Here is a 562,549-nt window from a genome sequence, read left to right on the forward strand (position 1 = left end):
AACAAGTTTGACAGCTTCCTCCTTGTCTGCTTGTCCAGACAAGTGATACTCATTGATGGCCCAAATGCTAAGAAGTCTGTATTTCAAAGTCTTTCCATTTCTGTTCCTCCCCACATCTGGTCTTTTTCTGTGATAGTAACTGATTAAAACATTGGATTTTAAAACATACTTAACCTAAGTCATAATTAAAGAAATAAACATTAAAACAACCAATGACACATTTATTGGTTTATTTTATCTATTAGTCTGGCAAAGATTTTTAAAAAAGATTGATATGCTCAGCACTGGCAATGATTGGGGAAAATAGGTGTTCTCCTGTACTCTTGGAGGGAGAACAGATGAGTTCAATCTTTTTTGGAGAGCAGTTTGGCAACATCTATCAAAGTGTTTCACATGGGCCGGGCACGGTGGCTCACGCCTGTAATCCCAGCAGTTTGGGAGGCCGAGGCAGGTGGATCATTTGAGGTCAGGAGTTTAAGAGCAGCCTGGCCAACATGGTGAAAACCTGTCTTTACTAAAAATACAAAACCTAGAAGGGCATGGTGGCACATGCCTGTAGTCCCAGCTACTTGGGAGACTGAGGCAGGATAATCGCGTGAACCTGGGAGGCAGAGGTTGCAGTGAGCCGAGATTGTATCACTGCACTCCAGCCTGGGCAACAGAGAGATACTCTCTTAAAAAAAAAAAAAAAAGTTTTATATGTATATACCCCTAGAGATAGCCTTTCCACTTTTAGCAATTTATTCCTATATTACCAATATGCTTGCGCCAACTGCAATTTTGAAAAGTTGGAAACAAAGTAAGTGTTCATCATTAGGGGATTATGCAGTGAAATACTCTGCTGTCATTACAAAGAATGAAATACAGCTGTGTATTAGGACTGTCTATACAGCTAGAGATAACTGCTTACATAGCATATTTGTGGCTTTATCTTCGATTCTGTGTTTATTTGTGGTTATTTAGGAAGGTTAAAGAGATAAGAAGGTATAAATAAAGCCCTCCACACATACCAAGACACTACCTGATCCTGATACTGCAGAACAACACAATTTTTTAATTTCTTCCTTTTATTGAGGCATAATGGACATACAGTGAAATGCACAAATCTTATGTGTTCAGTTCAATGTGTTTTCTGAGCCATTCTATATTTCTATATTTATTTCATTTAACAGCATACTCAACTCTAAAGGAAGAGAATGGGAGTTGTAGGTGGGAAAAAAAGGTAATACACAAGCAATAGCTTGAATCTTAAAAGTATAATTTACATGAATAACACATAATAAAAAGAGAAATTGTAATAACTTCTGGACTGATAAGATTACCAAATAAATACATGATAATGGGATCTTCTTTGTGTAGACCTGAAAGAGCCATATAAACAGATTTAGACTAATGTATTAGTAGGTCTGCCACTATAGAAAAAAATACCAGCTATACCCACAAAAAATCCCAGCCACAAGAGGTTAATCAGAATCTTCACATAGTAAAAGAATGCAGTTCAATGATTTTTGACTCTCTCTTTGTGCATGTACACACACACACACAGACACACACACACTCAACCACCTAAGTACTTAAAACAAGATCAAGAATATTTCCATCACTCCTGCCCTGTCCTCAAAATCCACCTACAAATAATAGTTTTTCATATAAATGGAATCACTCTGTATGCACCTTTTTAAACTGATTTCTTTTACTTAGTTTTATGTTTTCGAGATTCGCCTACATTGTTTGCACCAGGTCATTCCTTTTTGTTGCTGAGGATTGTTATATTACACAAATAGACCGAATTTGTTCAGTGCATTCTCTTGTTAATGGACCTGAGTTATTTTCAGTTTGGACACTTTAATGAATAAGATTGCTATCAACATTCCTATTGAAATCTTTTTGTGGGTGTATGTTTTCATTTCTCTTTGGGTACATAAATACATGATAAGCAAAGTCCCTGGTCATATGATAGGTATATGTTTAACTTTATTAAAAAACTGCCTTACAGTTCTCCAAAGAGACTACCACTCCCAACAGCAACATATGCAAGTTCCCTTTGCGTCATATCTTCACGATCATTTGGTATTGTCAGTCTTTTATGTGCCAGCCATTTCAATGGATATGAAATAGTGTCTCACTGTAGTATTAATTTGCATTTCCCTCATGCCTAATAATACTAGCAAATTTTTGTGTGCTTGTTGGCCGTGTCTATTCACCTTTTGTGACGTGTCTATTCAGATTTCTTGCATACTTTTCCATTGGGCTGTTTGTATTTTTATTATCAATTTCTAACATTACATATTCTGGATATGAGGCCTTTATCAAATATCTGTATCATGAATATTTTTTATTAGTCTCTGGCTTGTCTATTTTTTTTTAAAAAACAGATGAGGTCTCCCTTTGTCACCCAGGGTGCTGGAGTGCAGTGGCATGAACATGACTCACTGCAGCCTCCACTTCCTGGGCTCAAGTGATTCTTCCACCTCAGCCCCCTCCACCCTTCCAAGTGGCTGAGACTACAGGCACACAGCACCATGCCTGGCTAATTTTTTTATTTTTTGTAGAGATAGGGTTTCGTCATGTTGACCAGGCTGGTTTGGAACTCCTGGGCTTAAGCAATCTGCCCATCTAGGACTCTCAAACTGCTGGAATTAGGTTTGTGCCACCACACCTGGCCTCTTAATAGTGTCTTTTGATGAGTAAAAAGGTTTTAATTAGGATACTTTCCAATTTATTAGTTTTTTTTCTTTTATGATCAGTGCAGGTATTAGTTTCCTAAGGCTGTAATTAACAAATTGCCACAAACTGAATGGCTTAAAACAACAGATATTTATTTTTTATTTATTTATGTATTTGTTTTTTAAGACGGAGTTTCACTCTGTCACCAGGCTAGAGTGCAGTGGTGCAATCTCGGCTTACTGCAACCTCTGCCTCCCAGGTTCAAGCAATTCTCTTGCCTCAGCCTCCTGAGTAGCTGGGATTACAGGCACACGCCACCACACCCAGCTAGTTTTTGTATTTTTAGTAGAGACAGGGTTTCACCGTGTTGGCCAGGATGGTCTTGGTCTCCTGACCTCATGATCCACCTGCCTCAGCCTCCCAAAGTGCTGGGATTACAGGCATGAGCCACTGTGCCCGGCCAACAATGAGATTTGTTATCTCACCCTTCTGGAGGCCAGCAATCTAAAATCAGGATGTGAATGGGGCCATGCTCTCTCTGAAGGTTGTAGAGAACAATCTGTTCCATGCCTTTCTCTTAGCTTCTGACCTTGGCCACAATTCGTGGCATTCCTTTGCTTGTAGATGCATCACTCCAATCTCTGCCTTCATCATGACCTGGTGTTCTTGTCTGTTTTTGTCTCTGGGTCTCTTCTCTTCTTATAAGGACACCAATCGTATTGGATTAAGGTCCACCTTGCTCCAATATAAACTCACCTTAACTAATTACAATTGCAATGACTTTATTTCCAAATACAGTCACATTTTTTTTTTTTTTGGTGGTCAGAACAGAGTCTTGTTCTGTCACCCAGACTGGAGTGTAGTGGCACAATCTCAGGTCACTGCAACCTCCTCCTCCCAAGTTCAAGCGATTGTCCTGCCACAGCCTCCCAAGTAGCTGGGATTACAGGCATCTGCCACCACACCCAGCTAATTTTTGAATTTTTAGTAGAGATGGGGTTTTGCCATGTTAGCCAGACTGGTCTCGAACTCCTGACCTCAGGTGATCCACCCACCTCAACCTCCCAACGTTCTGGGACTACATGCATGAGCCACTGCATCTGGCCAAATACAGTCACATTCAGAGGCTTTGCAAAGGAAATACATTTTGGGGGGATACTATCAAACCCAGTGTAGTGTTTTTTGTGTCTTGGGTTAGAAATCTTTGCTTAAGCCAAAGTCATGAGGATATTCTCTTATTCTCTTTTGTTTTCTCCTGGAAGCACTATGGTTCTAACTTTACATTGAGTTCTGTTTATCTCAGTTTTTTTGTGTATGTAATGAGGTAAGGAACAAAGTTTATTTTTTTTCCATATTGTTACAACACCTTGGGTTAAAAAGATTAGCCTTGGGCGACTGGCAAGATGGCCAAATAGGAACAGCTCCGGTCTGCAGCTCCCAGCGAGATCAACGCAGAAGGAGGGTGATTTCTGCATTTCTAAGTGAGGTACCCAGCTCATCTCACTGTGACTGGTTAGAGAGTGGGTGCAGCTCATGGAGGGTGAGCAGAAGCAGGGTGGGGTGTCATCTCTCCCGGGAAGGGCAAAGGGTCAGGGAACTCCCTCCCCTAGCCAAGAGAAGCCGTGAAGGACTGTGCCTTGAGGGATGGTGCTATTCAGCCTAGATACTACTTTTTTCCCATGGTCTTTCCAACCCACAGACAGGAGATACCCTCGGGTGCCTACACCAGCAGGGCACTGGGTTTCAAGCACAAAACTGGGCAGCCATTTGGGCAGACACTGAGCTAGCTGCAGGAGTGTTTTTTCATACGCCAGTAGCACCTGAATGCCAGCAAGACAGAACCATTCACTCCCCTGGAAAGGGAGCTGAAGCCAGGGAGCCAAGTGGTCTGTCTCAACGGATCCCACCCCTGTGGAACCCAACAAGCTAAGATTCACTGGCTTGAAATTCTCGCTGCCAGCACAACAGTCTGAAGTTGACCTGAAATGCTCCAGCTTGGTGAGGGGAGGGGCATCTGCCATTACTGAGGCTGGGTTGCTGAAGAGCAACCCAAAGGTACATAATCGTCAGATTCACCAAGGTTGAAATGATGAGAAAAATGTTATGGGCAGCCAGAGAGAAAGGTCAGATTACCCACAAAGGGAAGCCCATCAAACTAATAGCAGATCTCTCTGCAGAAATCCTACAAGCCAGAAGAGAGTGGAGGCCAATGTTTGACATTCTTAAAGAAACGAATTTTCAACCCAGAATTTCATATCCAGCCAAACTAACCTTCATAAGCGAAGGAGAAATAAAATTCTTTACAGACAAGCAAAAAATGCTGAGGAATTTTGTCACCACCAGGCCTGCCTTACAAGGCTCCTGAAGGAAACACTAATATGTAAAGGAAAAACTGGTACCAGCCACTGCAAAAACATACCAAAATGTAAAGACCATTGACATGGTGAAGAAACTGCATTAACTAATGTGCAAAGTAACCAGTTAGTATCATAATGACAGGATCAAATTCACATATAGCAATATTAACCTTAAATGTAAAAGGGATATATGCCACAAATAAAAGACACTAACCAGCAAATTGGATAAAGGGTAAGGACCCATTGGTGTGCTGTATTCAGAAAATCCGTATCAGTGCAAAGACACACATAGGCTCAAAATAAAGGGATTCAGCAATATTTACTAAGCAAATGGAAAGAAAAAAAAAAAAAACAAGGGTTGCAATCCTAGTCTCTGATAAAACAGACTTTAAACCAACAAAGATCAAAAAAGACAAAGAAGGGCATTACATAATGGTAAAGGGATTAATGCAAAAAGAAGAGCTAACTATCCTAAATATATATGCATCTATTACAGGAGCACCCAGATTCGTAAAGCAAGTTCTTAGCGACCTACAAAGAGACTTAGACTCCCACACAGTAATATTGGGAGACTTTAACACCCCACTTTCAATATTAGACAGATCAATGAGACAGAAAATTAACAAGGATATTCAGGACTTGAACTCAACTCTGGACCAAGCAGACCTAATAGACATCTACAGAACTCTCCACCTCAAATCAACAGAATATACATTATTCTCACCACCACATCACACTTATTCTAAAACTGACCACATAATTGGAAGTAAAATACTTCTCAGCATGCAAAAGAATGGAAATCATAACAAACAGTCTCTCAGACCACAGTGCAATCAAATTATAACTCAGGATTAAGAAACTCACTCAAAACCACACACCTACATGGAATCTGAACAACCTGCTCTTGAATGACTACTAGGTAAATAACAAAATTAAGGCAGAAATAAATAAGTTCTTTCAAAACAATGAGAACAAAGACACAATGTACCAGAGTCTCTGGGACACAGCTAAAGCAGTGTTTAGAGGGAAATTTATAGCACTAAATGCCCACAGGAGAAAGCGGAAAAGGTCTAAAACCAACACCCTAACATCACAGTTAAAAGAACTAGAGAAGGAAGATCTAACAAATTCTAAGGCTAGCAGAAGACAAGAAATAACTAAGATCAGAACAGAACTGAAGGATATAGAGACATGAAAAACCCTCCAAAAAATCAATGAATCCAGCAGCTGGTTTTTTGAAAAGATTAAAAAATAGACCACTAGCCAGACTAATAAAGAAGAAAAGAGAGAAGAATCAAATAGACACAATATAAAATGGTAAAGGGGATATCACCACTGATCCCACAGAAATACAAACTACCATCAGAGAATAATATAAACACCTCTACACAAATAAACTAGAAAATCTAGAAGAAATGGATAAATTCCTGGACACATACACCTTCCCAACTCTAAAACAAGAAGAAATCGAATCCCTGAATAGACCAATAACAAGTTCTAAAATTGAGACAGTAATTAATAGCCTACCAACCAAAAAAAAGCCCAGGACCAGACAGATTCACAGCTGAATTCTACCAGAGGTACAAAGAGGAGCTGCTACCATTCCTTCTGAAACTATTCCCAACAATAGAAAAAGAGGGACTTCTCCCTAACTCATTGTATAAAGCCAGCATCATCCTGATACCAAAACCTGGCAGACACACAACAAAAAGAGAAAATTTCAGGTCAATATCCCTGATGAAGATCGATATGAAAATCCTCTATAAATTACTGTCAAACCGAATCCAGCAGCACATCAAAAAGCTTATCCACCACGATCAAGTTGGCTTCATCCCTAGGACGCAAGGCTGGTTCAACATACACAAATCAATAAACATAATCCATCACATAAACAGAAACAATGATAAAAATTACATGATTATCTCAATAGATGCAGAAAATGCCTTCGATAAAATTCAACACCACTTCATGCTCAAAAACACTCAATAAACTAGGTATTGATGGAACGTATTTCAAAATAATAACAGCTATTTATGACAAATCCACAGCTAATATAATACTGAATGGGCAAAAACTGGAAGCGTTCCCTTTGAAAACCAGCACGAGACAAGAATGCCCTCTCTCACCACTCCTATTCAACATAGTATTGGAAGTTCTGGCCAGGACAATCAGGCAAGAGAAAGAAATAAAGAGTATTCAGATAGGAAGGGAGGAAGCCAGACTGTCTCTGTTAGCAGATGACAAGATTGTATATTTAGAAAACCCCATCATCTTAGCCCAAAAACTCCTTAAGCTGATAAGCAACTTCAGCAAAGTCTCAGGATACAAAATCAATGTGCAAAAAATCACAAGCATTTCTATACATCAATAATAGAGAGCCAAATCATGAGTAAACTCCCATTCACAATTGCTACAAGGATAATAAAATACCTAGGAATACACCTTACAAGGGACATGAAGGACCTCTTCAAGTAGAACTACAAACCACTGCTCAAGGAAATAAGAGAAGACAAACAAATGGAAAAACATTCCAGGCTCATGGATAGAAAGAATCAATATCGTGAAAATGGCCATACTTCCCAGAGTAATTTATAGATTCAATGCTTTTCCCATCAAGCTACCATTGACTTTCTTCACAGGATTAGAAAAAACTACTTTAAATTTCATGTGCTACCAAAAAAGACCTAGTATAGCCAAGACAATCCTAAGCAAAAAGAACAAAGCTGGAGACATCATGCTGCCTGACTTCAAACTATACTGCAAAGCTACAATAACCAAAACGGCACGATACTGGTACCAAAACAGATATATAGACCAATGGAACAGAACAGAGGCCTCAGAAATAATGCCACACATATACAACCATCTGATCTTTGACAAACCTGACAAATACAAGCAATGGGGAAAGGAGTCCCTATTTAATAAATAGTGTTGGGAAAACTGACTAGCCATATGCAGAAAACAGAAACTGGATACCTTCCTTACACCTTATACAAAAATTAACTCAAGATGGATTAAAGACTTAAATGTAAGACCTAAAAATCATAAAAACCCTAGAAGAAAACCTAGGCAATACCATTCAGGACATAGGTATGGGCAAAGACTTCATGACTGCAACACCAAAAGCAATTGCAACAAAAGCCAAAATTGACAAATGGAATCTGATTAAACTAAAGAGCTTCTGCACAGCAAAAGAAACTATTATCAGAGTGAACAGGCAACCTACAGAATGGGAGAAAAATTTTGCAATCTATTCATCTGACAAAGGGCTAATATTCAGAATCTACAAAGAACTTAAACAAATTTACAAGAAAAAAACAACCCCATCAAAAAGTGGGCAAAGTATAAGCACAGACACTTCTCAAAAGAAGGCATTTATGCAGCCAACAAACACATGAAAAAAAGTTCATCATCACTGGTCATTAGAGAAATGCAAATCAAAACCACAATGAGATACCATCTCACACCAATTAGAATGCCAATCATTAAAAAGTCAGGAAGCAACAGATGCTGGAGAGGATGTAGAGAAATAAGACTGCTTTTACACTGTTGGTGGGAGTGTAAATTAGTTCTACCATTGTGGAAGACAGTGTGGTGATTCCTCAAGGATCTAGAACCAGAATTACCATTTGACCCAGCAATCCCATTACTGGGTATATACCCAAAGGATTATTAATTATTCTAGTATAAAGACACATGTACACATATGTTTATTGCAGCACTGTTCACAATAGCAAAGACCTGGAACCAACCCAAATGCCCATCAATGATAGACTGGATAAAGAAAATGTGGCACATATACACCTTGGAATACTATGCAGCCATAAAAAAAGTTGAGTTCATGTCCTTTTCAGGGACATGGATGAAGGTAGAAACCATCATTCTCAGCAAACTAACACAGAAACAGAAAACCAAACACTGCATGTTCTCACTCATAAGTGGGAGTTGAACAATGAGAACACATGACACAGGGAGGGGAACATCACACACCGGGGCCTGTAGGGGTGTGGGGGCTAAGGGAAGGATAGCATTAGGAGAAATACCTAATGTAGGTGACAGGTTGATGGGTGCAGCAAACTACCATGGCACATGTATATCTATGGAACAAACCTGCATGTTCCACACATGTATCCCAGAACTTAAAAGTATTTAAAAAAAAAAAAATAGCCTTTCCTCATTTAATTGACTTAGTGCCTCCACTTACTTTAAAAACAATCACACATGTTTCCTGACAGATGACAGTTGTCAGAGTTAATTATTGATGAAATATAATTAGACTATATTGTGGATGTCAGTCTCATATTGTCTGCATTAGGAAAAAATGTGAATGTGTGTTCTTTAGTTTAAAACATCACGTGATAGAAAATGATTATGAAAGTGGAGATGTGGCTCAGTCAAGGAAAGCATTAAACAAGATGAGGGAAGATTGAAGGAGTAGTTTTCTAGACAAAGAAGAAAGAAAGGCCACACTGGGGCCGGGCGCGGTGGCTCAAGCCTGTAATCCCAGCACTTTGGGAGGCCGAGACGGGCGGATCACGAGGTCAGGAGATCGAGACCATCCTGGCTAACACAGTGAAACCCCGTCTCTACTAAAAATACAAAAACTTAGCCGGGCGAGGTGGCGGGCGCCTGTCGTCCCAGCTACTCGGGAGGCTGAGGCAGGAGAATGGCGTAAACCCGGGAGGCGGAGCTTGCAGTGAGCTGAGATCCGGCCACTGCACTCCAGCCCGGGCGACACAGCGAGACTCCGTCTCAAAAAAAAAAAAAAAAAAAAAAAAAGAAAGGCCACACTGGGTATAAAGATTAACCACCATGGCACAGGCACTGAATGACGTAAAACCAAAGCTGGCTCTTCATTTGGAAGTGCATCCTAGCAAAGAGAAGAAGAATGTGATTTCTTTATGGCAGTTCAAAGTTGAGTCCTAGTTAATTATTATACAAGCAGTGAAGCAGTAGTCAGCCAATGCTGTCTGCAGTAACCAAGGTGGGTTATGCATAGGCAATGCAATCACAACTAACATAAGCCCAAGTAGAGTAGGCATTATTTTGTTTTGTCTCCTTTCTTCTTCAACCTTCTTTTTTTTTCTTTCTTTCTTTTTTTTTTTTAAACCAAGTCTCATTCTGTGGTCCAGGCTGGAGTGCAGTGGCACAATCTCGGCTCACTGCAACCTCTGCCTCCTGGGTTCAAGTGATTCTCCTGCCTCAGCCTCCCAAGTAGCTGGGATTACAGGCATGCACCACCACTCCCAGCTAATTTTTGTAGTTTTAGTATAGACAGAGTTTCACCATGTTGGCCAGGCTGGTCTCGAACTCCTGACCTCCAGTGATCCGACTGCCTTGGCCTCCCAAAGTGCTAGGATTACAGGCATGGGCCACCGGGCCTGGCCATCAACATACATTTTATCTTGTCTTTCTTTCTTACTGCCCTCCTCCAACTGTCCACCTTTTACATGGTTCTCTAATATAATGTCTATATTGTTGAATGAAGGACTAACTCACGCTCCTTCAAGTAGGGCTCTCAGAGAACTGAGACTGCTAAAACTTATTCTACATATTATTATTTATTCTTTCCTGGTTCTCCTTCCCCTTTTAGCTAATCACGAAGTCTGACCCTTTTAGTATTGGAGTGTGGGGAGGACAGAAAGATGGAGAGAGAGAGGCAGAAAAGTTCTTACTAGATTAGTGTCAATGGTGTACTGGAACCAGCTCCTACTAGCTTGTAAGAACTAATTATTAAACTTTCAGGAATTTTCAATTCAGTTATTACATACAGCCATTAATGTATATAAAATTAAATTAAATAACTTGTATTTAAAATAAATGCAATAAATACTAAAAACTCATCACTTCCTAATTATTTTGCTACATTTTACTCTGGGGTCAGAGGAGGACGAGAGCCAGGAAAGAAACAAATAATAATGTAAGGAAAGAATTTTAGAATATTTACACCACAAATAACTTACAAATCAGGGCTATCCTGACAAAGATTCTTTGCTTAGCCAAACCTTAGTCAGGAGCCTTCCCCTGGGTCCATCTGAGAGAGACATCGTAAAATCCAGTTTTAGCAAAGAGCCCTGCTATGTCAGTTTAGCGAGAACTTTTCAGTCTTAATATCTGATCACCCTTGATGTCTATATTATTCTACTATAAAGACACATGTACACATATGTTTATTGTAGCAATAATACCCCCACTATACCCCCAGGCGAGGTCTGATCACACTGGCCTGTCTCTAGCGAGAATATTGTTAGGTTGGCTTAGCCAGAATCTTACCCTTGATGTTTTACCTCTTAGTAATTTTCAATCCACTGACCCCACCCTACTCCTTGGCTATAAATGCCCACTTGCGCATGCTGTGTTCTGGGGTTGAGCCCAAGCTCTGTCCCCCACTACGAGACCTTATTGCAGTGGTCCTGAACAAAGTCTTCCTTACTGTGCTATAACACGTGTCACTGAACAATTTTTTTGTTTAACAACCTCCCCCTGGTTGTTAAACATTTACCAGCACACAGCTGAGTAGTATTGTTCTAAGGCAGTTTCGCACCTTCTGAGTATGGCATTGATTTAAAGCTGACTCTATCATAAGGAATTCTGTAATGCCTTTAGAGACCTGACCCACCATTGGTAGGTAATCCTTCATATTCAGTTCACTTGATCTGGGAGAATGTAAATTCTTTTTTTTTTTTTTTCTTTGAGACATAGGTTAGCTCTTGTTGCTCAGGCTGGAGTGAAATGGCACGCTCTCAGCTCACCACAACCTCTGCCTCCCGGGTTCATGTGGTTCTCCTGCCTCAGCCTCCCGAGTAGCTGAGATTACAGGCATGCACCACCATGTCCAGCTAATTTTGTAGTTTTAGTAGAGACGGGGTTTCTCCATGTTGTTCAGGCTGGTCTCGAACTCCCGACCTCAGGTGGTCCACCTGCCTCAGCCTCCCAAAGGGCTGGGATTACAGGCATGAGCCACCGCACCCGGCCAGAGTTTTGCTCTTGTTGCCCAGGCTGGAGTGCAGTGACATGATCTCGGCTCACTGCAACCTCTGCCTCCTGGATTCAAGCAATTCTCTTCACTTAGCCTCCCAAGTAGCTGGGATTACAGGCATGTGCAACCTTGCCCAGCCAATTTTTGTATTTTTTAAATAGAGACAGGGTTTCGCTATGTTGGTCGGGCTGGTCTCAAACTCCTGACCTCAGGTAATCCACCCACCTCGGCCTCCCAAAGTGCTGGGATTACAGGCATGAGCCACCTTGCCCAGCCTCAAAGATTCTTTATTTCATCCTTGGAATACAGAACATAAAGTCCATCTCCATCTTCTCTGCTGAGATCCATTCACCCTTTAAACTGCCCTATGAACAGGATTTAACCACGCTGGTTCTCACTTGAGCACATCTCCTATGTAGATTGTAAGGAATACTTGTTGCCTGAATAAATTCTGGCAGTACACAGTGATCATTCTCTTTGCTCTACCATCATGCCATTTATGATCAGAGCTATAGTTTCTTATCCATTAGGTTACTCAGGTGTGAATCAGATACCAGTCTTCTGTGTCCCTAAATGCAGAAGACACATGTCAAGCCTTCAAGAGATTCTACCGAAACCCCTTTCACTAGACTTGACTGGGGGAGACAGACAAGTCACATCCTACCTGCAGCCCACCTGCAGATTTCTCTAAATAAATCATCACAAAAATCTCCTGCACATCTCTCCTTTCTCAAACGTTTAATATCCTCAGTGTAGATGATGGTTGATGGTCATCCTGTGTTGAAATTCCTGTAGTGTGGTTGATCTCACAATTAATTACAGTACATACCTATTGTTTCTTTTTTTCTTTTTTTTTTTTTTTTTTTTTTTTTTTTTGAGATGGAGTCTTGCTCTGTCACCCAAGCTGGAGTGCAATGGTACAACCTCGGCTCACTGCAATCTCCACCTCCTGGGTTCAAGCAATTCTCTGCCTCAGCCTCCCAAGTAGCTGGGATTATAGGCACCTGCCACCACACCTGGCTAATTTTTATATTTTTAGTAGAGACGGGGTTTCACCATCTTGGCCGGGCTGGTCTTGAACTCCTGACCTCAGGTGATCCACCCCCCCCCCCGCTTGGCCTCCCAAAGTGCTGGGATTATAGGCATGAGCCACTGGGCCCGACTTATGATACCTATTGTTTCTTGGTGTCTTATTCAAAACTTTCCATTTAACATAATAGAATATCTTTATAAATTCAGACAAGGAGAGACTTCTTTTTTTGTTGTTGTTGTTGTTGTTTTTGAGACAGTCTTGCTCGTCACCGAGGCTGGAGTGCAGTGGCGCACTCTCAGCTCACTGAAACCTCTGCCTCCTGGGTGCAAGTGATTCTCCTGCCTCAGTCTCCCAACTAGCTGGGATTACAGGCGTGTGCCACCACACCTGGCTAATTTTTTGTATTTTTTTTTTTTTTAGTGGAGACTGGGTTTCCCCGTGTTAGCCAAGATGGTCTCGATCTCCTGACCTCATGATCCGCCTGCCTTGGCCTCCCAAAGTGCTGGGATTACAGGTATGAGCCACTGTGCCCAGCCAAGGAGAGACTTCTTAAGCAAGATACAAAATCCATCATACACACACAAGAGTCAACCATCATACACACACAAGAGTCAAGACTGATTAATTGCACACAAATCATGTGGTAATATTATGCCCTCCTGGGCCAGGTCTAAGCCATGACAGACAATTCGTTTTTTTTTTTAATTAATATTTATTTTTAAAAAATAAAATGATAAATTGTACAACATGAAAATTAAGAACTTCTGTTTATCGAAAGACATCATTCTCTTTTCCAATTAGAAGATACTTAAAACACATATAACTAGGAAAAGATTAAAATCCGGAATATATAAAGAATACATAGCCAGGCGGGATAGCTCATCCCTGTAATCCCAGCACTTTGTGAGGCCAAGGCAGGTGGACTGCTTGAGCCCAGGAGTTCCAGACCAGCCTGGGCAACACAGTAAGATCCCATCTCTACAAAGATTACAAAAAATTATCCGGGGATAGCGGTGCATATCTGTAGTCCTAGCTATTTGGGTGGCTAAGGTGGGAGGATTGCATGAGCCAGAAAGGTTGAGGCTGCAGTGAACCATGACTGTGCCACTACACTCCAGCTAGAGTGAGAGTGAGACCCTGCCTAAAAAAAAAAAAGAAGAATATCTGTACATCAACATCAATAAGAAAAAGATGAACAACCCAGTAAAAATTGGGCAAAAGCCTTAAATAGGCATTTCAAAGAAGAAAAGACACATATGACTAATATCATATTTAAAGGTTAAATCGGCCGGGCGCAGTGGCTCACACCTGTAATCCCAGCACTTTGGGAGGCCGAGGCAGATGGATCATCTGAGGTCGGGAATTTGGGACCAGCCTGGTCAACATGGCAAAACCCCATCTCTACTAAAAATACAAAAATTAGCCGGGCATCGTGGAGCATGCCTGTAATCCCACCTACTCGGGAGGCTGAGGCATAGGAATTGCTTGAACTTGGGAGGTGGAGGATGCAGTGAGGTGAGATTATGCCACTGCACTCCAGCCTGGGCGACAGAGTGAGACTCCATCTCAAAAATAAGAAAATAAAAGATGAAATCATAGAAATGCAAATTAACACCATAATAAGAGGCAATTTCATAATTAGCAGATTGACAACAATTTAAAAGTCCAAGAACACCAAGTGCTGGTCGGGTCACAGAACAGCAGGAACTCTTACACACCACTAGCAGGAATATAAAGTGATGCGAGCACTGTGGGAGCAGTTAGGCAACATTTCCTAAATTGAACATGCATCCTACAACCTAGTAATTCCACTCCTAGAAAAATCCCTACAGGACACCAGGACACATGCACAACATTTTAAAATAGCTAAAAAGTAGAAACAACCCAATTGTCCTTACATGGAAGGAACAGATCTAAATATTCATCAAGAGGAGAATGGACACATAAATTGCAGTACTTTATATGACAGGGTATCTTATGACTGAGAAAATGAGTGAAGATATCAACTCATTTTGGATGGATGAATTTTAGAAACCATTCTTACAAAGTTTAAAAACAAAAAAAAACTAAAGAATATGTTATTTAGGACCCATTTATTTGTGGTAAAACTTGAAATAAAAGGAATAAATTATAAACAAAATTTAGAGTAGCCATTACTTCTTGGGAGAGGCAGATAAATGGTATGGGGAAGAAGTCTCAGAGGACTCCAAAACATTAGTAATGCCCTCCATCTTGAGTTGTATTGTGCATCACAGATGGGTTTTTTTGTTATTATTATTCATTGCTTCCACAGGATGAAGATATAATATATAATTAATATGTTGTTATGTATGTTAATTGTAAAGTATATAACTGTATATAATATATACTATATAATTAATACTAATATACTATATATAATGAATATATACCATATAAATTAACATATTGTATATTAGTATTAATTATATAGTATATTATATAAGTCATCCTGAGTGGTGGGGTTCTACATTGTAATTTTCTACATTTCCCATGGGCCGGGCATGGTGGCTCACACTTGTAATCCCAGCACTTTGGGAGGCCGAAGTGGCCAGACCACTTGAAGTCAGGAGTTTGAGACCAGCCTGGCCAACAGGGCGAAACCCCATCTCTACTAAAAATACAAAAAATTAGCTGGGCATGGTGGCACACACCTGTAATCCCAACTACTCAGGAGGGTGAAGCAGCAGAATCGCTTGAACCTGGGAGGCAAAGGTTGCAGTGAGCTGAGCTCGAGCCACTGCACTCCAGCCTGCGGGGACAGAGCACGACTCTGTCTCAAAATAATAATAATAATAATTTTCTACATTTCCCTAATTGCTTTAATATTAATGCAATACTTTCATGATCAAAAGATCGTGTTTTTAATAATGTCTAGAATGCTTGCACGTTTTTCGAAATTTGATCTGAACCTTCAGTCTAGTTTCATGCTGTGGGAGGGATAATCGCTAAAGATTTGACATTGCTATCTAGTTGACAAATAGGTGTCAAAATGCTAATGCACAAATTTCAGCTATGCCAACATTGCCTTTATTTATTTAATTTCTTTAGTCAGAATCTCACTCTGTCACCCAGGCTGGAGTGCAGTGGCATAATCTCAGCTCAATGCAACCTCCGCCTCCTGGGTTCTAGCGATTCACCCTACCTCAGCCTCCCAAATAGCTGGGATTACAGGCATATGCCACCATGCCCGGCTAATTCTTGTATTTTTAGTAGAGAGGGTTTCACCATGTTGGCCTGGCTAGTCCCGAACTCCTGACCTCAGGTGGTTCACCTGCCTCAGCCTCCCAAAGTGCTGGGATTACAGGCATGAGCTGCCGTGCCCAGCCACTAACGTTGCCTTTAAACATTCAGTATTCCTTAGTCAGTATTACTTCCTTCCTATCTTTTGAAGATATACTTCCCATTTTTATGTTGAGGCTTTTATCCTTCATATTTCCAACATCTCTAAGGTTCCCTTGAACTCTGAAATTCAGTGACTCAGAAGCCTTGGATGAAAACTAAGATTCTTTTTTTCCCCTAGCCCTTTAGCAACATCTAGTGGGTATTTAGAGACAGGACAAGACAAACTTTTTCCTACATAAGGATCAACCGTGGCCGGGCGAGATTGCTCAAACCAAAAAAAAAAAAAAAAAAGCCTTAAGTCTTCAAACAAAATCTCTCCTGTGATTAAGTAATTTGCTACATGCATGGGTGTTTATGTAAACACTTAAGATAAGTCCAGCTGACATTTCCTCATTTAGCCTGCTGTAAACATAGACAAGAGTTGTTACTACATTAGTTGTTACTACATTACATCATGTAGAACCTCATGAAAGGTCTGAAGCAAGAGTACCAGCACAGTGTGTAAACCTCCAAAAGCCAAAAGGAAGAACTTGCGTAGAATGGCATCTTTCAGGAACAGAAGTCTCTAGGCATAGAAGCAGAGAGTAACAGAGGAGAGAGAGCAGGAGGGGTGGGTTAGGGAGGGAGCACAAGAAGAAAAGAATAAAGCAAAATCACTGGGACAGATAGATTTATAGAATCCAGAGTTCTTATCCGAAGAAAACTGCAGCCCAGTCATCGCTCGCTTAACCAAAAGTAGGTTTCTCTTCATCCTTCAAGCCTGCTCCCCCAAAGAACTTTGCCATCTTTCCCTTTGACTTGCTGCATTACCTATCTCATCTCACTTTCACTGGAGGTTCTGGTCCTAGGTAGATGACGGCTGATAGCTGATGACTGAGAGAAAAGAAGCTCCTAACTTCTGTCTATAGAAGTAAATAAACTATGACTGCAACCTCTCCTATTCCCACCAATACTTGAGTCCTAACAAAAGCCGCTCTTTTCCTAGAAAGCTGGTAACACATTCCTAAAATTAGTTTGCATTCTGACCTTGACAACATAGGTGGAGACTCTGTCAACATTATCCAGTTATAAGAAGGGGATGGCCTGAGAGTCAGACACCCTGGGCTCTTTAGCCTCATTACTTTTTAACCCTATTATCATAGACACTTTATCTAATCTCTCTGTGTCTCAATTTCTCTATCTACAAATTAGATATGATTAATCATATCCTTGCAGTTTTCATAGACAGTTCTCCATGATCAATTAACATTTATGAAAATGCTTTCCCCATAGAAAAAAATCCATGAAGCCTAGGTAATAGTATCAGCATTCCCATGAACACCTATGAAACAAATACCTGTTTATGGCTATCAACATATGGTGCTGGGCTGAGCTCCACACAAGTTAGGTAAACCCCGTTTTGCAATCTAGGACTATGTTGTTCCAATTTGGCTTATGACAGGAGAACATAGAACATTGTGGAGGAATTTTTGAGGCAGTGTGTTGGGGAGTCAGCAAATGTGAGTTAGGGGAAGGGAGGACTTGTCCTATCAGATATTAAAATACATTTTAAAGCTCTGTTGTTAAAATATCATGATATACTGGATCAGGAATAGATAGCTCACTGAAAGGTAATGGGGACCCCATAAACAGATCTATACATGTATGAAAATGCTTGGCAATGTAGATCAATAGGGAAAGGAGGAAATATTTAAGACACAATGTTGGAACCATTAGTTATTTGTGTATGAAAAATTGATTCTGGATCCATACCTCAAACTGCACACAAACTCAATTCCAGATGGATCAATGAAAAAGCCAAATTTTTTTAAATTTGGAAGAAAATACAAAATATCTTTATATAATCTCAAGATAGAGAAGGATTTCATAAACCAGACACAAAAAACAAAATTCATGAAGAAATGATTGATAAGCTTTGCTCCATAGAAATTAAGAATTGTGTTCTTTGTTGTTGTTGATGTTGTTTGAGATGGAGTCTCTCTCTGTCGCCCAGGCTGGAGTGCAGTGGCATGAGCTCACTGCAGCCTCTGTCCACTGGGTTTAAGCAATTCTCATGCCTCAGCCTCCCAAGTAGTTGGGATTACAGGCATGTGCCACCACACCCAGCTAATTTTTGTTTTTTTAGTAGAGACGGGGTTTTGCCATGTTGATCATGCTAGTTTCAAACTCCTGACCTCAAGTGATCTGCCGCTCTCCATCTCCCAAATTTCTGGGATTACAGGAGTAAGCAACATGCCAGCAAGAATTGTGTTTTTTGAAAAGACAACGAGAGAGTAAAAAGGGCAATGCATAAACTGGCAGAAAATATTGCAGAACATATAACCAGGAAATTAATTTAGGTTATATAAAGAACTCTACTAAATCAGTAAGAAATCAAACAAACCAATAAAAAAAAGGGCAAAGATTATGAACAGGCATTTCTCACAAGAGAAAGTATGAATAGTGGGTAAAATACAAGAGAAGATGTTCAACTTTATTTTCAATGAGCAAAATGTAAACTGAAATTATAAGTAACATCATTCCACATTTACATATACCTAGATATATTCCCTTGGAAGCTTTTACACAGGCACATTAAGAGACAAGTTCAGAATATTCACCAGAGCCTTTTTTTGTTAACAAAAACTGGAAAAAAGTTTATTAACAGAAGAATAAATAATAAATTGTGATATGTTAATATAATACAACAGCTAAAATAAATGAACTGCAGTTGTATCAATATAAGTGACTTGAAAACATAAAGTTCAGCCAAAAGGAAGGTATGGAAGAACGTACCCATTTATATAACCTTCAGAAAAAAATAAGACAAAGCTTCTCAAAATATATTGCCTAGGTCAGGAGCCACCGGTGGCTCAAGCCTATAATCCCAGCACTTTGGGAGGCCAAGGTAAGTAGATCACCTGAGGTCAGGAGTTCGAGACCAGCCTGGTCAACATTGTGAAATACTGTCTCTACTAAAAATACAAAAATTAGACAGGCACATTGGTGCACACCTGTAATCCCAGCTACTTGGGAGGCTGGGGCAGGAGAATCACTTGAACCCAGGAGGCAGAGGTTGTAGTGAGCCAAGATTGCACTGCTGCACCCCAGCCCAGGCGACAGAGCAAGACTCCATCTCAAAAAAATTTATACATATATATAGGCTAAAAATACATAGATCTTGGTAATATTATAGAGAAAAGCAAGGTGATAGCAGTGATAGTAGCACAATTTTTCAGTCTCTACAAACGCCTACATAAAACAGATAAACTAGATGTTAAAACCAAAAACTCGTTGGCAACATTTGCAACACAGCCAGGTGACAAGGTCTCTCTACAAACCTCAAAACACAAGTTGGTGAAGATAGGCACAGCCACAGACCTGTTTGGTCTCAGGGTGTATGTAGGAGGAAGATGAGGAAAACAGTGGAGTGTCTAGTAGCCCTGAGAACAGGAAAACTCTAAAATAGTCAAGAATATTCACTGGACAGAATGGTGGGCCAATTCCAGAACAGCTGCTAAACTAAGATGAGTATTGTCCAATTCAATAAAGGTTAAATATAAAGGTCTTTGGTAAAGTCTTTAAAAAGCTCAAGTAGTCTGGGTCACATGAACTTGTAAAGACATCAAGCAAAACTGCCTTTCAAGACAAAGTTCCATATGGTGGAGCAACTGCTGAAAATAGAAAAGAATAGAAATTCAGAATGCATCTAATAATGTAAAAATGCTGTTTGAGAAAGCTTATTGTTTCAGTTTTTATATGTGTGTATTGCTAAAATATAAAGTTTACTTTCTTACAGTTGGTCATGAGCAAAAGTTTGAAACCATACTGCAATGGCTTTCCCAAGTCGTCATCATCTTCTTCTTGTTTTTTTAAGACAGGATCTTGCTCTGTTGCCCAGGCTGGAGTGCAATGGTGTGAACATGGCTCACTGCAGCCTCAACCTCCTGGGCTCAAGTGATCCTCCTGCCCCAGCCTCCCATGTAGTTGGGACCACAGGCACTCACCACCACACTGGCTGACTTTTTCATTTTTTGTAGAGATGGGATCTAACTTTGTTGCCTTGATGTCTCTTTGTTGCCTTGGCTGGTCTCAAACTCCTGGACTCAAGCAATCCTCCTGCCTCAGCCTCCCAAAGCGTTGAGCTTAAAGGCATGAGCCATGGTGCCAGGCCCCAAAGTCTTCTTTTTTTTTTTTTTTTTTTGAGACAGAGTCTCGCTCTGTCCCCCAGGCTGGAGTATGGTGGCATGATCTCAGCTCACCTGCACCCTCTGCTTCCCAGGTTTAAGTGATTCTCTTGCCTCAGCCTCCTGAGTAGCTGGGACTACAGGCACCTGCTACTATGCCTGACTAATTTTTATATTTTTAGTAGAGGTAGGGTTTCACCATGTTGGCCAGGCTGGTCGCGAACTCCTGACTGCAAATGATCCACCCACCTCAGACTCATGAAGTGCTGGGATTACAGGCGTGAGCTACCACGCCAGCCCCAAAGTCTTCTTAACTCCAATCTTTCTTACTCTGCCTTCAGAATTATGTTCCTAAAACTCTCATCTGGTCTTTTGCTTATCTCCTGCCACGGTCTGAGTGTGTCCTGAAAGTGTTCATGCGTTAGAAACTTAATTCCTCAATGTGGCAGTGTTGGAAGGTGTAGCCTCATGGGAGGTGTCTGAGGATTCCACTATCATAAAGGGATTCATGAAGTTCTCACAGGACTGTGTTAGGCCTTGAGAGTGGGTTTTCATAAAACAGGTCACATTGCCTGCTTTGACTCCCCTCTTTCCCATATGCTTGCCTGCTCTTCTGCGTTTCTACCGTGTTATGATGCAGTATGAAAGCCCTTGCCAGAAACTGCTGCCATGCCCTTGGACTTCTCAGCCTCTAGAATTGCAAACCAAATTAACTTCTCTTCTTTATAAATTACCCAGTCTCAGGCATTCTGTTATAAAGACAGAAAATGAACTAAGCCATCTACCTACATATTTTCAGGCCACTATTTCTCTAAGTGAGATCCTGTGCACAAAAATCACTGGGGATGCTCTGTTACAAATTCAAAAAACTCAGGCCTCTTCCTAGACCTACTAAATCAACATCTGGGGGTGTGATGCAGGAATCTACATATTAAACAATTCTCCCCACATATTCTTGGGCACAACTAAAGTTGGATAACATTTAAGTCCTGTTAACTTAAGCATGACCCAAATAGGCCCCTACCTCTACTCACCAGGGATGCAGACACCATTAGATACAGGACAAAGATGTTTCTGTAGGAGATGGCAGGGGGAAGATAGGAAGAATTAGGGGTTATTTGTTGGTCTTCTCAACTAAATTTTGGGTACCACTTCTTTAAAATGGATCTAGGTCAAATTAAATACATCAGAGAACTTTTTGGTTTGAGCAATAGATCCTGACAACAATGCAGATTCAGTTTCTATTTGTTCTGGCTTAGATCTACTCGTAGACACTATAATATATATCCCTCTATTTAGGGAGAGGTGCTGTGATAATCAAGTGTCCCAAGTTTGAAAGAAATGGGAATTTAAGGAACCAATGCAGAAATGCCAAGTAGCTTTTTAATACATTAGCCGAGAAATGTTGTAGAAAATAGTGAACAATCTTGTCCTGAGACCAAGAGGGGTGAGAGACATTCCTTCTCCCCCTCTTTCCATGTTAAGATATCACACAAGTGAAGATAATTTTGAGTCTTTGAGAAAGGGTGAATGGTAGGGAGAAATGGTATTTTTCTTGAGTCCTTTCAGTGGGTTCCTGGTGCCTTCTATCAGTGCAGCTTGCATGACCAACCCCAGTTATGGCATCCACTTTTGTATTTTGGTAAAGCACTTAAAAATGTATAATTAGTTCTGATATGTCAACTAACAAGAACTAATCACTCAGGAAAGATGCTCAACAATTTGAATTTTTAGCAAGCATTCCATAATGATTTTATCATCATGGAAAAATCATCATTTTATTAATTTTTATCATCAATTTAGGAGACTCTGGCCTAAAAATGGAAAAGCTGATTAAGAGAATAACCAGTGTATATTTTTTACTTTCAACATTTATCCAGATCAAAGTGAAGGCAGGTGTCCAAGTTGCCATTGTACCATAGATTTGTACAGTTTGTGTGAAGTTCACAGGTCAGATTTATTGCATGATAAAGGAAGTGGCAGTGATGTGCTTATGTGTATTTGTATCTTTATCTGGTGCCAGCTAATGGTGAAACTCATCTTCTCCAAGTCACACCAGCTAGGAGCACGGCCAAGCAGGAGTCTTCCACTTAGCTCCTTCTGGCAAATTGTGTGAACGATACCCCCCCACCATCAGTTAAAATCCCTTTGAAATAATAAAGGAAGTCACTGGTGTTCTTCGACACAGTGCGACAGACGGTGGCTTAACAACAGGCATTTACTCTCCCCCAGTTCTGGAGGCGCCAGAAGTCCAGGATCAAGGGTTGTGAGGACAACGCAGGCTCTGGGACTCTGGGCAGGATCTTCCTGGCATCTTCACACTTCTGCGAGCGGCCAGCAATCCTTGCAAACCTCACTATTTTCTTTATCTGTCTCTGCTGTTGGCTGAAGGATCCTAGGCCACTGTTTGATGTTGCCTGTCACTGTGTGGGTTCTACCCTAGATTTCTGAGGCCTTCTCAGGCTCCCGGTGTTGACTGCATAGATCTCCCCCAACCACAGATTGGCATATCCTCTGCCTTTGACAGCCCCCAAATGTCACTTCACCCTCATTATATTTCATAGATTTGAGAGTGGTATTGAAGGTAAAGTAGCACACTTTTTTTTTCTTCACCAGTTTTCTGCAAATCCTTAGAAAAAGTGAGGTCAGCACATTTCCTGCTGATATGGAAATTGCTGATCAATCCAACAGGCTCAATCTTTTAAGACCAAGCTCAGGTGCCCTAATCCCTTAGGTTGAAGATGAGTTATTTTCCAAGAACTTCAATTTCTTAAGGTCCTGTGCCCCACCACACTAGGATTTGCTTGAACCTGCACGATAAACACAGCTTATACTCACACTCTGGGGCTCCCACTGTATGGAAAGTCTTGAAGAAGTTGAAGCAGAGGAGAGGTGTCATTTGTTGAAAGCTGTCAAACAGCCAGATTATAGAAAATTCTGAAGATATTTATCAGGAATATTCTAAGATACTGCTACAAACAACACTATGTATTAAACACGAATATGCCAGTGGCTTTACATATATTCAACCTTACAATAATCAGGCTAGGTAAATCATCTGATTTTACAGATGAGGAAAGAGGTTCAGAGAAGTTAAGCAGCTTGCCCCAAGTCATAGAAACAGAATTCCACATACAGAACTCAAGAATTAAAAGGACTTTCCAGTCAGTACTGCAATACTGTAGTGCCCTTTCCCCTCAACCCCTCCACATTTACCCCACCCTCCAACAAACATATGAGTGAAGGAAAAGGGAAGGGCAGAATTTATGTGTCTAATGGACAGCTTCCTTTCAAGAGGCAGAGGGTGTTGCTAAGCTGATCATGGCCAGTTTTTGCTTCCCAATCCTGCCAATCTACTAGGTCATCCCTTCTTTTCTGGAAAAGAGCAAAGGAGGGACAGAAAGAGTTGGGAGTGTTATACTCGCAAAGCCATCTACACAGGGAAGGACATATCAGGAATAAAGAAAAGTACTTATCTCACCTCCCCAACAGATCTATTCATCTAATATATATGCACACAAGTTACATTCATATGCAAAAGCTTTTAAAATAATACTGTAAATACGTTAGAAGAAAATATAGAAAAATATTTTTATAAATTAATCATGGGAGAGGTTTCCTGGAGCATAAATAAAAACAGAAACCATAAAAGACTAATCCAAATTTCTGCTTTTCTCCTTATAAAGAAATGGAAATCAGAATTTTAACTGGGTATACCCTGTGAGATAATAATTATCCAATTATTTATTTATTTATTTGGATAGGCTATTGGACATTGAAGAACTACAGTGAGAGAGAACTTTTTGAATGTTAAAAGAAATGTGGCTTTATATTATACACCAAATTAGATAAGCAGAGCCTTACAATTCTAGAAACGGTCTCATTATCGACATCCACAGATATGGTGTCAATAAAATAACACCTCTAATGAAAGTATTTGTCACATCTAAATTACAATTACACTCATTTTTAGGCATCTTCATAATTAGGCATCAATGAGAGTAATTCACATAAGTTCTAGGGATCAATATTATTTTTGTGAGATCCAACCTGATATTTAGATTTCCTCTTCTTACTCTATCAGTTCGTTATTATCTATAATCAGTAACAATTGCTATCAATTACCACTGACACATGACAAAAAGCATCATTAACAATTGGAATTCCCTGGGCTCCTCCCCACTCCTTAGTGGCCTCTTCTTTGTGCTCTTTCTCCATACCCACTGTGGTAGGCAGACTTTTAAGATGGTCCTCAACAGCCAGACAGGGTGACTCATGCCTGTAATCCCAGCACTTTGGGAGGCCGAGGCAGGAGGATTGCTTGAGCCCAGGAGTTTGAGAACAGTCCCGGCAACATAGTGAGACCGTCTCTCCACAAAAAAGAAAAATATTAGCTGGGAGGCCAGGCGTGGTGGCTCACGCCTGTAAATCCAGCACTTTGGGAGGCCAAGGCGGGCAGATCATGAGGTCAGGAGATCGAGACCACGGTGAAACCCCGTCTCTACTAAAAATACAAAATTTAGCTGAGTGTGGTGGCGGGCGCCTGTAGTCCCAGCTACTCCGGAGGTTGAGGCAGGAGAACGGCGTGAACCCGGCAGGCGGAGCCTGCAGTTAGCTGAGATCACGCCACTGCACTCCAGCCTGGGCGACAGAGCGAGACTCAGTCTATACATATATATTAGCTGGGCATGGTGGCACGTGCCTGTAGCCCTAGCTATTTGGGAGGCTGAGGTGGGAGGATCACTTGAGCCTGGGGGTTTCAGGCTGCAGTGAGCTGTGATCATGCCACTACACTCCAGCCTGAGCAGCAGAGCAAGACCCTGTCTCAAAAAAAAAGATGACCCTCAATAATCCCCAATTCCTGGTACTCATAAATGTCCTCCCTTTGAGTATGGGCTGAATCTCCTTGAGTGTGACTTGTTTCTAATGGATAAGATATGGCACAAGCAAAGGTGTCATTTTCATGATTAGACTTCTATCCTGCCAGCACTATCTCTTGCTCTCTTGGTTGGCTCACTTTGATAACATCGATGTCACATTGGGAAATGCTCTATGGAGATGCCCATATGATAAGGAATTGAGGGAAGCCTCCTGCCAACAGTTCTGGGGAACTGAGGCCTCAAACCAACAGTTGGAGATAACTCAAATCTTGCCAACAACCACAAGTGTGCTTGGAAGTAGTTCCTCCCAGCCAAGCCTCGGAATGACTAAACCCAGCTGACACCTTGACTGAAGCATTGGGAAAGAACCTGAAGCAGAGGTCACAATATAATTGTAGTGGCATCATCGGAGTAGCTACCAGCTGCCCTGCCTGCCTCAGCTAAGATATTGTTTGCAAAGCCATTTTGTTAATTTCCAAAGAGCTGTAATTCTTATGAGAAGTGACAGTCTGTAGTTATAACATGTGAATGTGCAATAATCTGTCTTGGAAAATTACAGGCAGGAATACAAACAGTCTAAGTAAGTGAAAACCCAGCTTAGAGTTAACGCACCTGTGAACAAAAGAAAATTGTGCAACTCTAAAAAAATCTAGGGGGCCCATCTCATCTAGTATAAACCCAGAGTCACACTTTTAAAAAGCCATTTAAGTAGCCAAACATAATTAATAAGAGATTCCATTATTTGCTCCAGATGCTTGAAGAAAACTATAGGACACAATGCATAATATATATTGACTGTTAACTCTCTCCTCTGTGGAATTTCTTGCATCCTGAGAAAGTTCAGAACTTCCCACACACTTAATTTCCACTTTCTTCAGGCTTAGCTCTGAATAAATTTTATTTTCCCTCTTTTCATGGCGCCACTGTTTTCTTTCCTTTAGTATTTAGATAACATTAGCTTTTTAACCAACAAACAATAATCCTTTTTGGTTTTATTGAGAAAGAAGGTAAATAAGAGGAAGAAAACTGAAGTATAGTGGGTTCTCCTGAGCTGTAGGTTAACAATAAAATGTCAAAAAATTTTGTCTTTTGGAAGCAACACTGATACTTTGTCCTGCTTCCATCATGGAAAACGGTGGAAGGCATGTTTTACATTCGGGGGAAGAGTTTGCACCCTAGGACAAACCAAATCAGACAACAACAACAAAAAAATAGGAATACCCTGTCTGGTTCTTGAAACCTTGAGCCATTCTGGTAAGTTACTGACTCACTACTAAAACCTTATTGGCCTGGGCACCATGGCTCACACGAGAGGATCACTTGAGTCTAGGAGTTCGAGACCAACCTGAACAACATAGCAAGATCCCATCTCTACAAAAAAATTTAAAAATTAGTCCAGCATGGTTGTGCATGCTTGTAGTCCTAGCTACTCAGGAGGCTGTGGTGGGAGGATCACTTGAGCCCAGAAGGTCAAGGCTGTAGTGAGCTATAATAAACCACTGCACTCTAGTCTGGGGAACAAAGCAAGATCCTGTCTCTTAAAAAGTTAAGTAAAATAAAAATAACTTTATTTATTCTTGGCATTTTCAATTCTGATGTATGAAATTATACAACTATTATTAATCTATTGCCTCTCAGCTTGCTGTCCTTTGAGTAGACGTTCATTTCCTTGTTTGAATAACCTATAATAATTCTATCTGAAGCAGTTGCCTGGCAAGGGATGTCCATTCTCCTCAAGATCTGTTCCCACTACTTGTTACCACAAGACCCACTCTGGCGTTAGGTTTCAGATTGTATCAGGAAGACAAATTGAAAGCTTGACACAAGAGGAAACAGCTTACTTTCCAAAGTCATTGCAAAATTTTGCTGTTTTATATTGGAAGAAACCCAGTGAATATGTATGTGAATGGGTTATAAGGGCATTTGACAAGAACAAAATGTAACACTGGGTAAGGCTAACTATATTGATATTAGTGTACTGACCATTGATTCTGGATTTAATAAATTAACTCATACTACTAAAAGTTACTTTAACAGTTCACTGGATTTGTTGACTAAAATTACAACTCAAGTCTGGCCTATGTATAATGAGGTTGAGACGCTGGAACTGCCCTGAGATAATGTAAGTGAAAGCATTCAAAGGATTGGAGAAATTTGTTGAAGTAAATTATCACATGCAAAATTAATCCCTCCCTTTTCCCTCTTCATCCACTGAGAGGACCCAGAGGATGCACAATTTAATAAGGCACTGAGAAGTAGATTAGCGAGGGGAGCACAAGCATCATGGAAAAGGAAGTGTTATCCTTTGTAGGTCAGTTAGAATGATAGAAGATGGTACTGTTGAGATTGGTTTCTTGATTCAATGAGGATAATGGATCCCAGAGCAGCACAGGTCAAGTGGCAGCACTTAATAGCCAAACACAAGGTGTTCGCTATCTGTGCATCAGGGAGGAAGTGGTATTAAAATGTTCTGACCTACAAGAACCTTTGATGATGGTTAGTTGATCCCAGTAGGTAGGAATAAAATAGCCTATGAACATAGTCCTTGTTCCATGTAACATGAAAAACTTCAGATCTGGTGACCGGAGACCTGATCTGAGAGGGAAGTAAAGTACTAGGAGCAGACAGAGGATAAACTATGAAAGGCAGAATTCTGAGATGATCCCAATGTTTCTGCCCTCTAGCATACATGTTTTGTATAAATCTTTAAGCGCAAGAATCTGTGACTATTATGGGATACCACTCCATGACAATGTTATCATAATACGGCAAAATTAATTTGTCCAATGTAATTAAGATTCCTAAGCAGTTGACTTTGAGTTCATCAAGATGGAGATCACCTTGCATGAATCTGAGTAGATCAGACAAATTGAAAGAAGGTCCAACAGAGCTGGAAGAAAGCAGAGAGATCTTAAGCTGCAGCAAATACCCTTGCTCGTCTTAAAGAAGCAAAGTCCATGTTATATAAAGAGCCACATGGCAGCGAATGGCAGGCAGGCCTTAGAAGCTGAGAATGGCCTCAGTTGACAGCCAGAAGGAAAGCCGGAACCCCATTCCTACAACCCCAAGGGATTGAATTCTTCCACTTTGAATGAGCTTGAAATGGTACTATACACTATAGATAAGAGCACAACCATGGTTAATTCTTTGATTTTAGACTTATGAGACCCCAAAGGGAGAATGCAGTTGAGCCTAATGCAGACTTCTGACCTATAGACTGTGAGATAATAAATGGGCTTCAAAGCTTAGTGGCAGCTCAGCCTTGGGTCTCAATCCTGCTGTTTGTGAGTTTGCTCCTGGTGGTCTAATGGCTAGAAATATTTTATTCTTCTAACCATAAATGTAATATAGATTTCTAATTTTAAAACATTCAATTATTATAGAAAATATCACTTAGAAAGTCAGAGTCTCTCATAATTCAATCACAGATAAAAGCTGACAATTGTGTATATATAAATTAGATATATACAATTTTTAAATTTAGAAATGGGAGCATACTATATTATACTGTTCTGAAACTTAGCCAGGCATGGTAGCACATGCCTATAGTCCTACCTACTTGGGAGGTAGGGGCGGGAGGATCACTTGAACCTGGGAGTTCAAGACCAGCCTGGGCAACATGGCACGGCCCATCTCTACTAAAAATAGTTTTTACAAAATAGCCAGGTGTAGTGGCATACACCTGTAATCCCAGCTACTCAGGAGGCTAAGATGGTGGGATTTCTTGAGCCCAGGAGTTAAAAGTTACAGTGAGCTATGATTGTGCACTGTACTCCAGCCTAGGCAACAGAGTGAGACCTTGTCTCAAAAAAAAAAAAAGAAAAAAAAAAAAAGAGTTGGCCAGGTGCAGTGGTGGCTCACACCTGTAATCCCAGCACTTTGGGAGGCCAAGGCAGGCAGATCACCTGAGATCAGGAATTTGAGACCAGCCTGGTCAACATGGTGAAACCCTGTCTCTATTAAAAATACAAAAATTAGCCAGGTGTGGTGGTGGACACCTGTAGTCACAGCTACTCAAGAGGCTGAGGCACAAGAATTGCTTGAACTGGGGAGATGGAGGTTGCAATGAGCCGAGATTGTGCCACTGCACTCCAGCCTGGGCAACAGAGCAATACCCTGACTCAAAAAAGAAAAAAAAGAGTATACCACAGTAGACAAGAAAATGAAGCCCTTTCATGAACTTTGTCTATGAAAAGGAGGAATGAGGGTAGTGTAGGAAAGAAATGTAGGGTAAGGAAACATATTATATCTATATAAATTTTAGAATGGTATCATGCTATATATATGTTCTATATGTTTGTGTATGTATATCTATATAAGAAATTGTCTTCCTGTCACCACTGCCCCAGTATGCCCAGTTCCCCACAAAAATAAATAGTAACAGCTAATGATTTATGTATCTTTCCAAAGTTTCTTTATGAATATACAAGATAATATATATTATATTTCTCCCTATTTTACACAATATATACTATATAAATTTTCTGGGTTTTTTCAAATAATATATCTTGGAACTTTTTTTATACCAGCCCATAGAGGACTTGCCCACCTTTTAAAGTTGCACAGTATTCCACTGCATGGATGGACCACATCTATTTAACTAGTCACCTATTGATGACCACTTTTGCTATTGTGAATGACACTGTGATATATCATTTTGCCCACATGAAAGCAAGGCCACTGCTAGTCCATCAGTGCTGTGTTGAGTAATCCTTCACTCCACTTTCTGCCCTGCAGACACTGAGATGAGGACTTGGGTACAGTTAGTTTATTGAGAGGTGGTTCCAGGAAACAGGAGTGAAGGAGTAGGGAGAGTGAGACAGCAAGGAAGGAGAAGCCAAGAAGAAGGTGGGTTTTAGAAGTTGTCTGGACCACCCCAAGAACTATATAGAACACCCCAGAATTGTTCAATGAAGGACAAAAGACTGAAGCATTTTTCCAGGTTGCTCCTAGATGCATTAGTTCTCCCAGACTTCCACCCTGAATTTCACCCTAGGGAAAGCTCAAGGAAGACTACTGTCAGCTGATGTGAGCCTGAGCAACCGTGAAACTGTCCACTGCAATATGTCTGAGATCCACGGTGGGCTGAAGTATCTGATAGGGTGACCGGTCTTTGTGAAAATTAGAGAAAGGTGCCCCATCTGAGCAGAAGTAATGTTGCATTCTCAGAGTTTGGTGGTAGATAGCATCTCTCTGTGAATTTTAGAAAGGTTACTTTCTCTAAGCTCTTTACATCCCTGCCCCAGGGACAGGATATGCAGCTAGAAAAGAGCACAGACTGGATTTCAGCTCCTTGGCCAAAAGCATTCAAGCAATGAGCACAACCATACTGAGTGCCCCTGGGTGCACATGCGTCAGAGGACACATTTCTAAAATGTGTCACAGGTATGATTCTTTCCTCTACTCAGGACTTCCTCACATGTTTGCACTGATCAGGACTCAGTTAAACTTGGGAACTCCACTGCAGATCTCGAGGCTCTCTCTCTTTCTCTCTACTTCCTTCTCTCTGGTACTCTGCCTGCAAATTCTACCTACTTTTGCCTCCCCAAATTCCCACATTCTTCAACTCAAGACCACTGGGCTCTGTCTGGGTTTCTCCTTCCTGTGTCAAGCACCGACTCTGTTCTCATGCAGTGAGCTGGGACACTCAAAGGATTTACCTTTCTTGTTCCATGTGTCTTCCGGATCACCGTTCTTTGCTGCCTGATGGTCAGTGCCTTGAAAATTACTGTTTTATGTATTTGATCCAGATTTACAGCTAAGAAGTGAAGGTAATTAGAGTACCAGATATTTCTTCTTGACCTGAAGCAGAAACCTCTACGTGTGCATTTTTTTTTTATTATTTAATAAGTACTCCCCAGATTACTTTGCACACAGGCTATACCAATTTTCACTTCAATTAGCAATGTATAAAAGTGCTAAAGTCTTCACATGCCAGGCACAAGGCAAAATGTCATCAAAACTTGTTCATACCCTGGGCCAGAAGGGAACCCTCCGCCTTGAAGGGAAGGACCCAGTTTTGCAGGATTCATCGCCTGCTGATTAAAGAGCCCTGGGGCCTTGAATAAACATCAGCGATAACCAGGCAGTACTTGCCTCAGGCCTTGGGTAAGACCGTGCCATGCCGACTTCAGGTGTGACCCATCACCTTCCCAGCTGTGGTGGCCACCAGGAGAAACTCCTTCTGCTTGAGGAAAGGGGAGGGAAGAGTAAACGGGGCTTTGTTTTGCTGCTTGGATACCAGCTTAGTCACAGTGAGGTAGAGCACCAAGCAGGCTCCTGGGCTTCTCGATTTCTGGATGGTATTTCCAGACCCACCCTATGCCAGAGGGGAGTCCATAGCCCTGAAGGGCGAGAACCAGGCCTGGTAGCATTTACCACAAGCTGACTGAAGAGCCCTTGAGCCTTTTGGGCAGCCAGGCAGTGCTTACCACAGCTTGGCATGGTGGTGGCCATGGAGAGAGACTCATCTGCTTGAGGAAAGGAGAGGGAAGAGTGGGAAGGACTTTCTCCTGTGGCTTCGGTGCCAGCTCAGCTGCAGTAGAATGGATAGAGCACCAAGTAGATTCCTAAGGATCCTGACTCCAGGCCCTGGCCCCTGGACAGCATTTCTGGACCCACCCCCGGCCAAGGGAGTGCTCACCACCCTGAAGGGAAGGACGTAAGCCTGGCTGGATTTGCCACCTGATGACAGGCAACTCAGCATGGAGCGAGGGACTCCATTTGTTTGGGGGAAAGTAAAGGATAAGAATAAGAGTCTCTGACTACGAATCCAGGGAATTCTCTTGAATCTTACCTAAGACCAGCAAGGCGGTACTTCTGTGAGTCTGCAAGAACCACAGTGTTACTAGGTTTGGGGTGCTCCCTAATGCAGATATTGCTGCAGTGACCAGACAATTAGATCACAATACTTAATTTCCTTTGAATACTTGGAAAGCCTTCCCAAGAAAGACAAGTACAAACAAACCCAGACTGCAAAGACTGCAATAAATACCAAACTCTTCAATGCCCAGATATTGAAAAACATCCACAGAATCAAGACCATCCAGGAAAACACGGTCTCACCAAACGAACCAAATTAGGCACCCGTGACCAATCCTGGAGAGACAGAGACATGTGACTTTTCAGGCAGAATTTAATATAGTTGTTTTGAGGAAGCTCAGTGAAATTCAAGATAACATAGAGAAGGAATTCAGAATCGCATCATATAAATTTAACAAAGAGATTGAAATAATTTAAAAATTCAAGCAGAAATTCTGGAACTGAAAAGGTCAATTGAAATGCTGAAGAATGCATCAGTCTCTCAACAGCAAAACTGACCAAGCAGAAGAAAGAATCAGCAAGCTTAGACACAGACTGTTTGAAAATACACAGTCAGAGAAGACAAAAAAAAAATTATAAAAAAATGAAGCACACCTACAAGATCTGGAAAATAGCCTCCGAAGGGCAAATCTACGAGTTACTGGCCTTAAAGAGGAGATAGAGAGATCAGGGTAAAAAGTTTATTCAAAGGGATAATAACAGAGAGCTTCCCAAACCTACAAAAATATATCAGTATTCAAGTTTAAGAAGGTCATAGAACACAAAGCAGATTTAAACCAAATAAGACTAACTCAAGACATGTAATAATCAAATTATCAAAGTCCAAGGGTGAAGAAAGGATCCCTAAAAGCAGGAAGGAAAAAGAAACAAATAACATACAAAGGAGCTCCAATACTTGTGGCTGCAAACTTCTTAGTTGAAACCTTACAGACCAGGAGAGAGTGGCATGACATATTTAAAGTGTTGAAGGAAAAAAAAGCTTTTATCGTAGAAAAGTATGTCTGGTGAAAATATCCTTCAAACATGAAGGAAATGTGAAAGAAAAATATCTTGTGCCCCCAAAATCACTTAGCTAAAGTGAAAAGTCAAACTGGGAACCGCTTAGGGCAAATCTAACTCCCATTCTATTCAAAGTCACCCCTCTGCTTACCGAGACAAATGCATATATGGGCCGGTTGAGGTGGCTCACGTCTGTAATCCCAGCACTTTGGGAGGCTGAGGTGGGTGGATCACGAGGTCAGAAGATCGAGACCATCCTGGCTAACACAGTGAAACCCCATCTCTACTAAAAATACAAAAAATTAGCCGGGCGTGGTGGCAGGCGCCTGTGGTCCTAGCTACTTGGGAGGCTGAGGCAGGCGAAGGGTGTGAACCTGGGAGGCGGAGCTTGCAGTAAGCGAAGATCACGCCACTGCACTCCAGCCTGGGCGACAAAGCGAGACTCTGTCTCAAAAAAAAAAAAAGCATAAATGCGTATCTGATTGCCTCCTTTGGAGAGGCTAATTAGAAACTCAAAAGAATGCAAACATTTGTCTCTTATGTACCTATGACCTGGTAGCCCCCTTCCAGCTTTGAGTTGTCCTGCCTTTCCAGACTGAACCAATGTTCATCTTACATATGTCGATTGATGTCTCATGTATCCCTAAAATGTATACAACCAAACTATGCTCTGACCTCCTTGTGCACATATTGTCAGGACCTCCTGAGGCTGTGTCATGGGCACGTCATCAACCTCGGCAAAATGAACTTACTAAATTAACTGAGACTTGTCTCAGATTTTCGGGGTTTGCATTTTGGTAACCATGAAGGGATTCTGAGTGGAGGTGCCCCTGACTGTTGACAAATCCCCTATTGGTGCTTGGTACCAACATGAGCTAACTTTATGGCTCAAACCAATAGGATAATTTGCTGAGGCCTGAGAGCACCTGCTCCAGAGAATTCCTGATCTCCCAAAATTTGGTTGAAATCTAAAGTTTATTTTGCCGTACAACTCTTTTTTTTTTTTTTTCTTCCATGGTGATGGAAGGCAGGTAACTCCTTTATGAATTATGAGCTCACTTCCAAAGGGGAGATGAAAATTTGGTTTTTGTTTGCTTGTTTGTTTGTTTGTTTGTTTTTCCTGCTTCTAGGATGGTAGAGAGCAGTCTTCAGCCTGAAATCCATCCTTAGCTAAGTAACTGAATTGAGGGTTGTCTTGGATAAAGCTAAGATTAACAGACAACTGGTCTTAATTTCTCCTTACCATTAGAACACTCAGTAATCATGTAAGTTGTGCAATCATTTGTTTTGCTTAACATTTTTTCTTCCTGTTGTTTGTTTCTGTTTCTGTTGTTGTTTCAATCTTTTTCCCATTGGGTTTGATCAACTCTATCCAACTCGATCAAATCCAAAGGAAGTTCTAAATTATGGGGAAAGAGGCCTCTGAGGTGGCTAAATTTCCAAACACACAAAAAAAGGGTAGTGTGGTAGGGGGAGAAAAATGGCCAGCAAAAGGATAAAAAGAGAGGAAAAAAATTTTTATTTTGACTGCTAAGGGGCTTTATTTAGATAACAAGGCCACCTTTTTGCTAGCCAGGCCAAACTGAAGAGCAGTGGCTGTACTTCTGAAATAGCAGCAATTTTTTCTAGCTGAAATATGGTAATGAGATTTAAAAAAATCTTTTTGAAAGAGCTCAGTAGTTAAAAGTCAGCTTAATTGAAAGCGAACATCCAAGGGGTGTGTGTGTGTGTGTGTGTGCGCGCGCACGCGTGCATATGTGTGCGTTTGTATTTAAAAGGCCTTCATGCTTTTGTTTTTGTTCTTCTCCTACGACCTCATTTTTTTTTTTTTTTTTTTTCCAAAGGTTTTTCTTCATCATTGACTGGTTTTCCCTTTTTTTTTTTAGACAGGGTCTCTCTTTTGTTACCTACACTGTAGTGCAATGGCGTGATCTCAGCTCACTGCAACCTCCACGTCCTTCAAGCGATTCTCCTGCGTCAGCCTCCCGAGTGGCTGGGACTACAGGCACATGCTGCCACAACCCACTAATTTTTGGTGTTTTTAGTAGAGACAGGTTTTCATCTTGTTAGGTAGGATGGTCGTGAGCTCCTGACCTGGTGATCCACCCTCCTGACCTGGAGATCCACCCTGACCTGGTGATCTGCCCACCTGACCTGCAATTCCTGACCTCATGATCCGTTTTTGCTATGCGGAAGCTCTTTAGTTTAATCAGATTCCATTTGTCAATTTTGGCTTTTGTTGCAATTGCTTTTGGTGTTGTAGTCATGAAGTCTTTGCCCATACCTATGTCCTGAATGGTATTGACTAGGTTTTCTTCTAGGGTTTTTATGGTTTTAGGTCTTGTATTTAATCCATCTTGAGTTAATTTTTGTCTAAGGTGTAAGGAAGGTGTCCACTTTCAGTTTTCTGCATATGGCTAGCCAGTTTTCCCAACACTATTTATTAAATAGGGACTCCTTTCCCCATTGCTTGTATTTGTCAGGTTTGTCAAAGATCAGATGGTTGTACATGTGTGGCACTATTTCTGAGGCCTCTGTTCTGTTCCATTGGTCTATATATCTGTTTTGGTACCAGTGCCATGCTGTTTTGGTTACTATAGCCTTGTAGTATAGCTTGAAGTCAGGCAGCGTGATGCCTCCAGCTTTGTTCTTTTTGCTTAGGATTGTCTTGGCTATGTGTTCTCTTTTTTGGTTCCATATGAAATTTAAAGTAGTTTTTTCTAATTCTTTTTTTTTTTTTTTTTTTCCCCAGACAGTCTCACACTGTCACCTGGGCTGGAGTGCAATGGTACAATCTTGGCTCAGTGCAACCTCCACCTTCTGGGTTCGTGAGATTCTCCTGCCTCAGCCTCCCAAGTAGCTGGGATTACAGGTGCACTCCATCACACCCAGCTAATTTTTCTGTATTTTTAGTAGAGACGTGGTTTCACTATGTTGGCCAGACTGGTCTCAAACTCCTGACCTCACGATCTGCCCGCCTTGGCCTCCCAAGGTGCTGGGATTACAGACATGAGCCACCACACCCAGCCATTTTTTGTAATTATGTGAAGAAAATCAATGGTAGCTTGATGGGGATAGCACTGAATCTATAAATTACTTTGGGCAGTATTGCCACTTTCATGATATTGATTCTTCCTATCCATGAGCATGGAATGTTTTTCCATTTGTTTATGTCCCCTCTTATTTCCTTGAGCAATGATTTGTAGTTCTCCTTTAAGAGGTCTTTTACATCCATTGTAAGTTGTATTCCAAGGTATTTTATTCTCTTTGTAGCAATTGTGAATGGAAATTCACTCATGAATTGGCTCTCTGTCTATTATTGGTGTGTAGGAATGCTTGTAATTTTTGCACATCGATTTTGTATCCTGAGACTTTGCCAAACTTGCTTATCAACTTAATGAGTTTTTGAGCTGAGATGATGGAGTTTTCTAAATATACATAAATATAAACTATGTAATCTGCAAGCAGAGACAATTTGACTTCCTCTCTTCCTGTTTGAAAACCCTTTATTTCTTTCTCTTGCCTGATTGCCCTGGCCAGAACTTCCAATATTATGTTGCATATGAGTGGTGAGAGAGGGCATCTTTGTCTTGTGCTGGTTTTCAAAGGAAATGCTTCCCACTTTTGCCGATTCAGTATAATATTGGCAGTGCGTTTGTCATAAATAGCTCTTATTATTTTGATATATGTTCCACCAATACCTAGTTTATTGAGAGTTTTTATCATAAAGGGGAGTTGAATTTTATCAAAGGCCTTTTCTGCATCTATTGAAATAATCATATGGTTTTTGTCATTGGTTCTGTCTATGTGATGGATTATGTTTATTGATTTGCATATGTTAAACCAGCCTTGCATCCCAGGGATAAAGCCAACTTGGTCATGGTAAATAAGCTTTTTCAAGTGCTGCTGGATTCAATTTGCCCGTATTTTATTGAGGATATTGGCAATGATGTTCCTCAGGGATATTGGCCTGAAATTTTCTTTTTTTGCTGTGTCTCTGCCAGGTTTTTGTATCAGAATGATTCTGGCCTCATAAAATGAGTTGTGGAGGAGTCCCCTCTTTTTCCATTGTTTGGAATAGTTTCAGAAGGAATAGTACTAGCTCCTCTTTGTACCTCTGGTAGAATTCGGCTGTGAATCCATCTGGCCCTGGGCCTTTTTGGTTGGTAGGATATTAATTACTTCCTCGATTTCAAAACTTGTTATTGGTCCATTTGCTCGTTAGTTGATGCAGTTTCTTCCTAGCATCGATGGTCTTTACGTTTTGACATGTTTTTGCAATGGCTGGTACCGGTTGTTCCTTTCCATGTTTAGTGCTTCCTTCAGGGTCGCTTGTAAGGCAGGCCTGGTGGTGAAAAAATCTCTAAGCATATGCTTATCTGTAAAGGATTTTCTTTCTCCTTCACTTATGAAACTTAGTTTGGCTGGATATGAAATTCTGGGTTGAAAATTCATGTCTTTAAGAATGTTGATTATTGGCCCGACTCTCTTCTGGCTTGTAGAGTTTCTGCTGAAAGATCTGCTGTTAGTCTGATGGGCTTCCCTTTGTGGGTAGCCCTACCTTTCTCTCTGGCTGCCCTTAACAGTTTTTCCTTCATTTCAACTTTGGTGAATCTGACAATTATGTGTCTTGGAGTTGCTCTTCTCGAGGAGTATCTTTGTGGTGTTCTCTGTATCTCCTGAATTTGAATGTTGGCCTGCCTTACTAGGTTGAGGAAGTTCTCCTGGATGATATCCTGCAGAGTGTTTTCCAACTTGATTCCATTTTCCCCGTCACTTTCAGGCACCCCAATCATACGTAGATTTGGTCTTTTCACATAATCTCATACTTCTTGAAGGCTTTGTTCATTTCTTTTTCTTATTTTTTCTTTAGACTTCTCTTCTTGCTTCATTTCATTCATCTGATCCTCAATCACCGATATTCTTTCTTCCAGTTAATCGAGTCGGTTACTGAAGCTTGTGCATTTGTCACGTAATTCTCGTGTCGTGGTTTTTATCTTTGTCAGTTCGTTTATGGCCTTCTCTCCATTGATTATTCTAGTTATACATTCTTCCATTCTTTTTTCAAGATTTTTAGTTTCTTTGCGCTGGGTACGTAATTCCTCCTTCAGCTCTGAGAAGTTTGATGAACTGAAGCCTTCTTCTCTCAACTCGTCAAAGTCATTCTCCGTCCAGCTTTGATCCATTGCTGGCGATGAGCTGCGTTCCTTTGCAGGGGGAGATGCACTTTTATTTTTTGAATTTCCAGCTTTTCTGCCCTGCTTTTTCCCCATCTTTGTGGTTTTATCTGCCTTTGGTCTTTGATGATGGTGATGTACTGATGGGGTTTTGGTGTGGGTGTCTTTCCTGTTTGTCAGTTTTCCTTCTAACAGTCAGGACCTTCAGCTGTAGGTCTGTTGGAGATTGCTTGAGGTCTACTCCAGACCCTGTTTGCCTGGGTATCAGCAGCAGAGGCTGCAGAAGATAGAATATTGCTGAACAGCAAGTGTACCTGTTTGATTCTTGCTTTGGAAGGTTCATCTCAGGGGTGTACCCCACCGTGTGAGGTGTGGGGTGTTGGTCTGCACCTAGTGGGGGATGTCTCCCAGTTAGGCTACTCAGGGGTCAGGGACCCACTTGAGCAGGCAGTCTGTCCGTTCTCAGATCTCAACCTCTATGTTGGGAGATCCACTGCTCTCTTCAAAGCTGTCAGACAGGGTCGTTTGCATCTGCAGAGGTTTCTGCTGCTTTTTTTGTTTGTTTGTTTAGCTGTGCCCTGTCCCCAGAGGTGGAGTATACAGAGACAGGCAGGCCTCCTTGAGCTGCTGTGGGCTCCACCCAGTTCGAGCTTCCCAGCAGCTTTGTTTACCTACTTAAGCCTCAGTAATGGTGGGTGCCCCTCCCCCAGCCTCGCTACTGCCTTGCAGTTAGATCACAGGCTGCTGTGCTAGCAATGAGGGAGGCTCCCTGGGCATGGGACCCACCCTGCCAGGTGTGGAATATAATCTCCTGGTGTGCCATTTGCTAAGACCCTTGGTAAAGCGCAGTATTGGGGTGGGAGTTACCTAATTTTCTAGGTGTCTCAGTTTCCCTGGCTAGGAAAAGGAATTCCCTTCCCTGTTGCGCTTCCCAGGTGAGGCGGTGGCTCACCCTGATTCAGCTCTTGCTGGTCGGGCTGCAGCAGCTGACCAGCACCAATTGTCTGGCACTGCCTAGTGAGATGAACCCGGTACCTCATTTGAAAATGCAGAAATCACCTGTCTTCTGTGTCGCTCGCACTGGAAGCTGGAGACTGGAGGTGTTCCTATTCGGCCATCTTGCTCTGCACCCCGAAAAACTATCTTTCAAAAATTATAGTACTACTATTGTTAAATTCTAGTCTTGCCTAATGTTTTTCAATTTTTATTATTTTCTACAGTTTGGACCAAATTCTAATTTTTCTTAGCTACAAGTCTTCAAAATAATGTTTTCCATTTTTTTCTTCCTTTTTTCCTCATTTTTCCTAATTTGGAGTCACTGAAAACTAAACCATGCTTTCATAAAGCCCTACAAACTGAAGCTAGACAACTTAAACCTCAGAAGAAAATAACAGCAACCAATTTACATATATAAGCCACTTTCATACCTACCTAATGGTGTATGGACTTCAGAATAATGTGGCCTAATAGATTTTCTAGGATTGTTCTTTGTTTGTTGTTGTTTTTCTCCCTTCCTCACCATATTTTCTCTTCATAGGACCTGCAACTTCACAACCTTCTAAAAATGAGCTTTCCTAATAACTTGGAACTGACTAGTCTAGGAATAAGCTGTCCTAGCTATGAGAGATCAGAGAAAACTTGAGGGCAGTGACTCAATTTCTTCTCAAATGCTTTCTCCAAAAGAGTTCAAAAAAGAAACGGGGTGGGGGGCATCCAAAATGGCCGAATAGGAAGAGCTCCAGCCTCCAGCTCCCCACATGAGTGACACAGAAGACGGGTGATTTCTGCATTTTCAACTGAGGTACCGGGTTCATCTCACTGGGGCATGTTGGACAGTTGGCACTGGTCCATGGGTGCAGCCTGAACAGCAAGAGCTGAAGCAGGGCAAGGCATCACCTCACCTGGGAAATGCAAGGGGGAAGGGAATTCCTTTTCCTAGCCAAAGGAAATTGAGACACACAACCCCTGGAAAATCGGGTAACTCCCACCTAATACTGTGCTTTACCAAGGGTCTTAGCAAATGGCACACCAGGAGATTATATCCCACACCTGGCCCAGGGGATCCCATGCCCACGGAGCCTCCCTCATTGCTAGCACAGCAGTCTGAGATCTAACTGCAAGGCAGCAGCGAGGCTGGGGGAGGGGCATCCGCCATTGCTGTCGCTTAAGTAGGTAAACAAAGCCGCCCGAAAGTTCGGATTGGGTGGAGCCTACCACAACTCAAGGAGGCTGGCCTGCCTCTGGCATAACTAAACAAAAAGCAGCAGAAACCTCGGCAGAGGTAAATGCCCCTGTCTGACAGCTTTGAAGAGAGCAGTGGATCTCCCAACATGGAGGTGGAGATCTGAGAACGGACAGACTGCCTGCTCAAGTGGGTCCCTGACCCCTGAGTAGCCTAACTGGGAGACATCCCCCACTAGGTGCAGACCGACACCCCACACCTCACATGGTGGGGTACACACCTGAGACGAAGCTTCCAGAGCAAGAATCAGACAGCAATACTCGCTGTTCAGCAATATTCTATCTTCTGCAGCCTCTGCTGCTGATACCCAGGCAAACAGGGTCTGGAGTGGACCTCAGCAAACTCCAACAGACCTACAGCTGAGGGTCCTGACTGTTAGAAGGAAAACTAACAAACAGAAAGGACACCCACACCGAAACCCATCAGTTTGTCACCATCATCAAAGACCAAAGGCAGATAAAAACCACAAAGATGGGGAAAAAGCAGGGCAGAAAAGCTGGAAATTCAGTAAATAAGAGCACATCTCCCCCTCCAAAGGAACACAGCTCATCGCCAGCAATGGAACAAAGCTGGATGGAGGATGACTTTGATGAGTTGAGAGAAGAAGGCTTCAGTTGATCAAACTTCTCAGAGCTAAAGGAGGAACTATGGAACCAGCGCAAAGAAACTAAAAACCTTGAAAAAAGAGTGGATGAATGGATAACTAGAATAATCAATGCAGAGAAGACCTTAAAAGAACTGATAGAGATGAAAACGATAACATGAGAACTACGTGACAAATGCACAAGCTTTAGTAACCAACTCGGTCAACTGGAAGAAAGAGTATCAGCAATTGAGGATCAAATGAATGAAATGAAGCAAGAAGAGAAGTGTAGAGAAAAAGAAATGAACACAGCCTCCAAGAAATATGGGATTATGTGAAAAGACCAAATCTACGTATGATTGGGGTGCCTGAAAGTGACAGGGAAAATGGAACCAAGTTGGAAAACACTCTGCAGGATATCATCCAGGAGAACTTCCTCAACCTAGTAAGGCAGGCCAACATTCAAATTCAGGAAATAGAGAGAATGCCACAAAGATACTCCTCAAGAAGAGCAACTCCAAGACACATAATTGTCAGATTCATCAAAGTTGAAAGGAAGGAAAAAACGTTAAGGGCAGCCAGAGAGAAAGGTAGGGTTACCCACAAAGGGAAGCCCATCAGACTAACAGCAGATCTTTCAGCAGAAACTCTACAAGTCAGAAGAGAGTGGGGGCGAATATTCAACATTCTTAAAGACATGAATTTTCAACCCAGAGTTTCATATCCAGCCAAACTAAGTTTCATAAGTGAAGGAGAAATAAAATCCTTCACAGACAAGCAAATGCTGAGAGATTTTTGTCACTACCAGGCCTGCCCTACAAGAGATCCTGAAGGAAGCACTAAACATGGAAAGGAAAAACAGGTACTAGCCATTGCGAAAACATGTCAAAATGTAAAGTCTGTCGATGCCAGGAAGAAACTGCATCAACTAGTGAGCAAAATAACCAGCTAATATCATAATGACAGGATCAAGTTCACACTAACAATATTAACCTTAAATGTAAATGATCCAATTAAAAGACATAGACTGGCAAATTGGATAAAGAGTCAAATTGGATAAAGAGCAACTCCCATCAGTTTGCTGTATTCAGGAGACCCATCTCAGATGCAGAGACACACATAGGCTCAAAACAAAGGGATGGGGAAAGATCTACCAAGCAAATGGAAAACAAAAAAAGCAGGGGTTGCAATCCTAGTCGCTGATAAAACAGACTTTAAACCATCCAAGATCAAAAGAGACAAAGAAGGCCATTATATAATGGTAAGGGATCAATTCATCAGGAAAAGCTAACTATCCTAAATATATATGCACCCAATACAGGAGCACCCAGATTCATAAAGCAAGTCCTTAGAAACTTATGAAGAGACTTAGACTCCCATACAAAAATAGTGGGAGAGCATAACACCCCATTGTCAACATTAGACAGATCAATGAGACAAAAAGTTAACAAGGATATCCAGGAATGGAATTCAACTCTGCACCAAGTGGACCTAATAGACATCTACAGACCTCTCCACCCCAAATCAACAAAATATACATTCTTCTCAGCACCACATTGCACTTATTCCAAAAGTGACCACATAGTTGGAAGTAAAGCACTCCTCAGCAAATGTAAAAGAACAGAAATTATAACAAACTGTTTTTCAGACCACAGTGTAATCAAACTAGAACTCAGGACTAAGAAACTCAATCAAAACCACTCAACTACATGGAAACTGAACAACCTGCTCCTGAATGACTACTGGGTACATAACGAATTGAAGGCAGAAATAAAGATGTTCTTTGAAACCAATGAGAACAAAGACACAACATACCAGAATCTCTGGGACACATTTAAAGCAGTATGTAGAGGGAAATTTATAGCACTAAATGCCCACAAGAGAAAGCAGGAAAGATCTAAAATTGACACCCTAACATTACAATCAAAAGAACTAGAGAAGCAAGAGCAACCACATTCAAAAGCTAGCAGAAGGCAAGAAATAACTAAGATCAGAGCAGAACTGAAGGAGATAGAGACACAAAAACCCTCCAAAAAATCAATGAATCCAGGAGCTGGTTTTTTGAAACGATCAACAAAATTGATAGACTGCTAGCAAGACTATTTAATAAAGAAGAAAAGAGAGAAGAATCAAATAGACACAATAAAAAATGATAAAGGGGATATCACCATCTACCCCACAGAAATACAAACTACCATCAGAGAATACTATAAACACCTTTACGCAAATAAACTAGAAAACCTAGAAGAAATGGATAATTTCCTGGACACTTACAGTCTCCCAAGACTAAACCAGGAAGAAGTTGAATCCCTGAATAGACCAATAGTAGGCTCTGAAATTGAGGCAATAATTAATAGCCTACCAACTAAAAAAAGTCCAGGACCAGACGGATTCACAGCCAAATTCTACCAGAGGTACAAGGAGGAGTTGATACCATTACTTCTGAAACTATTCCAATCAACAGAAAAAGAGGGAATCCTCCCTAATTCATTTTACAAGGCCAACATCATCCTGATACCAAAGTCTGGCAGAGACACAACAAAGAAAGAGAATTTTAGACCAATATCCCTGATGAACATCGATGCAAAATCCTCAGTAAAATACTGGTAAACCAAATCCAGCAGCACATCAAAAAGCTTATCCATCATGATCAAGTGGGCTTCATCCCTGGGATGCAAGGCTGGTTCAACATATGCAAATCAGTAAACGTAATCCAGCGTATAAACAGAACCAATGACAAAAACCACATGATTATCTCAATAGATGCAGAAAAGGCCTTTGACAAAATTCAACAGCCCTTCATGCTAAAAACTATCAATAAATTCGGTATTGATGGAACGTACTCAATATAATAAGAGCTATTTATGACAAACCCACAGCCAACATCATACTGAATGGGCAAAAACTGGAAGCATTCCCTTTGAAAACTGGCACAAGATAGGGATGCCCTCTCTCACCACTCCTATTCAACATAGTGTTGGAAGTTCTGGCCAGGGCAATCAGGCAAAAGAAAGAAATAAAGGGTATTCGATTAGGAAAAGAAGAAGTCAAATTGTCCCTGTTTGCAGATGACATGATTGTATATTTAGAAAACCCCATCATCTCAGCCCAAAATCTCCTTAAGTTGATAAGCAACTTCAGCAAAGTCTCAGGATACAAAATCAATATGCAAAAATCACAAGCATTCTTATACAGCAGTAACAGACAGAGAGCCAAATCATGAATGAAATCCCATTCACAATAGCTTCAAAGAGAATAAAATACCTAGGAATCCAACTTACAAGGGATGTAAAAGACCTCTTCAAGGAGAACTACAAACCACTGCTCAGTGAAATAAAAGAGGACACAAATGGAAGAACATACCATGCTCATGGATAGGAGGAATCAATATTGTGAAAATGGCTATATGCCCAAGGTAATTTATAGATTCAGTGCCATCCCCATTAAGCTACCAATAACTTTCTTCACAGAATTGTAAAAAACTGCTTTAAAGTTCATATGGAACCAAAAAAGACCCTGCATTGCCAAGACAATCCTAAGCAAAAAGAACAAAGCTGGAGGCATCACACTACCTGACTTCAAACTATACGACAAGGCTACAGTAACCAAAACAGCATGGTACTGGTACCAAAACAGAGATATCAACCAATGGAACAGAACAGAGCCCTCAGAAATAATGCCACACATCTACAGCCATCTGATCTTTGACAAACCTGACAAAAACAAGAAATGGGGAAAGGATTCCCTATTTAATAAATGGTGCTAGGAAAATTGGCTAGCCATAAGTAGAAAGCTGAAACTGGATCCTTTCCTTACTCCTTATACGAAAATTAATTCAAGATGGATTAGAGACTTAAATGGTAGACCTAAAACCATAAAAACCCTAGAAGAAAACCTAGGTAATACCATTCAGGACCTAGGCATGGGCAAGGACTTCATGTCTAAAACAGCAAAAGCAACGGCAACAAAACCCAAAATTGACAAATGGGATCTCATTAAACTAAAGAGCTTCTGCACAGCAAAAGAAACTACCATCAGAGTGAACAGGCAACCTACAGAATGGGAGAAAATTTTTGCAGTCTACTCATCTGACAGAAGGCTAATATCCAGAACCTACAAAGAACTCAATCAAATTTACAAGAAAAAAACAAACAACCCCATCAAAAAGTGGGCAAAGGATATGAACAGACACTTCTCAAAAGAAGACATTCATACAGCCAACAGACACATGAAAAAATGCTCATCATCACTTGCTATCAGAGAAATGCAAATCAAAATCACAATGAGATACCATCTCACACCAGTTAGAATGGCGATCATTAAAAAATCAGGAAACGACAGGTGCCGGAGAGGATGTGGAGAAATAGGAACACTTTTACACTGCTGGTGGGACTGTAAACTAGTTCAACCATTGTGGAAAACAGTGTGGCGATTCCTCAAGGATCTAGAACTAGAAATACCATTTGACCCAGCCATCCCATTACTGGGGATATACCCAAATTATTACAAGTCATGCTACTATAAAGACACATGCAGACGTATGTTTATTGTGGCACTATTCACAATAACAAAGACTTGGAATCAACCCAGATGTCCATCAGTGACAGACTGGATTAAGAAAATGTGGCACATATACACCATGGAATACTATGCAGCCATAAAAAAGGAAGAGTTCGTGTCCTTTGTAGGTACATGGATGCAGCTGGAAACCATCATTCTCAGCAAACTATCGCAAGAACAGAAAACTAAATACTGCATGTTCTCACTCATAGGTGGGAATTTAACAATGAGATCACTTGGACACAGGAAGGGGAACATCACACACCGGGTCTTATTGGGGGGGGGTGGGGGGAGAGATAGCATTAGGAGATATACCTAATGTAAATGATGAGTTAATGGGTGCAGCCCACCAACATGGCACATGTATACATATGTAACAAACCTCCACATTGTGCATATGTACCCTAGAACTTAAAGTATAATAATAAAAAAAAGAAAGAAAGAAAAAGAAAAGGGGGAGAAATGAGAAAGGAAAATATATTGGGCCCCAAAATCTCTAAGCTAAACTGAAAAGTCAAGCTGGGGAACTGCTTAGGGAAAACCTGCCTCCCATTCTATTCAAAGTCATCCCTCTGCTCACTGAGATAAATGCATATCTGATTGCCTCCTTTGAAGAGGCGAATCAGAAACTCAAAAGAATGCAACCATTTGTATCTTAACTACATATGATCTGGAAGCCCCCTCCCACTTCAAGTTGTCTCACCTTTCCAGAATGAACCAATGTTCATCTTACATATGTTGATTGATGTCTCATGTGTCCCTAAAATGTATAAAACCAAAGTATGCTCTGACCACCTTGGGCGCATGTCATTGGGACCTCCTCAGACTGTGTCATGGGTGCATGTCCTCAACCTTGCCAAAATAAACTTTCTAAATTAACTGGGACCTGTCTCCGATTTTCAGGGTTCACAGAGAAATAAAGATTTCCAAGACAAAAGCTGAGGGTTTTTATCCATGCTAGACCTGCAAGAAATGCTAAAGGGAGTTCTTCAACCCAAAAGAAAAGGATGTCAACTAGGAATAAGAAACCATCCAAAATTTAAAACAAAGTTATAAAACCATCCAAAGTTATAAAACTCACACAGAGAATATTATAACACTGTCATTGTAAAGTGTAAACTCATATCTTGAATGGAAAGGCTAAAAGGAAAAACTATCAAAAGTGATAACTACAAAAACTTTACAGGACAAAGATAGAAAACTATTATGTAAATAGAAACAGCCAAAAAGCAGTGGGATGAAATTAAAGTGTAGAGTTATTAGTTTTCTCTTTGCTGTTTCTTAGTATGTTTGTTTTTGAAATCAATGTTAAGTCATCATCAGTTTAAAATAATGGGTTATAAGATGTCATTTTCAAGCCTCATAACCTCAAAAAGCCTACAACAGACACAGAAAAAAAAAGCAAGAAAGTAAAACACTGCCAGAGAAAATCATCTTCACATAAAGGAAGACAGGAAGGAAAGAAGGCAGAGAAGGCCACAAAACAACTAGAAAACAAATAACAAAATGGCAGGAGTAAATTCTTACTTGTCGATAATAATATTGAATATATATGGACTAAATTCTCCAATCAAAAGACAAAATGGCTGAATGGATTAAAAACAAAAAAACAGAAACCAAGACCTAACAATGTGTTGCCTACAAGAAACAGATTTCACTCTTCATAGTATCCAAAAGCCCTATCATTTTCAATGCTTTGAAAAAGAAAACTCGGCCGGGCGCGGTGGCTCAAGCCTGTAATCCCAGCACTTTGGGAGGCCGAGGCGGGTGGATCACGAGGTCAGGAGATCGAGACCATCCTGGCTAACATGGTGAAACCCCGTCTCTACTAAAAATACAAAAAACTAGCCGGGCGTGGTGGCGGGCGACTGTAGTCCCAGCTACTCGGAGGCTGAGGCAGGAGAATGGCGTGAACCTGGGAGGCGGAGCTTGCAGTGAGCCGAGATCGCGCCACTGCACTCCAGCCTGGGTGACACAGCGCGAGACTCCGTCTCAAAAAAAAAAAAAAAAAAGAAAAAGAAAACTCAATATCTATGAGATAAGGTGGCTAGAAGGAGAAAAGAGTCAGATATAGACAAAACACATTAAAATTTTATGTTTAAGTTCCACCAGAGTCTATTTAAGTATACTTTTTAGCTAGGTAAGGTTGTACCTATTATTACAGACAAAAAAGAAAATTAAAATAGTAAGTATATCATGCTTCAGAAATGTCTAATAGAAAAGCTTGAGCAGCTGAACAAAGTCTCTCTGAAAGTTTTTTTTATTGACCGTGTTAGAATAATAGTATCAATATTCATTTTCCGGGTGTGGTATAGAGTAATAGTTAAGAGCAGGGTTTTTGGAATCAGACAACACTTTATTATAATATTTAAAAAATTATTTAAACTATCTAATAAACTTTCAGAATCTCAAATTCCTTCTTTGAAAAATGCACAATTATAGATTTTTAATGACGATTAAATGAGACAATATATGTAAAGCACATAACAGTATTCCATGCATGTAAATAATAAGTGAGGGTAAGTTTTTTTAAAATAAATTCTATGGCCTAATGCACTGAGAATTTTTTTTCATGGATTTGAATCTATGAATTTTTTAAAATGTGCTTTCCTTTCATCAGCTTTGTTGGCCAACGCTATGTGGACTCCCTGCTCTTGCTTGCCCACTGGAACTAATAAAGAAAATGGTGTTACTTTGAATAGACTGGGAAAAAAATTGTCTTTGCCAGCCTGATATATGAAAATTGTATCTTATAGTAGTTTTAATTTATATTTGTACTCTGAGTGATATTGAGATTGTTTTAAGACATTAAGAACCATTTGCATTTTCTTTCTTGTGAACTCTTTATTTATATCTTTTGCCCATTTTTGCTGAGTCATTAGTCTTTTCCTTAATGATTTGTAGGAATATTTACAAATTGACCTCCATTATTTCAAAAGTCACATTACAAGTTTAAGTTCATGCCAAGTCAGAGGACAATGCTGACATTGTGGTGCATTCCGCAATTGATGTTATATTTATGACATATACAAAGTAAATATTTTAGGCTTTATCTTAGTATTTCTCAAGCAAAATATGAAACTAAAAAAATCCTTCCTGATAGCCATAGTAATGATCTCAATACATGAGAACACACATATTTGAAACACATTTTCAAATAGGTATTTCAAATATAGGCCCGGCACAGTGGCTCATGCCTGTAATCCAGCACTTTGAGAGGCTGCAGTGGGCAGGTCACTTGAGGCAAAGAGTTCGAGACTAGCCTAGCCAACATGGTGAAACCCCGTCTCTACTAAAAATACAAAAAATTAGCCAGGCATAGTGTCACGTGCCTGTAATCTCAGCTACTCAGGAGGCTGAGGCAGGAGAATCGCTTGAACCTGGGAGGCAGAGGTTGCAGTGAGCCAAGACTGCGCCACTGCACTCCATCCTGGGCAAAAGAGAAAGACTGTCTCAAAAAAACAAAAGAAAACAAAACAAAAAACAAGTATAAATACATGTATTACTCTCTGTAAGCACCTTGAGAGTAAGGACTAGATCTTATTTTTATAGTGGAAGTTCCTTGAATTTTTTAGGATCTCAATATATGTATTGATAAATACAAGCTAAATATGTGTTTTCTTTTAAGACATTTTTCTCTGCTATGTCACTCCATAACTGAAATCCCAGGTTGTTCTTTTATTTTTATAATTTTGTCTTCTGTTTTTTGTTTTATTTCTTATTTATTTATTAAATTTCATCTTTTATTTTCAATTCAGGGGATACATGTGCAGGTTTGATACATGGTGTACAGTGTGATGCTGAGGTTTGTGGTATGATTGAACCCATCAGCCAGGTAGTGAGCAATGTTCAATTTGATGGATGCTCATAGTTGCATCCATGATCTCAATATGGACCCATGAAGGCCAGAGGGTGAGCAGGTTTGACTTCTTTGCTTGGAAGGGAGGAAGGCCCTCTCCTACCCTTTCTGGTAAAAAAGCCCCCAGTCCCTCTGTATGTTGCAACTGGCATACAAATTTTGGGGAACTCGGACCTTCTCTTTCTCACTCTAAATTCTCCTGTAAAGACAGTCAGATCTCTTTCTCCACATGTTCCCAAAACAGGTGATTTCAAGTGACCTCACAACAGTGAGTCTTCCCTTACCCTCCTGCTCTCCTAGGCTGGCACCAGGCTAAATTATTCCTTTACCCCTTTTCCTCATACCTGGGCTGATCACTGTGTAACTGCTTACATGGATTGGCCATTCAGCATATGGCCCTGGAATCAAGAGGTTTTTTCTAGTGAGAAACATGGGACGCCCCTTTAGAAAGTGCACTCAAGTGCCTCAGTGAACATGAGTGGAACCCTTTTCCTTAGCACTATGCCCCAAGAGAAAATGTGGTTTGTGTCCCCAGCGGACATTAGTCCCCAGCAGCTCATCATTTTCCAGTCCTACCATGAGACAACCCTGTCTATTCCTTCAGATTCACCTCTGGGTTGCATTTTAAAGCACTGGGATAAATTCTCAGGCTCTCAAAAGGAAACATGTAATTTTCTTGTAAAATACAGCATGACCCATATGCAGAAAATCCTCAAATTAGCCTCCTCAGCCTTTTATAACTAAGCAGAATAAAGAGGACAGGGCTAAGGGGAAAGAAAAACACAAGGACAAGAGGCAGGCTCTAGCGTTGGCTGCTTTACAAGCCCTCAGCCCCCTCCAGCTTGCTCTAAGGACACTCCTTCAGGTAACTGCTACTGATGCAGAAGGCCAGGCCATTGAAAAGTAAACTGCCTTAATGAAATAAATGGGGAAAAGCCCCACACAGTTTCCCCTCACTCTGCCACAAGCTTGGCCACTGGAAACAGGACTGCCCTGAGGGCTAAAGGGACTCTGGGACAGTATCCCAATCCCTGATGGTCTTGAGCTAAAGGGGCTCTCTGCTCCAGCTGGCTTTCAAATCAGACACTCTCATCAACAGGACAAAGCCAAAGGCACTCTGGAGAGGACAAATGAAATTATAAATTTCCCTTTTGAGTTCAAACACTGCCTACTCTGCACTAATCTTCCCTGAGCAACTGTCCTCAAAATCCTGTTGCGTAATGAAGGCAAATGGCATCCCCTCCCTCCAAAAAGAAAAAATTCACATCCCTTTATATTACTTAAGGGACCAATGGCCATTCTCCCACCAGTTTCTGATAACTAAATACCTCACACCCTTTTAGGGCAAAAATATGCTTTCCAAGATAGGTGCCTGCTTAATATTTACCCAACCTCTGAATTCATCTCTCCCTCTAATAGCCCTGTTTCTCCTGGGAAAACTGCCTAAATTTTTAACCAATAATTTCAACGTAAACAGCCCTACTTCAAGGGTTTAAAATAGCCCACACTTATTCAGACAAACCCTAATAAAAACATAACTGAATAATCTCTTGTGGGAAGATAACTTCTACAGTATGTAGAAAACCTCCTCATTTGCTCCCCCTTCACAGAACTTGCTCAGCAACATGCAGTACAAATCTTAACTTCCTAACAAAAGGAAAATAATTTTTGTCTAATTCAAAGGTTATTTAAAGGTTATATATAAAACAAGGTAAAAGGAACCAGGAAATAAAACAGACATAAGTAAGGTTATAAAGGCAAAAAGGTATTTTCGGTAAGGAAGGTTATAAAGTAAAGAAATTTTATATGAGAAAATATATTGTATGGCAAATTCTTGTCGAAAAATAAAATAACTTTTTTTTAAAGAAAGAGGTGGGCAACCCCCTTTGGGTTCCCTCCCATTTTATGGGAGTTCTGTTTTCTCTCTATTAAATCTTGCAACCGCGCACTCTTCTGGTTGGTGTTTGTTATGGCTTGAGCTGAGCTTTCGCTTGCCATCCACCACCACTGTTTGCTGCCGTCACAGACCCGCCGCTGACTTCCACCCCTCCAGATCTGGCAGGGTGTCTGCTGCACTCCTGATCCAGCAAGGTGCCCATTGCCGCCCCTGATTGGGCTAAAGGCTTGCCATTGTTCCTGCATGGCTAAGTGCTCCGGTTCTTCCTAATCAGGCTGAACACTAGTCAATGGGTTCCACGGTTCTCTTCTGTGACCCATGGCTTCTAAGAGAGCTATAACACTCACCGCATGGCCCAAGATTCCATTCCTTGGAATCCGTGAGGCCAAGAATCCCAGGTCAGAGAACAAGAGGCTTGCTGCCATTTTGAGAGCAGCTGCCACCATCTTGGGAGCTCTAAGAAAAAGGACCCCCCACCCCGCCGCCTGCTGCCACCGGTAACGTTTTGGCAACCACGAAGGGACCTCCAAAGTGGTGAGTAATATTGAACCACTTTCACTTGCTATCCTGTCCTATCCTTCCTTAGAATTGGAGGACAATACTGGGCACCTGTCAGCCGGTTAGAAACTATTAGTGTGGCCACCGGACTTAAGACTCAGGTGTGAGGCTGTCTGGGAAAGGGCTTTCTAACAATCCCAACCCTTCTGGATTGGGAGCGTGGTCTGCCTGGAACCAGCTTCCACTTTCAGTTTTCCTGGGGAAGCTGAGGGTCGACTAGAGGCAGAAAACTGTCACCCTGAATTCCTGGCATTAGCCAGTTGAGATTATGGCACAGCCAGAAGTCTCTACTCAACAATCGCCCATGAGTGTGCCCCTGCCTTTCCTTCTGACCCATACCTCCTGGGTCCTGACCACTAATTTCTTGAAAGTGTGGCCCCAAAATTCTCCTTACCTCTGAATCTACTTCCTCTGATCCCTGCCTCCTAGATACTAATGCTTCAGACTTCCACTTCCTCTCCCAAGTATTAGAACAGGTTGTATCTCCAAAGGGATCTAAGGAAGCTCTAGGCTGCAACCTTAGGCCCCTAGGCTATGAACCCAGGGAGTCTTGTCCCTGGTGTCCCACCCAATTTAGGCATACAGCTTTTGACATGGGCAGTTATGTGGGACCCGTTCCCCACCACCCTTGTCAGGGCCTTAGAACTGATAACCCAGTACTGTAACAACTGGAACTGGGTCTACAACAACGTAATAGATCAGGATGAAAGCAAATTGAATAAATAAAAGGGAGGCACATATTCCTATAGTGGCAAATGGGGGCAACGAGTGAACATCCTTCCACTGTGTTTCCAAAAATCCATCTACAAAGACAGAAAGAAGAAAGAGAGAAAGAGAAAGATAGAAGTAGTAAAGAAAAAACAGTGTGCCTGTAGTCCCAGCTACTCGGGAGGCTGAGGCAGGAGAATGGCGGGAACCCGGGAGGCGGAGCTTGCAGTGAGCTGAGATCCGGCCACAGCACTCCAGCCTGGGCGACAGAGCAAGACTCCGTCTCAAAAAAAAAACAAAAAAAAAAAAAACAGTGTACCCTATTTCTTTAAAAGCCGGGGTAAATTCAAAACCTGTAATTGATAACTGAAGGTTTTCTCCGTGACCTTATAACACTCCAATACCACTTTGTTGTCAGTGTAAATAAGGGCGTAATCCGAAAGCACTGAGGCCACTGACAACCAGTAGCCTTCCTATCAAAAATCCTTAACTCAGGAACCCGTGGGTGGCCCAAATGCATTCAATCTGTAGTGGCAACTACTTTGCTAACAGAAGAAACTAGAAAATTAGCCTTTAGAGGAAACCTCATTGTGAGCACATCAGAACTATCCTAAGTCAAAAAAGCAAAAAGGTAGCTTACTAACTTAAAAATCTTAAAGTATGGGGCTGTTCTGTTTGACAAAGATAATTTAACATTAACCACTGAAAATTCCCTTAACCCAGCAGACTTCCTAACAGGGAATTTAAATCTTAATTACCATACAAAGGTCCAACCAGACCTAGGAGGAACTCCCTTCAGGACAGGACAATAGACCTTCCTCCCAGGTGATTGAGAAAAAAACACAATGGGTATTCAATAATTGAGGGAAACTCTTGTAGAAGCAGAGTTAAGAAAATTGCCTAATAATTGGTCTGCTCAAAGTTCGAGCTGTTTGCACTCAGCCAAGCCTTAAAGTACTTACAGAATCAAAAAACCCTATCTCAATCCTGACTCAAAAGGTTACCCACACCCTCTCTGAAATGAATTTGCATAAGAACCGTTGTTTGTAGGAACGCATCTTGATGGGGCAACTGGGTTACTGTGAAATACTCAGAAACCCAGCCCAGCTCTAGAACTCACCCCTGAGTGCAAAGGCAATGTCGAGCACGCTAGTAAAGGACCACTAGAATCCAGCAGCCTAGACCCCTTTCTTTGTGGGTAAGAAAGGTGGGAAAACAGGTGCAGGACTGCTACATCAGTGAATGTAACTAATCCAATAAGCAGAGGTCCATGGATGGTTATGCACCCCGGAAAGGAATAAGTATTAGGACCATAGAGGACTCTCTAATACTAATGTTCGTTAGAAAATGACTAGGGGTGCTGGCATCCCTATGTTCTTTTTTCAGATGGGAAATCTTCCCCCCAAGGCAAAAATGCCCCTAAGATGTATTCTGGAGAATTCGGCCCAGCCAGAGTGTATATACCTTTTTCCCCCTCAGACTTGAAGCAAATTAAAATAGACCTAGGTAAATTCTCAGATAACCCTGATGGCTATATTGATGTTTTACAAAGGTTAGGACAATCCTTTGATCTGACATGAAGAGATATAATGTTACTGCTAAACCAGACACTAACCTGAGATGACAGAAGTGCCACCATAACTGCATCCCGAGAGTCTGGAGATCTGTGGTATCTCAGTCAGGTCAGTGATAGGATGACAACAGAGTAAAGAGAACAATTCCCCACAGGCCAGCAGGCAGTTCCCAGTGTAGACCCTCACTGGGACACAGAATCAGGACATGGAGATTGGTGCCACAGATATTTGTTAACTTGCGTGCTAGGAAGCAGCTATAAATTATTCAATGATGTCCACTATAACACAGGGAAAGGAAGAAAATCCTACTGCCTTCTGGGGAGACTAAGGGAGGCATTGAGGAAGCATACCTCTCTGTCACCTCACTCTATTGAAGGTCAACTAATCTTAAAGGATAAGTTTATCACTCAGTCAGCTGCAGACATTAGAAAAACCTTCAAAAGTACGCCTTAGGCCTGGAGCAAAACTTAAGAATCCTATTGAACTTGGCAACCTCAGTATTTAATAATAGAGATCAGGAGGAGCAGGCGGAATGGGGACAAACGAGATAAGAAAAAGGCCACTGCTTTAGTCATGGCCCTCAGGCAAGCGGACTTTGGAGGCTCTGGAACAGGGAAAGCCTGGGCAAATCGAATGCATAATAGGGCTTGTTTCCAGTGCAGTCTACAAGGACACTTTCAAAATGATTGCCTAAATAGAAATAAGCCACCCCCTCGTCTATGTCCCTTATGTCAAGGGAATCACTGGAAGGCCCACTGCCCCAGGGGACGAAGGTCCTCTGAGTCAGAAGCCAGTAACCAGATGATCCAGCAGCAGGACTGAGGGTGCCTGGGGCAAGCGCCAGCCCATGCCATCACCTTCACCGAGCCCTGGGTGTGCTTGACCATTGAGGGTCAGGAAGTTAACTGTCTCCTGGACACTGGCGCAGCCTCCTCAGTCTTACTCTCCTGTCCCAGACAACTGTCCCCCAGATCTGTCACTATCCAAGGGGTCCTAGGACAGCCAGTCACTAGATACTTCTCCCAGCCACTAAGGAGTGACTGGGGAACTTTACTCTTTTTACATGCTTTTCTAATTATGCCTGAAAGCCCGACTCCCTTGTTAGGGAGAGACATTCTAGCAAAAGCAGGGGCTATTATACACCTGAACATAGGAGAAGGAACACCCGTTTGTTGTCCCCTCCTTGAGGAACGAATCAATCCTGAAGTCTGGGCAACAGAAGCACAATATGGATGAGCAAGTTACCCTATCCTGTTCAAGTTATCCTAAAGGATTTCGCCTCCTTTCCCTACCAAAGGCAGTACCGCCTTAGACCCCAGGACCAACAAGGACTCCAAAAGATTGTTAAGGGCCTAAAAGCTGAAGGCCTGGTAAAACCATGCAATACCCCTGCAATACTCCAATTTTAGGAGTACAGAAACCCAATGGACAGTGGAGGTTAGTGCAAGATCTCAGGATTATCAGTGAGGCCGTTGTCCGCCTATACCCAGCTGTACCTAACCGTTACACTCTGCTTTCCCAAATACCAGAGCAAGCAGAGTGGTTTACAGTCCTGGACCTTAAGGATGCCTTTTTCTGCATCCCTATACATCCTGACTCTCAATTATTGTTTGCCTTTGAAGATCCTTCGAACCCACCGTCTCAACTCACCTGGACTGTTTTACCCCAAGGGTTCAGGGATGGCCCCCATCCATTTGGCCAGGCTTTAACCCAAGACTTGAGCCAGTTCTCATACCGGGACACTCTTGTCCTTCAGTACATGGATGATTTACTTTTAGCCACCTGTTCAGAAACCTTGTGCCATCAAGCCACCCAAACGCTCTTAAATTTCCTCACCACCTGTGGCTACAAGGTTTCCAAACCAAAGGCTCAGCTCTGCTCACAGCAGGTTAAATACTTAGGGCTAAAATTATCCAAAGGCACCAGGGCCCTCAGTGAGGAACGTATCCAGCCTATACTGGCTTATCCTCATCCCCAAACCCTAAAGCAACTAAGAAGCTTCCTTGGCATAACAGGCTTCTGCCAAAACTGGATTCCCAGGTACGGTGAAACAGCCAGGCCATTATATACAATTAAGAAAACTCAGAAAGTCAATACCCATTTAGTAAGATGGACATCTGAAGCCAAAGTGGCTTTCCAGGCCCTAAAGAAGGCCCTAACCCAAGCCCCAGTGTTAAGCTTGCCAACGAGGCAAGACTTTCTTTAAATGTCACAGAAAAAACAGGAATAGCTCTAGGAGTCCTTACACACATCCGAGGGACCAGCTTGTAACCTGTGGCATACCTGAGTAAAGAAATTGATGTAGTGGCAAAGGGTTGGCCTCGTTGTTTACAGGTAGTGGCAACAGTAGCAGTCTTAGTATCTGAAGCAGTTAAAACGATACAGGGAAGAGATCTTACTTACTGTGTGGGCATCTCATAATGTGAACGGCATACTCACTGCTAAAGGAGACTTGTGGCTGTCAGACAATCGTTTGCTTAAATATCAGGCTCTATTACTTGAAGGACCAGTGCTGTGACTGCGCACTTGTACAACTCTTAATCCAGTCACATTTCTTCCAGACAATGAAGAAAAACTAGAACATAACTGTCAACAAGTAATTGCTCAAACCTACGCCACTCAAAGGGACCTTCTAGAGGTTCCCTAGACTGATCTTGACCTCAACTTGTATACTGATGGAAGTTCCTTTGTAGAAAAAGGATTTTGAAAAGCAGGGTATGCAGTGGTCAGTGATAATGGAACACTTGAAAGTAATCCCCTCACTCCAGGAACTAGTGTTCAGCTGGCAGAACTAATAGCCCTCACTTGGGCACTAGAATTAGGAGAAGGAAAAAGGGTAAATATATATACAGATTCTAAGTATGCTTACCAAGTCCTCCATGCCCAAGCAGCAATATGGAGAGAAAGGGAATTCCTAACTTCCGAGGGAATACCTATCAAATATCAGGAAGCCATTAGGAGATTATTATTGGCTGTACAGAAACCTAAAGAGGTGGCAGTCTTACACTGCTGGGGTCATCAGAAAGGAAAGGAAAGGGAAATAGAAGGGAACTGCCAAGCGGATATTGAAGCCAAAAGAGCCACAAGGCAAGACCTTCCATTAGAAATGCTTCCAGAAGGACCCCTAGTATGGGGTAACCCCCTCCAGGAAACCAAGCCCCAGTACTCAGCAGGAGAAATAGAATGGGGAACCTCATGAGGACATAGTTTCCTCCCCTCAGGATGGCTAGCCACCGAAGAAGGAAAAATACTTTTGCCTGCAGCTAACCAAAGGAAATTACTTAAAACCCTTCACCAAACCTTTCACTTAGGCATTGATAGCACCCATTAGATGGCCAAATTATTATTTACTGGACCAGGCCTTTTCAAAACTATCAAACAGATAGTCAAGGCCTGTGAAGTGTGCCAAAGAAATAAGCCCCTGCACTGCAGGCCATACATTTCAACCCCTGTATCTTTAACCTCCTTGTTAAGTTTGTCTCTTCCAGAATCGAAGCTGTAAAACTACAAATCATTCTTCAAATGGAGCCCCATATGCAGGCCACGATGAAGTTCTACCACGGACCCCTGGACCAGCCTGCTAGCCCATGCTCCAATGTTGATGACATCAAAGGCACCCCTCCTGAGGATATCTCAACTGCACAACCCCTACTATTCCCCAATTCAACAGGAAGCAGTTAGAGCAGTCATCAGCCAAACTCCCCAACAGCACTTGGATTTTCCTATTGAGAAGGGGGACTGAGAGACAGGACTATCTGGATTTCCTAGGCAGACTAAGAATCCCTAAGCCTAGCTGGGAAGGTGACCGCATCCACCTTTAAACATGGGACTTGCAACTTAGCTCACACCTGACCAATCAGGTAGTACAGAGAGCTCACTAAAATGCTAATTAGGTTAAAACAGGAGGTAAAGAAATAGCCAATCATCTATCGCCTGAAAGCACAGGGGGAGGGACAATGACCAGGATATAAACCCAGGCATTCAAGCCGGCAATGGGTACCCCCTTTGGGTCCCCTCCCTTTGTATGGGAGCTCTGTTTTCACTCTATTAAATCTTGCAACTGCAAAAAAAATTTAAAAAGGAAAGAAAGAGAGATGTTTAGGACAAGTCAGAAAGTCCGAGAATGTCATAGATGGTCTGTGTAGGTCATAAGAAAATTCATGGAAGGAAATTTATAAAAGGAATGTTGTATGTAATTAAGATATAATCTTTTCTAACATTGGTCTCCTATGTTAAAACAAGATTTTCTTAAGGTATTAATCTGCTCTTAATAAAATTGCAAGAAGTTTTACTTTCAATTTTCTAAATGTTTCTTTTAAAAAAAACTTCTCAGAATCATATCTCAGAAGTTCAACTTTTTCTGTGTTCTGCTGCTTTCAGCTTTTTCTCCCCTGAAGAAGGCCTATGATAATAACTCTCTCTTTCACCTTTTGTCAGGTTCTGCAACTTTTTCCTCCAGTTCTAACTGTTATTATGGCCTAATGCTAAAATATTTCATCTTGAAGGTCAAAAATTTAAGCAATGCTTACCTCAGGCGTAACTTAATTCTGTACCCTTGGCTTTTCTTGATATGTCTAAATCCTCAATGTAATAAAAAAAATTCTCATGCTGTTTCTAAGAGTCATGTATTCCCCTGCTCTACTCATAATCCTGAACTCACTCTTCCTGTGTCTAATGAAATTCAAACACTTTTTGTTGAGTTTAACTTCCAAGTTATCTAAATGAGCTTCCAATGGCAAAACAGGCACACTGAAAAAGGGTTTTCTTTGCCTTTTTAGCAACTGGCTTAAAAAAATTTTTTTTTTGGTCCAGGTGCAGTGGCTTACACCTGTAATCCCAGCACTTTGGGAGGCTGATGTGGGTGGATCACCTGAGGTCAGGAGTTTGAGACTAGCCTGGCCAACATGGCAAAACCCCATCTCTACTAAAAATACAAAAATTAGCTGGGTGGAGTGATGGTTGCCTGTAATCCCAGCTACTCAGGAGGCTGAGGCAGGAGAATCACTTGAACCTGGGAGGTGGAGGTTGCAGTGAGCCAAGATCATGCCATTGCACTCCAGCCTGGGTGCCAAAAACGAAACTCTGTCTCAAAAGAAAAAAAAAAAATTATCTTCCAGAACTCAATAGTTTTACCTTGAAATGATGCTGTGAACAGGAGGATATCAGTCTCTCCCCAATGATGCCTGCTTCCTTTACGAATTTCCTCTGGATTCAACTGGACACCAGTTTTGCCATGACATGCTCCCCTTCTCTGATGAGTCCCTTCCTCTGGTAAGATCCAATATTGTAAGTCCCACAATCTGGGACAATGATCCACAGGGTCTCCTGACAGACCAACAACCATAGGTAGGATTAACTCTATGCCCCAGGCCAGTGGGACATAGTTGGAAGATGAGACCTCTGCCCCAATACTAAAGATTTGTTATTGTTGGTCTGTCAGGGGGAGAATATGGAGTGCTGATAGATGAGTAAGCAGCAAGGAAGGGGCCCCACATTGAAGAGGTCCCCCATTGGGGAAGAACAATGAGCAATTGTTCAGAGAAACAGCTACCCATAAACAGCCCACAGGCACAACAACCTCATTCTGGGGGCACAATGACCTCATTTCACATGTAGCCCCCTCCAGCATGACCCTATAAAACTTCCCTCCAGCCCCCATCTCTTTCCAGACAGCTGCTATGCTGCCCATTGAAGTCTTATAATGTATTTTCATACTTTCTCTAAAAAATATGCTCTTCTTTACCTACAACTGTCTTGGTAAATCCCTTTACTGCCCATGAAGCAGGCCTCAGCCAGTTGTACCCATGACAATCCCCTCCAATGTAGCAGGAAAAGCAATAATCTTGATAAATGTTTATAAAATATTAAATAAATAAGTAAATAAAACTTACACTATCAGCCCACCATGGAAAAGATATGCAACACCAAAAATTCCTATATTTTTCTTTTAACACTGGCAAATGAGAAAATAGCTGGGTGGAGTTTAGAATTACGTAAGAAGGTATGGTGGTATTCTATATGGAACAAAGGAGAAATAGACAATTTAGCTGAAAGCTCCATCTTGCTTTGGAGCATTATTGTTTCTCTTCATTTCACCATTTTACCTTTTTTAAAATCCAAAATAAATTGTTGTGTGTGTTTCCTTAATGATTTGGTTTTGAAATTGTTATTGTTCAGACTTGTACTTCTGTGAGGACATCTACCCAGCAACTGCCTGTCCAACCTTGACTGATGCCACTCTTATTACTGCTCCTTGTAGCCAGGGATAATGGTATCAAAACAATTGTGTAATCCTCCTCATTTTTTTCTTTAAAAACTTTTGTCTTCCTTTGACAACCACTGTCCTGAATACATCCACCATATTTCCATTGCAATGCTTACTCCCAAATAAATATAATTTTCTTTCAGAGAACCTCTCTCTGTGTCTGTTATTTAGGTTAACAATAGATAGATAGATAGATAGATAGATAGATAGATAGATAGATAGATAGATAAATAGATGGATGGCATCAAAGTCTTGAATGATTGTTTTTTTCAATACCTAACCCTTGATCCCCAATCGTTTATTTAATAATTTATTTCTTTCCTATTGAGTTATAGTGTATATTAAATCATTGTTGTATATTATAATAATTATTTATGTAAAGGTCTATTTGGTGGCTTTTTTCTGATCCATTAATTTTTATATTCTTGCATTGTCTATAAACCTTTTATTATTGTGATTTATTTTGATACCTGGGAGTCCTAGTCTTCCTAGCTGTTCTTCTTTGTAAAATTTTCCTTGCCATTCTTACAAGTTTTTCCGTATTAATTTTAGGATAATTTTGTTAAGCACTCCCCTCTCCAAACAATTCCTGTTGGGAATTTAAAAGGGGTCACATTAAATCCACATCCTACTTTGGGCTGAATTTGACATGTTTATACCCCTAAGTCTCCTCATCCAAGGATATCAATAGGATTTGCTAACAAGAAATGAAGATTTCCGCCGGGCGCGGTGGCTCAAGCCTGTAATCCCAGCACTTTGGGAGGCTGAGACGGGCAGATAACGAGGTCAGGAGATTGAGACCATCCTGGCGAACACGGTGAAACCCCGTCTCTACTAAAAAAATACAAAAAACTAGCCAGGTGAGGTGGCGGTCGCCTGTAGTCCCAGCTACTCAGGAGGCTGAGGCAGAAGAATGGCTTAAACCCGGGAGGCGGAGCTTGCAGTGAGCTGAGATCCGGCCACCGCACTCCAGCCTGGGCGACAGAGCGAGACTCCGTCTCAAAAAATAAAAAATAAAAAAATAAAGAAATGAAGATTTCCTCACATTATCTTGGAAAATTAGGCCTATCATACTCATAGTTTCTGTTCACTCATGGCTCTGTACGCTGTCTTCTATCTTTTGGATTCTGCACCTGCCAACTGCTTGACTCTTTCCTCATACCTACAGTTTAAGTTTCCTAGAAAGAGGATTGGCCTAGCCAAACATTGTCCCTATTGGAATAGAGTTTTCTTTTTACTATCATAAGAAGTAACATTTATTTGAATTCTGCGTGTATTTCTAAAGTTTGCTGTTTTCTTCATATTCTTGTTGACACATTTTTATTTTTCTTTCCTTCTTTTTTTGAGACAAGACCTTGCTCTGTTGCCCAGGCTGGAGTGCAGTGGTTTGATCTCAGCTCACTGCAACTTCTGTCTCCCAGACTCAAGCAATCCTCCCACCTCAGACTCCCAAGTAGCTGGGACTATAGGCACATGCCACTGCACCTGGCTCCTTTTTTTATTTTTTGTAGAGACGAGGTTTTACCATATTGGCCATGCTGGCCTTGAACTCCTGAGCTCAAGCGATCCACCAATGTGCCTGACCACATTTCTCTTTTAAAAATAATTGCTGGGCACGGTGGCTCACGCCTATAATCCCAGCCCTTTGGGAAGCTGAGGGAGGCGGATCATGAGGTCAGGAGGTCAAGACCATTCTGGCTAACACGGTAAAGCCACATCTCTACTAAAAATACAAAAAAAAAAAAAAAATTAGCCGGGCGTGGTGGCGGGCACCTGTAGTCTCAGCTACTCGGGAGGCTAAGGTGGGAGAATCAGGTTACAGTGAGCCAAGATTGTGTCACTGCACTCCAGCTTGGGTGACAGAGTGAGACTTTGTCTCAAAAAAATAAAAATAAAAGATAAAGTTACGTATGATATTTCAGATATGTTGGCTGCTCATGAATAGGATTATGTTTCCTTTATGTTTTCTATAAAGAAAAGCTATTTTTAAAAAAGATGTTTTATTATATTCAACCACTTTACCATGTGCTATTATTTCTAAGTTTTTCCATTGATTCTTTTAAGGTTTCTATGTAAAAAAAAAAAAATTTCTTTTCAAATAATGCTTATGTCAAATCCTTTCATAAATTTACTTTTTAAAATTACCACTGTGGAGGCAACATGCAAAATGGGAAAGTGGGCCTGGAAATCAGATGAGAAATTATGGTGCTTAGGAGTTATGCAGGATAGATAATAAGAGTTGAAAGGAGAGGGTGGATTTAAGAGAAATTCCAAAAGGTAGAACATGCAGGACTCTGCGATGCGGGGCAATGGACTGGGAGGAATAAAGGATGACTTCCAGGCTTCAGCGTTGCATGACTATGTAGAGAGATAGTTCATTAAGCAATTTTCATGGAAGACAGTAGTCACTCAGATTACAGCTAAGAGATTAGCAGATTATTGTATTCACAAGTAAAAATAAGGACACCAGGATTGCTGGGCTATAAGAGTAAGAATAACTTAGAGACTTAAGTCAGCTAAGGCTCCAAAGCATAAACCAGTTGTCCTTATTGTTGTGGCAGCTCCATGGGCCCTTGTGTTTATGGTGACGGCATCTCTCTGTCCCCATCTTATTATCACCCATCAATCATTTCACCCTTTTCCTCAGGTCTATCATACCAATAGTTTCTGCTCACTCATGGCTCTGTATGCTGTCTTCTGAGTATCTTTTGGATTCTGCTCCTGCCAACTGCTTGACTCTTTCCTCAGACTTACAGTTTAAATTTCCTAGAAAGAGAGTTGGCCTAACCAAACGCTATCCCTGTTGGAATAGAGTTTTCTTATCAGGGACTTAGCCAGCAGCGGGTTGGTTTCTGAAATGGCTGCCTTGAGGCAGGTATTCACTCTATCCAGTTGTGTGAGACAACCGACAGATCAGGGTAACACCGAGGGCCTCTGCAGTCAGCACAGTCTTTGTCGGGGGGACTCACTCTCACAATTTAGAAGCCTATGGACGTAGCCACAAGCTGTACTTGTTCTGGCTGCACTACAACAAGAAGGAAGGGCAGGTTGCGGGAGTGGGAGGCAAGGGGACACAAGTTAAGTTCTGGTCATGTTTCATCAGAGGTGCTTATAGTATGTCCCCACAGATAGGTCCTGCAGGTGGTGGGAAATTCTGGCCCAAGGTTGGGAGCCTCTGCAGCATTTTTCAGGTCCCTCTTGTAGTACCTACTATATTATAATCTAAATTTACTTGTTTCAAAACACCAGATCATTAGCTCCTTGAAGCCAAGGCTTTGGTCCAATTCACCTTTTTGTCCTCAGTGCCTGACACACAGTAAATGCTTAGTAAATATTTGCTGAATGAATGAATGGATGAATGATTGTGGTTTGGAGACAGTTAAATTGGTAGGGATAATAATAAGCTATTTTCTCCATTTTGTACTTGAAAAATATTAGAAGGAAAAAGACATTCATTCTAACTTTTGACATCTTTCCATATATATGTACAATTTACATAACTTCAATTCAACAAATTCTTTAATTTACATTATCTTTACATATTGTTCTTTTTTATGTAACATTATTTTGTACATGGATTTCCAAATATTGATGTATCCACATAATCGTTATTTTTATGAGTTTCCATTGTTTTTGTCTACTTACCCATATCCTATTTGTTGCATATTGGGAAACATATCTGACAGCATAAAGACTGGTGTATATGTATAAATTAACTTTAATCTCACCAAGAGGTAATCAGCTAACATTTAAAGTACTCAAATCAGGAATCCACACTCCCCTTTCACTCCTGTTCTAATAAATTTCTTTTATTTTTGTCTTAGTATAAAAATAATCGACAATCATGGTAGAAAGTATGGAAGTCACAGAAAATTACAAAGAAACAGATTTTTAAAAATCTGTTGCCTCTGAGTAATCTAACTACCCAGAGGCAAGTACTGGCAACATTTTGAAGTATTTCCTTTAGTCTCTTTTGCTTCTCTATGGTGACTTTTCACATTCTCCACACTTGTTCTTCCCTGCATGCCATCAGTGTGTCTTTTATTTGTTTGTTTGCTTTTGTTTTTGTTTTTTGAGACAGGGTCTTATCCTGTTGCCTAGGCTGAAGTGCAGTGGCACACCATAGTTCATTGCAGCCTCAAACTCCTGGGCTCAAGTGATGATCTTCCCAACTCAGCCTCACGGGTAGCTAGGACTACAGGTGTGTGCCACAATGCCTGATGATATCGTTTGAATCTGTGTCTCCCACCCAAGTCTCATGTCGAAATGTAATCCCCAGTGCTGAAGGTGGGGCCTGTTGGGAGGTGACTGGATGGCGGTGGTTTCTCCTGAGTGGTTTAGCACCACCCCCCGGGAGCTGTCATCACAATAGTGAGTTCTCATGAGATCTGGATGTGTGTAACACCTCCTTTCTTTTCTCTCTCTTGCTTCTGCTCCGGCCATGTAAGACACGCCTGCTTCCCTTTTGCCTTCTGTGATGAATGAAAGTTTCCTGAGGCCTCCACAGAAGCCGAACAGATGCCAGCACCATGCTTCCTACACAGCCTGCAGCACCATGAATGAATTAAACCTCTCTTCTTTGTAAATTCCCAGTCTCAGGTATTTCTTTATAGCAATGCAAGTATGGACTAAAACACCCAGCTACTCTTTCTTTCTTTCTCTTTCTTTCTTTTCTTTCTTTCTTTCTTTCTTTTTATTTATTTGTTTATTTATTTATTTTTTAGCAGAGATGGGGTCCCACTGTGTTGCCCAGGCTGGTCTGGAACTTCTGGGCTCAAGTGATCCTCTCACCTTGGCCTTCCAAAGTGCTAGGATTACAGATGTGAGTCACTGTGCCTTCAGTGCATCTTGTTTGACACCTCCTAAGACACTTCCCAAGAGAGTTACATAAGCATTTTAAATACAGTATCTTGCTGAAATCTGTATAAGAGTTTGTTAACTAGCTAGGGGATATTAGATATAATTTTTCATTGGCTCAAAATAGACTGTGCAGACATCACTGCCCTTGCATGAACAATTGTAAGAATCCAGCAAGCTCCACAAGTGGTCTAAGATTTAGAGCTCTACTTTATCCAGTACCTGTCACTTCATTAAGGAGTCTATTTCTTGAACCAACCATAGTATTGGCAGCTCCTGAGTCCTCAGAGTGAACCTCTCAGGTTAGAGAAAGAGTGCCTGAAGCCGGGATCTGCCCTGAGCTTAGAAGATCTTGTTATATGATTGCTTGTACTTATTTTATTATTTTATTTTATTTTATCTATTAGAAACAAGGTCTTGCTCTGTCACTCAGGGTAGAGTGCAGTGGTGTGATCACAGCTCACTATAACTTTGAACTCCTGGCCTCAAGTGATCCTCCTTCCTCGGCCTCCTGAAGTGCTGGGATTACAGACATGAGCCACTGCACCTGGCCTGCTTTCTTACAAATGTGGTTTGGCAGAATTTGTTTTATGATTTGCCTTTATCATAACCTTGCTTACCACCTGGAAACAAGATTGTGAGGGAGAGGCACATAGATACTCCACCTAATCTTAATGGCCGGGTTACTGACTTTTACCTGACAATTATAGAACAAATTGGCTTATGTTGGTTCAAAATAAACTGCTTGCAAATGTTTCCTGTCATAAATAGCTGACTAGAATGAGATTTTTTTGAGACAGTCTCTCACTCAGGCTGGAGTGCAGTAGCACAGTCACAGCTCACTGAAGCCTCAACCTCCCAGGCTCAAGCCATCCTCCTACCTCGGCCTCCTAAGTAGGTGGGACTATGGGTCTGTGCTACCATGCTCAGCTAAATTTTTTATTTTTTGAAGAGACAGGTTTTACCATGTTTCCCAGGATGATCTCAAACTCCTGGGCTCAAATGATCCTACTGCCTTAGCCTCTGAAAGAGCTGGGATTACAGGAGTGAGCCACCACACTTGGCCTCAAATGACAATTTTTGGTAGCAAAGCACAATACTCTGAGATTAAAGTACAAGCTGCACATATAAGTAAACTGAGGTCTCTAAAGTTAAGTGATTTGTTCAAGACTCACACAACTTGTTAGGGCAGGGCTGAGACTAAACCACAAAGTCTCATAGCCTAAAACAGTGAAAACACACATCTTCTTCCATCTTTCCAGGGTCATCCAAGTTTTTTCAACAATGGGCTATGTGGTGATTCTGAAGGTTACATGAAGGTTTAGTTGGTTAAAATCTGTGTCAAGAAGTTCCAAAGTTGGCATATGAGGGTCTGAGTTATTTGAAGTCTATGTGTATAATTTGGAGGTTTCATAAATGCTTATTTTTCTTTTCAAGTTCATTAACTTGCATCATCTCAATTTCATGGTCTAATTTTAACACTAAATTAGAACAGGATAAAGTCATCTAATTATGTTCAACTTCAATTATCGTTACTGATCAGTCCTGACTGCTACCATGATTACTGGCTCTAATCAGTTACACAGCAGTTAATGCCCCCTGTGCCCTAAACTATTTATGTGAGTTACTTTACTGGATAGTTCTGAAGGTCTCATATACTTCAGATAAGCCACACATTAGATACCCAGACACTATACAATGCTCGTTTTTATAATATGTCTACTAATTACATCCCAGCTGAGTCCTTGCATGAGATGTGTTTTTAGTCTGGCTCCTTTCTAGTCTGGCTCCTTTCATTAATCTGGCTGACCTTGTTTGAGTCATTTAACCTCTCTGAACTTTCTATTGAGAGAATGCAGGTAGACAATCTCTAAGAGCAATTCAAAACTACCCTTCACTTTTCACAATTTAGGAACCCTTACATTCATATTTACTTCCAAAAGGGTGCTCTAAATCCCTGCCTTCTTTCCAACTTGGCTTGAGTCTTTTGGAAGGAAACCTGAACATCTCCCTTACCATTTCCTTTGATTCTACCACCAGCCCTCAAAAGCCTCAAACTCTTTAAAGCCAAAGGCACAAATAAGGAAAAGAAAATCTTCTCCTTTCTCATCCAGTGTCTAAATCACTACACTAGTCAAGTTACTTCTTCCCACACCCTCCCGTTTTTCTGGGATTGTAATTTTTTTTACAGCTTTGAAACAAAACATATTTCTCTGTAAATGTTTTCTGCTTCTAAGGAAAGAAGAAAACAGCTACCATCTCTGCCCAAAAGGGCAGGTTTATTCCAAACTTTAACCAATTTTTAAATCTTTCTTACTGGTTTGCACTCTTTAATTCTTGTTCTGTTTAATTAAATTTATTTTATTTTGTCTCATTATAAAAATAATTAACAATCATGGTAGAAAATATGAAAGTTATGGAATACTGCAAACAAGGAGATTTTTTTTAAAAGTGATAATCTAACTACCCAGAGGCAACCACGGACAACGTTTTGACATATTTCCTCTAGTCTCTTTTGCTTCTCTGCATTGACTTTTCCACCTTGTCTCCGTACTTGTTCTTCCCTGCATGCCTTCAATGTCTGAGAACTCTCCACCTACCCAAGTAAGCAGATGAAAAGATTCAAGAACTTGGAGGGAAACTATATTCTGGAATATGCTGGAATATGCAGAACAATTCCTTCTTTTTCAGACCATGCTTCCTCCCTAATTTTTTTGTTATAAACATTTCTGAACACACAAAAAAGTTGAAATGGTGGTAAAATGAAGATCTGGACCAGGCGCGCTGGCTCACGCCTGTAATCCCAGCACTTTGGGAGGCCGAGGTGGGTGGATCACCTGAGGTCAGGAGTTCAAGACCAGCGTGGCCAACATGGCAAAACCCCATCTCTATTAAAAATACAAAAAATTAGCCAGGTGTGGTGGCACGCGCCTGTAATTCCAGCCACTCAGGAGACTGAGGTAGAGACAATCGCTTGAACCTGGGAGGCGGAGGTTGCAGTGAGCCTAGATCGTGCTATTGCACTCCAGCCTGGACGACAGAGTGAGACTCTGTCTCAAAAAAAAAAAAGTATCATAAAGACCCCCACCATGATTATGAATTTATCTGTTTCTCCACTTAGTCGTTTCCAGTGTTTTTCCTTTATCCGGTTGGAGCTAGAGTATGGCATGCACAAAGATTTAGGGTTCTGTTTTCTTCCTATTGTATTGACTACTTTATCACTATGAAATGCCCCTCTTTTATCTGATAATCCTTAATTTGCTAATGTAATACATCGTATCTAGTAATGCTTCTAGAAGCATAATACGTTATATTTAGTAATGTTTTTGTTCTGATATTACTATAGTCATATCTACTTGCTTTTGGAAAGCATTTACTTGATATAACTTCTTTCATTCTTTTACTTATCTTTAACCTTTCTTGTCCTTATATTTAAAGTAGGTCTACGATAAATAACATATGCTTGGGCTTTTAAATCCAATCTGACAGTCCTAGTCTTTTACTTGAATTTCTATGTAGTATAGCTAATGATATGATTTAATTTATATCTTCCATCTCACTATTTTTGTTTTTAATCAACCGATTTTATGTTCCTTTTTAATTCTCTTTTGCCTTCTTCTGAATGAATCAATTAGTTTTATTATTCCATTTTCCCTCTACAAACTTTTTATTTATTTATTTACTTTTTGAGACAAGGTCTTGCTCTGTCATCCAGGCTGGAGTGCAGTAGCATGATCTCAACTCACTGCAGCCTCCATGTCTCCGGTTCAAGTGATTCTCATGCCTCAGATTACAGGCGCCCACCACTGTGCCTGGCTAACTTTTGTATTTTTAGTAGAGATGGGGTTCCACCATATTGCCCGGGCTGGTCTCCAACTCCTAGCCTCAAGTGATCCACCCGCCTTGGCCTCTCAAAGTGCTGGGATTACAGATGTGAGCCACCGTGCCTGGTCACCTCTAATAACTTTTCAGTTATACACTTTTTTTTTCTTGAGACAGCGTTTTGCTCTTGCCCAGGCTGGAATGCAGTGGCGCGATCTCAGCTCACTGCAACCTCTGCCTCCTGGCCGGGTTCAAGTGATTCTCCTGCGTCAGCCTCCCAAGTAGCTGGGATTACAGGTACATACTACCATGCCCAGCTAATTTTGTATTTTCAATAGAGGCAGGGTTTCACCTCAAATGATCCACTCACTTCAGCCTCCCAAAGTGCTGGGATTACAGGTGTGAGCCACTGCGCCAGGCCAGTTATACACTCTTTTACTAGAGATTACCACATGCCTCCTTGACTTAGTATAGTCTAACACAAATTATTGCTTTCAGTTCTTAGTTGGTAATGCAGAACCCTAGAACATATTAACTCTGTTTACATCCTCCTGCTTTTTGCCTTATTGATGTCAGGCATTTTCATTTATACATATATTTTAAATTCCACACACACTACTAGTATTATTTTGTACAGTCGATTTTAATTTATATTAGCCACATACTTAGCATTTCTGTTGCTCTTCATGCTTTCCCACAGCTCCATGTGTACACCTGGGATTACTTTCCTTATGCCTATAGAACTTTCTCTGGTATTTATTCTAATGCAGCCCTGCTGGTGATGAATTCTTTCAGCCTTCATTTTGTATATGTCTCAAAACATCCTTATTTGGCCGGGCACAGTGGCTCATGCCTTTAATCCCAGCACTTTGGGAGGGTGAGGCGGGTGGATCACCTGAGGTCAGGGGTTTGAGAACAGCCAAGCCAACATGGCAAAACCCCATTTCTACTAAAAATATGAATATTAGCTGGGCATGGTGGTGGGCGCCTGTAATCCCAGCTACTCAGGAGGCTGAGGCAGGAGAACTGCTTGAACTCCAGAGGCGGAGGTTTCAGTGAGCCGGGATCGCGCCACTGCACTCCAGCCTGGATGACCAGAGTGAAACTCCGTCTCAAAAAAAGAAAAAGAAAAAGAAAAAAATTCGTTATTTAATCTTCGTTTTATAAGACTATTGTGCTTGACATAGAAATCTAAATTGGTAGTTGTTTTCTTTTGGCCATTTGATTATGTCATTTCATTTTTTTCTGTCTGCTATCATTTTTGTTGAAAAGTTAATTTTATGTTAATAAATGTCAGGCACATATAGTCAAACAGGTGAAAACCAAAGACAAAATGAAATCCTGAAAGGATCTGGAATACAAAAGACTGAATTCCTTCAAAGGAGCAACCATAAGGCTGTTTTTCTGATTATTTATCTTTATTGGTAGTAAGTGTTCTTGGGGTTCACAGCTGGGGTTCACTGAGCTTCCTAAACCTGTGGATTAGTGGTGTTTGTTTGTTTTCAGACAAAGTCTCGCTCTGTTGCCAGGCTGGAGTGCAGTGGTGCGATCTCGGCTCACTGCAACCTCTGCCTCCTGGGTTCAAGCGATTCTCCTGCCTCAGCCTCCTGAGTAGCTGGGACTACAGGTGTGCGTCACCACACCCTGTTAATTTTTGTATTTTTGATAGAGATGAGATCTCACCATGTTGGCCAGGATGGTCTCCATTTCTTGACCTCATGATCTGCCTACCTTGGCCTCCCAAAGTGCTGGGATTACAGGTGTGAGCCACCACACCTGGCCTGGTGTTTTTTTTTTTAATCAGGATTGAAAATTCTTGACCAAAAGATTTTCAAATATTATTTCAAACTCATTCTCTTGTTTAACTTCTGAGTCTCTAATTTGCATGTATGTAGACCTTTAATTTGCATGTATGTAGACCTTTAGATTGTATCTGAATTTATCTTAATCTGTTTTTTTCCATGTGATTTAGTGTGGAATGTTTCTATAGATTCATCTTCCAGTTCAGTAATCCTGTCTTCAGCTGTAATCAAAACACCGTTAACACATCTATCAAGTTCTTAATTTCAAATGGTGTATTTTTCATCTGTAGAATGCCCGTTTGATTTTTAATAGGTTCCTTTAATTATCCATTTTTAATTAAAATTTTTTCATTTATTTTCTTGACTATATTAATCATAGATACTTTAGAGTCTTTGCTGACTCTAAGGGTGATCTGGATCACCTATATGTCTATTTATTGCTACTTTTTTTCTTGGTTATCTGTCACATGATTTTCACATGGCTAATAATTTGTATTGAATTCTGGACACGTATATAAAAATTGTAGTGGCTTCTAAAGATGCCATTTACCACCAAAGAATTTCACCTTTTCCTTTACTAGACAGAGTAGGAGCCAATTCCATTAATCTAATAATGAATGAGCTATATTGAGCTAGTGTCACATTTTTAGTAAGACTTAATTTACCATGAGTTTTCTCTTATTCCTGGGAGTGACTCCCGAAGTCCTTCAATGGAAGCCCTGGAGGGTTTCATGTCTCACCATGGAGAGAGAGTGGAAAATTTCACTCTACTTTTCAGAGGATTTTGCCTTAGTTCCCAGATAGTATACCATGACCAACTCTCATTTTGTTGGATGTATATTCTTAATAAATTGTTTTATAATAACGAAGAGTTGGGGGAAAATTTACTTCTTTTTCCTTGAGTTATGTTTTTCTTTGAGAGTAGATTCATTATCATCTTTAGTTTGTTAGCTCCCTTTCTTTAATTCTTTTATTTTCTGAATATAGTATGTTTATCAAGTTGCCATGCTATTTCTTTCCTTGTAGCTCATAAAAGCAGTGGGCTGTTGTGTCTAGATTCTAGAGCAGTGGTTCTCAACTTAGGGTAATTTTGTCCGTAGACAACATTTGGTAATGTCTGAAGACATTTTTGGGTGTCTCAACTGTGGTGATGGGGTGTTGCTACTGGCATCGAGTGGGTACAGATTAGGGATGCCACTAAATATTTTACAAGTCATAGGATGCCCCCTTCCCTCCCCACACAAATACACACTCAAAAGAATTATCTGGCCCCAAATGTCAAGTGCTCAAGTTGAGAAACCCTGTTCTAGGACCTTCTGTTTATATGATGTATTACATGGAGAAATTGTTCTTATTATGATTCCCATACTAGAGACCTATTTGCCTTCCTCTAAGAACAAAAACTTTCAAGCTGAATGCTGAGTTCTATTCAATATTGAGGACACTGAAATGGAGAGTTCTTTTGGCACTACATTCACCTGTTACTATGTCACCTGGGGTTTGCTCTATTTTCTGAGATTTCTTATACCCAGGAAGCCTCCACCTGATTGGAGCAGGCTTCAGATTACTTCCATAATTCAGGCCACTTTCCCAATTCAGCATGAACATAGAAAATGGTGATCCCTGGCCGTTCTTTCTGTCTTTGCTGACATGCTGTGGGTGCTATTGGCCTCTCTCCTGGGTTTCTTTGACTTTTCCCTAGGCTGTCTACTGGCTACCTCGGTTTATTTCTCTCCTAAGTGGGAGTTGTTAAGGAACGCTGGATCAAATTCCCTAATTTCTCTGTCTTGATTAATGGGAAAAGGCAGGGGTAGGTTTAAGAAGAGGTTAGAGGTAAAAAATCTCCTGTTTGGTTCCTTGAGCAATGCTTTTTAAGGCTTATGACACAACGTTATACTTCTCCCCTTGCTTTGTGGCTACAAGTGAAATTTTTGCCTCTATCTCACTATCTTTTGAAGATTTTGTCAGGTAGTGAGGAAAGGAAACTTTTGTGTCCAGCCTGTCATTTTATCCCAAATATAGCAATAGGTATTAAAATATTACAGACCCAGCATTTTATTACCCTAATATTACCGTATTATTGATCTTAGATGGCTCTAAAATTAGGCCAAACAGGAAGCACTAGGTCTGGGAATTTACCCATGGATAACAGTGACGGGGTGCGGGGCGGGGGGGGGGGCTATAAGCAAGGAATCATGATCATGTGGAAAGTTTATGTTTGTTTATTTGAGACAGGGTCTCACTCTGTCACCCTATCTGAAGTGCAGTGGCACAATCACAGCTTACTGCAGCTTTGAATTCCTGGGCTCAAGTGATCTTCCTACCTTAGCCTCTCAAGTAGCTAGGACTACGGACGCACACCACACGCCTGGTTTGTTTGTTTGTTTCTTTCTTTCTTTCTTTCTTTTTTCTTTCCTTCCTTCCTTCCCTCTTCCCTCTTTCTTCCTTCCTTCCTCTCTCTCTTCCTTCCTTCCTTCCTTCCTTCCTTCCTTCCTTCCTTCCTTTCTTTCTTTCTTTCTTTCTTTCTTTCTTTCTTTCTTTCTTTCTTTCTTTCTTTCTCTCTCTCTCTTTCTTTTTCTTTCCTTCCTTCCTTCCTTCCCTCTTCCGCCTGCCTTCCTTCCTTCCTTCCTTCCTCTCTCTCTCTCTCTCTCTCTCTCTGTCTCATGTGGTCTCACTATGTTGCCCAGGCTGGTCTTGAACCCCTGGGCTCAAGTGATCCTCCTGCCTCAGCCTCCCAAAGTGTTGGGATTACAGGTATGTACCACTGTGCCTGGCCTAATATTTTTTTACTTTTTGTGGAGGTGAGGACTCACTATGTTGCTGTGGAGGAAAAGTTAAATATTAAATTTGAATTCAATTGAACATGGACACAAACAATGGTCACCAGGTCCCAGAACAGGCTGTGTGAGCCCCTTGAGGCATTCATCCAGCACTGTTTCGGAGAAATCTCTATTTCAATCGATTCCCATACATTAGTTACTGAAAAACAATAGACAATCACAAAAACAGGTTGACCTTTTTGTGTTCCTTGAGCCCAGTCGCCAAGAACCCTCGTGACTGGGCCTCATGCCAAACAACTTGTTACAAAAAGAGTTAGGGTCCCAGAGTGCGCCGAAGCTTCATGAGACCTCTCATCATCTGTACACAGACGAGTGGCTGACTCTGGAGCCCAGGCTGTTGCTTCCCGGTCTAGTGGTGAATCCTCCATAGTCTGGTGAATGTAAATATCTTTTCCCTTCTCTTCCCATCGCAATTTGCTGATTATACCAATCTCCTTATTATATCATTTGCTTATTATATCTGCATTGCCATTTACATGGGATAAAGGTTGTTTACCCTTAAAGGTATTGTGTGTGTGTGTCTTTTCTTCTCCCCTCGCACGTTTCCTACACGTTGCCTAGGCTGATCTTGAACTTCTGGCCTCAAGCAGTCCCTGCCTTGGCCTCTTAAAGTGCTGGGATTACAAATGCAAGCCACCGTGCCTGACTGGAAGTTTTTTAGAAGAGGCTTGTAAATACCACCTAACTAGGAAGAAATGGGAAAAGTCAATCTAGAAATAGACAAGTCAGATGGGATTCCTGTCCAATAAGTCAGGCAAATCAGGGTGAGAAATAGGGTCTTGAGGGTTTGACCCTCAGATTATAGCTGCTCAGGAGATTGCTCTCCTCACATACCTGTAATCAGTTTTCCTTCCTTTGGAGCACATGACACCTCTTCCTCTAATCCAGTTTACTTCCTCTTTATTTATTTATTTATTTGTTTTTTGAGATGGAGTCTTGCTCTGTCACCCAGGCTGGAGTGCAGTGGCACAATCTCTGCTCACTGCAACTTCCATCACCAAAGTTCAAGTGATTCTCCTGCCTCCACCTCCCCAGTAAGCAGGGATTACAGGTGCCTGCCACCACACCCGGCTAATTTTTGTATTTTTAGTAGAGACAAGGTTTCACCATGTTGGCCAGGTTGGTTTTGAACTCATAGCCTCAAGTGATCTACCTGCCTCAGCCTCCCAAAGTGCTGGGATTACAGGTGTGAGCCTCCACGCCCAGCGTCAGTTTACTTCTCAGACCATTCCAGTCTAATTCTATCTAGCTTTCTTAGCTATTTTTAGAAAAAGAACACTGGCTTAGAAGAAGGGGAGAGATGTGTAAGTTTTCTTGCAAGTCCAGCTTTCCTACCCTGCTCCTAATTAGGTTTTCTGTTTCTGTGGCTGTGACTTCTCTACCTCCAGCTTGCTGTGTTTACTTCTCCCAAACAACAGCTCAGTATACTTACTTCTCAAATATAGTTTTCAAAACACATGGAGGAATCCACAAACCTCTGTGCATCAGAGTCCAATTTTCCTGCCCTCAAAAAGGCACACAGCTGTATACACAGCATGTTTTGATCATTGGCAAGAGCTTTCTACCTGCCAAACACTTAAATTCATTAACATTTACTGAGAATGGCAGGATGTAGGGTGCTGTTTGTCAATAGCCACAGTCTTCCCATCTTCTCACCACCCTAGGAAAGAAGGCTGAGGAGAGAGATTTCTCACACAGATGACCCCAGTAAAGAGCCAAAATACCTTGGCAAGAAGAAGCCAAAAAAACACTCCACTCCCTGTAAGTTCTGCATTTGGAGTTTCTCTGCAGTTTGCTAGACTGAGTAAATAGAGCTGGCAGCCAGAAATAAATATCTGTTTTTCACAGCCAGAAGAGGGACAGCTCCACGAGTGTTCATCTGTGTCTGCCTTTGGCTCACTGGTTTTGTTTCCACAGCTTTGGTTCATGAGTGGACATCGCGCGGGCCTAATGCAGGTGGAGACACTTCTGGAGGTGCGGGCCTAGGGAGGAGAGGTGAAGAGCAGGAAACGCATCAGCACTTTTTCTTCTAAGCGCTTTATGTCCCCAGAAGGCTCTGAAAATTTCAAGAAATTTTGTGAATTTCTTAATCTGTGGTCATCGCTGTGTAAGCGGCCACAAGTTGAAGGGGAAGTAATTTTGCAATTAGGTGTTTCTTGAAGTTCAAGTGACTAGCCCACTTAAGGTACGCTGAGGAGATTTGGCCATATCAGATGGTCAGATCCAAAATATCCAAGATCTGGTTTCTAAAATTAGGAACCTGACCCTGACACTCCTGCAGATTTGTTTAAGGTGTTTGAATGTTTTTCAACAAATTGGTCAATTTGGCAAACTGACTTTTGAAGAAATTACTTTCAGAGATATGACAGAGCCCACTTTTCTCCTTGACACTGGATCCTCATTACCTACTCGGACCCTTAGTATGACTCCATCCTGGGGTCTGACTCTGCCAAACCACTCCAGCTCTCAGTCTACTTCTCAGGCCTCTGACCTCAGCTGTACAGCTGGCCAAAAACACCTACCTCAGAGCCATTTATCAACTTGCTTGCCATGCCTTAAGCCCTTGTAACTCTTTATCCATAGCTGTCATTTTTGGTCTCTCTGAATCATGCTCTCTTTCTTAAAGCTCACTGTTGTTCTGGATTCCATGGCCACTGTCTCTGACTCACTCTTCCAAATCAAGGCTCCTATCCTCAGGCTGAGTAAGCTGGGAGGAGGCCTCTGCTGTCGCAGTGGGAGGCCTCCAGGGTCATTCTGACTCATCCTCTCCCTATTTTGCTTTGTTGGTATCTATCTGTGTGCTGCTTTCACTCACAAAACTTTTGACAGCAAATGCGTGGTATCTTTTCCAACATCACTTCACCGAATTTCCAACACCAGCTGGGTGTTCTACAATTCAATTCAATTCTAATACTATTTATCTGGAGTTAGCTTCAGATCCCACAAGTTAATGAAGTGTAACCAAACGCATTTTCGGCCATGTGCTGCTTACAAAGTCAAATAACAAGGACAAGGAATGGTGGAAGGAAAGTGACTTTATTCCAGAGCTAGCAGTGGGAAAATGGCCAAGCTTTGTGCCTTACAGCAACCATTTCAGGTAGGGTTCAGTGGCTCACGCCTGTAATCCCAGCACTTTGGAAGGCCAAGGCAGGCGGATTGCTTTAGCCCAGGAGTTTGAGACAAGCCTGGCAACATGGTGAAATTCCATCTCTACAAAAAATACAAAAATTAGCCAAGTGCGGTGGCATGAGCCTCGAGTCTCAGCTACTCGGGAGACTGAGGGAGAAAGATCGCTTGAACCTGGGAGGTCAAGGCTTCATCAGAGAGAGGCCCTATCTCAAAAAAAAAAAAAAAAAATTCAAATTTTGGACAGAATGCAAGGGGTTAAAAAGGGAAGCTTGCTATGGGTGGAGTGGGGGGTAGGGGCAGGCATGCTGAAGGGGCATGTTATGTTTTAGTCTTTTTTTTTTTTTTTCATACAGAGTCTCATTCTCTTTCCCAGGCTGGAGTGCAATGGCGTGATCCCGGCTCACCACAACCTCCACCTCCCGAGTTCAAGTGATTCTCCCTGGTAGCTGGGATTACAGGTACCCACCACCATGCCCAGCTAATTTTTGTATTTTTAGTAGAGACAGGGTTTCACCATGTTGGCCAAGCTGGTTTCAAACTCCTGACTTCAAGTGAGCTGCTTGCCTCAGCCTCCCAAAGTGCTAAGATTATAGGCGTGAGCCACCATACCCAGCCGGCCGGAAGTATGTGTCTGTTATAGGACTTGCTCTGATGACTTATCTTGGATTATTGCCCCCTATGGTGGTGAATGGGCTGGTGCCATCTCCACCACAATTGGGTTGTAAACTCACTGCAACCTTGAGGTAATCTCCTGGTGGGGAGAATTCGGTAGGTGACTGGATTGTTTTAAGATTCAGTTCCTGGAATTTATAAGCAAGCATAAAAATTGATAAGGGGACACTATGCTTGGTGGAAAGAAAGAGGGCAAAGGTTACCATTTTATTCTTAAGAAGTTAAACACTAGTCGGGTGCGGTGGCTCATGTCTATAATCCCAGCACTTTGGGAGGCCAAGGGGGTGTGTATCATCTGAGGTTGGGGGTTTGAGACCAGCCTAGCCAGCATGGTGAAACCCTGTCTCTACTAAAAATACAAAAATTAGCCTGGTGTGATAGCATGCACCTGTAATCCCAGCTACTTGGGAGGCTAAGGCAAGAGAATAGCTTGAACCTGAGAGGCGGGGGTTGCAGTGAGCCGAGATCATGCCACTGCACTCCAGCCTGGATGACAGCGCAAGACTCTGTCCCAAAAAAAAAAAAAAAGAAAAAAGTTAAACATACAGTAAGCAAGGAGGAAAAAGGAAATAAAAAGAGAGAAAGAAAAAAAGTTGCTAATAGGGTAATTTGGTGGCAGGATCAGTCCAACAAGACTGCTACCACTTCAGATGCCAGCCACAAGTTCCAGATTGTCACTGGTACTTCTCTCTATCTGGCTATGAATTTGTGGCTTTCCACAACCTCCTCCTGAGGTTTGATAATTTGCTAGAACATCACAGAACTCAGGAAAGTGCTTTACTTGCCATTACTCATTTGTTATGAGGGATACAACAAGCAAACAGAGGAGATGCAGAGGACAAGGTAGGGATTCGGAGCTTCCATACACTCTGGGCACACCATTCTCCCAGCACCTCACGGTGTTTACCAACCCAGAATTTTTCTAAACCCCAATATTTAGTGGTTTTAATGAAGTGTTCATTAAGTAGGCACAATGGATTAAATAATTGGTCATTAGTGATTAACCCCATCTCCACCTTCTCCTTCCTCCCTGGAGGTTGGAGTGCTGGCCTAAAAATTCCAACCATCTAATCATGCCTAATCATGGTTTTTCTGGTGACCAGCTCCCACCCTAACACTATCTAGGTGTCCCTAGTTGCCAGTCATCTCATTAGTACATAAAAGATGCTAGTAGGCTAGGGCAGTAGCTCATGCCTATAATCCTAGCACAGGGGGAGGCCAAGGTGGGAGGATTGCTTGAGCCTGGGAGATCAAGACCAGCCTCCTCAACATAGTGAGAACCTCATCTCTACAAACCTTTTTTTTTTTTTTTTTTGAGATAGAGTCTTGCTCTGTCACCCAGGCTGGAGTACAGTGGCATGATCTTGGCTCACTACAACCTCTGCCTCCCAGGTTCAAGTGATTCTCTTGCCTTAGCCTCCCAAGTAGCTGGGACTACAGGTGCATACCACCACGTCTGGCTAATTTTTTGTACTTTCTTTTTGTAGTAGAGAACAGGTTTCACTGTGTTTGCCAGGATGGCCTCGATATCCTGACCTCAAGTAATCCGCCTGCCTTGGCCTCCCAAAGTGCTGGGATTACAGGCATGAGCCACTACGCCTGGCCATTTTTTTTTTTTTAATTAGCTGAGCGTAGTGGTGCGCACCTATAGTCCCAGCTACGTGGGTGGCTGAGGTGAGAGAATTGCTTGAGCATGTAAGGTTGAGGCTGCAGTGAGCTCTGGTTGTGCTACTGTACTCCAGCATGGGCAACAGAGCAAGACCCTGTTTCAAAAAAAAAAAAAAAAAGAAAAAAAAAAGCCAGTATCATTCCAAGGGATTCCAAAGGTTTTAGTTTAGGAGCTGTGTATCAGGGACCAGGAACAAAGACTAAATTTTCTTTTTAGTATGTCATAGTATCCTACAAAAACTAACAAACTCATCACTTGCTAAATTTCTGAAACTGGGGATACATACACAACACTATTTAAAAGGGCAGTTGTCTTCTCTGGGTTTCTGGATCTGACAACATACAACCAGTTATCGCATATTAACATACCAAATTGCTTAAAATTGTATGTTATTTATACTTAATGTAAACTAAAATGTGCCATCCCTTTGCTCCAGCATCTCCATCTCCAGGGATAATCCCTATGCCGCCCTCAGGCTGGCACTGCATGACCTGACCCCTCCTGTTCCCTGACTAGGAGTGGGCGGTTAACCCACACTGACCCACTTGGCCTCTCACACATGCATTTGAGTTGAGGGACAGAGAGCAGAAGCTGGAAGCTGCAGGCTATTAACAGCAGAGCTCTAAGGGGAAGATCCCCAAACTCATGCGTCAAGGTCCCTTTCCTCCCTGAATCCTGCTTATTTAACTTTTGTTTAGACTTCATGAGACCTAGTGCTCTGTTTCAGACTTGTACCATTCTAGGCATTGTTTGCAGCAAACATAAATGAGATATGTACTTCAATGTTGCAGATTCATCGGTTGGCTCTTCCCACTATCTCTTCCTTGCTGTTTTTCCCAACAGAGGTTAGAAAACATCAATATTCTATTTCTCTGCTTCTCTTGCCTTTAAGGGTGCTAGAGTTCTGGTCAAGGACATATACATTTCTATGTATGTCTTCGGAAGAAGTTTAGGGAAAGGATTTTTATGATAAATGAATCAGGTGCAGCTGGTATGCCTCTTCACCTTATTCTCACTTTGAATTAACATGTAATACTAGGAGCCTCAGCACCCACCTTGAGGCTATGTGGGAAAGGCCAACCGAATTGTAGAGGTGCTGTCCCTGACACTGTGGAGCTGCTGAACCAATGCCAGTAACCACCAACCTCCAGATTTCTTGATATAGAAGGGAAAAAATGTTTAAGCCACTGTGAGTTAGGTTCTCCATTGCCTGCTGCTGAAATGAAGAGTTCAAAAGCAATTCTGCCATGAAGACTGATTGCCCTCGTACAAAGAAATACTTCCTGCTATTTAGGCAGTAACTCAAAAAGTAAAATTCACTAGTTCTATGCTGCCTACAATTATTTTCTAATCATTCCACATGCACTTGCACAAATTGAACTTCTTAATCATGGGAACTAAATCATCTACCTTATTTAAAATTTCCACAATCTCTGAGCAGGCTGGACAATCGGAAAAATGCTTTTAAAATTCTTTCCATGAGGCACTAGGGCTCTAAATAAAGTACATCCCCCGAGTCAGTAAGCAGTTTCAGAAAGTAGTACCTTTGGAACTAAACAAACCAAAACAAACCAAAACAAAACAAAACAAAAAAAACCTGTGATTCACTACAGGCAGAAGAATTTCATACTGAGAGAGACCTTATAAACGTGTGGCTGCAGAGAACAGTGTTTTATGTATGAAAACAAGGATAAAACCACTTGGCAAAAGATAATATTGGATTTACACCTCGTACCAGAAGAATATACTACAAAGGGATCAGAAATGTTAATGTAAAGAATGAAATCAAACAAGAACTAAAAGAAAACACAGGTACATTTTTTATAACTTAGGTGTGGTGAAAGGCTAAGTAAAACTCAATATATAGATGTAATAAAAGGAAATACTACATATTTTTAAAACCACAAGTTTTTGTATGGCAAACACCACCATAAATAAGAAAAATCAAAAAACAAATGATAAACTAGAAGAAATATTTGCAAAATACATCACAACAACAAGCAAATCTCAAATCTAATAGCATATAGAGGAGTAACAGTGATACAGATTAGAGCAACCTTGTAGGCAAGTAAAAATATATATTAACACCACTTACCCAGCTCCCATTCATTTTAGGATTTATTTTACTTATTAATTTTAATTTTAATATTTTGAGATGGAGTCTTGCTCTGTCGCCCAGGCTGGAGTGCAGTGGCACGATCTCTGCTCACTGCAACCTCCGCCTCCCTGGTTCAAGTAATTCTGGTGCCTCAGCCTCCTGAGTAGCTAGGATTACAGGCACCTGCCACCATACACAGCTAATTTTTATATTTTTAGTAGAGATGGGGGTTTCACCACTTTGGCCAGGCTGGTCTCGAACTCCTGACCTCAAGTGATCTGCCCGGATTGACTTCTCAAAGTACTGGGCTTACAGGTTTGAGCCACCATGTCTGGCCACCATTTTAGGATTTAATAGTGAAATATTAAAGGCAGAAATGTTGGAACTCTTAACTATTTATGATAGACTCCTTCCAATAGTCAGGGAGTTTCCAACTTAGTGTGTATAACAATTTTTGTCAAAGCTGTAAAAACAAAATTTGCATACTGTATTTTAAGAAATATAAAGAGATTTAAATGGTATTTTTGACTCTGACATTTTTCCTCCTCATTGTTTTTAAGGCCTTGAGATCCTGTTGGAGTTAATTTTTCTTTTTGCATTGATTTTAGAACGAACCTAACTCTCACAAATAATATGCCTCCTCTGTCTGACAAAATGAGATATTAGATATTGGAAACATAGTCACCACCTATCTGTCAAAACTTCAAAAATTCCTACTTAACTACCCATTAACTCTCTTGTTCTTTCTTTGAAATACTTACTGAAAGAAATATCTGATGGTTTCACTTGGCTTGAGAAAGTCCTGCTTAATAGTATTTATAAAAAGAGTCAGAATTTCACTAATGTTAAGACCATCAACAAACGTACATATTGATCACTTTCTATGCGTTATAATCCATGCTTACTTGCAAGATTAAAAACATTGAAGGCTCTCTGTTTCTCTGTTATTGGTGTGTAAGAATGCTTGTGATTTTTGCGTATTGATTTTATATCCTGAGACTTTGCTGAAGTTGCTTATCAGCTTAAGGAGATTTTGGGCTGAGACGATGGGGTTTTCTAAATATACAATCATGTCATCTGCAAACAGGGATAATTTGACTTCCTCTTTTCCTAATTGAATACCCTTTATTTCTTTCTTCTGCCTGATTGCCCTGGCCAGAACTTCCAACACTATGTTGAATAGGAGTGGTGAGAGAGGGCATCCCTGTCTTGTGCCAGTTTTCAAAGGGAATGCTTCCAGTTTTTGCCCATTCAGTATGATATTGACTGTAAGTTTGTCATAAAAAGCTCTTATTATTTTGAGATATGTCACATCAATATGGAATTTATTGATAGTTTTTAGCATGAAGGGCTATTGAATTTTGTCAAAGGCCTTTTCTGCATCTATTGAGATAATCATGTGGTTTTTGTCTTTGGTTCTGTTTATATGATGGATTATGTTTATTGATTTGCATATGTCGAACCAGCCTTGCATCCCAGGGATGAAACCCACTTGATCGTGGTGGATAAGCTTTGTGATGTGCTGCTGGATGCGGTTTGCCAGTATTTTATTGAGGATTTTTGCATCGATGTTCATCAGGGATATTGGTCTAAAATTCTCTTTTTTTGTTGTGTCTCTGCCAGGCTTTGGTATTGGGATGATGTTGGCTTCATAAAATGAGTTAGGGAGGATTCCCTCTTTTTCTATTGATTGGAATAGTTTCAGAAGGAATGGTACCAGCTCCTCCTTGTACCTCTGGTAGAATTCAGCTGTGAATCCAACTGGTCCTAGACTTTTTTTGTTTGGTAGGCTACTAACTATTGCCTCAATTTCAGAGCCTGTTATTGGTCTATTCAGGGATTCAACTTCTTCCTGGTTTAGTCTTGGGAGGGTGTATGTGTCCAGGAATTTATCCATTTCTTCTAGGTTTTCTAGTTTATTTGCATAGAAGTGTTTATAGTATTCCCTGATGGTAGTTTGTATTTCTGTGGGGTCAGTGGTGATATCCTGTTTATCATTTTTTATTGCATCTATTTGATTCTTCTCTATTTTCTTCTTCATTAGTCTTGCTAGCGGTCTATCAATTTTGTTGATTTTTTCAAAAAACCAGCTCCTGGATTCATTGATTCACAATTGCTTCAAACAGAATAAAAAAACCTAGGAATCCAACTTAAAATGGATGTGAAGGACCTCTTCAAGGAGAACTACAAACCACTGCTCAATGAAATAAAAGAGGACACAAACAAATGGAAGAACATACCATGCTCATGGATAGGAAGAATCAATATCATGAAAATGGCCATACTGCCCAAGGTAATTTATAGATTCAGTGCCATCCCCATTAAGCTACCAATGACTTTCTTCACAGAATTGGAAGAAACTACTTTAAAGTTCATTGGAACCAAAAGAGACCCCACATTGCCAAGATAATCCTAAGCCAAAAGAACAAAACTGGAGGCATCACGCTACCTGACTTCAAACTATACTACAAGGCTACAGTAACGAAAACAGCATGGTACTGCTACCAAAACAGAGATATAGACCAATGGAACAGAACAGAGCTCCCAGAAATAATACCACACATCTACAACCATCTGATCTTTGACAAACCTGAGAGAAACAAGAAATGGGGAAAGGATTCCCTATTTAATAAATGGTGCTGGGAAAACTGGCTAGCCATATGTAGAAAGCTGAAATTGGATCCCTTCCTTACACCTTATACAAAAGTTAATTCAAGATGGATTAGAGACTTAAATGTTAGACCTAAAACCATAAAAACCCTAGAAGAAAACCTAGGCAATACCATTCAGGCCATAGGCATGGGCAAGGACTTCATGTCTAAAACACCAAAAGGAATGATAATGAAAGCCAAAACTGACAAATGGGATCTAATTAAACTAAAGAGCTTCTGCACAGCAAAATAAACTACCATCAAAGTGAACAGGCAAACTACAAAATCGGAGAAAATTTTGCAGTCTACTCATTTGACAAAGGGCTAATATCCAGAACCTACAAAGGACTCAAACAAATTTACAAGAAAGAAACAGACAACCCCATCAAAAAGTGGGCAAAGGATATGAACAGACACTTCTCAAAAGAAGACATTTATGCAGCCAACAGACACTTGAAAAAATGCTCATCATCACTTGCCATCAGAGAAATGCAAATCAAAACCACAATGGGATACCATCTCACACCAGTTAGAATGGCGATCATTCAAAAGTCAGGAAACAACAGGTGCTAGGGAGGATGTGGAGAAATAGGAACGCTTTTACACTGTTGGTGGGACTTTAAACTAGTTCAACCGTTATGGAAGACAGTGTGGCGATTCCTCAAGGATCTAGAACTAGAAATACCATTTGACCCAGCCATTCCATTACTGGGTATATACCCGAAGGATTATAAATCATGCTGCTATAAAGACACATGCACATGTATGTTTATTGTGGCACTATTCACAAGAGCAAAGACTTGGAACCAACCCAAATGTCCACCAATGACAGACTGGATTAAGAAAATATGGCACATATACACCATGGAATACTATGCAGCCATAAAAAGGATGAGTTCATGTCCTTTGTAGAGACATGGATGCAGCTGGAAACCATCATTCTCAGCAAACTATCACAAGAACAGAAAACCAAACACTGCATGTTCTCACTCACAGGTGGGAATTGAACAATGAGAACACTTGGACACAGGAAGGGGAACATCACACACTGGGGCCCGTTGTGGAGTTGGGGTAGCAGGGGAGGCATAGCATTAGGAGATACACCTAATGTAAAAGACGAGTTAATGGGTGCAGCACAACAACATGGCACACGTATACATATGTGACAAACGTGCACGTTATGCACATGTACCTTAGAACTTAAAGTATAATTAAAAAATAAATAAATAAAAAATAAAAAATGTTGAAGGCTACCAGGTATAGAGACCAGGCCTATTCAGAGGCCAAGGACAACCAGAGTGAGAAGAGAGGCCTTTAGAATGTGGTCTGTGAATGAAATACTATTGTCCAAGCTTTAGGAAGGAATTACAAAAGTCTCAGTGGGAACAGAGCTTCTAAAACAACTTACGGCTTGCCATCTAAAGAGGCCAAATGGGAAAGTAAAAGGAAAGAAATTCTGGTACAGCAGCCCATAATGCATTCCTTATAGCAGACAGAGTACTCTGCTACATTTCCTGGCCATACTTCCCCTTGAACTGCAGGTGTGGTAGAGTCTGCCAGGTAGACAGTTCCTGGCAAGCTGAAGGCTTCCCTGCTCAAGTGCCCACCATCGTATCTTTCACCTTTCCTGCCTCAAGGCTTTTCTAAAGCCTAGATATTTCAGTCCTTGCACACACAAAGCTGGCAATGTTTCTTAGAGGGCATTTCTCAGTCAAAGAGGGACTGGAGTTGATGAATAAATGTCTCATGTCACATCCACCCCCATTCTTCAGAGGTGCATTCTATACTTTTTTTTAGAGGGTCCCCAGCAGTATTAAGCCCAGTTGCCCACAATGGTAACTAGCTAAATAATACATCCATCGATGGTCTTTCCTTCTTCCCTGTTAACCTTTCTTTTTATTCTTATTCTGACTTCCTGGGATCATCCCCCAAAGATACTATTACACTCCAGTTTTTTACTCAGTCCTTGTTCTGGGGTTCCCAAACCAAGACAGTCCCACTCATGGTAGAGGAGGAATAAGATGAACTGAAGAGGCTGGTCACAGTGGCTCATACTTGTACTCCCAGCACTTTTGGAGGCCAAGGCGGGTGGATCATGAGGTCAGGGGTTTGAGACCAGCCAGGCCAACATGGTGAAACCCCGTCTCTACTAAAAATGCAAAACTTACCTGGTGTGGTGGTGCACGCCTGTAATCCCAGCTACTCGGGAGGCTGAGGAGGAGAATTGCTTGAACCTGGGAGATGGAGGTTGCAGTGAGCCAAGATAGTGCCACTGCACTCCAGCTTGGGTGACATAGCAAGACTCTGTCTCGAAAAAAAAAAAAAAAAAATCAACTGAAGAAACAGGGTGAAGTTTCAGACTCAGTTTGCCCTTCTTGAAAAGAAGAATGAAACCAAGAGAAGTAGGTATATCTACCTATGCAGAGAAAGAGTGGAAAGGAGTGCTTCTGCTGTATTTAAGTCCTGCCTTAAGGCAGGATGGCTTCCTTCTCTGTACAAAACTATATTTCTTTTTCTTTTTATTTCTAGAGGCAGAGATCAAACTCTTTCACTCTCTTCATGCCGTATTAAATACATTGTTAAGCAATGGACAGATATTACCATCCGTGCTTTGAGCTCTCTACCAAAATTGGGATTATCTGGTGATCTAAGCAGTCTCAGATTCCAAAAGGTAGTTGGTTTCCTTGCTAAGCGCTACGGTAGAGACAGAAGATTTTGATCATAGCCTATGGCCAAGCTCCAGTAGGATTTCCAAAGCAACTGTTTAAATAAATGGCTGGGCAAGAAGAGAGGCTGTCCTGGCTGCTTTCATTATCTTCTTTAGGGAAAAAATTATTGGCCCTTGGTGACACCACTTATAAATTTTTAAGTTTCCTTGGTGTACATGGGTCAAATTTCTTCCTAAATTATTTATAGTGACATATATATGTGCATGTGTGTATGTATCTGTATCCACATATGTATACCTCAAAAGAAAAGCAAGCAGGAGTTCTCAACAGAGAGGCATTGAGCAGAGACTTTGCAGGCATTTGGTGTTCTTTTCCTTTGGGGAAGATATGCAGCCTATCTTTCTGGAAGAAGCACAGAGACCTTGGTAATATCTTGCTTGAGAAATGTGGATAGTTTGTTAATCCATTTCCTTTTCATGAGAAGGTAAAAATTAGCTTTAGGAGTGTTGAGACCTAACTAGGGAGATTTTACCAAGAGCATCTCATAACATGCTGTCATTGAAGTAGCATGAGTTACCCAAAGTCTGGAAAGCACAAAGTAAGGGGGAAAAGTAAGATTTTAGGGATAAATCCAGCCAGAAAACTTATCAGGGTTCCTTGTGCCCCCAAATGCATGGGCTTTGGAAGCACTAATAACTGCAGCTTTGGTTCAGTGCAGCTGGGACAAATATGGAAAGAACTGGAAGCCTTCTCTGGGAGGCAGGACTCATAGGCCTAAGAAATTTCAGAGTGGGAGGCAGCCTATGATACAGGGTCAAAGAAGCACTGAGAACTTGCTGGGTATTAAAAAAAATGCAAAAGAAAAAGCAAGGAATCTGGATCAGAGGGAAATCAAGACCACAAATTGCTTGGGAAGTTGCTGTAATTCATTCATTCTTGACTGTTAATAGGTACAGGAGATATAGCAACGAATAAGACCAGTGATGCCTTTTTTTTTTTTTTTTTCTATTTTAAGAGAGAGAATACTTTGTTAGTTCCCCAAATTATTTATGGTGGACCATTTGTAACGTTATACATCGATAGATTTAGCTAAAAGTCAAGTCTCGGTGTTATTAAGAATTCCATTGACATTTCAAGCTAATGTTTATAAAATAATTCATCTTTGATATTAGAGTTATGTCCTTTCCTATGCCCCCAAAATCTTGATGGTAAAATTGTTTCCTGTTTTTGAGTTAGGTGATCAACAAATGTATTGTGTACTTAACTATGTACTCACTCAGTATGTGAATAGCATGGAAGATGCTTTCTTCAGTTTTGAGCTGGGCATATTGTTGCGAAAAATAAAGATTACATTTCCAGCTTCCTTGTACTTAGGTATGACCTTGTAGTTCTGGACACTGAGATATAAAATGTGAATATAAAATGAGATATAAAAAACAGCTAAGAAGGGCTGGTGTTTTCTCCCCCCCCCCCCCCACCTTTTGTCTTTAACCTGTTCCTTCCAGAGGGACTGAAATGCAGATATGAAGGTTGGAGCTCCAGTTGCCATCTTGGACCACAAGTGACCCTGGAGATGGAAGCTGCATGCTGAGCATGGTGGAGCAGAGAGACAGGAGGGTCCCTGAAAACATCATGGGTTGCCACGCTAGTCTTGGATTATCTATCTCCAGTTTCCTTTACCTGAGAAATAAATAAATGCTTATCTTTTAAAGCTTCTTTTATTTTGAGTTCTCTGTTACTTGTAGCCAAATTTGTTGCAATTTGCAGCAGATATAGAGTTCTGTAGCTTGTTTTGGCCATTTTTACTTATAGGTGACAGTAACTTTGCATTAAAAGATTGCCTAGCTAGGTATTGCCCTGAGCAATTGCTGTTAGGCTTCTCCTTCAATGGGGTTGCTCAGAAAAGCTGAGGCAGGTCCCCTTGGATGGTTATCCTTCTGTCTTGCCTGGTAGGATCTTATCCAGCTCTTTTCCAAGCTCTTCCTTACCTCCTCCCTCCATTTTCATTTCCTTCTGGTCTCTCTCAATTGATTTTGCTATCTAGGAGCTTTTTTAAAGCTAGGAATGAGCCAGGCATGGTGGCACACACCTGTAATCCCAGCACTTTGGGAGGCCAAGACAGGTAGATCACCTGAGGTCAGGCGTTCGAGACTAGCCTGGCCAACATGGTGAAACCCCATCTCTACTTAAAAAAAATACAAAAATTAGCTGGGCAAGGTGGTGGGCACCTGTAATCCCAGTTACTCGGGAGGCTGAGGCAGGAGAATTGCTTGAACCCGGGAGGCAGAGGTTGCAATCCTCCTGGGTCAGACTCCCAAAGTGCTGGGATTACAGGCATGAGCCACTGTGGCTGGCTCAACGTTTGCTCTTGAGGGAGAAGTGGTGCTCATACTTGGGTCACAATTAGTTCTAATTAGTTTTTCTTTGTTTCGTTCCTTTTTTCTTTTTTTTTTTTTTTTTTGAGAGAGTCTCACTCTGTGGCCCAGGCTGGAGTACAGTGGCATGATCTCAGCTTACTGCAACCTCTGCCTCCCAGGCTCCAGGGATTCTCCTGCCTCAGCCTACCTAGTAGTTGGGACTACAGGTGCGCACCACCACACTCAGCTAATGTTTGTGTTTTTAGTAGACATGGGGTTTCTCTATGTTGGCCAGGCTGGTCTTGAACTCCTGATCCCGGGTGATCCACCCACCTCGGGCTCCCAAAGTGCTGGGATTACAGGCGTGAGCCACACACCCAGTCTGTTTCATTCTTTCTTGATCTTTCATTGACTTCTTTGTGAACCAGTCACCTTGGCCAAAAATCCCTAAGACTCTCAGATATGGACACTTACGCATTATCATAGTTATACTGTTTCTACATTATGAAGTGTTTCCCAGAGGAAAATAAATTCCTTTAAAACAAACAAACAAAAATTATTCTAATACAATTTGTTACTACTACCCAACCTATTCTACAAAGCTAGGGCAAGGTCTAAAGAGAGGAATGGAGAAAACAAACAGGACCAGTTAAACAGTGAAAGCAGGCTCAGTGGACAGCAGAAATCTTTGTGTGTACTCACTCTTGTAGAGACGTTTCTTCCCAATGTCAAGAGAGGCTTCACCTATTCATTTCGTTTTTGGGAAGTTTTAGGAACAAAGAAGCAGTATTTTTAGTTTTGTTATTGAGAAGCAGGCAGCTGAGACTTTCAGTGCATGTACAATATCACCACTAGGGACTTTGAGATCTTCTGCCAACCTGCTCATGACTTCCTTACCTTTTAAATTTCTTGTATTCTATAGTACTTTAAGATTTCTACCCAATTAAATTTTCTTGTATATCTACATCACCTCCATTCTCATGCTAACAATACTAGCCTTTGTGCCTAGAAGAGACTTCAAACCATTTCCTCCTCTTGTTCAAAACACAACCCAAACTTTTCTCACTGGACCCTGTGTATACCTCACTCAGAACACTGACCATGTTATCTGGGAAGGGTTTGTTTGTATATATTTTCCTATTTAACTCTCTGCCTTGAGGGCCTAACCCTTTGCCTATCACAGAGTAAGGCCCTCAGTGAATATCTCCCGACCTTTGGCAGAAGTGGTAATCAGTCATCATATCTGCCAAGAGCTATGTGTGGGCAATTATCATTTGCAATAAGCTAGTCTAAAGAAATTATCCTGAAATTTAAAATTACAAAACAAAAAAAACATTGTGCAGGACAAAGAGAAAGAAAACTGCCAAAGGCTGGAAAACACAAATTTGAACACAGCTGGGAGCTGTATAGGGAAACAAATAAGTACAACTCTTCATTGATATTATGAAAAGTCTTTTGTAATGAAGCATCAGCAAATTAAACAATCACATAATATGCACTAATATAAAATAGTGCATATTATGCTAATACAAAAAATAAGACAGTGGAGTGGTTTAGTGTATATGCTTGGGAGCCACATTTCAAAGTTTATATTCTGGTTCTGCTACTTTCAAGCCATGTGGATTTAGGCAAATTACTTAACTTCTCTGTTTCTGTAGCTTCATCATTTGTAAAATGCAGATTCTACTATTGTTTTCCTCAGTGGACTTTTAATAAAAGGAGTTAATATATCAAAAGCACTTAGACAAGTGGCTGACATAGAAACAGCAATGTAGGCCGGGCGTGGTGGCTCAAGCCTGTAATCCCAGCACTTTGGGAGGCTGAGACGGGCGGATCACGAGGTCAGGAGATCGAGACCATCCTGGCTAACACGGTGAAACCCCATCTCTACTAAAAAATACAAAAAACTAGCCGGGCGAGGTGGCGGGCGCCTGTAGTCCCAGCTACTCGGGAGGCTGAGGCAGGAGAATGGCGTAAACCCGGGAGGCGGAGCTTGCAGTGAGCTGAGATCCGGCCACTGCACTCCAGCCTGGGCGACAGAGCGAGACACCATCTCCAAAAAAAAAAAAAAAAAAAAAAGAAACAGCAATGTAAATATTTGTTTTAGTATTATTGCTGCTGTTATAATTCCCCATCTTTAAGCAAGACTCATGACGACAAAAACCAAAAATGTGAAGGTTGGAAGCCTAACATATTTATGTATGTAAACGGTAAAGGTGATGGATTAAGATGGCAATGCGGGTCATTCATTACTTTTAAAGGGGCTCTTAACATTATACTTTTAGGGAGGGTGCGGTAGTTCACACCTGTAATCCCAGCACTTTGGAAAGCTGAGGCGGGCGGGTCTCTTGAGGTCAGGAGCTGAGACCAGCCTGGCCAACATGGTGAAACATCGTCTCTGCTAAAACTACAAAAAATTAGCCGGGCGTGGTGGTGGGCGCCTGTAGTCCTAGCTAGTCGTGAGGCTGAGGCAGGAGAATGGCGTGAACCCAGGAGGCGGAGCTTGCAGTGAGCCGAGATCACGCCACTGCACTCCAGCCTGGGTGACAGAGCAAGACTCTGTCTCCAAAAAAAAAAAAAAAAAAAATATATATATATATATATAAATATATAAAATTTATATATATATATATAAATATATAAATTTTATATATATATAAAAATATATATATATGTAAGCTGGGCTTGGTGGTGCACCCGTGTAATCCCAGCTGTCCAGGAGGCTGAGGCAAGAGGATCGCTGAACCCAGAAGGCAGAGGTTTCAGTGAGCTAAGATAGTGTCACTGCACACCAACCTGGGCTCTGTCTCTAAAAATAAAAATAAAAAAATTATACTTTTATAAACTCTTTGCTTGAAGGGTTAAATACATACGAGGAAGTGGCGCATAGACTTGCTTGGCGCCTACCCCACCCTCCCTTTCTACGTTGTGTCCATACCAAATTTTGTGATTTATCACTAAGTACAAATTATTAGTAAAGTGCTATAAAGATTCCTTTGAAATACCTTTTGGGAATGATATAGAATTTATTTTAAGACCATAAAACTAGACAACTGGCGTTTCTTTATTGCTTGCTTTTGAACTCATATTACTATTGGAGTTCTCAATTAGGCAGTTTGGGAATGAAAATTTCTAAATCTTGGGCTAAAGCCTGTTTTGGTAACAGCTTTATAGTCCTTATTTGAATTACATTAGTAGGCATGTGTACAATCAGTAACTTCTGAGATATTTGGCCCTTGAGACTTGTAGCGGCATTAAAAATATGACAGCTTCTAGGCTCTTGGTACTTATACACTTTTCTCTCTCTCTCTCTCTCTCTCTCTCTCTCTCTCTCAACAAGGCTGCTAAGAGAACACTGCAATCTTCGGGTAGTTCACCTGTTCTCTTTACTGTGCAAGGTTCATAAAGGCAGGCACCATATCTGTCATGTTTGTCACTATATCTCCCATGCCAACCACAGTGTAATCCACATAATGAGCATTTCAAAGGCACAACATTTGGTAAAGAGATATGAATGAAGGTCTTACACGGAGGCAGTGGGGAACAGTAGAACCAGCGTAAGCATTAGATCTGGGTTCAAATTCCAGTTTTACTCATTATGTGATCTACAGCAAGTTGCTTGACAAACTTTAAGTTTTACTGTTTTGTAAAATGGGAATAATACCTATTATATAAGGATTATAACAATCTATAATCATTTATTAAAACTAGGGAGTGTTTAGTGTTTTCCTGGTACTGTGTTTCAAAATATGGGCTTTAAAAATTGAGTGCAATACTATTCCTGTCCTTAATACATTTCCACATACGATAGTAAGGCAAGTCAAAAAATATTACGGAAATTTTATGGGTTTTCAAGGTCGGCAGTGATGATGTGTTTGAGGGAATTAGAAAAGGAGGTGGTATATGAAAAAGCCCTTAAGGGATATTTAGGATCTCAACAGTTTAAATGGGTAGGCATATCCAAGGTAAACAAAGAGAACATAAGCGGGGAGGTAAAAAGGTACTGAGTGTGACTGAAGAAGGGCCAGTTACTCCTGGTTGAACTGCAAGGTTCGCACAGGAAAGTAGAGATACGTCTGAAATGTATGGTGGGGCCATATTAGTGGTGACAGGTTCTTTCTTTAATCCAGTAGACAATGAGAAACGCTGATCTGGGTCTATGGCATAATAGGAAGTAGTATGCCACATACTGCGTGTGGGAGTTGTGCCGGAGAGGTTGGAAAGTGAGTGCGTCTAAGACTGGGAAGACCAGTTTGGAGAGGCTATTGCACTGTTTTAAGTAAGAGATAATAAAGCCCTGCACCAGGTGGAGAGCAGAAGGAACGCAGAGAAGACGCAGGAGAGGCACATTTCAGAGCGAATCCAGCATGCAATGGATGTCCTACACGAGACAGAGAGATGCAGGTAACCGGAGCCATTTACAGTAACGGGTAAATCTCGGGAAACCGCTGGTTTCGGCTACCGGCCAGTTATAGGTTTGAGGTGCCCGTCGCTGCCACTGCCTTTTTTATACTCCTCTTTTTTTCATGGCCGCCTCCACTTCCCTCCATCTCTCCCGCGCTAGTAACTGAGCTTTCAGTCATCGACCTGACCCTGCGTTTTCCCTCACGCTCAATTCTGCTTCCTATAACTGCCTCCCACTGTACTCTCACAGCCAGGACGACCACGGGTCAGGCCCTGGGGCTGTGGGACACTCCACCCGCCAGGTCCCCTATCGCCTTCGCCTAGGCAGCTGCCATGCTTGCGCCCCCACGCCTCTAGGGCCAATAGGCAGGCCCTACTGCTGGGACTCGAACGGCTATTGGTTGGCCGGGCCGTGGTGAGAGATGGTGCGGTGCCTGTTCTTGGCCCTGCAGAGAGCTGTGGGCGGTTGTTAAGGCGACCGTTCGTGACGTAGCGCCGTCAGGCCGAGCAGCCCCCAGGCGATTGGCTAGACAATCGAACGATCCTCTTTTATTGGTCGAAGGCTCGTCCGGCTCCACGCGTGCGTAAGGCGAGTGTTCCTTCCGCTCCGTGTCTCCGTTGACTGGAGACGGGCGGAGCACCGGCGCCGGGGTTCGGTGGCCTCTAGTGAGATCTGGAGGTGAGGCGGCTGGTGGCCGAGAAGCGGGGCCGGGGCGGCGGGGAGCGGGGCGAGATGGGTGGGAGCGGGGTTTGGGCTATTTTGGTGGCAATTCTGGAGCTTCCCTCGGCCTTGGGAAGTGGCTGCCGGCAGCTCCTGCGGACCTGGAGGGTGCTGCGGTTGCGCTTTGTTGGTGTGGCGGCCCGGACCCGCGGGGACTGCAAGGAATGTCCTTGAGGCCCGGCAGGCCGAGCGGCGACCGGCACCAGTGCCGGAGGAACCCAGGGTCCCGAACTGGGCTTGAGAGGCGGGCGGCGGTCTGGCCTCTTGGTGACTGCGGTCATCATCTGTGGACCCGCGGGGCGTAGCCGCGTTCATCGGCCGTGTTCAGAGTAGGCAGTGCTGGCTGCATTGTCGCGATAATCGGGGCAGAAAGGGTGTCAGGCAGGGTGACCTCGGAGGCCCCTGGATTCGAGAAATGCTAGGGGTCTGTGGGGCTTCTGGGTTGGCAGCTCGCAGGGCAGACGGGAGAAGCGCGCCTGCTGGATCCGGGCATTCACGCCCAGGAGCTGCTGTTCGTTAGCTCCTTTCTTTTACGTGACAGGAAAGATCTCTGTAAATGCTGCTAACTAACTTAGAACCATAAAGAACCGTGGATTGGTGTAGATGTGTCCGGTTATTTACAGGAGAACGGCTTGAGAGGATGCGGAACCCAACGTGGGGATTCGCACAAGGACTCAAAAGATTCTTCTTCTTCTTCTTTTTTTTTTTTTTGGTAAGGGGCGTAGTCTCCTTGGTGCTGATGTTCTTTTAGGAAAAATGTATCTTGGAGATAAAAATATAGAACAGTTAATTTCTGCAGTAGGAGGAGGTCGATGTACTTCATTCTTAAGTAGTCGTTTGAAATATTTCAGGATTTGAGGATATGCCTTCTTAGACATGGTCCTGCAGAGTCCTAGGAAACATTTATTTCTGGGCTATACTAAATGTGCATGTTTTCGGCGTCCCACAAGGTAGAGAATGTACTTTTTGTTTACTTATGAATTTATTTTCGTCTCCATGCAATGAAAGGCATTTTGCAATTTAGAGATAATCTAGCAAAGGCCTGGACAGTACTTTGGGCATAGACTGGATTTTGTAGGCCTGCTTTGTTGTAGTGTTCTTCCAGAACTTATGATAAACTTGGTGGTCAAGACAAATGGGAATTAGTAACATGAAGGTTAAACAAAATTGCACATAGGTTACAGCATTAACATGAAAATTGTCAGGTGTTTGGGATAACCATTTCAAGATAAGTGAATATGCCTGCATGCACACACTCTTTGTATTATTCCTTTATGGTCTAGTTTCTAGACTATAGATAGCCACATTATGGAATCACATGGTCTACTTAGGTTGACCCATGTGAAATTGCCAGTATTTAAAATTCAGCTAACCTACAAAAATAGCAGTTTCGTATGATTCCATTTAATACTTATCTTTGTCAGAGAACTTTGGAGCTCTAGCTTCATAAGTGAATGAAGAGAAGAGATATGACATAAAAACAGCATGTAATAGAATGTGAGCTAATTGGGTATAGAATCCAGGTTTCCTGATTGCCAGTGCAAGATTTTTTTTTTTTCCCTTCTTTCTGGAATACCAGCTTGAGCAGCAGAATGCTAGATCCTCTTGGGATTGAAAATGACTGCCATATAAGACGCAGTTCTTGCCTTCAAAGAGACAAAATGTACACATTTAATTAATTTGAGAACACTGTAAGACAGTATATAATCAAATACTGGAATGTGCAATGCAGGCGGAGTGCTGAGTAGGAGGAAGTAGGATGCCAAAACATCCTTTTCTGCAGTTGGTGATGGTAGGTGGTTTCTGTAGCAGATTGGATTGACATTTAAGAATTATCCATTCTTTTAAAGAATCTGTAAAATGTTTGGAGCATACTTTTTAGTCTGAATAAGTAAGGCATACCTTGCCTATTTGTTTTATTTCTTTAAGTGAAATTAATTTTTATTGCAGTGTTGCATAAATACCATCAACTCAATTTGCAGGAGCTATCCTGTAGCCTGCTTGTTCCATTTGCAACTGCTGATGAAGGTGGAAGATTGAATTCTATGGCATGTAAATGCTTTGCATAATCACAGGGCAATGGGGAGGATGTTCATGAGAAATGAGATTGTTTATAATTATGGTTGCTTTTGACACACCCTTATAAGATTGCTCTGTTTGTTTCCAAATAGGTGGGGTTTTCTGTGTTTAGGGGTGGCTGACAGGGTCATGTGTAATTTTTTTCCTTGAATATTGCAAAGATGACTTTACACCTGGGAAAAAAGTCCCAGAATTACAATGCCACCATAAAATCTTTTGAGGGAATACATAATGTGTCTAATGTATAATTATGGGTTTATGATGTTAAACCAATTTGTTCACAAGTTAGTGTTCCTACAGGGTTGCAGCTAAGATTTTAATTCAAATGAATTAAGTTTTTAATAATAATGGAATCTGATTGGCATAATGAGGAAAAATCTGAGCTGAAGTGTTTTTTTGCAGGGAAAGAGAGTTAGAAATAATTTTGACCTAATTTTGAAACACATAGTTAATTTACTTTCTGGAACTTCGATGCTAGTTGATCCTGTAGAACACTTGGTAGAGTTGTGTTTTAAATGTAAGACAGAAATTATGTGATAGAATGCCATCATGAAAATCTAGCCTTTTACTTTTAGTGAGTCTTTTGGTTATAATTAAGTAGGGTTCAAATCTAAGATTTGATTAAAGATTTCCAATATTTTAAGTCCAAGTACCTGCTAATTTAATAGAAAGTATTTTGTTGCTGTTTTACGTTTTCCAGGATAGTTCCAAGTTGACTGTCTCTAATCTGAAGATCTGAAATCCAAAATGCTCCAAAATCTGAAATTTCTTTAGCACCAACCTGACACTCAAAGGAAATGCTCATTGCAGCATTTGGAATTTGGATTTTGGATTTTGGATTAGGGATGGTAAGCTAGTAAATGTAATGCAGATATTACAAAATTCGAAAACATCCCAAATCTAAAACACTTCTGGTCCCAAGCATTTTGGATAAGGGATACTCAACCTGTATGTAAAATGTTTCTCCTTCCCATACCCCATTAATATATTCCCTGAATGCTCTGCATTTAGCCTTAAACTAGAGGGCATGGGTTACATCCATATCTAGGTGCCTTAAAAAAAAGTCATCTTTAGATCTGTTTCAAGATGTGTCATAAAACACATGCTACTATAGTTTAAGAATTTAAGCCAGCATTTGTTGAGCAATGCTATGTGTGAGTGCAAGGTGCTGGAGGGTAAATTGATGAATAAGACTCAGGGTGGAAGGCTGAAAAAGCATGAGTAAACACAGGCAGGTACATGCCACATTTATATTCCTTTAGGTACTGCCAGCTTTTTAAAACTGACCCATGGTAGGAAATACATGTTAATTTAAAAGCCAGACACACACTTACATATGGATAGTTTCTTGAAACATAGTTTTAAGAAATAATACCTACCCATACTACCTGGCTTACCCAACAGCTATTTTTTATAATACTGTTTTCTATTTAATTTTATTTAAAAATGTTTGTTCTTATTGACGAAATTGATGTCATGATCTAATTGATCCAGTTGTTGTGGATCAACGGTTTGAAAACTATTCAGCTAGTGGCGTGGTATGGCTGAAATGTAGAGAACATGGAGTGATGCAGTGAGAGATGACACTTGATATTTGCTTTGGTTCCTTAAAGCTACTCTTTTTTTTTTCTTTTTTTTTTTGGTCTTTCTCCAACCTTTTATAAATAGATAAATGCTTTCTTTCTCTTACTTGATTGCCTTTTTATAGTCTGTCTTCAACAGATGAATCACTTTCTTAGTTATTACTAAATGTGAGATTCATTTGAATTCTTGCTAGTGTGGCAGTTAATGAGCTTACTTTTTAAGTCTTTTTGTTGATTTTTGCGGGTTACTAATATGCTTTATCACAGGCATTAATTTCAGGGAAAGAAGTAAGACTTGTAGGTTTATTTGTGGAGACCAATGGTAATATAAGATTTTTTCAAAGTAGAATATCAGAATTAGTATTTAGCAAACAGGAAATTTAATCATGGTACTCACTAGATCAAAATCTTCTATGTGTTCTATTGGGAATTTTTTTGAATGCCATATACAGATACTTCAGCCAGTCATCTTCTTCTACTACTGTTCTAGCTTTTGATTAGTTGTGAAAGTTGGGAGCTTTTCATGTCTAATGCTTTTCTACTGGTCTTCTAGCACTACTGTTGATGATTCTGCTAGAAGAAAAGCAGCCACCACAGCAAAATTCTTACCCTGTTTTATTAATGTAGAAACATCTATCAGAAAAGACTTTTTCTGTTGACAGCAATGTTAGGAAGGTTTTATTAAACATCCTTTTGCTAGTGACATTCTGCCATATGTTTTATGGAATGAAAAAGTACAAGAGGTCCCTGCCCTTGAGGATCTTATAAACTAACATGATTTATAGCAGGACACTCAACAAGTAGATTCTTTGGTGTTTACCTTTTGTGTAATCAGAATGTAGATGATGAAGAAGATACTTAACATGCATTTTATATCTCGGTAATTAGAAAATGTGAATAGCTGTTTCTCACTTGTGTTTTCTGCTTGATTGCTCTTCTACTTGCAAGGCTCAGGTAATAAGGTCGAGTTTATCTTAAATGTTTGAATTCATATAATTTTTAAGAAATGACTGCTTTAAAGTTGGTTGCCAGTGAGTAGTAAAGGATTTATTGTTTGAGTGAAGAAGTAATAACATAGTTCTCTTAATTTTATAATTATTTTCCAGAATTATAAGGAACAGTATCAAATAGTCATATGTATAGGACACTGTGCATACAAAGCAGGGTTTATAGCATACTTTTCCTTAAAATCTTTTCCTAAAACTACAGTGAGCTGTATAGCACACTCTTCCTTAAAATCTTTTGCTAAAAATACAATGAGCTGTATACTAAGTGTTCACACTTGATATTCCTTCCAGGATCCACGGATTCTGTATCTACAATGTTGTCAAGACTTTTTCGAATGCATGGCCTCTTCGTGGCCTCCCATCCCTGGGAAGTCATAGTGGGAACAGTGACACTGACCATCTGCATGATGTCCATGAACATGTTTACTGGTAACAATAAGATCTGTGGTTGGAATTATGAATGTCCAAAGTTTGAAGAGGTTAGTGAAGTTAATTTGATATTGACTAAAGTAAATTACATTTTCAATTTCTAAAGAGCCCTTAAGTCCTTATATGGTCCCTTTAGGGACCACATAATTTTTAAAAGTTATGAGTAAAAATTTTTTTTTTTTTTTTGAGAGGGAGTCTCCCTCTGTCGCCCAGGCTGGAGTTCAGTGGCACGATCTCGGCTCACTGCAAGCTCCGCCTCCCAGGTTCATGCCATTCTCCTGCCTCAGCCTCCAGAGTAGCTGGGACTATAGGCGCCCGCCACCACACCCGGCTAATTTTTTGTATTTTTAATAGAGACGAGGTTTCACCGTGTTAGCCAGGATGGTTTCGATCTCCTGACCTCGTGATCCCCCCACCTTGGCCTCCCAAAGTGCTGGGATTACAGGCGTGAGCCACCGCGCTCGGCCAAGTAAAATCTTTAGTATGTAGGAACTTACCTCAAATTTCTGTTTATATGGAATGCACTGGAAATACTATTATTTTGCGTTCTCTTCACAAATGAGTGTAATTGACTTTATTTGAGAAATACATCTTTTATAAGTAACTAATAGTCAAAAATGAGTGTGGGCCAGGTGTAGTGACTCATGCCTGTAATCCCAACACTTTTGGAGGCCAAAGCAGGAGAATTGTTTGAGCCCAGGAGTTCAAGACCAGCCTGGACAACCTGGGCAACATAGTAAGACCAAGTCTTTAAAAAAAATTAAAGGCTGGGCGCAGTGGCTCACGCCTGTAATCCCAGCACTTTGGGAGGCCAAGGGAGGTGGATCACGAGGTCAGGGGATCGAGACCATCCTGGCTAACACGGTGAAACCCGTGTCTCTACTAAAAAATACAAAAAATTAGCCGGGCATGGTGGCGGGCGCCTGTAATCCCAGCTGCTCGGGAGGCTGAGGCAGGAGAATGGCGTGAACCCGGGAGGGGGAGCTTGCAGTAAGCCGAGATCGCGCCACTGTACTCCAGCCTGGGCAACAGAGCAAGACTCCGTCTCAAAAAATAAAAAAATAAAAAAAATAAAAAATTATCTGGATGTAGTAGCATGCACCTGTAGTCCTGCTAGTTTGGAGGCCATGGCAGGAGGATCCCTTGAACCTGGGAGGTCGAGGCTGCAGTGAGCTGTGATTGCACCACTGTACTCCAGCCTGGGTAACAGCATGTAACCCTGTCTCAAAAAAAAAAAAAAAAAATTGCAGTGATGTATTAACTTACCACAGTGGTTTGATTAAAAGTTGGATTTAATTTTTGATTTGCATGTTTGATATTTTTATTGGACTTGTATTGTGCTTACATTTATGTTCTCATGACAATATATAAATGAATTGCACATGCAAAATAAAAATTTTTAGTTTTGATTGCTTATTTTAAAAGTCAGAGCTATTGGAATTTCCTTTTCTTTCTCTCCTATTAGGATGTTTTGAGCAGTGACATTATAATTCTGACAATAACACGATGCATAGCAATCCTGTATATTTACTTCCAGTTCCAGAATTTACGTCAACTTGGATCAAAATATATTTTGGGTAATAGTTTTACATGTTTAACTTCTGGTGTCATGAGATTTTTGATGTGCTGTAGAAATAAACCTGTTCATTCAAATCATGTATTTGGAAATATGTGTGTTGCTGAAAGTGTGCTGCATGCATTTAATAGTTTCCTTATTATTGGCAGTTAGACATTCTGAAATTTGAAACCTTAATAATTTGGAGAAAACTAGTATTATCTCAGAATACTGTGTGAGACTGTTATTATTTGTGTAGTAAAGGATAAAAGTTTTTCAGTATTGAACTTTTGTCATTTTAGGTATTGCTGGCCTCTTCACAATTTTCTCAAGCTTTGTATTCAGTACAGTTGTCATTCACTTCTTAGACAAAGAATTGACAGGCTTGAAGTAAGTATTTAAAACCTAAATATACTTTCTGTCAAAATGCATTTTAAAAAACTTTTCTTCCCCATGCTGCTAAGGCACACATTTTCAAAAGTTAAGAAAATAAGGGGAATTTTTTTGTATAATTTTACTATTAGCTAATTTTCTTAACTATTAACATTTTGGCATATATCCTTTTCTACTGTTTTTATACTTAAAGAAAATATCTGACATCATATATATTGTTTTATAATTTCTTTATGCATAATAATAGTTTATCAACATCTTTCCCTGTGCTTTTTTGTTTGAGACGGAGTTTCCCTCTCGTCACCCAGTCTGGAGTGTAATGGCATGATCCTGGCTCACTGCAACCTCCGCCTCCTGGGTTCAAGCAGTTCTCCTGCCTCAGCCTCCTGAGTAGCTGGGATTACAGGCACCTGCCACCGTGCCCATCTAATTTTTGTATTTTTAGTAGAGACTGTTTTTCGCCATGTTGGTCAGGCTGGTCTCCAACTCCTGACCTCAAGTGATCTGCCTGCCTTGGCCTCCTAAAGTGCTAGGATTATAGACGTGAGCCATTGTGCCCGGCCTCCGTGTCCTTAATGTTAAACTAAATTGTTTGTAATGGCTATATGTATTCTCTTCTGTCTAAACATCTTGTAGTTTATTAATCATCTAATGTTGGACTGTTAGGTTATTTAATTTTTTTCAATAATAACAACTCTGATGACTGTTTTTGTAACTACATTTTTGTTCATATTCATAATCATTTTCTTCAGATACATTCCTAGGAGTGAGACAGTGGTTTTGCTTTTTTTAGAGCTTTGCTTTTTTTTTTTTTTTTTTAAAAGAGCTTTTTAGTGCTGTCATTGCCAATTTAGTTTCCAGAGAGTTTGTTTAGTTTATCATTCCACAGGTGGTGATTAATGAAAATTTTTATATATTCTACTTTTTTCCCCTAATGGTAATCCAAGGAGGTACTTTTTACCAAGGATGATCTTTTGATACAAAATTATCAAAAGGTGTTTAAATGTAAATATACTTACATTTTAACATTAAAAATATTTTTAACAAATACTTTGAGCAACTGTTATGTTTAGCTTTGAGGATGCCAAAGAAATATAGGGTATACCTTTTTGTCTGCAGAAAGGTACACATACTACAGGATCATACAATATAGAGGGGGAAAGGTTTTGTTCTAAAAAGAATTTTTTTTAAATCATACTTTTTCTCATTAAATTTATCTGATCATTTTGTTCTTTTCCAGTGAAGCTTTGCCCTTTTTCCTACTTCTGATTGACCTTTCCAGAGCAAGTGCATTAGCAAAGTTTGCCCTCAGTTCCAACTCACAGGTAAGTATTATTTATAAGATAGCAGTGTGAATAGTATTCTTTTTTTCAGTTTACATTAATAGGAAGGATTAATAGAGTTTCTTCATAGTCCAGGATTTAAGAATTGCCCAAAGTTTTAAGTTTAATTCTCAAGTCCCAAGACTGGTCTCTATAAGTGCCCCAGGAACAGTCCCCTTTATCTAACAACTCAATTATGATTCTGTAGCTACTGGAATTTTGAATTGCCTCCATTTTTCTTTTTGAAAGTTTTCAAAAATTATGGTAATAATTTTTGGGTAAATAAGAGTATTTTCCTAGTGAAACACATCAGAGAGCAGAACAGGATCTAATGGAAGAGAACCCCAGGGCTGATTGATTGATTGATTGATTTGAGATGTAGTCTCACTGTCGCCCAGGCTGGAGTGCAGTGGCGAGATCATGGCTTCTCCTGGGTTCAAGGGAGTCTTCAGAGCCTCAGCCACCCGAGTAGCTGGTATTACAGGCGTGCACCACCATCCCCGGCTAATTTTTGTGTTTTTAGTAGAGACGGAGTTTTGCCATGTTGGCCGGGCTGGTCTTTAATTCCTGACCTCAAGTGATCCACCCACCTCGGCCTCCCAAAGTGCTGGGATTAAAGATGTGAGCCACCGTGCCTGGTCAGACTTATTTTTAAACCCCTTAAATTAACACTAGCGTTATTTCCTATTTTAAGTTTCTTCTTAATGTTCATAAGTCACTTTGAAGAACCTAACCTTTTTAACAATATTATATCAGAGCATTTTGAGTATAAAATAGTACACAATTCTGCCCTGATTATTTATTGATAAATGTGTATGGTCATTTGAACATGTTAACAAGGAAATGAGTTTGGTTTTATTAATACTAATATGATCTCATAAAAAATTTGCAACTAAGCTTCTGCCATGGTAGGCAAAACTATAGAATGTTGTAGGGTTTAATTATGTGGGATTTAAATGACAGAGTTAATGCGCGACCTCAAAGGAATATTCCTAAGTAATATCTTATTCAGTGGAAAGGGAATCAGGGCACTATATGTTCTTTTTTAAAAATTTGGCTGGGTGCAGTGGCTCACCCCTGTAATCCCAGCACTTCGGGAGGCCGAGGCAGGCAGATCACCTGAGGTCAGGAGTTCGAGATCAGCCTGGCCAACGTGGTGAAACCCTGTCTCTACTAAAAATACAAAAATTAGCTGGGCATGGTGGTGGGTGCCTATAATCCCAGCTACTCGGGAGGCTGAGGCAGGACAATCGCTTGAACCCAGGAGGCGGAGGTTGCAGTGAACCAAGATCGAGCCATTGCATGTTGCACTCCAGCCTGGGAAACAAAGTGAGACTCCATTTCAAAAAAGAAAAAAAAATTCATTTTTAAATCCGTCATAATACCATCACACTTTCTATCTTGACTACCTGTTAGTTTTATCATATTGTATATTTTACTCTTTGAATAGTAATTTGGTATTAATATAAGCCATAGGATGCTCTAACATTTAAAAAAGTTATTTTGTCCCTTGCCCTCATTGATATGTTTGATCCGTTTTAGGATGAAGTAAGGGAAAATATTGCTCGTGGAATGGCAATTTTAGGTCCAACGTTTACCCTCGATGCTCTTGTTGAATGTCTTGTGATTGGAGTTGGTACCATGTCAGGTTTGTAAGCAATTTTTGCCATATTTTAAAATAGGTATGTCACTAAAGAGGAAAAAGAACATCTTGGATTTGTATTATTTATTGTTAAATTCTGACTTTTAAATTACTCTTAAAATTTTTTATTATATTTGTGATATTTTTGTTCATTTGCTTTCTTTTGTTTGGTGTTTTAACCAACATTGCATTCCAAGGTTGGTCTGGAAGACACCTTCCAGGCCCTGCTGTTACTTAGACTCAACTGGTGACTTGGTTTTTTGTGTTTTAATTGTCATGTAGGGAGAAAAGAGTCAGGAATTGGACAGATCTGAGTAAGATTCACCTAATAAGGTGATTGGAAATATTAATCCAGTAGTAAGCAGTACATCTCAGCAAGCACCCAGCATTAGCTTCAACACATGTTTCTTCATTCTTAATTTGGATAGTAGAGAATTAGATACTAATATCAAACATAGGACTTCATTATGTAGAATAAAAATTACAGCCTGGCATGGAAATTTGCCAGAAGGAATATATTATGGTGTGTGAAGGTCTCCTAATCATTAGGACTATATTTTATGACTTTCTCATAAAGACCATACTTAGTTAACTACTGTGTATTTCCTGGTACCTTAGAGCCCTCAGTGAGATGCCTCATTCTTTCAGAAGTAAATTATCTAACTTTTAAGGATGTAAATTACTGTCATTAGTTTAGGCCTTTTCAGTGGATAGTATTTTAAAAATGTAATATTGCTTCTAACTTTCTGAGAGTAAATTATTATTTAGTTATTTCTTTTATTCAACAAAGATTTTATTTAGCAGATAAAATATTTTTTAATTTTAAAAATTTACTTACCTTAAAATTTACTTTTGGGAGTACAATTTTATGAGTTTTGATAATGACATAGCCATGTAACCAGCACTACACTCAAGAAAAAATGTTGATCAGGTGAAAATGTACTTGTATGATTTTATTCAAACAAAAGAATATATGAGAAGAGGATTCGCCAGGAAGTAATAGTTGGGCCATGAAACCACGGGGTTATTCATTGAAATAATAATGATGTGAAAAGCAGTTGGGCGATGAGTTTTGTCATGATATGGTCAGAAAAGTAGACAAAGGAAGTGATTAGATTTGTGGTTGGAGAGGGCAGTGAGACATTTACAGCTATACAGAAATGGTGTAATTAGAGATTTGGGTTAGGGTAGAAAAGGACAGATTTAACACATATTAACTTGGAAGTAACCCTTTGAAAAAGCCAGTACAAAAAGTAGAAAGTCTTAGCTTCTTGGATGCATGTGGATTGGTGCTGTTTCTTTGTGTATAGAGAGACTTATCTGGGGACAACGTAAGGAAGAATGCCTGGAGAGCATATGGCAACAACATGAGTGAATATTGTGCAGAGAGAAATAGTAGATAGTCAAGTCAGGAAAGCATTGGTCAAGTATGGTTTCGATGGCCTCAAGTTTGAAAAGATTATATTCAGCTACCGTTTAAAATGTAGTTTGATTTATAATGCTTTTGTTATTGTGATTGTGTAGCCTCTTGAATTTCCACATTTGAGGGTAATTGTGTAATTAAAAATATACAATATATGCTTGTTCTAGTCAGTCAAATGATATCTTTAAATTTAGGAAATAAAATACAACTTTGAGTTTTTGTGAGCAGTTTTTATAGGACAATTTAAATTTATGTTTCAAAGCATTGTTATGTTTGACATCAGAAATATGTTTTTTATTATGCTCAAGGTTATTTGTAAAGTGAGAGAGAAGGATTTGGTGGTAATCTAAGGTCTCTTCTAGCCTCTGTAATTCGGTTGTTTTCTATTTGAGATTACCAAATGATACCTTAAGCATTTTGTAGTGGATTATGTTTGTTAATTTTTAATCTTGAGTTGCCATTTTGTATTATATCATTTTCCAAACAGATCAATGAAATAACCAAAATTATAAGAACTTCAGTAGCCATCATAGAGGTTATATTGAAATTAGAGTTTGTTGGTACACCAAAAATAATTATTTTGATCTTATATCAGGACTGGCATAACTGGCAGGATATTCTACTTATATAAAAAATCCTTGGTTAATTGGCAAATTGCTTTTCTCCTAAGAAGTGGGATTAGATCAATAGTGTAACTGGGGTTTTGCTCCATTAGAGTAGCTTGCACGCTCCATATTTCATAACAAGGCACTACTGCTTGACAAAAAGGAGTTGGAAACACATGTTTATCAGTTGTGTATTAAACACTACGATTCTGCCTGGCATTGTGATATTGGGGACATGGGAGAAGGCAAGAGCTTTGCCCTTGAGGGACTTACAGTTCTGTGGTTATTCCTGCTGTTCCCTAAGGCTTGGCATCACCTCTGAGTTGCTAATTCTATTTCCAGTAAATGGCAAGGAGCTTAATGTATTGATATTTTCATGTATTTGTCTACCTGCAGGAAGACAAATATATCCTTGTGATACATGCAGCATCAAAAATACACACACTTTACTAGTTATATCTTTAATTTTTCTCTAACCAGGGGTTCGTCAGCTTGAAATTATGTGCTGCTTTGGCTGCATGTCAGTTCTTGCCAACTACTTCGTGTTCATGACTTTCTTCCCAGCTTGTGTGTCCTTGGTATTAGAGGTAAGACCAGTTCTTACATATGGCACTAGTAGAAGAGTAATATTTCTGCTTACCTCATTTTACCTGAACAGAATCAGTACCTTCTAATGTCACACTGACTTAATTTGTAGCTTTCTCGGGAAAGCCGCGAGGGTCGTCCAATTTGGCAGCTCAGCCATTTTGCCCGAGTTTTAGAAGAAGAAGAAAATAAGCCAAATCCTGTAACTCAGAGGGTCAAGATGATTATGGTAATGACATAGTTTTCTTCTCCTTTTAGTATCCTCACTTCCAATCTCATTCTTTTAAGATTTCTTATTTTCTACAATTTTTGGCTCATTCGATGATATTGCGCCCCCTGGTCTTTATTAGCCCCTCTCTCCTAAGCAAACTTTTTAAGTTCCTCCACCTTATCTCCCTTTGAAAGCCTGTTCTTTGGGATGTTTTCAGTAGTTCAGTGGGGTCACTACTTTATTTAGTTGCATAGCAAGCTTGGGGCTTTCTTTTTCATGGTAAGAGGAAGCTATGAGAGATAATGTCTGGTTGTCCATTTGCTAGGGATAAGAAATTTAAGTTCTGTTGATATGCAGAGGATACATTATTTTTAAAATTTTATTTCAGTCTCTAGGCTTGGTTCTTGTTCATGCTCATAGTCGCTGGATAGCTGATCCTTCTCCTCAAAACAGTACAGCAGATACTTCTAAGGTTTCTTTAGGACTGGATGAAAATGTGTCTAAGAGAATTGAACCAAGTGTTTCCCTCTGGCAATTTTATCTCTCTAAGTAAGTTAACTGATATCTACTTTGTGATATATTAATCATAGTACTCAATGCTAATATAAGTTCAGATTGTGTCCTTTACATTTCTGAATAATATTTTAATTTGCTTTCTTTTATTTAGAATGATCAGCATGGATATTGAACAAGTTATTACCCTAAGTTTAGCTCTCCTTCTGGCTGTCAAGTACATCTTCTTTGAACAAGCAGAGACAGAATCTACACTCTCGTTAAAAAACCCTATCACATCTCCTGTAGTGACACAAAAGAAAGTCCCAGACAACTGTTGTAGACGTGAGCCTGTGCTGGTCAGAAATAACCAGAAGTGTGATTCAATAGAGGAAGAGACAGGGATAAACCGAGAAAGAAAAGGTAACTTGTTATTCTCTTCACTTTCAGTCCTTCATTGCTTCTTCAAAAAATAGTATGTTTTCAAAATTTTGTGCCGTGTTGTGAGATTTCTTTTGATCTCTTGAACAGTTGAGGTTATAAAACCCTTAGTGGCTGAAACAGATACCCCAAACAAAGCTACATTTGTGGTTGGTAACTCCTCCTTACTCGATACTTCATCAGTACTGGTGACACAGGAACCTGAAATTGAACTTCCCGGGGAACCTCGGCCTAACGAAGAATGTCTGCAGATACTTGGGAATGCAGAGGTGAGGACGATACATAAACTCCAACGTGGCATTTTTCATTACAAAGGAGCTTTTTCAAGGAAGAAAAATCTAGTATCTGCTGAACACTACAGCTAAGTTCTGGGCACCGTGTAACATAACTAACAGATACTATCTTCTTTCTTTATTTCCCACAATCTTGAGAGGTAGGTAGAATTACCTGTTTTCCCGATGAGAACGTTGAGGTTCCAGTATGTTTAATTTCCCCAAGTAGTACATCTAGGAAATGGTAAAGCTGATAGCAGGGTCCAAGATTTTCTGACTCCAGAGTGAAAACTCTTTCTAGTTTATTACTGTTTATCACAGAGATGAGCGACTACTGTATTCTCATAGGTGTGTTGAGGCCTAGAAAGAGTTTAACACAGAGACAGGTTTCAAAGATACAAGAAAGTGTTTGTTTTATTTTGTAAGCTTGATACCCATGAGGAAGCTTGCTTTTTTTCCTGAGATTTGAAGAGGGTCTTCTACCTACATGACCATATCAATCTACTCATGCTTTCATGCAAATAATCATGTTCCATCCATGTCTGCTTAATATGGTTAATTCTTTCTTTTAAATATATTTTAATACATTTATTGGCAAAATGCAATTTTTCACCAGTTTTATTGAGGTATACTTGACAAATGAAATTTTATTTTATTATTATTATTATTTTGGGAGACAGAGTGTCATTCTGTCACCCAGGCTGGAGTATAGTGGCACCATCTTGGCTCACTGCAACCTCCACCTCCCAGGTTCAAGTGATTCTTGTGTATCAGCCTCCTGAGTAACTGGGATTACAGGCATGTGCCACCATGTCTGGCTAGTTTTTGTATTTTTAGCAGAGATGGGGTTTCACCATGTTGGCCAGGCTGGTCTCAAACTCCTGGCCTCAAGTGGTCTGTCTGCCTTGGCCTCCCAAAGTGCTGGGATTACAGGCATGAGCCACTGCACGCCCGGCCTGCATTCTTTAATCATATACTTTTTAGCTGAACTTAGTCATTGTTCTTTAAACACAGTTCCCAACTCTGGGTTTCTATTGTTTTTGTCATCTGACATGCCTCCCCATCTCCAGGTGTTCACACCTTCAGGGCAAATGCTAGCATCTGTGAAATCTATCTCAATTCCGCCAAACAGAAGTAACCTTTCTTTTCTGAAGCATCCTTTATATAGAGACTGTGCATTTTTAATGGCAGTTGTACTTTGTTGCTTATATCATATTTACATGAATATCTCCATTATTAGACATCAGGCTCTTAGAAGGCCAAGTCCATGTCTTGAGAAGGCTTTGGATTTCATAGGTGCTCAGTAAACTTTAAGAGAATGAATGAATTTTCATTGACAATACATACACCAGCTAATGTTTGTCTTACTATTCTTTTGAAAAATTAGACTAATATTAGTGTTTGCAGAGAAGATCCTTGAATAAATCCACAGGTAGTAGTCACAAAATTGAATTACTGGTACCAGTTTTGTGGAAGGTGGTGACTGTGAATGTGTGTGTATATATGTATGTATGCATATGTATGTATATCACCACCACAAGCAGAGTCAAGAGACAGCTAATAAACCAAGAGAAAATATTGGCAATTTATGTTTAAGGCTAAAGGGCTAATCTCTAATATATAAAAAGCTCCTGCAAACTGATGAGACTAAATTTTTATCTAATTTTTTAAAAGCAGATAATATAATCAGTCTATTGTCAGGAAGAAAGTACATGTGGCTCTTAAAAATGTGAAAAGGTGATTAACTTCATCCTAAGAGAACTGCAAATTAAAATTGTACTTGAGATATTTTCACTCATCAGATTGGCAATAATCCCAGGGTTTAATAACATACTCTATTGAGGTTGTCGGGAATAGTCTTGTCTTGTTTTTTGTTGTTGTTGTTGTTGTTTGTTTCTTTTGAGAAGGAGTTTTGCTGTTGTTGCCCAGGCTAGAGTGCAGTGGCGTGATCTTGACTCACTGCAACCTCTGCCTCCCAGGTTCAATTGATTCTCCTGCCTCAGCCTCCCAAGTAGCTGGGATTGCAGGCATGTGCCACCAAGCCTGGCTAATTTTTTATTTTTAGTAGAGACGGGGTTTCTCCATGTTTGTCAGGCTGGTCTCGAACTCTGGACCTCGGGTGATCTGCCCATCTTGGCCTCCCAAGGTGCTGGGATTATAGGCGTGAGACACTGCCCCCAACCTGGAAAGGTCTTTTCTTACATTGGTGGTGAGAAGGCAATTGGATAGTGTTAATTCAAATTAATAAAGTTGTAAAAATTATAAAAATTTATAAGATTATAAATGTTCATACCCTTTGGCCCAACACTTGTGTGAATTTATACCCATATATATGCGTGCGTGTGTGTGTGTGTGTGTGTGTGTGTGTGTGTATTTATAATCATGCATAAAAAAGTCTGGATGGATACACAATAAAATAGCGGTACCTATTTATGTGTAGTTAGCAAAGAACTGGGCAGATGGTAGACAGAGATGGGATGAAGACTTTTTGTTATATCTCTTTTAATATTTAGTTTTTAAACCATGTGAATATCTTGCCTGTTCAGGATATTAAAAATAGAAAGTTTACTAGAGTTTAAACAATAGCTGTTACATCTGACACACACTTGAAACCTTGCTAAATTCACATTTATTTTTCTTTTTATGGTGTATTAGTGCAAGCCTGTCTTTGTATTGTAAAATCTAATGATATGGTATTTATATTATTTTTGTTTGGCATTTTTTGTATTAAATGAATTGTTATTTTGCGGAGGTATCTTTTTTGTTTTGTTTTGTTTTGTTTTGTTTTGAGAGAGTCTCGCTCTGTCGCCCAGGCTGGAGTGCAGTGGCCGGATCTCAGCTCACTGCAAGCTCCGCTTCCCGGGTTTACGCCATTCTCCTGCCTCAACCTCCCGAGTAGTTGGGACTACAGGCGCCTGCTACCTCGCCCGGCTAGTTTTTTGTATTTTTTAGTAGAGACGAGGTTTCACCGTGTTAGCCAGGATGGTCTCGATCTCCTGACCTCGTGATCCGCCCGTCTCGGCTTCCCAAAGTGCTGGGATTACAGGCTTGAGCCACCGTGCCCGGCCCCGGAGGTATCTTTTAATTAAAAACTACAGTGATTTAATTTAAAAATTACATTATTTTAACTTAGCATTGTGTGTATTAAATGGTTTATAACATGAACTATAGTCTTTCAAGCCTTCTGTTTCATCTCTCTCTCTAACCCCAATTTCATTTTTTTCTCCATTTCTTTAGAAAGGTGCAAAATTCCTTAGTGATGCTGAGATCATCCAGTTAGTCAATGCTAAGCATATCCCAGCCTACAAGTTGGAAACTCTGATGGAAACTCATGAGCGTGGTGTATCTATTCGCAGACAGTTACTTTCCAAAAAGCTTTCAGAACCTTCTTCTCTCCAGTACCTACCTTACAGGGATTATAATTACTCCTTGGTATGTTGTTTTCTTGATTAAGAGAGGTTTGCTTTGTATGTTTTTAATCTTTTTCTTTTCTTGATTAGTTTCATATATGTACATAGTTTTATAAAACATTTTCCTTTTAAATCATTTTACCCTAATTTTTTATTCTGCTTATGATGTAGGTCATAGAAATCAAAAATATTTTTCCTGTTTTTATAGTCATTACTCAAAGATTTTAGTATTGTAAACACTTTTTAAAGGTAAATTAAAAATTTTGTTTAAAAAGAATACATACTAAAGGATTATGTTTGAAGATAGTTATTAATGACAAGCTGAGATGAGTTTTTGTGCATTTTACTATATAGATTTTCATTTGGTGCCTGACTTTACCTTGTAGGTGATGGGAGCTTGTTGTGAGAATGTTATTGGATATATGCCCATCCCTGTTGGAGTAGCAGGACCCCTTTGCTTGGATGGAAAAGAATTTCAGGTTCCAATGGCAACAACAGAAGGTTGTCTTGTGGCCAGCACCAATAGAGGCTGCAGAGCAATAGGTGTAAGTTGGCATTTATATATTTGCCAGTTTTAAAATACATCATGGGCAAGGCAATGAGAAGAGTTTTAAGGACAATTAGTTGATACCTTTTGGGTCAAGCATGAGCGTTTTTGGGTAACATGTGCTTGCTTCTCTAACATATACTGTGTAGCTTGGTGGAGGTGCCAGCAGCCGAGTCCTTGCAGATGGGATGACTCGTGGCCCAGTTGTGCGTCTTCCACGTGCTTGTGACTCTGCAGAAGTGAAAGCCTGGCTCGAAACATCTGAAGGGTTCGCAGTGATAAAGGAGGCATTTGACAGCACTAGCAGGTGTGTGAGCGGATTTGTATGTACATTTATATCTATTTATTTTAGAACCAGTGTCATTTTCTGTGATTACCAAACATAATTGTTAACATATTACCTCCTTAAGAGCACATAACAGAATATCAACTTTAAAGCTATTCATTTAAAATAAGTAATATTTATGCTTGGTTGGGGGGAAAAAAAGAATCTTGATTCAAATGAATAGCTCCACAGAGGTAAATTAGTAAGAAAAAAAAAAAGTGTGAGCTAGTAATTTTGATTAGACTGTTACTTTGCCTAGGAGAGAACTGTCTTAGAAAAAAAGATTTTCCAGATAGGAGAGAAGTATTAGTATAATAGACTTACTTTAAATAAAGAAAATTAAATTTATAAAGTAGCATAATCAATACAAATGATAACCACAATATAGTTCAAGCTAACACATTTGTTTTTATGTGAACTGTGTAAGTTTATTAAGAAATAATTGTGACTGGGCGCAGTGGCTCATGCCTGTAAGCCCAACACTTTGGGAGGCCAAGGCAGGCAGATCACTTGAGGCCAGGAGTTCGAGACCAGCCTGACTGACATGGCAAAACCCTGTCTCTATTCAAAATACAAAAATTGGCTGGGCATGGTGGCCTGCGCCTGTAATCCCAGCTACTCAGGAGGCTAAGGCAGGAGAATTTCTTGAACCTGGGAGGTGGATGTTGCAGTGAGCTGAGATCACGCCATTGCACTCCAGCCTGGGTGACAGAGCGAGACTCCATCTCAGAAAAATAAATAAATAAATAAAGAATAAAATACAATCTTTGCATCTTTTATTTATAGATTTGCACGTCTACAGAAACTTCATACAAGTATAGCTGGACGCAACCTTTATATCCGTTTCCAGTCCAGGTCAGGGGATGCCATGGGGATGAACATGATTTCAAAGGTAAGTGTAGGCAGAGTATCTGAAAGTACTTTTATTAAAAGGTAAATATTGATTGATATAACTCATGTTATATCAATCAGGCATTTGTTGATTGGTATTCCTTACATTTGATAGATTTAATTTAGACTTGGCATTACACATATCCTGAGTTTACTCAGGACTGGGAACAGTCTTAGTGTTGACATTTCAAAACTTTATCTAGTCAAGAGACCACCTTTGAAGCTGACCTCTTCCAGAGACGTCAAGATTCGTCTTTAAGAACAGCAATATAATCCCAGTACTTTGGGAGGCCAAGGCAAGGAGATTGCTTGGGGTCTGGAGTTTAAGACCAGCCTGGGCAACACAGTGACATGCCATCTCTACAAGCAATAAAAAAAAAAATAGCTGGGCATAGTGGCACATACCTGTGGTCCTCGCTACATGGTAGGCTGAGGTGGGAAGTTAGCTTGAGCCTAGGAGCTTGAGGCCAGCTTGGGCAATGTAGCAAGACCCTGACTCCATTCATCCATCTGTCTGCCCGTCCGTTCGTCTGTCCGTTTTGAATTTAGGATATTTTCTACTTATGTGGGGTTTACAGTCTAATAAACCTATCAAAAGTCAAGGAGCATTGCCAATAAACAGTATGGCAGTTCAACAACTTAAAAATAGAATTACCATATGATCCAGCAGTTGCACTTCTGGGCATATACCCAAAAGAACTGAAAGCAGTTCTCAAAGAGATATTTGTACACCTATGTTTGTAGCAGCATTTTTCATAATAGCCATGAACTGGAATCAACCTAAGTGTTCATTGTTGGATGAATGGACAACAAATTAGATGTATTTGTATGTGTGTGTATGTATATGTCTATATAAAATGGAATATTACTCAGCTTTAAAAAGGGAGGAAATTATAGCACATGATAGAACATGGATAAACGTTGATGACTTTATGCTAAATGAAATAAACCAGTCACAAAAAGACAAATACTATATCATTCCACTTGAATCAGGTGTCCAGAATAGTCAAATTCATAGAGACAGAAAGTAGAATGGTGGTTATCATGGGTTTGGGGAAGGGGAAAATGGGTGGTTGTTATTTAGTAAGTACAGAGTTTTTGTTTTATGAGATGAAAAGAGTTCTGGGAGGAAAGACATGGAACCGGCCCAAATGCCCATCAATGATAAACTGGATAAAGAAAATGTGGCACATATACACCATGGAATACCATGCAGCCATAAAAAAGGAATGAGATCATGTCCTTTGCAGGGACATGGATGAGCCTGGAAACCATCATCCTCAGCAAACTAACACAGGAACAGAAAACCAAACACCTCACCTTCTCACTTGTAAGTGGGAGTTGAACAGTGAGAACACACGAACACAGGGAGGGGAACAACACACACCGAGGCATGTCGGGGGTTTGGGGGCAAGGGGAAGAGCATTAGCACAAATACCTAATGCATGTGGGGCTTAAAATCTATATGACAGGTTGATGGGTGCAGCAAACCACCATGGCACATGTATACCTATGTAACAAACCTGCACATTCTGTGCATATATCCCAAAACTTAAAAAAAAAAAAAGAGTGCTGGGTATTTGTTGCATTGCAGTGTGAATATACTTACCACTGTATACCTAAAAATGGGTAGGATGGTAAATTTTATGTGTTTTACCACAATAAAATTATTTTTTAAATTGCCAATAAGTATGTTTTGGGTTATTGAGGTATGAGTCGTTAATTGAATTAATTCTGTTTAATTGGAAGTAATTGGAAAGCTTATTTGTGTTTTATGTATATTAAAGCTCAATGACACTCCACCTCACAAGATCGACTCTTATGACTCACTTCTCTTTACAGACTGCATTACTTGGGGTTTTAGGTAACAGCTGAATAATTAGAAGATGGAATTTATTACTCATTCCCCAGTGACATATAAATACAAGTATCCTTATTGAGTATTTTTAACATTATCATTTTTTATCTACATCCTATTCAACAATGACTACAAAGAACTTGGTTTTCTTACCAAGAAAGAAACACATTAGGAATCTATACCTGACCAAGAAAGTAATTGTGATGGTTAATAAAACAGCTGTTACTTTTGTGCTCAGTTTCTTTGAAGTATAGTTATTACACTTAGAAATATATCATAGATACAAATAAATTCTTCTCATAAGGATGAATATTTCATGCATTTTAATATGTGTGTGTTTTGCGTTCTTGTTAACAGGGTACAGAGAAAGCACTTTCAAAACTTCATGAGTATTTCCCTGAAATGCAGATTCTAGCTGTTAGTGGTAACTATTGTACTGACAAGAAACCTGCTGCTATAAACTGGATAGAGGGAAGAGGAAAATCTGTTGTTTGTGAAGCTGTCATTCCAGCCAAGGTTGTCAGAGAAGTGAGTGACTGGATAGATAACTTATCTTTTTTATTTTGTAATCTTTAATTGTATTTAAAACTAGGGTAAAGGAGTATTAACATTTTAAATAAAGTTAAATATATGGGACAGTGTTTTCCATCAAAGATGGCTGTTGTGCCTTGCCACCTGCCTATGTGTATCTAATCCATAGGAACAAACTTTTTTTTTTTTTTTTTTTGAGACGGAGTCTCGCTCTGTCACCCAGGCTGGAGTACAGTGGCCGGATCTCAGCTCACTGCAAGCTCTGTCTCCCAGGTTTATGCCATTCTCCTGCCTCAGCCTCCCGAGTAGCTGGGACTACAGGCGCCCGCCACCTCACCCGGCTAGTTTTTTTGTATTTTTAGTAGAGACGGGGTTTCACCGTGTTAGCCAGGATGGTCTCGATCTCCTGACCTCGTGATCCGCCCGTCTCGGCCTCCCAAAGTGCTGGGATTACAGGCTTGAGCCACCGCGCCCGGCCCATAGGAACAAACTTTACTGATTTTTTTTAAATTATTATTTTTTAATGGAGGACAGAACTTGAATGGGGCCACATCTAAACTTTGTTTTCTGGAGATGCAGAAAGATAGATTTGGGTAACATTCCCCTGAACCTTCTGGAGGAACATTAAATGTACACAGCTTTGTTTTCTAGGTATTAAAGACTACCACAGAGGCTATGATTGAAGTCAACATTAACAAGAATTTAGTGGGCTCTGCCATGGCTGGGAGCATAGGAGGCTACAACGCCCATGCAGCAAACATTGTCACTGCCATCTACATTGCCTGTGGACAGGTGAGCTCTCCAGCCTCCACTTCCCTTGTTACGTCTTTCTGAGTGAAAGAAGTATATTGTAGATTTTTTCTTTTCTTTTTTCCAGGATGCAGCACAGAATGTTGGTAGTTCAAACTGTATTACTTTAATGGAAGCAAGTGGCCCCACAAATGAAGATTTATATATCAGCTGCACCATGCCATCTATAGAGATAGGAACGGTGGGCGGTGGGACCAACCTGCTACCTCAGCAAGCCTGTTTGCAGGTATGATGTATCAGGCATAGAGTTCACATGCCTAGTTCCAACTCTGGGTTTCTCTTTCTAGCTGAGACTATGTATCACTCACCTCTATATTTTAATTGGTCTTTTCAAAACTCTTTTGTCATATCAGCCTAATCCATTGTGTCCAAATAGGCATGTTTCAGCTTATGCTTAGATAAGAAAGTAGATGAAGAGAGCAGATGAATGTTCATCTACTGAGTAAAGGGTACTGCCAGTGAGGCTGTGAATATGATGTTAGCTATGGTGTTATGCACTGTCAGTCGTGGCTGTCAAGTCTTGGAAAGTTAGTACGTCCAGTGGAGTCTAGTTCTATTCTAATGCCATTTATAGTTGCCCTGTTTTTAGTTGATTGAGTAAGAAATTGTTCATGATTTTAAGGGTGAATCTTGCTGTGTCTCTCTCTGGCTACAGATGCTAGGTGTTCAAGGAGCATGCAAAGATAATCCTGGGGAAAATGCCCGGCAGCTTGCCCGAATTGTGTGCGGGACCGTAATGGCTGGGGAATTGTCACTTATGGCAGCATTGGCAGCAGGACATCTTGTCAAAAGTCATATGATTCACAACAGGTAATACCCAAAGATATATTTAACATGTTTTCCCTATATTTCAAAAAATATGCAGTGTAAAAACTTACTACTCAGCTACTGTAGTCCCAAGTTAAAATTCTACATTCCTGATGTTTATATATTGCTACTTTGTCATTTTCTACCATAGGTCGAAGATCAATTTACAAGACCTCCAAGGAGCTTGCACTAAGAAGACAGCTTGAATAGCTTGACAGTTCTGAACTGGAACACGGGCATTGGGTTCGAAAGGACTAACATAAAATCTGTGAATTAAAAAAGCTCAATGCATTGGCTTGTTGAGGATGAATAGATGTAATCACTGAGACAACCACTTGGTTTTTGACTCTTTCAGAGAGGTCTCAGGTTCTTTCCATGCAGATTCCTCAGATCTGAACACAGTTTAGTGCTTTACATGCTGTGCTCTTTGGAAAGATTTCAACAAGAATATTGTACGTTAAAGCATCAAAGATGGTAATCTACAGCTCACCTCTGAAGGCAAATACAAGCTGGGAAAAAAGTTTTGATGAAATTCTTGAAGTTCATGGTGATCAGTGCAATTGACTTTCTCCCTCACCCCTGCCGATTGAAAATGGATTTTAAAATTATACTATAGCTGACGAAACTCCTGATTTTGTAGTTAATTTATTAAGTCTGGGATGTAGAACTTCAAGAAGTAAGAGCTAAGTTCATATTTGTAAATTAATTCTTCATTTGGTGCTGGTCTATTTTGATTTTGGGGGTAATCAGCATTATTCTTCAGAAGGGGACCTGTTTTCTTCAAGGGAAGAAACACTTATTCCCACACTACAGAATAATGTGTTAAACGTGCTAAATAGTTCTGTCAGGAAAACAAATCACTGCATTTATCTCCGCAGGCTATTTGTTCAGAGAGGCCTTTTGTTTAAATATAAATGTTTGTCTAGATTGGCTATAACATGTCTTTCAGCATTAGGCTTTTAAGAAACACTGGGTTTTGTATTCATTACTAAAGATATCAGAGCTCTTAAATGTTGCTTAGATGAGGGTGAGTGTCAAATGCAAGCAAGACTGGGACCTTAGAAATCAATGGAGAAACACAGTTTTGAAAGAAAAACGCCGTTTCTCTAAGCCAACTTTAATTGCTTAAGAGACATTTTTATTTAGTTGAAAAATCTAGTTTTTTTTTTTTTTTTTGTAAACTGTATCAAATCTGTATATGTTGTAATAAAGCTTCTTATGCTAGTTTATTGGAAGTGTTCAAGAAATAAAAATCAACTTGTGTACTGATAAAATACTCTAGCTTGGGCCAGAGAAGATAATGTTCTTTAAGGTTGTCCAGGAAACCCTGGCTTGCTTGCGGAGCCTAATGAAAGGGAAAGTCAACTTTCAGAGCCAGTGAAGGAGCCACGTGAATGGCCTAGTTCCTGTGGCCAGGAGGTTGGTGACTGAAACATTTACAGAGGGCTCTTTGATGGACCCATGAACGCTCTTAGCTTCCTCAGGGGATCAGCAGAGTTATTGAATCTTAATTTTTTTTTAATGTACAAGTTTTGTATAAATAATAAAGAACTCCTTATTTTGTATTACATCTAATGCTTCAAGTGTTGGTCTTGGAAAGCTGATGATGTCTCTTGTAGAAGATGGACTCTGAAGAACATTCCAGTAAACCACGGCAGCATGGAGAGCCTCTTAGTGATTGCGTCTGCGGTGTTAATGTGGAAGATTTACCTTTTCCGTTGTACGTAAAGCCTAAATTGTTTTTGTTGTGACTTTTTAGCCAGTGACTCTTTTTCTGAGCTTTTCATGGAAGTGGCAGTGAAAAATATGTTGAGTGTTCATTTTAGGATTGTAATTAATATCTTGCTAAATTAATGTTTTGTACAATTACTATATTGTATACATTTTGTTATAGAATACTTTTTTTTCTAGTTTTAGTAAATAATGAAAAGGAAGTTAATACCAATAAGTGTAAGCAGTAACCTTTTTTTCTTTGGATTAATCCTAGCCCTGCCTGAGGTCTGGAAGCTTGTAAAGTCTGGTCATAGTAGTAACCTGTAATTCATGCGAGGAGTCACATGACCATTCTCAAACTCTAAAACATTGATAGCAGTATTCTATTGCATTAAAATCAGCTTTCTTAGAGCATTTGATTAGTTCAGATTTATGTCAACTAGACATCTTTTGGATAGTGAGAGTGGGAAGGCTAGTTAAGGAGAAGAGGGGCAACCACAACCAAAGAGCCATTGCAAGCATTTAAGCTGTGTGAGCTGAATTGGAGAGGGGAATTTGTACAGCTTAGCATAGCTGAGGATGGCCTCTTTAGAAATTATTGTGAGTCAATAATTTACATAAAATGATTGACTACACTTTTGCTGTAGTTAGAGGTAACAAGGTATGTATGAGCCACTAAGAAAGAACCAAGGCCCAGATACTAGAGGATCAGTTTGAGTTTTTCTCTGAAATGACCTGTGGTCACCTGTATGCTCAGCCCTCTTCAGGGTGGAACAGGCTGGACAGAAGAGAGTGAAGGATCTTCAAGCCTGCTTTCCGCCTGGGTGATAAGCTGAGCAATGAGATGCATGTGGCAGGACAGGATGTTTGATTTCAGGAGACAATACAGGATTAAATCCAAGGGGCACATCTCACACTGAAGGATCTGAGTTTAGATAAGAGGACAAAGAACAGCAAAACACATCAATACCAATCTCCTGAGCATTATGTTCATTGTGGAGTGTTTTTTTCATGACCAGTGTTTCTCGAAGTATGCTCCTGTGCTAGGTAAGTCTTGAATTTATTAATTACTTTGCCCAGTTAGCAAAAATAATGGGTAACCTCTACACTGGAAGCTGAGAGAAGATGGCAGATGATTTAGTTTGCAATTATGTGTTTAAAGCTTAACGGAGTGCATTTTTCATTTTGGTGTGCCTGGAACACAGCCCTCCTACCCCCCCCCGTCCCTGCTGTTGTTTTCCATTGTGTGCAAGTTTGAGAGCTGCCGGGGGAGGTATGGGCACTCTTGCATCAGGATGTGAGTTTTCTAACAGCTGCTCCCTAAGGCCAAAAGAAGAGCCTCACACTAACACTGGGGTTAGGAGGCTGAATGCAAAAGATGGCTTTAATACTGTGCTCTCAAATGAGTGTGCATCCACCCAGAGGACCTGCTTCAACAGACTGCTGGGCCCCGCCCCAGCAATTTCCTGTTCTCTTGTTCTGGGGTGGGGCCAGAACTTTGGCAGTTAACAGGTGCTGCTGCTGCACGAATAGGTTAGAATTTCAATATGAGGTACCTGGTGGGGCTGTGAATGAATGGTTTTACAAAACTGTTTATTCAGTAGCACAAGGTTGGAAAACACCCAGGGAGTGACCAAGTGTTGGCTAATAAAAATTCAATTGGAATTAACCCAAGAGAGATGTAATAACTAACTAGAAAATGTTACTTGGATTTGGTGCTCCTCATACACCCCCTTCCTGTCCCAGAACAACAATGAAGGTCTTCTCCACCTCTTCAACCTGTGGAGTGACTGCCCCAGAGAGAAGCACTTGCCACCACCTATTCCCTTCACCCTCCTGCTTGTTAAAATTGAGCCCCTTTTAGAAGTATGTATCACTGTCCACTCCCCATCCTCACCCCGCCTGCACTATGAAGTTTGACTACTTTGAACTGTAATGTTCCAGGATTGTAGCACTGGAGCAGGATTAGTCCCAGGCAACAGCATTCCAGTTGGCTAATTCTGAAGCCACTTGGCAGGGAGCGTAAAAGTAGGAGGGCCTTGTGCCAGCTGCTAAGCATACAGGGTGTGTTTATGTGTGTGCGCCAACTGCTAACTAAGCATACAGGGTGTGTGTGTGTGTGTGTGTGTGTGTGTGTGTGTGTGTGTGTGTGATGGAAGGAAAGCATCAGGAAGTAATCCAAACTAGAAGGGCTCCGGTCATCCCCCCTGTGTTGATTATGGAAGTACTTTGCTTTCATGTCACTTGCAAATTTGAAGTGGGCTGGAGTGGAGGTGGGGGGCAGTTGAGGGGGCAATTCTGTCTCCACTCTAAAATCAGCTGGGATTGTACTAAGTAGAAGCCTTGCACACAATAAAGTGAATATAGAGCTTTGTTAGCCCTACATGATGTGTGATGTTCTCTTGCAGCCCTGAAGCTCACAAAGGAATTAACAGAGGAGCTTCTACCTTCCTGCCCATTTCACTGTCTAAACTTGGGCTGTAACCTCAAAGGGCTCTTACAATGAAATCAAGCTCTGGTGCACTTCCTCAGTCTTTTCTCATCGAGGACATAACCTGTGAGCTCTCGTTATTAAAACTTCATCCCCTAATAACAAAAGGTACTCAGATCTGTATGGAGAGCTTGCCTACCTCAGGCCAAGCCTCTTTCAACACATCTGGATGCTGTTACCCAGTGGTCCCCAACCTTTTTTGGCACCAGGGATCAGTTTCGTGGAAGACGATTTTTCTACGGATGGGGTGGGGTTGGGAGGGTGATTTTGGGATGAAACAGTTCCACCTCAGATCAGGCATTAGATTCTCATAAGTGTGCAACCTATGTCCCTCACATGCAGTTCACAATAGGGTTCTTGCTCCTATGAGAATGTAATGCTGCTGATCTGACAGGAGGCGGAGCTCAGGCTAATGCTCGCTCTCCTGCTGCTCACCTCCTGCTGTGCGGCCTGGTTCCTAACAGGCCAGGGACCAGTACCTTATTCAACTGTACAACAGTTAAATAACTGAGGCTTGCTGGTATATACCAGGAGAATGGTAATTTTAAATGGAAAGTTCTTGGGGTAAAAGCCATTTTTAACTTGCTCAGGACAGCACTTACCTATGCCAGTAGAACTCAAACCTTGAACACCCCATCAGAAAAAGTTTTGGAAACGCACCTCCAATAATTTTTTGTTTTTTGAGACAGAGTCTCACTCTGTCACCCAGGCTGGAGTGCAGTGACACAATCTCAGCTCACTGCAACCTCCGTCTCCCAGGTTCAAGTGATTCTCCTGCCTCAAGCCTCCCAAGTAGCTGGGATTACAGGCATGTACCACCACGCCTGGCTAATTTTTCTATTTTTAGTAGAGACAGAGTTTCACCATGTTGGCCAGGCTGTTAATATTTATTTCTTAAGGAATTACATACATTATCAAACAAAAAATTAAATGATAAAAACATGTTTAAAAAAAGCCAAAGATTTTTAAATTCTATACTGCAGAGATAAATCTTGCCCACATTTTTCTCCAGACTGAGGTCTCTGGTGGGCAGGGACTATGTCTTTTCTTGTTACCTTCAACAAGTGCCTTACATTAAAAGGTCCTCTAAGTTTGTTGAATGGCCGAGGCAACAAGTTAATATACTTAGCACTCATGCCAAACAGAAAACAGTCACAACAGAGGAAGGCAGTGTTGAGGGAGCTGGAAATCAGAGACCTCCATTGCAGTCCTTGCTGTGAGACTTTATGCTATTCATTTCCTATCTTGTCTTCAGTTTCCTTAACTGTGAAATGAGACAGTTGGCTTCGCTGGCTTCTAAGAAGGTATCTAGCTCTACGTAGTCTATGAAATGCTATATTTATGGTGTCCTCATATAAACACAGAATCAGTTTATCATCCAAAGACGGAAACATGATACATTTTTGTAGTGGATGATATGAATCTCATGTGTATTGATACTTCAGGGAAGAGCCCAGTACCTTCCACAGAGCACCACAGGGATTGTTAGCAGAGGTGACTCAGTCAATCTTTGTTTCCATCATCGCTTCTCAGCAGCTGCACAGCTAACTATCCATAACCCTTTGCAGCCCAGACCTGCTGTGGGCTCCCGGCATTTCTTTTGACTCTTTGCTCATCTGCCACTATCTCTGGCTGGGAGAGTTGGCATCTCTTTATAAAGCTTAAGTCCTAGGGGAAAAGAAGATAATGGTGTTCCTTTTCCCGGATCTCATCCTTGCACCTTCTCATTGAAGTTAAAATCTCTTCTGCCCCTCCAGTTTCATTTGCTCCTTCTATTCACAACCTATCCATATATATTTTTTCACTTTTTTGCCACCTTAAACATACACTCTATTGAAACTGCTCTCTGACTTTAGGTGGGGCCTTGTGTTCTACTGGTCAGTTGAGTTGATAAGCTAGAGCCTAGCTTATTAGAGTTTCTAGACTAATACAACAAGCAATATCATAGTAGTTATATAATCCAAATATAAAGGAAAAGGACATACAATAGAACTGAATAGCAGTTGAGGGGGTTGATATAAGTAAGTTCAGAAGTTGGGACCCTGAAGTAGGTTTTAGCTATTGACTAAGGGGAGGATAGCAGGCATTTCCTTAGATGGTAAGCATGGATTGCTGAGTGACACAGTAAATCTACCTGGCTGTGACAATTTATCTGTATAGAGGACCAAGGAGTCAGGCTGGTAAGACGGAGTAAGGCCAAACTACTAAAAGATGCCTTTGATATGAGACTGAAGTCAAGGAGTGTGGACTCACTCTTGGAGATAAGAGCACTATTGAAACATTTAGCAAGAGGCTGAGGCAGGACAATCGCTTGAACCCGGGAGGCGGAGGTTGCAGTGAGCCGAGATCATGCCATTGTACTCCGGCCTGGGCAACAAGAGCAAAAAACCACCTCAAAACAACAACAACAAAACCATCAGGCTGGGCACGGTGGCTTATGTTGTAATCCCAGCATTTTGGGAGGCTGAGGCAGGTGGATCACTTGAGGCCAGGAGTTCAAGACCAGCCTGGCCAACATGGAGAAACCCCCGTCTCTACTAAAAATAAAAAAATTAGTCTGGCATGGTGGTGCATGCCTTTAATCCCAGCTACTCGGGAGGCTGAGGCACGAGAACCACTTGAACCAGGGAGGCGGAAGTTGCAGTGGAAGATCACGCCTCCAGCCTGGATGACAAAGCGAGACTGTATCAAAAAAACAAAACCCAAATCATTTGACTTATTCCCTATTCAAACGAAACCAGGCAGCAAGACCCACAGATATTTCTAAAATGTGTACAATAATAATGCTCCAAAAAGTCCTTCAGTGTCTCCCACTGCTGGCAGAACAAAGATCAAACTTTATAGACTTCAAGGTTTTCAACCAACTGCCTGTGCCTCTCCCCCTAGTCTTCTCCCTTACTGGTTATGTCCTGGAGGTAGACTAAACCCCAGACAAGCCAAGTAACTTACAGTTCTGCTCAAAGCCCCCAAATGTTTGCAACTTGTCATTATTCTTGTCTCTTGCTCATCTTCCTATTTCTACCATTCAAAACCCAGCACCTAGCACATATTTGCAGTTGTGTATTTCCTTAATATTTGCATAGTGCTTTAAAATACATTATCTTGCTCTTCCCCAAACAACCCTGTGATGCAGGCATAGTAGGTGGCTTTGTATAATTTTATAGAAGATTACAATAGACTTAGACACATTAAAATGATTTGCCCAAGATAAAAGCTGTTCAAGTGAGAGAGCAAGAGAACCTCTGGTCTTCCTAAGTCTCATTCTTTCTCAGTATGTTGAATACATGGTACCAGGGACTTGGAAATTTACTTAGAAATAACAACAAAAAACCTACTGGATGCTAGGAATGAAAAGTGAGTCACAGACTATAAATTGTAGTTTTAAATTAAAATGAATACCATTAATGTGGTGCTATCAGTGTACAGAGGCTGGTGAACTTAAAACACAGCAACAACCCATTTCCTATCTACCTTTTGAGAACTGAGAACCAAGAATTAAAAACACTTTTGTACATCTCAAATGTGGCCAAGTCACAATGTAAGTTCAATGTACCTTATTCAAATGCTTGTGATCTCAAAGCCTATTTCCTTTCTTTTTTTGAGACACAGTCTCGCCCCATCGCCCAGGCTGGAGTACAATGGTGCAATCTCGGCTCATTGTAACCTCTGCCTCCTGGGTTCAAACAATTCTCCTGCCGCAGCCTCCCGAGTAGCTGGGATTACAGTGCTCACCACCACGCCCAGCTAACTTTTGTATTTTTAGTAGAGATGGGGTTTCACCATGTTGGCCAGGCTGGTCTCGAACTCCTGACCTCTTGGCCTCCCAAAGTGCTGGGATTACAGGTGTGAGCCACCATGCCCGGCCCAGCCTATTTCCTTTAACTTTGGATACATTTCTTAAAAGCTTGGTTATGACAAAAACAGTGAAGGCTACATGCTGGTTATTGCTGTCTCTCCAGTCCTTTATGGCATGTAGTAGGAGTTCAATAAATTCTTGTTTTGGGAACTGTTTTAGGGTGCTGGGGAATTACTGATATCCAATTTGCTAAAGTGTTTTGTACATTGACTACACCTTGATTTAGCTGCTGCACACAGATTCCCTGCTGCTGGACCCAGTTACCATTTAAACCTCTCAATCCTAACAATAATACAGAAAAGAACCACAGTAAACCAAGTTACAGTGAATCCAAAGCTTGGTTTATTTCCTCAGTGATCATTCTGTGGTAGGCAGCCAACAAAACAGTGATAGTTATATTGCAGCTCATCCTTGGGTTGAAAATCTGGGATAAAATCCTTGGGCTTGTTTGCAGTAATGTTTTATGACTCAGTTTCCTGTTTCATCTGAGCTGGAGGACAGGAAGGAAGTTTAAGCACCAAATCGTGATCAAATTTCATCTTTACTGACCTCCTTTCTGTATCTGGTGGGATTTTATAAGACACATCGTTACAAAAGCCCCTTGTGATGGGACCACATATTGATAAGCCCCACTGTAAGTTGAAAATAAGTTAAAATAATAACGCATTTTCGACAGAAGCACCTCGACTTATGATGTGGCTATGTACTGATAAGCCCATTCCAAGTTGAAAATACCGTAAGCTGAAAACTTTTTTTTTTTGAGACAGAGTCTTGCTGTGTCACCCAAGCTGGAGTACAGTGGTGCAGTCTCAGCTCACTGCAACCTCCACCTCCCGGGTTCAAGCAATTCTCCTGCCTCAGTCTCCTGAGTAGCTGGGATTACAGGTGTGTGCCACCACACCCAGCTAACTTTTTTATTTTTAGTAGAGACAGGTTTCATCATGTTGGACAGGCTGGTCTCCAACTCCTGAGTTCAGGTGATCCACCCGCTTCAGTCTCCCAAAGTTCTGGGATTACAGGTGTGAGCCACTGCCCCTGGCTGAAAATGTACTTTTGACTTACAGTATTTTCCGTATATGATTGGTTTACTGGAACACAGCCCCATGGCAAGTTGGAGTGTACTGTATTTGTAGTGCTTTGTACAAAGTCAAACAATCATAAATCGAACCACTGTTAAGGAACCATGTGTATTTGGAATTTTGTGAAGCCAATATTGAAGTGTGGGACTAAGACCCATACACCAAAATTGCTAGTCTTCAAGCATGTTGGTTCTTTCCAGTCCATCAAACACTATATTCTAGATATTACACATAGGCATTAAAAAGTAAAGTCTAATGGGAAGAAAACAAACTTGAGTCAATCAGTAGGTTTGGAACCCCAACCTGTTCCCTCCTCTGTAACAAAGAGGGGTGGTATCACCAATCACCACTATCACCTCACTGGACTGCTGAGTGGGGAGGAGTCAGAAAAAGCAGGCACAGTGCCTGGTACAGACATGACAGAGATACCCTCACACAACACCTCATCAACCACAGATCCTGGGTGACAGGAACATCATGGTTTGGCATCTTCTAATAACTTCAGAGATATTAAAGATTTGTTCTAGTACTAACCTCACAGAACTCTATACAAAGAAAGAATGAAGAGGCCAAATAAAGTAGCTTCACTTGTGATATCTGTGCAAGGCTATTCAAAGGATACAGATGTGGAAAGTTCACAGAAAATGTGTCTTAATAGGCAGACAATGTAAATGATAGTATGAACTCTGTAGTAACCAAGTTCAAATAATGGCAAGAAAATCTGGAAGAGCCTATAAAAGCAACCCCATTTGAAACTGCTAGGTAGAACTACACCTTATTTGCAGGTTATATTCCAAAGTCAAGCCTAAAGCAAAACCTGCAGTTAAAACTGCCCTAGAAAATCCCTCTAGGAATGAGGACCACATATTTCTCTGTCAACAAATTCAACACAAGTCAGATTTTCCCTCCAGCATCCCACCAGATTAAGTAGTTGGTTTTTATTTACAGATTACATTGTTTGGATGTCATGTATTTTTGAACACTAGGAAAGAAATATGCTCAGTGCCTTTCAAGTTCACACTTCCCATTTCATGGTTGTTCTAGGGCATAAATTCCCTGAGTGCAACAAGTGGAGCTGAGATTATTTAAATGAGATTTAAATAAATGAGATGATTTATTTATGGTTAAGTGCATACAGATCAATTACAAAATAAATGTGTATCATTTGCCAGCACTGTGCTTCCATTTTAGAAACACCCAAGTGAATATAGCTTAATTCTCTAGCAATCTTTTAAAACTTCTGGATGTGATCCACAGTAAGAAATTCATTGTAAACTGTAACCCACTACACACATATGTATAATACATATGACAAAATACATACAAAATATTTATTACATGTCATATACTTGATATATTCCACTGTTATATTTTGTTAAAAAAAAAATTGGGCTGGGCACTGGCTCATGTCTGTAATCCCAGCATTTTGGGAGGCCCAGGTTGGCGGATCATCTGAGGTCAGGAGTTCGAGACCATCCCGGCCAACATGGCGAAACCCTGTCTCTACTAAAAATACAAAAAGTAGCCGGGCGTAGTGCCTCACGCCTGTGATCACAGCCACTTGGGAGGCTGAGGCACAAGAATCGCTTAAACCTGCGAGATGGAGGTTGCAGTGAGCCAAGATCGTGCCATTGCACTCAAAGCCTAGGTGACAGAGCAAGACTCTGTCTCAAAAAAAAAAATAAAATAAAATAAAAATGTCGGCTGCAACTTTGTTTTCTTGATCCCTAAGTGGGTTACAGGAAGAACACTGAATTTCAAGCTCTTAACTACTCAGAGTAGGGCAATATCTCAGGGTTAAGGAAAACAAATCAAGCCAGCATATTTGTCCATAATATTTTAATACTTTTCCACTTTAAATACTGGTTTTAATTTTGTGATTGTAACATGGAAGATCCAACTTTATTATGTTTAAAAAACATCATCAGGATCATAAAGCTATTATAGAAGTTACTCTACACACTCCCAAGGTACTTTAAAATGATTATGTTTTGAGTCTGTAGATGAACCATGACAAAATCCAAATACATCGTCTATACAACTCGGACTAAATACTGGTGAAAAGTGTTTAATTGGACAAATAACTGATAAGCTTAAAGATAACCAGCACAATTTCACAAGAGAACCAGCTCAGCCCAACTAAAAATTTCTTAATAGCAATTGACACTGACGTTGTATTAGGTGTATAAATTAGTTGATGAAACTGAACAAAGAGAAAACCCATTCCTCCTTTTCCTTATTTTGCCTTCTTACACCTCCCTTGCAGATATAACCCTCCTTTGGTTTAGTTACCCCTGTGGCAATACCAAACCAAGTACTGCAGTGATCATCCTCTACCTCAAAACCAGGAGTCCTGAATTCCAACGGAAACACTGTGCTCTCTTGTCCTGTGCAGTGGCAGTCAGGGATAAAACCCCACATCACCAATAGATTTCAAGTTTCTAACATAGCACAAAAGATAAACTGAGTAGAAAAGAGAGTAAAGGGTAGTTTTTTCTTTTGGTTTGGAGGAAGACAAATTATCTGTAGATGAGAAAACATGAATATTCAGGATGTAGGAATCAGCTTAATGAAAATAATTCTAGAGGATCTAAATGTTGTCCAGAAGGCCAGTACCTCTCCAAATTCTGACCTCTTTTGGACTCTTTCCATATTCACCAATTTATTTCTCAATCTGATTGGGTGGAATTAACTCTAGTGAAGTAAAAGTGCAGTTATCTAAAGGTAAAATGTTATCTTTTCTTCTCTTAATACAAATATTTTAGTGTAATCATTTTATTTACAGAATCAATTGCAAAAGTATATCATCACATTTAGTCCAAATGCAACTAGTGATAATTAGATTTAGATATTGCTTTGTAAACTTTCCATACTTCTGTAAAATAAAGCTATCCAATTTAGTAATGAAAGAGTTAACTGTCTGTGTTCATGACAGTTACCAGAAATGGCAAACAGAGAAACATTTATAGTGAGCATACAGAATTTTTTTGAAGATTCTTATCAGTGGCTATGGTGAATAAACCTGCCCTCCCCAACCCTCCCATTCTCCCATCCCAACCCCATAACCCACAGCTGATTGTAAAATAAAATACACATTTGAGGTATAAACTTTTCTTTTTTAAACATCACAATATAAAATGTTAACTGGTGATGTAGTAAACCAACATGATAATTTGTCTTATTTGCCTTACTAGCATTACCACCATATAGGCACTTTTCCACGTAGTCAAATTATGAACAGCATTTTTCTATAAGGCATATTCCATGCACATCATTTACAGAAAGGTAAATTAAAAAATAGAAAAGATTATGGAGCGTGAAATCTGCGTGCATGTAATGTAAGCATATGTTTTATATGTATTTTTCTCTCTGTACAGAATAATAAATATCACTATATCTGATGCAAGTAATTCACTTCCAGGATTGTGCATATTAAGCGATCAGACTAATCCCATCATTAATTATTATCTTGCACTTATCATTAAGACTCCATTACCATGTATGTGATATATACAGGACATGTTCCATGTGACATGACTTTCTGCTTTACAAAATGGGTCCGATTTCTGTGTTTTTACAGAGCTGAACAAGTCAGCGAAGCATCTACAAAATGCCTCTGATTTGTATAAATACACTGGTGTGTAAACACAATGAAGATTTTGAAGTGGGCAGTCATTTCAACTTCAGTGAGCACTATTCCTTGCCTCATCTCCATGCTTCAATGTTGTTCACAAGACTTAAACTGAAAAAGGTATTTTACATTTTAAGTTCATATAGCAACAAAGAAATGCATTTCAGTTTGAATCATGTGGAATCTTTACTGCTCTGCTGAAGTTTCTGATCAAGAGGCAGAGAGGCATTGCTCACATTTTCCATGTATACTTTGCAACCTATCTTTTAAACTGACCCAAACTGGAAGAACAAACATATATACCCGTTACTGAATACCAGAAATATTGAATTAAATGTCAAACTCAGTCTGATTTGCTTTAAACAAGTTATACCATATACTACCTTAGAAATTTAAAGAAAACATGAATTTATCTTGACCATTTTCCAGAAAGTAGTCTATACCAACAAGATTTGTACAGATATTTCTGTTTGGAGACAGGCAGAACCAATTTAGGGATTACCAAATTGTGTTTGTAATAAACTGAAAAAAATGTCTAGCACACAGTACACAACTAAAAAATATAATAGAAATATAAAGATATCTGGGGGAAGAAATAAAGCTTTTCACTTTCTCCATCAGAACCAAGGTTCTTCATGGGAGTAAGACTATAGAAAAGGCAAAATCACAGGTTATTGACAGCCCTCAGTTATTAAGACACACACAACAACATGAATCATTATAGAAATCAGCAGCAACGAATTCTATGATTATACAAAGCAAAAAAGTCAAAAAATTCTGGACACAGATTTGACTGTAGGCCTGAAAAAAGAACCTCTTCCAGATTATTTGCTGCACAGAAAGCACATGCCCCATGTGCGTTCAACTTTTGTGCTTTTCTTTTGTGCACAAAACCTGATACAACAGAGGATCTTAGGCCGGACCATAGTAAATTAAAAATTCTGAAAAAGTATCCAAAAATTAAAGCATCAATTCCTAGTTGTGATTCAAAGTTGATTTTTTTTTCTCTTCTAGGAGCAAGCAAATAAAAATATAGCCATATACATGTAATTTTACATGTATTTATAGTTATATGCTGAGCAAGGAGATCTAGCAGGAGATAGCTAGTGTTAGATGTTCAGCTTTGCTATTGCAATATTTTGTCATTTTTGTACACAAGGCCAAGGTCTTGGGCCACAGACAAGGCTATAGATCCTACGTTCCAGCTTAGAGCATTCAGCTTTTTTTTTTTTCTTTTTTTCTCCAACATGGAATGTCACACAGCCTTGCTTCAGTCACTGAAGGAAAAAAAAAAGACAAGTAAAAAACTCAGCAGTATGTTTGTTACTAACAAGACTACCAGAACAGAGTTCTCCCACCCTCCATATTCATGTAATGCACAGAATCTCTATTAAAATTTATCATTATGAATGCAAAATTATTAACCTTACAAATTTGAACTTATCCTATCAGCAAGGAATCGAAGGTATATGGAATTTTTCAAAAGTTAGGGGAATAGTCCTCTCTACGGTCTGGGCCTCCAAGATGACAAAGAAAAGAAGGAACAATGGTTGTGCCAAAAAGGGCCGCTGCCACGTGCAGCCTGTTTGCTGCACCAACTGTGCCCTATGCGTGCTCAAGGACAAGGCCATTAAGAAATTCGTCATTTGATACACAGTGAAGGCCACAGCAGTCAGGGACATTTCCGAAGCAAGCGTCTTTGATGTCCATGTGCTTCCCAAGTTGTATGTGAAGCTACATTACTGTGTGAGTTGTGCAATTCACAACAAAGTAGTCAGGAATTGATCTCATGGAGAAGAATCAAATACCTCCACCCCAGTTTAGATCTGTGGGTGCTGCCCCTTGAGCCCCACCAAAGCCCATGTAAGGAGCTGTGTCCTTAAAGACTGAAGATGGACTATTCTCTGGAGAAAAATAAAATGGAAAGTGTACTTAATATTGCATGCTCAGTGTATTTGTGCCACATAGGGTGAGAATTTTTTGTGTGTGTCAGACCAAGTGTGAAGTGACACAGTGTATTTTCATGAGGGAGAAAGCTTATTTATGTAAATCAAATCTTAACTGTTTGTAGTCACATCCTCGGCCTCACAATTTGCATAGGTGTGTGAAATAAAGGGGGTTAGGCATCTGAAAAAAAAAAAGGGCAATATAGGCAAGCAGAGGGGATCAGTGAAAGGTCTCCTGATTTTTACCCCACAACATGGCATTTCTTTTCTTAGCCTGCAATAAAAATTATGACATACAATACTATTTATCAAGAATTTAAAAAATGTATTCAAGCTATGAGAGAGACGCTTGCCTTATTTAATCAACAAACATGCTCTGAACTCTTTGTCAAATGAGTTTAAAAGTTTTTACTGGCTGGGCTAGTGGCCCATGCCTGTAATCCCAGCACTTTGGGAGGTTGAGGCAGGCGGATTGCTTGAGCTCAGGAGTTTGAGACCAGCCTGGGAAACATGGTGAAACCCCAACTCTACTAAAAGTACAAAAAATTAGCCAGGCATGGTGGTGTGTGCCTGTAGTCCCAGCTACTCAGGAGGCTGAGGTAGGAGGAACACCTGAACTTGGAAAGTTGAGGCTGCAGTGAGCTGAGATTGCTCCAGTGCACTCCAGCCTGGGCGACAGGAGTGAGACGCTGTCTTTAAAAAAAAAATCTATATATATATATAGTTTTTACTGTTAAACAACTTTGGATCTTATTAACTCTTTACAGAACTTTGTCTAAAGGTGATATACACACTATTTGATGTTACTATTTTTTCCATCACCAAAATTAAGAATGTTCGCTTTCCTAGGGTTTCAATGCTGGGTTTGACTTCATACATTTATCTTCCATAATTATTGTAAGAAAAAAAAATCATGTTACAGTAACAAAGATTTTTTCACATTAAGGTTTGAATTTGGATCTTTGTTAGAAAGAAGCTCAATCTGGACTCAAAAAGCCAGATTTGAGTTTGGGCCAATGAATCTTTTCAGTTGTATCTTTGCACACATATACACGTATCCACAAACAATAGACCTCTCTTCCCCAGAGACGTTTTTAAGATTCCAAGCTCCTCCCTCCTAGGTCCGTAAATGAAAAATCTGTGCACATATACATGCACACACACAGAGAGTCAATAAAACACTGCTCTAAATCCAACAGTCTAGATGCAAATGCTGCTAATATCCTACCATGTATCTTTCAAATGTTTCAAAAAGTTATTCTTCTCAAATATAATTGAGAGCATGTTTTACACAGAACTGCATTCTGATTTCTTTTGCTTTAATACAAAATTATATTTTCTGTCTTGTTTAGTTGAATATCTGAGCCCCTTTGGTAAGGAAGTCATATAAAGCATCAAGAGGGAGGCTGTTTCAGCAAGGTCATGGTGAAGAGAGACGACAGAGTGAAACAAAATCTGGTCTTGGATAGAGTGAAACAGCACCACTTTAAAAACCTAGTGGCTATGGCAAAGAGACATATCACTAAGCAGGGTGATAAGCCTGTTTCTGTCACGTGCCATCAGTTTTCTGGTTTATTTGATAAATATGGCACAGACTCAGAAACAATAAGAAGTAATGCATCCAGATCTAGCTATAACAATTCTAAAGTACAAGATACTATAAAAATTGTAAGCACACTTAATGCAGTGCACATGTGCCTGAGGAGAGAATCCCTAAAGAGTCAGGCTATATTACAAAACACTATTTTCAAATACCCTTTTTCCTGGGAAAAAGCTAAATAAGACATCAATGTAATACACCTTATGTTAATATGGGATATTAGTTAGTATCGGACAATAAATTTAGCCTTTGCATTTTTTTAAAAGAAAGACATACTACAAACATCATTAGAAATCAGATTTGTTTAACATTATTTCATTATATAATTGACTATTATTTTTAGCTAAAGAAAAGGACTCAAGAATATACATTTCTCAGCCAATTACTTAACATTCAGTATAGGTGAGAATGAGAGGATATTCACGTGTTACTGCTTACCATTTGTGTATCACAATTGGCAATACCTAGTAATATTTTAAATGTTATTACAAAATAGAATTTATAGAAATGGTATTATACAAAAGATTCTCAATGGACCAAAGCAGGCTTAAACTCGGTCATAAGAAGAATACAATTAAAAGTACACTGACAGAGTATTTTTCACCTAATGAGTTGGGAAAGTTACAAAGTTTTGTTTTACGCATTGTATGAAAAATTATGGGACACAGGCACTGCAATTCATTATTGCTGTTGAGATGGTCAATTACTATAACCTCTATGAAAAGTAGTATCTAAATTATAAATGCACAAACCCCTAGCAGGGCCAGTAGTACCACATCTATTAATTTTTCCCACATATAAACTTGCAAGTACAAAATGACATATGGATACAATTAAAACACTGTTTTAGCAAAAATTGGAAACTGTAATATTCACCAATGCAGAACTGATTCAACAAATTATGTGTATCTACACAATGGACTACTGTATAACCATCAAAATGAGGAAGTTCCTTATAAATATGTGAGACCTTCAAGATAAAATGCAAATATAAGATGTTGAACAGTGTTTACAGTATGCTGCTGCTTCTCTAACAACAAAAAAAGTGTATGTGTGTAGAAAATACACTAGTATTTGTTCATTCAAGCATTAAAAACTTTCTGGAAAAAACTAGTAATAGCATATAGTAATAGTTAATAGTATATGGCGAATGCAAGACAGGATAAATTTTACTGTGTAACTTTTTCATACTTCTTTTTTTTGTTGTTTTTTTGAGATGGAGTCTCGCTCTGCTGCCCAGGCTGAAGTGCACTGGCTAAATTTCACCTCACTGCAAGCTCCGCCTCCCGGGTTTATGCCATTCTCCTGCCTCACCCTCCCGAGTAGCTGGGACTACAGCTGCCCGCCACCTCGCCCGGCTAGTTTTCTGTATTTTTTAGTAGAGACGGGGTTTCACCAGGTTAGCCAGGATGGTCTCAATCTCCTGACCTCGTGATCCGCCCATCTCAGAACTTTTTCATACTTCTTTTTTTTTTTAAGAGACATTACCTGTCCAGGCTGGAGTGCAGTCGTATAACCACAGCTCACTGCAGCCTAAAACTCCCGGACAAAGCGATCTTCCTGCTTCAGCCTCCCAAGTAACTAGGACTATACGTGTATGCCACCACGCCTAATTTTTTTTTTTGTCAAGATGGAACCTTGCTGTGTTACCCAGGCTAGACTTGAACTCCTGGCCTCAAGCCATTCTCCCACCTTGGTCTCCCAAAAAGTGATGGGATTACAGGTGTGACCCACTGCGCCTGGTCACTTTTGACTTTTAATCATGTTAATGTATCACTTACTTTAAAAAGTTAAAGATTCTGGGCTGGGCGCAGTGGCTCACGCCTGTAAACCCAGCAATTTGGGAGGCCCAGGAGAGCAGGTCACCTGAGGTCAGAGTTCGAGACCAGCCTGGCCAACACGGCGAAACCCCATCTCTACTAAAAATACAAAAATAGGCTGGGCATGGTGGTGGACGCCTGTAATCCCAGCTACTCAGGAGGCTGAGGCAGGAGAATCGCTTGAACCTGGGAGGCAGAGGTTGCAGTGAGCTGAGATTGCACCACTGCACCCCAGCCTGGGCAGCAAGAGAGAAATGTTGTCTCAACAACAACAAAAAAGGTTAAAGATTCTACCTCTTTGCATAGAGGTGTTCAGTGCTGTACTGGTTGACAGTAAAAATACGGAACCAACTCAGACATTAACGTGGGACTAGTTAATAAATTCTGCAACACGCATGTAACAGATGTTAAAAGAATGAGATGTTTTACACATCTAATGTCTTATAAATATAGAAAGATAAAGATACATTGTTAAGTGAAAAAAAAGCAGGCTATAAAACAAGAATTTTGTTATAATAGTAAGTATAAACATTTTAACTCTCAAAAATATGTCAGTATATACAAAGAAAAATCTGGAAGATTATACAACAAAAATAACAGTTTCGAGGAAAGGAAAGAATACATACAGGAAGTTTGCCCTTCTGCAATTCTACAGTTCTATAATATCAAAATTTCTTTACATAAGCATTAGAAGAAAAAGGAAACAATAAAAAAAATTAAGTTTTAAAGGCTATAAACTGCAATTCCCAAGGCCAGGCATGGTGGCTCATGTCTGTAATCCCAGCACTTTGGGAGACTGAGGCAGGATGATTGTTTGAGGCCAGGAGTTCAAGACCAACTTGGGTAACATAGCAAGACCCTTATCTCTACAAAAAATAAAAAATTAGCTGAGTGTGGTGGCACATGCCTGTGGGGACTTCCAGCTACTGTGAAGGCTGAGATGAGAGGATCGCTTGATGCCAGAGGTCGAGGTTGCAGTGAGCTGTGATGATGTCACTGCACTCCAGCTTAGGCAACAGAGCAAGACCCTGTTTAAAACAACAACAATGACAACAACAAAAACCAACGAAACAATACTCTATAGGGGAACATCAAAAAACACAGCAAATACTTTCAACAACTAAATTTTAGTATCGACAGAGTCATATTAGTCAAATAAAGTTTAAAAAAAAAAAAGATAAAACATATCTTTTAGTACCTGTTAATACTAGAACAAAATAGGCTTTCCTGCAGTTTTTTCTTGGACGTAAGAAGTAAAACGTTTTAGAAATTTAGGATACTCTCGCTTTGCCACTGCCCTTAACACTGAGGCTGGTGCCCATCCTCCAGGGTTCACTGTAAGATAAAGGAAAATTAAAATGTATTAAGATACACTTCTCCAAACATATGTGAAGCACTTAATTTGTTCCCTTGCTTTTAAAATATTCCTCACATTGGACCAATTTGCATCTTCTTTTTTTCTTTTTTTTTTTTCGAGACAGAGTCTCGCTCTGTTGCCAGGGTGGAGTGCAGTGGCGTGATCTCGGCTCACTGCAACCTCCGCCTCTGGGGTTCAAGTGAATTCTCCTGCCTCAGCCTCCTGAGTAGCTGGGATTACAGGTGCACACCACCATGCCCAGCTAATTTTTGTATTTTTAGTAGAGACAGGGTTTCACCATGTTGGCCAGGATGGTCTCGAACTCTTGACCTCATGATCCGCCCGTCTCAGCCTCCCAAGGTGCTGGGATTACAGGCATAAGTCACTGTACCTGGCCGGACTAATTAGCATTTTTTAAGTCCCAACCTTTCATTCCTTAACACTATCCATCAGACATAATCAGACAGCAAATAAGAAAGCATTTATAACCTTTCTACAATGTTCTTGGTTCCCGAAATTACCTGTAAAAATTACTATAGCACCACTTAAGGTTATTTAAGGCAGATTTATTCATAAATCTGTACTGTAATTAAATAGTAACTTACTCAGGTACAACTGTTTCTTTAAACATACTAGCAGTTATGGCCCTGTATGAAGAAGGCTTGACTTTTGATGAGAGAGGTTGCAATGATTACTGCAGGTGCAAAGTAGGTAAAACAAGGACCCAAAGCAAGCAATGAAAAGGCCTATCCAAAGCGAAAGAAATAGGTAACTAGCAACTAATAAGGACTAGGGAAGCGCTGACTCAGAAAACAAAAAGCCTGACAATGAATGCCAAAGAGAAATAAATATGTAACTAGCAACAAATAAGGTTAGGGGAGCCCTGATTCAGAAAGTTAAAAAGGCTGACAATGAGTAAAAGAACTCTTAATTTCCTTCCCCACTGTTGCTTATATTCCTAATTATAAACACATTCTATTAGGCAAATATCTAAGAAAATGGTGCTTAAAAATGAAGGCTAGGCCGGGTGCAGTGGCTCACGCCTGGAATCCCAGCACTCTGGGAGGCCAAGGTGGGTGGATCACGAGGTCAGGAGTTCAAGACCAGCCTTGCCAAGATGGTGAAACCCTGTCTCTACTAAAAATACAAAAAATTAGCTGGGCATGGTGGTGGGCACCTGTAATCCCAGCTACTGGGGAGGCTGAGGCAGAGAAATGCTCGAACCTGGGAGGCGGAAGTTGCAGTGAGCTGAGATTGCACCATTGCACTCCAGCCTGGGCAACATGACGAGACTCCATCTCAGAAAAAAAAAAAAAAAAAAAGAAGGGTATATGACAGTGACCTAGGGATAAAGTTTTAAAATTTACTTATCCACCTCTAGCTTCAGAAATACTCATATAGTAGTAGCTCCAGGGTGAAATTCAGACATCTGTATTTTCAAAGATTCTCTGGTAATTCTGATATACCTTTCTCCAAATTAAAATTCAGTAAACTAATGGATAAGAACTAAAAAAGCATTTGTCCAAACTGTTGTCATATAGGTCATGATCAAGAACAGCCACATTATCAAAGAGCAAAAACAATAAAATACATACCATTAGCTACATATGTAATCTTGCATAGAATGTTATCCCTGCTAATTTCCTGGTTTCCCTCTGGTGGGCTTACCAAGGTTTGACAAATCATAGCAACATTTATTTTGGCACGGACACATCGGTTGTTTAGCTGCCAAAACAAAAAACAAAGCATCAGTAGACACCCAGTATTGTGTAAACTCTGCTGGTCTAGTCTCATATTAGGTTAACCAAAATCATAACTCTTAAAAACTATCTCCAGTGAAATCTTATAAGCACCAAGCTGATATGACACCAGGATTCCTCCCCACCCACTTTTTTCGGGGACAGGGTCTTGCTCTGTTGCCCACTCTGGAGTGCAGTGGCGCCATCATAGTTCACTGCAGCCTCAAACTCCTGGGCTCAAGCAATCCTCCTGCCTCAACCTCCAGAGTAGCTGGGACCACATCACCAGGCCTGGCTAATTAAAAAAAAAAGAAAAACAAAATTTTTCTTTAATAGAGATGGGGTCTAGCCATGTTGCCCAGGCTTCCCTCCTCTTAAGTGGTAAACGGAGCTAAATTGCGGTAAACCAGAGGTTTGGCTGGTAGCTGATAATGGCTTAAGAGATAACTGTGGGAAGTAGCCTATTGCCCAGGGTACGTACTGCCCTTTTGGCTGTTTCACCAAACCTTAGAAGGAAAGGTAAATGGCCCTGGTGGAATGTTCATAGCCATGACTGTTGCCCTCAGACAACACATGGGCTATACTATTGCTAGCAGTCAATCTAACACAATAAGAAGCATTATCAAATCAAGTATTGTGTGTGGGATGTGTTTATCGTCTTTATCCTGCATTGTGTATTTAGCTTTATATTGTTTAATTATACACACTTATATATATTGTACTTACAGGAGCACTGTCATGATCCACAGAAAAATTACAAACTATCCAAGTTTCAGGGTCATTTTCAGTCAAGGCTGATATCTTTCGAATGGCAGAAAGATATAATACGTCTCGCTGAGAAGCAGGCCACACCCTCTGTGGAGAAGTAAAAATCTTCTGAAAAACAGATCTAATATGGAACTAACAGGACAAACAAATGTAATGCCAATAAATGTCTTAAATTGAAGGTAAAATCTCTCAAATTTTAAACGGAAAGCATCTGAGGATATCTACCAAATGATTAATTATGAACAGAGTTAATAGCTTTGCAGAACAATATAATAAAAGGAATAATGTTCTATTTTTTAAATTATAGTAAAATACATACACATATAATTTGCCATTTTAACTAATTTTTAAGGTACAATTCAGGGACATTAATTACATTCACAGTGCTGTGTAACCATACGGCTATCTCTGAAATTTATCATCATCCCAAACAGAAACTCTGTACCCATTAAGCAACAACTTTCCATTCCTCTCTCCTCATATTCCATGATTATGGTCCGCTTAGATTCAAAGATTTAAAGAAAAAAGACTTCTTTGAATCAAATCACATTAGAAAGAATTCTAAGTCACTCAGATTGAGTATTTCAATATTAAGGTATGCAAGGGGAAACATATACTCTGGGAATGACATGGAGCCTAGGTCTTCAATAAATGGGACTACCTCCTTTAAATGAGAAAAAAACCAAAAAAACAAAAAAAACCCAACACAAATCTTTTATCCTGTTTGTTACTTCTGTTTTGGTTATCTCATATATGTACCTGGACTAGTCCTTATTATGCAGTGTCATTCTTGATTACCGAGAGTAATAAATAGCATACAATACAAATCATTTGCAAGATGAAATGATTCATTTTTTAAAGATACAAAATTTCATGCAGTTGACGAACACAATGTTGGGTAAATTGTGTGGGGACAGTAATACATGAAGATTTGGCAAATTTAGACCTAATGAATACAAATCCACAGGATGATAAGATAGAAATTTAAAGAATGAGAATGACTTAAACATCAAGAGATCAGTAGCCCTCTTTTAAGACCATACTGTAAAAGAAGTCAAATTTAAAGGGAAAAATATTGTAGTGTAAGTAACACTATAGACTTTGAGTCTAAGCAGAACATTATCATGGAATGTGAGGAGAGGGGAATGGATAGTTGTTGCTTAAATGAGTACGGAGTTTCTGTCTGGGGTGATGATAAATTTCAGATATAGTGTTAGTGGTATGGTTACATACATTGTGAATGTAATGTGATTTTCTTGAAAAAATTATTCCAGGACAATTTGTTTATTCCAAGAATTGGCAAATAATTATAACTGTAACACATTTTGTTACATATAAGATTTTAATAATTTTTAGTTTTATTTTTCAATCCTGATACAACTTATATGACCCTCTCTCCATCTACTATTTATCCAGTAGAATACCTTCAGCAGATTGTTTTCCATGATGGATTATTTTCAGATAATAAGGCTCTTTTGGTTCTAAATTATTGGTTATTTATCTTCATTCCCAATTATAGGGTGACTTATTAATATTCTGACATTTACTAAATTTTAGATTTCAAATTAGACTTCAAAATTTGTATGCTAAAACAGAATCTTAACTGTTATGCATTTCTGAGCAGCTGTCATGTAAAATTAAGTATGGCTCCTAATTATTAGATACAAGATGTCTCAGATGACAAGACTGAGCTTAATACAAAACAGACTAATGTTTTCATACAATGCACTCAAAAACCATTTAAAAAAGAAAAATGAAGTACTCACTGAATTGGAAAAACAAAGTATCTATTAAATCATTATATTTCTTTTATAATGTTTAATATTGTTTTTGGTGGATCTCTCCAAAATTTTAATTCCTTTTATTATGCTATACACATTATGTTATTGGGCAGTTTTCAGAAAAGAAACAGCAGAATAAGGCAAGAGAAATATTAATTCTATAATTTTAAATATCAAGAATAGCAGAATAAGAAATAAGGTGAAAGGGAACTAATTTATGTTTCTGTGTGCTCTGGTGTATGACTAACCTCTCAAGTCATGCTCTGCGATTTTTCTTTGCCTTCAGATAATCCACTTACTTTTATATCTATTAGTCTTAACATAGGCTAATACCATACTAGCCATTACCCTTATTGTTGTTGTCACAGGAAGCTATAATTCACATTCATATTTGGTAACTATCATTTACCTGTTAATAGAGACTAGATACTAGAAAGGTATTTAAATGTATTTCAGTATTTCAGAAGGCTCTTTTCTAGACTTAAAATGTGTATAAAGAAAGCTGAGAGCGTGGCATACACCTATAGTTCCAATTACTTGGGAGGGTGAGGCAGGAGGATCACTTGAGCTCAGGAGTTTGAGCCTAGCCTGGGAAACATAGCAAGACCCTGTCTCTTCAAAAATAAAAACTGCATCAAGGGAACTAACTGTTGATCTTTATCAAGCACTCTATTTCTAGACTGTCTCTCTCAGATTCTTGCCTGCACACATTTCTGCTCTGAACAGGTTGATACACCTTTCAAATATATGACATTCATGAATCATTAATAAAGTCTTTGGATTTTTGTGCCTTTTAATAACCTCCCCAATTTTACTTTAGGGAATCTGCATGTCTGTGTTTGAACTACATTGAAGTCCTTTTAGGATGAATGAAGAGATCTTTACCTTGTGTGTTTGATAAATGATGATTGCATTATCAGCTAATGTTTCCACGACATGAAAGTTTTCTATAGTTGCTGAAATGAAGAGAATAATAAAAAGATAAATTATCTTTTCCTAGAATGTGATCAATTAACTTATGATGAAAGTCACGTACGAATGGACAGTATGGTCAATTGAACAAGATCCTGCCCTATCTAGGCTACGTCCAAATGGAAGGTAGCTAACACTTAGCATTGTGGTTACAGATGAGGGATGTGAGGTCTGATCACCAGGAAGCCTCATTTTCTTTGGCCCAATATCTATCTCCCACAGCAAGAAAGCAATTCTAATCACTACTGCATCACTCAGGCACAAATAGTTCCCTAACACTAAAACTGTTCCCTTTTTCCCTAATTTATTGATGTTATATAAATTGTTGTATCTAATCTTAGGTGGCTATTTCTGTGAAAAAGGGATGTCAAACTGCCAATGATAAACATGATGTTGAGAAGTATCTATACTTAGGAGATTGTGTGTCTAAGGGGAATACACACTAAGAGTAACTCTAGGCTGGGCGCGGTGGCTCATGTCTGTAATCCCAGCACTTTGGGAGGCCGAGGCGGGTGGATCACCTCAGGTAAGGAGTTCGAGACTAGCCTGGCCAACATGGTGAAACCCTGTCTCTACTAAAAAATACAAAAATTAGCTGGGTGTGATGGTGTACACCTGTAATCCCAGCTACTTGGGAGGCTGAGGCAGAAGAATCACTTGAACTGGGGAGGTAAAGGTTGCAGGGAGCTGAGATCACGTCATTGTACTCCAGCCTGGGCAACAAGAGCAAAACTCCGTCTAAAAAAAAATAATAATTCTAAAGTAATCACAAAAGGATTCACCTAGGATTTACCATGGAAACAGTTTACGAAAAAGTAGATGATGAAACAGAAATCTTCAATTTCAGTCTTGGCTTCTCCACCTTGTTGCCTTTGACAAGTCACTTTGCCTATCTGAATTTTACTTAATTTGTATGTAAAATAAGCAATAATAACTACTTATCATTGTAGGATTACTGAGGTTATTGGATCAAATTACATAGTAGGAAGCATTTTGTACACTGAAAAGTTCCACATAAATGTATTGTTAGTCCTCTATATGATTTTCCAAATACTTTCTAAGTTAACTTTGTGAACTATGTATGAGATACAGAAAACTAGGTTGGATTTGATGTTAAATTCAAAATAATAATTAGATTAAGATATATTAATAATGACAGCTTACTTTCCCAGTCATTGCGAACGTCAACATTCCAGAAATAATTGCAGACCTCATGTCCTGTGACGCCTTTAACTGCATGGGTAGCTTTTAAAGGATCCAGAACAATCCCATTTTCTTCTACTTCTCTTCTGTATACCTAAAGATAACATAATTCCAAAACTGTTTGAAAATTAAAAATCAAGTCCATAAAAGCATGAAAACATGCTTTTAAATATGGCTGCTCTTTAGATTTTTATGAAAATCTATTTATAGAACATATTCTGCTAAAAGAAAATTAAAAATTTCAAATTAACAAAAAGTACTGAAAATTATAAATCCAAGGTAAACTTCATAAAAAACATGCGTATGTGATAAATAACTTACTGTGAGTTGTTTAAAAATAAATGTATCAATTTGAATTAGGCATTATTTACCAAACATTCTCAAAGACTGTTTAACATGGCTAAGAAAACCAAATAAACCTGGCTAGAATATATTCTCCTTAAAGATACTAAATTAAGGTTGCTTTGTTCAATGCTGTATCCCAACATCTAGAATAGATGTATCTGAAACACAGTAGGCACTCGGTTATTTGTTAAATCAATGGCTGAAAGCTAAGATGGCAAAAACATAAATAACAGATCTATCTTACTTTAAATACTGAGGTTATATACCTTAAATGCTAAGTAAAATTAATTATTTTAAAATTATAGTTTGCTACTTTAGATAATTATGTGATAAATACTTTTGAGAAATGAAGAAACATGTATCATGGGGGAGAACCAAGTGCCCATTTATGAAGGACCTATGGGGCTAGACATTTCACATAGTTTCTATTACAGCATCTCTCAACAGACTACCTTCCCCTACAGATTTATTACTCATATCATTGGGACCACCGTTTTCCCAGCTACCCAAACTAGAAACTCTAGACTTTTGATTCCTCCCTTTACAGTTCACACAGCTAGTAAGCTTTTTACTATTCTTCTTCTTTTTTTTTTTTTGAGATGGAGTTTCGCTCTTCTTGCCCAGGCTGGAGTGCAATGGCGCCATCTTGGCTCACTGCAACCTCGGCCTCCCAGGTTCAAACGATTCTCCTGTCTCAGCTTCCTGAGTAGCTGGGATTACAGGCGCCAGCCACTATGTCCAGCTATCACTTTGTGCCTGACTCTTTTAAGTAATCTGCTTGTTCTCCAGTTTCTTCCCTATCAGCTTGATCTTCTTAAAATTATACTTTTCTATCCCAGCACTTTGGGAGGCTGAGGTGGGCATATCACCTGAGGTCAGGAGTTTGAAACCAGCCAAGCCAATACGGTGAAACCCCATCTCTACTAAAAATACAAAAACTAGCCCAGCATAGTGGTGGGTGCCTGTAATCCCAGTTAGTCGGGATTACCAAAAAAAAAAAAAAAAAAAAAAAAAAAAGATACTTTTCATACAGTGGCTAATCTACTGTTACAGACAATTGTTATAGACAATGACTATTCTCTTTAGAGAGTAACTTTATGCTTCTCATAATCTAGGTCCAATTTCTCTAACACTGTGGGCTGTAGGAGTACTTATTTTCTATTCCTCGTTCCAGCTGGAGAGACTTCATCTAGACCATCACTCCTGGCTTCTCTTCAGTGCTTCACTTCCTCCTCCTTAGAGGTAGGTGACTCTACCGTGACTGAATGATGACTACAGAACAAATAAGGCAGGTGTGGCTCAACCCTTTCTTCCGCAAAGAGCATACATCCTGGCCTGCTTCTGTAGTGAAGGTTTGTGATTATCCAGCAATGCCAGGAACATGCTTAATTCTGGAATAACAAGACCCTGTAGCAGCTGATCTCAAACTATTTTCTACAATCACCTTATCAGAATTATAGCTAACATTCTGGTAACTCATTTATCTGTCTCTTTTATTTTATGTCTTAATTTGTTCCTTATTCAAGATGAGAGGAGATCTCAGCATCTAATATTATATCTTATTTGCTAGAATAATTCTGGTCAACACAGATTATGCAAAAATCCCGACTAAAAAGTTTGCTTTCAAGTTTTTGCTCACATCATTATTAATAAATTAATAAAAACAATTTTGTTATTATTTCCAGATGCAGTTCAAATGCTTCTCTGCATTGTAAAACAATCTAATTGTTTCAAATCACAGAGATCTTTCTTTTCTGATTTTCTCCACCACTCATCTGTACTCTTCACTCAGTACGTTATCAGATGGGGCCAAGTAATAGCATGCACACACACACATATATATATATATACACTATTTTTTTAGACAGGGTCTTAGTTTGTCACCCAGGCGAGAGTGCAGTGGCACAAATGTGGCTCATTGCAGCCTTGACCTCCCTGGCTCAAGGGATCTTTCGCCTCAGCCTCCTGAGTAGCTAGGACCACAGGTGTGTGGCACTGCACCTGGCTAATTTTTGTATTTTTTGTAGAGATGGGGTTTCACCGTGTTGCCCAGGTTTGACTTGAACCCCTGAGCTCAAGTAATCCACCTGCCATGTCCTCCTAAAGTGCTGGGATTACGGGTATGAGCCACTGTGCCTGGCCAATAGTACCTTTTAAATGTCAATATTCCTTTTCTTCTCTCATTCCTTGCTCTTATTTTCCGTCCCTGTGTTTAGGGATGTAAACAAGATTAACTGACCAATGTCTGAACATCAAATAAAGGTGCAGTAAGAGAAAAGAAAAGGAGGGTATAGACCAAAAAGGGAGAGAAACAAAGTGTCATCTAGGCACAACATTCAGTATGTTAAAAAAAAAAAAAAACAAAAGGAAGTATCCAAATACAGGACCATCAGCTAATTGTGACCTTTCATATCTAATTCTCCAAATTTTATTTTCTTCATGGCCCAGTCAAAACAGAAAGGTTTAATCATATATTTATATTACAATCATAAAGAAATTTTAGTAAAGGCAAAGCCAGAAAAGCAAAAAGACATTCTATTGCTCCATATATGATACTGCTTTGATCACATGTAATAATTTGTTTTAAAGGTAAGTTGAAAGTGCTATCCTTATTCATATCAATAGTAATGATAATATGACTGAAACAGAGATGCCTTTGGCAATCTACAACATTTCAGGGGGAATTACCTTCATTTCTCCTTCTTCTACAACCAACTGCCAATTGGCATCTCCGCCTACATCCTGTAATGAGTAAGTCATGTGGTTCTGCACCATCTCTTCAACCTTGTGAGGGGAGGAAAAAGGCATGAGAATCCAATAGGTATGTCATAATCTCTAAAACAGAATGGTATTCAGTTAACTTCAGTTCAGAAATGGTGCTTAGTAGCTGAGCAACCAAATGGACAAAGGTGAGGAGGTTTTACATAGCGTTTGAAGAGTTTGGTCCACATTCCAGATATCCAGGTTAATGACAGGAGACAGAAATGAAAAGAAGGAAGATGGGTCACTCAAGTAACACATATTGGCCTAATGTGTATCAACTGACCAATAAGCATTTTCTGGAAAAAAGAAATATTCCATTCTATATCATAAAACAGAGATAATGTGTTAAAGTATAAAATAATGGAACAGTATAGATAAAAGGGGCACAGAGATCATCCCGTCCAATGTTTCTATATTTAAGACTATGTAGAGATATCAGGAAGGTCTGATATGAACAAAGACATATATAGAGAGAGCACATCTTTGCTCTCATATGAACAAAGATTAGCAAAGATATATATGTATATGTCAAAGATTTCAATACAAAAAAGGTGAAAAACCTTCCTTATGCCACTGATAAACCTCTGTTTTACAATGGAATATAAGCCAATTTAAAAATAATCAAACCCTTATTTGATTCCAATTTCTTTGTTCTAAATTCTTTCAGGGACAATGCTAATATTCATATATTCAAGCATTTACACATAATCACCTTTTAGTTCATTTTAAAATTTCTAACAATTTCCTTACAAAATTTTTAAATTTGAATTTATAACAACTTTTTACTGATATTTAAATGTAACTCAACTATCACAAATTGTCCTTATACATTTTATGTAAATAAGCAAACAAAGTTGAATATTTCACACTACCAGAATTCTCAGATTTATTGGAGAACTGAAGTGATACAAAGTGGAAACAAAGTAATTTCATTTTATGTAATAAATATATTAGAAGACAGAAGAGCTGGAAAATATATATATACACACACACACATATATGTCATACTTCCATTAAATTTTATCCTAAAGTTCGTTTGTTTTATATAAAGTCTATTCTGTTCATTAGGAATATAGAACAGGAATCAGTTTTGAGCATATTTCAAAGTAAATAATCAACTCCCCACCCCCCACCCAAGAGACAGGGTTATTCTGTCACACAGGTTGGAGTGCAGCGGCACAATCATAACTCACTGTAATCTTGAACTTCTGGACTCAAGTGATCCTCCTGCCTCAGCCTCGTAAGTAGCTAAAACTACAGGCCTATGCCACCATGCCCAGCTAATTTTTTTTTTTTTTTTTTTTTAAGAGACAGGGTCTCACTTCGTGGCCCAGACTGGTGTACAGTAGTATGATCATAGCTCACTGCCACTACAATTTCCTGGGCTCAGGGGATCCTCCTGCCTCAGACTCTGAGTAGGTGGGATTACAGGAGTACACCACCACACCCAGTTAATTTTTTGTAGAGACAGGGTCTCGCCATCTTGCCCAGGCTGGTCTTGAAGTCATCTTCCCACCTTGGCCTCATTAACGGTTTTAAAAAAGAAACTCACTCTGGGAATATAATTTTCTATACCAAAGGATGTTATCAATATGTTATAGTGATGTATACTTCTGCTACCTCAAGTTTCTACATCTTAAATGCATTTTTGATTACTGAAAGCAAATATGGCCTTAAGTGTCTCCTGATACATCAACCATCACAAAGAATATTTTTGATAAAAATGCGGAGATTCTATAATCTACTTTTGTACTAAATAAACACTAACAATATTTTATTCCTTTATTCATAATTCTGAAAACAGTGTGAGTTACTGATTTGACAGAAATTTAACAGGACATTCTACAATTTTACAAAGCCTTGGAAAATGTAACTTTCAGTGTTGCATGGAGAAACTGTGCACCTTTATAATTTCAACATCTGCTTTGAGAGAGCAAGGATAACTAATGCAGGATTCCAAGTTACTAATACATACAAAATGTATCTGATTTCCAAAAAGAAAAGTCCCAGTTACTATGCATAAATAAAAGTAGCATTGGCTTGATTCATTTGTCTGTGTCACACTGTGATTAGGAGAAATGTTTACACTCTTCAGATTCCAAAATCTTAAAAATCTTTAGATTTGAGTATGTGCTTTGAGGTAGGAAACTAGCAGTTAAGCACACCTGTATTTATTATGAGATAAGAGACAGAAAGAAATGCTTCCCCCAAATAAACCTACTTTCAATATGTTACTTGTGAAAGAAGAAAGTGAAGAACAGAAGAATTTTATTCTGTTAAAAAACAGAATTGGGTTCAAAAAAAATTTTTTTTTTTTTTTTGAGATAAGAGTCTTGCACTGTTGCCCAGGCTGGAGTGCAGTGGCGTGATCTTGGCTCACTGCAAGCTCCGCCTCCTGGGCCCACGCCATTCTCCTGCCTCAGTCTCCCAAGTAGCTGGGACTACAGGCACCCACCATCACGACTGGCTAATTTTTTTGTAGTTTTAATAGAGACAGGGTTTCACCGCGTTAGCCAGGATGGTCTCGATCTACTGACCTCATGATCCACCCGCCTCGGCCTCCCAAAGTGCTGGGATTACAGGCGTGAGCCACCGTGCCTGGCCTAAAATAATTTTTAATGCTACTTATCTCTTTTGTCAAAAACAACGCAGCTAGTTGTGTTTCTGTTTGGGAGATTATTCTGAGTTAGGGATTTCAAATGCCTAAGAAATGAGGTGTTTTTGATTTGTGGTTTTGTCCAAAAGAAACCAGATTCCACAAACAAAAACGCACAGTAGGTAGCACAAGTCAAAAAATATATAGAAAGCATATTTAACATTGTCTTTCTAGGTAGGCAAAAAATGCTATTCCTTCAACGGTAGGCCATGAGGCAGGTCCAGGTTCAATTTTCAGCCATGCTGTATAAAAATGTTTTAAAAATAATATTCCTGTAATAGCTACACTGCATCAATGGAAAACCAGTTTTCAAAAGGTTCAACAAAGAAACAAACATTCAGTGCTATGCTCCTAAAAAACTAAAGATCTAATGAAGTACTAAATTACTGTAGTAAACTCTGCAGAGCTTTCATCATGGAATCTTCATTCATTATAATATCTTCCTTGAGGTAATAACATTAAAGTTAAGAAGAGAGGTATACAGGTAAAAATCTCACTATAACAAATTTTATGTTTGCTGTAGGAAAATATGAAGTAACCAATATTACCATAGGGGCAGTGACTTGGGCACTGGTGACCAGACTGACACTTCAGATCTAACCTAATAATCTGCTCACTTTACTGTTCAGTTATGACACTACATATTAAAAAGAAGTGGGAAGCTGGGCGTGGTGGCTCACACCTGTAATCCCAGCACTTTGGGAGGCCGAGGCCGGCAGATCACAAGGTCACAAATTCGAGACCATCCTGCCTAACACGATGAAACCCCGTCTCTACTAAAAAATACAAAAAAATTAGCTGGGCGTTGTGGCGGGCACCTGTAGTCACAGCTACTTGGGAGGCTGAGGCAGGAGAATGGCATGAACCTGGGAGACAGAGCTTGCAGTGAGCCGAGATCACGCCACTGCACTCCAGCCTGGGCGACAGAGCAAGACTCTGTCTCCAAAAAAAAAAAAAAAAAAAAAAAAAAATGAAGTGGGAAACAAGCAAATACTGTTTCATAAAACAAACAAACAATAAACAAATATAGCCAAATTTACCATGCTGTTAGGCTCAAAATTTGACATTCTAGGAAATAATATTATAGTAACACCTCCTGTCACTTATAAATGAAAAAGACTCAGTCAAAAACATTGAAGGTGGTGAACAGTGTTTCTAAGTTTTATTTAGGCTAAGTGTAATTTCAGAAATCATGCCCTTGATTTTTCCAGACCTAGAGTTGAAAATGATTAGCTGACATACAAAGCATCTTCAAATTAATAAACTATGAAACAACATGGAGATAAAATACATTTGATACAGAAAATTAGCTGGGCGCGGTGGCAGGTGCCTGTGGTCCCAGCTACTCAGGAGGCTGAGGCAGGAGAATGATGTGAACCTGGGAGTGATGTGAACCTGGGAGGCGCGAGCTTGCAGTGAGCCGAGATTGCACCACTGCACTCCAGCCTGGGCTACAGACCGAGACTCCGTCTCAAAAAAAAAAACAAAAAACAAAAAAACAAAAACCATTTGAGATAGGGGGACATTTGCTCCAATTCTAACCTTTTCTTCCATCTCATATCTAAATCGCTCAGTATGATGCCATTTCTGAAGGCTACCAAGCAGGATTTTTTCTAACACTATTACCCAGAAATCTGAAAAGAAAATTGCCTTTTGATAGCACAATAAAAGTCTAAGTTGGGCATGGTGGTTCATGCCCATAGTCGCAGCAGCTTGGGAGGATCACTTGGGCCCAGGAGTTTGAGGTTAGTCTTGGCAACATAGCAAGACCTTATCTACTTAAAAAAAAAAAAAGTCTAGAAGGGCTCAAAAACAGCTCAGATCTCTTTCTCTTATGCATGTAAAAGAAATACAACTATGTTGGTCAGGCACGGTGGCTCATGCCTGTAATCACAGCACTTTGGGAGGCCGAGGTGGGTGGATCATGTGGTCAGGAGATCGAGACCATCCTGGATTGGATAACACAGTGAACCCCCCTCTCTACTAAAAATACAAAAAATTAGCCAGGCATTGTGGTGCATGCCTGTAGTCTTAGCTACTCAGGAGGCTGAGGCAGGAGAATCATTTGAACCCGGGAGGTGGAGTGTGCAGTGAGCTGAGATCGTGCCACTGCACTCCAGCCTGGGCAACATAGCGAGACTCCATCTCAAAAAAAGAAAAAAAACACAACTACGCTTACTACAAACTCACAAAACCATAGAGGGGCTTGTTAGATAGAACAATTATTAATAACAAATTAATAGTGTACTGTTAACCCAAAAGAGAGATGGTTAAGAACATAGCACTTTTAGTCTACCATATTGACAAAAGTTATCTGAATTACAATATTCAGTGCTACTATATCAATAGAAAACTGACCTGGGAACGTAAGCTGGTTCAACTTTTCTAATTAAGAGTTTGGCAGTAAAAATTTTTAAAACTTGGCTGAGGCCTGTGGCGTGTAATCCTAGCACTTTGGGAGGCTGAGGTGGGAAGATCACTTGAGGCTAGGGGTTCAAGACCAGCCTAGGCAACATAGTGAGACTCCTGTATCTACAAAAAATAAAAAATTAGCTGAGAATGGTAGCCCATACCTGTAGTCCCAGCTACTCAAGAGGCTGAGGCAAAGATCACTTGAGGCTTCAATGAGCTATGATCGTGCCACTGCATTCCAGCCTGGATGACAGAATGAGACCTTATCTCTTAAAAACTAAATAAAATACCAGCCTGGGCAACATAGTGAGACCTCATCTCTGTTACAAATAAAAAAATTAGCTGGGCATGGGGGCGTGTGCCTGTAGTCCTCAGTCCCAGCTACTCAGGAGACTGAGGTAGGTGGATCGCTTAAGTCCAGGAGGTCAAGGTGCAGTGACTGTGATCTCACCACTGCACTCCAGTCTGGGGAACAAAGCAAAACCCTGTATTAAAATTAATAAAAATAAAATAATATAATATAATAAACACTTGAAAATGTTCATGGCCTTCGTTCCCACAATTATGCTTCTAGGAATACATTCTTTTTTTTTTTTTTTTTTTTTTTTTTTAGACGGAGTCTCGCTCTGTGGCCCAGGCTGGAGTGCAGTGGCCGGATCTCGGTTCACTGCAAGCTCCGCCTCCCGGGTTCACGCCATTCTCCTGCCTCAGCCTCCCGAGTAGCTGGGACTACAGGCGCCCGCCACCTCGCCCGGCTAGTTTTTTGTATTTTTTTAGTAGAGACGGGGTTTCACCGTGTTAGCCAGGATCTAGGAATACATTCTAAGGAAATAATTAGAAAAGGGTGCAAAGATGTATATAAAAGGATGCTCACTGTAGCACTATATACAACAGAGAAAAATAAAAAATAAGCTAAATGTTCAATATTAGGTGAGTAGGTAAATTCAGCCATGCATATGCATAGACAAAGACATATAGACTTATATTTACTGATGGGAAGATGGGCCTATATATAAGTTTAAAATAAAGATTATAAAACAGTTTACATAGAGTTACCTATTTTGGTAGAAGATTTTTAAAAATCTGGCACATATGGATAATTACATACACCTTAATATTTATCTCATATACATGACAGAAGATAAATGGAATATTAGTAAACTATTATTTTAATTTTATTTATTCTACTTTCAAATTCTGCTAAAATTAGCATGCATCACTTGTACACTAAAAAAGTGAGAGGGGTGAAATAATTACCACAACAATAATGTGCTCCTATGGACAAAAGGTGGGAAAAAGCCTCACACAGAACCATTTTTTTGCAATGATGCTCCCTATAGATTAAGCTGCAAATGTACTGTACATCCTTTGATTTCTTTCTTTTTCAACTGAGGATGATGTTCTTCCCCCTTTGATTTCTAAGGTGACACCTTTAAATGTGAACTGTTATGCAAATAAATGTGACCAAAATGATCAATTTATGAATCTAAATTCTTTCTATTCTCTGTACACCTGAAAATTATTTTCTGGTTTGTGGCTACAGTCATTATTTCAAGAACTTGCCAGCCTGGGCAACACAGCAAGGCCCTGTCTCTACAACAAATAAAAACAATTAGTTGGGTGTGGTGGAATGTCTGTAGTCCCAGCTACTTGGGAGGCTGAGAGACAGGAGGATCACTTGTGTCCAGGAGGTCAGAGGTCAGGTTACAGAGCTATGATTGTGCCACTGCACTCAGCCTGGACAACAAGTGAGACCTTGTCTCCTTAAAAAAATAAAAATGAAAATAAAAAAGGCTGGGCATGGTGTCCCAGGCCTGTAATCCCAACACTTTGGGAGGCTGAGACGGGCAGATCACTAGAGGTCAGGAGTTCAAGACCAGCCTGGCTAACATGGTGAAACTCTGTCTCTACTAAAAATACAAAAATTAGCTGGGTGTGATAGCGTGTGCCTGTAATCCCAGCTGAGACAGGAGAATCGCTTGAACCTGGGAGGTGGAGGTTGCAATGAGTCAAGATCGTGCCACTGCACTACAGCCTGGGTGACAGAGTGAGACTGTCTCAAAAAAACCAAAAAAACAAAAATGAAAAAACAAACAAAAACAACAACAACAACAAAACACAGAACCTGTAGTCCTTTACAACTTTAATTTCTCAGATCTGGAGTGACTTTGTTCCTAATATCTGCCCATCAGACAGATTCATGTGTTGGTACTAATTTCCTGGTAGATTTATATATTTTATTTTAAGCTATTTTCAGGGCATCTCTGAGTTGTACACTTGATTATTTCAACCAATTCAAGACTATAAAATACCATTTCAACAAGAACAAGGTAGTCATGAGCCAACACTTACGTAAACAGCAAAGTGAAATTACCAGAGATTTAGAAGGCTTCTGTATAGGAGCGGATATAAATGATCAAGAAACTAGGTATGATACGTGTATCTGGACTTTTAAAGTTTGTTGGAGTAAATAAGGATTATATTATGCTTATATAATATTTTGGCAAATTATTAAAGGTGATTAAAAATGTTGACTTGGTTTTTAAATTAATTATGAAGATCTTACAAAACAAAGAATTTGGCTACTTCCAATATTTCAAGGGTTGTAGAGCAACTGATGTGTATTTGTGTATTAAGAACAATGTAGGCCAGGTGTGGTGGCTCACGCCTGTAATCTCAGCACTTTGGGAGGCCGAGGCAGGCAGATTACCTGAGGTCAGGAGTTCGAGACCAGCCTGGCCAATATGGTGAAACTCCGTCTCTACTAAAAGTGCAAAAAATTTAGCTGGGCGTGGTGGCAAGCGCCTGTAATCCCAGTTACTCAGGTGGCTGAGGCAAGAGAATCGCTTGAACCCAGTGGGCGGAGGGTGCAGCGAGCCAAGATTGCACCATTGCACTCCAGCCTGGGCGACAAAAGCTAAACTCCGTCTCAAAAAAATAAAATAAAATAAAACAAAAATAAAAATAAAAAATCGATGTTATATAACAAGTGTTTCTAATGTTAATGAATAACCTTTGAGGCTCTTACTTTGCTTAATACAAAAGTCTCTGTAGGGTGTGAGAACTGTAAAATGTAACACTACTGCATAGTCACTACTATAATTTTACACTGTGTTGAACTAGAAGAGTTTTCCAGATAACACAATGTTTCTCAGCTAATATTAACTTCAGATCTACATCCAATGCTATATTCTCAAGTATGACTGTACAGAATCAACTTGCTAGATCCTTTGATAATGGGTGATAAGGCAGTGTAACATCCTCTGAAAGAGAAACTCTTACAATTGGGAATTAGTCATCTATTCTAAAGGAACTGCCAAACATAAGGTACACAATTTAATCACAATAGTTAATTGCTAGAGTCCATATCTGCTAATGACAACTAATGCTTTAGCAAGGACAGTAAATACTTGAAGACCTTAATGTAATTTTCTTCATTTTTACCTCTGCTGGCATACAAAACAGTACATAATCAAAAGTTAAAACAGGATCGGATCAATCATGAGCAAAATATATTAGAAAAAAAATTCAGCAAGATTTCTCTTGTTACATATGTGAGCTTTACAAAAAGTTAATATTATGAAGAAGTAAGCTGTAATTCAGCAAAATTTTGTAAAAATATAGGCACCTGCTTCTCAGTGATATAGTTACCTGTACTTAAAGGCAATTCAGCTGTTCTACAGCACTACCATGAGGGCCCTGGTTTGGGTTCTGAACCCCTAATTCTTAGGCATTCTTTATTACTGGCTTACATTCTTTCCTTGCTGTCATTATATTTTTTTTCATTTATAGCCTATGTATGCCTATATTCTTGATTAGTCTGTGATATTATTTTAATGCAATGTGGAGCTTAGCATAATAAACCAAAGTCTCCTAGTATTATGTAGTTTTGTCACAGATTCATTATGAATGGATCTCTTTTTAAAAAAATATGTGGAGCCAGGCACGGTGGTTCACACCTGTAATCCCAGCACTTTGGGAGGCCAAGGTGGGCAGATCACGAGGTCAGGAGTGCGAGACCAGGCTGGCCAACATGGTGAAACCCCGTCTTTACTAACAATACAAAAATTAGCGAGGCGTAGTGGCATGTGCCTAAAATCCCAGCTACTTGTGAAGCTGAGGCAGGAGAATTGCTTGAACCTGGGAGGTGGAGGTTGCAGTGAACCCAGATCATGCCACTGCACTCCAGCCTGGGCAACAGAGCAAGACCCTGTCTCGAAAATAAATAAGTAAAATTAAAAAAAAAAAATGCATAAATGGACAGGCAAAAGGTAAAATAAACTGTAGTACATTTGGTTATGGATGATTTCTGATCCAGAGTTGCTAAATCTTTTTCTTAAAAGTATTCAAGGAGAAAAAAGCTGTACAAGTCAGAAAAACACCATGCCATATTCTTCTCTATGGCAGGTTAAAAACTAATGTAAACTTTATTTATATACATAAAAAAAATAGAAATCTCTTTTGACTTTTAAAAACTTTTATAGCAATACTCTCATAGAGTAAAAATAATGATGTAAACTTTTATGAGCTCAAATAAATTATGTTATAATAGCAATAAAAGCTAACATTTATTGAGCACTTATTATGTGTCAGGTTCTAGCTAAATCACAAAAATGAAGCACAAAAAAGTTAGATAACTTACTGGGATCATACAGCTAACCAGGATTTAAACTTAGTCATTCCAACTAGAGTGCTCAGGTCTTTAATATAGGATTAACATAATATAATCTAATCCAATAAAATGCAATAACCAGAAAGATAAAAAGTTGAATGGCAAAGATGTGAAGATTAAGAAAATTAAAAAAAGAACCAATGTTGACACTAAAAAAAACTTCCTCCAATGGTAATTTGATTTTATTTTGAGGGTAGAGACTGCAAGCATCCAGCTTCCTGTCTTAAATTCCCAAACCCTTACCAATGTTAAAAATTAAAACAAATTTCCATAGATTTAGCATATGAACAGAAATATTCATTTATAATACCCAAAGGTAATTTGTATAAGGAAAACACAATCTGCTCAATGGAGCTTAGTATTATAATGGAAATGAAACATATTATTAAAAAGTGATTTCTTTGCTGAATATAATTTGGAGATACTTTAAATTAGCTTAAAAGTGAGACTGCTGAAATCTGCTTTTCTGCTATAACATATCATATAGACCACATCCATCAAAACTGCTAAATCCTGACTGAAGAAACAGATACTACATGATACCAAAACCCAGTATCTTCTATTTGTTTCAATTCAGTTTGAAAATCTTTCTGGAGTACCTCCTATATGACAAAATTCCAAGCTGTGAACAGTAAAGGACACATGCAAACCTGACAGAGAAACTATTTAGTAGACAAGGAAGACCTTTTTAATGCTTAATGTTACTATTTAAAATTCAAAACTAAAATCAGTGGCCTAACCCAAAGATTTCTAGGAACTGGGAAAGCAGGCTGAAATATAGCACAGAAAGACTCAAGTCCACTCTATACATTCATACAGTACCTGGGAGCTGAATCTGTGAACATCATCAGAGGCACTGACTAGATCAATGGAAGACATGGAGGAAGAGCGACTATAGGGCTACCAGAGACAGACAAAGAAAAAACCAAGTAATCAGAACAAAGGCACAACAGAGCATTCAGTACCAACTTCCAAACACAAGATAAAGGGAAAAGAAAACAAAGCACTATATGAAACAAGCACAGCAGCAACTGCTGACTTCATGCACCTATTATGTATTATGTTCCAAAATCATTCCAAAAAAGAATGCAGTGCTTCCACTAATACAGAGAAATACCATTTAATCCCAAAGAAGAGAGAGATTTAGTATAACTGGATATACTTCTGGTTAACTATTTTGGATTAGCCACTCCTAATTTGCCCACCCCCCACTTTCCCCTTAAATAAAAATGAAAGAACTTTATTTTCAGAACAAGATTTCTAACTGTTTTGGAGGATGTATATGGAATACAATATATAAAATCAAAAACAATCTATTACTTAAATTCATGAAAAAGGGAGAAAACTTATACTACAAGATATTTCTGGCTGGGCATGGTGGCTCACGCCTGTAATCCCAGCACTTTGGGAGGCCGAGGTGGGCGGATCACAAGGTCAGGAGATCAAGACCATCCTGGCCAACGTGGTGAAACCCTGACTCTACTAAAAATACAAAAATTAGCTGGGTGTGGTGGCGCATGCCTGTAATCCCAGCTACTAGGGAGGCTGAGGCACGAGAATCTCTTGAGCCCAGGAGGCAGAGACTGTAGTGAGCCGAGACAGCGCCACTGCACTCCAGTCTGGCGACAGAGCGAGACTCCATCTCAAATAAAATATATTTCCACCAACAGTGAAGAACAATACAAGGTGTACTTTTAGTAAACTCTGACATTAGCTTACCTTTTGGACAAATCTATGTGTCCCCACAGAAGAAAAGGCATCTCCAGATGGCAAGGATGTAGGCCAATGTAATCTCACCTTTTCACTCTGTGACTAAAAAAACATATGTTAAGATGGGAAAGTTTTAAAGTGTATTTTGCAATTGAAGAATGGATAATATAATCTGGAACTACCAACATTCGATTAGTGAACGCCTTAGTGCTTATAACCATTAGAATTATGAAACTACTTCACAGACATGGCAAATCCTGATACTTGCCTCAGACATCCCAACCTCTTCTTTCTAACTCCGCAGATACTATGTCAGGCAAGGGATAAGTTCTTTGATTTTGCTCCTAGTCAGACTCCCTGCTACCTGCATAGCATTATTTATTATAGGTCAATCTTAACACTGCTGCCAATTCTCTCCTATCCAAACCCTGGCCATATCATTCCAATGACTCTACCTTATAAGGCCCCTGGAGGGCTGACCCATAGGTTTATATATAAATTGAAAATAATATCACTGTTTGCTTCAGTCATGTTCCTAAGAACATAGGTATATCACTTTGCTTCCTCTCCATGAAGGTATTCTGCCCTTCATCTCATCATCTTACTCCTGTTAAGATGCCACTTGACCTCCTTCTTCCTCTTCAGTTTGCCTTGGTTGTTCTCATTTATTTCAACCAACTGCTAAGATCTCACTTCTCATGCACCAGTTTACTGCATGTATCTTTCCTTCCCTATGTTTGCAAATAACGTAAACTCAAAAATGTGTGATATGTCACCTGGAGAATATCTATTTAATGGCTGTGTTGTTCAGAGATCTGTGCAATATATACTGAGTATGAAGAGGGAAATGATCTAAATCTATGGAACTGATTTTATGGATTTCTGAAGCTCTCACTACTCTACAGAATATTACCACACTGTATCTTTGTCATATCAACATGCCTGGCTATTAGGCAACAAAAACAACGCACTGTTCAATGACTATTTTGCACAGCATCTAGAACAGTGTCAAGAATAGAATGAAGTTGATTGGATGGCCCCATGAATATTTCTTTTTCTAAAGCTTACAGAAGGGTTCATCAATTCTCTCAAACCCAACTCAATTACCGCACTGATACTCAGTAGAGTAGCATTTTAGAGAGAAGAGATGTTTTGAATCATCTTGTCTACTTTGTTTCACAGATTAGAAAACCAAGGCCCAGAGAATTCAGTGATAAGTTCATAGCTACAAAGTTAGTTAGAGGTAAAACTAAGAGTAAGACTGATGTCTTGACCCGTTGACTACTTCTTCCCCAAACAGCACATCCTAGACAAAAAACGAAGGGAAACAAATAAATAATGCTGCTTCGGGTAGTACTTTAGGTTTCCAAAAGTAGAGCCCATTTAGGAACTGAAAGTTCCCACTCTTCTTGAGTGGTACATAGTATCTTTTGGGTATTAAAAAAAAAATGAGCAATAAGCTTTACAAATTAATGTGACATGAACTTTTTATCAGTAATTTTTTTAAAATAATGAAAGATACACATGAGAAGCAGTTACTACTGTAGGTGATTTACCCTTAGCTAGGTAGACCAGTAAGAGCATAGTAGCCATGTACTGCCTTAGCAAGGACAGGAAATGAACAAGCTAACTTTTCCATGCAAATTCATTTGTACTATAAAACTGACACATACATGATTATTTGGCAAGATACTCTGTAGCCACAGTTTATTAATACTTTCCCCCCAAAAAGGTTAAGTTTCCACTATAACGAGCATAGCTTAAACAAAGGGAGGAAATAACAAAATTCATCCTTAAGTACCATCTAGTGGTAACATACAGTAACTGTATTGTTGCCAAATTAAAGAAGACAAAGTATCAAGTTAATCTTGAAGCTAGAGTTAATGAGTTTAAGAAATACTTTTCTTTAATTTCCACAGCAGCTAGGTGTAACTACTGTAAATTCAATAATGATGACAAAACACGGAACAAAGTAAAAGTGAGAAGGAAACTGAAGGTGAAGTAGTGAAGGCAATAAAGGGGTTAATAAAAACAATGATACTAATATAGATGAAAAAACCTTAAGTTTTTGGTTATCTTCCTTTTCATATCATACTTGGTGAAGAAAAATTCAAAGAAGCTTTTTACTTAAATATATGTTTTATATTAAAAGAATGGTTTAAGTTGGACACTTAAAAGGAAAAAAGCAAAAAGAACATTTCTATTTAAGTTCATGTTAATTATGCATGATACCTTTTAACAATTATTGGTTTTCTTTCTACTGCTTGGAAATTCACATATAAAGGAACTGACTTATAACGATTATTTTACTGCCGGTACCATGGCTCACGCCTGTAATCAATCCCAGCACTTCGGGAGGCTGAGGCGGGTGGATCATGAGGTCTGGAGTTCGAGACCAGCCTGCCCAATATGGTAAAACACCACCTCTACTAAAAATACAAAAAAAATTTAGTCAGGCTTGGTGGCGTGCACCTGTAGTCCCAGCTCGGGAGGCTGAGGCAGAAGAATCGCTTGAACTCAGGAGATGGAAGTTGCAGTAAGCTGAGATCGCGCCACTGCACTCTAGCCTGGGTGACAGAGCGAGACTCCGTCTCAAAAAAAAAAAAATATATATATTTTACATTTGTGACTCAATATATTCACAGTTAAGTTTGTCGGTTACTAAGTTCACAATGTTCAAATTCTATTTACATGAAATAATATACATCAAGGAATGCCTATAGTGTTAAAATAAATCTCAGCTTAGAATTTTCAATAATAGATATACCTGTTCTTCTATTTTATCTTGTCTGTCAAGAGCAGCTTCAACAGCATCAAAGAACTCTTCTTCATTAATCAGACTGTTAGGGCCTTCCTATTCCAACACATGGGGAAAAAAGCAGTTTATTTAAAGAAACGGAAAACTCTGATAACTCTGGTACTAACTTGAGGTTGAAAATTGAGCTAATAAACATTTATAGAACACATATTTACAAACCAGTCAGTAACTAGATCATATGTATGCTCTGTGTAAAATCACAAGTGTTATAATTAATTCACTTAGTACTCATATATTTACTTACTGTATATTGACCAATATTATGTTGGGATAATAGTCTAGAGCAGGGATTGGCAAAAACTGTGGCCCACAGGCCAGATCCAGTCTGCCGCTTACTTTTGTATAGCCTGCGAGCTAAGAATTTCATTTTTAAATGGCTGGAAAAAATAAAAGTAATAATATGACATGTGGGGATTACATGAAATTAAAAGTTTGGTGTCCCTAAAGTTTTATTGGAAAACAGTGATGCTCATTCAACTATATATTATCTAGGGCTTCTTTAGTAGCATAGTTGAGACTTATGACAGAGACAACAGAGATATAAAATTGCAATGAGGTAAGTCAAAATGTGCACAAGAACTACAGCTAATAAGTATGGCTAGGCATCCAGAGGGGGATCTTCCTAAGCAGGGGTAATTGTTTCATGAGGAAATAGCAGTTGAGTTGATGCCTGATAGTCTGGCTAGATGGCAGAATAATGACCATCAATCACTTGGGGAACTGTGTGGGAGATCTCTTACAATGAAAATTCCCAGGCCTCCATGCCCAGAAATTATTTCTCAGTAGGTCTTCAGTGGAGCCTTGGAATATACATGTTTAATAATTCCCCCAAGTGATTTCCATGCAAGTGGAACCTCAGCAGCTCCAGATGATAAACATATAAAGAACAATAAGAAAATGTAAACAATCAACATATGTTCCTGCTGTGATGAACCAAGTAAGTGGACAGTAAGTGGAACAACAGCTTTGTATTATGATAAAAGTAGAGGCTAAAAGGTAGGCTTGGGTTTAGAATTTCTTAAATGTTAAAATATATAAAATAAGACACATGAACAATTGGTGAAATCTTCCCAGTTAAACTCATAACGCCAAGTCATCATTAGTCCATTAAAAAATATCTAGCAACATCATCCTAACCCCACCATAACCTGGAACCATACTGGAAAGGTGGGAGGTATGGGGTAACATTCTTGTCATTTGGCATATAAGAAATACTGACTTAATGGAGTTCTTCTTTTAGGGTTATGAGGACTCAGTCCCCTACAACCTACTTCATAAAAAACAAAAACAAACAAAAAAAACCCACCACCACAACAACAAAAACACCTTTCTATTCAGATACAACAAACATACAGAACAGTGCATATCTCAGTGAAGTATCATACAGTGAATATAACCATCTAATGACCATCTGGGACAAGAGGGTCATGAAAAAAATAGTAACAACACTTTAGAGGCCTTCCTCCTGCAGGATTCTGTTTATAAAGTCAAAACATTTCAAAGACAGTAAAACGACAGCAGGATAACTTTGCTCTCTGTTGATCAGAGAAAACACAAAATATCAAAACTCAAGTATATTTTCTAATGATTTCAAAAACTATTTAAGCACATCTACATTTAAAAAATATTACCATTCATTCACTCTACAGTGATTTAGTACACGTGGATTTCTAGTCCTTAAACAATCATGTCAGAGCCTCAAGAGTCTAATTGAAAACTAAAGCATTTAAAAATTCTGGCCAGGTGTGGTGGCTCATGCCTGTAATCTCAGCACTTGGGGAGATCGAGGAGGGCAGATCACATGAGGCCAGGAGCTCTAGACCAGACTGGCCAACATGAAGAAAACCTGTCTGTATTAAAAATACAAAAATTAGCTGGGTGTGGTGGTGCACGTCTATAAACCTAGCTACCTGGGAGGATGAGGCATAATAATTGCTTGAACCTGGTAGGCGGAAGTTGCAGAGGTTGCAGTGAGCCAAGATCGCACCACTGCACTCCAGTCTGGGCGACAGAGCGAGTCTCTGCCTCAAAAATAAATAAATAAATAAATAAAAATAAAAATTGTATTTTGCCAAATGAAATGGTTTTTCCTTTAATGGCAAACCTTTGGGAGAAGAACTAAAGTAACTGGCATAAAATTTTCTTTATTAAAAGGGACTTAAAAAAACTCCTTTTATCTCATCATGCTTACTAAGGGCAGGAGCTACTTATCTGCCCTTTAGCACAGCATTTCTTATGTTAACAACTCTCCTTGACGAGTTCTCTGACTATAAAGATCAACAAGAATTTGTTCACATCCTGAGACAATAGGTTTTAATCAAGAAAATGACATTTTCAGATTTGCAGTTTAGAAAAGTCATTCTCCCTGTAGTAGAAAGAATGGATTGAAGGTAACAATTGTGACTGGGCGCTTGGACACTTTTTGTATAATAGAGATGAGAGTTGAAGGTGGCCTAAATTACAGCCAAAGCAGGAGGAAGAGAGAGGCAATGACAAATTAGATATAGTAATCCCCCCATATCAGTGGTTGGGGGGCTCCTTTGTAGGTTTCCCCTTCTCTGCCTGTCCTGTAAATGTTGGTGTTCCTCAGGGTTCCATACTTGCTCTAAACACAGTATTCTTACTTATATACAATGCTTCAGTCATCCTTTGATGACTGTTAAATTCACAGCCAGACCACCTCTCTTCTAAGGGTTAGATCTTTGTATCTAACATAGAAGACTTTCTCATTTGACTCACCTCTTCTCTGATCTCCACACCTATCTGCAGAAACCTGGGCCTAATCTTGGATTCCTTCCTTTTCCCTCATTCAATCATCACACCCTTCAATTCTACTTTCCAAATACAATAGTCTCCCCTCTCTGTGGTTTTGTTTTCTGTGGTTTATATACAATAAGATACTTTGAGACAGAAAGAGACTACATTCATGTAACTTTTTACTATAATACAGTATTATAATTCTATTTTGTTATTGTTAAAATAAAAATTAAACTTTATCACAGGTACACACGTATAGGAAAAAATATAGTACATATAGGAAAAAACATAGTGTATACAGGATTCAGTACTATCTGCAGTTACTGGGGGGGGTCTTGTAATGTATCCCCCCAACCACTGATACGGGGGGATTACTATATCTAATTTGTCACTGCCTCTCTATTCCTCCTGCTTTAGCTCTAATTTAGGCCACCTTCAACTCTCATCTCTGTTATACAGAAAGTGTCCAAGTGCCCAGTCACAACTGTTACCTTCAATCCATTCTTTCTACTGCAGGGAGAATGACTTTTCTAAACTGCAAATCTGAAAATGTCATTTTCTTGATTAAAACCTATTATCTCAGGATCTGAACTAATTCTTGTTGATCTTTACAGTCAGTCTCTTAACCATTCTTTCCTCTCAATTTGTGGAGGCTCTACCTTCCAAAGAGAACTACTTTCAGTTGCCTGAGGAAAAATACTCTTTGGCTTCTGACTTCTGGAAAACACTCTCTACTCAATTTACTCATTCTTAAGGTTTCTGCTAAGAGGTTCTTTTCTCTGGAAAGACATCTCTGATTCAACACCTTCCCTGCTTTAAGTGTTTCATGACATGCGTTATGATAATTGTCTATTAGTCTTTGTTCCCATTATGCATTCAGGTAGGGCCCTTAGGCAGGATCCTTATAAGCCTTGTTTCTTGTTGTATTCTCCAAGCCTAGTGCAGTACCCTATATTATGGTAAGTCGTTGTTTTTTGTTTTTGTTTTTTTTTTAGATGGAGTCTGTCCATCGCCCAGACTGGAGTGCAGGAGTAAGGTCTCGGCTCACTGCAGCTTCCACCTGCTGGTTCAAGCAATTCCCCTGCTTCAAACTTCCGAGTAGCTGGGACTACAGGTGCACACCACCATGCCCGCCTAATTTTTGTATTTTTAGTAGAGATGGGGTTTCACCATGTTGGCCAGGCTGGTCTTGAACTCCTGACCCCAGGTGGTCTCCCCGCCTCGGCCTTCCAAAGTGCTGGGATTACAGATGTGAGCTACCGCGCCCAGTCACATTATGGTAAGTCTTACAGAATAAATTCAAGATTATAAAGTAATTTCTGAGGCTACAGAAGTCAGAAACACTTAAATCTTTTTTTATAATTAGAACATCATGAATGTCTGATTATAACCAAAAAGAGTCATAGTTTGAAATAAGTGTCTAAAACCCATACGACTATAATACCAATAACAAGAAAAGATAGATGATTCAAAACTCCAAAAGGAAGAAGGGGAAGTGTAAAAACAGTTCCCAGTTTACAAAAGAATTGTAAATTTAACTTAGTGAGAAAAAAATAAAGTACCCTTAACCAGTTTCTTCACTAAGAAAGAGTAAAGTGCATTTCAAATAGGTGAATAAAGGATGTTTATTCAACAAATGCTAGTGGAATAAAATAGGTTTCTACATTGTACCATTATTTTAAAAACTCCAGATGTATTAATATATGTAGAAGAGACCACTGGAAAATAAAAAATGAGAAAATATAAATAACGATTTGAAGTAGAAAATGCCCTTCTAAGCATGATACCAAATGTGGAGAAAAGTGGATCAAAGGACTGAGGAGTTAATTACACGAAGGTTTAAAACTTTTATATGGCAAAATCTACCAAACTTTTTAAGTTATGAAAGAAAAAAATAAAAAAAGGCAAATTCTATACATCTTCTAAATCAATAGGAAAAACCCCCCCAAAAACCACTAAAGGACATGGACAAGTTATTCATTAAAAAAGAAATGTGGCAGCCATAAAAAAGAATGAAATCATATCCTCTGCAGCAACATGGATGGAGCTGGAGGCCATTATCCAAAGTGAACTTCTCACAGGCCAGGTCTCACTAACAACTGTTTCAGTACTGACTGAGTGTTTAAGTTAAATATTAAAAGCCAGTGCCCTTATACAAAGGCTGGCATGTAACGAAAGTCCATCACGAGTTTTGCCTAGGCCTTTCCTGGGCCTTAAAGCGTGACAAAATAATGAAGGAATTCTTAATAGGACCCACTTAGGATTAAACAAGTTTTACCGTGGGTCTGAAGAAACTCCCCAGTCCTGTACAAACAAGTTTATTAGCGGTCTGAAAGAACTCCTCAAACCTATATGATTTAGTAGGAGATATGATAAGGGTAATCACCCTAGCACTTTTCCAAGGCTCCAAAGGAAGGTCTTCAGGACTCAGACCTTAGTTATAGATTAAAAGAAGTTAATAACTTAGGTCTTTAGATGAATGCGCACTTACAGGTAGACATATAGCTTAGAAGGTATATAAGCTCTGGAAAACTTTGTAATTTGGAGTTGGTCTGCTGATGATGTACAGGCCTTCTCCCTGTAACCAGTTACAGAAATAACTCTCTTCCTCTCTAGTTCGTCTGCATCTTGTTATTGGGCCGCAGAAATAGCAACCCGACCCTCAGTTTGGTCCCGGAACAAATTAACTCAGAAACAGAAAATCAAATACTGCATGTTCTCATTTATGAATGGGAGCTAAATAATAGGTACACACAGACATAAAGATGGAAACGACAGACACCAGGGACTCTAAAAGAAGGAAGGGTGGGAGGGAGGGGTGAGAGTTAAAAAATTAGCTATTTGGTATAATGTTCACTATTTGGGTAATGGGCACACTAGAAGCCCAATCTCTACCAGTACGCAATATACTCATGTAACAAACATCTGTGTGTACTTCCAATGTAAAATAAAATTAAAAAATAAAAAAAAGAGGGCCGGGCGCGGTGGCTCAAGCCTGTAATCCCAGCACTTTGGGAGGCCGAGACGGGCGGATCACGAGGTCAGGAGATCGAGACCATCCTGGCTAACACGGTGAAACCCCGTCTCTACTAAAAATACAAAAAACTAGCCGGGCGAGGTGGCGGGCGCCTGTAGTCCCAGCTACTCGGGAGGCTGAGGCAGGAGAATGGCGTAAACCCGGGAGGCGGAGCTTGCAGTGAGCTGAGATCCGGCCACTGTACTCCAGCCTGGGCGGCAGAGCAAGACTCCGTAAAAAAAAAAAAAAAATAATAAAAAAAAATAAAAAAAAATAAAAAAATAAAAAAAAGAATGTCTGATAAACATAAGTTTTAAAATGCTCAATCACATACATAAAGCAATTTTTTGGCTTTGAAACTAGTAAATGCATGTACCTAGCACAAGGCCCCTCTTCCCTCCACCCCGTCCTCTCCCCCTGGAAAAAAAAAAAACAAAAACAAACCTGTGTTGATCGAAGCAGAGATAAATATGTATACAAATTATACTTACATACTACTGGTAGATGATAAACTGTACAAGTATTGTTAAATTTAAAACATGGGCTTTATTGGCTTATTTGTATAATCTTCCTATAATGAATATACATTTTATTTATAATATTAAAAAATAAGGTACTTTAAAAAGTTGGTATTTCTTCCAAAATAATAATCCTAAAATAGCAAAATAATTTGTTTAGCTTCAGAATAAAAATAATCATTATAATACCTCATATTAAAACCTCAGAGGATAGCTAATTATGTAATTTTAATACATTTTAGAAGGGATAAATTGAGAACAATTAAAAAATATTGCAATTTAAGTCTCATCAGAATGTACTATCACAGTTGGAAATTGATTCCAATATAAAAAAATTCAGCAACAGCAGAGCAGCTGTTTAGTTTTCCTTTCTAGAGCAAAAGTAGCATGAAATTTTTCTTCTGTTTTCATAAATATAACTACAACTACTTTATTCTTCTATTCCACCTCAATGATACTCCTTGATATCCCATTTTTAACTGCTCATTTCAGAAATAGCAACACTTTTTTTTTTTGAGATGGAGTCTCGCTCTGTTGCCCAGGCTGGAGTACAGCGGCACAATCTCGGCTCACTGCAACCTCTGTCTCCTGGGTTTAAGTGATTCTCCTGCCTCAGCCTCCAGAGTAGCTGGGACGACAGTCACTTGCCACCACGCCTGGCTAATTTTTGTATTTTTTCGGTAGGGATGGAGTTTCACCATATTGGCCAGGCTGGTCTTGAGCTCTTGATCTTGTGATCCCCTAGCCCCGGCCTCCCAAAGTGCTGGGACTATAGGCGTGACCCACCCGTGCTGGCCAACACTTTTTTTTTTTAAGAGACAAAGTCTTGCTCTGTCACCCAGCCTGGAGTGGAGTGGTGCAATCACAGCTCACTGCAGTCTTGGGCTCCTCAGTAGCTGGGACTACAGGCATGTGCCACTACACCCAGATAATTTTTATATTTTATTTTGTAGAGATGAGGTCTTGCTATGCTGTCCAGGTTGGTCTTGAACTCCTGGCCTCAAGCAATCCTCCTGCCTTGGCCTCTCAAAGTGCTGGGATTACAGACGTGAGCCAGTGCACCTAGTCTCAACGTTGTTTAATGGCAATTACCAAATATATTTCTTACACATTTTTTTCTCTTAATATAGAAAGATAGCTTATAAGATTTTAACATATGTGTGTATATACATGGAGAAGGATATTTTATTATCTGCTTAACAAATAAACACAAGGAGAAAAAAGCTGGCATCAGGTATTTTCAAACAAAGACAATAAGAACAGTTTATGTTCAGCTATGGATAAGATCTCACAGTATAGTACAGACTAAAATCCTTTGTCTGCAAAGCACTCAGAGTTTTCCTTTATAGTTTCCTTTTATGTTAAAAAAAAAAAGTAGATAACATTAAAAATGATCTTTACAGGGAGATACAAATTTGTCTTATGAAGTGAACAGGCCTAATACTAAGCCTTTTAAAGCCTAAACTTTGTAGGCAATAAGAAATATATATTTGAGTATGCCTGGCATTTATATATCACGAAATATACACTGAATTAACATAAACACTGAGAGAAAAATTATATATTTAGAATAAAGTTACAAAACTATTATTAAAAATTCACTTTTGTGATAGACATGACCTATGTGTTTCTCTAAGATCAAAATATAAATTCATACTTCATAATCTGGTCCTCCAAAGTGGGATTTTTTCTTAAGTTCTGTCATTGCATTTTTATATGCTTCCTCTGTTCTTCTTTTCTTCTCAGTTTCCTATTAAAAAGAAGTGAAAATTTGTAATTTGAGGCAGGCATTTTAATTACAATGAAGTCTTTTAGGTGGAATTCCTCTACATTTCACTGAAATTTTATAATTTGACACAAAAAAATTACACTCCTGTGAAAAATAAAGAGTATTATTCTGCCCAAGAAAACATTTTTCTCTAGGCTCTAAATCACTTACAACCTACTATGTATGTATGGATGGATGTATGTATTTTTTGAGGTGGAGTCTCACTTTGGCACCCAGGCTGGAGTGCAATGGCATGGTCTCGGCCCACTGTAACCTCTGCCTCGTGGGTTCAAGCATCTCTTGTGCCTCAGCCTCCCAAGTAGCTGGGATTACAGGCGCGTGCCACCACACCCAGGTAACTTTGCTATTTTTAGTGGAGATGGGGTTTCACTATGTTTGCCAGGCTTTTCTCGAACTCCTGACCTCGTGATCCACCCTTCTCAGCCTCCCAAAGTGCTGGGATTACAGGTGTGAGCCACTGCACCTGGCCACAACCTACAATTTAAATCATCACTAAGATCATCTTAAAAGTAGATTATGTGTTTAAATGGTTAAGTCACTGCATGTATACTTAAGAAAAAAAAAAAAAACACCCAGGTAAATTAGCATCAGAAATACCTATTATACATTCTTATATTTCCCCTTCCCACCAACCCCAGTAAGAGATACATTTATTTTGGTATGAAGAAAAACAGCAAGTAATACCAGAAAAGAACTCAGTAGGTGGGATCAATGAATTCTAAAAAGATATTCTAAGAAAGAAAACCTTCTTATACTTTCTCACTGCTGCTTAAGACTGTATTTTGGAGTTGAAAAATACTTCAGGTCTATTTTAACACTCTCCTTTTAATGATAGGGTCTATAGCTCTAAAAGGTTAAAAGACCCAAGGTCAACACTTAAAATAACAAAGGCTGGTCCCATATAAAACTTATTTCCACAACAATGGAGTTCACTGGGTCAAAACTGATACTGGAGTCCATTATGTTTGTAAATAATCTAATCCTTTTATTCCCTCAAGTACAGTCATATGGCTTTTTTCTTTTCTTTCTTTTTTTTTTAACCTTGTCCAAATTCCATTTTCTAAAAGACTGATTTGCTTGGTCCCCCTATTGGCTAATCTAAGCATGACACTTCTGAAAGTGAAAGGGAATGTCAGTAATAATTTTGCTGAATTAAGAACTGCCTTGGTCAAACCAGGATTCATGGACACTCTGGCAATAGGAAATGTCAACAGCTCTTCCTATTTCCCCTTATTCCCAAAAAAACAGTACTCTGAAGAGTGTGATCATCAAAAATCATAATAAAACAGATTATGCTTGTGATCTAAAGTAGGCTGATGAAAGCCACATGAATTTACTGTCACGTGTTACTTCACCATGGGGATACGGTCTGAGAAATGTGTCACTGACGACTTAATTCTTGTACAGACATCATAGAGTGTACTTATATACACCTAGATGGTATAGCCTACCTACATATCTAGGCTATAAACATTTACAGCATGTGACTGCACTGAATACTGTAGGCAATTTTAACATGATGGTAAGTATTTGTGAATCTAAACAGAAAAGGCACAGGAAAAATATGATATAAAGGATAAAAAACAGTATACTTGTATAGGGCACTTATGAATGGAGCTTGCAGGATTTGAAGTTCCTCTGGGTGAGTCAGTGAGTGAATAGTGAATGAATGTGAAGGCACAGGACATTACTGCACACCACTATAAACTTTTAAACACTGCATACTTAGGCTACACTAAATTTATTTAACAATGTTCCTTCTTCAATAATAACCTTAGCTTACTGTAACTTTTACTTTATGAACTTAATTTTTTAAACTTTTTGAGTCTTTTGTAGTAAGATAACTTAACACATAAACATATTGTACAGCGGCACAAAAATATTTTCTTTCTTTATACTGTATTCTACAAGCATTTTTCTACAATTTAAACTTTTTTGTTATAAACTAAGAGACAACACAAACATTAGCCTAGGCCTACACAGGGTCAGGATCATCAAGAAGTCACTAGGCAAGAGGAATTTTTCAGCTCCATTATCATATTATGGGACCACAGTTGTATATGTGGTCCATCACTGATGGAAATGTCATTATACAGTGTATAACTATACTTAATGGCTAAATTAAAGTCTAAACTGAACTCACAAAAAGCATACTACTTCTAAATACCACATCAGCATTAAAGACAGTGGAAATCAACGAATCGATGGGTTCATTAGACCCAAAGATTTCATTAATTGATTTTTTTGTACTAAAGAAAAAATGGGACTACAGATCCACCAGAATGACTAAGCCAGGTGCAGTGGCATGTGCTTGTAGTCCTGCTCATTCAGGAGGCTGAGGCAGGAGGTTCACCCGAGCCCTGGAGTTCAAGGCTGTAGTGTGCTAATGGCTGTGCCTGTGAATAGTCATTGCACTCCAGCCTGGACAACACAGTGAGACCCTGTCTCTCAAAAAAAGAAAGACTCTCCCCAAAATCAAACAACACCAACACCACACACACATACACACAGACACACACACACAATACCAAGTACAGTCAAGAGTGAACATCAACAACACCCATACACCCACACATCCCTAACAATACCAAGTGCTGTCAAGAATTAAAAGTAATTGGAATCCTCACCCATTGCTGGTAGAAATATTAATTTAATCACTTTGGAAAATCATTAGTATTCACTAAAGTTAAGCATATACCCCCATGGATAAATAAGTCTACTGCAAGGTATGAGAAATATACCTAAAGATATGCCCCAAGAACTCTCATAGCAGTTTTATTCATGAGAGCCAAAAAATGAAAAAAACCTAAATGTCCACCAACAGGAAAAGAGATAAGCAAATTGAAGTAATACAATAAAAAGTTATCATATAATAAAATACTGTATAGCAATAAAAAAGAATAAACTACTATTAAATATAACAACATGAATGACTCTCACAGCCAATGTTGAGGGAAAGAGAAGGCCTGACTCAAAAGTATATTGTATGATTCAATTTATATGTTGTCCCAGAACAGGCAAAACTAATCTATAATGACATAGGTTAAAACCATATGATCACCTCTTGGGGTGGTGGTATGATATGGAATAGGAAGGAGCATGAAGTTACCTTCTAGGGTGCTAGAAAAGTTACATATCTTGATCTGACTATGGTTAAAGGGGTGTATACAAACATTAAAAAAATCAAGTAGTATACTTAAGATTGGTACACTTCCTTCTATGTATGTAATACATTTTAAATGAATAAAACAAAAATGCACAGCACAGCAATAATATTAAAGACTTACAGGAAAGTGAAAATGTCTGTAAAATTACACACCTGTAAGTCTAATAACGTAAGCAAATGTATCTTCAATGAACAGGTTATCTCTCCTTAACATTGTTAACCATAATTGCCTAATTTTAGAATTTTTGGTCTTCCTGGACATGACTGGCTAACAATTAAGTACATTTATTCTACTGTAGAAAGGATTATTATTATAGGTAACCAATAAAAATCATCACTACAAAATAGTATTTTCAATTAGCTGAAAGAATCCTGGAACTGACATTATAACTCTACATAAGAGTATAATATAGACAATTCTACTATTAAATAGTAGAATTTAATAGTAGCTCTTATTATCACCTATTTAACTGTTCTCATTAGATTTTAAGCCCCTAAAGAGACTATTTCCTGCTCATCACTGTTTTAAACCCATTCCTAGCCTAGAGTCAAGCACACAGCACCTGAATGAAACAATTTCAGTGAAACCATATTGCTATCATTGTACTTTCTTTCTCAATTCTAAGAATTACCTGAAAGACATATTTGTTGATAAACAACTTTCTCTATTCAAGGACTTTCTAGTCTTTAGTGTGTATATATACACACACACACACTACATACAAAAGATTAGAAAGTTCTTGAATAGAGTTGATTACCAATAAATACACACATACCCTGCATATATTTTTTATATATATATATATATATGAACACACACATACTGTGTGTACACACATGTGCAAATACACACACACTTACATTCCATGTAAAATGTAACTGGGATCCAGTTATTTCAACCTTGAGAAAAAATTACAGTGGAAAAAGTTAATAAAATTTGACATCAGGTAGATTTGTAAGAAGACTATAAAACACAGTAGTGTCCAGATTTTAACCAATACTGCCATATTTTCTGGCTGTTCTTTGGTGAAGAGTGTTGCATGGAGAAGCAATAAAAATAGTTTTTTTCTGCAGATCTTTGGTTTGCTCTGCTCATTGCTACCCAATAAAGAAAGGGAACTGGTAAGATAAACAATGCTGAAAGCAATCAAAAATCTATCTCCCCTTTTCAACATGGCAAATAAACTTCAATGCTAAAAAAATCAGGAAGTCGTGTTATATAACGTGCAAAGGTTTAAAAAAATTTATTTTACGCAATGTGGTTAGAGTATGTGACCAAATAATACAATCTCTTAGTGAAGGAAAAAGAGACTAAAGAGAGAGAAAGTTGCCAAAAAGTTGGAAATAAGCTAGTCTGGAGAAGTTGAATGATACTCTTGAACCATCAGTCTAATGTATTCAGGCATCAGTCTAATGTTTTTCAACACATTGTTTTTTTGTGTGAACAGGGACTCTTCTAATAATTCAATTTGATACACACTGAGTACAGAGTTGAAATCTTCAAAGATATAATAGTCTGGCTCCAGGATGATAATAAATTTTCTATACCTTAAAAGGATGTTTTCATTGCCTGTTTTAAAAGAAGACATATTCCTAATCAAAATGGCTTACTCTCACCTGCACTTGTGCATTCTGAACTGTTCTCTTTTCTTCTAAAACATGGGAACCTTCCTAAACACATACTGCTAACACTGCTTTCCTCAGTGTCCTGATCAAATTCAAAGGCCTTCAAACTCTGCAAGCAATATAACTCAGAATGAATACGATTCTGGCTGATGTCTAATCTGGTATCCAGAGCTGATATATAAAAATAGAGAAAAATGCCTCTAACTCTGTTACTTTTCACCTTTTGACAAGCCTCTGGGCCTCAATTCCTTCTTCTATAAAATGATGGCATTGGACTGGAACTTTAAGGTATGTTTCAATTCTAATATTTTAGAATTCTAATATTTTAGTTTCTAAAGCTGAATTATAAATAGAAGTTTTCCTACTTAACAAATCCACTGAGCCATACTTTACACTAGAAACTAAAGAGTCATACTGTAATATTATCAGTGCTGCAGTTTAAACAAAGGTGGGAAAATGTGAACATAGGGCAAATGCTCAAACAACATAATGTATGTGAAATGATATCACTGACCATGGAAAAAATACATGAGTATTATTGTAATAAGTAAATGTTTAACTTTGTAAATTGGCATATAAGTTAGTTCGTATGCCTTAAATGCAGTTTCATACATCATACACTTGAAGGTGGGTAATGTTAAATGGCTCAACACTTCTATTCCAAATCATTACTAACATCATCACAAAAACTTTTATAGCAAATCTTTCAAGAAAGCATACTGTATAGTACTTAAACAAGTAACTGGTGAATCTTGTTAGGCAAACGAGTTTAAGATGCCCATAAAGCTTCAGAGTACTAGTATCATCTGCTATTTCTATCAAACCAAGATTTTTCCCTAAGAAGTTAGCTTGGTTTACATATTCAAACAATACATAAAACTTAAAGTGTGATTATTTTTAAAAGAAAAAAAACCTTAGTCTTACCTTATCCAGTCTCTTCTGCCAGCTGTCCTCACGTTTAACCATTAGTTCAATACAATGAGAAAGTGTTGCAAGGATTCCGGCAGTAGTTGCTTTAAAAGTTATCGCTTCCCCTTTAAAGTCTATACCATTAATTCCTTTTGGTGTCACATGTGGAAATACTGAAAATGAAAGTTATTCACTGAAAATATTTCTAATGAAGAAATAATTCATCACAATTTAAGATTAGAAAACGTTTAGAAAATTAGCAAGTCAGAGCAGATTTTGGGATTTTAATTTTCCTCCTGTAGGCCAACATTTAAAAATCTCCTATGCAAGCTCTATGAGCAAAGAAGCTTTGTGGCAGCATATGTACCTTCAAGTCCTTTTTTTTTCTAGATTCTGTTTCCTGAAATTTATTTGCTGTGCTGCACCTAATTAATCAAATGGTAGGAGGAGCAATACTTTAACAATAACATTCTGACAGCTTAGAGTAGGACCTAATTATGGCAAGAACTACCTTATATTTTGAAAAACCTAGAACTTAAAAAATATCTGAAGATAAACTAAAGAACCTAATAAAATAATATATAATTTAAAAATAAACATACAAATTTAAATCAGGACCAATGCACTTACTTAAACTCAATGCCTTTTATGTTTCAATTTTATCATTTTAATTCATGGTTAGTTTTTGAATTAAACAAAAAATCTTAAAACTCAAAGATGCAAACAAGAAAGTGTAATATTCTATAGTTAATAAGAAATTATTTTAGTAGAATCCTTATAAATGAAATGACACTTTTGACTTTAAAAACTATTAGAGATATGACAGTAAAGGTATAACCCATTAAAGAACAAATTGTCAAACCTCATCAAAATGTAAAATTTCTGCTCTTGAAAATACTCTTAAGAGGATAAAGAGATAAGCCACAAACTGGGAGAAAATCTTGTGTGGCGTATGTTTCATAAAGGACTTCTATCCAGAATTATGAAGTAAACTCAAAGCTCACTAATAATGATCAACGGCCGGACGCGGTGGCTCACGCCTGTAATCCCAGCACTTTGGGAGGCCAAGGTGGGCGGATCACCTGAAGCTGGGAGTTTGAGACCAGCCTGACAAACATGCAGAAACTCCGTCTCCACTAAAAATACAAAATTAGCTAGGTGTGGTGGTGTATGCCTGTAATCCCAGCTACTCAAGAGGCTGAAGCAGGAGAATCGCTTGAAACCAGGAGGCGGAGGGTGCAGTGAGCCGAGATCACCCCACTGCACTCCAGCCTGGGCAACAAGAGCGAAACTCCGTCTCAAAAAAAAAAAAAAAAAACCAAAAAATAATGATAAACACCAACCCCAACATGAGCAAAAAATGTGAACACACACTTCACCGAAGAGAAGATATAAATGGCAAATAAAAACATGAAAAGATGCTTAATATCACTAGTTAGTATGGAAATGCAAATTAAAACCACAATGACATATCCCTACACACCTATTAGAATGACTGAAATTTGAAGACTGACCATATTGAGTGCCGGTGGGGATGTGGAGGAACTGGAACTCTCATATGTGGCTGGTAAAAAACAGTTCGGCAGTTTCTTTAAAAATTAAACACATATATATATCTGCCATACGATTAGAACATTCTACTCCTAGGTATTTACCCAAAATAAATAAAATAAATTTCCATGAAAAGAACTGTATATGAATGCTCATAGCAGTTTTATTTGTAATAGTCAAAACTGTAACTGACCCAAATATCTACCAGTGAATGACTAGATACACAAACTATGGTATATCTATACAATAAAACACTACTGAGCAATGAGAAGAACTGATTGTGTTGATAGTTTTATGAAAATATTCAAATTTGTCAAATAATACACTTTAAATGGTATGTCAATTATATTTCAATAAAGCTTTTTTAAAGCTTGTATTTTCTTAATAAGAATAGACACGTACATCAACTCACCAGAATTGAGCGTGCAGAAATAAACACTCGCATTTATAGCCTATCAGTTTTTCACAAAGGTGCCAAGACAAGGGAAAAAAAAATTGTCCTTTCAGCAAATGATGTTGGGACAGCTGGACATCCATATGTAAATGTCACCATTATTACATAATGTCAGAATGTGATTTTTACCTACAAGTCTTGGAAGCTATTTTCACTTGGATTCCAGCAGTTCTATTACTTTTTTAAAAATTAATCAATCAGGTAATTATTCTTTGTGAGTTGTTACGTAACTTCTGAAAGTATACTTTATCCAGCTGAGGGGAAAAATGTATTACTTACACTTTTCTTTATTGCCGTTGGTATTATGCAAGAAGTCGCCATCAGAACGCGTTGTAGGAAAGTCATCTTCATCATCTTCTACCACTAAATAAAATATATTTAAGGAAATTAGGATGAAAAGAAACAGAAATTAATGTCTATTCTTATGTTCAACTGAGTCATTTTACTCTGGATTCTGATTTTGTGAGTATGAAGTCTTACTCATCTTTGTATTTTCACTGGTAATCAAGGTATGCTCAATAAATATGTGGTGGAATGTCTTTAGATACATTATTTTTAAACCACATTCATTCTCATTTGTGTAAGGGAAGGCTACTGAGTTATGAATTATTTCACCCTGTAGTCTTCCTATATCTTGCTCCCTTACATGGGGCCATTTCAACTCTGTAACAGGACCAGAAGGACTGAGCAGGACTATAAAAGGTACCTTCTATGCAGAAGACACCTTAGCTTGCCTCTGAGAGTTCTTTTTTGTAGATGGAGTCTCACTCTGTCACCCAGGCTGGAGTGCAGTGGCATGGTCTCCGCTCACTGCAACCTCCGCCTCCCAGGTTCAAGCAATTCTCCTGTCTCAGCCTCCCAAGTAGCTAGGACTACAGGTGTGTGCCACCACAGCTGGCCAGTCTTTTTGTATTTTTAGTAAAGAAGGGGTTTCACTATGTTGGCCAGGCTGGCCTCAAACTCCTGAACTCGTGATCTGCCCGCCTCAGCCCCCCGATGTGCTGGGATTATAGGCGTGAGTGACCGCACCCAGGCAAGAGTTCTTAAATATACTATTTCTGGATGTGCAGGGAAAATATAATGACTTGCAGATATCAATTTTCATTCATCCCAGTGTATATCTGTACCCGGACATCCCTTTTAGCTTCTCTAATTGCAGAAAAAACAGAATCTCTTTTGTTCTACTTTAACATACCTCTTTCTTCTACGTGCTATCCCTTCTACTACCTCACATACTTTAATTCTCTGTACTATGCATTCCAATCATAATGCAAATTCCTGCATCTTAGCTCCCAACATTGTTTCCTGCTTTTATCAAGCTTTTCATGGCTTCTACTTCTTCTTCTTGTTTGTGAGACAGTGTCTGGCTCTGCTGCCCAGGCTGGAGTGCAGTGGCACGATCTCAGCTCACTGCAACCTCCACCTCCCGGGTTTAAGCAATCCAGCCTCGCACACCACCAGCCCAGCTAATTTTTGTAGAGACGAGGTTTCACCATGTTGCCCAGGCCGGTTTCGAACTCCTGAGCTCAAGCAATCTGCCCACCTCTGACTCTAAAAATGCTGGGATTACAGGTGTAAGCCGCTGCACCCAGCCTACATGGCTCCTTTATCTATCTTTTGAGGAACTCCCTTTATAAAGAAGCAATCTACATTGTAAACTAATGTCTTACTTACTGCCTTTATCTTTTTACCTCAGGAGCACCATGGCTCTATAAGGAACATCTCATCTATCTTAGCTGTCTTTTTTATGGATGCAGAGCCCAATTTGATACCTTATTTCCCTCCTTCGATTAAATGGTAGGAATCACCATAGAAAATCTTCTGTACTGCCATTTTCTAATTACTGGACTATTTCGTTTTTTAATAATCACTTGAAAATGTTGCCAATCATCTATAACAACTTTTACAAATCATAAACTGCTATTATCTATTAATACCATGTATTCATTTCTACCTGGCTGTGATTTCAATATTCAATTCTTTTTCTTTTCCACTTCCATCATTCCTATAGACTTCAACATGAGCATACCTTGATTACCAGTGAAAATACAAAGATGAGTAAGATCTGATATGTTCAATAAATATGCTGTGGAATGTCTTTTGATACATTATTTTTAAACCATATTCAGATAAAAAACCATGCTGACCATCAGCTGAAGTTACAATACGACTATTCCTAAATTAGTCCCCGGCATAATCCCATAAAGATGACCTTCAAGTACCTTTTGAGATCCTTACTTCCCGGGGCCTTCTCAAATTTCCCTACTTTTTTTGCATCATATCAATGAAAAATTAAAGCAGTTTGTTACTCACTCTTCAATTCTACCTTCATGCATTCTTTTCTATAGTAGCAGCAGATATTTTGTTTGCTCTAGATTTGACCTATTCTCCCAATTTGAAGGACTTGTTTTCTTGGAAAACTCAAAAGCCTTCTATATAGCATTTGTTTTCCGCTTTCTGCTGTGCTTTCCTTCTGCCTTCAGAAGGCTTGTTTATAATGCTAGCTCATAACTAGAGAGGGTATCCACGTATCAAGGAACTTTTGGTTATCTACCTATTAAGGAACTTTTAAAGAACAAAACCTTAATCTCTCTCTCTCCCCTTAACCCCTGAATATTCTGGTTTAGTTGAGACTACGGTGAAGGGTATGATACAATTATTTCTTTTTTAAAGCTTCCTGAGATGATTACAATATCAGCCAAACTACTATTTATTTTTGCCACCCAAATATTTCTCAGCCACAGCACATTAAATCTTCCTCTACCCCTTTACCGTAACCCTCCACCCCCAAAACAGATACAGAATAGTTTTTTCAGGCTGGGCGTGGTGGCTCAAGCCTGTAATCCCAGCACTTTGGGAGGCCTAAGTGGGAGGATCACTTGACGTCAGGAGTTTGAGACCAGTCTGGGAAACAGCAAGACCTCATCTCTACAAAACAGCCCAGGAGTTCGAGACTGCAGCTATGAGTACACCACTGCACTCCAGTCTGGGCGATAGAACAAGACCCTGTCTCAAAGAAAAAACAGAAACAAAAACAAAAGGTTTTTCAAAGGTTAGCTACTGTTTAATAAAATCTGTTTTTATGGTTTGCTCCCATCTCTTTCTTGACGCCTATGCTGTATTTGACACTGCTCATGCTTACATGTCAAATTTCTACTTGACAAGACCAAACAGCCTTGATGATTCTCACATCTTGCTAACATGACCCTACATTATGTTCGTTTTAAAAATTAAATTTCCCTTTACTCTTTAGCTGTGGGCAAACTTCAAGTCTCCTTCCTCAGATATTTATCCTTCTACCCCATGGGCATTTATTCACTGTTATGACTCTAACTATTTTTATGCTAATGACTCCTTATTTTCCTGTGACTTCTTATACTAACACTAGGTTCACATCTCCTATACTATTTCTCTAAAGAAATGTCTATTACCAAAAGTAGTTCCATAAACAAACCAGCTATGCTAACATTGTTGCTTAGCTTCTCTGTGCAGTTCTCTCGTCTATAAAAAGGGATTAATACTTATACCTACATAAGGTTATTATAAAATTATATTCAGATAATTAAAGAATTTAACATAGTACATGGGGAATACTATAAAACATTACAAAAATTAATCATGGTAACTCCCCTCTAATGGATTTCCTCTATTCTTCATGTTTATCTAGGGGCTCATTTACAGATGTTTACATTGCTACAATTGGTTACCACATAATTTTCTCCTATCTAAAGTCTTTCACCATTCTAATCTATGTTACAATTACCTACAATGATTAATGTTTTAAAAATATTAACTTCAACTTATATCCTTGCCTAAACAGTAACTTTTCAAATTACCAATGTGAACATTATTTTTTAGATTAAATCGCAACTGTTTCTGTGTTCAATATTCTCCACCTAATAGCCTACCAGCATCAAACAGCGATTTTCAGCTTTTTAAAGCTTTTTAAAAGATATTTTTAAGGCCAGTAATATATAAAAATGATGAAAATAAGCTAAAAGAGTGGACTTCCCTTTTTTTCCCTGAAAGAACTCCTTGTGCATCCTTGAGGCAACTTTATAGAACTCTTAGGGATATCTCACATGGTTTGAAACCATCATCCTAATACAAAGTTCCTCCATTCCAGTCACACTGGTCTCCTTTACCAACATTCAAGTCTGTTAGGCTAAATCCCACCTTTGGATCTTGTACATTTCTGCTTCCTGTCACCCCAGCAATAATCCAAATTAACTATATTAATAACAGCTATTATTTGAGTTTTTGCTTTTAAACACAGTGCTAACATATACATTATCATTTAATTCTCACAATCACAGGTGCTAGATATAATAACCATTTTATAGCTGAGGAAACAGGTGTTGAGAAATGTTGAGAAATCTACTTCAAGTCATTAAACAATAAATAGAAGAGCAAGATTAGAAGAAATTTTACTTTTAATGTGGTATATATGTATTGTTTTTAAAATTAAACAATGTGTTTAGGTAAGAGGTGATGTCTGCCACTTCTGTAATCCCCAGAGTATCTAGACTTAAAATGTTAATTAAATCTTACTGAATGATATACATAAAGACAGACAGTGATTCTTAAAATTATTTAAGTCATAAACTTAGTTTTAATAATTTAATGACAGTATATCCACAGAGATCCTTTAAACTCAGGTCAGCAACTCTGCTCTGCCAAGTAGGAAATTATGGTCCATGTCCTTATACCCAGCATATATTCTTAAAAACATCAGTATTTCAGGCTTAGCAGGTGGCTCACGCTTGTAAGCAGATTGTTTGAGCTCAGGAGTCTGAGACCAGCCTGGGCAACATGGCAAAACCCTGTCTCTACAAAAAATACAACAATTAGCTGGGCGTGGTGGTGCACGCCCGTAGTCCTAACCACTTGGGGAGGCTGAGGTGGGAGGACTGCTTGGGCCTGGGGGGTGGAGGTTGCAGTGAGCCGAGATTGTGCCACTGCACTCCAGCCTGGGTAACAGAGGGAGACCATGTCTCAAATAAAAATCAAAGGATCAATCAATCAGTTGGTATCTCATAAATAATATTTGTAGGGAAATCAGTTGTTATGGGCTGAATGGTGTCTCAGAAATTCATATGTTGAAGTCCTTAATCTCCAGTACCTTAGAATATGGCTATTTGGAGCCAAGGTTTGTAAAGCAGTAATTAAGTTAAAATGGGGTCATTAGGATGGGCACTAATCCACTATGACTGTACAATATGCAGAGGAAATTTGGACATAGATACATACAAAGGGAAAGATGATGATGTGAAGATATAGGGAGAAGTTGGCTACCTATAAGCCAAGAAGAGAGGCCTGGAACAGGTTTTTCCCTCATGGCCCTCTGAAGAAACCAACCCTGCCAATACCTTTATCTCAGAACTGTGAGAAAATAAATCTGTTGTTTAAGCCACCCAGTCTGTGGTACTTTGATATGGCAGCCCTAGCAAACTAATACATCAGTCTACATTTTGCTGTTTATTTAAACATGTAGCAGAAAAGATTCAGTGTAATGTCTAATATTTTTTAAGTCATCTACACAACCTGGTTATCACTGCATCCCAACTTCTACTTTTTCACCATCACTTTTGTCCTTCTAATACTATACACTATTGGTATGGACCATTAAGATAAACACTGGCCGGGCGCAGTGGCTCACACCTGTAATCCCAGCACTTTGGGAGGCCGAGGCGGGAGGATCATTTGAAGTCGGGAGTTCGAGACCAGCCTGACCAACATGGAGAAACTCTGTCTTTACTAAAAATACAAAATTGGCCAGGCGTGGTGGAACATGCCTATAATCCCAGCTACCAGGGAGGCTGAGGCAGGAGAATCACTTGAATCTGGGAGGCGGAGGTTGCGGTGAGCCGAGATTGTGCCATTGCACTCCAGCCTAGGCAACAAGAATGAAACTCCGTCTCAAAAAAAAAAAAAAAAAAAAAGATAAACAAGGCATCATATTCTATATGTACCCTGTTTTTGTTTAAAGGATTACTTGCAAGTATAATAAAGCTAATCTGTAACATTTAAATTGATTAAAAGGTATTCTTTTTTAATGAAGGAGAAACAGAAGTTCAGGTGTTTTTTATTTTTAGAGGGGGAAAAAAATCACACATTAACGAACCAAAACCTTTAATAAAAGTTTTTATATTAACAAACAGAAAGGACTTCAAGGCCAGGCACAATAGCTCAAGCCTGTAATTCCAGTACTTTGGGCAGTTGAGGTGGGAGAATCCCTTGAGACCAGGAGTTTAAAGACCAGCCTGGGCCACATAGCAAGACCTTGTCTCTACAAAAAATTTAAAAATTAACCAGATGTGATGGTATATGCCTGTAGTCCTAGCCAGTTGGGAGGTTGAGGTAGGAGGATCACTTGAGCCCAGGAGTTTGAGGTCATAGGGCGCTATGAACATTCCACTGCACTCTAGCTTGGGCAACAGAAGGAGACTGTCTACAAAATAAATAAATAAACAAACAAATAAATAAAAACAGAAAATAACTTCCAGGCTACTAAATGTACACAAAATTGAGAAACTTTAAAAGGAATACAGATTTCTGCTTCTGTTCGAGATGAAATAACCAGGATTGAATTTACTCTCTAGCATAAAAGTAAAAACTGGACAAAATATATGAAACAATGCTTTTCAAGACACTGGCTATCAGGCAAAAAAGGACAGTGATCCTTAACAGTTGGAGAACAAACGAAGTGAACTCTATGTCTGCTCTAGCTCATTGTTTTAGGAGTTTCCAAACTGTACAGTAAGGACAGGAAACCCAGGAGGAGCCTTCTGGATTTCCTGAAATGAGATGAAGCTGAGCACCCAGAGACAAAGGCAACTAGCAATAGTTCACAAGGCAGAGTACTGGAGAGGAGAGAACTGGACAGACAGAGAACACTGGAGAATGGCAGAAGGCTACCCCTGAGTACTCTGCAGAGTACTGATAGCACATGCAAGTGAGCAAACTATAAAGGCAAGGGATAGAACCTTCTTAAAGGATTCCAAGAAACAGCACTTGAAGCTTACATGGGAGCAGGGAAAATTATCTGCTTTATAATGCAGACTGGAAAACCTTGTAATTCACAGGGAATTGGTGAGAATTCAGAAGATTCTTGCCTCAGGAGTGAGGACAAAGAAATACATTATTGGAAGGTTCTGATACTACACATAAAGTGGTATATTACTTGAAGGTAGACTGAGGTAAGTTAAATATGCAAACTATAAACCTTAAAGTAGCCAATAAAATAATAAAACCATGAGTTATAGCTAAGAAGCCAACAAAGGAGATAAAGTGGAAGTTTATATATATATAAAAACTTCATCCAAAGGCGGCAGAAAAAGGCAATATAGAATAGGCAAAAAGAACTTGGATCTAGATCAAACACATTTAATAAGAAAGAGAAATGAAACCATGTCAAGCCACTTAGTTATACTGGGAATGAACTTAGTCCTATTTGGTAATAATGGTACAGTAGTTCACAATAAATTAAGTGAAAAGCTGAAGAACAATGTTGACATCAGCAGCATTTTCAGCACTAACAAAGGAAAGTTAAACTGTAAACCTAACACTAAAAGTTAATTGAAGATATCTTGTTTCTTTTAAATAAAAACAATAAAATTATTTTTAAATGTATATACAATTATTATTTTGGTTTCTATTATTGATTTCTTCTTCTATGAGAAAAAGGGTAGAGAAAGGGAGAGATTGAGAGAGAGAGGAGGCCAAGTGCGGTGGCTCACACCTGTAATCCCAGCACTTTGGACGGCCGAGGTGGACAGATCACGAGGTCAGGAGATTAAGACCATTCTGGCCAATACGGTGAAACCCAGTCTCTACTAAAAATACAAAAATTAGCTGGGCATGGTGGTGTGTGCCTGTAATCCCAGCTACTTGGGAGGCTGAGGCAGGAGAATCGCGTGAACCAGGGAGTCGGAGGTTGCAGTGAGCTGAGATCACGCCACTGTACTCCAGCCTGGTGACAGAGCGAGACTCCGTCTCAGGAAAAAAAAAAAAAAAGAGAGAGAGAGGAAAAGACAAAAAGAAAGGAAAGGGGAGAAAAAGAGAAATGAGAGGAAGAAGGAGAAAGAGATCAACTGGCTGATTTCAGACCTGAAGGATTTAACATATACTTATCTCCTCTAAGACTCATCATGGGGTAAATTTATCAGACATAATAATAATGTGAAATGCTCCGTATTACCAAGATGATACCATTTTTTAATGGAATAAAGAGTATCATTTGAAAATCTCTGCCTGGTGTAGTGGCTCACACCTATAATTCCAGCACTTTGGGAGGCCAAGGTGGGAAGACTGTTTGAGGCCAGGAGTTTAAGACCAACCTGACCAACATAGTGAGACCTCCATCTCTATAAAAAATAGAAAAATAAATTAGCTGGGTGTGGTGACGCACACCTGTAGTCCTAGCTACTTGGGTGGCTGAGGCAGGAGGATTGCTTGAGGCCAAGAGTTCGAGGCTGCAGTAAGCTATGATCGTGCCACTGCACTCCAGCCTGGGCTATAGAATGAGACCATGTCTCAACAAAAAATAAATAAATAAAATAAAGGTCTTCAATGGTATCTGGTATGGATGATCAAAATGAATTAGTATGTGTAACTGAAGTACCCAAGTTACAAGGACACTGAAATCTGTTTCACTGGGGGTTTGCAGCAAAAAATGACTATAGATACCTTTATCACTTAAAGACATTACCCTTTGAGATCAAGAGGCTTTTAATCCATTCATTTTCCAAGTAAAAATAGTGGTAATAGCCTAATTAACCTTTATCCCTTTGAAGTTCATCCTTAGAGACAGCATCAGCACAGGCATCAAAGTACTTCTGTAGCGTGTCAACTTGTCTACATAAGATGTCTCTAAATGTTTCCATTTCAGCCAACTTCTCACGTAAACTGTGGCCTTTCTGCAAAACACAAAATAGGGAGATGTAATTCAAGTAAAACAGAACTGGATTTTATTTGGTCCTATGGTATTTCATCAACTTTTAAGGTCTGTACCTTATAACTGAGGGCATGGGATAAGGAGAGCTGTCTAGTTCAATATAATACTTCTAGGAATAGGCTTGAAACTGACTAATCTATTGGCTTGATAGTGATAAGTCACTTAGGAGTGATAACCTTGCAAGTGATATCACTTATAAAAAAGCCTTATTTTTTATAGAAAATAAGAAAGCAGTAACACCTGACAGTTTGCAAATATAACATTTGATATTTTCAAATTAAATAAAATTGTGAGGAACAACTGTGAAAGACTTTGAAATGGGCAAAAATATTACTAGTGTCCTCTCAAAGTAACGGTGAGCTGTCATTTATGGTACCCTTGGGAAAGTACTGTTTGATCATACAGACATTTTTGCCTTTCACTGCATTTGAGCTATTTTACAACTCTTCTGGTAAAAAACTGAGTAGTATAAATAATTCTTGTTCATAGAGATGCAAATGAATTTTGTCTGGTGCAGAAGCACTGATTATTAATCTGTAGATATTGACCAGTTTTGCACACATTTGCAAATCGTTTCAGTTCTTCAGATTTTCCTTTGAACCAGTTTTTTTATGTTTTACCTAATAAATGAATGAAATAAAATCAGTGACGTGTTCATTTGTATGAGTTGTTATTTTATACCTTAAGTTTTTCTTTAATAAGTTCAAATAAATTATATTATTAAAAAGCTTGTTCAAAAATTATCAAGTATATTCTGTTCACAACATCCAATACTAAGCTCAATTTATGTTGCTTTAACTTAAGGCATCCATTAACTATACACCTTGAATGAAGAGGTGGATGTTGCAGAGTAGCCACTTGCTCCAGACACCAGGGACACCATTGAGCCATGTCGACGCAAGCTGGATTCAGATCCATATCCAGATTCAGTCTAAAAAAAAGGTAAACTATGTGAAAAGAATTTAAATAAAAAATACTTGAGAAAACAAAAGGTTTCCTATGAATTAACAAGGTTATTATAACAATAATTGGCAGTTTGGGTACATATAAAATATATAGTCAATCCACTGACATAAGCAATGCCTTTCAATTCCTAAATGCCATTTAATTTAGAAATTTATGGAATACCTACTATGTGCTGGGCTAGTGGTCACAAAGACTGTTTAATAATAGGAAAACTAAAGTAGTCAAGTTCATAGACAGAAAGTAGAATAGTTGTTACCAGAAGCAGGGAAAAGAAGAACGGGTAGTTATTATTTAATGGACACAGAGTTTCAGCTGGGGAAGATAAAAAAGTTCTGAAGATGGATGATGGTGATGGTTGAACAATAGTGTGAATGTACTTAATACCATAGAACTGTATACTTAACAGTGGTCAAAATGGTAAATTTTACGTATTCTCACCTATTCTTAACACAACACAATTACAGCATTTACTACTCACAATAGTTTGTGTTTTGTTATTACTACTGGACTTGGATCTTTTTGGAAGCAGCTTGTATCTTTTTGATCTTTGTAACCACCTCGACAGTTGAAGGCACAAAGTTTCCAATTTTGCTAGTCTGTTAAGTTAGCATCCCATGGAAGATAACTGATGGGGATGATACTCTTCAGAGCATCAATTTTATATTTTACCTTCTCTAATACAAATGCAACATAACAATATAGACAAAGGAATAGAACATTTGAACTTCAAAGTAATTAAAACCAGGTATTTTGGATCTCTGATTATTTTCTACTGTTACTTTTAAAAAGTACAGTGAATTAGGCCAGGCACGGTGGCTCACGCACACCTGTAATACCAGCACTTTGGGAGGCCGAGATGGGTGGATCGCTTGAGGTCAGGAGTTTGACACCATCCTGGCCAACATGGTGAAACCCTGTCTCTACTAAAAATACAAAAATTAGCCAGGCATGGTGGCAGGCACCTATAATCCCAGCTACTCAGAAGGCTGAGGCAGGAGAATCGCCTGAACCGGGAAGTGGAGGTTGCCGTGCGCTGAGATCACACTGCTGCACTCCAGCCTGGGTGACACAGTAAGACTCAGTCTCAAAAAAAAAAAAAAAAAAAAAAGTACAGTGAATTAATAAGCTTGTGTGGAAAAACTAAGGCATCTGTATTATATCCTTTGACAACATATCATATCTATTACGGTTTGATTGATTTCAATCCTGCTCCTCTGTACTATTATGGTTCTAGATAAGTATTTATATTGAACAGTTTTCCTTCATTTGAATGGGGTAAAAAATCCCTAGGTTTAGTAAACATTATTTTTTTTAATACTTAGAGACCAATACTGAAAACAAAGGAACAAAAAGCTACATTGTATTTAATTTTAATTCTACTCAATAAACTTAAGTGGTAAAATAATATCTAATTATTTTTAGTGTCAAACCTATGGTTACAATGAAAAATTATTTAAAGTTACACAAATTTCAAGATCAATATTAGGAAACAAAATTACATACAATGTGTTATAGAAAATATACCCATTGACATTTTATAGCCTCTGTGGTCTAATTCCTGAAAATCCATTACATTTCCTATATAACTGTTGGTTTACCCATGATATTATTCTAATTGTAAAATATTCTTTTTAGCTATAAGAATACTAAGTTTCTATAGTTTAATAAATAAAATTTTTATGTTCTCATTTTTATGTAAGTGATATCAGCACTAGTTTAAAACATTTTCCAGTTAGTATCACTTCATTTACCTTAACTTTAATATTCTAGGATCTCAGAAAAGCTATCAGAAACTAGATAAGTTTATCCAAATGTAAGAAAAAATGAAAAAGAAAAGCAAGGGTAAAAAGAATAGTAGAGATTAGAAGTGGCAGTAACAATGGCAAGGAATGGCAACAAAGAGGGACAACTCTGCTGAAGGTACAACAGCAACAATCTCAAAGGAAGAGCAAACTTGTCCCCACCCCCAACATCAATAATCAGATGGATCTGGTTAAAACGGGGAAAAAAAAAAAAAAAGACGACGAGAGGAGGAAAGGAATCTGTAACCAAAATAACAAAACTCCTCATGAAAAAAGAGATGGACATCTTCAGGCAGACACTAGGAATTTATCCATATCAAAACAAGTAGCCTCTTAAATTTCAAACTTCTAACACCTACCAGCTGCCAAAGTAAAATGGTCACATTTTTTAATAATGCTTGCTTATAAAACATTCCATCTATAAAAAGTACTTCAATACGTTCTCAACTCTTAATTAACTAACAAATTACATATAATTTTAAGAGAAGGTGGAATCAAAGCTCTTCTCCAAGACTTTACATGACTCCACATCTCAAAGCAATATCTTAGTGATGAAGGAAAATAAATGTTCTGGAGTCAGGAAAACGATTAATGAAAAGGTAATCAAAAGCATGTACTTTATGGTATGCAAATTATGCCTCAAGAAAACGGATTTTTAAAAAAGACAAAACTAATCTATGACAAACAAGAGCAGGCCAGAGTACAACAAGGGCACTGAATACAAAGAGGTAGAAGAAAATGTGGGAAGTGTAGACTACATTTGTCAAAACTCAAACTGTACAATTAAAATGGGTACTTTTTAAGAATGTAAATGTAAATTGTACTCCAATAAAGATAAAGAAAAAAATGTAACCTTGTTTCAACATAACATAATCACAGCAAAATAGAATTCTAATTACAGCAATCAGTTCACAAAAAAAGGAGTCCTTGACTAGGTGCATTACTAGGCTCATGCCTGTAATCCCAGCACTTTGGAGGCCAAGGCAGGAGGACTGTTCAAGAACAGCCTGAGCAATAAAGCAAGACACCATCTCTACAAATTTTTTTTAAAAGTTAGCGGGGCGTTGAGGTGTGCTCCTGTAGTTCCAGTTACTTGGAAGGCTGAGGCAGGAGGATCCCTTGCATCCAGAAGTTCGAGATAGCACTGAGCTAGGATTGTGCCACTGCACTCCAGCCTGGGTGACACAGAGAGACTATCTCAAACAAAAGACTTACTGTTTTTCAATTTTAATTTTAGGTTCAGGCAGTACATGTGCAGGTTTGTCACATGGGTAAACTGCGTGCTGCTGGAGTTTGGTGTAAAATAATTTCATCACCTAGGATGTGAGCATAGTACCTGATAGGTATTTTTTTGTCCCTTGCCCTCCTCCCATCCTCCACCCTCAAGTAGGGTCCGGTGTCTATTGTTTCCCTCTTTGTGTCCGTGTGTACTGAATGTTTACCTCCCACTTTTAAGTGAGAACATGTGGTATTTGGTTTTCTGTTCCTGTCTTAATTCACTTAGGATAATGGCCCCCAGCTGCATCCATTTCATGAAGAAGCGAATTAGCACCCATTCCAGACTCACTACACTGAAGAGGTGGTCTAGCGGGCAGAGGGAACTCAAGAAGCACTTTGGATGAACCATGCTTCAGTGGCCCTATGTGAGCCCTGCCATGGCAGGAACTTTTGGCATCACCCATCTGATTCCCTCCCTGTGTTATGGGGTTGGAAATGAACTAATTAGAGCTAATGTTGGACATAAACTTATTAGATAAGCTCCATGATTTGGCCCACGTGTTCTCATTATTTCGCTCTCACTTATAAATGAAAATGTGCAGTATTTGTTTTTCTGTTCCTGTATTAGTTTACTAAGGATAATGGCCACTAGTTCCATCCATGTTGCTGCAAAGGACATGATCTCACTCCTTTTTATGGTTGTGTAGTATTCCATGGGGGTATATGTGCCACATTTTATTATCCAGTCTATTGTTGATGGGCATTTAGGTTCATTTCATGGTTTTGCTATTGCAAACAGTGTTGTGATGAACATACACATGCATGTGGTCTTTATGGAGGAATAATTTATATTCCTCTGGGTGTATACACAGTAATGAGATTGCTGGCCAAATGGTAGTTCTGTTTTAAGTTGTTTGAGAAATCACCAAACTATATTCCACAGTGGCTGAACTAATTTACATTCCCACCCGCTGTGTATAAGCATTCCTTTTTTTTGAGATACAGACTTGCTCTGTCGCCCAGGCTGCAGTACAGGGGTGCAATCTCAGCTCACTGCAAGCTCACTGCAAGCTCCACCTCCAGGGTTCACACCATTCTCCCGCCTCAGCCTCCCGAATAGCTGGGACTATAGGCACCAGCCACCACACCCAGCTAATTTTTTGTATTTTTAGTAGAGACAGGGTTTTGCCATGTTAGCCAGGATGGTGTTGATCTCCTTACCTCGTAATCCGCCTGCCTCAGCCTCCCAAAGTACTGGGATTACAGGCGTGAGCCACCGCGCTTGGCCAAGCATTCCCTTTTCTCTGCAACCTCACCAACATCTGTTATTTTCTGAATTTTTAATAATAGACATTCTGATTGGTGAGATGGTATCACACTGTGGTTCTGACTTACATTTCTCTAATGAACAGTGATGTTGAACACTTTTTCATATGCTTGATGGCAGCATGGATGTCTTTTGAGAAGTGTCTGTTCTTGTCCTTTGCCCATTGTTTAATGGGGTTGTTTGGGTTTTGCTTGATTTAAGTTCCTTATATTCTGGATATCAGACCTTTGTTGGATGCATAGTTGGCAAATACTTTCTTTCTGTAGGTTGTCTGTTTACTCTGTTGATAGTTTCTTTTGCTTTGCAAATGTTCTTCAATTAGGTTTTACTTGTCAATTTTTGTTTTCGTTGCAATTGCTTTTGGAGACTTCATGAAATCTTCACCAAGGTCTATGCCTAGAACAGTATATCCTAGATTTTCTACTTGGGTTTTTATGGTTTTAGAACTTACATTTAAGTCTTTAATCCATCTTGAGTTAATTTTTGTACAAGATGAGAGGAAGGCATCCAGTTTCAATCTTCTGCATATGCCCAGCCTGTTATACCAGCACCATGCATTAAATAGGGAGCCTTTTCCCTATTGCTTATTTTTGTCAGCTTTTTCGAAGAACAGATGTTTGTGGTTGTGAGGCTTTATTTCTGGGTGATCTAACCTATTCCACTGGTCATGTGTCTGTTTGTGTACCAGTACCATGCTGTTTTGGTTATGGTAGCATTGTAATACAGTTTAAAATTAGGTAGTGTGATACCTCTGGCTTTGTTCTTTTTGCTGAGGATTGTTCTATTTGGGACCTTTATTGGCCATATGAATTTTAAAATAGTTTTTTCTTATTCTGTGAAAAAAGACATTAGTAGTTTGATAGAAATGACAATGAATCTGTAAACTGCTTTGGGTACTACATAAGGACAGAATGTTTTTCCATTTGTTTGTGTCATCTCCAATTTCCTTCAGCAGTGTTTTATAATTCTCATTGTAGAGATCTTTCACACTTACCTGGTTAGCTGTATTCCTGGGTATTTAATTCATTTTGTGGTTACTGTGAATGGGACTGCACTCGTGATTTGACTCTCAGCTTGGACGTTATTGGTGTATAGAAATGGTACTGACTTTTGTTTTATCGAGATAGGGTCTTGCGCTGTCACCCAAGCTGGAGTGCAGTGGCGTGATCACGGCTCACTGCAACCTCCATCTCCTAGGCTCCAGTGGTCCTCCTCCCTCAGCCTCCAAAGTAGCTGGGACTACAAGTGCATGCACTACACCCAGGTAATTTTTTGAGTTGTTGTAGAGATGGGATCTCACTCTTTTTGCCCAATCTAGTCTCCAGCTCCTGGGCTCAAGTGATCCTTCTGCTTCAGCTTCCCAAAGGGCTGGGATTACAGGCATGAGCCATGGTGCTTGGCTTGTGGTCCTGCTTTTGTACATTGATATTATACCCTGAATTTGTTTATTGCTTCTAGGAGCCTTTGGACAGAGACTATGGGGTTTTCTAGGAATAGAATAATATTTATTGTCCGTGAAGATAGTCTGACTTCCTCTTTTCCAATCCAGATGCCTTTTATTTTTTTCTCTTGCCTCATTGTTCTAAGAACTTCCAGTATTATGTTCAATAGGAGTGGTGAGGGTGGACATCCTTGTCTTTTCCTGGTTATCACAAGGGGTACTTCCAGCTTTTGCCTGTTTAGCATTACACTGGCTGTGGGTTTCTCAAAGATGGCTTATATTGTTTTGAGGTATGTTCCTTCAATGCCTAGTTTGTTGAGGTTTTTTTTTTCTTTTCCGTTTTTTTTTTTTTTTTTAAATCATGAGGGGATGTTAAATTTTATCTAAGCCCTTTCCTGTGTCTACTGAGATGATCGTGTGTTTTTGTTTCTAGTTCTGTTTATCTGATGAATCACATTTATTCATTTGCATATGGTGAAACAACCTTACATTCCAGGAATAAAGCCTACTTGATTGTGGTGGTGTTTTGACGTGCTGCTATATTCAATTTGCTAATATTTTGCTGAGGATTTTTGCATCTAAGTTCATCAGGGATATTTGCTTGAAGTTTTTGTTTTTTTGTTGTGTCTCTGCCACGTTTTGGTATAAGAATGATGCTGACCTCACAGAATGAGTTAGGGAGGAATATGTACTCCTTGATATTTTTCGGAATAATTTCAGTAGCATTGGTATCAATTCTTCTTTATATGTCTGGTAGAATAGAGCTATGAATCTATGTGGTCCACGGCTTTTTCTGATTGGTAGGTTTTTTGTTTTTTTAAATTACTGATTCCATTTCTGAACTTATTATTGGTCTGTTCAGGATTTCATATACTTCCTGGTCAAACCTTGGAAGGTTTTGTTTCCAGGAATTCACCATTTTCTAGTTTTTGTGCACAGAGGTGTTTAATCTCTGAGGGTTTTTTGTATTTCTGTGGGATGGGTGGTAATGTCACCTTTGTCATTTCTAAGTGTGTTTATTTGGATCTTCTTTTCTTCATTAGTAGTCTAGCTAGCAGTCCATCAATCTTAGTCTTCCAAAGAACCAAGTTTTCATTTTGTTGATTTTCTGCATAGATTACATGTCTCAGTTTCATTCAGATCAGCTCTCATTTTATTTGATTTCTCCTGCTAGCTTTGGGGTTGGTCTTGTTTTTCTAGTTCATCATGGTGATGTTAGGTTATAAATTTGTGATTAGTCTAACTTCTTGATGTAGGCATATTTTCTGGAGGTTTTGTTCATTATTTAAAATTCTATCTCTTTTATTTTTGTCTCTCTGCACTGATTCAAAGGAGTGGTCTCCAAGCTCTGAGATTCTTTCTTCAGCTTGGTCTTTTCTGCTATTAATACTTCCACTGTGTTCTGAAATTCCTGTGGTGAATTTTTCATTTCCAGAAGTTCTGTTTGGTTCTTTCCTAAAATGGCTATGTCATCTTTCCACCCTTGGACTGTTTTACTGTGCTCCTTGGACTGCATTTCAACCTTCTCTTGTTTGTCAATGAGCTTCCTTGCCATCCAGATTCTGAATTCTCTATCTGTCATTTTAGCCATTTCAGTCTGGTTCAGAGCCATTGCTGGGGAGCTAGTGTGGTCATCTGGAGGTAAGCAGACACTGGCTTTTAGAGTTGCTAGACTTCTTGTGCTAATTCTTTCTCAACTCTGTGGGCTGGTGTTCCATTAACCTTTGAACCTGCTGTCTTTTGGATTGGGCTTTCTTTTTTTATATTGTTTGAGGCTCTTGAGGAATTGGCTATGGTATAAGTTGGATTTAGTTGATTGGTTTCGTTTTTGGTCACTTTAAGGGGGCCAAGGCTTAGTTCAAAACTCCTTAGCGATGTGTTCTAATCTTGGGGGACTGAGACCAGGATTACTACCCGCTGTACTGGAGGGATAAGGTGTTCCCAGTCTGCTGGTAAGACCACTCTGATGGGGGCTGCTGGCAAAAGCACTCTGGTAGGGTGGTGGTGGCTCCCTCACCCTGCACATATGCACAGGCGGGGCGGTGGGGGACCTCACTTGTGTGCACACCAGCAGGGTACCTGCAGGTGTCCTCATATATTTGTGTACCTGTAGGAGTCTTTGCATGCATGCATGCCAGCTGGGGCAGCAGCAAGTCCCTGTGTGAAAAATTCTTATGAAAGAATGAGGTGTATTAAAATCCTAGAGCAAAGGTATCATGTTAGGTCCTTTACCTAAAATGGCTCTAGTTTCTTTTCTGAGACACAATGCTAACTTTGTAAGTGTAGTACTCTATTTCTTATATCGGTTTTGGTAAAGGTTTCTCTCTCTCCTTCCTTCTTTTCTTCCTTCCCTTTCTTCCTTCCCTTCCCCTCTTTTCTTTTTTTTCCTTCTTTTACTAAATATGGGAGACTACAATTAAAAATAAGAATCTCTCTGTAACAGATGAAAATATAAGGTATTTCAGAAATTACTTAGACACCTTTGTGTGATTGATTTCTAAGCAAAATCTGGATTGTTCTTTTAAATATAATAATATCCCCTACAACTTATAATCCATATTTCATACTATTAAACACACATTTTGGACATTTATTCGAAAATATTTAAAACTCAACAGTTTGAATATACATATTTTTTCTTTTGAGACAGGGCATCACTCTGTTACCCAGGCTGGAGTGCAGTGGTAGTCATGGCTCACTGCAGCCTCGATCTCCCAGGCTCAGACAATCCTCCCACCTCAGCCTCCCAAGTATGCTGTATGCTGGAACTAATGGCATGCAGCAAGATGCCCCGCTAATTTATTTTTATTTTTTACTTTTATAAAGACGGGTCTTACTACATTGTCGAGGCTGGTCTCAAACTGTTGGGCTCAAGTGATCCTCCTACCTTGGCCTCTCAAAGTCCTGGGATTACAGGCAGGAGCCACTGTACCTGGCCCAGTATGAAGTTTAAATCCAAATGAATCCACCCTATTCATGTCCAGTATCAATGAGTCTTAAACAGAGCAAGTCAAAACTACTGATTTTTTAAATGATCTTAAAACAAAATATAAACGTTAAATACTTTACTAACGGTGTCTTCACTATATGTCTTATACCCTTATGTATTTCTTCAAGTTCAGTATTTCAAAACAAGTAACATCATCTTACAACAAAGACATGATAAAACAAGACTCCATTTCAGCAAAATCGATGCAACACATTTTAAGTGATTGATAGGTAACAGATAAATGTGGAGGCTACAAGTTTAGTACACTTACACTTCTAAATCTAATAAAATTTCATTTACATAAGTTTCATTATAGATTGTATAAATAATTGCAATGAAAAAGAAAACAGGTCAGGCGTGGTGGCTCACACTTGTAATCCCAGCACTTTGGGAGGCCGAGGTGGGTGGATTACTTGAGGTCAGAAGTTTTGAGACCAGCCTGGTCAACATGGCAAAACCCAGTCTCTACTAAAAATATAAAAACTAGCTGGGTGCAGTGGTGCACGTCTATCATTCCAGCTACTTGGGAGGCTGAGGCAGGAGACTCGCTTGAACCCGAGAGGCGGAGGTTGCAGTGAGCCAGAATCGCACCACTGCACTCCAGCCTGCGCAAGAGAGTGAGACTCTGTCTCAGAAAAAAAAAAAAAAAGAAAAGATAGTATACTCATGAATCCTACTTCCATTGTTATTCAATTTAATAATGAGAGTTCATTATTCCAGTAACTACAATAACTACTAATATAAAAATTTTGAGTTTTTAACAAATATACAGACACACAAATATACCCTCATTGTTTAAAAATTAGTCATTCTGGTAATGTCTACAATTGTGCTAATGATCCTGTCATTGCGTGAAATTTCCTGAATGGTCCTACCATAACCATATTGAGAGCAATTCATTACACAAAATAGAGCTATTTCAAATCATTTTGGTGATTTTAGAATAAAAATTAAAGAAAAGTCTCATTATATTAAAGGAAGAGCTTAAATTGATTGTATTTATATGACATGGCTCTGAATTAGTTTTCAATTTCTCTCAAAAATCAATCTATCATCAAAGATATCAGTACCTTTAAAAAGTATGATAGGGACCAAAAATAGTTCTAAAAGATAAGTTATCAAACTATTCTAAAAAGTGATAAAAATTTATTAACACATCTCTTTGGCTTCCCAAGATACCCACTTTGAAAAATGACAGTTTTTATTTGCATTTATAATGTCTGCTTTTTGAGAGTGAAGCAGGGTTAAGGAAGTAAGGATGAAAATGAGAAGACATTACTTAGTGGTCATAACTGATACAGTGTTAAATGTTCTTAAAATTTGTAATATGCTTTCAAAATCCCAATGGCACGAGTTTTGGGGACAATATTTTAAAGGCCTGCTGGCTTTTTCTTAATTCCACTTACTCTTCCACAAGAAAAAAGAAGGTGAACTCATTTACAACCTCTAATCACCAATCCATTATTTTGAAAACACCAAATTCTATGAAAATTAATAATCTGGAATTCAAATATAGTTACTATAGGAGTATTTTCCCATTTCAATATATCCACTTTAAGATCCCTCATACAAACTGTTTTGCAAAAAAATTGCTTCCCAAATTTGTTAGTGTTTGTAAGCAGTATTCCTAAGCATGTTCTACATAGATGAAAAATAACATCTTGGGTCAATGAAGCACTTATTGAAACACCTCCTACATAGATCAAGGTTTACTACTTCTGAATACTACAGTAATGAGACCACACCTTTGTTGTATTAGGACATAACTTTTTTTTTTTTTTAACAGCAATACTAGCCTGAACATTTTTTTAAAATGGCAATCTTTTGGCCACTAGAGGAGGTCAGTAATATTTTTCAATATGAAAGCTAATATGAAGGTTACTACTGGTCAAAAAAAAAAAAATAGTAAACTTTAGACTGAATCCAACATATATACCTTTATGCTTTAGATTTTGATGTTTTGAGAACATTTAAAAGCATTTCAAATTAAATAACATAGTTCAAAGTTATCAATTAAAATACCAGAAATGCTTAAAAACTGATTTGAACAAAAAGAAAAAGCCAAAAAACCTCCTTAAAGTTGCAACTAAATTTGGTAGCTTGGTTTAATTATATGGAAGATAAACTCATACATTACCATTCTGCACAGTTTGTTCATCAGTCTATCTACCCTCCAAATAAAGTGGTATAAAATATAGTAAAAAGGTTGGCTTTAAAAAAACAAATAGCACCTGCCTTTTGAAAACCTTCTTCCTTTTCCTAATAACACTCTGTAGCAAGAAGCACAGCAAAGAAATTGAGAGAGAAATTAAGTAACTTCCTCATGGTGTCAAAAATTACCTAGTTATTAATGTCATAGTTCCTCACTCCCACTCCCTCCACTTAAACTACACTGTCTCTCTCTATTTTAATTACGGAAAATGAGAAAATACAAGATTAAATGTTAACATAAGCACAATAAAGGATTTTTCTGAAAATAAAATTCTGAAACCCATAATAAAATCAAACAAGCTGACTGTGTTGTGAGCATCCATACATTTAACTTCAATATTACTATTTTAAAACAAACCACATGAGAAGCCAGATACAATATCTAAGAGAGCAATTTAATCAATAAAATTGTAATTTAAAATACGCAATGGAAACAATTTTAGCTTGTCCAGGTCAATATAAATATATTATCTGAGATAAAATTTAGCATGACAATTTCATGCTCATTAATATTAAAATTTATTTAGGCTTTCAAATACTTATGGGTCCCCCACTAGAGAAGTTACAGTCTGTAGCAAAAACCCCACAAGGATATGAGTGAGAAAAATGGGCTTTTGAATCACTGTAACAGATAATTAGACACATTACTTATTACCTTCCCTGGGCTTCATTTTATCTTTAAAATGGTATGGCTAGTCCAGAAGTGTAATTCTCTATACTAAACCTAAATACCAAAACTCAGGCTAAAAATATACATATACAGTGGAAACCAAGTAAGACAGTCCCTTGCGGATCCAGTTGGAGAGAGAAAATATACAATTCATCAAGAAAACTAACTTTATAAGAAAAGGCTCAACTGACAATGCTTTCCAGGAACTGAACCACTCATGAATCAAAAAAATTTTAAAACATATATTTTCAAATAGTATTAAACATGATTTTTATCATATTTCAATGGTCTAAAACCTAGGTACAGTACAATTAACTTCAATGAGTGCACTATTTCCTTACCCTCAAGATACTTTTCTCAAATCACGCTGAAAATCAGAACATTTGTAAAAATTAGCCCATAAACTACCACGGGAGAGCTTTTGCAAATCCTAGTCATTCCTGCATCATAATTTAAAAACTAGTATCAAATATAGCAACTCATTTGAAGGTCATTTATGGGAGTTGGTTATTCATTTGGCATTTTCTTTTACTAAACTAGAACATGCGATAAACTTTCCTTTACAGAAATATCTGAATAGGCAAAATGCTGAAGTGAGAAGAAGGTGGAAAAATTAACCAGGGCCTATCATACACCCTAGTTCCTGTGTCTTAAGCAATGACTTACCTAACTCAGGACTAAAAAGCTGAGTGTTACAAGTATACTAGAGGGGAAGAAGAGAGTAAGACATTGCTTATGACCATCCAAAGTAAAAAAAAAGCCCAAATATAACATGGTACCATAGAAGTAGAGGGCTATAACAGCTGCCCCCATTCTCTGCTTGGTTTCAATCTTCTTTTCTTACACTTATAATTCAGGGCTTCTGATTCCATAATATCATATACCTGCATCCATGGCTCCTGTTTCTCTTAGGATCAAGTCCATGCATTGCTAATAAGGTCTTGGTAGACGTAGAAATACAATTACACTTAAGGTCTTGGTAGAGGTAGAAATACAATTACACTTAACTATCAGCCTCTATATTCATTTAGTATCCAATATTTAAAATATGTCACAACAGTATTGGCGTATAACAGTGTTTTGTTCCAGCACATACAGTCATGCACTGCATAATGTTTTTGTCAATGACAGACCACATATATGATGGTGGTCCCATAGGATTATAATACCATATTTTCATTGTACCTTTTCTATGTTTTGACACACAAATAATTACCATTGTGTTACAACTGTCTACAATATTCAGTACAATAGCATGTTATACAGGTTTGTAGCCTAGGAGCAATATGCTCTATCATATAGCCTAAGTGTGTAATAGACTATACCATCTATATATAAGTTCACTCTATGATGTTTGCACAACAACAAAATCGCGAAACTATGCTTTTCTCAGAATGTATTCCTATTGTTAAGAATGTGGGTATTTGTTATAAGGCTATATTACGTTGTGAAACAGTGGAACTATCTTAACCATTAAGACTGCAGTTCAGTAGTATTAAGTATATCCACTTTATTGTACAATTAATCTCCAAAACTTTTTCAGCTTACAAAAACTGAAACTCTATATCCATTAAACAGCAACATTCCATTTTTCACTCCCCCTGTCCCTGGCAACCACCATTCTACTTTCTGTCTCTATGAATTTGACTACTCTATGCACCCAATATGAGTGGAATCATACAGTATTTATCTTTTGGTGACTGGCTTCACTTAGCATAGTGTCCTCACACTTCAGGAGCATGTGGCAGAATTTCCTTATTTTTTAAGGTTGAGTGATATTCCACTCAATGGACATACCACATTTTGCTTATATATTTGTCCATTTATGTACACATAGGTCGCTTCCATGTTTCTGCAACTGTGAATCATACCAGGAACATGGGTATACAACTCTCTTCAAGATCCTTATTTCATTGCTTTTAGGTAAATACCCAGAAGTGGTAGATCATATGTTAATTCAATTTTTCATTTTTTGAGGAACTGCCATACTATTTTCCACACTGGCTGTACTATTTTATATTCTTATCAACAGGGCACAAGGGTTCCAATTTCTTCACATCCTTGCCAACACTTGTTATTTATTTGATAATAGCCACCCTAATGGGTTTAAGGTGGCATCTCATTATACTATTAATTTGACTCTGTCACTCAGGCTGGAGTGCAGTGGCATAATCTTAGCTCATTGCAACCTCTGCCTCCCATGCTCAAGCAATACTCACAGCTTAGCCTCTCAAAAAGATGGGACTACAGGTGCACACCACCACATCCAGCTAATTTTTGTATTTTTCGTAGAGATGGGGTCTCAATATGTTGCCCAGGCTGGTCTTAAACTCCTGGGTTCAAGCGATCCACCTGCCACTGCCTCCCAAAGTGCTGGGATTACAGGCAAGAGCCACTGTGCCCAGCCTTTCTGATTTAGTCTTGGTCAGTGTTGTGTTTCTAGGAATTTGTCCATTTCATCTAGGTTACTCGATCTTATGGCATACAATTTTTCATAATGTCTTACAATTTTTATTTTGTATAGTCAGTAGTACAGTAATCCTCTCTTTTCCATGGTTTCATGTGCATAGATTCAGTTACTTGTGGGAAATTCTGATCCAAAAATAGGTGAGTATAGTACAGTAACATATTTTGAGGGGAGGGGGGAACAGGGGGAGAGAAGAGAAGAGAGAACAAGAGCCAGAGTGAGCATGCACATGTGCTCACATTCATATAACTTTTCCTACAGTATACTGTTATAATCATTCTATTTTATTATTTGTCATTGTTGGTAATCTTACTGTGCCAAATTTCTAAAATAAACTTTATTGCAAGTATGTATGCATAGGAAAAAAATTTATATATATACATAGAGAGTTCGGTACCATCTGTGGTGTTTCAGGCATCCACTGGGGGTCTTGGAATATAACCCCTTGTGAATAAGGCAGGACTCCTATAACATCCCTACATTAATTCCTGATGTTAGTAATTTGAGTGTTCTTTTTTTCCTTCCTCCATCTAGCTAAAGGTTGGTCAAATTTCTTGATCTTTTAAATCAAGTTTTAGTTTCAATGATTTTCTCTATTGTTTTTCTAATCTCATTTTGTTGATTTCAGCTCACATCTCTATTATTTCCTTCCTTCTGCTAGCTTTGGCTTTACATTATTTTCCTTTTTAATTTGTAAAGCTATGTTGTTGATCTGAGGTCTTGTTTACTAATGTAGTGTTTATAGCTATAGTTCCCCCTTAGCACTGCTTTCGCTGCATCCCCTAAGTTTTGGTATGTTTTTATTCAACTCTTAGCATTTTCTAATTTCCCTTGTAATTTCTTCTTTGCTCCACTAGAAGTTATTCCATGATCCTGTAAATTTTCCAGTTTTACTTATTACTAATTTCTCAAGTCACCCAGCTGTGGTCAGAGAGGACACTTTATATGGTATTTATCTTTCAAAATGGAATAAGATTTAATCTGTGTCCTAATATATGATCTATCCCAGAAAATGTCCCATGTGTACTTGAGAAAAATGTATATATTATAGTTTGGTACAGTGTTCTGTATATGTCTTTTAGGCCTAGTTGGTATACTGCGTTAAGTTCACTGTTTCTTTACTTAATTCTGTCTGGTCTATTACTGTAAAGGGGCATTAAATTATTATTGTAGAACTGTCTATTTCTCCTTTCAATTCTGTTTTTGTTTCATATTATTTTGATGGTCTTAGTATGTAAATGTTTATAACTGTTATAGTCTTCTTGCTGCAGTGATTTTTATTAATACACAATGTCCTTATTTGTCTCTTAAAATCTTCTCTAACTTAAAGTCTATTTTCTCTGATATTACTATAACTAACCCTGCTCTCTTTTGGTTGCTATATGCATGAACATTTTCTTCCATTCTTTCACTTTCAATCTGTTTGTTGTCTTTGGATCTAAAGGGTCATATAGACAGCATGTAGTTGATCATGTTTTTTATTTTGCTGTCAACCAGGCAGGAGTGCAGTGGTGCAATCTTGGCTCACTGCAACCTCTGCGGCCCAGGTTCAAGCAAGTCTCCTGCCTCAGCCTCCCGAGTAGCTGGGATTACAGGCACCTGCCACCGTGCACAGCTAATTTTCATAGTTTTAGTAGAGGTGAAGTTTTACCATCTTGGCCAGGCTGGTCGTGAACTCCTGACTTCGTGATCCATCAGCCTCAGCCTCCCAAAGTGCTGGGATTACAAATGCGAGCCACTGCGCCTGGCCTGATCATGTATTTTTAATTCATTCTGTCAGTCTCTATCTTTCAATTGAAGAATTTGATTCATTTACATTTAAAGTAATGACTGATAAGGAAGAACTTACTTCTTTTCGCTATTTTCTATGTGCCTTATTAGCATTTTTGTCCCTCATTTCTTGCATCACTGTCTAGTTTATCATGGTTTAGTTAATTTTTCTTTTTCTTTTTTTTTTTTGAGACAGTCTCTCACTCTGTCACCAGGCTGGAGTGCAGTGGTGTAATCTTGGCTCACTGTAACCTCCACCTCCTGGGTTCAAGAGATTCTCCTGCCTCAGCCTCCCGAGCAGATGGGACTACAGGCCCACATGAGCAGGCCCAGCTAATTTTTGTATTTTTAGTAGAGACTGGGTTTCACCATGTTGGCCAGGGTGGTCTTGATCTCTTGACCTCGTGAGACGCCCGCCTCAGCCTCCTGAAGTGCTGGGATTACAGGTGTGAGCCACTGCGCCCGGCCTAGTTGATTTTTCATAGTGAAATGTTTGATTTTTTTTCATATTTCCTTTTCTGTATTTCTATAGCTTTTTTTTTGTGGTTATCATCTGGATGATATCCTGAAGTTATAACACTATAATCTGAACTTACACTAGCTTAACTTCAGTAACATACAAAAACTCTATTCTTTTGCAGCTCTGTCTTCACCCCTTTCAGTTGCTGATGTCACAAAATTACATCTTTATATTCTATATGACCAAAAAAATGAGCAAATATTCTTTGAAATCCATTAGTCTACAGAAAAATCTACAATTACAAACCGGTTACAATGCTACTAGCTTTTAGGCTGTGTTCTTAAACATGTATCGTTTTCTTAAATCATGTAGAAAACAAAAAGCAGAATTACAAACTGTTACAATAATTCTAATTTTTATAATTGCTCATGCATTGACTTTTACTAAGATTTTTATTTCTTCATACAGCTTAGAGGTATTGTCCAGTATGCTGACAGTTCACTTCAGAGGATTCCCTTAAGCATTTCTTGCAGTGCAGGTCTAGTGGTAAATAGCAAAGCTAACTCCCTTAGCTTTTGTTTACTTGGGTATGTTTAAATTTCTCCCTCACTTTATCCCCTCTTTTTACTGCTGGAAAACTAATTTTTTTTTTCTTTCTCTCTTTCTTTAAGAGACAAGGACTTGGTATTTTGCCAGGCTGAATTTAAACTCCTACGCTCAAGTGACTCTCCTGCCTCAGCCTTCCAAGTAGCTAGGACTACAGGCACACACCATCACACCTGCTATCTCCTTCTCTTTTGAAGGACACTTTTGTCAGACATAGGATTGGGTTTTTACTGAGATGAGGTCTTGTTATGTTGCCAAGGTTGGTCTCAAACTTCTGGCTTCAAATGATCCACCTGCCCCAGTCTCCTGAATGGCTGAGATTACAGGTGCAATGCCACCATGCCTGGTTCCACAAATACGGGAATCTTGGTTGACAGTTCTTTCCTTTTAGCGCTTTGAATATATTGGCCCAACACCTTCTGGCTTCTAAAGTTTCTGACAAGAAATCTGTTGATAATTATATTGAGGATTCCTTTTATATGATAAGCTGCTTCTGATTGCTTTCAGGATACTCTATAAGTCTTTTGAAAGTTGATTATATCTGTGAATCTCACTGATTTTATCTTATTTGGAGTTCGTTAAACTTCTCACGTTTATATTCATGTCTTTCATCAAATTTGGGAAGTTTTCGGCCATTATCTCTTGATTATTCTCTCTGCTCTTTTTTTCTCCTGGCACTCTCAAAATGTGTATTGAGGTCCCCCTAATGTGTCCCACAGTTCTCTTAGGCTCTGTTCACTTCAATCTTTTTTCTTTCTGTTCTTCAAACTCAATCATATCCACTGTCCTATATTTAAGTTCACTGATTGTTCTGTTTGTGAAAATCTGCCTTTGAATCCCTCTAGTGAATTTTTCATTTCAGTTACTAAAGTTTCTAGCTCCATAATTTCTTTTTGGTTTCTTTTCAGGTTTTCTGTTTCTTCATTGATATTTCTATTTTGTTCACTTATCTTTTTCTTAACTTTCCCCACATCTTCCTTTAGTTATTTGAGTATCATTAAGGTAGTTGCTTTAAAGTCTTTGTGTAGTAGATCAGCCATCAAGTCTTTTTCAGGGACAGTTCCTGTTGATCTACATTTTTCCCTTGAAAAGGCCACATTTTCCTGTCTCCTTCTATGCCTTTTGTTTTTTTGTTGAAAACTGGACCTTTGAATTTACTAGTGTGGTAACTCAGGAAATCAGGTTCTTTTTTTCCTCATAGTTTGTTATTTGTTATTTTTTATTGTTGTAGGCTATTTCTGTGTCAAGGATCCAGCCTGAGGTGGAAAGGTAAGGTCTTCTTAGGGTCTTTTCTAGCCTTGCACCTTTCCCTGAGCATGCACAGTCATCACTTTCTAATTTTTCCTGTATATGCACTTGTTTATGAATGTCCTAGTCTTTAATGTCTTGCTCCCAAAAGGAAAAAGAGAAAAGTTAAGGAGAAAGAGGGCACTGGCCCTTCAAGTCCCCTGGAAATCACTACAGCCAGAGGGGAAGGGACTTGCAACAACAATGGTCACCCACTTTTTGTCTGCCCCTCTGTGATAAGAAGCCATAATTGGCAGTCAGAGAATCCTTTGTGCTCACTCTGGCTCCCACAAGTTGTGTATGGATTGCTCTAGGAACACATGTACAGCTGCCTGCCATGCGGCTTGGATGGGTAGAGGTATAGGAAGCTACTACTGTGTTAAGAGCTGAAATTAACAGCAATTTATCACTCAAGCCTTCCCTGGAACTTGCAAGCCTTTAGTAGACTCAAGAGTTTCAAAACAGTTATATTAGACATATCTGGCTAGTGTAATTGTTGTCTAGGTGGGGAGACAGATTCTTGGTGCTTCCTGCTCTGCCATCTTCCCCAAATCCTATCTCCATCCATAATGTTTTTGAAGGAAAAGGTACCCAGAAGAGAAAAATACACCATTGTCTGGATTATAAGACTGAGGGTAGTTTTTACATTTTCTTCCTTTTTTTTTTTTTTGTTAAAGAGACAGGGTCTCATTGTGTTACCCAGGTTAAAGTGCAACAATGTGATCACAGCTCACTGTAGCCTCAAACTCCAGGCTCAAATGATCCTCCTGACTCAGGTTGCCCAGTAGATGGGACTACAGGCATGTGCCACCATGCCCAGCTTGTATTTTCTTACTTTATAATTAACAAATATTACTTTAAAAAACCATGGTTGGTCGGGCGCGGTGGCTCACGCCTGTAATTCCAGCACTTTGGGAGGCCGAGGCGGGTGGATCACGAGGTCAGGAGATCGAGACCATCCTGGCTAACACGGTGAAACCCCGTCTCTACTAAAAAATACAAAAAATTAGCTGGGCGCGGTGGCGAGCGCCTGTAGTCCCAGCTGCTCGGGAGGCTGAGGCAGGAGAATGGCGTGAACCCGGGAGGCGGAGCTTGCAGTGAGCCAAGATCACGCCACTGCACTCCAGTCTGGACCACAGAGCCAGACTCCGTCTCAAAAACAAACAAAAAAAAAACCATGGTTGAGGAGTCAATAACATTTATGTAATACAACAATTTGCAGAAATAGTTTTAAGACTTGATAAGCATTGTTAGAGCTAACTGTATGAGTATTTTAGGTTGCTGCTCTTGAAATAATAATGTTACCACATACCAATCAATAATCAATGTTCTCATAATCCATTCAATTTCATTTTTTATGTAAAATGGGGGCTTCTGGGAGAATTAAATAACACATTAAAGTGCTGAATCATTCCTCCTATCCCTCTATAGATTAGAGTAGTACTTTAAGAAGAACAAGGGGCTAAGAACTGAAGAGTAATATAAGCATTCCTATATTAATCATTATTTGCCTATGAAGTACATGGAGTTCCCGTGTGACTGAACTGTTTTCAGCTAGGGTAATATTTTAACCTATGGGATACTAATTTACTTTACTATCTATTTTTTATTATTCCTACCCCAATGTTGTTTTTCATTCTCAGTATCAGACAAGGTGAGAATATGTACCAAGCAATAAAGATAATATAATACTTTTATTAAAAAGATTTATTTGATGAAAAAGAGCAGTTCTATGTAGAATTTAGGAAACATTTTCTCCCAGCTAATGTCCTAATACTCAGCAAGTAAAACTGGAAAACAGTTTATATTGCTGTCAATATGTATAAGCCATGTCTCCCAACATTACTTTTCCATATTAAATATAGAAAAAAGCAGAATCCCATGTGTCCCAGTGACTGTCAGAAATCTTCCCTCTTCATTAAATAAAAATTTAAATACCACATCAGGGCATTGTACAGAAATAACTTCTGCAGTATATAATCTCATTTTCTTTAATATCTTCTGTAAGAATTATATGGAACAGTTATTCGACTCTAGATTAACTTTTTTTTATAACTTGTTACCTAAATAAATATTTCACAAATTACAGATGAAAAAAGGATAGAGAATTAAGCTGAAAATCTAGTAACAGTAACCTAAATTGTTAGTGGTAAACATGTAGTAAACATTATAAAAACTTGAAAATCTGGTAAACTCTATGCAAAATTATAAAATGCATTTTCAGGACATTATACTTGCATAACTGCCAATCCTACCCCTTCCTTTAAACTTTCTTTAACAACAAATAATTAACAAATTCATAGTAATGTGGTGTGAAATGGCAAGTAGACTTTTTTTTTTCTTTTTACTTTGGGACATACTAAGAGATTAAGGCAGTTAGGGGTTGAAATCAAAAGACAGAAAAATGACAAACCAAGGAAACAGAAACTAAGAATAGGATAGGAGAGCAAAAGTTATGAATAAACAGGAATTTCAAAAAGGAGAAAAGAAATAATAGGATGAAACAGATATATTAACTGTAGCTGAGGGCATGTGATTGGAGTTTTGTTAACAATAAGAGCACTTGGGTTAAGTATACAATTCCACCTTTCCTTGCGGGTAGCATATTCTAAATTTTCTTGGTTGCTGGGAATTTTCCCATTTCTCAAGGGAATACAGGCTGGCCTCCAGTCCCTATAACCTAAACAGCTTAATTAAAATGAATGGACCTATGACATCAATACTTGTGAGAGCTTCAAATTTTCAATATGCATCTGAGCAGAGGGGATATCTATGCTCAGCTTTAGTAGATATTGAAAAATGGTTTTCCAAGTGTGTGCACAATTTACAACTTACATCAGCAATGTATGAGATTACTTGTTGCTCCATGTCCTCACCAACACTTGGTGTTTTTTTTTTCTTTTTTTTTTTAAAAGCCATTCTGGTGGGTATATGGTGGTATCTCACTGAGGTTTAAATTTGCACTTCTCTGATGATTAATAGCATGAAGTACCTTTATTTATGTTTATTACCCATCTGAGCATCCTACTATGAAGTAGCAGTCAAATCTTCTGGCTTTTTCCCCCTTAATTGAACTTCCTAAACTTTTTGTATTGATTTGTAACAATCTCCCTGTCTTTTTGACATAGTATCTTGTTAAATTACATCTGTTCGATTGGTTATATTAGTTAATACGATTAGCTATCTAAATATCTTCTTCCTTCACTATTCAATGTACAATCTTCCCAATCCTTTTACCATCTTGGTAAAAGTTAAGCATCTTCTCAGACTTCTGAAAAATCACTGACCTTTCCTCTCTCTCCAAGATTTATTTTTTGAAGTATTTAGGTGTAAACCAAAAATGAAATTCTAGGCGCCCCACCAACTGGCTGAATGTACCCTCCTCCTGGCCAAGGGGACCCAACTAAACCTGAAAAACTAGTTCAGACCATGACTGGAAGAGAGGTGGGTCAGGCATGCCTCATTATACTATCCTCCCTAGGGAGTTCAGGCACAGAGCTGACCAGCATAACATTAAAATAGAGATTCTAAGACTAACAGAACAGACTCTACAGCAAGAAGATACCAAATTCCAGCCTGACTCTAGTATAGTATAGTAGGGCCCTGAAAGAAACCAAAGTATTTTACACCAAAACATATTTCTTTGACATATTTTGAAATGGCCCTGCAAAACTGTCTCTTATAGGGGAAACTTACTTCCTATAGAGAATAGAGAGCCTTTCCCTATCCAGGTCTTTTTCTGATCCTGAAGAGACTGAGTTTAGAACATTTTCAGGATCTGTATAGGAAACATTTGCCTTCTACTGCCTCTGGTGGGGCAGCCACCCATGAGACTTCATTTACCTAAAAAGTAACCCTGGTCTCCACAATCCCTTATCTTAACCCAACCACTTCTTTCTACTGATTCTAAGCCTTTAGATAATAACTCAACAAACTGCCAATCAGAAAATCTTTGAATCTCCCAATGACCTTGTAAGTTTCCCACCCCTTCCAAGTTTTCCTGCTTTTCTGGACTGAACTAACGTATGTCTCACATGTACTGTTGATGTTTTATGTCTCTTAAAACATAACCCAAGCTGTAACCCAACAACTTTGGGCACATGTTCTCAGGACCTCCTAGGGCTGTGTCATGGGTCATGATCCATAACCTTGACAAAATAAACTTCTAACGTCTCAGATACCAGTTTTCAAATACTGCAGGCAGGAAAAAATGACAAATACGAAGTTACTTATAAATGCTTGACAACTGAATTATTTTTATTCCAGAAGACTATAAAAACTAAAGGGGGTTGGTTGGTATCTTGCTTTCCTCTTTGATTTCACCAACCTAAAAAATGCTGGTAGTTTGATACTACCCACATTGCGGTGTTTTAAAAAAATTTACTAATGGTGTGTGGATTACTGCATGCAATTTGGCAGTTAATTCCCATTACTAGGAACCAAATTCTTGATTTTAATGACTGAAACATCCAGAGACAACATGAAGTTTCTTTGCTGGTTAATAAAAGTCAGTTGTGATTCTATGTACTTATTCTTCTACAACTTGAGAAAATGGCAGAGCCCTGACTACTGTGAGAACTATATTATTTGTCCTTCCCTCAAAATTTAAAACTCTTGAATGTAAAGAGGAAGTAAAATTTGATCCTCTGTCATCATCATATGATGCAAATAGGTAAATGGAGACTTGGTTCTAATACACTCATGAAATTACTTATATGAAGTAAACACTCAAAATAATAAGTTATATTTGCATTCTTAAACACTTCCCAGTTAAATCATATTCAAATGTGAAGCTAAGTTTTATATAATTTATAAAGCAGATGAGTATAGAAAGGGTATCTGTTAAAATCTAATACTGATTTAAAATGGCACACACCAACAGTACGACTTTATATAACCTTGTTATTTAAAAACTACTAAGAGTTAATAATTCTGCCATCTAGCTATTTTAGAAGTTTCCTAAGATTATGTCAAATTTAAGACAAAAAAATGAAAGTGTCAACTAAGTAGAAATTGCTCCTAAAATTAGAAAAAAAAAAGCAGCAAATCAAACTTACTCTGACAGAGCACAGGGGAAATATTTCATTATGGTAAAAGCAACAAAATTTTTAAAAGATCTCTAAAGTAGGTCTTGAGCTTCACTTAGATGGCTCAATAATGGGGTTCTCTTGGTAAAAGACTTTTTTCACACTTCATTTTATTTCAAATAAAATATATGTTCCCTTCAAAAAGTGTTTTCCATATAATTTTCTCAAAAAGAAATCTCTGAGCTTCTCAGGTTGTGAATGAACCTTTCTTTCAAAGTTCATTGATGCTTCACACATGAATTCGGCCTTCACAAAGGGTAACAACAATTCCACAAATATTAAATGACAAGATAATTGCCTCTAGATTCCCACTACAGAAAATCAACATCTCTAAAAATTACCATTTGGATTCTTCCTCCCTAATTTTACATTTTCATATGAATCTTTGTGTCATGGATAATTTCCACAATGTGAGGAAAGTCTGTGTGGCCCACAGGCACCAACATTTTAGGATCTACTAAGGTAGATCCTAAATCTTTCGGACATAAGAATGTCATATGATTACCATAAACTCTGTCAGAGGCAAGAAACTTAACTTTTTCAAGATGACTTTTAAATCTGCTAGTGTCAGGAAAGCCTTCTTGTTAGTTTTAGGGATTTGAGGGGTTGAAGTGGGGGAGTACATTTTTTTCATAGTAAGCAGAAACTTTATTTAATCAAAATCACACGTATTCTAGTTGTAGAAGATTCTGAAAATAATCCTATAATTAAAAAAATAGTATCAAAAGATGGTTTATTATATATCTTTGATAAATTATATAGAAAATGCTCACAGAGCCCTTTGACAATAGGCACCTCTTTACTACAAAAATGTTAGCTTAACTTTATACAATCTTAACTTTAATTCATACAGCTTTCAGTTTTTTTAAAGAACTTTTACAAACACTATCTCATTTGAACTCAAGATAGCATGAAAGATGGCTAAGATATTTAAAACAAAAATAATTTAGTGTTGTCTCAAAATCATAAGGAGAAATGCAGAATATTAATGGACTCCACAGAATAAAGCCAGCATATTATTCCTAAATAAAATTACTGGTCTGGTATACATATGTCCTTTTCTATGTTATAAATTGAAATAGAATTTTTGAATTTAAGAATGACCTTGGGAATAACTTTTTTTCTGCAGGGGCTGCTGTATTATGTCACATTGAATTACGTGATTTCTAATACATTGCGAATATTTAAATCATACAGTCATTTCGTTAAAACTTTTCTTGTAGTGAGCAAGCCATTCTAGAATGGATACCAAGGAGGTCAAAACAGTAAAGCTAGACAGAAAGTATTCTGTCAGTAATCACTGTAATACAAACCATGAGGATTTTAAGGGTAAAAAGCCTTCAAATATCACAAATTTCTCCCATAAAATCTGTTTTACAATACTGTAAATTATTTCAAATAAAAAATTTGCATGCCCAATGCTTTGCTGATTCCTACAAAGAAGTTTAATTAGAATATGTCTGAGTCTTCAAGAAGTTATGGTCTAAATAATATAGTTGTGAGGAACAAACAGAAAATATGAGAATATCGTGATTCAAGAAGCCCATGATTTATGTCAACAAAACATAATTCACAGAAATACATACTTAAAGCACAGAATTGCATGCTGGTCAAAAGCCCTGGTTCTGGGTCAGAAAAGACCTAGGTCTGAATGCTGGCTTCCTCACTAACTAGTTGATTGACCTTGGACAAATTATTTCACCTCTCTATGCCCCAATTTCCTAATCTGTAAAAACAGGATAATAATGCTAATCTCATAAAAGTGAGGAAAAAGTGAGATAATATATATAAAAGTGTTTATCATATTAGGCATACATAAATCCTCAAAAATGTTAGCTATCTTCATCACCATCACCATTACTATTGTTTAGAAGTCTTGTAAAATAAAACTCATTTTGCTTGCACACGTGTATGTATGAGAAAGCGAGCGAGCAAGTGGAGGGTGCGTGAATGTGCATGGGTGTAATAGATCAATACAAATAATTTATCATCAGCGTAAGGGTCTCCTGGGAAGGAAGGAAAAGAAACCCCCAACCTCTTCCTCCAGATGTTGAAAATAACTGAAATGTTCCAGGTAAGCCCTAACAAAAGGCCAACAAGAAAAGGTATTAAAAGCCCATCCAATGGCATCAGAACAGAAAAGTACAGGTCTGCTAATAGCAAGCGGTGCACTGATGAAGTAACTGTGAAATGAACTGAATAAACTGGCTAACCACAAAGTATAATACTCTTGGTTTATCATGGATAGGTTATTTTGTTTGCTTATTTTTGTTGGGAGTGCTGAGGGTAGGGTAACGCATACCGTAAACTATCATTTTTTTCCTCCTCTAAATAACTTACCAAGGCCATTCAGCTAGTATTAGGTTGGTGCTAATGTAATTGCAGTTTTTGCATTGTTGAAATTTGCTGTTTGATACTGGATTACATTCTTAAATAAATGTGGTTATATTACACATTATTTTAATGTGCATTTCTTGCTTTATGTTTTTTGCTAATGTTATTACTTGCTGTTTATATCTATTTTAGACTATGAAAATTGATGTTAGACAAAAAGCAAATAAAGCAAATTCAAATGATTTTCTCATTTGAGTGCAAAATGGGTCATAAGGCAGCGGAGACAACTTGCAACATCAACAACGCATTTGGCCCAGGAACTGCTAACGAACGTACAGTGCAGTGGTGTTTCAAGAAATATGCAAAGGAGATGAGAGCCTTCAAGATGAGGAGCGTAGTAGCTGGCCATCAGAAGTTGACAACGACCAACTAAGACCAATGATGGAAGCTGATCCTCTTACAACTACACAAGAAGTTGCCGAAGAACTCAATGTCGACCATTCTACAGTTGTTTGGGATTTGAAGCTAATTGGAAAGGTGAAAAAACTTGATTAAGTGGGTGCCTCATGAGCTGAGTGAAAATTTAAAAAATCACAGTTTTGAAGTGTCATCTTCTCTTATTCTACGCAACAATAAAGAACCACTTCTCGATCAGATTGTGACATGTGACGAAAGTGGATTTTATACAGTAACTGGTGACCACTAGCTTAGTGGCTGGACCAAGAAGCAGTTCCAAAGCACTTCCCATAGCCAAACTTGCACCAAAAAAAGGTGCCAGTCTGATCCACTACAGCTTTCTGAATCCCGGTGAAACCATTCCATCTGAAAAGTATGCTCAGCAAATAGATGAGATGCACAGAAAACTGCAATGCCTACAGCCAGCACTGGTCAATAGAAAGGGCCCAATTCTTCTTCACAATGTCTGACTGTACGTTGCACAACCAATGTTTCAAAAGTTGAACAAACTGGGCTACAAAGTTTTGCCTCATCTGCAACGTTCACCTGACCTCTTGCCAACTGACTACCACTTCTTCAAGCAACTTGACAACTTTTTGCAGGGAAAATGCTTCCACAACCAGCAGGATGCAGAAAATGCTTTCCAAGAGTTTGAGAATCCCAAAGCACAGATTTTTATGCTACAGGAATAAACAAACTTATTTCTTATTGGCAACAATGTGTTGATTGTAATGGTTCCTATTTTGATTAATAAAGATGTGTTTGAGCCTAGTTAAAATGATTTAAAAATCATGGTCCAAAACCACAGTTACTTTTGCACTAATCTAATATACAGTAGTGCCAGGATTCAAATCCACATTTGCCAGACTCCAGAATCCAGTACTGAAACAGTTACCAATATAATACACTGTCCTGTTTGACAATCCATAGGCAAAAAGAAAAATGAGCTTATATTTATCTTGCATAGGTATAGCAGAACTCAGATTATACACCATAATTTGCAGGAGGTGAGCTCATGGGAATTGTTCATAAAAAATCAGTTTATTAATGGTAACAGATAGACAAGTGAATTAACACAAAATCAAATACTCAGAAATCATGAACTAAAAGACAGTACAGTCTCAGGCAAATTCCTTAATTTTAATCTAAACTTGTTTCCTCATCTGCAAAATAATACTCTATTTTTCAGGATAGCAGGGAGAAAATAAAACACACAAAGCACTGAATACAATGATTACTACTTGGTGATTCTCAGTAAGTGGTAGCTCCTATCATTATCATCATTATGCCTGTACAGTTTTATATAGAGTATCAAGACAGTAATGCATACTTAAATAGTAAAATTACTAAACTTAGCTTCTACAGTCAATATTCCTTAATGATACTGAAGAATGAATCAAGAAACATCTCACTAGCCCTGGTCTATGGGGGAAAAAAAAACAATGATAACATTTGAAATTTCTCCCTCTTACATATTAAATGACTCAATAATTTACTTTTAGAATTCATATTCTAAATATGAATTCACTTAAATATTCACTAATAGGCTGCTCAGTTGGCATACATCACATATTTTACTTTAGTACATTAAATAATATTAACAACAATTAACAAAGATTTCTCCTTGTCTATGAATAGACTATCTTTAAAAATAAAAAAGGGGGGGCTGGGTGCGAGGCTGACACCTGTAATCCCGGCATTTTGGGAAGCTGACGCGGGCAGAACACTTGAGTTCAGGGGTTCAAGATCAGCCTGGGCAACATGGCAAAACTCTTGTCTCTACCGAAAATACAAAAAATTAATTAGCCAGGCATGGTGGTGCATACCTGTAGTCCCAGCTACTTGGGAGGCTAAGGTGACAGGATCATTTGAGCCCAGGAGGCAGAGGCTGAAGTGAACCGAGATGACACTCCATGCTGGGTGACAGAGTGACCTCATCTCAAAAAAAAAAAAAAAGAAAGAAAGGGCAAGCTTGTACAAGGCATCACAACCCTGCAGTTGAGTATTTTTTTCAAGAACTAAAAATCACTCGAAATTTGTTATCTCAGCTTAAATCCCACTGTTCTGAGAGAGACCCAAAGATTAAATCTACCCATTGTTCAAAGATGTAAAGAAATCAACAGTATAGGAGAAATATATGCTTCATGCATTAATCTTCACTAAAGGAAGAAAACACAAAACAGGAACCTTGCAAAGGAACTGTCATTGGACTTAACAGAGAAAAGTGAGCAAAATAAAATATGTTTAATTAAAACAGAAAAAAACTTGCCCTGTAATAAAAATCAACTGATTAAGCCCTTAAAGGTCATCTCCATTAAAAATATAGAAATTAATTCTACTTAATAACATCTTTAATCACTAGTGAGATGGCTGGCCTTGATTAAATAACATGAAACAGGATGTTCTCCTTATATGCACATTTAGCTTCTCTCACCTAATGTAAAACTCTTCATCCAGAAACAAGATGGTATAATTTAGTGAATTTAGTTGGGACTCCAAATCTCTTGCTTTTCCTATATGCCATAAATGGGCAAATATATCAGTCATTCTGGTAAGAAACTTTGCATATTATCTCATTTATGTCTTACTACAACTTTGAGAAGTACCAACATTGACAGCTGAGAATAAACACTAAGAAGAGGTTAATTACCATGGCCAAGCTCACACATGTCATACATGGCAGAGGCTGCATGTATGGCCTGGCTCCAGAGCATTGAGATTTTTTGAATACTAGCTCATTTCTCTTTTAAATAATAGAAAAACAATAATTTTTTTCCATATTTAGACTTTTCTGAAGTAACATTACCAAGATAACTAAGACTTAGAAAATGTTTTAAAAACTTAACACTAAAGTTTAAATATATAGTCCTAAAGCTAAAACAAAAAAAGACAGGTAACAGTCAATTTTATTTAGGCTGGTAGAAATCTTAACAAACCAAGAAAGAAAAGCTAATACGATTGGATAAAGAATTATGCAATCTCAGGTGAGACTTGTTTTTCTTGGGTGTATGGGTGTAGGGGTGTGTGTGTGTGTGTGTGTGTGTGTGTGTGTTGTTTTGCGCTTGTTAAAAATAACCAAAACAGTACCAGAGATTTCACAATCGCATACTTCTTTATCAATTGTGTTAGTTTTTCTTTTTCAGGCCAGACTGGTTTTTCTTGGGTGTATGGGTGTAGGGGTGTGTGTGTGTGTGTTTTGTGCCTGTTAAAAATAACCAAAACAGTTGTAGTGTTTCAACTTCTGTGAAACTCAAACGAACAAGTACAGGCAAGTATGTAAACAAGCAAAACTTCTCTAAAGTCATACTCAAGAATGATATGGTGGATTTAGAACTTTCTCTGTTCTTTGTTTTATCATGGTATTACTGAATTAGCTAATAATACATATTTATTAATGTATTTCTTCAGTCTACTTAATATTTATTAACAAAAGTCAAAAACAAGCTTTAAATTATATGAATGTACCTTATATATTTATATAATAATACTTTCTACAGGTTTATCATTAGATAGCCTCACGTTTACAAAGAATAACCGATTTACAAATGTTCCTACTAAGAATTTACCCAAAGAGTTATAACAAAAATAAACATTGAAGCTTTTACAAGTTAGGGTTTTATAATCCAATGTTATTTCAAAAATCCTTTTCTTTAGATCATAAAAAAGGTATTTATTATGAAGCAAATCATAAATAAAAAATCAAAATATGTTTTATGAAAAAGAACATATTTTTGTTTTAGTTAACAATGAACAATATTTTATCTTTTCTTTTTTTGAGACGGAGTCTTGCTCTGTCGCCCAGGCTGGAATGCAGTAGTGCAATCTCGGCTCACTGAAACCTCCGCCTCCCAGATTCAAGCAATTCTACTGCCTCAGCCTCCTGAGTAGGTGGGATTACTGGTGCTCGCCACTAAGCACAGCTAATTTTTGTATTTTTAGTAGAAAGGGGGTTTCACCATGTTGGCCAGGCTGGTCTTGAACTCCTGACCTCAGTTGATCCACCTGCCCTGGCCTCCCAAAGTGCTGGGAACACAGGCGTGAGCCACCACGCCCAGTCAAATAATATTTATCATAGCAAATACCCTTAGTACAACTAAAGCGTTAAAAATAAAATTATTTCAAAAATTTACATATGAACTGCTTTAATCTTTACCACCCAAGTAACGTTCAATGTTTCAGTAACTAATGTCACATGTCAATATTTTTTTAAGGCACTGTTAACAATCTCTTACCTAGTCCTCCATGGACAGGTAAACATCAGGGATCTTACCTTGTGCTGTTCAATGGCATCTATCCATTGCTGTCTATGATCTGGATCCTGAGCACGAAGATACCAAACACTATCATTTACACTAATGTCAAATCGACATTCATCAAAATCATGAGGCTGTGGAGAAAAAGTAGAAAATGAAAAGCAAAGCTAATTATATCCTTAGAAGTGTTATACCCCAAAGCCAAAACATGAACATACTCATTCTGTGGTGGGAGACTTGTTACTTTTTATTTTTCTATTCAAGTAACTTATCTGAAGATGTCTCAGATAAGAATGTACAAAGGCACAGTTACCAAAAGCCATTTTTCACTCACTACTCTTACAAAAGAGTTGTCACATATGCTACAAACATCTACTTCTAAAATACAGCTAATATTTTCATCAAATGCTTTGAGTTAACTAGTGAGAACACCATGAAAAGGATAACTTTTTATTTACTTTTGAGGTGAGGGTCTTGCTCTATTGCCCACATTGGAGTGCAATGGCAGGAACAAAGGCTCACTCCAGCCTCAAACTCCGGGGCTCAGGTGATCCTCACGCTTCCCAACTGGGACTGTTGGCACACACCACCATGTCCTGCTAAATTTTTAAAATTTTTTAAAGATGGAGCCTTGCTGGCCAGGCGCGGTGGCTCACGCATGTAATCCCAGCACTTTGGGAGGCCAAGGCAGGTGGATCACGAGGTCAGGATTCACGACCAGCCCAGCCAAGATGGTGAAACCCTGTCTCTATTAAAAATACAAAAATTAGCTGGGCATGGTGATGGGTGTCTGTAATCCCATCTACTTGGGAGGCTGAGGCAGAGAATTGCTTAAACCCGGGAGGCTGAGGTTTCAGTAAGCCAAGATTGCGCCGCTCTCCAGCCCAGGTGACAGAGCGAGACCTATGTCTCAAAAAAAAAGAAAAAAAAGAAAAAAAAATGGAGCCTTGCTGTGTTGTCCAGGCTGGTCTCAAACTCCTGGCCTCAAACAATCCTCCCACCTTGGCCTCTCATGTTGCTGCGGTTACAGGCATGAGCTACTGTGCCAAGCTAAAAGCAGAATTTTTTTTAAGGCCAAAATAAGTTTTAGAATATAGATTTACTACTTTTTTCTTACTTCATTATTCAAGAGTAAACGCCCATTAATAATTTTATTTCATTATTCTTGATATCTTATTTATCAAATCTTATGAAATTTAACAAAGCAAGATAAAAATAATGTTAACATTTCCCTTTAAGTATCTAAAATTAACTTCCAGGCTTTTACATGTCTTTGATAGTAACAACCAAGAGCACTTTCAGCTAAAGGAAAAAATAAAATGAATATTACATAAGATCTATGTGAGCTATCTACAGAATACTCTGCACCAAAGGTGTAAACATTTAGTGAAAATGTCAACTTTTTGATTCAGTGCTCTTGACTCTTAAGAATATATAAAATGAGTGTTTTACATCCTTGTTTTTAATCTCAACAAATGAATTAAAATATGACAGGAATACATCACATTTACCACCTCTTTTTCCATCAGATACCGTAGAGAGAGACAATCAATATCCTCTCCTGAAAAGATTCTTAACCTTGGAGGGAAAAGAATCCGCTCTGGGCAACACAACAGTGAACTTATTTGCTCAACAGAATTTACATCTTGTACTTCTTCCAGGGTTTATTGTTTATTCTCTCCCTCCCTTAACAACATCCACTTTTTATCTCGTCAGTTTATTTAGCAAAAACAATATAAACTAACTCTACCATTTTCTTTAGGCTATGAAACAACTTCTCTTTTAAGATTAAGATAAGAAATCATGGTTCTGACTGATTAAAGGATTCAAGTTAAATTTCCTGAATCAGTATGTGCTAGACAATAAGACTATAGTGAGAAGTAGAGTGTGCTAGAAAGAAGCAAAAGGGAAAAACAATGCATATCCTGCTTCAGTAATTATAAATACAGAAAGACATAAGCAATAACGAGCAACATTCATAAATAATGATCATAAATTTAAATTAATTCTAAATATCCGGGCATCTTAAGAATCAAGTCTAATTATTGAGAATAGCATCTTGGAGGAAACGAAACATATGCTGTGTAAAGCAGGAGTCCTCAAACTCTGGGTCACAAACCAGTACCAGTCCATGGACTGTTGGTAACTGGGCCACACAGCAGGAGGTAAGCAGCAGGCAAGCAAGCATTACCACCTGAGCTCTGCCTCCTGTCAGATCAGCAGCAGCATTAGATCCTCATAGGAGCATGAACCCTACAATGAACTGTGCATACAAAGGATCTAGGTTGCTTGCTTGCTCCTTATGAGAATCTAACGGCTGATGATCTGAGGTGGAAGAGTTTCATCCCAAAACCATCCCCACTTCCATGAAACTGGTCCCTGGTGCCAAAAAGATTGGGAAATGCTGATCTAAAGAACCAAATAAAGAAAGTAAAGCAGATGATCAGTCTCTTGCTATAAGTAGCCCAGGAGTTTTAAACTTTTACTCCATGATCATTCCCATTATATTTCCAGCCAGTATTTCTCAAAATGTTTCACATTTTGTACTGTTAAATATCCTTATTAAAGCTTTAGAAAAATAAAAGAACATGTAACTCACAATTCACCATTTTCTCTGGCAAACACCCTCCTATGCAGACAAGGGAGCCATTTCTACCATCAATGATCTGAAGCATAGGTGGCACAGAAGAGAAAAGCATGAATTGTAAGTGGTGTAGAAAGTCTGTGAATAACACAGTAGTTTTACATCTCAACAAAGTGGAAAAAAAACGAGAGGAGAGTCTGCAGGGCAAAGGAAATGACAGATTTGGTTAAGAGGATGTGTTACGCAATAAAGCTCACATCACTGTATTACACACACGTATGTGCCCCAAACTTATAACAGATTGTTTCATTCAATAACCAATCCTATCTTTATTAAAAATTTTGATATTCTGCTTATTACACAGTAATTTAGTCCTTTAAAAAATATTGCAATAAAATATTTATCTTGATTATTGAGCTTTTTCTTGCTTCCTTAAATTTTGTGATTGAAGTAAGTCCCTCACTGGTCTTATCCTCCTTGCCTTGGTGCTGACAGGTAATTATCAGAAAGAAACAAATGTAGGATAGAGGCCAAAATTAGACGGAACACAATGAGAGGTGATAAATATAAGATATGACCTAAGGCAGCAGTCCACAAACTTTTTGGCCTCAGGGATCGGCTTCATGGAAGACAGTTTTTCCACAGACAGGTTGTGGGGAATGGTTTCGGGATGAAACTGTTCCACCTTGATCATCAGGCATTAGATTCTCATAAGGAGTGTGCGACCTAGATCCCTTGCATACACAGTTCACGATAGGGTTCGCACTCCTATGAGTATCTAATGCTGCTGCTGATCTGACAGGAGGCAGAGTTCAGGAGGTAATGTTGGCTTGTCTGCCACTCATCTTCTGCTGTGCGGTCTGGTTCCATGGACTGGTACTGGTCTGTGGCCTGGGGTTTGGGGACCCCTCATCTAAAGGAAAAAAAGACTAAAAAGTTTAAAGAAGAACTAAGGTGACAAGTGATGAAAAGAGGGCTGACAGAGCTAAGTTAAAAAACAAAACAAAACAAAACAAAAAACAGAGTTAAAAATGGGGGAAGCAACAACAAAAAGGCAGGTTTAAAAAGTCATGGATGGCTCACGCCTGTAATCTCAGCACTCTGGGAGGCCGAGGTGGGCAGATCACGAGGTCAAGAGATCGAGACCATCTTGTACAACATGGTGAAACCCCATCTCTACTAAAAATACAAAAATTAGCCAGGCGTGGTGGCGGGCACCTGTAGTCCCAGTTACTCAGGAGGCTGAGGCAGGAGAATGGCATGAACCTGGGAGGCGGTGCTTGCAGTGAGCCGAGATCATGCCACTTGCACTCCAGCCTGGGCGACAGAGCAAGACTCTGTCTCAAAAAAAAAAAAAAAGGAATGGACATGTTAAACAGATTTGAGAAAAGCACAAAATGAAAGAAATATAATAATGTAGAGTATCAAAGGAGATAAAGCAGATAAAATAACTTTAGCTGGTGTTTTCAAACATGAGAATATAACACACATAACAGAAAGACACACTATGCCCAGGAAAAACAGACACAGAAAGATCAATGCGAATATATATTCTGTAAGGTTAATTAATTTCAAGAATAAAAGAAATGCTGTAGGACACTGTTTCTCAAGCTTTTTGCATTCCCACACCCTGTACCCCAAAATTAAATACTAAGGATAAGATTTTTGTCCATTAGAATTTTGGGGGCCATAAACCATTGTTTTACCTAAGATTTCACCCCTTCTCAAGAACCAAATATCACCACCACTAAGAATGCATGCTACAGGAAAAAGACATCTATAAAAAGGTGGGTTCCATATTTTCTCATGTCAACATTCACTGTTAAGGACAAAAAAATTTCAAAAGGTGAATAAATCCATGGCATTTATATCCATTCCCTACCAAAATAACCTTATAGAAACAAGAGAGACATAAATGTCCAAAAGAAAAAGAAAAAACTTATCAGCAAAATTCACAGTTGGAATGTGGTAAATGACTTAAAAGGTGTTACCAAAATACCAGGGGTTTGGTCTAGGTCCTGCTGCTCACAACACAGCAAGCCAATCACTGAGACAATGATTACTGCCAGGGAAGAAGGCTTTAATAGGGTGCTAAAGTTGAGATGGGAGGTCTCAAATCCATCTCCCTGACTAACTAAAATTAGGGGTCTATAGAGCAGGGAAGAAATATAACCATGTGTGGAAACATAAGAATTAGGGAGGGGTAAGGAAAAGGAGTTGCTCAACAGGAAGCAGGTGGTTGGTTAGGCACTCATGCCAGGTAAGAGTTCTGGCATTTCATTGTCCAGATGCAGTGATCTGGTAAGTTTTCGGTTCTTTGATACCACCTGGGAGGCCTGATGGTTGGCTTCCTGAGAAAGGAATTCAGATAAGACAAATGTAACTTTCTCAAGTTTCAAAACTAGAAAGGTCAAGTGCTAGGTTTATGCAAAAGAAACCACAAACATCAGTTCTATAGGAAAACTGGATCAGTTTCACAGGCCTGAGAAAACCGAAAATTAAAAATCTACAAGGGAAAAGAAGACAAAAGAATCAAGCCAATTTGCACACAACATTGGAGAAGTAAAGGAACTGGGGGCATGAGGTAGCACTAGAGGTTAAGGCATGGATGGAGCTGAGACCAGAATTGATTGAGTCATTAAAAGGTGCAACTAGACCCCTGAAACTCTACATGCCCATCCCAAGCACTGGTGACTACTCACCTACCGCCACATGGTAACACTAGAGGCCCCACTCTCCACCCTCCAGACAGACTGAATCAGACATTCTTACACAGAACAGGGTACAGGGTGCTATGGGGGATGGGGGTGAAGGGAAGCAGATAAACAAAAGTCTTCATATTGAAGGCCTGTTTCCCCTTCTTGGCACCCAGAAGGCTAGGGCTCAAAAGGTCTGGTGAAGACTTGAGCAGTGTTTTTTTTTTCCTTTTTTTTTTTTTTCTTTTTTTGTTTGTTTTTTTTTTGGACAGTGTCTCACTTTGTCACCTAGGCTGGAGTAGTGCAATCTTGGCTCACTGCAACCTCTACCTCCTGGGCTCACATGATCCTCCCACCTCAGTCTCTGGAGTAGCTGAGACCACAGATGCATGCTACTACACCTGGATAATTTCTGTAATTTTTGTAGAAACAAGGTCTTGCCAGGTTGCCTAGGCACTGGTCTCAAGCTCCTGGACTCACACAACCCACCTGCCTCGACCTCCCAAAGTGCTGGGACTACAGGTGGTAAGCCACTGCATGTGGCTCAGTTTTATACTTAGAATTTTAGGTTCTCTTTCTCTGGCACTGTAATTTGGGATTATCTCCTTACTATCTAGGTTCTTTTGCCTGGTTCCTACAGCTAAAATGATGGCAGGTTTTCTTTAACGGAGTTTTAGCTCTCTCACATTTCTGCCATGATGGACAGTGACTGAGATCATGGTTCAGACTGCTCTCAGTCAGGTGCACACAAGCGTGGTTCAGGAGTCAGCAAGAGACTTGGAGAGTTTATATATACAATTTTGAGATCCCTTCTTCTAGCTCTCTCTTTTTTCGAATTTTCAACTTGCTTTCTAATAGCCTTGGTTATAGCAAGTAACTTTCCCAGGTTCTACCAGTCAGAAAAATGGTTGGTTGATTTTTCTGTTAGAGTTATAGACACCTAGCACCACCATCACAATGGAGATTTGACCCAATTCTACCCTGACAGTAGGATATCTGATAATTTCCAAATATCCTGCCAAACACTTGTGAAGGCCAAAGACTTAAAACCGTCCAAGTCTAGCATCTCTCTTTTCTGTTTTTACAAATAAACACAAAGCATTAGAATTTCTTTATTCAACGAGACAGTTAAATAAATCCTATTAGGTTCAAACAAGATGAATCAATCAGTGCTCTAAATTGTAAGCCACAGAAATTGATTCTTGCTCACTTAAGAAAAGGAATTCATTTAGAAGTTATTAGGCAGTTCACATTGCTAAGAAATACAAAGAACTGAGATCAGAAAATGGAAAGGAGCCGGGGTAGACTAGGCAACAAAACTCCTGCTGGGACTGCACCACAGGTGTCATTTGTATGGACAGGGCTGCTTCCACTTCTGGACCTTGTAAACCACTACTGGCACTGCTTCTACTGGAAACTGCATGCTCCTGCTGCCAGCACTATAAGAAGAAAAACTTCCTGTCTCTTGATTCTCTGTATTGGTCCTCTTACAGAATCAAAGTAAGGCTGGAGAGGAAAACAAGGAAAAGCGGGGTGGGGGGTAGAGAAGGACAGCGCAACTGTCTGATAGGTTAGGCCTAATTCATATGCCCATATGCCCTAACTAAGGGGAGTTAACCAGATGGGAGATTGTAGGATGGAGGAAGCAATTAAGTATCTGGTCTTTATAGATCATTTGAAGGAGACCTTCCACTCATATCATGGGGAATTCCTCAAAAGCAAAAAGAGAATTTGATAAGAATGCCACTTAACAACCTATCATCTCTCTTAAATCCACCCTTCTATACTGTTTTGTCCTACTGGAACTGGGATGCTGCAAACTATATTTCTCCTTTGCCAGCCCCCTTTTATTAGGTTCTGTCAGTGTGGGACATTAGATAAGGATTAGAAGCCAGGAACAAGATAGAAGGAACTTGCACATTGCTGTCTGCATACTGTTTCCATCAATATCTGCCCAGCAAAAGTCCTTAGCCCTAGCAGTGGCAGTCAGTTCCACTCAAAAGGTTCTTTTAAAACTCCCTGGACCAGCTTCATCTAGACACCTCAGAGGTTCCAGTACCAGCTACTCATGGGCCACTTCTTAATTGTATGAGGTGTCGCTCCCAAGATTTCCTTTACAGATGAGTGGGATATTAGAGTATAAGTTATACGAGCTATAATTCCCCTTCTAGATGTCTGAGACCTAGCTGCACCAAGCATTTCCTTTAAGCTTCTGAGATAACAGCAGATAAAGAGCAACCCTCTCCAGCCGAGCCTCAACTCTTCAGAGATCCTTTCTCTGAGTTTCAAAAGTACTCATCAGCTAGGTGGCCTTTTCAGCTCAGAGGTTTATTAAGTCTCATTCCAGGAGGGTCCTAAGGTAATGGTACAAACACCAGCAGGCAGCAACTTTTCTCCTGAGTCCCACCTCTGCAGGACTATCCCTCCAGACTTATGGGTTCTGATAACCCAAACCACTTCCCTTTGTTCCTGTAGTCTAAGAAGTAGAAACTGGTCCTTGCAATTATCACTTCTATATTACCTCAATGTTTTTCTTTTATTATTTCACTTCTCCCACAACTGTTTGAATAATTTCCTATATTAAACACTTTCTGCTAAAATACCTAATGTGGTTTTTGGTTCCAGGTGACCCTCTTTATTGAATGCTGAGCATAACATTCAGAAAACTAATGTCCACACAAAAACATACAGAAAAATATTCATAAAAGCTTTATTTGTAACAGCCCCAAACTGGAAACAACCCAAATGTCCTTCAATTGGTGAATGCCTAAACTGTGGTATAGAGATGGAATACTACTCAGCAATAAAAAGGAACCAGTTATTGATACATTCAACAACTTAGTGGATTCTCAAGGAAATTATGCTGAGTGAAATAAGCCAATCTCAAAAAGCTATATACTGTACGATTCCACTTTTATAAAATCCTCAAGATAATAAAATCACAGGACTGCAGAACAGCTTAGTGGTTTCCAGTGGTTAGGGATTAGAGAGTAGAATGAAGGTAGAAAGTTGAAACTATAAAGAGGTAGCATAAGAAGCTGGACGTGGTAGCTCACACTTGTAATCCTAGCACTTTGGGAGGCTGAGGCAGGCAGATTGCTTGAGTTCAGGAGTTCAAGACTAGCCTGGTCAACATGGCGAAACCCCATCTCTACCAAAAATACAAAAATTAGCTGGGCATGGTGGTGCATGCCTGTAGTCCCAGCAACTTGGGAGGCTGAGGCCGGAGGACCGCTTGAACCAGAGAGGCAGAGGCTGCAGTGAGCCAAGATTGTGCCATAGCACACCAGGGGGAAAAAAAGAAAACCACAATATAAAAAAAAAAAAAAAAAAAAAGGTAGCATAAGAAATTTCTGGGGCGATAAAACAGTTCTGTAATTTGATTGTGATTGTTACAAGAATCTAAGTGATAAAATTGCACAGAACTACACAGATGCACAGATGAGTATATGTAAAACTGGTTAAAATATAAATTAAAGTGAGTTGTACCAATGTTAATGTCCTGTTTTTGATATTTTACTATAGCTATGTAAAATCAGACCATAGATAGAAACTGGATGAATAAATGGAACCCATTTATTCCATTTTTACAATATTTTAAGAATGTACAATTACTTCAAAATTTTACAAAATTTTAAGTGAAAAACTTAAAAATTCAACAAAATGCAAAAAGCGGTTGGCCCTTAGTGTCAGAATTACAAGTGGTTTTCTTCTTTAGAAATTTTTATATTTGGTAAGAGTTTGATAATGGATAGGCATTACTTTTGTAATGAAACAAATTAATATTATAAGAAGGCAGAGCCAGATGGAGAAAGAGGACTCTCCAGTGATCATCCCCTCAAGAAACATCATTTTGAACAACTATCCATGCATGAAAACATCTTCAAAAGAGCTAAGAAAACCAAGTGAAAGTTCATAATACCTGTTTATGGCATACTAATAAGAAAATACCCATTGAAGAGGGTAGAAACAATAATTTTACAGTATCTGTGTCAACCCTCCCACAATCCTACTCAGCAGAACGCAGAGATATCTCCCCTGCCTGGGGAAAAAAAGAGAAGTGTAGGATTTTCCCTTGGTCCCTAATACCGGGCCTGACACAGTAAAAATCCAGTGCCGGGCAGACTTCCCATGCTGACTGAATCCAGGTTGGTATCTGTGAATTGAATCTTCTCACCTATCCCAGTGACAGGTGGTAAACTGTAGCCCTCACAAAATATACTCAGTCTCCGGCTCCCATCACTGCTGGATGATGACAGCAGCCTCAGGTTTCAGTTAAACCTCAGTAACAGGTAGGCCTCATGATTTTCAGATGCACCCCAGAGCTGTGCCAGCCATGGTAACAACAGATTCTAGTCTCTTGTTATGCTGACCATGGTAATTCTGGGTGCAGAAAGCCTAATGCTGTAACAGTTGCAATGGTCATGGGCTTAGAGATCATACCAGATGATGTGCCCAGGATCTAACAACAGGCTTACTGATAAAGAGCCAGATAAAGCCAGACTGCAAACATTCCAGTAAGTACCTACTTCTTCAACATGCAGATATAGATGCACAACGACAAGGATTAAGAACAATCAGGGAAACATGACCTTATCAAATAGACAAAATAAACTTCCAATGACAAACCTAAAAGAGATGGAGATGTCTCAAAAGTCTGACAAATAATTCAAATAGCTATTTTAAGGAAGTTCAATGAACTTCAAGAAAATACACAGAAACACTGAACAAAATGAGGAAAACAGTAAATGACCAGAATGAGAAAATTAATGGATTGAAATAATAATTAAAAGAAAACCAAACAGAAATACTGGAGCTGAAAAATGCAATGAATAAAATGAAAAATACGATAAAGAACATCAATAGCAAAATCAAAGCAGCAAAGAATCTGTGAACTTAGGCCGGGCGCGGTGGCTCAAGCCTGTAATCCCAGCACTTTGGGAGGCCGAGACGGGCGGATCATGAGGTCAGGAGATCGAGACTATCCTGGCTAACACGGTGAAACCCCATCTCTACTAAAAAATACAAAAAACTAGCCGGGCGAAGTGGCGGGCGCCTGTGGTCCCAGCATCTCGGGAGGCTGAGGCAGGAGAATGGCGTAAACCCGGGAGGCGGAGCTTGCAGTGAGCTGAGATCCGGCCACTGCACTCCAGCCTGGGCGACAGAGCCAGACTCAGTCTCAAAAAAAAAAAAAAAAAAAAAAAAGAATCTGTGAACTTGAAGGCAGGTTATTTGAAAATATATGGTCAGGAAAAAAAGACGTAGGATTGAAAAGGAATAAAAGAAAGCTTACGGAATTTATGAGATAGCATTAAAAGAGCAAATTTTTGAGTCATTAGAGTTCAAGAGGGAATAGAGAAAGGCAAACAGGTAGAAAGGTTATTCAAAGAATAAGAACAGAAAACTCTGCAAACCTGGATTCAAAATTTGGTAAAGAATATGCAATAATGATGTAAATTGTAACATCAAAAATTCAAAACATTGAGGGACAGTGTAGTAAAAAGAGTTTATTTTTCAGTTGTTATCAGTTTAAAATAATAATGTTTTTTGTAAACCTTATGGTAATTACAAAGCAAAAACCTGCAATAAATACAAAAAATAAATATAAAGCAAGGAATCAAATGTACTATTAGAGAAAATCACTTAGCCACAATGACAGTAAGAATGGAAAACAATTAGGAAACAAGTGGCAGCAGTTAAGTCCTTACCTATCAATACATAAATATCTTATATATAAATGGATGAAATTATCCAATCAAAAGATACAGAGTGATTGGATTTTTAAAAAGACCCATCTATATATTGCCTATAAGGGACTCATTTCAACATATACATACTGAAAGAAAAGAGATTGAAAAAGATATTCTATGCAACTCAAACCAAAAGACAGCAGGAATAGCTATACTTCTATTAAGATAAAATAGACTTTAAGTAAAAAACTGTAAAAAAGAGATAAAGGTCATTATATGTTGATAATTCAGCAAGATGATATCACAATTATAAATACAATATGCATCCAACATTGGAACATCTAAATATATAAAGCATATATTCACAGATCTGGAAGGACTACACACAATAGTAGGGAAATTCAACACCTCACTTTCAGCAATGGACAGATCATCTAGAGAGAAAATTAACAAGAAAATATCAGAATTAAACTATATTCTGGACCAAATGGGCCTAACACATATATACAGAACATTTTAGTTGCAGAATATATTATTATTCTTAACTACATAAGGGACATTCCTCACAATAGATCATATGCTAGACCACAAAACAAATCTTAACAAATTTAAGAAAACTGAAATCATATAGAGTATCTTTTCTGACCACAATAGTATAAAACTAGAAGTCAATAAAAGGAAGAGCTTTGGAAAATTCACAAATACATGGAAATTAAACATCGTGATCAAGGGATGCAATGATTCAACAATGGTTCAACACAAATCAATAAATGTAGTACATCACATTAACAGAATTGATGGACAAAAATCATATGATCAATAGATGCAAAAAAGCACTTGACAAAATTCAACATTCTTTCATGATAAAAACACTCAACAAATTAGTTATAGAAGAAATGTACCTCAATACAATAAAGGCCATATGCAACAACTCACAGCTAATACACGGAACAGGGCAAAGTTGAGCTTTTCCTCCAAGATCCTGAACAAGACAAGAATGCTGACTCTTACAACTTCTATTCAGCATAGTACTAGAAGTCCTAGCCAGACCGATTAGGCAAGACAAAGAAATAAGTTAAATTGTCCCTGTCTGCAGATTACATGATCCTTATATATAGAAAACCCTAAAGACTCCACCAAATTACTGTCAGAATTAATAAATGAATTCAGTAAACTTGCAGGGAATAAAGTCAACATAAAAAAATCATTAGTGTTTCTATACACTAACAGTGAACTATTTGGGGAAAAAAATGAAGAAAATAATCCCATTTAGAATAGTTACAAAAAGAAAATAAAATACTTAGGAATAAATTTAACCAAGGAAGTGAAAGATCTCTACACTGAAAACTATATAACATTCAAGAAAGAAACAGAAGACAAAAATAAATGGAATGAGATCCCATGTTCATGAATTAGAAGAATTTATACAGTCTTGTGTCACTTGGCAATGGGAATATGTTCTGAGAAATATGCTGTTTGGAGATTCTGTCAGCTACACATATCTAGATGGTATAGCCTACTACTCCTACTACTCACCTAAGCTACACAGTATAGCTTATTGCTTCCAAGCTACAAACCTGGATGGCAGGTTACTATATTGCATACTGTAGACAATAATTATACAAGGGAAAATATTTGTGTATCTAAAAATAGAAATCGTTATGCATTAAGCTGTGGTCTTATGATGGCTACATTACCATTAAGTAATAGAAAATGTTCAGCCCCATTATGACTTTATGAGACTATTGGCTTAGAAGTGGTATGCTGGGCGGACGTGGTGGCTCATGCCTGTAATCCCAGCACTTTGGGAGGCTGATGCAGGCAGATCATGAGGTCAAGAGACCAAGACCATCCTGGCCAACATGGTGAAACCCCATCTCCACTGAAAATACAAAAATTAGCTGGGCATGGTGGCACACACCTGTAGTCCCAGCTACTTGGGAGGCTGAGGTAGGAGAATTGCTTGAACCCAGGAGGTGGAGGTTGCAGTGAGCCGAGATTGGACCACTGCACTTCAGCCTTGCGACAGAGTGAGACTTTGTCTCAAAAAAAAAAAAAAAAAAGAAGTGGTACGCTGATGACTGAAACATCACTGTGTGAAATATGATTGTACTGTTAAAATGTCTACACTACCCAAAGCAATCTACAGATTCAATGCAATCCTTCTTAAGATACCAATGACATTTTTCATAAAAACAGAAAAGGTAATCCTAAAATTGATGTGGAACCACAAAAGACTCCAAATAGCCAAAGGAATCTTGATCAAGAAGAACAATGCTGGAGGGGGTCACACTACCTGACTTCAAAATATACTACACAAAACTATAGGAATCAAATCAACAAGTAACTAGCATAAAAATAGACACATAGACCAATATAATAGAACAGAGCCCGGAAATAAATCCGTGCATTTACAACCAACTAATTTTTGACCGAGATGTGAAAAACACACATTGGGGAAAGGATAGTCTCTTTAACAAACAGTGTTAGGAAAACTGGATATCCACATGCAGAAGAATGAAATTAAATGCTTATTTCTCACCATATGCAAAATTCAATTGAAAGTGAATTAAAATCTGAAATGTAAGACCTAAAACTATGAAACTAGTAGAAAGCATAGGAGCAATGCTCCATGACATTGGTCTGGCAACAATTTTTTGAATGAAACCTCAAAAGCATAGGCAATAAAATAAAAAATAGATGAGATTTCAACAAATCTGCTGCACAGCAAAAGAAGCAATCAACAAAGTGAAGAGAAAACCCACAGAATGGGAGAAAATATATGCAAACTATATATCTGATAAGGGATTAATATCTGAAAAATATCCGGAACTCAACTCAATAACAAGAAAACAAATAACCCAATTAAAAATATGCACAAATACCTGAACAAACATTTCTCAGAAGAAAACATACAAATTATCAACAGGTATATGAAAAAATGCTTAATGTCATAAATCATCAAGCAAATGCAAATGAAAACCATAATGAGATATTATCTCACTCCTGTTGGAATGGCTATTAGCAAAAAGACAAAATAGAGTAAGTGTTGGCAAGAGTGGAGAAAAGGGAATCCTCCTACACTTGTTGGTAATGTGAATTAGTAGAGCCACTAAGGAAAACACTATGGAGGTTCCTTGAAAAATTAAAAATAGAACTACCATATCATTCAGTAATGCCACTGCTCGGTATACATCTAAGGTAAATAAAATCCACATGGTGAAGAGACATCTGTACTTCCTACTTTCATTATAGCTCTATTCACAACAGCCAAGGTACGGAATCAACCTCAGTGTCCATCAACAGATGAACGGATAAAGAAAATATAGTATATGAACAGAATGGAATACTATGCAGCCATTTTTGTTGTTGTTGTTGTTTTAAGACACAGGGTCTTGCTCTGTTGCCCAGGCTGGAGTGCAGTGGCATGATCATAGCTCACTGCAACCTTGACCTCTTGAGGTGAAGTGATTCTCCCACCCCACCTCAGTAGCTAGGACTGCAGGCACATTCTACCATGCCTAGCTCATTTTTTACATTTTTTGTAGGGACAGGGTCTTGCTATGCTATGCTACTCACGCTGTCTTGAACTCCTGGCTTCAAGTGATCCTCCTGTCTGGACCTCCCAAAGTGCTGGAATTATAGGCATGAGCCATCAAATCTGACTGATTCAGGAATTTAAAAGAAAAAAATACTGCCATTTTTGACAATATAAATGAATCTGGAGGGCATTAAATGAAATAAGCCTGGCACAGAGAGACAAATAACACATTATTTCCCTCATATGTAGAATCTTAAAAAAGTTGATCTCCTGGAAGTAAAGAGTAGAATGGTAGTTACCAGAGTCTGGAGTGTTTAGCAGGTGAGGAGGGTTAGTGAGATGTTGGTTAAAGGACACATACTTATGGTTATATAGGAGGATTAAGTTTAAGAGATCAATTGTACAACATGATGACTATAGTTAATGATTACATACTACGTTCTTGAAAAATGCTGAGAGTGGATGCTCAGTATTCTCACTGCAAAAATGACAACTATGTGAGGTAATATATTTGTTAGCTAGACTTAACCATTTCACAATGTATATATACTTCAAAAAAGCATGTTGTATATAATAAATACATGTTACATGTCAACTTTAAAAATTAATAGATTTTTTAAAAATGTAAAAAAAAATGTTACTTTAAAATAAAAGGGCTGGCTGTCAATCTTAATCATTGTTATAGTTTGGTGAAATAAAGTTGTAATGAAAATACCTGACAGTAGAACCCATACCTTAATCAAGCAGAAGAGCTGTTCTCTTAGTACATCACGAAAGTCAGTTAAAAATAAATGATTTTTGGCACTAATCCAATCTGAAGAATAACGAATTTAGCCTGCCCAGTGGATGACAGTCTCATGTAGTATATTAGATTCCCTCTACTAGAGGAGACCTCTAGTAGAGTCTAATAATCTCATGTAGTCTATTTGAGGGAGTCTAATAGACCACATGACATTATCATCCACTGGGCAGGCTAATGACACAATAAAGACTGAGGTGTTAAAGGAGGCCAACTAGCTATATCCAGTACTTAACATACATGGTATGATCTTGGGAAAATACCCATAGTCCAAGGCATGTAAACAAAGTTTTGCAAATCTAGAAACTAGATCTTGTCCGTGCTCCAGAAATAGAGAGATTCTTAAGTCTAACCTACGATGCTTCTATGAGATTTAGGAATGTATCAATGAACATTGTCAGTAAATACTGACAATTTAATGATTTATAGCAAGGAACAAATGCCATGATAACCAGACATTTCAATTTTCTGGTAAATGTGCTCCTTGTAAGAATCCTATCCAGAAAAATCAAATATAAAAGTTTCAGCATGGGATAAAAATAGAGAGAGTGAAAAGACTTTTAGTGACCAGTAGCACCAAATTTAGTGTAATGTCTTTCCAATTTCCATTTTAAGTTACAGAACCCTATCTGCTGCTGCCCCACCTTCTCAAATCTTAACTTTAATACCTACATATTGTTTACATGTATGGGAATGGGGAAGGAAAGAAGAGCCCTACCGTTTTCTTCTCCCCTCACGATCACTGCCACTCTCACCAAATGGCTCCTGAGGCATTTTCACAAAACAGGGTGAAAAACCACAATTAACATATATCCTTTGACAATATACTGTTCCTGGGGTGCCTTTTCTTAAACTTGCCAAAGGTCTGTTCTTTCAGATACTTGTTTTACTGCTTGGGGGCTTAATATTAGCCTTTCGGTTTTTTTTCTTTTTTCAACAATTACTAATTTAGCTTTCCTTGGAATCAGTATATTCATATACAGAACTTGCTTATGTTACTCTCCAGTCTATCAAAGGTCAGAGATGGTATATAAACTTTGGTAACCTTAGGCAATTTACTTAAACTCTCCGAAGTTCCAATTCCTTATCTATGAATGTAGGGGTAACAATAAATTTATTTCACTGGATTTCTGAGAGGACAGAATGTGATAATCCACATTTTGTATGTGCAAATAGTGAAAACATTTTGAGCAATGTTTGGAATAGCAAAAGCACTCAAATGTCAGCTATATACTTTTAAAAACCTATTTTTTATTTAATTAAAAAAACCAAGTTAAAAAAACACTAGTTTTGAAACAATACAAGCTTCTCTAAAACATCTGTCTCTATCAATTCATAGGGATTATTTATTTAACATAAAAACACAAACACAGGTGGAAAAAAGAAACATGTTTTAGATAATCTGGCAGCATAAAACATTTTAAGTTGTAGATGAATTAAATGGTAAGTTAAAGAGGTTGTTTTCTTGATTCCAATTTGTAACACTGGGCTTCAGATAACTGTATCCCAACTCTGTTAAGATATAAGAAAAGCATAGAAATCATGATTTTTTTTTTTTGCACCTATCACTACCTATTACCATGTATTTAGTATACATAACAGAATGATTATTAAAAGGAAAACCAAATCATGTCACTCCTCTCTTCAAAGTCCTTCAATGCTCTCCATGACAAATTCTATACCCCTGACTTAACCTCAGAGTCGCTCTTTCCTCTTCCTAGAATACTCTCCTCCAAATATATCCATTGTTTAGCTGTTACTTCCTTAAGGTCTTGACTCAAGTGAATCCCTTCCTTTGCCACCTTGTCTAAAATTTCAATCTCTAACTCCCACCTATTCACACATGCTTACCACCCGATTTAAAGGCTTGAAAATAAGAAACTAGAACAAAGGTAGTTAGGTAATCAAAATGGTAACTTGTCGGATATATCAAAACCATAAAAACTGGATAATAAAATACTTCTGCTAGTCAGGGAACTCCCTACCCTAAACAACACTGGAGACAGTGAAAACTACTTAGGTTTTTCTTTTCCATGTATAATGCCCTTCCTTGGAGGCAAAACTGATGCCTTGTTCTGTGTAATTATGGAAAAGCCTGCACATTACATTCAAAAGTCAAGGGGAAAAATACTGTGTACTCTGGGATGGGGAAAAAAAATCCAGTCAATTTACTTAGTTTTAAAGTGCCCCAAATTCCCAAATTAACAAAACCTTGAGCTGTTCCTTTAACTACTGACTCCCTATGTCAGTAGTGAAGTAAGTCCCCCATGACTTAATGACTCCCTAACAACCCCTTTATCCTTGACTTCTGCAAAGGTGTTATCTGAAGATACATGATGACCTTTGCAGATATGATAATCATACGCAAAGTATGAAAAATCATTGTTTTTCCTACTATGTAGAGACTAGATGGAAACTTCGGAATCTTATTTTCGCCCCTTTAAAACTGACAGCATTTTTATTTGGGGAGTTGGTTCTACTGAAGTCTATATTCTCTTGTAAACCTTCTTCGTAAGTAAATTTCTAAATGTCTTGCCCTCATTTTGATACTGCTTATTGGCTCTCCCCTTACTTGGCTTTCTCTGATCCATAACATCAAGGGTACAGCTAGCTGGGCTGAAAAAAGGGCAGGTTGAAAGTCTGTATGTGACACAGTAATAGTCATTTGTTTTTTTTTTTTTTTTTTTAGATAAAATACAGTAAAATTGGTTAGGTTTTCTACTCTCAGTTGTATTTCCATGAAACTACATCCTAGTTCATGAACAACATGAACTATGATACTATCAAAATCTCCTCCGGCATAGTCTTTTTTTCTTTTTTTTTTTTTGAGATGGAGTCTTGCTCTGTCGCCCAGGCTGGAGTGCAGTGGCCGGATCTCAGTTCACTGCAAGCTCCGCCTCCTGGGTTCAGGCCATTCTCCTGCCTCAGCCTCCTGAGTAGCTGGGACTACAGGCGCCCGCCACCTCGCCCGGCTAGTTTTTTTGTATTTTTCAGTAGAGACGGGGTTTCACCTTGTTAGCTAGGATGGTCTCGATCTCCTGACCTCGTGATCCGCCCGTTTCGGCCTCCCAAAGTGCTGGGATTACAGGCTTGAGCCACCGCGCCCGGCCTGGCATAGTCTTTAAAACCTCTTAGGGTTATTTCTAAAAATTTATGGGGTTTTGTAACTGCCTTATTGCTTACCCTCATGTCCCAACCATAATGATAGATAGCACAAATAAGTTCATAGACGGTCACTTCAATGAGAGTAAAGGTCTAATAAGACGTTAAAAAAAAAAAAAAAAAAAACCACCAACCAAACAACAAAAACAAAAAGCCTACTATGATACCTACTCCATGGAATATTACCCAGCTATTTTAATAAGCAAGTTTGTATACATTAAAAAAAAAAAAATTCACATCAAGGATTAACAGTAACTACCTCTAAACTATATAAGTAGGGCTAACTGCTTTCATTTGCTAATTGTTTTCATTTGTTTACTTGTATTTTCCATAAATCATACATAATACTTTTGTCAAAGGAAAAAAAAGTTCATTTAAAAATACATAAGACCTGTGGGCAACTATGGTGGCAGATTGATATATTCACTTTCAGTTAACAAACCCCACTTAAAAGATAAAAAAAAGGCATTAAAGCATTAAACTAGAAATAAGAAAATTAGAAGGAAAATGCCGGGCACCGTGGTTCACACCTGTAATCTCAGCACTTTGGGAGGCCAAGGGGGGCAGATCATCTGAGGTCAGGAACTGAGACCAGCCTGACCAACATGGCAAAACCCCGTCTCTACTAAAAATAGAAAAATCAGCCAGGTGTGGTGGCACAGCAGCTATAATCCCAGCTACTTGGGAGGCTGAGACAGGAGAATTGCTTGAACCCTAATCGTGCCGCTGCATTCCAGCCTGGGTGACACAGCAAGATTCTGCCTCAAAAAAAAAAAAAAAAAAAAAGGAAAGAAAAAGAAAAGAAATAACACAACAACAACAACAAAAGAGAATTCAATCAAATTTTAGATATCTGAAAGCAAATGAGCAAATTAAGACGTCACAGGTGACTAGGGAAACCTAAGTGTGCAGGGAGGGAGGACAGATAAGATGCAATCTTATTTGTGCCAAAGAACCACAGAAATAATAAAAAGAATGAGAATCAGCAATTTCAAACTCCAGATTCCTCTGAAGCTATAAACAGAAGAACTGATTAAAAGTAAGAAGCAATTAGTCTGCTTAGACACTATCCCTAAAAATAACCAAATTACCCTTCTAGCAGAAGACTAGAGTTTTTCTATTTGGATATGTTGAATTGAAAGTAAGCACTATCAAAGAAAGCTGAGGAAAAGGGTTCAAAACAGAAAGATCAAGGCAAAGCCTATACTGAGTAGTGAAACTGTCACCCCCTACCCCCTATCTGATACTATTTCCCCATCCAAAGCAATCAAGGCTCCTCAGAAAAATGGTCCAGGACTGGGGCAGGTGAGGTATAAGATAAGATGAATCCAGAAAATCTTGAGCTTGAAAGTAACTACCAAAAAAAAAAAAAAAAAAGAAAAAAAAAAAAAAGCCACAGGGGTATGTCAAGTGGACCAAGGAATCAGCTCGAAGGTGCTTCCATTAGCCAAATCTAGGACAATTTTGATCATCAAAACATGAGTACAGTAATGGATTTTAACATTCAATGTTAAGCAGAAATAGGTAAGTCCCCTATGTTATTAAATGGGACAAAAAAAAAAAAAAAAGACTGGGTTTTGTTGACTTTTTAATAGTAAAATGTTGGCTGATAAAATCTGCAATGTTTGCAGCATTAAAAAAATCACTACTTTGCAAACATTATTAAACTAAGATTGGGTGGGGCAGGCATCATAAATAATTGCTAAATAAGAGAAAAGGATGATGAGGGAATAAGATTTTTACAGTCTTTTTTTTTTTTTAACTTTTATTTTAGGTTCGGGGGTACATGTGAAGGTTTGTTAGATAGATGAACTCGCACCATAGGGGTTTGTTGTACAGATTGTTTCATCACCCAGGTACTAAACCCAGTACCCAATAGTTATCTATTCTGCTCCTCTCCCTCTCACCTTCTACCCTCAAGTAGACCCCAGAGTCCATTGTTCCCTTCTTTGCGTTAATGAGTTCCCACCATTTACTTCCCACTTGTGAGAGCACGTGGTACTGTTCCTGCATTACTGTGCTAAGGATAATAGTCTCCAGCTCCATCCACGTTCCTGTAAAAGACACAAGCTCATCACTCTTTTATGGCTGCATAGTATTCCATGGTGTTTATGTACCACATTTTTTTAATCCAATCTGTCATTGATGGACGTTTAGGTTGACTCCATGTCTTTTTTTTTTTATTGTGAACAGTGCTGCAATGAACATTCGAGTGCACGTGTCTTTATGGCAGAAGGATTTATATTCCTCTGGGTACATACTCAGCAATGGGATTGCTGGGTTGAATGGTAGCTTTGCTTTTAGCTCTGTGAGGAATCCCCACACTGCTTTCCACAATGGTTGAACTAATTTACGCTCCCACCAACAGTATGTAAGTGTTACCTTTTCTCTGCAATCTTGCCAGCATCTGTTGTTTTTTGACTTTTTAATAATTGCCATTCTGACAGGTGTGAGACGGTATCTTATGGTTTACTCAGTCTTAACATATATTCCATGGACCTTACCTTCTAGATTCAAGGAGATCCAGAAACTACAAAGCAGAAAAACTAGACAACCCCTTGGCCCTTTGCTGGATTATTGAAATTACTATCAAATGAGGGTCCACTATCTATGTCTCTGATGTGATGCCCTGAGAAAAACACTCCATCATTTACATAATATTCTGAACCTAGGTACTTACAGGAGTTACCTACATTATTCTTACAACTTTTCTATGTGAAAAGATTTCAAAATAAAGAGTTAAAAACCAAAATGATACTTAAAAATACACCATTGGTCAACTCTATTCTCCCTTCCCTCACAAAAGTCCTTTTAGAAGCTGGCTGCTTAATCTCTCCTTATATCTCATTGTTAAAGACAGCCAAAGCTCATCAGACATTTGAAGAAAACCTCTAATGATAAAATCACAGACTAAACACAAGGGGGAAAAAACGGAATTCTGAGGCAATAATGATGCAAGAATCAAATGATAAACTCACACGCATACATGCCATACATAATACACACATATGTGTGCACGCATACACATAACTCCAACTGGGCCCTCTTCCCTCATCTCCAGACTTTTACTCAGTTGCTCTATTATCTTCTCGTAATGCCTAACAGGCTTCTCAACATAATCCAAAACTGATCATCTGATTTGCCTTCCTCAACTTCTCCTGCAGGCTTCCACATTTCTGTAAACGGTAACAATACAGTTGCTTTGACCTGAATCACCTGATTTGTTATTTCTCTCACACTCTATAGGAATTCATTAGCAAATCTGCAAATCTTGTCAGCTCTGCCTTCAAAAGAAATCCAGAACCCAGAACCCAAGTGCTTTTCATAATCTCCACCACTGTAACTCTGGTCCAAGCTACCAGCATCTCTCATCTGGATTACCTGCAACAGCCTTCAAAGGCTGCCTGATTCTATTTCCCTGCTTCCATCCCTTCCTCCTGCAATCTATTCTTTTTTTTTTTTTTTTTTTTTTTTTGAGACGGAGTCTTGCTCTGTGCCCCAGGCTGGAGTGCAGTGGCGCGATCTCGGCTCACTGCAAGCTCCGCCCCCCCGGATTCACGCCATTCTCCTGCCTCAGCCTCCCGAGTAGCTGGGACTACAGGCGCCCGCCACCTCGCCCGGCTAATTTTCTTGTATTTTTAGTAGAGACGGGGTTTCACCGTGTTAGCCAGGATGGTCTCGATCTCCTGACCTTGTGATCCGCCCGTCTCGGCCTCCCAAAGTGCTGCGATTACAGGCTTGAGCCACCGCGCCCGGCCCTACAATCTATTCTTAACACAGCAGCCCAAGTGATCCCGTTGCAAGGATCAAATCACTCCTCTGCTCAAGCCTCCAGTAACTTCCCATCTCACTCAGCATTAAAGTCAAAGTCCTTATGGATGATCCACAAGGCTCTCCACAATCAGGCCTCACTACCGCTTTGCTTTCCCCCTGTCTACTCTGCTCCAGCCATACTGGCCTTCTTTAACTAGCTTTGGTTGTCCTTTACAACTGCTGTTTCTTCTTACCTGGTCACCACTTCCTCTAAATGGCATGACTCATTCCTTTCCCACCCTCAGACTGCTTCTCAAATTCCCCATTTCACTCATTATAAAAACTGCCCCAACACACACAGTTTTGTATCTCTGAAATAAGGATATATCTTACAAATGATATACATTTGAACAGTTACTATAGTATATAATTATATGGTGCAACTTAAATTTGGCGGCATCAAACTCATTAAAATACGGTAATACTTTGCCAGAGAAACCTTCCCAGCCCACCCTACAATAAAAGATGTTAAAATAACAAAAGCTACTTAATAAAAATGTGCGAACAGCCTAAGAGGAACAGACTTCCAGACAAAGTCAGTCTGAATAACTGTATCATCCCCAAATGTAAAATATCTTAAACAATTTGTTTTCTGTTTGTAAATCTTAACTGCAAATTTTTCAGGAAAATATATAGGAAAGCTAATTATAACTATTAATTATTCATTTCCAATTATTTCATATAACATTGACTTAATGTATCCACTTGATTCGTTTAACTCTTCAATTTTGAGAATCTCTAAATAAAACCCTGTTTTTAATTTTTGCTCTCAGATGAAGGCACAGATACTGACAATATTGCTGTAATTTTTGGCTACAATGATAATAAAAGAAAATTCTAATTTTGTGGTTATATATGATCTCTCCTCTAGTAAGAATCACAACTTAATAAGACTAGCATACAATATAATGGGATGTCAGAGATCCCAAAATATATTTTTACAATGATACTGGAATGTTACAGGACCTTACCAGAACTGATTTGATTACAATTACTTGATAAAAACATATTTTAATGACCTTAACTTAGCATCTAAAACTATTTCTTTCCTGGTATAGAGCACCAGATGGGCTCTTGGGGTCCCAAATTCCAGGCGTTGGCTCCTGGATGCCATTTCTAGACCAGCCCTGGGCCAGAAGGGAGCTCACTACCCTAAAAGGAGAGACCTAGGCCTGGTAGCATTCACCACAAGATGACTAAAGAGCCCTAGGACATTTAGTGAACATTGGCAGTATCTAGGCAGTACTCATTATAGGCCTAGGGTGGTGGTTGACACCACATTCTATCATGAGGAAGACATTCTATCATGAGGAAAGGTAAAAGAAGAGTGGGAAGAACTTGTGGCTTGGGTTCTAGTTCAGCCATAGTAGAATAGAGCACCAAGTAGACACCTAAGGGTTCTGATTCCAGGCCCTGGCCCAGGGGGTAGCTTGCCACCATGAAGGGAAGGACATAAGCCTGGCTAAATTTGTCACCTACTGACTGACACCTACTGGAGAGCCCTCAGGCCTTGAGTAAACATCAGCAGTAGTCAGATGGTAGTCACTGTGGGCCTTGGGCAAGACCTAGTGCTGTGGTGGCTGTAGGTCTGACCCAGCATAGTCCCAGTGGTAGTGGCCACAGTGGTACTTGTGTCACCTTTACCCAGCTCCAGGCAGCTCAAAGCAAAGAAACTCCATTTAGGGGAAAGGGTAGAGAACAAGAGTTTCTGCCTGGTAATCCAGGGAATTCTCTTGGATTTTACCCAAGATCAGCAAGGCAGTACCTCTACTTGTGAGTCTGCAAGAGTCACAGCATTACTAGGCTTGGGGTGCCACCTAATGCAGATACTGCTATAGCAACTAGAGACTTTGATCACACCAGTCAGTTCCCATTGAATACTTGGAAAATCTTCTTAAGAAGAATGGGTACAAAGCAGTCCACAGTGCGAAGACTATAATAAACACCTAACTTTTCAATGACCAGAAATCAATGAACATCCATAGCATTAAGAACATCCAGGAAAACATGACCTTACCAAACAAACTAAGTAAGGCACCAGTGATAAATCCCAGAATGACAGAGATATGTGCCCTTTAAGACACGGTATTCAAAAAAGCTATTTTGAGTTAGCTCAATGAAGCTGAAGATAAACAGAAAAGAAATTCAGACTCATCTCTGAATTTAACAAGCTGTACAAATTTAATAAAATCAAGTAGAAATTCTAGAGCTGAAAAATCCAATTGATAAAATGAAATATACATCAGGGTCTCTCAACAGCATAATTAATTATGCAGAAGATATAATGAGTGAGCTCGAAGATAGGCTATTCGAAAATAGAGAGTCAGAGGAGATAAAAAGAGAGTTAAGAATGTAGCAAGCCTACAAGATCTACAAAATACCCTCAAAAGGGCAACTCTAAGAGTCACTGGCCTTAAAGAGAAAATAGAAAGTGAGGTGAGGGTAGAAAGTTTTTTCAAAGCGATAACAACAGAGAAATTAATAAACACAGATAAAGAGATCAATATGAACATATAAGAAGGTTATAGAACATCAAGATTTAACCCAAATAAGTCTACATCAAGGCATTAACATTAAGCATAAAGATCCTAAAAGTAGCAAGAGAAAAGAAACAACATATAATGGAGCTCCAATACATCTGGCAGAAGACTTCTCAGTAGAAACATTACAGAACATGAAATAAAGAGCTGAAAAAAATATTTTAGGGAGCGAAGTTCCAAGATGGCTGAATAGGAACAGCTCCAGTCTGCAGCTCCCAGCGTGAGCGACACAGAAGACGGGTGATTTCTGTATTTCCAACTGAAATGCTGGGTTCATCTCACTGGGGCTTGTCAGACAGTGGGTGCAGCCCACGGAACAGGGCGGGGCATTGCCTCACTTAGGAAGTGCAAGGGGTCAGGAATTCCCTTTCATAGCAAAGGGAAGCCGTGACAGATGGCACCTGGAGAATCGGGACATTCCCACTCGAATACTGCACTTTTCCAACAGCCTTAGCAAACAGCACACCAGGAGATGATATCCTGCACCTGGCTAGGAGGGTCCTACACCCATGGAGTCTCATTCACTGCCAGCACAGCAGTCTGAGATTGAACTGCAAGGCGGCAGCGAAGCTTGGGGAGAGGCATCCACCATTGCTGAGGTTTGACTAGGTAAACAAAGTGGCTAGGAAGCTCAAACTGGATGGAGCCCACCTCAGCTCAAGGAAGCCTGCCTGCCTATGTAGACTTTACCTCTGGGGGCATGGCATAGCTGAACAAAAGGCAGCAGAAACTTCTGCAGTCTTAAATGTCCCTGTCTGACAGCTTTGAAGAGAGCAGTGGTTCTCCCAGCATGGAGCTGGAGATCTGAGAACAGACAGGCTGCCTACTCAAGTGAGTCCCTGACCTGCGAGTAGCCTAACTGGGAGACACCTCCTAGTAGGGGCCAACTGACACCTGATACAGCCTGGCACCCCTCTGAGACAAAGCTTCCAGAGGAAGGATCAGGCAGCAACATCTGCCATTCTGCAATATTTGATGTTCTGCAGCCTCCACTGGTGATACCGAGGCAAACAGTGTCTGGAGTGGACCTCCAGAAAACTCCAGTAGACCTGCAGCTGAGGGTCCTGACTGTTAGAAAAAAACTAACAGAAAGGACATCCACACCAAAACCCCATCTGTACGTCACCATCATCAAAGACCAAAGGTAGATAAAACCATAAAGATGGGGAGAAACCAGAGCAGAAAAGCTGAAAATTCTAAAAATCAGAGTGCCTCTTCTCCTCCAAAGGAACGCAGCTCCTTGCCAGCACGGAACAAGGCTGGACGGAGAATGATTTTGATAAGAGAAGAAGGCTTCAGACGATTGGTAATAACAAACTTCTCCGAGCTAAAGGAGGATGTTCGAACCCATTGCAAAGAAGCCAAAAACCTTGAAAAAAGATTAGACAAATGGCTAACTAAACAGTGCAGAGAAGTCCTTAAATGACTTGATGGAGCTGAAAACCATGGCATGAGAACTATGTGACACAAGCACAAGCTTCAGTAGCCAATCTGATCAAGTGGAAGAAAGGCTATCAATGATTGAAGATCAAATGAATGAAATGAAGCAAGAAGAGAAGTTTAGAGAAAAAAGAGTAAAAAGAAATGAACAAAGCCTCCAAGAAATATGGAACTATGTGAAAAGACCAAATCTACATCTGATTGCTGTACCTGAAAGTGACAGGGAGAATAGAACCAAGTTGGAAAACACTCTGCAGGATATTACCCAGGAGAACTTTCCCAACCTAGCAAGGCAGGACAACATTCAAATTCAGGAAATACAGAGAATGCCACAATGATACTCCTCGAGAAGAGCAACTCCAATACACATAATTGTCAGACTCACCAAAGTCGAAATGAAGAAAAAAATGTTAAGGGCAGCCAGAGAGAAAGGTCGGGTTACTCACAAAGGGAAGCCCATCAGACTAACGGCGGAACTCTCGGCAGAAACTCTACAAGCCAGAAGAGACTGGGGGCCAATATTCAACATTCTTAAAGAATTTACAACCCAGAATTTCATATCCAGTCAAACTAAGCTTTGTAAGTGAAGGAGAAATAAAATCCTTTACAGACAAGCAAATGCTGAGATATTTTGTCACCACCAGGCCTGCCTTACAAGAGCTCCTGAAGGAAGCACTAAGCATGGAAAGGAATAACTGGTAACAGCCACTGCAAAAACATGCCAAATTGTAGACCATCAATGCTAGGAAGAAACCGCATCAACTAACGAGCAAAATAACTAGCTAACATCATAATGACAGGATCAAATTAACACATAACAATATTAACCTTAAATATAAATGGGCTAAATGCTCCAATTAAAAGATACAGACCGGCAAACTGGATAAAGAGTCAAGATCCATCAGTGTGCTATATTCCGGAGACCCATCTCACGTGCAGACACACACATAGGCTCAAAACAAAAATGGAGGAAGATCTACCAAGCAAATGGAAAACAAAAAAAAGCAGGGGTTGCAATCCTAGTCTCTCATAAAACAGACTTTAAACCAACAAAGATCAAAAGAGACAAAGAAAGCCACTCACTCAAAACCGCTCAACTACATGGAAACTGAACAACCTGCTCCTGAATGACTACTGGGTACATAACAAAATGAAGGCAGAAATAAAGATGTTCTTTGAAACAAATGAGAACAAAGACACAACATACCAGAATATCTGGGACACATTTAAAGCAGTGTGTAGAGGGAAATTTATAGCACTAAATGCCCACAAGAGAAAGCAAGAAAGATCTAAAATTGACACCCTAACAACACAATTAAAAGAACTAGAGAAACAAGAGCAAACACATTCAAAAACTAGCATAAGGCAAGAAATAACTAAGATCAGAGCAGAACTGAAGACACCAAATACCCTTCTAAAAAAAAAAATCAATGAATCCAGGAGCTGGTTTGTTGAAAAGATCAACAAAATTGATAGACCTCTAGCAAGACTAATAAAGAAGAAAATAGAGAAGAATCATATAGACACAATAAAAAATGATACACGAGATATCACCACCAATCCCACAGAGATGCAAACTACCATCAGAGAATACTATAAACACCTCTATGCAAATAAACTAGAAAACCTAGAAGAAATGGATAAATTCCTGGACACATACACTTACCAAGACTAAACCAGGAAGAGGGTGAATCCCTGAATAGACCAATAACAAGTTCTAAAATTGAGGCAATAATTAATAGCCTACCAACAAAAAAGGTCCAGGACCAGATGGATTCACAGTCGAATTCTACCAGAGGTACAAAAAGGAGTTGGTACCATTCCTTCTGAAACTATTCCAATCAACAGAAAAAGAGGGAATCCCCCCTAATTCATTTTATGAGGCGAACATCATCCTGATACCAAAGCCTGGCACAGACACAACAAAAAAAGAGAATTTTAGACAAATATCCCTGATGAACACTGATCCAAAAATCCTTAATAAAATACTGGCAAACTGAATCCAGCAGCACATCAAAAAGCTTATCCACCACAATCAAGTTTGCTTCATCCCTGGGGTGCAAGGCTGGTTCAACATACGCAAATCAATAAACCTAATCAATCATATAAACAGAACCAAAGACAAAAACCACATGATTATCTCAATAGATGCAGAAAAAGCCTTTGACAAAATTCAATGGCCCTTCATGCTAAAAACTCTCAATAAATTAGGTATTGATGGGACATATCTCAAAATAGTAAGAGCTATTTATGACAAACCCACAGCTTCTGAATGGGCAAAAACTGAAAGCATTCCCCTTGAAAACTGGCACAAGACAGGGATGCCCTCTCTCACCACTCCTATTCAACATAGTGTTGGAAGTTCTGGTCAGAGCAATCAGGCAAAAGAAAGAAATAAAAGGGATTCAATTAGGAAAAGAAGAAATCAAATTGTCCCTGTTTGCAGATGACATGACTGTATATTTAGAAAACCCCATCGTCTCAGCCCAAAATCTCCTTAAGCTGATATACAACTTCAGCAAAGGCTCAGGATACAAAATCAATAGGCAAAAATCACAAGCCTTCCTATACACCAATAACAGACAAATGCAGAGTCAAATCATGAGTGAACTCCCATCCACAATTCCTTCAAAGAGAATAAAATACCGAGGAATCTAACTTACAAGGGATGTGAAGGACCTGTTCAAGGAGGACTACAAACCACTGATCAACGAAATAAAAGAGGACACAAACAAATGGAAGAACATTCCATGCTCATGGATAGGAAGAATCAATATCATGAAAATGGCCATACTGCCCAAGGTAATTTATAGATTCAATGCCTTCCCCATCAAGCTACCAATGACTTTCTTCACAGAATTGGAAAAAAACTACTTTAAAGTTTATATGGAACCAAAAAAGAGCCCACATTGCCAAGACAATCCTAAGCCAAAAGAACAAAGCTGGAGGCATCATGCTACCTCACTTCAAACTATACTACAAGGCTACAGTAACCAAAACAGCATGGTACGGATACCAAAACAGAGATATAGACCAATGGAACAGAATACAGCCTTCAGAAATAATACCACACATCTACAACCATCTGATCTTTGACAAACCTGACAAAAACAAGAAATAGGGAATTTAATCCCTATTTAATAAGTGGTGCTGGGAAAACTGGCTAGCCATATGTAGAAAGCTGAAATTGGATCTCTTTCTTACACCTTATACAAAAACTAATTCGAGATGGATTAAAGACTTAAATGTTAGACTTAAACCATAAAAACTCTAGAAGAAAACTTAGGCAATACCATTCAGGACATAGGCATGGGCAAGGACTTCATGTCTAAAAGACCAAAAGCAATGGGAACAAAAGCCAAAATTGACAAATGGGATCTAATTAAACTAAAGAGCTTCTGCACAGCAAAATAAACTACCATCAGAGTGAAAAGGCAACCTACAGAATGGGAGAAAATTTTTACAATCTATCCATCTGACAAAGGGCTTATATCCGGACTCTACAAAGAACTTAAATCAATTTACAAGAAAAAATCAAACAACCCTATCCAAAAGTGGGCGACGGACATGAACACACACTTTTCAAGAGAAGACATTTATGCAGCCAACAGACACATGAAAAAATGCTCATCACCACTCGCCATCAGAGAAACGTAAATCAAAACCACAATGAGATACCATCTCACACCAATTAGAATGGCGATCATTAAAAAGTCAGGAAACAACAGGTGCTGGAGAGGATGTGGAGAAAAAGGAACACTTTTACAATGTTGGTGGGACTGTAAACTAGTTCAACCATTGTCGAAGACAGTGTGGTGATACCTTAAGATCTAGAACTAGAAATACCATTTGACCCAGCCATCCCATTACTGGGTATATATGCAAAGGATTATAAATCATATTGCTATAAAGACACATGCACACGTATGTTTATTGTGGCACTATTCACAATAGCAAAGACTTGGAACCAACCCAAATGTCTATGAGAGACTGGATTAAGAAAATGTGGTACATATACACCATGGAATACTACGCAGCCATAAAAAAGGATGAGTTCATGTACTTTGTAGGGACATGGATGAAGCTAGAAACCATCATTCTGAGCAAACTATCGCAAGGACAGAAAACCAAACACCTCATGTTCTCACTCATAGGTGGGAACTGAACAATGAGAACACTTGGACACAGGGTGGGGAGTATCGCACAACGGGGACTGTCGTGGGGTGGGAGGAGGAGGAGGGGGGAAGGATGGCATTGGGAGATATACCTAATGTAAATGATGAGTTGACAGGTGCACCACACCAACATGGCACATGTATACCTACGTAACAAACCTGCACATTGTGCACATGTACCCTAGAATGTAAAAAAAAGAAAAAAAAATTTTATCTTAGAATAGTATATCCAGCACAAATATCCTTCAAACATGATGGAGAAATAAAGACTTTCACAGAAAAGCAAAAGTTGAGAGACTTCAACACTAGACCTGTCTTATAAGAGATGCTAAAGGGAGTTCTTCAGTCTGGAAAAAAAAAAAAAAAAAAAGGACATTAACAAGCAGTAAGAAATCACCTGAAGTTACAAAACTCACTATTAATAGTATGTACACAATCACAGAATATAAAACGCCATAATTGTGGTGTGTAAACTACTCATATCTTGAATAGAAAGACTAAAAGATGAACCTACAAAAAATGATAACTACATCAACTTTTGAAGACACAGACAGTATAACATATAAAGAGAAACAATACGAAGTTTAAAAGTGGAGGGTGATAAAATTAAAGTATAGAGTTTTTAAGAATTCTCTCTGCTTCTTCGTTTCTTTTAGTAACCGGTGCTAAGTTATCATGAGTATAAAATAATGGCTTGTTATTTGAAAACCTCATGGTGACATCGAATCTACAACGGGACAACAGACAAAACCAAGAGACAAAAAGCAAGAAATTAAAACATACCACCAGAGAGAATCACCTGCACACGAACACAAAAAGAAAAAAAAAATAGGAAGGAAGGAAAAAAAAAAGGACCACAAAACAACCAGAAAACAAATAACAAAAAGGCAGGAGTAAGTCCTTGCTTATTAATAACAATATGAATGTATATGGACTAAATTCCCCAATCAAAAGACAGAGTGACTGAATGGATTAAAAAAAAAAAAAAGCAAGACCAAATGATCTGTTGCCTACAAGAAATAGACGTCATCTATAAAGACACAGACTGAAAATAAAAGAATGGAAAAAGATATTCCATGCCAATAGAAAGCAAAAAAGAGCAGGCTTAGCTATACTTAAGACAGTATTTCAAGACAAAATCAACAAGAAATAAGGAAGGTCGTTATATAATGATAAAGGGGTTAATTCAGAAAGGATATAATAACAGTAAATATATATGTAACACTAGACCACCCAGATATATAAAGCAAATATTAACAGAACTAAACAGACAGACCATAATACAATAACTGGAGACTTCAACACCCACTTTCAGCACTGGACAGATCATTCAGACAAAAAAATCAAGAAAGAAACATCGGATTTAATCTATACTATAGACCAAATGGACCTAAATGATATTTACAGAACATATTATACAACAGTTACAGAGGACACATTCTCCTCAGCACATGGATCATTCTCAAGGATAGACCATATGTTAGGCCACAAAATAAATTAAAAATTTAAAATAACTGAAATCATATCAAGTACCAAACCACAAGAAACAGAGCCGACGGTATACGTTGAAAGTAGTACTAAGAGGGGCAGTTATATTAATAAGCACTTAGATAAAAAATGTAGAAAACCTTCAAGTAGACAAACCAATGATGCATCTTAAAGAGCAAACCAAACCCAAAAGTAGTAGAATAAATAATAAAGATCAGAGCAGAGCCAAATGAAATTGTAACAAAAAAATACAAAAGATCAATGAAACGAAAAGCTGGTTTTTTGAAAAGATAAACAAAATTGACAAACCTTTGATCAACAACCTAAGAAAAAGAGAGAAGACCCAAACAGATAAAATCAGAGATGAAAAGGGAGACATTATGACTTCTACTGCAGAAATTGAAAGGATTATTAGAGGCTACTATAAGCAACTATATGCCGAGAACTAGAAAACCTAGAAGAAATGAATACATTCCTAGACACATACAACCTATCAATATTAAACCAGGAAGAAATTTAAAACCTTAACAGACCAATAACAAGTTAAGGTCAAAGCTGTAATAAAAAGTCTCAGCAAAGAAAAGCCTGAGACCCAATGGCTTCACTGTTGAATTTTACTGAACACTGAAGGAAGAACTAAACCAATCCTACTCAAACTATTCTGAAAAACAGAGCAGGAAATACTTCCAAACTCATTCTATGAGGCTAGTATTACCCTGATACCAAAAACGGACAAAGACACATCAAAAAAAGAAAACTGCAGGCCAATATCCCTGGCAAACATTAATACAAAAATCCTCAACAAAATACTATCAGACTGAATTCAACAACACATTAAAAAGATCATTCATCATGACCACATGGAATTTATCCCAGGGATGCAAGGATAGTTCAACATACACAAATCTATGTGGTACATCATATTCACAGAATGAAAGACAAAAACCATAATGTCATTTAAATTGATGCTGAGAAAAACTGATAAAATTCAACATCCTTTCATGATAAAAACCCTCACAAAATTGGGCATAGAAAGAACATACATCAACACAATAAAAGTCATACACAACAGACCCATGGCCTGTATCATAATAAATGGAACAAAAGTGAAAGCCTTCCCTGTAAGATCCGAAAGACAAGGATGTTCACCTTCACCATTGCTATTCAACATAGGACTGAAAGTTCCAGCTAGAGCAATCAGAAAAGAGAAAGAAATAAAGGGTATATGAATTGGAAAGAAAGAAATCAAATGATCCTTATTGGAAATGATATGACCTTATATTCGAAACAAGCTAAAAACTCCACCAAAACTATTAGAACTCATACATTCAGTAAAGTTGCAGGATACAAAAATTAATACACAAAAATCAATAGCATGTCTATATACCAACAAAAACCTGAAAAAGAAATCAAGAAAGTAATTTCATTTATAATAACTAGAAATAAAATGATACCTAGGAGTAAACTTAAGCAAAGAAGTGAAAGATCTCTACAATGAAAACTATAAAACAGTGATTCAAGAAACTGAAGAGGACACACAGCAATGGAAAGATACCACATATTCACGGACTGGAAGAATCAATATTGTTAAAATGTCCATACTACCCAAAACAATCTACAGATTTGATGCAATCCCTATCAAAATAACAATGACATTGTTTACCAAACCACAAGAAACAATCCTAAAGTGTATACAGAACCACAAAAGACCCAGAATAGCCAAAGACATCCTAAGCAGAAAGAACAAAACTGTAGGAATCCCACTATCTGACTTCAAATTATACTACAGAGCTATATAACCAAAACAGTATGGTACTGGCATATAAACATATATATAGACCAGTGAAACAGAATAGAGAGCTCAGAAATGAATCCATACACCTACAGTGAACTCATTTTTGAGAAAAGTGCCAAGAACATACATTGGGGAAAGGACAGTCTCTTCAATAAATAGTGCTAGGAAAACTGGATATTCATAAGCAGAAGAATGAAACTAGACTCCTGTCTTTTGCTATACACAAAAATCATATCAAAATGGATTAAATACTTAAATCTAAGACCTCAAACTATGAAATTACTAAAAGAAAACACTGGGGAAACTTCAGAACACTGTACTGGTCAAAGATTTCTTGAGTAATACCACATATGCACAGGCAACCAGAACAAAAATGGACAAATGACATCACATCAAGTTAAAAGGCTTCTCTACAGAAAAGGAAACAATCAACAAAGAGACAACCCACAGAATGGGAAAAAATATTTGAAAGCTATCCATCTGACAAGGGATTAATAACCAGAATATACAAGAAGACGAAACAAGTCTACAAGAAGAAATCTAGTAATCCACTTAAAAAAATGGTGGAAAGATCTGAATAGACATTTCTCAAAAGACAACATACACTGGGCAAGCAGGTATGAGAAAAGGTGTCCAACAACACTAATGACAGAAATGCAACTGAAAACCACAATGAGATATTATCGCATCCCATTTATAATGGCCACTATAAGTGTCCGTCAACAGATGAACGAATAAAGAAAATGTGGTAGATATACACAATGGACTACTATTTGGCCATTAAAAAGGATGCGATCCTGTCATTTCAAATAACATGGATGGAACTGGAGGACATTATGTCAACTGAAATAAGCCAGGCACAGAATGACAAACTTTGCATGTTCTTACTAATTTGTGTGAGGTAAAGATGAAAAGAAATGAACTCATGAAAACAGAAAGTACAATAATGGTTAGTTACCAGAGGCTGGGAAGATTAGAGGGAGTGAGTGCGGAGGTTTAATAAGTACAAAAATATAGTTAGATAGAATGAATAAGAATCTAGTATTTGACAGCACAACACACTGACTAGAGTGAACAAAAATTTACTATACATTTAAAAATAACTAAAAATATAATTAGAATGTTTGTAACACAAAGAAATGATAAAAGCTTGTGGTGGATGCTGCATTTACCATGATGTGATTCTTACACACTTACGCCTATATCAAAATATCATATCTACCCCATAAATACCTACCATTATGTACCCATAACAGTTTAAAAAAAAAACAAAAAAACGAATTCTTGCCAATTCAAGTCTTCTAAACAACACAAATAGTAACTTGAAAATGTTAATGTTTCTTTCAAAAGATTTATTTTTATACAGAACTTGCAAATGTTAAGTCTATCGCTAGTGCGAATTTAAAAACTAATAAATTCTCAGCAAATATACTTCATATAGTACTGCTAAACTTTAAATTTTAAGTTTTAATTTTTATCAAAGTTGTACTAGGCTTATTTTAAAAATCACTTTTCTAAAGAATTGATATTTAAAGGACTCCTTGGTTAGATATAAAATCCTTGATCCACATTTTTTTTTCTAAGTTTAAAAACGCTGCTCCCTGTTGCCTTCTTTCTTAATTTTGTAAAGTGTGGTGCTAATCCAATTATTTTTGCTTTTATGATTTGTTCCTTTTGCTTGAAGAATTTTATATTTGATCTAACAGTTTTACTGTTCACAGTTTATCATTCTGGGTTAATTTTCCCAAGTACCCAGTATCCTTCTCAATGTGTTCATCCAGCCTCTTTCTCTATTCTGGGACAGTTTTCCTTGATTATGGTTTTAAATAATGCCTCACTAAAAAAATTTTTTTTTCAGAGCCCATATAGCCAAGACAATCATAAGCAAAAAGAACAAAGCTGGAGGCATCATGCTACCTGACTTCAAACTATACTACAAGGCTACAGTAACCAAAACAGCATGGTACTGGTAACAAAACAGATATATAGACCAGAACAGAACAGAGGCCTCAGAAATAACAACACACATTTACAAACATCTGATCTTTGACAAACCTGACAAAAATGAGCAATAGGGAAAGGATTCCGTATTTAATAAACGGTGTTGGGAAAACTGGCTAGCCATATGCAGAAAACTGAAACTGGACCCCATTCTTACACCTTATACAAAAATTAACTCAAGATGGATTAAAGATTTAAACCTAAGACCCAAAACCATAAAAACCCTAGAAGAAAACCTAGGCAATATCATTCAGGACATAGGCATGGGCAAAGGCTTTATGACTAAAACACCAAAAGCAATGGGAACAAAAGCCAAAATTGAAAAACGGGATCTAATTAAACTAAAGAACTTCTGCACAGCAAAAGAAACTACTTCAGAGTGAACAGGCAACTTACAGAATGGGAGAAAATTTTTACAATGTACCCATCTGACAAAGGGTTGATATCCAGAATCCACAAAGAACTTAAATTTATAAGAAAAAAAAACACATCAAAAAGTGGGCGAGGGATATGAACACACACTTTTCAAGGGAAGACATTTATGCAGCCAACAAACATGAAAAAAAGCTCATCATCACTGGTCATTAGAGAAACGCAAATCAAAACCATAATGAGATACCGTCTCACGCCAGTTAGAATGGAGATCATTAAAAAGTCAGGAAACAACAGATTCTGGAGAGGATGTGGAGAAACAGGAACGCTTTTACACTGCTGGTGGGAGTGTAAATTAGTAACCACTGTGGAAGACAGCGTGGCAATTCCTCAAGGATCTAGAAAGCAATGCCATTACTGGGTATATACCCAAAGGACTATTAATCACTCTACTATAAAGATAGACGCACAAGTATGTTTATTGCAACACTATTCACAATAGCAATTGCCCATCAATGTTAGCCTGGATAAAGAAAATGTGGCACATATACACCATGGAATACTACGCAGCCATAAAAAAGAATGAGTTCGTGTCCTTTGCAAGGACATAGATGAAGCTGGAAACCATCATTCTCAGCAAACTAACACATGAACAGAAAATCAAACACCGTATGTTCTCACTCATAAGTAGGAGGTAAACAATGAGAACATATGGGCTCAAGGATGGGAGCATCACACGCCGGGGCCTGTCAGGAGGTTGGGAGCAACAGGAGGGATAGCATTAGGATAAATATCTGATGTAGATACGGGTTGATGGTTGCAATAAACTACCACGGCACATGTACACCTAATGTAACAAACCTGCACATTCTGCACATGTATCGCAGAACTTAAAGTATAATAAAAAAAACTTTTTTTTCTTCTTCAGAGACTCTAGTAATATGAAAATTAGTCCTTGTCTGTTTTCCATTTTCAGTAATTTTTCTGATCCTTTTCATCTTACTTTCATTCTCTTCGTTGTTGTCTACTCTTTCAACATCTGTACTAAATTTTCATTTGACTCTATTTTCAATATCTGGTATCTTTTTTTGTACATTTAAGATAATCTATTGTCATTTTCTTTCATCTCTTTGAGTATAATTCTTTTTTTCATTTCTCACCTGGTTTTTGCTCATTTTTGTTCTTGATTTTGAATTTCTGACTCAAGGTGGTTCCTCTTATCTTCAAAGTGTTGTATACTTTGAGTTCTATTTGGAGTGTATACTAATAGTTTTCATTTGCTTCGTAAGCAGTTTTATGGGATTAGAGGAATTTTCCTTAGTTGATTTGTATGAAATTGTCTCTAATTTTATAAACTAAAGGAAAGGATTTCATTTTCCTTTTGTTTCTTTTTGTGATTTGGGGGCATTTTTTCAATATCCTTAGTTTAATGGCATCTTTTCCTTTCTGTTGTTTGCCAAAGTCTAGATACCTGAGTGGAGTTTTGTTTTGATAGTAGACAAGAGGATTGTGGGACTTCTAATTTTTTGGTTCCTTTTTTTCTTGCAGGTCTTTAAAATTTTTCCTTGACCATCCAATTTCCAAAGAACTCTTCTGTTTTCCTTTTCTGTCTTCCAGAAGTTATACATTCAGAAGTCTGTCTCTTTAAATCACATTTAAATGGCTGTCTAGCCCTTTAAAGTACTCATACTTTGAAATTCTTTTCCTGTAATCCTGCTCTGATCTGCCTGGTTAACTTTTTGCATTGAAAATACAAAAAAAAAAAAAAAAAAAAAAAAGGCTAGATTTAATCTTTCTGGTGGTTCTTCCAGCTCTCCCTCACTAGTGCTCCTTCTGTCTTCTCAAGGAACATATCCTGGTCTCATTTTCCTTGCCACAGGGTCCTCTTGTGGCAATGGTGTAAAAGCATGTAGGACCACTGCACTGGAGTGTGTTACCTTTTTCTTACATGATTATTTTGCAGTTTTGGCATTATCTATCTACAAGTAATGTTGAAGGTGTTATTTCATGTAGAAATGATACAGATGTGAAGTTATTTTATATCTTCTAGGGAGATAACATTTTGGGATGCTGCTTACCACAAGCCTACCACCTACCACTGTCTTCAGCTACTCAGAAGCCAACCCACAAATTAAAGAGTTAAATCATTCTGAACTCTTTGAGTTAAGGTTTGATATGAAAAACAGTTGTAGCTCTTCTCACCTTTATTTCTCTCTCCCTAACCATTTTCACCTTTTTCCTGATAATACATAAAATAGCTAGCACAATGCATGTTACAGTTGCTCAGTCCTTATTTATATTTTAAAAAATCTGATAATAATGGCCAGGTGCAGTGTCTCACACTGTAATCCCAGCAGTTTGAGAGGCCAAGGCTGGAGGAGTTTGAAACCGGTCTGGGCAACATAGCGAGACTCAGTCTCTACCAAGAAACAAAAACAAAAAACAAAAAAACAGCCAGGTGTGGTGGTGCACCTATAGTCCCAGCTACTATGGAGGCTGAGACAGGAGGATCATGAGCCCAGGAGGTCAAGGCGGCAGTGAGCCATGATTGCACCACTGCATTCCAGCCTGGATGACAGCATTAGGCCCTGTTTAAAATAAATAAATACAATTTTAAAAATTTGACGGTAGAGACAAAGATGAGAATGAGGTCTAAAGTGGTTCACTGAAAAGCTGTGGTTTAGTTGAGCCCAGGAGGAAAGACAGGCTTTTGATAGTACAGGAGGAAAAGGCATTCCAGATTAATAAAAATTTCAATTGGCAAATTCAGCAAAGGATGTCAACGTGCCAGTTAGACAAGCAGCCAGGTTGGTACAAGGCGTGTTCATGTGTTCACCTCACACCTCTTCCTATTTCTGATACAATCACTATACTTAAGAGTTTCCTTAAATCTGAACTTTTACATCTATTGTTGAGATTGTTAGAACCAATAGCACAATACAGTATTTTTTATGTATAACAACTCAATTGATTTAGATGCCAGAGCAACTATCAAAGTCTAGAGAGCAAGCAGTTAAGAAAATGAGATGATACAAAACACCAGTCATATCCATTCTTTACTTGAGCAAAGCTATTTTTCCTGCTTTAGGAAAGTGGTTCTCAAACTTTAGGATACATCAGAATCATTTGAAGGGTTTGTTAAAGACAGAATGCTGGACTCCATATCCAGGGTTTCTGATCCATTAGGTCTGGGGCAGGGCCTGAGAATTTGCATTTCTAACAAGTTCACAGTTTACACTGATGTTACTGCCCTTGGAGATCACACTTTGAGTACAATAACCTCTATCACATCTTCCTCTTGTTTATTTAATTCTTCCTCATTTTGATGGGGCATATCTTTCAGCAGAAGACAGACGTCTGTGTCTGTGGATGTGTTTTACTTTTTATTATGAAAAATTTCACATATATGAAAAAAACACAGATTAATGAACCCTCTTACCACTATTTGGCTTCAACAATTCTTAACTCATGGTTATTCTTTTTTTAAATCTACATCCTCATCAATTCATATCCTTCCCAAGGCATTATTCTGAAGCAAATTCTAAACATACTATTTCATCTGCAGATATGCAAATATGCATCTCTAAAATAAAATATTTTTAAAACAAGAAGTAAATTCGTTGAGACTATATTTTAAAACATTTTCAGTCTGTCCTTATACTCGCTTGGTGACCTGGCTGTATATATAATTCATTGTTGAAAATAATTATTCTTCAGAAGAATGTAGGCATGATCCATTGCATCTTAGCTTCCAGCACTGCTTTTGAGAAGTCCACAGTCATTTTGAATCCTTAACCTTTGTTGTGATGTTTTTTTCCCTCTGGAAGCATCCAAGATCTTCTTCCCAGTGGTCTGACTCAGCATAATGTGTCTTTAACGTGAGTCTTTTAAAAAATCTATTATACTGGACATTGCTTGACCCTTTCAGTGTAAAACTCCTGTCCTTTATTTCTGTAAATTTTTTTTTAAAATTCTTTCACTGATAATCCCTTTCTGCTCTGTTCTCTCTGCCAGGAGCTCCTATGTTCAGATGTTAGAACTCCTAGATCATTCCCTTAATTTTACCTATGTCCTATTACCTTTAAAAAACCAAAAATCTTTTTCTTTACTTTCTGGGAATGTCTATAATTCTACCTTCTAACTCTTCTAATTTCTTTCATCACTGCTACCATATTTATAATTTCCAAGAGCTCTTTTTTAACCTCTTCCTTTTTTATAGTATACTTACTTTTTCATGATTTCAAAAACTCTTCTCTCTTTAAAAATGCTGACAAATTTCCTTCTTTATTTTTGTTGGACATCTGAATAATGTGTTTCCCAGTGTTGCATTTATTCTCTTGATCTCTTTCATATTGGAAACTTTCCTCATATGACTGATAGTCCTTTGCTGTCTGCTCATTTTTAACAGTAAGGAATCTTCTGACTGGAAATCCAAAGGCTGTACTTAGAGTTTACCAAAAATGGAGTTCACCACAGGATAATCCAGTTGGGCTACCTTGTTAGGGAAGCTATATTGTTATCTTCAGGTCAAAACTCTTATGCTGCTCAGATTCTTAGGAAAGACCCCAGCAACCTCCTATCCATCCTGAGGATTAAAGTTTGTTGGCCAGAGTTTGGAAGTCAGGGAATAGTGGAGGGATAGGGTTGTGTAAGGCTCAGTAGCTAGTTTGCTTGCTTCCCAAATCTGTATTCAATGTGATACCTTGATTTCAATTGTATCTGGTGCCTACTCCTCTACCCTCCAAGACCAGAGACCCACGATTTTATTCTCTCTATAGTGGTCCAGTGTGGGGAGGAAATATCAAGATTTGATTGTTTCTTAAATTGACATATAACTCATCCTCCTTACACACTCTCCACCAACACCCCATTCCAGGAGGTATCCAGAACTGCTACAATGTTATATAATTATGATGTAAATCTAGTTTTGAGCTTCCCTAACTGATAGTTTAGGATCTGGGTTTCTCAGGTTTACTAACTCACTTAGCACTTGACCACTTCCAGTTTCTACAATGCTGTCTTCTGTAGTCTCCTCTCTTGTCCACCCTGTCTTTTGAGATTTCAACAGTTTTTAGCCCCATTTCTTTTCTTCATAAGGAAGAAGATAAACTAGATGTACCTTTACCTGGATGAAATTCCTACCTTTTAAAAAGCCAAGCGAAACTATCTGATGTCTTTCACAACAGGAGACAACTTTACTTTATCAAACTGGGTTTATGTGTAAGTTTTCAGGAATCATTACCCTTTCTTATCTCCCACTTTTGAGACATTATCACTTTACAGACTGCCTTAAAATCTAGGTAAGATTCAACCGGTCATGGCTTCTCAGTCTTTTGGTTCCTTATAATGAATTTATAAATAATCTTTTTCAAGTGGTGAATCCTCATTAGAGGGAAAGTATATTTTTAAAATACATAATTGTTGGATAATATATATTCTCTAAATTGGAGCCCAAGAGAATAGCTCAGCTTTCTTTATCAGCCACAATTTTCTTCCTTCAATAAAGACATGACCAGGTGCAGTGGCTCATGCCTGTAATCCCAGAACTTTGGGAGGCTGAGGCAGGCAAATTGCTTGAGTCCAGAAGTGCAAGACTAGCTTGGGCAATATGGTCAAACCCTATCTCTACAAAAACACACAAAAATTAGCCAGGAATGGTGGCGCATACCTGTAGTCTTGGCTACCCCGGGGGGCTGAGATAGGAGAATCACTTCAGCCCCGGAGGTAGATGCTTCAGTGTACCGAGATCACACCACTGCACTCCAGCCTGGGCAACAGAGTGACACCTTATCTCACTAAAAAAAAAAAAAAAAAAAAAAAAAGAGACCAAACCTACACAGCACTCACTCCAAGGAAGCTAAATAGGAATACCAGCTCCCCTGGTGAATGCACTACATAACGAGTTGTCAGCAAGTTTTAAAGTTAAGGCTTTGTCACTTTAAACAACAGGGTGCCACTGTAGACCCAACGTAAAAAATAAAAATTTAAAAACAGTGAGAAATGTTGCGTCTATACACATAACATAGAAAAAAAGTAAATAATAATGCTGTTAAGAACTCAGAGCAAAAAGTCATCAAAATACACATTCACATAGGTCTTAACTGTAGATAAGTTTTTAGTGTTAGTGACAAAAATCAGTCTCTCAGATTGGGAGAAATATTTGCCAAACATGTACCTGACAAAAGTTATGGTATCCAGAATACATATGAAGAATTCTCATAACTCAACATTAAGACAACAAACACAAGATATTTAAACAAACATCACAAAAGCTACAGATAAGCAAATGAAAAGACGTGCAACATCATTAGTCATTAGGAAAATGCAAATGCAAACCACAATGAGCTATCACTACATACCTACTAGAATAGTTAAGATAAAAAAAAAAGTGACAATACCGAATGCTGACAAAAATGCCAAGCAAATGGAATTCTCACACAATGCTATTGAGATGGTAAAGTGGTACTGCCACTTTGGAAAACAGTTTCACAGTTTCTTACAAAGTTAAACACAGTTTCTCATAAAGTTAAACATATACTTACCTTACAACCTAGCAATCCCATTGGTACGTATCTACCCAGGAGAAATGAAAATATGTTTATGCAAAGACCTGCATGCACATGTTTTGAGCAGCCTTATTTATTGTATCTCAAAACTGGAAACAAACATATATCCATCAACGGGTGAAGGCATAAGCAAAATATGGTACATCTCTATAGTGAAACAGTATTCAGCAAGAAAAAGCAACAAGAAAAAGCAACAACATGGATAAGTAGTAAAAGCATTATGTTAAGTTAAAAGCCGGACACAAAGAGATGCGTACTATAAGATACCATGTATGTAATATGCTGGAACAGTGGTTACCAGAGGTTGGGGACACAGAGGTAACTGACTATAATGGAGCAGAAAAGAACTATCTGGGATTATGGAAATATTTTATATACGGATGTGGTAATGACTATATGACCGTATGCATTTGTGAAAACTATAACTGTATACTTCAAAAGGGTGAATTTTACTGTATGTAAATTATATCTCAATAAATGTGATTTTTTAAAAGGCACAACATGTTTTTTTAGAAAAAGACATAGAATAAGGAAAACCAAAAAAAGGTAGAAAACAATAAACAGAACAAAGAAAAAAAGAATATCTAGAATACACAGACAACATATAAAGAGTTAACTATTTTTTTAGGTTGGTAAATAGAACTGTTTGGTGGAAGAAAATTTCTGAACACAGTTGCATGAGAATCTGTTCAAACATGACACACTACATATCCTGGCTCTAATGAGTCAACTGCATCTTTGTCCCCCTTTGATAAAAGGGTTTGACAACTTCTGTCCTTTTAATTTTTTAACTGTAGGCTTTACTACCAATACAAACATTTCACAAAATAAATTTGAGAGCCTACTATTATGTGCCAAGAATTGTACAAAGTACTTTTTATGTTCTTTTAATTACATAATCATTCCATACTTAGATATTATCCCCTTTGTTCAATCAGTTAAGGAAGCTGAAAGCTCAGAGAAATTTAGTAATCTGCCAAACGTACCTTTGGCTGTAAAAAGTGATATGGTTCGGGCACGTCCCCACCCAAATCTTGTCTTGAATTGGAGTTCCTATAATCCCCATGTGTTGTGGAAGGGACCTCATGGGAGATAATTGAATCATGGAGGTGATGGTTTTATAAGGGGCTTTTCCCCCTTTGCTTGGCTCTCATTCTTTCTCCTGCCACCCTGTTAAGAAGTGCCTTCCACCATGATTTTAAGTTTCCTGAACCTCCCCAGCCAAGCAGAACTGTGAGTCAATTAAACCTCTTTTCTCTATAAAAAGAAATACCCAGTCTCAGGTATTTCTTCATAGCAGCATGAGAACAGACTAATACAGTAAAGTGGTACTGTAGAGAGTGGGGTGCTGCTATAAGGATATCTGAAAATGTAGAAGCGACTCTGGAATTGGGTAACAGGCAGAGGTTGAAACAGTTTGGAGGTTCAGAAGAACACAGGAAAACGAGAGAAAGTTTAGAATTTCCTAGAGACTTGAACGGCTCAGAAGACAGGGAGATGTGGGAAAGTTTGGAACTTCCTAGAGACTTGTTGAATGGTTTTGACCAAAATGCTGATAGTGATATGGACAATGAAGTCCAGGCTGAGGTGGCCTCGGATGGAGATGTGGAACTTGTTGGGAACTGGAGCAAAGGTGACTCTTGTTAAGCTTTAGCAAAGAGACTGGTGGCATTTTGTTCCTGCCCTAGAGATCTACGGAACTCTGAGCTTGAAAGACATGATTTAAGGTATCTGGCGGAAGAAATTTCTAGGTGGCAAAGCAGTCAAGATGAAGCAGAGCATAAAAGTTTGGAAAATCTGCAGCCTGTTGATGTGACAGAAAAGAAGGACGTGTTTTTTGGGGAGAAATTCAAGCCTACTGCAAAAATTTGCATAAGTAACAAGGAGCCAAATGTTATCATCAAGACAATGGGGAAAATGTCTCCAGGGCATGTCAGAGACCTTCATGGCAGCCCCTCCCATCAAATACCTGGAGGTCTAGGAGGGAAAAATGGGTTTCCTGGGCTGGGCCCAGGGCCTTGCTGCTTCGTGCATTCTTGGGACATGGTGCCCTGTATCCCAGCTGCTTCAGCTCCAGCTGTGGCTAAAAGGGGTCAAGGCCACTGTGAGGACAGTTCAGGCCATTGTTTCAGAGGGTGCCAGCCCCAAGCCTTGGCGGCTTTCCCGTGGTGTTGGGCCTGTGAGTGTAAAGAAGTCAAGAACTGAGGTTTAGGAACCTCGGCCTAGATTTCAGAGGATGTATGGAAACACCTGGATGTCTAGGCATTAGTTTGCTGCAGGAGTGGTGCCCTCACGGAGAACCTCTGCTAGGGCAGTACAGAAGGGAAATGTGGGGTTGAAGCCTCCCCCCACACAATCTTCACTGGGGCAGTACCTAGTAGAGCTGTGAGAAGAGGGCCACCTTCTTCCAGATCCCAGAATGGCAGATCCACTGATAACTTGCACTGTGCACCTGGAAAAGCTGCAGACACTCAATGCCAGCCTGTGAAAGCAGCCAGGAGGGGGGTTTGTATTCTGCAAAGCCACAGGGATGGAGCTGCCCAAGGCGATGGGAGCCACCTCTTGCATAAGTGTGACCTGAATGTAAGACATGGAGTCAAAGGAGCTCATTTTGGAGCTTTAAGATTTGGCTGCCTGCCAATTTCTCCCATTTGGAATGGGTGTATTTACCCACTGCCCGTACCCCCAATGCATCTAAGAAGGAACTAATTTGCTTTTAATTTCACAGGTTCACAGGTGGAGGGGACTTGCCTTGTCTCAGATGAGACTTTGGATTTGGACTTTTGGGTTAATGCTGGAATGGGCTGAGTCATGGAAAGGCATGACTGTGTTTTGAAATGTGAGGACATGAGATGTGGGAGGGTCCAGTGGCAGAATGATACAGTTTGGCTGTGTCCCCACCCCCCAAATCTCATCTTGAATTGTAGTTCCCATAATCCCCATGTGTTGTGGGAGGGACCTGCTATGAGGTAATCGAATCATGGGAGTGATGGTTTTATAAAGAGCTTGTCCTCCTTTGCCTGGTTCACATTCTGTCACCTGCCGCCCTGTGAAGTGCCTTCTGCCATGATTGGAAGTTTCCTGAGGCCTCCCCAGCCATGAAGAACTGTGAGTCAATTAAGTCTCTTTTTTTTTATAAATTATCCAGTCTCAGGCATTCTTCATAGCAGTATGAGAATGCACTAATACACACAGTTAAGGTCTGAACCCAGATTTGACTTCATAGCCCATGCATGATGTTCTAAACACTTTGGAATTAAGAGTTGCTTTATAAATATTTAACAGTCATGTTCCTGCAACCCCTACACAAAATAAAATGCACCACATATACAATTTTCTTATGCCCAGTGATGTCATAAAATAACAGATGGGAATCTAAAGACTTGGGTTCTTGAGTTAACAGACACTTTGTGTTATGGGTTGAACTGTGCCCCCCTCAAAATCATATTATATGTTCAAGTCTTATCTCCCAGTACCTCTGAATGTGACCTTGTTTGAAAATAGCAGCATTGTGGATTTAATTAGTTAGAATGAGATAACAGTGGAGTAGGTTGGGCCCCTAATCCAATATGACTGGTGTCCTGATAAATAGGGGAAATCTGGAAAAAGACAAATACATAGAAAGAATGCCACGTGTACATGCAGGCAGAGACTGGAGTGATGCATCCACAAGCCATGGAGTACCAAAGATTGTCAGCAAACCACCAAATGTAAGGAGAAACTCATGAAACAGCTTCTCCCTCACCGCCAACAGAAGGAACCAACCCTGCCCACACCTTGATCCTATTTCCAGCCTCTGGAACTGTGAAACAATAAATTTCTGTTGTTTAAGTCACCCAGTTTGTGGTACTTTCTTATGGCAACCCTAGCAAATGAATACATTTTATAATTATATAATTTAAATTATATAATTTTCTGTAAGTTATTTCTACATTCTAAGCCCCAGATTTCAACAGGTGCCCTTTTTCATGTTTTTCTTCTTCCAAGACCTCTTACCAAATATTTTAAGTACTTTCTACTTCATGCTATTTGAGTTACATTATCTGAATCACATGTTATTGAAAGATGGAATATATTGTTTTCAAATGAACTGCTAAACAGATAAATTATGAGTTCCTCAAAGCATAAATCTTAGCAGATTGAGAGTCTCACTTCTTTAAAAATTCACTGACAAATGCCCCTCCAATGAGAATTAACAACTAGTTTCTTATCTAGTGCTTTTATTTGCTGCATACCTTCCTCTCTCTCCTTTAGTTCTCACTAATACAGTTCAATATAGTAAAACTGCACACTTGAGAAAAGGCCAACTTCTTGGATTTCTCACTAATTTGGAGATCTTATAATGACTACTTACGACACTAATCATCTTTGGTGATATCCAATTTGCTTAACTTCATTTCCATAATGTAATTTCTCATTTTACAATTCCACATTCAAAAACCTTTTAGATCTGACTACTATCTGGCACTTTCAAAATTTATGTTTATTTTTGTGGTTCTCTTCAATTTTGAATACTTCCTTCCCTTGCTTTTACATCTCCATTGTCTGGTTTTTGTTTTTTGAGTATTTTTTTTGAGACAGGGTCTCACTCTGTCTCCCAGGCTGGAGGGCAGTGGCATCACCTTGGCTCCAACTGCGAGGCTGAAGTAACTGATCCTCCCACCTCAGCCTCCAAAGTAGCTGAGACTACAGGTACGTACCACCACGCCAAGTTGATTTGTGTATTTTTTGATGTAGAGATGGGGTTCCATCAGTTTCTTTAATTTTTCCAAGATCTTTCAACTTCCACTCTTGTGGCAAGCCCCTACCCCACCAACTTGCCTAACTACTATTTGGATTTAATTTTTTTTTTAATCCAACAGTAACATTTTCATTACCTTTCAGTTTTCCTTCTAAAAATATTAAAACATAAAACTGGCAAATTTCCCTAAAACCAACCTATGATAAGAATAATAGGAATCCTACTCATTTGGTGATTTGAGAAGTTCAACAAGACATCAGGTATACAAAGGCAGATGACTAAGGTGAGACATGAAACTACAGAACTTAGGAAAACCAATTCTATCTGAAGATATTATACCAAAAATTTCTACCTGTTTTAATTTTAGTAACTGCAAATAAATTACTTTTATCTTCACCAATGGATTATTAGCAGTTTAAGGAACTGGTTGAAGAAATACTCACAACATAATTTTAAACAGAGGGTAAGAAGGAGGACAAGCCAAATGCCCAAAAGAGAGTCCAGAAACAACCTTAAATAAACATGGGACCGTAACATATGATGAAAGTGGTGTTTCAAACCACTTGGAAAAAGATGAGTTATTTAATTAATGCTACCCAGATACATAATTAGTCATGTGGAAAAAAATTAAAAACATCCTTAAACTCCTTAAACTAAACTCCTTAAACTAAAATAACTTTCACAGGAATCAAAATTCAAGTATAAATTTTAGATGAAAATATATCTACATTTATATATAGAGAGTCTTTGACAGAGAAACACCTATCTAAACAAGTAAATATAGAAGCCATAATAAAAGATGCCAATAAGAGTATGTAAAAATCTAAGATTTCTCTAGGGCCTAATATAGACTATAAAACAAGCAAAGAAGAAACAGACAAGTGACAATGTGGGGGAAAATATTTGCAACAAATGTGCCAAATGGCTAATTATCATATGAAGAGTTTCCACAAGCCAACAAGAAAAACCAAAAAAAGTACATAAGCAACTGGAAAAGGAAAAAGAAATAAAAATGGCTATAAATTATTAAGTTACTCAACCTCATGGATAAAAAGTGCAATTTAAAATAATAAGATACCATTTTAATGTAGCAGTTTGACAAATACTTTAACATTTGCCAACACCCAAATTCCTCAATACTTGCGGGTAGGGAGAAACAGAGGCACTCATTCACTACTGTTAGGAGTGAGGAGTGGTACTGTTTTGAAGGAGTATTTGACAATAACTAAAAACAAATTTTAAAGTACATATTTGTTTCAATAACGACTGTAATAAAAATTGGCATGATTTAAGTGTGCAAAAACAAGGACCGGGCAAATAAATATATCCATACCATTCAACAGAATATAAAACAAGGTGCAGAACGAAACGCTTAATATGATACCATTTGTGTAAATATTTATGAAAGATATAAACAAATCCTTGTATAGGCTCACACATTTTCTGAAAGGATGACCAGAAATTTAAGTTTCGTTGTCCCTTGAGTGCAAGACTAAAAAGCAGCATGTACTTCTTAAACTTTTTAATGCCATGAATTATAATTTTTATCATGTGCACTTTACTTAAAAAATAGAATTTAAAAAGTAAACAGTGTAAATTTTCCATAAACATTTGCTTTTAACTGAAACAATTACAACTAACATATTCAGAATATCTACTATGTGACAAATTTTGTAGCAGGGGCTGGGTCTTCTAAGTATCAAGCTATAATAACTGAAGAATTCAACTGTCTTTCTACAAACACTTATTCTACATACAAATAGCTCTTTTTACACAAAGTAAGGGAATACTATTTTTCCTCTCACCTACTTACTGTCAATTCTTTCACATTAAGGAATACATTCTCTCAAGACATATTTTCTTCCTTGAAATTATTTCACCCACTTTATTATCACACAACTAAAGAACATTCTTTTTATAAGACTGATTTAATCATTAAACTAAGAATGAACTTAAAATGGATCAGGCTCTATCAAGAAATGTGGGCTCAGATGCTAGATGCTTAAAATGGATTAGGCTCTATCAAGAAATGTGGCCTCAGGGCTCAAGATCCACCAACAAATAATATAGTAATGAATGGTTATAGTAAAGTCACATCAACTCTTCAAGCCCAGATTTCTTCGTATGTGAATGTTATCAATTTCATAAGGGTGCCATATAAAGAAATTAAACATTTATATTCTTTGTATTCCGACATGAAGTGATATAGGCAATAGCCCATATTTAAGGAAAAAAAAATGCCAAGAGATGCCTATTAGTTTTTAATGAGGAATATTACTATTACATTTATTTATTTCACTAAAGTACACACTCTAATTTGTAAACTTCATCCTGAGTTCACTGAATTCAGTTATATTTTCAATTTCCTTTAAATATGTAACATGGAGTCTGTGAATCCACAGGGCAAGGAAAAGTTCAAGTTCAATAATATAAATGCTTGTGTTTTTTCCTATCATCTGTTTCATTGTATCTAAGACTACCACACAGATTTTGCTGCCTCATTCATTCTTTTTACTTTTACTTCTATTATCTCTCCTTTAAAGAATTCAAATTGTTCCACATTCCTACTCATGTCTTTTACTATGTACTACAATGAAAGTTATGCATGTACATATAGCTGTAACAAAAATCATTTACAATAAAGTAACAGTTTTCTTCCTAAGATGGATGTAAATGTTTATTTAAAATTTTCTTTTCTCGAAATAAGCCAGGCAATATTATTATAGTCCATAATTCAAGACAGAATAACTGTATCTAAATCCACAGAAACTAGCATGAATACTACTACTTAGGGAACAATAAAGATAAAATTTAATTCCTCCCCATTTTTACATCAATCATTATGCTACTTTCAAACACTTAAGCATTGAAACTAATAAACATCCAATAATACGCAAAAGAAGGGGAGTGGAGGATCAAGGAAAAACACTTCAAGATCGCAAGGTACATTTCAATCCACTATTCTGTCCCCTGACATGAATAATGATCTATCTTAGAAGAAAAACACCCAAAATATTAAACTAGATACAATTTCTAAACACATTACAATGTACCACATACCAATTAAAATAAATACTGAGCCTTTATGTTAAAGCTATTTCCTAAAAATTGTCTCTAAGAATAGAGAGTAGTAGTTTCATTATCGACACTTCCAAACACTTTTTCTGTGTTTCTCTAATTTGATATTCAATTCTAAACTTTTGTTTTCAAACTTTGAATATACAAGGGGGGAAATAATGTATAAAAAATAATGTAAAAATACTGTAAGATTTTCCCTAACTGCATAACAAACGTGTGCTAAGTTAGGATTAGATATTAACAGAAATCTGAAGTATTACATATATATATATACTCTAACTTTTGTAAGCCATATAAATTCTATCACAAAATGTGACTTCTCTTTGAGTGAGTTAGTAAAATCTGTATTTTTGTTTTAACATACCCATTTTCAGATTTTAACTACAATAGCTCCCTTAACTGACCTCTATTTAATTCTCGGGCCTTAGCCAACACTTTTTTTTTTTTTTTTGCCCATGGCATGCTGACCATTCTTAACTAGTATGCTATTTTTTGTATAATCAGGCATTTCTAACTAGTTGGGTTAAAAGCTTAACAAGTCATTGGTTGTTCCCAAATCTGTTTATGTCCGTTTACTTGTTATAGTTCTTACATATCTTAAACATTATTTATGTCTAATGAGTATGAGTGCAAAAAGGAACAGTTGTTTCTATATAATAAGTTAAATGTAAATTAAGTAGGCCGGGCGTGGTGGCTCACACCTGTAATCCCACCACTTTGGGAGGCTGAGGTGGGTGGATCACTTGAGATCAGGAGTTTGAGACCAGCCTGGCCAACACAGTGAAACTCCATTTCTACTAAAAATACAAAAATTAGCCAGGCGTGGTGGCACGCAGCTATAGACACAGCTACTTGGGAGGCTGAGGCAGAAGAATTGCTTGAACCTGGGAGGTCAAGGTTGCAGTGAGCTGAGATCACGGAACTGCACTACAGCCTGGGTGACAGCAAGACTGTCTCAAAAACAAAACAAAAAAACAAAAAAAGAACAACAAAATGTAAACTAAGTAGAATGACTCAACAAAGGTGAGTTATTCTTTCAAAGGGTATGGAATTAGATAAAAGTGACATAACTGCAAAATATAAGGGGAAATCATAAAAAGTTAGAAGGAGCCTATACTTAGGGTTTTTCAAAAGTTATCTTTAGACTTTTATTCCACGTTAGAGATATCAAAACTGCAAATAGTAAATCATGTGTGAGGAATATAAGAACAGCTTCTCTCAACTCCACAAAGAGATGGCATTAGCTCAATGTTAAAAAGTTTATATTTTTTAAGTTAAAATTTTAGAAAGTTACCTACAAGATGTATTATTTTTAAATTTTCAGTAACCTACAAAGTAACTGTCCCAGCCTCAACAAATAAAAAGCCTTCAAACTTTTTTTTTCCCTGAAGTCGTTAAACCAGTTTGATATACCCACTAGATAAAAACTACCTGTCTATGCAAAATAACAATATGTAGCAAAAAGCACAGTAAAATAATTTTATGGAAAAAAGTATTAGAATGTATATTCTACAAGGGCAAGGATCTTTATCTTATTCACAGATGTATCCTGAACATGTAGAACAGTTCCTGGTACGTGGCTGACACTCAGTAAATATTTGTTAAATGAAGAAAAGGAACTTACTGTGATGACAGCCTTGCTAAGACAGATGGATCCCCTGCAGCCATACTCTGTTTCGTCTTCAGATTTGTAGTAACTCAGAGCATTATTTTTCAAAACTACCCAACGATCCTGCCACCCATGAATGTAGTTTGTCCACTGGAAGTGGGAAGGGGAACGGAAGGGAGAAGAAAACAAAAAAGAGAAGTATTTTAGAAATCCAAACTTTTTGAAACAGCAATGTAATTTTAAAACCAAAACGTGAAAAGTCCAACTTGATTCTAGGCATAAACAGTAAAATGATTACAGAAAGTGAAAAGTTGAGATTTTCTAGATTGCATAATGATTTTCAGTAATTTTTACAATATTATAAATAAACTGTTAAGAAACAAAATATACCATTTTCTTCTAACATTTGAAGAATAAAACAAAAGCCAGATTTTGGTTAAAATTATTGTTTGTTCTCTGTGTGCTTTCATCCTCTCCTAAGTACCTTCATGATACTTGTTTTGGTCCTTGTCATAATTAACATATTCAACAGAGAAGTATGTTCAGTTAGGTATGGAGTCTCTCATTTTCTGACACCAAAGACTGCATGAAGCCTTCTAAATCAACGGAAGTATAAAGTCAATTATTACTAAACTCTACTTTTGTTGTTATTCCCATATGAAAATTTATAATGGTCATAACTATATCAAAATAAAAATAATAATCTTTAGTAAGTTGGCATCAACTTTAACTTCTCCTCTACAGAACTGAATAATATTTAAAATGGCCAATTCATTTTCCAAGTTTCTCTGAACATATATTTTTCAAACTCAAGAGTAATAAAACAAAAATAAAATTGGTTTTCAAAAACATATTGGATTGCCTTCAATACCTTAAAAGAGTTTCTGTGTTGCTAAAGTCTTGCTGCACAGTGAAGATCACAATAAACTGGAAAAGGGAGAAATGTAACCTTTACAGGACTACTTATTTTTGCATGTTTTTATCTATGCTCTGGGGTTTTAAGTATAGAAAAATCTCAAAACTATCTGCCAATTCCAAAAACTAATTAAAAATGGATTGCCAAAATATACTGCATTGGCTCAGGCTCTATATCCACTGAGAAATCTTTTTCTATTCTCTAATTAAGCATTTTTGAGATTTATTCAGTTCTTAAATTTTCTTTTATTTTGTATTTTTTTGAGACAGGGTCTCACTCTGTCACTCAGGATGGAGTGCAGTGGCACCATCTCAGCTCACTGCAACCTCCCGGGCTCAATCTTCCTTCCTCCTCCTCCCAAGTGATTGAGACTACAGGTGCGTGCCCCCACATCTGGCTAACTTTTTGTAGTGATGAGGTTTCACTATGGTGCCAAGGCTGGTTTCAAACTCCTGGGCTCAAGGATCTGTCTTCCTTGGTCTCCCAAAGTGCTGGGACTACAGGTGAGCCACCATCCCTAGCCAGTTCTTAATTTTTCTAAGCCCCATCATTACAACCCCTCTCTGAGAACTCATCCAAGCTGACAATTTAACTCATTCTAGTGGCTCCTAATCACCACTTCCTTATTTCTAACCACTTGTGATGTACCACCACTTAGACAAAGGCTTGAAATAAATGATAGTTACCAACAAAACTGAATTTACTTCTATAAGGTGTACTTCCTTCCTATTTTCCTACTTCTTCTTTCCTGCTACTTCTGCTCAGAGTCTGTGTATTAGATATACAAACAGATTAGTGTATACAGGATTAAACAGGCTCAACTACTCTACAACTCACGTGAAGAGAGTTTTGACAAATTACTTTTGTAAGCTTCAGTTTCTTTGCCTGTTGATTGATGGCTGAATAAAATAATGAAAATGCCTAGCATAGTCACAGAAGATACTCCTAAGTGTTCCTTCTCAATATTTATAGCCCATCACCAAAACCTGCTTATCTTTCCTTCATAGTAAACCCTTAAATTTGCCTCCTCTTCTCATTTTCAACTATTCCAATCAAATTACCCAGTTCCTGTATTCCTTACAGGACTTAATCTTTTCTCTAGTATCTTCTGTGTTTTTCATAATTTACAGAAGCTTATTTACTTACTAAGCATGTTTGCTTACTTTTCTTACATGTTGACCGTATTGAGTCTCCAGCTCCAAAACTTACATGGACAACTTCCCACTGACTGTGATACAAATTGTTTAGGGCATTCAAGACCCACCATGGATTAATCTTACCTCATTTATAATTACCACACTTCATAAGGCTAAATTTTGTGACAGTGGTCAAGTTACTTACTCTGTGTTCTTTTCTTTCTCAAACTCTGTCTCTCAGAGTTAAGTTTAAACAAGAATAGACTTAGAACAGTGCCTGGACATAGTATTTTCTGAATCTGAGGAAGAGTTATACATGGCTAATGAAGCTTAACCTTCAGCATTTCTCACTAGAACAGAACTCTTTCAATATTAGAGAAGGGACTCCAGCAATTATGTATCCATAATTCAATATTATGATCTTGTAAGAGGCTGAACAAACTATATCAGCTTCAGGACTCTTTTCTCAGTAAGCTGTTAGCTGTTATTATGACACCTGGAAGACAAGTTTTTTGTCTTTTCTCTGCTCTCATAATGTTCCCTCACTCTTCCCCACTTAACAAATACAGACAAGGCAATATGCTAGACATTGCAGGAGAAGTGAATGTTACTGTGGCAAACAGGCCAGCAAACACAAACACAAGAGAAAAAAATATATATTTAGAATAAAACAAAATGCTATGGGAATTCAAGTGAAGGAGGTTTTGAATGATGGCAAAATACAAAAAGGCTTTACGGAAAGGACAGTATTTGACTTGGACTCTTAAGGATGGATAGAATTTCAAACAGTTTGGTGTGTGCAAAAACAGAAGGTAAACCATGAAGGATGGAGGAAATTCAGAAATTGAATGAGATTATTTTATCCAGCCTTAGTTGCTCTCAAGTCCTACTAAGGCATGCATCTTTTCCCCACCATGATCCATCACGATACTTGTTATAACCAGATAGAATTATTGTCTATCAAGTATTTTTGGAATCTATACACTTAAGTGATTTATAAGAAATATGCTTCATAGGTATTTCCATATATTTCAGATTACCATATGGAAAATATCCTTTGAACTGGTATATTTCTAATATAAATTTACCCAAGCCCATTCCAAATCCACCCCATTTTGGGGGACAAACGAAACAAATTGTACCGGGACTTATTTACATTACTCAATGGAAGGAAAAGAACAAAAGCCGAGTTCTGATCCTTGTTTAAATTACCAGGTGAATATGAAGAATTCAAAATATATAATTTACATTTAAAAACATGTACCATACTCAGTATGAGTATATATATTCAATTTAGAATACCCTTGATTAAAAAGTTTCCAGAAAACACTGTATATAACCATAAATTGGTAAATCTCAGGAAAATTTCCTTCATAGCTATTAGCAAGAATACCAAAAGCTTTATTCCTATTCATTCTACATAAGAAGCAACAGTCAAAATTTAAGTTATTCACCTTCTACAGAGGTGATCAAATGCATTTGTATGCATTTAAATATCGAGATTGGTCTTCCATTTTTTGATCTATAGTATACCTACTCCACATAAAGTAAAACTCAGAGCACTGGTGACTTTTTCCCCCAGTCACTCCATTCCCCCAACCCCCAAAAAAGTAATTATCAGTAGGTCAAAATTACAATTTGTTTTGTAAAATACTCAACACATCACAATACTAATATGGCAGTCAGCTTCCCATCTTATGAGCAGTGATGAAACTATCAAAATCACTGAGAAGCAAGTAACCCACTTCCTATTATCAACTGAAAATGTGTACCTACTACACAATGTGTTCAATAGAGATTCCTAAATTACAGGATACATTTAATGTAAAGAAATCCTGAGGAGCTTCTCGTTACTGAAAACCTTGCATTGAAATTTCAAGAATGATCACAGCATCAATATACAACTAATTTTTCGGCTATACAAATAAAAGTCAACACTTGCAATCCTTAGTTCTGACTACTCATGCCTTTTCTGGTTCCCTTCTCATCAGCTTTCTACAGACATTATAAAAGCATTATATTAAACAATTCCACAAATAATGTCCAAGTGATGTGCCAAAGTATGAATACTGGAAACAGGGTGATTTCTTAATAGCCAGTAGCTGCACATGACATAGTATCTTATGACCAGCTTGTTGAGGGACTGGCCCAGCTCCCCCTCTCCAAGTTAACTGCTAGCTCCAGCCATTTCTAAAAAAGTTTAACAGGAAGGGGGAGAGAAGTCCAAAAGGCTATGTGAATCTTCTTATAGCAAAAACTTAAAAAAAAAAAAAAAAATCCCAACCATGTAATATCAAGAGATCACCCATCTGCAGTTCTATAATGGCTGCTTTCCTAAAATTCTGATACATGGATTTAAAAAAATACATAAAAGGTAAAACATCTTTTCCTTACCCTGGACCCCTTACCGCAAAAAGAGTTTATTATTAAATAATGTTCTTCTTCCTGGACTAAAGATCAGTCTCCTTTCTCACATGTTTCAAGATACTATGAATATTTCCTGTACCCATCACGTGCCGATTCAATATCTCTATTCTGAACTAAGGTACAGGGTGAGGGAGAAAGTCCTCCACATTAATCTGTCTCACTACATCTAACCTGGCGAGTTCAACACCTCAAATTTCAACACCAAGCCGAGTCGCTCCGGCTTCTGTCGAAACAGTTGCGTCCGCAGTGCCCCCCAATCTACTCGGCTTGGCATCCTCAGACAGACCAACCTCTTTTAAGAGGTCCGACTTGAACCGCTCCCGTGCCCAGTCGTTCGGACACCGCTGAAGCCCAACCCGGATTCCTTACACCCGGGACAGCTGCCGCCCTAGGTCCCAAGGCACGGCACGCATCTGGTCTCCCAAACTGGATCCCGGGTTGATACACCCTTTCCCTGGTCCTCGGCTGCCCCCGACGAGCCCTCGGGCAGCAAGGGCAGGCCCCCTATATCCCCGCCTCATCCCTAGTCGCCGCAGCAGTACTCAGCCTCGCACCCCGGCACGTTCCGCGCCTCCCGCCAGCCCCACCCCACCGCCTCAGCAGATTGCCTCGCGGCAGGTGAGTCTGGCCAGGGGTCCCCTGGCACCACCGGTTGCTCACCTTACTGAGGACCCCGCAGCGCTCCACAGGCGGCCCAGATTCCGTCTCTGGATCCTCCTCCGAGCCCGACGAGTTCCAGCTCTGATTATCCGACATGGAGGCGCGACAGCCGAGCAGGAGACCGGCCCCCGCTCCCTCAACTGCGCCGGAGGAGGCGCCCAGTCCTCGGGGTGAAGGGTCGGGGGATGGCGAAGCGAAGAGTGCCAGCTCCGCTGTGGGGGGGAGCAGGAGGAGGGACGAAGTCCGCTCGCCGCGCCGCCGCCGCGCCTGACACCGAGCGGAGCGGGGAAGGAGGACGAGCGGTGAAGGAAGCCTACCCTTCCAGCCGTCAGCCGCCGCCGCCGCCGCCGTCGCCGGGACCCCTGCGTTGCGCCCGGTGCTGCCACCCGAACTTAGCCCCCTCGATGCCAATTTCAAATAGCGAAGGAAAAGGGAGAAGAAGGGAAGAGAAAATCCGGCCGCTGAGACCCGAGTCCACTCACACCTCCGCTACCGCCGCCATCTTGCTGCCTGGCCCACTATTTACCCTCCCCTCCCCTGTCCTTTCCCCTCCCCTTCGTCCTCCCATTCTCCCCTCCTACTCCCCGCCCCGTCCCCCTCCCGGCGTCTGACGCGACACGTCAAGCGTGCGGGATCCTCCTCCCGCACCCTACCTCCGGCTCTCCCGGATGACGAGGGGTAGAAAAGTAGGAGGAGCGCAGTAAGGAGAGGGCGGGATAGGGATGCCGCTGTGCTGCATTCTGGGAAGGGCGTTGGTTCGTCGCTCGCCCAGCCTCCTGGGAGTTGTAGTCGCGATCCTGAGGTAACGGGTGAGTATCCCGCGCGGGGATCGCTTGTCGCCTTGGGGACTTGTCAGTCGGTGGGTGGGCTTCGTTTGACAGTTGCGTGACCTGCCTCTTGGCCTCGCTTCTATCCTTGCCTTGTGTGTTTATGACGAACCCTCCGGGCTTGCGGGCCAGGACGTGAGAGAGCTTTCTGCTGAAGATGACGGGCCTGCGTTGCAGGGCTGCTTGTCGAAAGCCCGGGAGCGCGTAGCCGCTTCCGCCTCAACCACGGGATGGGGTTTTGTGAGCTCCTAGTGCCAAGGGGGTTTTCTTTCCACCAGACCACCGCTGTAAATCTCGAGGGTCTTACCCATTAGAAGTTAGAATTCACATTTGACGTTTAAAGGAAGAATTTCCTTAGTACCTTCTGACAAGCACGCACTTCGCATTTTTAGATTTCTAGAATTTTCTTTGTGGAAAGTAATTTTGAGGTTGTCAGAGAATAAATAACGTTAGAAAGGTTTTTAAAGTAAAACAAGAATGTCAGATGATAGCCTGGGATTTTCTCTTAGTTGTAAATGAATATCTTACTGAGAACCACGTTAACCATGCCTGCCCCTCAAAGATAGGAAAGTTTGGATATATAGAAACTTTCTCATATTAGAAATACCGAAGTGCAATGGTTTTGTGTACAGGGGATTAGGCAATAGGTGGCTATTTTTAAGACTAGGGTTGAATTAGCAGAAAGACCAAAAGAAGATCTAACAGCTCTTGTCAGTTGTCAAGGATAACTTTGATGGTGAGACCTTTGACTTTGTAGCTTCAGTAATTTCCTCTCGTTAGCTATTTTAATATAGTCGAGTTCCTGATAATTGCCAAGAGTAAAATTTGTTATTAAGCCTTAGAAAGAATACCTTTTTTACTACAAGGATGGGACGAAAGGAGCGAAATTTCGAGTCTAAGGGAAAACGCTAGCCGAGTGCGGTGGCTCACGCCTGTAATCCCAGCACTTTGGGAGGCCGAGTTGGGCAGATCACCTGAGGCCGGGAGTTTGAGACCACCCCGTCTCTACTAAAAATACAAAAATTAGCCGAGCAGGGTGGCGGGTGCCTGTAATTCCAGCTCTTTACATCCTGGTTTCAAATCTAGGCTTGATGACCTTTTCCCATATCCCAGTCTCCTATTTTTTGCTTCCTCAATGGGGGATTAATTACGATTCTAAATGGTTGGTAGCATGAAGCTAGGTTATCTCTATCGTGGCAGTGGATATTTAAGTAGGCATTGCCGATATGTATCTTGCTTTCTTTTACTTTCTTCTTTTTCTGACCATCCACACTCCATTTATATTGATGAATTCTTTTACTAATGTCAATTATTACTGTATTATGCTCATACTGCCATGTCTTATTCTGCAGCTTTGATCCTTAAGGTGACTTAGCATATCTGTCTAAGACTCCTTTATCTGTTGATTTTTACCATTTAAGTTTCCAAAGACAGCTGTATTTTTGGAAAAGTGGGAGGGAAGAGGTAGATGGGGGTACTCATTGATACCTTAATGCACTTCACAGCTACTTGAGAATATGTCAGATCCCACAAAAAGTTCTAACATTCGAGAATAAGACAGTGATTTCAGAAATGGAATTTCAAAGGGTGTGTAGGCCACCCTTTTTATTCTGTTTCCTGTTATACAAATGAGAGCCAGGCTAGGAATGTTTCAAGGAGAAATATTCTTACTATTCAATGAAATTGAAAATATATTCCATTATCTTTTACTCATATCTGTTTGGTTTATGGGATAAAAACTTGTTAGGGTAGTTGGTATTTCATAGGCTTCACTATAACATTGAAAAACCTTTTAGTCTAAAAATCACACAGTGCAGTACACTGATGAACAGTATTAGTGCCCACTCTTGGCATGTACACATGTTCTTTCTTTCGTTTTTATTTTGCTTAGCTTTTGAATTGCTTTTCCTGTTAGATTGAGAAATTATTTTATTAATATTTTAAAGGCATACTATATAAAGCAGTGTGGTGGTATCTTATGTATCAGTAGAATCCTCATGATAGTTATTTTGTAAACGTGTTTTGCTTCCTGTTTTTTTCTAACCCTTTTATTGTTTCACTTCTATAATTTCAAATCCTTTTCTTCTTAGTCAAATAAGTTGAAAAAATATTTCTATAGAGCATACATGTTGCTATGGTGATAGCTTATGAAAATATAGTTTATCCCTGTTTAAGATCTTTATTAAGATCTTGCTATATGATCATCTGAGATACTATAAAAGTAAAATATAAACCACTTCTGTAGAGTCATTGTTTTCTAGCATTTTACTGTCTAGGTATTCTGACAATAATTATGTGTAGAAAGTGAATAAAGATTTTAAATTGCCTGTGACGTAGGAGGTTTTCAGTAAATAATAACTGATGAATGAAATAAGTTTAGCCTGGTTGATAATTGAAGGGAAGTTGTAGGAACTGCCATTAACAGGGCCCAAGAAAAAAATCACTAACGTGATTAAAATCAGTCAGAGACCAAAGAATCAAATAACATCATAGCTTTTTGTAAGTAGCAAGTGTCATTTGCTAAAGGCCTACAAAATGTCAAACATTATTTTAGGTTCATTTGATTTATTCACTCTTCACAAAAATCCTGCAAGGTAGACATTATTCTTATTTTACACATGAGGAAATTAACATTCAAAGAAGTTAAGTAAATTGCCCAGATCATCGCTAGTGAATAGTCTAGTCCAGACTTTGGACCTTAGACGCTTGTAATACATAACTTTTAATACGTATAGAATTGATTTTAGATTGTCACTCAGGCATAATGGTATATACCTGTAGTCCTAGCTGCTCGGGGTGCTGAGGCATCAGGCTAGCTTGACCCCAGACGTTTGAGGCTATAGTGAGCTGTGATCGTGCTAGTGTACTCCAGTATAGGTGACAAAGTGAGACCCTGTCTCAAAAAAAAAAAAAAAATTTCCAAAACACTATTATCCCAAATTATTTTAAATGATTAAACGTTTGAGAATCTGTCAGAGCCAGATAGATTACATTCTAGGTGTGTTACATAGTTTTTCTTTAGTTTAACGGTTTTCTTAAAAGAAAATTCACCCACATACATTTTTAAGGTACAATAACATAACAGCCAGTTTACAATTCTTTTCTTGCTAGTGTGTACTAGCAAGTATATGTTCCAATTACCCATAAATAATTTAAATGATCTCTGGAGCCTCTTGCAACTATCACCTTGTCTTGTGTTGCTGCTAAAAGGAATAACGTGTTGATTTTAACATTTAGTATTATCAAGAAAAATAGTCATTGTCATTTACTATCATTTTTTATATTTTTGGTCATTTTATGAATAGTCCTGAGAAGCAGCAATAAAGGGATAGCGGAAAAACAACTTTATTAGAAATTATAATAAAAATAAAAATATAGCAAACTCAAATTTTTATTCCATATATTCTTGAAATAGGGAGGCCTCAAGCAGTCCTCCTGCCTTGGCCTCCCAAAGTGTTGAGATTTGACGTGAGCCAACATGCCAGGCCCGATATTCTTTTCTCTTTGGCTAAATTCCATTGTGTATATAGACCACATTTTCTTTATCCATTCATCCATTGATGGTTGATTCCATAATTTAGCTATTGTGACTACTGCTGTAATAAACATCTGAGGTCAGATAGCTCTTCAATATATTGATTTCCCTTTTGGATATATATCTAGTAGTAGAATTGCTAGATCATATAGTAGTTCTATTTTAAGTTTTCTGAGGAACCTCCATACTGTATTCCATAGTGACTGTACTAATTTACATTCCCACCAACAGTGTAGCAGGGTTCCCCTTTCTCCACATCCTTGCCACCATCCATTATTCCCTATCTTTTTAATAAAAGCCATTTTAGGCTGCCCATGGTGACTCATGCCTGTAATCCTAGCATTCTGGGTGGCTGAGGTGGGAGGATCACTTGAGCTGCTCAGGAGTTCAAAACTAGCCTAGGCAACATAGTGAGACCTCGTCTCTATTATAATAATACTTTAAAAAAATTTTTAAGCCATTTTGACTGGGGTAAGATGATACCTCATTGTGGTTTTGAATTGCATTTCTATGATGATTAGTGATGTTGAACATTTTTTAAATTTAACTCTTGGCCATTAGTATGCCTTCTTTTGAGAAATGTCTATTTTGCCCATTTTTAAATCGAATTATTTTTCTTTTATTGAGTTGTTTGAGCTCCTTATGTATTCTGGTTATTAATCCCTTGTCAGATGGATAGTTTGCAAACATTTTCTCCTGTTCTGTGGGCTGTCCCTTCACTTTCTTGATGATTCACTCTGCCGTGAAGAAGCTTTTTAGCTTGATATAATCTAATTTGTCTACATTTGCTTTGGTTGTCAGTGTTTTTGCGGTCTTACACAGAGAAGTCTTTGGCCAGGCCAGGAGTTGTGCCTCATGCCTATAATCCCAGCCCTTTGGGAGGCTGAGGCACAGGATTGCTTGACCCCAGGAGTTTGAGACCAGCCTGGACAACACAGGGAGACCCTACTTTCGCAAAAAGAGTTTTAAAAGTTTAAAAATTAAAAATAAAATTAAATAAAAAATTTTAAAAATTAAAAGTTTAAAAAGTTTAAAAATAAATAAAGTTAAATGAATAAATAAAATTAGCTGGATGTGGTAGCACACACCTGTGGTCCCAGCTACTCAGGAGGCTGAGGTGGGAGGATCGCTTGAGCCCAGAAGGTCAAGGCTGTAGAAAGCTGTGATTGCACCACTGCATTCAAAGCCAGGTGACAGAGACCCTGTCTCCAAAAAAAAAAAAAAAAAAAAAAAAAACGAAAAAACAAAAAAACAGCATTTGGCCAGACCTATGTACTGGAGTATTTCCCAAATATGTTTTTCTAGTAGTTTCATAGTTTCAGATCTTAGATTTAGGTTTCTAATCCATTTTGATTTGATTTTTGTATCAAAAATCAAAAAGAGATGAGGAAGAAATATCTGAGAGATAGTCTTATTCTTCTGCATCTGGTTATCCAGTTTTCCCAGCACCATTTATTGAAGAGACTATTTTTTTACCATGATATGTTCTTGATTGCTTTGTCAAAAATTATTGGTTGTAAATGTGTGGATTTATATCTGGGTTCTCTATTCTGTTCCATTTGTCCATGTGTCTATTTTCTTGCCAGTATTATGGTCATTTGGTTACTATAGCTTTGTAGTATATTTCGAAGTCAGATAGTGTAATGCCCCCAGCTATGTTCTTTTCCCTTAGGACTGCTTTGGCTATTCAGAGTCTTTTGTGGTTTTATATACATTTTAGGATTCTTTTTCTATTTCTGTGAAGAATGTCACTGGTATTTTGATAGAGATTGCATTGAATCTGAAAATTGTTTTGGGTAGTATTGTCATTTTAACAATATTCTTCCAATTCCACAAGCTTGGAATATCTTTCCTTTTATTTGTGTCTTCAATTTTCTTCATCAGTGTTTTGTAGTTTTCTTTTATAGATTTTTCACTTAAGGTAATTCCTAGGTATTTTATATTATTTGTAACTATTATAAATGATATACTTTAGCAGCAAACAATATGAAAAAGAAATCAAGAAAGCAATCTAAATAAAAAATGTCTGTACTGACTTTTGTATGTTAATTTTGTATCCTGAAACTTTACTGAATTTGTTTATCAGTTCTTAACAACTTTTTGGTGGAGTCTTTAGGGGTTTTGTAAATATAAGATTATGTTGCCTACCAACAAAAATAACTTGAGTCCTTCCTTTGCAATTTAGATGCCCTTTATTTCTTTCTCTTGTCTGATTGCTGTGACCAAGGCTTTCAGTATTATGTTAGGTAACAGTGGTGAAGGTGGGCATCCTTGTCTTGTTCCAGATCTTAGAGGAAAGGCTTTCAATATTTCCCCATTCAGGATGATGCTAGCTGTGGTTTTATCATATGTGCCCTTTATTATCTGGGATTATATTCCTGCTATTCCAGTTGGCTGAGGGTTTTTATCATAAAGAGATGATGAATTTGTCCAATACTTTTTCAGTGTCTATGAAAATGGTCGTATGTTTTTTGTTCTTGATTCTGTTAATGTGATGTATCATGTTTATTGATTTGAATATGTTGAACTGTCCTTGCATCCCTTGGATGAATCCCACTTGATCATGGTGAAGGATCTTATTAATGTGATTAGCTAGTATTTTGTTGAGAATTTTTGCATGTATGTTCATCAGTAATACTGGCCTATAGTTTTCTTTTTTTGTTGTGTCCTTATTTGGTTTTGATATCAGGGTAATGCTGGCCTTGTAGAATTAGTTTGGAAGTATTCCCTCTTTGATTTTTTTTATTTTTATTTTTATTTTTGCGGGGTGGAGAGTTTGAGTAGAAGTGATATTAGTTTTTCTCGAAATGTTGGGTAGAATTCAGCAGTGAAGCCATCAGGTTCCAGGCTTTTCTTTGATGAAAGACTTTTTATTGCAGCTTCCATCTTGTTACTTACTGGTCTGTTCAGGTTTTCAGTTTATTCCTGTTTCAATCTTGGTAGGTTGTAAGTGTCCAGGAATTTATCCATTTCTTCTAGCTATTCCAATTTGTTGGCATATAGTTGCTCATAACAGTATATAAAGATTCTTTGTATATCTGTGGTCTCAGTTGTTATGTCTACTTTTTCATTTCTGTTTTTATTTATTTGAATTTTCTTTCTTTTCTTTGTCTAAAGTTTTGTCAATTTCATCTATCTTTTGAAAAAAACTTTTGTTAATCTATATTTTTTAGTCTCAATTTTATTTACTGCTGTTCTTACCTTTATTATTTATTTTTTTCTACTAATTTTGATTTTGGATTGTTCTTGCTTTTCTAGTTTTTGAGATGCATTGTTAGGTTATTTATTTGAAATTTTTCTCCTTTTTTGATGTAGACATTTATTATTGTAAACTTCTCTCTTAATACTGCTACTTTTGCTGTATCCCATAGATTTTGGTATTTTGTATTTCCACTGTCATTTGATTCAGAATATTTTTAAATTCCCTTCTTAAATAGAGACAGGGTCTCACTTTGTCACCTAGGTTGGAGTGCAGTGGTGTGATCATGACGCACTGCATCTTCAATCTCCTTGGCTCAGGGGATGCTCCTGCCTCAGCCTCCTGAGTAGCTAAGACGTTAGGCACACACCACCAAGCCCAGCCAACCCAGGTATTGTTATGCTTCCCAGGCTGGTACTCAAACACTTGGCTTCAAACAAGGTCCTTCCGCCTTGACCTCTCAAAGTGCTGGGATTATAGGCATGAGCCACCTTGCCCTGCCAGGAACAAGTCATTTGATTTGAACTTGCTCAAAATTAAATCAAACAATTAATTAATTAATTTTTTGTATTGTTTCCGAGGTTCCTCTTGTTAATGATTTCAAGTTTTTTTCCATTGTGGTTACAAAAGATATGTGATATGATTTCTACTTTATTGACTTTGTTGAGACTTGTTTTGTGGCCTAAGATGTGGTCTGTTCTGGAGAATGTTCCATATGCTGATGAAAAGGTTGTCTGTTCTGCAGCAGTTGGGTGAGATTTTTTATGTCAATTAGGCCTATTTGGTCTAGTTTAACTCCCCTGTTTCTTTGTTGATTCTTTGTCTGTATGATTTGTCCTTTCCTGAGAGTAGGGTGTTGAAGTCTCCCTACTATTATTATATTGTACTCTCTCTCTCCCTTTGTGTCTCTCAATATTTGCTTTATAGACTTGAGAATTCTGGTATTGGGTGCTTAGATATTATTAATTGTTATATCCTTTTACTGAATTGACCTGTTTATCATAATATAGTGACCTTCTTGGTCACTTTTTGGAGTCTTTGACTTATAGTCATATTTTATTTGATGTGTTAACTACTCCTGCTCTTTTCTGGTTTCCCCTTGCGTGGAATATCTTTTTCCATTCCTTCACTTATAGTGTTATATGTGTCTTTGTAGGTGAAGTGGATTTCTTGTGGGCATTGTATGATTTGGTCTTTCTTCTTTATCCAGTCAGCTACTCTGTGTCTTCTAATTGGAGACTTGAGTTCATTTACATTCAGTGTTAATATTGGTAAGTAAGAACTTATTATTGCCATTTTGTTGCTTGTTTTCTGGTTCTTTTGTACTTCTCTCTTTTCCTTTCTGTGTTCTTTTGTGGTTAAGTGATTTTCTCTGATAGTATGTTTTAATTAATTGCTGTTTATTTTTAGTGTATCTATTACAGGTTTTTGCACTGTGGTTACCATGAGGTTTATTAAAAAGTTTTAGAGTTATGACAAGTTATTTTAAGACAATGAAAACTTACCTTAGATAACGAAGAAAAAAATAGAAACTAACAAAGAAAGAAACTTAAAAACTTCTACACTTTAGCTCCATTGCCCCTAAATTTTGACTTTTTATTGTCTCAACTTGCCTATTTTTATATTGCCTATCTCTTAACAGGTTGCTGTAGCTACTATTGTTTTTAACAAGTTTGTCTTTTAGACTTCATACTAAAATTATGAGAGGACCAACAACAATTATAGTATTAGAATATCCTGGGTTTGTCTGTGTACTTACTTTTACCAGTGCATTTATTTTATTTTTGTTTTCAGAGACAGAGTCTTGCCTCTTCACCCAGGCTGGAGTGCAGTGACGTAATCATAGCTCACTGTAGTCTTGAACTCCTGGCTCAAATGATTCTCCCAACTTAGCCTCCTAAGTATCTGGGACGATAGGCATTTGCCACCATGCTCAGGTAATTAGAAAAAAGAAATTTTTTTAGAGATAAGGTCTTATGATGTTGCCCAGGATAGTCTTAAACTCCTAGCCTCAGTCAGTTCTCTGTTGACTCAGCTTTCCAAGTAGCTCGTATTACAGGCATGAACCACAGTGCCTGTAATAGACTAGCAGTGGGTTTTATACCTTTAAATGTTTTCTTTTTGCACATTTTTTTTTCTCTGAGATTGAAGAGCTCCCTTTCGTATTTCTTGTAAAATGAGTCTGGTGATGGTGAATTTTCTCAGTGCTTGTTTGTCTAGGAAAGTCTATCTTTCTTTTTTTGTAGTTGAAGGATAGATTTGCTGAATATAATATTCTTGAATGGCAGTTTTTTCTTTCAGCACTTTGAAAATGTCATCCGCACTCCCTCCTAGCTTATTTGGTTCCCATTGAGGAGTCTGTTGCCAAACAAATTGAAGCTCCTTTATATGTTACTTGCTTCTTTTAACTTGCTACTGTTAAGTTCCTCTCTTTGTCCTTGACATTTGAGAGTTTGATTATTACATGCCTTGGGGTAGTTTTATTTAGGTCAAATCTGTTTGGTGTTCTCTGGCCTGAATATTGATAATTTTTCTTAGATTTTGGGAGGCTTTATTTTTTTGAATAAACTTTCTACTCCTGCTCTTGCTTAGCTCCTTGAATACCAGTAATTCTTAGATTTGCTCTTTTGAGGTGATTTTCTGTATCTTCTAGGCAATCTTCATTCCTTTTTATTATTTTTCCTCATCTATGTGTTTTAAAATAGCCTGTCTTCTAGCTCACTGATTGTTTTTTCTGATTGATCCACTATGTTGTTGAGAGCCTCTAATGATTTTTTTAGTTCAGCAAACATATTTCTCAGTTCCACCAAGATTTGTTTGATTTTTTATTGTTTCAAACTCTGATAATTTTCTCTGATACATTTCTAAATTTATTTTTTGTGTTATTTTGGATGTCACCGAGTTTCCATAAAATCACTATTTTGTATTCGTGGTCCAAGAGTTCACAAATCACTGTCTCATTAGGGTTAGTCACTGGTTCCTTGCTTTGTCCATTTGAGGAGATCATGGTTTGCTGTTGTTTCTTTTGGACGTAAATCTATGTCTTTGCACTGAAACATTATTTGCTTATTTTAGACTTCTCTGACTAGTTTGGTTTTTATTGGACATGTTTGCTTAGAGATTCTTTGTAACTTACCTGTTGAATTTCTTTCTTTTTCTTTTTTTTCTGCTATGTCACTCTGCCTCTTTTTTGGCACTAGATGGAGCCTTGATTCCAGGTTTGCCTCTAGCCTAGTAAAGGATCAGATTGCTGCCTGTTAGGATTTGAGGAGGTCCCGAAGGTGATATCTCAGCAGTGTAGAAAGGCTGGCTAGGGGTTTGTACCCAGGGGACCTGTGAAACGTACCTCCTGCCTAGTGGTCCTGCCGAACAAGTACTCTGATTTGGTGTCTCCTTTGACTAAGTTAAAGAGCAGAGTTTCCAAGACTGGGAGTGGTAGTCCTCCCTTCCTCCTCTGTCTCTGAGTGTCCTCAGGGCTATTTTTCCCTTTGCATACTTATGATGCTTCCCATGGGTTGAGTCAGCGACCCCGTGGGCCACCAGGACCCCAAGATGGTGAGGGAAACTGGTTGTCTACTTCAGTCTCACTTTTTCCAGTTTAGACACTGTGAGTCAGGGAAATTTTCCACATACTTGGTGTCAGGCAGGTTGTGGGGAGGGGTGTCATAGATACTGAATTCTGATTCTTTTTCTGGCTGCTTGGAGTTTTTTTCACTTTTTTGTGTCCCTTGGAACCATTTGATCTACAAATTTGAGTTATGGGATATTGCTAGCAATAATCTCAGCACCATATATTTGTTTTTGGTTTTCGCTAGTGAGGGAATGAAGCCAGCTTACTTCTACTTACCATTTGGAACCCAAAACTGGTTTCAGAACTCTTAATGGTGTTAATAAAAGCCACTGAAAAGAAGACTGCAAAAATGAGGTTTCTATGCTTTTCTGCTTTCAAAGATGTTATACTGTGGAAAACAATATGAGAGCTGAAATATGATATAAAAATGATTTCCTATTGGATCATCTTCTTAGGTGATTCCATTTTATTTTTTAATTATTTTATTTTTAGCATATCTCCCAAGAAATAATTCATGAGTAATGGTTAAATAAACCCTAGGATGATGAAATACTAAAATACAGAGCATAGGAAAAACAGGATCCCTAAGATTCTGTTATGCATTTTAAATTAATAAAGAGGATGAATACATTCAGATAGTAATTGTAGGATAGAATCAGTTTTATTCTTTAAAAAAAAAAGAATCCTTTTTTCTTTGGAAAACTTCTAAGAAAATAAGATATGAAATATTAATGTTTACAAATAAAGTTGCTCAAAGAAGAAACTCAGAAATAAAAGACCCTGGTGGTATATAAGGGCTAGTGTAACTACATTCTTCAATTTTATTTTACAACCAAACCTGAGTTGGTTTATATTTCCTTCCCCATCTCAGGGTTAGCTGTTGTAATTCATTACAAAATAAGAATAATTTGCCTAAATAAGATACTCTTTATCTTAAAGGTCAAAGCACATCATAATATACTGCTAGTTGATTTATCTTTGTCCAATCTAGTAAAATTTTTTGCATTACAAAATAGAAAATATTATATATGAGTGTATTTATTAAATACTTATCCATTGGGATATCTAAATGTCATTTTAGTTAGAAATACCTAAAATATTAAAATCATTTTTCAGGTTTCCATATAAAAAAGGTATGTCTGTCATGTAGATCACACCATAGAAATCAGTTCGTAGTAGAACCATACTGTGTAAATTGCAATCTAAGAGAATTACCAAGGACCAAAGTAAAGTCAAGGGGATCAATGACTAATATGCAGTAATATTTACCGTAGCCCTCATGCAGATATGTGAAAAGATGTGTAAAGTTAAGAAATACCTGTAAACTCCAGATACAAAGGCTTTCTGCAAACAAAGACCTTTGCTTCTTTCTAGGGATTATTGCTAGTTTTATTGTGGAATGAGAACCCAAACTGTTTTGTGATTAAGTTAAACAGGTACATGATTCAAGGTAGGTTTTGTAGGTTATGTTCTTGAAAGAAGGCCTGGGAATTTTTAAAGCCTTGGAAAGCCTTGGTTGTTTTTTGTTTGTTTGTTTTTGCTTTTTTGTTTTTCACTAAAGAGTGTTTTTTGAAAACTAGAAAAGAATTTAAAATATGCATAATGAGGATTCTGGGGAGGTGAGGAAGGCATCTATGTTGCATGTCAGAGACAGATAAAACTTTAAGATTGTAGGCTGGGCGCCATGGCTTAAAACTGTAATCCCAGCACTTTGCGGGCCGAGGCAGGCAGATTACCTGTGGTCAGGAGTTCAAGACCACACTGACCAACATGGTGAAACCCTGTCTCTAATAAAAATACAAAAATTAGCTGGGCGTGGTGGCACGCGCCTGTAATCCCAGCTACTCAGGAGGCTGAGGCAGGAGAATCACTTGAAACCAGGAGGTGGAGGTTTCAATGAGCCAAGATTGCGCCACTGCATTCCAGCCTGGGTGACAAGAGTGAGACTCCATCTCAAAAAAAACAAAAAACCAAAAAAACAAAAAAAAACCTTTCAGATTATAAAAAGGGCAGATAAGAGGAAGCAGGAATAGGAGGAGGTTCTCATAGAGAATACGAGAACCTGTTTTATCTCTGTATTTTGAAGATAGGGGTGGACAGTTCACTGAACAGGTTTAAATCTAGGAACTGAGTCAGTTCCAGGTGCCTCCCTTAAATACTTGAGGGTTGAATGACTGTGTTAACCCATCTGAAACCAACCTAGGATTAAAATTTTAGAAGAGACTGGAGTTTAATTGACTGCTCTCCTCGCTTTGGATCTTGGAGAAGTCAATGCTGTCAGCAAACATCTGTTTAAACATGTGGAAAAGCTGCACTTTGGAGAGCAAAAGTTATTTTAGTACTTTAGGAATATGAAGTAAATTATGTATAAGTTTATTTGCTTTTAAATTTTTGAGAAACTTCTTCTTCCAATAGGGAGAAGTAAGCTCCTGCACATGACTGAAAACCTAGAAAAAAAAAATACAAACATCAATTACTTGTGGGGTCTGGAACAAAAAGCAGATAGATTTTGGAAGGTATCAAACTTTGACAAAGCAACCCTTACAGAATGAGATTCTCATTCTTTGCAGCTTTGCCTTGAGGGCAGACACAGTATGGCATAACTAATGTTCCACTAGGAAGCCCCTCATTATTCTGTCCAAAAGAACCAGGGAAAGGGGGCCAGTGCTACCAAAGAGTAGGGAAGGAACCCAAGAAAAGAGAGAGCCAGAGAATGAAAATTCTAAATGCCATATAAAAGCTTCACCTGACTCTCTGACTGGCATAGTCTACATGCATGCCCAGGGCAAATTGAAAGCAATCTGAACTGAGATCTGAGTCTCTTTCCTCACCAGACATAGAGAGTTTTCAGTTAGGGTTTATTTGCCTGCTAAAACAAAAATATTAACACTCTTCAGAAAGGTTAACCAGAATCCAGAGTTCTTACAACATAGCACTTACAATATCCAGGATACAATTACTTGATATATGAGCCAGGGAATGTGAACTATTTTCAAAGAAAAGACAAGTCAGTAGATGATAACCCCAAGATGATCCAGATGTTGGAACTATCTGACAAAGACTTTAACGCAACTATTAAAACTGTGCTTAATGAAGTAAAGAAATATGTTTGTATCACTAAAAAGAAAGGAAATCTCAGCAAAAAAGATAATATAAAAAATCAAATGGAAACTGTAGAACTAAGAAATACAGTATCTGAAATCAAAATGATGTTACTAGATGGACTTAATAGCAGAATGGAAATGACAGAGGAATTGGTCTGTCAGTTCGAAGATAGCAATACAAAATAACCAATATGAAGAAGAGTAAGGGAAAAGATTAAAAAAAAAACAACAGAAAAGGAAACTCAGGTACCTGTGGAACAATAGCAAAGGAGTAATAACAGGAGTAACAGGTAATTGAACCTCCAAAGGGAGATGAGAGAGAGATTAAAGGAAGAAGAAGAAACAATCATAATGGCCACAACTGTCTCAAAAAGGGAAAACATACATAGAGGAACAACAATTTGAGTGATCATGGCCTTAGCAGAAATAATGGAGGCTAGAAAACAGTGGAGCAACATCTTTAAAGTACTAAAAGAAAAAAAAAAACTGTCGATTCAATTCTAAATCTGATGAAAATATCTTTTGAGAATGAAGATAAAACTGGCATCTTAGGCATAGTTGTATATTTGGCATACTGATTAAGAATGCGGGCTTCGGAGACAGAATCTGGATTTGAGTTTCAGCCTGAGTACCTCTTGTGATCATGGGCGAATTATACAAATTCTCTAACCTCAATTTCCTTATGTGTTAAAGATACTTTAATGAAATATCTAAACTAATGAGTAATCATGAGTAGCAATGAGAGGATGCTTCCTAAGCACTTAGTATCTGCTTGGCAAATGGTAAATTGTTGGAAAACATTAGTTACCATTTATATATGCCTGTTTTTAGCTTTCATAGTAAATATAACCAACCTTTATAGAATTTCGTATTTTCTATTTTTATCTGTTTCATTTTTGTTCAACTTTAGAGAGGTTGGCTCTATCTTGAAAAGGGAAGGGCGAGACTCCGTCTCTTTAAAAAAAAAAGAAAAAAGGGAAGAAACCACTGACAGTATTGTAAAAGAGAAATCACTTTTACTACTGCTTTGACTTCAGCAAAAACAAAATTTAGGAAGCTCTTATTTTCAGAAAAGGAAATGAGAGGGGACATTTTTCTGTCTTAGAAAACAATACCCTCAGCACCTAATTAATAAGATTTTTGCTATGTAAATTAAGCGTTATCCAATCATTCTTTGTCCCATTTGGTGCCCTTTTGTTTGTTTTGTTTGTCTCCTTATTTCTTTTCTTTTTCAATATTTTTCATGGTATTTTAAAACGATAATTTAAACAGTTGGAGATAAACTTCTGATTTAATATGACTTTTTTTTTTTGGAGACAGTCTTGCTCTGTTGCCCAGGCTGGAGTGCAGTGGTGCCATCTTGGCTCACTGCAACCTCCGCCTCCCAGGTTTAAGTGATTCTCATGCCTCAGCCTCCTGAGTAGCTGGGATTACAGATGTGCATCACCACACCCAGCTGATTTTTGTATTTTTAGTAGAGACGTGTTTTGCCATGTTGGCCAGGCTGGTCTCGAACTCCTGGCCTCAAGTGATCCACCTGCCTCAGCCTCCCAAAGTGTTGGGGATATGGGCATGAGCCACCGCACCTGGCCTAATGTGAATATTTTAATACCTAAAACCATTTATTTTCCTTTGAAGTAAAAGATAGAGGTATCTAAAGTAGATAAAGAGAGTCAGCTAGGTATGTGGAGTTTATCTCTCAGTCTGATTGGAGTTTTAATGTTCTTAAGCATAAACCATAAGATACCCCTTTTGACTTTGTTTCTGTATTTGATATGAATGGTAGTGAAGGATATTGTGTATTAAATTTGGCTTTTAAATATAATTCATTACATAAAAAAGTCTCCAAGGAGGTTATGCTTTGTTTTATTCCTTCTAAAAAGAATTATATAATCAAACATGTTTTTTTTTAATTCCAGTTGTTGGAAATCTTAAGATGTTGTTTTGACCAGGTGCAATGGTTCACACCCCTAATCTCAGCACTTTGGGAGGGCAAGGCAGGAGGATTGCTTGAGCCCAGGAGTTCTAGAGCAGCCTGGGCATGTGAGACACTGTCTCTGCAAAAAAATAAAATAAAATTAGCTAGTTTTGGTGGTACACACCTGTGGTCCCAGCTACTTGAGAGGCTGAGGTGGCAGTATTGTGTGACTGTACTCCAGCCTGGGTGACAGAGTGAGACACTGTCTCAAAAAATATTTTTTTTATATATATATATATACACACACACACACACACACACACATATACATGTGTATGTGCATATATATGTAGTTTTATTCTTAGATCAACTATTTGGACTTTGCTGTTGACATACATACCTGCTTTTCTTCTCTTAACCTGGTAGTTTTGCTTTCACTTAAATTTTTAATTCTTTTTATAAGGTATCTCAAAATCTTTTTGGAAAGGAATAGATAACCAGGCAGGCTGATAGGTAAGAAGACCACTTAAGTGTTAAAGAATTCCTTGTGTATTCCTTAAAATATCTGTCTTATTAAGACCAGTGCCTAAAAATGTATGGGCACAGATATTCATCACAGCATTTTTTATAATAGAGAAAAATTAGAAACAACCTAACTGCTGTCATTAGGGAGCTGTTATATAAAATATAGTTCAACCATACAGTGTAGTACTGCACAGCCATTAAAAATAATATTAGAATATTGGTACTGTCAGACAAAGATTTTGAAGCACGAAGTTAAAGTTCAACCATCCCCAAATGGCCCAACTAAATTCAGATACCCAGACACATCATGATGGCATGGAAAATTTCCTTTCATACAGTCTTAAATAAAGAACACAGACTGCAAAACGATATGTGGGATGAAATCAATTATGTCTAAAATGTATAGATTACACACTTATGCTCCATATAAATAGAAAAAATATGGAAGAAAAAATGATTCTATAGTTCCATAATTATTTAAATAAAAATAATTCTATGGTTAAGAGGGGGAAAAAGGTTACAAAGCAGTATGAATAGCATGATGTCATTTTTGTATAAAATATGTGAGGAAATAGACATAGAAGAAAGTATGAAGTATCCCAAAATACTATATTAATGATCATTCTCTCTGGATTGTTGCATGATATATTTATTATCTTTGTTTCCCTTTTATGCATTCTGATATAAAATTTTTTTGTAGCAAACATGAACTTTTATCATTGGAATAAACATTGATGCTATATTAGAATTAGAGTGTGTTGGAGCATGGTGGCTCATGTCTGTAATTCCAGCACTTTGAAAGGCCTAGGCAGGAGGATCACATGAGGCCAGGAGTTCGAGATCAGTTTGGGCAACATAGCAAGAACTCCACTCTACCAAAAAAAAAAAAAAATTCACGCAAGGTGGCACATACATGTAGTCCTACCTGCTCTGGAGGCTGAGTCAGAAGGATCACTTGAGCCCAGAAGTTTGAGGTTACAGTGAGCTATGATTGTGCCACTGCACTCCAACCTGGGCAACAAAGCAAGATCCTGTCTCTTAAACAAAAATAGAATATAATGAAATAGATATTATAAAATATAAAGTTATGTATTTTCATTACATTAAGTGAATATAGTTATCCCTTGATATCCATGGGGGATTGGCTCCCGGACCTCCCACAGACACCAAAATCCATGAATGCTCAAGCCCCTGATATAAAATGGCATAGCATTTATATATAACCTTTATATAGTCTTCCATAGACTTTAAATCATCTGTAGATTCCTTAGAATACCCAATTGTGTTAGTCCATTTGCATTGCTTTAAAGGAATATCTGAGACTGGGTAATTTATAAAGAAAAGAGATTTATTTTGACTCATGGTTCTGCAGGCTATATAGGAAGCATGGGGCCAGCATCCGCTCTTGGTGAGGGCCTCAGGAAGCTTCCAATCATGGTAGAAGGCAAAGGGGAGGCAGGCACATTACATGGAGAGAGCAGGAGCAAAAGAGAGAGGGGGAAGGTGCCACACTTTTTTTAGCAACCAAATCTCTTGTGAACTCTGAACTCAGAGCAAGAACTCACTTATTAACACAAGGAGGGCACTAAGCCATTCATGAGGGTCATAGGTCATGACCTACCCCCATGACCCACCCCCATGACCTAAACACCTCCCACTAGGCCCCACTCCAACATTGGGGATCACATTTCAACATGAGATTTGGAGAGGAACACACACAAACCATGGATGCATGGTTTGGATGCTATATAAGTGATTGTTATACTGTTACATAGTATATGCTATACAAATAGTTGTAAATGCGGTATAAATAGCTGTTATACTATTGTTTAGAGAATAATGACAAGGAAAAATGTCTGCACATGTTCAGTACAGATTAAAAAAAATTTTTTATATATACAATGTGTTGAATACACAGATGTGGAACTCATGGATATGAAAGGCCAAGTACACAGATTATAATCTTGTAATATATATATATATAAACATATCAAAATGTATACTGGAGTATGTAGAGATCTTTTAGATTGAAATAGTGTAAAAAAATACTTAATACATTTCAATTATATAAGTACATACATATAATTGAGTATAAATGTATACACATAGATGAAATTGTACCCTTCATATCCAGTCTTACGTTCCAGGAGATACAATAGAACTATCAGCACAAATTTTGCAGTAAATCTTAGTTCACTCAAATTCACATGAAATGGCTAAGAACAATAAAAACTTACTTTTTATGAATAATGCTTTCCCTTTACTTTCCCTTTTCCTTTAAGTAGAAATATAGGGCCCTATTTTCTTGATAGTTGATTTTTCAGTTTTTAGGTTAGGTAATGTCTGGAGAAAATAAGCCGTTTTAGATGCCATGATTATTGAAGAAATTACCCTCTGGATTACTGGGAAGATCTCCAGTTGATCCCAAATGTGTTTTTCTTTATGTTTCTCACATTTCAGGGTATTCAAAAAGCTGAATCTATTTGTATTTCTCCTCTATATCGATGATCTTCGTTTCTGTCCATATTCTGAATTCTGTCTCTGACATTTCAGCCTAGTTAAGAACCATTGCCTGGGAACTAGTGGGTCGTTTGGAGGTAAGAGGACACTCTGGCTTTTTGAGTTGCTAGAGTTCTTGTGCTGGTTCTTTCTCATTTGTGTGGGCTGATGTTCCTTCAGTTTTTGATGTTGCTGTCCTTTGGAAGGATTTTTTTGCTTTCCTCTTCTTTGATGCCCTTGGGGATTTGATTATGGTATAAGGTGGATTCAGTTGACGAGATTTGATTCTAGTCTGTTCCTGGGTCTTGGAGGAGCGCCCTCTGATGACTTTCTCTGTGCCTGCATTTTTTGGGGGGGTGTTCTGGTCCACAGAGCTTCCTCAGTCAGGGTCCTCAGTTGGCAGAGAGGCTGTATTCTTGCCACATCAGCCCTAATCTACTATCTGTGTGCTTCCTGGGGAAGCATGGGGTTGTGCCTGCCTGCAGAGTTCAGGTGGAAGTGGGAACCCTGGATTAGAAGTTCTAGTAGTTGTGGCCCATCTGGCTATAAGAGGCAGGGTGGGTAGAATTGCCTGCTCTGCTATCTGGTTGTTTCCATGGCAAAAAGAGGCTGCACCCCTTGGCACATTCAGGCAGAAGCAGGACCACTGGTCCAGAAGCTAAAGCAGGCATGGCTCACCTGGCTACCAGTGGTGGGGGTGGGTGGAGGCACCCACCCTGCCCCCTGGGTGTTTGCTGGGACAATAGGAGGCTGTGCCCATCAGTTGAGTTCCCACAGAAGCAGGACCTCTGGGCCGGAAGCTCTAGCATGTGTTGCCCCCCAGCTGCCAGAGGCAGGGATGGGCAGGGTGGCATGCTTTCTTGTCTGGGTGTTTACTGGGACAACAGGAAACTGCACCCTCCTGCTGAGTTCACACAGATGTGGAGCCCCTGGGCTGGAAGTTCTCACAAGCATTGCTGGCCTGACTACCAGTGACGGGGGCGGGTAGGGTCATGTAATTTGCTGTCCCGGTGTTTCTTGGGATGACAGGAAGCTGCGTCCTTCAGCTGAGTTCACACAGAAACAGGACTGCTGGGCAAGAAGCTCTAGCAAGCATTGCCTGCCTGGCTACCTGTGGCAAGGGTAGGTGGAGTGGCCAGCCAAATTCTGGCTGAAGCAGAACCACTGGGCTGGAGACTGTTGCTGAGCCCCATCCAGCAAGGAGTAGTGGAGAAATACTGCTTTCAGGCACTGCAGTGGCGGCCTCTACTGGGGCTATAACACTGGTGCTGATCTGCTCCAGAGCCCAAGGCTTATAGAGGTCCACTTGGACTTCAGAGTTGCCTCCACCAAACATCCCAGTGGCTCTCTGCCTCAGTCTGGAAGCGTGAGGATGGGGGGCACAGGGTGGCCAGGGGGAATCTCCCATTCCCAGTCTTGCACAGGTCCCTGTGGAAAGTGTGAATCCCCCTGGGGGCTCTCACTCACCCTTTCAGGTGTGGTTCTCCTGACTCTGTGCTCAGCCCAGACAAGCTGGTGCCCAGCTTCATTCCTCTGTGCTCTCTGTGTTCCCCTGCTGCCTCGATAGATCCCAACATTGTTTCTCAGATGATCAGCCTGCAGGGTCAGTGTTCACTAGCCCTTTTGCTTATTCTCTGTGAGAGCAGTGCACATGAGCTGCTTTTAGTCTGCCATCTTGGCCCCACTAACCTAACCCATTTTTAGATGTTACATTCCATCACTTCTACTTCTGCTATATTCTATTTGTTAGAAACAGGTCACTTAATTACACATTATGACATTAGTTTGTTGTGTCTTTTGTGCTTTCCTAGCATCTATGAAGTATTATTGAAAGTAATTATTTTAGTAGTGTTAGGAAATGTATATTTTATAATAATTATTTTAGTAGTGTTAGAAAATGTACATTTGCAGTTCAAATTTTATTTTTTAGTGTACTTTGTAGTATAGAAATAAGTACTTCATATGCTGGCAATTACCGTTAACATTTTATGAATTTTCATAATGCTATATATATCATGTGCACATTTTTTAAGCCTTCTTAAAATAAACAGCATATTTAGATCTCATTAATTTTTAAAAAGTTACTGGTAAGTCTAGACTGCTTTTTATTTTATGAAAAAAATTAAGCTAACATAAACCACATATTGTGATAGTTTGATGAACTAATCTAGCTCGGTGTTTTGCAATATTTTTTAACCCATGCTTTCTTTCATAAACCTTCCATTCGTGTTTTTTGAAACGTCAAAAAAAAATTACTGAATACAAACCAAGTTATAGTATCTCAGAGGAGAGAGAGATATCATCTCATCAAGCTTTCTGGTGAAGACCGGAAAACCTGTTAGACAAATTCTGAAAAACTGTAACAGTCATCTCATCAATTGAGAATAATTATTTTTACTAATTTAGTGTAAATCCCAGATGCTGTTGTTTATTATCAGATGCTTTTTATATAATATATGTTTAAGTGGTTCTATTATTTATTTATTTATTTATTTATTTTTGAGATGGAGTTGTGCCCTTGTTGCCTAGGCTGGAATGCAGCAGTGCGATCTCAGCTCACTGCAACCTCCACTTGCCGAGTTCAAGCAGTTCTCCTGCCTCAGCATCCTGAGTAGCTGGGATTACAGGGTACGCCACCATGCCCAGCCAATTTTTTATATTTTTAGTAAAGGTGGGGTTTCATCATGTTGGCCAGGCTGGTCTCAAACTCCTGATCTCAGGTGATTCACCCACCTCAGCCTCCCAAAGTGCAGGGATTATAGGTGTGAGCCAACGTGCCCGGCTATTTAAGTGTATTTTTATAGTGTAGTTATTTGTTAATAATAGTTTCCAAATGGACTGTCAATATTTTAAAAGTAAAGCTCTTTATAACAGTGTAATCTTAAAAGAAAAAAATATTATTAAGAATTTTTTTTTTCTTCAATTTATTGGGCAGGGGGAAGGTATGTGATTATGTTTCTAAGTCATTTTGGCTTAATCACTCCAAGACCACAACCTCTTGCTGATGTTTTTTTATCATGTTTGGCAAGTCCCAAAGCAGTGTTTTTGGGATGTTTAATTTTTTTTGTTTTTAGTATTTAGGCATGTATGATATGACTAGGAAGAAAATAGAATAATGATTTTCAGAGCTTATTTGCTGTGGAAACCATCTTTTAAAATTCATCAGTAGTAAACAACTGTTATTGGCGGTCTTTGAGTTGGTAACAATCGCAATGTATGTTAGTGTTCACACAAGTATTTCTTTTTCTGTTTCTTTTCTTTTTTTGAGAAAGAGTGTCTCTGTCACCCAGACTGGAATGCAATGGCACTATCATGGTTTACTGCAGCCTAGACCTACTAGGCCTCAGAGATGATCCTACTTCAGCCTCCCAAGTAGCTGGGACAGCCAAGCTACTCTTTAAATTTTTTTGTAGAGACAGGGGTCTCACAGTGTTGCCCAGGCTGGTCTCAAAACCCTGGGCTCAAGCAATCCTCCCACCTCGGCCCCCCAAAGGGCTGGGATTATAGGCATAAGCCACCACACCCTACTCACATAAATATTTCGAAGGAATTTGGAGAATCAAATAAATGAAGTTTACTATGAGCTTTCCCTTTTTTGTAGGTTACCCATTTATTCTTTTAAATTAGTGATAGAATACATATGAAAAAATTATAGAAGAGCTGTAGAGTAACATTAGTAGAACAGAGATCTAGGGAAATACTTGAGATTTTTATCTAAAATTTCATTTGAACGGGGTTATGTTGCTAGGGAGTTTTAAACCCCTGCCATACACTATAAGAGCTGTAAGAAAACTAAAAAGTCAGGAGCAGTGGATCAAGAAACAATATCACGGTTAGAACTCAGAAGAAACTTAGGAGCAGTTTGGCAAAGGGGACAATTGAAAGGATCATTTTTCCAGGACAGGAAAATAATAATAGCTTACACAACTCTTTTTGATTTTATTAGATATTTTCCTTCCAATAGTGTGGAGTGTAGTGTAGAGATAAATAGCACAGTATCTCAATTTCTTATTTGTAGTGTAACCCTACCCTATTATCCTGGCTTCTGTTGTAATTTGGTTTTGTTTTGTTTTGTTTTGTTTTGAGGCCGGAGTCTGCATCCTGTCGCCCAGGCTGGAGTGCAGTGGCGGGATCAGCTCACTGCAAGCTCCGCCTCGAGGTGCTACCATTCTCCTGCCTTAGCCTCCCGAGTAGCTGGGACTACAGGCGCCCGCCACCACGCCCGGCTAGTTTTTTGTATTTTTAGTAGAGACGGGGTTTCACCGTGTTAGCCAGGATGGTCTCGATCTCCTGACCTCGTGATCCGCCCGTTTCGGCCTCCCAAAGTGCTGGGATTACAGGCTTGAGCCACCGCGCCCGGCCTGTTTTTTTTTTTTTTTTTTTTTTTTTTTTAAAGACACAGGCTTCGTCGCCCTGTCTCTTAAAAAGTCTTGCTCTGCCGCCCAGGCTGGAGTGCAGTGGCATAATCATGGCTCACCATGGCCTCGAACTCCTGGGCTCAAGCGATCCTCCTGTCTCAGCCTCCCGAGGAGCTGGGACTACAGGCACATGTCAACACATCTAGCTGTTTTTTTGTGTAGACAGGGTCTCAGGATGTTGCCCATGCTGGTCTTGAGTTCCTAACCTGAAATGATCCTTCCATCGTGGCCTCCCAAAGTGCTGTAATCACAACCCTGAGCCAGGAGAAATGTTTTCTCCTTTTCTAAGGACATTAGTATGAACTGTCCCTTAAGACCTGTGCACTTCAATGAAACAAAATTAGTCTGTTTAGCATCACTTTTATATAGATAGATATTTTTGCCTATAACTAGCGCCCAAAGAAACTCCCAGCCTATCTCCTTCATGTTGATCAACATTCCAAGAAACAATCAACTCCTATAAGATAAAAACTTAGATTTTCACACTTATTAAATGTCTTGAGTATGTTTATTTCTGAGTTAAAGTTTTCATTGTTAAAGAACCTGGAAGGCTTTTTATAAAATATGCACCTCATCATCCAAATAGAAACTTAAAAACTTGGAGGCTGGGCACAGTGGCTCACGCCTGTAATCCCAGCACTTTAGGAGACTGAGGTGGGCGGATCACCTGATGGCAGGAGTTTGAGACCAGCCTGAACAACATGGAGAAACCCCGTCTCTACTAAAAATACAAAATTAGCCATGCCTGGTGGCGCATGCCTGTAATCCCAGCTCCCCAGCTACTCGGGAGGCTGAGGCAGGAGAATCGCTTGAACCTGGGAGGCAGAGGTTGCTGTGAGCCAATATTGCGCCATTGCTCTCCAGCCTGGGCAACAAGACGGAAACTCCGTCTTCTGTCTCAGAAAAAAAAAAAAAAGCTTGGGGCTTGGGGAATTTACCTTTGAATTGACACTATAGGTAATATGTTTATATCAGAATATTATTCATCCTGTCAAAATAAGATAATTTCCGCTTACTGTTCTATAAGAATGAATTTAATGTCTTTAGGATGAAGTAGAGTATAGGTTTTTAAATTTACCTCTGTCCCATTCTTCTTCATTAGAACCAATTAAATGAATTTTAAAAAGGAGAAAGGCAATACATGCATGGTAGAAGAGAATACATGCATGGTTCTCACAAGGCAGGCCTTCTGTCTCTGGTGAGAAACTTGAGTTTTCTTTTAGCGTATATAGTCTTGGTTTAGGATCTGTGGGGTTTCATATTTCTTTCTCTCAGTAACACATGTAAATGAGAAAATCATTCAAATCCAGTTTAAAATGTTTTTGAAAGATTTTTCCTCGTATTTTGCAAAAAATATTAAAAGCTAAAGCTAAAAATTCAAAGTTGCACCTATACTTTCATTTTTGTCATATAAAAATTGTGGCCATATGGTTTCAGTGTATGTTTTCATGTATCTGTGTGTAAAATAATTGGAGAACATGAAAAAAAAATCTGTTAAAGTCTTGAAATTGTGATTTTTTCATTTTCTTGAAATTTAAAAAAGTATTTTTACAGTAAATGAAAATGAAAACGGAAATTTTAAAGTAGATCATATAAGATGTATTGGTTTGAAAATTACTACTTTAAATGTAGAGTAATATCCCCAATTCAATTCATTGTATTTAAATTTATAGAGAATAACATGAACATTTAATCACAGTCTGAAATTTTGTGCCAGGTGCTTAATCTGTTCAAAGTATTAAATATTTGAATATTTGGGAGATTTAAAATAGTATATGTCCTTAAGGTATATAAAGGTTTTCTGAGGAAATTATTACATTTGGTTATTTACAGTATATTAGAAATAGGAAACAAGCTCCACCTAGGAACTTACTCTAGTTTAGCTTTCCGTATTCCTCTCTCTCTCTCTCTCTCCGTTTCTCTCTCTCTCTCTCTCTCTCCCCCACCTCCCTTTCCCCCATCGCCTTTCTCCTCCCCTTCTCTCTTACTACTTTTGGTATATTTTGCATATTTTCTGGTAGATTAATTCCAGATGACTTTGATCACAGTGTGATATTTTTTATATAGCTTCGTTTACCTCTTACAGGTGGGAAGGAACCCTACTACACTAAAACTTTTTCCTTAGAATTCCTTCTTAAAAATTCTAAGTTTCCATCTTTATTACTACGAAAAGCAAAAGTTTGCCTTGTGTGTGTGTGTGTGTGTGTGTGTGTGTATATATATATATTTTTTGAGACAGAGCCTTACTCTGTTGCCCAGGCTACAGTGCAGTGATGTGATCTTGGCTCACTGCAACCTGGCTCACTGCAACTGCCGCTTCCTGGTTTCAAGCACTTCTCCTGCCTCAGCCTCCCAAGTAGCTGGGATTACAGGTACCTGCCACTGCGCCCAGCTAATTTTTATGTTTTTAGTAGAGATAGGGATTCACCATATTGGCCAAGCTGGTCTCGAACCTCTGACCTTGTTCTTCTTTGTTTCATTCCTTTTTTTTTTTTTTGAGAGAGTCTGTCTCACTCTGTGGCCCAGGCTGGAGTACAGTGGCATGATCTCAGTTCACTGCAACCTCTGCCTCCCAGGCTCCAGGGATTCTCCTGCCTCCGCCTACCTAGTAGCTGGGACTACAGGTGTGCACCACCACACCCAGCTAATGTTTGTATTTTTAGTAGACGTGGGGTTTCTCTATGTTGGCCAGGCTGGTCTTGAACTCCTGACCTCAGGTGATCCACCCACCTCGGCCTCCCAAAGTGCTGGGATTACAGGCGTGAGCCACCATGCCCAACCTTATTTGTTTGTTTATTTACTTATGTATTTATTTATTTATTTTTGAGATGGAGTCTTGCTCTGTCTGGCCCAGGCTGGAGTGCAGTGGTGTAGTCTCGGCCCACAGAAGCCTCTGCCTCCCGGGTTCAAGCAATTCTCCTGTCTCAGCCTCCTGAGTAGATGGGACTACAGGCATGTGCCACCATACCCAGCTAATTTTGTATTTTTAGTAGAGAGGGTTTCACCATGTTGGCCAGGCTGGTCTCAAACTCCTGACTTCAGGTGATCCACCCACCTCGGCCTCCCAAAGTGCTGGGATTATAGGCATGAGTCACTGCTCCCAGCTGTGCCTTATATTTTTAACTAGTAACCTGAATAAATTCAGGGTGATTTTGAAAGCAGAGCTCCCAGGATTTCCTGATAGTTTGGATGTGGGTGTATGAGAAAGAGAGGGGTCAAGGATGACTCCTGGGTTATTTACATGAGCAACTGGAATAGATTAGAGTTGCCCTCAGTAGATACCAGGAAGGCTGTAAATGGAGCTGGTTGGAGGGGATGGAGGCAGATGAAAAGATTACTTTTGGACATGTTAAACTTGAAATGTCAAACAGGTATTTGGACTGGTGCTATAAACCTGTAAGTCATTGGCATGTGGATGATAGTCAACATATGCCTATGAAACTGGACAAAAGTTTCATGATAATTAGGTATCAATAAGCAGGAAGGTAGCAAAAAACTAACTCTACCTATCTCACAATTTTACCTTGTCCCAGGATTGCCCATAGTCCAGTTCTTTTGACTCAAGCACCAAAACCAACTCTTAGAGGTTTTTTTTGTTTGTTTGTTTGGTTTGGTTTTCTTGAGGCAGTTTCCTGCTCTGTTGCCCTGGCTGAAGTGCAGTGGCATGACCATGGCTTACTGTAGCCTTGACCTCCCACGCTCAAGTGAAACTCCAAACTTAGCCTTCCAAGTAGCTTGGACTACAGGTGCACATCACTACACCTGGCTAATTTTTTACTTTTATTTTTGTAGACGTGGAGTCTCACTGTGTTACCAGGGCTGGTGTTGAACTCCTGGGCTTAACCAGTCCTCCTGCCTTGGCCTCACAAAATGCTAAGATTACAGTCATGAGATGCTGCACCCGGTCTCTCCTCAAGAGTTTTTTGGCTAAGCAATTAATATATCATATGTAAAGAGTAGGCATTCAATAATATTTCTTTTCCATTTATACATTGCATCATTTAAAGGGCAAGGCAGCCAGGAGTTGTGGCATGTGCCTTCAGTCTCAGCTATTTGGGAGGCTGATGAGAGAGGATCTCTTGAGCCCAGGAATTCAAGTCCAGCCTGGGCAACCCACCCCTGTATCTAAAAAACAACAGCCAGGTGCAGTGGCTTAGGCCTGTAATCCCAGCTCTTTGGGAGACTGGGGCAGATGGATCACTTGAGTAGTTCGAGACCAGCCTGGCTAACATGACGAAACCCCATCTTTACTAAAAATACAAAAATTAACCAGGCGTGGTGGTGTGCGCCTGTAGTTCAAGCTTCTTGGGAGGCTGAGGCAGAGAAACACTTGAACCTAGGAGGCGGAGGTTGCAGTGAGCCGAGATCGCACCACTGCACTCCAGCGTGGGTGACAGAGTGAGACTTCATCTCTGAATGAATAAATGAATGAATGAATGAATGAGTGAATGTGAATAACAACAATGACAAACCCAGAAACATATGGGCAAGACAGCTTAAATGTAGGATGTTTGCATTTAGCCATTTCACTCTCTAGTAGTGAAGGTATGGTGAAATTGTGACTGAATTACATTCACCTGCTTTACTAGAAACTGACAAGTAATTGGATTAATGAAGCGTAAGGCAAAATATAGAGTAATATTAGCTCAGTGTGATAGTTGAAGGGAAAAAATTCAAATGATAACAAAAAACCAACCTATATTCCCCCTGGGCACTACGAAACAACATCTGTACCAGTGGTTCCTATGCTTTGGGACACATTGAAATTACCTGGACATCTCTTTAAAATACTCCTATCTGGCTACTACTCCCAGACCTTCTGATTTATTTGGTATGGGAGGACCGTTGGCGTCACAGCTCTCCAGGTGGGCCTAATGTGCAGCAAAGTTTGAGAACTACCATGATGTATACTTTTTTTCCTAGTGGAACTACCACTAATAGGCACAGTATTCAGAGTCCCTTCCAAAATTCTTTTTATTCTTTGCCAGTGCCAAAAAAAGAAGCAACATTGTTAAGGGAAGATCCTCAAGGCAGAGTAGAGTAAATTGGCGCCCTCTCTAAATCATGCAAATAAGTCACAATTGTAATTTATTTTAGATTCATGACAACTGTTCACCTGGCCACTTATTTATAGTATACGTGATCCCCAAATCGGAGGCAACTGTAATGTCATGGAGTGCATCAGAGTTGAAGTAAGAAGGCTTGCATTCAACTCCCAGTTCTTCCACTTACTAACAGTTATGATGGCAATTCATTCAATCTTGCTGAAGTTCTCATTTTTTTCTCCCTGATATGAAAATAACCAGATCTGTTTTGCATGGTTGTAAATATCTTTAAAAGCTAAGGTATGTGAAGGTAAACTATAAAGTATGTAAAGATATTAAAGATTTATTATTTGAAAGGATTTTTCTTAACCTTAGAGGTGACTTAACTTTCTAGGTTTTTTTTTTTTTCTGTATTTTTTCATTGCCTTAAGAAGGAGATCTGCATATAGTAGATAATAAATGCAGTTGAACTTAACATGTGTAGTAGAGCAAGTATCATTTTGTATTTCTATACCATGTTTTAATCTGGGTAGAAACATAAGTTTTGTACTCACGCCTGGGTTCCAACACATGTGTTGCCACTTGTTAGCAAATTTCTCAATAGACATGTTCTAAGACTCAGGTTTGTTATCTTTTTGTATGGAGAATAGTACCTATCTTTCAGGGCTGTTATGACCCTCGCATATAGTGCCCTAAGCATAGTAGCTAGAATGGAGCATGCAGAAAATGCTAATTCCTTTCTTCTCTCCAAGAATATCATAATCTTGTGATAATACAGATGACCCTTGAACACCACAGGAGCTAGGGACCCTGCCCACGCACAATCAAAAATTCACATATAATTTTCGACTCCTGAAGAATGTAACTACTAATTGTCTATTGTTAACTGGAAGCCTTACTAATAAGGTATGCAGTTGATTAATATGTATTTTGTATGTTATATTTGTTCTGTACTCTATTTTTACAATAAAGAAAGCCAGAGAAAGGAAAATGTTATCAAGAAAATCATAAATGAGACAGAATATATTTATTATTCATTAAGTGGAAGTAGATCATAAAGATCTTCATCCTCATTGCCTTCATGTTGAATAAACTAAGGAAGAGAAAGCAATGGAGTTGGTCTTTCTGTCTTAAGGGTGGCAGAGGCGGAAGAAATTCAAATATAAGTGGATCCTCTCAGTTCAAACCCGTGTTGTCTAAGAGTCAACTGTAATTTTTAAAGTCTGAGTAATAATTTTTAGTAGCTAAAAATTCTTAACTGTTGTTTAAAAATTTTGTTTTGCTGATTTCTATACCATTTAACGTTTTAAAAACTTTTTTATTGATGCATAATGGATGTATGTGGTGCTTCTGTCTCCCTACCCCCCACATGTTTTTTGGAGTTTTTCTCTGTTTTTTTGTTTGTTTTTTGGAGACAGAGTCTCGCTCTGTCGCCCAGGCTGGAGTGCAGTAGTGCAGTCTCGGCTCACTGCAACCTCTGCCTCCTGGATTCAAGCAATTCTTCTGCCTCAGCCTCCCTAGTAGCTGGGAGTACAGGCGCACACCGTCACACCTGGCTAATTTTGTTTGCATTTTAGTAGAGACAGGGTTCCACCATGTTACCCAGGCTGGTCTCGAACTCCTGAGCTCAGTCAGTCTGCCCACCTCGGCCTCCCAAAGTGGTCGGATTACAGGCATGAGCCACCACATCTGGCCACAGATGGTTTTAAAAGCAGTGTTTATCTTTATACTTTTTCAGATAAGTTTATACCATGGATAGCATAAAGGAGAAGTGTGACAGTTACAAAGATGATCTTCTGCTTAGGATGGGACTTAATGATAATAAAGCAGGAATGGAAGGATTAGATAAAGAGAAAATTAACAAAATTATAATGGAAGCCACAAAGGTATGTTTCCTGTTTCTTTTGATATGTGTAATTTAATGACCTTTTAACTTTCTGTTTCAAAGAAAATCATTTGAATGTCATTTTTATTTAATATTTCAATATATATTATTTTTAAACTACAAAAGAGTATGGAATAATCTCCCTTCTATTCTGTTGCTCCTACCATCCAGGTTTCTATTTCACATGCATATAATAGGCATATAAAGCCAAAATAATGTACATGTTCCTCTTCACCTTTCTTTTGTTTAACCCCAATGGGAGAAATTGTTTTGGTATTTGGAATTTTTTTTTTTTCAGTTAATATAACTTGGAGCTCTTTCTGTATAGGTAATTAAAGATCTTCATTCTTTGTATGCCTGTGTGTGTGGATATAATGTAATTTATTGAACCAGCCAAAAAGTTTATAGATAAATATATGTTATTTGTAGTCTTTTATTTTTACAAACATTACTAGTAAAGTAGGGAATAACCTTGTATTTTAGAACTTTCTATATGTGCAAGTATAACTGTAGAAGATATTCCTACAAGTGGAATTGTTTCACCAACTACACATAGCACAAAAGAATATATGCATGTGTGATTTTTATGAATTGCCAAATTACCCTCCATGGTGTTTCTGTCAATTCACACTTCCACCACAAATATGTGTGTATTACCGTACTGAAACTGTGCTAACACAGTGTATTACTAAACTTTTGTATTTGTCAATCTGAGGTAATACAGTATAGCATTAATTTGTATTCCTTTTATGAAAAATTAGTTGCATATCTTTTCTTTTTTTTTTTGAGACAGGGTCTCACTCTGTCACCCAGGCTGGAGTCCAGTAGCACAATAATAACTCATTACAGCCTCACCCTCCTGGACTCAAGTGGTCCTCTCACCTCAGCCTTTGAAGAGCTAGGACAATAGGCACATGCCACTAAGTCTGGCTAACTTTTTATTTTTTGTTGAGATGAGGTCTCACTATGTTGCCCAGGCTAGTCTTGAACTCCTGGCCTCAAGCAATCCCTCTATGTTAGCCTCCCAAAGTGCTGGGATTATAGGCATGAGCTACCATGCCTGGCGGTCTTTTGATATTTTAAAAATTACTTGTATTTCGTTTTTTATGAACTCTGATTATATATTCTATATACATATGCACATTCAATAATTAGTTATCTTTTGACTTTGCTTATGGTAGTTTCTCCTGTTCAGAAATTTTTTGTTTGCTCCATTTTATGTAGTTGAATGTCAACTACATATGGCTTTAAGGTCATAAAAGAATTCTTTAATTTTTTTACCACTTTTTTGTTTCATTTATATATCATATGAATATATATGTATTAATGTGTTATGTGTATTATCAATGTATATCAATATTAATGTACATTAATAATATATACATAATATATAATGTGTACTAGTATGTTGTATTATATATGTTATGTACATTAATAAACACAATACATGTATTAATATACATGTAGAAAGATGTAAACTTTAAGAGAATATCCTTATTCTTAGGAAACGCATGGTGATGTCCACAGCAACTTACTTTAACATGGTTTAGCCAAAAGGAGGGGAAAGGGGTGTGTGTGTATGTATGTGTGCGTGTGTGTGTATACACTCATGCACACATACATACATGGAAGTTGGGGAAGAAATCAAATGTAGCAGGATATTAATTGATGAATCTAGGTCAGGGTATATAGGTGTTCATTGTACTATTTTTTCAGCTTTTGCAGTTTTGAAAATTCCAAGATAAAAAGTTAAGGAATTACCATTAATTTTGTTAGCTATGAAAATGTTACTGTGATGAAGTGGGAAAATGGCCTTATTTTTAAATGCATACCGAAATCCTCTGTGGAATGGCTAAGTATCTTGATATTTATAATTTAAAATGTTTCACAGTAAATTGTTAACAGCTGTTAAATCTGAGTGATAGTTTTATACGTGTTTATTGTATTCATGTTTTTTCTGCATTTGAGACTTTTTTGATATTTTCATCATAAAAATGTTCAAAAAGAAGAAAAAGAATAAAACCTATGAATCTAGTTTTTAGGTTAAGAAATAGAATATGTAGGTTACCCTAGATGTCCCTATCTGATCCTCCCTCTCTATTCTCTGCATCCCAGTACAATTTATTAAATAGTCCATCCTTTTCCTACTGATCTGCTGTGCTTTCTCTTCTGTTCCACTGGATCATTTGCCTATGTTTGCATGTATACAGCATGTTTTTTATTATCATGCTTTATAATAAGCCTTGATATCTGCTAGCACAATTTCTTTTTTTTACACTTTGTTCTTTTTCAAGAATATCTTGAGTATTCTTGAAGCTTTGCTTTCATATAAATTTTATGTGATATATATCAAAAATATATAGGTACATATATAATTGGCACATATCACATGATTGCTATATAAAAATACATAGAATAATATATATTCCTCTAGCATATGAGGTGAGTTTATCATAAATGGTATCTTGATTAAATTGGAATTTTCTAATTGTTACTATTCCATAGCAATACAATTTACTTTTTTAAACCTCTTATCAGAAAATTTAAAATATATAGGAAATTACAGAGAATAGTAAAGTAAATCCCCATATTATCATCACCCAGCATCAACAATTACCAACATTCTTGCAAATATAGTTTTATCTATCTTACCCTTCCCCTGCTGATTTTTGGAGGGAGGAGTAGAGTATTTTAAAACAAATTCCAATAAATTTGATGCGTTTCTAGAAGTTTACAATTTTCAAAATGGACTCAAGAAGATACAGATAATCTAAATAGATCTATATAATAAGGAAATAAATTAGTAATTAAAAATCTCCCCATCAATGAAAAAAGACCAGGCCATTTGGCTTCTCTGGTGAATTTTATCAAATATTTAAAGACGAAATGATACCAATATTCCATAAGCTTTTCTAGACAATAGAGAAGGATGGAACACTTCCCAACTCCTATGAGGCCAGTATCACCCTGATACCAAAGCCAAACACAAGGTTATACATCATTATGAATGTGAAAGTCCTCAACAAAATATTAGAGGATTGATTTAAACAATATATCAAAAAGATTATGCACCATAACCAAATGGCATTTATCTTAGGAAAGCAAGGTTGGTTTAAGATCTAAAAATCGGCCAAGCTCATGCCTATGACCCCAGTGCTTTGGGAGGCTGAGGTGGGTGGAACTCCTGAGGTCAGGAGTTCAAGACCAGCGTGACCAATATGGTGAAACCACATCTCTACTAAAAATAAAAAAAAAAGCCAGGCATGGTGGCGTATGCCTGTAGTCCCAGCTACTCGGGAGGCTGAGACAGGAGAATTGCTTGAATCCGGGAGGTGGAGGTTGCAGTGAGCCAAGATCATGCCACTGTACTCCAGCCTGGGCAACAGAGCAAGACTCCTTCTCGGAAAAAGGAAAAAAAAAAAAAGAGATCTGAAAATCAATTAATGTAATACATCATATTAAAATAAAGGGCACAAAACCACACAATCATCTTAGTAGACTCAGAAAAAGCATATTTGATAAAATCCCACCACTATTCATGCTAAAAGCTCTTAACAAACTTGAAATAGAAGGGTACTTCATCAATCTAGTAAAGGACATCTATTTTAAAAAAAAAACCTACAGTAAACATCATACTTTATGGTGGAAGACTGAACACTTTCTCCCTAAAATTAGGAACAAGGCAAGAATGTCCCCTCTCACCTTTTCAACTCAACCTAGTCCTAACAGTTCTAACCAGTGCAGTGAGACAATAAAAATAAATAAAGAGGCCAGGTGCAGTGACTCACACCTGTAATCCCAGCACTTTGGTAGTCCGAGATAGGAGGATCACTTGAGCCCAGGAGTTTGAGAACAGCCTGGGCAACATAGTGAGACCCTGTCTTTAAAAACAAAACAAGAGGGCGGAGCAAGATGGCCGAATAGGAACAGCTCCAGTCTCCAGCTCCCAGCGCGAGCGACACAGAAGACAGGTGATTTCAGCATTTTCAACCGAGGTACTGGGTTCATCTCACTAGGGATTGCCGGACAATCGGTGTAGGTCAGCTGCTGCAGCCCGACCAGCGAGAGCTGAAGCAGGGCGAGGCATTGCCTCACCTGGGAAGCGCAAGGGGGAAGGGAATCCCTTTTCCTAGCCAGGGGAACTGAGACACACAACACCTGGAAAATCGGGTAACTCCCACCCCAATGCTGCGCTTTACCAAGGGTCTTAGCAAACGGGCACACCAGGAGACTATATCCCACACTTGGCCGGGAGGGTCCCATGCCCACGGAGCCTCCCTCATTGCTAGCACAGCAGTCTGCGATCTAACGGCAAGGCAGCAGTGAGGCTGGGGGAGGGGCACCAGCCATTGCTGAGGCTTAAGTGGGTCAACAAAGCCTCTGGGAAGCTCGAACTGGGTGGAGCTCACAGCAGCTCAAGGAGGCCTGCCAGTCTCTGTAGACTCCACCTCTGGGGACAGGGCACAGCTAAACAACAACAACAACAACAACAGCAGCAGCAGCAGAAACCTCTGCAGACGCAAACGACTCTGTCTGACAGCTTTGAAGAGAGCAGTGGATCTCCCAACACGGAGGTTGAGATCTGAGAACGGACAGACTGCCTGCTCAAGTGGGCCCCTGACCCCTGAGTAGCCTAACTGGGAGACATCCACCACTAGGAGCAGACCGACACCCTACACCTCACATGGTGGAGTACATCCCTGAGAGGAAGCTTCCAAAGCAAGAATCAGACAGGTACACTCGCTGTTCAGCAATATTCTATCTCTGTAGACTCTTGCCGTTGGATACCCAGGCAAACAGGGTCTGGAGTGGACTCAAACATCTCCACAGACCTACAGCTGAGGGTCCTTGACTGTTAGAAGGAAAACTAACAAACAGGAAGGACACTCCACACCAAAACCCCATCAGTACATCACCATCATCAAAGACTAGAGGCAGATAAAACCACAAAGATGGGGAAAAAGCAGGGCAGAAAAGCTGAAATTCAAAAAAATAAGAGCTAATATCTCCCCTGCAAAGGAATGCAGCCTCATCGCCAGCAATGGATCAAAGCTGGACGGAGAGAATGACTTTGGATTTAGATGAGAGAAGAAGGCTTTCAGTCCATCAAACTCTCAGAGCTAAAAGGAGGAATTCACGCACTCCAGCACAAAAGAAACTAAAACCTTGAAAAAGAGTGGAAGAATTGATAACTAGAATAATTAATGCAGAGAAGGCCATAAATGAACTGACAGAGAGAAACCATGACACGAGAAATACGTGGACAAATGCACAAGCTTCAGTAACCCACTCATCAACTGGAAGAAAGAGTATCAGCGATTGAGATCAAATGGATGAAATGAAGTGAGAAGAGAAATCTAAAGAAAAAGAAGAAAAAAAGAAATGAACAAAGCCTTCAAGAAGTATGGGATTATGTAAAAGACCAAATCACGCCTGATTGGGGTGCCTGAAAGTGAGGGGGAAAATGGAACCAAGTTGGAAAACACTCTTCAGGGTATCCTCCAGGCTAATCTCCCCAAACTTAGTAGGGCAGGCCAACATTCAATTCAGGAAATACAGAGAATGCCACAAAGATTACCTCGAGAAGAGCAAATTGCAAGTGACACATAGTTGTCAGATTCACCAAAGTTGAAATGAAGGAAAAATGTTAAGGGCAGCCAGAGAGAAAGGTCGGGTTACCCACAAAGGGAAGCCCATCGGACTCACAGCAGATCTCTCGGCAGAAACTCTACAAGCCAGAAGAGAGTGGGGCCAATATTCGACATTCTTAAAGAAAAGAATTTTAAACTCAGAATTTCATATCCCAGCACTTTGGGAGGCTGAGACGGTGGATCACAAGGTCAGGAGATCGAGACCATCCTGGCTAACACGGTGAAACCCCGCTTCTACTAAAAAAATACAAAAACTAGCCGGGCGCAGGTGGCGGCTGGTGGTCCCAGCTACCCGAGGCTGAGGCAGGAGAATGATGTGAACCTTGGGAGGCAGAGCTTGCAGTGAGCTGAGATCCGCCACTGCACTTCCAGCCTGGGCTGCCAGAGCCAGACCTGGGGCCTCAAAAAAAAAAAAAAAAAAAGAAAAAGAAAACCTGGCACAAGACAGGGATGCCGGGCTTCCTCACCAATTCATTCAACATAGTGTTGGAAGTTCTGGCTAGGGCAATCAGGCAAAAGAAAGAAATAAAGGGTATTCAGTTAGGAAAAAGAAGAAGAAGTCAAATTGTCCCTGTTTGCAGATGACATGATTGTATATTTAGAAACCCATTGTCTCTGTGCCCAAAAATCTCCTTGTTGATAAGAAAGTTCCGCAAAGTCTCAGGATATAAAATTAATGTGCAAAAATCACAAGCATTCTTATACACCAGTAACAGACAGACAGAGAGCCAAATCATGAATGAACTTCCATTCACGATTGCTTCAAAGAGAATAAAATACCTAGGAACTAACTTACAAGGGATGTAAAGGACCTCTTCAAGGAGAACTACAAACCACTGCTCAGTGAAATAAAGAGGACACAAACAAATGGAAGAACATACCATACTCATGGATAGGAAGAATCAATATTGTGAAAATGGCCATACTGCCCAAGGTAATTTATAGGATTCAATGCCATCCCTCATCAAGCTACCAATGACTTTCTTCACAGAATTGCAAAAATTACTTTAAACTTCATATGAATGACAAAAGCATTCATTGCCAAAACTTGGGTCAAAGAACAAAGCTGGAGGCATCACGCTACCTGACTTCAAACCATACTACAAGGCTGGTTGCAGTAATCCAAAACAGAAAGTACTTTGGTACTTGGGCAACAACAAACAGAGATATTCCACTCAATGGAACAGAACAGAGTCCCAGGTACAATTTCTGCCACATCTACAGCCATCTGATCTTGGACAAACCTGAGAAAACAAGAAATGGGGAAAGGATTCCCTATTTAATAAAATGGTGCTGGGAAAATTGGCTAGCCATAAGTAGAAAGCTGAAACTAGATCCTTTCTCACTCCTTATACTTAAAAATTATTTCAAGATTGATTAGAGAATTTAAATGTTAGACCTAATACCATAAAAAACCCTAGAAGAAAACCTAGGTAATACCATTCAGGACATAGGCATGGGCAAGGACTTCATGTCTAAAACACCAAAAGCAACGGCAACAAAAGCCAAAATTGACAAATGGGATCTAATTAAACTAAAGAACTTCTGCACAGCAAAATAAACTACCATCAGAGTGAACAGGCAGTCTACATAATGGGAGAAAATTTTTGCAATCTACTCATCTGACAAAGGGCTAATATCCAGAACCTACAAAGAACTCAAGCAAATTTACAAGGAAAAAAACCCCATCAAAAAGTGGGCAAAGGATATGAACAGACATTTCTCAAAAGAAGACATTCATACAGCCAACAGACACATGAAAAAATGCTCATCATCACTGGCCATCAGAGAAACGCAAATCAAAACCACAATGTGATACCATCTCACACCAGTTAGAATGGCAATCATTAAAAAGTCAGGAAACAACAAGTGCTGGAGAGGATGTGGAGAAATAGGAACACTTTTACACTGATGTTGGGATTGCAAACTAGTTCAACCATTATGGAAAACAGTATGGCGATTCCTCAAGGATCTAGAACTAGAAGTACCATATGACCCAGACATCCCATTACTGAGTATATACCCAAAGGATTATAAATCATGCTGCTATAAAGACACATGCACACAGATGTTTATTGTGGCACTATTCACAATAGCAAAGACTTGGAATCAACCCAAATGTCCATCAGTGACAGACTGGATTAAGAAAATGTGGCACATATACACCATGGAATACTATGCAGCCATAAAAAAGGATGAGTTTGTGTCCTTTGTAGGGACATGGATGCAGCTGGAAACCATCATTCTTAGCAAACTATCGCAAGAACAGAAAACCAAACACCACATGTTCTCACTCATAGGTGGGAACTGAACAATGAGATCACTTGGACTCAGGAAGGGGAACATCAGACACAGGGGCCTATCATGGGGAGGGGGGAGAGGGGAGGGAATTCATTGGGAGTTATACCTGATGTAAATGACAAGTTGATGGGTGCTGACGAGTTGATGGGTGCAGCACGCCAACATGGCACAAGTATACATATGTAACAAACCTGCACGTTATGCACATGTACCCTAGAACTTAAAGTATAATAATAATAATAATAATAAACCCCTTATACCATACACAAAATTAACTCAAAATAGACTTAAAAAGCCAAAACAATACAACTTTTAGGAGAAAATTTGAGAAAGCCTCTGAGACCTTCAGTTAGGCAGAAATTTAGATGTGATACTAAAAGCACAGTCAATAAAAGAAAGTTGATGAATTGGTCCTCATCAAAATTTAAAATGTTTACGCTTCAAAAGACAGCAATAAAAATAAAAAGGTCAAGTGTGGTGGCTCACGCCTGTAATCCTAACACTTTGGAAGGCTGAGGTGAGAGGATCAGGAGTTTGAGACCAGCCTGGGCAACATAATGAGACCTCCCATCTCTTAAAAAAAAAAAAAGAAAGAAAGAAAGAAAAAGATCAGTGTGCCTTGGGTAAAATATTTGTAAAACACGTATGTGATAAAAGACTTATATCCAGAATATACAGAAAATGTCTACAACTCAATAAGACAAGCAACCGAATCAAAAAATGGTCAAAAGATGCGAATAAACATTTAAGTAAAGAAGATACACAAATGGCTCTAGGCACATGAAAAGATGCTCAGTATCATTAGTCATCAGGCAAATACAAATTTAAAAACCACAAAGAGATGCCATTCATACTACTATTGCTTAGAATAGCTATAATAAATAAGACACAGTAACAAATGTTGGCAAGGATGTGGAGAAATTGGAACCTTCCTGCATTGCTGATGGGATTATAAAATGGTTCAATCACTTTGGAAAACAGACTGGCATTTCCTCAAAAGGTTGAGTATAGAGGTACCATATGACACAGAAACCCCACTCCTAGGTACATGCCTGAGAGAAATGACAACGTATGTCCACATGAAAACTTGTCCACAAATGTTTATGATAGCATTTTTCACTGTAGCCAAAAAGTGAAAATAAGCTAAATGTCTACCAACCAGATAAATGGATGGGCACTATGTTCAGTGATGAAATGATGGGCAGTTTTTTAAATTATTTTCTACATTTTCTTTAATGACTTAACATTAAATATTTGAAAATACTTTGTAAGGAGTATTTTTTAATGCAAGAGATAACTGATGACCCAACCCATTAAGGCCTTTGATATGCCCTGTGGATCCTACCTAGGACATACTGTTCTTTTCTGAATGCAAATCTGAATTCATCTCAGAGAGCTTGTACTATGCTAAGTACTGCCTCACAACAATCCTGTAATTTAATTAACTACTAATAAATTCATCTTACAAATAAACTGAGATGTAGAAAGATTAAATAATTTTAGGGTCACCTATCTAGTAAGTAGTAGAGCTAAGTTTTAAATTTAATCTTCTGTTTCCCGAGTATGTGCTCTTAGCCACCAGGTTATACTACAGTGATGCTTTCTTTCAGATATTTTTCTTATGCTTTGTTTTGTTTTCCTCCATAGGGCTCCAGATTTTATGGAAATGAACTCAAGAAAGAAAAGCAGGTCAACCAACGAATTGAAAATATGATGCAACAAAAAGCTCAAATCACCAGCCAACAGCTAAGAAAAGCACAATTACAGGTATTAGTTAAATTGTTAAATAAAGTGGAAGCTGGTAGAATAGTAATTGACAGTTAAAATGTATTATCAAGTCATAACTGAAAACAAGATGAAATGTAAATGTTCATTATATTGTAAAGCATACATATTCAGCAAATGAACATACTTTTCTGAGTGTTGCTCTGCTCATTTACATAAAGACTCCACACCTAGACATTGTCACCTCTATTATACAGATGAGTAAATGAAGTCTTTTTTTTTTTTTTTTTTTTTTGAGACGGAGTCTCGCTCTGTCGCCCAGGTTGGAGTGCAGTGGCCGGATCTCAGCTGATTGCACGCTCTGCCTCCCGGGTTTACGCCATTCTCCTGCCTCAGCCTCCCGAGTAGCTGGGACTACAGGCGCCCACCACATCGCCCGGCTAGTTTTTTGTATTTTTTAGTAGAGACGGGGTTTCACTGTGTTAGCCAGGATGGTCTCAATCTCCTGACCTCGTGATTTGCCCGTCTCGCCCTCCCAAAGTGCTGGGATTACAGGCTTGAGCCACCGCGCCCGGCCGTAAATGAAGTCTTAATTAGGTTTAGTAACTTGCCCAGCTTGATAGGACAAGTAGTTGGCAAAACGAGGACTTAATCCAAAGCCTATGTTCTTTTTATTGTATGCATACTTCGCAGCTAGAAAAAGGCCACAGGATAAATGTGGCATGTTTCTGCAATACTGATGTTGCAAAAATATTTGAGGAATATGTTAACTAATTAAATTGGAAAGTAACTTAAAACATAACCATGTTATAGTAAAATAAAAAGTCACACTATAGATTAGAATGCCAAATGTACATGAACTTTTAAGATAAAACACAAGATTTCTAAAATCTTGGAAGGTTTTTGCCTTCTCCAGGATTTCGGGAAGTAAATACTCAGTTTCCTCTTCTATTAAAAGTTATTTCAGGAGAAAAGTTTGGGAATATCCAAGTTGCAGGACACTGTGTGGTAGACTGACAACTCAAAGCAGTCAAATTTCTGATAGTAAAACAAGTCATGGCAAGAGGTGTTTACTCTTTATCAAAATCTGATCCAATGTTAACAAAGCTCTAGTCTATAAGGTAACCGTAAAATTAGATTAATCTAATATGTTACAAAATCCTTCTCTTGTGACAGAGTTCAAAGATCATAAATTTTATGTTTTCTTTACCAAACTATATAATGTGTCATTTTTTGATACAAATGCCTTCTCAGAGCACAAGGTAATTTTTACATGGTCTTCTATTATGATGAAAGATGATCTATTTGTCATATCATAATTTTTAATGCTTCACAGCGTTCCACTGGATGGAGGTACCATAATTTACCATATCCCACCTTGATTTCAGGTTTTTGTTTCATACGCAACCCTGTGATTATCCTTCTTACCTTTGTACTCTAGTGCTGTTATTTTGATCAAAGATGGTATCATTTTACATTTTCAGCATGAGAGTATTGATTTTCTCACATAATTGTAAGCCATTAATATTTCCTTATTGTGAGAATTTCCTCTTTTATTCTATTTGTGAGGATATATGCTAAGTTGCTAGCACAAGAAACCAAAAATGTAATATTTTAAATAAGAGCTGCTTTCTTTCTCACATAAATGAGTAGTTCTAGCTGGTGAGTGACTCTGATTATCATTTAGAGACCCAGGTTCTTTAAATCATGTTGTTCCATCATCCCCTGGTGTTATCCTTACCTGAATTAGCAAAACTGAATTATTTTCCATCCATATTCCATCTCCTGGTTAAGGAAGAAAGAAAGGGAAATAATTGAAGGCAAGTACAGTAATTTGCTATTAAACAAGTGCAAAAGAAGTTGTACACATTACTTCAGCTGACATTATTTGGCAAGAATTTAAGTTACATGGCCACACCTAACTGCAAGAGAAGCTGTAACTTTAGCTGGGTGCCCATGTGCCCAGCTGAAAATTCATTACTATGGAAGGAAGGAAGAATGGATTTTGGGATTCAAGTAGCAGCCTGAAGCAATGTTTTTTGGCCACATTTTTAGGGGAGTTTATATCTATCTTGATTTATAGGGTCTTAATATATTAGAGATTTTTTCTTGTCATTTGTTTTGAATATTTTTCCAATATATTATCTTTTAATTTTGCAGTTTTTCCCATATAATTTTTAATATTTCTGTAATCAAAGCCAGTGACTTTAAAAAAAATTGTATATATATGTATATATCTTCCTTTCACTTCAAAATTTATTTTTTTTAACTTTTAAGTTTGGGGTACATGTGCAGGTTTGTTATATAAGTAAACTGGTGTCATGAGGGTTTGTTGTACAGATTATTTTGTCACCCAGGCATTAAGCCTAGTACTACCCATTAGTTATTCTTCCTGATCCTCTCCCTCCTCCCATCGTCCACCCTCCAGTAGGCCCCAGTGTATGTTGTTCCCCTCTATGTGTCCATGTGGTTTCATGATTTAGCTCCCACTTACAAGTGAGAGGATGCCGTATGTGGTTTCTGTTCCTTTGTTAGTTACTAGGGATAATGGCCTCCAGCTCCATCCATGTCCTTGCAAAAGACATGATCTCATTCTTTTTTATTGCCGCACAGTATTCCATGGTATATATGTATAAAATTTTCTTTATCCAGTCTATCATTGATGAGCATTTAGATTGATTCCGTGTCTTTGCTGTTGTGAATTGTGCTGCAGTGAACAAACACAAGCATGTATAAAAAGACCATATTTTTCAAAGCGGTTTTAGGTTCACAACAAAATTGAACAAAAGGTACAAAGATATTCCATGTACTCCTTTCTCCCCACAGGCATAACCTCCCCTACTATCATCATCCCCCACCAGAGGGGTACATTTGTTACAGTTGATGAACCTACGTTGACACCACCTTATCACCCAAAGTTGATAGTTTACATTAGGGTTCAATATTGGTGGTGTACATTCTGTGGGTTTCGACAAATGTACAGTGAGGTGCATCCACCGTTATAGTATCATAAAGAGTAGTTTCACTGCCCTAAAAAAATACTCTGTGCTCCATCTATTCATCCCTCCCTCCCCCAGTAACCCCTGGCAATCACTGACCTTTTTACTATCTCCATAGTTTTCCCTTTTCTAGAATGTCATATATTAGAATCATATAGGATGTAGCCTTTTCAGACTGACTGTTTTTACTTATGCAGTGTAAATGCATACATTTACATTTCCTTCATGTCTTTTCATGGCTTAATAGTTCATTTATTTTATGTACTGAATGTTATTCAATGGTCTGGATGTACCACAGACAATTTTTTTTTTTTTTTGAGATGGAGTCTCTCTCACTTTGTTGCCCAGGCTGGAGTGCAGTGGTGCAATTTTGGCTCACTGCAACCTCTGCCTCCCAGGTTCAAGCTTTTCTCCTCCCTTGGCCTCCCGAGTAGCTGGGATAACCAGTGCCCACCTCCATGCCTAGCTAATTTTTGCATTTTTTAGTAGAGACGGGGTTTCACCATGTTGGCCAATCTGGTCTCCAACTCCTGGCCTCATGTAATCCGCCCGCCTCAGCCTTCCAAAGTTCTGGGATTACAGGTATGAGCCATACCATAGACAACTGAATAATATTCAGCACATAAAATAAATGAGCTATCAAGCTATTTGTCCATTTACCTACTGAAGGTTACTTTGGTTGCTTCTAAGTTTTGGGAATTATGAATAAAGCTGCTGTAAATATCCATGGCCAGGCTTATGTATGGACATAAGTTTTCAACTCCTTTGGGTAAATACTAAGGAGTGCAATCGCTGGATAATATGGTAAAATAAAATTATGTTTAGCTTTATAAGAAACTGCCAAACTGTCTTCGAAAGTGACCATACCATTTTGTCTTCCCACCAACAATGAATGAGAATTCCTGTTGCTGAATATCATTGCCATCATTTGGTGTTGTCAGTATTGTGAATTTTGGCTATTCTAATATATGTATAGTGGTATCTCATTGTTGTTTTAATTTGCATTTCCCTGATGACATATGATGTGGAGCATCTTTTCATGTGCTTATTTGCCATCTGTTTATCTTCTCTGTTGAGGTGTCTGTTAAGGTCCTTGACCATTTATAATCAAGTTGTCTGCCTTCTTATTTTTGGTTCTTAAGAGTTCTTTGTGTATTTTGGACAACAGACCTGTATCAGATATGTCTTTTGCAAATATTGTTTCCCAACCTGTGGCTTTTCTTTTTATTGTATTGACAGTATCTTTCACAGAGCGGAAATTTTTAATTTTAATGAAGTCTAGTTTATCAATTATTTCTTTCATGGATTGTGCCTTTGGTATTGTATCTAAATAGTCATCATCAAATCCAAGTCCATCTGTATTTTCTCTTGTGTTATCTTCTAGGAATTTTATAGTTTTGCACTTTACAGTTAGGTCTGTGATTCATTTGAGTTCATTTTTGTGGAGGATATAAGTTCATCTCTTTTTTTTTTTTTTTTTTTTAACATGTGGATATCCAATTGTTCCAGCACAATTTGTTAAAAAAAAAACTTTTCTTGCTAGGTGTGGCGGCTCACGCCTGTAATCCCAGCACTTTGGGAGGCCAAGGTGGGAAGATCGCTTGAGCCCAGGGGTTCAACACCAGCCTAGGCAACATAGCAAGACCTTGCTTCTACAAAAAATAGAAAAAAATAACTGGGAGTGATGGCACAGGCCCATGGTCCTAGCTGTTTGGGAGGCCGAGGTGGGAAGATTGTTTGCGCCTGGGAGGTGGAGGTGGCAGTGAGCCATGATTGCACTCCTGCCAGGGCAACAGCATGAGTCTCCAGAAAAGAAAAAAGAAAAAAAAAAAAAGAAACTCTTATTCGTGTTACTGAGTCATTGCTCCTTTTTCAAAGACCAATTGTCTGTATTTATGTGAGTCTATTTCTGGGCTCTGTATTCTGTTTCATTGATCTATTTGTCTGTTCTTTTGCCAATACCACACTATCTTAATTACCGTAACTTTATAGTAAGTCTTGAAGTCAAGTAGTTTCAGTCCTTCAGTTTTGTTCTTGTTCTTCAATATTGTGTTGGCTAATTGGATCTTTTGCCTCACCATATAAATTTTAGAATCAGTTTGTTGACATCCACAAAATAACTTGCTGGGATTTTGACTAGGATTGCATTGAGTGTATAGATGAAGTTGGGAAGAACTGACTGGCATTTGATCATAGAGTCTTCCCCTTCATGAGCATGGAATATCTCTCCATTTAAGGATACTCCTTGGCTTACAATGGAGTTACATTTGGATAAACCCATTATAAAGTTGAAAAATTGTAAGTCAAACCATCATAAGTCTAGATATTCCCTGACTTAACGGTGGGATTATGTCCAGATAAAAACCCTTCATAAAGCTGAAAAATCTTAAGTTGAACCATCATAGGCCAGAGACTGTGTTTAGTTCTTCTTTGCTTTTTTTCAGACTTTGTAGTTTTCCTCATGTTGATCTTGTACATATTTTGTTACATTTGTACCTAAGTATTTCATTTTTGGATGTTTTAATATAAATCATAATGTGTTTTTTGTTTTGTTTTGTTTTGTTTTTGAGACTCCCTCTGTCACCCAGGCTGCAGTGCAGTGGGATGACCTGAGCTCACTGCATCCTCCTCTTCCTGGGTTTAAGCGATTCTCTTGCCTCCACTTCCCAAGTAGCTGTGATTACAGGTGCCCACCACCATGCCTAGCTAGTTTTTGTATTTTTGGTTGAGACAGGATTTCACCATGTTGGCCAGGCTGGTCTTGAACTCCTGAGTTCAAGTGATCCACCCGCCTCAGCCTCTGAAAGTGCTGGGATTACAGGTGTGAGCCACCATGTTTGGCCTCTAATGTGTTTTAAATTTTAAATTTTACTTGTTCATTGGTGGCATATAGGAAAGTGACTGACTTTTGTATATTAACCTTATATCTTGTAACTGATTATTATCACTTACTGGTTCCAGAAACGGTATTCTTATAATGGTGTTTTTTTTTTTGTTTGTTTGTTTTTTTGTTTTTTTTTTATTTTTGGTCTTGGTGTTGTACTTGGAAGATTATTCCTCACAGCCATGCCTATATCTTCTTTTAGTATTTTTTTATAGCTCTTGGCATACTCATATCTTTAGTCAATTTGGAATTTGTTTTGATGTAAGGTGTGAAGTATGTTTTTCTTAAATGGTGTTATATTTTCCCTACATAGTATTATTTTCCCTAAATGGTGATTCACTTGTCCCAACTCCATTTATTGAATCATGAATCCTTTCTTCACTGAGTTGAAATGAGGCACTTCCAAATAAAAAAATTCTCAATTGTTCTTTGATTTATTTCTGGACTGTCTTCTAATAAGTTCAGTCTTTTCTTGTATCAGTAACATACAGTTTTAGTTATTGAACAGCAGGAATATAGTTTAATATTCTCCCTTGTAATGCTTCTTTAAATTTTTTTTTTCTCATGCATGTTTCTTTCAAATAAACTTAGGCATCATTTTATCAAGGTTTTAAAAAAAATCAGTTCTATCCATAATAATATTATTTTTAAATTGATATTAATCCTTAAGCAATGTACTTTCTGGACGTTTTCATTTTATTGATCTATAACCTACAAATATATTTAACAGTTTTAATGATACAGTATATAAGTGATGCTAACAACTGTTAGCTATTCATACTATTTTTAAAGCTCATATCCTTAAATATACTAATAATCTGAAGGAATAGAAAGTATCTTCCATTGTGTAGCAGAATATAAGATTTTGTTCCAGTGTTGGTTGACTATTTCATCAGAGGCTCTCTGGCATCTTTTGCAACAGGAATGGCAGGAAATGTGTTTTATGTTGATTGTTAAATTGTTTCATTTGTTGAGCTTCCTCCAAAAGAAGTTGTATAAATGGGAGGGGATTGAGGAAGTTTGAGTCAAGAAGGCCTGAGAGAACAGAGTTGTTTCCATAGGAAATGTGTTTCTATTTTAGAGTCTTAAAATTTCCAAGTACTCAATTTTATTATGTGTGATATGATAGTATGAACTATTGCTAGTTGAGCTGAGGTAAGCAACTTCTACAGGCATGAACCCCCAGGGTGTTCAGAACCTCTCTTAAGTATACTTCACCCTTTCTCAACCTCAGTGGACTTCTTAAAGGCACAATCTTTTTTTTTTTTTTTGTAACTGACAAATTGTTGTATAAGAACATCGGTTCATAAATCAAGTAGACAAATGTTCATGTTACATTGCATGACAGCTATACAGCAAATCAGTGCATTTTGACCATTTTCGCAATTTATTGATTTGGGTTCTTTTTTTTTTTTAAGAGACAGGATCTCTCTCTGTCACCCAGGCTGGAGTGCAGTGGTGCCATCATGGCTCACTACAACCTCCAACTACTGGGCTCAAACAATCCTCCTGCCTCAGCCTCCCAAGTAGGTGGGACTATAGGTGTACACTTTCACGCCCAGTTAATTTTTTAAATTTTTTGTAGAGACAGGATCTCGCTATGTTGCCCAGGCTAGTCTCAAACTCCTGGCCTCAAGCTACCCTTCCACTTAAGCCTCCCAAAGGGGTTACAGGCATGAGTCACTGGGGCTGGCCAACAATTGATTTTATTAACTCAAATTTATTCAATAGTCTTGGGGAAATACTAACTTAAGAAAACAACAACAACAAAAAAAAACCACATTATTTCTGAGTCTCCTCAATGTAATAGAAATGGGGGATTTTTAAAGAAAATAAGACATAATATGGATAGAAAATACACCATTACAGTTCAATTTGAGTGTATTTCAACATTACAGACTTTAAAAAATCTATTGTAGGGAAGCATCATAACATAATCAAAAACAGACTTCGGAGTAACTTCGTTTCACTGTTTAGTGCTAACATTTACTAGCTGTATGACTTAGGGCAAATTACTTACTCTTACTGAGCTTTAGTTTCATCTATAAAATGGGAACAATAATTATGATCTCAGAATTACGACCAGTAAATGATTTAACTTAGAAAGCACTTAACATATTATATGACACATATACTCAATAAATGTAACTTCTACTTTTATAATTATAGATAATTAAGCCCTTATTGTATCCCTAGATAGGTGCATTATATGGGTGTCTCTTTTAATTCTTTCAATAACCTATTGAGGTTGGTTTAGTACCACTTTACAAATAAGGAAAGTAAGCATGAAAGGGGTTAAATTGCTCCCTGTCCTGTAACTAATGTAGTTAAATTGCAGTGCTAGGACCCAGACCAAACCTGTTATTCTGTTTTTTGTTTCTTTAAAAAAATCTATTATTATTATTATACTTTAAGTTCTGGGATACATGTGTAGAATGTGCAGGTTTGTTACATAGGTATACATGTGCCGTGGTGGTCTGCTGCACCCATCAACCCATCATCTACATTAGGTATTTCTACTAATGCTATCCCTTCCCTTGTCCCCCATCCCACAACGGGCCTTGACATGTGATATTCCCCTCCCTGTGCCCATATGTTCTCATTGTTCAACTCCCATTTATGAGTGAGAACATGCAGTGTTTGGTTTTCTGTTCCTGTGTGTGTTTGCTGAGAATGATGCTTTCCAGCTTCATCCATGTCCCTGCAAAGGACATGAATTCATTTTTTATGGCTGCATAGTATTCCATGGTATATATGTGCCACATTTTCTTTATCCAGTCTGTCACTGATGGGCATTTGGGTTGGTTCCAAGTCTGATATTGTGAATAGTGCTGTAATAAACATACATGTACATGTGTCTTTATAGTAGAATGATTTATAATCCTTTGGGTATCTACCCAGTAATGGCATTACTGGGTCAAATGGTATTTCTGGTTCTAGATCCTTGAGGAATCGCCACACTGTCTTCCACAATGGTTGAACTAATTTACACTCCCGCCAACAGTGTAAACGCGTTCCTATTTCTCCACATCCTCTCCGCATCTGTTGTTTCCTGACTTTTTAATGATCACCATTCTAGCTGGCATGAGATGATATCTCATTGTGGTTTTGATTTGCATTTCTCTAATGACCATTGATGATGTGCTTTTTTGTTTGTTGGCTACATAAAGGTCTTCTTTTGAAAAGTGTCTGTTCATATCCTTTGCCCACTTTTGATGGGGTTGTTTTTCTCTTGTAGATTTGTTTAAGTTCCTTGTAGATTCTGGATATTAGCTCTCTGTCACATGGATAGATTGCAAAAATTCTCTCCCATTCTGTAGGTTGCCTGTTCACTCTGCTGATAGTTTCTTTTGCTGTGTAGAAGCTCTTTAGTTCAATTAGATTCCATTTGTCAAATTTGGCTTTTGTCGCAATTGCTTTCATTGTTTTAGTCATGAAGTCTTTGCCCATGCCTGTGTCCTGAATGGTATTGCCTAAGTTGTCCTCCAGGGTTTTTATGGTTTTAGGTCTTATATTTAAGTCTTTAATCTATCTTGAGTTAATTTTTGTATAAGGTGTAAGGAAGGGGTCCAGTTTCAGTTTTCTGCATATGACTAGCCAGTTTTCCCAACACCATTTATTAAATAGAGAATCCTTTCCCCATTGTTTGTTTTTGTCAGGTTTGTCAAAGATCAAATGGTTGTAGATGTGTGGTGTTATTTCTGAGGCCTCTGTTCTGTTTCATTGTTCTATATATCTGTTTTGTTACCTGTACCATGCTGTTTTGGTTACTATAGCCTTGTGGTATAGTTTGAAGCCAGGTAGCATGATGCCTTCAGCTTTGTTCTTTTTGCTTAGGATTGTCTTGGCTATACAAGCTCTTTTTTTGGTTCTATATGAAATTTAAAGTATTTTTTTCTAACTCTGTGAAGAAAGTCAATGGTACCTTGATGGGAATAGCATTGAATCTATAAATTACTTTGGGCAGTATGGCCATTTTTACCATATTGATTCTTCCTATCCATGAGCATAGAATGTTTTTCCATTTGTTTGTGTCCTCTCTTATTTGCTTGAGCAGTGGTTTGCAGCTCTCCTTGAAGAGGTCCTTCACATCCCTTGTAAGTTGTATTCCTAGGTATTTTATTTATTCTCTTTGTAGCAATCGTGAATGAGAGTTCACTCATGGTTTGGCTCTCTGTTTGTCTATTGGTGTATAGGAAAGTTTGTGATTTTTGCACATTGATTTTGTATCCTGAGACTTTGCTGAAGTTGCTTAGCAGCTTAAGGAGATTTTGGGCTGAGACAGTGGGGTTTTCTAAATATACAATCATGTTATCTGCAAACAGAGATAATTTGACTCCCTGTCTTCCTAATTGAATACTCTTTATTTCTTTCTCTTGCCTGGTTGCCCTGGCCAGAACTTCCAATACTGTGTTGAATAGGAGTGGTGAGAGAGGATGTCCTTGTCTAGTGCTGATTTTCAGAGGGAATGCTTCCAGCTTTTGTCCATTCAGTATGATATTGGCTGTGGGTTTGTCATAAATAGTTCTTATTTTGAGATACCTTCCATCGATACCTAGTTTAGTGAGAGTTTTTAGCATGAAGGGATGTTGAATTTTTTCCAAGGCCTTTTCTGCATCTATTGAGATAATCATGCGGTTTTTGTCTTTGGTTCTGTTTACGTGATGGATTTCGTTTATTGAATTGCATGTGTTGAACCACCCTTGCATCCCAGGGATGAAGCTGACTTGATTGTGGTGGTTAAGCTTTTTAATGTACTGCTGGATTCGGTTTGCCAGTATTTTATTGAGGATTTTCACATTGATGTTTGTTCATCAGGGATATTGGCTTGAAATTTTTTTGTTGTTGTGTGTCTCTCAGGTTTTTTTGGTATCAGGATGATGCTGGCCTCATAAATGAGTTAGGGAGGAGTCCGTCTTTTTCTGTTGTTTGGAATAGTTTTAGAAGGAGTGGTACCAGCTCCTCTTTGTACCTCTAGTAGAATTCAGCTGTGAATTTTTGTACAGATAGGGTTTCTCCGTGTTGATCAGGCTGGTCTTGAACTCCCAACCACAGGTGATCTGCCCACTTCAGCCTCCCAAAGTGCTGGGATTTCACACATGAGCTACCATGCCTGGCTGTGAATCTGTCTGGTCCTGGACTTTTTTGGTTCATAGTCTGGCTAGCAGTCTGCCTATTTTGTTTATCTTTTCAAAAAACTAGCTCCTGAACTCACTGATTATTTTAAGAGATTTTCGTGTCTCTATCTCCTTCAGTTCTGCTGTGATCTCAGTTATTTCTTGTCTTCTGCTAGCTTTTGAATTTGTTTGCTCTTGCTTTTCTAGTTATTTTAATTGTCTTGTTAGGGTGTCAATTTTAGGTCATTCCTGTGTTCTTCTATGGCCATTTAGTGCTATAAATTTACCTCTAAACACTGCTTTAGCTGTGTCCTGGAGATTCTGGTACGTTGTGTCTTTGTTATCTTTGATTTCAAAGAACTTACTTATTTCTGCCTTAATTTTGTGTTTATCCAGGAGTCATTCAGGAGCAGATTATTCAGTTTCCATGTAGTTGTGCAATTCTGAGAGAGTTTCTTAATCCTGAGTTCTAATTTGATTGCATTGTGGTCTGAGAGACTGTTATGATTTCCGTTCTTTTGCATTTGCTGAGGAGTGTTTTACTTCCAATTATGTGGTCAATTTTAGAAAAATTGTGATGTGGTGCTGAGAAGAATGTATATTATGTTGATTTGGGTGGAAAGTTCTGTAGATGTCTATTAGGTCTGCTTGGTCCAGAGCTTAGTTCAAGTCCTGAATAGCCTTGTTAATTTTCTGTCTCAATGATCTGTCTAATATTGTCAGTGGAGTGTTAAAGTCTCCCACTGTTATTGTGTGGGAGTCTAAGTCTCTTTGTAGGTCTCTGAGAACTTGCTTTATGAATCTGGGTGGTATTGTATTGGGTGCATATATGTTTAGGATAGTTAGCTCTTCTTGTTGCATCGATCCCTTTACCATTATGTAATGCCCTTCTTTGTCTCTTTTCATCTTTGTTGGTTTAAAATCTGTTTTATCAGAGAATCAGAGACTGGGATTGCAATGCCTGCTTTTTTCCTCCTCCTCCTCCTCCTCCTCCTCCTCTTCCTCCTCCTCCTCCTCCTCCCCCCCCCCCCCCTTGGTAAATCTTCCTCCATCTCTTTATTTTGAGCCTATGTGTGTCTTTGCACGTGGGATGGGTCTCCTGAATAGAGCACATTGATGGGTCTTGACTCTTTATCCAATTTGCCAGTCTGTGTCTTTTAATTGGGGCATTTATTTTGATCCTGTCATTATGATGCTAACTGGTTATTTTGCCCATTAGTTGATACAGGTTCTTCAAGTGTCAGTGGTCTTTACATTTTGGTATGCTTTTGCAGTGACTGATACCAGTTTTTCCTTTCCATATTTAGTGCTTCCTTCAGGAGCTCTTGTAAGGCAGGCCTGGTGGTGACAAAATTCCTCAGCACTTGCTTGTCTGTAAAGAATTGTATTTCTTCTTCACTTACAAAGCTTAGTTTGGCTGGATATGAAATTCTGGGTTGAAAATTCTTTAAGAATGTTGAATGTTGGCCCCCACTCTCTTCTGGCTTGTAGGGTTTCTGTAAAGAGATCTGCTGTTATTCTGATGGGCTTCTCTTTGTAACCCGACCTTTGTCTCTGGCCTACCCTTAACATTTTTTCCTTCATTTCAACCTTGGTGAATCTCATGATTATGTGTCTTGGGGTTGCTCTTCTCAAGGAGTATCTTTGCGGTTTTCTTTTGAATGTTGGCCTGTCTTGCTAGGTTGGGGAAGTTCTGGATAATATCCTGAAGAGTGTTTTCCAACTTCGTTCCATTCTCCCCATCACTTTCAGGTACACCAATCAAATGTAGGTTTGGTCTTTTCACATAGTCCCATATTTCTTGAGGCTTTGTTCGTTCTTTTTATGCTTTTTCTCTACTCTTGTCTTCACACTGTATTTGATTAAATTGATCTTCAATCTCTGATACCCTTTCTTTCGCTCATCAATTCAGCTATTGATACTTGTGTATGCTTCTCGAAGTTTTTGTGCTGTGTTTTTCAGCTCTATCAGGTCATTTATGTTCTTCTCAAAACTGGTTATTCTAGTTAGCAGTTCCTGTAACCTTTTATCAAGGTTCTTAGCTTCCTTGCATTGGGTTAGAACATGCTCCTTTAGCTCGGAGGACTCTGTTATTACCCACCTTCTGAAGCCTACCTCTGTCAATTTGTCAAACTCATTCTCCATCCAGTTTTATTTCCTTGCTGGCATGGAGTTGTGATCCTTTGGAGGAAAAGATATGTTCTGTTTTTTGGAATTTTCAGCCTTTTTGCACTGTTTTTTCCTCGTCTTTGTGGATTTATCCACCTTTAGTCTTCGATGTTGGTAACCTTTGGATGGGGCTTTTGCGTGGTCATCCTCTTTGTTGATGTTGATGCTGTTGCTTTCTGTTTTTTAGTTTTCCTTCTAGCAGGACCCTCTTCTGAAGTTCTGCTGGAGTTTGCTGGAGGTCTACTCCAGACCCTGTTTGCCTGGGTGTCACCAGCAGAGGCTGCAGAACAGCAAAGCTTCCTGCCTGCTCCTTCCTCTGGAAGCTTTGTCCCAGAGGGGTACCACCAGATGCCAGCTGGAGCTCTCCTGTATGAGGTGTCTGTTGACCCCTACCATCAGGAGGCATTGGAATCAGGGACCCACTTGAGGAGGCAGTCTGTTCCTTAGCAGAGCTTGAGCGCTCTGCTGGGCAATCTGCTGCTCTCTTCAGAACCAGCAGGCAGGAATGTTTAAGTCTGCTGAAACTGCGCCACAGCTGCCCCTTTCCCCAGGTGCTCTGTCCCAGGGAGATGGGAATTTTATCAATAAGCCCCTGACGGGTTGCTGCCTTTCTTTCAGAGATGCCCTGCCCAGAGAGGAGGAATCTAGAAAGGCAGTCAGGCTACAGTGGCCTTGCCAAGCTGTGGTGGGTTCCACCCAGTTCGAACTTCCCGCTGGCTTTGTTTACGCTGTGAGGGGAAAACCTCCTACACAAGCCTCAGTAATGGCAGATGCTCCTCCCTTCACCAAGCTGGAGCATCCCAGGTCGACTTCAGTCTGCTGTGCCAGCAGCGAGAATTTCAAGCCAGTGGATCTTAGCTTGCTGGGCTCTGTGGGCATGGGATCCACTGAGCTAGACCACTCGGCTCCCTGGCTTCAGCCCCGTTTCCTGGGGAATGAACAGTTCTCTCTCTCTGGTGTTCCATCACCACTGGGGTATGAAAGAAACCTCCTGCAGCTAGCTCAGTGTCTGCCCAAATGGCCACCCAGTTTTGTGCTTGAAACCCAGGGCCCTGGTTGTGTAGGCACCCAGTGGAATCTCCTGGTCTCCAGGTTGTGAAGACAGTGGGAAAAGCATAATATCTAGGCCGGATAGCACCATCCCTCACTAACAGCACAGTCCCTCATGGTTTCCCTTGGCTAGGGGAGGGAGTTCCCAGACCCCTCATGCTTCCTGGGTGGGTCAACATCCCACCTTGCTTCTCCTAGCCTTTCTTGGCCTGCATCCACTTTCTAATCAGTCCCAGTGAGATGAGCCGAATACCTCAGGTGGAAATGCAGAAATCACCCACCTTCTGCCTTGGTCTCAACTGGGAGCTGCAGACAGGAACTGTTCCTATTCGACCATCTTGCCCGGGAATCCCAAAAGCCGTTACTCTTAACCAGTGTGACACACACTAGTTTTGAGCAGTAGCAAAAAGAACAATGTGCGTGTTGGAGACTCAGATAAGAACTTGAAAGTCTTGGAAAATGGAAGAAAGGACAATATGAATGGGGATTGAAGAAACTTTTAAAAGCAGTAGTGGCATGCATCTGGTTGATGTAGAAAGAGAAGAGTTCAGACAAAGGTGACTAATGAGAGATAGTAAAAGGAAAGTAGAATGTATGAGTCATGCAGTGGGGAGATTTCCTTTTGGCAACTACTCTTGCTTTAAGCACAAAAAAAACAGAATAGCTTGCTGAAGACATTTTTATAGCATTAATATATGAGTCTGAGGAGAATTTTTTCCCATTTGACTTGCTTTCTATTCATCATCTTTTTCTTTCCTAGATGATTCCATGTCAAGGTATTTCAGATGCCACTTTCTTATTCTCATGTGACTGTTATATCTTAGGTATATTTTCTGGATTAAAATAGAGTAGTTTTTAGTTTACGTTTGTTTTTATTAATCTCCATAATTTGTTTACATGTGGTCATGATGCTATTCTCTGGTTCAGAATTGAGGTACTAAAAGAAGTAGGTTTTAATTAGCATGTTAAATTATAGTAATGTTGAAAGGTTCCATTTATTACGTATGGGATTTTACTGTAGGAAGTTAGTCTTCTTCAAGATTTTTCTACTAGTACTGCTTTCACTTTTTAAACCAACTTTAATATACTGCTGTAAATTCATAATTTTTCTCCTTCTAGTCTCCCCTCCCCATCTCTCTTGTGAGAAAATAATTTGAAGTCAGATAAGGTCTTTCTTCTGAAGGAACTGACAATTTAGTATCTAACACAATAAGTGCCATGCAAGAGCAGGGAAACGAGGAATATTAAATTCTGTGGCACAGAGGACAGACATTCTATTAAGATACCAAAATATATTTCAGCTGATCCTTGAAGGCTTGTGACAGAGCTCGGAAAGGCACGGTAGACAGAGGAACAGCCTGAGGAAGGCATAGAGCAACCCAGGTCATTCAGTGAGCTGTAGCCTAAACAAGGGGGAGCCTTCTACAGATTTCACTGTACCTCCTGGAGACAAACATGAGTCAGGGTGATTGCTTCTAAAAGAGGAGTTATAGGTTTAACCTGTGACTAGTGTGCAGCTGGTGTCTCTATAACACTAAGAAGGAAGGACATAAAAAAAGTTCTGCAGAATGGAGGCAAAGCTGGAGTCCAACATGAGGGAAAAAACATATACACCTATAGCTCTCCACCTTTGAGAAAACTTGCTAGAGGGAACTCCACATGACAGAAGTTATTTCCATTCCACAGATCACCCCAGTTGCTCATTGCTGGCTGTTTTTCTCTCAGTTTTTGATGTTTTATTATGCAGCTATCCATTGATCCTTTTAGTGATAGATGCATTTATTGAACTTGTGCCATGTACCAGATACTGTTCTATGTTCTGTATGTTTTCCAGCTTATTTAATAGCTTTCTTCTCTTATGATTTTACTTTAATGGTCTTGGTAACTTCCCTGTGTTGCATAGATCACAGCTGTTACACAGCCACCCCCAGCTGCAGGGTAAGCTGGGTAAGTGAGTATTTAGCCTTTCTTGCCTTGATAGTGGAGGCCGGCCACAAAAATGGAAGTTAGAAATGAGTATGTCTGCTACATAATCACTTTTCTTACTTGCTTCCTTTGTTTAGTCTATCTCCTTTCATTTCTTTCTTGTAAATCTAACTCTTTTTCTCTGAAGAAACTAAAATTCTTTAAAGATTAAGAATCTTCACTATTATATTTGACATATAAAAGTTCATAAAGAATAAATTACAGCTTGGGTTTTAAATTTTACTTGTATAGATTAACATCAAATTTTAGCATTATAAAAGCAATTCTACAGAGGGAACATTTACATTATGCTTCAGTATCTTCAGTTGTACCTTACTGTTCAGCATAAACATCATATGCCAAAGAGGTATAATCTTTTGTTGTATATTTCCTTTGTTGATTTTTAAAGACATTATTATTATGAATCAAATGGCAGTTGTTTATTTTACCTACAGTGAAGCTTTTAGTTATAGTGAGTTGAACTCCAAATTTATAAAGCAGTAGAATCATTTAATAAAAGCAGTTGGATTAGCTCATTCATTCATTAAATATTAAGTTCCTGTTATGTGCCTGAGGGTATGGAGAGATGAAAGAGTTGGTAGGGAATGATATTTGAGGATAGGCTGTCTCTATGAAAATAAAAGCAATTACCAATTTTAATTTAAAAATAAAATATACATAGATAAACACTTATAAATAGTAATAAAATATAAACCCATAAACACTCATGAACAACAAAATACACACCCATAAAAGTAAATGGATGGGTGGATGGATGGATGGATGAATGGGTGTGTGGACAGAGACTGATAGACACTTAATAAATTAAGATTAATGTTGTAGTTAATGGTGTTTCAATATTATGTTGTCTAAAAGTATGTTAACTTTTTTAAAAAATTAAGGTTGACAGATTTGCAATGGAATTAGAACAAAGCCGAAATTTGAGCAATACCATAGTGCACATTGACATGGATGCTTTCTATGCAGCTGTAGAAATGAGGGACAATCCAGAATTGAAGGATAAACCTGTCGCTGTAGGATCAATGAGTATGCTGGTAAGTAAAGATCAAAGACAAAAAGGAAATTTTATAACATATTCAAGTAAGCTTTACTGTTTCATGAAGGGGGAATTCTTTATTGAGGTCTACCAGTTTGCTGAGTATTTTTCCGGGTGCCTTATATATGACTCAATTACTGAATCCTTTCAACATACTTTAAGGCAGGGGACTCCTGCCCCTGGTTCACAGATTGGTATTGGTCCATGGCCTGTTGGAAACTGGACCTCGCAACAGAAGGTGAGCATCAGACAAGCGAACGAAGCTTCATCTGTATTTACAACCACTTCCCATCACTTGCAGTATGCCCGAACTCGGTCAGATCAGTTGTGGCACTGGATTCTCATAGGAGCACAAACCCTGTTGTGAACTGCGCATGTGAGGGATCCAGGTTACATACTCATTATGAGAATCAAATGCCTGATGAAGTGTCACTGTCTCCCATCACCCCCAGATGGGATTGTCTAATTGCAGGAAAACAAGCTCAGGGCTCCAATTGATTCTATATCATGGTGAGTTGTATAATTATTTCATTATATATTACAATGTAATTATAATAGGAATAAAGTGCACAATAAATGTAACTTGCTTGAATCATCGCGAAACCATCGCCCCACCAGTCCGTGGAAAAATTGTCTTCCACAAAACCAGTCTCTGGTGCCAAAAAGGTTAGGAACTGCTGCTTTAAGGTACTAGTTTTTATTTCCATTTGGCAAAAAAGAAAACTCAGAGAGATGCTTAATAACTTGGCCAGAGTTACAAACCTAGTAACTTCCATGGCAAATTAAATTTTTCCATAAGTAACCATTCTAGTTAAAGAGAGTTGAATAAGAAAGCAAAGGAAATGTTATTGTAAGGTATTAATAGAGATTTTCAAACTGGTCTGCAGGCCAAATCCAGCTTTTTATTGGAGCAAAGTCACACCCGTTTATTTATTACTATTGTTGCACTAAAAGAGCAGAGTTCAATAATTCAGTGATCTGCAAAGCCTAAAATGATTACTATCTGGACTTTCACAGAAAAGAAAAGGTTTGCCAACCCTAGTTCTGGAATAATGTATTTCATTAATAGAGTACATTTAGAATGCAGTTAAATTGTTTCTCCCATGACTTAGAACTTTGCTTTTCTGATTACTGTGTTGCTGTTCCTTTTTACACTCTAACTTTAGAAGGTAAAAATGACCAGGATAGCTATGTGTGGCTGAAAGTGTGTTGGGAATTAAAAGTAGCAACTGAAATAGATGGGCTTTGGTACTTAAAAAGTATTAGATAAACAAGAAGAGTTCTTCTCTGTTCCTAACTCCTTCCCATGCCTTAGATAGCTACAAAACTAATTCTTACTGAGTGATTATTTTATTATAAAACTATAATCTGTTTGTTTTTTATCTCTGCCTCTGTGAGTATGCAGGCAACTGATAACTCTGTTTCCAAACCACTGTTTTTTGAAAGGAAACTCCCCTTTCCTACAAATCATCAATAAATATTTCAAAAAAATATATTTACTTTTATTAAGATGTAACACCATAAATTTATGTATGTTTATGTATGTGTATACATACAAACTTGCTGTAGCCATGTTAAAGCTAAACCGACTGCTTTTGAAATCTACAAAATATTTTCTTTCCTACAGTTTCTGTCCTCCTAAAAATCAGTTATTGTTTCTAAATTCAAAATTACTATTTGTTATATTTAAACAAAGATTACTCCCTTTGTATGTTGAACAAATAGGTTTCCCTTTTTTTTTTTTTTTGAGACGGGGTCTTGCTCTGTCGCCCAGGCTGGAGTGCAGTGGCCGGATCTCGGCTCACTGCAAGCTCCGCCTCCCGGGTTTACGCCATTCTCCTGCCTCAGCCTCCCGAGTAGCTGGGACTACAGGCACCCGCCACCTCGCCCGGCTAGTTTTTTGTATTTTTTAGTAGAGACGGGGTTTCACCGTGTTAGCCAGGATGGTCTCGATCTTCTGACCTCGTGATCCGCCCGTCTCGGCCTCCCAAAGTGCTGGGATTACAGGCTTGAGCCATCGCGCCCGGCGGTTTCCCTTCTAATAAGCATAACTTTTTGTCCTATTAAACATATAAAAGTATATCTACAAATTAATGGGAGTCGTTTCATTATTCCTACTGATAGAATTCTTTTTTGGTGAATTTGATGGATTTTTGAAATGTTCTAACTTGGCACTGAGAATTGCAACTGAGATCGTATAGCAGTTATCTATTGCTGCATAACAGCTTCCCGCAGTATTTAGTGGATAGCCAAAATTTATTAGCTTATGATTCTGTAATTTAAGCAGAGTGCAATGGCGATGGCTCAACCCTGCTCTACCTGGATTTGGCTAGGGCAATTTAACTGAGGTTAAAAAATCCAAGATGGCTTCATTCACATGTCTGGCACTTGGACTGAGGAGATCGGAATGGATTCCAGCTTCAGAACTTTCTCCTCTCCATTGATGCTTCAACATTGAGTAATCTACCCCGAAATATTTACAATGGTTGCTGGATTACTAAAAGCAAAAACTTAGGTTTCGGAACGCAGTGTCACTTCCCTCACATTATTTTCATCTAACCAAGTCACAAGGCAAGTCACATGGCATGAGGAACTAGAACCCACTTTTGATAAGAGTCACTGTAAAGTGTTGTGGCTGTGATCTACAATATACCACAAATTTAAAAGTTAGAGAAATTCTTATTTAAAAGTTTGTATCTCCTCTACTATAGATCTAGCTTTTATGTCAATTCTATTAAACTTATTTACTAAAGCATTGGTTTTGTTTCTAGTGCTATCCACATTTTCTGTTTCAGAACACTGACTAAGGATTAGTATAGTTCTGAGTACTATCAAGATGTTTTAAGTGCCATTTGAAAATCATTAGAGGTAAATTCATATTATCGTGAAATAATTCCTTCATTTGATTCTGTTTTGCATTTCTTTAAAATTTCACTTGAGATTCCAAATAAGGATTTAATTTGTGATAGAATTTGTTTTATAAATAGTCCTACGGTCTACCACGTTCACATAGACTTTCATCAGATATCATCATCAACAGGATTTAATAAGCAATATTCTCCTTTTTTTTTTTTTTTTTTTGAAATGAAAGGCCTCACATATTTATTACTGAACCCAGCCAACCAACGCATTCATAATAGATTCAGAGAGGAAAATATGTCGAACTCTCCAGAGAGTGGTGACATTTTCAGTTTGATATGGTAATATGATCGTGACCTTCAGACAGCACAAATATATGTGCCATCTCATGTGCAATTCCTTATAGACCCAGCTTGGTTCTTCTCCAGTGTCTCCTTTTGGAGTTGTACCTTATTTTATTTCCAGTTTTCATCCGAATCCACTGGGGAATGGGACGATTTTGCTTTTGTTTCTTGGCCAGGAATCGCTTAATCCTGAAAGTCTTGTGAGAAGACATGGCGAGAAGTGGAGGCAAGAACCAATATTCTCCTTTTTACTCTCATACTTTTGTAGTTCCATCTCCTAGTCAAAATGTTTTCAGCAAAAAAGATAATTAAGCCTTAAGAAAAAAACCTTAATTTCTAAACTTATTTTAAGCTTTAATCACTTCATTTTGGAGACTTAATTTGGCTGACCACATAGTAGACCTTTTATTTTTGTTCTAGATGAAGTTTCCAAAATCCCAAATAGAGCAAATTCCAAAAGTTTACTATTATACTATACTATTACTTTCTATAATGTAACGTCTTTACTATTTGTATACTATTATTTTATGACTATTCTGTACAACTTACTATATTACTACTTTCATGTAACATAACTCACCATCATTCAAACTTTGATATTCATTCTATAACAAGTATGCCTTAAAACCAATGACGTTTAGTTAGTAGAAATTTAAAAAAATCTTTTTATTAGCACAGTCTTGTTTATATCTGGTATCGCATTATAAATATAGGGATAGTAATGGGAGAGGGTCATGGTATCAAAATACTGTGACAGAATAAGTCAAAACTTGGATTAAAACAGAGGCCTATAAATGAAATTTCCTTGAATTGAAAAGGCACATATTAATGTATTTCCTATGAATGCATTGATCAATATGTCCATTTAGGTTTGTATATTTTTTTCCATGTGGTCCAATATCTTTCAGTCTACTTCAAATTACCATGCAAGGAAGTTTGGTGTTCGTGCAGCCATGCCAGGATTTATTGCTAAGAGACTCTGCCCACAACTTATAATAGTGCCCCCAAACTTTGACAAATACCGAGCTGTGAGTAAAGAGGTAAGTTAATGTCTCACCCCTACTTTAGGCTTTCACTGATTTCCTGTCACCTGCAGAGTCAAGTCTGAGTGCCTTAGCACATAGGATTTGGTCTTAGCTTACGCTTTCAGTCGAGCCTCCTATCACTTCTTCAGCTTGTATATTGAATACTGAGCTGCATATAGTATCCAGAATACATCATTCTTTTTCCCAATTATTTGCCTTTCCATGCAGTTTTCATTTGCTTAGAAAACTCTTCCCATTTCCTCCAACTTTGAACTGCCTTAATGATAATATAAAATTAAATTTAGCTCTTTTTTCTTAATGTACAATATACATTTTTTCTAGAACCACATTTTATTAATAACTTACAGAATCTACTCATCATTAATGTCAACCTATTATCTGAATAATTATTTGTTAATGTTGTTAAACAGTGACAAAATTCATGTATTTTGATTAGCCTGCTTTTCTTGCCCTATAATCATTTACTGTCTAAGACTGATAATTGAAAAGGGGGTAATCCATTGCTTTGAAAAGGATCTTTGAAGTAGATTTGATTATTTACTAAAATTGCCAAACTGTCATATGTGAAAACTTTCATTTTTTCTATTTTTTATGACAAGTGGTTTATCATGCAGTGCTGGAATAAAATTTTAGACTGCTATATCAAATACTTTTAGACTGCTGTAGTAAAATGTGTTTAAGACTACTGTCTGAATGGAAACACTTAAAAAACTGTGGCCTAATACTTATTACTCTTTTGTTATGCCAGGGGTCTTTAAATTCACCCCTCTTATTTTTATTCCACCTCATTTTCCCGAGAAATGACACTATTCCAAGTTTAAACACAGGTTTGTTTTTTTTTCTCTCCAAGGCGGTCTGTGACAGCAAGTGCTTTGTGTATACCTCTGAAAAGGCAGTGTAGGAGAGGGGAGCACACTCACATTTGGTTACTGTTTATCTCTTTCATTGTATTCCTTATTAAAAAGAGATAAAATACTATCATAAATATAGCGTTTTAAGAAGTTTTAAAAATCCTACAAAAATTTAGTAAGAGAAGGCATTCTTTAAAGTCGTGCTTTAACTCAGCAATACTTCTGGCAGTATGCCAGTGAAAACCAAAGTGTTTTTAGTTATTTTAGTCTGGTTACTTATGTAAGTCAGAGAACTCTTCAAATTTGAGCCGGATCTAGCTAGTTTATTTGCAGATAACAAATGAGTTCTTATGTGTAAATGAACTATAGAACAAATTCATCACTGCCTATGGATACATTAATATTCATGACTTGGTTAGAAAGTTTAAGAAAAAGCCCTCCCTATTTTTTGAGACAGGGTCTCACCCCATAGCCCAGGCTCAATGCTGTGACTCGATCATACCTCACTGTAACCTTAAACTCTTGAATTAAGCAATCCTCTGGCCTCATCCTCCTGAGTAGCTAGAATGACAGGCATGCATCACCACACCCTCCTAATTTTAAAATTTTTTTGCAGAGATAGGGTTTCGCTATGTTGCTCAGGCTAGGTTTAAACTCCTGGCCTCAGAAAATTATCTTGCCCAGGCCTCCCAAAGTGCTGGGATTACAGGCATGAGCCACCATGCCCAGCTAGCCATTTTTGTTTTATCCAAGATATTGGAGCTTTAAGTGCTTGATTTTTACTGGAACATGTCTCTTTTAATTCTTATAGCAATATCCTATGTAAAGGAAGTTAATAAATACTCAACAGTGTCTCTAGGGAGTACTTCTCATTCAGAATCTTAGTTGGCTGCCAGTTACAGACTTCACAGGGTTTCATTTTCATTGGAAAGATTCTATTTGAGCACATTATAACAAGAACAAAGCTAATTAAGGCACTCTCTGAGTAAAACTTGGCCAAGTTTATATCACCATTTTCTAAAATTCCCTTTGACTCAGCTGTTCATAATTATATTAAGCTAAAAAGCTTTCTTTTTATAAAACAAGAAACAGTTTTCTTGTGATACAGTAGACAGTTTTAAAAGCTAAATGGAAGCATAGCATAATTCAGCAAATATATTTTCTAATACACATTTTTTTTTTGAGGCATGGTCTCACTCAGTCACCCAATCTGGAAAATATGCATATTATATTGACAACCATTGCCTCTAATTATAGCTAATACTTAAGTGGTTAGAAAAAAAAGTCATAGTTTTATGTAATAACACTATCTTATATAAAAGGCGTTTCTGAATTATAGCAACTATAATTCTAATCTTTATATGTATTTCTTTTATCCTAAGATGTAACTCCAGACTTTTCCCCATCATTTAAGGTAATCATGGAAGTACACTATAGATTTGTCATTTTTTTCCATTCCAGATCTTAATAAGTAACAGGAAATAGAGAACATTCATTTTCCTGTATGGATTAATGCATTAATTAATGTTAAGTGGACTTTTATGTGCATGTTATAATTAATTGAAATATTTTCTAAAGCAACATAGTACCTTTATATAAGATTATTCCTTTTTAAAATGAACCAAAAACAATAAATCACAAAAGGCAGGAGGGAATAGAATCCTATCATTCCCACTTCAGCTTCTGACGAGCTACCTAAATTTAACCTTAACCGTTTTTTTGTATGTGCCTACCAGATAATGTTGTCTGAGATTTATTTGAATTGCTTATTATAACTAGATATAGGTAGCTAAATAGAGATTGTATCAAATGAAGCTATTTTGTGGTCTTCTGCCTTCATGGTCTATTTTAATACACAAAGAAATTTTGAAAATATTCCCTGATAGTGGATTATTTATTCCTTAAATCCACGAGCTATTGACTGCAGGATTGTTACTGTAGTTGCAAACTAAGAATATTAACGTTTCTTATCAGCTACATATGACAGAAGAAATTTGCTATCACAGCAAAATTTAAACTTCTTTTTGTTTCCTTTGAAGGTTAAGGAAATACTTGCTGATTATGATCCCAATTTTATGGCCATGAGTCTTGATGAAGCCTACTTGAATATAACAAAACACTTAGAAGAAAGACAAAATTGGCCTGAGGATAAAAGAAAGTATTTCATCAAAATGGGAAACTCTGTAGAAAATGGTAAGCAACTTATTAAGACTATCAAACCAAGAAGCAGTGAAAAAAAAAACCCACAACTCTTTGAATTGATCCAATTAATTTATTAGCCTGTATAGGTAGAAGGCATAGATGTACCTTTATAAAAATGTAAAATCAGAAAATTTTTAAAATACCGTGGGTTTTCTGCATTAAACATGTAGAATATCACATATAAACGAAATGTGATTGTTAAATCTCTAAGCTTAAGAGTCTGCAGAATCCCTGAACAAAGTAATTTTATAGCAGTTATTTTCCTAAGGTCTAACTAAGAGTTTGGATGGCATTGAAGCTGAGGAAGTTATCTGTTTAAAGTGGCCTTTTGTTGTTGTTAGAAAAGACTAGCCTCAAGCATATCAAAACATTGGATGATTCTATTTTTCTTCATTTTCCTAATTTTCCTAATAATCTAATTATTATAGCAATTAGAACGTTTTTAACTCTGCCAAAATTAATGACTTCTCACTCCCTTCTTTGCCTTACACTGTATAATTTCAAGACTCCAGGGTTTTTTTTTTTTTTTTTTAAATCCCTTTATTACCTATCCAAAAGCAATGCCAAGAAACATGCAGATATTACACATACTGCTTTCAACATTTTGTCAAAGGTATGATTATATCTGAGATGTCCTGGACCCCTGAACAAAGTTCACCTGGATGAAAAAGTGACACAGAAGGGTTTGCTCACAACCCACGGGAACATTTCATGTGCACAACTCTGCTTCAGACGGGCCAGACAGTGCTGGGGAGACCTGTTTGTAACTTTCCCTGAAGCAAAACTGGTAGATCCCCAATGACATTAATCTAACTCTCTCACATTGTTTGTGACTCACATCATTTGGAGCAAGTTTAATATGGGCACCAACTCACAACTTCATTACCTTATTTAAAGCCCTAAGGGATTGGTCTCTCTTTTCTTTTATAGGAACATTAAACAATAATCATCATTTCTGGACACAGAGGCATAGAGCAAAAGGTTTTCCTTATTTGGTGTAACTTTATTGTTTGAGGATGTGGTACATAAAACCTGATGTCACTTTGTATAAAATCTTACTTTATTAATTCCTTACTTTCACAAGAGAAGGAGGGAATATCATTAAATAATTATGTCAAAGCATCCCCTGAGGGCCTCCCATAACAATTACTTGCATGATATGTTTTAAAATTTTTACATTGGGATTAAAGTAAATATTTTCATTTTCTACTAATTTTTTTTTTTTTTTTTTTTGAGATAGAGTCTCACTCTGTTGCCCAGGCTGGAGTGCAGTGGCATGGTCTCAGCTCACTGCGGTCTCTGCCTCCTGGATTCAAGCAGTTCTCCTGCCTCAGTCTCCTGAGTATCTGGGATTAGAGGTGCCTGCCACCACACCTGGCTAGTTTTTTGTATTTTTAGTAGAGGTGGAGTTTCACCATGTTGGCCAGGCTGATCTCAAACTCCTGACCTCAGGTGATCTGCCCGCCTCAGTCTCCCAAAGTGCTAGGATTACAGGCGTGAGCCACCACGCCCGGCCTACTAATGTTCTTTTCATTTCTTATAATGTCCAAACTCACTATGAGTATGTGAGTTTTTAATATCTATTGCTTTTAACATATTTACTTGTACAGCGCCCTCTTCATGTATTTTCATATTCCTAAGCAATTGGAATAGTTTAAATTTTCTTCTCATGTATAAATACCTGTGGGCTGGACTTTCAGGCATGTCTCATCTCACATCATGCCATGGGAAATTGTCAATAGTGCATTGACTGTGGCAGGCAATTGATATATCTTCCTCTAAAGTCCAAGACATTTTTTTGCTGTTTCCCCATTTTCTAAAAGGTGTTTGTCTTTGGAAATATATTGCTAACTACCATCTCTACATACAAATAAAATTTTTAAATGTTTACTCTCCCATCTAAATCTGGATGGTGAGTGCCAGATAATAAAAGAAACTGAAATGCCATACACTTTTTAGCGCTTGTCATTCAAATGAAATGCTTTAATCCTAGTGTTACATTCTGATTACCTCAGTTATGGGGATTATAAAGATGTTTCTGACACAAAGCAAATAAGAAACTAGTCCAACTGTTGGTTGCACAACCAGGCCTCACAGAAAAGTAGAATGTAGTTCAGATTGAAAAGATACCTGAGCATTCTGCAGCAGCTCTGATAATGTACTAGAAGGCAGCATTCTTTGCTTCCTGCTGTATAATTCTGCTCTCACAGTGACTCACCTGAGGGCTGGGTGGTTGAGGCTTGAGGTACAAAACATGGCATAAAAAACTCGGCAGAAGGGACTTATGAATGTGACAGATAACTCATTTGGTTTGCAGTTTTTCTGTAGCTCTCTTTACCTTTACTTCTACCTATCCAGATGAGGAAAAGGTCTCCAGGTAGATACCATTTCAACTGTTTCACAGTCTTTTTTTTTTTTTTTTTTTTTTTTTTTTTTTTTTTTTTTTTTTTTTTTTGTTTAATTTTTCTAATTTTTTGTGAGATGGAGTCTCACTCTGTCACCCAGGCTGGAGTACAGTGGCACGGTCTCAGCTCACTGCAACCTCTGCCTTCTGGGTTGAAGTAATTCTCCTGCTCCAGCCTCCTGAGTAGCTGTGCACCACCATGCCTGGCTCATTTTTGTATTTTTAGTAGAGATGGGGTTTCGCCATCTTAGCCAGGCTGCTCTTGAACTCCTGACCTCAGGTGATCCGCCCACCTCAGCCTCCCAAAGTGCTGGGATTACAGACGTGAGCCACTGTGCCTGGCCTGTTTCCCCTCTGAATTGCTCTACATTTTAAAACCAGAATATTAAAAAGTGACAGGAACTGAAGCACATAAATATCAGCTAATGTAAGTTTGAAAATAAGGCTTATTGGCGAGGCAAGGTGGTTCACATTTATAATCCTAGCACTTTAGGAGGCTGAGGTGGAAGGATCAGTTGAGCCCAGGAGTTGGAGACCACCCTGGGCAAGATTGTGAAACCCTATCTTTACAAAAAAAGTATAAAATTAACTAGGTGTGATGGCTTGCGCCTGTAGTCCCAGCTACACTTCAGCCTGGGCAAGAGGGAGACCCTGTCTCAAAAAAAAAAAAAAAAAAAAAAATGGAGAGAAAGAAAATTGGCTTATTGTGTATGTGCCCTGGGAATTCAGATTTGGAAAACATCTGACTGAATTAACATCTATGACTTAATTCACACTACATATTTTAAATTTTTAAATTTATCAGATGTCTGTCATATTTATTTTATATTATTTTTAAATTTTTTTCCTAAACAGCCAAGTTCATTTTTCAAGTAATACACATTCATATGTGTCTTAAAACTAGAAATTTAATTTTTGCTTCTGCATTTACCTTAATTTGGAAAATATTTATATGTAATAAAATTATGAGATGGGATCAGAAAGCTTTTTTGCTAACCTTGGTTGTTACAAATGCATTTAAATTGTATTTCTTCTACATTAAGCCCAGAAAATAGGCTTTAATAGATTTGTTCATGGAGACATTTTTAGTATCAGTATAGATTTAAGTATATTTTATAGAGTCCATTTATGAAAAATATAAATATAAGGAGGTAATAACCAGATTGGTATTTTTACTTTACTTTGTAATAATAGTTTATAGCCTATTAATAATAACGTCTCTTTTTCTTAAACTTGGATCATCCAATCAGACCTTAAGAATTTGTATATTCAAAGCATAACTTTCAGAGGTAATTTCTATTTATTACAAATGTGCCCTTAATCAAAGTGATACTTCATAAACAAGCAAATCAAAATTAAAATCAGCATTTGAAAGAAGAAAATTCAGATTATTTTAAAATCTAAAAGTTTTCTTCCATGAATGAAGAAAAGTTAAGTGTTTTTCCTTCTAAAAACAAAACTTTATTTTCAGGTGTAATTATTATATATTGCTTAAATGCCTTTTTCCTCATTCCTAAATTCTAATTTTAGAAGATTCTTTTTCTTCCTAAAGGAGAATAAAGAAAAGATTTCCTTTTTTTTTTTTTTTTTTAAGGAAAAGGTAATGTGAACTGAAACCCAATTCTGAATTTCAATTAATTTAGGTATGAACATTAAAGAGTTTTACACAGAATATTTTCTTTAGTATTTATGTTGTGGAAATGGATAATAGTCTTGTTAGGAAAAATTCATAATCAGTGTTCTCTTTAACAGTTATAAAACAGTAAATGATAAATGATGGCATTTCTGATCTTAGATCCTAGAAACTAAGCTAAACTAGATTTTTTTTCTTTTTTTTTTTTTTTTTCAGAAATAATGTAGGGAAACCTAACTTATGAAGTATATACTTCTTAAAATAAACGTGAGTTATTGTTCCTGTTTATGATTTAGATAATCCAGGAAAGGAAGTTAATAAACTGAGTGAGCATGAACGATCCATCTCTCCACTACTTTTTGAAGAGAGTCCTTCTGATTTGCTGCCCCCAGGAGATCCTTTCCAAGTGAACTTTGAAGAACAAAACAGTCCTCAAATACTCCAAAACTCAATTGTTTTTGGAACATCAGCCGAGGAAGTGGTAAAGGAAATTCGTTTCAGAATCGAGCAAAAAACAACATTGACAGCCAGTGCAGGTATTTAAAAGGGTATTGGTGGCCACTATAGTTATAATTTTCAGACTGGCTAATTCAAGTGTAATATTAGTAGTTTCTCATTATAAAGTATTTAGTAACATTTTACTTATCTAGTCTTTGATTCAACTTCTAATGACTTTACCTATTCAGAATAGCTGTGAACCTAGTAAGTAAATTGGAGTTAAGCAGACTATGAGCCTGAAGAAAAAAGAGATTATAAATTTCTTTCTTTTTTTTTTTCTTTTTGAGATGGAGTCTTGCTCTGTCGCCCAGGTTGGAGTGCAGTGGGGCAATCTCATTCAGCTTATTGCAGCCTCTGCCTCCTGGATTCAAGCGATTCTCCTGCCTCAGCCTCCTGAGTAGCTGGGACTATAGGCGCATGCCGCCATGCCCGGCTAATTTTTTGTATTTTCAATAGAGACGGGGTTTCACCATGTTAGCCAGGATGGTCTTGATCTCCTGACCTCGTGATCCGCCCACCTTGACCTCCCAAAGTGCTGGATTACGGGTGTGAGCCACCATGCCCGACCCATAAATTTCATATAGCTATCTTTTTCTAGCACAAAATATATTTTTATTGTTTTTGCATGTAATACTTGATTATTAGTTTTTCCTTGGGATGTCCAAGATTACATTGCAGGAGAGAACCCGGATGGCCACAAGATAGGAGACAAAAGGAATACTAACTAGCAACATAGCAATCCAGGATCATCTGGTAAAGGAAAAACAAATTGACATATGTTGTTAACCCATGAGGCCATCACTGTCTCTTAGCATAATAACTATTATTCATCATGAGGACCCTGAACTATCTTGTAAAAGCCAAACTGTGATTAGGTAAATCTTTTCTTTCTACACCAAAACATGAGAATGAATAATGCATTTTAGGAAGATCTATATAACAATTGACATGAACTGTTTAATGAATCTATTTGAATATACCTATTTCAAATTATCTTAATCAGGATTCCTAGAAATTGTAAAACATCTTTCTGAAAAATAGTAATCTGTTCTGTGAATAACATAAAAAGGATACACCAATCTAATTATTATTTTAAATATACTATAACCAGAATCTTCGATTTTTTGCTTTATGTGGATAATCTATGCAAAAGACCTTTTCAAAGAGTAAACATCCACCCTAAATTATATTCTGGATCTTTTCTGAGAGGTAGATATAGAACCATTATAAAAACAATCTGGGCTGGGCATCATGGCTCACGCCTGTAATCCCAGCACTTTGGGAGGCTAAAGCTGGTAGACCACTTGAGGTCAGGAGTTCGAGACCAGCGTGACCAATATGGTGAAACCCCCGTCTCTACTGAAAATACAAAAATTACCCAGGCGTGGTGGTGCGTGCCTCTAATCCCAGCTACTTGGGAGGCTGAGACAGGAGAATAACTTGAACCCAGGAGGTGGAGGTTACTGTGAGCCAAGATCGCGCCACTGCCTCCAGCCTGGGTGACAGAGCAAGCCTCCATCTGGAAAAAATAAAAAATTCTGTATTCCTACTAAAGGTAGTAAGTAAACTAATAATTACACTTAATATTACTTAGCTCAGAAATTACTCTTACATTTTAAAATATCATGGAGAATTAAATATTTCTCATTTTTGCTGCCACAATAACTAGTACAATTTCTTTTCCTAAGACCATAGCAAGCCCTGGGGACATAGATGGTAATCAAATGTTATTTTTAAAGTAGCATTATATATCATTTGAGATTTTTCGCAATTAACATTTTTTTCTGTTTTGTTATTGCATTTTTAAAAGTCACACATATCAACTTCTTTGAGTCATCAGAGTATTCTTCTTTTAAGGCATTGCCCCAAATACAATGTTAGCAAAAGTATGCAGTGATAAAAATAAACCAAATGGACAATACCAAATTCTTCCCAATAGACAAGCTGTGATGGACTTCATCAAGGATTTACCCATTAGAAAGGTAAGATTTTTACATACAGTTTATTTTTGTATATGTCCTCTGAATTCTGAAGAGATACTATGTAGGTCAATAGTTAATCATTCTTTGCTAAAATGTTTTAAAACAATAGATAACAAGCAAGAACTATAATGGGTGATAGAATTTGAACTTGAAGAAACCTTTCTGTGAAACCCTAAAAGTGAGATTTAGCTTATTTGCTGTAAACTTTTAAGAAAGTAATAATCACAGATTTTTAAGTGAATTCCTGCCAAGGAGAAGAGAAATTAAAAGAGTATTTCTAACAGTCCCTTCATCTGTAACTTAGTGCTATCTTAGTTCTAAAGTCTAGATTGCTGCTAGATTAATGGGCATGATGCTTCAAAGAGATTTAGAATTTTAATTGTTTTTGACATAGAATAAACCAAAATATTTTGCCATTTTAAAAATGGTAAAATTATCCCTCAGGGGTTCCAGAAAGTGTATACTTTATTATTTTTTAGAGCTTCTAGATTTTTCTGCATATATATACTTTTTTTTCAATAATTGCACCATACACTACTGTATATGATCTAGGACTTTCTTTTCTCATTCAACATAATGTACATAAATGAATTTAAATATTTTTCAGTGCTCAGTATGTAATATATAGTGATTACTGACTAGTATATGTAAGGTGTAGCTGCAAAGCAGTGTTTTCCAATATGTTTTTCAAGTATGAATAGGTATTCCCTTTAAAAAGCTTCTGGGTTCAAATACCTTTGGAGTGTACTACTCTTGATGTGTCACTATGCATATTAATATATTAAAGATTCATAAATCTTGGAATAAAAAGTTTCACTTAAATTTGTTAATCCCACCATTCCCCAAGTTTATATGAACACAGCACTCCTTTTTTAATGCCTTTTGAACTTACATGAAGCCCTAGTTTAGTAAATGTGGTCAAAAAGTAATTAAAGCAGTTTTCCTGCATGACTTGTGAAGATAGTCACATTATTCGTACCTTTTATCGATTATAAAAGATAAAATGAGCACTTTGGGAAGCCAGGGTGGGCGGATCACCTGAGGTCAGGAGTTTGAGACCAGTCTGACCAACATGGAGAAACCCCATCTCTACTAAAAATACAAAATTAGCCGGGTATGGTGGCGCATGTCTGCAATTCCAGCTACTCAGGAGGCTAAGGCAAGAGAATCGCTTGAACAACCCAGGAGGCGGAGGTTGCCGACGTGGCGCCACTGCACTCCAGCCTGGGCAGCAAGACCGAGACTCCATTCCCCCTGCCCCCCCCAAAAAAAAGTGTAGTGAGATTGTAATCTCAATTTTTAGCTTAACTTTAAAATCTATTAATAATAAATATTGATTCTTTTCTAGGTTTCTGGAATAGGAAAAGTTACAGAGAAAATGTTAAAGGCCCTTGGAATTATTACATGTACGGAACTTTACCAACAGAGGGCATTGCTTTCTCTCCTTTTCTCTGAAACATCTTGGCATTATTTCCTTCATATCTCCTTGGGTCTAGGTTCAACATACCTGACAAGGTATCTATATGTATTGTCATTCTGCTTTTTCTTAACGTTTGCTGCAATATCAGTTTTAACCATTGAGATGAGGCTATCTGGATAACATGTTTTAAAATTCTTTCAGGCTAGTTTAATTCAAAATATAATGTTTGAATTAGAGTCAACAGATTGGATGTAGGAGGAAAGGAAAAGAAGAATAAAGAATCACTCCTAGGTTGTGGCGTCAGCAGTTGGGTAGAGAGACAAGAGGAATGATAGCTACTTTCTTTTTTATCCCTACCTTGTTCTTTGTTCAGAACCTAAGAAATGCCAGTAGTCAGGTTGTTGTGAAAAGAAAGATGGCTATATTCTGTAATTCACCCTTTAAGGAAGGAGATGTAATGATTCTTTGAAAGCTTTAAACTACGTTTCTTTTCTTTTCCAGATTTGTAAATGATTCATTCATTTAGTACTGAGTACTTTACTTTGTGTTAGGTACTATTCTAGGCACTGTGGATAACAGCAGCGAATAGGACAAATTCCTGCCCTCATGGAGTTTACAGACTAGTGTGAGCGATAGAAAATAATCAAATACACAAATGAAGAAAGTAAAGCAGAGTGAGGGCATAGAAAATGACTGGGGAGTAAGTGTGAAGGGTTAGCAACCATCATCCAAAGGCAGAGAGACCTGAGGGAGCCTGCCATGCAAAGGCTAGAAGAGGGAACAGCTGGAGGAAATACCCTGGGTTTTCTTCCCTGCCACTCTTTCATGTAGGTCTTAAAAAGAGGAACCCTAGAGGTAGAAGGTAAATTGTTGTGGGATAGTAGGTGAAAAGAAGGAAATTTTAAAAGACTGGGAATCATGGAAGTCAACAGTGAGCACTATTTTTACAATTTTGTCATCACCTTGTCAGCCTGTCCTCAAAATGACTCCTTTATATTCTTGTATTTAAACTGAAGGACAACAATAAAAATCAATGAGGATGCATGTAAAATTGATGGACCAATTAAGCCTACTAAATTTTACAGAGAGTGCAAGGCTTGTATTGCTTTTCTCGTCTCTTCCTGCTCTTCAATCTTTTGAGTCCACAGTTAGCTGACTTTAATCTTCAGTGGGCATAATGAAAGATAAAGATATCACAGCACCATAAATAATTATATTTGAAGATAGCAGGAAATAAAACTTCATTTTTAATCCAAAATTTTTTTTATTTCCATAGTGCTTGAAAACAATATAGTTCTGATGTAACATAACATATATTAACTTGTGGTATTTAGAGATGCAGGTAAGGCTTTTACGTGAAATTCATAGGTAATTTATAATAAAAAATACAAAGCCTGCCTTTCCCTCTGCCCATATTCTCTATTCGCCTATTCTGCTTTGCTTTTTAATCAGAGTACTTCTCCCCTTCTAACCCGTTCCATATTTACTACTATATTTGTTTATCTGTCTCTCTCCAATGGGATATATACATTTCCTAAGGGCAGGTACTTGGTCTGTTTCCTTCATTACTGTATCCTCAAGTTCTAGAACAGTGCTTGAATCATAATAGGTTCACTAAATATTTGGAAAATGAGTACTCTACATGTCATTTCAACTTTTTGGTTTTAACTAATCCTGTCAGAGCAGCTAGAATACAGCCAAACTAGGTGGTTCAGATTCCCAATCTTCATTCTATAGCTGTGTACCAAATTCTGACTGAGGTTCTATATAGTGGTATAAATGAATAATGAATAGGCTGTGGGAGAAAGAAGTTAATATAGTAAGCCAAAAACTAGATAACTGATTTTAAATTATTTAAAATTCAATTATATTTTATAACTGGAAGATATTACACTATCACTTCCTATTTGTTTTTATAAGTTGTGGTTTTTGATAGTCAGGTTTTTAATAGAAGCAATTTCTAATATCTACCTATTTTCAAGTTTGTTCTTTTCAATAGATATAGACTTGATTCATAATCATATTAGCATCTTACCTGTCTATGTTCTTTGCTGATTTATTTTTAGATAAAAAACTGTTTTTCATGATGTATAAATTTTCATTAAAAATTTGAGATCTCTAAAAGGTAATTGATATGTTAAATCCTCTTCGTTAACTAAAAACAACTCAGTCTTTGAAAAATAAAGTCTTTTTTTTTCATTTCAAGGGATGGAGAGAGGAAGAGTATGAGCGTTGAGAGGTAATGTTTTATTTATTAATTATTGTTAATTGTGCGTAATTCATGTTATTTTAAACTAATATTGAATTAATTTTTAGTAAATATCACTGAAATAAGAAATCTATTTGCAAATTATTATAACAATTTTTAGTAGTTTACATTCCCTGCAGTAAATGCCTTGGTATAAGACTATTATTTTCAGTTGCTATAATCTCAGAAATTAACTTCAGCTATTTTTTTAATGTTGGTTTTAATCCTACCTAGTGAAAACCAAGCATTTTAGAATTTCATATCTTAATTTCTAGCTTGTTTATAAGGACAATTGAGTATTTACTTCAGAAATTTAAGAAGTAACCATTGGAATTCTTCCTAAAATTATTTCAATATTGGTGATTAAGCAGAAGCTTAAACAGTAAAATATTACTGATGAAAGAGAGCTTAAAGATGATCTAGTTTAGTGGTTTACAATCTTGTTTGAAAACCAAACGAAATAATGATGGAAACTTACTGTTTGGGGAAATAAGTCATTGTTTGAAACGTCCTTCAATTATCTCCTCAAAGCAGCAAGGTTCCACTGAGACATTTAAGAAACACTGACCTAGGGCCCGGCAAGGTGGCTCACACCTGTAATCCCAGCACTTTGGGAGGCTGAGGTGGGCAGATCACTTGAGGCCAGGAGTTCTAGATGAACCTGGCCAACATGGCAAAACCCTGTCTCTACTAAAAATACAAAAATCAGCCCGGCATGGTGGCTTACACCTTTAATGTCAGCTACTTGGGTGGCTGAGGCAAGAGAATTGCTTGAACCCGGGAGGCGGAGTTTATAGTAAGCTGAGATGGCACCACTCCACTGCAGCCTGGGCGACAGAGTAAGACTCTGTCTCAAAATCAAAACAAGACAAAACAAAACACTGACCTAGTACAAGGTTGTGTTCATATTCCACATATGTTATTTGTGGTCAGAAAAGCTGAATAACTTTTACAGGACAGCATAATAAATGGCTTTGATAAAAATTGCTATTTTAGGTTTTGGTCCATATGAAAGCAAGCAAAGAGAGATTTAAAAAAAAGCATCCAAAAGCAAAATAGTATTGCCCTATTTGATAAATTTCTCTGTCATTTTCTCTGTCATTGGGAGCACTATTTGATGTACAGGAATGTGTTCTCCACTTTTTTTTTTCTGGAACCTGTCTCCTCTTGGCTTTTTAAAATGGGCAATATAACATCAAATTTGGTAAGAAGTTGGGGGAAAGGAGGTTGCAATTTATATCACAAACTAACTTCTCTAATACAGAAGGAACTCTTATAATCAATAAAAAAAGGGACAGTAAGCCAACAGAAAAAATGAACAAAGGTCTAATTAATTAACAGAAAAGGAAATACAAATGGCTCTTAAAACAAGTGAAAATATTACCATTTTCATTTATAATTAAAGAAATACAGATTGAAAGTTCTCTCAGATACCTTTCTTTCACTAATCAGGTTGGCAAAGATTCTAACATACTCTGTTGGCAAAACTGTAGGAATGAAAATGTGTAAACTTTTTTTTTTTTTTTTTTTTTTTGAGGCGGAGTCTGGCTCTGTCGCCCCCAGGCTGGAGTGCAGTGGCGCGATCTCGGCTCACTGCAAGCTCCGCCTCCCGGGTTTACGCCATTCTCCTGCCTCAGCCTCCCGAGTAGCTGGGACCATAGGCGCCGCCACTACGCCCGTCTATTTTTTTTATATTTTTAGTAGAGACGGGGTTTCACTGTGTTAGCCAGGATGGTCTCGATCTCCTGACCTCGTGATCCGCCCGTCTCGGCCTCCCAAAGTGCTGGGATTACAGGCTTGAGCCACCGCGCCCGGCCGAAAATGTGTAAACTTTAGAGGGAGTACATTAGGTTTTTTTTAATTGCTATTAAAACAAGTTTCTACAAATTTAGTGGCTTAAAACAACACAGATTTATTCTCTATCATTCTGAAAGTCAGTGGTTCTAAAGTTAATGTGTTGGTAGAGCTCCATTTCTTCTAGAAGCTCTGGGAGAGAGTCCATTTCTTTATGAAAAGGTTCTAGAGGACATAGAAGCTTTGGCTCATAGCCTCAGCAACTTCTTTCTCTGACTGTAACCCTCCTGCCTCCTTCTTATAAGGACCCTTGGGATTACATTGGGCAAAGCTGAACATTCCAGAATAATCCTCCGTCAGAATTTAATCACATCTACTAAGTCCCTTTTGTCATATAAGATACTAGGTTCACAGATTTCAGGGATTAGGATGTGGACATTTTTAGGGACCATTATCTAGCATACCACAGGGGGTAAGAAATTTGATAATATGTGTCAAAATCACAGATACATGTACTTTGATGCCATAATTCTTTTACTAAGAATTAATTCCAGAGATGTAGTCACATGTCATTTTACATATATACAGGGTTACTTATTGCATTTTTTATGATAGAAAAAAACTGTAATATCCATGAATAGAGAATTGGTTAAATTACCTTACATCATTAAATTAGAATATTATGCTGCTATATAAAAATGAGGAAATCATTTACTCATGGGGAACTCTCACCATGATAAATTGAGAAAAGCAGGGTATTAAACAATGTATCTAAAATTCTACTGTTTATGTAAAACATGAGAGGAAAATGTCTAATGGTTTGCTTATTTTATATATATATATATATATACTTGGAATATTTCTTTTTTTTTTTTGAGACGGAGTCTCTGTTGCCCAGGCTGGAGTGCAGTGGCGTGATCTTAGCTCACTGCAAGCTCCGCCTCCCGGGTTCTCGCCCTTCTCCTGCCTCAGCCTCCCAAGTAGCTGGGACTACAGGCGCCCGTATACGTGGAATATTTCTAAGGAATTCATAAGAATAAGAAGCTGACACATTGGTTGCCACTAGGAAAGAGAACTGAGTAGCTGAGGTTAAGGTTAGAAGTAGAAAGGGGACTCTTTACTGAAGAGTTACTTGCTCAGGGTCCATACTCATCATTCTGGTCTCTTTGTATTATCCTCTTTTATGTTAATATCACTTGTCAACTTATTTCAACACTCTTTTGTAGATGAATTCAAAATACCTACATTTAGTCTTATCAGCCTTCTATTTTCAGCTGTCTATTAAACAACTCTGCCTAGGTTCCATGAGCCAACCCCTTAAATCTACTTAAAGGTGTTTCTCATCCAGAAAATCCATGTACAGTAATTGGAATGATGTTCTCATTTGGACTTTTTTAACATAATCCTCTGTAACAAAGTCTATATATACATATACCCTAATCTGTTTTAAGTTCTGGAGGCATTACCATTATCTGTTGGTAATTTTAATTATCTTTTTTGTGATATAATAGAGCAACAGCATAAAATTGTTTCTTTGCTACTCAAGCTTTCCTGTTTAAGTGGGTTTCCATTATTTATATAGATCTTAGATGTTTTTACTTAATTAAATTTTAGTTCATTTGAAAACTTTATTTTGTACTGCAGAAAATATAACTTCATGCTAGCCATATAAACATGCATACCATTTCCAAATTATCCTGGATTATAGTTTACTTTGTGCACCAAAATTATTCTTATCTTTCTAGGACATTCAGTGAGATAAATAAAGCGGAAGAACAATACAGCCTATGTGAAGAACTTTGCAGTGAACTTGCTCGAGATCTACAGAAAGAAGGACTTAAGGTGCTTTATTTTGATATGGTGTCCTTAGTTTTTAAGTTTTTTAATAATAAAAGACTACCTTAAAGCTAGAGTTAGATTACACATTATTCTTAAAGGTGAATACAAATTAATAAACGTCAGAATAGTGCAGTCCTATCACCAACAGTCAGATACAAATCCAATTCTGACCTATATCTGGAGTCTGTGATGGGGTGATTCTATGAAGAAGCAACTTGTGAGGATAGTGTGGTTCAGTATAATTCAGAGGACTTTACTTCTGTACCTCAGGAGTACATTTGAATAAGTTAAAACCAGAGTTACACTGGCATTAGAGAATAAGGCAGAAGAAAGAATTTGCAGAGAATTGTATTCACATATTACAAATGTCTTTCCAATCATCCTTTAATGTTTTTCTTACTTAGACAATGACTTTCTAAAATAGCCATTTTGTTTCAAGCTTGTAATCCAGGTTGCTTAACACAGGACAACAAAACCTATAAGACTTTGAACTTGCTATTTTATAATCTTCACTCACAACAATTTATATTTAGAGTATTCCCAACACTCTCAAACCAGAGGCAGAATCAGTACAAAGCGTAATAAAAAGGTATTTTAAAATTGCTACACAGGTACAAATATCTGGTTTGATAGAAGAAATGAGACCTAGTGTTCAATAGATCAGTAAAGTGATTATAGTGTACAGTATCTATTTTACATATCAGAATAGCTAGAAGAGAACAATTTGCATGTTTCTAGCATAAAGAAAATACAAATATTTAAGGTGGTAGATATCCCAAGTACACTTATTTGATCTTTACAAAGATCAAAACTATGAGGTACATGTGATAACTTACTATGTTCATATAATGCATCAGTAAAACTATTACGCTAATCAGTGAAAAATTTGTTTTAAAAAAATTAGTACCAAGAGTGGGATATCTTATGAGTATTTTTCTCATAGTCCTTCTCTATCATACCTTGAGTTTAAATAATTTTCTTTTTAAAAAATGTTTAATAAACATTTAATTTTATGATCATTTTAGGTTTCCAGAAAAGTCACAAAAATAATAGAATTTCAGCATACTCCTCACCTGGTTTCCTCCATTATTAACATATTACCAGAGTACATTTGTCAAAAGTAAGAAACTGATATTTCATTCATTGCCAATTATTAAGTCAACCCTAGACTTTATTTGGAGTTTACTTATTTTTCCATTAATATCCTCCCTGCCTTCTAGAGTTCAATCCAGGGGACTACATTGCATTTAGCTGTCATGTCTCTCCGGTTTCCTGGTCTGTGATAGTTTCTTAGTTTTTCCTTCTTTTTCATGACCTCAACAATCTTGGGTATTACCATACAGGTATTCTGCAGAATGTCGCCCAATCTGGGTTTGTCTGATGATTTTCTCATAATTAGATCAGGGTTATGGATTTTTAGAAAGAATATCACAAAGAGGAAGTGCCTTTCTCATAACATCCTATCATGGGGTATATAATAGCCACATGATGTCATGGATGATATTAACTTTCCTTACTTGGTTACTGTTTGCTAGGCTTCTCCACTGTGAAGTTAGTGTTTTTCCCTTTGGAAGTAAGTCAGTAAATCTAATCTACCCTGAGATGAGAGAGAGCAGGAATTAACTTCCTCCTCCAGGGGATACTAAAATATACATAACATAAAATTTACCATTTTAACCATTTTTAAGTGTACAGTTCATACTGTTTTATAACCATCACCACCACCCATCTCTAGAACTGTTTCATTGTCTCCACTGAAACCCTGCACTCATAAAACACTTAACTGTAAAAGGAATTCTTACATTTAAATTGTTTGGCATAGCATCTGACAATGCAGAAGGCACACAATAAGTGTGAGCTATTCATAAGTCCTTTTCAGTGAGACACTTTTAGAAATATTTTTTTCCTTCCTTTGTAGATAATGAATCAACCTCCAAAAGAGATTCAGTAAAAGTAAAAGTGATCATTTAACCTTTCCCTTAATGTAATGGCCTTTCATAAAAATTCAGTTGTGGGGCCAGGCACAGTGGCTCATTCCTGTAATCCCAGCTTTTTGGGAGGCTGAGGTGGGTGGATCACCTGAGGTCAGGAGTTTGAGATCAGCCTGGCCAACATGGTGAAACCCCATCCCTACTAAAAATGGTGGCGGGCACCTGTAATCCCAGCTACTCTGGAGGCTGAGGCAGGAGAACCATTGGAACCTGGAAGGCAGAGGCTGCAGTGAGCCGAGATCCCGCCACTGCACTCCAGCCTGGGCAACAGAGTGAGACTCTGTCTAAAACAAAAAACAAACAAAAAAATTCAGTTAGGAAGGGGAATAATAATTACTGGCTAGAATGGGATTTTAGGTCAGGCATAGTGGCTCATGGCTGTAATCTCAGCACATTAGGAAGCTGAGGCAAGAGATTGCTTGAGCCCACGAGTTCAAGACCAGCCTGGACAACACAGTGAAATCACGTCTCTACAAAAAAAAATTTTAAATTAGCTGGACATGGTGGCACGAGTGTGTAGTCCCAGCTACTTGGGAGGCTGAGGCAGGAGGATAACATGAGCCTGGGCGGTCGAAGCTGCAGTGAGCCATGATCACACCACTGTACTCCAGCCTGGGCAATAGAGCGAGACCGCCATCTCAAAAACAAAATAAAATGGGATTTCAGCTTGTGTTTGGAAAGGGGAGTAAAAGTTTTTGGCTAAAATGGTATTTTAATTTTTTTTTTTTTTTTTTTTTGAGGTGGAGTCTTGCCCTGTCACCCAGGCTGGAGTGCAATGGTATGATCTCGGCTCAATGCAACTTCCGCCTCCCAGCTTCAAACTGTTCTCCTGCCTCAGTCTCCCCAGTCGCTGGGATTAAAGGCGCCTGCCGTCATGCCCAGCTAATTTTTGTATTTTTAGTAGAGACAGGGTTTCACCATATTGGCCAGGCTGGTCTTGAACTCCTGACCTCGTGATCTGCCCGCCTGAGCCTCCCAAAGTGCTGGGATTACAGGCGCGAGCCACCACGCCCGGCCTCTTATTCTTTGTGGTATTTTTATCACCATGTTTTATAAATAATTGGTTATACTTCCATAATCTTATGTCCGTAAACCTTTCTGAATTTTTCTAACATGTAAATGACTTTTTTCTAGAAGTTAGGAAGTCATACAGAATAATGTATTCTGGTGGGTGCAGTAGCTCATGCCTATAATCGCAACACTTTGCAAGGCCAGGATCGCTTGAGGCCAGGAATTTGAGACTAGCGTAGGTAACGTAGTGAGACTCCATCTCTACAAAAAATAAAAAATTAGCTGGTGTAGTGACATGCACTTGTAATCTTAGCTACTCAGGAGGCTGAGGCAAGAGGATCACTTGAGCCCAGAAGTTGAAGGCTGCAGTGAGCTACAGCTGTGCCAGCGCACTCCAGCATGGACAACAGAGAGAGACTCTGTCTCATAAATAAATAAATAACATATTGTATATGTTATAGGGTAGAACTGTTACCATTAAGTTGAAGAATGTGAATTTTGAAGTAAAAACTCGTGCATCTACAGTTTCATCTGTTGTTTCTACTGCAGAAGAAATATTTGCCATTGCTAAGGAGTTGCTAAAAACAGAAATTGATGCTGATTTTCCACATCCCTTGAGATTAAGACTTATGGGTATGACTTTTTTATTTTTTTGTTTTTCCTTAAATCTGCTAGGTTTTCCCAAATAATTAACTTTGGGAATACAGGGGGCCCCCAACTTAACAATGGTTCAACTTAATGATTTTTCAACTTTGCGATGGTGGGAAAGTTGTATGCTTTCAGTACACTTTTGACTTCCAGTGCGGTTACATCCCGATAAACCTGACATAAATTGAAAGTATTGTAAGTGGACTTATTATGTTTTCAATTTACAGTGGGTTTATCTGGATACAATCCTATTGTAAGTCAATGAGCACCTGTATTCTCGCCTTCATTTTATTTCTTAAATCTGTTTAGGAAGTTCTTCCTTTGCTGCTGCCATTTATCTTAATTATTAGACCCTGATGTGTGAAGCCATGATCATTAGTTTAATTCCAGTAAGAGCCAATTAAAGTTGTTCTTTTCCTCATAACTTAATGAAATTCTTGTGGCCAGGTATCTTTCAAAATTCAAAACTTTTCAGATTTTGGAAAGCAAATTCAGTGCATGTAGAGTATATTATGTTGTAATACTTCTTTGTGGATCTGGGGCAACACCCCCTATTCAAACATATTAATATTTCTATAGCAAAACAAAATATTCAGAGACTGTAAAGACTGATGACTTTAATTTAGTCATCAGGTATCACTTGTTGCTTACAATTTTCAGAACTTTTTGGATTTTGGAATTACAGATAAAGGATTGTGACATTGTGAAATCACATCTCCAAGCCATTACATGGTAAAAACTAACAAGCCATGTTTCCAAAGTGAACTGGTTGAAAGTATGTATATGGATCAGCACTCCAAATGCACATTTTACTAGTAAGGAGTGGGTCACTAGCCATACTTTCATTTATGAAAGATATAGCACACACACTGAAATCTACTGAATAAAGTGTTAATTAAAAGAGCCAGGCCAGGTGTGGTGTCTCACACCTGTAATCCCAACACTTTGGGAGGCCAAGGCAGGTGGATCGCCTGAGGTCAGGAGTTTGAGACCAGCCTGGCCAACATAGTGAAACCCCATCTCTACTAAAACTACAAAAAATTAGCTGGACACGGTGGTGGGCACCTGTAATCCCAGCTGCTCGAGAGGCAGAGGCAGGAGAATCGCTTGAACCTGGGAAGTGGAGGTTGCAGTGAGCTGAGATCACACCATTGCACTCCAGCCTGGGCAACAAGAGTGAAACTCTACCTCAAAAAAAAAAAAAAAAAAAAAAAAAGGCCAAGAGCAGATATCTATAGAAGCTTAATTCATAATTGCCAAAACTTTGAAACAAGCAAAATGTCCTTCGGTACATGAATGGATAAATAAACTGTGGTACATACAGACAGTGGAATAATATTCAGCACAGAAAAGAAGTGAATTATCAATTCATGAAAAGACATGAATGAAACTTAACTGCATAATGTTAAGTAAAAGAAGCCAATCTGAAAAAACTAAATACTGTATGATTCCAACCATATGAGATTCTGGAAAAGGCAAATATGAGTACCATAAAAAATAATTGATTGTCAGGAGTTAAGAGGAGAAGAAGGGATGAATAGGCAAAAACACAGGAATTTTAGGGCAATGAAATGATTCTGTATGATTCTATAATGACACGTCATTATAAATTTGTCCAGGCACACAGAATGTATTCCAAGGGTGAACCCTATGTAAGCTATGGACTTTGAGTGACAATGTTGTGGCAATGTAGGTTTATAGATTGTAACAAATGTACCACTCTGGTGCCACATGTTGATAGTTGGGGTGGAGGGGTATGCTTGTGTAGGGGAAGGGAATCTATGGGAACTCATTGTACCTTCTGCTCAATTTTGCTGTGAACCTAAAATTTCTCTAAAAAATAAAGTTTATTAGAAAAAAAAGAGCTAGGCCGGGCGCGGTGGCTCAAGCCTGTAATCCCAGCACTTTGGGAGGCCGAGGCGGGTGGATCATGAGGTCAGGAGATCGAGACCATCCTGGCTAACACGGTGAAACCCCGTCTCTACTAAAAATACAAAAAACTAGCCGGGCGTGGTGGCGGGCGCCTGTAGTCCCAGCTACTCGGAGGCTGAGGCAGGAGAATGGCGTGAACCTGGGAGGCGGAGCTTGCAGTGAGCCGAGATCGCGCCACTGCACTCCAGCCTGGGTGACACAGCGCGAGACTCCGTCTCAAAAAAAAAAAGAAAAAAAAGAAAAAAAAGAGCTAAAGAGTCTGTATAGTTGACTCCGGTTAGTTACTGGTATTAATGTAATGGTATGTGTCATATATGAATTAAAATCCTACATCATTATGCTAACTCCAAATAGATAGTTAATATTTAATGATATTCTTTTATAAAGGAAGGTAAATTTGTACTTATAATAACAGCTTTAAAATGTGACTTATTTTTTCTCTCTAGCCAACCTTTTGCATATGTCATAGCACTGGACAAAATGTTTTTATGCATTATGAGTGAATTGGCTTTGTTCAATATGAAATTGATTGTGATTGGTTTAATTTAGGTGTTCGGATATCTAGTTTTCCCAATGAAGAAGACAGGAAACACCAACAAAGGAGCATTATTGGCTTTTTACAGGCTGGAAACCAAGCCCTGTCAGCCACTGGGTGTATACTAGAGAAAACAGACAAAGATCAGTTTGTAAAACCTCTAGAAATGTCTCATAAGAAGAGTTTCTTTGATAAAAAACGATCAGAAAGGAAATGGAGTCACCAAGATACATTTAAATGTGAAACCGTGAATAAACAAAGTTTCCAGACATCACAACCATTCCAAGTTTTAAAGAAGAAGATGAGTGAGAATTTGGAAATATCAGAGAATTCAGATAACTGTCAGATATTTACCTGTCCTGTTTGCTTTAGGGCACAAGGGTGCATCAGTCTGGAAGCCTTTAATAAACATGTAGATGCATGTCTTGATGGATCTTCAATCAGTGAAAACTCTAAAGTGTTCTCGTGTTCACATGTTTCTGCTACCAGAGTTAACAAGAAAGAAAATGTTCCTGCTTCTTCACTTTGTGAGAAGCAAGATTATGAAGCCCATCCAAAAATTAAAGAAGTGTCTTCAGTAGATTGTGTAGCTTTAGTAGATACTATAGATAACTCATCTAAAGCAGAAAGTGTAGATGCTTTAAGTAATAAGCATATCAAGGAAGAATGTTCTAATCTCCCAGGCAAGTCTTTTAATATTGAACACTGTCATCAGAATTCTTCTTGCACTGTTTCGTTGGAAAACGAAGATGTTGGATTATTAAGCAGACAAGAATCCTGCCAGCCTTACTTATGTGAAGTGATAACAGGCCAAGCTCTAGTTTGTCCTGTTTGTAATGTAGAACAAAAGACTTCAGATCTAACCCTGTTCAATGTGCATGTGGATGTTTGCTTAAATAAAAGTTTTATCCAAGAATTAAGAAACGACAAAGTTAACCCAGTTAATCAACCCAAAGAAAGTTCCAGAAGTACTGGTGAGTGTGTAGTCATTTTAAACTGCATGATTTTCTAGGAATATGTTTTATTAAAATTAATGAGATTGTTAAATCTGAAACATATACTATTAAATGGGTAGTTTGTGTATGCCACCATTTAGGGAAATGTTGGTTACCTTGCCATAGGTTAGAATTAACTCAAGCCTATAGATTGTGAATTTGGGGAAAACTTTGGTTTGATCTTGATTTAGCACAGAATGAACTCAAAGGTTTAAGGAGCTGAGTGATCTAATCAAAAAAGAAATTCCTTCAGAGAGTATCTGTGAAGACACAGTGGTAAGTTAACTATAACTGCATAACCAGAAAGCCTCTTTAACTTATTTTTTGGTAGTGCTGACTCTACCCAAATTTCACCAATAAAATTAAGTGTAATGCTAATAAAATTAGTAAATTACAAAGAAATTATAGTTTTTGGTGTGTTTCCATATGAACTATATAGTACCACGGAAGTTATTATCTTTAATCAATAAGTTTTAACTTTTTAAATTTTTGTACAACTTTTTAATTATTTCATATTATTCATTATGGAATTTCTTGACTTTCCTCTAAAGGTAGCTCAAGTGGAGTACAGAAGGCTGTAACAAAAACAAAAAGGTATGGCTAATTTGAGCTTTAATAAAGCTGGCTACAATATGAAAATTCAATCATTTTATAAATTATTAAGTAATCAATGTTAGAAATGAATGATTTTCTAGAATCTCTTCCTGCATTTTAACTGTGTGTTCCTTTTAATTCTAGGCCAGGATTGATGACAAAGTACTCATCAAAGAAAATAAAACCAAACAATCCCAAACATACCCTTGATATATTTTTTAAGTAAACATTGAACATTTTATCATTAATTTTAAATTGAAACTTGTTATTTTATAATCAATGAATTTGTTCTTTATGATTTTAAGTTTGCAGATTTATTTAGTGAAGGCAAGTGCAATAATCCTTCCTCAGATGATGTTTACTTTTCTAAGATATATATATATTGATTCCGTATATCTGTTTTATAACCATGAGAATTTTACTTCCATTATACATCAATTGGAAATTAATCCTGTTATGAGATAATTTTTAAAAGGGAAATTAGGAATGAGATAAGAAGGTGGTGTTTTTTTATTATTTTTATACTGAATATAAAAACATATTTGTAAGGGCTCTCAAAGATTTACACAAACCTATATTATCATAAGAATTTTTCAGCACTTAACTACTTTGTTGGCATTGATTCTAGTATCTAAATACTTCATGAGCATTCATAATTAAAATTTATCTTAAGTTCTGTGAAGAGTATTAACATAACTAGTACAAGTGGTTTTCTTCAGGAAAATAAATATCACAGTTATTATCTGCGTTAAAATGGTTTTTGCCTAAAATACAATTTTTAATCTGACTTTTCTTATTTAGAATTCCGTTATCTTATGAATAAGCACTTGAATCACTTTTTAAAATATTTAGTCTAAGATGATTCAAAGTAGTTTTATTTTAATACAGGACCTTTAAATGGCAGTATTTCATTTCTTGTCAATTATGTTGGTACTCTCCACAAATCTATAAAGAAGGATGAATTGTACAGTCATTTTTTAATAATCTTCAAGAGAAAATGTGTAATTCAAAAGATTAATGTGTATTAAAACACATTACATATCTTAGTTACATTTCTATCAACATTTTTATTAATATTTGTGAAAGAAGAGAGCTTAATAGTAGTTAGCTTAAGTAGTTTTTCCAAATACTTTTGTGCTATCTATGAGTTCTTCTCAAAAAATAATTATTTAGGCCAGGCACAATGGCTCATACCTGTAAGGACAGCACTTTGGGAGGCTGAGGTGGGCAGATTACTTGAGGTCAGGAGTTTGAGACCAGCCTGGCCAACATGATAAGACCCTATCTCTACTAAAACGAAAAAAAAAAAAAAAATTAGCCAGGCTTGGTGGCACATGCCTGTAATCCCAGCTACTCAGATAGCTGAGGCAGGAGAACCTCTTGAACCTGGGAGGTCGAGGCTGCAGTCAGCCAAGATCTTGCCACTACACTGCAGCCTGGATGAAGAGCGAGACCCTGTCTCAATATTAGTTATTATTACTATTTAATTGTAACATGAAGTTGGAAGCCATTTTATGTTACTTCTTTAAGGAGCTAAATCTTTTGTTCTCTTATGTTTTTGTTTTCTCTCCTCTTGCTTTTCATATTTTAGCTTATGATCTAAATATATATTTTATATATTATAATATTTTAGGAATAGCTTAATTAAGAACTCATAGACTTTGGCAAAGTGGTAACTGGACTTTTAATTACTAGATTGTTTAAATTAGGCTTAATGCCTGTTAGCATGCCAATCCAATCCCATGACTGATGTTATTATACACTGTGGCAAATACAAAGTTGTAGTGTTATGGTTCTTGATCATGTGATTTACTTATGTAAATTCTGTACAAATTTAAGTTCAATGAAATATTTAATGTACTGAAAGGTAAATAATACCATATTGAATTATTTTCTGTCTTGCCTTATGTTTATTTTTATTATCTTCAATATTAGATTAAATGCTAAATTATTTTCATTTAAGGATTTATTTAGTTGAATGTTAATCATTTAGTAATATTTAATAATCATTTGAAATCAAATTTAAAACTTTTATAGATCTAATAGAGATGGTTTTCTTACTTTTCCACTCTTCCTCCGTCTTATGCCTTCATTTTTATTTTCTCTGCCCAGAATTTTCTTCACATTCATTACTACCTGTTTTGTCTATTATATCCAACCCTAAGGCTATATTTCCCCTAAGGCTACCGCCTCAATCAGCATTTGGTCTTCTTTCCAAAGACAGCTGTAGACAGTTTGACCAAATATTTTGTTACCGCTTGTGATGGTTAATATTGAGTGTCAACTTGATTGGATTAAATAATGCAAAATATTGTTCCTGGGTGTGTCTATGAGGGTATTGCCAAAGAAGATTAACATTTGAGTCGGTGGGCTCAAGAGGCAGATCCACCCTCAGTCTAGTTGGGCACTCATCTGATCAGCTGCCAGCATACCTAGGATAAAAGCAGGCAGAGGAACTTGGAAGGACTACACTGGCTAAGTCTTCTGGCCTCCATCTTTCTCCTGTGCTGCATGTTTTCTGCCCTGGAACATCACACTCCAAGTTCTTCAGCTTTTGGACTCTTGGACTTGCCAGGGACTATGAGGCCTTCAGCCACAGACTGAAGGGCTGCACTGTCTGCTTCTCTACTTTTGAAGTTTTGGAACTCAGACTGGCTTCCTGGCTCCTCAGCTTGCAGACAGCCTGTATGGGACTTCACCTTGTGATTGTGTGAGTCAATTTTCCTAAGAAACTCCCCTTCATATATACATCTGTCTTATTAGTTCTGCCCCTCTAGAGAACCCTAATACACCACCAAACAAGTCACCAGTTTTCCAGTCTGTGATATTTGTGTCCTGACTCCCTGAAGTCTTCTCCCCAACCCTAAGTCAATTCGTTATATTAGGCTTTGTTATTTGCAGTACCCTATTTCTTTATCAGTTCAGTCACAAGTTTCCTGGTGCCTCTTCCTCGTTGAGTCACATGGGGACATGCTTAATTCTCCCAGAAATGTGTGACAGCATGTGTAAAATATTGCCAACCAGGGAAGCTCAACCAATCCTTGGTGTCCAAGGTTTTTACTAGAAGTCAGTCACACAGACATGCATCACACATGTGACTGACCTTACCTATTAAGTCTCAAGACCCCAGAGGTGTAGTGATACCTCATGGCCCAGGGCTTCAGCCATTCAAAAACAGACATTCACCATGAGTCATACTGTTAGCATAAACTATCTCATCAAACTAACAAAATGCAGCCCAAGGCCTCAGGCATACTAGAACACTATTATCAAACTGGAAATTCCAAGGGCTCAGGTCATTTCCCAGGAGCTAGTTAAGGAAGGACCAGTACCTGAAGACACCTCTCTTTGAAAAGTGCAGGGCTTGAGTAACCTGAGGCTGCTGGGTTAACCCTTTACTGCATAAATGTCGAATTATTAGAATTGTATTCAAATAAAATATAAAAAAGAAAGATCACTTAGAGTAACTTTTTCCTGTCTCACTTGAATGATGCAGAGACACTTCAAATTCATAACATGTTTAGGAGGTCTCAAGGAGGATGGGCTATGCATTTGGAATGTATGCATATTAGAGTATAAAACAACAAATGACATAATTTCTTTGCATGTGTATAATCCTCTCTTCAATGTAGTTCAAAGGTCTCTTTTTTAATATCAGTCTTTACATTGTCCCTGTAATATAGAGCTATATACCTTTCCTCAATCTTATGTGATAGTAGGAAAAGTAACATTATAAGAAGTATTTATAAATTAATTCACTCCAACAGAAGTGCTTTATTTTAAAGTTAGCATGGGAATTGCAGTATCCGCAAGATCAATGTCCCCACTGAAGAAGTGACCTTCTAGAGTAAGAAGTTTCAGCATCACCGTGGGTAATGGAAGCCATATAACAGAATTTAAGAAGGAACTTTGTGCTAAGAAAATGTAGACAGTGGTTACAGGCATTTATGTAAGAAGGCTGTAAGTTAAAGGCAAGAGAGATGTAGCAATAAATAGGAGGGCAGAAAATAATATTTTTTCTGCCCTCATTAACAAATGTGTTTATTTACTACTCCTTACCTTTTAACTCATCCTCCCTGTATCCACTGCTACCTCTGCCAACCCTATATCTGTTACTGAATTCTGTCTACTCTTGTGGGGCCTCTTGAAAATATCCATTTCTTTCCATCTCTTTTGTCAAGCCCTTATCAGTTGTCTAAACTCTGACTTTCCAACTGATGTGTCAGTTTTCCTTGCTCTAAACCATCTCACGCATTTTTTTACAGATTAGCCATAAACAGCGTTCCCATAATAGCACTCTCATGTCAAAAAAACAAAGCAATTTTCAAAAGCTCTCAGCTGTCTCCAAGATTAGCAGTGGAATGAGTAGGAAAAGGGAGTGATTTTTAGTGTATGATTATTTCTGTGGTGTAAATACTCCCACCATGACAGATTTCAAGTTATGTGATGTCAACCAGTTCACAAAATTCCTGAAACTTTAACAGCTCTTGCAAGCCAGTACAAGCCAGCTCCTATATATCACTGTCCATGATGCATTCTAAACACTGGCTTGGCATTCAGGGTTTCCTGAACAGACCAAGCTATTTCTCCTTTCTGCCATCTGTGCTCCATTGCTCCCTCTGTCCAGAATATGCTTCCTGAATGCCCCTTTTCTATCTCCCACCTACATAGTCACTCGTCTTTCAACTCAGCTCAGGGGCCACCTTCAGAAAACGGTTCCTTGCCCTCTGGAAAAACTGATCAGTCACTATTTTGTGCTGCTGTTTCTCTACAAAGATCCTGAAACATTCTTTGCATGGCCCCCGATGTTGGTTTCTCCCTATCAGATTGTAGGCCCCAAGAGATCCTGGGCTTTCACTTATCTCTGAATTCCAAGTATGAAGTGTATGGCCTGGCACACAGTAGATACGGAGAGTCATTTGTTGACATGTAAATGAATAAATAGTATGTGTCCAAGAGTGTTTACTACTATCTTACTGTTTTTCTCTGCGAAGACAGAATGGTGGCTAAGTGTCTGCACTCACACTAGGTCCTAAAGAGTGGGCGTTCCAGAAAGAGACAATTGTATTTATTTCCCTTTATTAGATAATGGCTTGCTTTATACATGTTTTATTATTATACTGTGTCCTTTTGGAGTGCCTTGGAAGTATTTGCAAGAAGACTTAAAATACGACTATTAACCTGGGGCTAATAAAACTGTTTTTTGAGGAAATACTTCATTTAAAAAATCATACCTGGTGTACCTGGTGCTGAACTGTTGTTTTTAGAGACAAGGTCTGACCGTCACCCAGGCTGGAATGCAGTGTCATGATCATAACTCACTGCAGCCTGGAACTCTCAGGCTTGAGATCCTCTCATCTCAGCTTCCTGAGTAGCTGGGACTACAGGCTGGTGCCATGATGCCCAGCTAAGTTTTTGTAATTTTTGTTGAGATAGGATCTTGCTATGTGGCCTAGATTGGTCTTGAACTCCTGGCTTCAAGCAGTCCTCCTTCCTCAGCCTCCCAAAGCTCTGAGCCACCATGCCTGGCCCTGGTACTGAATTTTCTTTGACGTAATGTTCCATTTTGAAAAGCAGTGATATATTTGAACACACTTTGTGTTGCTAGGATTTTAGTAAACTTCACAGAGAGGTGATGTTTATTTCCCTGGAGAAAAAACTGTTTTTTCATTGTATAATTAAGGAGTAATCGCTTTTGCTTTGTAATACATAACTGAATTAGGTTGTTAAGAAAAACTCCAATGACATTATGGTGACTATTGGAAACATGATTCCATTTATTAAGCAAACCATAATATTGAACTGTTCCCCTTACCAGTATGAGGCAATTGTGATAGTGTTACTTTGTAACTGCTGCTGTCTACAGAATGCTCAGGGAAATTAAAGATAATTCAGAGACAAATGGTACTAACCCTTCTAACCTGTCTCTAAAGTGTAGAGGACTCTTTCCTGTATACACACACACACACACACACACACACACACACACACACAACCTCTGCCAACCACATACCTATCATTGAGTTCCGTCTACTCTTGTTGGGCCTCTTTGAAAACACTTCTTTCCATGTCTTTTATCAGGTTCTTATCAGTTGTCTAATATCTAGCTGTCTAACTCATTGCTTAGCTTGCACCAGTTGCTTTCCCTGCTCTAGATCATCTTGTGCATTTTTATATACAATACTTTCCTAATATCACTCATGTTCTTGGGTGTCTGTGGAGAGAGTGAGAGAGAGAGACAAAAAGAAAAAAAAAAGGTTGGGTCAGCTCTAGGATAAAATCTAGTTCTCTTTTATGAAGGCTCAAAAGTTTTTTCCTCTTAGAATATGCTAAACATCAAATGTGATCTCTGAAACCATCCACAAGTGTGAGATATGCCAAGGTTTTTTGGGTTTTGCTAGCAATTCTGGGCAGAGATCCTGGTTGTCCTTCAACATTCTACTTTTCTGCCATATTATTAGAATTTTAGTTTGGCACATGATCACCCAGAATAGACTACTGTATTTCATCAATTCTTTATAAACCACTAAGAAATAATACCTAAGATAGGGAGTCTAATAGGTTACCAGTGCATAAATATGGGACACCAAGGTTTATACCTTCAGAGCAAGGATAAAGGAGAAATCCTCCATGAAGAAAGAGGGAGCAAAGCAACTTGCCTGCTCAACCTTGGCACTGGTTGGAAGGAGGGACTGCCAGTGAGAATTTGAATCACAAACCAGCACACATGTAGGCTTGTAATCTGAATTCACACAAATGGTATCGTCCTGAAGAGCTCAAGCAGAAAATGTAATTAAAGTGAGGTTAGTATTGTCCCTAGTGACTGGCGGAAGCATATGCAAATCCTTTCTGGAATAACTCAACTTCAATTCAGGCGGACAATTTAGTATCTCAATTAAAAATATGTGATAGTGTGAAAAATAGAGGTTACAGAATTGATGACTACAATATATCTCCCATCCTTGCAGCTCACACCCTCCCGGCCAGGGGTAGCCATGTGACTGAGTTTTGACTAATATAAAAGGAAGTACTGGCTGGGTGCGGTGTCTCACACCTGTAATCTCAGCACTTTGGGAGGCTGAGGCACGTGGATCACCTGAGGTCAGGAGTTCCAGACCAGCCTGGCCAAGATGGTAAAACACCGTCTCTACTAAAAATACAAAAAGTAGCTGGGCATGGTGGCACGCTTGTGATCCCAGCTACTCAGGAGGCTGAGGCAAAAGAATCGCTTGAACCCGGGAGGCGGAGGTTGCAGTGAGCTGAGATTGCACCACTGCACTCCAACCTGGGTGACAAAGCTAGACGAGACCTTGTCTCAAAAAAAAAAAAAAAAAAAAAAGGAAGTGCTATGTGTGGTTGCTTTTGGGAAACTTCCCTTCTTGCAGCTGTAGCATTCTCTTTGCCTCTTCTTTCTATTTCTCTGTTCCATCCTGCTGCCTGGAAGCAGATGCTGCCGTTTACACCTAAACATAAGGGCTGCACATGGGGATGGTGGAGTAGTGGGCTGCAGAGGCTGATTCCTCGGGGCTTTGTAAAACAGAGACATATCAGCACTGGCCTGCACACTTTGAGACTTTCACAAGAAGCAAATAAAAAAACTGTTTAAGCCATAGTTACTTGGGTTTTCCTATTAATTATAGCTGAATCCTAGCGGATAAAGGACATAAAGATTATTAAGACATGTTTGCCCTCAAAAAATGGACAGCCACTCCAGGGACAGTTTCTATTCAATGTAGGGAGGGCTATAATAGGTGAATATGGGGCCGGGCGCGGTGGCTCAAGCCTGTAATCCCAGCACTTTGGGAGGCCGAGACGGGCGGATCATGAGGTCAGGAGATCGAGACCATCCTGGCTAATACGGTGAAACCCCGTCTCTACTAAAAAATACAAAAAACTAGCCGGGCGAAGTGGCGGGTGCCTGTAGTCCCAGCTACTCGGGAGGCTGAGGCAGGAGAATGGCGTGAACCCGAGAGGAGGAGCTTGCAGTGAGCTGAGATCCGGCCACTGCACTCCAGCCTGGGTGACAGAGCAAGACTCCGTCTCACAAAAAAAAAAAAAAAAAATAGGTGAATATACAAAGTGGGAGTCAAGGGAGAAATCATCTGGTAGAGGAGGGCAAAGAGAAATCTAGGAAGATGTTTTAAAAAATATGGAATCCTTGAACAGGATCTGGTTTTAAAGGTTTACTTCAGAATTGAACATATTTTTTTAGTCTAGACCTTCCTTTAGGGAAAAAACTAAAGCTTTCAGGACTCAAAGACAAGTTACTGCTCACATGGCTAAATTGCGTTCCATATTTATTTGACAAATACTTATTGCAGGTTGGGTAGCTGTTGGAGATGCAGTAGGAAACTTTTTTTTTTTTTTTTTTTTGAGACAGAGTCTTGCTCTGTCACACAGGTTGGAATACAGTGACATGATAACAGCTTGCTGCAGCCTTGACCTCCTTGGCTCAGGCCATACTCCCATCTCAGCTTCCCAAGTAGCTAAGACTACAGGTGTGCACCACCAGCAGCAGCTAATTTTTAAATTATTTGTGGAGACTGGAGTCTCACTAAGTTGCCCAGGTTGGCCTCAAACTCCTGGCCTCAAGCCATCCTCCACTTCAGCCTCTCAAATTGCTGGGAATATAGGCATGGGCCACCACACCTGGCCCAACAGACTTTTAAAAATCACTGTGTTCATGAAGTTTACCTTCTGGTTGTGGAAACAGACACTAAACAAATACAGACATTTCAATGGTAAGTGCTACAAAGGAAAGTGAAACAGCATAAGAGAATGGAACATGAAGGTAGGGGACACTTTTAGAATAAGATGATCCGAGAAGGCTCCTCTGAGGAAGTGACATTTAACCTGAAACCTTACTGATACAAAGTATCAAAACTATTTTAAAAATTCGGAAGTGGAGGTGGGGGAGAGAGGTTCTAGGCAAACGGAGGAAATAAAAGCTGGATGGCTCTCCACCAGGAAACACTGGTTGAAGAATGGAGAAGAATTGTAGGGCCCAAGATTAGAGAGATGAGTAGGGCCAGCTCATGTGAGCAAGCTTTTATGTATTAGCACACTTAGAATTAATATTCTGCTTGAGAAGTAACCTGATATTTGAAACAGAGTGAAAAAGAAAATACCTCCCACAGTATACTTCATAACTTCTCATTTAGCCCAAGCTCTCAGGGAAGTAAAGTCCAGCTATGGCTGAGTTTCACATAATGCACTGCTTTGGAGTTTTTGTCTCATCTGGTAGAGTAAGATAAGTACCACATACTATTTTTTTTTTTTTTTTTTGACAGAGTCTCTGTCGCCCAGGCTGGAGTGCAGTGGCCAGATCTCAGCTCACTGCAAGCTCCACCTGCCGGGTTTACGCCATTCTCCTGCCTCAGCCTCCGGAGTAGCTGGGACTACAGGCGCCCGCCACCTCGCCCGGCTAGTTTTTTGTATTTTTTAGTAGGGACGGGGTTTCACCGTGCTAGCCAGGATGGTCTCGATCTCCTGACCTCGTGATCCGCCCGTCTCGGCCTCCCAAAGTGCTGGGATTACAGGCTTGAGCCACCGCGCCCGGCCACAGTACCACATACTATTTATTATAAGGCTATATAGCATAAAATGATGATGCATTTTCTCCGGTCATCGATAAGAAGATTTTTTAAAAAGTCAATTTCTTGGTTTAGGATTTGAAAGCAGTTTCAAACTTGGATAACACAATTCAGATCTTCTTCTTATTATTATTATTTATTTTTTGAGATAGGGTCTGGCTCTATCACACAGACTGGCACACAGTGGCACAATCTTGGCTCATTGCAACCTCTGCCTCCCAGGCCATCCTCCCACCTCAGCCTCCCAAGTAGCTGGGACTACAGGCATGCACCACCATGCCTGGCTAATTTTTGTAGAGAGGGGTTCTCACTTTGTTGCCCAGATTGGGAGATCTTTCTGTACTTGACTATGCTTTCCATTGATCTGCTGCTGTTTTCACTATTATTCCTTCTTTTGTGTGGGTATTTTCTTCTGATTTTTAGAATTTTACTTGTAAACATGCTACATACACATATAATTTGTGCCCTGTTTTTCCATTTACATATTATACTTTCCATATTAGTACATTGTCTGATATTTCTGCATAATACTCAATTCAACTTATCTGCTGTTGTTTTTATCATATCCCTATTACAAACATGAGGCCCATTTCCCTTTTTTAAAAAAGGAAAGTTTGAGGTTACGGGTGGTGTTCTGATAAATAATATTTTGTCATTTGTTTTCATTGACAAGGAAACATTGTTTTGAATTCAATGCCTCAAATTGGGTGCACAATAATTTGAAGGAAAAAGCTGACAAGTTTGAAATGAAATTGATATTACATAATTTACATTAAAATGATACATCTTTTGTAAATTTGTAAGAAGAATAAAAAATAAATGAAAACCTGATTACCTTTCTTATTTGAAGTTTATTTGGGGGGTCAGAATTTGACTTGCTTCTGTATTATTTCACTTTTCAAAAGAATCCGCCAGGAGAGATTATAATTGCGTGGTCTTCAAATGAGAAATCAAGTCTTTCTTTTTTTTTTTTTTTTTTTTTTGATACAGAGTCTCGCTTAGTCGCCCAGGCTGGAGTGCAGTGGCGCGATCTCGGCTCACTGCAAGCTCCGCCTCCCGGGTTCACGCCATTCTCCTGCCTCAGCCTCCCGAGTAGCTGGGACTACAGGCGCCCGCCGCCTCGCCCGGCTAATTTTTTGCATTTTTAGTAGAGACGGGGTTTCACCATGTTAGCCAGGATGGTCTCGATCTCCTGACCTCGTGATCCGCCCGCCTCGGCCTCCCAAAGTGCTGGGATTACAGGCGTGAGCCACCGCGCCCGGCAAGTCTTTCTTTATTCAAAAGAAAATGTTGGAAGCCCATTTAGAAATCATTTAATATTGAAGTTCCTATAGTGTTGGTTATAAATTCAACCTTGACATTTCTTAATATTGTACAAAGAAGTGGTAGAGTAGAAGTGGGAGTTCACTGGGGCTTGTAGATTTCGCAGGATGTTTTATTCCCCGGAGAACCAAACCTTAAGCACAGTGCACGCCACACCTGAGGGCGGATTCTCCCAGGCCGGCCCAAGTCAGGGCAGGGCTGGAAAACCAGGGGCTTGTTGCCCAGCGAAGCGCCACAACAGAGAGCGGTCTGCGCTCCGGCGGGGCTGACCTGCCAGCGTCCAGCCTCGCGCCCTGGGCCTGTCTGGATCTGGGTCTGGGTCTGGCCCTGCGCTCCAGGTCCGCGGAGGCGACCATGGACCTCGCCGGGCGCTCCCGGGGCCACGGGGCCACGGTAGGGGGGCTGCTGCTCGGGGCGGCTGCTGCCGCCAAGGGTCTCAGGGAGGACCTGAGGGGCGCGGACGCCCTGCCTTGGAGGGCCCTGTCCCGGATCCCGAAGCGGAAGGGGCTTGGAGAGGAGGACACGACAGTTGCCGGACACGAGCTCCGTGAGTCCCGGAAACGAGGTCTCAGAAAATCAGGTTGCGGGGCGGGCTGGGTCGAAGGGACTTAAAAAGGTACCCAGTGCAGCGCCTCCGGAAGCTGCGGGAGTGAAACTGGCGTGGCGACTCCGCCCTGGGACCCCGAGCCCCAGCCTCCGCCGCTGCACCCCTTGTTGGCTGGTTTTCGGCTTTGGAATCCACCCCCACCATGTACTGTGGGTGAAAGGACAGTATTATTCTTCCGAATTCAGGAGGAGGCTTTTTAAAATAATGATTAAGTCCTTTTGCAAATAAGAGTTTCATGTGCTCTTATCTCCTATATCGTGACTCATGCGCCGATTTATTGTCCGACTTTAAATAAATCACTTATCTTTCTGCACTTAAGTTTTAAAGCATGGAGTGGATCATCTATGCCTTGGGAATAATGTGCAGTATAAACTAAGGCAGTTGTTAAGCAGTTCAAAAGCTGAAAGCGAGTCAAGTCTCTCCCCGGCACCCTCCACTCCCCACCCGCCTCCGACCCCGGCCCCCCCCGCAAGCAGGGTCTTGTTGCTCTGTTGCACAGGCTGGAATGTAGTAGTGCAATCACAGACCTCCTCAGGCTCAGGTGATCCTCCCACCTCAGCCTTCCCAGTACTCAAGTCTCTCTTTTTTTTTTTTTTCCGAGAGGGAGTCTCGCTCTGTCCCCAGTCTGCAGTGCAGTGGCCGGATCCCAGCTCACTGCAAGCTCCGCCTCCCGGGTTTAGGCCATTCTCCTGCCTCAGCCTCCTGAGCAGCTGGGACTACAGGCGCCCGCCACTCGCCCGGCTAATTTTTTGTATTTTTTAGTAGAGACGGGGTTTCACCGTGTTAGCCAGGATGGTCTCGATCTCCTGACCTCGTGATCCGCCCGTCTCGGCCTCCCAAAGTGCTGGGATTACAGGCTTGAGCCACCGCGCCCGGCCCAGTACTCAAGTCTCTTAACGGGGCACACCATCCAAGCCTACTGGCTAGGACGGCCTTATTTCCTAAATTAGGCTTGGAAGCTGTACACCAGTTCCTCAATATAGTGTTCATTCAGTCATTCTGGAAATATTTTCAAGGGCTTAACTGTTTTCTAGGCATGTTCTAGATGTAGGGATGGAGAGAACAAGACAACCCCTATTCTGGTGGAACATTCTGTTGTGGTAGAGGGGTGATAGACAATAAAATAAGTAAGCAAATAAATGAATAAGATAATTTAAGGTAAGTGCAGTGAAGGCCATGAGACAGGGTGATGTGGTTGGAGTCAGGCTGCCTAGGACAATTCTATCACTTATAAAGCATGAACAAGTGGTATAACTTTTGAATATCTCAGTTTCCTCATCTGTAAGATGGAGGAATCATGCCTACATCAACAGGTTATTTGTTTTATATAAACCCTGGGGCATTCCAATAGTTGGAGATCAAGCAAAGGAAAAAGAGCTGGTAGAAAAGACTAGAAAGCAACAGTTGGCTTACCAGACCTCTAGAGAAGAACATGTTACAAGGGGTGTGTGTTCCTCTGTGTCACAGTTGCCAAGAGCTCAATGCACTTGACAGGGTATAATGACTGGGTTTTGGCAAGACGGAGTGACCTCAACAAGAGCAGTTTCAGTAGAGGAGTGGGAAAGATGTCTGATTAGCATGGGTTGAGACAAGACTGAGATGAAGAAATGGAGACAGCAATTATAGAATACTTAAGTTTGGGGTAATGGAAAGTTGAAAAATGCAGCAGCAGTTGGAAAGGAAGCTGGGGTCAAAGGAGGGTTTTTTACACTTAGGGTATTATGGCATCTCCGTATTTTTTGAAGGAAAATAAGATAATAGTCATCCACTGGAGAGAGATTAAGTGATCTAGAGGAAAGAAGACATAATTTCCAAGAGACTGACATATGAAACACTTGAAAAGATAAAAAGGGGATGGGATCCAGAGCCCAGGTGTAGAGGTTGGCCTTTCCTAGGTACAGGGATGCTTCATCCTGTATATACAAATGAAGGTAGGTTGGTAGATTCACCTAGGTGGGAAGATGTGGGAATTCGTGTCCTACTACTTCTGTTTTCACTATGAGGCAACGGTATTGACTGAGAATTAGGTGATGGTAGTGGGAGGAAGTAAATTAGGTAGATTACTAAATTCAGATATTTGAGGAGAAAGGAAAGGATATGACATATTGAAGAAGGGAAGACAAGGGAAATGTAGAGGCTAGCTAGTCGTGCTGAGATTAGTGGGGAAGAATTTAAGAGACCTGTTAGCATGTGTATCAATCAGGACAAAGTAAGCTTTTCCTGCAGCAATAAATGACTCCTACGTCTGAGTGACTGGACATAAAAACAATCTATTTCTGGCTGGGTGTGGTGGCTCACACTTATAATCCCAGCATTTTGGGAGGCCCAGGTGAGAGGATCGCTTGAGGACAGGAGTTCAAGACCAGCCTGGAAAACGTAACAAGACTCCGTCTTTAAAAGAAAAATCTATTTCTTGCTCGTGTAGCATGTCCAAAATAGGTTGGCGAGGGTCTCTCAGGAACCCAGGTGTCAAGGACCATGGGATTTTACCCTACTTATAATCTCACAAGTTAGCTTACTAGGTGATAGAGATGCTGGCAGAAGACACTTTTGGATCAGAGATGATGGATTTCATTACTCACAGCAGTAGCAGTAGCCAGAGTGTTAGCATTTGTGTCAGTTCTCCAAGCCCCAATTCCCACAGGGAGATATAGAGATGCCAAATGACACCTGCACACACAGTGGGTTGTGTTACAGAAAAATCCTGCACTTAGGGAACCCAAATTGTTTGTAATAGTCAGTAAGCATGCCTTACCATTGCTTTCTTCCAAGGCTGCAAGCAAACCTGCCCTTTGCTCCAGAGGAAAAATATCTCTATTTGTCAAGGCTTTTCACTATACAAACATCCTTGAAAAGATAGTAAAGAGCAAAGCCAGTCAATGCTTTTGCTTGTAAGATGTGCAGAAATGTGAGAGACCCAGAGAGAATTATCTCCCAATACCAAGTTGATGGAGGTACCACCATCTTGTGACCCCTTCATTTAAACACATGGCTTCCAGTGTTGATAAGGCAGGGAAAAGAGACCTAGAGGGTGACACAGGCTTTTCACTGACTCAGCCCCAAAGTGACTTGCCATCACTTCTGCTTTCAGTCCATTGGATACACCTCATCTAGCTGTATCCAGGCTGGGATATGGGCTTACACATGTGACCAGGTAGAAGAGAAAAAGCAGATATTGATGAACACTAGCAATGTTTACCACAGCATGGTTGTGTGTTTTTCTCCAGTACCGTTTAGCTGTTCAGGTACAGAAACAAAGCAAGTAGCAGTTGGATTTAATCTCAGAATTAGGATTCTGACCAACTAGTCTAATGGAGGAAAAGAATGGTGAGGGAGGTGTTTGCATAGAAGTGATTTCATAGGTGGACCATATGCTATGGTCTGAATGTGTGAAATACATTTCTGTTTTTTAAAAAATTACTCAGTGTCAGGTAGTTTGTTACAGCAGCAAAAACAAACTGGCACCATGGAATCTAAACATGGTAAGGAGGGAAGTAAGGGCACAGAAATGAAGAATATGAAAAAGGGTTAGAACTGTGGACTGGAGGACTTCATAAGGTTGCAGAATTTCTGGACTTGGAGAACTAGAGCAGCTGAGCTGAATGGATGAGAAGTTGTGGTCAAAGAATAGGATTCTGGAAGTCAAGATTTCAGAGGTAGTGCAGTTTGAGTGATAATGAATTCAGGAATGTGTCTCTGAAATTTGATGACTGAGGTCAGATCTGCGGAAGATTATTAGAGGGAACTAAGAGGCCAAGGTGTTGGATTAATCATCTGTGAGGAGGTTGAAGTCACCTAGAATGGTGACAAGAGTAGGGGTAGGAAGGAAGAGAAGGATCCAGGTAACAGAAAGAATGAACATGTGAATCTGTATGAGTCTGCTTAGGCTGCCATGACAAAGTACAGCAGATTGGATGGCTCAAACCACAGATGCTTATTTTCTCACAGCTCTGGAGGCTACAAGCGCAACATCAAGATGTTGGAAAAGTTGGATTCTTCTTAGGCCTCTTTCCTTGGCTTATAGATGGTCACCTTCTCCCTGCCTTCACCTGGTTTTCCGTGTGTGTATGTGTGTGTGTGTGTGTGTGTGTGTGTGTCCGTCGTAATCTCTCTTCTTTTAGGGACGCCAATCATATCAGATTGGAGCCCATTCATATGACTTCATTTTACCTTCATTACCTCTTTAAAGGCCCTATCTCCAAACATAGTCAACATTCTGAGGTACTTGGGGTTAGGAGTTCAACATACGAATTTTGGAGAGACACAATTCAGCCCATAACAATATTTCCCAAGAAGATACTCCTTGGTTGGTCCTTGATTGGACTTGGCAGTATCCTTAAGGGTCTTTGCTTCGGCAAAAACTTGGGGAACATTGAATGTCATGATAGTATCATTTAGAAACAAGCAAACGCAGCCGGGCGTGGTGGCTCAAGCCTGTAATCCCAGCACTTTGGGAGGCCGAGGCGGGCGGATCACGAGGTCAGGAGATCGAGACCATCCTGGCTAACATGGTGAAACCCCGTCTCTACTAAAAATACAAAAAACTAGCCGGGCGTGGTGGCGGGCGCCTGTAGTCCCAGCTACTCGGAGGCTGAGGCAGGAGAATGGCCTGAACCTGGGAGGCGGAGCTTGCAGTGAGCCGAGATCGCGCCACTGCACTCCAGCCTGGGTGACACAGCGCGAGACTCCGTCTCAAAAAAAAAAAAAAAAAAAGAAACAAGCAAACGCTTAGGAAACTATTCAGCAACACACATACAGAAACCTCTCTTACAGGTCCTTTCTGTTTGGAGATGGTCTGTTATTGACTCCTACTTAACCTCAATTCTGGTCTTATCCCTTCGTGTTGGGCGGTCCTCTGAGAGCCCTCTACTCCCCTACATAACAAAAAAACTCAATAAACCCTGGAATCTTCTCTATGACAGTTAATAAAGCCTACCATATGAATGTGTATATGTATGTGAAATATGACATTTATAATAGATGTCAATCTACTTCGTGTTTTTATATCAATGAGAATAAAACATTTTCATCCCCTTTACCTTTGTGTCTGTATGTGTGATGGGCTGCATTTTGAAATTTTCTTCGTGCAGGCCTGGCGTCTGTATAGAGTTCTGAAGACAACAGTTTTATCTCTGTAAGCTGTAGGAGCATTTGGACTCCTCCCTGCCTAATCTTGTACAAGGTTTTTTACAAACAATGTCCCCTGGGAAGTCTACCGCCTTCTGACCTTCTAAGCCAGATACCACATTACTGACTTCAGGGTGGTCCTCATGAATAATGTTTTGTTTGGGGCCAGGAACATTTTTAAGGGTGTGAAAACCCTTGCAGCATGAGGAGAAAATTGAATCTTGATACTACAGTTTTATAAGATATTGAAGCAAAGTTTCTGTGTCCTAAATAAAAATAGCGAAATGTGAAAGACTCAAGGCTGTTGTTTCGTTTCAAGGCTGTTGTTACAAGGTTTGCCCTATGAAATATGCTTTCTCTTTGGCCTCCTTAAATTCCCTCAGGTCATGCTTGCCTTGCTTTCTTTCAGTACTGCCAAATGAGAGAAGCTTTCAGAATGCTGCTAAAAGCAATAATTTGGATCTTATGGAGAAGCTGTCTGAAAACAAGGTTAACATTAATGCTGTGAACAATGTGAGTAGAAGTCATAAATATGACAAGTGACTACTCCAGTAATAGCTTGGGTTTACACAGGACATCTGAAATAATAATAAAAGTAAAAATCATGGTGCTGGCTGAGATAAGGGAGCGCTCCTTTGTTGGTAATCCCAGGGTGTTTAAGCTAAAAGGTGGAGTCAAACAGTGGAAGCCGCTCTGTGCGTTTTAATTCCTCTTCCAAGAAGGGCAGTGCACCGAATCTTCATGCATATCTATTCAAAGTCTGTGGGTGGGCAGTAAAGCCAGCTGTTGGGGTTATAGGTAAAGCCAGCTCTCGGGGTTATAGGCCTGGACCTGGTCCTGGATTGTCGCCTGTGGATCAGCTTGGCCTCACACATTCTGGAAAGGCAGAACATTTTTTGCTACACAGTCTGGGTTGTTTTCTTGCCAATGATGTCCTGTGTGGTTCTGTTTTTACAAATTTAAAAATCTAAAGAGGCATGTAGATTTTCATTGTACTGGTTTTGAAATGTAGTGTGTCTGCCTCTTGGGCAATGAGGCCTTATCTAAAACCTGGCTCTTACTTGTTCTTTAAGTCCCTGGGTTTTAGCAGAGGGAAAGTCCACTGCCATAAATTTGGATTCTCTACTGCTTGCTTTTGTGAGGATTTCCTGATAGTCCTTTGAGGCCAGGTTTATCAAAGTGAAGGTTGGAGGCTGTGTCAATTGCTTAGGACAATTTGTGGAGTGGTTCCAGGTGGGTGTGGCACCCACCTGGGTGGTGGGTAATTGTATTTAATGGTAAATTTAATGGTAAATGATTTACTATTTAATGGTAAATGAAGCATAAGCTTCAGGGCCCTTGCTTGTACAGGCCCCTTGTAAGGCACTGAGAGGGCTCTGGTAATATATTCCTATGACTATATGATTTTGTAAAATCTGAAAAATTATAAGGCATTTTAACTGCAATTATTTAAGCTTTCTGACTCTGGCTTTAACGAAGACTCCCTAAATAGTCTAAACTCAGGTTTCACAAAACCTATATCTTATCGCAGGCAGTAAGGTCCTAGAAACTGAAGCTGCAGAATCTGAAATCATGTACCAGATGCAGTGGAAGATGTGCATGTGTGTCGGGAGCCTTTGTGCTTATGTGTGGGGATAAGTGTGGGGATTGATATGTCTATGTGTATAATGTGTGTGTGTGTGATGTGTTATGAGTGTATATAGTGTTCATGTTCCATAGATATCCTAGAATAGGAAAGCAGCAAAATTTTGTAGCGTAACAATTTTAGGGACAAAAAGAAAAAAAAGGAATCAAGAAAGGAAGGAAAGGCAGAAAGGAAAAAAGATGGAAAGGAATGAAAAGAAAAGAAGTAAGCAAGTCTCTTTGAAGGGGATATTTGCATAGTTTCAAAAATATTTATGAATAGGTATCTTTGAAGATTATTTTGACCATGAAAGGTTAATTGTGGGAGTAAGTGAAGCAATAATCACTTTTCCAAGTAGCAGGAAATAGATTCTCTAGTATACTGTTTAAACCATTTAACATTTTTCCATATTCAGCTCTCTGTTTTGTTTTAAACTTTTTTTTAATATTAAAGTACTTGGAGAGAGAGTACAATCGAATACACTTTAACTTACAGCGTGGCAAGTTATTATAAATTCCTAATGAATTGTATTATGCTTTCTCATGACATCTGTTTGCTGTTTACAGCAAATCGTTGACATGGTTACTTGGAGAGTTCCTTAAAACCAGTGACGATGGAGCTTTTTAAAATATAAGTAATTTTATTGAATTATCTTGGGTGAAATTTTGGCTTACATCCTTATTCACAAGTAAAGTTAATAGTGGAGCTTATAAGCCCGTATTTGACATAGTAGAGCAAAGCTCCAGATTTCAGACAAAGTCATAATAACTCATGGGTTTTTTTGTTTTGTTTTGTTTTGAGACGGAGTCTTGCGCTCTTGCCCAGGCTGGAGTGCAGTGGCACAATCTCAGCTCACTGCAACCTCCACCTCCTGAGTTCAAGCAATTCTCCTGCCTCAGCCTCCTTAGTATCAGGGATTACAGACGCACGCCACCATGCCTGGCTAATTTTTGTATTTTTAGTAGTTACAGGGTTTCACCATGTTGGCCAGGCTGGTCTCAAACTCCTGACCTCAGGTGATCTACCCACCTCGGCCTCCTAAAGTGCTAGGATTACAGGCATGAGCCACCGTGCCCAGCCATAACTCATGTTTTGTCGAACTTATTTTATCACTGGTTTAGCTATTGTGAAAGTTTTCAGAATCAAAATGGGGTCACCGATATTAAGAAAACCTTGACAAATAGAGCTGGGGAAGGCCATGAAGACAGGGTTCTCATGCTTGAATACTTGATAACAAAAACTATCACAAAAGACTGCAAAACCCACAACCTCACACAAAGGCCATCACAACCTTACACAGAAAATACTTCTGCAAGGACATCTGCCCAGAAACTGCCTGTCTAATCTAAGACTGGTGTCAGCTTGTTGTTGAACTTTGCAGCAAAGGATAATTATTTCAAAACAGTTATGTAATCCTCCTCATTTTTTTTCCTTTAAAAACCTTTGTCTTCTTTTACTTCCCTAAATACACACATAGTTTACTATGACATGCATATTCCCGTTGCAATGCTTTATTCCCAAATAAATATCTTTTCTTTTGAAAGTCTCTCTTATTATTTAGGTTGACACTACCAAGAAAATCAAATATTTAAACAGTTCTCATCTTTTTTCTTATTTATGTGTAACAAAGAATAGTAAAGCCATGCCCAGACATCTTCTTTGGAAGCAAAAACAGTGTCTAGAATATGGAAATTATGACTCATATCACTTTCAAGCAAAACTTTCATTGTCTGAAATGTATTAGACTCTCTCTGGGTATCCCAGGAGCACCACATGGACTGTCCTTTGGAGCAAGATGGTCATAGCTTTTCCTCTGCCTTTCTGTCTTTCTTTCCTTCCTCTTTTCTTCGCTCTTTTATCCCTTCCTCCCTTCCTTCTTCCTTTCAGAAGGAATTTATTTGCTTCAGTAAAGTTTACAGTCCAAAAACTTAGAGAAGAATGAACATGAGTGGATTGAATTCCTAGGAAAATTTCCGCTATGCATTAGTAGGATATTCTAAGCAGAAAAATTTACCGTTATTAATGATTATATAAGGGGGAAATCCAACTTTTAGTTTCTAAACAAAACCCATTATGTTGCCACAACATAATGCTACAATACAATATAAGTTGAAACAAGAATTTCAGCTCGAGGCGTGTCCTTCAGTGGATTGCCAAATTCTCTGCTGTTATCTCATAATGAAGGCAGAATTCGGCTGGACACAATTCTCACAACTTTCAAAGGTAAAGGCAAAGAGTGGAGCCAAACAATCAAAATAGAAACACCTAATAGAAAAGTATGGCCATTCAAGAAACAGGAAACCTAAAAGCACTAAATAATGATCAGTGACTAAAAACATAAATTATGCTTCCTCAGATGAACCGCACAGCCCTGCATTTTGCAGTGGGGAGAAATCATTTATCTGCAGTGGATTTCTTGCTTAAACACAAGGCCAGGGTGGATGTTGCTGATAAGGTAAGCTCATCTTGAGTAGAACAAATTGGAGCATAACCAATGTACAGGGAGAATCTGATCACTCCAGACATCTTTTCTTCACATACATGCAAAATATTTTAATTGGCAGTGTTTGTTCTGGAAACGTCTCTTCAGAGAATATACATATATGTGCTCTTTGTATTTGGGGACTAAATTGTTTCCCTTTTACCTATGGGACCTGGGTTTTTGCTTATTTTCTCATATTGACTTTATGACCAATAGCATGCATTTGTAAAAGCAAGATCATTGTCCAGAGTAGAATCTGGGATGTAGAAGACAGAAGCTAACTGGCCCCAGAGACATTAAATATTGACTTTGCTCTATGAACTCTGATACTAAATAGGCTTATTAAACAGCTCAGGGGTGAGCCCAGGAGCACACACACAACTTTATGCCATCCCTTTCTCAGGCTCCATCTTCTCCATGATCAACTCCCCTACATTTTCCAGCTCCTCACCCTCTTTTCCTGGTCCTCTGACTGGAAAGCCAAGGCTGTGGTCTGCCAGCCCTGCTGTGTACTTTCCACAAATAGGTCTGCCTCCAGGACCAAGTGGGGGAGGGTGACAAGAGAACATTTGGATTCTTCCTCCACTGTGCTTTATGACCACAGTTCCTCTGGTCAGAGAGAAAGATTCCCCTATGTCGGACTTTAAGGTGCTTGCCCAGCCAGTGCTGCTACCCTTACCACTGTCAAGTTGTAGCTTTGGGAGTGGGGCTTGGCTTGGGGGGAGGGGGCAGGGCCTGTAGGGAAAAATGAAGCAGAGATTTTCCCCTGCCTTCTCTGTTCTATAGGGGCTCCCTTCTCCTCCTTAGACCAGAATGAGAGAGCTTCTGTTGAAAATCTTTCTGACTGTGCCCAGGGCACAGTTCCATGATTTGCACTGCCTCAAGTCCAAGTTGGAAGGTATGGGAGGAAAAGAAAAATCTGGAAAGTCACAGCAGGATTGTCCTTACTTTGAGTTCTGATTTTTCCCCCCAATCCACCTGATACCATTTACAGAGTCCTCAGCTGTTCCATGCATTCTTTGTTTTTACTTTTTAATTTAAAATGTGTGTGGGCATATAGTAGGTGTACGTTCCATGCATTCTTTCCAGAGATTTTATTTGTTTTGGTGGGAGAGACAGAGTGGACTGTGCTTACTTTGTTTTAACCAGAACCATAACCCCAAATCTGTACTATACCAAAGTAGAGGGAATCATACAGGGAACACCTTTTTTTTTTTTTTTTTTTTTGACACGGAGTCTCGCTTTATCGCCCAGGCTGGAGTGCACTGGCCGTATCTCAGCTCACTGCAAGCTCCGCCTCCCGGGTTTACACCATTCTCCTGCCTCAGCCTCCCGAGTAGCTGGGACTACAGGCGCCCGCCACCTTGCCCAGCTAGTTTTTTTTTTGTATTTTTTAGTAGAGACAGGGTTTCACCGGGTTAGCCAGGATGCATACAGCGAACATCTATGTATCCATTGCCAGATTAGATTGCATCTTTTCTTTTAAACAGCATATCTGAGGATTGCCATGTTTCTAATATATTAAATACAGATCTGGTTTGTGTCAGAGTGCAAATCAATTATGTGGGGAAAAGAAAGAAAGATTAGACTGTTACTGTGTCTATATAGAAAGAAGTAGACATAAGAGACTCCATTTTGTTCTGTATTTGAGATGCTGTTAATCTGTGACCCTACCCCCAACCTTGTCCTTGCAAGAGTCATGTGCTATGGTGACTCAAGGTTTAAAGGATTTTGGGCTGTGCAGGGTGTGCTTTGTTAAACAAGTGCCTGAAGGCAGCTTGCTGGTTAAAAGTCATCACCATTCTCTTAATCTCAAGTACCCAGGGACACGCACACTGCCAAAGGTCGCAGGGACCTCTGCCTAGGAAAGCTAGGTATTGTCCAAGGTTTCTCCCCATGTGATGGTCTGAAATATGGCCTCGTGCGAAGGGAAAGACCTGATCGTCCCCCAGCCTGACACCCGTGAAGGGTCTGTGCTGAGGAGGACTAGTACTAGAGGAAAGAAGGCCTCTTGGCGGTTGTTGGCAGTTGAGATAGAGAAAAGCATCTGTCTCCTGCCCGTCCCTGGGCAATGGAACATCTCGGTGTAAAACCCCATTGTATGCTCTGTTTCCTGAGAAAGGAGAAAACTGCCTTAGGGCAAAAGGCGGGACTTGCTAGCGCAATGCTGCTCTTTATGCACTAAAAAGGTTTATGGAGATGTTTGCATATGCATATCAAGGCACAGCACTTTTCCTTAAACTTATTCATGTCACAGAGATCTTTATTCATATGTCTTACTGCTGACTTTCTCCCTACAATGATCCTATTATCCTGCCACTTCCTTTTCTTTAAGATGATAAAGATAATTATCAATAAATACTAAGGGAACTCAGAGACCGGTGCCAGCGTGGGTCCTCGGTATGCTGAGTTCCAGTCCTCTGGGCCCACTTTTTCTTTCTCTATACTTTGTCTCTGTGTCTCATTTCTTTTCTCAAGTCTCTCATTCCACCTAACGAGAAACGCCCACAGGTGTGGAGGGGTAGGCCACCCCTTCAAATTATTCCGGAAATGATGGAGAGATATTTCACCAACTTGTTCTCCTTGAGGTTTTTCTAAACATATGTTTGCATTACCTTGTCTCTGAAGCATGACTGTTTCTCTTAACTTTGCTTGAAGATTGAAATAATGTCAGGTGGGAAATAGAGTAATTCCTGGTGTGTCTCTTTTTCCTGCTTTGAAGGTTTCACTAAGTTAAATATGTTTATAACTGATTAAATCATCTACAGTGGCATTACTCCATAACTAGTCAAATGTTTTTCATAATTCAAGCAAGGTCACTTTTGCCCCAATCTGGCAGCTTCTTTATCTGAATGATGAGCCTTGAGTTTGACTTCTTCTAAGTTCTAACACCATTTGCAAAGAGCTAACAGTTGATCCCCGTCACCCTCCATATTTATTCAGTGGCTGTTGTGCGTATGTCTCAGTGTCAACTACTGAGGATTCAACTAGACAGAAGTCCTTGCTATTTAAAGTGTGGTGCCAGGACTTGAAGCATGTACATCACCTGCAAGCTTGTTAGAAATGCAAGATCTTAGGCCCCACCCCAGGCCTGAATCAGAATCCGCATTAAAAAAAAATTCCCAGGTGATTGTTTTCGGGAAGCACTGGTATGCGATAGAGTCATGGCTTTGCAGGGCCTACAATCTCTCTGGGGAGCAAGGACAGAGACTGTACTAGCTGAGTGCCATTCAAGGCACTGCATGCTAGGGACCAAAGTGAGCAGCACCCCCAAGTCCTGGGAATAGGCAGACTGGATAAATGGAGGGTCTTACTCCAGACAGGAGTAAAGAATCCCAGGTGGGTGCAAGTGGTGCTCAGAGGATAAAAACATCTGCTCACAGAGCTTCTTATCTCTGGGAAGCTCCTAACATAGAATTGTTCCCCAAAGGAAATTATTGACCTCACCTATGACGAGACTGGCAATGAGGACAGGTTGTCAGTGACTGTTGGGCAATGTACACTTCACAGAGCTTCATGAGCTACCTGTGAGTGTGATTTGTGACACATGGTCTTAAGTAGTCTCAGGCATGCCAGTTTCACACCAGAAGAATTTGTTTTATGGAGGTTCTTCTCAGGGAGTTTACATCTGTGAGCCGTGATTCATCACCTCTGAGGAACAATGGCTCCATTCTGAATTTGTGGTTTTAGAGACTTAGGTTGTTTGCAGCTTGAATTCCCAGCTTTTAGATTTTATGATCGGAGCTTGGAATTTTAAAATACAGGCTGCTTTGAAATTAGGAATTACCTCTTAGGGAAAAAATAGCTCTCCTATCAAAGAGTGATTTGTCACCTGTCTCAAATATTTCTGGCTTTTTTTTTTTTTTTTTGAGAGGGAGTTTCATTCCTGTTGCTCAGGCTAGAGTGCGATGGTGCAATCTTGGCTTACTGCAACCTCTACCTCCCAGGTTCAAGCGATCCTCCCGAGTAGCTGGGATTACAGGCATGCACCACCATGCCTAGCTAATTTTGTATTTTTAGTAGAGATGGGGTTTCTCCATGTTGGTCAGGCTGGTCTCCATCTCCTGACCGCAGGTCATCTGACCGCCTCGGCCTCCCAAAGTGCTGGGATTACAGGCATGAGCCACCGCACCTGGCCTTCTGGTCTCTTTCATATTTGAAAGCAGATTTAGTATTACTAAACATAGAGCATTGACTTGTAGGGAAGTCCAAATTAAGAGGTGGAATTGTGTTTAGGGAACATGCTTTGAAGAACCTCAAGTAGTCAGTCATTGTACATCATTTCTCTTTGGGACAAGGAGTCCAGAAATGAAGAGTCTTCTTCATGCTGGAATTGTAAACATACAAATGGACTAACTCACCCTCTAGAGTGACAGCTGAAATATAAATTTGATAGGATATGCACATTAAGAGCAGGGTTTCTCAACAGTGGTGCTATTGACATTTGGGGCCAGATAGTTTTTTGTGGTTGGGGCTGCCCTGTGTATTGCAGGATGTTTAGCAGCATCCCTGGCCTCTATCTACTAGGTGCCAATATTAACCTCCCCCCACCCACAGCATGACAGTAAAAAATGTCTCCATACATTTTTCCAAATGTTTCCTGGGGGCAAAATCACCCCCAGTTGAGAATCACCAGTTTAGAGTTATGCCTCAATAATTTGGGACTTGCTGTTTTACTCTCCCAATGTGAATTCTACTGAGAATAAGAGAATACATTAGTGCAACTTGGGGGCAGCCAAAATAAATGCCAAAAGGCTTATGCACTTCACAAGTAGAAGTGTGCTGCAGGCCCTCATTCCTTACGCATTTACTCATACTGTGTACATCTGACAAACAGTTTCCAGATCACAAACACAACTGATTAGAAGAGGGAAATAAAATGTAGTGTGAGAGCTTACTTTGGGCAGGCACTTGTACTGAGGAAATGGATTACTTTTTCGTGGGGCTAAAGGAAACAGAAAAGCACACTTGAGTTTGCAGATAAGGAAGCTGAAGCTGACAGTTAGAATTAAGTTCACCAAGATCCCCATACTTGAAAGTGATAGAAAGTGACCAGAATTTGAGATTAGTTCTGCTTGATCCTGAAGATCAGGCTCATAGTGTCTGCCCTATGCTGCTTCTCTAACTTAGGGCCTGGCGTGCAGATGCATGTTTTTGCTTATGTCCCTCGAATCTCACCTCCCTAAAATAGCCAATGTTAACTGCTGGCTACGCTTCCTTCCACACTTTTCTCCCTGCTTATTTGGTAGACAAGTCAGCATACAACTGCCCACAGCATCCCTACGGGTCCGTAAATCCTGGTCTCTTTCAGTCTGACAACTTTGTGCACATGTGTTTGCACACAGACAAATCGAAATAATTTTGTATAAATAAAGTATTTTAAGTAGCATCTATATAAATGAGATGCTTTTTATAACTTGTGTTTCTTTTACCTGTGTGTTCCCTCTCCTCCTCTGGTAACTATACTTAACAATCTGAGATATATATGTTTATTTCTGTACTTTTCTCCTGCTCACATAGACATATCTATATTAATCAATCTACCTACCTACCCACCAACGCACCTATAGATGGATATAGATATGTACATATACATGTATGGGGTTTTCTTAATCACTCCTTTTTAACAAATGGGATTATATCATATTTATTCTCAATCTTATTTTCCATATTTAGCAAAACTCATGGAAATCTTTCCAAGTCAATTGTTGTAGCACTAATTCATTATTTTTAATGCTTGCATTATATAATCTGACTATTCCATAACTTATTCAGCATTCCCATGTTGATAGGCCTTTACCTTGTACCCAGTTTTTAGTATTACACTTAATATCCTTATATATATAGCATTAGGTAATGACATTTTTATTTTTATGGGATAGATTCCCAGGAGTGGGATTGCTGGTTGTATTTTCAATTCTAATAGATATTGCCAGATACTTAAACAATAATCATTTCCATTTCCTTTCTTTGTCCATTTTTCTGAGTTTGTCTTTTTCTTCTCCATAGGTAAGTGTGCTTCATGGATTAGAGAATAACCATTTATCTTTATTAAAGATACATTTTTAAAAATCTGTCATTTTTAATTGACTTTGTTTATTATCTGTCTGTTCTCACTCTGAATTAAGAGACTGTACATTATAGTCTGGATTTTATTCTAATATGTTTATTGTTTGTGTGCTATTTTTTGAGTGTGGTATGATATAGCTTTTCATTTTATTTTCTTCCAGATGGAGAACCACTTGTGCCTGCACCACTTATTAAGTATACCCTTTTTTCCCCATAGAACCGAAATATCACTTTTGCTGCGTATTAAATTCTCTATTTCTTAGTTTTCAACAATCTAGTATTAATTTGGCCTTTGTTGATGAGGCAGTATATGCTGTGGCTCATCAGAGTGATAGATTCTCTTTTTCTGTCTTCTTGGGGAAGCATGGCTTGACAGTAGTTCACCTTGCAGCCTGGTCTGGGAGCCTTGAGGTCATGCTCATGCTGGTTAAAGCTGGAGCAGATCAGAGAGCCAAGAATCAGGTAGGTATGTGGGTCACACCTGGACAAAAGCTCTTACCTCACCATTGCAGGAGAGAGGAAGTTCTGAGGTCACTGTGTATCTCCCCCACCCCTGGCTCTCTTCAGGATGGAATGAATGCCCTCCACTTTGCTGCTCAGAGCAATCATGTGCGCATCGTGGAGTATCTTATTCAAGATCTGCACCTCAAGGACCTGAACCAGCCTGATGAGGTGTGTTTACTTTGGTTGTATAGGTCTTGCATCCACCCCTATCAAATTTCACTTTCTCCTGCCTCTGGTACAGCTGTGAAAGCAGCCAGCACAGACAGACCCTGCCCTATAGCCAGCTCCTCCATCACATTGGCAGACCACAGAACCAAAGAGGAGTGTTGGTATTAGTGGCGATCCTGGCCCCTGCTTGTAGGTAGAACAGGAAGTGTTGAGGAAGCAGCCAGATTCCTTCTTCCCATTCTACTCCCTCATCCTGGCCGGAGTGTGGACAGTATCCTATCCCCTTTAGTAATCAAAATGTGTATCTAAATTTTATTTTATTATGCTTGGCCTTTTGGTAATATATTTGACCCAAAGCTATGCAGTAATGAGCCATGAAATACAATGCAGTTTTATTGCATTTGTCAGTATTTCTTTTCTTTAAATAAGGGGATACATAACAGTACTAGCTACTACTTAACGAGTATCTGTTAATGTAGGTACAGAGGAAAGCTATTTACATACATTATTTCAGTAAGAGGTCTTGGACCTGACACCTACTGATGCTCAACAAATCATTGCTGAATGAATGAATGATCTCACTAACCCCTACAATAATCCTATAAAGTAGAAAATATTTTGCTCATTTGTAGAGGAGAGGAAGTTGAGGCTCAGAGAGGCCAAACACCTGATCAAAAGTCTCACAACTAAAAAGTGACAGAGCCAGGACTTGACGCCAGGTCTGGCTGAATCCAGCCTTCATGCTGTGCTGTCTCCCTCCTCAGACTAACAGTGGGTATTGTTCATGTCAGGGACTGTCCTTCCCCTGGAATATTTCCCTCTAGGCATTTTTTTTTCTTCATAGAGGAGTAGCCTTTGTGCAATTGGCATTTTGAGTTCTCAGCAGTAGAATATACTTCATGAATGGGACTTCCTTTTCTCTGTGCCACGAGAATACTATACTATAAAAGTTTCTTTAGAAGCTGGTCAGTGATAGTCACTTCATTTCACCTCTTTTTAAAAATTTTTACATTTTTTTCTGACTGTAATCTCAAAAAACAACAATATTAACAATAAGAAGTATTTCTTCAGATTAGGTCTGTATACTTCTTTGACTTCCTCTACATATGATTAAACAACTATACATTTACAGCTTAGAAGAAGATAGACTTGGGCTTTGGTCTGGTCAGTACCACCATGCACTAGCTGTGTGGTTTTAAGCAAGCTCTTCAATTTCCGAAACTCTCAGTTTCTCCATCTATACAATGGAAACAATAAAATCTACTTTATGGTAACAACAAGGGTGACAGGAGAAGTCTTGTCCCACATATAATTTTTTTTAAATCAGCAAACCTCCATTCTTTGGTATATAATGATTGACATTTCCTCAATCTTATGTAAAAGTACCTATGCAAATGAACTTCATGATGAGCCATTCCATAACCCCTTTTCACTTATGCCATTCCTATGTAGGAATGTTGGAATAGCTGAGATGCTTAAATGAGCTAATCACTATAAAGCACTTAGCAACGAGCCAGGCACATTGTAAGTGCTCACTGTTGTAACAATTGTTATAGGATAAAATATCCTATCTGATTTTCTGAAAGTGACAATCATAGTCAAATGCCATTTAGTATCAAGGTGAGGAAGCTGGATCTTTCTAATTTTATCCATGCCAAGTAGAGACGTGGCCAATTAATGAATTCCATTCAGTTCAGTTCAGCAGATATTCGTTGACGGCCTGTTATGCATGAGACACACAGTTATTTTCCCCTTCAGGCCGGGCGCGGTGGCTCAAGCCTGTAATCCCAGCACTTTGGGAGGCCGAGGCGGGCGAATCACGAGGTCAGGAGATCGAGACCATCCTGGCTAACATGGTGAAACCCCGTCTCTACTAAAAATACAAAAAACTAGCCGGGCATGGTGGCGGGCGCCTGTAGTCCCAGCTACTCGGAGGCTGAGGCAGGAGAATGGCCTGAACCTGGGAGGCGGAGCTTGCAGTGAGCCGAGATCGCGCCACTGCACTCCAGCCTGGGTGACACAGCGCGAGACTCCGTCTCAAAAAAAAAAAAAAAAAAAATATTTTCCCCTTCAATGTGCTCTGATTGCTTCCATGAGAGAGAGTAGTGTATGGGAAGGACGGGAAGGATCAGGCAGGCTGATGGGATTCAGAAACCAAAGCACGTTTGCAGGGAGCCTTCCCCATTTCTTGAGTTTCTGCTGGCCAGCAGCCTTCCTCTCCGTAACTCTTTTCAGCTGATTCTGGACATGTCCTCTCCTCTCACCTTCTTCCTCCTCTGTCTGTTGGGAAAAAGGGTTTAGGAGCACTGGCAGCAAACTGCAGAGTGACACGTCCAGCTGCGAGATCTTAAATTGAGTTCAGAGACATACAAGGAATGAGCAAATAATGAGTCCACTGGGTCATCTAGGGAAAGAAGATTCTTTGAGTCTGAGCCCAACTTTAGTCCCTTCAGAAAACTAAATTGATGAATAGAAAAGAAAAAAAAAAATCTACTTTTTTTCCTAAGATCTGTGAGTGGGTCACACCTGTTGGCAAACATCAGTTGGAATGGTAGTTGCCAGGAACTAGGAGGAAGGGAAAGTGGGGAATTATTGTTTAATGAGGACACAATTCCAGTTTTGCAAGATGAAAAAGGTTATGGAGATGGATGGTAGTGATGGCTATCCTTATGAGTATCCTTAATACCATTGAACTATACACTTAATAATGGTTAAGATGATAAATTTAGTTATGAGTACTTTACCATAATAAAAAATTATGGGGGGAAATTCCAGTTGCAGCTGTGATCAGAAGCTCAGGTTCTATCAATTTACTGTTGGGGTTCCCATTTGCATCTGCTTAAAGGTATTGTGGAGTTTGTGAAATACATTTGATATTTAAGACGTCTTCACCTTCACAGTGTTACTCTCTTGCCTAGTTTCTTATCAACAGAAAGTGATTGAGAGCCTGTGTACCTGCCAGGGTTGGTAAAATCCATCTCTTTGGCCTGGAGGGAACTCCAAAAGCTAACAAGGAAAGCTTTCCTGGAAGGAGACCCTTAACACAAAATGGATTTAACTAGGCCAGGGGGAGTTTGGGTGGGGAGAGATGGAGGATGCTGGGAAAACTTTTGAGATTTCCCCCAGCTCCACAGCCATAAAAATCATTGAGGCCTTTCCAGGGGAGAGAGATTAGCGCAGCAAGGAGTTAGGAATAAAGTATAGACATTTTGAATCTACATATAAATGTCCATCTGGTGATCAAAAATAAATACTCAGACTAACATGTTTGGGGAGGGAGAGAAATAGGAAGGCCTCACACGCCATTCATGTATTTGTTCAATATTTACAAGAATTTGGGGGTACAATGTTGCTTTGGTTTCAACTATGAATATGGTAGACTTCCATTGGTTTAAAGTCTCTGGAAGTCAAAATGCAAAGAAGCTTCTTTTTCTGGGAGGGAAGGGGATAGTGAGTAGAAGGGGACTTGAGAAGACACCTGTTTTCTTTTTTTTTTCTTTTTTTTTTTTTTTTTTTGAGACGGAGTCTCGCTCTGTCGCCCAGGCTGGAGTACAGTGGCCGGATCTCAGCTCACTGCAAGCTCCGCCTCCCGGGTTTATGCCATTCTCCTGCCTCAGCCTCCCGAGTAGCTGGGACTACAGGCGCCCGACACCTCGCCCGGCTAGTTTTTTGTATTTTTTTAGTAGAGACGGGGTTTCACCGTGTTAGCCAGGATGGTCTCGATCTCCTGACCTCGTGATCCGCCCGTCTCGGCCTCCCAAAGTGCTGGGATTACAGGCTTGAGCCACCGCGCCCGGCGACACCTGTTTTCTTATACAGACCCAAGGCAACATTTAACAATTTTAGATTTAATCAAATCTGTTGTTTCCTGTCTGTGAGGGGAGAACTAACCCAGTGTCTCCCACCCCACCAGTGCCACTTTTTCATATTTAACATGCTGCTTTTTCTTTTTTTTAACCTCATGACACATATTTTTTTACCTGTGAAATTTCTAGTTTTTCAGGGTTTCCCCTTCCTCAAGTGCCTGATCCTGGGGTAATGGGAAATGCTGTGGGCGGGAGCATGCACTGGAGGCCCACCCAGCACCTCTCCTCAGAGGCTCCTGAGAGCGACACATCTCGGGGATCCCTGTGGTAAAGGAAGGTCAGGTTGGTCTTTGGATACCCACTTAATGGCTATTTATGAAATTTTTGCTGAATTTCATAACATCAAATTTGATGATTTCATCTTCTCAGTAAACTTAAAAATAATTTATAATAAACAATTCCAATCCCTCAGACTTACATGCCAAAAAAAATAATAATAATAAATGCATTGAGTTAAAACATATCAGGTTAGCCAGACACAGTGGCTCATACCTGTAATTCCAGTACTTTGGGAGGCAGAGGTGGGAGGATCTCTTGAGTTCAGGAGTTTGAGAACTAGCCCGGGAAGCATGGTGAATAACTGCCTCTACAAAAAAATACAAAAAATTAGCCGGCATGTGGTGGTGCGCACCTGTGGTCCCAGCTACTTGGGAGGCTGAGGTGGGAGGATCACTGGATTCCAGGAGATAGCAGCTGCAGTGAGCTGAGATCATGCCACTGCATTCCAGCCTGGGTGACAGAGTAAGACCCTGTTATAATCAGGTTAAATAGATATTGAGTTAATAGAGGAAAGAAAGAACAGGAATCCTGGACCCTCCTTATTTTAGTACTTAAACGGACAGGATCCTGAGCCAGGGAGTCTTTGTGATTGGCCCAAGGCCTGGAGCCCAGGGCTCTGACACCAAGCTCCACCATCCTTCTGGCTGGAAAAGCTTCCTGCCTTCCAAGTAAGGAAGGGCCTATGAGACTGCCCTGGATAGAGGCCTACTTGAATGTGATGAAAAAGGATTGGGTAGTTAAAAAAAAAAAAAAAAAAAGGACATAATAAGAAACTATTTTTTAAAAACCACATGTATCTTTGAAATTCCTGTTATTTTGTCTAATAATATGTACTCAATGAGAGAAAAGGTTTATATCTCACTATGCTATAATCTCATCTTTCTTTATGCTACCTTTTCATATATTCATTATAGGTTACTTTAAATGTCTTTACTTTGTGTAATTTTGCTTTTACATCTTTTTCCTGGATGATAACTGTTAAAATTTAAAGGGCTTCCAAAGTTCAGACTAATAGTGTTTCCAAAGGAAAGGAAAGATCTTTCATCTGTGGTAACTGTAGTCTTTTCTCAGAACCTCCCATCTCTTAGCAGGTGAAGCTTTCTTTCACTTTGTTATCTATGCAGTAATGCAAAACTTTGTAGCAACCACAGGTAAAAGAAAAGCACCATTTTAAAATTGAACAGATTAGTATTGTTACCAAACTGATAAATATGTATTAGTTAGAATTCTTTCTGTTGCAAAGACAAAAATCCATCTTGATCGAGATTAAGCAAAGAAGGTAATTTATTAACTTGTAACTAAAGAGTATGAGGGTGTATCTTTCCAGCTTCAGGCATGGCTGGACCCAGCTCTTTTTCTTTGTCCATTTCTTAGCTGTCTGCATGTTGGCATTATTCATAGGTATACTTTTCATATAGTAGGAAAGATAGCTGTTAGCAGCCTCAGGTTTAATATCCTTATGGATTTCAATCTATAAGAAATAGAAATAATAATCTGTCATTAAATGTTTATGTATAAATCTCAGGAACAACTGGCCCTACCTGAATCATATGCCCAATCTCGAACCAATCACTGTGACGGCAGGTTATGTAATCACTTCATGTGGCAGAAGGCAGGCAGATAAGGCTTGGAAATGGACAGCACTAAATGGGCTAAATGACAGGGTGTGTGTGTGTATGTGTGGTTGTTCTGCAAAGTAAAACAAAGTTACTAGAAGAAAGGTAAATATAAAGGCAAAAGCAACAAATGCCACACTAGGGCACAACACCTTCATGTATTATTTGTGGTCTCTGTGCATAAAGAGCTAACAAAAGCCCTTTCCTTCTGCATGAGCCAGGGGTCATTCTCCAATGTAAAAGATAACAGGCAAGAATCAGGTAACAAGTTCTCTTTTCTCCTGTTCCAGTGCATTAGCAACCTTTAAAGGCCTTCTTCCACCACTTCTCAACACCTACCTTTCCAGCCACAAACACACTTATGCTGAGTTATATAACCCCATATATCACCAGCACTCGGTTACTACATTACATTATAATTACTTGCTTATGTGTCCATCTCTCCTTTTGGACTCTGAACTTGAGGATGGGCAATATATTTCTCACCCTGGTCACTCTATTGCTTAGCACGTTATCTGGCATATTCATAGGCATTCAATAATTGTTGAAGAAATTAATGAATTATTTATGAGGATATGTGATCAGATGTTTTCATCTAGTATATAATCACTGTCTCTTGTTCCCTCTTTTGTGATTTGTTTACATGAACCTTTACCTGTAGTCACTATTTGCACATATTTGTATATCAAACACAATAATTTTTGGTCTGTCGTTTCCAAAGAGTTGCTCATGACTCAAGATTAAATTTTACTCTTCAATTAGTGCAGAAAACTGTGGTTCTAAGCAATCTCTGTTTCTTTCCTTTGCCATTTCTAGGGATCTCCTGAGAATGAAATCACTGAACCCTTTAAAGGGTTGGAGATGTAGATCTCATTGGTGACATATGTGGCCCAACAATGATGAATTAGGTGAAGTTTTTGGTGCAAATTTGTTTGTCCAGCTTCCATACATGCATAAATACAGACCTCTGTGGGACTCATCTTTATAGATTTGTTTTTGTTTTTGCTTTTTACCGTTTATTATTTCAGCATTATTTCTTCCTTTTTTCTCTAGTTACTGGGAGCTCCTATGTTGTTATCTCAGGTTAACAGTGGCCACGATCTTTTCATTACCCTATTTTATCAAGTGTTAGATGAGGCTTGTATCTATTTTTTAACATTAAGACACCTTGCTAAGCTTTCAGTTAGTAACACACTAAGCCAATTTGTGAGTGTTTTCTCTTTTTTTTTTTTTTTTTTTTTTTTTTTTTGAGACGGAGTCTCGCGCTGTCGCCCAGGCTGGAGTGCAGTGGCCGGATCTCAGCTCACTGCAAGCTCCGCCTCCCGGGTTCACGCCATTCTCCGGCCTCAGCCTCCCGAGTAGCTGGGACTACAGGCGCTGCCACCTCGCCCGGCTATTTTTTGTATTTCTTAGTAGAGACGGGGTTTCACCGTGTTAGCCAGGATGGTCTCGATCTCCTGACCTCGTGATCCGCCCATCTCGGCCTCCCAAAGTGCTGGGATTACAGGCTTGAGCCACCGCGCCTGGCGAGTGTTTTCTCTTTAATTGAAGAAAATACTTCTGCTATCATATTGCCACCACAACTTCCTTTTCCTTCTTTTAATTATCTCAAGTTACAACATTACATTTTCTGTGGATCTGCCGTAGTTTGGCTATGGTTTGTCCTCACCAGAATTCATGTTGAAATTGGATCCCCAATCTGGTGGTGTTAGGAGGTGGGACCTCTTGGAAGATGTTTGTGTCATGAGGGTGGATCTTCATGAATGGCTTGGTGACATTCTTCAGGTAGTGAGTTCTCACTCTGGTGGGACTAGATTCATTCTCATAGGAATAAATTAGTTCCCACGAGGGTGAGAGCTAGGATGCCTCTTGGGTTTTGTCTCTTCACACATGTTCGCATCCCTTTGACTTTCTTTGTCATGTTATGACACAGTGTGAAAGCCCTTGCCAGAAGCCAAGACTGTGCCCTTGAACTTCCCAGCCTGCAGAACTGTGAGCTAAATAAACCTCTTTTCTTTATAAATTACCCAGACTGAGGTATTCTGTTATAGCAACACAAAACAGACTAAGACAAGTCTTTCACTTTTCTTGATGACATTTTGGCTATGGAAAATATAGTCTCCATTGGCAACATAAAAAGTAGGAGGAATTCCATAATCAGAAAATTCTATATTTGAGCTTATCTTCTAAAAAAATCAAACCTAAACATTTCTCTTAAAATGTCACTAGCTTTGTCCACTGTCGTGCTTGTTCACTAAGAGTGTAACAAATGCTTGAGGTTTGTGATTGATTTTTAGAAAGGAAGAAAACCATTTCTTTTGGCAGCTGAGAGGGGCCATGTTGAAATGATAGAAAAACTTACCTTCCTAAACCTGCACACTTCAGAAAAGGACAAGGTGAGTTGGACTTTTATTTCTTTGCTGAGAACAAGAGAAAGGGGAGTAACAATTGATGTAGAGGGGTAACAATTGGCCTGTAGATTTGGTGAGGGACTTTTAGTCAGCAGAAGAGTTGTAAGTTGTTACTGTACTCAGAGAGAATCATGAACTATCCAGGCAAAATCCTTCCACTGCTGCTGTGGGTTGTCCAGATTGGCAATTTTTGCTTCATAATGTTTGTGAAGTCAATAGACCACATGGATTTTTCCATGATCAACTCCACCCCTCTTCTCTCCTCCCATGAGGTCTCCTGGAGCCTCAGCCTTACATGAAAGGGGAGGGGAAAACCCTGGGGTAGACATCGTATCTGTATGTACACCTTTGATGACTTTCTTAGGAGAAATTCCTAGATGTGGAATTGTGGGTCAAAGGCTTCTGCACATTTTAAAATCTTTGGGTATATAATATTGCTAAAATGACCTCCCAGAAATCTTTCACCATTTTACCCTCACATAGGTCAAATGGAATTTCTTCTGTTGCTCCGTGTTTTGCTAGCAATTGGTAGCAAAGTTAGAAGAAGGAGCATGGATGATTTTTTTCCTACTGGTTCAGAAAGCTATACCTTTTTATTTAAAACTTAAAAATGTATAAATTTCACTTAAAACTGCAGATACAGTGGTCCACGCTCTGGACCGTGCTTTAACCAAAATGAAAACTTCCAGAAACTCCATTGCAGCCCTTACTGTTGAAGGAACATGCTCTCCCAGCACAGGGCATTCTACCCTGAGTGTGTCTCTGTTGCAGGAGGGAAACACTGCCTTGCACCTCGCTGCAAAGCATGGTCACAGTCCTGCAGTGCAGGTGCTGCTAACCCAGTGGCAAGACATAAATGAGATGAATGAGGTATGTGGAAGTACGCATTACAGGCACAGGACTTAAATGGGGAAGGGTTGGAGGAATGGCTTTCAAGAAAAGAGTGGGAGGAAAACAAAGGTGTTAGTGCCATAGGGTGTAAAATGTGATGCTGAAAGATTCTTACTTTATTCTTCAAAGTATTCCACAGCACTTCATTTGTTAATCCATTCATTTATTCACCCGTTCATTCAAATAATATTTGTTCAATATGTACTGTATGCCAGATGAAGTATGTACTCTTATTCCAGAAGCCTACAGGGCAAGAAGGGCATGCAAAACAAATAATGTATCGGGCTACATGCAATAATAGAGGTCTACAGAGAATGCCATGAGAACACAGAGGAAGATGTTTTTCAGAAATTACAGTTTTCACAGAAGAGGTGATATATTATCTGGGTCTTGGCATTGTAATGAATGTTGGCAGGAAGGATTTTGAGGATGGCACAAGTATAAAGTATTTCAGAGGGAAAAGTCCAAGGAAAAGAACCGAGGCAAGAGTATGGTGTGTTCTGGGCTGACAAGCTCAGGGTGGCAGACATTGTGACTAGGAGGGCTGGGAAAGCTGGAAGCCTAGTAGGCCAAGGCAAACAGATGACAAAAGGCCATGCTTTACAGGAGGGAGGGTTTGGCTTTGATGTGGTTGCCAGCAGAGACCTTGAAGGGTTTTAAGTAGTGAAAAGGGATAGAATTCATCTTAGGTGTGGGCAGGTAACTGTCACAGCCGTTTGAAAGGTAGACCGGGTGCCAGGAGAGCCCAGAAGTGGAGAGGACCAGTCAGGTGACTGCCAAAATGGGGAAACAAGACCTATGGAAGGCCTCTCACTGAGACACTCATGAGCAACAAACAGGATGAAGTGGTAGGAGGAGGCAGAGTCCACAGGACTTATGACCAGGACTTAGAGAGAGGGAGGACTTTCTGCCCCCAGCTCTCTGACTTGGGCTGTTGCTGGGGAGTACAGGTGTGGAGCAGGTGAGTGGGGTAGGTAATGAGGGCTTGAATGGGTTTGTTTGAGGCACTTGGGAGGGGGGTACATTCAGGTGGAGTGTTAATGAGCTGGAAACTGGTTCTGGGGCCGGGCATGGTGGCTCACGCCTGTAATCCCCGCAATTTGAGCAGCCGAGGTGGGTGGATCACCTGAGGTCAGGAGTTTGAGATCAGCCTGGCCAACATGTGAAACACTGTCTCTACTAAAAATACAAAATTAGCTGGGTGTGGTGACAGGTGCCTGTGATCCCTGCTACTCGGAAGGCTGAGGCAGGAGAGTCGCTTGAACCCGGGAGGCAGAGGTTGCAGTGAGCCGAGATTGTGGCACTGCACTTGAGCCTGGGCAACAGAGCAAGACTCCATTTCAAACAAAACAAAACAAAACACAACCAAAAAAGTAAAAAGAAACTGGTTCTGGATTTGGTGGAGGGGATGTGACTGTGGCTATGCAGGGCAAGTTTGTGAGTCATTTGCCCTGGATGGTCACTTCTTAACCTATGGTCCAGTGACTTTTTGTCTGGCTCTTTGGAAACCCGGGTCAGTGGGGTCCTCTTGGATTTCACAGTTTAATTCTGATCATTTCTAAACTTGATGCCTCACCTGAGAGCTACCGAAAGAACTAGTATCATAAGCATTTACCTTAAGATATCATTGATTGTAAGGCACACCATTATTTTATGTAACACTCAGAAAAAATAATGCTGCCATTTAACTGTGACAAAAAACTTTATTGTCACTTAAAATATTTATTTTATGCTGCCTATTTGAAGATGTTTTTAGACTGTTAGTTTTTTACGTGCATATATAAAGGAAAAAAATAAGCAAGATAACTCGGTTAATTGTTTGTAAACTTCATGCTGAATTAGATTCTTCTAAATCACTTATTCAGTCTTGATGATTTCTTTCTTTTTTCTTTTTCTTTCATTTTTTTTTTTCTTATAGCGTCAGAGTCTTGCTTTGTCACCCAGGCTGGAGTACAGTGGCATGGGAGATGCAGCATTTCTTAAAGAATGCCCCACTGTTGTTTCTAAGATTTTCTTCTAAGCCACTGATACCCATTCCAGTGTAATGCATATGCTCAAACAACAACAATTATATCCACCTGGTTGACTGAGCTAGCCCTCATGATTTAATCGCCACATGAAAGCCACCTCTTAATCTTATTGCATTGGGGATTTAAGTTTCAGCATGAATTTTGGAGGGACACAAACATTCAAACCAAAGCAGAGATCAAGTCCTGTAGTCACAAGATTTATAGTCTTATTTATAGTATGAGTTATGCTTTCCCCGTTCTATTAAAACATATTTAAACCACTGGAATGTGTGCATGCATGTGGATTTCATCTTCCTTTTAGCAACTTTGGAGTCAGGGCACATTGGGGAAAACTCATAAAGCCCAAAAAACTTTAATTTCAGATTTTGATAGGTTTAATTTGCACAAAATTAAGGGCACAGTGATAATAATATCATCTTTTTGCATATGATTCATAATGTTTGTCCATTTGTGGACAGCCTCTGCTTCCTGATACAAGCTGTTGCCAGATCAGTTAGAGGCACCCATGTGAATGTGCTCTAGAGCCGTGGTCTCCAGACATTCTTGGCAGCAAACTCATATCAGTAAAGAAAGTTTGAGCATGTGGCTATCACATATACATTTATAATTCAATTAATTCATTATAAAGTATATGCTAGAAATATAAATGTTTAAAATTCAAGATAAAAAATAAATAGCAGTTTTGTATTTTCTCTAAACTCACAAAATTATTATTATTTATTATTATTAGAAATAGGTCTCATTATGTTGCTCAGGCTGGTCTCAAACTCCTGGCTTCAAGTGATCTTCCCATCTCAGCCTCCCATGCAACTGAGATTACAGATGTGAGCTACCATGCCCAGCTCAAAGGATGATCTTATACACAGTTTATTGTGTTCCTCTGCATATATGTACAATATATTTTTCATAGCTGCCCCAAATTCACTTAACTATTCTTTAGCTCTTGGTTATTTAGTTTCAGTTTTTGTTTATTATAGGTTGTGCTGTCACAGACCTCTTTGTATATAAACCTGAGTCTGATTTCCTCACAATTGCCTTGGGGTATATCCTTAGAGGCAGATTGTAGGGTCCAAGATATGAAACCTTATCAGGCTCTGGATATGAATTCTTTCCTTTACACATTTTTTTTTTTTTTTTTTTTTTTTTTTTGAGACTCTGTCTCGCTCTGTCGCCCGGGCTGGAGTGCAGTGGCCGGATCTCAGCTCACTGCAAGCTCCGCCTCCCGGGTTCCCGCCATTCTCCTGCCTCAGCCTCCCGAGTAGCTGGGACTACAGGCGCCCGCCACCTCGCCCGGCTAATTTTTTTTTATTTTTTAGTAGAGACGGGGTTTCACCATGTTAGCCAGGATGGTCTCGATCTCCTGACCTCGTGATCCGCCCGTCTCGGCCTCCCCCTTTACACATTTTTTTAACAAATATTTTCCCCACTGGGATTTGTCTTTTTGCATCCATTTTCCTGGAAAAATGAGAAGGAAGATTATGGGGAGAAATGCCTTTTTTGTTTGTGTGTTTGTTTGTTTTTTTGAGATGAAGCTTCGCTCTTGTTGCCCAGGCTGGAGTACAGTGGTATGATCTCGGCTCACTGCAACCTAAGCCTCCCAGGTTCAAGTGACTCTCCTCCCTCAGCCTTCAGAGTAGCTGGGATTACAGGGGCCCACCACCACGCCTGGCTAATTTTTGTCTATTTAGTAGAGATGGGGTTTCACCATGTTGAGTAGGCTGGTCTTGAACTTCTGACCTGAGGTGATCCGCCCGCCTCAGTCTCCCAAAGTGCTGGGATTACAGGCATGCGCCACCATGCCCGGCAGAGAAATGCCTTTATAAGCAGATGGCTGTCCCAGGCACCCAGGTAAAGCAGCCTGGAATATGATTTTCCCACCTTGTTGGAATGGGAACACTGGTTTCTATACTCTTGTGTTCCTGTTAACATGATTGTTCATACCTAATTCACTATGAGTAAAGCCTTCTGAATTTATCCTAAAGTAGTTGTTAAGCAGATTAATGTCCAAGGAGGGAAATGGTTAGGGAATGGGGAAGGAATTCTGCATTTCTTCCCAACATTTTTAGGAAAGAGTCTGCATGAGGAAAGGGAAATAGCCAAGTAGCTATTGTGTGGGACCAGCTCCTTCTTTTTCCTCATTTTGGCCTGAATTAAACTCTTACTTCATCCTCCTAGTATTTATCTTGAGTTTCAGGAAACTGAAGTACTGAGATTTTTTAAAGTAATGTTATTTTTTAAAATGTCATGTAACATTTAATCAGTTGTAAAGATTAAAGTTATACTTGGTGCAAATGGACTTCTAATTTTGTGTGTTTCATACTGTACTATAGTTCCTTATTTCTGAGATTATCTTTCTTTCTTTTTTTTCTTTGTTTTTGTTTTGAGACGAGGTCTCACTCTGTTGCCTAGGCTGGACTGCAATGGTGCAGTCCTGTCTCACTGCAGCCACAACCTCCTGAGCTCAGGTGATCCTCTCACCTCAGCCTCCTAAGTAGCTGGGACTATAGGCATCCACCACTATGCCTGGCTAATTTTGTAAACTTTTTGTAGAGATGGGGCTTTGCCATTTTGCCCAGGCTGGTCTCTAACTCCTGGGCTCAAGTATCCTGCCTGCCTCAGCCTCCCAAAGTGCTGGGATTACAGGCTGAGTCACTGAACCCAGCCACTTTGACACTTTCCAGCTGAGGTTTAGTTTTCTTATCTGTAACATGTGGATAATATTAACCCTGCCCTTACAGCATTGTGTGATTTAACTGTGCCAAAGCATATAGTCTTGGCAGTACAAGTTGACACATAGTTGTTCAATAAATGCTATCCATTATTAAGAGTAATGCACAAAAGGCATAGAGAAAGCATGTTGTTTGTCAAGTAATTTCATTCCATGACAAGGGGCAATTAAATTTAACTTATTTTTCCTTTCGTTAGAATGGAGAAACACCATTCTTTCTGAGTGTTGAAGGAGGTCATGAAGAGTGCAGCAAAGTGCTGCTGACAGCAGGAAGTGACATCAACATTCCAAATAAAGTATGTGTTCCAGACCATGTTCACTCATGCAGTGGGAGGGAGACTTAAAATATTCTTTGGAAACTCTGGTCCTACATTGATCCACTTACTGGTACTTTAGAATTAATATTTATAATATGCTTTGTTTTTGGTAAGAATTAGTGATTTACCTCCAATATTTCCCAGTTACTGTGTCCTCAAAAGCAATGCTATTCTTTCTGTTCTTCTGGGGAAGGAATAATTGAAAGTGGGGCAAAATGAGCAAGTACTTGTCACTTCTTAGAAACAGATACTCTATTCTACTTTGTTTTCTCATAGCAACTAGTGCACACCTGGCTTATACAGAGAAGACGCTGAAAAACACTTTATTGTGTGAAAGCTCAAGTGGTCAGCCTGGTGCATGAAGAAGGAAGGATGGTGCCTTCCTCTAAATGCAGAATACATTTGTATGTAGTCGTTGTGCTAAGAACCTTTGAAACTTTTGAGACTGTGTTATTATTTTCATTTTTTTAGATCACAAAAATAGAATTTGGAAAAGTTAAGGAAATCATTCAGGATCATACAACTAGTCAATAGCAGTGCAAGGATTCAAACTCCTGTCTGACGCCAATGTCTCAGCTTTTAACCCCTGCAATGGCCTTGTCTTCAGATGGTTTAGTTTCTTTTCCTGTTTTTCTAATTAATTATAATGAAAACTCATGACAAAAAATTTGAATAGCACCAAAGGGTATATGATAAAAAAGTGTCTTACGCCAACCCCCCATCACAATTTTACTCCCCAGAACTAACATCCTTAATAGTTTATTTAGTCTTCCAGGAATTTTCCATGAATCCACATGGAAAATGTGATTAAATCCATACACATATATATACCAACACCATATAAACAGTAGCACAGTATGTAATATATGCTGCTCTGCACCTTGTTTTCTTTTGATTGCCAATATATTTTAGAGATCTTTCTATCTGCACAATGTATAAACAATTTCTTTTCAGCAAGTACAAAGTTAAACACAGAAGAATAAAGTCCCAATCAAGAATAAAGTCCCAATCAAGAATAAAGTCCCAAACTGGCATGTTTGATACCCTGTATTCTGCTGGTGGGAGTGTATATTTGTATAATCTTTCAAAAAGCAATTTGTCACTTTCCTTTTACCCACACATGGTGGATTATGTTAAGGAAATAATTTGAAAGGTGGAAATCTAGCTGCATGCATTCAGATAAGTGATAAAGTTAGCTTCAATAGCCAAGAATTAGATATAACATATACGTGGAATTAATGGTAGGAGAAGGCTGAAAGAAGGTCTGGTGCTTCTACTTCTTGGAAAATTATGTAGCTGTTAAAAATTATAGTGATAAATACTAAAAATATATTGCAATATTGAACATGTTAATCATAGAACACTAATTGAAAAATATATTATAGTCGAGTAAATATTAATATAATATTGGATTTATATATACATGGGCAAGGATTGTGACAGGAAAATCAAAGTAGCATGAGTTGATTCCCACTGAAGTTGCAAGGTTATTGATGCAATAAATAAACAGAAAATTAAGAATTCATGGGAGCCAGCCGGGCGCGGTGGCTCAAGCCTGTAATCCCAGCACTTTGGGAGGCTGAGACGGGCGGATCACGAGGTCAGGAGATCGAGACCATCCTGGCTAACACGGTGAAACCCCGTCTCTACTAAAAAATACAAAAAACTAGCCGGGCGAGGCGGCGGGCGCCTGTAGTCCCAGCTACTCCGGAGGCTGAGGCAGGAGAATGGCGTAAACCCGGGAGGCGGAGCTTGCAGTGAGCTGAGATCCGGCCACTGCACTCCAGCCTGGGCCACAGAGCCAGACTCAGTCTCAAAAAAAAAAAAAAAAAAAAAAAAAGAATTCATGGGAGTCATGAAATATTCAGAATGTGGAGAGCTGTGCTGCTGTTCAGTCATTGCACAGGTGCCTCCTTGTCCCCAGTCTGTATCCCCCTTCAAGTTCCTGGGAAAGCTTCCCAGGTTAGCAAGACTCTCAGGCTTACTCCATTATTTTATACCCTGCCTCACCCTCGTCCTTAATTATTTTGCCCTTAAGTATTTTGCTTTGTAGTGATTTTTCATATGCACACATTCTCCCCATCCGACTTGACTGCGGGCTCCATATTGCCCCTGTCCTTACAGCCAGCGGCCTCAGTTGCTCTAGGCAGCCTGGAAATGATCGGGAATCCATTTTTTAGTTTTTACTTCTAGAGTTTTTCCCGAGTTCATCAGCTCCCTTCTGAATCAGCAACCTCAGCCCCCACTAGCTATCCACACCTATCTGTCCAACCCGGTGAAAACCTTGGGGGGGAAAAGCAGTGTGAAGCAAGAAGCCAACAGCAAGAACACACATGAGCCCGGAATGGGTTGAACTTTGTTTTGCTTTCACATTTGTAGGTGATTGCTGTGTTTGATCTTGGAAACGCTTCACCTGCTGACACTGATGAGTCTTGGTTTCCAGGAGTTTGCTTTTGTGCTCCCTCCCACCTTGCCACCAGCAAGGGGAGCGGGTAAAGGGTTAAGTCGTTTCTTTTTTTTTTTTTTTTTTCTTTTTTTGAGACGGAGTCTCGCTCTGTTGCCCAGGCTGGAATGCAGTGGCCGGATCTCAGCTCACTGCAAGCTCGGCCTCCCGGGTTCACGCCATTCTACCTCAGCCTCCCCGAGTAGCTGGGACTACAGGTGCCTGCCACCTGCATGGCCTGGATTTTTTGTATTTTTTTTTTTTTTTTTTTTTTTTTTTTTTTTTTTTGAGGCGGAGTCTCGCTCACGCCAGCAGGCTGGAGTGCAGTGGCGGATCTCAGCTGCTGCAAGCTCCGCCTCCAGTTCCGCCATTCTCCGGCCTCAGCCTCCCGAGTAGCTGGGACTGCGAGAGCCCGCCTCGCCCGGCTATTTTTGTATTTCTTAGTAGAGAGCGGGGTTTCACCGTGTGCTTGGATGGTCTCGATCTCCTGACCTCGTGATCCCTCCCAAAGTGCTGGGATTACAGGCTTGAGCCACCGCGCCCGGCCCGGGTCAAGTCGTTTCTAAGGAGGATGTTGGAGTGAGATTATGAATGTAGTTGACAGCTGGCTTTCTCCGTTTATGTTGGGTGGAAAAACTGCCCAGAGTTAGGGCAACAGGCTCTCTTTAGCGCCCTATTAACTGCCCTGGGTCCAAAAAAGGCTTTTGTAGGTCCTAAGAACTCATATTCCTGGAGGTCCTACCTCACATTTTATCATACATATTTAAGTGCTCCCACATTCCTCTTTACTTTTTTTTTTTTTTTCTGTTAATTGCTCTAAAAGGCTTTTTTGTTTTTGCTTTTTGCAATTATTTGGCTATGACAGACTCACCTAATTTATGATTGACTCTGATTTCTTAGAACTCTGTGCATAATTGGGAATTTGAGGGAGGTGAAAAAATGCAACCTGCAAATTGTTTATAAATATAATGAATATTTTATGAACATTACATTTAACAATCAATGAAGTATGAATGTCAGTTAAATATTTATTCACTTCAATTTTGTGGTTTTCTTTTGGTATCGTGGAACCAATAATTTTTTTCTTTTTTACATTTTAACGGTTTCTTTGGCTCATAAAAAGTCTGTAGGCCCTATACACAGAGCCCATGATGCCTAGAGGTAAATGCTGTGGACTCCCGCAGCTCTTCCTGCTACAGGGTTCCTGCTTTGAGTTTCTCGGAAATTTGTTTCTGCTTTAGGTGGCTTCTGATCTTGCCAGTGAGGGCACTGCTGACCATTCTGATCTCAGTTTAACTGTCACCTTATCCAAGAAGGCTTTGTTGATCAGCCATGAGAAAGTAGCCAACCAGTCATGCTATTTTATGTCTTATTATAGAACTTACAACTAGCTGATGTTATTCTTCTAACAACATCGATAATCTAATAAGCAGATTTAAGTCCACTGATTTGCTGATCTACCAGTCTACCAATCAATGGATCAATTGATTGTCCACTGCCACTGAAATGTAATGTCCGAGATCTTATCAGTTTTGTTTACCAACATATCCCTCCACTATCTAAAATAGTGCCTGGCACAGAATAAGTGCTCAATGTGTTTTATTTTTTTGTGGAATGGATAAAATAATAGTTACGGTTACCATACACATTTACTGGCTCGTGTATCCTCCCAGTAGTACTGTGATTTCAGAGAAAGAGGTAGGATGATGTGGTAGGCAGAATCAGGCTCCCCACCCCAGAGATGTTCACATCCCAGTTCCCGGAACCTATGAATATGTTATATTACATGGCAAAGGAGAATTTAAGTTGCAGATGGAATTAAGGTTGCTAATTAGCTGATCTTAAAATGAGATTCTCCTGGATTACTAGGTGGGCCCAATGTAATCATGAAGAGTCCTTTAAAGTGGAAGAGGGAGGCAGACGAGGATGTCAGTGATGCAGTGTGAGAAGGACTCAGCTAACTGTTGCTGGTTTTGACAATGGAGCAAGGGGGTGTGAGCCAAAGAACATAGGAGGCTTCTAAAACCTGGAAGAGACAAGGAAGTGGATTCTCCTGAGAGCCTCCAGAAGGGAACATAGATCTGTGAACATTTTTTTTTTTTTTTGGTTAGCCCAGTGGGATCCATTTCAGACTTCTGACCTCCAGAACTATAAAATAATACATTTTATTAAGCCACTAATTTTGTGGCAATGTCTTATAACAGCAATAGAAAACTATTATGGGGACAGTTTTGCAGATGAAGACAAAGAGGCCCATACTTGATAGGCCACTTATCCAAGGTCATATAGGCATTTAGTATCATGCAAGCTAGATTTCAGTTGGTCAGAGATACACAGGTCATTGCTGTTGGCATCTGTGCCATTATCTATTGCTTCCTGACAATCCAACCCAAAGCTCAGTGGCTTAAAACAACAATCTATTATTATTTTCACGGCTCTGTGAGTTGACTGGGCTCAGCTGAGAGGATTCTTACTTTGAGTTTATCATGTGATTCCAGTTGGAAGTCGGCCAGGATTTTGAAGGCTTACCTGAGCTCAATATCCAAGAGAGTGCACTCACATGCCTGGCAGTTAATGCTGGCTGTCAGCTGGGAGCTCACCTGGGCCTCACCATGGGCCTCAACCTACAGCCTGGGAACTGGCCTCTAAGAGGAAGGATTACAAGAGCAGGCATTACAAAAGGCAGAGAGCAGCAGCTGCCAGGCTAGTTAGGGGCCATGCCTGGAACTGGCACGCTGGAACTTCTGCCATATTCTATTAGTCAAAGCAGTTACAGGGTCGACCCAGATTCAAGGAGATGGAGAAATAAACCCTGCCTCTTGATGAGGGGAGTGGCAAGGTCATATTGCAGAGGAGCCTGTGGGACAGGAGATACTGATGCAGCAATTTTGGGAAAGTAATTTCCAACAGCATCCTTATTTGAAAGACCTGCAAATACTTTGTAGAAATCTTACAATTAATCAGTCAACAATGAATTACCTAATAACCTCCGAAAGGCCCCACCTCCTATCATCATCACATTGACATTAGAGTTTCAACATATGACTTTTGGGAGGGACACAAACATTCGGTCTATTGCACACATGTTCCCTGGGGCTCTGACACTTCTATGGGAGACACTTAGAAAAAAACAGACAATTAGGTAAAAACCACAATTGCTTTTGTACTAACCTAATACTAGCTCCCCCTCAACCCAGTAATTAAAAACACAATGGGTTTTCTTTTTATTTATTTAGAGACTGGGTCTCACTCTGTTGCCCAGGCTGGAGTGCAGTGGCATGATCTCGGCTCACTGCAGTCTTTGCCTCCCAGGCTCAAACCATCCTCCCACCTCAGTCTCAGCCTCCTGAGTACCTGGGACCACAGGGACACACCACCAAGCCCAGCTAATTTTTGTAGAGACAAGGTTTCACCATGTTGCCAGGGCTGATCTCAAACTCCTGGGCTCAAGTGATCTACCTGCCTTGGCCTTCCAAAATGCTAGAATTACAGGCATGAGCCACTGTGCCCAACCAGATTTTTTTTTTAAAATACAGCCATGCATCTCTGAATGACAGGGATATGTTATGAGGAATGCCTGATTTCACTGTGTAAACATAAATAGAGTGTACCTACATAAACCTACATGGTACAGCCTACAACACACTATATGGTATATCTATTGCGCGTAGGCTACAAACCTGTACAGCATAGTAACATAGTAATGTAGTTAAGTACTTGTGCCATAGGAATTTTTCAGCTCCATTGTAATCTTATGGTACCACTGCACGTCTGTCATTGACCAAATCACTGTTATGTGATGCACGACTGTAGTTGTACTATTTCATTGTATTAACTGATTACCATGTGATAAACACCAGAAAGCGTGCTGAATTATAATGGGAGTTCCTCCCTGCCCTCTCCATTGTCTCTTGCAGCTCAATATCAGTAGTTTGCAGATAGCAACCAGGAATGGCCATGCATCCCTTGTCAACTTTCTTCTCAGTGAGAACGTTGATCTGCACCAGAAAGTGGAAGTGAGTTTATTCCCATGACATGGGCTTTGGTCCTGGCGCCATGAGGTTGGCCGTGCTAAGGAGATGCCCCTTGCAGATACATGTAGGAGATGAGATGTTTCACAAGGGAGGAATTATTTCTGGGAAGGCTGGCTGACTTCTTTTGGAGGCTGAGTCTTAATCTTGAGAAATAAAATCCAAGGGATGAATTTTAGAAAGTCATTGAAGTTCCTGAACAAAATGAAATCTTTGTGTTTTAAATATTTGTATTTGCTGCAAAAAAGCTTTCTCATATGTCTAGAGATGCCATTACTCTTGTATTAATTTTATCAGTCTGGGAAAATAATGAAGCAGCTGTACATATCAAGAAGAGTGATAATTTTTCTCCCTTCACTGAATGTTCTTGTTTTTCTTTTGAAAGTCAATTCTTTATACTGATTTAGGTTTTCTGACGTTTGAATTAGCTTTGGCAGAATTAACAAAGGCCCTCTGTGCTGGAATTAAACAAGAAACATGCCTCTATTTTTCCACTCTATTTTCATTTCTCTGTTGAGAATATGATTTCCTCTGATCTTGCTGAGCCATTACTATTTATTGTATTAACTCAAGAGGAGGGATGTGATTTAAACCATGTCAGATAGCTTTTGGAGCATGGTATTGGGGGAATTGGCTCTGAACTTACCTGGTTCGGTCCAAGGACACTTCCTGTTTCTCAGGAGGAGCTGGGCCCAGCAAGGCGGGTGGCCCCAGCAAGAAGGACAATGCCCACTTCTTTGCAATGTGGGATGCTTTCTCATTTTTCACGCTTAGTGCCTCAAGGAGGTTACTCCTGGGCAGAAGAAACCTACACAGAAATTCTTCCCTTCACGCTGCCCCCACGGCCCTGCTCACACCATCTGTCTGCTTTGACCGTTGCTGGCCTCTGACAGTCTCTGACTTCCTCAGCTGTGGTCTTCTACCTGTCCCCTCATCTCCCCTCCCTCCATCTGCTGGTGACACTCTTGCCAACTCACTATGGTCTCTCTTCCATCCATCTATCCCCATCTCCTGAGACAGAGCCTGGTGCAGATGGTAGAGTCAGAAAGGTCTGGGTTCACGTCCTGTCTCTGCCACTGCCTTGCTGCATGGCCTTGTGGAAGTTACTGATCCTCTTTGTGTCTCATGTATGAAGTGGGGAATATGAGATTGAATGTCTAGGGTTATTGATGTGATCTCTGAAAAACTGTCAGCCTGATGTTTAAAACAGAGTATAAACTGTTAGGGCAGCCTGGGCAACATGGCAAGACCCCATCTCTACAAAAATTTAAAAATTAGCCAGGCACAGTGGTGCATGCCTGTAGCCCCAGCTACTCGGGAGGCTGAGGTGGGAGGTTTGCTTGAACCCAGGAGTTTCAGGTTACAGCGAATGACAATGGCTCCATTGCCCTCTAGCCTGGGCAACAGAGTGAGACCCCATCTCTGAAAAAAAAAAAAAATAGAAGAAACAGTTGGGGAATTGAGCATGTAATAAGCACCACGATGAGAATGTGCTGAGTGTGTCTGATGCATATCATGAATATCAGCTGTTCCACTTGAGCGACGCTGCACTTGCCCTAATCACTCACCCTCGTAGGCGCTTGTTCTCTCTTGCCACTCGCTCCACACTCAGCTCGGCTCCTGATCTGCACGGTGTCACTGGATCTTTAGCCCTTGCTGTCACACCCCTGTCCACCTCCCGCTGGTGTCCTCCCTCCCTCATCATGCTGGATGCCCCTCACTTCCCTCTCTCTCATGCCTTAATCGCTTCTGCCCTCACTTCGCTTCATTGCTTCTTCCCTCCCTTTTCCCCACTCTCAGCTGACTCTACTCCTGGAGGCATGTCTCCTCTCATGTCTCCACAGGCCAGTGGCAGCTGGGTGGGACTGCAGCAGCACGGGAGCCTGGAGGCAAAGTGTTGGGGGTAGACATAGGCACTGCGACCTAGCAGGGCCGGGTAAGAAGCCATGATGGGGATGGGTGAGAGGGGGCTGTGGCTGGGAAGACAGGTGTAGGTGTTTTAGCCACAAAGGAGAACAGGAGAGCAGGCTGCAGAGGGCTTGGGGAACATCCTGTGGCTGGACTCTATGCGGGGAGAGCTGAGCACGAGGATGGTGCCCCTGAGTAAGGGGGACTCCAGTCCTATAGGACACACTAAGGAGTCAGGGCTCCAGAACAAATCAATTCAGGAAATGCCAACTGTGCAATGATTTTGCCCTTGTGGCTACTCTCATTGCCCTTTAGCTCTTTGAAGGCTCTGAGAAGTCCTGCGGTTTGGCCTATTTAACACTTACTTCTCCTTCATATTTGAACTTAAATGTTCTTCAGAAAAGTTCTTCAGAAAAGTCTTTTCTGGCCTCCCGAAAGGTCAGCCTTCCCCCTATCCCCACACTGGCTCTTCTACTTCTAAAGCACTTAATTGTGTACCGTATTTGTGTGACTTAAAAAAAGTTAATATTTGCTTACCCCACTAGACTGAAAGATTCCTGAGAATGAGCTTTGTTCATGCTAAATCCCTGGCAACCTGAAAAGAGCTTGGCCCATAGTAGGTGCTTAGTATGTTGCTCCAGAAAGAACAAAGGGGGTGAGCTGATTGCCGGGGAGCGAGTTTGCTTCAAAGCCTTGGGATGACCACAAATGCTGAATACTTACTAAGGGTCACCACTGGGATGGGTAGTTTCAGTACTTGGGAGATCATCAGGAAATAGCTGCTGAAATGAGTTGCTTTTTGATTTGAATGATGAAACCAGAACCTTTTGGATTTGAAATTTTTATTTCTCTCTGCAGCCTAAGGAGTCTCCTCTTCATTTAGCGGTTATCAACAACCACATCACGGTTGTAAACAGCTTATTAAGTGCACAGCATGATATTAACATATTAAATCAGGTAAGCCAAGAAAATCAGAGCCTGGAGGGTCTCTTTTCTTAAATTTCAACACAGTGGGTGTTTAGGGGGAGTTTTGATCAAGTTCGAGGTACCTAAAAATTCCTGGGAGGAACATGTGCATCCTTTTTATCCTTTTCCTTGTGTAACTCTCACTCCATCCCCATGACCACACACATACTTTTGTCTTTCTCAGCCACACAACTGGAGTTCAGCCAGTGCATGATTAAATCTTACATGTTTAACAGGCCCAGCACTTTTGATAGAAAAACAGTAGCTCAGAGCTAAATGGCCAGAGGCTCTTTAAATCAAAAGCCACTCCCCCAGAGTGAAATATTGTAATTGGCAGGGAGCCTTTCCCCCACAAGAAGGAAGCTTTGTTTCTATATTGAAGACAGTAAATGTGTCTTCTCTTTGCCTAAAGGCAAAAGAGACCTCTTGGAATAAAAGAAAAATCACCCCAAGTTCAGTCAACTGAAGCAGAATCAAATGACTCATTAAAGCAATCCATTACTGGCTGGAAATGGGAATGCCGCAGCAGAATGATGAAGAGAATGGGGGTGGGCACTGATGAGCCTGCTCTCTGGGGCTCTTCTGGGGCTGGCCTGCCCTCTTCCAGGATACGTAGGGGAGTGGAAGAGGAGCCTTTCCAGGGTCCTGAGGCCAGATGAGACCTTCCGGCTGCCTCTTCCCAGAGAAGCCTCTGCGGCGCCCCTCCGGCTTAGGGAGGAGCCAGGGTGCAGTGGGCATGCCTGCCTGTCCTAATGCACTGTGAAACCGGAGCATTGACTCAGATCTCTGCAGTCTCCTCCCATTCCCACCTATGAGCTAAATTTTGCTCTGAGCTGCATGAAGATTTACCTGTACTTCTGTCCCTTCTCTCCTCCAGGGAACCTAGCCTCCTCCTTTGCCTTTACCTATCCCAAAAGTTTTTTTGGGGAAAAAAAAATCTCCTCTTGTTATTAAATATGCTTATGTATTCAACTATGTTAATATCTAAAATCTTTCCCAATGGGCAAAATCTTTGCTAAGTACACAGACAGAGCCTTGTGCTCACATGTGATACTGGTTTTGACAGAACTGGCTAGATGTACTCTAGGGAAGGAGTGTTTGTTAGGCTTGCTATCCTTTTACAGAACCAGACTTCATCACTTTAATTTTTTATTAGACCAAGAATAAGCATAAAAAATAGGAAATTTTATATTTTAAATGTAAAATATGTATGTAAAATTTTTTAAAAAGCTAAAAAGACTTAATGTGTTTGAAGTACCCAGCAAAGAAAGATAACTCTTGTTAATGTTTTAGTGCATTTCCTGCCTTCCAGACTTGTAGCATTATTGTTAAAATGGGTGTTGTTGGATTTGATACATTCCATTTTCACCTTTGTTCCATGTCGGTAGAGATCTTTGGTAGGCGTGTCAGTGTAAGTGTAATGTCTTCAATGACAAACACCTAGACACACTGACATTTGAAGATGAGTCTTTAAGAAATGCTTTTTGGGGCGAGGTGTGGTGGCTCACGCCTGTAATCCCAGCACTTTGGGAGGCTGAGGCGGGTGGATCACGAGGTCAGGAGTTTGAGACAAGCCCGGCCAACATAGTGAAACCCTGTCTCTACTAAAAATACAAAAAATTAGCTGGGTGCCTGTAATCCCAGCTACTTGGGAGACTGAGGCAGAAGAATCACTTGAACTCAGGAGGTAGAGGTTGCAGTGAGCTGAGATCGCACCACTGCACTCCAGCCTGGGCGACAGAGTGAGACTCCATCTCAAGAAGAAAAAAAAAGGCTTTTTGGAGGCCAGGTGTTTTGGGTCACACCTGTAATCCCAACACTTTGGATGGCCAAGATAGGAGGATCACCTGAGGCCAGGTTTGAAACCAACCTGGGCAACATAGCGAGACCTCATCTCTACAAAAAAAAAAAAAAATTAGTACAGCCTGTAGGCCTGTAGTCTCAGCTACTCAGGAAACTGAGAAGGGAGGATTGCTTGAGCCCAGGAGTTCCAGGTTACAGTGAGCTACTATCATGCTACTGTACTCCAGTCTAAATGACAGAGTAAGCAACTGTCTCTCAGAAAAAAATAAAAATATAAATAAATAAATGTTTTTTGGTAATATCCCCAGCATACTGGCCCTGTGCTCTGGTGGGAGGAGTAGTGGGCCACGTGCTATTGCCCAGCTCTGTGACCCTGGGAAGCTGCTTCCCTTTTCTGGTTAAGCAGTTGGGCTGATCACATCTAAGGCTCCTCTTTGCCCTAATATTTTAGAAATCTCTTCACAACTGCATTCCTTTTGGTGAGAGGTTAAGATGGGTGATTTTCTTGGGATTTCGGATATTTCTTTTGAAAATCTTATCATCTTAATAGGAAAATGATTACTCCGGAAGGAAATTAGAAGTCTTGAACTCCTTTATACATTATAATGTAGAAAATTTAGAGAACAGAGAAATGCATTCGGAAGGCAATAAAATAAACTCTAATCCCTTCATCTAGACCTTAGCATTAGCATTTTTCTGTACTGTATTTTCTTCTCTTTCTCTATATGTAGTTTTAATTAAATCAAGCTCAACTAGATAGTATCATTTCCTGAAGTTTCAAACATTATATCAAAAGCATTTTTTATTTTCAAAAAATCTTTGAAATCATTTTTATTGTAGTAAAATACGCATAACAAAATCCACCATTTTAACCGTCTTAAGTGTACAGTTCAGCAGCATTAATTACATTCTTTTGGTATACTATCACCACCATCCATCTCCAGAACATTCTTCATCTTCTCAAACTGAAATTTTATATCTATTAAACAGTGACTTCCCTCCTCATCCAGCTCCTGGGAACCACCATTCGACTTTCTGTCTCTATACATTTCACTACTTTAGGTACCTAATATTGAAATCATTTTTAAAAAAGTAATTTTTAATGGTTGCCTATTATTCCAATATACAGATGTATCATAATTTATCTAGTGAGTCTCCTTGTTAAACATGTAATTTCCTTTCAGTTTTTCACTATTGAAAATAATACTGCAATGAATGCCCCAGTATCCATTAAAGAATGTACGACCTGTGTTTTCCCTTGAGCCTAAACAGGATGGCTATACTTTCCGTTTGTCTTTTCACCGTCCAAGTTTGTTCCCCTCCTTAATTTCATGGCAGAAGCAACAAACCCCTCTGCATGTAGCTGCTGATTGTGGAAATGTGGAACTGGTGGAAACCCTGCTGAAGGCAGGCTGTGACTTGAAGGCTGTTGACAAGGTAAGTGCATGGACTTAATCCATTCAGCTGAGATGGTTGCTAAGACCTTCCCGTTGGCTCTCAGCCTTGAGCAGAGGCATTGGAATATCTTTTGTGAAATGGGCACAAACTGGAGAAACCGTGTATCTTCATAGTCAGTAAAATATCCCAGTTTTGGTTGAGCTATGTCAGTAAGAATTTTTACTTTGAATGACAAATATGTGTTTTTAAATTCAAATTCTTTATTAAATTTTTGAAAAGATTATAGATTCATATGGTCCAAAAATAAAAGAATATAACTAGTAAGGGTTTAACAGTAAAAATTTCCCACCCACCCCTGTTCCTACTTGTCTGGTTACCATACCACCCTGCCTATATGTATCCGTTATTATAAATTATTTCTGTTCCTTCCAGAGTTTTTTGTGCACATGCAAGCAAACATAAACACATTGTACTCTTATTCCCTTCCTCCATCCTTTTTAGACACTGATGGCTTACCTATAACTAGTATACTGTTCTGCATTTAGCTTTTTTAGCATTATTAAGTGGAGATATTTGCATATTAGTACATAGAGAGTTCCTTCATTTTTTTTTTTTTTGAGCTGCACTGTATAGCATGGCACAGACGTATCACAACTTGTTCAACTAGTCCTCAATTGACTGACATTTAAGTTGTTCCTAAGGTTTTGCTCTTATAAACAGAGTTGCAATGAATGACTTTACATATGTCTAAATTTTTTTTTAATTAAAAAATTTGTGGTAAAATACACATACATAAACACTGTCTTAACCATTTTTAAGTATATAGTTCAGTATGGTTAAGTATGTTCACATTGTTATGCAATTGGTCTCCAAAACTTTTCATCTTGCAAAAGTGAAACTTTATACTTGTTCAATAACTCGCCATTTCTTCCTTCTCCCAGCCCCTGGGAACCACCGTTCTGCTTTCTGTTTCTATGAATTTGACCACTCTAAGCATCTCATATAAGTGGAATCACATGGTATTTGCCTTTTTGTGACTGGCTTAGTTGACTTAGTGTGACGTCTTCAAGGTTTATCTATGTTGTAGCATGTGTCAGAATTTCATTTCTTTTTAAGGCTAAGTAACATTTCGTTGTATGTCTCTACCACATTTTGTTTATTCATTCATCCATTGATGGACATTTGGGTTGTGTCCACCTTTTGGCTATTGTGTAAACTTGTTTTTAAAGAAGGACAGTTTTGTTTCTTTCAAGTGGTGCAACAGTGCAGGTTAAGCCTCCGGAGGGTTGTCAGAGAGCTGTGTTAGGTTTCAGCTTTACTGAAAGTTATACAGGAGGCTCCTGGATACAGCCCTGTCAGGTACTCATGCATGCCATATTACTTCAATCCTCACATCTCAGTGAGGTGGACAAAATTACTCCAGTTTTCAAGAGTAGATTGGACAGATTCTGATGACATTGGGTCACACACATAGTAAGAGGCAGAGCTGGCTTCAAACCCAAGTAGTGGCTGCTCTGCCATCTGGTGCTTTGCTACAACTGTCAGCAAAGATGACTGCTTCCGAAACTTGCAGTGTTCCCTTCCTCATTTTTACCCACATAGTTCAATAGCCAGCACCTCCCTAATTCACAGTGCAAGCCTGAATCCACCCTACTCTAGTTCAGAATCATCCATTTTACATGTGTAAGATCTAAAGTAGTTATATGTTATATTACTTTTCTCTGTGTGTCAGTTTCTAAAATTAGATTTTTTTTTTTTTTTTTCTGATCATAAAAGTAACACAGGCCGGCTGGGCGCAGTGGCTCACTCCTGTAATCCCAGCAGTTTGGGAGGCCAAGGCGGGCACATCACGAGGTCAGGAGTTTGAGACTGGTCTGACCAACATGGTGAAATCGCATCTCTACTAAAAATACAAAAATCAGCCAGGCATGGTGTTGGGCGCCTGTAATCACAGCTACACGGGGGGGCTGAGACAGAAGAATCACCTGAAACCTGAAGGCAGAGGTTGCAGTGAGCCGAGATCGTGCCAATGCCCTCCAGTCTGGGCAAAAGAGCAAAACTCCGCCTCAAAAAAAAAAAAAAAAAAAAGTAACACAAGCCCACTGTGGACAATTTAGAACACATAGAAAAGCTTAAGGAAGGAAAACACAAACCCATAATGTTATCACTTGTGTGGAATTCCACCACTTTCACCAGTTGTACCTGGTTAACTTGATTTAATATTTAGCAGTAATATTTTCTAATGCTGTTGTTTTGTAATTTATTTTAGGTTTTCATGAATACTTAATACACCCAGAGCCATTCTGTGGGTACAAAATCTATACCATTGGGCAGGGATTTACATAGGGGTCCCCGGTGCTTAGTGGACTAGATATTCCAGTAATAAACAGTCAATGCTACCATTTGACTTTGTTTTCAAAACAAGAACTCACAGTTTACTGGGCCTCATAATTTGATTTTCCCAGATTTCCCTTCTTCTCCTTTCTTTTCAAGGTCTGGCACATAGTTGGCACCCAATACGTAGTTAATTAATGAATAAAAAATATCTTTTCTATTGGCTCCCACAATTTATTTTTATTTTCATTTTTGCCAAAGAAAAGTGTTTCTAGGACCATGTTAGGGTCTGGTTAAGAAATAAGGAACCAAAGTTTGGTATAAATTTGACTTTCCCAGCAGCTTGTTCTCTGTTCTCTGCTTGTCCTCTTGGCCTGAGGTGTCAAAAAGCTCTCAGAGAACCTTCTATCCATGCTACCTCCCAACCCCTAAGGGCAGAAGTGTTTGGATTTTCACTCCAGCATATATTCCCTAGGAAAATTTTCCTATGAACTTGGAAACTCTGGCTCTCAGAATGCTGCCTTCTCAAAGCAGGCTAATTATGGTGATTCAAATGGCTTTACAAGCCAGAATGTAGACAGCATACAATTAGAGGCTTGCTAAATGCCTGCAAAATGCAGTTCTTCCTAATTTCATTACTTTCTCTTTTGATTAGAGGCTGATTACTTTCAGCCCTAATTTTCCTGCTCGCCTGGGTCTTAGCGCCTAGACTATGAACCAAATCATTTATATTGGTGGGAATTGCACTCGTTGCGAATATCTAACCATGTAAGATAATACTTGGGATATATTTCTGGATCCATAAGGGTTCCTGAGATTGGAACTTCTTCTTGGGTCTTTTCTGACTATTAATTTTCATTGTTTTCTGAGCAAATTCTTCATGGGGCATTTGAAAAGCAAATGAGAACGAGCATCCTTTGCTCAGGGTAAAATGTTTAGATGTAGAAGTGGTGCACTCTATGAAATCCAGAGGATTCTGCTTGCAAATCTCTATGCCCTGGCTTTGAGCTCTGTCCATCTTGAGAAAAGTGTACCTTTTTGTAATTTGTCTAAAATACCATGTGGGCTCCAGGCAGTTCATTCTCAAAATTATGTCCAGAACAGCGCTTGTTGATCATTCCATTTTTAAGATTCAAACCTCTCACGTTTGGTTGGAGGCAGTATGGTGTAATAGAAAAAATTTTAGATAGGGGTCCATTGACCTATGAATTACCAGCGTTGCCATTATTGATATTATTCTCAATAAGATCCAGCCATTTTCTGTCTTATTACTGAATGCTCCTCAAAACGTGACTTCTACTTCCTGGTCTAAAGTGGCTGTTCAGGCTCCTGCCATCATGTCAGCATTCCACTCAGGAGGGAGAAGAGAAGAAGGAAAATGCCGTTCATCCCTCTTCTGTTTAAAGATACTTCCCAAAAGTTGCATGTCCCACTTCTATCTAAAGACTGTTGGCCAGAACTTAGGTCACATATCTAACTGCAAACGAGGCTAGGAAATGTTCAGGGTAGCACATGTTCTAAAGGCTTTATATGCATTATCACATTTACCCCTGACCACTCCACTATGGAGTAGTTATAAAGACCCAAAGAAGCAAAGGACTGGCCTAAATTTACCCAGCATGGGCTGGTAGAATCAAGATTTGAACCCAGGCCCCCTTGTTCCAAAACTAGAGCTCCTAATCACTAGGACATACCACCTGAATTTTTTTTCTTTTTTAATTTTAGCAAGGAAAGACTGCCCTGGCTGTGGCCTCCAGGAGCAACCATAGCCTTGTGGTGGACATGCTCATTAAAGCAGAGAGATACTACGCCTGGAGAGAGGTAAGGAAGGCCGATCCCAGCACAGCAGGGGCTCTCCTGACAACACCCTTCTTCTTGAGGGGCAGTGGAGGGTCTGTGCCATTCTTTGCTCTAATGATCAGAGTCCTGGTCAGTACAATTATAACTCTCCCTTCTGTCTTGTTCTGCCCCATTCACGGAATGAACATCTGCCTCTTCCTTTGCTGACATCAGACGTCAGAACTGAGTGCGTAGAGTTCACTAGGGCCAAGGGGCATTGTCCAGGCTGGCTCTAATGGACCTAGCGTGTGAGCTCCGATGGGTGACGCCCTGGTTGTGCCCTCTGTCCACAGTCTGGCCATGAGCTATTCCCAGAAGCACGAATGAGTGGTTTAAAAAACTCCTTTCTGTGGCTCGGCAGTTTTCAACACACCCCTGTGCGTGCTTTCGGGCACTCAAGTATTCTGTGAGAGTCACGAAAACCTTATTCATCTAAGAACGCAAAAAAACTTGTCTGTAAGTCATTCTTTTTGCTGTTCTTTTATTTTTATTTTCTCTGATATCTGCTACCCATGCAGCTTCTCAATAGACTGCCCTCCCCTGCAAGATTCAACTCTATGCCCTCAGGCAAGAATGGCACTGCCAGGCACCATTCTTGACTTACAGTGATGTGTGGTTTCCATTCTAGTGATGTGTTGTTTCCATTCTAGGCTGCATGGCTACCCCTGGCCCAATGTGTTAGCTCCAGAATTCAGGCCCTAATCACTTGAGGCCCACCCTGAATTTCTACGAACGTGGATTGCTGTCCACCTGGCCAGTCCTGGGAAATTTCCCTTAAATCCTTAAAGCAAAAAGCATTTACTCATCTCCTTCTCTCTCACAATCCTGTTTAATTAGCTTGGTAGTCTTGATATATATGGATTCTTTTAAAGGTCACACCATCCTCCTTGCAACTTTTCTTGCCTGTAAAACAAAACAGAAAAAAAGGTGCTTTGCTTGTAAAACTTTTTTTTTTTTTAATTTTAACAATTGGAACTCTCTGTTTCTTCTCTCCCATTCATCATATTCTACGTTCTTCCATCTCCTCCCTTTACCTCTTCCTCTTTTCCTATATCCTCAGGCTCAATTTCTTAAATTACCATTGTATTTTATTGAAGACAACTTTACCAAGTTCCATCTTTTCTCTTTCTCTTTAACTTGCTTTCACATTTTCTTTGGAAATAGAAATATTCATTGGTTCTATTTTTAATTCCTGATAGCTTTTTAAAAATTATTTTGGGTAGATGAGAATAAATTACTTTCCCACCAAATGAATACGCCCTCTTTCCTAATGAATCTTTAAGACATAAGAGGTAGGTATACTTTGAAAACCATATATAATACATGAGTATAGCTAAAGGAGACCCCCAGAAATGGTAAGAGTTGTTAACTCTGGTGACAGTTGGGATCCTGGGGTCTGGAGTGAGAGAAATACTTGTTTTTTAAGATATATCTTTAAACATTTTTTTAACCAAATGCATTTATTATTTTAAATTATCTTTGTTCATTGAATAAGTTTATATCCTTGCCTAATATAAAATGGTTCCTAGTAAAAGGATTAAAGATATGATTTAAATTCCTCTCTTATATTCATTTATCCTTTAACCTAACCACCCAATCATCCATCATTGAATTCAGTGGTTCAGAGGCAAATGGGAGCTTCCTAAAACCTGACTTATGTTATTTTAATTTCCACCAGTTCTGGCTCATGTTATTCCTGCAAATAGTTCAGTGCTTTGGCAGGCAAGCTATTTAATGCTTTCACTGGCTGCTGAAAAAGACCTAGACTTTCCAAATCTCCTGCCCTTTTCAATGGAAGCCTAAGGGAACACACAATCCAATCCTGAAATGCACAAACCATGTAAGTTTCTTGAAGAACTAGAAATGTTATCGCACAAAGATAAATGCAGAAGCATTTTGTGTTCTTCCCTTTCCCTTGTGACGTTTAGGCTTTTGTTCTTGTTGGATTCATCATTGTTTCAGGAGATGGAATGAGGAGAGAAGGACAAAGTGAAGTGGCCTGCAGCTCCCAAGTTTGTTGGATCTCCCCATCCTTAACCTTACTTCTTTTGGAATTCCTGGGAGCTAGGCACTGTGGAAGTAAAGCTGAGGTTGGGTTGGAGAAGACCCTGCTTTTTACAGTCTCTAAAACAATTATGGGTAGTTCACACCTCCCATTCCTTTTCCAACTTCTGTACACAAAGTTCAGATATTAGAGGAAGGTTTTGCCCTTCTTGGCCAAGCTTCCCAGGAGGAGCTTATTGCGCTTCCCTTGTCGAGCTTCCTGGAGGAGGTTGCTGATGCTGTGAAGGATCCATGGTCGGGGCCCATCAAGTTCTTCTCATCAGTGTTGAAACCCAGGGTCCTAGACACTTTTGGTTCATTTCCTGCCCCAGCCTTGATTCCCATCTTGTTGTTAAGAACATTTCCATTAAGATACACCTCTATTTAAGTGAAAGACAAAAATAGAAGTCACTATACATGAAAAAGGAGAGGTAAGTAGGAAGTCCCAGACTTCTTGGTGGGCCGCGTGTCCTGCACGTCCTTAACTGATCTGCAACCTTCTGCAGGAGGATAACCTGGAGACCTACTGGCATAAGCACAACATACAGTTCTAGGAAGCGGCGATGCCTGCTTTCACTCAGTGATTTTCTCCAGTGTTTGTGGTTTGATTCTGCAGGACTCTGGTGGATTCTGCTGAAGGGACAAAAGGAACTTTGCCAATCTAGGCATAGTGCTGTTGGGCTGAGTCTGGCTGCAGTGACTTTAAATGACGTCCACTCCTGTCCTCTCCACCCCCTGGGTCACCTCTTCCCCAAGCCCTACCCTGAGCTAGGCTCCTAGTTTGCTCTCCTCATGCTCACCAGAGAGCAGGATGAATGAGGGACCATCTATGGGGTCTTATTAAGGATATAGCCAATCTGGGCTCACCGAAGCTTCGATATGAGAACATCAAATACCCAAAAGAAGAAAAGGGGGTGTGGGTTCAAACAAAGGCCATTAAAGATGGTTTTGTTGTTGTGACACATCCTTTCCCAAGACAGCCTCTCTGTTCTCATTCTCTGTTCTAAGCAGCATGGGACACAATAGGCAAAATCCCTCACATTTCCTGTGTCAGACAGATGGTACCCAACCTTTTAATTTCAAGCATTTGTTTCCATTTTGCATGTCAAAAGAAAAAAAAATGATCCAGTGACAGATGGCATTGAAAACATAGTCTCAGTGACCACCTTACTAATTATGTATGAAAAACATATATACTCTGAAATAAGGTAATAAGTAGAACATGTCTGAAATCTTCTGATAAATTATTTTCACTTTAGGAGCATCATGAGAGCATTGGGGACCCATCAACAGGCTCTCCTCTGACATTCAAGCAAGACCATAGTCTGGAGACCAGACACATTCGCACGCTCCTCTGGGGCCTGGCTTACCATCAGCTGAAGGCCAATGAGTGGCAGAGGCTGGCCCGTTCATGGAACTTTACAGATGACCAGATTAGAGCCATTGAGGCACAGTGGTCAGGTGAGTACGGACTAGGTGATGTGGGCAGGAGGAAGTCACTGTTAGGAACAGCAGTGCCTCCTGGTGTGGGGTCTTCCAAGGAAGTGCGTGGCACTCACAATAAGCCGCAGACTTCGAGGGGCCCAGGAATAGGGGCAGCTAGCTGAAATCCACACCAGTGATTTGGGTGTTAAGATTTGCAGAAAGTGAATGCGCATGGTCTGCAGTAAACTGAAGTTTGCAAGGGATGATTATATTTATTGAGCCATATCAAACATGTGGCATTTAGCTTAGAGAGAAATTAAGGTTCGCAACTGGACAGTCACTTAAGGAAGCAAGGATTTAACAGTTGGTGTGTCAGTGGGAAGCCAGTCTGATTTCTATGTTCCTTGAGACTGTCCTGGGGTGAATGGGTTTATTCTGTAATCAATAGACTCACTGTTTAAATCCGCGCTCCAGAAAGAGGAATTCCTTAAACCAGGTGGGTGGGGGAGAAAGGGTTCTCGTAGGACACTGCCTTAGGGGAGACTTGGCTGTCCCATGAGAGACATGGGGAATATAGACTCAGAGGGCTTTCTTGGCTAGATGATTCCAAGCAATGGAATCATTTCAGGCGGACTCAAACTGTCAGAATTAGTGAGGTCAGGTCAGCTAGATTCCTTAATTTTGCTTTTTTGTAGTTAGACGAAAACCTAGGAAACATAGAAAGTTTACTTGGCATTAATCAACTAATTAGCTTTGAAAACAATGAAGCAAACACGTTTCTTGGCAAAGTGTTTTATTCAGAGCACAGCCCTCTCATGGACATCCTAAGACGAGGTGTCCTTGCTCAGGGGTTGATTTGTACCAGGGATTGCTGGGAACTGGGGATAGCAGAAGCACAGCCTGTGAGCACACACTATTTATACCACATACAAGTATATGAGACTTTGTATTGCACATTCTTAGGATTCATTTTCATGTGAAAAATAGATGATAATATATTGAAAACATTAAATACTAGTTTCTAACTAGAAAAATTTTTTTATTGTTGAGATTTCTTTTTTGTCATTAGTTAGGCTTATAGTGTTGTGTGAAGTCTTTAGGAAAATTGAGTTGCCTCCTGGAACTCTATCTTGACCAAAAGAGATGACTGGAAAATACAGTGTTATCTTCAGAGTACTTGCCAGCAGGACAAGGGAGATTTTAAAGTGTTTCGATGGAACCTTTATGGAGGGCCTGGAGTGTTTCTCTGCTGGATGAGGGACAGATACATCAGCTCTTTAAGCCATGCATGTTTGATGGAGTTTATAATCTAGTTGGCACAATAACAATGACATTTACAATTCAATTATATTGTAAATGTCCAGGGTACATTATATTGTAATGTACCCTTATATCCAGGGTAAGGTTACCGGCAATGGGGTGTTTGTGGGCTTTTGAGCAGAGGAGTAACAAGACTCATGATGGTATTTTAGACAAATTAGTTTGTCAAGAGCAAGATTAGGAAAGGAACAGAGGACTTGTCCAGGAGTACATTCTGTAAGCACGTAGTTCCCTCTCCCTGAAAAGCCTGCCTCTCTGTAACAGTCTGTCCAGTGAACTTCTCCCTCACCCCTGCAGAGCTCAGGCCCTTCCTTTGCACAGCATGTCTGCTCCTGCACACTGTTTCTCAGAGCAAGGAGCCTGTAGTGACATCCTGTTGGGAACCACAGTGGCTTTGTGGCTCCCTATCCCAGTACTTCCCCCAACACCTGTCCAGGCTGAGATATCCAGTGAGTATTTGTCAAATGCATAATCCTGGCCCAGGGATGCAAACTTCCCTCAGAGTAGCTTTCTTGAAACTGGAGTGGCAGAATGAATGGTGCGTGCTTGCTGCTCAGAGTGGGGAATATGGAGCAGCAGTGGCAGCAGCACCCGGGAGTTTGTTAGATGCATGGATTCTTACCCCAGACCTACTGAATCCGAACGTGCATTTTAGTAAGATACCCAGGTGAAATAAGCACTGGGAGTTTGAGGAGCATTGGTCTATGAGAAGTTGCACATCTCATTAAAATTGTTACCACTGGGCAGGCACCACAGCTGTCCTCTCTCTTGTACATTCCTTTGGGTGTGTGCCAAGCACAGTAGGTGCGAGCCAAGAGTTGGAGGGAATGCAAACACTGGTCATCATAAAGCAGCACAGCGAGGGCAACTGGAAGGGCTTTTTTCGAAGAGGAACAGACATGTGCAACCACAGTCATTCAGAAAGTTTAGTTGGAACCGAGATCACAATGGAAAGAGATAGCAGCTCGTGGTGTTTTACCTCGGACCTCTTGTGCTTGGCACAGGAAATGAAAGCTTCCGTGAACATGGCCACAGGGCTCTGCTTATCTGGCTACATGGGACCCTGATGACTCAGGCTGATCCGGCCAAGCACCTGTATGAAGAGCTGGTACACGCAGGTTTCCCAAAACTAGCTGGTAGGTGACAATTTCAACAAACAGAAATTCTTTCTCCCTTAAAATGTCAGAAAGCAGTCTACAGAAACACCATCCTGACCAGCTGCAGTCCCAGGGTGGTGTTAGCTGTGGCTCACATGGAGTATGGAACTATAGAAGGGGCTTGTAAGCTGTCAGCAGCTTCTCCTTTGGGGAATGACCCAGTCAATACTGGGCAGTTCTGTGTCATCCCCCTACTTGGCATTTGAAAAAGTGTGGGAGTGTTTCTGTTTATGCACATGTGTGGTGGGGGCGGGTGGGGCGGGGAAGAAGTGCTAAACCATCCCATACAGTTACAAGATTGTTCTCCACAACTAAGAGTTGTCTTGCTCAAAATGCCATTTTACCCCAGTTGAGAAACTGCAGGTTAGTGTATTTGAAAATGTTATCTCTAGGTGGAACAAAAAGAGCAGACAGGCTATTACGTTGCCACCTGTGGTTATTGCTAAAAATCACTCGGCCGAATTCACTGACCATCTTGTCAGGAAAGATCCTTTAAGAGCTTATCAATAAATTAGGAGGTGTTATAACTCTCATATAATAACAAGCATTCAAGCAAAAAACAGGAACATCTGCCATTATTTTCACTGAAGCAGTTTTACCTGGAGCAAGAAGATAAATGAGTGAACACCGACTGATCCAATAGTTTCTAGCAGTAGTAGGTACAAGGAACAGTGTGTGGATACCTACCTTCCATCACACCATCTCATAATATTAGAGTTGTTCCCTCAACTTTAACCCTGTTCCCATTGGCCCCGAGAATATTCGCCAGCGGTGCTTGCAGCATTTACCCCGAGAAAACTTTGCCATGAATTATCTTGCTTTTATTATTATTTTTGCATTGCTCTAGTATATCGACTTTGGAAACAAAATACATCATTCTACTTACAGCATTCTGTTTTTAGTAGTGATATTTCCATTTACAAAATATGGAAATTCTTGATGGTTGAAAATGTCAAGTCCTAGAAAATGTAGCATTCCTACATGTGATGTTGATGTCGTTCTCAAACAATTGTTGGCCAAAGATTCATTCAGTGAATCCGATTTTTTGGAAATTGACGATTCGGATGATTCAGACTATTCTGATGTTAGTTCTGTTTAGAAATAACTCCAAGAACAGTTTTTATATTTGTTTTTCACATTGAAAATCAGTCAGATTTGCTTCAGCCTCAAAGAGTGTGTTTATGTAAAATTAAAGAAGCGCTGGCAGTGAGCTGCACTTTTTTTTCTAAAAGGGAAAAGGGTTAAATGTATTCTTCCTATGAAAGAGGTTCCATAAGAACTCAGAGAAGACACAGATGCAGTCCACTGAACTGGCTAAGGGTATGTATTCTGACGCAAGGCTGTGCGAGCTCACTCTTGAACTCCAAAGCTGACTGCTTGTAAATCTTGAGCAAGTTCTATGACCTCCCTGTGACAACCTTCTCATTTATTAACTAGGAAAGAAAGTAAAAATGTTTACTTCAAAGGGCTGTTGTGGGATTTAATGAACAATAGTGCCTAGTAGACAATAAGTGCTTTAAAAATGTTAGGTATTAATCAATGTTATCTTATTTTTTTCCAGAAAAGACTCGTCATTTCAAAAGCAAAACTGACTTAAACTCCAAGAAATGTGTAGTTTCATAAATGCCCAAAGAAATTGTATTTACATGATCTTCCACTCAGCATTCAGTTCTTTTAATGCCATAAATGTCTCCTAGCAGTAGCACTGATTTTCAACTATGATGATGGTGGTGACAGGGTACTGTAACAGGTGAAAGAAGAGTAATACCATTGATACTTTTCAACCTCTAAAAAGCCAAATACAGTTTTTTTGCTGAGGGCAAGTTATATATAATTTTCCCATTTCTGTCATTTGATGTAACACATGTAATAAGATAATCTAGGAGGGTTTTGTATGTCATGTTTTTTTCTAAAAATTCATGGGAGCAGCATCATGGTACAGTAAAAAACCAACGGTTTTTACAATAGACGAATATAGTTTTGAACTTGGTTTTGCCACTTATTAGATGTGAACCTTTGGGCATGTTAATGTTGTTTAAGTTCTTAGATCTTCAGTTTCCTTCTCTATAAACTGGGACAAATGTCTATTTAATCCACAGGGTTGGAGTAGAGATGAAGGGAAAATGCCTGTGAAATGCCTAGCCTCATGCCCACAGTATGGAAATCAACTGTTGTTTCTCTTTCAGTAAGAGAAACTGGGTTTGGAAATTTATAGTCATTGTTGACTTCAAATCACACATAATGTGTAATATATTACTTAGGAAAGATCAGAAGTATGTACACCAATTTTTTTTTTTTTTTAATCTTGTGGTGATGTAATTACTGATGATAATTTTCTTTGTACTTTTGGGTACATTCAATTTTTTTCACAATGAACATGCATTATTTTTGTAATCTGAGAGTTGTGAAATAAATGTAAAATCGAGTATCAATTTGTGTCGGTTTATGTGCACCTATTCATTGGAATGTAAGACTCCATTTTTGGATTCTGACTCTAAATTTACAAGGCACATAATAAAACCATAAGCAATTTCAATCCAGTTATTCTATCATGAATTTATAGTTTTATGTCTTTGTCTCATACCGATTATAAGTGGCCCACTTAATCTTACGAATGTTTAAAACAGGTAATAGATTCATATGATTCCAAAACATTTTTCAAAAACGTATTGAGAAGTCTTGTCCCATCTGTTCCTTCAGTATGGCCAGTTTCCACTGACCTCTCTTTATCACTGCTCCCCACCAGATTGGAGTAACCTCTTTATGCAAAAAGAAACAAATATGAATACATACTATAACTGTGTAAAATGTTTAATTGTTGAATTTATGTTAACTTAGGCCAACACTAATTGCTTGGTGCTTTAGACAACATACATTTCTAGAGCTTAAAGCTTAAAAAGATGTTTATAATATTCTTAAGCACACATTCATAATATTCACTTTAGTTTGTCCATATTGTTTTGGCTTGGATACTGAAAACCATTCCTGGTTGTAGTCTAGATCCTCAAAAAGTAGAGCTTGTCTAAGACCGAAGTTTGTGTGCAACAACTTTTACAGAAGTGTGCATCCGGGGAAGCAGGAGTGGAGGAAAAAGGCGAGTTGTCCAGGGAAGGAGGGAGAGTGAGAACAAAGTGAATTACCTAAGTGGCCATCACTCGGTACAGGTATAGTTGATTATTTAATCTCGAGCTACTCTATTCTGAGAGACATAATATACTAATGCATTTCAGGACAATTCATACAGGGGAGGAGGAAGGGAGAATTGGTCTGTTTACCACAATGCCAAGTATTAATTCTGTGCTGCATGAGTGGGCTCCCCAGTGGAGCCTGCACTCTCCTGACTCAACTGGGAGTGAACGGAGAAGCCCAGGAAAAGCAAGCACACGGAAAGGGCGCGAGATGAGGTGCTGGTGGTTTATGTTCATGAAAAGCTTGCTGAAGCCCATGAGGGGTGGAGCTGTTTACCACAATGGTAGCTGGGCCAGAATCCAGAACAAGTGTTGTGTAAATATCTAATACCCTTTAAGAAACAGCCTGATAATAATTCAGAAAGGCCTTAGTGGGCCCTATTAGAAAATGGGATTCTATTTGCCTATGTCACACTTATTCTCTGATGTCTTGTGAACAATGTGAGGCAGCAAGAAAACCTATTTCCCATAATAAAAATTAGTGTAAGAGAACTTATATTCCAATTAGAAGAGGCTTCAGATGATTAAGTCCATCCACTCAGTTAAAGAGATGGAAATTGAGGTCCTAGACAGACTCTTTAGAACCTGTTTATTTTTATGTATTCCATAAGTACTTGTGAAATAGTAGGTAGATTTTACGCTTATTTCACAGATGAGGATCCAGAGATTCATTTAAATTGTCTGGTCCACACAATCAGTCAGCAATAAAACCATTAGAAGCCAAGTCTTGTTCACCAAAATCAGTTCTGCCCAGATGGTTTCTTTGTACTGGACAGCCATTGAAAAATTTCTGCCCAGGCCTAGGTTTGCTGAGTTGCACAGGGCCACACCACCACAGAACAGTGTTTAGATGCTCAGGGAGAACAAGGTAGGTTCAGTGCTGCAGAGTTTCAAATAAGGTGAGAAAGAAAACCAGAAACAGGATCATTCTAACAAGAAATTTCTGACACTTCTGTAACTCTAGTGCTAGTATTACAAATGTTTTCCCTTTTGGCATTAAAAAATGATGCATAGATGTTGCCATTTCCGTCTCTTTTCAACTGTTAGAGTCCTGGAAAAATGAAGACTAACACGCTAAAGCCACAAAAAACCTGGGGCCGGGAGTGGTGGCTCACGCCTGTAATCCAGCACTTTGGGAGGCTAAGGCGGGCGGATCACTTGAGGTCAGGAATTCGGGACCAGCCCGGCCAACATGATGAAACCTCGTCTCTACTAAAAAAGATACAAAAATTAGCCAGGCTTGGTGGCTGGCACTTGGAATCCCAGATACTCGGGAGGCGGGGGCAGGAGAATCGCTTGAACAGGGGAGGAGGAGGCAGTGAGCCGAGGTCACACCACTGCACTCCAACCTGGGCGACAGAGCAAGACTCTGTCTCAAAAAAATTTAAAAAAAAAAAAAAAAAAAAAAATCATTTATACTTGGTCTTTAACTTTTTTTAAAAAAAATAAAAATATCCTAGTTTCTACTAGTTCTAATACTTTGTTTTTAGTAAGGTTCCCTCTCAACACTTTGAGTGAATTACAGCTGTGTAATATTGGAAATAATTTAGTGTTTTATAAATAGTGAAAATAAATTTATATACTTTGATGATGTAATCAGCAACAGGCTAAACATATTAAAAAAATAAAGTCCAGTTTTTTTTAAATTTAAAAAAGTTTTACTTAATTGCTTAAATAAAAAATAACATTAAAATAATTTCTACATATAGTTACAAAGCATGGTAGAGTTTGAAAAAGTCTCTTGTTAATTTTGAACAGATGAACGTGATGTATCCATGATGTTCTAACAATATGAAAAAGTTAAAAACAAAAGACTTCTAACCCTTGGTAAGACCAGAGGGATTAAAAGACCCCACTATGGACATATTCACTTTAGTCAACCACTTTTATGGACTGAACGCTTGTGAGAGACGGGGTGTGAGCTGATCTGGTTCCAAGTGATCTGGAAGCTGAGGTACTACTTTCAGGATGAATGGTCCGGGGATATTTTGCTGCAGTTGCTTGAGGAATGGTTTGCTGAAAAGACAAAAATCTGCTTTAGTAATACTACAAAATTATGTATACTATGTATCATTTCATCATCTATCATCTATAATTTAACCCAACAAACATCTGTTAAGATCCAGTAGGAGAAGCAATGAGGGAGTGAAGCAGCTGTTAAATTAGACAAGGCCCTTCTCTGTAAGGAACTCCTACCCAGCCTGACTGACATGTTCAACACCCACAATGTAATATCAGAGCTATATCCACAAAGATCATTAAGAAAGCCATGGGAGCCATTCCTCCAACAGGGCCAAGTGGAATCTTGTAATGTGTACAGAGGCTTTGTATACAGACAGAAACTGTGGTAATTGGAAGAGGGGTCAGCCTTGAGCCCTCCCCTCATTCGATCCAACTTCCTTCTCTCTACTGGACTGTGGAAACCAATCCCAGGGGCAGAGGGAAGCCCTCAGGATGCAGTCTGGTCCTTTCTTTAAACCAGAGCCCTCATATTTAACCTGGTTCACCTGGGAGCAGACTAAAAGTTTTATGCACATCACCTCAGAGCTCAAAGGAACACCTCAGACATGAGCACTGAATCATTAAAGTCAGGACACACGCGACTCAGTCCACACATATAATATGCATGTAATACATGTAAGTACACACTATGTACACAAGTACACATTACATGTAAACATACGAACAATATGTATCAGTACAAGGCTTTTCCCTGTTAAACCCGATAAAGCTTCTTAGTAGCCAGCAGTGGGATTTGTTATCAAGGTAAGTTATTAGTCCACGCCACTGACTAGGACATGCCAATTTCTATTAGGATCTTCCACTTAGAAAACTCATCGTTAAAATACTTTAAGTAAAACTGTATATATTTGGTCAAAACATTCACTATGTATTTAAAAAACTCCAAGCTGTAGTTTTTGCTTAAAAAAAAGAATGACACCTCTTAAAAACACAAGATCCTGTCAGATTCTGTTTTAAAAAGAACAGAACTCCTTTTTAAAGAAAAAGAAAAATAACCTCTTTTCTTAAAGTATCTTATAAAAATGTTTCTTTGTATATAAATAACTGGATAACCATTATAAATAAGAGATACTCTTGCAACAGATAGGAAATTTTAGTTGCCAGTCACCTAATCTGAGCCTACCAAAAAGGCTTTCTCTTTGGGGAGGATGGGCAAGAGGAACTGCAGAAATAAAGAAGCCACTGAAACACAAAATATGACAGAGAACGAAGTGGCCCTAGAAGCATGCAATTGTCCAGCAGAAGAGGCTACGGTGTCACAAATCGCATCCTTGGTTTTTTAGTAAAAACCATTTCTGGTAGATTTAGATCTTGACTGCCAGGGTAAAAAGAAATACAGTACAGATGACTGCCACTGTGTCTGTCACATAATCCAGGAAGCTGATGGCTATCCGATTCATATGCAGTTAGTGGGGAAGAAATGCACGTACTGAATAAAGGGAGGGCAGCATGGGAGATAAGTATCAAAAACAAGGGTTCTAAATGTTTAGTTCTTTGATTTGTCTTCTGTAAAATATGAATTCTTATTATTACAAAAGGTTGTCTAATAAAAAATAAACACATATGTGCTCTCTTTACGCCTTCTTTACCTCACAAATGGACAGTCTCTCACCATCTCTATACATTTTCTACATCTGAAAAAACAGAAATGCATTCATTTCTTCTCATTTTTGGTAACTTGTCTTCCATATTCAAAAATATATAGAAAAGTCTTCTATGAACTTTCAGAGTCTGTCCAACTTATGAAACATGAAACCTAAGATAATCCTAAAATAAATCCTCCGTCATCTCCATGTGTCTCTCTGGACTTGGTGCTTCTATCTCCAGCATTCCACCTCGCTAAGGTCCCACTTCACCTGAAGTTCAGTTCAAATCAATCCAGCTTGTCTTCATTTAATCATCTAGTGACCAGCTAGTACTCAGGAAAAAAGGATTTAAAATCATTCCACGTACTTTTGTTTTTGCTAATACTTAGTAAGTATACAGGAATGTTGTCCAATGCTGAGAATTCATAGAGGGCATTCTCTTTTTTTTTTTTCCCTGCCACAATATTTTTAATTACATACAAAGGTCTGACATGTCACCCAGGGACCCATTTCACCCACTGCTCTGTTTGGCCGCCAGTCTTTTGTCTCTCTCTTCAGCAATGGTGAGGCGGATACCCTTTCCTCGGGGAAGAGAAATCCATGGTTTGTTGCCCTTGCCAATAACAAAAATGTTGGAAAGTCGAGTGGCAAAGCTGTTGCCATTGGCATCTTTCTTTCTTTTTTTTTTTTTTTTTTTTTTTTTTTTTTTGAGACGGAGTCTCGCGCTGTGTCACCCAGGCTGGAGTGCAGTGGCGCGATCTCGGCTCACTGCAAGCTCCGCCTCCCAGGTTCAGGCCATTCTCCTGCCTCAGCCTCCGAGTAGCTGGGACTACAGGCACCCGCCACCACGCCCGGCTAGTTTTTTGTATTTTTAGTAGAGACGGGGTTTCACCATGTTAGCCAGGATGGTCTCGATCTCCTGACCTCGTGATCCGCCCGCCTCGGCCTCCCAAAGTGCTGGGATTACAGGCTTGAGCCACCGCGCCCGGCCAACCATTGGCATCTTTCATGTGAACAACGTCAAAAGATCCAGTGTGCCTCTCTCTGTTGGTGGTCACACCAATTCTTCCCAGGTTAGCACCTCCAGTCACCATACACAAGTTACCAGTGTCGAACTTGACGAAATCAGTAATCTTGCCAGCCTCCAAATCAATCTGAATGGTATCATTCACCTTGATGAGCGGATCGGGGTAGCGGATGGTGCAGGCATCATGAGTCACCAGATGAGGGATTCCTTTTGTGCCCACAAAGATCTTTCTCACTCTGCATAACTTGTACGGGTGTAATACGATGTACAGCAAAGCGACCCTTGGTGTCAGATCAGACAGAAATTCTCTCCCGTCTTGTCAATGCTGATGACATCCATGAATCCAGCAGGCTGGGTTATATCAGTTCGGACCTTGCCATCGATCTTAATGAACCGCTGCATGCAAATCTTTTTTACTTCATCTCCTGTCAGGGCATACTTAAGTCTGTTCCTTAGGAAAATGATGAGGGGGAGACACTCTCTCAACTTGTGGGGACCGGTGGATGGACGAGGAGCAAATACACCACTCAATTTATCCAGCATCCAATACTTTGGAGCTGCTACCCGCTTCAGATGCTTCTTGGGACCACGAGCCATGGCTGCGTTAGGCAAGGAAAGAGTGGGCATTCTCTTTTAAAATCAATCCCTGAAATTAGATGGCTGTGGTGGCGGCCACCTGTAATCCCACCCACTCGGGAGGCTGAGGCAGGAGAATTGTTTGAACCAGTGAGTGAACAATTTTTGTCTCTTTTTAAATGGATAATAAATCCTTTACATATTTTACTCTTTTGACCACAAACACACTGGATTACTTTTAGTATTTTATAATTTTTACAGTTTGGAAGAAACGATGTTTCTGAAATTAATTTCCCAACAGCAGAAAGGTAGATTTATAGCAGGTTGGAGAAATACAAGTATAAAAACAAACAAACAAAAAAACTGAATCAGGAAAAGGCAGAACAAGTACCAGTCATCGTAAATTCTTATCTTCTCAACATGTTATGTAAGTGTTTACTAGTCTGTGAACTCTCAGGAAAAAGACTTTTTGACAAAAGGTCATCAAATGTGGACTCACCACTGTGACTGGATGATGTTTTTCCACAACAACTGAGCTCATGGGAGGAGAAACTCCCATTATAGCTAAACCGCTGCTAATTCTATTTTTTGAAGCAAAATCACATCTTCCTGTGATCCGGGCTGTAATAGTTCTTCCTGCTTTCTGTTGTGCAGAGGTTACAACTCTTGGCACATACTAAGAAGAAAAAAAAAAAATAAAAGAAGTAATGAGGTGGCAGAAAATCCACAGCAAAACTTCTATTAATTTGATTCCATAAATTACGAAGAAAATACACAGGCACTTAAAATAATTGTACGTTCAACCAACTTTAACATGGAAAAAATCAAACAAAATCACAAGACAAAATGCAAAGCACAAAACCGAACACCCCAAAATATCCCTTTAACCTGAGTATGCCAACAATTTTATAAGATTTTAGAAACTTAAAACACCAACTTTTTATTTTGAAATAATGATAGATTTACAGGAAGACACAGGGATCATATTGAAAAGTACTGTGTGCTCTTCACCCAGTTTCCTGCCATGGTTACATCTGACATAATCAGAATATAACAAAGTCAAAACCAGGAAGCTCAACATGACATAATGCCTGTATATAGATCTCTGTCATTTTATCACCTAAGTTCCCATTAACTATCACTCAATCAAGATACAGAACACTCATCACCACGAAGATCTCCCTCGGGCCACCCTTGACAGTCATACCCATCTCTCTATTCCTTCCCCAACCATCCTTAAGCCCCGGCAACCATTAATCTGTTTTATGGACTTTTTCATCCTTAAGCATAATTAATATTATCATTACACATATGCTTCTGTGTTCTGCCTTTTTTCCTTCTCATTTTATCAATATATTTTTTTCATGAGGTAATACAGAGACCTGCTATAGTTCTTAATGAGATGGTTTTTATGCCAACGAACTACTTTATCTTTCTTTTTCTATTACATTTAGCACATTTTGCAAAAGAAAAATCCTCTTTTTAGTTACTTTTGTATAATATATTGCAAACAATGGAACGATCATATCAAAAAGTATTATCAGCTTTTATAGCTTTTGTTGCTTACTGCTGGATGATACTCCAGAAAAATATTTACAGCAAGAATAATACATAAGTGGACTATTTTTGCACTGTCAATCAATTACACACCTGCTCGTTTAAGTCTGAGGTGAAATCTACTATTCAATTTGTGGTTCCTTATTAATGTTTCATATTTGTATTCCATTTTGTCAACTATCCATCTTATTTGCTAAGAATTGAAAGGATATTAATATTTAAATTTTTAAAAATAGTTCCTGATGAATAGTAAACTCATTTAATAATTATAGATACTTATCTAGGCCGGGCGCGGTGGCTCAAGCCTGTAATCCCAGCACTTTGGGAGGCCGAGACGGGCGGATCACGAGGTCAGGAGATCGAGACCATCCTGGCTAACACGGTGAAACCCCGTCTCTACTAAAAAATACAAAAACTAGCCGGGTGAGGTGGCGGGCGCCTGTAGTCCCAGCTACTCGGGAGGCTGAGGCCGGAGAATGGCGGGAACCCGGGGGGCGGAGCTTGTAGTGAGCCGAGATCGGGCCATTGCACTCCAGCCTGGGCGACAGAGCGAGACTCCGTCTCAAAAAAAAAAAAAAAAAAAAAAATAATTATAGATACTTATCTAAAAGTGTAAACAATTTCCTCATTTCATTTATTTGTCTTAATCTTCAATGCACATCCATTTTTTTAAGTTGTGGTTAATCCTGTCATTAATTTCCTCTTGCTTCCATGATGAAACCAAAGTCAGCTTTGGACAGCTGAGGTAGTTATACTCTCACAACATTTACTTATTTTGGCTTAACTTATTAAAACATTTGAAATTTCAGTGTGAAGTATTAATCTAAATTCATTTTTTCTCTAAACAGTTTTTCCAAAGGCATTTATTAAGTATCAATGTTTTCCCGATTATTATAGTTCATCTGTGATTCTCCATATTCTGTGTGTAGCTAGATTCTGCACCTAGCTACACATAGTCACAGCTATACATTGAAATGGGAAGAGAGTGGGCTTCAGGAGAGATGTCTCGGGGATAATTAAAACGACGGAGTATTGATGTTTTTGGAAGACCCTACGGAAAAGAGCATTCAGTAGGGTTCCGTAATCCCTGGAGAGTTTGGAAATAATTCACTACAGTTGGAGAGAAAACCGAAGATAAAAATGAAGCAATTAATTCTAAAACAAAACATTATACCAGAAAGGAAATGTAGTTATAGTATACATTCATGGCTTAGCTATATTAGTCATCATAAATGATTTAATCTGAAATTGGAATATCTATAACTAAATATTTACATACAGGGAGGATGAGGAAAGTAAAGAGAGAGAGAAGGAATAAGGTGGCATAAGGAGGCCAAGTCCTTTTTATCTGTAATAAGTTAACAGATGTTTGAAATTAAGAAATGTAGAAATAATGATATAGACATACTATTTAGGAAAAAATGGAAACAGAAGAAATAGCTGACAGAGTTAGGGAGAGGGATTTAGAAGACTGTTTCTCACTATAGTTCTTGTAAAAATGATTTGGCTTTTTAAACCATAAACTTCTATGGATCTTATGAATTTGATAAACTAAAAATCTCAGATTTAAAAATATTTACAAATATGTTTTTGTGGACTAAATTCATGCTTCTGGCCTGAGGGGAACTTTATCTTATTACTTATTACAATAAGGGACACAAAATATTTTACAAACTCCTAAAGATGCTTAAATGCTATTTTAAAATACAAAACTAATTGCTGGCAGGAATATTCTTTGCCAAAATGTGGAAAATGAAGTACAACTGAGTTTGTAACTTTCCTCCTGCCCAATCACACTTGAGGGGTGTCCTCTCAGTAGCCGTGATTCTCTCCTGGAGCTTCAGGTGTGAATGAAAGACTAGAGAAATCGGGACTAAAGAAAATTAGTGGGAAAATTGCTCATAGATGATAAATTTCATTCAACTCAGCTCAGAATTGCTTTAGAATGCCTTCAATAATTTGAAAATATATACTCCTGTAAATAAAATGACTTCTAAAAGAAATCTCTATGCGCTCATTTGAATTAAACAGAAGTTGTCTTAAATGCATGTTTACTGTCGGCTGCTTGTTTTCAGATGGTTTGCCATTTGTACTTGTTAATGTTTATTTAAGGTATTAAAAATTGTGTAAATTGATAAAAAAGAGTTTTGAAAATGTATAAGAACATTTTAGAAATAATTCAAAAAGATAAATTATTAGAAAAAAGTTGCTACTAAATCAGGGGGAGGAAAGAAAAACCTAGAAGGATTCTATAATCAGATTGTTCGGGAAGTTTTGTTAGGTTCATGCTTTACAGAAACTGTAACTGGAGATCACAGAAAATATATTGGGTGTAGTTTATATTAAAAAAAGATGAAAATTACAATCTTTGACCCCCACATTCAATCTGGTTCCACATTAAAAACTAGTAAATTAATACATATTTATGTTTTAAGATACAATAATGTATTAGATATGTATCATTCTCTGCAAATTAAATGACCGCTTACTGGTACCAATCATGTTGGAGTTCATTAAATTTATCAGCCGACTTTAAAAAATGCTATAAAAATAAAAATTCTAGCATTTTAAGCCACATCAACATAAGCAACAAAATTGAAAGGAGTAAGAAAAAAAGAAAATGACAGGCTAGGCGCAGTGACTCACGCCTGTAATGCCAGTACTTTGGGAGGCTGAGGCGGGCAGATCACGAGGTCAGGAGATCGAGACCATCTTGGCTAACACGGTGAAACCCCGTATCTACTAAAAATACAAACAATTAGCCGGGTGTGGTGGTGGGCGCCTGTAGTGCCAGCTACTCCGGAGGCTGAGCCAGGAGAACGGCAGGAACCCAGGAGGCGGAGCTTGCAGTGAGCCAAGATCGCGCCACTGCACTCCAGCCTGGGTAACAGAGTGAGGCTCCGTCTCAAAAAAAAAAAAAAAAAAAAAAAAAAGGAAATGACATTAAAACAGTATTTACACCTTAATATTTGACAAAGAGACAGTATAGATTATTGCTTAAGACTAAGAGGTCTAAATCAGATTGTCAAAGTCTGAATTCCAACTCAGTTACTAATTGTGTCCCTAGGGAAGCTGCATACTCTCTAAGTCTCAATTTCTTCATTGATAAAATGGAGAAAGCAGTACTAACTCCCTAATGACACCCTTTCACTTTCTATTCGAATGAAGAGGAAAGTTAGAAGAGAAACTTTACTAAAGGTCTTTACCAAACAGCTTTAAAATTCAAGGAAAAATATTTCCCCTCAATTATTCCAATTGGAGTTAGAAAAAGAATAAAATGCCATCTACTGTTCAACTTTATGAACTGCAATATGCTTGCTTGTATAACTGTCTAGCCTTTTTTAAAAAATGGTTTCCACCATGAAATTCTGATATTGTCTTTAACATACTGAGGATGTCTGCATTAAAGAAAATCATTTTAAATATGAAGATATTACTTTATTAGCGTCGTAATCTTCCTTTCTCCAGTTATTTGTTTGCCAATTCTCTGTACTTTCTACACCTAGCTCTTTTTAGCTACTGGAAATGCCAAGAAAAATTGAAACAAATTTTGAATGTTCATAGGAAGCCTCTGTCATTAAAATGAAAAGAAAGACAACCAAGCCAGGATTGCAAATCTCTCTCTTCTTTTCCTATTCCCAGTGACGACGGTTTCACAGTAAGTTAGTCAACTACTTACTGGATTTATTCCTACTTTTGTTATTAAGTTTCTTTTAAAAAGAAAAACACATATTTGAGGTGAATCTGAGTATTTTAATTACATAAGGAAGGAAGAAAACTAAGATTATACTTAGAGATTTAATTGTGATTCCCTTTTTCTCCCTGGCCCTAAAGGCCACTAACTTATATGACTGAAATGGAGTGTGTACCTGTTTTTGAAGAAGTGGATATAGTGGGGTGGGGCAGATGGGGAAGGGCTGTCTACAGAATATTATGGTTTTCAGGTTTCAATGACTTCAACACTATCTCCTGACCAGATTATTCAAAAAGTTAGCAACAAAAAGGGTGCTAAGCAAACTCATTCACTCAGTTCTTCCCATACATATTCAGGTTTACATATAAATGCAGATGTACCCGTGAAGTCACATTTTAGGAAGAGAATTTTGAAAAATCTAGCTCTGCATGTGTTAACTGCATATGCAAGATGAATGAGAAACCAGAACACAAACACAGTGAATGAATGTTTAAATGAGGTCATCTGTGCAGGATCACACTTCAAAATGTGTAATCATGGAAAACAAACACATCTGAAAAATATGTCAGATTTGAATTTTAGTGTTTTATTTTTTTTTTTTGAGACTGAGTCTTGCTCCATCACCCAGGCTGGAGTGCAGTGGCATGATCTCGGCTCACTGCAACCTCTGCCTCCAGGGTTCAAGTGATTCTTCCACCTCAGTCTCCCGATTACAGGCACAGGCTACCAAGCCCGGCTAATTTTTTTGTATTTTTGTAGCGACAGGGTTTCACCATGTTGGCCAGGATGGCCTCGATCTCCTGATCTCATGATCCACATACCTCCGCCTCCCAGGGTGCTGGGATTGCAGGCGTGAGCCACTACGCTCAGCCAGTGTCTTATTTCTAAGTCAAAGCTCCCCCACACAAATTTCTCTTAGCCATGTGCTATTCTTCAACCTCTTTGTGTCAATATTTGGTAAATAACTGATCTCAATGTATTCTCTGCCAAAGTTAGTAGCTCTCGAAAGGTAAAAATTCAAATCTGGTAGAATACTAAAGGTGACTACTTGTCTGTCTCAATACCTCCTTTAGCTACAGACAGCCGTCCAGAGCAATGGCTCCTTCTAATGGCCAGCCAAGGGAACTTTAAGACCTAAAACTTACTCTCCCTCTTCTTGCCTCTTATGTAAGTGGTTAGGAGTTGGGGAGAAGAGGAAGACAAGCAAATCAGAATCATCTCAGGAGCTCTGTAAAACTATACATGCCTTTATGCCAGACCCACACCACAGCGGGAGAGAAGTTAACAGTGTTTTGTTCTGTTTTTTGAGACAGTCTCGCTCTGTCGCCCAGGCTGGAGTGTAGTGGCATGATCTTGGCTCACTGCAACCTCTGCCTCCCTGGCTCAAGCAATTCTATGTCTCAGCCGCCCAAGTAGCTGGGATTATAGGCGCCCACCACCATGCCTGTCTAATTTTTTGTATTTTTAGTAGAGACAGGATTTCATCATCTTGGGAAGGCTGGTCTTGAACTCCTGACCTCGTGATCCACCCTCCTCGGCCTCCCAAAGTGTTGGGATTACAGGCGTGAGCCACCGTGCCTGGCTTTTTAAAAATAAATACATACATACATACACACACACACACGTACATAAATAACTGATCTCTGCTAGCTCTGCACACGTGAGTCTGATAAGCTTGGCTTGCATCTGTACTCTGCCCTTTCTTGAGAAACATGGTTTGTAGAATACAAGTTTAACAACAAGAGGCTAAGGAGTTACAGCCACAATGTGCTTCATCTGAAACTCCAGTTAAAAAAAAAATTTTTAGAGACAGGGTCTCGCTCGTTGCCCAGGCTGGAGTGCAGTGGTGCAGTCATAACTCATAGTAACCTTGAACTCTTGGGCTCAAGCGATCCTCTTGCCTCAGCCTCCTGAGCAGCTGGGAGTACAAGTGCACAGCACCATGCCTAATTTTCTACCTTTTTGTAAAGATGAGGTCTCGCTATATTGCCCAGTCTGGTCTCAAACTTCTGGCCTCAAGCAAACCTTTCACCTTAGCCTCTCAAAGTACTGGGATTACAGGTGTGAGCCAACATGCCCGGCCTCTTACCATATTAACAGCTTGATCAATTTCACTTCAGGCAAGTTCTCACACAAATCTTCCATCCCCATTTAACACTATCCTCTTGGCACTTCTCTAATAGTAGCTGACTGATTCTAGGAAACACTGTTCCTATCTCCATTCCAATTCCAAATTACAAATTAAAACTCGATCAAGATGGAGTTACTACAGAGCAGTGTTAGTGATATATCTGCATTTAGAAAAAAGGAAAGCTGTTCGCTGAATAGAAAATATAAAATTAAACATGCATTAACCTCCCAGACCTTTGAAAACACCCACTAGTGTTCTTCAAACGTAAAGTCTGTCATCAACTCTTTCTCAAATTAAATCTACTTTTCCTACATAATTTTTGAAAAATATAAAAAAGTTATTTGTCTTAATTATCACTACTATGACAGCACTTTCAGGTATTTTCATTACAATGTAATGTTCTAGTCACTTTGTGTATTAAATATTTTCAGTGACTTTGCCTAAATACCACACAGATTTTTTTTTCCTCCATAGGAAAATATTTTATGAGTTCAAAATATTAAATTTACAAACAAGTGTTTTTTTTTTTTTTTGAGACGGATTCTCGCTCTGTTGCCCAGGCTGGAGTGCAGTGGTGCGATCTTGGCCCACCACAAGCTCTGCCTACAGGGTTCATGCCACTCTCCTGCTTCAGCCTCCCGAGTAGCTGGGACTACAGGCACCTGCCACTGCACCCGGCTAATTATATTTTTAGTAGAGACGGGGTTTCACCGTGTTAGCCAGGATGGTCTCGATCTCCTGACCTTGTGATCCGCCCTCCTCGGCCTCCCAAAGTGCTGGGATTACAGGCCTGAGCCACTGCATCTGGCCGCCCTTTTCATAAGGTGGGACCTCTATAAACTGTACTAACCATTTCTTCTGATGCAGCAGTAGCTGCAGATCCTGCACCAAGAACAGAAACAGGAACATGAGCAGAAGATGCGGAAGCAGCCCTGGTAGAAGTCATCGAAGCAGCAGAGGGAACGGCAGTCGCGCTGGCTCCTCCGACTGCAGCTGGCGGGGATGGCAGCAGTGGTGATGCAACCGGTAAGGGCATCGGAGGAGCTGAAGGATCCAAATGAGCAGAATGTTCTTTTCCTTGAACACCAGGACCATACTCTTCCTTTTTATTATTCGTGGAGTCTATCCCTGTAAGTCACAAATTAATTCCATTCAAATTCTTCCAGGTTAGGACTACTATTATCTTCCAAACAAGGAAAACACATACTGGCTAAAGTTTGGTCCTAACAAAAATTTAGATGTTTGTTTATAGTATATTAGATACAATGTTCAGTTAATACAGTTTGTCAGCATTAACCACTAAAAACTTCAGACTTCCTTCCACATGCGAAAGCGAATGGATCATTCGCTCTTATATAAAAGATGAAAATAAATTATGTACTCAGCTGGGACCTTAACTAAGTAGAGTATATTGCTATCACAACTCTCACAAAAATATGATCACAGTGAGCCCAGAGATCTAGGTTCCTTTGTATTAGTTCATATAAATATCCTGATAAATGGCCGAAATGACCTGGAATCCATCTTTAGAATCACTTTCTGATATCACTATACTCCCTAATTTTCATGTATTGCGTCTATCCTAACAATTTATTTTTGTCCTTGAGTTGTCAGAAAACAAAAATAAATCAATAAAACTAAAATCTTCACTTTTTACATTGTAAAAAAAATGGGTTCTTGCAGATAAATTATATAAATCATAAATCAATGGCATATTTGTGCACCTAACTGATTTGTAGTGACACCCCAATCAGTAACCTTCCCTCAAAACTGAACCTTAATCTTGACCTCAGGAGCCAATAATGTCAAATTCCAGAGGCTAGTACAAAGGGTTTCTTCCAATATTAGATGTTTTCTCTCCAGTATTATAATTTCGTTAGTTTCTGCTTAAGACTGTATCTGTGTGGTACCAAACAGTGTGGTGAGGGTTTAGAAATTCAGTCAATGAGCTGTTTCAGAACATCTGAACAGAGCGCATTATGTAAGTCCTATGTTTAAATGGTTTCTACGCAGTTCTCTTTCCATCCAGAAGTTTGGGCCTCTGCATAAGTCCTTTCCTTAGACTACCTGTATAGAAAATTTGTAGAGTATTAGTTACCTTATTTAAGAAGTTTAACAATGATTATAGTGCCTACCTAGATCGTTTGAACTCCTCTGATGAAAGGGACTAATTCAATATAAAACACTGCTAATTTGAAAACAAAACACACACTGAGTTTTAACATGTTTTGGTAGAGATTCTGAGTGTCCACCTTTAGATGGTGGCAAACATTACAAGACGTAGAAACATTACGAGACATAGAAACATTAGGAGATGTAGAAAGAGTGTGAAGGTCAGGGAAGAGAGGCAGGTGACCAACTCTTGCTAATACAGGCTGATTTATGCAGTTCCTGTTTATCAGACAACTCTTAAGTTTAATAATTCATCTCATTTTAGCTGGAATAAATTTTTCAGTTGTGAAGTATTTTTTTTACTGTGCCTAAAATTGCTTTTAAAATTGGCAGATATAATTTTTAGGACTTCTTGTCATGTTCTAACTTCTTCATAAAAACCTCTAATTTGGAAGATTTAAGATACTGTACAACATGAGAGGCATTGCAAATTACAGACAGCAAAGAATACGTACAAATAAAAAACCAAATATTTATTTTGCTCTAACAAGACAGGTGCATTAGGAACTTTGCATTATTAAAAACTGCATTATAAAGAACTTTTTTTTTTGAGATGGAGTCTTGCTCTGTCACCCAGGCTAGAGTGCACTGGCGGGATCTCGGCTCACTGTAACCCTGCCTCGTGGGTTCATGCCATTCTCCTGCCTCAGCCTCCTGAGTAGCTGGGACTACAGGCGCCCACCACCACGTCCGGCTAATTTTTTGTATTTTTAGTAGAGACGGTGTTTCACCGTGTTAGACAGGAGGATGGTCTCGATCTCTTGACCTTGTGATCCACCCGCCTCGGCCTCCCAAAGTCTGGGATTACAGGTGTCTGCCACCACACCCGGCCTATAAAAAACAACTGTTTTAACAGAAGAGGGCCAGAAGTAATTTTTTTCTTATGAGAATTAAAAAAAAAAAGGTGTCATTAAAATGTCATAAAACCTAAATATCACAAAGCAGATCCACTGAATTATACTGAACTTTTTTGTCTTTGGTAGCTCTACCAACATTATTGCTAATGCATGTTTTACTATTCTTATCATCTTTCTCATCCATTGTTTTTAAAATAACAGGAGCAAAACAAATCATGTTGTATAATTAGCAGAAGATATTTTCTTCAAATCCTCTTAGGGATATTGGACTTTAGCAGACACAGTTGTATTTCAATTTAAATTTTAAGATGGTAAATTTATTAAGGTGGGAAACACTCCTAAATCAATTCAAAATCTTTTTAAGCAGGTTACAAGAAACAGGTTTCTTGTAATTTAATGTAAGAAGTTCTAATAGGAATTTGTCACTTTACTTGTGAAACTCATATATCTCCCAAGTAAACAATTAAATTTCTCAATTTGCGACATACAACTTGCTAATACTTAGAACTGAAACAGACTATTCTATCATTGAAGGTGGTGAGTTTGTTTTCAACATTGATACTCAAATAAAAGACCATTTATTGGAAAAATCAAGTACTCACCTAGGTATTACCAAGATAAACTATTCAGCCTTGAATAGATTCCATGATTCTCAGTTTCTAAATTAAATACGAACCACAAACCACAACCACTTCAGACAGAAAGCAATTTGCCTAAACTTACTCCTATCCACAATATGCATGATTTAAATAATAAATGTTTGTTGATGTTTTAAAATAGGGGCATCACAAGCACAGAGAAGTTATTCATTGGATTGAAATCATGTTAATGATTTACAAAATCTTGAGAGGTTGACTTGAATTAAAACTATAATAATTATATCATGACTGTCATCTTACACATTAAAGTGCATTTTGTCTTTTAAAGTGCTTTCAGATGTTTTACTGCATCCCACAAGAAGCCCCTAGGAAGCAGGTAAGGAAGGTTTATGTTATCTCCTTTGCTCAGAGAAGAAATCTAAGGCCCAATGAGGAAAACAGGCCCCTGAGTAAATTGGTGGCAAAGGAGTCCAGTTATGGGCTTTTCTATGCCATGCTGACAAATCTACTACACAAACCACTCCTATGTCAAACAATATATGGATTTATTTATTTATTTATTTATTTATTTATTTATTTTTTTAAGACGGAGTCTTGCTCTGTCGCCCAGGCTGGAGTGCAGTGGCCAGATCTCTGCTCACTGCAAGCTCCGCCTCCTGGGTTCACGCCATTCTCCTGCCTCAGCCTCCCGAGTAGCTGGGACTACAGGCGCCCGCCACCTCGCCCGGCTAGTTTTTCGTATTTTTTAGTAGAGACGGGGTTTCACCGTGTTAGCCAGGATGGTCTCGATCTCCTGACCTCGTGATCCGCCCGTCTCGGCCTCCCAAAGTGCTGGGATTACAGGCTTGAGCCACCACGCCCGGCCAATATATGGATTTAAAAAAAACAAAATTACTTCTCTAGATAGGCCTATATTTACATTTGCTGCAATGAGCTTAGTTGAGGCCTTTCTTAAACTGGAAAATTAGGAATTTTTAAAATGAGAAACCATGACTAGATAACTACTTACCAAAATAGTCCAAGATACTTGGCTACTTAAGAAAAGACAAAATTATAAATTTTGTACTTAAAAGGGTATTAAAATTCTTAGTTAAAAGAGATTTAAAATGTTATACATTAAAATATTAAACATTTAGCTTAAATACTTAGGAGTGACAGTTTACTTGATCAGATCTAAGATACTATAAGTAAACATGACTGAGCTCATTTTCATGGCAGATTTAAGGCTGGATATGACACCACTGAATTAAGAATAGCTGCACCTCGATGAAACATACGTACTGCAGATTATTAATACTGTAGACCGTATCAATCACCAAAATCTCAAATCCTTTTCTGAAAGTAGGCAGAGAATCTTCAATGAAATACTAACCTGTATCATTTCTGTTTTGAAATATAGTCATGGCTTCAAGATTTAACGCACATACACCCCTCATGAAAGCTTTTTTCATGGAATCTTCAAAGTGCTCTTTTTCATGTTGCATTCTTTGAATTTCAGCTTTTGCATTTTCCAAAGCTCCAGATAACTAAAATAAGAACGTTTAAAAAACAAAACAATTTGAGATACTATGAAAAATACTGTCAAAAAAATAGATACATACTCTGAAATCATTCTCATGTGAAATATTAAAAAGTTTGCTACTTACCTCTTCTGCTATGTGCAATTTATTTTAAAAGGTACATATTACCTCTATTATCTCCATCAACAAATTGCTTTCATTCCTAACCTTAAAATCAAGGCTCAAACAAGGGGAATTTTATCCAGTCCCATTGAAGATTGCTGATGTATTTTCATTTTACAAAAAGATATGCCATTTTTTACTGTAAAACTTATGTAGGATGTTAAACAAAATACATTAAGAGCCACAGATAGCCCTTTCAGGAAAAAAAACAAAAAACAAACAAAAAAAAACATACACAAAAAACTACATGCCTGCAATATTAACAGAATTTTTATAAAATAAATGTTACCTTCAGTATTTGAAGTGCAGAGTGACCCTACATACAACACACTTTCCCACAGGCCAAACCTCAAGGGACTGCATTTTTTGCAGGTCATATTGAATTGCAGAAAAGTATTTGTATTATGGATTTATTTTTAATCTTAATAATTTAATGCTGTAATGATGAGTCATTTTTTCATTTTAATATTTAACTTCAAGAGGCCTATTGCATTCTTTAGAATGGTTTTTATTTCATTTGAATTCCAAATGTTTTCCCATGAAAACAATGTTAATTTTATTATTAAAAGTCAATGGGAAAAAATAATTTCAGTTTCTTGTTATTCTTTTTTGAGACAGATTTTTGCTCTCAATGCCCAGGCTGGAGTACAATGGCATGACCTCGGCTCACTGCAACTTCTGCCTCCCAGGTTCAAGCAATTCCCCTGCCTCAGCCTCTGGAGTAGCTGGGATTATAGGCATGCACCACCACACCCAGCTAATTTTTCTTTTTTTTTAGTAGAGATGGGGTTTCACCATGTTGACCAGGCTGGTCTCAAACTCCTGACTCAGGTGATCCGCCCGCCTCAGCCTCCCAAAGTGCCAGGGCTACAGGCATGAGCCACCGCGCCCAACCAATAATTTCAATTTCTATACAACTACTTATATCAACCATGTAAGAATATACAATAAACATTAAATTAACACAAGAATAAACATTTTCATTTTTTTGTCTTCATTCTTGATTAAAGATCAAAAGAAGTCTATTAATTAATAGTGAGTCTACCTACCTTTTCACTGTATTAGAAGAAAGTGAAAAGCAGGGAAAAAGATGCTTACCATAGCAACTTTGGCTTCATAATCATTGGAGATCTGGACACAAACTTCTTCAGCTCTTGCTTGACAAGCTCTTTCCACCACATCTTTCCATTGCTTTTGGACTATGGAACGCCAGCCTTTCCAGACTTTCTTCAGTAAAGTTCTCTGGTAGTACTGGTCAGCTAGTTTACCTTCATAAACCTAAATAAAAGTAAAATATAACTTCAAAAACAGTGGGCTGATAAATATATTGGCAGTATTAATAAACATAACATGGTGGTAAGTGTACATACATCATTTAATCCTGTGTAATCATACTATTCTCATCTTGCACATAGGAGAACAGGTTTAGAGAGGTTAAGTAACCTATGGAGGTCACACAAAGAGGATGAGTAAAGCCAGACTTGCCTGACTCCAGAGACTGAGTTCTATCCATTACATCATTGCTTTGCGCAACTAATCAAGTTAGAGAAAAAGAACACAATCAAATGAAAGAAAATGAGCAAATTACCACTTGCCATCTTACTTATGAATTTAGCAGGACTAGGAGAATAACAGTGGCTAGAACGAAGGAAAAGGTGGTGGCTCTGGCTTCAGATGACACTGCTTTCTCTTCAGTTTGATGGCCACCACAAACAAGATTAATGTATAAACCTTGCCATCATATATGGTGCTAATCCAAATAAGAACATATGCTATTTTTCTTTCATCAATGAATTTAAATTCTTGAAGAAGTAGTTCCAATTCTCAATTTCTTAAGTTTGAAAAACTATCCAAAAAGTGACAGTAGCCTCAACTATTCTGGCTAACATTTAAAAATAAATATGCATTCTCATTATTTTACTTGACAAGTTTCAAAATAGAGTATAAATATTCATTTTAACCAGCTTAATGTGGATTTAATCTATTGGGATTAATTTAAAAAAAAAAAAAGAAAAAAACCAGAAAGTATACTTAAAGGAGAAATCTTATTCCAGGATAAAGTAGGTTGAGCATCCCTAATCCAAAAATCTGAAACTTTCTGAGCGCCAGCATGACACAACAAGTGAAAAATTCCACATGGAAGTACTTAACACAAACTTTGTTTCATGCACAGAATTATTAAAAATATTATATACAATTACCTTAAGCTATATGTAGAAGGTGAAAAAATATGAAACATAAATGAATTTTGTGTATAAGGCGTGATACAAAACATAATCTAAAATCTACAATTCTCCTGGTGCCAAACATTTTGGATAAAGGATACTCAACCTATACTAGCTTTTTCCTAAAACACTAATCTCTTGGAAACTCAATACACAGAGATTACTCCATAGCTCACATGAATATACACGGAAAACATATATATATATATATAAAAAATATATATTCATCTCCTATACTCATGTGTCTCTAAACTCTGTCTTCTTGTGGGATATACTCTCATACTTTTCCACTTCTGATACAACAATTTATTATTCTCTTTCAGTTCACTATTTACTGATATACCAACTCAGTTCTTTCTTAAAGGATGTTCAAGTTTAAACGATATACTACAAGCTAAGGATAACTTTAAAAAAGCTATATAGGTATGGCTTTCTCTGACTCTCACTCTAACGCAAGTCTATATAACAAACATTTATATCGTGATTTAATGTATATTGTAAAGCCTCTTTATGAATAAGTTGTATTCAGGCATTTTAAAAGTAGAAACAATATAGGAAGCATTTGATATGTTAAAGGTAATTTCTTTCTCCAAAAACCTCATCTGAGGGGTTCTATTACTAGGGCATTTACAATTTAGGAACAATCCTTATTAACCCACTATGAAGCAGGAAATGATGTATCTATTGTAATATATATTATATGTCTATAAGACCTAAAATGTATTTTTTCCAAACTACATCAAAATCAAATTCCTTTGAAATAAGAGGAACATTAAATCACAAATTCATTTTGACTTATTAGAAAACAACTATAATAAGTGATCCTGAGCGCTTCTGAATTCAGAAGTCTAACATCCATCAGCTGTCTTCTGCTTTGACACTTACGTCCTGTCTGGCTCTGACATGGCCGATTCGCCAGTGGAAGAAGGTTCTCATCAACTCTATCTTTTCCTTTTGCTTGCCTATGGCATGAGACAAGCTAGAAATCACCTGTGAAAACAGCAAATAACCCAATTATTGTGATACTACAATAACAGCAGTTGGTAAAGTGATTTTCTCATACATCAAAAAATGCTAGAGAGGATAGGTATGGATCACTACTATATTCATTCAGTTAACCTTATTATTATCTTTAAAAAGACAATAAAACTTTCTCACATGAATATACTAGATATCAACCAATGAAAGGGAACAAAAGAAAGAAATCTTCATTATGTGTATAGGGTAATCATCAATAAAGAGTTTATGTATATGCAAATTAGCTACTGACATTCAATTCAGGTAAACAATTATACATTTGAAAGTTCTTCTATATACACCATGTCTTCATTCGCTAGATTTGAGGGCAGGGGCCAGAATATTTAGATATTTAAATATCTTTCTGGTCCCTACTACTACCTTGGATATAGAAGTTCCTCAAAAACTGTCCAGTGATTTTCTGGATTAAACAAACCTATAAAAGCAAATAATAGTTATATTATTTGCTTATTAGTTATATGTTATATATATAAATTAATAACATGTTATACATGTAACTATTAATAACACGTTATATATAACATGTTATATATGTTATTAATATGTTATATGTAGATGTACTTCTTCAGTGATATTACTCTTGTTCTTAAAAAAAAATTCAGAAGGCTTTAAAATCCTAAGATAATATTCTCTCTTATAAAATAACTGAATAACTGAAATAAATTTCTAAAAATAGTCACATTAGAAAGAGATTTTGTAAATTGGGCACATTTACCAAGAGATATTTATACCTGTTCTTTAAATAATTTCCAAAGAGGAAAAGGGCATACATTCTAAGATACTGGAAATATTCTATGTGTTGGCCGGGCGCGGTGGCTCAAGCCTGTAATCCCAGCACTTTGGGAGGCCGAGGCGGGTGGATCACGAGGTCAGGAGATCGAGACCATCCTGGCTAACATGGTGAAACCCCGTCTCTACTAAAAATACAAAAAACTAGCCGGGCGTGGTGGCGGGCGCCTGCAGTCCCAGCTACTCGGAGGCTGAGGCAGGAGAATGGCGTGAACCTGGGAGGCGGAGCTTGCAGTGAGCCGAGATCGCGCCACTGCACTCCAGCCTGGGTGACACAGCGCGAGACTCCGTCTCAAAAAAAAAAAAAAAAAAAAAAAAAAAAAAAATATATATATATATATATATTCTATGTGTTAAGATGAATGGTAGAACCTGTCTATCCACTTTACTCATTCTCATAAACTGAACATATGATATCTATATTCTTTGTGATACTTCAAAATAAAAAAATTAAACTTAAAATATTTCAAAACCACAGAACAGAATTTTGAGTATAACAAAGAAAATGACTGACATTAAAATCCATTGTTTCAAAAAAAGCAAACTCTATAAAATTTTATATGAAATCAAGATATGTTTAAAAAAATTATAATCTTTAATACATGAAAACACTTAAGTGCTGCTTCTGCAGACAAGCAGCTGAGGTGTCTGCCCAAGTCCTCCTCTTCTGAACACCACCACTCTCCTATCCATAAGTGGATGCCTATCTGGACATTCACTTTTAGCAGGACACAGATTTGTTGCCCATCTGCTTTGTTCCAGGTACTGTGTCAGGCGGCAAAAAATTAGCACAGACTTGAATTACCCTCAAATTCTTAAGAAGCTAAAGGAAAGTGAAATAAAAGATGCTTTCTGTGTTTATCAATAAAATGAAGAAAGACTTCATTAATGAAAACACACCCATCACTGATAGAATTTGAGATGCTTAACCCCAGGCTTGGTGGTATGCACCTGCAGTCCCTGGCAGGGGCTGAGGCAGGAGGATCACTTGAGCCCAGGAGTTTGAGGTTGCAGTGAGCTACCATCATGCCTATGAATAGCCACTGTTCTCCAGTCTGGGCAACATAGCAAGACCCCATTTCAAAAAGAGAGAGAGAAAAAAAGAATTTGAGATGCTTAAAATGACCCCTAAAAGGATGGTTTAAAATGTAGATAATGCTGATTCCTTCATGTTCTCTTAAGGGTAGTTAGGATTAGAAAGAAAAAAACTAGTGTACTTACATTTAGCACATACTCTTTTTTTTTTTTTTGAGACGGAGTCTGGCTCTGTCGCCCGAGCTGGAGTGCAGTGGCCAGATCTCAGCTCACTGCAAGCTCCACCTCCCGGGTTTACGCCATTCTCCTGCCTCAGCCTCCGGAGTAGCTGGGACTACAGGCGCCGCCACCTCGCCCAGCTAGTTTTTTGTATTTTTAGTAGAGACAGGGTTTCACCGTGTTAGCCAGGATGGTCTCGATCTCCTGACCTCGTGATCCGCCCATCTCCGCCTCCCAAAGTGCTGGGATTACAGGCTTGAGCCACCGCGCCCGGCTAGCACATACTCTTTTAAAAAAAATTTAAATTGACAAATCATAATAGTTTTATATATTTATGGGCTATAAGGTGATGTTTTAATATGGTTTACAAAGCAAACATTCTTTGTTTTCTAAAACATCAAGAACATCAAGAACACTGAAGTCAATGGTGAGGGTAAAATGACATTACGCTGATATGTTTAACAGGAAGAATAAATCAGATGGCCACGAATTTTTCTGTCAGTTTCTGATAGAAACTATCTTGTATGAGATAATCATTTCTTAGAATTTATTATTTAGCAAGACATTTACTGAATCTCAATTAAAAAAAATATAAAAAAGAAGACCTCATCTTTTCTCCCAATGGAGATTTCAAAGGTTTTTTGCAGCTCCTTCAAGTCATTGATCTGATTACACAGTTGTTTTAAATGTGCTGCATGTTTTTCTTTCTCTTTTCTCATTTCCATTCGGTGCCAGTCAATAAAATTAAGTCTCCATTTACTTAGCTCACATATGATGTTTGTCTGAAAAATTAATATAGTGACAATTAAGTAGTTTGTTCATTAACGTCACTTCTTAAAACTACACTGAAATTAAGAAACATTAAAAAAATTAGAACAATCAACACAAAAGCCATTAAAACAATTGGAACACACTAATGAAAAACATGTAAGTTCAACAGTTACAGGTCTGTGCAGTTCACAGTCATCATACTAGGGAAGCTAATTTTTTCCTATTTTAAGTAATTTTGTATGAAATCTTGTTGTCATTTCAAAAAAATTTCAGGCCTCATTCACTATGTTCCTTTGTTTATTCAAGGATTAAATGTCCATATGACGATGGATCAGGAATAAAGGGAAACACAGAACAACGGCATAGGCTAAGCTCATGTAAGAGTCAGAAGTTATTTAGAAATGGGTGATGGAGGAAACCATGGATACTTTTTTTCCCAAGCCATTTATTACAGATTATTATCTGTATAATGGACTGCTAAGTTCTGCCACCCTACTGACTGGCATAAATAAAAAGACCAAATAATAATTTGTTATTAAAAAAAACTGGACAACATATTAACTAAACACAATTTGAATGGTTGGTGGTACAATACTCCAATTGACTTACACTATTATAAAGTATGAAATCCGTTCCAGGGGGAAAATGGTAAAATTACACTGAAGAATTATTTCTAGAATTTAAGGTTGCAAATGAGGGAAAAATATAAATGCCACAGAACTCATATGGCCATAATTTCTCTATATATGTGAATATGCAACTTAGTTTCCTCAAATTATATATTTCAGAAAAACTGTCATTTTCTCCAGTTTTTTAATAATAGCAAAAAAAAAAAAAAAAAAAACCCAAAAAGCAAACAAAACTCCCACTTGCCATTTCTGCAATACTTTCTTTTACTTAAAGGCCAGTAGCATCAAAATAAAAATCAACTTTTATAGATTTATCACTTCCACATCATGGTTGCTATAGGAATGGCTATAAAATGAATATCCATTGCTAAAATTGGATCTTTTGTATCACATAAAAGGAGACATTTCCATTAGTCATAACTATGAGATGGTAAAGGCTCAGTATGTCTCAGTTACACACAGGCTGACCATTCAAAGTATCTGCGAAATTCTGTGGAGCATGTAGAACCGTTCCAGCAACCACTTAAAACCTGGCAACTCAAAGTACAGTTTCTGAAGCAGTAGCATCACCTGGGAGCTTCACAGAAATGAGAACACATGGACACAGGGAGGGGAACATCACACACCGGGGCCTGTCAGGGGATGGGGGGCAAGGGGAGGGAGAGCATTAGGACAAATACCTAATGCATGCGGGGCTTAATACCTAGATGGCTGGTTGATAGGTGCAGCAAACCACCATGGCACATGTATATCTATGTAACAAACCTGCATGTTCAGCACATGTATCCCAGAACTTAAAGTAAAATCAAACAAACAAACAAACAAGAGTCAAAAAAAAAAAAAAGAAAAAAAAGAGTCTACTGCATATGAAGCTGCAGCTTAACAGGCTCCCCCTATGATTCATAAATACATTAAAGATTGAGAAGCAAGACTTAAGACACTGAACTGATCTCAGGAAACAAAAGATTTTTAAAAAGTTTAACTCAAAAAAACAAAACAGTATAAACGAGAGTAAAACTATTACATTACATATTAAACCATCGTAATTGAACAACTGCTGTACCTTAAGACCTGAACTCCAAAGATCAAGTACATTTTCCATCTTCTGAAGGTTTTCATCAGAAACAAGAAAATCGCCCACAAGTATTTCCTGGGCATCTGTATGACTAGAATTTGTTGCTGGTGAGGAAGAGTCAGCTAAAAGATGTGAACTGAAAAAATCCATGACCGGATGAGAAGCCTTCCTCGGTGATAGCACTGGTGATGACTCTAGAATAAAAGAAAAGTTGTAGCTGTCAAGCCAAATTGAAAATAACTCAAGTTGGTAAGGAACCATGTTGGAAGGCTAAAAGATGTCTGCTACCTATGGAGGCTGAGAGAAATGCAGAGAAACTACCTTTCAGGTGTACCTTAGTCTATTTTTAATTTCAGTACTGTCACTGATTTAGCACCGACTGGCATGAGATAACCTCCTATACTCCCAATCCCTTCTCCCCCAGCAAATGACCTCTACCCCAAATAAGGATCCTTCATATATTCAGGTCCAGGCTCAGCTGAAACTATCATCATCTGTATTATATCACCATTCATGAAGTGCTTTCTGTTTCTGTAACAAAAACATTATAAAGATTAGTTCTCATAACACATGCTACCCTAAAAAATAGGTATTATTATCTCCATTTTACTGATGAGGAACTGAGGTTCAGAAAGAGTTAAGTAATTGACCAAGGTCAGTGTGGTTGTATATAGGTCAATATTACTCCATAAATTTAACACTGGGATTGGTTTTAATACTATTAAAGTTTGGCCGGGCATGGTGGCTCATGCCTGTAATCTCAGCACTTTGGGAGGCCAAGGTGGGCGGATCACGAGGTCCAGAGATTGAGACCATCCTGGCCAACATGGTGAAACCCCATCTCTACTAAAAATGCAAAAATTAGCTGGGCGTGGTGACACGTGCCTGTAGTCCCAGCTACTCGGGAAGCTGAGGTAGGAGAATGGCGTGAACCCAGGAGGCGGAGGTTGCAGTGAGCTGAGATCATGCCACTGCACTCCAGTCTGGTGACAGAGTGAGACTCTGTCTCCAAAAAATCCCAAACCCCACCCCCTCCAAAAAAAATCCATTAAAATTAAACAATATAAGTAGAAAGAGACTCATAATTTAGTTTTGCACATACTCTGTTGAAAGTACCCTGTTAGGCTTCAATATATAGGTGAGAAATATACACATCTCTATATGTATGTGCATATATATAAAACGCTCATCCCCTATCCATTTACAGGGAGGTGGGGGAGAGTCAGGGCCCTAAAGAGAACTGGTATCTATTTCTAAAAAAGTACTGAAAGGCTGAGCGTGGTGCCTCATGCCTGTAATCCCAGCACTTTGGGAGGCCGAGGTGGGCGAATCACGAGGTCAGGAGTTCAAGACCAGCCTGGCCAACAGGTGAAACCCCATCTCTACTAAAAATACAAAAAGTTAGCTGGGCGTGGTGGCACATGCCTATAGTCCCAGCTACTTGGGAGGTTGAGGCAGGAGAATTGCTTGAACCTGGAAGGCTGAGGTTGCAGTGAGCTGAGACCACGCCACTGTGCTCTAGCCTGGGTGACAGAGCGAGACTCTGCCTCAAAAAAAAAAAAAAAGTACTGAGAAAGAAAAGTTCATATTTTCTCACATATTTATGCCGGAATTAGAGACTATCTGTCATCACTTGTCACATACCTCACATTTGCTATGAGCATCCTAATAACAGAGATGGAAGAGCTTTCTTCTTACTGAATGAAAGATGAATCTATGATAGAAAACTTGTTACTTAAAAGTAAGTATTTCAAGAATTCTTTTTTAAAATTTGTAAGATTTTAATTTTTTTGCAAACATATTCTGCTTATGTAAAGACTTCTTTGCAAAAGGGAAAATAATTCCTTAAGATGTGTGTTTGGTATAAAAAACAACACAAGGTCTGGGCTAGTCACACTATGAAACGCTACCTGCATGTTCTGAGGATGGTTAAGAAACCCAAAGAACAGGTGGAATGACAATGTACATGAATATTCTCTTTTACTTGATTTTGCCAACTAGATCTGTACTCACAAAGAAAGCAATAGACTCTGCTTTTCAATATAAAAAATATCTCAACACTCACCTTTTAAGAAATCAAATTATGTAACTTCAGAACTTGGAAGGGCTGTCAGAGATTATGGTGCCTAAGACTTCTACTTACAAGTGAGGAAACTAAGGGATACAGGCATTACTTACGTGGTGGCAAAAACGGTTACCACATTAAATAACATTAAATAGAAAAATATTCCACAATATTACATTTTAATTATTTTAATTATTCTGTCAAGAAAAAAGTTCAGTCCAGTTCTAGTATGCTTTTAAAAGCTCTTTAAAGCCAGGCATGGTGGCTCATGCCTATAATTCCAGCACTTTGGGAGGCCAAGGCAAGTGGATCACTTGATCTTAGGAATTTGAGACCAGCCTGGGCAACATAGTGAGATCCCAGCGCTACAGAAAATTTAAAAATTAGCTGGGTGTGGTGGCATGTGCCTGTAGTCCCAGCTACTGAGGGAGGGGGCACTGAGGCAGGAGGATCACTTGAGCCAAGCAGGTTGAGGCTGCAGGGAGCCCTGCACTCTAGCCTGGGTGACAGAGTGAGATCCTGTCTCAAAAACAAAATAAAATAACAAAAACAAAAAACAACCCCCCCCCCCCCAAAAAAGCCTCTTTAAGATTTGCTAATCTTTCCTTTTAACAAAGACAAAGCAGACTTTTAAAGAAAAACACTAAATGATAGAACAGGTGGCATAAAGATAGGATGAAAATTCTTACATTGGTACGCAAACGCCTGAAAGTTGGGAAACAGTGCATTGGTTTACATAAAAACTTGAATTGGTCAAACTATATAATATGCCATTAAATCTTTTAAAAGACTTGCCTCTAACTTAGAAATTTTAAGAAAGGATACTACACACTATAATGCATTGACCTGTCTTAGTTGTACTATTTTGGAATCTTATAAAATTATTTTAAATATTATCACTTAAATTGGTGACAATAGCATTTTAAAATCCTGCCAAAAAGTAATATGCTGAAATTATTCCTCTTTCTACATAGATATTATTCATCAAACCACAAAATATTGTATATTAATACAAATAAGCTAAAGAAAATTAATACCATCTGTCTTTGAATGACTTGAAATATTGAAATCACATCCTTTTCCAACTTCTATTGCAGTTTCTCTTACTTCAGAGTTATTTCCTGCCAAAAGGAAAGCTTTTTAAAATTAAATGGAACCGCTCTTAAATAAAATGTCTAATCACACATAATTTAATAAGGTAGCAGTACATAAAAAAGATTTTAGAACAAACAAAATACAACATGCCGGAGATATAGGAACACTAAAACAAAGAACAAGAAGAGATAAAAATCTGAGACTAGAAAAAGACTTACTATATCATTGATAAGCTCCAACTTACACACCAAATATAGATGAGAGATAATGTAGTCTACTATAGCATTCAATTCACACCAAGAGAGTAAGTGGGTAAATGACATTAGAACTTGGAAAAGGATCTGCTCTCTTATGACACTGGGTATTTCCAGAGGCCCACTGCTTTTCACTAGCCACAATCAAACTAAGGTGGCACTGGCTCCCCCAAACAAGGACTTTCTGGCTTCCACTTCAGGAACCTGTAGTCAACAGATGGCAAAAAGGAAACTGGGAAAAACCTCTCAAGAATGACTGTTAGAGGCTTATACATATGTTGTCAATTTCCACATATCATGCCTTATATCAAGCAGCTGAGATACCAAGAATAAAGAGAATGTGGGATGATGAATTTACATAGAAGACTTTAACAAAGTCTACTTGTGAATCTCAAGATGACTAAAGAGTATCTAAACTTACTACATATTGTGTGTTTCAATCTCAAATCCTTTTTGGAAATGGTAGAGAATAAATGCTATTTTACGTAAGAGAAAAGAACAATAGTCTTAAATCCCAGGTGATTACCTTGAACTGTTGACTACAGCATCTCGAAAGTTTTTTCTTTCTTTTTTTTTTTTTTAACAGAGTCTTGCTCTGTTGCCCTGGCTGAAGTGCAGTGGCATAATCATGGCACACTGCAGTCTTGAACTCCTGAGCTCAGGCAATCCTCCCACCCCAGCCTCCCGAGGTGCTGGGACTATAGACTGCTCTGCCCGGCTAATTTTTTAGTAGAGATAGGGTCTTGCTATGTTGCCTAGGCTTGTCTCAAACTCCTGGCCTCAAGTGATCCTCCTGCCTCAGCCTCTCAAAGTACTAGCATTACAAGCATGAGCCACTGCCTGGCCTATATTTTAAGGCTCTCATCCTGTGGTCCCATTTGTTGTTCCACTGCAATAGGCCAAAGACTGAGAAGCAGTGAAAATTCCATGTCTACAGACAGTGAGAGACAACAGACACTAGAGCTATGACTTAGCAGAAGCCCAGGAGCCTTTGGCCTCTGAGTAGGCTGTATCATGTGCCTTCAAGGACAGGGATCCTTGGAGTTATGCCTATAGTGTGATAACTGTTCCTTATCAGGACTGTTTTAGGAAGGTTTTCTGTGCCCTTTGAAAGAACATTTATTTAGAGTTTGGGATGTTGTCTTCACCTGAATAAGGAATGGAGGTTAATGGAACTTTACTCTTCTCTCCACCTTTCACTCATCTATCAACACACATCCTGGTTTGTAGTAGCTTTCAGTTCTGTTGCTGACATGGTCCACAGATAGGTTCACCTTTGTGATAATTATTCAAATAGTTCTCCATGCCCATATAAATACCGCTGATAAAGCACTAGCATGAGGTTCGTAAAGTAATTTAAGAGACTCTCAGGGCTACCATCTTTAATTTTAGGCTTGGGCATTTAGTTTTCAAGTTAATCCTGGCATACAACTGTTGGAACAAGTACTGAGATACAACATACCTAAAAGCCATGTAGTTGCCATAGTGTTGCTTCAACTTTATTATTCTTCATAAAAGTAAGAGTCAAATGAAGTTCAAAGAAAAATCAAGCTGTCATAAGAGAGTCAGGAATAATATATTAAACTGTAAAAAGCTCCCCTAGATGATACTAATACACACAAATGGTCGAGAAGAATCCCTGATCTGGACAGGCATTTTCACAATCCTGTCAGGATCATTAATAAACTCAGTAATATGTTAAATTAAGAGATATCTTGAAAAATATATATAACCTTGACTATGAAGAATATCATGAATTGTAGAAATTCTGACATCTGGCACCAATTCTCCCTTAGGATGAGATGACTGTGAAGCACCGGGTTCAATATTTGGAGTCACTATAGCATAACGAAGCAGCTCTTCATATTCTTCCTAAGAGAGGCCAATAATCAATAATGTAGTGTAACAGTTACAATGTTATATTCAACTGAATTTCTTTTTAAGGAATTTAATTACCACAATAGAGTCACATGCTTATTATATTACAAAGTTTTAGTACTTATTCCCAGCTTGAGTTCTTTGAGTGTTTCTCGTGTGATTTTCATATTTATGATTAACAGTTTGAAGAGGGCAGGATGCTGTGACTCATGCCTGTAAACTCAGCACTTTGAGAGGCTGCGGCAGGAGGATAGCTTGAAGCCTGAGCAACAAAGCGAGATCCCATCTCTACAAAAAATTTTTTACAAAAATTTGCCAGGCGTGGTGGTGTGTGCCTGTAGTTCTAGCTACTCAGGAGGCTGAGGCAGGAGGACTACTTAAGCCTAGGAACTGGAGGCTGCAGTGAGACAAGATGGCACCACTGCACCCCAGCCTGGGTGACAGAGCAAGATCCTGTCTCTGGGGAAACAACAACAAAGTCTGAAGAGGTGATAAGAATCTGTGAGTGACTCAACACTGAATCAAAAGTGTTCTATCACTTAATTTTAAATGTCAGATCACTTTAATTGAAGATGGGACATGCTATTAAAAAGATACCATTTTCAGAATTAAAAAAAAATTATGTAATGCAAACAAAATATAGAAGCAAATTGGATACTTAAGCTTATAAAACCGCAATGGCCTTCTATTACCCCCCAATTTCAAATGTACATTTATCAAGGCAGCTTAACTGTTTTTATTAACTGACTTTGTGAGAAATAAATGTCACATATTTGAATTTACAAAATAAATCTACACTACTGTAGTTTTGTTTTCATCTGTTTTCTTATATTGGAATTTTAAGTAAAATTGTTTTAAAAAAGGTTTATGCTTTTATATACTGAAAACTGATAGCTTTTATGGCAATTACATGTACCAGAGTGACCTGGTTTGCGCTTCTACCTTAATTTACATTTTTTCTTTTTTTCTTTGTTGTTTTTTTGAGATGGAGTCTTGCTCTGTTGCACAGGCTGGAGTGTAGTGGCATGGTCTTGGCTCACTGCAACCTCCGCCTCCCAGGTTCAAGCAATTCTCCTACCTCAGCCTCCTGGGTAGCTGGGATTACAGGTTTGTACCACCACGCCTGCCTAATTTTTGTACTTTTAGTAGAGATGGGGTTTCACCATGTTGGACAGTCTGGTCTCGAACTCCTGACCTCTTGATCTGCAGCCTTGGACTCCCAAAGTGCTAGGATTACAGGTGTGAGCCACCGCACCCGGCCTGATTCACGTATTTAACATAGATACTTACATGCAGTAAACGTTAGGTATAGCAAATACTGATTTTTATATACTTTAAGGCTAACAACAGAAGAGGAAGAGAGAGATATTCTAAAGAGAAAATCTTTAGAAAATTCAACCAGAATCTCCTTCATATTGCTATAATCAACCATTTTTGTTAGCAATGTCACCTTCATCAGAATAAACATCTGTCTGAGTTTTAAACTTACATTTCCTAGTAGCAAATAAAAATTAGTATTTTACATAATGGTTATCACCAAGATGGAAGGCTCTTAATAGGAAACAAATCATTTAGGATATCACAATACAACATTGATTTGTATTATAAAACTTAAAAAAATATTTAAAAATTTTAGAACATTTCACGAATTTGCGTGTCCTCCTTGCACAGGGACCATGCTAATCTCTGTGTGACTCCAATTTTAGTTTATGTGCTGCTGAAGCGAGCACCAACATTTAATTTTTACATTGACAAAAGTAACTATAGTTATTTAAATAGATTTAAATATCCTTAACTTAAAAAAAATACACTTCCCAAAGCGTATTGCTTTTCCAATTATCAAAAGGAAATTCCCGGAGAGTTTGATAAATTGGGGCCATACACAAGATATTTACTAGTTCCTGTAAATCTGAATGTGTGAGTTGGTTCTAATAAACTAATACATAAAATTTCAAGTGCATAGAGACTGTAACTAATCCAGCAGCATCCATTGCTTTTTAATTTCTTTAACTTAATAAAGCCCCAGGGTTTGATTCGGGCAAATGGCCATCCAGCTACATTTCCCAGCCTCCTCTGCAGCTAGGTGTGGCCAAGAGACCTGGTCTATGGGTTTCAAATGGAAATGATGCATACAACTTTAGGTGAAGTCCTTAAAAAGGAAGCTGCTTCCTTCTAGTCCCCTCTTCCCACAGGCTAGAGGTGGTGCACTGTCAGTGCACCAGTACCTGACAATGCAAACACGGTCAACAGCTCATGGCACAGCAACAAGAGAGAAGGGATTCGGTCCTCAGATGATCTCAGGACTATGTATCAGCTCAGAATTTACGAGAGAGAGAATCAAACTGTAAGGAATCCACTTAAGCCACCCTTACTTGGTTTCTGTTAAAGCACTATTATACTTCCCAAACAGCCAAAATAAACTTTTGATTTTGGCTAAGAATATATAAAAGTGTGGCTGTTATGGAGTTATGGACTCTGAATGTTTGTGTACCCTCAAAATTAATATCCTGAAGCCCTAACAGCCAGTGTGGTTGTATTTGGAGATGAGGCCTCCAAGAAAGTAATTAAGGTTAAATAAGGCCATCGGCCGAGGCCCTGATAGCATTAATGTCCTCATCAGAAGAGATACCAGGAAGCTTGTGTTCTCTCTCTTCCCACCTGCACATACTGTACCGAGGAAAGGTCATGTGAAGACACAGCAAGAAGGCACCTGCCTGCAATCCACAAAGAGAGCCCTCACCAGAAACTGACTCTATTGGGCTGTGATCCAGAACTGTGAGAAGAAAAATGTCTGCTGTTTAAGCCTATGAATTTACAGTATTTTGTTATGGTAGCCTGAGCAGATTAATATGATGGTGATCTTACATTGTGAGGTTCATAAGCTTTTTATAATGTCCCTGCTGTGGTGTCAGTCACAACTAGATTTAGCCAAGTCAGCTCTGCTCAGAGTTAGCCTATTACCACCTCCAGCCTGTAGGAACGGAGGGAGAAGTGGAAGTCAGTGGCTTTCACTTGTGGCTTCCCTAGTCTGACTTCTGTTCTGGATAAGAGAAGGAAAAAAAAAGATCCAAACATATATTTCAAATCATATATTTCATACATATTCATATATTTCATATATTTTACCACAATTGCTATGGCTTACAGGGGAAATAAATAATTATATGTCAATAGTATTCCATGATCATATATTCCAACTTATTTCAAGAAAAACATTTTTAAAAAATCAGTTATTTAAATGACTATTTTAGAGTTTCATATATGTAGATACAGGCCAAATGAGTTATTTAAAAATAAGAATCAAAAATTAAGAATCAAAATAAATAATTTGCCTTTCTTAATTGCCAAACATAACCTGTGTTAACATTCAAAACTTGTAATTTTGCCCTCCTCCCCAATCCCCAAGAGCTGAATTGATATGACCCTGAAATATAGCTCCACCCATGCCTCAACCATTAGAGTCAGAGCAACTTGGCTGATAGGAGCTCTGGTTAGAGGAAATTTTCAGTGTATAAGCACTATGGATGCTGCCCATCCCTCAGCATTTGCCACCCTCTGGCTTATGAAGCATTTGCATAACAGAGAGAGTAACAAAAAAGTCCCTTAAGAGGAATATTGATTTATGAAGGGCTTTTGTATTAAATGTTTGGATTTATATATTTACTACATATGTAAAAATATGTATTTTATGTTATTTTTAAGATTATTTTTTGTATTTATATTTTGAAGTGTTTCCAGTAGTGAAACCCAAAGTAATAACAATGTATGTACAGGGAATATGGAGAGGCTTTCAACTTCAGTCCAAGAACCAGGAGGAATATTAGTTGAAAGTAAGAGACTGTCAATTGGGCTTACATTATAGGTAGGTAACCAATAACACAAAATAATTTCTGGCAGGTTCTTCTTCCATCTCTCTAAAATTCCACTCTAGAGATTTATTCTTTTGATTTAAAGCTTTGTCTCTTGACAAAATGACAACATGAATGCTCACGAGGTGTTTACATTTTAGTATAAATGAGTTAATCAGTTCTATCTTCAAGTTTCAATCAGAGAGCCATGAAGAGTGGAGGAAGTACTGTCACCTGAAGACAGGACTGCATGGGAGAGGTACCATCAAAAGGGAAGGCTAGAGTACAAAAGCTCTGCCACAACTCCAGACTACTTTTATCCTAGTAAATATTCAGATATTTTCCCAATACCTTCCCCATTTTGAAATTCATAATTTCAATTAAAGGAGAAAATTTGTTTCATAAAATATTTTCCTAAAGCTTTTCTCATATTGTACAGAATCAACAACAATTTTGTATGCTTAGGCATAAACAGCCTTTCTCCTTGAGTAATATAACTGTAAAATTTAAGATATACCAGTCATTATTCTCTCATTTAAAATCTACTCTAGAAATCTAAATCCATATTTTTGATGATGAAATATTTAGAAATAAGAGAAATTTAAAACATTTCATGCAAATACCACATCTTCTGTAGTCAACTGACCCATTTCATTTTATCTATCAATGTACAGGGCCTGGGCAGCAGATTGTACTGAATGTCGTGACAACAGAGACCAAACCTCAGCAAGTAGAACACAAGGGAATCTTGAGCTCTAGAACTTTGAATGGTTTGATATTGTACTAATTTGCATTAAAAGTGAAAGCAGCATTCATGAGAGGTAGCTAAAATGAAAAAAAATTAAAGAAAAAAATGTTTCTTGAACATTTCAGCTTTGCCTCTGTGTTGGTTGAAGCCTTTGTACAGAGTGTTTGAAGAGTTCATCAATATTTTCTGAGAAGTTAAAACAATGTAAAGTAACTCCTAAAATATGTACAGTAATTCCTAAAGTTTGATATTATTATAAATTGAAAAACTCCCTTGCAAATTGAATGAAAATTTTTTTTTAAAATCCTAGTTTTCCCTTACATTCATTTGTTTAAAATAAAAAAAAAACATGATAAATTTAGAAATTTTTTCCTACCTGAAGATTCGAAGAGACAGAACTGCCTGGACTGGAGTCATTTTGCACAACTGGAAGTGAGTATTTCTCCTCATCTGATGACATTCTGCACAAATGCTCTAAAACAGTAGAAGCTAACTTTAGCTTTTTTCCTTGATATTTAGGATAAAATCCTTTCCAGATATATATATAAGTGCAACAGTATCCAAATCTGCAATCTTCATGTGATATGTTAAAATCATTCATTCAATATATTGAGTACCTATAGGCAAATTTCACTGGGCAAAAAATAATTGAAGACCCAGTCCCAATATTAGTGAGTTTATAATGTAGTCAGGGAGATGAGAAAACATGAAAGGTTAAAGAAAAATAGAGGATCTTCAGAAAAATCCCCAGTGGGGTCTGTTGAGCATAAGAGATTGTATCACTGTTCTTGAGCAACGTGTGACAACCTGGGTGCTGTGTACTTTCCTCTAAGATACAGAACCAAGAGAGAACAAACAATTTGTGCAAATTCCCTTCTTGGGAAACTTACCTTTGGAAACATTATTTTAAGAAAAGTGAGCTTATACAGAACAACAGAATCAAATACATGCATAATTTGTTGAAAGTCTGAATCAAAAAATTATTAAAAGTACTTTTAGTAACAAGTAGCCAAACTATTTAAAGAACAAATAGTGACTATTTGAACTATCTGAATATCAGTAATATGTAAGACATTGGTGAGGGATGTAAAATGAAGTCCTTATTCTTAAGGAGTTTACAATCTGTAGAGAGGTCCAGGCATGTATATTATATAAGTGACCGACTGCTGAATAAACTGCTGATAGGCCCTAAAATAACAGATACAAAGTAGAGAGGGAGGAGTAGCTATTTTTCATGGAGTAAGATTGCATGACTCTAAATAAGCAGGAAAGGAGGCAGAGAAAGTTTTTAGAGAAGATGACCCAGGTGCTGAGAGATGAGAAGGTCTCATCCTGAAAGATGGATAAAAGGTATAAACACAGTTGAAGATATTCTAGGCAGTATAGCAATGTAAGCAAAGACACAGAGTCATGGACATGTATGCCAGGAACAGCAAGCAGGTTGGTAAGGCCAAAGCAATGGGTGCAAAGCAAGGATTGGCTAAGGATGAAACAAAAAGTAAGGAGCAGCCAAGATCATGGAAGGTCAAGATTTGTCATATTAAAAATCTGGGTGTTTATTTTAGACAAGTTATTGAAATATTTTTTAAAAGTTACATGATCAGAAAGATCATTCCAGCAGCGTTGAGAATAAATTTGGATATTAAGAAAGAGAGATCAGGCCGGGTGCGGTGGCTCACGCTTGTAATCCTAGCACTTTGGGAGGCCAAGGTGGGTGGATCACCTGAGGTCAGGAGTTCGAGACCAGCCTGGCCAACATGGCGAAACTCTCTCTCTACTAAAAATACAAAACAATGAGCCGAGTGTGGTGGCAGGTGCCTGTAATCCCAGCTACTTGGGAGGCTGAGGCAGGAGAATGGCGTGAACACAGGAGGCAGAGCTTGCAGTGAGCTGAGATTGGGCCACTGCTCTCCAGCCTGGGTGATAGTGTGAGGCTCTGTCTCAAAAAAAAAAAAAAAAAAAAAAACCCAAACATAAAAACTCCCAAAAAACTGCCCCAAAGTGGGTAATTTATAAAGAAAAGAATTTTAATTGACTCATAGTTTCGCATGTCTGGGGAGGCCTCAGGAAACTTAAAATCATGGTAGAAGGGGAAGCAGGCACATCTTAGATAGTGGCAGGCAAGAGAGTAAGTCAGAGAGTGCAGGAAAAACTACCATTTATAAAACAATCAGATCTCGTGAGAATTCACTATCACGAGAACAGCATGGGAGAAATCACCCTCATAATCCAATCACTTCCCTTCCACTACATGTGGAGATTACAATTGAAGATGAGGTTTGAGTGGGGACACAAAACCTAACCATATCACGTCCCTACACCCAACTTGTATGTAATATTTTTATCATAAATGCGAATGTGTATTTTTCTAGAAAGAAGATCTTTAGCTTTAAATATGTGTTCAGAGGGGCCCATAGCCCTAATAAAGTTAAGGACTACGACTGTGAATGAGAAGAGGGTTAAAGCCAGAACCACTAACATCTAAAGGGCAAGAGAACAGTCAGCAAAGAAGAGGAGTCAGCAGTCAGAACATTAGAACTATGGGAGCAGCATCACAACTTTGAGAAACTTTAAGAAGAGAATAGAGTTAGATGCCAAAGAACCATGAAGATTGGATAGAATTTGGCGATTAGGAGGTTGGTGTGACATTTGCTTGAACAGTTTCAGTGGAAAGTAAAACAATTTCAGGTCTCAGTTACAGTGGGCTGAAAAATAAATGAGAGATGAAGCAATTGAAGTAGAAAAGTAAGATACAGGGAAAAGTGCAAAAATAGAATGGAAACACAGGCTGGAACTAGATTGTGGAAAGGAAAGTTCAACTTTTTCCAGTGAGTATCACTGTGCACACACATGCTAAGTAAACTAAATCTCAGCATGACTGTCTTTAGTTAAGCCAATTAGGGAGGATAAAATAAGAGCATGTATCTGCAGCAAAGAATGGCTGCTTCACTGACTTCAGGTCTACCACTGTGATAACTTGGTCCATTTATATTTTTATTCACTTCTTCCTTCAGGATTTGAGAACAGGCAGGTAACACGGGTGGGGAGTGGGGTGGTGCTGATTATTTTAAAAATGAGCTAGTAAGTACGATCAGATCTTAAAAACTGTTTCTTAATACGGACACTGCAGACACAAAAAAACCCACTGCACTTTTGGAAAATATGCTATCTCCCATCTGCCCTGCTTTATGCCAACAAAGTATGAGTTATTTGAAACTCTAGAACAGTAGCATTTTCCTGTTTCTAAGTTCAGAAACGAAGGAGAAAAATGAAAACTGCTTTAATTGGTGGCAGATGTACATTAGTTCACTACATTTTCAGTAGTTTCTAATCCAAGGTATCAGAAAACAAGACCAAAACTTTTGTGAGCTTCTCTGTTGCCAGAGACATAAAAGAACATCTTGGTAATTACCTGGCTGACAGGAAAATAGGGGTCTGGAAATTCAAATGGAACCACCAAGAGTCAAAGGAAGAGCGAATTAACATGCAGACTAGCAGCAGGGTGATGTGCCCTGTGCCCTTCATCAGGCCTAGCTGCACGCAAGGAGAGGGGGTGCGCCAGCCCCTCCCCAAGGCAGGGACTAGAAGCAGAGGAGAAAAGTCACTGCAGTAATCAAAAGGTCAGAAGTTTTCTTCCATCACCTTCCGACCCAGCCTGTTTAAAGAAAAATCTTACTTAAGCACAACAGAGCTTTATACATGGTTATTTTTTCTCAACGTTTTAAGTGACAGGAGCCTCTGATGACAGTAACCGCTTAGCATCCCTCACACCTGCTCTCTTCCTCGTCCTGCACGCCTCGGAGGGGAACTTTGAGACCTTCCGGCACAACAGCTGAATCACCCGTGTCCAGGGAAGAGCCCCGGGGGAGGAAGCCCGCGCCAAGGAACTTTAAATCGCACTCCACTACTTTCGCCAGGGATGCAGGGACGCAGGGTGTGCCCGCAGCGCTGCTACCCACCGTCGCCGCTCGCGACCAAATCCCGACTCCTCGCTCTCCGCCTCCTAGCCGCGTCGCAGCTGCAGTCTCAGCAAGTGCAGACTCAGCAAGCACAGCCGCTACCCAGGGAGCAACCTGACAGTTTCAAACTGCAGGGAGGAATTAAGGACAGCCCTGTGCATTGGTCCTTTTTTTCAGCAATCTGCCGTTTGATTGGTCCGAGAGCTGGGGGCGGGGCTTTGGGCCGGTGCCGCGAGAAGCCGGAATTACTTTGGAGAGCCCCGCCCCCTGGCTCCGCAGGTCGGTAGGGGGCGGGGTCCTAGGGAGCCCCACCCAGCGACGGTGGGGATTAAATACTGCGCGTGCTCAGTTCTGTTCAGTGCCTGCAGGCTGCTAAGCGGCTCCGGGAGCTGATTTGGTTAGAGGCTGTGGAGCAGGGATAAAGTTGGCTAATGCTGTGTGCTGTTGGCTTTCAACAATTCCGGTAGCCTAGGTATGAGTCCTCATGCTTTCGTCTGCATAAGAACAATACGAAATTCTGAGCCAGGTGTGCTGGCTCATGCCAGTAATCCCAGCACTTTGGGAGGCCGAAGTGGGAGGATTGCTTGAGCCCAGGAATTCGAGACCAGTCTGGGGAACATAGGGAGACCCTTTCTCTATAAAAAATTAAAAACAAAAAAATCTGCATCATCCACAGATCCCCTGCAACAGAATCACTTGGAGGTGCTTTTTTTTTTTTTTTTTTTTTTTGAGGTGGAGTCTCGCTCTGTCGTTCAGGCTGGAGTGCAGTGGCACTATCTCAGTTCACTGCAACGTCCGCCTCCCGGATTCAAGTGATCCTCCTCCCTCAGCCTCCCGAGTAGCTGGGATTACAGGTGCCCGCCACCACACCTGGCTAATTTTTGTATTATTAGTAGAGATGGAGTTTCATCATATTGGCCAGGCTGGTCTCGAACTCTTGACCTCAGGTGATCCGCCCGCCTCGGCCTCCCAAAGTGCTGGGATTACAGGCGTGAGCCACCACGCCCGGCCGGAGGTGTTGATTCCTTCGGTCGTGGACACCGTCAGGAAGTCTGAATTTTTAATACACACTGCCAGTGATTCTGATGCAGGAGTCTGCAGACCACGCTTTGAGAAATTGCTAGTCTGGGCTGGATGCGTTGGCTCACGCCTGTAATCCCAACACTTTGGGAGGACAAGGCCGGTGGATCACCTGAGGTCAGGAGTTCGAGACCAGGCTGGCCAACATGGTGAAACCCCATCTCTACTAAAAATACAAAATTTAGCCGGGTGTGGTGGCTTATGCCTGTAGTCCCAGCTACTCTGAAGGCTGAGGCAGTAGAATCCCTTGAACCCAGGAGGCGGAGGTTGCAGTGAACCAAGGTTCTGCTACTGCACTCCTGCCTGGATGACAGAGTGAGACTCTGTCTCAAAAAACAAACAAACAAAAAAACAAAATTGGCAGTCTAGTTTTAACTAATCTCAAATGTGTCAGACTTCAAGATAGAGCCTTCTAGTGAAGTTTTGACCTTAGAATAAGATCATAATTATAATATAGCTTTACCATCTACTCACTGTCACCTTGGATAATACTACTCACATAGTAAGGTGGTAGGAGATTAAAAGAATTAATACATCTAAAACACCTAACACACAAACATATAGTCTTTCAACTTATATTGGCAACAGATAGGCTAGAGGTATAAGGACCCCGATGGCAAAGGTGCTTAAGTAGCCCAGACTGGGGTTCTCCAGTCTGAAGAACAAATACTGAGATCTGGGTGAGTTTTCAGTCTCCTTTCTGTTATCTCCAGGATAAGGTTTCTTTTTTCTGTAGATAAAAATGGCATAACCTGGGTCTCACTTTCATGTTGGCAGAACCAGACTCCTACAAACAATGAAATAAGAAAGAGCACCAGAAGTTTCTTTGGCATAAGTTATGTTTGTTCTCCCGCCTTTTTTCCCCATACTTATTATATAGGACAAATCCCTATTAATAGCTGCAAATTCATACTTGGTTCTAGTATTTGTTTTTAAATTGAATTGCCTTTTGGCGACCCCATACACTATAATTGATACTGAATCACTCTTCTGGTGCCCTTCTGCCAGTAGGTTCCAAGTTTCTCTTTTCTGTCTTCCTTTTGGGGAAGGAGAGATTTTTATTGAAAACCATTTAGTCAGCAATCCCCATTTCCTGTAAAACTATAGAGAGAAAGAGACAGAATCTTGTCTGGATGTTATGAATTTAGAACTGATATCTTTTCTCAATGTTCCTAGAGAGGGAGGGAAAGAGAGGGAGAGAGAATTTAAAGCCCCCACAAACCCCTAATAACTTGGTTGCCAGTTTGAACCCTTCATAATTATTTATTCGTTCAACAAATATTTAACATCTGCCATAGGCAAAGCAAATTTTTGTTGGTGCTGGGGATAGAGTGGTGAGCAAAACACAGTCTGCCCTCATGGAACTAAGAGTCTAATGGGAAAAACCAGTATCAAACCAACAAATCCACCACACATATGAATACATAACAGCTGTGTGAACCTGGGCAAGCTGCATAACGTCTCTGTACTTCAGTTTCTGTATCTGAAAAATAAGGACAGGAATTCGTTCACTGAGAGTTAAATTAATGTAGGTGTTATTCCTATCCTCATGTTTCAGATAGAGAAACTGAAGCACGGAGAGGTTATGCAGCTTGCCCAGGTTCACGCAACTGGTAAGAACAGCATCGGAGTCCATGTTCTTATCACTCAAGATGTTCTGTTGGGGACAGCATGCCGTGGTCTTGAGGTAAGAAAGGGCTGGTATCTGGATAATAACAAATACCAGTAAGACTGGACTTAGTGAGGAGAAAGTGGCACAGGATGAGGCTGCAGATGGAGGTGGGGGCCCAACTATGCAGGACTTGTTAAGGATTTGATATTTTAAGTTCAATAGGATGTATTTTAGATGTTCAGGAGAGAGATGAGGACAACTTGAACTAGAGGAGTGGCAAAGGAGATGGAGAGAAGACAGAAATGAGATGCAGTCATCACTTGCTATTCCTAGGGATTGGTTCCAGGACCACTCCCAATGTCTTCCCCTCCCCACCCCACCCCGCCAATGTAAATACCAAAATTGAGGATGCTCAATTCTCTTATATAAAATGGTATAGTATTTGCATGTAACCTACACACATCCTCCCATATACTTTAAATAATCTCTAGATTACTTATAATACCTAACATAATGTAAATGTATGTATATAAATGGTTGTTATATTTTATTGTTTTTTTATTTGTATTATTTTTTACTTTAAAATTTTTACTTCTTTGAGTATTTTTGATCTATGGTTGCTTAAATCTACTGATGTGGAACCTGAGGATATGGGGGCCAACTGTATGTTTTGGAGGTATAATTGATGGGACTTGGTGATAGGACTTGGACTGTATCTGAGATGAAGAAAAGTGTTAAGGACTCCAGGTTTCAGATTTCTCGCTTGAGTGGATGGCAGCATCAGATATTGAGAAAAACACTGGAAGAGGAGCAGGTTTTGAAAGGGGAAGATCAAAATTCAATTTTAAACATTCTTTAAACATGAAATGCCTGGAGATACCCAAGTGGAGTATCCATTAGACCATTGAACTTAATGTCTAGAGCTCAGAAAAGAGGTCGCTGCCTAGTTATATAAACTGGGTGGCTTTTGCATATAGATTTTGTGGAGGATTGCAAAAATGGCTCCAATTCTACATCTCTCTAAGTATTGATGTCCTGTGCCATGTAACCTCACTTGGAGTTCTTCTCTGCTAATGACCAATAGAATGTTAACAAATATGATGCAAGCAGAAGTTTCAAAATACTTATGTGCTTGGCTTAGGTTGCTCTTGCTCTCTGTTACAACCGTGGAAAATATGCCCGGGCTAGCCTACTGGAAGATGAAAGACATATGTAGTAGAGCCAAGTTGCTCCAGTCATCCTAGCCAAGGCCATCCTAGGTCAGCCTATAGCCATTTGACTCCCCAACAGGTGTGTGAATCTAAGAACCACCCAGACAACCTACAGAGACATGAACTCAATTAATATTGATTGTTTAAATCACTGTGTTTAGGGTGGTTTGTTACTTAAACTTATTATGACAACAGACAACTGATACAGATGCAATTTAAAGTCAAAGAACTAGATGAGACAATCTAGTGGGGGAGAGCAAAATGAGTAGAGAAGAGGATTTGGAACTGAACCCTGATGTCCTCTAATGTTTAGAGGTTGGGTAGCAATGGAGGAGCCAGCAAAGGAGAGTGAGAAGGAGGTGCTGGAGAAGTGAGAGGAAAACCAGCAGAGGCTTCAGTAAAATGCTAGTGAAGTGACTATTGTGTTTGACAATATGGAGGTCCCCCATGTCTTGGCCCTTCCATGGGCCCCAAGTTCTGAACATCCTCTAGTGCCTGTCTTCTTTCCATCTCTAATGTTTTTGGTTAAGCCACTGCTGAATTTGGCTTGGACTGTTTCTTGATTGTATACGTTCATTTCTTCTTTCTACAACTCACTCTTCACACTGCTGATAACTATCTTCTTCTTTTTTTTTTTTCTGAGATGGAGTCTTGTCACACTCAGGCTGGAGTGCAGTGGTGCGATCTCAGCTCACTGCAGCCCTCACTCCCCGGGTTCATCAGCCATTCTCCTGCCTCAGCCTCCCGAAAGAAGGCTGGGACTACAGGCTCGCCACCGGGGCCCCGCTAATTTTTTGTATTTTTTATAGAGACGGAGCCCACTGTTAGGCCAGGATGGTCTCATCTCCTGACCTTGTGATCCCCGCCTGGGCCTCGTTTCCTGTGAGTGCTGGGATTACAGGCGTGAGCCACCGCCCCCGCCGCTGATAACTATCTTCTTAAAATAGCACTGGATTGCATCACCTATCCAAAAGCCTTCCATGGTATTGCATGGCATCCAAAGCTCTCCTAAACCAAGCCCCACCAAACACCAAAAGGACTATGCTGGAGTCCCCAGATGTACCATTTATCAGATAGGAAACTTTGGGACAGGTGTACATTCTTTATATGCTTGAATTTCATCTCTTTAAAATTGAGAAAGTATTAGAACATATAAAATCTAACTCTATATCTAAACCAGGACCTGAACCTAAATCTATTGTGTCTCCCTCTCTTTCTCTGTCTCTCAATATCAGTTCCCTCCTGCTCTAAAAATAATTGAAGCTGAGCATATGGCTGCATAGCAAGACTACATTTTCCACCTACCTATCAATTAAGTGAGACCAGAAGCCATAGAGTGTGAGTGGAAATGCAGTGTACCACTTCCTGAACTGGGATTTAAGACATTAGGTCTGCTTTCTCCAAGTCTTCTCTTTTCCCACTATGTTGGGCTGCATGACCATGTGGAATATAACTCCCCTGCTAGTTCTGTAGTATGAGAAAGCATCATTTTTTAAAATGTCCTTACATTTGAGGGTCAATTTGTTATGGCTTTTAACTAACACCACATCTACACCTCTGCAGATGGGTATATAAAGTTGTTGAGAAGTAATGTATGTGAAAGCACTGTGCAAAATTTTAAAGTAAGGCAGCCAGGTGAGGTAGAAAGAACATAGAATTTGGATTCTTAAGATCTGGGATCTAGCCTTTCCTAAGATATAGGCATAAAGTTAAGATGACTTTAGGCACCTGTTGGAAAGCATCTAATAATTTCCAGTAATATGATTATTAGTGGAATAATAATAATCATATTAGTGGAAATTATTATTATAATAGTAATAATATTAGTGGAAAGAGTTGATACCTATGTTACTTTTGCTGGACGTGTGTTAGGGCACTGATTTGAAACCTGTTTCTTTTTAAGGTCATCCATGATTCACTTAAAAATCCTTCACTGTATTATCTCTTCACCCTATTATTTGTTTAGCTGGGACTTTAAGAGAACATTCCTCACTCTAGAGATCTTTAAAACTGGTGACTCTTGTCCAGGGTAGCAACCACAGTCTAGTCTGTTACTTTCATTTTCTGAAGGAGGAATTTAGACCAAGAGGGATCTATATTTGCTTTATTTGAGTTGCAAATCTGGAGAGAGAGAGAGAGATTGAGGGAGAGAGAGAGAGAGATCCGGAGTGGGAGTGGAGATGGGTGCAGATTTTAGGGACAGGGCCCTTACTAGGGCCTACATCTAGGTAGAGGCTGCCGTGATGTTCCCTAAGAATTTGATTTTTTAAAAAAATATAATTTCAACTTTAATTTTAGATTCAGCAGGTACATGTGCAGGTTTGTTACATGAGTATATTGCATGATGCTGGGGTTTGGGATATGAATGATCCCATAATGCAGGTAGTGAGCATAGTACCCAATAGTCTTTCAGCCCTTTCTCCCCACCCTGCCAGTAGTCCACCAGTGTCTATTGTTGCATCATTACACCCATGAACACCCAATGTTTAGCTCCCACTTATAAGTAAGAACACAAAGTATTAGGTTTTCTGTTCCCCTGTTAATTTGCTTAGGATAGTGGCTTCCAACTCCATCCATGTTGCTGCAAAGGACATGTTTTCATTTTTTTTTTTTTTTTTTTTTTTAAGACATGGAGTCTTGTTATGTCGACCAGCCTGGTCTTGAACTCCTGGCCTCGAGTGATCCTCCCATCTTGGCCTCCCAAAGTCCTGGGATTACAGACATGAGCCCACCACGCTGACATGATTTTATTTTTTTATGGCTGTGTAGTATTCCATGGTGTAGATGTACTGCATTTTCTTTATTCAACCCAACATTGATGGGCACCTAGATTGATTCCATATCTTTGCTATTTTGAATAGTGCTCTGATGAACATACGAGTGCAGGTGTCTTTTTGGAAGAACAATTTATTTTCTTTTGGATATTTACCCAGCTATGGGATTGCTGAGTTGAATGGTAGTTCTGTTTTAAGGACTCAATTCTTTACAAGCTAGCCCCATATCTGCTTTTCTACCAGACTTCTAGACTCACAGATTATCTTCCCTTCTTTTTCGTCTTACCCACTCATCAATTCAAATATACCTGCCTTTGTTATAGCCTCTCAGGCTGGACTTTGTTTCTCCAGGGTGCAAGTGGCTGACATAATAACTTAATCTCCACAGGTGAGAGAAGCAAAAGCCTCCAGAGCTTTCCGTTCCCTGTGAACTTTTTAGCACTGGCCTCCTGAAAACAATGCCCTGGTTTTTCTAAGTCAGAAAAGTGACTTGATGGTGAAATCTGAGTTCAAGTAGGACAATGTGCAAAGATCGTGGTAAATTAATTTTGACCAAGTGACTCACAATACAGGTCCCAAATAGAACTTCTGTAGTTAGAATACACAGTCTATTTACAACCTCTTCACACTCCGAGAGCCATTTAACTGAGGCAGAGCAGAAGGAGAAAGACCCTATCAATCAGGCAAAAATGTAGAGTAAATGATGGTTTTTATGGACACAGTGGTCTACATATGAGGCAGTTCACCGCTTTGCTGTGGACTAAGGGCTTATTCAGAGTATTTTGATTCTCTGGATTCTACAGGCCTGGCTCTGTTATTGCAGAAGGGAGTTCATTTCTTGGCCCTCATCATCAACCTTCTTCTCTTCCTAATTATAAACACTCATTCTTAAACCTCTCTAGTAGTCTCTTCTAGCCATATAAAAACTTCCTTACCCTTAGCATTTCTTTCTCCTGATAAAACACTCTAGCACTAGCTGTGAGAGGCAGGATTAATTAGCTTTTCAGAGAACAATATTACTGAGTTTGAGTACCATACAGATGCTGTATTCTTGGATCTTTAGGGCTTCTGAGGGTGAGTTTGCAGATCAGGGTCATTCAGCTCAATAAAAAGAATCTATGCAATTCTAAATTATGACCCTTCCTTCCTTTATCCTTTCTTCCCCCCCCTTTTTTTAATGGAAGGAAGGGAAGAGAGGCTAGATCTGGTATTTTAAAGCAGATTTGAAATGTTGTGAAAGAATTCGTTTCCTGTCTTTGAAAGCACCATTCTAATTGTTTTTTTTGTAGTTGCCTTTTGTGTGTGAGGGGTCATGCCAATCAATCTACCTCACATCTATAAACATATCCCAAAGCTTAATTGTAGATCTATTGTTTGTAACTTGAAATGCATCTTCCTACAGAAAAATGAAAATGTTGTAATTCCAAGGTCAGCTCAATTATGAGTCCATAATAGGGCTGAAACATTGTTTGCAAGCATTGTTTGTAGTATGGTAGAAAACCATACTGTTGCAAGGCTAGTAGATTTAACCAACAGGAGGAATAATGCTAAATGAGAAAAATCTTCCTGTATTTTTATCTTGAATGCCTATGAAAAAGAAAAATGGCGATATGGTAGGAGTGGTGATACACTTATTTACTTAGAGGAGGCTACAAAAAATGTATTGAATTTAGGGAATTGATGGGGAGGTAGCAGGAAAGGAGTAGACATGACGAGCTTAGTGGGAAACAGATACGTGTTTTCTGCTCTGAGACGTATCCTGTGGCTGCCATGCTCCTGGCCCCTTTGGAGCATCTGTATCTCCCAATCTCACATAAGTTACTGTGTGAGCTGAAATATTAGTTTCCCTATACACAGCCTGTGTGTGTCTTAATATGTCTCTATTTCACAGTCTGTGGGAGGATAGATAAAAGGAGATTGGGGATCCTAGGTCACAGTCTCCATCCTGTAGCTCACCAGTTGGGGTCTATTTTAAGTCTGATTAATGGAGACACTAATCTTCATTAGCAAGGTCTTCAGGTGACTTGTCTTAGTGGAATAAGTGTGGTGATAAGAAATGGAAAACTCAATTTAAATGGCCCTGAATCCATCCATTAGCACTCAATATATGAAACTGGTTAAAGGATGAATTAGTATGGCTAAAGTAAATAACCATCATTGCCTATTGCATTTGGCAAGTCAATATGCTGAGACACTGGGTTGCAGAAGAGAAGGAGATTCAATTACAGGGCAGACAAATGAGGAGATGGGAGGAAATCTCAAATGCATCTGCCCAGGAGTTTGGGGCTAGGGTTTTTAAAGGTCTTGGAGTGGGCCAAAATGTGGAGATTGTTGATTGCTTGAAGAGTGCAAGGTGAAGTCCTGGGACAGGGAGATGAAGAAATTGTATTCTCATGCTTATTCCTCTGTGAGGGTCTTTGAACTGTTTCCGTGGAACTCAGGATCTGAAACATGTCTTAAGCAATCCTTAAACAGAAGCTTTATGATCTGATGTCAGCAATTCTATCAATAGGAACAATGGGGATACAAATGGTCAGTATCTAGTGACTTTCAGTTACAAGGAAGTGGGCCAAAGTGCAGCTTGATTAATATAACAATATTTCTGTCTAGAATTCTTGTTAACTCTGTGGGAGGATGGCTTATTGACTTTTCTTTAGTTTTTTTTTAATTTTTAATTTTTTGTGGGTACATAGTAGGTGTATATATAATTATGGGGTGCTTGAGGTGTTTTGATACAGGCATGCAATGTGAAATAATCACATCACGGAGAATGGGGTATCCATCCCCTCAAGCATTTATCTTTTGTGTTACAAACAATCCAATTATACTCCTTTAGTTATTTTTAAATGTACAATTAAGTTATTGTGGACCACAGTCACCCTGTTGTGCTATCAAATAGTAGGTCTTATTCATTCTTTCTATTTTTTTGTACCCATTAACTGTCCCCATCTCCCTCGCCAGCCCCTCAATACCCTTCCCAGTCTCTGGTAACCATCCTTCTACTCTCTATGCCCATGAGTTCAATTGTTTTGATTTAGATCCCACAGATAAGTGAGAACATGCGATGTTTGTCTTTCTGTGCCTGGCTTATTTCACTTAGCATAATGATCTCCAATTCCATCCATGTTGTTGCAAATGATAGGATCTCATTCCTTTTTCTGGCTGAATAGTACTTCATTGTGTATATGTACCACATTTCCCTTATCCATTCATCTGTTGATGGATACTTAGGTTGCTTCCAAATCTCAGCTATGGGGAGCAGTACTGCAACAAACATGGGAGTGCAGACATATCTTTGATATACTGATTTCCTTTATTTGGGGTATATACCCAGCAGTAGGATTGCTGGATCATGTGGTAGCTCTAGTTTTAGTTTTTTTGAGGAACTTCCAAACTCTTCTCCATAGTGGTTGTACTAATTTACATTCCCACTAACTGTGTAGAAGGCTTCCCTTTTCTCCACATCTTCGCCAGCATTTGTTATTCTCTATCTTCTGGATATAAGCCATTTTAACTGGAGTGAGATGATATCTCGTTGTGGTTTTGATTTGCATTTCTCTGATGATGAGTGATGTTGAGCACCTCTTCATATACCTGTTTGCTATCTGTATGTCTTCTTTTGAGAGATGTCTATTAAAATATTTTGCCCATTTTTGATTAGATTATTAGATTTTTTTCCTATAGAGTTGTTTGGGCTCCTTATATATTCTGGTTATTAATACCTTGTCAGAGGGGTAATTTGCAAATATTTTCTCCCATTCTGTGGGTTGTCTCTTCACTTGATTATTTCCTTTGCTGTGCAGAAGCTTTTTAACTTGATGTGATCCATTTGTCCATTTTTATTTGTAAATCTTTGTGTTGAACTCTGACGAAGAAATATGCTATTTTATGTAAATGTTTATGTTTCACTTTGATGAGGAAATGTGTTATTTTATGTTGCAGAAGCACAGCCTTCTGTTGAACGATCTTTTAGAAGGAAGTCCCTTTCCTGTCTTGAGTCTTCATAAAATTAACTTGCTTTCTTCTAAAAATATCTGCCCATCAGTATTATTTAGAATTCTTCTTTTTCCGAGACTGTTCATATATTAGGATTTTCTTTCCCCCAGAGTCCTTGTTTCTTCCTTTACTCCTAATGAAGAATAGACTGTCTCTTCATTGAGAGATTTTTAAAAAAACAAATAAATTATGATAATTAGATTGGAGTTTAAAAACCAGTTTGTGCAAGTTACAAAAGTTCCTGAAGTGTTAAAAACCCTCATAGTAATTATTCACCATTTTCAATTTCCTGAGTTCTGAGGTCGTAGATACTGAGTCCAGGTTTTGGTTTGCGAATCAGCTTATTTGTCTGGCGTAGGTGCCAAACTAAACTAGTGTTACTATAACCTGGAGTTGATATAAGTTAGTTTTATGGATAGGTCTGAGAGATGGTCCCTTTGAGAACATTCTTTCAGCTTCTACCTTCTGGGGATGGGTTATTCTTACCCCCATGTGTTTCCCTCCATTTTCCTCCCCTATGTAAACTTCCCCTGACCCAACATTGCTTGGGTCTCCTATGTTCCCTAGTGTGCATCAAAATAACCTGTGTTGACCTAAAAGGAAGCAGCTGCAGCAAAATTAATATAAGTAGATAGAGTCAATTTGGGCCAAGTTTGAGGATTGCAACTTGGGAGCATAGATTCAAGTTGTCCTGAATATACACTCCAATTAGTAGCAGTTACAAGTAGGTTTTTAAAGGCAGAAAGGAGGGGCAGGGAATGGGCTGATACAAAGTCATCTGTCAGGAATTCTCATTGGTTTACAGAAATAACATTGATTAGTGATTGGCTAGACATTGTTAAACTATAGGGTGTTGGTTATAGTGCCCAGTGTGGCATTAGGTTAATTTATATCAACTTGTGGCAGTAGCAATCAGTTTCAAGAGATGAATACATAGCTCAAAGAAGGGAGTAGGGTGTGATTGCTGTCTCATTTCAGTGCCTCTCTGGGCCTAATAATTTGGAAAGGCTCACATTCCTCAGATCAACCTCTTTTTCTTTCCTCACCTTGACAGTTTACTAGGACATGGGTTGCTGGGCTTCATTGTGGGAGTTTCTGATTAAGGGGGTTTGAAGTTGGACCCAAGAATGTGCATTTCAAACACGTTCCCATGTGATATCGATGCTTCTGGCCACAGAGCCACTTTGCCCTAGGTCAATTAGGGTCCTAGCTTCTAGCAAGAGCAGTATTCTCTCTGGCTCTAAGCTTCAGCATTGTTCACCCTATCACAATCAGGCCTCTCTATAACTTTGCTCTAGACACTCCAAGCTTCATAGCTGGTTCCCTGGAGGTTGAAGTCAATTTCCTACCTAAACCCCGAAGACACTCTTCCAGACTTCCGATTGTAGAGTCCAGTTCTGACAGCTGTGCACGTTGGAAGTCTCCAGGGTTCTGGGCTTTTCAAGTCTCAACCTCTCTTCATTCCAGTTCCCTCTGTTCTTTTCAGTGGCCAGCAAATCCACCCTGCTGAAGCTTAGCTTTTCACCTCCTCTTCTAAGTAGCACCTCATCCTAATTCATTCATGATGGGTGTGTGATCCTGAGAGCCGTTTTTCCTTCCATAGCTTATCTTTTCATCTTTTCCTTCCATAGCTTATTTTAGTCCATTTTGTGTTGCTGCAACAGAATACCACAGCCTGGATATTTTATAAAGAAAATGATTTTATTTATTACAGTTCTGGAGGCTGGGAAGTCCAAGATTGACAGGCTGGCATTAAGTGAAAGCCTTGCTGCATTAGCCCATGGTGGAAAGGGAAAGGGCAAGAGAGTGAAGGAGAGTAAGAGGGGGCCAAACTCGCCTTTGTAACAAGGCTACTCTCTTGATAACTAACACACACCTGCAATAACAACATCAATCCATTCCTGAGGGCAGATCCCTCACGACCTAATCACTTCTTATTAGGCCCCACCTGCAACACTGCTGCATGGGGGTGGGGATTAAGTTTTCAGCACTTGAACTTCAGGGACACATTCAAACCGGAGCATAGCTTTGAGCAGATGTTCATCGCCTGCCTCAAAGCTGCTGTAATTGGAGGTGGGGACTGGGTTCCAGGGCTTACTGTGGCTCCTAGATCTGTAAGTTAAGATACGTCCCACGTGCTATTCCATTACTCAGACATTGATCTTTCTCCCAGGGAAATGGTTTTGCAGAAATGCAGTTTCAGGCTGATAGCAGCTTTGGAGTAAAGCCAAGGTCCCAGGAATATTTCTTTTATTTGATTCCCAACAGTCTGACAATAAAGCTTTTGTTCTCTAGAGAAACAGAATGTGTGTGTGTGTGTGTGTGTGTGTGTGTGTTCATTATAAGGAACTGGCTCATTGGTTCATGCAATTATGGAGGCTGAGAAACTCTACAATCTGCCATCTGCAAGCTGGAGACCCAGGAGATCCTGTGGTGTCCAGTCCAAGTGCAGGAGAAGACTGATGTTCCAGCTTGAAAACAGTCAGGCAGAGAGAATGAATTCTCCCTTTTGTTCTATTCAGGCCTCCAGATGATCAGATGAGGCCCACCCACACTGGGAAGGCCAATCTGAGACTAAATCAGCTGATTCAAATGTTAACTCTTCCAGAAACCCTCACAGATTCACCCAGAATAATGTTTAACCAAATATCTGGGCACTCCATGACGCAGTCAAGTTGACACAAAAAATTAATGATCACAGCCTTACTCCTAACTAATTCCTGTTAATCATAGGGGTCCATACAAATGAACAGTCACACAGAGCATCTTCTCAGGTACAATGAGAAGCTTGCCATATTTTTCCTCTCCTTCAGGATCTCCCCCTTCTCAGATGACCTGCTGCTGACCTCAGATACCTATAGAGACTCTGCTGGTGCCTGTCAAAGGTGCTGTAACCTCCCACTCCCAGAAAAAGTGCCTCTGCGCTCTCTCATCTGCTGAAGGTAGTGCTGCTGGAAGTCTTGTATGGAAGTGGAAGATCTGATGTCTTTGCTGCATGTATTGGCATCTCTGGTTGAAAAGGTTGCTAGTGTTCCACTCTGCTGATGCAGGCACTGGTGGTGGCATTGATGTGATAAAGACTTCAAAGCACCAGTAAGTTCTCTACTGAAGTGGAAAGGAGATTTTTGTGTCTTTTGTCTTATATTTCTCCTGTGCTCCGAAGTCATGCTTCCAGGTGTTGCCAGTGAGCAGGGAGAATTTAGTGAAGAAGCTTTTTGCAGAGATGACTAGCTGTCTGCTAAAATTCCATTATGTAGAATGAGTGCCAAGAAGTAGCCACACACACATTAAAAACATTTGGAACCCCTATACCCTACCTTTGCATTTAGTGGAGTCATAGGACTAGCTCACACCCATGTGAACAGAGCTGATGTGTCTCATTTCAGGGTCAAGGAGTTTAAGAAGTGGGATGTGTCTCCTTTACATTCTCTTTTTCCTCTTCTGCCAGCTCTCATACCTCAAGGAATGTCAGAATAGGGGACAGAAAGAGCCAGGACATCCACCTTGCACTGTTCTGGGAGCAAGAAATACATTTTCTGGGTTGGGCACGGTGGATCACGCCTGTAATCCCAGGACTTTGGGAGGCTGAGGTGGGCGAATTGCCTGAGCTCAGGAGTTTGTGACCAGCCTTGGCAACACAGGGAAACCCCATCTCTGCTAAAATGCAAAAAATTAGTCAGGTGCGGCAGTGTGTGCCTGTAATCCCAGCTACTCAGGTGCTGAGGCAGGAGAATTGCTTGAACCCAGGAGGCAGAGGTTGCAGTGAGCCGAGATCACGCCACTGCACTCCAGCCTGGGTGACACAGTGAGACTCTGTCTCCAAAAAAAAAAAAAAAAAAATTTTCTGTATACTTGAAAATAATTAAAATGATAAATTGTATCATTGTGTTATGTGTATTTTACCACAATTTTAAAAAATTACATTTCTACTGTGACAAGTTGCTGAACATTTGAAGTTTGTTACAGCAGCTAACTAATGTTACCTTAACCGATTCTCAGCTGCTTACATTTGTTCTCATTTAGGATTCATTTACCAGAATCTTGGCACAAGCCACACACAGAGTGCACTAAGAGCAATACTCAAAATTTCCTTTCTCTTTTCACGTTGGCCCTTTGCCCTTGGCAAGTGCCTGGACTGCCTTAACACTCCTTTAAGTATCTTTCTAGAAAAAGACTCTTGAGTCAAAATATGTAGAGGTCACATACCTGCTAGAGTTCACATAACTGCTTCACAACTTTTTTTTTTCTTTGAGACGCAGTTTCACTCTGTTGCTCAGGCTGGAGTGTGGTGACGGGATCTTGGCTCACTGCAACCTCCACCTCCCAGGTTCAAGCAGTTCTGCCTCAACCTCCCAGGTAGCTGGGATTACAGGTGCCCATCACGACACCTAGCTAATTTTTTTATTTTTAGTAGAGATGGGATTTCTCCATATTGGCCAGGCTGGTTACAAACTCCTGACCTCAGGTGATCTGCCTGCCTTGGCCTCCCAAAGTGCTGGGATTACAGGCGTGAGTCTCCTTCTGTCACCCAGGCTGGAGTGCAATGGCACAATCTCGGCTCACTGCAACCTCTGCAAGCGATTCTCCTGCCTCGGCCTCCTGAGTAGCTGGAATTACAGGCGCGTGCCACCACGCCCAGATAATTTTTTTGTATTTTTAGTAGAGATGGAGTTTCGCCACATTGGCCAGGCTGGTCTCAATCTCCTGACCTCAAGTGATCCGCCCACCTTGGCCTCCCAAAGTGCTGGGATTATAGGCGAGAGCCACCACACCCAGCCTGCTTCACAAGTTTTAACTCTGTTACTGTTGATGATGTACCTCCCAGACCCTCCAGTCATGCCACATGTGAATCTTGAGTGAGCAATTTAAGTTTGAGTTTCTTCCTAGAAAATAGTAAAACACTATAGGAACAGCAGATATAATTTCCAGAGATAGGGCAGAGGACTTTCTTACATTTTTTTGGGTACTCAGTCCAAAAAGTACTTGGGTACTTGCTATCCATTAAGCAGTGTGCTAGCCCATTTCACATATATTTTGCTACTATAATAGTTGTTACAAAGTTCTGCATAATTAAACCATAGGACCAGAAGATTATACTCATAATAAAAATTTGGTTTGAAAATACTTGGAGAACTGTGATGCAACATTAACTGTTATTTTATATTACAATATTATATTGTGCATGTATCTCTAAATTATAAGTATTATTTTATACAATGTTGTTTGCCCTTTAGAATTTTTACTAATAAGAAAAAAAGCAAATACATAAAACCAGATCAAATAAAGGTTATTCATATTCTAGAAATGCACCAAAGGAGAAATGACATTTAAAAATGAGATTTCGCATTCCTCCTCATGTCATTTTTATTCTTCAGGATACGAAGATAAAGAATCTTAACACTATATAAAACAAGCTTGATCATATCCTTTTAACAATTAAATAGATTTTGTTAATATAAAAAAAGAAAACGTTTTTTAAAGTTATGGGTTGAGCTGGGTGCAGTGGCTCCACCTGTAATCCCAGCACTTTGGGAGGCCAGGGTGGACAGATAGCTTGAGCCAAGGAGTTTGAGACCAGCCTGGGTAACATGGTGAAATCCCGTCTCTACAAAAACAAAACAAAACCAAAAAAACAACAAAAATTGGCCGGGCATTGTGATGCGTGCCTGTAGTCCCTGTTACTCAGGTAGCTGAGGCAGAAGGATCCCTTGAGCCTGTGAGGTTGAGGCTGTAGTGAGCCGTGATAGCATCACTGCACTCCAGTCTGGGTGACACAGTGAGACCCTGTCTCAAAAATAAATAAATAAATAAATAAAGTTATGGGTTGATGGAGTTTTATATTTAACAAGCATTTTGCCTAGGTAATTATTCAACTTACATAAATCATTATTTTTGCAAGATGAATGTATATGTGTTTTAGTCCATTCAGGCTGCTATAAATATAAACTGAATGGCTTATAAACAATGAAAATTTTTTACTCCTAGTTCTGGAGGCTGGGAGGTCCAAGGCACTGCTTGATTCAGTGTCTTGTTAGGGCTTTCTGGTTCACAGATTGTGCCTTTCAGCTGTGTCCTCACATGGTGGAAAGAACAGCCAAACTCCCTCAGGTCTTTTTGATAGGGCACTAATCCCATTCCTGAGGGCTCCATCCTATGACTTTATCACCTTCCAAAGACCCCACCTGCTAATACCATCACCTTGGGCGTTAAGATTTCAAAATATGTATTTTGGGGAGACAAGCATTCAGACCACAGCAGTATATATTCAAAGACTATTCTAATAAAAATTCAAAGGTTATTGCTTTCTTATTACATTGAACATTTATAAAATTTATGTAAATACCCTGAATTCGAAGAAAAATATGCCAGGAACATATTTGATAAAATCAAAATTTAAATTCAAGAGTGCGTGATAGCCCTGTCTAGACTACAATTCAAATAATTGAAATCACCATTGAAGATGTTGATAAAAAAGTACAATATCAAAGCACTGATTTTACCATAAGAATAAAAAAGAGGATGATGTTGATTTGCTGAATTTCTAAGAATCAGTAGTCACATAGATTATCTGAACATCTTTTAAAAAAAGCTTGAAAAGCGAACAACTATTCTTTTATGTCCTGTGAATATGTAACATATATTAATGTAATATGTACTATGTGATAATGATAATATGAATATTTAATATAACTTATTTAACATTATACATCATCCTATCTTAATAAAATTTTGGAAAATTTATTTGGGTGAGTTTTTTTGTCTTTTGTTTTTTTGAGGCAAAAATGATTTGAAGAAAACTTAGTAGCAGAATTGCTACCAAACTTTATCATTCATGATTCACTTTTTAAGGAAAGAAAAATTTAATTGTTAGTATTACAAATTAAGTATCTTCCACGGTTCTGATAATCAAATCCTAATCACAAAATGGCTGTGAAAATTATAAATTTTCTCATGTATACTTTGCTGATAAAATAATAAGAGAAAAATAAAATAAGACTCATTTTTAAACTAGAGGCTTTAATTTATTATTATTGGTATATATTTTTCCCCATCCTCCTCAATTCCCTTGCAAAGTTCCAAACTTCCTTTAAGGTTATCCCAAATGCCACTCCCCCTAAGAGGTCTATTTTTGGGTTTTGTTTGTTTGCTTTTATGTTATTTCTCGTGATCTCTTCCCCTCTAAAGCATATTGCATGCTTACCTCCTGTTATATTCTGCCTTTAATTACTAGATACTCTAGGGCAGGGATTGTCCCTTCCTCATTCTTGTGTCACCGATGGCACAAAGCACAGACTTTAAGTTCAGTGAGCCCTAAGTAAACATTTGCTGAATTAAAATGCTAAAGACTCCTGATTTTCCCTTCCTGTATAAAATAATTTATGTTTGCTGTTGGTCCAAACCTCTCTCCTCATTTTATGTAGATCCGCAAATTCAAGAACAAAAGTCAGCCTGTGGCATGACTCAGTAATGCTGGGTCAATGTGTCGACCCTGCTCTGGTAGCTTCCAGAGAGTTGAAGAAAGTTTGTCCCAGCCACACCAGGTGGCAGTGTGAGCCGTGTCTGCATGGCCACCAAAGCTGGAGTATGAGCAAAACAATGCAGACATTCTACCAAAAAAGACATTTAAAAGCAGTTTAACACAAAAGGGATAAAGTCAATTTTCTATATTTTAGTGAGAGATTCAAAGACCCACATGATTTATACAACTGCTGTTGACACAGAAAAGTGAAGAAAATAAGTTTTATTATTTGCACTGTCAACAGGTACAGAGAGAATAAGTATGCATCCTGGCAGACAAGAGTAAATCTTGGCATTTATATAAAGGAATGGAAGTGATCATATTGAAAGTTAATATTATTATGCTATTTTGTAAATATGAGAATGCTGTAAAAGGCATAATTATTCCTTGAAACTCAAGTGGTCAGAGTATTTCACTTATTAAAAGATCAAGAGATTAATCTGATTTTAAGATATAACTGATTTTGGCATTATGGTTGAATTTTGGTACAGGTAAATGGTTTGTGCAAAATGCTTTTCATGTATATGAGTACCTTTATTGTCTTAAAGTTGGGATTCCAGGTTAAGCCCTACTGAATTTGGGATATGGAGAAATAAGAAACAATTGCATTATTCTGGTATCAGTAACATATTCCTCCATGAAGTAGCACACTCTGCAGTACTTGATAGGTATCAGCACTTCCACCTTTCAGTTGATCTTCTGAGTATTTTTTGCAACTATAACATAGAGGAAGCACTAACAGGGAGAAATCTCTCCTTTAGGGCTTATTGTGGACACTTGTTATTGTGGTCATTCCTGATTGCCCAGCACCCCTTGAATGCTCCTTTAATGCTTGGAAAATTTCCTGTCATAGGAGTTCCACTTCTCCAGGTTGCAGCAGGAAACTCTCTTTCCCTGCTTCCCTTGGGGTCATAGGTGTGTGTCCTGGATTCTACTAATCAGATGCACTAGTGTGTGGCTTTCATTAAGAAGTGAGCAAGCAATGGGAGAAAGGAGGCATGTAGAATTTGTCCTTCGGCAAGGTTGGCAACAAAGATGTTGGGGCTCTTTAGGATCATCGGTGCCAGGGTTTCTGGCATCTGATCCCGAGAATCCCCACGTGAACTGAGCAGCATTTGTGCAAGTCATGGTACAGACACTGACCATGCAGCAGCGGTGTTTTGGTTGTAGTGGCTCCCGCAGAGTAATTGGACATTGTTCCTGACTGCCCAGCATCCAAGCCTTGTTCTCAAGCCCTCTCAGAGCATCTGTGAGCTACCTACCAGCCTTTAATTCCTTTTTCATTTAAGCCACTTAAAACCCTGACTGAAACAGGAAGAAGAGGATATACTCTTTTTTTCTAGACAAAGCTTTTGGGATAACTTGTAAGATTTTGTTGTGTTATAAACCTAGGGAAATTTTCATATGAAATTCCTGGCTTCAAGAAAGGAAGAAAGAATGAATACAATATAATGGCTGTAATCTGGAATTGATTAAAGATCCAGTAAATGAGGTAAAGCAATCTCAACTGAGTAAAGGTAAAGTCATTTCAATGTTTATAAGTAGATGCTTTCTTTAAAGGAGAAGTAATTTTAATGTTTAAAACTAGAGCAATACTAAGAAACACCTAAATTTGATATCAAAGAATAATTTAGCAAAGTAACACTTTAAAAACAAGCAGAGTAGAAGACTATTGTTTTTGTCTAGCTAGTACACTATTTCCCTTCTATTTATGGAATCCTTCTTTATTATGGGGAACCCTTAGCATGGGACTAGTAACAGGCTATTCCACTCTGTTTCCCCATTGCCCCAAGGAAGGCAGGTGACCCAGCCCTGGCCAATCAGAATACTCTCCTTCCTGTCCTGCGTTCACATATGGGCACAAGATCCAAGCAGGGCACATCAGAGTCTTTCCTGGGATTTGATATGTAGAATCTGGGAGATTCTCTAGTCCACTGGGATTGCAAGCTGTAAGGACAATGTAACTATTCTCCCTAGCCATTTGAAAGAAGTTGCTTATTGTAGGAGGAAAGAGGCAACAAACAAAGAGAATGGGCATAGAGGAGAGATGGAGGGCCTAAGACCCTTAATAACATTTTTTGAGCCTCTAGTCCAGCTGTGCCTGGGCAATTTCAATTAAGCTTATTTGATTGGGTTTCTGACGCTTGGCAATCAAGAGTCCTGGTTATATGACGAAATCTGTTATTCTCTATTTCTTTTTAATTTCTTTTTTATCTTTTCTTTTCTTTTTTTATAGAGATGGGCTCTCACTATGTTGACCAGGATGGTTTTGAACTCCTGGCCTCAAGCCATTCTCCCACCTTGACCTCCCATAGTGCTGAGATCACAGGTGTGAGTCACTGCACCTGGACTTATTCTCTATTTTTTTTATTTGCTCTTTTCTTACCATTATGCATAGTGGGAACAAAACTAAAGAGAAAAAAAATGCTTCTAGCAGTTTTTTTTTTCTGATTATAAAAGTAATAAATGCCTTTTATAGAGAAATTGAAAGACATTAAAAAGTGCATGGGCATAAGCACGCAGAGAAAAGCTAAACAAGTCAACCCGTAAGCCCACCGCCCAGAGAAAAAGCACTTTCATTTACGTCATCCCACATATCTATGTATATAAGCCACTGGGAGCATACTGTACTTTTGTAATCTGCTCTTTTCATGTAATAATACATTGTGAACATTTTCTTGCATCATTAACTTTTTTCTCCTGCAAAATTAAATTGCTAAACCATTCTGGAGAGCCATGGTAAAAACTGTCACTTGACAAGCACCAGGATAGTGAGTGTGGGGTAGACAAGTTTTCCAGCAGACTTATTAAATCTGTCTCTCATCACCCATCAGTCTTGTCCTAACAACTCTCACTCATTAAACACATTTTAGGGCTTCAGAGAGTAGAGCGGACTTGTTGTTGAGCCTCCCACTGACCTGACTACAGGGCATCAAACAGACACGATGGCCTCCTGTGGTAGAATGATGATGGAATGGGGTTTGGGGAGAGAGAGGAGCGTGTGGAAAGTGGGCCTACTAGTGGGGCTTCTGTGTTGCCTTATGAGAAGACAATAAGCCTTCCATGTAATGTTCCAGTACTAGCTCAGAAGACGTAGAGGCTGCACTGACTAAGGAGGATTTGATTGCATTTCCTACTTAGGACCTATCGAAGGTAAGGCTAGATGCCCCATTCATTGGTGTCAGTAAGTACCAGAGAAGCTATCAAAAATAAATTTAAGGAATATAAATGTATGTGTGTGTGCATGCATAGTATGTGTGTGTATGTGTATGTTTATACAGTCATGTGTCACTTAATGATTGGGATGCATCCTGTGAAATGTGTCATTAGGTGATTTTGTTGTTGTGTGAACATCATAGAGTATATTAGATAGTACTAGACTATACTACTGTAGTCTACACACCTAGGGTATATGGTAAACCATTGCTCCTAGACCACAAACCTGTACAGCATATGACTCTGCTGAGTACTGCAGACAAGTGTAACATAATGGTAAAACATATCTGAACATAGAAAAGGTACAGTAAAAATATGGTATTATAATCTTATGGGACCACCATCATCTATGCTGTCCGTCATTGACCAAAATGGTGTAATACAGTGCATGACTGTATGTATATGTATGTGTGTGTATATCTATATATGAGATTCTTGCAGGTATAGAAGGTATAGACTGAGGATAACCTCCTCACATTAGATCTTGTGAGTACTAAATTGGATGCTGTAGGGTAGCTCTGGTTTGCTACAATGATAGACCATAATTTCAGGGCTTGTTATTAGTAGGGGTTGAGCAGCAGAGATACAGATGCTCTGATCTATTCAAGCACTCCCCGAGTCACTGAAAACATAGTAAGTTCAGAGGTTTGGAAAAAGGGTCATATTCCTTGAAGGGCAGGGTGTAGTTCACAGACCTCGGTTCTCTCAGTGGCTATGGTGAGTAGAGTCATTAATCCAGAGGAGGATGGAGGATTGGTTTGATCTAGACCTCATGGGGAGATTTCCCTTGCCATTGTGGGAAGGGGAAAAAAAGCTTTTCCCTGCGAGAATGGTACAAAAAGTTTCTCCAAAGATATGTGAGTTCTGATCGAGAATTGGAAAAATTTCACTCAAATTCAACAAATATTTATTGAGTAGCTGTTATGAGCCAAATACTGTCTTGGTGCCAGGAATTTCAGTTGTGAATAAAAACTAAGTCCCTGCTCTTATGCAGTTTACATTTTAGTTAGTGGAGACAGACAATACGTTAACCATCACATAAATATTTTATTTGTGGCTAGTGGAAAGTGATACAAAGGATAAAGCAGAGAAAGGGGATGGTGATGGAGGCAGACTGCTATTTTCTATGCGGTGATAAGGTGGTACCTGAGCATAAACCTGAATGAAGTGAGAGAGCACATCACGTGGGCCCCGTAAGGGGAAGAGCATTCCAGGCAGAAGACTCTGCAGATGCAAAGGCTCTAAGGTTGAAGAGTCTTGGTATGTTTGAAAAACAGCAAGAAAGTGAATGTGGCTTAAGTAGATTGGGCAAGAGGGGATTAGCAGAAGATGAATTCACAAAGGTAACAGGAGCGCTAGATCTTTCAGAGCCTTTTAAAACAATGTAAGGGGCCAGGTGCGGTGGCTCATGCCTGTAAACCCAGCACTTTGGGAGGCCGAGGCAGGTGGATCACCTGAGGGGTTCAAGACCAGCCTGGTCAACATGGTGAAACCCTGTCTCTACTAAAAATAGAAAAATCAGCTGGGTGCGGCAATGTGTGCCTGTGATCCCAGCTACTGGGGAGGCTGAGGCAGGAGAATCACTTGAACCCAGGAGGCAGAGGTTGCACTGAACCGAGATTGTGCCACTGCTCTGCAGCCTGGGCGACAGAGCAAGACTCCATCTCAGAAAACAAAACAAAACAAAACAAAACAAGACAAAAAGTAAGGACTTTGGCTTTTACTCTGACTGGGATGGGAAGCCATGGGAGCATTTTGGGCCAAGGAGTGACATAATAGAATTAGATATTACTTTGATTGCTTTGTTAAGAATAAATAGTAGGTGAAAAACAATGAAGTAGGGAGACCAGTTAGGAGGTGAAAATGCAGTAGTAATCCAGGTGAGAGTTTATGATAGCTCAGACCAGGATGTGGTGGTGAAGATGATTGCATGATGGATGTATTTTGAAGGTAGAGTCCAGATTATTAACCGATAGGATGCGAGGTACCCCGGAAAAAGGGGAGCTAAAGATAATACGGCAGATACTTCTAGATGCATCTTCTTTTTTCCCCTTACTGGTAGAATCCTGAATTTGTTGGGGGTGGCAAGTTAAAAATTACATCTCCCAGTTGAATATGGAAGTCATGTTGTAACCATGAGGAGCAAGCCAAAATAATTATACAGTCTTTAGTTCTTGAGCCACTAAAAAAGATTCCAGGAACTGTCTACTTACAGACTGCTTGATAAAAGCAATATGATTGTTGAAGTGATTTGGGTTTTGTAATCTCAGCTGAAATCAATTCCTACCTGAGATAACATCAAGGTTTTTGGCTTGAGAAGCTGATATAATGGAATCATCGTTTCCTAATATGGGAAAAACTGGGAGAGAAGTGAGTTTGGGTGGGAACTTAAAGTTCTGATTGTAGACGTGTTAGCATGTGTGGATGTCCATTAGGCAATTGACTCTACAGCCTACTGTTCAGGGAATGGAGAGAAACATGAAAGTAAACAGTGTCCACATGGAATAGAAAGCCATGGGGTGGGAGGAGATCTTCTAGTGAATTAATAAAGAGAAAACAATAGGTCCCATGGTTGAGCCCAGGAACACTCCCAAGTTTAGAGGTTGAGAAATTTTTAAGAGTAGAAAAGGAAACTGGAGAAGAGTGGCTATAGAAGTAGGAGACGAACTGAGAGACAGATTCAGGCAGCCAAAGAAAGAAAGTGATCAGTTGTGACTTTGAAGTTGAGAAAAACCCATAAGAGTTGGCTACGTGGAGGGCACTTTGACCTTAACAAGAGCAATTTTAGTGTACTGATGAAAAAGAGCCCTCACTGGTGTGGGTCAAGAGAGAAAAGGAGGTGAGAAAACAGAGATGGCAATTATAGAAAATTATTCTATAGGAGTGTTTCTTTTTTCTTTTTCGTTTTTGTTTTTGTTTTTTGTTTCTTGTTTTTTTTTTTGAGATGGAGCCTTGCTCTGTCACCCAGGCTGGAGTGCAGTGGCGCGATCTCAGATCACTGCAACTTCCGCCTCCCAGGTTCAAGTGATTCTCCTGCCTCAGCCTCCCAAGTAGCTGGGACTACAGGCACGTGTCACCATGCCCAGCTAATTTTTGTATTTTTAGTAGAGACAGGGTTTCACCATGTTGGCCAGGATGGTCTAGATCTCTTGACCTCATGATCCGCCCACCTCGGCCTCCCAGAGCGTTGGGATTATGGGCGTGAGCCACAGTGCTGGGCCCAGGAGTGTTTCTATGAAGGGGTACAGGGAAATGCAATGGGATCTGAAGTCAAGGGAAGGTGTTTTTCTTAATGATGGAAGATATTGAAGTGTGTTTATATGCAATTGGAGATATTCAGAAGAGGTGAAAAGCCTGATGTTGAAGGATAGAGGACAATTGCTGGCGTGATGTCTTTGGCAGGTCCACAGGCAAAGGGGTGGGCATTAAGTAGGTACATAGACAATCAGTTGTGTGCAGCAAGTATGTGAAGGCAGAGATGCAGGTAGATTTCATGTTGGGAGTGTGCTTAGAAGTTCTCCTCTGATCTCTTCTACTTTCTTAGGCAAAAAGTAGCAAAATTTCGTTGAAAGTGAGGAAGTAGAGAGATATTTGAGTTTTGAATATCCAAAAAGAGATGACATTGTTGTTGAGAAAAGCAGGGCAGAGCATTAAATGGAGCGACGTCGGCAGCAGTGAGGACCTCCCGGGGTTGGTGATCATGCATTTAGAATGAGTCCTGTCAGCCTGGTTGTGTGGTTTTCTTCAACCATATTCAGCTGATTAGGTGCAGGTGGAGTAGGTAGAGTGATTTAATCTGGGAAATGGTCTAGCCAATTGAAGTGCAGAGCAAGGATGGTGAGGGATGCAAGGGAGTGATTTATAGACCATGAAATTTAAGTGGGATAAGGGATAAAAGGAGGTAGGTCAGGGAGAGTGAAAAGCTGGAGAACTCACTGGGGACAAAGAGTTGTTGCATTGGTAATGTCAGGACTGAGTAGGAAAGAAAGAAGGTGGTGGTCAGAGAGTGGAATCATGGAAATTGAGATTAAAAACCTTTCTGTAAAAAGATATTGCTTATTCATCACTTTTCAATAATATTCTTTCTTTAAATAAGCTCCTTAAGGCATAATTTATAGTAAAAGTCACATATTTTAAGTATATACGTTGATGATTTTTAACAAAACTGTACGCTTATGTTATTGCCATCAAAATTAAGATATAAAAGAGTGCTCTCTCTCCAAAATTCACTTTTGCCACTTTGCAGTCTCCCTCACCCCACACCTCACTGAAACGCGGGTCTTTTTTTTTTTGAGATGGAGTCTTGCTCTGTCTCCCAGGCTGGAGTGCAGTGGCATGATCTCCACTCACTGCAACCTCTGCCTCCCAGGTTCATGTGATCTTTCTTCCTCAGCCTCCCAAGTAGCTGGGACAACAGGCGTATGCCACCACACCTGGTTAATTTTTGTATTTTTAATAGAGACAGGGTTTTGCCTTGTTGGCCAGGCTGGTCTCAAACTCCTGAACTAGGGTGATCTGCCCGCCTCGGCCTCCCAAAGTGCTGGGATTATAGGCATGAGCCACTGTGCCTGGCCAACACTGGTTTAGAAAAAAAAATCACCATAGATGTATTTTAACTATTCTAGAATTTCACTTAAATGAAATCATACAGTATGCACTTTTTAAATGCCAGGTCACTTTTGCCTGGAAAATTGGCTGTGAAATTTATCCATGTTTATTTTGTGTATCTGTACTTTGTTCCTTTTTATTGCTGAGTGGTATTCCATTGTATAAATAATACAATTTCGGTATCCATTCACCTGTGGATAGACATTTGGGCTGTTTCCACTTGGGGCTGTTATAATATTAATGTTCATATGCAAGTCTTTTTATGAGCATATGTTTTCATTCTCTTAGGTAGATACCTAAGACTGTAATTGCTGCTATGTATTATCCGTTTTTACATATTTTTGGATTTGACTCACTAACATTCTGTTTAGGATTTTCTGGTCTATATTCATAGAACTGAGAAGTCACCATGACAATTAGTCTAAGAGGGAAACATTTAGTCCTTTGTTCGGAGATGGGGGCAAAACTAACCCTTTGGCTCTTCCTTGTGTTGGAGTCATTGTAGCAACAGTGTCTTGATCCTATAAATAATGGTAAACTGAACCAGAATGCCTATAAACCAGATGCATTCATCTGCCACAAAACAAAAGGCATAAAAATGCATAATAGGGTCATGGCAATGAGGGATCATGCAGAATTTCAGAAGGCACCACAGCCCATCCTTATAACTAAGTAGCTTTGTCCTGTACTCTTTCCAATCTCTTTTTTTTCGGGGTCTCTTTAGGTATATTCTTGGACAACCAGTCCTTAAGTTTATCACCTTCTGATGGAAACACAGACAGTCAGAGAATCCACACGGGGATACTGTTTTAGGGGAACTAATAGCATACTTTTAAATGTTGTTATGTGGCAGATCATTTTCAGCTGTGTTGCAGCAATGTCTCTACTAAACCACCACAGCTAAAGGTGTGTCCAGAGAGAAGCACAGGTGTCCTGGATCCTTGGAGTTATAGCTATTGACACTTGGATGAAATATCCTCTTCCTTAAGTGTGAAGTGTCTCTGGAATATCACAGCTTTGAAGACTGTCAATTTCCCAAAAAATAAAAATTACTTATTTCATAGTAAATAATTCAATTTGTAGGTTAAGTTTTACAACAAATTTACTGGAACTGCTCTTTCCTACGTACTCCTTAAATACCCCACAGAACCTCTGGCAGGTATTGAGGCAATCAGTAGATTTTTAAGAAAGCAATATTCCAAAATGACTCATCACAAAATTAGAAATTATGTAAAGATAATTGAAGTAAAAGAAAAATAACACATTGTTCTCTTGACTCATTTCGTTTCTTCCCTGACAATGAATTTTCATGAGCTTCTTGGACTGTTAAGGTAAATTGATATTTTAAAGTCTGTGATTATGTGTGACAGGAGTACAATATTTGTAAGCTTTTATTTGTATATTTATATTTATACCAAATATCTATGAGCAATTGTGAGTAAAATACTTTCTGTCTTTAAATTGCTCACTAAGTAGAATACTTGCCAAACATCATTTAAATGAATACTTATTATATGTGAAACACAAGTGCTTTATAACTTGCTTTTAGAATATTTAATTAAGAAATGGAAGGGAGGGCTGGGCACGATGGCTCACACCTATAATCTCAGCACTTTGGGAGGCCGAGGCAGGCAGATCACCTTAGGTTGCGAGTTTGAAACCAGCCTGGCCAACATGGTGAAATTGTGTCTCTACTAAAAACACAAAAATTAGATGGGTATGATGGCACACACCTGTAATTCCAGCTACTCTGGAGGCTGAGGCAGGAGAATCGTTTAAACCCGGAGTCAAGATTGTGCAACTGCTCTCCAGCCTGGGCAACAGAGTAAGACTCTGAAAAAAAAAAAAAAAAAAAAAAAAAAAAAGAAAGAAATGGAAAGGAAAGTATCTTAAAGCACAATATGTTATGTGTCAATAGGTTATATGACTTTGGGGGAAGGATCTGTTAGAATAAGTTTTCTAAACACCTAGAACTTACACTTTCAAAAGCTTTTTTTCTTTTAACCAGTTAAGAAACTTTTTTTTTTTTTTTTAAAGCATTGTTGGGTTTCCTGCCATCTCAAGCAGACCATATAGAATATAATCTACAAATTCTACAGGTGATGATTATGTGTTTCAGTTCACCAAGGGTGCACACCTTGAGGTTGATTAAAGTGCATAGACACAAAGGAGGAAATCGGGAAACAAAGCAGCGTAGTAGTTTGAGGCCATGTATTAAATGGGTCTGCCTCCTCTCTCCTTCCATTCCCCTCCCTCCCACACCCATTTGCTTCCAATCATACACTCATTTAAACTCAGAAAGATGGAGGGTGAATCCAAGAGGTCAGTCGACCTTGGTTATTCCATCACTAACTTCGTTTTATGTTGTTTTACATTTTGGTTTTGGAGGAGGTCCCAAGGCTGAATAAATACATCCATGTGAGACTCAAGTGCATATGCTCACAGAACTTTTTCTCTCATTTTTGTGCATCTTGGTCCTCTAGTTTCTTAAAGTTAGCAAAAGAATGATTTCTGGTTACGTGGCACCTTGCTGGAATAAGCTCTGTGTACTTCAAAGTGCAGGAAAAGCATGAACGACTTGCTCAATACAAGCCTTTTCAATTCTTTTCTCTCTCTTGTCTTAAAAGCAGACCCTGAGATAAAGATCCAAATAAAAGCATTTTGTTTGGCAGGTGAAGGAAACACCAACAGGTGAGTGGGATGTGAGAGAAGATGAAGGTAACCGGTAAAGAGTGTGTTACAAGCCAGCCTCCACCCTGCGCAGCTGGAGCTGAAGCCTACTCTGGAAAACGATGTTCCACTCACCCCGCAGAGTCACCAGGACCAACTCCTGTAAGTCAATAGTTGAACATTGATGGGCTGTTAATACTTTCACACTTTCAGCCTGCCTGCATGGGTGGACAAAGTGTGCTTAGGTGGCTGAAGAAAGTGGAAGATAGGCACCGTGAGCTGACATGGTAATGGTGAGGAGATACGAGCAGGGCACCTACAGTGCAGCTGGAATTGGTGACATGAGAATGGCCCCTATTCTCAGTCCATTGATTTGGAGACTTGCATTTCAAGAATGAATTAAGAGACAGCTATGACTTTCCTTTAGAGTAGTATCTAGAAATGCTGGTTTCCAATGTTATTGGAAGAAAAATATAATCGCCAGTAAGTAGGACCACATTCTACCTATCTGTGCAGCGTTTTCTGGTTTATATCCTGAATGCATTATCCCATGAATTGCCTTACTCAACCTTATTTTACTTTTGTAATAATTTGACTGCTGACAATTTGAATTTCTTTCTTCTCTCTTGAATGGTCAGATAGGGGTTCGTAAGAGGTGATTGATTTCCTAGCGTCAGTTTATTCCACTCCCTTAACCCAGACATTTCTTGAAATTATAGAGTAGTGATTTTGAAAACTATAAGTCAAGCATTGCTTATTTCTAAAAACTTTCTGTTGTCCTTATAAGGTTCTTAGCTGTGGGAGCAGGATGTACAAATATACAGGGATTCTGTCTCATGTTGTAGTGGGACGCTGTTTTATTCTGCCAGCATCTTTTTCTTGTGGATCCGTTTTTCCTCAAATTCATTTGGCTGTGTGTGTGTGCATAATGGGTCTCATAAATATCCCACTTCCAGGGTTGGCATGTGACTGGGACTGGACCCATCTTACTGTAGCATTGACTGGACACACAGAGGTGGAAACATGATCCAGTCATGGCCAGAGTATACAGTGTGTGTAAGAGAGAGAAAGAGAGAGGAACTATGGATACTATGGATACTGGGGGACTGAAGCTCTCCTTCTTCCTTGTTTGCTCATCTGGGATAACATAAAGCTAGGGATGACTGTGGCCACTTTCGTGACTCCTCTAGGTGGAGAGGCATAGATAGCATGCCGAGTGTAGCCAAGTGGAGACAAATAATAGAGATGAAAAGTCTGGAGGTTTAGACCCTGGATCTGGCTTGTCTGAGCTTGACCTCAGGGCCTTCTGAACCAATTTATCTGTGAGCTAATTCTTCTTCTTCTTTTTTTTTTTTTTTTGCTTAAGCTCATTTAAACTAGGGTTCTAGCACCTGCAGTAGAAAGGCTTTTGACTAAAACAGAGCTGGCAAGAAACTGAAGATGAAAGAGAAAGTGTATCAGAAAAAAGTTTTGAGATACCTAGCTTAATAATGAAAAATCTTAAACACAATAAAATGCATTCAATATCAACTAATGAGATTTTTTATGAAACTAGAGTATGTATAAAATTATGACACGATGGCCGGGCATGGTGGCTCATGTCTGTAATCTCAGCACTTTGGGAGGCCGAAATGGGTGGATCCCTTGAGGCCAGGAGTTCAAGATCAGCCTGGCCAACATGGCAAAACCCTGTCTCTTCTAAAAATCAAAAATTAGCTGGGCATGGTGGTGCACCCCTGTAATCCCAGCTACTCACAAGGCTGAGGCAGAAGAATCGCTTGAACCTCGGAGGTGGAGGTTGCAGTGAACCAAGATCACTCCATTATACTCCAGCCTGGGCAACAATACAGAAACTCTATCTCAAAAAAAAAACCACACACAAAAATTATGACACAACTGGCCAAGAAACACTGTCTGTTATTTTCCTTAAAGTGACTGGAATACAAGGTAAAATGTCCACCAATACCCACATCTGAATAACCATACTTTGCCAGTCAGTGTTTTTTCAAGAAAATATGGTGTTGCATGAAAAAAGTGTCTAGTTCAGTGTGCAACTCCAATACTCACACAAATTGTTTTCCTCAAGTCAATCAGTACTTTAACATGCAATAAAGGTGCCTTATGAGGACTTTCCATTTTATAACAGAATATTAAAAAGCAGTACACTCAAAGGTTGACAACTAACAATTTTTAGTGCTTTATCAAGGACATTCCTAAGTGAAACTATTTTTCTTTAAATTTTTTTTCTATAACCTCATATTAGAAGTCATTTTGTTTTCCTTTTAAATCATGAGTGCCATGGCAGTGAAGAATATGACTATTTGGCCGGGTATGGTGGCTCATGCCTGTAATCTCAGCACTTTGGGAAGCCAAGGTGGGCAGATCACCTGAGGTCAGGAATTCGAGACCAGCCTGGCTAACATGGTGAAACCCCGTCTCTACTACAAATACAAAATTTAGCCCAGCGTGGTGGCATGTGCCTGTAGTCCCAGCTACTCAGGAGGCTAAAGCAGGAGAATCGCTTGAACCTGGGAGGTGGAGGTTACAGTGAGCCGAGATTGCACCACTGCATTCCAGCCTAGGCAACAGAGTAAGACTCCATCTCAAAAAAAAAAAAAAAAAAGAATATGATTATTACAATAGTTTGGTGCCACTGCCTTGATGGGTGTGAGGATTCCAGCAGTTTTATCCACCAGTGCTTTTGCACCTTCAATGCAAATGTCAACCCAGAGAGTGATATAGTTTGGATATTTGTCCTCACCCAAATCTCATATGGAAATGTAATCCTGAGTGCTGGAGGTGGGGCCTGCGGGGAGGTGTTTGGGTCATCAGGGTAGATCCCTCATGGTTTGGTGCTGTCCTTGCAGTAATGAGTGACTTCTTGTCAGATCTGGTTGTTGTGAAGTATGGCACCGTCCCCCCATTCTCTTGCTCCTGCTTTGGCCACATGATATGCCTGCTCCTGCTTCAACTTCTGCCACGAGTGAAAGTTTCCTGAGGCCTCCCCAGAAGCAGATGCGGGTGCCATGCTTCCTGTACAGCTTATAGAACCAATTAACCAATTAAACCTCTTATCAATTACCCAGGGTATTTCTTTATAGCAATGCAAGAACTGCCTAATACAGACAGCAAGGCATATCCATTTCAATATTATTATGAAAATAGTTTTGATCTGGCAGATTCCTTGAAAGAATTTGGGGAACCAACAGAAGTGGGTGGACCATACTTTGCAAATCACTAATTTAAAATGTGCTATTATTCTATCAATGAAAAAAGACTTACCAAGTCCCTATGATTGCCAGGCACTTTTGAGAGCATGCAATATGTCAGTGAACAAAACAAGGAACTCTGCCTTCATGGGGGCTATTTTCTAGCAGGGTGGCAATAGACAATAAGATAGGAAATATAATATGTAGGCAAATTAGGAAATGCCTTAGGAGATGTTAAGTGCTATGGACAAAATAAAAAGCAGAGCAAGGTAAGAGTGACTGGGAGTGCTGGTGGGTGACAGGCAGCAGGTTGAAAGTTTAGAGTGGTCAGGGTAGGCCTCATTGCAAAGGTGACAATTTTGAGCAAAGTCTTAAAAAAGGTGAAGGAGTTAGTCATGTGGCTTTCTGGTGGAGGAGCATTTCAGTTAAAGGAACAGCCAGTACAAAAGCTACAAAGTAGGAGTATGCCTGGTATGGTTAAAAAACACTAGGACACCGGTGGGGAGGGAGTGGAGAGATTAAATGTAAAGTACTAGAAAATGTGGTCAGAGAACTAAGGGATGGAGCACATCATGTAGAGAAATGGGAGACACTGGAGGGCAGAAGAGTGACCCAATTTCTCTTATGCCTTAAAAATGGTCAATTTTGGCCCGGCATGGTGGAATATGCCTATAATCCCAGCATTTTGGAAGGCTGAGGCAGGAAGATCACTTGAGCCCAGGAGTTTGAGACTGCAGTGACCAATGGTTGCACCACTGTACTCCAGCCTTGGTGACAGAGTGAGACTTTGTCTCTGAAAAGAAGGAGAGGAGAGGGGAGGAGAGGAGAGGAAGCCGTGTTGAGGATAGAGAACAAGGATAGAAAATGGATGAGTGATAATAATGGGCCAGCCCAGAGTGGTAGATGTGAAACTGTTGAGAAGGTAGACTCAGTAGAAATTCCTAATGGTTTTGATGTGGGGCATAAGAATAAGAGAGAATTCGAAGGTAACTTCAAAGCTATTGACCTGAGTAACTGAGAAGATGGTGAATCTCTTATACAAAAATAATTCAAAATTTTCCATAAATCAAAGTGTAAAATTATAAAACTTTAGAAAGAAAATACTGAAGAAGATCTTCATGACCTATAGATAAACAAATAATTCTTAAACTTGACACCAAAAGCATGATGCATAAAAGAAAACAAACAATGTATTGGACTCATCAAAATTAAAAATTTTTGCTCTGTTTAAATATTCTGTTAAGAAAATAAAAATAAAGTCATTGCCTTGGAAAAATTATTTGCAAATCACATATCCCACAAAGGCTTTGTATCCAGTATCTATCTGTCTGTCTGTCTATCTATCTACTTATCTATCCATCCATTCATCTATCTATCTGTATATATATATATACACACACACACGCACTCTTTAAACTCAACAAGAAAATAAACAATCCCATTTGAAAATGGGGAAAAGATCTGAACAAATACATATCCAAAAGATGGCAGAGAAGCACATGAAAAGATTTTTAACATTATTAACCCTTGGGGAAATGCAATTAAAGTCACCATGAGATATTCCAGCATACCTATCAGAATGCCTAAAGTAAAAAATACAATATCAAGTGCTGACAAGGATGAGGAACAACTGGGTCTCAGATATTGTTGGTAGAAATGTAAAGTGGTATGGCTAGTCAGGAATACAGTTTGGAATTTCTTATAAAGTTAAACATATACTTCCCATATGATCTGGCAACCCCAGTCCTGGATGTTTATCCCAGAGAAATGAAAACTTATGTTAAACAAAACCCAGTACACAAATTATTCACAGCAGCTTTATTTCTAATAGGCAAAAAGTAGAAACAACACAAATGTCCTTCAACAAGTGAATGAATAAACAAACTGTGGTATGTCTATATAAGCAAATACTGCTCAGACAAAAAATAAAAAGAATGCATGTAACAACTTGAATGGATGTCAAGGGTATCAGGCTGAGAGAAAAAAAAATCAGTCTCAAAAAGCTACCTACCATGTGATTCAACTTATATAACATTCTCAATATGACACAATTATAGAGATGTGGAATGGATCAGTGGTTGCCAGGGGTTAGGTTGGAGGGGAGAGGGCATGAGGGAGCTTGTTTGGGGTAAAGGAATAATTCTACATACTGATTGTATCTACTGCTGGTTACAAATATCTCAACATGTAACAGCATCTCTTAGAACATTTCATACATGAAGAAAAAAAGTGCATATAAAAACTGGTGAAATCGAAAAAGGTCCATAGTTTAGTCAATAGTATTGTACCAATGCCAATTTCCTGATTTTTTATACTTGTACTGTAGTTATGTAAGATGTTATTTTGGGGGGAATCAGGGTGAAGGATTCACAGGAACTCTGTACTATTTTTGCAACTTATCCATGAGCCTAAAATTAATTCAAAATAAAAAGGAAAAAGCTAGGGTTTCCATTAACCAGGATTAAAAAGACTGCACATAGAGTAAGTTTTACAGGAGGAGATGAGGGGTTCAATTTTGACGTTCTAAATTTCAGATTTCCAGTACAAATGCTTATGTACAAGCCTGGAGTTTGGAAAGGGAATCTGAATGAAATATGCATTTGGGAAATTATATTTAAAACCATAAGACTAGATAGGCTCATCCAGGACAGGAATGTAGATCAAGAAGAAAAGGGGAGCAAGGACTGGCCTTGGGTTATTCCACTACAAGGCAACAGGAGAGAACAGAGTGAACTCTTGGGAGGTAATAGTTCCACGTTTACGATTTTCCTTTTTGTGGAAGCTTTTTAGGGTGAGTGTGAGTGTGTGTGTGTGTGTTGACAGAGCTCTGTTCCAATTCGATTGTTCCACTCTACCAGATTTACTGGTAGATTTGAACCTCTTTCAGTTACTGTGGATTTCTTTCTCTTTCTTTGTATCTTATCTAAGATACATTTTTATTTGTTCATATTTGTTACTTCTCAGGAATGACTGAAATAAAAAATGTAATTCAGTCCCATAATCATAATCATAATCATCATTACCACCGTCATCATCATGGAAATGGCTTTAAGTGAGAACTGGTCATATGAATATTACTGCTTCTGATTTTCAACAGTAAATAGTTGCCATTAATGAATGCACAACCCAGAGTCTATCAACAAGGCTCAAGATATTTTATATAATATAACATGCCTGTTCACAGGGGAAAAACCCAGGAAATAACTTATGTGTACTTCTTGATTTTATCACAAAAGAAAAGCACAAAAGCACCACCCATACCTCTGAGAATGTTGGACCGTGCACCTTTGAGAAAAGCTTTGTCTCCTTCATGAGCAATTTTCCTCCAGCAGTCAAGGATGCCTGTGTACAGAATATCAGTTCCTTTGCACCCTGACCACATCATCTGGTGGTGGCAAACAGTGTCAAATGGATAGGAATGACTTTCTATCCCAGCAATGCTAGTGACAGATTGTGTGATCATCCAGCTGATGAAGATGTCAGTGTTCTTGGGATCTGGAAGAATTCCTTTTGCAATGTCACTGATACCAAAGTAGGAAGCTTGGTAGATGATAATACCCCACACTGACACATTAAAGCGTTGGTACAGTCTCTTAATTCCATCGGATTTGTAGATCTTAACCAGGCAGTTACTGAGGCTTCTGGATTCCCTTTCAGCTCTAGCTTTACCCACAGTAGCTGCTAGACGGGTACAAGGTCAAGCAGCTGCAAAAATCAAGAGGATACACCACACACAAGGATGTGGCCCAGTGGCATCAGTGGGGGCCAGATAGCCTGCAATGTAGCACCACAACTGGGGCCTCTTGTCCACCCCACCTGGGAAGATCTGCGTCTATTTACCTTGGGCAAAGTTGACAGCCTAGGTGGGTAAGTATCTGATGACACTGGCCAGGTTACTGTGGCAGAAGGAAAGGACTCCCTGCTCCTTGGTATGAACCACAGAGTCTGTCAAGCCCTTGCATTGCTTATCTGCAGTAGTCTGCTTGCTGGCATGCTGTACTTGCTGCAGCAGCAACTTGACCCACTTGATGGGCACTGCTGTGGTCTTGGATATGGCCGCAGCCACCCCACCTGCCAGAAAGTCCTTGGAGAAGGTCACAGTGGCATCTGTCATGTTGAAAGGAAAGAGGAGGCTGGCAGCTGTAAGATGGGACTGGACTGGGAACCAGCTTTGATTCTGGGGCTCTGGGCAGACTTCCTTCTCTTTTCCTCTGTATTTCATCAATTCTGGTAAAAATTAACAGGATATCAGAAGGAATGCCCCTCACTTCCCCTCATCTATTGAACTCAGCTCAATGATTTCACAAACTGTTATTTTTTTTTTCAATTCCTGCTACCACTAGGGATCATGTGTGGTAATATCAATGCTTTGGGAAAAATGAACATTGGTTCCATTAAAAGAGGATGGAACATATGTTGTGAGACTACTTCCCCTAAGGGGAAGATAAACACAAAATCTGATTCACATTTAGGAAAAATTTTTTTACTTTCCTGAAATCACTGCTCATTTATGATCAGTATCTACTCTTACCATTTTATTTTGAAACAAAAGTTCTATATCCTTTGTCACCATTTTTCCATTATCATTGCTGTTAAAAAATTAATCTACCTAATTAACTAACTTTCACTTAATAGGCAAATCATGATAATTGTTTTAAGGTTTAGGAATGCAGCCTTGCTTAGAGGGAAGCTTATAATAACTAATACATGTGTCAGGAAACAAGAAGGGGTGAAAATCAATGATCTTAGCATTCATCTCAAGAAGTTAGAAAAAGAACAGCGAATTAAAACCAAACAAAGGGGAGAAAAGGTATAATAAAAATGAAAGCAGAAAATAATGAGATATAGAGCAAACACATAATATAATAGAAAAGTTCAACCCAAACAAAAGTTATCTCTGTGCAGGAAAGTTTGATAAAGACAAAAAAGAAAAGCTATAATTGCCAACATCAGGAATTAAGAATGGAACATCACTTTAGATCCTGTTGGTATTAAATTATATATGAGGATACTATAAAAATTTATTCCAATGACTTTTAAAAATGGCACAACTTAATTACTAGTAAAGAACGATTTACCAAACTGACACCTATTTCTGACATGAGTAGAAATAGAATATATGAGCCATCATTTTGTAACTCACCTATTCACATTCTCAGTCTGTATTCAAACGGGATGTTTGTTTTTTAAAAAATTGATTCATGGAACTTCTTTAGTTTGTTGAACTTTTTCTTTCTAAATTTTTTTTGCTATTATTCTCAGTCTATCCTTATATGTTTTTTTCCAGTTTATGATGATGACGATGATATTTTTTTAAAATTAATTCTTTAAAACTTCTGGAACTACATTTGATGTGTGATGTGAAGCAAAGGATCACTTGCTTCCCCCCCCTGCCGCCCCGGCCCCATAGCTGATTTTCTCAACATCATTTAAAATATAATCAATATTTTCTTCCACTCATTTCTGATGCTCCCTTGATCAAACTCCCTTAAAGTTTGTGTATACTAGTGTCTGTTTCTCTTTTTACTTGTTTGTTAATTCTTCTGTAAAATTGCTCCTTAAGGTTTTTCTTCTGCCTTTCACACCTTTTAGAACATTAATTTTACCATGTTAAAAAAATCCCATGGAATTTATTCAGTTGTTTTTTTAAAACTATATGCTTTGGAGGTGAAAATCCAGACATTTTCACAAAATTAATGTGTCAAACTTAATAAAAGATCAGATTTTGTACTCTGACATGCATTATCTCTAAAATGTCAATAGTAATATTTGATAGATTTGTTGGAAGGATACAATAAAATATAAAATATATAAAATCCCTTGAACAATCCTTGGTATAGCTGGGTAATAACTCCCAATATTCATTGCCTTCAGTGAATGCTGACTATTGGCTCACACTTCTGTTGATAAAATAAAAAATAAAATAAAATTTGCCTTTTATTAGTATTAGAAGTATTTGATCTTTACATCCTTTTATGCAAGCATCTCTCTTCTTTTATATACAAAATTCAATTTTTTTTTCATATTAATCACAAACTTTTTGGTTAGGTTTATTCACAAATATTTTATGCTTTATATTGTTGTTTTATATAAACTGGGTTTTCTCTTGTTTTGTCTTTTTGATCATTGATGCTATTAGGCAAGACTGAAAATGCATATTTATCTTGTATCAGATTACTTTGCTGACGTCTGAAAAATTAATTTGAGACATTTTCAATTCTCATATGGGCTGTATAAGATGATCTTGTGTCCTTATTTCTAATAAAGTGTTTATTTTTTGTTTCTATTCCTTAATTTTTGAATTGAATTCAAAAGAAGAATGAGAGTGATGTATTCTCTTGTTTTGATCCTTAATTTTAATGGAAGTGCCTCTATCATTTTACTCTAAGTTACTGTGTTGGCTGTTGGTTTAAAGTAGGTATTTGTTACCATGTTGAGAAAGTACCAGCTATGACTCTCAGGCTGCAAACTCAGGTGGGCAAGGAAAGTGACTAAAGTAAATTTGTATTTTGAGCCTTTATTCTGCCAGATGGCAAGACCTTCATCTCAGTTAATTAAGGGTTTTCTCTCTCTTTTTTCCAGGGAACTTACATCGTGCCAAGGCACGCGGGGAGAGTGGGGATCTGATCCTGTGCAACCTCCTCCTCCTTTTACCTATCGCTCTATTTCTGTCCTCCCAGTTATTCTTAAATCAATCAGCAAAGGTGGGAGAGGCTGGGTAGGGAGGAGCAGCAGGGATTGGGATATTCTTTCTTGTCTGTTTCTCTCACAGATTGCATTGGGGTATGGCAGAAAGCAAGGAACATTCAGAGAAATTTTCCTTGCCCTGATTCCTCTTCTCTTTCCTTGACAGCTTGTCCCCTACCATAAATTTCACAACTCACTAGCTGTGGGGTGAAGTCAAAGGTGGAGCATGGAATGTGGAATGGTGGGGATGAGAAGGTCGGGGAGGATCTGGGCAACTGTAGGAGGAGAGGGGAGGATAGAAGAAAGGACAATTCCAGTAGCAAGTAGAAAGCGGGCATAAGTCTAGGACAGCATAGGCTGCTGTTCTTCTGTTGATAACATTAGAAAAATAAAATAAATTTTGCCCTTTATTAGCATTTCACATAAGGAAATTTGCTGGCTATTCCTAGTGAGAGACATCTTTGATTTCAATCAGAAATTATAAAAAAGGAAAAAGTAGGTGTAACTTAAATAACTTCCCCTTTTTAATATTTCATGTATATGTAAATATAGATCCCATATATGTATAAATACATATATATATGTGAATGTAGATTTCATGAATTTTATATATATGTTCTATAAATATTCTGAAAAAATATATAAATTTGTATTTTGAGCTCTCATTCTGTATGAACCTTCATATATGTGTGTGAAACTTTCATATAAAGGGCAGCTTTGACATATGCCATTGATTTTGATACATGTCACTTGGAAGAACAGAGGTAAATGATTTATTTTGCGAGAATGTGTTTAAACAACAGAGTGTTTTGATTTACTTTGGAAGAAAAGCCTGTTCTCCGTTCTACCTGTCCCTTGGAGAATGCAGCAGGCAGGATGGCTGCACTGGGCGACCACGCTCAGCAATGCAGTCTCATTTCTCCAGATCGCACATTGTCATTTATTTTTGAAGCTGCAGTTTTGTGCTGTTATTTTTTCTTCTCCATCTGATTCATTCTGAGTCATGGGAAGCACATTCCCATTGCTATGGGGTGCACTGCAGAGAGGGCTCACTTGCTTGTTCTGCACCATTAAATTCTTGCTGTGTCTTTCTATCAGAAATGGTTTGAGGAGTCAGAGCACAGAAAAAAAAAAGGGAGTATGAGCATTGTGCTTGGGAAGATTCAGACTAGGAGAAATAGGATTAATAAAGTGTTCTTTTTTTGTGTGTGTGAACTAATGTGCTTGATGGACAACTAAATCACTCTGTCTTTCATTGTTCTCAAGCAAACAAGGAACCCCTCAACAATGGCATTCTCTACTGATAAAGGATTTCATTCGAGCATGCCAGTTTCCCAGGCAAGGGGTGAGGGGTCTGTGGGATCACCTTAGTGTCAGAACAACATTATCAAATGTCAGATGTCCTTGGTCATCATCTTCCCCAAATGTATTAGCTTATAATCTGTCAGCAAGGAATTGAAGGCTATCATTTCAGTCATACTGAAGGGACATGATTTTCCAAAATATAGGAGGTTTCTGTTCATTAAGAACCCACCGGTGCTGAGCATAGCTTGAAAATTTTAATTTGAAGAAAAGTGGTCCTGTTACTACCAAGGAGATAGAATGAGGGCAATATACTTTGAGGATATTAAAAGCTAGACTAGAATGAAAGTATGGTGCAGTTATCTCCTTTTCTCCCTTTTTTCTGTGCTTAATACAATTATTTTAAACATAAATATGGTGCATTTTAGAACATGGAGACAGTGAATCAAAAACTCATTATTTGACCTCTCTTTTGCCTCAAACGTTTAAATCTAATTGATTTGCTGTAGTAGTAATAATTCCATTCACAAGAGACAAAAGCCATAACATCAATAAAATGATAGACAAATGCAATATGTTGCATTAGTGGCAAGCAACTGGAACAAAATATATTAGTAATTTAGAAACCATTCTGTATTTATGTGCATGCTTCCTATTAAAAAGAAATGCACAGAATGGAAGGACATAGGGGATAACATATTTTCCCATTGAGATGAGTCCTTTTATTTGAGATTTCTTCTATTGTTGTAAGTTACAAAAAAGCATATTTGCCCCTGTAACTGCAGCTTGCAGTAGAATCCATTTTCAGCACTTTTGAATTCAGCTCACATAGCCTTCTTGTAGGCTACAAGGAGGTTCAAGCTGTTCTAAAATAGTCATCACGATCCATTACACTCTGTTCCCTGTAGCTTTTGTTCCCAGTTGCGTGTGATACTGTAATTTTGAAAGAAAATTTAAAATACATGCTGAGTTTACACATGGAAGGGTTATAGTTTCATTTGTTCAAAGCATTTTTGCATATACTATCCAAAATCTAGTATGAATAATCCAGGACAAAGGTAACATCTCAAAACAGAACATATCAAATTAATATTTCTTTATGTTAAAATAAGCACCTTAGGAGAAAAATGCCAAGTTTACATGTGGCATTTTGACTTGGTTTACATATGGGAAATAGAAAATTAAAGCCAATAATTTAAACCCTAAAGATTGACTACAAATACCTGTATCACCAAAGTAAAAGCATTTTGCCTAAGAACACATTAAAAACTTCTTTAAAAATTGTATTCTTGGCCAGACGCGGTGGCTCATGCCTGTAATCCCAGCACTTTGGGAGGCCGAGGCCGGTGGATCACCTGAGGTCAGGAGTTTGAGACCAGCCTGGCCAGCATGGTGAAACCCTGTCTCTACTAAAAATACAAAAAGTAGCTGGACGTGGTGGTGGATGCCTGTAATCCTAGCTACTCGGGAGCCTGAGGCAGGAGAATTGCTTGAGCCTGGAAGGTGGAGGTTGAAGTGAGCTGAGATCACACCATTGGGCTCCAGCCTGGGTGACAGAGCAAGACTCTGTCTCAAAAAAAAAAAAAAATAAAATAAAATAAAATAAAATAAAATAAAATAAAATAAAATTGGATTCTGGGAGACTGTGTTTATTCCATTTCTAAATAATAATGAAAGACATAATAGATGATATTTTAGATTATGTTTGTAATAAAATTATCCTGTTTTTGGATGTTGTAGCTTAGAGTGAAAGACTTTGAGAGTATTAGAAAAACAATGAAGAGAAAATACTTCCATTCTAATTCCTGACTTCATACACGTTTTAGGGAAAGCTCAATTTTTTCTCCCGGGAACTGTCTCCTATTCCTTATGCTCATTTTTGCTTCATGTCTTCCAGTCATCCAATCTTCCTTGACATCCTTCACTTTTCCCTTCTTTATCCAATCAGTTATCAAGTGCTATTGCATCTTCTCTTGCAAAACTGCTCTCCTTTAGAGAATCTCAGAATTTTATGCCTTTGAAGGAGACTCCTACCGTCCAGTTTTTCTCAAAACTTTTTAAGTATCAGAAACTTTTCTCCAAGTGTTACACAGAAGTCCCCAAATTCATAGTAACGATAAAAATAAAATAGATAAAAGAAAATTTGATTTGGTTGAAGCAAGACTTGGGTGGCACAGACTCTTACCTGTTTGGTCCATTCATGCTGCCTTGCTATTGTCTCCAAAGATGCTTTCCCTAACCTTGAGGGATCCTTGGAAGAGAAAATGAAGGTCCAAAGAGATTAAGTGACTTGTCTGGGATCATGAAGCCAGTTAGTGCAGAGCTGGTCCCAGAAGTCCAGCTAAAGTTTAGTGCTCTTTTGGCTACATCAGGCAAACTCGCTATCATTACCACCACCTGACACAGCTTATTGTAGTCTAGTCTCTCCTGTTAAGCTTCTCTGTTTACAGAACATAAGGTATTTTCCATCCTTTGTATCTGTCCCCTGTGCAATAGGCTCCCAGAGCTCTCCACTGCCTCTGAGATCAAGTGCAAGTCTTTATAGGTTCATTTCAGGCTCTTTATAATTTGCACAATTTCTTTATTTTTATTATTATTATTATTATACTTTAAGTTCTAGGGTACATGTGCACAACGTGCAGGTTTGTTACATAGGTATACATGTGCCATGTTGGTTTGCTGCACCCATCAACTCGTCATTCACATTAGGTATATCTCATAATGCTATCCCTCCCCCAGACCCCCAGCCACCAACAGGCCCCGGTGTGTGATGTTCCCCGCCCTGTGTCCAAGTGTTCTCATTGTTCAATTCCCACCTGAGTGAGAACATGCAGTGTTTGGTTTTCTGTCCTTGTGATAGTTTGCTGAGAATGATGCTTTCCAGTTTCATCCATGTCCCTGCAAAGGACGTGAACTCATCCTTTTTTATGGCTGCATAGTATTCCATAGTGTATATGTGCCACGTTTTCTTAATTCAGTCTATCATTGATGGACATTTGGGTTGGTTCCAAGTCTTTGCTATTGTGAATAGTGTCACAATAAACATTTGGGTTGGTTCCAAGTCTTTGCTATTGTGAATAGTGTCACAATAAACATACGTGTGCATGTGTCTTTATAGTAGCATGATTTATAATCCTTTGGGTATATACCCATTAATGGGATCGCTGGGTCAAATGGTATTTCTAGTTCTAGATACTTGAGGAATTGCCATACTGTCTTCCACAATGGTTGAACTAATTTATACTCCCACCAACAATGTAAAAGTGTTCCTATTTCTCCACATCCTCTCCAGCGTCTGTTGTTTCCTGACTTCTTAATGATCACCATTCTAACTGGCATGAGATGGTATCTCATTGTGGTTTTGATTTGCATTTCTCTAATAACCAGTGATGATGAGCATTTTTTCATGTGTCTGTTGGCTGCATAAATGTCTTATTTTGAGAAGTGTCTGTTCATATCCTTTGCCCACTTTTTGATGGGCTGTTTGTTTTTTTCTTATAAATTTGTTTAAGTTCTTTGTAGATTCTGGATATTAGCCCTTTCTTGGATGGGTAGATTGCAAAAATGTTCTCCCATTCTATAGGTTGCCTGTTCACTCTGATGGTAGTTTCTTTCGCTGAATTTGCACATCTTCTTACGTTGCTCTCCAAGTCAAAGCCACTGTGCCAGCCTGGTTGATTTCTTCACTGACCCTCGAAGCACTTCTAAAGCTTTCTTACACTGTTCTCTCTGGCTGCAATGCTGTCCTTCTGTCTAAGGTACCCTTCAAGGCTCCAATCAAGATTTTTGGAGCCTGTTCTGAGTATACCAGTTAAGTTACCCCTTTTATCTTTTGACAAACTGTAAATCTGCACCTTTTTTTGCTTTTAAATTTCCCATGGGTAAGAATATGTGAAAACATACGTTCTTCCAGGACTGTGGCTTATTTTGCACATACTGCTAGCATGCCGCTTTGTGAATACCAGCTGTGTTTTGTGGGTTAATTACAGTGGACTGTGTGATGAAAAATGATACCCCTTTCTTGGTCACCACACAAGAATCCACTGCAGTCTTTTTCATGTAACTGATAGTTACTGGAGTTTACTATTGTCCATTTTTCTTTTCCGCCATAGGAAATAGGGTCTAAACAGGCTTTCTATTTGATCTTACTCTGTAACTATGCCATCAGCCTAATTATTAAATAATTTTAATTGAATATGAATAAATGTCACTAATAATAATTTAAATGTTCTATGCAATTACCTATTTCTATACGTTTTCAATAAATATTTAAAGTTTTACAGTAGAGTGATTATAATTGCTTTTCAGAATATAAAGATCACACCAAAAGCCATATTCGTTCCTGAAGCAGAGGCTATCCATGCTTCACTCTTATCCAGATGACAAACTCAGGCAGGACTCCATTCCCTATTACCTCTATAACTACAATTAGAACTAGACTGGAGTTGCTGTCACAGGGTTATTTGAAATAAAAAATGAAGTCAGAATTCTGATTAGTTATTTAGTTTGACAATGATGAATAGCTTTACTAATTAGATTTCTGTAATAGGTATTTTTAATATACATTAATACACTTAATAAAACTTCAAGCTACAGATTTAACTCAATTTATTAAAAGCATGTTAATAATATTCAATATACTAAACAATATTTTAGTTTTCCCAACCTTTTCTGAGTATACTAGGTTAAACAGGATGTCTCTCAATGAGAGACTGAGAGGTGTAATTAATAGTTTTTTGATCAATCTTGGAAAAGTCTTTTTGATATATTTCCCAGAAATTGTGAAATTGATGTCTCTAATGATGGGTAACAAATCTCTTCACAATTCAGGATGATTTCCATTTCTTTGCTTTCAACAAAATTGAGGAAGACCTAATTGAGTTGTCAGCTGATGGATCACAAAAATAATATTTGAAGATGTGCCACTGTGTAGTTTTGGCATATAAAGTGGAAGACATTCAAAGAATTGAATGACATTTCTATAGAAAATTTTGCCCCAATTACATCTATTTTTAATTGTGAACAAAGATTCTCAGAACTTACAAAAAACACATTAGAACTGATACTAAACCCAGTCTCATTATAGCAATAAATAATATTCATCCACCAGAACATAAGTGAAATTAAAAATCTTCACCTGTCCCGTGAAGAAAAATAATTTCTAATTTTTTCTTTTTATGTTTGAAATTTAAAATACATTTATATTGTAGCTATATGTAATAATAAGTATGCTAATAATACTGAATAAATTTTTTAAAATTTAATTTTATTTTTAGTTCTGGGACAATGTGCAGGACATGCAGGTTTGTTAACAGGTAAACATGTGCCACGGTGATTTGCTGCACCTGTCAGCCCATAACCTAGGTATTAAGCCCTGCATGCATTAGCTATTTATCCTGATGATTTCCCTCCACCTGCCCCACTGACAGACCCCAGTGTGTGTTGTTCCCCTCCCTGTGTCCATGTGCTCTCATTGTTCAGGTTTTTTTTTTTTTTGCTTTTAAATTTCTCATGGGTAAGAATATATAAAAACATAAGTGAGAACATGTGTTTGGTTTTCTGTTCCTGTGTTAGTTTGCTGAGGATAATGACTTCCGGCTCCATCCATGCCCCTGCAAAGGACATGATCTCATTCCTTTTTATGACTGCATAGTATTCCATGGTGTATATGTACCACGTTTTCTTTATCCAGTCTATCATCGATGGACATTTGGGTTGATTCCATGTCTTTGCTATTGTGAATAGTGCTGCAATGAACATACACATGCATGTGTCTTTATAATAGAATAATTTATATTCTTTTGGGTATATACCCAGTAATGGGATTGCTGGGTCAAATGGTATTTCTTTTTCTAGGTCTTTGAGGAATCGCCACACTGTCTCCCACAAGGGTTGAACAGATTTATATTCCCACCAGTAGTGTAAAAGTGTTGCTATTTCTCCAAAGCCTCACCAGCCTCTGTTGTTTCTTGACTTTTTAATAATCACCATTCTGACTGGTGTGAGATGGTATCTTATTGTGGTTTTGATTTGCATTTCTCTAATGATCAGTGATGTTGAGCTTTTTTTTCATATGTTTCTTGGCCACATAAATGTCTTTTGAGAAGTGTCTGTTCATGTCCCTTGCCCACTTTTTTAATGGGCTGTTTTTTTTTTTCTTGTAAATTTGTTTGAGTTTCTTGTAGATTCTGGATATTAGACCTTTGTCAGATGGATAGATTGCAAAACTTTGATAGTTTCTTTTGCTGTGCAGAAGCTCTTTAATCAGATCCCATTTGTCAATTTTTGCTGTTGTTGCAATTGCTTTTGATGTTTCTGTCATGAAATCTTTGCCTGTGCCTATGTCCTAAATGGTATTGCCTATATTGTCTTCTAGGGTTTCTATAGTTTTGGGTTTTACATTTAAGTCTTTAATCCATCTTGAGTTAATTTTTGTATAATGTATAAGGAAGGGGTCCAGTTTCAATTTTCTGCATATGGCTAGCTAGTTTTCCCAGCACCATTTATTAAAAGAAAATTATTTCCCCATTGCTTGTTTTTGTCAGGTTTGTCAAAGATCAGATGTTTGTAGATGCGTGATCTTATTTCTGAGATCTCTCTTCTGGTCCATTGGTTTATGTGTTTATTTTTGTACCAGCACCATGCTGTTTTGGTTACTGTAGCCTTGTAGTATAGTTTGAAGTCAGATAGCATGATGCCTCTGAAGGAAAAAGTTTCACACTCAAAAGCCTTACAAGTTATTGAATTTATATATTAATACATATATTTGGTTGCAGAGAAAGATGAAAGGTGATCAATAAAGTATTTTCAAGTATGAAATATTTTACATGAAGATATTCTATGGGGAAAGTGGAATAAAATACAAATTCAAGGAGAAAAAATGTTGTAAAATTTATGAGCATTAAAGAAGAGCTTTTTATAATATACTTTTTCTTTAATAGTTTATTATTTTTATCATTACTATTATTTTTATTTGAATAGGTTTTTGGGGAACAGGTGCTGTTTTGTTACATGGTTAAGTTCTTTAGGGATAATTTCTGAGATTTTGTTGCACCCATCACCTGAGCAGTGTTGTGTACCCAATGTGTAGTCCTTTATCCCTCACCCCCCTCCCACCCTTTCCCCTGAGTCCCGAAAGTCCATTGTATCATTGTCATGCATTTTTGTCCTTATAACTTAGCTCCCACTTACAAATGAGAAGGTACAGTGTTTGGTTTTTCATTGCTGACTTACTTCACTTAGAATAATGGTCTTGAACTCTAACCAGGTGGCTGCAAATGCCACTATTTTTTTTATGACTGAGTAGTATTCCATGGTGTATATGTACCACATTTTCTTTATCCACTTGTTCATTGATGGGCATTTGAGCTGGTTTCATATTTTTGCAATTATGAATTGTGCTGCTATAAACATGCATTTGCAAGTATCTTTTTTGTATAATGACTTCTTTTCTTATGGGTAGATACCCAGTTGTGGGATTACTGGATCAAATGGTAGCTCTACTTTTAGTTCTTTAAGGAAACTCCACACTGTTTTCCATAATGGTTGTACTAGTTTACATTCCCACCAGCAGTGTAAAAGTGTTCCCTTTCACCACATCCATGCTAATGTCTTATTATTTTTTGATTAAGGCTATTCTCGTAGAGTAAGGTGATATCTCACTGTGGTTTTGATTTGAATTTCCATGATAATTAGTGATGTTGAGCATTTTTTCATGTGTTTGTTGGCCATTTGTATATCTGCTTTTGAGAATTGTCTCTTCATGTCATTAGCCCACTTTTTGATGGGATTGTTTGTTTATTTTTTCTTGCTAATTTGTTTGATATTTTCAAACTATGCAAATTCAATGCATAGTTTGAAAATATTAAACTATGTCCTTTGTTGGATAGATACTTTGCAAACATTTTCTCCCATTCTGTGGGTTGTCTGTTTACTCTGCTGACTATTTCTTTTGCTGTTCAAAAGCTCTTTAGTTTAGTTAATTCCTATCTATCCTTGTTTTTGTTGCATTTGCTTTTGGGTTCTTAGTCATAAAGTATTTGCTAAGCCAATGTCTAGAAGGGTTTTTCTGGTGTTATCTTCTAGAATTTTTATGGTTTCAGGTCTTAGATTTAAGTCTTTGATCCATCTTGAGTTGATTTTTGTATAAAGTGAGAGACGAGGATCCAGTTTCATTCTTCTATATTGGCTTGTCAATTATACCAGCATCTTTTGTTGAATAGGGTGTCCTTTCTACACTTTATGTTTTTATTTGTTTCATCAAAAAACTGTTGGCTATAAGTATTTGGCTTTATTTCTGTGTTCTCTATTCTTTTTCCTTGGTCTGTGTGCCTGTTTTTATACCAGTATCATGCTGTTTTGGTGCCTATAGCTTAATAGTATAGTTTGAAGTCTGGTAATGTGATGCCTCCAGATTTGTTGTTTTGCTTAGTCATTTGAAAATGGTCATTTTCATAATATTGATTCTACCCAACCATGAGCATGGGATATGTTTCCATTTGTTTGTGTCATCTGTGATTTCTTTCAGCAGTGTTTTGTAGTTTCCCTTGTAGAAATCTTTCACCTCCTTGGTTAGGTATATTCCTAAGTATTTTATTTTATTTTATTTTTTGGCTATTGTAAAAGGGATTGAGTTCTTGATTTGATTCTCAACTTGTTGCTGTTGGTGTACAGCAGTGCTACTGCTTTCTGTACATTAATTTTGTATCCTGAAACTTCACTGAATTCACTTATCAGTTCTAGGAGCTTTTCGGATGAGTTTTTAGGGGTTTCTAGGCATACAGTCATATCATCTGTGAACAGCAACAGTTTTCAGTTTTACTTCTTCTTTACTTATTTGGATGCCCTTGATTTCTTTCTCTTGACTGATTGCTCTGGCTAGGAATTTCAGTACTATATTGAATAAAAGTGAAAGTGGACATTCTTTTCTTGTTCCAGTTTTCTAAAGGAATGCTTTCAACTTTTCCCCATTCAGTATTATGTTGGCTGTGGGTTTGTCATAGATGGCTTTTTATTACCTTAAGGTATGTCCCTTCTGTGCCAATTTTGATGAGAGTTTTAATCATAAAGGAATGCTAGATTTTGTCAAATGTTTTTTCTGCTTCTATTGAGATGATCATGCAATTTTTGTTTTTAATTCTGTTTATGTGGTGTATCACAGTTATTGACTTGCATATGTTAAACCATCCCTGCATTCCTGGTATAAAACTTGCTTGATCATGGTGGATTATCTTTTTAATATGCTATTGTATTTGGTTAGGTAGTATTTTATTAAGTATTTTAGCATCTATGTTCATCAGGGATATTAGTCTGTGTTTTTTTTTTTTTTTTTTGGTTATGTTCTTTCCTGGTTTTGGTATTAGGGTGATACTGGCTTCATAGAATGATTTAGAAAGGAGTCCGTCTTTTTGTGTCTTGTGAAATAGGGTCAGTAGGATTGGTACCAATTCTTCTTTGAATATCTCACAGAATTCAGCTGTGAATCAATCTGGTCCTGGACTTTTTTGTTGGCAATTTTTAAAATTCCATTTCAATCTCACTGCTTGTTATTTGTCTGTTTGGAGTTTCTGTTTCTCCCTGGTTTAATCTAGGAGGGTTGTATCTTTCCAGACATTTATCCCTCTCCTCCAGGTTTTCTAGTTGGTGTGCAAAAAGATGTTCATGGTAGCCTTGAATGATCTTTTATATTTCTGTGGTACCAGTTGTAATGTCTCCTGTTTCATTTCTAATTGAACTTATTTGGATCTTCTCTCTTCTTTTCTTGGCTTATCTCACTAATGGTCTATCAATTTTGTTTATCTTTTCAAATAACCACCTTTTTGTTTCATTTATCCTTGTTTTTGAATCAGTTTCCTTTAGTTCTGCTCTGATCTTGGTTTTTTTTCTGCTGAGTTTGGGTTTGGTTTGTTCTTATTTCTCTAGCTCCTTGAGGTATGACATCAGATTGTCTATTAGTGTTCTTTCAGACTTTCTGATGTAGGCATTTAATGCTACATACTTCCCTCTTAGCACCACTTTTGCTGTATCTCAGATATTTTGATAGGCTGTGTCACTATTATTGTTCAGTTCAAAAAAATTTTGAATTTTCATCTTCTTTCTATTGTCCAAATGATCATTCAGGAGCAGGTCATTTAATTTCCATATATTTGCATGGTTTTGAGGGTTCTTTTTGGAGTTGATTTCCAGTTTTATTCCACTGTGGTCTCAGAGAGTCCTTGATACAATTTCAGTTTTCTTAAATTTATTGAGACTTGTTTTGTGGCCTATAATATGGTCTATCTTGGAGAATGTTTTGTGTGCTGATGAGCAAAATGTATATTCTGCAGTTGTTGGGTAAAATGTAAATATCTGTTAAGTTCATTTGCTCTAGGGTATGGTTTAAGTCCATTGTTTCTTTGTTGACTTTCTCTCTTGATGACCTGTATAATGCTGTCAGTGGAGTACTGAATTCCCCTATTATTATTATGTTGCTGTCTATCTCATTTACTAGGTCTAAAGTAGTAATTGTTTTATGAATTTGGGAGCTCCAGTGTTAGGTGCATATATATTTAGAATTATGATGTTCCCTTGTTGGACTAGTCCTTTTATCATTATAAAATGTCCTTCTTTGTCTTTTTTAACTGTTGTTGCTTTAAAGTCTGTTTTGTCTGATATAAGAACAGCTACTCCTGTTCACTTTTGGTGCCCATTTGCATGGAATATCTCTTTTGACCCCTTTACCTTAAGTTTAGGTGAGTCCTTACGTGTTAGATGAGTCTCTTGAAGCAGATACTTGGTTGGTGAATTCTTATTCATTCTGCCACTCTGTGTCTTTTAAGTGGAGCATTTAGGCCATTTACATTCATGTTAGTATTGAGATATGAGGTACTATTCCATTCATTGTGCTAGTTGTTGCCTGAGTGCCTTGTTTTTTTATTCATTGTGGTATTGTTTACCAATCCTTTGAGATTTATGCTTTAAGGGGGTTCTATTTTGGTGTATTTTGAGGATTTATTTCAAGATTTAGAGCTCCTTTTAGCAGTTCTTGTAGTACTGGTTTGGTAGTGATGAATTCTGTCAGTATTTGTTTGTCTGTAAAAGACTGTATCTTTCTTTCATTTATGAAGTCTAGTTTTGCTGAATACAAAATTCTTGGTTGGTAATTTTTTTTTTAAGGAGGCTAAAAACAGGCCCCCAATCCCTTCTAGCTTTTAGGGTTTCTGCTGAGAAATCTGCTGTTAATCTGATAGGTTTTCCTTTATAGGTTACCTGATGCTTTTGCTTCACAGCTCTTAAGATTTTTTTTTCCTTCATCTTGACTTTAGATAACCTGATGACAATGTGCCTAGGCAATGATCTTTTTGCAATAAATTTCCTGGATGTTCTTTGAGCTTCTTGTATTTGGGTGTCTCAATCTCTAGCAAGGCTGGGGAATTTTTGCTTGATTATTCCCTCAAATATGTTTTCCAAACTTTTAGATTTCTCTTCTTCCTCAGGAACACCAATTATTCTTAGGTTTGGTTATTTAACATAATCCCAAACTTCTTAGAGGCTTTGTTCTGTTTTTTTTTTTTTTTTAAGTATTCTTTTTACTTTGCCTTTGTCAGATTGGGTTAACTTGGAAGTCTTGTCTTCAGACTCTGAAGTTCTTTCTTTTACTTGTTCAGTTCTATTGCTGAGACTTTCCAGTGCATTTTGCATTTCTTTAAGTGTGTCCTTCATTTTCAGAAGTTGTAATTGTTCTTTATTTATGGTGTCTATTTTGCTGAAGATTTTCCCTTCATATTCTGTATCATGTTTTTATTTCTTTAAGTTGTACTTCACCGCTCTCTGGTGCCTCCTTGATTAGCTTAATAATCAACCTTCTGAATTCTTTTTCTGGCAATTTAGAGATTTCTTCTTGGTTTGGGTCTATTGCTGGTAAGCCAGTGTGATCTTTTAGGGATGTTGAATAACCTTGTTTTATTGCAGGATTGTTTTTCTGGTTTCTTCTCATTTGGGTAAACTATGTCAGAGGGAAGACTTGGGACTCAAAGGCTACTGATCAGATTCTTTTGTCCCATGGGGTGCTCCCTTGAAGTGGTGCTCTTCCCCTTCCCCTAGGGATGGGACTTCCTGAGAGCCAAACTGCAGTGATTATTATTTCTCTTCTGGGTCTAGTCACCCAGCAGAGCTACTGGGCTCCAGTCTGGTACTGGGGAGTGTCTGCAAAGAGTCCTTTGATGTGATCCATCTTCAGGTCTCCCAGCTGTGGATACAAGCACCTGCTCCAGTGGAGGTAGCAGAGGAGTGAAATGGATTCTTTGAGGGTTCTTGGTTGTAGTTTTGTTTAGTGTGCTGGTTTTGCATTGTTTGGCTTCCAGCCAGGAGGTGGTACTTTCAAGAAAGCATTAGCTATGGTAGTATAGGGAGCATACAAGCTTGCCCTAATGTCTCCTGGATAAGTATTTGGGTTTCTCAAGTTGTGATGTGGCCATAGTGCTCCCATGAGATTATGTTCTTTGTCTTCTGCTACTAGGGTGGGTGAAAGACCACCAGGTGGTGACAGGGTTAGGCCTGTCTGAGCTCATACTCTGCTTGAGTGGGGCTTGCTGAGGCCACTGTGGAGGATGGGGCTGTGGTTCTCAGGCCAATGAAGTTATGTTCCCAGGGGGATTATGGCTGCCTTTGCTGCTTTGTACACACCACCAGGGAAGTGGGGGAAAGCCTGGAGTGACAGGCCTCACCCAGCTCCCACACAGTCCAAAAGGCCAGTCTCATTCTCACCATGCCTCCCCAATAGCACTCAGTTTTTTTCCAGGCAGCTGGAGAGCAGGGCTGAGAACTTGCACCAGGCTACAAGCCTCCCTGCTGAGAAAGCAAGCAGGGTTTTCAGGTTTCATGCCTCCCTGCTTGCTATAGCTTCTGTGCTGGTATCTGCAGTTCTGGTTTGTCGTCTCCCAGATTCTGTCCAGGCAACTTTGCATTGGGTCAAAATTGTTACAAAGTTCAGCAAGAAGTTCCCTTCTCCCTGTAGTCTTTTCCCAATTCCACTGGCAACCCTCTCCACGGACCCCTGTGAGACAAAGTCAGAAATGGCTTCCCTGTGGATCCAGAGTGTCACAGGGCTCTTCACACTGCTTCCTCTACTCCTATATTTTGCTTGGCGCTTTAAATTCATCTCAGCTGCAAGTAAGGTCTAATCCTTCCCCTGTCATCTTGACCTGCAGGTTTCCCAGTGAGGATGTATGTTCAGGGACAGATGTTCCCCCCTCACACTTTAGGCACTCACAGCTGTCTCACAGAGCCTGCAGAGGCAAGCTGCTTTTTTCAAAGGGTTTGTGGATTCTCTCGGCTTTCCTCATATGTTGTTCTGGTATTTCTTGGAGCAACAGTTTATGATGTGAGTCTCCACATGCTGCTCTGTCCAAGGGGGAGCTGCACGTTAGTCCTGCCTCCTGTCTGCCATTTTCCTGCTTCTTTCCACAATATATGTTTTCAATGGGTGGTGTTACATATCAATAGCTTTGGTATTTATATATTTCTCAGATACATTATTCCTTTATTTTTATTTATTTTTAATATTATTTAAAATATCAATACTTATACCAGAAATCAAATCCTTTGCAACTATGTATTTGAATTTAAAATGGGAGAATTTAGATGTGAATTGCCAATATATGAGTGGATACATAGTTTTTCATAATTATTTTAGAGGGATACAGAAGCAAAATCTTGGAAACTCCTCTGGCCTAGAAGCGCTGAGTGACATAGCCTCTGTCAGCCTGACCAGCCCTATCCGGTGCCTCCCTCTCATTTGATGGTTTATATTAACACCTACTTCACTAAGAGTCTGTTTCCTTTTTGTCTTTTTTTTTTTTTTTTAAATCAGGAAGAAATGTTTAAATTTTTTAGGAATATAATTCTGTTCCTTCTTTTAGGAAACTCTTCAGGATTTATTAGTAGTAGTTTTCAGAAAGTGGTAGTTCCTTTGTTTTTTGTCCTCTGCTTTGTGACATCAGACCACATGTTGACTGTTCTTTGTCCCTCATATTTATTATTGTCATAAGGTTGCTTTTGTCTCTGTCTTTTATCTCCTCCCTTGTATGATTTTCCCCAAAGCTGTCTTATAAGTCACTGACTTGGATTTCTGCCATGTTGATTATGTTCCTTTCTGCATTTAGCTTATTGCTTGGTCCTTAATCATGTTGTTTTTACTCTTGATATTTTTTTCCCTTTAATTCTGCAATCTCACTTAAAAAAATTAAATTCTACCATCTATCATCTGATTGTGATCCTTTAAAACACAGATTTAATATTTTCTTAAATGTGGAGAATTTATTTAAGGGCAGGAAAGATTTGTGTTCCTGAATTTTGTTCTGTTTCTTGGAATATGTCTTCTGCCTGAGTGTATTGTATGCCTGTATTTTTATGCCAGGTTCAATTCCATCCTCCGTTCTCTCTTCTACTCCCCTGCCTTGTTTTATTAATTGCTTCACATACTTTCTTTTCAGCTCACTCAAATTTGTTGGGGGCAGCCATCATTAGGCTTTCAATTTACTCTCTAAATATCTTAGCTTTTTAAATTTACTTATTTGTTTATTTGAGGTGGAAGTCTTACTCTGTCACCCAAGCTGGAGTGCAGTGGCACGATCTTGGCTCACTGCAACCTCCGCCTCCAGGGTTCAAGCAGTTCTCCTGCCTCAGCCTCCGGAGTAGCTGGGATTACAGGCACCCACCACCACACCCAGCTAATTTTTAAATTTTCAGTAGAGACGGGGTTTCACCATGTTGGCCAGGCAGGTCTCAAACTCCTGACCTCAAGTGATCTGCCTGCTTCAGCCTCCCAAAGTGCTGGGATTACAGGTGTGAGCCACCATGCCCGGCCAATGTCTTAGCTTTTTACGAATAATAGGTATTCATAAACAAAGTAAGGAAAATAAAAATAGAGATCTCATTTACTCCTTGTATCAGGTAGAAATTTGTTTACAATTGTGTATGACACAACTGGACTACAGTTGGCTTAAACAAACAAGGATTTACATTTTAAACCTAACAAGAAGCCTAGAGGTAGGCAGCCCAGGGAAGGTAAGTAATGGTCCACTGTGCCTGCACAGATGCAGGTTGTGCACTTGCGAACTTCAGTTTTTGTTGCCTTTGAATTGTAAGATGGCTGTCTCTCCTATGACAGAGGGCAAAGGCTTGCTAGCTGAGTCTTCCATCTTTATATATAGAGCATTCCTGCAAGCTCCACCCAGTGACTTGTGCTTTCATCTCATTGGTCAGAACTCAGTTACACAGACACTGCTAGCTTCAAGGAAGGCTGGAAAACGTAGCTTATCAGCTGTGCACATTCAACATTAGAATTCTGTTGGTAAGGAAGAAGAATGAATGTTGATAGACACCCAGCAGTTTCTGCCATATTCCTGTTCTTAGCTGTTTTCTGTTTGTAATGATGAGATTAGAAACATCTGATTTTCTTATTTAAAGTAATATTAAGGTACATTCACACTCTTCAATTCAATGCCACCCTTTTTGATAGGAACCAGTTTATATGCAAATATGTGAGCTAAAACATATGATCCCAATAAGAATTGTATCTATTGTCTTTTCATGTGAACAATCATTGGGAAACACTAAGCTTTTTCTGCTTTGTTCACATTTTACCCAGTGACATTCATGGCATATGTCTATTATTCTACTTACTGAACATGAACTGAAGATTGTAAATTTGAAAGAAATAGGAAAGTGGCAAAGAAAATGGGAACAATAAGGGAAGTTTCTCAAGGCTGTATATCCACACTTAATTGTTAAATAGCACTGGGTAGAACTTTACTGCACAATGCTTTGATTATAAAATATGGTTGAAAGAATAAAACAAATGTATAAATGATGTTAAATCAGAAATGTTAATAATTTGTCTAGTGAGTATTGTGCTGCTAATAGAGACTGCAGCAGCATGCACTAATATTCAGGAGAAAGCTGTGTTATTTTCCTCCAGACATCCCCTGGGAACATGCGATTTTCTCATTGCAAGGATTTCTGTCTTGAAAGACACTCTAGCCATTATGGACCTCTAATACAGTAATAATAGTTTGCACATCTTTTTTTCAAAGTGTGGCTCTCATGGGTGAATCTAGCTTTTGTAGTGCCTGAAGATTAGTAAAATGTTTAGTCTCTCTTTCAGAAGATAGTGCACAATCAGATACAAATGTGATAATTTATTTAGAATAAGAGAAGATATCAAAAAAAACCTGACAAATACACAAGCATCACAAAAATCTAGAAAAGTAACATAATTTAATTAATTAACTGTTTGAAATACCTCTATAGCACTTTTCTCCCCTATGATTTTTAGGCTGCATAATCTTTGATCATATTTTTTATATGAAAATAATTTTGTAATATTATTTTCTCTGGCGAGAATAGAAAGATTATTTAATCTTTCTTCTATCATGGTTGATTAAAATTTATTTTATAATAGCTTAGTAAAGATTTGTTCCATTTCATTACTGATTGTTGGTAATGTCATGTACTATCTAGGATTGTTGCTAAATTTTGGGAAATCTGGCAATTTTCTTTTATATATGAACTATAAGATTTTAGGGCATTTCAAATTTTCTTGTGTAGTAACTAATCTTAAATATTCTTTGAATTGATGACACTCATTGGCCAATTTATCATCAGTTGTCTTCATTGTCGTGGCATATTATGAATTTTATGTTATCTGACAGAAGAGAAATTTCATTTCGACTAGGCATTGATGAGAACCATATCTTTTACTTGTTATTTTATATGTCTGATGCTGAAAAGATTTTCCACATATGCTTCTGGCTCCTTACATAGCACCCTTCCCCAACACAACCCACAAAATTCCAGTGCCGAACACCATAGAACACATTCACATCTCAGTGTGACGTCTGCCCTTGCACCACTGTGTCATGACACCATTCCCACAATAGAATAGCTATCCATAACTTGTCTATGCAGGAAATGCCTGTGATAAAGGTATCCCACCAACCCAGATAAAATATATCCCATACTCATCTTATACTTAACGGAATCTCCAAATGCCCATAGCTTCTCTACCACCTCACAACATGATGAGAAGAGTGAAGGAGTAGATGTTGAGATAGAAAGAGACAGTAATATTAACCAAATACAGTTAAAGTAACTTACTTTTGTCAATTTACACATTTGCTGCATGAGTAGGTATAAGATTAGCGGCCCAGGTTGGCTCTCCTGGGAAGTATACTCTCAGAAAAAATGCAGTATGTTTATTAGCAAGTGCCTTTGGGGTTCTCAAAGGATGAAATCTCAACAAATTTAGTTCAAAGATCTAATTTTCTTGATTTACTTGCTTACTAATAAAAATTATATATATCTATCATCTAAGTAACATTGTTTTGCAATTGTAGAATGGCTAAATTGAGCTAATTATATGCATTACCGCATGTACCTTTTTTTTTTTTTTTGGCATGGTGAGAACACTTAACATTATTCTCTTAGCAACATGTATAAACACAATGCATTGTTATTAACTATAGTCACCATGTTGTACGATGTATCTCTTGAACTTCTTTTTTTTTCTTTTATTTTTGAGGTGGAGTCTTACTTTGTCACCCAGGCTGGAGTGCAGTGGTTTGATCTCGGCTCACTGTAACCTCTGCTGCCCTGGTTCAAGCGATTCTCCTGCTTCAGCCTCCCGAGTAGCTGGGGTTACTGGCTCCTGCCACTGTGCCCGGCTAATTTTTGCATTTTTAGTAGAGATGGGGTTTCACCATCTTGGCCAGGCTGGTCTTGATCTCCTGACCTTGTGATCCACCCACCTCAGTCTCCTAAAATGCTGGGATTACAGGCGTGAGCCATTGTGCCCGGCTGAACTTATTTCTTTTATCTAACTGATAACTGGCTTTTTATAAGTTTGCAATTTGTGAGTAGGGCAGCATCTCATCAGAAAATTTGGAAAGAGTGCTCTATTAGGCATGGCTACTTTTTATACGGTATCTTGAACAGGAACGAAGAAACAGCATAATACAAAAAGTGGTTTGGTTAACATCAGGTTACTTCGGGTTACTTTTTCACCTCGTAAAGGTTAAAGCAGAGGGGACTTCCTTCTCATGCCACTTTTAAAAACTGGCCTATTGGTGAGTTGGCTATTATCTCTCTCTGTCTCCTGATTTCTCAGAAGGTGAGGTAAACAACTTAGTTTTAGTTTGGTGCCATGGAACTTTAGCATCAGTGACTCAATTTTGCTTTGGTCTTTTGGGGTGTGGTGCAGGAGCTCAGTCCAAATCAACAGTCTCCCATAAATTTTATTTAACAGGGTCAATACCTGTGGATGAAAATAAAAGAAAGCAGGGCCAGGTGTGGTGGTTCACATCTGTAAACCCAGTGCTTTGGGAGGCTGAGGCAGGAGGATCACATGAGGCAGGCATTCAAGACCAGCCTGGGACACATAGCAAGACCCTATCTCTACAAAAAAGTTAAAAAATACTTGGTCATGTCTTGGCATTTAGCATATGCCTGTCGTCCTAGCTACTCAGGAGGTGGAGGCAGGATGATCATTTGAGCACAGGAATTTGAGGCTGCAGCGAGCTATGGTTAGGCCACTGCACTCTAGCCTGAGAGACAAAGCGAGACCCTATCTCTAAAAAAAAAAGAAAATAATTGGGCAGAAAGAGAAATTGAGTTGCCTGTGCTGACTTCATGAACTCTAGAATTAGAACAGCCCTTTTAAGTTGTTGTATAGTTTTTCATTTTAATTTTTTTGAATCAGTAAAATATTTACATTGTAGAAAATACAAAATGTTCAAAGAAGGTATCTCAAGAAAATTCATTTTTCTATCCTTGACCTTCAGCCTCCAGGTCTCTTCTCTAAAAGTTAACCTGTGTTATCAGTTTCTTGTGTGTACTTCCAGGGATATTCTAACCATATAAAATTACATTCATGTTTCTACTTCTTTTCTCCTGTTTGTACACAAATGGCAGCATATTATGCACAAGGTTCTGTACCTTGCTTTTATTTATTTATTTATTTATTTATTTATTTTTGAGACAGAGTCTCACTCTGTCATCCAGGATGTAGTGCAGTGGCACAATCTTGGCTCACTGCAACCTCTGCCTCCCAGTTTCAAGCAATTTTCCTCCCTCAGCCTCCTGAGTAGCTCGGATTACAGGTGTATGCCACTATGCCTGGCTAATTTTTGTATTTTTAGTAGAGATGGGGTTTCACCATGTTGGCCAGGCTGGTCTTGAGCTCCTGATTTCAAGTGATTCACCCGCCTCAGCCTCCCAAAGTGTTGGGATTACAGGTATGAGCCACCAGGCCTGGCGTGTACCTTGCTTTTTAAAAGAACTTTTAATTTTTAGTTAATTTTAGACTTACAGAAGAGTTGCAACAATAGTAGAGTTCACACATACCTTTCACCCAGCTTTCCCTTATGTTTAAATTTTACATAACAGAACAATTGTCAAAGCTTGCTGAATTTCCAAATACACTAATCAAACTTACCAGCATAAAAAAGAAGCAGCAGGGCTTGGGGGTAGGGGAGGATGTAATTAAGTAAGGCATTGCTATGGTTTGAATGTTTGTGTCCCCTTCAAAATTTCTGTTAAAACTTAATCCCCAATGTATTAAGAGGTAGGACCTTTAAGAGGTGATTAGATCATGGGGGCTGGGCCTTGATGGATTGGATTCATGCCTTATAAAATGAATTGAGGGAACTAACTGGCATTTTTTAAAAAAAATTTTTCCCTTCCACATCCTGCCACATGAGGACACAGCAAAAAGGCACCAACTTGGAAGCAGAAAGCAGTCCTCGTCAGACACTCAATCTGCTGGTGCCTTGATCTTGGACTACCCAGTCTCCAGAACTGTGAGAAAATAAATTTCTATCCTTTGTAAATTATCCATTCTCAGGTATTTTGTTATAGCAGCAAAAATGGACTAACACTTGGAAAAGACATTTACATTTCTAGACATTTCAATTCCATCAAGTCCATTTAAAAAATAGAAGTGGGGTTAACATTACCAATGAAGGCAGTTTTAATGAGTGACTGTAGATTTGAATATGAGCATATTTTGTCCTCATTCTTGTGTTGCAACTTACTCAGAAAACAAAAATAGAAGACACCCTGCCTCTCAACTTAAGCTGCATAAAATAACTCTTGGTGGATATTTAGTTCAGAACATACTTTGGAATTCTAGTTAGTTTTTAGCGACTATAACATCCCATCTCTCTTTTCAAGAATATACCTAGGAAGGTAAATATTCCTATATACTACATTTTCACTAGTGGTAGGTAGGATCAAAATCAAGTATTTTTAAGAAAAATTATGCTGAAGAGGAGATGGAGCAAGATGGCCAAATAGAAGCCTCCACCAATCATCTTCACCACAGGAACACCAAATTGAATAACTGTCCACAAAAAAGCACTTTCCTAAGAACCGAAAAATCATGTGAGCAATCATAGTAGCTGGTTTTAACTTCATATCACTGAAAGAGGTACTGAGAGGGTAGGAAAGACAGCCTTGAATTTCCAGTGCCACCCCTCCCTCATATCCTGGCATTGGCCACATGGCACTAAGAAAAAAATCTATGCACTTGGGGGGAGGGAGATTGCAGTGATTATGGGACTTTCCATTGGAACTCTGTGCTGCCCTGTCACAGCAGAAAACAACACTGAGTAGAACTCATCTGGTGTCCATAGAAGGAGCATTTATACCAGCCCCTAGCTAGAGGACAACTTCCCATCCCAGTAGTTGGAAACTGAGTTCTGGCAAGCCTTGCCACTGTGGGCTAAAGTGTTCTGGGTTCCTAAATAAACTTCAAAGGCAGTCTAGGCCATGAGGACTGCAATTCTTCAGCAAGGCCTGGTGCTGTGCTGGGCTCAGAACCGGTGGACTTCTGGGGCATATGATCCAGTAAGACACCAGCTGAGGCAGCTAAGACAGTGCTTGTGCCACCCCTCTGGCAACTCCAGGCAGCACAGGCCACAGCAAGAGAGTCTCTGCTTGAGGAGAGTAAAGAGTACTTTGTCTTGCATCTTGGATGCCAGCTCTGCCACAGTAGGATAGGGCACCGGGCAGAGTCCTGAGGCTGTCATTCAAGGCTCTAGCTTTCAGATGACATTTCTCAACACAACATGGACCAGAAGAGAACCTGCTGCCTTGAAGGGAAGAACCCAGTCCTGGCAGAATTTATTACCTGCTGGCTAAAGAGCCCTTGGGCCCTGGATAAGCAGTAGGGGTAACCAGGCAGTACTCTCTGTAGGCCTTGGGTGAGACTCAGAGATCTGTTGGCTTCAGGTGTGACCAGCATGTTCCAACTGGTAGCTATGGGCAGAGGCTCCTTCTGCTTGAGGAAAGGGTAAAGGGGACTTTGTCTGCAGCTTAGATACCAGCTTTACCGCAGTGGAGTTGAGCACAAAGAGGGCCCTTGGGATCATTGATTCCAGGCCTCAACTCATGGGCGGCAGTACTGGACCTGCCCTAGGCCAGAGGGGAGCCAGTGCCCTTAAAGGAAAGTCCAAGCCTGGCAGCATTCACCACAACCTGACTGAAGAGCCCTTGAGCATTGAGTGAACATCAGCAGTAGTCAGGCAGTATGCACCAAGGGCCTGCGGCGGTGGTGGCCATGGGGAGAGACTCCTCTGCTTGTGGAAAGTGGAGGGAAGAATGGGAAAGTCTTTGTCTTCTGACTTGGGTGCCAGCTCAACCACAGTAGAATAGAGCACCAGGTAGATTCCTAAGATTTATGACTCCAGGACCTGGCCCTAGGATGGCATTTATGGACCCATCTGGGGCTGGGGGCAATTGGCCACCTTGAAGTGAAGCCACAAGCATGGCTGGCTTTGCACCTGTGGATGGTAGAACCCTAGAGCCTTGGGTGAACTTAGATGGTAGCCAGGCAGTGGTTGCCACAGGCCTTGGGCAAGAACCAGTGCTGTGCTGGCTTCAGGTATGACACAGCACAGTCCTGGTGGTGGTGGCCACAGGGGTGCTTGTGACACTTCACTCCTAGCTCTAGATAGCTCAACACACACATGGAGAGACTCCATTTGTTTGGGAGAATGGAAGGGAAGAGAATAAGAGCCTTGGCCAGGTGTGGTGGCTCATATGGAAATGTTACTGATTTTTGTATACTGATTTTGTATCCTGCAATTTTACTAAAGTTCTTTATGAGTGCTCAAGGTTTTCAAAATATAAAATTATACCATCTGCAAACAAGGATAATTTGACTTCTTCCTTTCTAATTTTGATGCTCTTTATTTATTTCTCTTCTCTGATTACTCTACCTAGGGCTTCCAGTGTTATGTTGAATAAGAGTAGTGAATGTGGGCATCCTTATCTTGTTCCAGAAGTTAGAGGAAAGGCTTTTAGTTTTTCCCCATTAAGCATTACACTAGCTGTGGGTCTGTCATACATGACTTTTATTGTGTTGGGATATGTTCCTTCTATCCCTAGTTTTTTGAGGGTTTTCATCATGAAGGGATGTTGCATTTTATCAATGCTTGGTCAGCATCAATTGAAATGATCATGCAATTTTTGTCCTTCATTCTGTTGATATGAAGTATCACATTTGTTGATTTGTGTGCGTGGAACCATATGGCACATTTCCATATGCCAACAGCAAACAATCTGAAAAAAGAACCAAAACTTAATCCCATTTCCAATAACTACAAATGCAATAAAATACCTAAGAATTAGCTTAGGCAAAGAAGTGAAGCTTCTCTACAATAAAAACTATAAAACATTAATGCAAGAAATTGAAGAGGACACAAAAGATGGAAAGATATTCCATGTTCATGGATTGGAAGAATCAATATTATTAAAATGTTCATACTATGCAAAGCAATTTACAGTCTCAATAAAATCCCTCTAAAAATACCAATGGCATTCTTCACAAAAATAGAAAAACCAGTATTAAAATTGATCTGGAGTCAAAAAAGACACAGAATAACCAAAGCTATCCTGAGCAAAAAGAACAAATCTGGAGGAATCCATTACCTGACTTCAAATTATACTACAGAGCTATAGTAACCAACACAGCATGGTACTAACATAAAAACAGACACATAGACTAATGGAACAGAATAGAGAATCCAGAAATAAATCTACATACCTACAGTGAACTTATTCTTGACAAAGGTGCCAATAACATATATTGGGGAAAAGACAGTCTCTTCAATAAATGGTGCAAGGAAAACTGGATATCCATATGCAGAAGAATGAAACTTAATTCTCTCACTTTATACAAACATCAAATCAAAATGGACCACAGACTTAAATCTAAGACCTCAAACTATGAAACTACTACAAGAAAACATTGGGGAAACTCCAAGGACATTGGTCTGGGCAAGAAGTTCTTGAGTATATTCCGTATGCACAGGCAATCAAAGCAAAAATGGACAAATGGGATCACATGAAGTTAAAAAGTTTCTGCACGGTAAAGGAAATAATCAACAAAGTGAAGTGACAACCCACAGAAAGGGAGAAAATATTTGCAAACTATCCATTTGACAAGGGATTAATAACCAGAATATGTAAGGAGGTCAAATAACTCTATAGGAAAATATCGAATAATTTGATTAAAAAATTGGCAAATGGTTTGAACAGATATTTCTCCAAAGAGGTCATGCCAATGGCAAACAGGCATATGAAAAGGTACTCAACATCATGAATCATCAGATAAGTACAAATCAAAATTACAGTGAGATATCACTTCACCCCAGTTGAAATGGCTGATTAGACAGGCAACACGAATGCTGGTGAAGGTGTGGAGAAAAGGGAGCCCTCATACACTACTGGTGGCTGTGTAAATTAGTATAACCACTATGGAAAACAGTTTGGAGGTTCCTCCAAAACTAAAAATAGAGTTACTGTAGGATCTAGAAATCTCACTACTAGGTATATACCCAAAAGAAAGGAGATTGGTATACAGAAGAGAGATCTGCACTCCCATGTTTATTGTAGCACTATTCACAATAGTGAAAATTTGGAAGCAACTGAAGTGTTCATCAACAAACAAATGGATAAAGAAAATATGGTATATATATATATACACAATGGGATAGTATTCAGTCATAAAAAAGAGTGAGATGCTGTCATTTGCAGCAACATGGATGGAACTGGAGGTTATTATGTTAAGTGAAATAAGGCAGGAACAGAAAGACAAACTTCACATATTCTCACTTATTTGTGGAAGGTAAAAATTAAAATAATTGAACTCATGGAGATTGACATGGTTTGGCTCTGTGTCCCCACCCAAATCTCTTCTCCAGTTGTAATCCCCATAATCCCCATGTGTCAGGGGAGGGACCAGGTGGGAGGTGATTGGATCATGGGGGCCGTTTTCCCCATGCTGTTCTTGGGATAGTGAGTTCTCGTGAGATCTGATAGTTTTATAAGGCACTTTCCCTCCTCTTGCTCACGTCATCTCTCTTGCCTGCCACCATGTAAGATGGGCCTGCTTCCCCTTCCTCCATGATTGTAAGTTTCCTGAGGCCTCCCCAGCCATTCAGAACTGTGAGTCAATTAAACCTTTTTTCTTTATAAATTATCCAGTCTTAGTTATTTCTTTATACCAGTGTGAAAACGAACTAATACAGTAAATTAGTACCAGAAGTGGGCATTGCTATACAGATACTCAAAAATGTGGAAGTGACTTTGGAACTGGGTAATGGGCAGAGGTTGGAACAGTTTGGAGGGCTCAGAAGAAGACAGGAAGGTGAAGGAAAGTTTGGAACTTCCTAGAGACTTTTAAAATGGTTGTGCCCAAAATGCTGATAGTAATATGGACAATGAATTCCAGGCTGAGGAGATCTCAGATGGAAATGAGGAACCTATTGGGAACTGGAGTGAAGGTCACTCTTGCTGTGCTTTAGCAAAGAGACTGGTGGCATTGTGCTCCTGCTCTAAGGATCTGTGGAGCTTTGAACTTGAGAGAGATGATTTAGGGTATCTGGCAGAAGAAATTTCGAAGGAGCAAAGCATTCAAGAGGTGATCTGGGTGCTCTTAAAAGTTATAAACTCTCACAAAGAGATGGTTAGAAATTGGAACTTATGTTTAAAAGGGAAGCAGAGCATACAAGTTTGGAAAATTTGTGACCTGGCAATGCAATAGAAAAGAAAAACCCATTTTCTGGGTAGAAAGTCAAGCTGGCTGCAGAAATTTGCACAAGCAATGAGAAGCCAAACAGTAACCACCAAGACCAAGGGGAAAATGTCTGCAAGGCATGTCAGAGGTCTTCATGGCAGCACCTCCCATCATAGGCCCAGAGGCCTAGGAGGAAAAAAATGGTTTTGTGGGCTGGGCCTAGGGCCTTGCTGCTTTGTGTGAAAATGAACTAATACAGAGATAGTAGCACAATGGTTACTAGAGGCTGGGAATGGCAGTGGGTTTGGGAAAGTGGTGATGTTTAGTGAGTGCAAAAATATAGTCAGATAGAATGAGTCAGATCTAGTATTTGATAGCACAACAGGCTGACTACAGTCAACACAAATTTATTGTACATTTTAAAATAACTAAAAGTGTAATTGGATTGTTTGTAACACAAAGAAAGGAAAAATGCTTGAAGTAATGAAACCCCATTTATCCTGATGTGATTGTTATGCAGTGTGTGCCTGTATCAAAATGTTTCATATACCCCATAAATATATACATCTACTATGTAGTCACAAAAGTTTAAAGTTAAAAAAGGGAATTCTCTATATTTTAAGAAAATAAAATATAAATAAATACAAGTGTCTATGACATTGAATACCTGCACTTTAAGTCTGTAGTTTGGCATTAGTATTTCAAAAATTCCAGTTTCCTGTGTCTGGAGCTCTCTACAAGATAATCTACTTCTCCTCCCATCAGCATTATCACCAGCCCTTCAAAGGACATGCTCTCATTCTTTTTATGGATGCATAGTACTCCAGGGTGGGTATATATGTACCACATTTTCCTTATTCAGTCTGTGATTGATGGGAATTCAGGTTAATTCCATGTCTTTGCCATTGTGAATAGTACTGCAATGAACATATGTGTGCATGTGTCTTTATAATAGAATGATTTCTATTCCTTTGGGTATATACCTAGTAATAGGATTGCTGAGTCTAGTGGTATTTATGTCTTTAGGTCTTTGAGGAATCACTACAGTGTCTTCCACAGTGGTTGGACTAATTCACACTTCCACTAACAGTGTATAAGCATTCCTTTTTCTCCACAACCTTGCCAGCCTCTGTTAGTTTTTGACTTTTTAATAAAAGTCATTTTGACTGGTGTAAGATGGCATTTCATTGTGGTTTTGATTTGCATTTCTCTAATTATCAGTTATGTTGAGCATTTTTTCATATGATTCTTGGCTGCATGAATGTCTTCTTCTGAAAAGTGTCTATTCATGTTCATTGCCCACTTTTTAAAGGGGTTGTTTGTTTGTAAATTTGTTTAAGTTCCTTATAGATGCTGGATATTAGATTTTTGTTAGATGCATAGTTTGCAAAAATGTTCTCCCATTCTGTAGGTTGTCTGTTTCCTCTGTTGATAGTTTTTTTGCTGTGCAGAAGGTCATTAGTTTAATTAGAGCCCATTTGTCATTTTTTGCTTTTGTTGCAATTGCTTTTGGCTTCTTCATCATGAAATCTTTGCCTGTGCCTATGTCCTGAATGGTATTGCCTAGGTTGTCTTCCGGGGTTTTTATAGTTTTGGGTTTTACATTTAAATCTTTAATCCATCTTGAGTTAATTTTTGTATATGGTGTAAGGAAGGGGTCCAGTTTCAGTCTTCTGCATATGGATAGCCTGTTATCCCAGCACTATTTATTGAACAGGAAATCTTTTCCCCATTGCTTGTTTTTGTCAAGTTTATTGAAGATCAGATAGTTGTAGGTGTGTAGTCTTATTTCTGGATTCTCTATTCTGTTCCATTGGTTCATGTGTCAGTTTTTGTACCAGTACCATGCTGTTTTTATTACTGTAGCCCTGTAGTATAGTTTGAAATCAGGTAACATGATGCCTCAAGCTTTGTTCTTTTTGCTCAGGATTGCATTGGCTATTTGGGCTCCTTTTTGGTTCCATATGAATTTTAAAATAATTTTTCTAGTTCTGTGAAGAATGTGAATGGTAGTTTAACAGGCATAGCATTGAATCTATAAATTGCTTTGGGCAGTATAGCCATTTTAATGATATTGACTCTTCCTATCTATGGGCATGGAATATTTTTCCATTTGTTTGTGTAATGTCTGGTTTCTTTGAGCAGTGATTTGTAGTTCTCCTTGTAGAGATCTTTTACCTCCCTAGTTAGCTGTATTCCTAGATGTTTTATTCTTTTTATGGCAGTTGTGAATGGAAGTTCATTCCTGATTTGGCTCTGGGCCTGACTGTTGTTGGTGTCCTGAAATTTGCTGAATCTAAACTGTTGTTTGTATCCTGAGACTTTGCTGAAGTTGTTTATCAGCTCACAAAGATTTTGGGCTGAGACTATGGGGTTTTATAGATATAGGATCATGTCTACAAATAGGGATAGTCTGACTTCCTCTCTTCCTATTTGGATACCTTTATTTCTTTCTCTTGCCTGATTACCCCAGCCAGGACTTCCAATAGTATGTTGAATAGAAGTGGTGAGAGAGGGCATCCTTGTCTTGTGCCAGTTTTCAAGGGGAATGCTTCCAGCTTTTTCCCATTCGGTATGATGTTGGTTGTGGGTTTGTCATAGATGGCTGTTATTATTTTTGAGGTATGTTCCTTCAATACCTAGTTTATTGAGAGTTTTTAACATGAAGGGATGTATTTTGTATTAGCCAGGGTTCCCTAGAGGGACAGAACCAATAGGATATATATATAAATACACTATTGTTATATATATAATATTATTGTTATATATAATAATAATATATAATATATAATTATATATATAATATATATGAGAGTTTATTAAGTATTAACTTACATGATCACAAGGTCCCACAATAGGCTATCTGCAAGCTTGAGGAGCTTGAGGAGCAAGAAGAGCCAGTCCGAGTCTCAAAACTGAAGAGCTTGGAGTCCGATGTTTGAGGGCAGGAAGCATCCAGCATGGGAGAAAGATGTAGGCTGGAAGACTAGGCCAGTTTTGCTTTTCACGTTTTTCTGCCTCCTTTATGTTCACTGGCAGCTGATTGGATTGCACCCACCAGATTAAGGATGAATCTGCCTTTCCCAGCCCACTGACTCAAATGTTAATCTCCTTTGGCAAAACCCTCACAGGCATACCCAGTAACAATACTTTGCATCCTTCAATCAAGTTGACACTCAGTATTAACCATCACAAATTTTATCAAAATTTTTTCTTGCCTTTATTGAAATAATCATTGGTTTCTGTCTTTAGTTCTGTTTATGTGATGAATCACATTTATTAATTTGTGTATGTTGAACCAACCTTGCATCCCAGGGATAAAGCCTACTCGATCATGGTGTGTAAGTTTTCTGATGTGTTGCTGGATTCCGTTTGCCAGTATTTTGTTGAGGATTTTTGCCTTGATGTTCATCAAGGATACTGGCCTGAAGTTTTCTTTTTTCGTTGTATCTCTCACGTTTTGGTATCAGGATGATGCTGGCTTCATAGAATGAGTTATGGCCTCTTCAATTTTTTGGAATAGTTTCTGTATGAATGGTACCTCTTTGTACACCTGGTAGAATTCAGCTGTGAATCTTTCTGGTCCTGGGCTTTTTTTTTTTTGGTTGGTATGTTCTAATTTCTACTCATACAATCACTGCAGCCTTTCTGCATCTCACTGAATGAGCAATTACATTTTGGGGGCATTGTTTTTAGGCTTCCTAAATTTTGAAACATTACTTTGAATTGGTTGAAAATGTATTTTCATCTCTGTTTTGTTTCCTTTATTTCCTGCTGATTGAAAAACATCTCATTTCAGTGAGCAGGAATGTTACTGTTGTGCAATTATTTATTCTCTTACTATTTTCTTATTTAATATCACATGATCTCTATTCTGAAAGACAATATAATTTTTTTTTTTTTTTTTTTTTTTCCTAAACACCAAAAACACTATTTTTTTTTTTTAAGGTTTTTTTTTTTTTTTTTGGCATGCCTTAAATTGAGCTGTCATCTAGTTCACTGATCCAACAAAAGAGTGATAATATACTTTATATAAATAATTTAGGAGGATGTCTCCTGTCAAAACAAAAAGTGCATTTAAAAGTAAACCAATATTAATGGTAATAATTCATAAAAATACTACAACAAATCCTAAATTTGAAATAGATTATGTTTCACATTTATCTTATGCCTTATGTGTGAAAACCATATTGCATATTGCCAATAATTAACTCTATTTTAACATCAGGTTCTCAATCTACAATATTATGTAGCAATTGAAGGGATTGAGTGAGAGCAAAATTTTTTTTGACAGAAAATATGACAAAAAACAATCACCAAACAAGTAGATTAAGAATTTTCCCCAAATGGCTACCATATGAACAATACAAATTGGAATCTGGATATTCCTATATTTTATATTAACTCAGAATACTTGACAGCCTTTACTGGTGGTGGACACATTTTTTTGTGAAAGGCCAATCATAAGTATTTTAGACTTCGTGGGACCATTTGTTCTCTTGCAACTACTCATCTCTACTGTTGTAATGCAAAAGAAGCCATAGGCAAAAAGTAAACAAATGGGTGAGGATGTGAACTGATAAAACTGTTTACCAAAATAAGGGGGTAGAAGGACTGGAGTTTGTTGACCCTTGTCCTATATGATAGATATGACATATAGGAAGTGGAGCTCCAGGATGTCACTGTAAGTCCAGAACTTGATTGTTGGGAAATATAGGAACATTTGTAAAAACATGTTACAAAAAGTAGGAAGAAACTATACATTGACATGGTTAAAAAAAAACATAGGGAGATAAAGTCCGAAATAATGTCATAAAAGCTTTTTCTTCCCCCCCAATACATCATGATGCGCAAAATAGAAGTTTTAAAAGCTGAATGAAAGATATGAGAAGAGACCAAGATATAACAGAGGAGCTTATCTTCCTTCAAGCCAAGAGGGAAAATGGTTCAGAGGGTGCAGGGTGTGGGCCAGGACTAGGGACTGTTACTCCTGCATAGGCTGCAACCTGGTCTTAATGCCAGAATCCCCATGAGAAAGGACCTTGTTTCCTTAGGTATCTAGGGGAGGAAAGAGCTACTGAGATGGACTTAGCTTGGTGTGTAGTGAATGGTTTCTACTTGATCTCACTCTGTTCTTCCCATAGTGGCAATCCTAGGGGCCAGCAAGGAAACTGTTACTCAAACATAACCCAAATTATTGTGGCCCAAGATTGACTGGCTTTATTTATCCTCCTTAAGGAATATCCAGATATGTCAGAGAGAACCTGGTGTGCTGCCTCATGTGTGGTAAGCCCCACTTCGTCACACTGTTACTCTCCAGTGTCCCTGTCACCTCTGCAGTACTGCCTCTCTGACCAATGGAGTTCATGGTCTGCGTGGCACAGCTGTCCCTCCACTGGTGAGCCTCACTGCCTCAGGAGAAAAGATGTTTTTCTCCTTGTAGAGATGGCATTTGGCTTTAGCTAAACCATTGTGGCTTAAATGGATACAGATTTATTTTTGCTACAAAACAATTACACACACATACACACACACAAAGACTCCTTTTTTTCCACAATTCTTAGCCTATGGTTTTTATCCTCATGATTGAAAAGTGGCTGCTTATACTTCTAGGTCATGTTCACAGTCCAGGCAGGAAGAAGGCAGCAAGGAAAGAATTGGCTCCAGCAGTCTTCTACTCACATGTTTTTGGCCAGAATGTGTCAAATGGCCATATTTGGTTTCCATAGAATCTGAGAAATTTGTGTGTGTGTGTGTGTGTGTGTATGCCTCTATAAAATGGTAGTTGGGTTAGCCAATTGTACTGAATGCTCGACTTCTTGTCTACTTCATTCCATGAGTAGGACAGGCCCTTCTCCCAAATTTCCCAAAGTATAATAAAGCTTAGGCTATAACTTTTAAACATAGCTCTGTATTTTGAAATACAGTCATGAGTTGCTTAATGACAACTGTACTGAAATCTGAAGAAAAATTGTGTTAACAGAGTATAAGATGAAGAGGCTAGAGAGTGAGCAGTTACTGAGTAAGAATTTGTTTAGTGTTCAGCAGCAGTACTGAAGATCTTGAAGATACTGCACTTTGAGTGTTTGGATTTTGGCCTCTATGGTTTCGATAGCTCTCATTTTCTCCATAACAGGAATAATGAGTTAATGTGGGGTGAGGGGAGAACATGTTGATTTCTTCAGATGAAATGAACAGCTTCATTTTCAAGCTCATTAAGCATTCTCCCATTCCTTTGTGAGTCTTCTTCAGCTCAATAAAGAAGGAAACCCATCCTGAAGTGCACCAGTACTATAAGTATTGATTTGTTGTCTGATCACTAAAGCGGATTTTACTTATTTGTTGGTGAGATTCAAAATGACCAACAGTGAGGAATAACATCTGCTAGTTTTCTCACCAAAGTATACTCAATAACAATGACAAAATAATAGAATTCAGCTTATCTCCATTCCTCTCCCACTCTTCTCCAGATATTTGACAGGCTAAGTAATTGGTCACGTTTATATTCCAATGTAATTTATAATAGCAATATAGTTTCTGACTTGGGAAAAGTAGATATTGATTTATGACTTAAAAAATGTTAAAACATTGATGTGCCAAAAACAGGTTGAATAACAAATGAATCATTAAGACTGACTAGGAATTCTGGATGTATTTAATTGGATATGGAATACCAAGAGGTCTTCGATAGTGACCAGAAGACAACAAGGAGAAGGAAGAGGTCCACGTCTCACCGTTCACTCTTGGTTCTAATGAATGAGGCTCGATGAAGCACTTCACCTTTTTAACATCGTAGTCTTTTCATCAATAAAACACAATGTGAAGACTGTCTCTGACCTTCTAAGTAAGGATTTCTTGGCAGTGCTGAACCCAAAATGTTCCAAGGACTTAATTCAAGAAAGATGGGCTCAGATAGCTTGGGAATATGCCATATTATTAACAGTTGTGGTATCGGGTGATTTTTATTTCCTGTAGTTGCCAAAATTTCTGCCATGAATAAATATTGGTATTATAATTAGGAAAAATTAATACATATAATTTAGACAAGAAAAATGGATTCAAGCCTCACCAGTGAGCATTGTTATGTCTAGAAAGGCATGTGAGTGCACAACATTACAGAAAGAGGACAGTCTGGAGTCCAGAGGAGGATGTCTGACGTTGTTTGCTCTTTGCAGCCCTTCAGACCCAATTGCAGGCTGATTCCCTCCCCGTCCTCATAGCCTTCCTTCTTTGCTTTCCTATGTTCTCCCTTTCTCCACATGCCCACTTTTATTTCCCTAGCGGGGTAAAGGCTGGGGGAGTCATTGTTCTTGGCTGAGATATGCTAAATAATGGCCCCCAAAGACATCCAGATCTTAATTCCTGGAAACTATAAATATAACTGTATAGAAAAAAATGGATTTTGCAGCTATGATTATGGATATTCAGATGGGGAAGTTTATCCTGGATTCTCTAGGTGGGCCCTAAATGTAATCATAAGTATTCTTAGAAGAGGGAGGCAGAGAGAAATTGGACCAGAAGTAGACAATGTGAAGGCTGAAACAGGATGCTACTCTGCTGGCTTTGAAGATGGACAAAGGGGCCTTGAGCTAAGGAAAGCAAGGAATGCAATCTAGCAGCTGGAAAGGGATTCTTTCCTAAAGCCTCTGGAGGGAGTGTGGCCCTGCTAACACCTTGATTTTTTTCAGCCCAGTGAAGTTGATTTTGGACTCCTGACCTCCAGAAGTGTAAACTATAAGAGAACACATGTGTGTTGGCTTAAGCCATCAAGTTTGGAATGGGCAATACAGGTTCTTGGAGTCAGCAGCTTCCTCAGGCCCTCCATTGCAACAGGAACACCCACAACACAAGCAAACCTTTCTATTGCTAGTAAGGATCAATTTTCCTGGCTTTCAATTTTACTAAAAGTCTTCTAACTATGTAGGAAGGAATGAGACCGCTGAAGGGGACTGAAAACCCTAGCAGGCCACAACATAGGCTGGACACTTCTCACCCAGTGCCTCACTTCTATACGTTAATGCTTGTTCTGGCCCTGTTTCTCGGCCTGGTTAGGGAGATGTGGAACTGTCCAAGCTGCTCTAGTTGGCAGGCTGGCAGCATGCTGAGATTGTCAATTCCTGGACAGCCTCTCTAGTAGAATCTCTTAGGGCAAGTTTGTTGTCAAGTATTTGTTCTGATTCTCTGTCGGTGCTAGATGTTGTAATTGATCACAGTGTTTTTCCCCACTAAGATGGACCTTGGGCTCTGAATGCCTCTCCGTAAAGAGCTCCCAATGGCTACTGCCACATGAGGGAGAATCAGGAGGTTTTTCTTCCCAGCTCTAGGGCCTGCCAGTGCCGAGAGCACTCACGACAGTTCTAGGCAGACCACATTCCCTCCAGCAGGCAGTGGACTGAAATGACCTGATTATATTTATAAATGTTTTTTCCTTTTAAAAAAGATTCCTTCAGTGTCTCATCTATGACTCATGAATAGCATCCCTGGAAAATCTTAATTATATGAAACTTCAAACTGTGAGGACTAATTAGCTGTAAGTGTTAATTGTTCTGCACTCATCAGATAAAGAGGTGTTATAGAAATAAAGATTTTTAGCTGTTTTTTGTTAAAGCTGCAAACAAGTTATTTAAGATTCATTCTCTTTGTTGGTTGGTTTTTCCATGTTGGATATCAAATATTGTGTGCCGCTCTGTCTACTCTGTTGAGTACCTTCCCTCTCAACTTTGAGTCACATCAAATTCTGATTTGCTTTCTACCTAAGGTATCCAGTGTCCTGCCTGTGCCTCTGATGGCCTCCAGCTCAGCACTGCATCTCTTAATCCAGTTGTGTCACTATCCCCAGTGGCCTTCAAGGTCATGGGACATTTGTTACCTCTACTAGGTCCCTAGGAGCCCAGAAAATGAACTCTCTGGGGTCACTGGATGCCTGTAGCCATGCCTTCTTGATCTCTACAGAGGAACTTGAACTTGGCTAAAATAGGTTTGATTCACTTGAAGGGAAGACACAATTTATGAGCTAGGCTTTCCATTTTGGTGAATTCAAGTCTAGCAGAGCTGGCTTAATTGAATTTCTTTTCTATCTCTACATTTTAATGCATTTCCTTTGTACATAAGTAGTTTAAACATGAGTGTATTTTGTAAGTACATATGAGACAAAAATTTTAAGTGGGAGCATGCTTTCCACATTTGGAATTGGTTCACTGCAAGTGGTATATTCCTAGAAGTCACAAAATGGCATTCATTTCTTTTGGACAACTTTTCTCAGTACCTACTATTTGCACCCTAATAGCCACTATTCTAGAAAACTAGAGTAATTCTGGAAACTGTAGTCATCAGATAATTAAATCTGTATGCATAAAGGAAAAGCTGACATCTCAGTTTTAAAGAGAAAAATTTCTTGACAGGTTGACTGCTACTGTTGAGACCTCTTTTATTATTGTTCTTAAAGACCCAAGTTTTAACTTGATGGGAAGACTGAACACATATAGTTTGAGGAGAAATTCACAAAACAGGATGGCTATGGGTAAATTTACTAAAAATATCCCTGAGTGTTTTTAAAGGAAGCATGTCATGTTGTGTATATTTGCCTATAGAGAATATATGTATATTTTTAGTAGAGACGGGGTTTCACCATGTTGGCCAGGCTGGTCTTGAACTCCTGACCTCAAGTGATCTGCCTGCTTCAGCCTCCTAAAGTGCTGGGATTACAGGCATAAGCCACCATGCCCAGCCAAATTTCACTTTTGATTCTATTCTATTGATTTAGCCTAGGCTGCATTGGGGAACTTTCATCATTTGAAAGTCTGCTTTCTGTCCTCTTGGCTCATCCTTGCCCATCATCTTCCATCATCACTAGCTGTGCTAAGAAGATCAAAACACTTTAGATTGGGTTGACCAATTGAAGTGGCTCATCAATTTGGGGAGTGTGAGTCTGTCTGCGGGGTGGTCCTTCAATTGAAGAACTGAGGGATGTATATTGTTGCAGTGCATACACAGCCATGAATCTTGCATTCATTTGGGACCTAGGAACAAACAGCAACAATAATAATAGTAGTTATGATGGGAATGCTAGCTGCCTTAGGTCACACTTCCCAAGATGGAGATTTGCATGCAGGGGTTTATGAGGATGAGCTCTTGGGAACAATATTTATAAGGGAATGAGGGAAGCAGGATTGGGCGGAAGAAGAAGTTGAAATAAGATGCAATTGCAATAGAGGAATCTGCCATTCCCACTGGGAGCTCAGGAGTTGTCCTGGTTGAAGCAAGGGAGCTCAGCATTGATAGTCATTGTTTACTGGTTGGTTCCAACTACCCTGTGAGAAGAGTATCATTGTTGTTATTCCTATTTTACAGTTGGGAAACCAGGTCCAAGTGAAATTTAGAAACTTGCCTGGTGGCAAATGACTAATAAGTAGCAAAGGCAGATTTTGAATACAGAGCTCAGGTAAAGGACCCATAATTGTAACACTTTCTCCACTTGTCTTATATTTAGTCTCCTGGAGACAGTCACTTTCATTAAAAATTCTTTATATTAAAGTGGTGATTTTTAAAATTAATTATTTTATTTTTTTTTTTTGAGATGGAGTCTCGCTCTGTCACCCAGGCTGGAGTGCAGTGGCGCAGTCTCGGCTCACTGCAAGCTCTGCCTCCCTGGTCCACGCCATTCTCCTGCCTCAGCCTCCTGTGTAGCTGAGACTACAGGCGCCCACCACCGCACCTGGCTAATTTTTTGTATTTTCAGTAGAGATGGGGTTTCACCATGTTAGCCAGGATGGTCTCCATCTCCTGACCTCGTGATCCACCCATCTCAGCCTCCCAAAGTGCTGGGATTACAGGCATGAGCCACCGCGCCCAGCCTTAAAATTTTTTTTAAATCTCCATAGGTTATTGGGGGAACAGGTGGTGTTTGGTTATATGAGTAAGTTCTGTAGTGGTGATATGTGAGATTTTGTTGCACCCATCGCCCAGGCAGTATATGCTGTACCCTATTTGTAGTCTTTTATCCCTCACCCCCTTCCCACCCTTTCCTCCTGAGTCCCCAAAGTCCATTGTGTCATTCTTATGCCTTTGCATCCTTATAGCTCAGCTCCCACTTATGAGTGAGAACATATGATGTTTGGTTTGGTTTACTTCACTTAGAATAATAGTCTCCAATCTCATCCAGGTTGCTGTGAATGCCATTAATTCATTCCTTTTTATGGCTGAATAGTATTCCATCATATATATATCTATCTATATATCTATCTTAATCTTACTGTTTATCCACTTGATTGATGGGCATTTGGGTTGGTTCCATGTTTTTGCAGTTGTGAATTGTGCTGCTATAAACATGCATGTGCAAGTGTCTTTTTCATATAATGACTTCTTTTTTTCTGGGTATATACCCAGTAGTGTGCTTGCTGGATCAAATGGTAGTTCTACTTTTAGTTCTTTAAGCAATCTCCACACTGTTTTCCATGGCAGTTGTGCTAGTTTACATTCCCACAAGCAGTATAAAAATTTTCCCTTTTCACCACATCTATGCCAACATCTACTTTTGATTTTTTGATTATGGTCATTCTTGCAGGAGTAAGGTGGTATCGCATTGTGGTTTTGATTTGCATTCCCCTGATCATTAGTGATGTTGAGCATTTTTGCAGATGTTTGCTGGCCATTTGTATATCTTCTTTCAAGAACTGTCTCTTCATGTTGTTAGGCCACTTTTTGATGGAATTGTTTAGTTTTTTTTTTTTGTTTTTTGCTAGTTTGTTTGAATTCATTATAGATTCCGGATATTGGTCCCTTGCCAGGTGCATAGATTGTAAAGATTTTGTCCCACTCTGTGGGTTGTCTGTTTACTCTGCTGACTGTTCCTTTTGCTGTGCAAAAGCTCTTTAGTTTAATTAAGTCCCAGCTACGTATCTTTGTTTTTATTGCATGTACTTTTGGGTTCTTGGTCATAAAATCCTCACCTAAGCCTAAGCCAATGTCTAGAAAGGTTTTTCCAATGTTATCTTCCAGAATTTTTATAGTTTTAGGTCTTAGATTTAAGCCCTGGATCCATCTTGAGTTGATTTTTGTATAAGGTGAGAGATGAGGATCCAGTTTCAATTCTCCTACATGTGGCTAGCCAATTATCCCAGCACCATTTGTTGAATAGGGTGTCCTTTCCCCACTTTATGTTTTTGTTTGCTTTGTTGAAGATCAGTTGGCTATAAGTATTTGCATTTATTTCTGGGTTCTCCATTCTGTTTCATTGGTCTTTGTGCCTATTTTTATATAGTCCCATGCTGTTTTGGTGACCTTGGCCTTACGGTATAGTTTGAAATTAGGTAATGTGATGTCTCCAGGTTTGGTCTTTTTGCTTAGTCTTGCTTTGGCTATGTGGGCTCTTTTTGGGTTCCATATTAATTTTAAAATTGTTTTTTCTAATTCTGTGAAGAATGATGGTGGTATTTTGATGGGAATTGCACTGAATTTGTAGATTGCTTTTGGCAGTATGGTCATTTTCACAATATTCATTCTACCCATCCATGAGCATGGGATGTGTTTCCATTTGTTTGTGTCATCTATGATTTCTTTCAGCAGTATTTTGTAGTTTTCCTTGTTGAGGTCTTTCCCCTCCTTGGTTAGGTATATTCCTAAGTGTTTTATTCTTTTTGCAGCTATTGTAAAATGGATTGTGTTCTTGATTTGATTCTCAGCTTGGTTGCTTTTGATGTAGAGAAGAACTACTGATTTGTGTACATTAGTTTTGTGTCTAGAAACTTTGCTGAATTCTTTTATCAGATCTAGGAGCTTTCTGGAAGAGTCTTTAGGATTTTCTAGGTAAATGATCATATCATCAGCAAATAGTGACACTTTGATTTCTTCTTTACTGATTTGGATTCCTTTAATTTCTTTCTCTTATATGATTGTTCTGGCTAGGACTTCCAGTACTATGTTGAAGAGGAGTGGTGAGAGTGGGCATCTTTGTCTTGTTCCAGTTCTCAGAGGAAATGCTTTCAACCTTTCCTCATTCAGTATTATGTTGGCTGTGGGTGTGTCATAGATGACTTTGATTACATTGAGTCATGTCCCTTGTATGCCAATTTTGCTGAGGGTTTTAATCATGAGGCGATGTTGGATTTTGTCAAATGCTTTTTCTTCATCTATTGAGATAATCATGTGATTTATGTTTTTCATTCTGTTTATGTGGTGTACCACATTTATTGACTTGCAGATGTTAAACCATCCCTGCATCCCTGGTATGAAACGCACTTGATCATGCTGGATTATCTTTTTGATATGTTGTTGGATTTGGTTAGCTAGTAGTTTGTTAAGGATTTTAGCATCTATGTTAATCAGGGATATTGGTCTGTAGTTTTCTTTTTTGGTTATGTCCTTTCCTTGTTTTGGTTTTAGGGTGATATTGGCTTCATAGAATGATATAGGGAGGATTCCCTCTTTATCTATCTTGTGGAATAGTGTCAATGGGATTGGTACCAATTCTTATTTAATGTCTGTTAGAATTCTGCTGTGAATCCATCTGGTCCTGGACTTTTTTTTTGTTGTTGGTAATTTTTGAATTACCATTTCAGTCTCACTGCTTGTTACTTGTCTGTTCAGGGTATCTAATTCTTCCTGATTTAAGCTAGAAGGGTTGTATCTTTCCAGGAATTTATCCATCTCCCCTAGGTTTTCTAGTTTATGTGCATAAAGTTGTTCATAGTAGCCTTGAAGGGATCTTTTGTATTTCTGTGGTGTCAGTTGTAATATCTCCTGTTTTGCTTCAAACTGAGTTTATTTGGATTTTCCCTCTTCTTTTGTTTGTTAGTCTTGCTAATGGCCTATCAATTTTATTTATCTTTTCGAAGAACCAGCTTTTAATTTCATTTATCTTTTGTATTTTTTTGTTGTTTCAATTTCATCTAGTTCTGTTCTGATCTTGGTTATTTCCTTTATTCTGCTGGGTTTGGGGTTGGTTTGTTCTTGTTTCTCTAGTTTCTTGAGGTGTAACCTTAGATTGTCTGTTTGTGCTCTTTCAGACTTTTTGATGTAGGTATTTGGGCTATGAACTTTCCTTTTAGCATCACCTTTGCTGTATCCCAGAGGTTTTATAGGTTGTGTCACTATTGTTCAGTTTGGAGAATTTTTTAATCTCTATCTTGATTTCATTTTTGACCCAATGATCATTCAGGAGCAGGTTATTTAATTTCTATGTATTTGCATGGTTTTGAAGGTTCCTTTTGGAGTTGATTTCCAGTTTTATTCCACTTTGGTCTGAAAGAATGCTTGATATAATTTCAGTTTTCTTAAATCTATTGAGGCTTGTTTTGTGGCCTATCATATAGTCTATCTTGGAGAAAGTTCCATGCACTGTTGAAGAGAACGTATATTCTGTGGTTGTTGGGGAGAATGTTCTGTAAATATCTGTTAAGTCCATTTGTCCCAGGGTATAGTTTAAATCCATTGTTTCTTTGTTGACTATCTGTCTTGATAACCTGTCTAGTGCTGTCAGTGGAATATTGAAGTCTCTCACTAATACTGTTTTGCTGTCTATCTCATTTCTTAGGTCTATTAGTAATTGTTTTATACATTTGGGAGCTCCAGTGGTAGGTGGTAGGTGCATATATATTTGGGACTGTGGACAATGCCTTTTAGCATTATATGATAATGATTATTTTCCTGTTGGACAAGGCCTTTTATCATTATATAATATCCCTCTTTGTCTGTTTTAACTGGTGTTGCTTTAAAGTTTGTTTTGTCTGGTATAAGAATAGCTACTTCTGCTTGCTTTTGGTGTCCATTTGCATGGAATGTCTTTTTCCACCCCTTTACCTTAAGTTTATGTGAGTCCTTATGTGTTAGGTGAGTCTCTTGAAGACAGCAGACAGTTGTTTGGAGAGTTCTTATCTATTCTGCAATTCCACATCTTTTAAGTGGAGCATTTAGGCCATTTACATTCAACATTAGTATTGAGATGTGAGGTACCGTTGCATTCATTGTGCTATTTGTTGCCTGTATACCTTGGTTTTTTGTTTTTTCAATTGCATTTTTGTTTTATGGGTCCTACGAGATTTATGCTTTAAAGAGGTTCTGTTCTGATGTGTTTTCAACATTTGTTTCAAGGTTTAGAACTCATTTTAGCAGTTCTTATAGTGGTGGTTGGTAGTGATGAATTCTCTCAGCATTTGTTTGTCTAAAAAGACTGTATATTTCCTTCATTTATGAAGCTTAGTTTTGCTGTATACAAAATTCTTGGTTGATAATTGTTTTGTTTGAGGAGGCTGAATATAGGGCCCTAATCTCTTTTAGCTTACAGGATTTTTGCTGAGAATTCTGCTGTTAATCTGATAGGTTTTCCTTTATAGGTTATCTCATGCTTTTGCCTCACAGCTCTTAAGATTCTTTCCTTTATCTTAACTTTAGATAACCTGATGTAAATGTGCCTAGGCAATGATCTTTTTGTGCAATGAATTTCCCAGGTGTTCTTTGAGCTTCTGGTATTTGGATGTCTAGGTCTCTAGCGAGGCAACGAAAGTTTTCCTTGATTATTTACTCAAATACATTTTCCAAACTTTTAGACTTTTCTTCTTCCTTAGGAATGCCAATTATTCTTAGGTTTGGTCATCTAACACAATCCCAGACTTCTTGGAGGTTTTGTTCTTTGTTTTGTTATTCTTTTTTGTCTCTGTTGGATGAGGTTAATTCAAAGACCTTGTCTTTGACCTCTGAGGTGTTTTCTTCTGTTTGTTTGATTCTATTGCTGAGACTTTCCAGAGCATTTTGCATTTCTGTAAGTGCATCCATTGTTTCCTGAAGTTTCTATTGTGTTTTATTTATGCTATCTATTTCATTGACTATTTCTCCCTTCACTTGTATCATTTTTTTTTTTTATTTCCTTAGATTGAGCTTCGCCTTTCTCTGTTGCCTCCTAGATTAGCTTAACAAGTAATGTTCTCAGTCTTTTTCAGGTAAATCAGAGATTTCTTCTTTGTTTGGATCTATTGCTGGTGACCTAGAGTAGTTGTTGGGGGTGTTAAGAAGCTTGTTTTGTCATATTACCAGAGTTGGTTTTCTAGTTCCTTCTCATTTGGGTACATGCCATCAGAGGGAAGGTCTAGGATTCAAGGCTGTTCTTTAGATTCTTTTGTCCCATGGGGTGTTTGCTTGATGTAGTAACCTCCACCTTTTCCTAGGGATATGACTTCTTAACAGCAGAGCTGTAGCGATTGTTATCCGTCTTCTGGATCTAGCCACCCAGCAAGTCTACTAGGCTCTGGCTGGTGCTGGGAGTTGTGGGCACGGAGTCCTAGGATGTGAACCATCTGTGAGTCTCTCAGCCATGGATACCAGCACCTGCTGTGATGGGGGTGGCAGGAGGATGAAATGGACTCTATGAGGATTCTTAGCTTTGGTGGTTTAATGCTCTATTTTTGTGCTGGTTGGCCTTCTTCCATGAGGTGGTGCTTTCAAGAGAGCATCAGCTGTGGCAGTACGAGGAGGAACAGGTGGTAGACAGGGCCCTATAACTCCTGAGAGTAGAGGAGAATGGCACTTCACTTCTGTGACCTTTCTTCCCAAAAGACTACTCATGAGAAAAACATCAGACAAATAAAGGGAAATCCTGCAATTTACCTGATCAGTACTCCTCAAACTGTCAAGGACGTCAAAAACAAGGAAAGTCTCAGAAACTGTCTTAGCTAAGAGGGTCTAAGGAGACATGACCACTAAATATAATGTGGTATCTTAGATGGGATCCTGGAACAGAAAGAGGACATTAAGTAAAACTAAGGAAATCTGAATAAACACTGGGTTTTAGTTAATAATATTGTATCAATATATGTTCATTGATTGTAACAAATATATCACATTAATGCAACTTTTTTTTTTTTTTTTTTTGAGAATGAGTTTCATTCTTGTCACCTAGGCTGGAGTGCAATGGTGCAATCTCGGCTCACTGCAACCTCCCCCTCCCAGGTTCAAGCAATTTTCCTGCCTCAACCTACTGAGTAGCTGGGATTACAGGCGCCTGCCACCATGCTGGGCTAATTTTTGTATTTTTAGTAGAGATGGAGTTTCACCATGTTGGCCAGGCTGGTCTTGAACTCCTGACCTCAGGTGATCTGCCCGCCTCAGCCTCCCAAAGTGCTGGGATTACAGGCGTGAGCCACCGCGGCAGAAACTGGGTACCCAGATGTATGGGAACTCCTCGTGCTATCTTTCCTATTTTTCTGTAAAACTAAAACTGTTCTAAAAAATAAAGTTTACTTTGAAAAAGATCTATTATCCAACAAAACACATTTTCAGATTAATTGAAGTTGGAAAGTCTGGAAACAACTAGCAAGGTTAGTCTACTATCATGATCTACTGGTAAGTAATCTAATACAGTCTCCAGCCTAAGTGGTATATGGGGGGGACAGGTAAAAGTGTTTTGTGTCAGCCTTTTTGTATGTGTGAGTTTTAGGTTTATTCTATTTTGAAACAGTCAAAATAGACTATAAAGAGACTCATGTGTTTCTCCTGCTAGTCTGTGATGCCCAAACATAAGCCTTAGAAAGATCTCAGTTGCACCTGTTTGTTTAGGACTAAGATTTGAACAGATTTCCTTTTCATTAGCATCATCAGATTTACATTTCTCTATTAGAATAAAAGGTGGTGAGGTTTCAGTTCAAAACGTCCATTTTGGAAACTTTAAAAATTTTGAAATACTGTAACACCATTAAGCTGGTAATTTTTTATATGCAAAACACTAAACACTCATAAGACAGCCAGGCTTTGGGGGAGTCTTGCCAGTAGTATGGGAAACCTTTACAGTAACAGCCTATGTCACCAAAATGAATCACTGAATCCATTCTATTCTTTTTGATATATCTTGACTACAGTATCTCTTGACCAAGACAATGCTATTGTTCATAAATAGGTTTCTTTGAAAAATATAATGATGGTATTGTCAGCAGCTGCTGCCATAGTTCCCTGATCATTCAGGGCTGCCAATCATTCTGTGAGGAGAAAGATTATAACTCTGGAATTGTTGGATTCATGATACAAATTAATAGATCTACTTGGTGAGTGAAAAATAGAACATTAAGAAGGATATCATATTTGAAACCAATGAGACAAAGACACAACATACCAGAATCTCTGGGACACAGCTAAAGCAGTGTTTAGAGGGAAATTTATAGCACTAAATGCTCACAAGAAAAAGCAGGAAAGATCTAAAATCAACACCCTAATATCACAATTAAAAGAACTAGGGAAGCAAGAGCAAACAAATTCAAAAGCTAGCAGAAGACAAGAAATAACTAAGATCAGAGCAGAACTGAAGGAAATAGAGACAAGAAAAAGCCTTCAAAAAATCAATTAATCCAGGAGCTGGATTTTTTTGAAAAGACTAACAAAATAGACCGCTAGTCAGACTAATAAAGAAAAAAAGAAATGGACACAATAAAAAATGATAAAGGGGATATCACCACTGACCCCAAAGAAATACAATCTACCATCAGAGAATACTGTAAACACCTCTACACAAATAAACTAGAAAACCTAGAAGAAATGAATAAATTCCTGGACATATACCCTCCCAAGACTATACTAGGAAAAAGTTGATTCCCTGAATTGACCAATAACAAGTTCTGAAATTGAGGCAGTAATTAATAGCCTACCAACCAGAAAAAGCCCAGGACCGGACAGATTCACAGCCAAATTCTACCAGAGGTACAAAGAGGAGCTGGTACCACTCCTTCTGAAACTACTCCAAACAATAGAAAAAAAGGGACTCCTCCCTAACTCATTCTATGAGGCCAGCATCATCCTGATACAAAAACCTGGCAGAGACACAACAAAAAAAGAAAATGTCAGGCCAATATCCCTAATGAACATCAATGTGAAAATCCTCAATAAAATACTGGCAAAGTGCATCCAGCAGCACATCAAAAAGCTCATACACCACAATCAAGTCTGCTTCATCCCTGGGATGCAAGGCTGGTTCTACATACACAAATCAATAAGCTTAATCCATCACATAAACAGAACCCATCTCAAAAATCACATGATTATCTCAATAGATGCAGAAAAGGCCTTCATTAAAATTCAACACCCCTTCATGCTAAAAACTCTCAATAAACTATATATTGGTGGAATGTATCTCAAAATAATAAGAGCTATTTATGACAAACCCCACAGCTAATATCATACTGAATGGGCAAAGGTAGAAGCATTCCCTTTGAAAACTGGAACAAGACAGGGATGCCCTCTCTCACCACTCCTATTCAACATAGTACTGGAAGTTCTGGCCAGAGCAGTCAGGCAAGAGAAATAAATAAAGGGTATTCAAATAGGAAGAGAGGAAGTCAAATTTTCTCTGTTTGCAGATGACAGGATTATATATTTAGAAAACCCCATTGTCTCAGCCCCAAATCTCCTTAAGCTGATAAGAAACTTCAGCAAAGTCTCAGGATACAAAATCAATGTGCAAAAATCCCAAGCATTCCTATACACCAACAACAGACAAGCAGAGAGCCGAATCATGAGTGAACTCTCATTCACAATTGCTACAAAGACAGTAAAACACCTAGGAATACAACTTACAAGGGATGTGGAGGATCTCTTCAAGGAGAACTACAAACTGCTGCCCAAGGAAATAAGAGAGGACAGAAACAAATGGAAAAACATTCCATGCTCATGGATAGGAAGAATCAGTATTGTGAAAATGACCATATTGCCTAAAGTAATTTATAGATTTAATGCTATCCCCATCAAGCTACAATTGAGTTTCTTACAGAATTAGAAAAAACTACTTTAAATTTCATGTGGAACCAAAAAAGAGCCCATATAGCCAAGACAATTCTAAACAAAAGGAACAAAGCTGGAGGCCTCATGCTACCTGACTTCAAACTGTACTATAAGGCTACAGTAACCAAAACAGTATGGTACTGGTACCAAAACAGATATATAGACCAATGGAACAGAACAGAGGCCTCAGAAATAACACCACACATCTACAACCATCTGATCTTTGACAAACCTGACACAAGCAAGCAAGGGGAAAAGGATTCCTTATTTAATAAATGATGTTGGGAAAACTGGCTAGCCATATGCAGAAAACTGAAACTGGATGCCTTCCTTACACCTTATACAAAAATTAACTGAAGAGGGATTAAAGACTTAAATGTAAGATTTAAAACCATAAAAACCTTAGAAGAAAACCTAGGCAATACCATTCAGGACATAGGCGTGGGCAAATATTTTATTTTTTAAAGATTTTAGTTTTAAGACACCAAAAGCAATGACAACAAAAGTCAAAATTGACAAATGGGATCTAATTAAACTAAAGAGTTTCTGCTCAGAAAAATAGACTATCATCAGAGTGAACAGGCAACCTACATAATGGGAAAATTTTTTGCAATTTATTCATCTGACAAAGGGCTAATATCCAGAGTCCACAAGGAACTTAAACAAATTTACAAAAAAACCCATCAAAAAGTGCGCAAAGGATATGAACAGACCTTCTCAAAAGAAGACACATATGTGGCCAAGAAACATGAAAAAAAGCTCATCTTCACTGGTAAGTGGGGAAATGCAAATCAAAACCACAATAAGATACCATCTCACGCCAGTTAGAATGGCGATCATTAAAAAGTCAGGAAACAACGGATGCTGTAGAGGATGTGGAGAAATAGGAAGGCTTTTACACTGTTGGTGGGAGTGTGAATTAGTTCAACCATTGTGGGAGACAGTATGGCGATTCCTCAAGGATCTAGAACCAGAAATACCATTTGACATAGCAATCCCATCTCTGGGTATATACACAAAGGATTATAAATCATTCTACTATGAAAACACATGCACATGTATATTTATTGCAGCACTATTCACAATAGCAAAGACTTGGAACCAACCCAAATGCCCATCACTGATAGACTGGATAAAGAAAATGTGGCACATATACACCATGGAATACTATGCAGCCATAGAAAACAATAAGTTCATGTCCTTTGCAGTGACATGGATGAAGCTGGAACCCATCATTCTCAGCAAACACAGAAACAGAAAACCAAACACCGCATGTTCTCACTCATAAATGGGAGTTGAACAATGAGAACATATGGTCCCAGGGAGGGGAATATCACAAACTGGGGCCTTTTGGGGGATGGGGAGCTAGGAGAGGGATAGCATTAGGAGAACTACCTAATGTAGATGATGGATTGATGGGTGCAGCAAACCACCATAGCACACATGTATACCTATGTAACCTGCACATTCCGCACATATATCCCAGAACTTATATACATATATATACACATACACACACATATACATATATGTATGTGTATATATATTTAAAGGGCAGAGAACACCAAATCCCTTTGGAAAATGTGAAAATACTGGAGGTGAGATGGCAACCCATTTAAGCAATTTATTAAATGATAACCCATGATAAAACTTGTGCATGTTGAGCATGGACATGGACGTTTTCCAGTAGCATCTTTTACTACTTTGCCAAATTTGACATGTATAGTGTTTCAACAAAAATTCATGGCCAGACACGGTGGCTCATGCCTGTAATTCCGGCACTTTGGGATGCTGAGGTGGGCGGATCACTTGAGATCAGGAGTTCAAGACCAGTCTTGCCAACATGGTGAAAACCCATCTCTACTAAAAATACAGAAATTAGCCAGGCATAGTGGTGGGTGCCGCCTGTAATCCCAGCTACTTGAGAGGCTGAGGCAGGGGAATCGCTTGAACCCAGGACGTGGAGGTTGCAGTGAGCCGAGATCATGCCGCTGCACTCCAGTCTGTGTGACAAAGCAAGACTCCATCTCAAGAAAAAAAAAATTTATGGCCAGTCAGACTGCTGTAACATATTTGGGGGACAAATTATACTTGGCTCCTACCTCCCATAGTCAGGGAGGAAATCAAGTGATTAGAATTTGAGCATGGCACAATTTATTGGCAATTAATATAGAATGCTTTGTTATGTAATCCAGGACAAGAAGGATCAAATATTATCATTATAACACAATGCTATGATATTTGTTACTGTGAAATAAGATCAAAGTTATGCTATCAGTTTATTGGGTGGAATTGAGGGTGAAAATTAATCCTATGATGATGAAATATGTTCAGTAGTTTCCATCCTTTAAGAGAGAATGAGCTTGAGCCCAGAGGAGAAGTTTCCTTCTTTCAGTGGAGCCCCCTCAGTTGAGAACTAACAGAGCTCACCCTTGCCCTCTGCAGACCAGTGGTAAATGGACGCAATAAAAACTCTCTGGCATTAAAAATCAACTGGGGTTGTGGAAGCTGCAAGACTTGGAGGGAAATGATGGTGGTTGAGGTAAGACTATTTCTTATGGGGAGTTGTGGTAAACCCCAGGGGAGAAGCTTGTGGAACAGGGATACCAGAGAAGAAAAGAGTTAAAGGAAGAGGGCTGTGGGAGTAGGAGGAGGAAGTGGGAGAATTAGGAAAGAGGAAGTGTCCAATGAGACACTCCCCTAACACGGTCACCCCCATCCTGAGTTCAGGCCCATCTTCAAGGTCTTTTCACCTGTGTGGGAGTAAGGAGTCAGAAGCATGAGGCACCAGATTCTCATTCCATCACACCCTTAGCTGTCAACAGGTGGCTGCAGTGACTTCCCTATTGTGGATGACTATATAGCAAGGGCTATTTCTACCTGCAGGCGCCAGCCCAGCGAGGGAAAGAGAAAGGCCAGTGTCATGGACACAGCTCTCTCTGGAGGACAATTCAAGGCATTCCTGGTCAGGGGGCCCACTTCAGTGCAGAGAGCAGATCCAAGGAGCTACTTCTCACAGAAATGTGGCCCTCAGCATTCATGCGGCCACTGTAGCCATAAAGATAGAGAAGTATTTTGACTTGTGGGTTTGGTTAAGCTATTCTGACATGGGAGACATTTGATGATGCCATAACAATGTAGCTGTTTGGAAGCATACAATAAAAATGACTGAGTCTAATACAGGCAGCCAACAAACATCTGAAAAAATGCTCAACATCACTAATCATCAGAGAAATGCAAATTAAAACCGCAGTGAGAAAACATCTCACACCAGTCAGAAGGGCTATTAATAAGTCAAAAAAAAAAAACAACAGATATTGGCCAGACTGCAGAGAAGAGAATGCTTATATACTGTTGATGGGAATGTAAATTAGTTCAGCCTCTGTAGAAAGTAGTTTGGAGATTTCTCAAAGAACTTTAAAAACAGAACTACCATTCAATCAAGCAATCCTATTACTGCGTATATACCCAAAGGAAAATAAATTATTCTACCAAAATGACACATGCACTTGTATGTTCATCGCAGCACTACTCATAAAGAAAAGACATGGAATCAATCTAGGTGCCCATCAGTGGTGTATTGAATAAGAAAATGTGATACATATACACCATGGAATACTATTGCCATAAAAAAAAGTCATGCCCTTTGCAGTAACATGAATCCAGTTTGAGTCCATTATCCTAAGCGAATTAATGCAGGAACAGAAAACCAAATACCACATGTTCTCACTTATAAGTGGGAACTAAACACTGGGTACTCATGGACAAAGATGGGAGCAACAGACACTGGGGACTACTAGAGTCGGGGGAAAGAGAGGAGGGAATGGGTTGTAAAACCAACTGTTGGGTACTAGGCTCACTAGCTGGGTGATGGGATCATTTGTACCCCAAACCTCAGCATCACGTAATACATACATGTTACACACCTGCACATATAACCCCTACATCTAAAATAAAAGTTGAAATTATTAAAACAAACAAACAAACAAACCAGCTGAACAAAAAAAGACCCAAATAGCTGAGTCTAAATGTTAAATTGTTGCCTCTTATTACATAGTATCGAACACAGTAGACCCCTTACACCCTAACCCCGAGTTACAGGCAAATTTGAACCTAGGGGACAGGCTAGGCATGGAGCAACAGTATTTTTTTCCTAATAAGATAAATGGTGGGCCTTTAGTTCCATCCTTGTACCAGTACTCTTTCCTTATTGACTCTTCCAGAAGCTATGGTGCTAAAGAAGCCGTAAAGCGTGGCTGTGAACAGTTTCCATAAGAATGTTCCATGCAGCGGATTCCATACATAAAAAATATGGAACTATATAAAGATTGCCTAACCGCTTATTTAGAGCCAGAACTGAGGGAAGTGGGATTCAGAGGAGCTCGGTTGCAGCCAAAAATTATTCCAGGAGGAATGCGAGAGACTTCTACGGCTTAGAGCTTAAATTCTGGGCTCAGCTTATATTATTAGTCAAGTACTTTCTTTGCAGTATAAAAAGTGTGATTTAACTTACAGGGAAAATGGGTTCTGTGTTGCTGAATTACTATTCTTCAATTAAGTGCTTTTTTTTTTTTTTTTTTTAACCAGATGATTTTAACATTTCTGCTTATCTAATGGATGTGATATGGCACCACATCATAGTTCTTATTTTTCTCTCTCTGATGGTAAACCTTAGGTACCTACTTTTGGGAGGTAACATATATCAATTCTAGGCAAGATTATTTGGAGGCCTCACAACAGAATCTACAACAGAATTAGATCAGTGTTTCTTTCCAACTTTTGCTGGCCCTGGATATTAGAGCATGTTATTGTGACTGATACTATAAAAATTTTATCCCTGCCCTATTTCTTTGTATCCCTTGCTATACATCTAAAATTTTAGTTTCTATATCTGATGACTTTCTCCTGGGTCAAACGCCCTAGGTCGTGTGCCTACCACTAAGACTCATCAGGAAGGAGATACAGAAAGTTAGCTCCAAATCCCAATGCATTCCTACTATAGTCCATAGTATTTGGCTACCTGACATCAAAGCACACCTTACTTCACATGCTCAGTTCCTGAAAAAGGAAGGAAAGAAAAGAAAAAAAACTGCCTTTGTTACATCATGCAATTATCTCTTCATACATCTGAAAGTATACTTGTCTCTTTCCAGAGGTAGACAGGTCAAGTTTCACCAGTTACCACATTTTCAAATCCAGCTCCATCTAGCTCTGCACAACTCACATTTGTGTTCCACAATTTATATTCAATAATGTGAAGTTAACCACCAGTAACACATTATATGAGGTATTGAGTCCCGTTGCCTCTCCCCACTTGTAAATGGAGCCCATGACCAGAAACAGTATTTTATGGGCAACCATAATGGTGAATGAGCCATTCAATAAGACCAGGGATAGTTTTGCTGGCAGAAGCATAGCAGTCAGGGACAGCAAACCTAGATCCAGAAGATCCAGAGTAAGTACCAATTATAGTGATTTTAAATTGCTACCCCTTTCATGACAGAGGGGATCCAATGTAATTAATCTGCCACCAGGTCAGTCTTGGGCTCTTTGGGGATGCTGGCATCACTTTTCATATTTTTGTGATTGTACCCAAGATTTAAATTCCCAGTAAATAGAGATTGAATTCCATGCCCAACAACTGATCAGGAATGGAGGTTTAAGAGGATTATGATAGACAGAAACAAAAGGTTTGATTAACAAATAAAAGGATAGGGATGCTTGGCAGGCAAAAAGAATAGATCCACACTCCACCACTTTGAGGCTCACTTACCCACCCCCTACATCACATATGAATTTTCATGCATTTCGGTTTTTAAATGCCTCATTCTAATATAAAGAAATTTATCGTATGCACAACCAAGAGTATTTTAGCTATTGTATCTAGCTTCAAGTTCAGGTTCTTGGGTTGAAGTGCAGCCTTCTTCTAGTTTCATTGTGATTCTGCCTTGATACTCTGAAATCTGAAACTTGATTAAAAAACAACTTAATGTATTGGAGAGTCATCTATACTGACACATGTAACTCAGAATCATCCCTTTTTGCTACTATATGAACAGTCTATGATTTACCCATATTTCTGTTGGAGGGCATTTGAATTTTTCTGTTGTCAACAATTATAAATAACAGAGCAGTAAACATTCTGTGTCTCTCTGTTTACACATGCAGGAGTTTTTCTCAGGGAAATGTTTACCTAGGAGAAGAAGAGCTGAATCAGTGTGTGCATTTCTAACTTGTTTGATTTTAAAATTACTTTCCACTTTATATTGCTATTAATGTTGTATGAGAACTATATTTCTTGACTTCCCTAGCAACACTTGTTATTAAATTTTTAAACATTTGTGCTTCTCTGATGGGTGTGACATGGCACCGCATTATAGTTATTATTTTCTTCTCTCTGATGTCAACCTTAGATGGAGGGTATTTTTGTGAAGTCCATTTTACAAACAGGGACTCTAAGGCAGAGGAAATAATTTGTCCAAGGCCTTACTAATTATAATTAGTAGGAGACTGGAAGTCAGGAATGATCCTGGAACAATCTAACTCCAAAATTCATGCTGTTAATTCTCTTGCTGTAACTTGTTAGCTTACACTTCACTGTTAGGCCAGCATGCATCCTTAGAATGAAGAAACGGAGCCTAGAGTTGTATTTTTCTCCTCATTTTGTACTCTTCCAGTAGTCTGCTGTCTGCGTGTTTTGTCTGTGCCTTTTTCCATTCATCTTTTCTATCCTTTCCTTATTTCCTTTCACCCATCTTTTCTCTTCCCTCTCTCCCTCCATCTTCATATTTTAAAAAGTGACTTTAGCTTTTTTAGGTTATTCTGCACAGCTATTCATAAGATTGAGAGAATAGACACAATAAATCTTGAGATATTAACTGATTTTTCTTTACATTGTATGTGAAAAAATTACAAACCTACCCATATCAAGGTTGAAGTGGAAAGGAACAACGCGGAATGCCTTCGCGTGTGTGTATTTGGAAATGACTGTTGGCAAAAAATCTCTCTGGAGCAGCTGCTTCTGATCACACCACTTGTCTCTTATAATTAGAAAAAAAATTAAGCTGTTTTTGTTTTTGTTTTTGTCTTTGAGATGGAATCTTGCTCTGTCGCCCAGGCTGGAGTGCAGTGGTGCTATCTTGGCTCACGGCAACCTCCGCCTCCTAGGTTCAAGCAATTCTCCTGCCTCAACCTCCCGAGTAGCTGGGACTAAAGGTACCTGCCACCACACCTGGCTAATTTTCATATTTTTAGTAGAGGTGGGGTTTCGCTATGTTGGCCAGTCTGGTCTTGAACTCCTGACCTCAGGTGATCTGCCTGCCTTGGCTTCCCAAAGTGCTAGGATTACAGGCATGACCCACCACACCTGGTCAATTTAAGCTTCTTTAGGAACTGAAATTATGCAGCAAATTTATAATTAACAATAAAATGTTGAATGGAGAGTTGCCCCACCATTCATTCCTGCATTAATGTCTTTTAAATTTCTTTGTCAAGTTCTATTATTAGCTAAATAAGAATTACCACCTAAGCAGGTAATATGAGAAATACCAAAATTACAAGCTCAGGATGCTCTAAACCTTGGGGTTGAAGAGCAGTGAAGCAAATTAGCCTCAGTCACAAAGCACCAAATTCAGCAAATTTCTAGGCCTCGGGGTTTGTTAGAAAGAAGATACAGAAGTTAAATCAACATTTCGATACAGAATGTTAAAGTTTTGTCTTTCTCGTGTTGCTCTTTTTCTTACCTAAATAGGAACTCTTCCCTCTGTGCCCACACAGACTCTCTGTGCCCCTCAGGACATTCTGCCTTCCATGAAACTTTTGCTTTATATGGTTGCCATTGCCATAGAATGAAAAAATTCATGAGAACAGAGCTGTGACTTCTTCATCTTTGACTCCTCATAGAAATTAGCACCTTGGCTGACACATCGTAGGTGTACAATATATGATTCTCAAATTGAGGTGAACTGAATTCATTCAAGGTAACAAACACCTGCTTTCTAATTCTGAGCGTGACTGTGAAGAACTAGCACTGAGTACATGCTATGAGTGATGGTATGAATACAGCAAATCTTGCAATCACCAAAGCCCCAAATTCTGGCATAAAACTCTGTTAGTAGAAAAATTAAAGTGCCTTGGGTAGGATATTGGGAGTGATGTTGTGGTATAGATTAGCGGATAGCCAGTAAAAGCAATTCTGTTTCCTGCGGTATACCTTAATAAATGGAGATGATGCCTTATCTCTGTATAGATAAATTCAGTCTTGTATAAGATGTATTCTCTTTAAATTAATACTTATAAGAGTTTTAGGAGATTTAAATGATTATTCAAAAGTTACTTTGGAATGCAGGAATTCACCAAAAAAATTCTGAAAAAGTAGAAAGCATTGCAGACTGGCCAGACAAGGTATTAACAGTAATATAAAGTGTAGTTATTAAGACCTGATGGCACTGGTGCAGGACTAGATCAACTTGTGTATTCATTCTCATTTGATAGACATTTGGATTGTTTCCAGTTTTCAGTTATTATGAATGGAGCTTCTATGAACATTCTTGTACAATTCTTTGTGTGGACAAAGAATTGAGTAAATACCTAGGAGTGAAATTCTAGGTCCTATGATAAGAGTAGGTTTAATCTTATAAGAGATTGTTACACTGTTTTCCAAAGTGATTGTACAATTTTGCGTTTCCACCAGCAATGAATGGAATTTTAGTTGTTCCACATATTCTCCAATGTTTGGTAATGTCAATATGTTTACTTTTAACTGTTTTGTGGGAGTATAGTAAATCTCAGTGTAGTTCTAATTTGCATTTATCTGATGACTAGTGATGTTAAGCATATTTTCATGTGCTTATTGGCCATTTGTGTGTCTTCTGTTGTGAAGAATCTTTTCAAACATTTTGCCGAATTTTGACTTGAGTTGTCTTCTTGTAATTGAGTTTAAGAGTTCTTTATATATTCTGGAAACAAATGCTCTTTTAGATGTATATATCGTGAATTTTTTCTTCCAGTCCATGGTTTACCACTTTGTTTTCTTAATGGTGTCTTTAGAAAAGCAGAATTTTGAAGTCAGGTAGTGTGATGCCTCCAGCTTTGTTCTTTTTGCTTAGGATGGTCTTGGCTATATAGGCTCTTTTTTGTTCCATATGAATTTTAAAGTAGTTTTTTTTCTATTTCTGTGAAGAATGTAAATGGTAGTTTGATGGGAATAGCATTGAATCTATAAATTACTTTGGGCAATATGGCCATTTCATTCTTCCAATCCATGAGCATGGAATGTTTTTCCATTTGTTTGTGTCCTCTCTTATTTTCTTGAACAGTGGTTTGTGATACTCCTTAAGAGGTCCTCCACATCCCTTGTGAGCTGTATTTCTAGGTATTTTATTCCCTTTGCAGCAATTGTGAATGGGAGTTCACACATGGCTTGGCTCTCTGCTTGTCTGTTGTTGGTGTATAGGAATGCTTGTTAATTTGGCACATTGATTTTGTATCCTGAGACTTTGCTGAAGTTGCTTATCAGCTTAAGGAGCTTTTGGGCTAAGATGATGGAGATTTCTAGATCTACAATCATGTCATCTGCAAACAGAAACAATTTGACCTCCTCTCTTCCTATTTGAATACAGTTTATTTCTTTCTCTTGCCTGATTGCCCTGGCCCGGACTTTCAATTGTTTTGTTTCTCTATTACTACTATTAATAGATGCAAAGACTAAATATCAATAAAGGCCAAAACGAGCGAAGAAAGTGGCAGCCTTTTATTTGCAAATATGCATACACTCTCGGATGAGGTTCTCTGGTCCTCAGGTGTGGGGGGCCAGGGAAGTCGTGCCGGTGCTCTCGGGTGGTGTTCTCCGGTCCACGAATGTGGGGGGCCGAAGAAGTCACGCTGGCTCCTGCCGGCGGCGGACTTTTATGCCTGGGAGCTGGAAGGGGAGGAGTTTGGGGCGTGTGTGTAGGAATGTCTTCTTGAATTTCAGTGTCCCTGGCTTGATGTCATTCTGCGCAGGCTCAGTTGATTTGGTTCTTTTCCTGGGCACGGGAAAATCTGTGATGAAGAACCCGGAAACAACAGGGACTGCTCCATCTTGTTCACCTTCCTCCATCTTGTCCCTTTTCCCTCACCCAAACAGTCCAACCTCTTATTGATTATAAGAATTTAGGGCACCGTGGTCTGTCTGGCTGCTTCCTGCTGTTAAGGGGCGTAGTTAGGGTCTGAGGTTGGCATTTGGGTGTAGGGATGCAGGAGCATTTGGTTGAAGGTGACTCGGGTCTTGGATCTCTTGGACCCTGGCTCGGAGAAATTTTATTAGAATGGGAGCAAGAC

General features: G+C 38.9%; 6 protein-coding genes, 1 long non-coding RNA gene, 2 other non-coding genes and 2 pseudogenes across 31 annotated transcripts; 3 read left to right on the forward strand and 8 right to left on the reverse strand.

The window, feature by feature from the left end:
- Positions 1-75,124: 75,124 nt before the first annotated feature.
- LOC116274916 lies at positions 75,125-91,116 on the reverse strand. Its single transcript, XR_004183745.1, has 3 exons — positions 89,958-91,116; positions 88,175-88,578; positions 75,125-75,992 (listed from the first exon to the last, which is right to left on the reverse strand). It is a non-coding gene; the product is annotated as an uncharacterized LOC116274916 (long non-coding RNA).
- A 2,259-nt stretch (positions 91,117-93,375) lies between these two features.
- On the forward strand, positions 93,376-119,543 carry HMGCR (3-hydroxy-3-methylglutaryl-CoA reductase). Of its 2 annotated transcripts, none has more exons than XM_031666237.1 (20): positions 93,376-93,659; positions 99,341-99,528; positions 100,944-101,055; positions 101,336-101,423; positions 102,667-102,751; positions 104,291-104,396; positions 106,899-107,005; positions 107,116-107,232; positions 107,603-107,763; positions 107,882-108,129; positions 108,238-108,416; positions 111,657-111,851; positions 112,216-112,374; positions 112,526-112,683; positions 113,488-113,593; positions 115,808-115,978; positions 116,633-116,773; positions 116,859-117,017; positions 117,447-117,601; positions 117,750-119,543. In XM_031666237.1, exons 1-20 carry the CDS (start codon positions 93,623-93,625, stop codon positions 117,802-117,804), a joined length of 2,727 nt encoding a protein of 908 aa, XP_031522097.1. In that variant the 5' UTR covers positions 93,376-93,622; the 3' UTR covers positions 117,805-119,543. The 2 variants fall into 2 exon arrangements, with proteins under 2 accessions (XP_031522097.1, XP_003899871.1); XM_003899822.4 differs by lacking the exon at positions 93,376-93,659 and adding an exon at positions 93,963-94,338.
- Positions 119,544-125,977: 6,434 nt separating this feature from the next.
- Positions 125,978-275,004, reverse strand: CERT1 (ceramide transporter 1). Of its 3 annotated transcripts, XM_003899825.5 has the most exons (19): positions 274,899-275,004; positions 274,246-274,645; positions 269,122-269,256; positions 217,034-217,150; positions 186,496-186,603; positions 185,496-185,634; positions 176,996-177,079; positions 174,727-174,884; positions 168,879-168,971; positions 160,880-160,966; positions 158,122-158,214; positions 157,225-157,302; positions 146,588-146,683; positions 143,516-143,648; positions 142,265-142,335; positions 139,557-139,685; positions 138,687-138,816; positions 136,933-137,069; positions 129,838-131,645 (listed from the first exon to the last, which is right to left on the reverse strand). In XM_003899825.5, exons 1-18 carry the CDS (start codon positions 274,982-274,984, stop codon positions 136,942-136,944), a joined length of 2,265 nt encoding a protein of 754 aa, XP_003899874.1. In that variant the 5' UTR covers positions 274,985-275,004; the 3' UTR covers positions 129,838-131,645; positions 136,933-136,941. The 3 variants fall into 3 exon arrangements, with proteins under 3 accessions (XP_017815139.1, XP_003899874.1, XP_009206893.1); XM_017959650.1 differs by lacking the exons at positions 129,838-131,645; positions 274,899-275,004 and adding an exon at positions 125,978-126,148 and having other exon boundaries at positions 274,246-274,755; XM_009208629.3 differs by lacking the exons at positions 157,225-157,302; positions 274,899-275,004 and having other exon boundaries at positions 274,246-274,769.
- Positions 274,896-363,972, forward strand: POLK (DNA polymerase kappa). Of its 9 annotated transcripts, none has more exons than XM_017959649.3 (16): positions 274,973-275,054; positions 282,963-283,077; positions 304,625-304,772; positions 314,371-314,490; positions 331,535-331,687; positions 335,801-335,932; positions 338,829-338,982; positions 343,325-343,564; positions 345,384-345,508; positions 346,857-347,023; positions 349,135-349,167; positions 352,716-352,812; positions 356,273-356,444; positions 358,941-359,900; positions 360,473-360,515; positions 360,660-361,810. In XM_017959649.3, the coding sequence occupies exons 3-16, from the start codon at positions 304,638-304,640 to the stop codon at positions 360,739-360,741; spliced, it is 2,613 nt and encodes an 870-aa protein (XP_017815138.3). In that variant the 5' UTR covers positions 274,973-275,054; positions 282,963-283,077; positions 304,625-304,637; the 3' UTR covers positions 360,742-361,810. The 9 variants fall into 9 exon arrangements, with proteins under 9 accessions (XP_003899875.3, XP_021795157.2, XP_017815138.3 ...); XM_031666239.1 differs by lacking the exon at positions 274,973-275,054 and adding an exon at positions 283,601-283,743 and having other exon boundaries at positions 282,022-283,077; XM_003899826.5 differs by lacking the exon at positions 282,963-283,077 and having other exon boundaries at positions 274,896-275,054; positions 360,660-361,814.
- On the reverse strand, positions 295,731-295,791 carry LOC116275122. The gene has a single exon (XR_004184082.1). It is a non-coding gene; the product is annotated as a U7 small nuclear RNA (small nuclear RNA).
- LOC108586323 (60S ribosomal protein L39) lies at positions 334,752-335,126 on the reverse strand. The gene has a single exon (XM_017959651.1). The coding sequence runs from the start codon at positions 335,102-335,104 to the stop codon at positions 334,949-334,951; it is 156 nt and encodes a 51-aa protein (XP_017815140.1). The 5' UTR covers positions 335,105-335,126; the 3' UTR covers positions 334,752-334,948.
- Positions 363,973-371,328: 7,356 nt separating the features above from the next.
- ANKDD1B (ankyrin repeat and death domain containing 1B) lies at positions 371,329-427,353 on the forward strand. Of its 7 annotated transcripts, XM_021939471.2 has the most exons (16): positions 371,335-371,978; positions 377,575-377,678; positions 381,146-381,244; positions 387,502-387,535; positions 387,732-387,802; positions 387,908-388,012; positions 396,071-396,169; positions 396,956-397,054; positions 402,031-402,129; positions 408,511-408,609; positions 411,391-411,489; positions 414,640-414,738; positions 418,759-418,854; positions 422,175-422,376; positions 424,665-424,796; positions 426,379-427,353. In XM_021939471.2, the coding sequence occupies exons 1-16, from the start codon at positions 371,786-371,788 to the stop codon at positions 426,438-426,440; spliced, it is 1,692 nt and encodes a 563-aa protein (XP_021795163.1). In that variant the 5' UTR covers positions 371,335-371,785; the 3' UTR covers positions 426,441-427,353. The 7 variants fall into 7 exon arrangements, with proteins under 7 accessions (XP_021795164.1, XP_021795161.1, XP_021795162.1 ...); XM_017959654.3 differs by having other exon boundaries at positions 371,334-371,978; positions 387,732-388,012; XM_017959657.3 differs by lacking the exon at positions 387,502-387,535 and having other exon boundaries at positions 371,336-371,978; positions 387,704-387,802.
- Positions 427,354-429,640: 2,287 nt separating this feature from the next.
- Positions 429,641-467,714, reverse strand: POC5 (POC5 centriolar protein). 5 transcript variants are annotated; one of them, XM_003899830.4, is made up of 12 exons: positions 467,537-467,714; positions 463,954-464,051; positions 458,837-458,975; positions 456,792-456,875; positions 453,678-453,883; positions 451,820-451,996; positions 449,019-449,123; positions 447,007-447,186; positions 445,599-445,752; positions 441,449-441,726; positions 433,716-433,892; positions 429,641-430,021 (listed from the first exon to the last, which is right to left on the reverse strand). In XM_003899830.4, the coding sequence occupies exons 2-12, from the start codon at positions 464,035-464,037 to the stop codon at positions 429,878-429,880; spliced, it is 1,728 nt and encodes a 575-aa protein (XP_003899879.1). In that variant the 5' UTR covers positions 464,038-464,051; positions 467,537-467,714; the 3' UTR covers positions 429,641-429,877. The 5 variants fall into 5 exon arrangements, with proteins under 5 accessions (XP_003899879.1, XP_009206899.1, XP_017815148.1 ...); XM_009208635.1 differs by lacking the exon at positions 456,792-456,875; XM_003899831.5 differs by lacking the exons at positions 463,954-464,051; positions 467,537-467,714 and adding an exon at positions 463,476-463,876 and having other exon boundaries at positions 429,650-430,021.
- On the reverse strand, positions 432,125-433,709 carry LOC101008141 (annotated as a pseudogene). The gene is made up of 2 exons (XR_004183950.1): positions 432,608-433,709; positions 432,125-432,195 (listed from the first exon to the last, which is right to left on the reverse strand). The product of XR_004183950.1 is annotated as a 40S ribosomal protein S4 pseudogene (transcript).
- Positions 460,608-460,711, reverse strand: LOC116275075. The gene has a single exon (XR_004184044.1). It is a non-coding gene; the product is annotated as a U6 spliceosomal RNA (small nuclear RNA).
- A 34,901-nt stretch (positions 467,715-502,615) lies between the features above and the next one.
- LOC116274917 lies at positions 502,616-503,648 on the reverse strand (annotated as a pseudogene).
- Positions 503,649-562,549: the final 58,901 nt, after the last annotated feature.

The sequence above is a fragment of the Papio anubis genome, chromosome 5 (assembly GCF_008728515.1).
Source record: "Papio anubis isolate 15944 chromosome 5, Panubis1.0, whole genome shotgun sequence".
NCBI classification, from domain to species: domain Eukaryota; kingdom Metazoa; phylum Chordata; class Mammalia; order Primates; family Cercopithecidae; genus Papio; species Papio anubis.

Bases quoted from the DNA above. Each gene is read 5' to 3' on its own strand.
- HMGCR (XM_031666237.1), top strand. From the start codon at position 93,623: ATGCAATGGATGTCCTACACGAGACAGAGAGATGCAG. The intron at 93,660-99,340 runs GTAACCGGAGCC...TATTCCTTCCAG, and splicing joins CACGAGACAGAGAGATGCAG to GATCCACGGATTCTGTATCT. The intron at 115,979-116,632 runs GTGAGTGACTGG...TTTGTTTTCTAG, and splicing joins CAGCCAAGGTTGTCAGAGAA to GTATTAAAGACTACCACAGA.
- CERT1 (XM_003899825.5), bottom strand. From the start codon at position 274,984: ATGCAGCACAGCGGCATCCCTATCCCGCCCTCTCCTTACTGCGCTCCT. The intron at 174,885-176,995 runs GTAAGTAATACA...TTTCATTTTCAG, and splicing joins CAACGGCAATAAAGAAAAGT to TATTTCCACATGTGACACCA. The intron at 168,972-174,726 runs GTAAGACTAAGG...TCTTTTTAATAG, and splicing joins GGCAGAAGAGACTGGATAAG to GAAACTGAGAAGAAAAGAAG.
- POLK (XM_003899826.5), top strand. From the start codon at position 304,638: ATGGATAGCATAAAGGAGAAGTGTGACAGTTACAAAGATGATCTTCTG. The intron at 338,983-343,324 runs GTAAGCAACTTA...TTTATGATTTAG, and splicing joins GGGAAACTCTGTAGAAAATG to ATAATCCAGGAAAGGAAGTT. The intron at 343,565-345,383 runs GTATTTAAAAGG...TCTTCTTTTAAG, and splicing joins AACATTGACAGCCAGTGCAG to GCATTGCCCCAAATACAATG.
- LOC108586323 (XM_017959651.1), bottom strand. From the start codon at position 335,104: ATGTCTTCTCACAAGACTTTCAGGATTAAGCGATTCCTGGCCAAGAAA.
- ANKDD1B (XM_017959654.3), top strand. From the start codon at position 371,786: ATGGACCTCGCCGGGCGCTCCCGGGGCCACGGGGCCACGGTAGGGGGG. The intron at 396,170-396,955 runs GTGAGTTGGACT...TCTCTGTTGCAG, and splicing joins ACACTTCAGAAAAGGACAAG to GAGGGAAACACTGCCTTGCA. The intron at 408,610-411,390 runs GTGAGTTTATTC...TTCTCTCTGCAG, and splicing joins ATCTGCACCAGAAAGTGGAA to CCTAAGGAGTCTCCTCTTCA.
- POC5 (XM_003899830.4), bottom strand. From the start codon at position 464,037: ATGTCATCAGATGAGGAGAAATACTCACTTCCAGTTGTGCAAAATGAC. The intron at 453,884-456,791 runs GTATTAATTTTC...CTTTTATTCTAG, and splicing joins AAGTCATTCAAAGACAGATG to AGTCATCACCAGTGCTATCA. The intron at 445,753-447,006 runs GTAAGCATCTTT...TTCTTATTTTAG, and splicing joins ATGAAGCCAAAGTTGCTATG to TTATCTGGAGCTTTGGAAAA.